Below are 576716 nucleotides of genomic sequence, written 5' to 3'. Positions count from 1 at the left end.
TCTTTCTTTTGCTGGCTACATATCGAAAGAACTCCCTAGGATTCTTTTTAGCTTCATTAGCTAACTGCTGTTCATACCTCTCTTTAGCTACTCTCACCAACCAAGTCACCCTCCTTGCCTGGTCTTTGTAGACCTCATGAAATTGGTTACTTCCACTTCTCTTATGCCGTCTCCACAATGCTCTTTTTCTCTGTATTGCATGCTTAATCTCTTTATTCATCCATCTCACACCTACCTTATTTAACCTTCTCACCCATGGTATACATTTAGACATTGCATCTACTAAATAGGTTTTGAAAATCCCCCAAGCTGCATTGATCTCTTTTCCAGCTAACTCCTCATTCCATGCTACACCTGCAAGCTGTCTCCTGGGCTCTTCATAATCACCCCCCCCCCCTTGTAGTTCCACATATACCCTTTTTTCACAGGGGTCCTTGCACTGCTGGCAACCACCCAGGTAATCACCTCATGGTCACTTTCAGCAATTGGTGGATGATTTGACACCTCATTTATAATTACATCCTCCGATGAGATGACCAAATCCAATACCCTTAATCCTCGTGTGCCCTCTGTTACATATTGTCTGAGGTAGTTATCCCTCAAAAACTACAAGGGGGGGGGGGTCTATAACAACATCCCACCAAGTATTTTATTCTATTCACCTCTATCTCACACCATACTGCCTCAAAACCACTGGCCCCATTGCCCTCTTGCATCTCTACCTTGTATGGACATAACTCTTTCTCTATCATCAATAGCATTCCCCCCTCCCTTTTTACCCATTCTATCCTCACGAAACACATCATACCTTTCCATCTCTATTCCTGTCAGGATGTCGTCCTCATCTAACCATGTCTCACTTATTCCAACAATCTCTGGGTGCACAGATGCAATTAATTCAACCATTTCATACGCCTTGTTTCTTATACTTCTAGCATTGGTATACAAACACAATAACTCATTTCTGGATCTACAGCTAGTTCCACTGATACCACTCACTCGATGTGATCTCTCCATGCTAGACTGGGGCTATTTCCCTTTCTGTTTCTTCATTTCAGAACCCTTTGCAATTCCATCTGTTTCTTCTTGATCCCTGGTCATCCCATTACTTTCCTGCCTACACATGCTCTCACCTCCTCTTGGAACATCCACCTTTCTCACGCTGTCCACCCTGAGCCTCCCTGTTTCCCTGCTCCTCTTGCACACCCATTCTCTCATTTTCTATACTCATACCACTCACTTCCCCATTCATTTCTACTTCTTCAATCTCTCCTGTTTTACTCTCCTGCTCTTCCACATCACTCCCCTCTCGATCTGATTCATTCTCTCTATTCACTTCTCTACTTTCCAGCAGCAGTCTCTCCAAGCGATTCACACCATAACCACTCAAATGCAGTCCATCGCTCCCATAGAGCTCACTTTGTCCCTCAAACTCATTCCACACATTATCAAACTGTACTCCCATCTCCTCACACATTTCAGCCAGAATATCATTCATAATCCTTGCTGTCCGCCTCATTTCACTACAATCATACCTAGGCAACACACTGACTACCCTTCCTGTCACACTATTCTCTTTTATCTTTCCAAGCAGTCTCCTGACATTCATTTTGACATGCTCTTTATTCTCTCTCAAATCATTTGTACCAATTAATACAATTAACTCTTTTGCTCACTCCCGCCTCATATTCAATGCCTCAATCACTACTCATTTTACCGCCTGGAAAACATACCTTGTGCATTTTATCCTCTACCACACCTTTAATAATGGAGTCGCCATACAACACCACTCGCTCATCTTTTGTTAACTCTTTCATGCCATCATGATTTATTTTAATAGTTTTGACTTGAATTCTCTTAATTTCATTCCGCATCCATTTCATTTCTTGCTTCATCCAATCCAATTCACCTTCCGAACCTCGCGACACATTCTCTCTATCATTAAATCTTTCTAACTTTCTAACTCTCGACCCCCTCTTCTCACTTTCCCTCTCCTTCATCCTTCTTTGTTTTCGTACTTTTGGTCCAACATATGTCCAACTTTCGCTATCATTCTTCTCACTTTTACTGTCATTCATCTTTCTTTGGTTCAATACTTTCGTTCCAACATCCATCCAAATTTCGCCATCATTCATTCTTTTTTTGCTATCATTTATTCTTTCGATTTTTTTTACTTGCGATTTCTGCATCACGCCATTTCTACTTTCATTCGTTCTCTCGATTTCGTTTCTTTCCACCTCACGTTCGTCCCTTTTAACATCTGTTACAGTTGTCAAATCGCTCTTTTTCTTTTTTCCTGATTTTTTAACGTTTTTTCGCCTCTCTTCCTCACCATCCTACTCTTTCAAATGTACACTCACGAAACAATCGGTACTAGCACTTTCTGTCATCAATTTCATATTCGTATTCATCAGTTCCTCGTTCAGGTCACACTTCGCACACACACACACACACACCCTTCTTCCATCCGCACTAAACATCCACAAATCATTTATGTAATTGAAGGAATACATATAGCAGACCTCACACTTAACGAAACGACTGAAATCTAAATTAAAATCATGGAATGACAATGCCGCCGCCATTTTTTTTTTTTTCTCTGCAGGTTACTAGGCCTAATAATAATGATTTCATAATTTATTTTTTCGTAATTTATTGAAGAGCAAGGTCAAAGGAGCTGTCAGTTCATTAGCATATTCTCTCAAAACCCGTGGGGAAATACCATCCGGTCCCAAAGCTTTACTGTTATCCAGAGTACACAATATTTGGAACACACTCTCCTCTTGCATCTCTAAACCTGCCCTATCTCTCTAGTATTAAAATCTTCTCCAGGATGGAATACTTCAATAAAGTGCTCATTGAACAACTCCACTATGTCCTCTGCATCATTCACTATTCCCATTTTTATCCTGCAATGTCATTCTTCCACAATCATTTCTCCTCCTACTGGCCACATAACTAAAAATTTCCCTAGGATTTTCTTTTAACCTTAGTGCCAATCTCTTCTCATATTCCAGTTTTGCCTTCCTCACCATACTAGTCACTCTCCTGGCCTGCATCTTATATTCTTCGTGTATCTACCCTCCATCCTTCTCCTTATATCTCTTCCATAATCTCTTTTTCAACCAGTTCCTGTTTGATATTGTTTGCCATCCACTTTACACCAAACTGTGTCCACTTCTTCACTCGTGCAATACAGCTTACTATTGCTGTTAACAAATATTCCTTCACAATTTCCCAAGCACTAATGATATCCTGGCTTTCCAACTCTGCCCTCCATGAAACTGCCCCTAGTTGATACCTAAGACTATTATAATCACCAACCTTATAATTCTAAATACGTTCCCTTTTCTTTAATACACCTGCATGTCTATTCATCTTTCAAGGCAAAATCACATGGTCACTCTCTCTAACTGGTGGGAGAGATGTCATCTCACTTATTATCAGCTCTTCTGATGCTATGACCAAATCCAGAACTCTTGAACCTCTTGTTCCCTCTATTACATGTTGCCTAGGACATTTGTCTCTCAAGGTACCTTGACGAGCAGAGACAAGCAAGTTATTGTACCTCTGTACGTGCCTTGATAAGACCTCATCTTGACTACTGTGCCCAGATTTGGTCACCTAGGTTCCTTCGTGATGGGGAGGAGGTGGAGAAGATCCAGAGGCGCATGACTAAGATGATAGCAGGTCTATGGAATGAACCATATGAGAACAGGTTGAAGATTTGTGGGTTGCAGAAATTGGTTGATAGGCAGAAGAGGGGAGTATGATTGAGACATTCAAATTGCTAAAAGGTTTCTATAGGATTAATTCAGAGGATATTTTTGAGATCAGGACTGGTGGTGGGAGAACTAGGGGACATCTATGGAAGCTGGGCAAGAGTGTGGTTAGCAAGGGTTTTAGAGCTGGATTGGTTCTTTACTTCTAGAGTGGTAAATGAGTGGAATAAGCTGCCAGAATCTGTTGTGGGTGCTATGATGGTGAGTGAGTTCAAGGCAAGGTATGCTAGATACTGTGAGAATGTTGTATAGTTGTGTGGACATGATGTTTAGGGCCTCCCTTGATGAGTCTAAGGACTCCCTGGAGTCGCCCGTAATAATAATAATAAATTCCATTTCCTTATTGCTACATGCATCTTCCGCTTCACAGCTTATACTGCTGTAGTTAAAATCTTCCATAACAATCATTCTTTTTGTACTTGCAAAGCTGAACTGCCTAAACATCTCCTGCTTCCCACCCTCTGTGCTCCCTGGTTTGTAGAAACACCCTCCCCCCCCCACTAAATATCCAGTCTTGGCCACTTCTACCTTGCACCATATGCTTTCAAAACCATTAGTGTCACTGCCTTCCAAAGCCTCCACTCTTAGAGGACATAAGTTATCACTTATCATAAGCAGTACTCCACCACCACGTTTTCCTTTCCCATCATGCCGAAAAATGCTGTACTCTGTCACTTCAATTCCTGCTATTGAAAGTTTATTTTTCACTTGGTTAGAGTATAATAAATTTAGTTTAATCCTTTATCCAAGTGTGAGCAAACAAAGTTTGTGCCTGAAAGTATCTTCAGGACTGGGGTAAGGTGGTACAACACCAGGACAACTCGTTGCAAAGGTGGAGCAAGATACCAACACTCCTGTCTCAGTATCTCCTATAATGCAAAACACATCTCCTTGCGGATATGTCTAATGTTATGCATTAAGGGATTAAACTGGATAAAGGATTAAACTCAATTCCTACTATTATATCATCCTCCGTCAACCACGTCTCAGAGATTCCAATAATCTTTGGCCAGGCTGATGCTATCAGCACAACCAATTCATCTCCTTTATTTCAGATACTCCTGGCATTAGTACAGAGCATAAAAATGTCACTGCTTCTATACCTATCATTGTCCCCTCTCGATTCCACTGGACTTAGTGTTACTTGATGTCATCCCCCTTTCCCCAAGCACTCATTCCCACAAGAGGCCACCCCTGCTACCATCCACCCTGGGAATTCTAGTATCCTTCCGTTGACACACTAACTCGTTCAGAAGACAGCAATCTCTCCAGATGCTTCCATCCTTCCTCATTGAAATGCAAGCAGTCTCTCGCATACAGTTCCCTTCTGTCCTCAAATGCCCTCCAAGCATCCACATATTCCAATACTCTCTTCTGACACATTCTGACTATTATGCTATTCAGTATTACTGCTCTTCTGCTCAGCTCGTCACTATCATACCTGGGCAACAAACACAATCTTTCCTCTCTGTAATTTCTTTTGCACAACCTCAAGCAAGAATCTCAGATCTCTCACTGCCCGATTTACATTGCCTCTCAAGTCATCAGTGCCTGCCATCACAATCATTTCACCCCTCTTAATTGCCATAGGATAATACTGCTTCATAGTTGTATAGTGAGTAATATCTCAAGCATAAAATCATACAAGAAGTTTTTTTAGGCTGAAGAAGCTATAGAGATGTTTTTGCATGAGATCTTTCTTGTGAGAAATAAGACAGGACTGAGTTTTAGCAGCATTAAATTTCACAGGGGAGTTTTTTGTCAAATGAAGAGGCATGCAATGTACTGCTATCATCACAGCTATAGAGAGGATTTGTGGACAGTAAGAGGAGGTTATATATATATAATGTTAAGAGGGAGGAAGTGGGTGAAAATACAAAGCTGTTGGGATGCTTCAGTGGTGACAGGACACTGAAAGGAAACCAGCTATCATGATATAGTGAGAGCAACCAGAGAGGAAGCTGGCAATTCAACAGCAAAGAATAAGATGCAGATTGTAGCTGGAAATGTGGAATAAGAAATGTGGATTGTGGGTAACAAAATCTATACTACTGCTCACTAATTAGCTGGTCCTGTAGGTATTTGTTTCTAATTTTTGAGAGAACTGAAGAATGATAACGATGAATGAAGCAAGGATGACAGGTTTGTTGGCTGACTTTTGATCAAGAATGTGATATATGTTAGGTATTCATTCTGGAACAGACGTTTTCATCATCATTATTATTATTCAGGCTTCCATGGAGTCAAAAGACTCGTCGTGGGAGGTCCTTCCTAAGAACATAAAGTCTGTCAAGACTCATCGAGGGGAGGTTCCCCCTAAGAAACACAAAGTCTATCATACCACTCCTTAAACTCATTGACCATTCTCGCCCTCACCACTCCATCAGGCAATGCATTCCACGGCTCAACCACCCTCCATGCAAAGAAACCACTCCTCACCCTCTTGCTCACAGTTTCCTTTCGTAACTTCCACTTCCAGGGATGGCCTCTTGTCATCACTCCCTCCCGCTGTTCAACCAAGTGAAAGAACTCCTCAGTCTCAACCCTGTAACCACCTTTCAACAGTTTAAAAGTCTCAATCATATCACCTCTCCTTCTTCTATCCACCAAACTCTGCAGTCCACATTCCCTCAGCCGATTCTCATAACTATCCTTGTACAGTCCTGAGACCATCTTTGTCATCCGTCTTTGTATCTTTTCCACAGTTAATTTATCCCCTTCAAATCCTGGGGACCAAATCTGAGAACAATAATCCAAGTGTGGTCTGATCAGAGACTTATACAACGGAATGATAACCCTCTTATCTCTGCAGGTCAGTGTCCTTCCCATAATTGCAGCAATCCTCTGTGTTACCTTCACCACCTTTGCAATATGTCCCCTAAACTTCAGGTTTCTATCAATCATCAAACCCAGATCTCTTGTCTCCCCAACTTCCTCCAGTATAACTCCTCCCATAGAGTATGCAGCATCCCATTGATGTTTCCCAAACCTCAAGACCTTACATTTTGCTGCATTAAACTGAAACCCCCCATTCATCTATCTAGCTTATTCAAATCCTCTTGCAGTGCTACCACATCTGCACTATTACTAATAATCCTTCCCAGCTTCGCATCATCCGCAAAGAACTGAATATCCCCTTGCAATCCACTGTCAATGTCATTGATATAAAGGTTAAACAATATAGGTCCTAGTACTGAGCCCTGTGGGAGCCCACTTGTAACCGTCTGTCTCCTTGAAACTGCTCCACCATACATAACTCTCTGATACCTATCAAACAGCCAATCCTGAATCCAGTTGACCAATCTGACATCCAGACCCATGTGTTGCAACTTAAATATCAGCTTATTATGTGGCACCCTGTCAAATGCCTTTGCTAAGTCTAGGAAAATGGCAGTATATGCCTTTCCCTCATCTAATGTTCTTGTAACTTTATTATAAAAGGCTAGCATATTGCTAAAACAAGAGCGCCCTTTCACAAATCCATGTTGACTCACACAGATAACATTACCCTCATCTGCCCAGTGCTGTATACGGTCCCTCACTACTTTTTCCAAGATCTTAACAACTACTGATGACACACAGACTGGTCTATAATTAGACACTTCCAGTCTGTTACTACCCTTATGCAATGGCTATCTTACCTTCCTTCCATTCCCTGGGCAGCTTTGTCGAAGCCAGACTTTCATTGAAAAGCCAGGTTAAAGGCACTGTCAGTTCCCTAGCACATTCTCTCAAAACTCGTGGTGAAATACCATCCAGTCCCAAAGCTTTATTGACATCCAGAGTTCTCAGTATCTGAAACACACTCTCCTCCTGTACCTCTAAACCTTGAACCTGCCCTATCCCTCTAGCATTAAAACTGACTCCTCCAGGATGATATACTCCAATAAAGTGGTCATTGAACAATCCCAGAATGTCCTCTGCATCAGTCACTCTATTCCCATTTTTATCCCACAAAATCATTCTTCCATAGTCATTTCTGTCCACATAGCTAAAAAATTCCCTAGGATTTTCTTTGGATTTTAGGGCCTACCTCCTCTCATATTCCAGTTTAGCTTTCCTTACCACACTAGTCACTCTTCTGGCCTGTGTCTTATATTCTTCACGCATCCTCTCTTCACCTGTCTCCTTATATCTCTTCCATAGCCTCTTTTTCACATGCAATTTCTGTTTGATATTGTATGTCATCCACTTTACTCCAAATTGTGTCCTCTTCTTCACTTGTGGTATACAACTTACCATTGCTCATCATGACAGAAGGAATATTATTATTATTATTCCGTGGAACCTCCAACGAGTCCAAAGACTCATCGAGGGAGGGCACCTGCTCTACAACTCTCCGTCTCCACCACTCCACTAACCGCAACTACCTTCATCATCTACACCAGTGCCATCTACTGCTGACCACCACCACCACTATTTTCACAGACAATCACAAACATTCATGCCCACAGTGGGATTCTAACCCACAGCCTTTTGGCTGGAGAGCAGATATGCTAACCACTTGGCTAACCAGGCTGGAATACCATTAGGAACAAATGACTTGTTCATTTGTTCCTAATGGTATTTATTTATTCATTCCTAATGATATTTATCCATATTCATTCATTGTGCTACTAAGTTATCCAGGATTCTTCTGATTTCTTTCTGTTGAAAGCTTAGGGGGAGGGTTACAGAGAACACTTCTGGATTGGAAAGTACTTTGTCTTCTTCATCACTGCAAGAGAAGAATGATGCTAGTGGGTCAGCTTTGGCTTTGGGTGAAATATACTACTTCTATTTAGACATGAGAGTAGTGCAAACATCGATTTGCAAAAGATATGTTTAGTGATCTTGCCAAGAAACTAGAAGGCTCAACTGCAATTTGAACAGGAAACAAGTTTTTTTTTCCTGCATTTGGCACTTTCAAAATCAGATTATATGAATATGACATTCATTCATTCATTGTTATTATCATCACACACTCCATGGAGCCTGCATACTCATCATGAGAGGGTCATTCAACTGACATCATTTATCAAATCTGATGTCAGTTGTCATATTTATTAAAATCGTATTTGTTAAAATTCTTAACACCACCTGCATTAAAAGCATATTCCAGTAACAGATTCCATATATCCAAAATTTTCCAGTAAAATATACTCTTCACACCCTTCTTCACCACACTCCCACACAACTTCTAGGGGTGGCCTCTGGATCTTCCTCTCTCAGCTACTTTTTTTTTTTATAATGCTCTCTTATTAATCTGATAAAATCCCCTCACTAACTTAAACATCTATCTTTCTCTCTCTCCCATCTTTTCCTCCTATCCACATTCCTTAAAGTTCTCTCTCTATACACACACAACATTGAAGAGAACTGATATTATCTAAGTCACTTGTCTCTGAACCTAGTCCAGTATTTCTGCATCACAACAAAACCCAGGTGACCAAATCTGAGCACAATACTCCAAATGTGGTCTGATCAGTGTTTTTTTTTTTTTTTTTTTTTTACAGCTGCAAATGACCTCCTTATCCATACATATCAGTGTACTTCTTATCACAGTGGCAATATTATTATTATTAACATCTGACCTATAAGAAGTCAGAGATTCATCATAGGAAGTAGACACTATCACAAAGCTCATCCAACCATGCCATAAACTGATTCAATGTTTACATTTAAAACACACACACAGGCAATGCAATCCACTAACTATGCAAACCATTCTCTATGCAAAGAACCTTTTCCTCATTCCTCTGATCACACCCTCCTTATACAGTTTCCAGGGATAACATCTTGTTCTATCCCCTCTCCCAATCTATGAAAAATTTCTTCCATGTCAACCTGACAACAATCCCTAACTAATTTACATGTGCAGTCATAATCCCCCTCCTCCTATTTATGAGGTTTTGCAATTCACATTCTTTCAATCTGTCTTCATACTCAACATTCCAAAGACCACTGACCACCTTTGTGAATCTTCTATTGACCCTTTATAACATATCCTCATCACCACCAGATCTATGTACAATAATCCATATGAGGTCTTATCAAGGTCTTATACAATGGAATCTTTATTTCTGTGTTTGCAATAAATCTAGATTGTAATAAATCTTTATTTATTACAATCTGGTCATTGAATAAAGATAAAAAAATTAATCTTTATTCAATGACTAGATTGTACAACTTGTGCAATCTAGTCATTGAATTACAGGTCTTGTCCACCACAACTCCCAGATCTCTCATCTCCTCTACCTGCTTTAAAGCTTCCCCACCAAGTATATGTTTTGTATCCCATCATTGCTTACCAAATTTCAAACCCCTACACTTCGCAACATTGAATTGACAGTTCTGCTAACTGCCCATTCATACAGTCTATGCAATCCTCCTGTAAGGTAATAACATCGGCTTGATTCTGCACTAACATTGCTCTGCCCCAATTTTGTATCTTCTGAAAACAGCTGCATATCACCAGTTAAACCTATCACAATATCATTAAGCCTCTCTGACAGCCAGTTACCAATCCAACTCACTACAACTGTTATCCTATCACATCCCTTCCAGTTTATTTAACAGCTTGTTGTGTGGAAATCTATCAAAAGCATTTGCAAACTCTAAGTATACCACTATATATATATGCATCTCACATATCCAAGACTGTCACCTTGTTATAGTACAAATATAAATAAGTTAGTAAAACATTATTGCTCTTTAAAAAAAAATATGCTGACAACCACAGAGAATACTTCTGTTATCAACCCATTTCTGTATCCTAGTTCTCAGCAATCACTCCGATACTTTCACCACAGCTTTATAACCTATTTATGCAGTGCAACAATTTACCTCCTTTCCATGTTCTTGGAACTTGTGCTGTCATAAGACTCTTTTTAAACACGCATGCCGATGCTACTGCCAATTCCCTGGAACATTCCCTTAAGATACGTGGTCATATGTCATTAAATTATTATTAATATAATTAACATCTGACTTCCAAAGAGTCAGAGACTCATTGTGGGACGTGTCCTAAACTGATTCAATGCATCTACACCCACACTCAGGCAATGCATTCCACTCACCAACCACTCTCCACACAAAGAACCTACTCCTCACTCCTCTGTTCACACCCTCCTTATACAGTTTCCAGCAATGGCCTCTTGTTCTACTCCCCTCTCCCATTCTATGAAAAATCTCTTCAATATTGACCCAATAACAACCCCTGACTAGCTTATATGTCTCAATTATATCTCCCCCCCTTTTCCTCCTATTCACGAGGCTCTGCAACTTAAATTCTTTCAATCTATCCTTGTATTACACATTCCAAAGACACGACACTGACAACTTTTGGAAATCTTCTCTAGACCCTTTTCAATATATCATCACCATGAAAACCAGGTTACCAAATCTGTGTACAATAATCCATATGAGGCCTGATCAAAGCCTTATACAATGGAATCATATACTCTCAATTTCTGCATGTCAGGGTCCTCTGCATCATTGCCATTATCCGATGTGATGTCTTCACAACTTGTGCAATATGGCCCCTAAATTTCAGATCCTTATCCACCATCAACTCCTAGATCTCTCATCTTTTCTAATTCCATTAAAGTTTCCCCACCAAATGTATACCTCACATCTCATCATTGCTTACCAAATCTCAAAACCTTACACTTTGCAACACTGAACTTACAGTTCTGCTTACCTGCCCATTTATGCAATCTATACAGGTCCTCTTGTAAAGCCATAACATTCGTTTTTCTCTGCATTGCTCTCCCCAGTCTTGCATCATCTGCATATCACTAGTTAAACTTAACCCAATATCATTAACATACAAATTGAACAACAATGGCCACAAACCTGACCTCTGCAGAACTCCACTAGTGACCTTTCTCTCTTGGGATACCGCATGCCAATATACAACTTTCTGATACCTATCCGACCATCTGTTTCAATTTATATAAGAGCTTGTTGTGTGGCAGTCTATCAAAAGGCTTTGCAAAATCTAAGTACACCACTGTATATGCATCTCCCCCTGTTCAAGGTATTTGTCACCTTGTTATGGTACAGAAGTTAGTGAAACATAATGCCCCCTTAACAAACCCATGCTGATAACCACAGTACTGCTGTTATCAAACCATTTCTGTATCTTACTTCTCACCAATCTCTAGAGGACTTCACTACAACTCCATATATATACAGACTGGCCTATAATTTGAGGCAACAGCCTTATCAATACTTTTATGCAGTGGAACAATTTCCCTCCTTCCACTAACCTTGAAACCTGTCGTGTTGTAAGACTCTTATTAAACATTAATAATAAATTTAGTTTAATCCTTTATCCAAGTATTAGCAAACAAAGTTTGTGCCTGAAGATACTTCAAGACTGAGGCAACCTATAGCAAAGGTGGACCAAGCTATCTCAGTATCTCCCATAATGCAAAGCACATCTCCTTGCAGATATGTAAAATGCTGTGCATTAAGTGAAGGGCCACTACCCAGACCGGTTTCGACCTATATTGCGGTCTCGTCAGTGGGAGTCAGGCCCAGAAGTGGAGGTACCAAGGCAGAAGCAATGGAGAGGTCATCTTTACCTATATCAGTTGCCAAAAGGTGTATCACCTTATTATTAAATTATTCTGGATTCAGAGAAAGATGTTGAAAGTTTATTTTCCACTTGGTTAGACTATAATAAATTGAGTTTAATCCTTTATCCCAGTGTTAGCAAACAAAGTGTGCTTGAAGATACTTCAAGACTGATTTTGCAATATACTTCATATTGCAATATTTGCAATATATAATTTGAAGATACTTCAAGACTGATTTGAAGATTTTGCAAAGCCTTAATGCATAGCATTATACATTATTTAAATTAAGGGGATATTAAATCCCATATAAATAATGTTCATATTGCCGAAATGAAGCCTATTGGCTCTTTATATTTAAGTAGCATTATACATATCCACAAGGAGATGCCCTTTGCATTATTATTATTATTATTACTCCAAGACCTCATGGAGTCAAAGACTCATCTGGGAGGTCCTATTATCACACACACACATATCTCATCATACCGTGTCTTAAACACACTCAAACTCCTTGCAGACACCACACTCTCAGGCAAGGCATTCCAATCATTCACAACTCTGTACAAAAAAAACCTGCCTCTCACTCCCCTACTCACACCCTCTTTATACAGTTTCCAAGGATGACTTCTGGTTCTCCCCTGATCTCCCACTATTCTCTGTAGAACTTCTCCACCATTGATCCTATTACAACCCTTTACCAACTTGTAGGTCTTTATCACATCTCCCCTCTTCCTCCTGTCCACCAGGCTCTGCAAATTACATCTTCTCAATCTTTCCTCTACTCGACATTCCATAGGTCAGAAACTACCTTAGTCAGTTGCCTTTGGACCCTTTCCAACATCTCTTCATCCTTCTGGAAACCAGGTGACCAAATTTGGGCACAATAGTCCATGTGTGGCCTAATCAAAGCCTTATATAATTATATTATGGGAGATACTGAGATAGGAGTGATGATAGCTTGGTCCACCTTTGCTACGAGTTGCCTCAGTCTTGAAGTATCTTCAGGCACAAGCTTTGTTTGCTAACACTTGGATAAAGGATTAAACTAAATTTATTATAGTCTAACCAAATTGAAAATAAATCTTATTAAACAGGCATGCTAATGCTGATTCCAATTCACTGGAACATTCTCTTAAGATGTGTGGTGATATGTCATCAAATCCTATTGCCTTATTGACATGAAGGTTATTTATTTCCTCAAATACTTCCTGCTCACTCACAATTAAGCCATTTTCTGATATGTCCTCTACACTTAATTTCCTCATGATTCCACCCTGATGGGGATGAAACACCCTTATAAATTGATCACTGAATGCCTCAACAATGCCTTCTGCAGCAGTTACCATTCTACCACTTTCATCCATTAACTTCATCTTACCATGTGACTCTTCATGTGACTGATTATTACCATTATTCATTTTGTACTTCATCCAAGGTATTTTCTTTTTCCAGATTTCAAGCTTAAGCTCCACATTAATCCATTTTACACCTACCTTAGCCTTTTGGCCTTTGGTATACATTCGCACATTGATGCTGTTATGTATTTCTTTTCCATTCCTATGCAGCATTTATTTCCTTCAACTCCTTGTTCCATATTATAGCTCCAAGCTGTCTCCTAAGCTTATCATAATCACCAGCCTTATAATTCCACATATAATCTTTCCTCACAAAAGTCTGCATATGACTAACCACAACACAGGTAATTACTTTATGATCACTTTCACAAACTGGAGGAAAGCATGAAACTCCTGTAACAATTACATCCTCTGATGTAATGTAATCTAATGTAATCTTGTTCCTCGCATGCCATTTATATGCTGCCTGAGATAGTTATCTCTCAAGAGAGCTAGACATTCATTTGCTTTATTCCCAAATGCTATCTCTTCATTCCAATCTATACCACCATAATTAAAATCACCCATAATAATTATCCTTCCTAATCCAAGGAAGGGTTCACTAATCCAAGTTGTTTATATATTTCTTCATCACCACCTTACACATTCCCAGGCCTATAGCAACATCCAACTAAATAGGTCTTCCTCTCAACCTCCATCATGTTACACTGCACTGCCTGATAACCATTGCCACTATTTCTCCCTTTCATGTCTATCTTATGTGGACTTAATTCCTCTGCTATCAGCAGCAAACGCTATTTCCTTATTGATAACAAACTTATTTTTTTCTTCATAAACCTTCTGACTGCTCACAAATTAAGCCATTCTTGTCTATGTACTATATACTTGAGTTTTTCATGATTTCACTCTGATGAGGATGAAATACTCTTATAAATTGCTCAACGTATACCTCACCAATGTCTTCTGCAGCAGTACATTCCACCATTTTCATCCATTATCATCTGACCATAATCATTTTCCTTCTACATGCCATATCTGAAAAACTCTCTAGGGTTTTTCTTGGCCTGATTTGGTAATTTCCACATACCTCAACGATGTCAGGTCCTGTCCAGTCTGGACAAGTCCTCACCTTCCTGACCTGCTCTTTATACTCCTCATGCAATTGATTGCTACCATTATTCATCTTGTGCTGCCTCCACAGTATCCTCTTCTTTCAAATTTCATGCTTAATCCCTTTATTCATTCATCTGATACCTACTTTACTCAGTCTTTTGACCTATGGAATACATTCACATATCAGCGTTGTTAAATATTTTTTGGTCAGTTCTCTCATAGCCATTATCTCCTTCCTACTTAACACCTCATTCCATGTTATCACTCAAAGATGCCTCTAGCCATGTAATTCCACATGTTTTCTTTCCTCAAAGAAGTCTTCCAATGGCTAGCCACAACCCAAGTGATCACTTCAATCACGTTCTTTGATGAAATGCTCAGATCTAAATCTCTCGATCCTCATGTGCCCTCCTTTACATCCTACCTAGTCCATGTGGTTAGCTGAGTGGCAATGTGCTTCGCAACCATTATGTCTTGGAAAGGTGTGTCCTGGGTTCATTTCTCATCGCTGATGTGAAGAGCTTAAGGATCTTTTTCAGACATAGCCAAGTTAGCCAGTCTTGGGCGTGGACAGCAGGGTTTTTTCTCCCCAGTTTATCCGGGGTTTTCCTCCTGCAAGCAGGCAAACCGGCCCCATGAACACACATGGATTACAGTCAGGAATACTTAAGACCCATCATAGGCCTGATTCATCAGCTATGCTAGACCCGAACCCAGATAAAATTAGGGAATGAGATGGTGCTGCACTTCCCCATAAAAAGTGCAGCACCATCTGCACTTCCCCTGAAATAGTTGTCTCAAGAACTGAAGAAATTCATTTTCCTTATTCCCAAATGCCATCTCTTCATTCCAATCTATATACTGCCATAATTAAAATCACCCATAATAATCAGCATTCCCTTGTCACTAACCCAAGTTGCTTCTACATTTCTTCAGCACCACCTTCCACATTCTCTGGTGTATAGCACCATCTGACTAAATATCTCTTCCTGTTAACCTTCACCTCACACTATACAGACTCAAAACCATTGTCACTATTTACATCTCAATTTTGTGTGGACATAATTCACCTTCTACCATCAACACTTTCCCTCCCTTCCTGTCCTTTCTCTATCCTCATGAAAAACAACACATTTGTATTCTCATCAAGATATGATCCATGATCACCCATATTTCAATTATTCCAAGAATTTTTGGCTGAGGAAATCCAATCAATGAAACCATTTCATCTTACTAATTTCTGATGCTCCCAGCATTTGTAAATAAACACAGAAACTCACATTTAGGTCCATAACTGGTCCTGTCCATGCCACTTGTAGGTTTTGATTTCCCCATGCCTAATCATTACCAATTGCATTTTGTCACCACTTAAGCTATCTATCTCTACAGATTCAGCTACATCTCATACATCCCATTCTTGTAGTAACCATTACACACACACACACACATTCACTACTAATTTCAATATCCACTCTCCTTATACTGTGTCTCCCTGTCCACCCTGATTCCCTTCATTTCCAGTCCATCTTATATTCTCATTCTATATCATTATCACTCACCTCATTTACAATAACTTCAGTCTCACCAGTTTTGCTCTCCTGATCTATCTCACACCAATTCCATTCAAATACAACCTTCACTTTTGTACATTTCCATCTTTCCTTCAAATGCATCCTACACATTCACAAACTCCACTCCCTCTCCTCACAGAGCTCTGTCAACATACCATTCAAGATCCCTGCTCTTCATCTTAACTCACCATTATAATATCTAGGCAACACACTGACTACCCTTCCATCCACACTGATATTTTTCACTCTCCTCAACAATCTACTGATATTCATTTTTACATGCTCTTTATGTCAAAACAAGTCATTTGTTCCAAAAACCACTACCAGCTCACTCGCTCATCTGCTTCTCTTATCTAATGGATTAATTATCCTGCTAATTCTCCCTCCTAGAAAACATACTTTATGGAATTTCTCATCTACACATCTCTAAATAATGGACTCTCCATACATCTCTCTTCTTAAATCATTCAACATCTTTTTTTCTCTGCTTTCATTCATTCTAACCTTTTGTACTTGTTAATTTTTATCCACCAAACCTCTCATCTCATGATGCATATTTTCATTTCAGTTCTCATTCTGATCAACTCATTTTTCATGACTTGATTCCTGGCAATTACACTATCTCCCACTCTATTATTTGGTTCTTTCATTTTCTCATTCTGACATTGCTTTGCTTTCACAATGTCACTTTCGCTTCTGCTATATTTTCTTTCACTTCTTTAGTTCCAATCACTTCCATTTCATGATTTATGCAATCTTTTGCTCCTGCAATTGCTTCCATTCTGTGATTCACCTGGTCATTTGTTCTTGCAATTATGCACTCCTTAATTCCACTGTCATATGAAAAAGGCTGCACATGTGATGTGAAGTCTTTGCAATCTTTAATCTCGTGCACTTCATGCATTATAGTTCCATCAATATGATTACACAGCCTTATATCTTTGCATACTAAAATTAAGCATGTTGAACTTATTAATATTAAAACTAAAGCCCTACTCATTTGCCAAGCAAAAAGTCTTAAAATCTTCCTGAAGGAAATTATTATTATCTGATCTCCATGGGGTTAGAGACTCATCGTGGGAGGTACACATTATTGCACACAATGCTCTTCCAACTGTGCCTTAAATGGATTCATTGTGTCTACATTCACACCACACTCAGGCAATGCATTCCATTCACCAACTTCTCTCCATGCAAAGAACCTGCTCCTCAATCAAATGGTACACCTCTGACTCTTTCACTTCCAATTCTAATCATTTCCTTCTTTCAACATATTGAAATACATCATTTACACCAGAGCGATATACAGTGAAGTGATTTTTCAATAATTCCACTATATCCTTTGCAATGGTCACTCTGTTACCATGACTATCCACCAGTGTCAACCTGCCACAATTATTCTTCTGGTTGTTTGCTATATAGCAGAATTACCTTGAATTATTCTTACTGACTGACCAACCTCCTCTCCTACTACAGTTTTTCTTTCTTTACCATGCTTGTCACCTTCCTAGCCTGCACTTTATACTCATGGATCTGATTGCCACCAGCTGTCTAGTATCTCCTCCATAACGTTTTCCTTTCCAACAGCTTAATTTCACTGTTCATCCATTTCACTTGTATTCTATTTATTTGCTTAACTCTTGTATGCAGTTATACATTGCTTATGTTAGATACTGCCTTACAAATTCCTATGTTATCAGCACCTTTCCTGCAGAGCTCAAGTACCCAACGTATTGATGCCAGTTGACTACAGAGTTTCCCATAATAACCCACCTTATAATTCAACACATATCTTTTTTTGGGATAAGCTTTTCTTGTTTCACAGCTTCCAAACAAGTACCTCATGATCACTCTCACCAACTAGCAGTACTTTTAATACCTGATTAACAGCCACTCTTATGAAAATATAATCAAATCCAATACTCTAAAACCTCTGATTGCTTCTGTCATATGTTGCTTAAAATATTTATCCCTTAGAAATTCAAGAAATTCACTCTCCTTGTTTTCATACACTGTCTTCTCCTTTCAATCAATGTTCCTGCAATTAAAGTAGCCTATTAGAATAATCTTTTTTCACATGCCCAACCAATTTGTCTAAACATTTCACATTCAGTATTCTTAGCCTACAACAATGTTCCATTGATATCCTAGTCTGTTTATTATTATTATTATCCCACTTTCCCTTGCATGTTAGACTCAATGGATCTATCACAGCCAAGTAACTTGGTCTCTTCAAAACATAATTAATGCTCTGATAGGTGGTTCCATCTGTCTAGTGCATTATGGTAGTAATTGTCATATATTTTTCTGTCCAGTTTGCCTGTTTTGTGGGGTGAAAAACCTGAGTTTCTAGGAAGAAAAAAACCTAGGCATATGAGAATTCCAACCCAGATGTTTGAATTAAGTTTCTTCACATCCAGATGCCTGATAGATTCAAATAAAGGGTATCATAGAAACAGCCCAGCTTCAGAGATTATTATTATTATTAGTATTATAATAAACATCCATGGAGTCAACAGATTAATGTATGACATCTCACTCAACAAACAACATGCCATCATGGTGAACCTTAAACTCATTCACAATGCTAGCATTTACAACACATTATGGCAATGAATTTCACTTGCCAATCACACTTCATATAAAAAATTCACTCCTCACTCTTCTTCTTCATCACATCACTACAAAATTTTCAGAGATGACCACTCATTCTTACTCAGTGACCATCTACTCCATGTAAAAATTCCATAAAATCCTTCACCAACTTAAACAAGTATCATCTTATCTCATTTCTAATCATCCATTAAACACTGCAATTTACATTTCCTCAACCTCTCTCTCATCCACAGCCAACATTCCAGAGTGTTGATATTGCTATCATTGCCTAATGCTGATGGGCAATGAAAGCAACATCATCACCACTTTAGCTGTTCTTATCAGTGTACTCTTCTTGCCATAGAACGTGCATGGGTATGTAGGAAATGCAATATTCTGATGTACCATGACACTTGATTAAATGAGTTTAAATATGAGGATAGACCATAGTATTGTAACCGACAAGGCAGATGAAGATTGTAGAATGTTCAGAGAGTGTATTGAAGTGAAAATGATGAAAAAGTTTGATTAATGATAAAGCAGGTGATAATGATATTGAAAAACAGAGGGAAATTAATGATAAAGTGGGCAATAACGATGTTGAAAAACAGAGTGCAAATAACGTGCAATGAATTTCACTCAATCACACTCCATATAAAAAATTTGGAATATGGTGAGCATGGTTGATAGCAAACATGTGCAACTCATGATAAAATAGCAAGAGTGAATTATAGCAAAAAAAGGATGCAAAATCTGAAATCTGTGTTGACAATAAGGCAAAGAGATAAGGTGGATGCAGAGTGAAGTGACTAGAATAGAAGATATGTATGGAAGAATGAAGAAGACCAAAACAAATGATTTTGATATGTAAATGGTAACAAAAGATCCATGAGTGATGTTCTATGGCCATTCGATTATTAGAGAAGATGCATAAGGTTTGTTTTCCTAGAGGTAAAATGAGCAGAGTGATTGGAACACTGGATATGAGAAGTAAGTAAACAAAGAGGTGGTAGCAGTAGTAGGAACAAATGATTTACCTGGAAACAAGGATAATGTAAGATTAGATATAAGGAGGTTGTTAAGAAGTATAAAAGATAACAGTGTGATTGGAAAGGTAGTTGCTGTGTTGTCCAGGTATGACAGAGATGAGATGAGGCAGAGAGCAAGAATTATGATTGATACGTTAGCAGAAATGGGCGAAGAGAAAAGAGTGCAGTTTGCAATGAGTTTTAAGGAAGAATTGAACTTTATAAGTATGATGGACTGCATTTGAATGGTTTTCATATGAGTCATTTGGAGAGACTACTGCTAGTAGGGAGAGAGTACTGAGTGCAAAGAATGAATCTGAACAAGTAAAAAACAATGTGAAAGTAAGGAAGGAGAGATTGAAGTGGAGCTCATGAATGAAGAAGTGGTAGAATGAGAGAACAAGTGTGCAAGACAAATAGGGAAACTTAAGGTGGACAGGGGAACACAGCATAAGAAAGGTTGATGCTCCAGGATGAGACTACATGTGCAGACAAAAAAAGGAAGGCGATGACCAGGGATGTACGGAAAACAGATCTGAAGAACATTCTGGTATGAGTGAGGAGAAAAAAAATAGCTTGAAGAAAGTATGAAGTCATCTAATAAGTGGTATCAGTGAAACTTGTTATAAATCCATGAAGGTGCTGTTTTGTTTGTATATGAATGTGAGAAGTATCAGAAGCAAGGGAAATGAAATAGTTGCATTGAGTTTGTTCACCCAAAAATTATTGCCATAAGTGAAACATGGTTGGATGAGGACAACATCCTTACAGGAATAGAAATAGAAGGGAATGATGTATTTAGTGAAGATAGAAAGTAAAAAATGGTGGAGCGCTATTGATGATAGTAAAAGAATTATCTCCAAACAAGGTTTGGAGATAATTCTTTTACTAGCAAGGGAGAAATAGTGGGTTTGAGCCATTATGATGTGAGGTAGAGGTGAAAATAATGAAATACGACACTGGATGTTGCTATATAACTAATCTGGAGGGTAGTGATCAGAATATAATGCTAATCTGAAGGGTAGTGACCAGAAAATGCATAAGCAAATAAGCCAAGTAAATGGGAAAAGGGTGATCATTATGGATGATTATGGTGGTAGTTAGTTATGGAGATATAGCATGATGGTGATTATGAGAAGCTCAGGAGACAGCTTGCAGGTATAGCATGTAGCATGGAACATGGTATGATCAATGCTACTTGGGTGATATTCAAGAATCATCTAATAAAAGCAATGTCTTAAATGTATTCCAAAGGTCAGAAGGCTAAATAAAGTAAGTATGAAAAATGGACAAATGAAGAGATTACGTGTGATATATATAGAGTAAAAAGACATTACGGAGACAACAGTAAGAGGAGTGGTAATAAATTGCATTAAGAATACAAAGAACAGGCAAGGAGAATGACTCAGTTGGTAAGGGTAGCAAAAGATCAGTATGAAAAGCAGTTAGCCAATGAACCCAGAAAAAATCCTAGAGAGTGCTATTGATATATAGTCAGCAAAAATAAGAATAATTACAGTAGGATGGCATCTTGTGTAGCAGTTACCAATTTACCGTCTTCATCCCTTAACGTTATTATTACGTGACACCTCTAGGGAGTCCAAGGACTCACCGAGGGAGGGCACCTACTCTGCAACTCTGTCTCCACCCAATTCTTTCTCCAATTACAGTCATCATTTACACCAACGCTCTACCGCCCACCACTACCAGTATAAACAATCGCAAACATCCATGCCCATGACGGGATTCGAACCTGCAACCTTTTGGCTAGAAAGCGAATATGCTAACCACTCAGCCAACCAGGCCGGCAATCATCTTACTATATTCATTCTTAAGTAAACATAAAATCTTAGAATTAAATTTCTTACAGTGATAAAGTGCTTAATGTTAATATCTGTTTAAAATTTCTTAGGAAATTAATTTAAATATGCATACCTGATACCATTTGCATTCACAATTGCAAAAACTAACTCTTTTCTCTTCGGCTTTACATTCTGTCGCAAAGAAAAAAAAAAAATATTTATTCATCATTATATATATATGAAAGAATGATCACTGACTCAGATATAAAAAGAATTGAATGACTAAAATCGAGATTTAAGTAAAAAGGATTTAATATTAAAACAAGACTAGTTTCGGCTTGTAACCTTCATCAGGTGACATTATAAAAGAAAGAAAAAAGAAAAAACACTAAAACACTGAAGCTTAAATAAACTATGAACAACATAGAGAGTCTTTATACATAACTGACATCAAAACATTGTGGCTGTATTTAAATCTGTTCTTTCGTTTGTTGTATTGTTGGGAAAGTGCATGCTAGTAGCATCTCGTGAATGCCAGTACATGATTACAGCTGAATGACTATCTGGGAGGCTGTAGCTCAAGTTATTATTTAGATGAACAGGATTGAAGATGATTTCTCTAGATTCCACGATTTTTCTCTCTAGTTCATCATTGCAACAGAAGATGTTAGTAGATTTTTCCCAGCAGACTGTGTGACTTTGGTTATCATCATTAGGTTTAGCTGAGAAAAGGATATGATTTGATAATGCACTGGCTCGCTGTCTCTTGTAAGTAATGTCCCTCATGTGTTCTTCCATACGCATTTCGACAGATTTGTCTGTCTGCCCAAAATAAGGAATATCACAATCACACAATATTTTATATACACCAGGGTATTTGAGTTGATGATGACCAGGTTTTGGGTGGCTAATTAAGGAACGGATCTTTGGAAGTGGAGTGAACAAGATTCTGATATTGTATTTTCTTAGAACTTATGCTAATTTATGTGAAACAGTACTTATGTAAGGAATAGATATATTGCCTTTGAATCTATTTGTTTCTTCTGAGTGATGTCTAGGAGGATTAAGAAGGAATTTGTTTTCTTAGAACTTATGCTAATTTATGTGAAACAGTACTTATGTAAGGAATAGATATATTGCCTTTGAATCTATTTGTTTCTTCTGAGTGATGTCTAGGAGGATTAAGAAGGAATTTGTCAATGATTTTCTTGGAATATCCATTAACTTTGAAAGAAGTTTTGAGATGGTTTATTTCTGTAAGAAGTTCATTTGGGTCATCAAGAAGAGAACGGACTCTATATCCCAAGGTGGAAATTATTCCAAGCTTATGAGGAGGGAAATGATGGGACTGACTGTGTAGATATCTGTTGGTATGTGTGGGCTTTCTATATATCGATATTTTGAGTTTACCAGAAGAGCGGGTCAGTTTGACATCAAGAAAAGGCAGGGAATTATCGGTTTCAAGCTCGGCAGTAAACTTAATACGTTGATGTCGGCTATTGAGATGTTCGAGGAAAACCATAAGGGAATCATGTCCATGGCTCCAGATAATGAAGACATCATCTACATAGCGTTTCCAAACTTTAGGTATTAAAATAAAGGAAGAGATAGCCTTGGTTTCAAAATCCTCTAAGTAAATATTTGCAAGTACAGGGGATAAAGGATTACCCATAGCCAGCCCATGATTTTGCTTGTATATATTATCTTGAAATCTGAAGTAACCAGACTTGATGCAATGGGTAAGCAAGGCTAACATTTTTTTGGATAACTTATCCTTGAGTAATGTTAGGACTTCATCTGTTGGGACATTAGTAAACAAAGACGTTATGTCCAAGCTAGTCATGATTTCATCTTCATTAACTGTTATATCCTTGATCTATGAAACAAATTCTGTAGTGTTCTTGATAAAGGATGGCGACCTGCATGAAAAACTTTTGAGGTATTTGGCAAGATATTTTGAAAGGTTGTACGTCGGAGAATTGATACCTTCTACAATGGGGCGTAGTGGGGTGTTCTCTTTATGGATTTTAGGAACACCATATATGCAAGGAATTAACGGATGGAGAGAGCATAGAGATAAGCAAATGTTTTGGGATAATTCAGTGATTGTTTTTAATAAGTTGTTTGTATGTTTTTGAAGTTCACGAGTTGGATATCTCTCGAGTATTGAGTAGGTATCATTTTGTAGTTTAATTCAAGCATTTTATTCAGGTAATCTTCAGAGTTGAGGATGACTGTTGCATTGCCTTTATCCGCAGGAAGGATAATTATATCTCTGTTGATTTTTAAACTTTTAATAGCTTTGCGTTCTGTTAAAGTAATGTTATCTGCAGGTGGTTTTGCATTATTGATAATAAAGATTGATTCAATACGTAGAAGTTTTGCATCTTGTGAAGGGAGAAAAGTAGCTTTTTCTATTTTTGTAAGTAGCGTCTCCTTTGGTATAAATTTTGGGGAAGGAATAAAGTTTACACCTTTACTAAGGATGCTTTTTTCTTCATCTGAAAGTATATAAGAAGATTTGTTGATAACGACTTTGTCAACATTGATGTGTGGTTTTGAGAAGTTCCTATTATTTTGTATTCTTTTTAATGTTTCAAATTTTCTTATAAGATTTACTTTGTTATTATATTGTATTGTGGCTGCTTAAGATTCACAGTTTATATTAAATGTTGTTCATAGTTTATTTAAGCTTCAGTGTTTTAGTGTTTTTTCTTCTTTCTTTCTTTTATAATGTCACCTGATGAAGGCTGTTATAAGCCGAAACTAGTCGTGTTTTAATATTAAAACCTTTTTATTTAAATCTCGGTTTTAGTCATTCAATTCTTTTTAAAAAAAAAAAAAATATATATATATATATATATATATATATATATATATATATATATATATAAGGAAAGTACTTAAAACTTCGAAAAGTTTAAGAGATAAAATCAGATTTTTTTTTTATAAACTAACAAATATGCTTTAAAATTTCGCTAGTAATGCACATTAATAAACAAATATTAACTTTAACTAATGTATTTATGATTATTATTGGCAGCCCTCCATAAATTCAATAGACTCACCACAGAAAGTTTCACTCAGCTGTCAACATGTCTGTCATTATTATTAACATCTGACCTTCATGTAGTCAGAGACCAGTCATTGGAGGTAATCGCACACAAAGCTCATTCAACTATTCATTAAACTGATTCAGTGCATCTACATTCACAACACAGGCAATGCATTCCACTGACCAACCACTCTCCATATAAAGAACTCTCTCCTCACTCCTCTACTCACACCAGTTTCCAGGGATGGCCTCTTGTTCTATCCCCATTTCCTATTCTATGAAAATTCTGTTCCATGTCAACCTGATGACAATCCTTGACACTAGTTTATATATCTCAATTACATCCTCCCCCCCCTTCTATTTTCGAAGTTTTGCAATTTACATTCTCTCAATCTGTCCTTGTACCCCACACTGGAAAGACCACCGACCACCTTTGTGAATCTTTGCTGGATCCTTTCTAACACGTCCTTGTCACCATGAAAACCCACTGACCAAATCTGTGCGCAATAATCCATATGAGGCCTGATCAAGGTCTTATACAATGGCATTATAACTCTTTATTTCTGCATATCAGGATCCTCCATATCATTTCCATATCCAATGGGAAGTCTTCATAACTTGTGTAATATAATGCGGCCCCTGAATTTTAGGTCCTTGTCAACCACCACTCCCAAATTTCTCATCTCCTCTACCTCCTCCAGTAATCCATCCGCTATTCTCTACATAAGACTACTTCTCACTTCACATATTTGCAGGTATGCCTCTTATTCATCCCTACTCCCATGTTTTGTATAATACCTTCTGTATTAATCCTCTAAATTCCAATCAACTTAAACTCTATCATATTAACTCTTCTCTAACTAAACAAATCCACAAAGTAATTAAACGATAAATCATGTAATAAGTTATTGAAAATACAAATGAACATCAAAAACTCCTAAATCTAGCTCTTATCAGTTAAAAAAAAAAAAAAAAAAAAAAAAAAAAAAAAAAAAAACCTTTTGCTTTACTTTTACCACTAATCACTCTAGAACAGTATTTCCCAAAAAAGTGGAGCATACGACCCACGGGGGGATTTGAATATTTTGGGGGGGGACAATTAGAAAATGATGTTGCATTCATCACCTCATCACTGATGTTCAAAAAAATCACTATTGTCGGCGATAAATTGTCAATGATGCAACCCTGACTTTCTGAGAAAAAAAGCTGACAACAGTACAGCAGTCAACATAAATACAGTTTCAAGAAGAACTCTCAGAAAAGCAAAATGATGAGTCTATTAGAACTTTATTCAACATAAAAAGAACAATGGCATGGCTTTCTGACAAGACAGAAACAAAATTCCGAAATTCAACTAGTTTTGCAAAAAATTATTGTTGCCCTTCCCGTCATCATATTTAGTTGAATGAGGCTTTAGTGCTGTAAAATGACTTGTTACTGGAAAAAAAAAATCATCTGGATATCACAAACCATGGGGATTTGAGATTGAAATTGACTAAATTAGTACCTCAAATAAAAACTCTCTGCAGCAGACATCAAACTCAAGAATCACATTAACTCTGATTTTATTTTCGTGAGTTCAGTTCAATTTATGTTTTATAACATAAAAAGTGTAATATAAAATTTATATTCATTGAAGAAAGTCAAATTAAAAACAGTTTTACCCATGTTCCATCTTTAATTGAAGAACCTATTTATATTATACTTTTTCAGAACTTCGCTGGCTATTATGCTAGAGGGGGGCATCAAAATCTTTGATTTTGATTAAGGTGGGGAATGATCCAAAAAACGTTGAGAAACACTACTCTAGAAGCTTTAAAATATCAAAGATTTAATATAGTATATAATAATAAAATGATGTTGATATATATATATATAATTTCAAGTACATTTATGCAATAAATGCAAAACAGCTATCTGAAAATTGAAATCTGATTGTATAAAGGCCAATTACAGAAAACTCACCTGCTGTCCAAATGAAAGGGTGCATAACTTCATTCCTTGCAAAAGGCATCAGATGCAACTTTTTATCACCCTGCACTTATGCCTCTCTCATCCAGATGGAATCATTACATCACTTAAAGATAAAGATCTTATCCTCCAAATCCTGTGCAGACAACCAACTCCAACCATTGCATGAGCTGAGAAACGGTGCACTATATGTCCACTGTGGCTTTGTTGACAAAAAAAAAAAAAAACATCAGAAAAAATCTATGTAGCTCAGACACATTTTCTGGTCCCAATTATACTGATTTATGCTCCGGAACTAACACCTATCCTATATTATTATTATATTATCTGTAATCTTTTATAATCAGTTGGCACTTATCCCATGTATGAAATCAAGTATATACCCAACATATTCCAAAAAAGGGGAGACAAAAAAGCTATTGTTAAATTGTCAACCAAATGTTATCTCCTTAATCCTCACTGCAGTAATGGAGAAAGGTCATCAATAGTCAATTTCTCCACCCTATATAGAGGCCTATCAGTTGATCAACGACAGCCAACATGAACGGGAACATTAAAATGATTAACCTACATCACTGGACACATACCATGGAAAGACCTTAACCATGCCTTAACCTAGTCACATTCACTGCTACCGAAATGCAGCCTGCCTTTTTTTCCCCCTCATAAAAGGAATCTTAGCTCATCTACTCTTACCCACAGTAACACAAATCACTAGACAAGATCCGATATCATTTCTTGGACTGACATTTACTTCCATTTACCTGGAATAAACATCATATAAATAGTTTCTTAAGCCCTCTAAAAAAATAGGCATTCTCTTTCTGTTCAATATTTTTCTTTTTTGCTCATCCAGTGCTATAAATCTCAAAATTTCCATTTCTAATTAGAGTAACATTCACATGTTTGGGATGATGCAACCAAAATATACCTAAAAATTTTTGATGCAATCTAAAGGAGAACAATTTGGCTCATAGATAATCTCTCTCACTGACTCATGTCGACCTCTGTCTCACAGATGCACTGTATCAGCTCTGTGTCTTTTCTACGGGTACTTCCGTGGTCACTGCTCCACTGAAATGCAAGCCAAAATTGCTCTGCTTTCTATCAGAGCCATCAAAATAAGAGCAGCAGTTGTCCAACACACTCCTTTTCAGCCCATCTTCAAACACACCAGACTTGCTCATCCTCATGTACCTCTTGTCCTCTGGAACACCCTTCCTCATGAGAAGTTTCCCACCCACAACAATCTCTAACTCTTCAAGAAAAATGTCAATAGATTTCTTCTTTTTTTTTTAACAAATAGGAGGACTTTTTTTTATTAACTATATAAATAATTAGAATATATTCAACTTGTAGATTTCTAAACTAAATTTATTTTTTTACATTTCACTCCTCACTATCTGACAGCATTTTTACAAAGATTTACAAGGAGTATACAAAAAGTTCTAAAACTGTACAAACAGCTGTTATTTTCCAGACTGAAAGACAGTGAACAGTCATTCAGTCACACATATCATTAGGTACATTATGTGCAGTTTATATATTATTTTGTAGGGCTTATAGATGATTATTAGCACAAGAGATGCCTTAGATGATTATTAGCATAACAGATGGCTTGAATGTTATATACATAAATTAAGGACTTCCAGATATCATGAAATATAATTCCTTGTGTAGGAAGTTTTCGGTATTTAGACCACATATTAATATAAAGAGTTTATTAAAAATTAAACAGTTAAAAAACCCAACAAGTTTCATGCATTGTAAGACTTACATCATCAGGGGTAACGGTATATAAAATTTTACACAACAAAAGCTTATTGAGAATTAATTATACATATTAGATACTGATTATAACTTCACAACTGATAATTAATTGAGAAACCAGAATCCAAATGATATATTTGTTACTGTATGCATGTTGGAACATTGCTAGTTGTTGTCACATTCTGTGGTTCATCTGTGCTATATCCAAGGTCCATGTCAGTCAAATTTTTGATCAAATTTTTACACAACAAAAATTTTTGATGAAGGCTGACAACATTTCATGTAAATTCAAGCGTTGATTTTTATTGCAATGGGTAGGGATCCTGAGCATTTGTGCAACTTCTTTAAATTTTCTTGTGAAACAGTTATTATCAATATATGACACATGTTTGTCTGTTGCCAGAGTACTCGATGGCCAGTATTGTCTGTGTGGAATGCTAAACCTGATTTGTGCTTCCTTCTTTTTTCGACATCTTTTACATATTCAGACATTCAGATCTCTACCAACCTTCCCATCTGGCCTATATAAGAAATGTCATAAGAGCAATGAATCTCATAGACACCTGGTTTTTTCATTGGGTGATGTGGTGTTTTGGCAAATGTAGGAATCTGGATTTTTTTTGTAAAGGTAGAAAAGCCACTTTTATGTTGTACTGTAGAGCAACATAGCCAATTTGTCTGACATTTTTGATGTATGGCAGTATGATTGCATTATTGAAATCTTGTTAAAGTAAGGGAGTTGCAGGAAGTATGTTAAGAATTTTTTTGATCGTCTTGGGTTCAAAACCATTAAGTGTGAGGTTCTGTGCCAGGTAGTGTAATTCTCCATTTCTTTTAATTTGTGTGCTAGATATATCGTATGCCCTGTCTCACAAAATTTTAATTATGCCTATTTTTTGCAATGGATCCATTACAAAAATAAAAATCAAGGCTTGATTTTACATGAAGTGTTGTCAGCCTTCATCAAAAATTTTTGTTGTGTAAAACTTTTATATACCATTACCTATGATGATGCAAGTCTTATGACGTATGAAACCTTTTGGGTTTTTTAATCGTTTATTTTTAATAAACTCTTTATATTAATATGTGGTCTCGATACCGAAAACTACCTACAGAACTGCTTAACCACAGAAACCCATCTACATATAATTCTTTGCTTTTTGTTTAATGTGCCATTTGAGTGAATCAGCTCAAAAGACTTTTTGAACATTCTATCAAATGTGTTTTCTTCTATGTAAGGCATGGGAAATGGCCAGCCTGCAGTGTCAGAATGTGTGCACTAGACCATGTTTTTCTTATTTTCAACATTATCTAAGTGCTCTTGCTTATTGTGGCTGTTGTAGACCTTTCTATAGGAACAAGGGATCTTGTATACTCTTGGGTGTTTATAAAATGGAATGTTGTCTTTAGGAAAGTAGGAAGCTTTGTAAGTGTTAACTGGCCTGAAGACTGTTCTGGTATCAACAGGTTTTAATACATGTGCTATTTCCCTTGACATGTTGCCAACATATAGTAAGGAGCTAGTGCTTGTGTAATTGACTTTAGATTTGCACAACTGTGGAAAGGATACAAAGACGGATGACAAAGATGGTTTCAGGACTGTACAAGGATAGTTATGAGGATCGGCTGAGAGAATGTGGACTGCAGAGTTTGGTGGATAGAAGAAGGAGAGGTGATATGATTGAGACTTTTAAACTGTTGAGAGGTGGTTACAGGGTTGACACTGGGGAGTTCTTTCGCTTGGTTGATCAGCGGGAAGGAGTGATGACAAGAGGCCATCCCTGGAAGTTACGAAAGGAAACTGTGAGCAAGAGGGTAAGGAGTGGTTTCTTTGTGTGGAGGGTGGTTGAGCCGTGGAATGCATTGCCTGATGGAGTGGTGGGAGCGAGAACGGTCAGTGGGTTTAAGGAGTGGTATGATAAACTTTGTGTTTCTCAGGGGGGGACCTCCCCTCGATGAGTCTTGACAGACTTTATGTCTTAGAAAGGACCTCCCTCGATGAATCTTTTGACTCCTTGGAGGCCTGAATAATAATAATAATAATAATAATTTGTCAGAAAATAATTTTTTGAATAACTTCCTTGAGTAAACATTTTGGAGAAATTGGCAAAATGGGATTTGAAGTTATTCTTTTTCTTTCATCATTCTTGATTATATCTAATGCTCTGTGTTTTAAAGTGTAATAATACCTAAGTTTTTGTTGAGAATGGTGAAATGGACTTGAATGCAAATTTTATTTTGCCAATTTTTCCAAAATAACCTCTTATTATTAAAAAAATTGTTTTCTGACAAACCATCCCATACAAGTCCAGAAATCAATTGCAAAGGCACTAACTCCTTACTTTACATTGCCGACATGTCAAGGTACATATATTATTATTTCAGACTTCCATTTAGTCATACAACTCATTGCAGGAGGGCCATCTTAGACAATATAAAGTCTGTCATACCTAGGGTTACCACATTCTAAAATGCCAAAATGATGACACCCCATCGCCTGACCAACTCATTCCGGACACAAACATAAATGCATATGTTTGAAATCTTTACCTTTGTAAGCTTTTCATTAATTAGATCTGATGAGTATGCTTATTAGAACACACAAAAATATGAGATTTTAAGTGTCATCATAAGTCTTATGAAACAAGAGTAGGCCTACATGAAAAAGAATTAGACTTATCACACTACATACATTACTTTGCAGCCCATGCATATTTTTCACTAGACCTAATTTTCTTTAGCAGTTCTTTGTTTCGACACAAATAGTCGAACATATTTTTACATGTAAAATGTCTGTAATTAAATTTAACTATAGCAAATCCTTTCACAGATTCTATGGTGAGTCTATTTCTTTCCATTATTCCATATTCCAGATATTTTCATTATCAAAATGCGGACATGTCTGTATAAATGCTGATGTATGGTAACCCTAGTCACACCACTCTTTAAACCCATTCACAATCTATTAGGCAATAAATTCCATGGTCAAACCACCCTCCATGCAAAAAAGCCACTTCTCACCCTTCCACAAACAATGTAGTTTGCATGCTCTCAGTCTATCCTCATAACTAAAATTGTAGAACACTGTCATTTTGGTTATCTGCCCCTGTAATCTTTCCAGGTTACTTTATCCTCTTCAAATCCCAGCCAGATCTGGGCACAATAGTTCAGATGTTGCCTTTTCAGGGTTTTATACAATAGAATCACCACTCTTATCTCTACTGATCAGAGATCATCTCTTAGCATTGCAGCAGTCCTCTGAGTTGCCCTCACCACCTTTGCAATATATATGTGTCCTAAACTTCAAATTATTATCAATGATCACTCCAACACCCCTTGCCTCATTCACTTCCTTTAGTAGAGATATGTCAACAGGATACCCATCTGTGGATTCTAAATTTCAAGACTGGATATCCCTATTGATATTCAAATCCTATATCATTGCATAAGCATTTGTGGAGTGAAATGTTTTTGTTCATATTAATCCACAATTACAGAATCAGATAGAATAGTAAACTACTTTTATTGATTTCTCCACTAGTTTTGTAAAAATCATTTGTTTTACATCATCAGGAGAATAACTAAAAACAGGTAAATAAATTAAAGATGCCAAGAAATTATATTCTCAGAATGCATAGCATTATACATGTCTCTAAGGATATGTGAATTGCATTATAGGATACTAAGGGAATTGATATGAAGTCATTAGCCTCTATATATAAGTAGCACAGTCGTGAAGTTACTTCACTTACAAACTTTGTTCGCTTACACTTGGATAAAGGATGAAACCAAGAATATAATTTCTTCGCATCTTTAATTTATAGTATAACCAATTGAAAAAAATCTTTCAAAAATAAAAACAGGTAATGAACGTTAACAACAGAGAGCTCACATTTGCTATGTGACATTGTTTGCTGGCTCATGTACTGCTGGCAACTATGCACATGTCATAATGAATTAGAAAAGACCAGACCTCGTGTAAACATCATCCCTTGCTTATTGTTACATTGTAGATGATGTTTTATCATTTCAGATGATTTTTTGATTTTTTGAGAAAAATGTGTAATTTATGTGAAGCATTTTTGTTTGATGCCATATACTTGATATTTTGTATATGCTAGCAGTCCTGACTTGTGTTTTCTTTTATTCTCAATGTCTTTTAAGCATTCAGATTGGTATAAATCTCCTGATCTACCTGTCTGACCTATGTAGTGTAAACCACAACTACAGCTAATCTTATAAGTACCTGTTTTTTTAAGAGATGAATGGGGAGATTTCATGTAATTAGAGATCTCACTGATTGGATAGAAGGCAATCTTTATATTTTGTTAACACAGATTCCTTGCTATTTTATCTATCTGATTGTGTGTGTGTGTGTATATATATATATATATATATATATATATGGGCGAATTACCTCTTTTAAAGTATTGGTTTTCATGTTCATCCAATGGTTCAGAAGGTTGACAGAGGATTTTTCTGATTAATGTTCTATTCTAGCCATTCTCTAGTAGGATGGAACTTAGAAATTGTAACTCTTGGTTTCTTTCATCTACCTTAGTGGAAATTCTGTAAGACCTATTGCATAAGGAATTGGATAATGCTGTTTTCTGCACAGGTGGTGATGGGATGTGGTATGTAAGTAACATTTGGTGTTTGTTGGCTTCCTGTAAACTGAGAAATTGAGTGTGTTCCGTTCAGATACCACCTCAATAAGTGTATTCAAAAATGGCAAAGATCGATTTACCTCTAAGTCCATGGTAAATTTAATTTGAGGAGGAAGATTATTATTATGATGATGATGATTCAGGACTCCATGGAGTCAAAATATTCATTGTATAGGAGGCCCACGATAAAAAGCACAAAGCCTATCATACCACTCCTTAAACTCAGTATAGTAAAGAAACCACTCTTTACCCTCTTGTTCACAACTTCCCTTTGTAACTTCCAGGGATGGCTTCTTGTCCTCACTCATTCAAACCAAACAAAAGGACTTCCAGTTGTCAATCTGGATGTTCAACAATTCAACCTCTCAACAATTTAAAAGTCTCAATCATGTCACCTCACCTTCCTCTATCTACCAAACTCTGCAGTCCACATTCTCTCAGCCTACCCTCATAATTAACATTGTACAGCCCTAATACCATCTTTGTTATCTGCCCCTACATTCTTTTCATTGTTAATTTATCCCCTTCAAATCTGGAGGAATAAATTTGAGACCAATAGTCCAAGTGTGGTCTGATCAGGCGTTACAAAATGGAATGACAACTCTTTTCTCTGATGATCAGCTTCCTTCTCAGTATTGTCTCAGTATTGCAGCAATCCTCTGAGTTACATTCTCCACCTTTGCAAATGTTCTCTGAATTTCATGTTTCTATCAATTATCAACATCATATTACCTTCCCCACTTCTTCCAGTACAGTTCCTCCAACAGACTATGCAGCCTCTCATCAGTGCATTCCAAACTTCAAGACTTTACATTTAGCTGAATTAAACTGAAGTCACATTCATTTGCTGATTTGCCCTGTTCATTCAAATCCTCTTGCAGGCCTGCCGCATCAGTACTATTACTAATAACCTATCCTAGTTTCACATAATCTGCAAACAACTGAATATCTCCCTGCAGTCCATTGACAATGTCACTCATATAAAGAGGTCCTGTTATTGAGCTCTGAGGGACCCCTATTTCTAACCTTCTGCTTCCTTGATACTACTTCCGCATACACAACTCTGATACCTATCAGATAGCCAATCCCAAATCCAGTTCCCTAACCTGACATATAAACCCATGTGCTGCAACTTAAATATCAGCTTATCATGTGGTACCCTATCAAATGCCTTTGTAAAATCAAAAAAAAGGCAGAATACTCCTTTCTCTCATCAACCACTCTTGTCACTTTATTATAAAAGGCAATCATATTATTAAAACAAGAATGCCCCTTAACAAATCCATGTTGACTCTCCTCAGAGATAACATTACTTTCATCTGCCTAATGCTGTAAATGATCCTGTACTAATTTCTCCAAGATCTTAACAATTACTGATGAAACACAAATTTGTCTATAGTTTGACACTTATGCAATAGTATCTTATCCTCCTTCTATTTCTTAGGCACCCTTCCCAAGGCCAGACATTCATTGAAACTCCAGGTCAGCAGAGCTCTCAGTTCTTTAGAACATTCTCTCAAACCATGTGGTGAAATTCCATTCAGTCCCACTGCTTTGGCATCCAGAGTACTCAGTATTTGAAACAAACTCTCTTCTTACAAATCTAAACCTCAAACTTGCCCTGTCCCTCTAATATTAAAACCTACTTCTCCAGGCTGAAATACACTATTAAAGTGTTCAATGAACAACACCACTATGTGCTTTGCATCAGTCACACTATTCCCATTTTTATCCATCAATGTTATTCTTCCACAATAATTTCTCCTCCTACTGGCACATAGTAAAAAAATATCTTAGGATTTTCTTTGGATCTTGCGGTGAATCTCTTCTTATTTTAAGTTTTACCTTCCTTTCTATACTAGTCACTCTCCTAGCCAGAGTCTTATATTCTTCATGCATCTGCTCTCCACCCCTTTCCCTATATTTCTTCTATAACCTCTTTACCTGCAGTTTCCTTTTGATATTGTTTGGCATCCACTTTACACCAAATTGTGTACTCTTCTTTATTTGCAATATACAACTTGCTATTGCTGCTAATATTCCTTCACAATTTCCCAAGCACTGATGCCATCTTGCATTTCCAATTCCTCTGTCCATGGAACTGCTCCAAGCTGATATCTAAGACTACTATAGTCACCTGTCTTATAATTTCACATATATATTCCTTTCTCTTTGATACTCTGTCATGTCTATTCAGCTTCAAATCAAAATCACATGGTCATTCTCTACAACTGTGGGCAGAGATGCCTTCTCAGTTATAATCAGATCTTCTGATGCTATGACCAAATCTAAAACTCTTGAACCTCATGTTCCTTCTACTACATGTTGGCTAAGACATTTGTCCTTCAAGAATTCCAAAAATTTCATTCCATTCCATTACTACCACATGCAGTTTCCTCTTTCCAATTTATACTGTAGTTATGATTTCCCATAATAATCATTCTTTTTTTTGCATTAGCCAACCTTAATTACCTAAACATTTTCTGCTCTTTGCCCTCTATGCATCCTTGTAGCACATCCCCCCACTAAATATTTTGTCCTGTCCACCTCTACCTCGTTTCATATGCTCTCAAAATCATTAGTGCTATTGCCCTCCAAATCCTCCACTATGAGAGGACATTGTCATCACTTATCATAAGCAGTAGCAGTACCCCACCACTGAGTTTTCTGTTTCTATCCTGTCAAAAAATGCTATACCCTGCTACTTCTATTCCTGTTAGTTTATCATCTTCTATCAACCATGTCTTAGATCCCAATAATCTTTTGACAGGCCGATGCTATCAGCATTACCAATTTATCTCCTTCATTCCAGATACTCCTGGCATTGGTATAAAGAATCAAGGCATTGTCACTGTTTCTATACCCATCATTATCCCCTCCAGACTCCATTAGATTAAACATTTCTCCTTCTCCCAAGTGCCTATTCCCAGAAGAGGCCACCCCTGCTAAAATCCACCTGGATAATTCTAGTTTCCCTGCATTGACACACTGACTCATTCAGAGAACAGCATTCTCTCCACATGCCTATTGTCCTTCCTCATTCAAAAGCAAGCCATCTCTCATATACAATTCCTTTCCATCCCTCCAAGCATCCACATAATCCAAGCCTCTCTTTTGATACATTCTGTCTATTATACTATTCATTATTGATGCTCTTCTCGGCAGCTCTGCATTATCATACCTAGCAACACACTCACTATCTTCCCTCTATCAGTCTTCTTCCATACAACCTCAAGCATGAACCTCTTGCCACCTGATTTGTGCCACCATCACAATCATCTAATCCATTCCTTTCACCTCGTTTAATTGCCATAGTCACGCTATCTATCATTCTGCAATGCAAACACTCCTCTGGCATTATATTTTATACACAAGAGATCACTGAATCTCCATACATCATACCTCTTACCACTCTTTCTTCCTTACCCACCTGCATCCCTCACTCTCTCTCCTCTAAGACTTACTTTCTTTCTTTGTTCCTCCACTCATCTATTGTTTGTCATCTCTCCATCCCTGGTTTTGGCACTGTCTCACACTTCTCTCATTTTCTCTCTCTCTTACTGGTTCTCCTATTCTCTTTCCTTCCATCATTCCCATAACTATTTCTCAGGTCTATTCTGATCCGCTTTGCATTCATTATTTCCATGCCTAATCACGCCCATCACACTTCACACTTCTCAGCTTGTTCCCAATACATTCCACTTTTACTTTCAGCACATCACTCTTTCTCTGCAAGCTACCTACACTTGCTCTACATTCATCATTCCAGTTAACGCTGTCTTAAAGAAACTTGATGTTTCAAACCTACTACACTCCCTACTTTTTTTTTTTTTTCATTCACGTTCTGCTTGTTATCCTCACCCACAATCATGTTACTTGTCTCTCTTGGTCGGTATCATCCGGTTTCCGACTTAATGCTACTGAGGTCAATTATACTAATGTCTAAATCAAAGTTCTTCCCATTTTCTACAAACATACACTCCTGATCTCTCACCTGCCAGGATGCGTACATGCTACAAACACCACATACCACAAATCTAAATTCTTGCATATAATTGTCACATATACAAATCAGATTGTTAAGGTATGTGACAAAGTGCAATTGGTTAAGAGAGCTGAGCCAGACAATGAAAGTGTCGTTGATATATCTGTATAATTAAATTTGCTATCAAGGGAGAGATGGAAGAGCCCATTGTTAGTCTTTCCTTCTTTTCAAAACATTTATCTCGGATTTGAAGAATGTTTTATTGATGCAGTATTTAAAGAGAGATTTACTATATCTTGTGGAAAGAGATCTTGTAATAGTCATACGGTTTCTGTTCTTGGTACATTGATGAACAAATCAACTACATTCAGGCTTACAAGTATATCAAAAGCATCAAAGACTGAAATGTCTTTGATGCTTTTGATAAAGTGATGTTTGGGATATTTTCATAATAAGACCAAACACTTGATAAAAAAACATGCTGAACTTGTCTGAAGAAACAAAAAAAAAAGTGTTTGGTCATCATCATCATCATCAAATTCCTGCCATGATCCCTCAAGGGGTGTACAGGATATGATAGTACTACATGAAAAAAACATTACATCATTACTAACTTCCTATTGTTAAACTGTGAATGAAATTGTTTTATATGTTTTTATTCTTCATTAACATTTAACATAATCTACCATATGCTAAGCAAGACTTGTTTAAATATTATTTGTTAGTCCCTTGCTTAAGATTTATTATTCATGTATTTTCCTTGAATTTTATCAATTATTATTTAATTATATAATTTTAATATATGTTATGCTATTGAAAGGACTCTGTAGTAAATAACATTTATTTTATTACTTTATTCCTTCAATAATATTATGAGGGATTCTATATATGTAACTTTTTTGTGCCTTATATAAACTGTAACATATGTTTTATTTATTATTATTTGTAAATGAAAGTGAAGGAGAAATTAAGTAACTATAATATTTTTATTATTATTTTTCATTACTGAGTGTAAAGGTATAACCTTATGTAGCACTAATGCTTATGTTTATGTTTTGTTCGTTGCCATGGAGACAGAAATAAAATAGAATACTTTATTTCTGTATATAGCGTAGGGCATGAGCTTCGATAATTAGGAGGAAAGGAATTAATGGGTTGGAGGAGTGAAGAAGTTTAGGCGGGGAGAAGGAATGCATATAAGCGAGAAGTAAAGGTAAACAAGGACACTGAAGGGCAGGAAATTCAAGGGAGTAGCATTCAGAAGTGTACGGAGACGAGGAGAAAACTTATGGGCTGAGAGTAAGGTCAGCGGTGGCAGTAATAGGAATTTAGTGCCGTAATAGGATTAACAAAAGACCGGAAGATTAATAGAAGATTCAAAATAAATCCACTAATTTTAGAATTACTACGTATTCCTATATCGCTTTAAAGAAAGATAGTACAAAGCTCAACTTGTTATACAGTAGTAAACATGGAATAATTATTCTGCCTTATAGTGAGCACGTCAGGAATTGTGTAGCACGATAAATAATAATTCAGTTATCTGAAGAATTCTTTTGAATAGTGTTCCTTCGGAGTAATAAGTGAATATAGTTTTGAAATGTGCTCACATTGAATCTGATGTGCTGAGGATTAATCCCGGTAAGAATAGTCCTATTTTATTTTATTTCAGTGTGAAGGTTTAAGTGATAGCTCTATCTCGAATATCCTTACATTTACTGTGGCGTTTCGCTGAGTTTAGCCGAAGTTAGAAGCTTGAAAGTAATTCCCCTTGAAGTAATAACTGCCATGATTAATAATGTTATGAGTGCTTGCTAAGTGTTAAATTATAGAGTGTAACTGAGTGATACCAGTAAATTTATTTAGCAAGAAGTTCTGTTGTATTGAACAGTGTGAACAATCTTTGTTATTGAGAGAACCGTGAATTTAGTATCTGAAGATTTGAAGTCTAATTCAATATGAATGTTTTGACCTGAAGAACTAAGTTAATTGTATTATCCTATTTTCGGAGTTAAATTTATGTACTTGTCATATAATCTTGTATTAAATGTTTTGTTTTATTGATTTCAATATTGTGTGTGTGTGATTCTTTTCATTGCACTGTTCATAAAAAGTTCGAACCTTGCGGGAGCCTTAAGTGTAAAATATTAAATTTGGCCTATATGAATAAGGAGACTGCTAAGTTAATTGAAGATTTATTCTGCTATTTTACTTAGGCTAATCTAATATAGGGTGGTGCAGTATAAATATAAATTTCCCTATATTTTGATCATTCCAACACTATCTACAATTTTCCTCCAAATCAGTCTGTTACTTGTCAAGACTCCAATATTATCAGATCATATTTCTATCATCTAAGGCACTTTGTACAGTATCAATCCACCTATATCTTGGTCTTCCTCTGGATTGTTTTGCTGCCAACCTGGCAGTAAACACTTGTTTTGCTAATCTTTCTTCACCCATTCTGTTTAAGTGACCATACCAACTGAGATTAGCTCTGCTAACCCATTCCTGAATGCTGACAATGTCAAGTTCTTTCCTAATATCCTCGTTTTTAATATGATATTGCCATTGATGCCATCTGTTCACGCCTCTAATCTTTCTCAGGACTCTCATATCTGTGGTCTCTAGTCTTTGGTCAAGTGTTTTACTTCTGACCCAGCTCCCAGATTCATAAGTTAAAACTGGTTTGAACACCATCTTGTATACAGCTAATTTAGTGTTCTGACTAATTTCTCTCTTATTCCATATGAATTTATTCAATTGACTTCCTACCATACCAGCTTTGCTGATTCTGTTGTCTATTTCTATATTTAATTTACCATCTTCAGTAAAAATCGTGCCTAAGTAGCTGAAATGTTTCACTTGTTCCACAGGTTCTCCATTCACAACACAGTTGACATTTTCAATGATTCTGCCTATTTTCATTGTCTTTGTCTTTTTATTGCTGACCTTCATACCATATCTATTACAACAGTTTAGTCAGAGAATCTTGCAGACTTGTAGCGGATTTATTTAGAAGTGTAACATCATCCGCATAAAGCAAAGAGCTGACATTAACAGATCCAATTTTGATATCATGTTTAATACCACTTTCCTTCATAATGTGATCCATATAGATAATGAATAACACAGAGGATAATGTACATCCTTGTCTCATACCAGATTTAACATCAAGACTAAGTATTGCTTGATATAATGCCCCATTGACACCATATAACTGTAGCATATTGAATAGCTTCTCTCTTGGCAGATCTTTGTTATATTCCCATGCTTTCTCGACTATTTGTCGTAAAGTGAAGATCTGATCCTGACAGCCTCTATTTGGCCTGAATCCAGCTTGTTCTTCACCAAGCTTTTCTTCCACAATTCTTCTCAACCGTTTCTCAAGTATACTTGTATAGATTTTGGCAGGAACACTCAGTAGGAAAATACCTCTGTAATTCTCACATTCAGTTTTATTTCCCTTTTTATATATGGGTACTATGAGAGCTCTACTCCAATCATCGGGAATTTGTCCCTCTGTCCAGGCTTTCTGAACTATACAGTGCAGCCTTTGTAAGACTTTTATACCACCATACTTCAGCATTTCTGGTCGAATATCATCTACTCCTGCTGCCTTTCCACATTTCAAGGCCTTTGATGACTTTTTCTACTTCATGTATGGATATGTATTCTGACTGCATGCCTGGTCAGTGTTTTTTACCACTGTGCTGTCATCACTGCTTGTTTCATTTAACAGCCTTTCAAAGTAATTACTCCATATGTCAAGGATATCTTTTTCTCCCATTTTCATTTCACCTTTATCATGTCTAACTCCTTTTACAACACTCTTTCCTCCATTCTTAAGCTTCTTCAACAACCTCCAGAATATCTTACCACCATCCTGATATTCATTTCCTATGTTCTTGCCAAAGTCCTCCCATGACTTTTGTTTAGCTAGTTTTACACAGTGTTTAGCATTCTTGCATTTGTCTCTGTATTCTCTAAGAACACAAGCTGACTTATTTGACAGGAACTTTTGACATGCTTTCTTCTTTTCCTTCACTGCCTCTTTAACTTCCTGTGTCCACCAGGGAGTTCTGATTTTTTGATCCTTGCAGACAACATCACCACATGCCTCTCTGGCAGAATCAATCAATGTTTTCTTCAAAGTTTGCCACTGAATCTCCAAGGTTTGATTCCTGTTCTCAAACTCTTTCATTTTTTCTTCAATAATCTTTGTGTATTTTAATTTACAGTTCACATCTGAGAGAGATGCTCAACTTTTATTCACTTTAAAACTTTCTTACATGTTATTCTTTTCAATATGAAATTCAATTTTATCCTGCTCAAGACTAAATAGTGATCACTTCCAATTTCGAATCCTCTGTACACTCTGGTGTCCTGCACCAGGGAGAAAACATCACTATCAACAATAACATAGTCAATGAGACTTTTCTTATTCCTTGCCTCTTCTCTCCATGTGAATTTGTGCACATTTTTATGTTGGAACATGGTGTTAGTAATAACCAGTCCATGTCCTGAGCAGAAATCCAACAGATATTTGCCATTATTATTTGCTTTGCTCTTTTCTCCAAATTTTCCCTAAATATTTTTGTATGTCTGACAGTCACTTCCTACTCTGCTATTTAGATCCCCAACAAGGACCAACTTCTCCTTTTTCATTGTGTCAGTAGCTTTTTCTAGAGCCTCAAAAAATTCCTCCACTTCTACCTTAGTAGAGCCTTCTGTGGGACCATAGGCACAAATAAGTCTCATTGTCCAGTTTCCCATTCTCATATTTGCCCACATTACTCTACTTGAGACTGACTGCCATTCAAGAAGATTAGCCTCGTATTTTGTGTTGAATACTATGGCTACTCCTTCCTTTCCTTGATTTCATTGCCTGAATATAACATTTTGTATTTATCACTCAGAAAGATCTCACCAGTTTTGGTCTTTTTTGTTTCAGTCACCCCTATTATGTCGATCTGGTACTTATCTAATTTCTCAGCTAGCTCCATTTCTTTGCCATTCAGGTTTCTTATGTTGATAGTACCGATCTTTAACTCTGGTGATGTTGAGTTGGGGTTTGTTTTCAGATTTGTTCCAGTAGCTGACTTTTCGCTGTTCGCCCTGGTTCCCTGGCGAAAACAATGGGGGCCTTGTTTAACCGGGCGATGCCCCAGCCGGCATGAAATTTTGTCATGTTGTACCATCATTTTTTATTTTGGTTTAACCAATAAGAATACAATTTGGTCGGCTAAATCCCAAATTGCCAGCCCATCCTCATTCGTTCAGTATCCAAGTTGATACCCAACAGGATGCACCACGAGAAGGTGAGGATTGCAGAAACCCTGGTCGGTTCTCTGCATTCCTTTAAAGGCTATGTGGAGGTCTCCTCTCAGTTATACAGCTTTGACCTGAAAATATCCCATGGGATTTTATCCAATTTTTCATAGGTGTTAGTATTAGCATTGTATATGTATCTTTTCTATGTATTCTACTTAATTTAATACTATTGTGGAGTTGACTTGGAACCTAAAGAAGTCGGATGAGAAAAGGATAGCTGCTTTTGAGATGTGGTGTTACCGAAGGCTGTTGAGGATATCATATACTCAAAAGTGTACAAATGAATGGGTGTTAGAAAAGATCAGTAGATCTTTAAAGCTCCTTAAGGATATTGACAGAAGAAAGTTAAAATATTTTGGACACATTGAAAGGATGGAAAGAGGACTTCTCAGAAGAGTAATAGAAAGTAAAGTTCCTGGAAAAAGAGGAAGAAGTAGATCATCACTGAGATGGATGGATGGTGTGTGTGTGTGTGTGTGTGTGAAGTGACTGATATTCAGAGAGTTGAAGCCTCCAGAAAGCATACAACAGGACTACATGGCAAGGCCTGGTGTGGCACATCACTGAGCATCAGAGTGACCATATGGCATCTGTCGATGCCCAGTGAACATATTATTATTATTATTATTTGGCACCTCCAGGAAGTCCAAAGACTCATCGAGGGAGAGTGTATGGATGATGGAGTTGACTTTGTCAGTTTTCAGTACTACAATATTCTGATCTTGGTTAAATTTTAGAGCCTTGGTTCCATTTTTGTAATGCTATTAGCAGGTGGTTTTGCTTGTCAAAGTAAGTAGGGTTTGGATGTGAAGAAAATCTGCAGCATCTCTAGGAACTCTTTGAAGGCTTCTTTATACACTTGCCATAATATCTAATTTTAAAATCCTCCTAAGTGATGTTGCAACGTCGAAACCTCAAAAGTATTATTATTATATCACACCTCCAGGGAGTCCAAAGACTTATCGAGGGAGGGCATCAACTCCTCGTCTCACTACTCCACCAACCTTCGTCATCTAACACTAGCGCCATCTACCACCACCACACTAGTACTTTCACAGACAATCAAAAATATCCATGCCCACGAAGGGATTTGAACCCGCAGCCTTTTGGCTGGAGAGCGGATATGCTAACCACTCGGCCAACCAGGTTGAGTGGTTAGCATATGTTGACTTCTGAATCAGATAATGTTCTTGAGAACTTGTTAAAGACTTTCACTGAGTGGTAATCTGTCACTGAGACTTTTTTTTACTTTGATTAAGGCATCTCTGAACATTTGCCAAAAATTATGAAAAAATATAAACTCATTGCTGCCTATAAATCCATCAACCAAATTCACAACATGCTACCTTCTCCAAAAGACAAACTCTCACCAGTGATGCTACCTGGAATATACGAAGTACCATGTTCATGTAACTTGTGTTACTATGGACAAACAGGAAGATCTATAAATAAACATATCTCTGAACATCAAGACCATATCCATCTTATCAAAACTCACTAATTTGGCCTTGCACAACATTGAAAGTGCTAACCACAGAATCCAATGGAAAAATGCCAAGTTGCTACATAAATCCATATATAAACATGAGCATTTATATAAAGAAAGTGCTGAAGCCTGACTTCATATACCTAATCTTAATCAGAAGAACTGTCTTACTGTTCCAAAAGTTTGGAAAATTGTTATCCCCAATTGTATTAAAGAAATTTATCTGTTATATTTTAATTTAATTAGTTTTAATTTCAGCCCATTAGGTTTAATCCATGAATACACAACTGTATACATAGAGATTCCAATTTAAGCATATATGCTAATGTTTTCTGAATTCAATTCCTATTGTTCGTTAATTGTATGATACATAAGACAAAATATTTATATAATAAAAAAAAGGTATTTACTGTGGCATATGTGTTATTCTATAATTATGGATACTCCACAGGTTTCACTATATAAGAAAGGGATTTTAGGAGTATTGGAGGACAGAGAGTTGAAGTTTAGAGGGGATACTACTGCAAAAGTTGGCAAACTAATGCAAAAGGATTACTTGATTTTTGAAGAATACATGGACAAATGATAGAGGGAGGTTATTATCCCTCCTTATGATATGCGACATATGTAGTCCGATAGTACTTTTCTCAAACATCTCGTAACCATTTTGAATGAATTGCTCAGATCTTTCCCAAGGCAATGCTCTAAGCTGTTTTCTAAGTTTGTTAAAATCATGGGCTCTTTAGTTCCACATATAATACTCATTAACAACTGAAAATTTCATGTTTAGGAACCTCTCAAGTGATAACTACATGATTACTGTCCACAATCAGAGCTCAGGCTACTTTAGTTTTAATACTAATACCAGATTCAACACACTCAAATCCTGGGTCAACTTCTAATGCAAGTTGTTTTTAGGTAAAAAAATAGTTGTATAAATTCCTTCTTCCTCCTACCATACATCCTTTCTTCTTGCTACTCTAGGCCACCATAATTAATCTGAATAATGGAATCTGCAAGGACTCATTGGACTCCTTGGGGGATGTCACTTAATAATAATAATAATTACTTGCCCTGTGTTCATTGAGCTAATCTGCCAGTATATGCCATTTGCATACCCACATAGAACTGCAAGAATAAACAATATCTTGGCAGAATGGCTGAGGACGCTAGATGGACTGAATTTCCTAACAAAATTACGCAATAAGATATATGAGAGTGGATTTATACCGAAAGATATTAACTACTCGATTTTTGTTCAAATTCCCAAAATACCAAAAAGCAACAAAATGTGAAGAGTTCAGGACAATTTGCCTCATCAGTCAAGTATCAAAAGTTCTCTTATATGTTATTCTTGAAAGAAATAAAAGAAAAATATGGCTGAGTGGTTAGCATATCTGATCTCCAGCCAAAAGGCTGTGGGTTCGAATCCTGCTGTGGCCATGGATGTTTGTGATTGTCTGTGAAAATATTAGTTGTGGTGGGCAGTTTATTGTAGTTGGTGGATTGAGTGGTGGAGAAAGAGTTGTAGAGTAGGTGCCCTTCCTCAATGAGTCCTTGGACTCCCTAGAGGTGTCAAGTAATAATAATAATAATAATAATAATAGTAATAATAAAAAAATAAATAAATGCAATTAATTGAAATTCCTTCAAAATTAGTCATGGATAGAAAAGACTTAAGGGCTAATAACTAATCTTTACTGGGAACAGACTGCATCCGTGAGAATAAATGGAGAGACCTCAGAAGAGAGTCCCAGTTCAGAAAGGTGTGAGACTGTGTCTTGTCTCTGATTCACTTTAACCTATACACAGAGGAGATCTTTAATAAAATTAGTAACCTCAAAGGAATCACTGCAGGGACAGAAATATTGATAACCTAAAATATGCAAATGACATGGTTCTTATAGCAGAAAATATGCCAACAAATTTATAGATGAAACTGTAAACAGTTGCACTATTTATAAGCCACCATTATTATTATTATTTATATATTTTCCTTTCTTATTCTCACTATTCCATCTTGCTATTGCGTACTTAGTTTATCTACCTTTTGCACAACGAGTTTTATGCCTATGGATACTAGAAAATTTATTTGATAAGACTGCGGCCACCAGTATCTTTTAATTGGCATAAAACTCAGTAATATGGTCGGTTGATTTCTCTCTCTCTCTCTCTAACACAAAATTCCTTCAGTACAACTTTACACAAACAGTCATGGTCTATTTGCACTTAATTATATGCTTCAGCTATCTTACTTGGTTTCCTGATCTTAAGTTCGCTTTTATTTAGGAACAGTGCATTGTAAAATAAACAATCAGGTGGCACTCTATTGACATATAATTAAAACATTTATTTACAATAAAAACAAAGTACATTAAATAAGCAATAGGGAGGTTGCTCTCTCTCTACCTATCCTTATATTTTTGGTATAAAGAAACAAACTTTCCCTTTTCAATATTAAATGACTATAATAATATAATTAGTCTCATAGCTAAAGATTAGCTTGCATAGTTAAAGATTAGCTAGTTATGGCAAGTTATCTTACAATTTCTATTCCAGTTAACAACAAATCAGAACTCTCTTATAGATATTTCTTATTACTACTTCTTATCAGTCCATCTATGACATATCTCCTAGATTACAAAAGAATGTACATAAAAATATAGGACACACTTACAGAGGCTCTTTGTCATGACACCTTTCAAAAGTCCTGCATCAAAGTCTCTCTGGTTTTTCTTTCATCTCAGGCCTTAGGTTTCTGCCTAGAGAGTCTTGCTTGAAGGGGCGTTTCATCAGAATATTGGCGGTCTTGGACTCCAATACAGGCTTGAAGATTGCTCTGCGGCTTTTGGCTTCGGTTGACTTCCTGCAGCACTAGGACATCCGATCGGCACTTGGCATCGGCTGTTCTCCCATTTTTTCTTTCTGGCATGGGTTCACCATAAAGTCTGGTCCTCTAGGTCCGACTGCCTCTGTTTGGTAACAGCACTTTGCCTCTCCTGCTTCAGTAACTGGACCTCACCTCCCCTCTGTCGGCAACTGGATCTCACCTCCCCTCTCTATGTTCAGCTCAGTCCCCTTTTATTTTTGCCTTCTCGGGACATTGCACCAAGGGTTGTAAATCCCAAAGAAATCAGCAGTTCTTGATCTTTTTGTTAAGGCCGACCCGTTCTTTCTTCTCCTCCGTGTAATCTATTTTTTCCTTGTCTTGTCGGGCAGCAGCAGAAACTTCTCTGAAATTAGTGGATCTCTTTGATACTAACTTTGAAGGTGTTCATGCACAGAGCTAGCAAACAATTTTCTCACACACTTAATTGTAAACAACTTTCTTGTGCTCTTATACATAGCTATTATACAAAGTTCCAATGGCAAAGCTTTGCCTTTGTTTTTGACATTCTAGGAACTTTAGTAAAAATCAGAAAATACAATCAATTCCTATAGGGTTATTTACATTAATATTTAACATAAAATACATAGACAAACAAGGCTATTTTTGCAACAGTTCTCATGAGACTTGACCTTAGTAAAAAGCGATGTAAAGTGCTTTGGTATTTTTAAGCTACATCGAGTTTTACAAAACCCTCAAGCACAGCAAACAGTATGGTCTCAATTTCAACTTTAAAAAGACAAAAATCATGATAATTTCTAGGAAATAAGAAATACCAAAAAAATACATCAATGTAAAAGGAAATAAACGAACAAGTGCACGCACGCACACACACACACACACACTTGATCACAGAAGAGAATGGAAGATGAAATTAGAAGGATTGATCACGAGGCCAACCTTCATTAATATGAAAAGTCTACTGACATATAGAGAATCAATTCTGAAAACAAGACTAAGAATCTCCAGATGTTACATATGCTCCACATAACTATATAGAGTAGAGAACTGGAAGCTTTTGAAATGTGGATGCTGCAAAGAATTATGAGGATATCATGGAAAGACAAATGAAGAGGTACTAGAGATGGAAGGGATAGACACAGCAGTGCTGGGAATCTTAGTGTGGGGAGACATTATGCTTATGTATGCACTGAGCTACAAGTACTTGAAAAAGGGACTATCCTGGTGAACAATATTGCATTGAAGTTCTTCAATGTCATATTCGATTGTTCTATGGTGCTGTAGGTGAAGAGTTCATTTTTATGGATGATAATGCCACACCATATCATACATGAGCAGTGGAAGTATGATATAGATTTGTACATATTGTACATGAGCAGTGGAAGATACTTCTGGAGAATGAAGATATTAATTCTCAGGATTGAGTAGAACTGCATAAAACACATTTGGGATGCAAAACAGAGACATATTGCTGCTTGAAATTCCCATCCAGAGAACAAACAATGCCTTATCCTTGCTCAATAAGTTTTAAAAGAGGTATACCGTGAGTAGACATATCGCTACAAAATTAATAATGGAAAAAACTCGCATACAATGATTATTTAATAGTATAATTTTTGCCTGTGTGTCACAGGCATCTTCAGTACATATTAAGCTCAAATTAAACAATAACTGACAATTCCAAAAAGCGCCACCTAAGTAGCTAGTGCAAGATAACCAAAAAGGTCAATAAATTTCCTATTTAAAAAAAAAACAAAAAACACTGATACTTATATAAAAAATACTTTGGATTATTTCAAAAATAAAATTTCAGATCTTCATTTAGACGTTTCTGATATCATGATCAGTTTAGATGTTTCTTTATTTACAAATGTGCCTCTTTCTGAAAGCATTGAATTACTACAACAGGAATTTCCTTCAGACATTGTAAACGTATTTGATTTTGTAATACATTCTGGTTATTTTTCCTTTAAAAATAAATTGTATCAACAAATTGAAGGAACAGCAATGGGCAATCCTCTTTCTCCTGCTATCTCCAATTTCTTTATGGAACATTTTGAACAACGTATCTTTGACAACATTTCCCCCAGACCTACTCGTTGGTTCAGATATGTCGATGACATTTTTGCTGTATGGAATGGCTTTTCTGATGAACTTCAACAATTTCTCACTAAGTTAAACTCACTTCATCCTAGGATCAAGTTAACCCTAGAAGTAGAATCAAATAAGCAGTTAGCATTTTTAGATCTTCTAATTCTTCGCCAACCTACATGATGGTTACCAGATGGTAACCTACATTTCTCAGTTTATAGAAAGAAGACTCATACAGGCCATTATATCCATGCAGAATCTCATCATCATCCCAGTCAAAAGGCAGGAACTATTAAAACACTGGTTCATCGGGCCCACTCCTTTTGTTCTTCAGACGATCTTTTACAGAAAGAACTGCAATATATTACTTCTTCCTTTCTATCTAATGGCTATAAGAATTGCTTCATTAAAAGAACTTTGAGTAGTTTTAATATGTCTTCCTCTTCAAACACAGAAGAAATAATGCGCATTCCTATCCCTTATGTACAAGGCATCCTAACTTAAACAGATCCGACGGCTTACGTCTGTCCCCTTTATGGGAGATAGTACTTTACAAATCAGCTAATCTTTCCTAATTTTTTATTGTATTGATTTTTTTTATTTAAAAAAATTTTTTTTTAGAAAATTTATTGACATTTTTGGTTATCTTACACCAGCTACTTAGGTGGTACTTTTTGGAATATTAATTTTGTAGCATTATCCTTGCTCTGAAGGAGGAGTGAGCCAGTTTGCCTCAAGAACTCTTGACTTGCTTGGTACAATGTTGTAAGAGCTGCATTACAGTGTGGGGCAGATACATTCCATACTGAAATGTCTTTCGACATAATTTTCTGTAATCAACTGTGTGCTTAGGAAATCTAACTTTTGCCAAAAATGTATTTTAATTTAATCTGTATGACATTTATAATACATTTTTTATGTAATATAATTTATTAGATGCTGGCAATAAATGTCCACATTTGGCTGTGGTCATGAAAATTTTTTTCATATACAGGTAAAAAATGTAGTTAATCTTTAGGTTTTGGACACCAGTGTACATTTAATATTCTCTCCTCATCCCTATTCTCATACTCATTTACTTCAACTACACATGTTAGCATACTACCATTCTGAGTTGCTATTGCTTTAGTTTCCCTGACTATGTTTCATTTCTCAATCTCTGTGCAACATGATCTCCAAGCACTCAATCCCAAATCCATTTAAATGCAGACCAATAAAAGGACATAAGTCTCTTCATTCATCAAATTCACTCCATACATCATGTATACCAGTATTTTCCAACGTTTTTTTGGATCATGCCCCATCTCAATGCCTCCAAGATTTTGATGCCCCCCCCCTTGCCGACAATGGTAAGTATTTTGAGTATATCAGTGATGAGGTGACAAATGCACCATCGTTTTCTAATTGCCCCCCCCCCAAATATTCAAATTGCCCCCGCAGGGGGGCAATTTGAATTTGAGAAACATTTCAATTGAGAAACACTGTTGTATACCATTTCTACCTAAACAACTTATGGACTGGCTCATTTGATATCACAGATCTTCTAAATTCAGTCCTCTTGTATCATGTCAATACACATACAATTTTTATACTCTCTCTTCTTTTTTCACCTCTTACACAAGCAATTTCACATCCTCCATCATTCACTTTTTTTTTTACACTTTTTTTTTTATGGGAATCCTATGAAAAGCTTGTAAAATCTAAAGCACATATGGTACAATGGATGTGCTAGTGGTTATCTGGAAACCCTGTTTTAAGACCAAACATGACAGTAAGGCACTTCAGCCATAATCAATGGCGACCTCAAATCAGGAGATGAAATTCATCTATCACCTAAAGATATTCACAAACACTGATGCTCACAGTGGGATTTGAACTCATGATTGGTTGGAGAGGGGATAAATTATCTGCTTAGCCAACCAGGCTGGCAAAAATAAAGCAATTGAAGAGGTGTTGGGATTCCAATAGGATTACTCAAGTCTTTAATCTTCGCTAGTAGAAAACATGATTTCATCATACTCTCATGAAATACATTAATCATCATAGAATTACTACATATTATTCTCTTTACTCTCCTTTCTTGCTCTTTCACTGTCTTCTTTCTACTTTCTTTCTGTTCTCCTTTCTTTCTCTTCTCTGTTGTACCACTTCCCAGGTGCTTCTTCAGTTGCTCAAGACCACATGTGTGAAATACTCCTGCATATGTATACTATTTCTTGTCATACAACAACTACACTGCCATTCTCCCCATCTTCCATGACTTTTTTTTTTGTGCTGTCCTTCAAACTTTTTTTCACATCATTTTTTAGCATGTTCACCTTTATCTATATTCATTCCAACACTTACATTTTTATAACTATTGAAATTACTACATTTAAAACAATTAATTTATTCTACATTTAACATGAACAGTTAGCATAGGGAATAACTTACCACAGCAGATAACATATCTTGAAATTCTCGATTGAACAAACTATTAATTCGAGCTCCAGATGATAATTTTGTGATACTGCATTTCTCGTGGTATCCATTTATATCAGTTGTCAGATTCTCAATGAATCTCTCTATAAGACTGCAACAGAGAACAGTGTTATAATTTTTGAATAAATTTTCTTAAATGTAAGTAATATGAAAAGGATACTAAAAGGAGATTGGTAGATAAGGATCTAAAATTTATATTCCACATTGCCAAAATTGTGAGGACAACACAACTAATTGTGGCAATGATGCAGAGGACACTGACTAAGGAGATTCTGGTTCCACTGTATAAGGCTTGAATAGGCCACATATGGACTACTGTGTACAGATTGGCTACTTGGTTTTCAAGAGGAATGTTGAATATGAAGAAGGGGTGAGACAGTGCAATTTGCAGAGTCTAGTGGATAGGAGGAAGAGGGTAATATGATAGAGAAGTTAATAAGAGGTTGTTTTATAGTATTAACATTAAAAAGGTTTTCCATAAAATGGTGGGAGATTGGGGGAAAACAAGAGTTCCCTGGAAGCTGTATAAGAAGGGTGTGAACAAAAGAGTAAGAAGCAGGTTTTTTGCAAGGAGAGTTGTGAATGATTGGATATTGCCTGAGAGCATGGTGTCTACAGAGAATTTGAATGTATTTAAGGCACAGTATGATGAGCTGTGTGTATGACAAAAGGAATACCTTAATGAGTCTGTAAATCCATATGATCTTAGGATAATAACAATAATAATAACATTATAACTTAAAATAGTTTATAAATAAGAAAATGTCCTACATTCACAGCATCACTAAAGCTTGTAAAAGCTTGTGCACATTTATAAATTAGAAATTAGACAGGAATTTATTTGTGTCTATGATCCCATAGAAGATTATTATTATTGTTATTTACACAGATTGCCACATTAGATGGACAAAACATATAGAATACCTACATACTAAACTCCACAACAGCACAGCAAAACTCTTCCAAGTAAAAGACATGATTCAATCTAACATAAAACAACTCCTATAGCACAGTATTTGCGAATCTCTACTCAGGTACAGTATAATGGTCTACACAAACACATCAGACAGCCACCTAACAAAATTAGAAACATTACATAGAAAAATTATGTCAACAGTGATTTGGAGACCTTATATACAACAGTCAATATATGAACTGCTTATGGTGATACACAGAATCCTGGGCATTAAAAATCTGAAACACTACATAATGTTACCAAGGAATTACTTCAACATTGACTCATAACAATAGAGACAAAAAAAAAACTGTAATAATCATCATTGTTAACATTATCATAATATACATTGTAAACAATTATTATTATTTAAAAATATTATATACACATGCCTTCTCTATTATATTATATGCCCCTGAAATTCAGGGGCCAAATTGCACAAGTTGTGAAGACATCACATCGAATAATGGCAATGATGCGAAGAACCCTGACATGCAGAAATAGAGAGGTTATGATTTCTTTGTATGAGGCCTTGATCAGGCCTCATATAGATTACTGTGCACAGATTTGGTTGCCGGGTTTTCATGGTGACAAGGATATGTTGGAAAGGGTACAGAGAAGATTCACAAAGGTAGTCAGTGGTCTTCAGAATGTGGAGTACGAGGACAGATTGAGGGAATGTAAGTTGCAGAGCCTTGTGAATAGGAGGAAGGGGGGGTATGATTGAGACATAAACTGGTCAGGGGTTGTTATCAGGTAGAGATATGGAAGAGATTTTTTATAGAATTGGAGAGGGAAGTAGAACAGGAGGCCATTGCTGGAAACTGTATAGGGAGAGTGTGAGCAGAGGAGTGAGAAGCAGTTTTTGCATGGAGGGTGGTTGGTGAGTGGAATGCATTGCATGAGTGTGTTGTGGATGTGGACACATTGAATCAGTTTAAGATGAGGTTGGATGAGCATTGTATGCAATAGTGAGTACCTCCCACGATGAGACTCTGACTCCATAGAGGTCGGGTGTTAATGATAATAATTATATATGTGCAAGTATCTGTTATGCACAATTGTGTTCATGTAATGTATTATAAATATGATATATAAATAATAAACTTTGATTGATTGAAAAAAAATATTATTAAAAAATTATTACTATTATTAACATCTGACCTCCATGGAGTTAGACTCATCATGGGAGGTACACACTATTGCACACAATGCTCATTCAACCATGTATTAAACTGATTCGATGTGTCTGTATTCACAACACACTCAGGTAATGCATTCCACTCACGAACCACTCTCCATGTGAAGAACCTGCTCCTCACTTCTCTGCTCATACCCTCCTTATACCCTCTTGTTCTATGACCCTGATCCATTCTATGAAAAATTTCTTCTATGTCAATCTGATTACAACTCCTGACTAACTTACCTGTCTCAATCATATCCTTCCCCTCTTCCTTTTGTTCACAAGGCCTTGCAACTTGCATTCACTCAGTCTGTACTCATCAGTGGCACACCCAGGATTTAATCTTGGAGGGAGGGGGGCCGAGTTGAACGGATAAAAATCTTTTTAATACAATGAATTTGCATTAAAAATATTTTTATCCGTTCAACTAAAATTTGTTAAATTTCATTCATTAAATAAAATTCATTAGGTGATTATAAAAATTTATTTAAAGAATAAAATCCAGTTTTCTTTTTACAAAGCTCTTGAATTATTTCAGTCATAGTTACATTAATCTCTGTGTATATACAGCAAAGCCAGTTCGTTCAATCGTGATTGTGTCATGGTAGATCTTAAATTAATTTTTAAAAGGCATAAGTTAGAAAATTACCTTTCACTGATGCATGTTGTTACTGGAAGCGTTACAAATATTTTTAATAAGTTATAGATGTGTTAGGATATATCATTTTGTCACACTTTGAAACTGCATCAATGACATTTTTGCATGGAGCTATTGCAAACGGTTTTTCAAATTTCTTATACCACAACTTGAATTCGGCGTTCAAAATTGCTGGATTTGTACAAGGCAAATCACCGGCATAAAATTCACACAACTGATGAAAATCTTCCACTGCACTTGCTGTTGGAGCATCTTTTTCATTTGGTAGAAGAGAAAAAAAAAAAAAAATCAAAATGTTGCTGTGCCGAGTGAAACAATCCTGAAGTTGAGTCAATATTTGATCAATAAATGGAATGAAAATAGTTCTCCTGAAATACTCTTCTACAGAATCGGCTGGAACATTGGACCTTAATGTTTGTTTTAATGTAGTCCTTGGGTTTTTAATGTCAATATTAAAATTATTGGCTTTTATACATGCTTCATCATAAATATCTTTAAATGAAGACACTGGTGTTTCACGAATGGTATTTAATTGAGCCAACATCATCAACAAAATTTAGGGCAATTAAGAGGTCATTGTCAGATTTTTGCATTATTTTAGACAATGGTAAGGTGTATGCAAATATTTTTTGCAAGCTAAATAAAGATATTATCAAACCAAATTCACACAATGAATTATTCAAAAATTTTGCGTTAGAGGATGAGTATCTGTCTTCCCAAGAAATTATTGTTTCAAGACTATGAATCACTGCATCATATAATTCCACCATGGTCATGATCGCTTCATGGTATTTCACCCACCTAATCAGGCAAACTTGGCATAGTTTCTATCTCTTAGTATCCGGTGTATATTTATCAATGTTGTCAACAAGGACGTCCTGTCTCTTAGGGGTATTTGAAGAAATTGTGTACCTTTTCAATTATGCCAATACAATTTCTTATTTCAGTCACAGCATTTCCAATTGCCAAATTCAAACTATGTGATGCACAATGAACACATAAAGCTTGTGGATATATAGCTGATATGTGAGATTAGACACCATTAACTTTCTGCTCACTGATGCGGCATCATCATAACCTTGCCCACATAAATATGACAAATGAATGCCATAATTATTTAAGCTTTCTAATATTTTGTTGGATAAGTTTTTTCCTGTAGTGCTTGTTACAGGAACAAATTATAAAAATTATTCACAAACTTTGTTGTCATTTTCTTCATCTATATACCTGGCACACAAGGAAAGATGTTCAGTGGTAAAAATGTCAAAAGTTTCATCGGCAAGAATTGAAAAACATTTCACCGAATTAATTTTTTCAACCAAATGGTTCAAAATGATTTCCTTACATGTATTTATAACTTGATTTTGTATGTTCCAGCTAATGTAGGTAGCATTTTTGGCAGAATGTTTAAAATATTCAGCCAAGTTTTAGTCACCCACATCGATTCTTGTTCTTAACAAAGTTCGAAAATTGCCTTCAATGGCGATTGGCTCCTGTTCAAATGAAAATTCTTCATAATCACGATGTCCTCTCAAGGGTATACATAAAATTATTGTTTTTATAATCGGCTGTAATCATTTCCAATTAACTGCAGCTTGTGATGCACTATCTACATCAATTTGTCGATTGACTGGAATACATTTTCATCTCGAATATTGTTTAGCCTTTCGTAAGTCATAACAGCCATAATATGATATTTTGTTTTTTGATGATTATTAAATTTTTCAATGGCTTTCTTCCAATTATTATAACTTGCGTAACTAACTGCTCAGGTACTTCATATTTAGATTTTCCAACATTAGCAGGTGCAAAAAACACAATATTTACAGTACGCACTATTTTCAACTTGAGAGTACACAAGCCATGTAAATTTTTCAAACCATGTGTATTGAAAACTTCGGTTGTGCAGGAAAATTAAAATTTGGTTCTGATTTCCACAACTTTTTCACAATATCTAAATTATCAGAATTAAATGTTTGTTCTTTCAAAAATGCAATGTCGTGAGAATTATTAATAACTAAGTAAGTACTTTCTTCTGGATAATTTGATGGTTTTGTCATACCTATGACTGGAGAAACCGAATCCAAATTGGTATTGACAATATTAATAGCGCCAACATTGCTACTAACATTTGAATCATCCTTTTTGGTTTTTTGGTTTTTTTGAAATAGTTCAATAAAATACTCTGCATACGTTTTTCAGCCATAATTTGAAGCACAAAATCCAAAAAACAAAATAAAATCTTTTACAAATTTAACTTTAAAATTTTAACTTTAACTCAACTTCAATGTTATTGAAGAATTTACATATGGTAAGGTTACTCTTCAAAGATGGAAAGAAGTTTCAAGTTCAAGACATGCTTTTCAACAAACTCAATGCAAAATAGCACAGAATATGAGCGTATTGCACACGACCCATGACTGAGCATCTGCAATGATTCGCCAATACATGATACCCGTGATCCTCTCTGGCCCGGCTCGGACAGCTATAGGACAGAGTTTCTCACCTTTTCTAAGCCCAAGGACAAGTAAAATGCCTAAAACAATTCTATGGACCATTAAGTTATGTAATTTTTTTAAAAACGTATGTGGGGATTACCAACATTTGAGAAAAACTGTGCCATTTATAACATAATAAATCTAAAAGCATGTTTGGAATATATATGGAAACATAATTAACTTGGAAGTAAACGAGTAAAAGTGTATCATCATTGAACAAAGTTTTAATTTTTATTAAACAGATAAATAATATGATATAATTATTTACTATTTACTTTTAATGAGATGGATGAGCTTCTTGGCATTGCAGAATTGCTGAATATCTGGCTCAGTATTGGTCAATTTCAGTCAAAGATCGGCACACACACTAAGACAAATTCTGTATTTTGTTTTTATTTGAAGGAGCGATGAAAATCCTTTCTCGCAAAGATAGGTTGTAGAAAACTGCATGACGATTTTTGATGCTTCTTCAGACAATTCGGGAAATTCGCTTCTCAGTGAAGGCGAGATCCAGAATCGAGCCAAACCACGATCATGGAATTGCATTTTAAGCGCACTGTCACTTGAAAGCTCAATTAGCTGTTATTTTTTTGATAACAAAAGGTCATTCTCATGACTGCAAGCCTGAAATGGATCGTGAACCCACAGAAATTTCTTATAAAAGTTATTCGGAAAATATGTTTCGAAATTCTGTTTCAGAGTTTTGAGGTTGACACAAATGCTTTCCCAGTGGTTAAATTCTGAACTAATAAGTTTCGGGACCCTATACAAAACAATCAATTGCATTTACCTTTTGAATACTATCCGGGGAAGCTCCAAACCTCCCCCATCCCTTTCATTATGAGTTCGTAATCAGGCTACTGTTGATATTGATTGATATACACATTCAAAACTGTAAACAGTTGTTGAATAATAACACAATAATGTAGGCATAATTACAGTAAAGGGAGAAAAGTCACAAAACAGAAAAATGTTCCTACAAAATAACCAATTGTATTTACCTTTGAATGAGACCCACTGGTCGAGTGTCCAGCAAGTCAGCAAATCTTTCCTTTCATTCAGCGTATTAATATTATCTCATTGCAACTGAGGGAATTCTGTGTTTCTGTAGATTCTTTACAGACCTTTCTCTTCAGAAACTACACACAAGCTGTCATTACAAACTCATTTTGTATTATCACTGTCATCCTAGCTATTTTTCTGTTTAAAGAAGGTACCAATGTACTTATCGATAATTGAAATACTGTACTTACTCGAATATAAGTCGCCCTCACATATAACTCGTATCCCTGATTTTACTTTTCGAAAAAAGAAATTAAAAAGTTTCGCATATACCTTGCAAATGAAAAAAAGTTGAAACATGTTCAGAGGGGGATGGTAATTTGCTCTCGCAGTAAACAACACGCCCTCCCCAATAGCCACTATATTGCAGAGGCAAGAAAAACAAGTACTTTTATTATTATTCAGTGAATAAGGTATAAGCAGTCTGTGTATATATTTCTCAACAAATAGTGCAATTAGAGACAACTGGAATAAAAACGACACTAATTAATGAATCACGTGTCCTTTCATATAGAAACTATGCTATTTAGATTATAATAAATTTAGTTTAATCCTTTATCCAAGTGTGAGCAAACAGAGTTTGCGCCTAAAAGTACTGGGGCAAGGTGGTACAACACCAGGCAACTCGTTGCAAAGGTGGAGCAAGCTGACATCACTCCTATCTCAGTATCTCCCATAATGCAAAACACATCTCCTTGCAGATATGTATAATGTTATGCATTAAGGGAAGGGCCACTACCCAGACTAGCTCACACTTGGATAAAGGATTAAACTAAATTTATTATAGTCTAACCAAGTGAAAAATAAACTTTCAACTTCAAAATGCTATTTAGACTCAAGCAAAGCCATATGTTGCACTGGCAAACACAGTATCTAACTAAAAACTCTGTTATTAATTAGATGTGTGTGAGTTAGCCTACCCCAAAGCAGCAATAAAATTCAACGGAAGGTGTTAAAATTCGTAAACGTGTTAAAACTTAGAAATATATATATATACAGTGAATGTTGTTATGGCAATTTCACATATGGAATTCGGTTGAAGAGAGTTAGCATTTCAAGTCAACTGGCAGCTTGCTTTTATCTTTCAGTTGCGCAATTTCCTAAAAATATATAAATGCTGGGGTTAACTCACAACACACTTTGTTCAAGTATTACTTAGCACTAATGAAGATATATTGAACCTTGGTTGAAGGAGGAAACCCTTCAACAATAAAAATTAAATAAACAACAAGCAATTGGTTGAAACGTGGTCACGTGGACAAATGTTCACTTCAAATCTGACAGCAAGGGAAAGTGGAAGCAATAAAACCATATTGTTGTTCACTTAATCCCTCTTTTAGTACTCGTCATTCTGCCACTACAAATTAAAATAGTGGCAGAATGTTCATGGAATGACAATTCTGCCGCTATTTTTATTTTATTTTTTAACTATCCACTTTATTTCAATAATTTTTACTTATTCAATTTTAATTTGTTTTGTTTGGATAATTAAAATATATAGATTTATCTGGTTAATTTAAGTCTGTCTGTGGACCACCTGTCCCATTGCCGCGGACCACAGATTGAAAAACACTGCTATAGGGTACTCTCACCTTATGTGACCACTAATTCATAAGTAGTATAGAAATAGAAGACACAACAAAACATAAATAAAAAAAATAATTTTAATTAGGAAAAGTATTTTGAAAAATTTTTTGTGTATTTTAACTTTTTCTTTTTTTTTTGGGGGGGGGGGGGGGGCATGTCCCCTTGGCCCCCTACCCTGGGTGCACCACTGGTACTCATACTTCACATTCCAAAGACCACTGACCACCTCTATTAATCTTCTCTAGACTCTTCCAAATATATCCTCGTCACCATGAAAACACGGCAACTGGATCTGTGCACAATAATTCTTATGAGGTCTGATGAAGGCCTTATACAGTGGCATCATAACCTTTCTATTTCTGCATATCAGGTCCTCCTTTTCATCATTGCCATTATTCGATGTGACGTCTTCACAACTTGTGCAATGTGGCCCCTGAATTTCAGGTGTTTGTCCACCATCACTCCTGTATCCCACATCTGCTCTACTTTCTTCAAAGTTTTCCCACCAAGTGTATATTTTAAAGTTTCCCCTTCGCATCCAATCGTTGCTTACCAAATCCCAAAACCTTACACTTTGCAACATTGAACTAATAGTTCCACTTACCTGCCCATTCATGCAATCTATCCAAGTTCTCTTGTAAGGCCACAACACCCACTTGACGCTGCATGGATCTCATCAGATCTGCATCATCTGCACATCACTAGTTTAACCCAGTCCAATATCATTAACATGCAAATTGAACAACAATGTTCCAAAAATTGACCTCTTGCAGTACACCACTACTGACCTTCCTCTTTTTGGGATACTGCACCCCCATATACAACTTTCTGATACCTATCTGACAACCAGTCACTGATCCAAGTCAGAAGTCTGTTATCCAATCCCATCTGTTTCAATTTATTTATGAGCTTCTCATGTAGCAGTCCATCAAAAGCTATTGCAAAATACAAGTACACAACTGTATATGGATCTCCTCTGTCCAAGGTATTTGTCACCTTGATATAGCACATAAGTAAAGTTAGTGAAACATGATCATGCCAGTGCTACTGAAAATTCCCTGGAACATTCCCTTAAGATGTGTGGTGATATGTAATCAAATCCTATCTCCTTATTGCCATCAAGTTTGTGTATTTCCTCAAATAATACCTCCTGCTCAGTCACAATTAAGCTATCCTCTCCTATGTCCTCTACACTTAAGTTCCTCATGATTCCACCCTGATCAGGATGAAACACCCTTATAAATTCTGACCTCTGGAATGTCGAGTATGAGGAAAGATTGAGATGATGTAATTTGCAGTCTGGTGGACAGGAGGAAGAGGGGAGATATGATAGAGACCTACAAGTTGGTAAGGGGTTGTTATAGGATCAATGGTGGGAGAATAGTGGGAGATCAGGGGAGAACCAGAGGTCATCCCTGGAAACTGTATAAAGAGGGTGTGAGTAGGGGAGTGAGAGGCAGGTTTTTTTCATACAGAGTTGTGAATGATTGGAATGCCTAGCCTGAGAGTGTGGTGTCTGCAAGGAGTTTGAGTGTTTAACACACGGTATGATGATATGTGTGTGATAATAGGACCTCCCAGATGAGTCTTTGACTCCATGAGGTCTTGGGTAATAATAATAATAATAAATTCATCACTGAATACCTCAACAATATCTTCTGCAGCAGTTACCATTCTATCACTCTTTCATCCATTAATATCATCTTTCCATGATCATTCTTCCTTCTACTTGCTGCATATCTAAACCACTATCTACGGTTTTTCTTTGCCTGATTTCCCAATTTCTGCTCATACTGCACTTTTATTTTCCTTATTAAATGAGTCATTCTAATGGCTTGTTCTTTATATTTTCCATGTAACTATTATTCATCTTGTACTTCCTCCAAAGTACCTTCTGCTTTCGTATTTTATGTTTAAGCTCCTGATTCATTCCATTTTCCACCTACCTTATTCAGCCTCTTGGCCTTTGGAATACATACCCACATTGATGTTGTTATGCATTTTTTTGTCAGTTCCGATCCAACCTTTATTTCCTTACTGTTCATCATTTCATGGTATAGCTCCAAGTTGTCTCCTAAGCTTGTAATAATCACCAGCCTTATAATTCCACATATATCATTTCCTCACATCAGTTTGCATATGGCTAGCCACAACCCAACTGCATAATAATAATAATAATAATAATAATAATAATAATAACAACAACATCCATCCCTATTTGAGAATGTGCTAATGCACTGGCATTAGCACATTCTCAAATAGGGATGGATGTGATGGATGCACTGTGACCAACTGTTTATCATAAGTCATAGCTCTTATCAAGTCCCAAGAAAACTGAAAGGGGGGAAAAATAGTTCTATTGCATAAAGGAGGTTACAAGGCCTATAGTAGCAAATTATAGACACCAATTGGTATTTCAGGGTATCGTAAGATTATGATACTGTGTGGAGGACAGCACAGCTTTTGAAAGATAAGTTATGCTTTAGTAATTTACTCACTTTTTATGATAGAATGAATGCTGAGTTCAGTAAATGTAATCATTTTATTTGACAGGATGTCACATGGGACTTTTACTCAAATTGGAACAAACAGGGATGGATGTTATTATTATTACCAGAGAGGGAGGACTTGAAAATATTGTTAAAGGTAGCGAAAGAAAAGAGTGACAGAGTTAGAATGGTTAGTCTGTTGCCACGGTATGACAGAGAGGAGTTTAGAAGGAGGGCCATAATCGCAAATGACATTATGCGTAGGTTATGCAGATGGTGTGGTGTGGAATTCGTGGATGTGTGGAATGAGTTTGAAGGGCGAAAGGACTTATACAAGATGGATGGCCTGCATTTGAATGGACTTGGTGTGCGGAGACTGGAAAGAGTGTTGCTGAATGAAGTGAAATGGATGTGCAAAACCAGGGAAACTAGAACTACCAAGGAGGGGGGGGAGATGGATATGCAGACATCAGTGAGACAGATGAGTGTAAGAATGTATATAACGTACCCGAGCCAGCACTAAGGACAAAAAATGGGAATGGGTCATTTAGAATAACGCATCAATATAGGGGTGGGACTAAGGGATCACTGCATTTCATGTATACTAATGCCAGGAGTATTAGGAACAAGAAGGAAGAATTTTTGGCCTTGATTGGCTCTTCCTGGCCACAGGTTATTGGCATTAGTGAAACATGGCTGACGGAAGATGATATAGTTAGTGTGATAGAATGTGTAGGTTAGAGTGTGTTTAGGAGGGACGGAGAGAATAAAATGGGGGGAGGGGTATTATTGATGATAGCTGATGAACTGTCGCCAAGGAGAATTGAAGTTGTATCGCAGGATAGTGAAAGGAGCTCATTTGAGGCTATTTGGTGTGAGATTGAGACTGGCAGAATAAAATATACAGTTGGGTGCTGCTATAGACCAGGTGATGGAATAGATGGTGGAGATAGTATGCATAGGGAAATTGATGAAATGAGTGGAAGGAGGGTAATTATTATGGGGGATTTCAACTATGGTAACATTGATTGGAAGGAGGAGAGGACACATGTGAGGAAGGAAATGGATTTTATTCAATTATTAAGGGATAACTATCTGAGACAACATGTAATTGAAAATACTAGGGGTGTGAGAGTGCTTGACCTGGTAATAGCATCTGAGAATTTGACTGTAATGAATATGACCATGTTGCCACCTATTGGTGAGTGTGATCATAAGGTCTTGACCTGGGAGGTGGCTAAAGGTGTGGAATTTTCGATTAAGACAGGGTATATGTGGAATTACCGTGCTGGCAAGTATGACAAGTTTAGGAGATTGCTTGGATCAGTGCCATGGCATGTACAACTGCAAGGGCTGGACATCAATAGAGCATGGGAAGTGGTCAAGGAGCATTTACAGGAGGTTATGGCTGATTGTATACCTAGGGTCCGAATAGTAAAACAAGTAGGGGTTAAATGGATGAATAACACCATTAAGCTTGAGCTGCAAAAAAAGAAACAACTGTGGAGGGAATTTAAAGAAAGGGGTGACCTGCAGGCACACGAACAGTATAAAGTGCAGGCCAGAAAGGTAACGAGTGTAGTAAAAAAAGCAAAAGCGGATTATGAAAGGAAACTAGCTTTGCAAGCAAAAGAGAATCCCAAACAGTTCTTTCAATATGCTGCAAGCAAGAAAAAAACTGTACACGGCAAAATGATTTTAAGGAATGACGATGGTAAGGAGGTCACGGAATCAGTAGATATAGTTACTGAGCGTGCACTTTGCAAAAGCATATCATCCAGGTGGTGACATTGAAAAAATGAAGGAACCATTAGTTTATACGGGAATAGTGATGAATGAAGTGGAGGTGACTAGTCTATTACAGAACCTTAATGTGAACACATCTGTGGGATTGGATGGTATACTGGCACGGGTCTTGCGTGAAGAGGCTAAGGAATTATCAGTGCCCTTGACCATGTTGTTTAATCTGAGTCTCAGGTCTGGTTTAGTCCCGAAGGTGTGGAAAGAGGGGAAAATAGTTTCACTGCATAAAGGAGGATCCAAGACTATGGTTGCAAATTACCGACCGATCAGCATATCAGGAGTCATTGTCAAGGTCTTGGAGAAAGTAGTCAAGGGAAAAATACAGGAATAGATTGATGAAAATGAGATACTGTACAGGGGACAGCATGGCTTTGTGAAGGGTAGATCATGCTTCAGTAACTTGCTCAAGTTTTATTACAAGGTGACAGCTGAACTGGATATGGGAAATGGGTTTACAGTGATACTGCTGGACCTGGCAAAGGCGTTTGACAGGATACCACATAGAATACTAATCCATGGGGGGTCGCTTGGTGTCGCACGGATTAGATCGTCGGCTTGTCGTGAGCTCCTGGAAAGATCAGTATTATTTTGTGTTAACATTAGATATTTTACCAGAATTTTAAGTAGTATTGTTTGCTTTTTGATTCTTGGTGTGTCTGTGCAATTTTTGCGTGTTTTCTGTTATTTTAATTATTATTTTTAAGAAAAGATAGCGTACACATGGCACCGATAAAGAAAAAAATGGCGGCCAGGTCGCCATGCTTGCTTAAGAGTTTTGATGTAAAAGAATTTATGCAATGTGCTGTCTGTGAGATGTATGCCTTGCGAAGAGCGGTAGGAGTCTGGTTAGAAAGTGATAGTGGAGTTAATATGTGTAGAAAGTGTAAAGAGAATGAAGACTTCAAGCGTGTTTCGTGTATCGAGACTGATATCGTTAACGGTAGTCAGAATGTAGAAAATGGCGGTGTACTAGAGAATTGCGTGGTAGTGCCAGATATGTGTGAGAGCGTCGCTGAAAGTGTAAATGAAGGTAGAAACACCGAAGGAATGGATGATTTGATCGATAATGAAAATGGTGAGATAATTGCGAGTAGCGAAATTGCCCGTTTACATGGCGCGATACACAGAGCCAAACGACAACTGGAGCGTATGCAAAAATGTGTGTTGAACGTACCGACAAATAACCGGCGGAAGTCTGTGACGGCAAAAAATAGAATGTACGTAAACGTCAATAAAATGAAGGAGCGAGTGCTGTATGGGGATTCGCTATTAAGAGGCGTAATAATTGAGAGTTTAACGAAGTCGTACCAGCCGGGTGCGAACATAAAGGACGTCAGCGAATCTATTCGACTGCAAAAACAGAGGGTGAAAGAGATGATAATAGTGGCAGGAACGAATGATTTGAAAGAGGACAAAATGGAAATGATAGAGGATGTGAGGGAGTTGTTTGAGGTAGCAAAAGAGAAGAGTGAGAGAGTTAGGATGGTGAGTATCTTACCGCGGTATGACAGCGAAGTGTTTAGAAGGAGGGCCATAATTGCCAATGACTTTATGCGTGGGTTATGCATGGAGAGTGGTGTGGAATTTGTGGATGTGTGGAATGAGTTCGATGGGCGAAAGGACTTATATAAGATGGATGGGTTACATTTGAATGGAGTTGGTGTACGGAGACTTGAAAGAGTGTTGATGAATGATGTGGAAGTGGATGTACAGACTCAGGGAAACTAGATTTATTAAGAGGGGGGGGAGTAGATATGCAGACTTTAGGGGGGGCAGTTAAGTGTATGAATGAGTATATTACGCCCGGGCGAGTATGACGGACAACAAATCAGAATGGGATAATTAGTATAAGGAATCAAAGTAGGGATGGGACAAATGGGCTTCTGCGATTCATGTACACTAATGCCAGGAGTATTAGGAACAAGAAGGAAGAGTTTTTGGCCATGGTTGGCACTTCCAGGCCACAGGTTGTCGGTATTAGTGAAACATGGCTGACAGAAGATGATAAAGCTAGTGGGATTGAATGCGATGGGTATAGCGTGTTCAGGAGTGACAGGGTGAATAAAAAGGGGGGAGGAGTGTTATTGATGATAGCTGATGAGCTTCAGCCAAGGAGTATAGAAGTTGAACTGCAGGATGGGGAAAAAAGCACATTTGAGGCTGTTTGGTGTGAGATACAATCTAGCAGAACAAAATATACAATTGGGTGCTGCTATAGACCGGGTGATGGAGTGGATGGTGGGAATAGTATGCATAAGCAAATAGAAGAAATGAATGGAAGGAGGGTAATTATTATGGGTGATTTCAATTATGGTAACATTGACTGGAAAGAGGAGAGGGCACATGGGAGGAAGGAATTGGATTTTATGCAGTTATTAAGGGACAACTATCTACGGCAACATGTATTGGAAAATACCAGGGGGCAGAGAGTGCTGGACCTAGTAATTGCAACTGAGAATGTAGCTGTAACGAACATGACCATGTTGCCACCAATTGGTGAGAGTGACCATAAGGTCATGACTTGGGAGGTGGCTAAAGGAGTCGAATTTACAATTAAGACAGGGTATATGTGGAATTACCGGGCTGGTAAGTATGACAAGCTTAGGTGTGTGCTTGGCTCAATGCCATGGCATGTAAAACTGCAAGGGCTGGATGTTGATGGTGCATGGGAGGTGGTTAAGAACTGTTTGCAGGAGGCAATGGTTGACTGTATACCAAGAGTCCGAATAATAAATCAGGTAGGGGTTAAATGGATGAATAACACTATTAAGCTTGAGCTGCAAAAAAAGAAACAATTGTGGAGGGAATTTAAGGAGAAGGGTGACCATCAGGTGCATGAACAGTATAAAGCTCAGGCCAGGATGGTAACAAGGGTGGTAAGAAAAGCAAAAGCAGATTACGAAAGGAAATTGGCCATGCAGGCTAAAGAGAATCCCAAACAGTTTTTTCAATATGTTGCAAGTAAAAGGAAAAATGCTCATGGTAGAATGATCTTAAAAAATGCTGAGGGTAGGGAGGTAACTGAATCAGTCGATGTTGTGGAATTACTGAGCGAGCACTTTGCAAGAGTATATCATCCAGGTGGTGGCTTTGCGGAAATGGAGGAACCAACAGCTTATACTGGAATTGTGATGAATGAGGTAGAGGTAACTAGTCTATTACAGAACCTCAATGTCAATACATCTGTGGGATTGGATGGTATACCAGCTCGTGTCGTACGTGAAGCGGCCAAAGAATTGTCAGTGCCCTTGACCATTATGTTTAATTTGAGCCTCAGGACTGGGTCAGTCCCAAGGGGGTGGAAAGAGGGGAAAATAGTTCCACTGCACAAAGGTGGTTCCAAGGCTGCTGTTGAAAATTACCGGCCAATCAGCATAACAGGAATCATTATCAAGGTCTTAGAGAAAATAGTCAAGAGGAAAATACAAGATTGGATAGAAGAAAATGGGATACTGTATCGGGGACAGCATGGTTTTGTGAAGGGTAGGTCATGCCTCAGTAACTTGCTCACGTATTATAACACAGTGACGGCTGAACTGGATAAGGGTAATGGGTTTACAGTGATTCTGCTGGACCTTGCTAAGGCCTTTGACAGGATACCACATGGAATTCTAATCAGTAAATTGCAGCATATGGGAATGGACATAGGGTTGGTGAGATGGATAGGAGGGTGGTTGACGGAGAGATATCAGAGAGTGGTTTACTCAGGAGTAGAGTCCACTAGACGGCCTGTGACTAGTGGTGTACCACAAGGATCTGTTCTTGGACCACTGCTGTTTAATTTGTTCATAAATGATATAGGAAAGGATCTGAGAGGAACAGTTCATTTGTTTGCGGATGATGCGAAGTTGGGTAGGGCAATAGTGAATGCAGATGACGTCAAAATTTTGCAGGATGATTTGGATAGATTGGAGGTCTGGGCTAGGGAGAATGGATGTCAATTTAATGTGGCAAAATGTAAGGTTATGCATTTTGGGGTGAAAAGATGGGAGGCAGTTTACTGCATTGGTGGAACCGTGCTCCAGGAAATTGATGAGGCACGAGATTTAGGAGTGTTGGTGGATAAGGAATTGAAATTTAGGGGACACATTGCAAAAGTGGCCAAATCAGCTCATCAAATCACTTGGTTGCTGAAGAATACGTTGACAAGCAGAGACAAGCAGGTTATTGTTCCTCTGTATCGAGCCTTGATAAGACCTCATCTCGACTACTGTGCTCAGATTTGGTCACCTAGGTTTCTTCTTGATGGGGAGGAGGTGGAGAGGATCCAGAGGCGAGTGACCAAGATGATAGCAGGTCTGTGGAATGAACCGTATGAGAACAGGTTGAGGATTTGTGGGTTGCAAAAATTGGTTGATAGGCGGAGGAGGGGAGATATGATTGAGACATTCAAATTACTGAAGGGTTTCTATAAAATTAATTCAGAAGATATTTTTGAGAACAGGGCTGGTTGTGGGAGGACTAGGGGACATCCATGGAAACTGGGCAAAAGTGTGGTTAGTAAAGGTGTTAGAGCTGGGTTCTTTACTTTTAGAGTAGTGAATGAGTGGAATGCGCTCCCTGAGTCTGTGGTGGATGCTGTGACAGTGAATGAGTTTAAGGCGAGGTATGATAGATACTGTATGAATGTCGAATAGTTGTGATGAAAATGATTTGGGGCCTCCCTCGATGAGTCTAATGACTCCCTGGAGTTGCCCGTAATAATAATAATAATAATAATAATAATAAACTACAACATATGGGAATGGATATAGGGTTGGTGAGATAGATAGGTGGTTGGTTGATGGAGAGATATCAAAGAGTAGTTTATTCAGGAGTAGAGTCCAAAAGACGGCCTGTGACTAGTGGTGTGCCGCAGGGTTCTGTTCTTGGACCACTGCTGTTTAATCTGTTCATTAATGATATAGGGAAGGATCTAAGTGGAACAATTCATTTGTTCGCTGATGAAGCAAAGTTGGGTAGGGCAATAGTGAATGCAGAAGATGTCAGTCTTACAGGATGACTTAGATAGATTGGAGTTCTGGACTAAGGAGAATGGATGTCAATTTAATGTGACAAAATGTAAGGTTATGCATTTTGGGGTGAAAAGATTAGCAGCAGTATACCACATTGGTGGAACTGTACTCCAAGAGATTGATGAGGCCAGGGACTTGGGAGTGTTGGTGGATAGGGAGATGAAGTTTAGGGGGCACATTGCAAAAGTAGCTAAATCAGCTCATCAACTCACTTGGTTGTTGAAAAATACCTTGATGAGCAGAGACAAGCAAGTTATTGTACCTCTGTACCGAGCCTTGATAAGACCTCATCTCGACTACTGTGCCCAGATTTGGTCGTCTCGGTTCCTTCTTGATGGGGAGGAGGTGGAGAGGATCCAGAGGCGACTGACTAAGATGATAACAGGTCTATGGAATGAACCATATGAGAACAGGTTGAAGATATTTATGGGTTGCAGAAACTAGTTGATAGGCGGAGGAGGGGAGATATGATTAAGACATTCAAATTGCTAAAAGGGATTCTATAGGATTAATTCAGAGGATATTTTTGAGATCAGGACTGGTGGTGGGAGAACTAGGGGACACCTATGGAAGCTGGGCAAGAGTGTGGTTAGCAGGGGTGTTAGAGCTGGGTTCTTTACTTTTAGAGTGGTAAATGAGTGGAATAAGCTGCCAGAGTCTGTTGTGGGTGCTATGACGGTGAACGAGTTCAAGGCAAGGTATGATAGATACTGTGAGAATGTAATCGCATAGTTGTGTGGACATGATGTTTAGGGCCTCCCTCGATGAGTCTAAGGACTCCTGGAGTCGCCCGAAATAATAATAATAATAATAATAATAATTACACCAATTACCTGAAACAAGGAAAAGAGGTCTTTCCTGATCTCCCCCCATTGTGGTGAGACTCACTAACAGCCAAACAAAAGTCAACCTCATAAAAGCTAGCAGAATTAAAAAACCAGTAGTCAAGGATCTGAATGGAACTCATGACAATATCCCAATATATTTGTCCGAATACTTAACACCATATTATCAGAAACTATTCTACCATACACGGAAAGTAAAACAGAAAAAAATTACCAGTTTATATGGATAAGAGACAGCAAAATATTCCTTAAGAAAAGAGATGATGTAAAGCCAGTCCAAATAAAATCCATAGAAGACCTCAACAGGCTGCCACATTAAAAGAAATATTGACGAGTCATAAAGAAGGGAACAGCATACCAACCTACATGAACGCAGACCACCAAGCAGATGCAAGCATCCCAGAATATGACAATTGCCACATTTTAAACTTGATAACAGAATGGAAACAAGTGACTACCCCCCAAAAAAGGTCTATCTCTCCTCTATATCAACATCAAGAGATTTCAAAAGTACTGGCTGACCCTGCAACCATATTTGAAGGAAGATATAGCAACATAGATATTTTAATATCTAACAGAAGTATCCACAACAAACAAAGAGGCGACCATCTAACAAATGCCAAACCTTCAGCAACACAAACACTGCAGACAAACTAAACAAAGTGGTGGTATAATAACATTTAGCAAACATAAATTAGAAGTAATAGAAATAAGCTATAAATTAGAATTTGCAGAAAACATATACATTGAAGTTAATAATATCAAACAAGAGAGCTCCTTGACATTAAACACAATATACAGACCACCCAATTTAAGCACCATAAAATTTCTAGATGAATTAAATAGATTGCTTTCTGCCATGGAAGAAGACACCTCAGAATACCTGATAATGATAGGTGACATGAATATAAACATTAGGAATATAACAACACAGCACAATACCTAGACCTCTTATCAGCATATAACATCCATCCATACAGTCATATACACGAGAAGAGATAGTCGAAAATACAATCACCACATCTTGTATTGACCACATAAATATACGGACCCCTCCAAACAGCTATACAGCAGCCATCATAATATCCAAAATGGCAGACCATTATGTTACTGCATTAGAGTTACTGAACGAGAACTCTTAAAACTCATTGAGACTACATAACAGTATAATAGCATCCTAAACGAAACTATAGTAAATGACGAAATCAGAAAAATAGACTCGATGCAGATAGTATCTTTAGACTCTGTTGATGCTATATATAATAATCTTAAACTTATATTTAATAAAATATATAACAAAGCATTAACAAAAATAAAAATACACTACCAAACTAGACAGAATCCATGGATAACAGACAACATATTAATATACATACAAAGAAAAGATTCCCTATGGAGACAACTTATGAATTCACCTAAACAATACTGCTTTACAATCTGATTACAAAAGAAAATGGAATCTCTTAACAACACACATTAGAACTGCAAAAAGAAACTATTATAGAAACAAATTAACAGCTCAGAATGACATAAAGGAAACCTGGCACCTGATCAATGAAATGCTGGACAATACACACAAAACCACTGCTCAGAAACAAAACACAACTTTGCTTGCAAGCCCAAATCCTTCAAACAGCTGGCAAACAATTTTAATCAGCACTTTGCGAACTCTGTCCAAAAACTACACGAAACATTCTCTCCTCACACAAAGAAACATTCTCCACTAGGACAACGAACAACACAGTCAATGTGGTTCCCCACAGTAACAAAAGAACTGTCACTTGCAATTCAACAAATTAACCCTAACAAAGGACCAGAAATAGACCGAATCATACCAAAAAACGTCAAAAAAGCACTCGATTAACCTATGTCCAGTTATACTAAAACTGTTGAATAAAATATTCAAAACAAGATGCATACCTGAAACACTAAAGACTGCATTAATCACTCCCATACATAAACATGAAAAAAAACCCATTATAAGTGATTACAGACCCATTGCCACATTGTCTGTAATCAACCAACTCATGTAGTGCATTGTGTATTGCAAATCATCCCCAAAACAAAATATGGCTTTCAAAAAAATAAAGGAACAGCAACAGTCCTGGAAGATTTCACAGATCTAATAAAAAATGTTTGACACACTAACACATAAAATCTTGTTGAACAAACTAACACATATTGGAATTGAAAGTCATCTACTCCAGTGGTTCAAAGCATACATGAAAAACAGAAAGCACATCACATGTATAGGATCAGCGCACAGCAAAGAGGTACCGGTAACCAGTGGAGTACCACAAGGAGCTGTTCTATCTCCCATTCTGTTTAACATATCCACACATGATATTAGCATCTTCCCATAAAAAGTAAAATCTTCCAATATGCAGATAACATGGCCACAGTATCCATTCACAACAACACAAATATTGCTTACACAAATATGCAACACGACATCAATAAAACTACTAACTAGCTAACTGAAAACGGCATATATATATATATAAACCTTGAAAAAACAAAGCTAATGATACTCAAAACCCACAAAACCCTACTCACAGAAACTAAATATCTCACTATCCAACATCTATCCTCCTGTACACAAACTGCTGATCCTAAAACCACAACCATCACACGGGTGAAAAACAACATGTTATCTCGGACTTCACTTCGATGCCGATCAAAGTTGGAATAGACATACAAATTATCTACACAACAAACTCAGGATGATAGCAAGCAAACTATATCGATTAAAAGATATTGCTCCAACACACATGAAAATACTAATCTATAAAGCATTATGTGAAAACATTTTAAGATATGCAATTACATCATACACATTCTGCACCGACTACAACCTTAACAGATTACAATCATTGCAAAATAAAATGGTAAAACTGATATTCTGGGAACAAAGGGAACAGCCCACACTTATACTGTCAGCAAAGACAGAACACAAAATATTTAAGGTGAAACAATTATGCCACTACATAGCCATGCTAAAACATTACTTCAGTCCAACCTACGGAGTAACCAGAACAACATATCAGATAACAAGACCACAGTCAATAAACTATGCAACATATAAGTATAATAATCATGATGGAAAAGCCACCCAAAACTTCTCATACCTGATGATAAACAAACTGCCATTCGGTGACAGAAACCTGGGGACCTACAGAGAGCTGAAACAGGTACTATATAAATATTATAGTGAGACTGAAAATTAGAGGGAAATTACTCTCGCTCTCACACACAAAACAGTGATGGTCTGTGGGCAGGTGCACTCACCTCTACACATTAACTGTGGAAGAAAGCATTTTTATATCTTCATATATAAGTTTCCAAGAACATACATAATATGAACACGTTTATTTACACCTGGCTTGCGACAGTTATTGAAACAAAACCACGAAACCACCGCCATTTATTATCTTCCTCAGATAAGCTCTGTAGAAGCTTCGAGGAAGAAAGCAGAAATGCCACCCAAACAAACAAAGTTATTATTATTGATTAAAAAAAAAGAGCAATTTAAAAAGTGAAATTAATCCATTCAGCATTCTCTAACGATAACGAAAAATAAACTGTAAATATAATTAGTGAATTAAAATGAAATGCAGATTGAAATATAAATGTAAATGACAAAATGCCTTAAAGAATTATGTGTATGTTTATATAAAATTATTCCACATTCAATATCGTTAATATGAAAAATATCTCTCTTAACACATTAAATGAATCATTGTAAAAAAATGGGAAAAAATTGTAAAATACATTACTAGTATTATTAGTTATACACATTTAAATAAGATTATATGTATGTATGTAATTTATCTGAGACATGATTAAGTGTTAAAAAAGTAAAAAATATTATACGTAATGCATATACATATGTAATATAAATGTATATGGATATATACAGCATGTACTTATATGCAAAAAAAATAAATTAATAGTACTTGTAAACACCTGTATGCAGGTGTTTACAAGTGTAAATTCAGGTGCAATTATATATTGTAAATATTATGTGTGAATAATAATAAAGTTCAATTGAATAATTGAAAAAAATTATTATTATAATTGTAACATTTTATAATAACAGTATCATATTATATAACATGATGCTGTCCTCCACACAGTATCATATTCTTATGCCTTTTGTGCTACTACTCTGAAATACTGATTAGCCTATAATTTGTTACTATAGGCTTGTAGTCTCCTTTATGCAAGGGAACTATTTTTATCTCTTTAATTCTCCTGGGACTTTATAAGAGCTGAGACTTAAGTTTGGTCACAGACAGTGCCAATTCATTTGCACATTCTTGTAATATTCAAGCTGACATCCCACCTAATCTCATACCTTAACTACATTGAAATTCTTCACTTTCATAAAGTAATTCCAATTCACTAACCTTTATTCTTATATCAGTTCCTGTCAGAGTTGTTAAAACAATATCTTTACTTTCAAATAATAGTTGGAGTAGTGTTCTCAAGATGTGTAGTGTTAGAAAAGAGTTCCAAAAAAAGATAAGTGCTATTATGAGAAATATTGGCAATATTTCATGAATTTTAGTGTTGTACTATTTATTTTTGGTAAATAAATGGATTGGCATGATTTCTCTGTAATTTAGAAGTTGAAATTGCCTTCTTTAAATATAACTCAAAGGTGGTACTCATGAGGTCAACCAGTGCAACTAGACGAGCACCATGAAAATCAGACATTAATGGCATAGACTTTTCAAAAATGATTTGATGTTGTGAGTGTAATATGTATGCATTGTAGAGTGTAAGAGATGTGTTTGTGGAGAAAGAGAGAATGAATGGCAGATGAGAAAAATTATAAATTTGTAGGAAGTGCAATATATTATTAGACCAGGAAACAATGAATGCAAAACTGACTGAAACGATAAAAGATGGCATAAATGAAAGAAACAGAAATGAAATGAAATGAAATATAGTGAAACTGAGGGAATGACAGAATGCAAGAATGCAGCAATGAAAGTTAGTGATAAGGGAGCGAAAGAAAGTATGAATGAGGAAATGGAAGTAGGTGAGGCAAACCAGAAGTAGCAAGACTGCGACAGTGACAGAGAGTGAAATTGTTAAAATGCAAGATTTGATGAACAATGAAAAATTAAATGAGGAATATGCAGAGTGATATTAAATGTTTAGTGGAAACCAATAAAAGTGTGCAAAAGAATAGAATGAAAGAAAAAAGGGTAAAAGAGGTGACAAGTGATTCTAGGATAGCAGTATATGGAGATTCCACAGAGGATTAGTTAATGAGAGAGTCCATAAGGTCTGATATTCAGGAGAGAGAATGAGTAGAATAACTCAGATGTTGGACATGAGGAAGAAACAGACAAGAGAGTTGGTGGTGATTCTGGGGACAAATGATCTAAGTGGACATAAGGATCATGTGAGAGTGAATATCAGGAGGTTATTGAGAAGAGTGAAAGATAACAGTGTAGTGGGAAAGGTTGTGAATGTGTTGCCAAAGTGTGACAATGATGAGTTGAGACAGAGAACCAAAATCATGAATGGTATGCTAGCATAGCAGTGTAAGGAGAAGGGAGTATAGTTTAAGGATGTATGGCATGTGTTTGAGTGAACAATGGAACTATACTTGGCTGAGTGGTTAGCGTACCCGCTTTCTAGCCAAAAGGCTGTGGGATAGAATCCCACCATGGGCATGGATGTTTGTGATTGTCTGTGGAAATGCTAGTGCTGGTGGCAGGCAATAGATGGCATTGGAGAGTTGTAGAGTAGGTGCCCTCCCTCGATGAGTCTTTGAACTCCCTGGAAGTGCTATGTAATAATAATAGCGGTGTGATGGGTTGCATTTGAATGGCTTTGGAGTGAGTGCACTGGAGAAAGTGTTCTTGGATGGATGTACAGTGTGTGTGCTGCATGCAAGACATCAGAAGCAAGTGGTAAAGTGAAAATCAGGAAAGTGGTATGGAAGAGACAGAAGTGCTGTCAGTGGAAACTGTAGTAGTGTGAGAGATGAAGAGAGAAGAGGAATGCAAGGGTATTTGAATGTGGATACGTTCAATTAGTCTAAGGCACGGTTGGATGAGCATTGTGTGCAATAGTGTGTACCTCCCACAATGAATCTCTGACCCCATTGAGTGGTTAGCGTACTATATGCCAGATAGTAATAATAACAATAGTAGACCTTTTCAAAGTGGTCACTCGGTAACTCAACTATTTTGTCTGTTTCAATCACCTCACTATTATCAGCACTTGTTAATGCTATCCTTCCATAGTGTTCTTCCTTTTACTTGCTGCATAGTGAAAGAACACTTTAGGATTTTCTATGGCCTGCTCAGCTAATTTGATTTTGCCTTCTTACCATGCAGGTCACTTTTACTACAGGTGCCTTTTTACTGCTTGTGAGCTTGCTGATCACCTCCCTCCTTATATCTCTCCTACAACATTTTGTTTTTTGCAGCTCTTGCTTAATGATAATACTCATCTAATTTCTATATCAATATAATTTATACCCAGGAGGATAAATTATATTGGTATATAATTTATCTGAAGAAAGCAGTCTGACACTGCTTTCTTCAGATATCCCTTGACCATCTTCCAGGCACTGTCAATATTCTTCCCTGGCATATTCTTATACCATAGTATTGCTTAAAGCTTCCCCCCTAAGCTTGTCACTTTCCCTGTAGTTCCACATATACAACTTCTACAAACCAAAAATTCCAGATTGAGCAGTCTCCGAAGTTAACACCACATGATTACCCTCCTCGGTCAGAAGCAATGTGACTGCATTGGTTATTCCAGCTTCTGATGCTACATGCAGATTTAGTATTCTCAAATTTAGTATTCTCCTTCACATGCTGGAGCAAGTAATTATCTTTCAGTAGGTGAATAAATTCAATTATCTTCAGGACTTGCCCTCCATAACAATTACTTGACCTGCTAATTTACTAATGAATGTCTTCCACATCATTCTTGCATTCCACACCTATAACAACAATCAACTGTATAGGCCTCTAATCATCAGACTTCCCCAAATGAAATGCTATCTACATCCACCATTTCCTGATTTATATATATATAGATATTAAATATGCATATAGGACTATAGTTACAAGGTAACAATGCATCTCGTCAAGAAAATAGTGCAATATATCATTCCACCAATGAATGCATCCTATATTAACAATTAAAAAGAAGGAAAATAACACTGTAGCAGTTAATTTGAAACCACAAACTTAAAAATAAATCAAAAACAAGATTTGGAATTACCTGATCATAAACTTCTGTTTACCCAGAGATTCTTTGAATCCCAGTTTGTCATTTATGGCATCTAATTCACTTGTCACTGACAAATATCTATCATGCAGCTCACGTTGCACGTAAGGTAATTTTTCTCTGATGTGCTGTTTTAATTGTGTACTAAGAACATGCCAAAGATATGGAGTTCCCATGTAATTAGCTAAGTGCCTACATCATTATTAAAGATAAATGACAGGTATATTAGTAATGAATATACAAAGTGTTTTTTAGTCTATATTTAAATAAAAGTTACATTTAAAAAAAAAATACATATATCATTTTCAGTTCATCTTAACATGTTATGATCAGTGACTTGTAACTTTTATGAAATTATTATTATTATTATTATTATTTGACACCTCCAGGGAGTCCAAAGACTACAGTTCTGTCTCCACCACTCAATCTATCAACTGACTGCAACTACACCAATGCCATCTACTGCTAACCACTGCAACTAATTTTTCCACAGACAATCACAAACATTCATGCCCACGGCAGGATTCAAACCCGCAGCCTTTTGGCTAGAGAGCAGATAAGCTAACCACTCGGACAGCCAGGCTGGCAATCAAGTAACTTGCCTTCATAAAATGTTATGTCATGATAGGGTCATTAATATTACCAAGACATTCTATTACATCTGGTAAAGCAAGAAAAGGATGGGGAGGAGCACTGTAAAAGCCACAATTTGTAGAGAAGTTAGGTTAAATTTTGCTGTATGGCACAGTAAAGGAATCCATTACTGTAAGAGAAACAAATTAATTATGCCTGGAAAAAAGGCAAACCTCCACAAGTCCTAATTCATTTTACATACATATGTGGCCTAAGAGTTCAAACCTTAATGATGTTCGTTTCCATCTTGAATCTGCAAAACCACAATTTCCTAATAAAAAAACAACAACAAAAAAACTTGAATTTCCATTTCTTTAAAGCACTACTCATCTCAGTTTTCTGTTAACACAGTTCTTGACTCTTTTCAACTCAAAGATGGCATCTGCATATATATTTGCTTTGATACACCATGGAAGAGAATTTCCAATTTAGAATACCTTATTTTTGATTTCCATTGGCAAAATCTCTCTTTCTCTGCATCATTTTGTAAAATTCATTTACTGCTCTTTAATGCTTTTCTAATGCCATCAACCATTGTGAACATTTTGATTTCTTTTTTTTTTCAAATGATTTTCTCTTCATAATTGATTTAATGGAATAAATACATGAATATAGCACAGAAAATTAACTAAACACAAGTTTAACTGTTCTTATATTTGTCTCTATCACAGATACATCATCTTGGATACAATATTAAAATTGTTGAAACACATACAAAATGATTTAGCTTATGTTTTCATATTTATGAATTTAGGGACACAAAACACATGTGTTGAAATGATTATTTTAGTAATTATTAATAAAATAAAACTAGACGTTTCGGCCCCTGTATTGAGGTCATCATTATGTTTAATTTATTTTCTGTGCTGTAATTCATTAAAAAAATACATATATTGAACTCAACACGTAAGCTTAAATATTCATCTGATGATTTTCTCTACTCTCTCCAAGTGTTTTACATCTCTTCCTCACAAGTGATTCTTATAAGCATACTAAGAATATTGCTTTTCCTCTGCAATTCAGAAAACAATGTAGTTTGGATTTCTTCTCCAGGGAACAATACTTATATATTCACTTTAATCTATGTAGGTTCTGACTTAAGCATGACAAGTGGGATGATCTTCATGACTTCTTTCATTCATTTTCTGTCATCTGAAAACAATGTAATAAAAATATTAATAAAACAATTCTCATTGGTTTGAAAACATTCATTTCATCATTTCATTTTAAATTGCCTATTTTTCATCTAGAATTCTTCAAGATTGTATATATAAAAAAAAAAAAAAAGAATCAGACAAACTGAAACTGGGGATTTCCTCAAAATCTCCATCTTTTTTTTTTTTTTTTTTTTTTCTGTTAATACTAAAGCCTAAAATATTAACACACCCAACAACTATCTTGAAAGAGCTAAACGTAAGAAACTGCATTATATCTAAATGATAGACATACTTTCCTGATATCATGTCAAGGCAACAAGTTTTATTCAATCCTGCTCAACCTCTTTTGCTAAGAGGTAGAGGAGGATAATTACATTGCAGATAAAAAGTGTGCAGAAAATCAAGCTTCAGGGATACACAGTCAGAGGGATCAGAGTGGTTATCAGAATTTGGGGAATGATTGAAACAGCAAACAAATTTGACAAAAAAGTTGCAAGAGAAAAGCTCTGAATAAGAGCAGTTCATCAAAATGTATTCTCTGTTTCTCCAAAATGCAAACATAGAATTAGATCTGATGACTGCACATGTACTGTCCTATTTAATTAAACAGGCATGTAAAATGTAATTTGGATAGGTGATATAGACAGTTCTTCTACTGCCAAGTAACATTCTATAGGGAATTCTACAGTTATGGATTAGATGCTTTTGATTTTTTTTTTTTTTTTTTTTGGAGGAGATTTTTTCTGATAATGTTATGATATTAATTTGATATGAATTGTAACTGCATTTTATGACAATGCTGTATGACAATGATGAGTTTTGACAGAGAGCCAAAATCATGAATGGTATGTTGAAAGTTTATTTTTCACTTGGTTAGAGTATAATAAATTTAGTTTAATCCTTTATCCAAGTGTGAGCAAACAAAGTTTGCACCTGAAAGTATCTTCAGGACTGGGGTAAGGTGGTACAACACCAGGGCAACTCGTTGCAAAGGTGGAGCAAGCTACCAACACTCCTGTCTCAGTATCTCCTATAATGCAAAATGCATCTCCTTGCGGATACGTCTAATGTTATGCATTAAGGGAAGGGCCACTACCCAGACTAGTTTCGATCTTTATTGAGGTCTCTTCAGTGGGAGCCAGGCCCAAGTTGAGATACCAGGCAGAAGCTTTAGCAGGTCATCTCTACCTATGGTGTTGTACCACCTTACCCCAGTCCTGAAGATACTTTCAGGTGCAAACTTTGTTTGCTCACACTTGGATAAAGGATTAAACTAAATTTATTATACTCTAACCAAGTGAAAAATAAACTTTCAACATCCTTCTCTAAATCCAGAGTAATTTATTAAAAAAGGGTGGCACACCATTTGGCAACTCCTATAGGTAGAGATGACCTGCTAAAGCTTCTGCCTGGTATCTCAACTTGGGCCTGGCTCCCACTGAAGAAACCTCAATAAAGGTCGAAACTAGTCTGGGTAGTGGCCCTTCCCTTAATGCATAACATTAGACATATTCGCAAGGAGATGCGTTTTGCATTATAGGAGATACTGAGACAGGAGTGTTGGTAGCTTGCTCCACTTTTGCAACAAGTTGCCTGGTGTTGTACCACCTTACCCCAGTCCTGAAGATACTTTCAGGTGCAAACTTTGTTTGCTCACACTTGGATAAAGGATTAAACTAAATTTATTATACATGAATGGTATGCTAGCAGAGTTGTGTGAGGAAAATGGAGTACAGTTTGTGTGTGGATGTATCACATGTGTTTGAGAGAAGAATGAAATTATACAGGTGCGATGAGTTGCATTTGAATGGCTTTGGAGTAGACACTAGAGAAAGTGTTGCTGGATGGAAGTACAGTGTGTGATGCGTGCAAGAGATCAGAAGCAAGAGATGAAGTGAAAAATCAGCAGAGCAGTATTGAAGAGACAGAAGTGCTTGGCAGTGAAAACAGTAGTAGTGTGAGAAAGAAAAGACACAATGGAATTGCAAGAGAAACAGGAAAACGGGAGAACCCAGGTGGACAGAGAGATATGGCATAAACAGTGTGTGGATAGTGAAAGTAGCAGTGAATGTGTGTATGAAGTATTATTATTATTATTATTCAAGCCTCCATAGAGTCAAAAGACTCATTCGTGGGAGGTCCTTCCTAAGAAACACAAAGTCTATCATACCACTCCTTAAACTCATTGACTGTTCTCGCTCTCACCACTCTATCAGGCAATGCATTCCATGGTTCAACTACCCTCCATGCAAAGAAACCACTCCTAACCCTCTTGTTCACAGCTTCCTTTCATAACTTCCAGTTCCAGGGATGGCCCCTTGTCATCACTCCTTCCCGCTGTTCAACCAAGCGAAAGAACTCCAAAGTGTCAACTCTGTAACCACCTCTCAACGGTTTAAAAGTCTCAATCATATCACCTCTCCTTCTATCCACGAAACTCTGTAGTTCACACTCCCTCAGCTGATCCTCATAACTAACATTGTACAGTCCTGAAACCATCTTTGTTATCCTCCTTTGTACCCTTTCCACAGTTAATTTATCCCCTTCAAATCCTGGGGACCAGATCTGAGAACAATAGTCTAAGTGTGGTCTGATCGGAGTCTTATACAACAGAATGATAATCCTTTTATCTCTGCAGGTCAGTGTCCTTCTCATTATTGCAGCAGTCCTTTGTGTTACCTTGACCACCTTTGCAATATGACCCCTAATCAGGTTTCTATCAATCATCAACCCCAGATCTCTAGTCCCCCCTACTTCCTCCAGTTTAATTCCTCCCATAGAATATGCAGTGTCCCATCGATGTGTCCCAAACCTCAAGACCTTACATTTTGAGTCATTAAACTGAAACCCCATTCATTTGCCCATCTATCTAGCTTATTCATATACTCTTGCAGGGCTGCCACATCTGCACTATTACTAATAACCCTTCCCAGCTTCAACAACATTCACAAACAACTGAACATCCCCTGCAATCCACTGACAATGTCATTGGTATAAAGGTTCCAGTACTGAGCCCTGTGGGACCCCCCACTTGAAACTCTCTGCTTCCTTGAAACTGCCCCACCATACACAATTCTCCGATACCTATCAGACAGCCAATCCTGAATCCAGTTGACCAATCTGACATCCAGACCCATGTGCTGCAACTTGAATATCAGCTTATCATGTGGCACCCTGTCAAATGCCTTTGCTAAGTCTAGGAAAATAGTATATGCCTTTCCCTCATCTAATGCTCTTGTAACTTTATTATAAAAGGCTAGCATATTGCTAAAACAAGAGTGCCCCTTAACAAATCCATGTTGACTCGCACAGATAACATTAACCTCATCTGCCCAATGCTGTATACGGTCCCTCACTACTTTCTCCAAGATCTTACCAACTACTGATGACACACAAACTGGCCTATAATTAGACATTTCCAGTCTGTTACCACCCTTATGCAATGGCACTATCTTACCTTCCTTCCATTCCCTGGGCACCTTTCCCACAGCCAGACTTTCATTGAAAAGTTATTGCAATTGGGTGGGGAAGTTGAGACTGAGCAAATATACGTGGTAAGTAGTGATAAAGGTGATTGGGTTGTGGAGAAATCACAACCAACAAGTGACTTGAATACGACTGATTATACACCTAAAAAGGAATTATTGTGTTTACATTTTTTAAAATTATGGAGAAAACTACTGTGTTTGAATAAAAACTTTAGTTTAATATAACTAAAATCTACATTCAACGTTTCAACCTTTATGTCAAGGTCATCTTCTGGAGCATACAATTATACACAGAAAAACAAGCTACACTACATTCAAACTGGTTTGTTAAAGATACTGACCAATCACTACAACCATTGTTGGCCTGACCTCTAGTAAGGGGGAAAAAAAAAATTATACATCAAAGCTAGAGTCCTATTATTAGTGTTATCTATAATAAATTTAGTTTAATCCTTTATCCCAGTGAGAGCAAACAAAGTTTGTGCCTGAAAATATCATCAGGACTGAATATAGTGTTGTACTATCTTACCTGGGTAAGTAGTACAAAACTTTCAACATTAGTGTTATCTGTTGGTTGTAGAAATATATTGGGCACAACAACAAGTATCTATCTATATACGTATATTAACATCATGATTATACTTGTACATTCCAGCCGGTTGGTATAGAATGGTTTCTAATACTAGCTGAAGATTGGCTAGAGTCCTGACTTATGTTGGATCATATATATTAGGTAGGCTGAATGTGTGCCATCCAGATCCTTGGAATTTTCATGCCATCTTTATTGTTGATATTTGGGTGGTTTATCAGGATTTTGCAGGCTTCCTTAAATTTCCTTTCATACCAGGTTTTTGTGTGGTGTAAAGAGCAGGTGCTTTTCCAGTTGATTTGGTGTAAGGTATTGAGCGCGTGGTCTGAGAGGCTTGCATCACCATAATGGTTATATTTAAATGTGTCTAATGTGTTCTTTCTTGCGTATAGGAATTGTCTGTCCTGTTTCACTAATGTATGGTAAGTTACAGGTGCAGTGGATGCAATAGACTCCAGGATGTGCTAATGCGAGGAGAGGATCCTTAGAGGAGTTGAATATGGTTTTAAGTTTAGTGGGTGGTTTAAAGGTGGCACTGAGGTTATAATGTCATAGGATTCTGCTGATTTTTTTCTGATAACCCTTTAATGTATGGGATGGCTATCGTTTTACTGTAATCTAGATTCGTTTTTGTTGTTGTTTTATGGAGTATTTTATTAATAGTAATTCTGTTATAGCCATTATTAATGAATGTGTCACTGATGATTTTTAGTTCTTGTTTCAGGGCTTGCTGGTTAGAGCAAATTGTTGTAGCTCTGTTTTTAAGGGTGTTAATGACTCCATATTTTTGTGATGGGTGGTGGTATGAATTAGCATGTATGTATTGGCCAGTGTGTGTGTCGGTTTTCGGTAGACCGTGAAGGATAGACTGCCTGAAGGAAGACAGTGTCTAGGAACGGGAGCGAATTTTGATTTTCAATTTCGATGGTAATTGTATGCATTCGTGTTGTTTGTTCAGGTGGCTAAGGAATGCGTTTAGCGTTTGTCACCCGTGCGGCCAGATCGCGAACACATCATCAACATATCTAAGTCAGACTGTTGGTCTAAGCGTGGTGGAATCAAGAGCCCTTTGCTCAAAGGTTTCCATGTAGAAGTTAGCGATGGGGGGGGGGGATAGTGGTGAGCCCATGGCTGTACCTTCTTTCTGTAGGTAAAATTTGTTTTGCCACATGAAGTAACCGAACTGTAGTACATGGGCAAAAAGGGCCGTAATGTCGGGTGGAAATTTGTTCTGTAGTAGGAGAATTGTGTCATTGATGGGGATATTAGTGAAAAGGGCAGAAACGTTGAAACTGACTAATAGGTCATCTTTGTCGAGTGTTATGTTTTTAATTTTGTTTATAATGTTGTGTGTTTTTTTTTTTTTTTATGTAGGAGGGGGAATGCCCTACTAACTCCTTGAGTGTTGCCGCTAATTTCTTAGCTAAGTGGTAATTGGGACTATCTATTCCTTCCATGATTGGTCAAAGGGGCATATTTTGTTTGTGTATTTTCGGGACCTCATATATTCTGGGGGGGGGGGGGGGAGTAGTTTCTCTGTTTTATCCTTTATCCTTTTTGTTGGGTTATACTTTACCAGCTTATATGTGTTGTAATCGGCTACTAGTTGATTCATTTGAAGTACATATGTACCTGTCAAGGATGACAGTGACATTGCCTTTATCCGATTTCATTATTATGTTTTGTTTGGGTTTTAATGACTTAATTGCTGTTAGTTCTGTTTTTGTGAGATTATTCTGTATGGTTTTCTTAGTGTTCAGGACATTACTAGTTTCTAGTCGTATTTTATCTGTTATATTGTTAGGTAGGGACCTGATGCCTCTCAATGTGGTAGATAAAATCCAATTTGTTTACCTTTTTAGGTGCTATTGCAAAGTTAAGTTCTTTATTCAGTGGCGTAAGTTCGCTGTTGTTCAGGGTGTGGCTTAATAGGTTGATCACATGGTTCTTGCTTGTCGGTGTTAGGTTGCTCCTTGTCTCCTTATTGGATGGATTCCTGTGATTGGCCACCATATTTTGCCGTTGTTTCAAGCTGCGGCATTTGGTCTCGAGTTTTTCTTTATTCTTTTCCAGGGTATATTTGGCCAAATTGTCAGCGATTCTTTCAAGTACTTGTAGAAAGTTTGGATTAATATAGTTCAATAGTTCAGATTGCAATTGTGAAACCAAATTTTGTGTTGTTGCTAGGTTATGGCAGGCTGTTTGAATCTGTGATCCGAATGCATTTTTGAAAATGCATTCGGATCACCGTGTAAGCTTAAAAGAAAGAATTATTGTGTTTGTTTACAAATGCCAGAAATATCAGAAACAAGTGAGATGAAATGGTTTCACTGATTGAGTTTATTTGCCCCAAATCATTGAAATAACTGAAATAGTTCAATGAAGATGCTATTCTAACTGGAACAGAAATGGAAGGATACAGTATTTTTTGTGAGGATAGAAAGGAAAGGACAAGAAAGGAGAGGGGGTGCTGCAGATGATTTCAGGAGAATTATGTTCACATAAGGCAGACATGAAAGAGGGAAATAGTGCAATGAAGTGTAATGTGGAGGTTGACAAGAAGACATATTTAATTGGATGTTGCTATAGGCCAGAAATGTGGAGGAGGATGAAGAAATGTATAAACAACTTGGATTAGTGAACAAAGAAAGGGTAATTATTATGGGTGCTTTTAATCATGGCAGAACAGATTGGAATGAAGAGATAAATATTTTAGAATAATGAAAATCAATTTCTTGAGTTCTTGAGAGATAGCTATCTCAAGCAGCACATAAAGGTGGCCACACAAGGATCGAAAGCTTTAGAGCTGATCATTTCATCAGAGGATGTAATTGTGACTGGGATTTCACATTTTCCTACAGTTGGTGAGTGTGATCATTAAGTGATCACCTGGATTTTGGCTAGTGACTCACTTTTGTGAGGAAAGGATATATGTGGAATTATAAAATTGGTGATTATGAAAAGCTTAGGAGACAGCTTAAAGCTATAGCATGGAATGAGGAGTTGAACATTAAGGAAATAAATTCTGCATGAGAACTGACAAAGAAATACATAACCAGCATCAATATGGGAATGCATTCTGAAGTCCAAAAGGAAAATAAGGTAAGTGGAAAATAGATAAATGAGGAGCTTAAACATGAAATATAAAAGAAGGTACTTTGGAGGCAGTAAAAGATAAATAATGGTAATAATGAGTTACATAAAAAGTATAAAGAACAAGCCAGGAGAGTGACTCAGTAAGGAAAAGAAAAGAACAGAATGAGCAGAAATTGGCAAATCAGGGGAAGAAAAACCTAGAGATTTATTTAGATATGTCGCAAGTAGAAGGAAGAATGATCATGGTAGATGATGTTAATGGATGAAAATGGTGGAATGGTAACTGCTACAGAAGACACTGTTGAGGTACTCAATGATCATTTTATAAGAGTGTTTCATCCTGATCAAAGTGGAATCATGAAGAACTTAAGTTTAGAAGACATAGGACAGGATGGCTTAATTGTTAGTGAGCAGGAGGTTTGAGGAAATTAATAACCTTGATGGCAATAATGGGATAGGATTTGATGACATATTACCATACATCTTAAGGGAATGTTCTATGGAATTGACAGCAGCATTTGCATGCCTATTTAATAAGTCTTACAGCAGCACAGGTTTCAAGACAGTGGGAGAAGGGTAAAATTGTTTCACTGCATAAAGATGGTGATAAGGCTGTAACTTCAAATCATAGGCCAATGTGTATATCTGTAGTTGTGAAAGTACTGGAGAGATTGGTGAGATGTAGGATACAAAAATGGGTTGACAACAGCAGTATTCTCTGTGGTTTTCAGATGGATCTGATAAAGGGAGATCACGTTTCACTAACTTACTTATTTTGTATAACAAGGTGACAAATACCATGGACACGGGAGATGCATATACAGTTATGTACTTGGATTTGCAAAAGCTTTTGACAGACTGCCACACAACCAGCTGTTAAATAAATTGAAATGGATGGGATTAGATAACAGACTTTTGAGCTGGATCAGTGACTGGCTGTCAGCTAGGTATAATGAAGTTGTATATTGGGGTGCAGTATGCCGAGAGGAATTTCGCTAGTGGTGTACCACAGAGTTCAGTTTTGGGACGATTATTGTTCAGTTTATACGCTAATGATATTAGGATGGGTTTAACTAGTGCAGATGTTATGGTCTTACAGGAAGACTTGAATAGATTGCATGAATGGGTAGGTAAGTGGAATTATCATTTCAATGTTGCAAAGTGTAAGGTTCTGAATTTGGTAAGCAATCATGGGAAGCAAAGTAAACACTTTGTTGGGAGACACTTTAAAGAAATTAGAGGAGATGAGAGATCTAGGAGTGATGGTGGACAAGAACCTGAAATTTTGGGTCTACACTGCACAAATTATGAAGACATCACATAGGATAATGACAATAATGCAGACGACCCTGACATGCAGAAATAAAGAGGTTATGATACTATTTTATAAGACCTTGATCAGGCCTGATGAATTGTGCACAGATTTGGTCACCACGTTTTCATGGTGATGAGGATATGTTCGAAAGGGTCCAGAGAAGATTCACAAAAGGATAGTCGGTGGTCTTTGGAATGTGGAGTATAAGGACATTGACAGAATGTAATTTGCAAATCCCTGTGGTATACCACTAGTGAACTTCCTCTTGAGATACTGTACTGCAATATACAACTTCCTTATACCTATCTGACAGTCAGTCACCGATCCAACTCAGAAGCCTGTTATTCAATCCCATCCATTTCAGTTTATTTAACAGCTAGTTGTATGGCAGTCTATCAAAAGCTTTTGCAAAATCCAAGTGGTAGTAGGAGGAGAAAGGGGGGGGATCTGATTAAGACATAAGCTAGTGAGGGGTTGATAAATCTCTTCCATATCAACTTGATATGGAAAAGATTTTTCATAGAACGGAAAAGGGAGATAGAACAAGAAGCCATCGCAAGAAACTGTATTGAGAGGATGTGAGAAGAGAGAGACTTCGACTCCATGGAGGTCAGATGTTAATAATAATAATAATAGTTTTCAATGGTGTCTATCATAATTGGTGAAATCACACAGTGCATTATTGAGCAGGAGTATGAAGAGCGAAATAGTTGGGAATGTATTTCACACTGCATTCCTTGAATATTACTATTGCTATGCTGAGATATCTACCAGTCATGATGTGGTAAAGTAAGTGGTAGAGTAATAATCTGGAAGTTCCCCTGATTCACTGCCATAAAGTTCTATATGGTCTATAGAGTAGTGCCTGGAGTGCAGAGCTCTTTGTAAACTGTATGCAATGGTGCTGATAATTACAGTGTGTTAAGCATAAAGTGTCATTTGTCCTGTATACTGAATAGCTGTATTAGTAGAAATACCTCACCTCCTCCTCCCTGCTTATAAGAAAAGTATAAGCAACTTTGGTTAGTGAAGAAAGGAAGGGTGATTATTATGGTGATTTTAGTTATGGCAGTACAGACTGGAATGAACAGATATTTGGAAATAATGGGTTTCCGGAGTTGATGAGAGATGACTATCTTAGGTAGTATGCAAAAGATGGCGAACAAAGATAAAGAGTTTTGGATCTGATCATTTCATCAGAGGATGTGTTGTGAATGAGGTTTTGTATACTTCTCTCCAGTTTGGTGAGAGATCATGCAGTGATCATATCACACTGGGTTGTGGCTAGCCATAGGAACACTTCTGTGAGGAAAGGATAGATGTGGAATTACAAGGCTGGTGATAATGAAAAGCTTAGAAAATGGTTTGGAGCTATAGCATGGAATGAGGTATTAAGGAAGGAGATAAATGCTGCATGGCAACTGACCAAAAGATATTTAGTAACATCAATGTGTGAATGTATTCGGAAGGTCAAAAGACTAAATAAAGTGTGTGTCAAATGAATGAATAAATAGATTAAGCATGATTAAGAAGGAAAAAAATACTGTGAAGTCAGTGCACAAGATGAATAATGGTAGCAATCAACTGCATGAGTAATATAAAGAACAAGGAAGATGACTCAGTTAGTTAAAACAGCAAAACTATTAGAAAATTAGCAAATCAGGACAAGAAAAATCCTAGAGAGTTTTTTTTAGATATGTGACAATTAGAAGGAAGAATAATCATGGTAAGATGACATTAATGAATGAAAATGGAAGAATGATAACTGCTTCAGAAGAAAGTATTGGGATATTCACAGGATTTCATCCTTATCAGAGCAAAATCTGGAAAACCTCAAGTGTAGAGGACATTGGAGAAGGTGATTTAATTGTTAGTGAGCAGAATTATATGAGAAAATAAATTAGCTTGATATCAATAAGGCTATAGGATTTGATGACATATCACCAAATGTCTTAGGGAATTGGCAGTAGCACTGACATGCCCTTTTAATGAGAGTTTTGCAACAGCACAGATTCCAAGAGAGTGTAAAGAAGGTAAAATTGTTCCACTGCATAAAGGTGCAGCTTCAAATTATAGGCCAAAATGTTTTATATCTGGAGTTGTAGTTAAGGTACTGGAGAGAATGGTGAGAACTAGGATATAGGTTGATAACAGCAGTATTCTCTCTGGTTGGTCATCAGAATGAGTTTCTTCAAGGGAGATCATGTTTTATTAACATACTTATGTACTATAACAAGTTGACAAATGCCTTGGATGCAGGAGTTGCATATACAGTTGTATACTTAGATTTTGCAAAAGCTTTTAATAGACTGTTACATAACAAGTTGTTAATTAAACTGAAAAGGATGGGATTGGATAACAGACACGTGAGATGCTGGATTGGTGATTGGCCAAATAGGTATCAGAAAGTTGTATATGGGGGTACAGTATCCTGAAGGAGGGGTCACTAGTGGTGTTCTGCAATGATCAGTATCAGTCATTGTTGTTCAGTTTGTATATTAATGATATAGGGAGGGGTTTAACTGGTGATATGCAATTGTTTGCAGATGACACAAAATTGCAGAGTGCAATGTAGAGTCAAGGAGATGTTATAACCTTACAGAAGAATTTTTTTTTTTTTTATGTTGAGCCCATACATGATAGGTTGATCAACCAACCTCTCAACAAGTTTCTTTTCCTCCTTCATCCCTGCAACTGCTGTACTGTGGAACAGTCTTCTCCCTGTTGTGTTCCCCAAGGAATACAATATACAGTCATTTAAATCAAATGTGAACAAGTTCCTCCTTCCTCAACCCACTACCTATATAAGGTATGGGTAGTGGGTTTGGGTCAACCTATAGTACTACCCATACCTTGTATGGGTAGTGGGTTGGGAAAGGAGGAACTTGTTTGCATTTGATTTAAATGACTGTATATTGTATTCCTTGGGAAACAAAACAGAGGAAAGACTGTTACACAGTACAGCAGTAGCAGGAATGAAGAAGGAGGAAAAGAAACTTGTTCTATGGGTTTCAAGGTGCACTGTGAAGGGATGTTGAGCAGCTGCATGTGTTCCAATGAGCTTAGTACTAAGTGGGGAATTACTGATGCTATTTCAGATGAACATTTCCGATGGAAATCTTACTTTAGACAGGACTGGGGTGAGCGAGATAAGACAATAGTTGGATGGCAGTGATTTGTCGCCCTTATTGGGAATGGGTTGAATATAAGTCAATTCCCAGGCTGTGGGATAGATACAAGTGGAGAAAGACAGTATAAACTGACAACACAGGATAGGAATCAGTTCTGGTGCTTAAATTTTCAGGACAATTGGAAGAATGCAATCAGAGCCAGGAGACTTTTTTTGTCTCATTTGGACAGTATTTTTCTGATCTCTTTCTGGCAAATATATAGTAGGCATCTGGAATGGTTAGGGATATCTACCATTGTCAATTATGCATGCATTGGAAGCAAAGTGTGAGGACAGGAGATTGGCTTTTTCTGTAGATGATGATGTAATAGAGTCATTTGGGTATGATAGGGGTGGGAATGCTGTTGGGCAGAAGTTACACCCAATTGCTTTGGCAAGAGACCAAGAGACTCAGCTGCCATTTGGACAGGTTAATAGTTTCCTGCTTTTTTGTTCTTTCAAACTCTGTTTTGGAAGCAATGCTTTTTTTCATCTATTTTGGGTTTCAGTATAAGCTGTAAAGGAGAATGGAGCTCTTGATTTGAGTTATGTTTAGTTTTTCATTCCTTGGTGCATATCTTTTGGAAAAACCAGGGTTTAGTTAGGAAATGGCAGATCAGAGTACTGTGGGGAATGCATGTTTCCATGCCAGTGAGGATTACCTTGGCGATAAGCTCAGTGCATATGCTTGGGTTGGAAGGCCAGAAGTAATAGTCCAACCATGGGAATAAGGCATAGAAGTTTTGAAGGCTGTGACACTTGGCACTGTTATAATGCCAAACTACTGTTGTATGAGAGTGACTGTGTAAGCATTGCTGCATGGGGGGGGAATGAGCACTACATTCTGATCAGAATTACCTAGGGGGGGGCCACTACATTCACTACGTATTTGGAACGGTCGTTGGTGAGGAAGAGAACTCGTGTGTTTGGGAGAGTGGTTCAGATTATCAGATATATTCTGATTGGCATCTGAACAAGTTATGTAAGGTCATTAGTGATGGCAAATGATTCAGCATCTCTGCTTGCAAGATCTGTACAGCTGGAGGAGGAAAGCCAGTTGGAGTTGTCGGCATTAAAATCTCCTAGGAGGATAATTTTGCTCTTGGGAAAGCGGGACCGGGGAAAATCAATTTTTCTTCATCATCAAATTCCTGACATGTATACCCTCAAGGGGTGTGCAGGATATGATAGTACTACATGAAAAATTTACATAATTACTAACTTCCTATCTACAATTTTCCTCCAAATCAGTCTATTACTTGTCAAGACTCCAATATTATCATTATCAGATCTTATATTTCTATCATCTAAGGCACATTGTACCATATCAATCCACCTATATCTTGGTCTTCCTCGGGGTCATTTTCCTGCCAACCTAGCAGAGAACGCTTCTTTTGCTAATCTTTCCTCGTCCATTCTGTTTAAGTGACCATACCACCTGAGATTAGCTCTGCTAACGCATTCCTGGATGCTGACAATGTCAAGTTCTTTCCTAATATCCTCGTTTTTAATATGATATTGCCATTGATGCCATCTGTTCATGCCTATAATCTTTCTCAGGACTCTCATATCTGCGGTCTCTAGTCTTTGGTCAAGTGTTTTACTTCTGACCCAGCTCTCAGATCCATAAGTTAAAACTGGTTTGAACATTGTCTTGTAAACAGCTAATTTAGTATTCCGACTAATTTCTCTCTTATTCCATATGAATTTATTCAATTGACTTCCTACCATACTAGCTTTGTTGATTCTGTTGTCTGTTTCCATATTTAATTTACCATCTTCACTAAAAATCGTGCCTAAGTAGCTGAAATCAATTTTTAAGGAGAGGAAATTAAAGAGCTCAGAGTGGTTGGTTGCGTTAGGGGGAGTGACAGAGACAGCAAATGAATTTGACTGAGTTGGGAAGGGATATTTTCAACCAAAGAAGGTCAACACTGGGCAATTCTAGGTTGGGTGCTCTCTGGCAAGGTATGTTAGAGCAGATGTATGCACAGATGCCACCTTTGGTTTGGAAGGTTGAGGTGAGATTTGAGTTTCTGCCAGAAAGAGTAGGTAGGGTATGGTAGACTGAAGATAGTAGTGGACACTATTAAGGTTGGAGTTTAGGGCACAGACATTGGTGAAGTGGATATGTAGGGTTCTGCAAGGTATATGTTTGATTTCAAGGGTCTTGCACATTTCCTATGTAGTACCTGCATACTGGTCTCCATGGTGGCTGCTAGTGGCATCACTTAATTTTTGCACCAGTTTGACTTGAATGTAGCTGATATTCTAACTGTTGTCTCCATTTTGAAGTTTTTCTTCAAGTTGTCTTCTAAGCTGGCATCTTTGTTCCCTCTGGACAAATGTTAGATCTGGTTGAGCATGTATGCATAATCGGGAGCAAGTGTCTTTGAACTTGTTGATCACTGTTATTAATTTAGATGTGCTTGTCGGTGTGTCGTGAGTCAATTTTATGAGGTGTGGAAAGTTCATTCAGACCTTTCTTTTATTTTATGGATCCAAAACGATGCCACCTGACGAAATTTTTGGAAATGATGTTGCATTCTTCTGCTAATTTGGTGACGTCTTCTTTTAGTACTTTTCTGTTTTCCTTTGGAAAGTTCAAAATAATGGTGTTCAATTTTTTGTTTTTGGCCTCCACTGAATTGTGCACTGCTGATATGATAAGGTCACGTAGTTCATTTACAGACAAGGGTGAATTGGTGTTGCAGTGCTGATTGTCAGTTAGGTTGAGCTTGATTTCCAGTGCTCATATTTTAGAGGAAAAAGTTTCATTCATAGCATTGATATGCTGTTCAAGGTTTTTGATTCATTTGCCTAAGTTCAGGAGCTGTTTTCCAGAAGGGAGGCACAGAAAACAGAAAAAGGGGACTGGTAGAGGTCAATAAATAGCTTGTGCACTGACTCATCTATTTTTGTACAGGAAGCATGTAGCCACAGAACTTACAGACATTCCCCACCCCCTTTTTTTTTTAATTGCTGATGTTAATTTTACAGCTGTGGCACTTTATGGGTTTGTCAGCAATTGACACACTGCACTGGCAAGACACAGGGTGCTCATTTGTCATTGGCTTAGTTGCTGCCATCTTTGCTTCATACGGTAGGCAATAGTGAGTGCTTACAGATGGCTGATTTTTAAATCAAAAGATAACCAATTTAACGCACTATAAGAATTTACAGGTTGTGCAGAAGTAATCGGCTTCTTAGTACCTGCTGTGAAGATTTCTGTTGAATGTTTAATTTGAATGAAAAACACTTGCAGTAATGATAAATTGTGGGAGCACAAGTTTAGAGTAGCTTATTCACAGATGCCACCTGGTGGACTGATCATGAAACTTGAATAGATCGTATGAATGGAGAGGTAAGTGGCACTATCAGTTCAATGTTGCAAAGTGTTAAGGTTTTGAAATTTGGTGAGCAACAATGGGATGCAAAGAGGATCATGACATGGAAAAATGAAGAGGGGGCCTTGATCAGTCTTCATATTGATTATTGTGCGAAATTTGGTCATTAGGTTTTCATGGAGGTGATGAAAATATATTAGAAAAGGTCCAGCTTCACAAAGCTGGTCAGTGGTCATTGTTATAAGTTGGTCAGGGGATGTTATCAGGTTGTCATGGAAGAATACAAAGCTGATCCAATTGTACCTTAAACTGATTCAAATTATCTACATTCACAACACACTCAAGCAATGCATTCCCCTCATCAACCACTCTCCATGCAAATAACTTGTATCTCATTCCTCTGCTCACACCCTCCTTATGCAGTTTCTAGGGATTGCCTCTGTTTCTATCCCATTTTCCCTGGAAAAAGTAATCAGGAGAATGGTTGGTGAGTGGAATGCATTGCGTGAGTATATTATGAATGTAGATGCTTTGAACCTGTTTAAGGCATGGTTGGATGAGTGTTGTATGTGATAGTGTGTGCCTCTTTGATGACAAGTTTCTGACTTCATGGAGGTCAGATGTTAATAACATAATAATGATTTAGGAAAACAGACTATTTCTGAAGTCTTTGAGTCATGTGGCTGCAGTTTGCCACATATACATATATGAAGCAGATAGGCATCTGAAAGGTTTTTTGTGTTCAATGCTTCAGAATGGGTGAAAGGTGAGACTTAATTTAATTTGACTGTGGTCTGATTGTTGGCGACACATGTGCTAGTATCTTACAAGAATACCATTCTGGGCTTTTCATGCACAACTGTGTTTAGGCTATACTAGGAATGGTGTGATAACCAACCGACTTCAGCCATGTGGGCAGAAAAAGCTCACTGATGAATGCATGCATCAGTGAGTGGTGGTGAGAACATCATATCAGAGGACAGAATTCAACACAGCTTCGCAGGTGGAATTCAGGAGCAGACAACCATCTTCCTATGATTTCGGCAAGCATATGATCAAGAGCATTCTGTGCAACACTTCTGTTTTTTTTTTCCAATTGATCCTATGTGAGGGATATCCAAGGCATGGTCAGCTAGACTTGACTTACTATAGCGATAATGCCAGATATATTTTTTATGTTTACTGAGGCAGATGTCCACAGAAGTTTTTATAAGTCAAAGACTGTTCTTAGAATCAACAGAAGCCTTGAAACATACTACAAATCTCAACAAGTAAGGCTGTATAAATTTTCCAAAGATTTGGGAGGTGGTCATCTTAAAACCATAATACTTTCTTTCTTTCTATTTTTTTTTCCCCCAATGTGGTTGGCACCTAATTAAAACTTCAGTCTTTGTGTTGTACATTACAATCTTTCAAACTAGTCCCATTGTTATACTGGATTGTTGTTGTTTCGCATACTGTAACAAACAGTTTTTGTGCTTTGAAAATGCTGGATGGAATAACAGCGAAATATCAGCAATAACTTAATGAATAGCTATTTTCTTATCAGTCGGTGTTCTCATCTATACCATTAAAATTAATCAACACATACAAAGAACACATATGCCTTTCACACATTTCAACTGGAGCAAAGTGTGAAACGTCACTCACAATTACATGCTCTGATGAAATGATCAGATCTAAAACTCTCGATCCTTGTGTGCCCTCGTTTACATGCTGCCTGAGATAGTTATCCGTCAAGTACTCGAGAAATTCATTTTCCTTATTCCCAAATGCTATTTCTTCATTCCAATCTATACTGCAATAATTAAAATCATTCAGAATAATTACTGTTTCCCTGTTCATTAATCCAAGTTGTTTATACATTTCTTTATCACCACCCTCCACATTCCCTAGCCCATAGTAGCATTCAACTAAATATGTCTCCTCTCAATAATGCACCATACTGTCTTATGACCATTTTCACTATTTCCCTCTTTCATGTCTACCTTATGTGGACATAATTCCCCTGCTATCATTAACAGCACTCCTCTCCCTTCTTTCCTTTCTATCCTTGTAAAAAATAGTGTATCCTTTCATATCTATTACCATTAAGATACCATCTTCATTCAACCATTTCACTTATTCCAATGATTTCAGGACAAATGAAACAATCAGTGAAACCATTTCATCTACATTATTTCTGATACTTCTGGCATTTGTAAAGAAACATAACAGTTCATTTTTAGGTGTATAACCAGTCCTACCAAAACTGCTTGTTGGATGTGATTTCCCCAGCACACTTGCCCACCTTTATCAACACTTACCACATATATCCACTCAGTCTCAACTTCCCCACTCACATTGCAATATACTCCATTTGTATACACACATGTATTGCTACTTTCAACATTCACTCTGCCTATGAAACGTTTCTCTGCACATTCAGGTTGTCCCCCCCATTTCCGTTCTCTCTTCATCTCTCACACTACTACAGTTTCCACAGTCAAGCACTTCTGTTTCTTCAATACCACTCTCCAGATTTTTCATTTCATCTCTTACTTTGGACCTCTTGCACATATCATACACTGTACTTTCATCTAGCAACACTTTCTCCAGTTCACCCACTCCAAAGCCATTCAAATGCAACCCATCACACCTGTATAATTCCATTCTTTCTGGTGGAAGGATGATAATTATCATTAATTTTTGAATGGTAGTTTTGTTGTATCCATTAAATATCAGATTGTTTTTAATTTTATTCAGAACATCTAACAGAAGGTGATCAGAAGAGCAGATCATATGAGCTCTGTGTACAAGACTCTTAATAATATTCATTTTTGTGATGAATGATGGTAGGAGGATAGAGTAAATGTATCTGCCAGTCAAGGTTGACTTCTGATAAACTGAAAATAAAATATGGGATTACTAATTATTACAGTATTCAAAGAGGGTGTTTATTTGATTCATGTTCAATAGCGAACTTGATACAGGAGTACATGGAGTTATTTTCTATAAGAATTCAAGTAATTTTGACTCAGTGCAGGACCGATTGCAAATATATCATCAACAAAATTTAACCACACATGAAGCTGAGAGAATATAATATTAAAGAGTTCATTTTCTACATGTTCCATAAAATATTCTGGTGGGAAATCAAATTCTAAAAACCAAATAGATAGTCACTTGTAGCCTGTTATTATCATTATTATTCAGGCCTCCATGGAGTCAAGAGACTCGTCGTGGGAAGTCCTTCCTAGGAAACACAAAGTCTGTCATACCACTCCTTGGAATCTTTGACCATTTTTGCTCTCAACACTATCAGGCAATGCATTCCATGGTTCCACCACCCTCCACACAGAAACTACTCCTCAGTTTCCTTTCGTAACTTCCAGGGATGGCCCTTTGCCATCACTCCTTCCCACTGCTCCACCAAGTGAAAGAACTCCCCAGTGTCCACCCTCTAACTGCCTCTCAACAGTTTAAAAGTCTCGATTATATCACCTCTACTTCTATTCACCAAACTCTGCAGTCCACATTCCTTCAGCCGATCCTCATAATTAACATTGTACAGTCCTGAAACCATCTTGTTATCTGCCTCTACACCCTTTCCACAGTTAATTTATCCCCTTCAAATCCTGGGGACCAAATTTGAGAACAATAGTCTAAGTGTGGTCTGATCAGGGTCTTATACAATGGAATGATAACTCCATCTTTGCAGGTCAGCATCCTCAGTATTGCGCATCAATCCTCTTAATTTCAGTTTTCTATCAATCATCACCCCAGATCTCGTTTCCCCTAATTCCTCCAATCGAGTATGTAGCCTCCCATCGAATTATAGCTCCCACTGAACGATTGCAAACTTCAAGACTTTACATTTCACTGCATTAAACTGATACTCCCATTCATTTGCCCATCTGTCTAGTTTATTCAAATCCTCTTGCAAGGCTGCCCACATCTGTAATTACTAATAACCCTTCCAAGCTTTACTAATAACAATTAGTAAAGCTGAGAAGGCACCCTTCTACGCTTCACATCATCTGCAAACAACTGAATATCCCTCTGCAAACACCTGAATATTCCCTTGCAATCCATTGACAATGTCATTGATATAAAGGTTAAACAATACAGGTCCCAGTACTGAGCCCTGTGCAACCCCACTTGTAACCTTCTGCTTCCATGATATTGCCCCACCATACACAACTCTCTGATACCTATCAGACAGCCAATCCTGAATCCAGTTGTCTAACCCATCATCTAAACCCATGTACTGCAACTTAAATATCAGCTTATCATGTGGCACCCTGTTAAATGCCTTTGCAAAAGCCAAAAAAAAAAATAAATAAAAAAATAGCAGTGAATGCCTTTCCCTCATCAACTATTCTTGTCACTGTATTATAAAAGGCAATCATATTACTTAAGCAAGAGCTCCTCCTTAACAAATCCATGTTGATTCTCACAGACAACATTATCCTCATCTGCCCAATGCTGTATATAGTCCCTCACTAATTTCTCCAAGACCTTAACAACTACTGATGACACAAACTGGCCTATAATTAAACATTTCCAGTCTGTTACCACCCTTATGCAATGGCACTATCTTACCTTCCATTCCTTGGGTACCTTTCCCATAGTCATATTTTCATTGAAAAGCCAGGTCAACGGAGCTGTCAGTTCTTTAGCACATCCCACTAAATAGTGCCAATCTTAGTTCCAATTTCTTTTTATATTCCAGTCTTGCCATTCTCATACTAGTCACTCTTTTGCCATACTAGTCACTCTCTTCACCTTAGTCTTATATTCTTCATGCATCTGCTTTCCACACCCAAATGTTGGTGAATAGTGAGACTATCAAAAGAAACCATAATTTCATTATTAGACAGATGTAGATCTTTTATTTTGTCTTTAAATCAAGACTGTATACTGTTTTTGATATAAGAGCTGGTATGGCCAGTGAGATTCTGAAGATGACAAAGAGATGTTTTGCAAGGTAGTAAGTGGGAGATCCAATACAGTCGACTGTTGGGTGTAAAAGGTTGCCATTCTTATGTATTTTTGGAAGACCATAGAAATGAGGCAGATGGGCATGATGAATTCCCAGTCTCTCAAGAGTAGTGGCATCCCATGATTGTGCATCACATAATAATCTGTTTAATTTATTGATGACTTTTTATTAAATTCATCCTGACATTATATGTTGACCTATCTCTTTTACCCATATACAGTACTAATGTACTATTGGTTGATGAACCAACCTCTGGTGTATGGCCTCAACATAAAAACAAAAAAAATCTCTTAATAAGACATTAATTTTATGATTGTACTCTGGTATTCATGACAACAGTGGCATTACTTTGTCATGTTTCAAACTAATGGAATGTGTTCCAGAAGTTAGCTAAGAGGTCTCCCTCACTCTACCAGAAAGCATGAATCGGGCTATCTCAAAACATAATTTATTTGCTTTATGTGTGTAATTCTCTGATACTTATTCTATATTTGCTATGATTTGTCAGTATGTTATAAATAAAGGATGAAACCAATAATATAATTTCTTGGCATCTTTAATTTACAGTATAACCAAGTGAAAACACCTTTTGACTACTTGTGTATGGAAATATGAGGAATCATCTGAGCTTTTAGACCCCCCCCACCTTTACAAAGATCAAAACTGATCTGTGTAGTGGCCCTTTGCAAAATGCATAGCATTATACATGTCAGTAAAGATATGTGTGTTGCATTATGGGATACTAAGGCAACTGATGTGAAGTCATTAGCCTCTGTGTACAAGTGGCCCAGTCATTAAGTGATTTTACATGCAAACCGTTTGCTAACACTTGGATAAAGAGTGAAACCAAGAATATAATTTCTTGGCATCTAATTTATCCTTTGCCAGTGTTTGTGATGACAATATTGGTGTTCTGACATATGGAGCATAAAGCTCATACTTCTGAGAAGGATATTTTTAAAGGAGGTGGTTTTTATTTTGTACAGAATTTGGGCAATCTCAAAACAATTTATTTGCTTTATCTGTGCATAATTCCCTGACATTTACTATTTACTATCATTTATAAGTATGGTATATGTCAAAGAGACATAGCAAAATAGGAACTTTTAGAGAAAATATTTAATTCATCATTTGTTAGTGGCCTATTGGTTATTATATAACTCAGATGGTGTTGTTAGACTCAGTTATTGGTTGAATATTGTGGTTTATCCCTTCTAATATTTCAAATTTATGAATTCATCTACATAAAAGATTGTAACGTGCTCTTCTGCTCAATGATAGCAAAATACGAATAAGTCAGAAATGGTCTTGAGTGAGAATGCCTTCTAAATTAGTTTGAAGTTCCAGAAACTGAGCATTATTTAAATAAAAATATATTTTACAGCAATAATGCCTTGCTTGATTTTTGATATATCTTCTGCACAAATGCAAATGGATGATTTCTTTAATCTTAATTAAATTAGGAATAATTTTTTATTTTATTGGTGTGGGGTTCCCCCCTCCCCCTTAGGACTGATTGAGCTCTCCTAATGAGAGATTAAGAATGTATTTTTGACTGTAGCAGCATATGTTTTCATGGAGCTGGTTTGGCTGTTCTGAGGGACGAAAAACTCAATTTTCCAGGAGAAAAAACCCTCCACCGCCGTATGAGACCGGATAACTTACCTTTAATCGAAATGTGAGATAAAGGTTCCTCGTGTCTTGGATGGGAATTGAATCCAGGTCTTTCCAGCCAAAGGGCTTCAGCTATACCAAATGAGCTATGGAGGTTATTAGGAATAATATCAGCAGTGCAACAACGTTTAAGGAACAGTTTATTATGTTCCTTCAAATGTAGCTTACCATATCTTCTTATAAAATTCCACTGTTCCTCACTGCAGAAGTTTGTGATTAATACTTTTAATGGAGAACATGTGCATTTGACATTATAAAATAATTTTAAAGCTTACACATGTAGCAAAAATTATATAGAATTTTGAAAGTTTTTCACTTGGTTTGACTATAAATTAAAGATGCCAAGAAATTATATTCTGGTTATAATCATCCTTTTTTCGAAGTGTAAACAAAGTTTGCATGTGAAGTAAGTTCACAACTGGGCCACTTGTATATAGAGGCTAATGACTTCACATTAATTGCCTTAGTATCCCATAATGCAATGCACATATCCTTACAGACATCTATAATGTATGCATAATGGGACAGGCCACTACCCAGACTGGTTCTGACCTTTATTGAGGTCTCATAAGTGGAAACCAGACCCAGAAATGATATCATCATTGAATGAAGTAATGTAGAAGTCATATTTCCATATACCAGTAGTCAAAAGGTGCCACACCTTATTACTAAAATACTCTGGATTAGATATAGATGTTAAAAGTTTTTTCACTTGGTTTGGCTATAAATTAAAGATGTCAATGTTATTTCCCTGCTCTTCTCATACCTCCTTGATGATGTCTTTCAAAAATGCATGAAACAAAGATTGTAAATGCAAGTTTTTATATTTATTTAGTACCTACACAAGTTTCAGTCAAAAGAGGCAAACAGGACTGAAATGGCACATTTTGTAGATTAACAGTCAATATGATAAAGTCCTTTAACTGAAAGACTTGAACTTCTCTGGGATGCAAAGGACCATTATCAGGGCTTTTCAATCAAAGGTGTGTTAAGGAATCTTTAAAGGAATTAGTAGGGTTTTTCCTCCCAGAAACTCATGTTTTTCATCCTGCATCCAGGCAAGCCAACCACGAGAACACAAGCAATTTACACACAAGGATACATATTTAGGAATAAAACGAACTAGCCAGCCTCTGTGGCACAATCAGCTAGCAGGTTTGGCTGTTAACTGAAAGGCTGGTGGTTCAAGCCCACCCAGTGGTGGAAGAAAAAATGTTTAGTGCCCCTGTAGTAAGATACCTGGAATAAGATACATTGCACCTTTTGACTGGAAAAGTCTAGGTTCAATTCTCGCCGTGACGAGAGGAATTGTCATATGGGTTTTTTCAATTTAAGGTGGGTTAGTCGATCTCCTATCGAGGCAGCAGGATTTTTTCTCCTGGAAACTCAGGATTTTCATTCCGCATACAGACAATTTGACCTTGAGAACAAAATTACTAACGGTGGTGGGCAATAGATGACATTGGTGTAGATGATGATGATGATGATAGTAATGCCAGTTCGTGGTAGTTGGTGTATTAAGTTGTAGAGTAGAGATGTAGAATAGGTGCCCTCTCTCAATGAGTTTTGGACTCCTTGGAGGTGTCACGTATTAATAATAACTACTGTATCGTAAATCACAGTTACAAAAGCCAATCTAGGTAGGTGATAGGTCTATCCAGATTAATTTTTATAAGTACCATGAATTATCATCATCGTAGTTGAGAGGATGATAGGTGCATAAATAATAAATGAATTTTTAGGATACACCTCATAAGGTTAAGAGTAACTCTATAGTTCCACTTGAATAGATTAAAAACAGCAGTAATAAGCATTACTTTATAATTTTAAGAAATTCAATGAAAGAATAATAAATTTAACTAACTTATAACTGGGATGATTCTGAAAGAACTGTTTTTCCTTTTCAAGAGCGTAATTAATGTCCTTTCCCTCATCTATATCTGCTTGACTTCTATTTAGTACACCAATATGTCCTATAAAATCAAACATTAGTTATAAACAAGGCAATTTAAAATACCATGTTATTCTTTTATTAGAATGTACAATTAATATCTTTTATAAGCAATATTATTATCAACACCCGACCTCTATGGAGTCAGAGACTCATCATGGGAGGTACTCACTATTACATACAATGCTCATCCAACTGATGTGTCCACATCCACAACACACTCAGGCTATGCATTCCACTCACCAACCACCCTCCATGCAAAGAACCTGCTTCTCACTCCTTTGCTCACACCTTCCTTATACAGTTTCCAGCAATGGCCTCTTATTCTACTTCCTTCTCCACTTCTATGAAAAATCCCTTCCATGTCTACTTGATAACAACCCCTGACCAGTTTATAAGTCTCACTCATATCCTCCCTCTTCCTCATATTCACGAGGCTCTGCAACTTACATTCCCTCAATCTGTCCTCAATACTCCACATTCCAAATACCACCGACTACCTTTGTGAATCTTCTCTGTACCCTTTATAACATATCATCACCATGAAAACCGGGTGACCAATCTATGCACAATAATCCATATGAGGCCTGATTAAGGCCTTATATAATGGAATCATAACCTCTCTATTTCTGCATCCACAACACACTCAGGCAATGCATTCCATTCACCAACCACCCTCCATGCAAAGACCCTGCTTCTCACTCCTTTGCTCACACCCTCCTTATACAGTTTCCAGCAATGGCCTCTTATTCAACTTCCTTCTCCACTTCTATGAAAAATCTCTAATCAATCTCTGAAATCTCCGATTTTCAGGGTTCTCTGCATCATTGCCATTATTCGATGTGATGTCTTCACAACTTGTGCAATGTGGCCCCTGAATTTCAGGTCCTTGTCCATCATCACTCCTAGATCTCTCATCTCCTCTGCTTCTGTTAAAGTTTTCCCCACCAAGTGTATACTTGGCATCCCATCGTTGCTTACCAAATCTCAAAACCTTACACTTGACAACATTGAATAGACAGTTCCACTTACCAACCCATTCATGCAATCTATTCAAGTCCTCTTGTAAGGCATTAATATCAGCCTGACTGTGCATTGCTCTCCCCAGTTTTGCATCATCTGCAAACAGCTAGATATCACTAGTTAAACCCAACCAATATCATTAACATACAAATTGAACAACAATGGCCCCAAAACTGACCCCTGTGGCACACCACTGGTGACCTTTCTCTTTCGAGATATTGCACAATTTATACAATTTTCTGATACCTATCTGACAGCCAGTCACTGATCCAACACAGAAGTCTGTTATCCAATCCCATCTCCTTCAATTTAATTAAGAGCTTGTCATGTGGCAGTCTATCAAAAGCTTTTGCAAAATCCAAGTACACCACTGTATATGCATCTCTTGTGTCCAACATATTTGTCACCTTGTTATAGTACATAAGTAAGTTAGTGAAACATGATCTCCCCTTAACAAACCCATGCTGATAACCACAGAGAATACTGCTATTATCAACCTATTTCTGTATCCTACTTCTCACCAATTTCTCTAGGACCCTCACCACAACTCCAGATATACAGACTGGTCTATAATTTGAAGCTACAGCCTCATCGCCACCTTCATGCAGTGGAACAATTTTACCCTCCTTCCACTCCCTTCGAACCTGTGCTGTTGCAAAACTCTTGTTAAACAGGCATGCCAATGCTACTGCTAGTTCCCTGGAACATTCTCTTAAGATGTGTGGTGATATTTCATCAAATCCTATCGCCTTACTAACATCAAGGTTATTTATTTCCTCAAATACCTCCTGCTCACTCATAATTAAGCTATCCTCTCCTATGTGCACTTAAGTTCCTCATGATTCCACCCTGATCAGGACAAAACACACTTATAAATTGATCACTGAATAACTCAACAATGTCTCTTGCAGTAGTTACCATTCTACCACTTTCATCCCTTAACTTCTGGGATGAAAGCTTCTGGGAATGATGCGGAGGACACTGACATGTAGAAGTAGGGAGATTCTTGTTCCGTTGTATAAGGCTTTGATTAGGCCAAACATGGATCATTGTGCCCAGATTTGGTCACCTGGTTTTGAGAAGAATGAAGAGATGTTGGAAAGGGTCCAAAGGCAATTGACTAAGGTAGTTTCTGACCTCTAGAATGTCGAGTATGAGGAAATATTGAGAAGATGTAATTTGCAGAGTCTGGTGGACAGGAGGAAGAGGGGGGGGATATATGATAGAGCTGTACAAGTTGGTAAGGGATTGTTATAGGATCAATGCTGGAGAAGTTCTACAGAAAATAGTGGGAGAACCAGAGGTCATCCCTGGAAACTGTATAAAGAGGGTGTGAAAGGCAGGTTTTTTTCGTGCAGAGTTGTAAATGATTGGAATGCCTTGCCTGAGAGTGTGGTGTCTGCAAGGAGTTTGAACATGTTCAAGGCGTGGTATGATGAGCTGTGTGTGATAAAAGGACTTTCCAGATGAGTCTTTGACTCCATGAGGTCTTGGGGTAATAATAATAATAGTAATAAAATCATTCACAATCCAAGTGAGGTTACTGCTTTAACATGTGACAGATGCTAATATGGGAAGAGAGGTGGATGAATTGAAAGTTTGTAGGATATTGCAGAATCTCAATGGAAGTACATATGTGGGATTAGATGGGATATTAGCTCAGGTTTTGCAAGCATGTGCAATGGAACTGGCAATGCCTCTGACTAGGCTCTTTAATTAAGTCTCAGCTCTTGTAGAGTTCCAAGGGAGTGGAAAGAGGGACAAAGTGATTCTCTTGATAACAGAGGTTCTACAACTACAATAATATATTATCGACTAATCTGTATATTAGATGTGGTGGTAAAAGTACTAGAAAAATAGTCAAAAAGAGAATTTAAGAATGTGTGGATAAATATATGATACTGTATGAGGAGCAACATGGCTTTGTGAACGATAGGTCATGCCTTAGTAATTTACTAACTTTTTATAACAGTAACAGCTGAGTTGGATAAAGGAAATGGCTACAAGATGATTCTGCAAAGGCATTTGACAGAATACAACATGGAACTCGGTTACACATATTAGAACAAATGTGGATTGATGTGACACTGGTTGTGTGAATAAGAGGATGACTGCTGGACAGATATCAAAAAGTAGGAAGTATATGGAGGGGAAGAATCCAGGCAAACTCAGGTGACTAGTGGTGTGCTGTAAGGTTCAGTGCTGGGACCACTACTATTTAATTTGTACATAACCCGAAAGGAAATATTCATTTGTTTGCTGCTGATGATGATGCAAATCTAGGTAGAGTAATAGTTAAGCAAGAAGATGTGAACAGTTTGTAGGATGATTTAAATAGGCTGTCAGTATGGGCAAAAATAACAGGTATTAGTTTAATGTGGAGAAATGTAAAGTTATGCATTTTGGGATAAAGAGATTACAAGCTGTGTGCCACGTTGATGGAACTGTACTTCAGGAAATAGATGAAGCTGCAGATTTAGGGGTGGTGGTAGATAGAGAGTTAAAGTTTAGAGGACATATTGCTAAGGTTGCTGAGGCAGTACATAAGATTACTTGGTTATTGAAGAACACATTAATAAGTAGAGATAAGGAAGTTATTACTCTTTATAAGCTCAGGTCCTCTTTCAAAGTTTTTTTTTATAAATTCGTTATTCCTCCTTAAGTTCAGGTCCTCTTTCAAAGTTTTTTTTATAAGTTCGTTATTCCTCCTTATAATGTTCAGGTCTGGTCTCCTGAGGAAATGGAGATGAGGAAAGCAGAGAAGATTCAGAAGCAAGTAACAAAGATGGTGAGTAGTCTGTGGAATATTTTCTATGAGGATAGATTGAGGGTGTGTGAATTGCAGAAGTTGGTTGATAGGAGAAAAAGACTGGATATGATAGAAACATTAAAGTTGTTTAAAGGGTTATATAGGATTGATGAGGGAAAATGTTTCTGCACTTGGTTAGAGGAACTAAAACAAGGGGATTATCCCTGGAAGTTGAGTAAGGGTGTGAGTACTATATTTTGTGGCTGGAAAGTTGTCAGTGTAATTGGTTGCCAGAGTCAGATGTGAGTGCTTTTTCTGTTAATGGGTTCAAGAGGAGGTATGATAGATTGTGTGGATAGTTTGGGTCTTCCATAATGAGTCTTCACACTCCATGGAGGTGTCCATACAATAATAATATAATAATAATTCTTGCTCTCTGCCTCATCTCTTCACTGTTAAACCTATGCAACACACTGATACCTTTCCTATCACACTATCTTTTATCTTTCTCAACAACCTCCCGATATCCAGTATTACATTCTCATTGTTCCCAGGCAAGTTATTTGTCTGTACTACCACTACCAACTCCTTTGCTTGCTTACTCCTCATATTCAATGCCTCAATCACTCTATTCATTTTACCTCCAGGAAAACAAACCTTGTGCATATTCTCATTTGCCATACATCTAATAATCAAATTGACATACGACACCATTCTTATATCTTTTGTTACCTTTCTCATACTGACATCATTTGTTTTGGTCTTCTTCACTCTTCCATACTATCTACAGTTCTCTTCATGTCACTCTGCATCTGCTCATCTTCAATAACTCAGTTTCCAAATCTTGCATCCTTATTTTTCTATGATTCACTCTCTCTGTTTTATCTCCAATCACACATACTTGTTTGCCATCAATCCCACTTGACACCTTACCATTAATTGCACTCTGTTTTTCAACATCATTATTGCCTACTTTATCATTAATTTCATTCGGTTTTTAATGTTGTATAACATTAAAAACTGCTTTATCGTAAATTGAACTTTTTTCCTTGCTATCATTTCCACACACACACACTCTGAACATTTGCACAATTTTCAACTGGTATGTCAGTTACAATGCATGTTCCCTGCTTGTATTTAAACTATTTAAGCAAGTTTCATGATCTATCAGAATATCCCATTTCCTGCACACCCACACTCATTATTTTTTTTTTATCCAGTCTCTCTACATAAATATCTGCGACACCTTCCAGTGTATACATATTACATTCATGACACTGTACCATTTTTGAGAAATTCATGCCATTTACTTTATTTGTCTGCCATGCAGACCAACTTAATGATTAGCCTTTCACTGCCATGCTGTATCAGTGTACTAACAAAAACAATGAATTTATGACAATATCACCTAAGAAATTTATCCAAAAGATATTTGGATAAATTTCTCATATCCTGAGATGTATCTGAGTGTGAAACATCACATTTCATACTCAAATATCTCTCAGTTATAATAATTTAGACAATATCGGCACACATTTAAATATAAAATTTAAATGTCTTGCTGCAACCCACATGACACACTTATAGTATATTAAATAAATAATTAATTTTTCAATAATTGAAAAATCTAAAGGGAGTTTTAAACAAAATGTGTCTCTTAGTAAGTATCAACTGACTTCCATTAGGAATGCTGCATGCTGAATACCACACACCATGTGGGTCTGAACTCTCTGCTAAACTTTGAAATCAATCATATCTTAATTTATAATCATTCTCAGATTGTTTCACCAGTCATGCATGTGGGCATCTATACATGTTTAATCGTGTTTGTGTCACAAGTTGTACAGGTATGTACAGGTTATATGCCAGCTGTAATACTCTTATGTTTTTAGTAGTTGCATTGCTGTTTATCAACAAAATTTGAAGTGGAGTCTAATAATAATTAATATTAAAATATTTGAATAATATTAATATTTCTCTATTATATTTTTTAAACTTTTCATATGAATCACTTGTTAAAAACAGATGGTTTTAACCAGTTCATAATTTTTGTTTTTACTGTACTGTACACCCACAGATATGAGACTCTTCGACACTTCTGCTCATGTCAAAAGAAGAAGAATCCATTCTAATATTAGGGTAATCAATGCATTCATGGGATGAGTGTTTATTATTGTATGTTGGAAAATTAGCTTTTCTTTTATGAAAATTCTAGTTCTTAAAGCAGTAACTATTTCGCCTGTACAACAGTTGGAAAATTTATGTATGAAGCACGTGACTTCGCGTGTTGGTGACCAATTTTTATTTCTTTCTCCCCCTCAGCATGAATTGATTATTCTTGGCACAAAGCCAAAGTCGGTTCTACGAAGTGTGGGCATACAATATGTATATTGGATTTGTATAACTAAAAACATACTTAATAATTTAAAAAATATATTTTACAGGTCTGGAATTTATTATAATACAAAAGTTAAAAATAAATACCTTTATATTTATCAGTGTTTGAATACAATATTATTATATTATTATAACTTCTCCCAAATTTTCTTTACCTAAGGAGGAGACACCATTGTTACTAAAATTTTAAAAGTGGTGCACAGGTACTGAAAGTTTGGGAATGGCTCGTGAAAATTAATACACATCATCCATTGATATCCCCTCATGCAATTAATTGTTACCATAATTAATCTTGTGCTGATTGCACAGTATCCCCTTTTTCCAAATTTCATGCTTTATCCCTTTGTTCATCCATTTGACACCCACTTTATTCAGTGTTTCTGACCTTTGCACATCAATGTTGTTAAATATCTTTTGGTCATTTCTTCCTGTGCAGCCATTTATCTTTCTCCTGCTTAACATCTCATTCCACTATAGCTCCAAGCTTATCCTAAGCTTTTCATAATCACCAGCCTTGTAATTCCACATATATCATTTCCTCACAGAAGCCTGCATATAGCTAGCCACAAGCAGAGTGATCACTTCATGATCACTATCACCAGCTGAAGTAAAGTGCGAAACCCCACTCGCAATTACATCCTCTGATGAAATGATCAGATCTAAAACTTTCGATACTTGTGTGCCCGCCTTTACATGCTGCCTGTGATAATCATCCCTCAAGAAAACAAGAAATTCATTTTCCTTAATCCCAAATGCTATCTCTTCAATCCAATTTATACTGCCATAATTAAAATCACCCATAATAATCACCCTTCCCTTGTTCACTAATCCAAGTTGCTTATAGATTTTTTCATCACTACTCTCCACATTCTTCTGCCTATACCAGCATCCAACTAAATATCTCTTCTTGTTAACCTTCACCTCACATCATACTGACTCAAATCCAATGCTATTATTTACAACTTGCACCTAGAATTTGCATGGATATAATTCACCTTCTTTTACCAACAGCACTCCCTGTCCCTTCTTGTCTATCAGTTTTGATAATTAAGAAATTTTTCATAGAATGGGAGAGGGAACAGAAGAAGAAGACAAGAAGTATCTCGAATCTGTATAAGGAGGGTGAGAGCAGAGTTGTAAGGAGCTTGTTTTTTTTTGCATAGAAAGTTGTTGGTGAGTGGAATGAATTGCCCGAGTGTGGTGTGAATGTAGACACATTGAATCAGTTTAAGACATAGTTGAATGAGCATGTGTGTGTGTGTGTGTGAGAGAGAGAGAGAGACGGTGTGTACCTTGGAGGTCAGATGTTAATAATAGTAATAATTATAATTAAGCAGCAACAGAAAAAAATATGCAGTTTAATAGAGACCATCATTTGCCACAGCGATACTCATAGGTGAAAATTACTTGAGAAAAAACTAATTGTAATATCGTGGATTAGAGATAGATGTTGAAAGTTTTTTCACTTCGTTATATTATAAATTAAAGATGCCAAGAAATTATATTCTTGGCTTTATACTTTATCCAAGTGTAAGCAAACAAAGTTTGCATGTGAAGTCACATCACGACTGGGTTACTTGTATATAGGGGCTAATGGCTTCATGTCAATTGCCTTAATATTCCATAATGGAATGCACATATCATTATGGATATGTGCAATGCTATGTGTTATGGGACGGACCACTACTCAAACTGGTTTCGACCTTTATTGAGGTCTCATTAGTGGGAGCCAAACGCAGAAGTGATACCAAGATTGAAGTAATGCAGAAGTCATATTTCGATATGTGTGTGTGTGTTATGTTCTATCAAATCATTTCCGACTCCTAGTGACTTCATGAACACACACTCTCCATTCCGATCTGTCCCTGACCATGTCTTTCAGAACCTCCAAGCGCACTCCAGTTGTTGCTTCTTTAACTCCATCCACCCATCTAATTCTTGGTCTTCCTCTTCTCCTGCTTCCATCAACTTTAACAAGTATCATCATCTTCTCCAGACTGTCATTTGCTTGCATAATATATATGAAGTATGACAATTTTTGCTTGATGATCAGAGCTTCGAGGGAGCAATCTGGCTGTATTCTGTCTATCACTGATTTATTGGCTTGCTTTACAGCCCATAATTCAAATGCATCTGTCTTCCTTCTTTCACTCTTTCTCAGGGTCGAACTTCCACATCCATACAGTACCACAGGGAATACCATTGCTTTCACAATTCTGATTTTTGTTCTGAGGCTAATATCTTTAAAGATCTTGCTTAAATTTGTCATTGCTTTCTTTTCAAGTAATAATCTTCTTCTAACTTCTTCAGTACAATAACCATCTTTATCATTTCGGGATCCTAAGAGCACAAAATTGTTAACTGCTTCCATTTTCTCCCCATCTACTTCAAAATCATTAAGTTCACATGTTGCCATAAAACTTTTGCCTTTTTGAGGTTAAGTTTAAGACCATATTTATCACTTTCTTCTTTAACTTTCATAATAAGTTCCTCCAAATCTTCTTTGTATTCTGCTAGCAAGGTAGTATCATCTGCATACCTCAAATTATTAATATTTTTTCCACCAATTTTAATTCCAACTAAAGACTCCCCCAGCCCTGCCATTCTTAAAATGTATTTGCTGTACAAGTTAAATAGGTACGGAGATAAAATACATCCTTGTCACACCCCAGTACCTACTGTGAAATACTCAGTTTCTCCAAGATCTGTTCAGACTGTAGCTTCTTGTTCATAAAGATTCCTCAGAAGGATAATGAAATACTCTGGGACTCATTGTTCTTAACACATTCCACAGTTTCACATGATCTACAGAGTCAAAAGCCTTATGTAGTGCTCTTTCTATTATCCATCTCACATTAGCGATTTGATCTCTTGTTCCTCTGCCTTTTTAAAATCCTGCCTGTTGACCTGGCATTTCTCTCTTCATGAATGGTTCCAGTCTTTTCGGAATGATCTCAAGTAAGACTTAACTTGCATCAGAAATCAGTGCTATAGTTCTGTAATTTTCACACTCTCTTGCATCGCCTTTCTTCAATAAAGGTATATAAACTGGTTTTTTCCATTCCCTAGGCCATGTAGTTGTGATCCAAATTCACTGACAAAGAGCTGTTAAAATTTTAACTGCCTCTTCTCCCAGGGCTTTGAGCAGCTCGATGGGTATTCCATCTCCTCCTAGTGCTTTCTTACTGGATAGCTGTTGCAGTGCCCACCTCACTCCACTCTCCAGTGGTACTGGCTCCTGTGTATAATCCTGCTCTTCAAATTTCTCAGTAATTTTGGAGTCTTCTCTGTAAAGGGCTTCTGTATACTCTTTCCATCTTTCTTTGATGTCTGCAAGTTCTGTAAGATATCCTTTCTGTTTACTTTTCAATATTGTCACCTTGGCATTAAACTTCCCTGTTAGTTCTTTGATCTTTTTGAAAAGATCTCTTGTTTTTTCTTTTTTTGTTTTGGTCTTCTATTTGTTGGCACTCCTGGTTAAAGTAGTTTTTCTTGTCTCTTTTGGTTTGTCATTGAAATTCTGCATTCAAATTCCGTACTTCCTGCAAATTTCCTGTGGCCTTCATTTTCCTCCTTTCCTGAGCAGTTTTGATGGCATCTTGTGACAGCCATTTGGACTTCTTACAAACTATCAGAATATTCTTCTTTGCGTCTGTTTTAATTATATCTTTAATCTCTTCCCATAGTTCATCTGGTTCTCTTTCACACAAATTGAGTGTATTGAATCTGTTCTGTATGCTAATATTGTATTCAGCTGGTATGTTTCCAAGATCATATCCGATCGACATTTGTGTTTTTTTTTCAGTTTCTATAGTTTCACATGTATTTCGTAACCACTAATAACTCATGGTCTGTTCCACAGTCTGCACCTAGAAAAGTCTTGACAGACTGAATTGCACTTCTCCATCTTCTTTGTCCAAGTATATAATGAATTTGATTTCTGTATTGTCCATCAGGTGATATCCATGTGTACAATCTTCTTTTGTGCTGTTTAAAGCAGATGTTAACAACAAACAAAGAATTCTCTGCACAAAACTCAACTAGTCTCTTCCCTGCAGTGTTACGAATACCTAAACCAAAATGACCTGTTATTCCTTGTTCCTCAGTCTCTCCCACTTTTGCATTCCAATCTCCAATAAGTAGTCATAAATCTTGCTTTGGTGCTGCATCTATCGCTTCTTGTAACTTGCCATAAAATTCTTCAATGTCTTCTTCTGATGCCTCTGTAGTAGGTGCATAAACCTGAATGATGGTCATATTCATTGGATGTCCACTCACTCTGAGAGAAATGATTCTGTCACTCACTGGATTATAACCCAATACATACCTAGCCATCTTTTTCCTGAGTAAGAAAGATACTCCATTTTTACGAATTGTCTCATGTCCTGAGTAATACACAATATAGTCCCCTGACTGATAATGGCTCATTCCTGTCCATCTAAGTCCACTTATTCTCAACATATCCAGCTTCCTGCCCTTCATTTCCATCTTTATTATTTCCAGCTTACATTGGTTCATACTTCTAACATTCCAACCAGCAACATTCGTGACCAAGCTTCCTTCCGGATTTGACCTGGACACATCATAAAAACTAGTTCTACTTGTGGAAGCCCTCTGTTCTTCCCCAGTTGCATGTTGGATGCCTTCAGGCCTGAGGGTCTTACCATCCAGCATATCGTACTTTCTCATTTTTGGCATGTTCACGGAATGTTCTTGGCAAGGTACAGAGGTGGTTTGCCATTGCCTTCCTCTGGAATATTTTTCAACTTTCCAGTCTAGATCCACACTGTTCTGTGAAAATGGGAGCACCTCTGGAAGAATGTGACTCTTTGCCACACAGTGCATCTTGGTAAAGAAGAGGCTAAGTCTCTGTAATAGAGATGTATTGTGCATATCTTTACCCTGGAATTCCCTGTAAAGAAAATTATCCCTTACCCCTTTATCCTTATCCCATATTTCCATATATAAGTAGTCAAAAGGTGTCACACCTTGATAGAAGTCTTTTCACTTGGCTATGCTACAAATTATATATTTGGTTTAATTCTTTATCCAAGTGTAAGCAAACAAAGTTTGTGCCTGAAGTATTTTCAGGACAGGGGCAACTCATGGTTGAGGTAGTATAAGTTCTCATCACTTGCCTTAGTATCTCTCATAATGCAAAACACATTTCCTTGTGGACATGTATAATGCTATGCATTAAGGGAAGGGCCACTACCCAGACCGGTTTCGGCCTTTATTGAGGTCTCATCAATGGGAACCAGACACAGAGGTGGTAGGTGACACTAAGGTGGAAGTAATGGAGAAGTCATATTTACCTATACCAGTTGCCAAAAGGTGTGTGTCACACGCCTTATTATTAAAATTCTCCAGATTAGAGGTAAGTCGATGCATCTGAAGTATTTTGAGGACTGGGGCATAGCCAAGTGAAAAACTTCCATCAATTTATCTCTAATTCAGAGATTTTTAATTTTACAGTTACTTTACAGTTTATTTATTAATTATTGGAAATTGTTGGATAAGAAAAAATGCATTTATGAGTGAATAATACATACATTTGTAAATATCTAAGAACTGGTAAAATACCTGGTAAAACAATGCAACATCATTTACAATGGTTACTATAAAAAAAAGTCTGGAATCAAAATTCAAGTTAATGAAACAATATCTGGAATGCTATGAAAACATGTACACACTAAATGGCATACAGGATACTTTTAGTCAGACATACAATCAGAAAAATACATAATTTATATTACAAAATACTAACTTTCTTCAAGTTTACAATTTGACAGTAGCTACTCTTCCTTTCAAATGACTTCAGTTATTGAGGAAAATCTCAATGTAAATATTATGGACAGGTATTGATAAGTTCTGGTACTCTTCGTAAATTCACAAGTATGCAATTTTTTCAGTGTGACAATTTTGATAACTGTTAAAATATCATGTCACTGGTACCCTTCTGACACCGGTGCCCTTGGAAACCATCCCAATGCTATACAATGTTATGGTATACCTACACCTCTGATTATGAAAGATTTTAACATTATTCATACCTTGTAAAACTTTTAAGGTATTCATCTTACCTCTCTTTAATATTATCACTTTATTTTCTAAAACATCTCGTGCATTAGTACATTCATCCATCATGTCCAACTTTGTAAGCACACTTATTGTTCTTTCACCTAGCATTTCATAATAGAAAAAATGCATTAAACAGAAATATGAAGATTAATATGTTTATTAATTTTTTTATAAACTTGCTCATAATTGTTTAATTGATTTCAGAAATATATTACATGCTATATATGCAACTTCCTTTTTGTAGTATATTTAAATATGATATCTTTATTTATTTTATTTATTTTTTTTTTTTTGATATTAGAATATGCACCAGTGATTTATGCTGAAGATATGATGCATGTTTAAGGTTTGCATAAAAAAAAAATCTTCACGACCTATAGACATATCTGATAAGTCATTTTGTATATAAAACTATTAAAATGGTGAATTTTTTCATTTTGCATTTTTGGAGTACATTCACCTGTTATGCAGATGATAATTCTGAGACATTCAGAATTATATAGCAGGTGATTATAATAGTGTTAGATATTAACTTGGGGTAGTTCCATGGAGGAAGGAATTAGAAGGGTGAGATATCATTAGTGCTTGGGAACTTGTGAAAGAATATTTATTAGCAGCAATAGCAAGCTTTATACCACATGTAAAGAAGAGAATACAATTTGGTGTAAAGTGGATGACAAACAATATCAAACCAGAACTGCAGGTAAAAAAAAGAGGTTATGGAAGAGATATAAGAAGAGGATTTGACAGCAGATGCAAGAAGAATATAAAACTTAGGCCAGGAGAATCACCAGTATGGTAAGGAAGGCAAAACTGGAATATGAAAAGAGATTGGCCCTGAAATCCAAAGAAAATCATAAATTTTTTTTGGTATGTGGCCACTAGGAATAAAGTGGCTGATGCAAAGGACATAGTGGAGTTGTTCAATGAACAATTTATTGGGGTATTTTATTCTGGAGAAGTGGGTTTTGATACTAGAGGGATAAGGCAGGTTCAAGGTTTAGACATGCAAGAAGAGAGAGAGAGAGAGAGAGAGAGAGAGAGTGTGTTTCAAATACTTAGTATCCTGGATGTCAATAAAGTAGTGGGACCGGATGGAATTTCACTATGGGTTTTGAGCGAATGTGCTAAAGAACTGACAACTCCCTTGACCTGTCTTTTCAATGAAAGTCTAGCCATGGGAATGGTACCAAGGAGTGGAAGGCAGGTAAGATAGTGCCATTGCATAAGAGTAGTAGCAGACTGGAAGTGTCAAATTATATATCAGTTTTTACTTCATTAGTAGTTTTTAAGATCTTGGAGATATTAGTGAGATTCACTTACAGCATTGGGCAGATGAGGGTACTGTTGTCTCTGAGTGAACATGGAGCCAACATGAATTTGTTAAGGGATGTTCTTGTTTTAGTAATATGATTGCCTTTTATAATAAAGTGACAAGAGCATTTTTTTTTTATTCTACAAAAGGTATTTGACAGGGTATCACACCATAAGCTGATATTTAAGTTGCAGCACATGGGTTTACATGTTGGGTTAGTGAACTGAATTCAGGATTTGCTACTTCATAGATTGATATCAGAGAGTTGCGTATCAAGGAAGTAGAATTTTATAAGTGGGGTCCCTCAGTACTGTTGGGATCTGTATTGTTCAACCTTTATATCAATGACATTATGGATTTCATTGAGATATTCACTTGTTTGCAAATGATGTGAACCTGGGATGGGTTATTAGTAATAGTGCAGATGTGATAGCCCTGCAAGAGAATTTGAATAAACTGGACAGATGGGCAAATGAATGCAGATTTCAATTTAATAGTTAAATGTAAAGTCTTGAATTTTGGGATACATTGATGGGAGGCTGTATACTCTGTTGGAGAAACTGTACCAGAAGTGGGGGGAGGTAAGGGATCTTGGGGGAAGGGTGATGACTGACAGAAACCTGAAATTCAGGGAACATATTGCACAGGTGATGAAAATAAGCCAGAGGATTGCTGTAATATTCAGAAGGATGGTGATCTGCAGAGATAAGAATTTCATTCATTGTATAAATTGAATGGCAACTCTACAACACTACAATGGAAACCCATTGTAAAAACCTGAAATTCAGGGAACATATTGCAAAGGTGGTGAAAATAACCCAGAGGATTGCTGCAATACAGAGAAGGATGCTGATCTGCAGAGATAAAAGAGTTGTCATTCAATTGTATAAAGCCCTCCCTTCAAATTTGGCTACCAGGATAAATCACCATGGAAAGAGTGCAGAGGTAAATAACAAAGTTGGTTTCAAGACTGTAAAATGTTAATTATGAAGACAGGCTGAGAGAATATGGTGGATAGAAGGAGGAGAGGTGATGTGATTGTTGAGAGGTGGTTGACACTGGAAAGTTCTTTTATTGGTGGAACAGGGGGAAGGAGTGAAGTCAAGGGGCCATCCCTGGAAGTTATGAAAGGAAGTTGTGAGCAAGAGGGTGAGGAGTGGTTTCTTTGCATGGAGGCTGGTTGACCAGTGGAATGCATTGCACTGATAGAGTGGTGGAAGCACAAAAGGTCAGTGAGTTCAAGGAGTGGTATGATAGACTGAGTTTTCTAGGATGTACCTCCCACAGTGAATCTTGTCACTCCATATCACTCCATAGAGGCCTGAATAATAATAATAATAAACAGTAGGACAGCAAGACAAAGTAATTAGGTCATGTGGGCTACTAATCAGTTGGTGATGCACAACGTACAGCCATTCACAGCAAAGCCAATCCATCATTGTGGCATGTTTATACAAACAGAACTGATACACTAAAAAAGTATTCTTCCCCAGAAAAGCATACCTTCTCTAATTTGAACAAATGTCAAGTAGACACTAGATGGTAAATGGCTATCATTAACTGTGAAACACAACCCCTTGCTTAATGGAAGAATCCAGTGAATGTTACCCTGTTTGGTAACCATAGTAGGGACTGTAGTTTCTATCCCTACTTCCTGTTACATGCAATACAAGCAACACCTTACATGGGAATGACTAATACACTGTAATTAACTTGGACTGCACCTCCTTATTAAAAGTGCAACAGTAAAGCAGCATTGCAGGTCAGCTGTTAGTGAACGGAACAAACCTGATTGTAACACTCCTGACACAACATTATGCCTACAGCTGTATAGCAGTATTCATGTGCCATGAATGAGGCTATGCATGGACATTAGCAAAAAAGTATTCCATCTCTGGGGACATGATTTTGAGTCTTTCGCCCATACATAGCATAAACCTGCACTGAAATTGAGTTTGTTACATCTCTAACTATGAAAGACATCGCTAAAAATACAGTTCACTGTGGATCAGAAAAAATTTTCAAAAAATAATGAAAATAAGAAACAACCAAAAAAAATCATAAAATATGAGAAAAAAACAACACAAAGAACAATAAAACTCAAAAATTAACCATAAAACCACCTAATCCACTTCAAAAGCATCTATGGCCTTAACACAATATAAATAATGTGTGTGTGTGTGTGTGTGTGTGTGTAGTACTGGTATTTTTTTAGAAAGAAATCATAATGTATATGAAATAATAGATAAAATAATATAATTACTATTTCCTTATATTTCACCAAACTGACATCATTGTTACAGAATAACACACAAGTAAAAGATATATGCATGCAAGTCCTATGTAGGTAATATAGATAAGTCTGAAGAAAAGAAACAAAGCAAGGCTTCAAGTAATAAATTATACCACTTAGTAGATTTGGCTAGGTGCCCTTGGCCATTTTGAAACTATGGTCTGATGATGAGCATTTCCCAATATGGGATAATTGTCTGTATCACATTTCTTTAGGCTAGTACAATTTTTTCAAGATAGCAATATATTCATGGAAACATCTTTCTTATTTTTATAAAGAAAGGTGATTTATTTCCCAATAGATTCAGGAAAGAATCTGCTTTATCTGCCTATCCCAGCTACATTCCCTAGATCTTCCTGCAGTCTACCAAGTTCTTTGTAGCTATAATCTGTCTTACTCAAACAGGCAGAATAGTGATGGTACTGACTGATGATGATGCTGTGTTTGTAGATTTGAACTTATCTATCCTACCTGTTTGGACATACTATGACAGATTATGGCTACAAGGAATTTGGTAGACTACAGGCAAATCTAGGAAATATAGTTGGGATAGCATATAAGGAATGCTAGCTTTTTATGTGGTCTGGATTTTTGCCTACCTGTCAGAAGTGCAACAGACACATGGGCTGATGTATATCATCATCATCATCATAAATGATTGGTATGTAATATTTTTATAAATTTTTAATTCTTGATAGGGGAAATTTTTTATAGTGATTCAGTGATCAGATAAATTTCATGAGAGCATGATTAAATCTTGTTTCCCTGGTGAAAAACCTAATGATAACAGTAGGTTCTCAGTATGAAAAGACTTAAAGTGAAAGAAATGCTTTTGCAAGTACTAATGATGTGAAACATGAAAAGCATGATATAAGAGATAATATGAGAGTTTATCAGGAGAAGCAAGAAAGAAGAGAGAGAGAGTTAAGATTATGACTGAGTCTACTATCACAAACAGAAGTTAGTTGAGAAGGAAGGCCATGATTGCAAATAAGTCAATGTGTGGATTATGTGAAAGAAATGGTGTGCAGTTTGCGTGCTTTTTGTGGACTGAATTTGATCAAAGAACTTATATATTGCTCACTAGCACTTAAATGGAACCAGAATAAGTTGTCTTGAAGTACTGTTCATTGAGGGTTGGAAGTGTAAAGTCAGAAACTAGTGTTATTGAGGGAAAATGGAAATGCAGGTATGTATGTGTGTGTGTGTGTGTGAGTGAGCACATGCTCCAAGGATGCAAGCAAGTGTGAGAATGATCAAAAAAATTAAGAATTTACTCTTTCACATAACTAAATACTATTCAGTACTCAATATAAGGTAAATGTAGTTGGGAGCTTAAGGAAATACTGCAGTTTATGTAGTGCTAATACCAGAATCATCAGCAATAAGGAGGAGCTTTAGTCATTGGTTGGCATAATGTTACTAAATGTTATAGACATTAATGAGACTTGGTTAATGATATAGTTACAGAGATAAAATGCAAGGGATATAACATTTTTAGGAAAGATAGAGAGAAAATGATAGGAAGTAGGGTAATGCTGATAATAGTATATGCCATGCTGCCAAAAAGAGCAGGAAGTCACCATGAAGATGAGAGACAACAAGCAGTACACTGACTGGGAGATCGAAGAATATTTAGTGCAAGATAAGAGGCCAAGATGACAAAATATACAGTTGGTTGTGCCTATAGGGAAGGAGTAGACCATCAGTGAGATGGATGGATTGTGTGTGTGTGTGTGTGTGTGTGGAGTGACAGATCTTCAGAGAGTTGAGGCCTCCAGAAAAGCAAACAGGACTACATGGCGAGGCCTGGTGTGGCACATCATCGAGCATCAGAGTGACCATACGGCATCTGTAGATGCCAAATTGTGAGCATATAGGTAGGTGCTTATAGGCTAGGATTGCAAGGAAAGATGTTGACATGCATCAGCAAATGAAAAAACAAGTGGAGGGCAAGAATTATTGCAACAGCATTCAACTATAGAAGATGCAGATTGGAAGGAGGAAAGATCACATGATGAGAAGGAAACTGGCTTTATTCACCTATTAAGAGATAATTACTTGAAGCAGCATGTAATGAACCAGATTTGAAGTTTGAGAGTTCTGAATCTGATAACAGGATCAGAAGTCTATCCAAAAACTAGTAGTAAAATTGGCTCTTAATGGGGAGTGTGACCAGGTGGTCAAGACTTCAGATTGCTAAACATGTGGAATTGTCATTTAAGAAAGCTTACATGTGGAACTGTGATTATGGCAAGCAGCTGGAAGCAATACTATAGTAGTATCTTCAAGGGAAAGATGTTAGCAATGCATGGGAGATAGTTAAGAGGTGTCAAAGGGAAGCAATATGAGACTGTATATCTAAGGTCAGGAGGATAAATCAGGTAAGAGTTGTATGAATGAATATCATTAAGCAAGAGCTGCAATAAAAGGAAAATACTGTGAATGATATTATTTTGTGACACCTCCAAGGAGTCCGAAGACTCATCAAGGGAGGACACTTACTCTACAAGTCACCATCTCCACCACTACACTGAACCTCTACTAGCATCTTGATCTACATCGCCATCTACTGCCCACCACCACTACCACCACTAGTATTTTTTGTCTGTAAATTGTGTGTGTTTTGAAGGGCCGATTTGTGTGTATGTGGAATGGAAAACCCGAGTTTCCAGGAGATAAAACCCTGCTACCTTGGTATGTGATTGGTTAACCCTTCTTCAATTGAAAAAAAATCCATATAAAGATTCCTCCTGTCATAAAGAGAATTGAACTTAGGTCTTTTCCAATCAAAGGTACAATGTATTGTCCTTCTTCCAATTGCGCTACAGAGGCACAAATATATAAGGCAAAAAAGTGATCATCAAGCTCACAAGCAGTGCAAGGGTCAGGATAGAAAGATTTACCAGCATTGTAAGAAAGGCAAAATGAGAGATTATGAGAAGAAATTAGCTGAGTAGCCATAGGAAGTTCCTAACAGATTCCTTTTACTATGTGGCAAGAAAAAGGAAGAATGACTATGGAAGGCAGTGAAGTGATAAAAATCAAATAAGATATCGTAGATTCTCAATGCAAATATGACCACAGGATTAGATGGGATATCGGCTTGCTTATTATCTTTATCTTAACCTCCCAACCAGCTAGGACGTCTATAGACTTCAGCAAAATCTGGATACGATGCATGCTATCTGTTGAAAGAACATGGATAAGAAGTGCAATTAGGCCAGCATGTCCATTAGAAGGTGTGATAATCCCTCATGCTGAAGAGAGCACTTAATCAGATTATCTCAGGCTCATAGCTGCGACTCAGTTACCCATAACAAGAAATGCAGTTCCTTGATCTATACTGGGTAACTGAATTTTAGTTATATTGGATAAACTAAAAATATAGAAATTATTTTTATTTTCTCTTTTTATTGTACAATACAATTTTAATGCCTGGACAAAATAAAGATCCTTGCTTAATTTCTTCACTTAAATATTGCGTTACCTTCCAGAACCAATTTAATTTTTAATTTTTTTGCTAATTTTTTCTAATCGCTTACTCCACAAAACATTTTCTTTGTTCTCGAAGAAATTAATTCACGATAATTATTTGAAATATTATTTAAAAAAACCTGCTGCCGACGTTCGAGATTATGTTATATTTTTGTTCAAAATCATGATTCGAAGAATACTTCACAGATTTCCTGAAGGACCTGCTTGAGCGACTTTGCTTTATAGAGAATAATGAAATTCTTTAATCATATCACTAATAATCATATCATAGCACGTGGCAGTGAATTTGAGCTGTGTAGAAGAAAGTGAATTTTAATCGGTGAATAGTCCACTTTTTTCCCCGTTTTTCTACGTTTTTCAGTGCTAAATTGTTTCTCTGAATACGAGTGTACTTCAGTGGTTGTTTATTGGAAGTTAGTTGCTGTCGCGATATAATATATTTTGGTACCGTCGGAATCGAACGCGTAACGGTGGAAGACAAAACGAAGCTAAGTTACTGTATTTAGTTATATTTCATTTTATTTAATTATATTTAGTACTTAAATGTTCTGATGTTTGTACTTTTTTTTCCTCTTATTTATTAATTGAATAATTATTAAAGATTACGCCACTCGGCAGTAAGGAATGATGGTGGATTCAGCAGCAGTCGCAAGTGGCGTAACACCAAGTCCTCCGCCATTTAAGAACTCAATTATTAGCAATATCATAAGGGACTTTGTGGCATGCAGTACTTGCGGCATGTATGCGTCTCGGGAATTACATATGTGGCTTGTTAAAGAGAGTTGAGAGCGTATGTGTTCAAAATGCAGGCAGTTGGAGGAAATAAGTACATTAGATATACCGATATCCGACTTTGTTGCTCCAGGAACGGGGAATGAATGTAGGAAGACAAGTAGTGTGATAGGAGAGAATGAGAAAATAATAGTTGATAGTGTGGAAGGTGTGAGTGATTGTGAAAGTTTAGGAGATAGTTTTGTTTGGGAGAGTGAATTTAGATTAAGAGTGACTGACCTGCACAGGGAGATAGATGAGTTGAAAGAGGAGGTGGAATGTCTTGTGAATGAGAGCAGAAGTATGAAAGATAAGATTAGGAGAATGGAAGAGATAAATACAAGGCGAATCAGAGTAGGAGAGAAAGAGAATTTAGGGAGTATGAGTGAGAGGTATGGGTGCTAGAAGAGGAGAGAATGGAAACAGTAGGAGAGACGGAAAAAGAGAGAGATATGGAAGTGCTAGAAGAGGAGAGAATGGAAATGGTAGGAGAGATGGAATGAGAGAGAGGTATGGGAATGCTAGAAGACAAGAGGATGGAAACAGTAGTAGGAGAGACAGAATGAGAGAGGGATATGGAAGTGCTAGAAGTGGAGAAAATGGAAACAGTAGGAGAGAGGGAATGCGAGAGATGTATGGGAGTGCTAGAAGAGGAAAGAATGGAAACAGTAGAAGAGAGAGGTATGGGAATGAAAGAAGAGGAGAGAATGGAAACAACAGGAGCGAGGGAATGGTAAGAGGTATAATGTATGGCGACTCAATGATCCGTGGTGTTCAAGATAGGATGCGTGAGGAGTGTTTGCCAGGAGGAACAATAGATAGGATGGCTATGGCAATTAAGAGAGGTGAAAGGGTGGATGAGATGATTGTGATGGTAGGAACGAATGACTTGAGTGGTAATGTAAGTCGGGCGGCGAGAGATATGAGATTTTTGCTCGAGACTCTACGGAAGAAGACAGAGAGAGGAAAAATAGTGTGCGTGTTGCCTAGGTATGATAATGATGAGCTGAGCAGAAGAGCGGTGATATTGAATGGCATAATAGCGAGAATGTGTGACAAGAGAGGACTGGTATATGTGGATGCTTGGAGTGCGTTTGAGGAGAGAGGAATTTTATGCAAGAGACCATTTACATTTGAATGAGGAAGGACGTAGGCATCTGGAGAGATTGCTGTTCTGAACAAGTCAGTGTGTCCCAGGGAGGATGATAGCAGGGGGTGGCCTCTTATGGGAATGGATACTTGGGAGAAGGGAGACTATGTCAGGTAACACTGAGCCCAGTGGAGTCTAGAAGGGATAATGCTGGGTATAGAAACAATGGCATTTATATGCTTTATACTAATGCCAGAAGTATCCAGAATAAGGGAGAGGAATTGGTGGCGCAGATAGCATCAGCCTGGCCAAAAATTATTGCGATCACTGAGATGTGGTTGACAGAAGGGGATATAACAACAGGAATAGAAGTCGCTGGGTATAGCATTTTTCGTCAGGATAGGAGGGGAAAGCGTGGTGGTGGGGTACTGCTTATGATAAGTGATGACCTATGTCCTCTAAGAGTGGAGAATTTGGAAGGAAGTGAGACAAATGATTTTGAGAGTGTATGGTGTGAGGTAGAGGTAGGCAAGACAGGATATTTAGTGGGGTGTTGCTACAGACCCAGGAGCACAGAGGATGGGGACCAGGAGATGTTTAGACAGATAAGTTTGGCAAGTGCAAGAAGAATGATTGTTATGGGAGATTTTAACTTCAGTAGTATAAATTGGAGAGAGGAAGATGCATGTAGCAATAGGGGAATGGAATTTCTAGAATTATTGAGGGACAAATGTCTAAGGCAACATGTAACAGAGGGAACAAGAGGTTCAAAAGTTTTGGATTTGGTTATAGCATCAGAACAGTTGATAATAACTGAGTTGATGTCTCTCCCACCAGTTGGAGAGAGTGACCATATGGTGTTAACTTGGAAAATGAATAGACATGCAGGAGTATCAAAGAGACGGGAACTTATGTGGAATTATAAGGCAGGTGATTATAATAGTCTTAGACGTCAACTTCGGGAAGTTTCATGGAGGGAGGAATTGGAAGGCCGGGATATCACTAGTGCGTGGGAAATTGTGAAAGAATATTTGTTATCGGCAATGGTAAGTTGTATACCATGAGTGAAGAAGAGGACGCAATTTGGAGTAAAGTGGATGACAAACAATATTAAACAGGAATTGCATGCGAAAAAGAGGCTATGGAAGAGATATAAGGAGACAGGTGAAGAGATGCACGAGGAATATAAGACACAGGCCAGAAGAGTGACTAGTGTGGTAAGGAAAGTGAAACTGGAATATGAGAGGAGATTGGCCCTAAGATCCAAAGAAAATCCTAGGGAATTTTTTAGCTATGTGGCCAGTAGGAGGAGAAATGACTGTGGAAGAATGATATTGTGGGATAAAAATGGGAATAGAGTGACTGATGCAGAGGACATAGTGGAATTGTTCAATGAACTCTTTATTGGAGTATTTCATCCTAGAGGAGTCAGTTTTAATGCTAGAGGGATAGGACTGGTTCGAGGTCTGGAGGTACAGGAGGAGAGTGTGTTTCAGATACTGAGTACTCTGGATGTCAGTAAAGCTGTGGGACTGGATGGTATTTCACCACGAGTTTTGAGAGAATGTGCTAGGGAATTGACAGTGCCTTTAACGTGGCTTTTCAATGAAAGTCTGGCTTTGGCAAAGGTGCCCAGGGAATGGAAGGAAGGTAAGATAGTGCCATTGCATAAGGGTGGTAACAGACTGGAAGTGTCTAATTATAGGCCAGTCTGTGTGTCATCAGTAGTTGTTAAGATCTTGGAGAAAGTAGTGAGGGACCGTATACAGCATTGGGCAGATGAGGGTAATGTTATCTGTGAGAATCAACATGGATTTGTGAAAGGACGCTCTTGTTTTAGCAATATGCTAGCCTTTTATAATAAAGTTTCAAGAACATTAGATGAGGGAAAGGCATATACTGCAATTTTCTTAGACTTGGCGAAGGCATTTGACAGGGTGCCACATGATAAGCTGATATTTAAGTTGCAGCACATGGGTCTGAATGTCAGATTGGTCAACTGGATTCAGGATTGGCTGTCTGATAGGTATCAGAGAGTTGTGTATGGTGGAGCAGTTTCCAGGAGGCAGAGGGTTACAAGTGGGGTCCCACAGGGACCAGTACTAGGATCTATATTGTTTAACCTTTATATCAATGACATAGCCAGTGGATTGCAGGGGGATATTCAGTTGTTTGCGGATGATGCGAAGCTGGGAAGGATTATTAGTAATATTGCAGATGTGGTAGCCCTGCAAGAGGATTTAAATAAGCTAGATAGATGGGCAAATGAATGGGGGTCTCAGTTTAATGCAGCAAAATGTAAGGTCTTGAAGTTTGGGAAACATCGATGGGATGCTGCATACTCTATGGGAGGAGTTATACTGGAGGAAGTAGGGGGAGACAAGAGATCTGGGGTTGATGATTGATAGAAACCTGAAGTTTAGGGGACATATTGCAAAGGTGGTGAAGGTAACACAGAGGATTGCTGCTATTATGAGAAGGACACTGACCTGCAGAGATAAGAGGGTTATCATTCCGTTGTATAAGTCTCTGATCAGAACACACTTGGATTATTGTTCTCAGATTTGGTCCCCAGGATTTGAAGGGGATAAATTAATCTGTGGAAAGGATACAAAGACGGATGACAAAGATGGTTTCATGACTGTACAAGGATAGTTATGAGGATCGGCTGAGAGAATGTGGACTGCAGAGTTTGGTGGATAGAAGAAGGAGAGGTGATATGATTGAGACTTTTAAACTGTTGAGAGGTGGTTACAGGGTTGACACTGGAGAGTTCTTTCGCTTGGTTGAACAGCGGAAAGGAGTGATGATAAGAGGCCATCCCTGGAAGTTACGAAAGGAAACTGTGAGCAAGAGGATAAGGAGTGGTTTCTTTGTGTGGAGGGTGGTTGAGCCATGGAATGCATTGCCTGATGGAGTGGTGGGAGTGAGAAAGGTCAGTGAGTTTAAAGAGTGGTATGATAGACACTGTGTTTCTCAGGGGGGGGACCTCCCCTCGATAAGTCTTGATAGACTTTATGTCTTAGGAAGGACCTCCCTCGATGAGTCTTTTGGCTCCTTGGAGGCCTGAATAATAATAATAATAATAATTTTTTTTCTTTATATTGTAATCTACTGTTCTTTGCACTTTCACCTTCTTGGTTTCCCTGTATAATTGGTCATTACAAAATAAAATTAACGGTTACAATTTAAATTGATATATATATATATATATATATATATATATATATTTTTTCTGCAAGTTCAGATATTATGCTCCAATTTTATAATAAGCAATACTTTTGCTTATATATATATATATATATATATATATATGCAGAAAATTATATATATATATATATATATATATATATATATATATATATATATATATATATATATATATATATTACAAAGTTTTGTATTAAAAATTTCCACTACAAAAGTTCGACAGAATCAACAATATTATTGTCATATTTCTTTTTCTCGTGTGGGATGAAAACGGTAAAATGCCACTCTTGTAATTGTATCAGATGTTATAATGGCAAAAATAGTAAGAAAAAAAAATCATTTGTACTTTCTTTTCAAAACACAAAGAGAGAACATTGTAAATTCACTCAATGACAAAGAAAATACTCCATATTTTTCTTCTGTTATCTGATTTTTTTCTTTGTAGTACAAAGAGGAAATCACTGCACATAAGATGGTAGAATACAAGAGGGCAAAAATCTGTAGATTGATTACATTATAGCTGATAGAGAATTCATGCCAGAAAAATTATTTATGTAAAAGTTCTAACATCAGCAGATAACGACATTTTCTTCTAGTTTAGATACGTGGCATTATTGAAATAGCTAAACCTTTGCTACTATTTACACTAAAATAAATAGGCATGTTCCCCAAGTGATTTACGTTCATAACAGTTGTCTTGCGAACAATTTATAAAATAAATTCTCTGAAATATCTGCAAATTGAATAAGTCTTCAATATAACCTTCCTTCCCTCCCCAAAAAATAAGATTATGTGAAGTATATGCTCCTTTTCTTTAAAAATAATTCAAGTCCTCTTTTTCAAGATAATTATATGAAATAATTTATATTTTTTCGATAATAAAAATGAAACTGATCATTATAAATTAAGAACTTATTTCAGCATAAATACTGTATCAGCCTGTAAAAGAAATGTCTGTATTTTTTTTCTATGTTAGGATGTCTACTAATCAACAATTGAAAACGAAACACGACATTCTTGATATATCTCACACTATAGCTTGAGGCACTTAGTGTCCCTTCTAGCTAAGCGTTCTCAATTTTCTTCCTCAATAGCATTGAGAGTAATCTAAGCCTTTACCTTTCCCTCCAGCTAAGAGGATTACTACAAGTATTTCTAAGACATAGATTACTTCAGAAATAACAACCAGAAGCATAAGTAGAAGTAAAAATATTTAGATTATTTTAAGAAAAAGAAACTAAAATAATACTACTGAACTTTTTTTGTGTGTGGTATACATATAAACAATTTTATGTGGTGAAAATATAGCATAGTATTTCTAAAATTTCAAATCATTTCAGCAGACAGTAAAACAGCTGGTTTTAGATGGCAAAGAAATAGTACAGAATTAGAAGCGTCAGGGTACAACAATATTATTGTCTTATTTCTTTTGTCGAAACGGTAAAATGAAGTAATAGATTTTGAATACTGTCTAGAAATGTTTACGAACCTGTAGAAATTTAGAGTGGTAGAGTGGTTATGTAATTGAATTCCAGGAAAGGATAAGGATGGGGGGGGGGGAGTAAGCATTAGCAAATCTTCAAAATGAGCATGAATTTTGAATTATTCTGTATATGATAGCCTTCATATTATATTTTCAACATATCTATGGTGGTTATGCACTGGATATTATAGAAATGTGCATCCTACAAAAAAAAAAAAAAAAAAAAAGAAAAAAAAAGAAAAGGCGAAGAATCCCTGCTAAAACATCATTGGATATAAATTTTCGATGCTAAAAAGATTCACAATTGGAAACCTAGTTATGCAATATAACATCGTTTGTTGTTCATAAAACAAAACAAAAAAAAAATTTGTTTCTAGAACTGAAATGTGATAATCCATATAACGATATTTTGCTAGGAAAGAAAGCAAAAGGTCATATTTATTTCAATAAATATTATTTAAAAATATAAATATGTGACATACGTTCAATGCAAACATCTGAAAATTCGCGAAAAAAGTTGTTTCTACATTGGAACAACCAGTGCAACTGTTCCATTGCAGTGATTTGAAGAATAAATTTATAATACAGCAAATTTGCTACTACTAAATAGATTCATTGCAAAGGCTGATCGATGGTCATTTCAAGATTGATTATTTTCGCACATGTGAAATTCGTTTCAATTTTTTGGAAGAAACACAAATCATTTTAGAGGCAAAAAAAGTCAAATATTTTAGGACAGTAAAGAAAATTTCAAGTAAAACAGTGTGTGTAAAGACAGGTGACACAAACTGTTAGTCAGGCACTAACAGTTAATCCACGAATGGCTTTAAATAGCCATAAAGGGATTAAATTAAGGCGGAGAGAGGTACAATGCTGATGAAGTTTTGATCCATGCAGAATGCTATGGTGGGCTGGATATTTCATCCACCTCAGCCAGTAGGAAGGTTAAGCTTCAGCTCTGGTAAAGGTCTAAGAAGTGGAAGCAGGACAAATGGTTCCATTGCATAAAACTTCAAGACAGTTATGGTGAATTATATAGCAAGTAGTATGGGTGTGATGGGAAGGGTAATAAAGAGGGTGGTCAGAAATGGATAAATAACAATATGATACTCTATGGTGGGCAGCATGGCTTTGTGAAGGGTTGATTTGCCTTAGTTATTTATTTACTAACTTTTTATAATAGAGTAATGGCTGAGTTCAGAAAAAAGGGAATGGCTACAGGATGATACTACTGGATATTGCTAAGGCATTTAACAGGTACTACATTGAACTCTGTTACACAAATGGAAGAAATTGAGATGGATACAAAGCTGGTGATATGGATACATGAACAGCTGATGGACAGATACTAAAGAGTAGTTTAGCAATATCAAATTCCCATCTATTAAATGTTTTCCCCTTGATAATTTTTTCAAATATATAACCATATAGATCCTATTATTAGATGATCTGAGCCAATATCAGCACTTCTTTTATTTTGGACATCTAATAATATTTTCCTGCACCTTTGGCTCATGGCAATATGATCTATTTTATTCGATGTCTTGCCATTCACATTTCTCTTTCCCAAACCATGCTTGCCCATTACATTCTTCAGCTCCTCATTATTTGTACCAACTTTAGCATTGAAATCATCCATGAGAAGTATGCTCTCATTACCATGTGTCATCATCAAGGTCTTATCAAGCAGATTGTAAAACTTTTCTTTTTCTTCAAATGATGCAGTCTCGGTTGGGGCAAAGCACTGAACAACTCTTAGTCTTTCAAATTTAGTTTTAAGATTTATTATTATTATTTGTTCTGAAATTGGTTCTCATCTCCAACCATTATTTGACTAAATCTTTTGCTCGAGAAGATTCCAACTCCATATTGATGTATATCAGTTATATTAGACATCCCTGAATAAAGAAACACATTCCCACTGGGAAAAATTATTCTACCAGTACCATTCCATCTTACTTTGCTAACCCCCGATAATTCAATTTTATATTTTTCCATCTCCTTTCTTAGTTAGTTTTCCTGTTTCATGGAGTGTTTTAACATTCAATTGTCTAATTTGTGTCCCAATTTTCCAAGCTTTAGTGTCCCATCTGTGTCCACATTTTCCAAGCAATCGGAGTCTGTCTGATTTTTGCATTTATCTGATTTGAAAACAGTATTTAGATTTTTGAAGACTTGCAGGTTGTTAGCCCACAGAGTTCCTATTCTGATGGTAGGGCTGCTACCTCAGCATCAAGACATACATTTTATACACAGGCATTTATTTTTGTGTAGATGTTTCGGTTATAACACTGATACCCAGTCACCAGAGCCTCGTTTGTGATAACAGGTTCTATCATGAGAAGGTGAGGGCGGTATTTCAGTGGGAGAGGCTATATGTTATATATCATGAAGTAAAAGATTTCATAATATTACACAATCACCAGCTTGTAGAATTCTAGGACTAGAATGGAATAGATATACAGATATTTAGAATAGATATAAAAGATAAATTTCATTTATCTTTTATATCTATTCTATAAAATTTATCTTTTTATTTTTTATATTTATCTATTATATTTGTTCTATCTATATTTATCTTTTGCACCACTCCTGTGTAGTAGCACAAGTTATTTTGTATATTTTGCCTTCCTTACATTTCTTTGGAACTTTCCTTATTGTAGCATTCTTATTAAACAACCATATCTAGAAACAGTTGGTTCTTCTGCACATTCTCTTAAAATGCACAATGATATATCATTCAATCCCAAAGATTTATCAACATCGAGTTTATTTAACATCTTATACACCTACAATTGATTCCTTCTGTTTTCATGGTGGAAAAATGATGGAGATTACTACTGTAATAGGAGGAGTTTTTTTTTTTCTGGCAGTACGCAACGGTACACAGTACCTGTTGAAAATTTATTTATCACTAGGTTAGACTATAATAGATTTAGATTTAGACTATAATAGACTATAATAGACTATAATAGGTTAGACTATAATAGACTATAATAAGTGCCTGGTAGCTTGCTCCACCTTTGCCACGAGTTGCCTTGGTGTTGCACTACTTACTGGATAAGATAGTACAACACTATATTTAGTCCTGAAGATATTTTCAGGTGCAAACTTTGTTTAATCTATTATGGTACACAGTACCGGCACCTTTTTATTTAAGTTTTTAAAAATTTGCGATGTATTGACAGCAAAATGTATTATAAATATTCCAGTAGATGGCACTGTGTTCACAAATTGAATTTTCAGTTTTGATTACTCATAAGTTGGTATCCTGCTTTCCTGTTTCATAGGTTTGCATGCAACTGGAAACAGGAAGCTGTGTTCAGGTGTTTCACATGAGTTTCGAATTAATCTAAGTTAAATTAGTGCAATCATTGTTCAACATGAGTAAAATAAGTAGTTACTTTATGCCAATGAGTAAAAAAAGGAAGGCTGAAGAAGCAGAAATTGTTGAATCTACTTGTGATCCTGTAAAACAGAAAACAACCACCAAAAATACACTTGGTGAAGAGTATCACAAAACCAAGACTGAAGATCCACATGGTCAAAAGGAAGCAGACTCTGATAATGATTAGCCCGAATGTTGGACGCTTTTTCAGAAAAATGACTTCTGCAAGAGAAATGACTGGCTGTATGTCATGAATAAAATGTTGGGCTGTAAAGTGTGTGTTGTGATGTCGGAAGTCTTGCCATCGATAAAAAATGGGAATGAAAATTTCAGCAGACTGGGAAAATAGTAAAATCAGTCATTTTGGAGAATCTCGCAAAGAACAGTTAATGTCATTAAGAAAAAAGATTTACGATCATAAGTAGAGTGCAGCGCACAAAGCGTGCCGACAAAGCGAGATGACGTGAGTATATCGGAGGATATGTTAAAAGTGTGGAAGTTGCTGTAATAACATCTTCATGGTGAGTACCAGCACCTTTTTTTCCACAAAAAAAAGCACTGAATAGGAGTAATAAAAATTTTCTATAAGATAAAATATATGTAAATTGTTGATGATACAATATTATCATTATTAAGGTCATCATGTGGAGAAATATGTGTATGTGCGTGCGTGCACACACACACACACACACACCAAATATTGAACATCTGGCCACAGTATATTAGATACTATTGTAGTACTATCACACCCCTTGAGGGTGTGTGTATATATATATATATATATATATATATATATATATATATATATGGAATTTGATGATGATTTAATAGCCTCCCCAGAACATTTTGGCACGTTCCTGATATTTGTCTTCCATATTCTTACCACAGTGTTCCTATGATTTTTTGCTTTTTTAATTTTTTTCTGTATTCTCTCAGAGCATATGCTGTGGTTACTTTCTATTCACTTTCTTCTTTTTAGCAGTACCTCTAAATTATTTCACCATGGAGTTCTGATTTTCTTATCCTTGCAAAGAACTTCACCACATGCCTCACTAGCTGAATCAGACAATGTTTTCTTTGTAGTATGCAACTGTATCTGCAAGGTTTGATTCTTGATGCCAAACTTTTCATTTTTTAAAAAATAATATTAATAGTGTCTACAGTTCATCTCTGAAAACTGCTCAGTTTTTATTATTACACTCTCCATGGGATCAGTAGTCTCATTGTGGAGTTTCATTCAACTGACAACATATTCATCATACCGAGTCTTAAAATCCTTAACGCTCCTTGCATTAACAACATATTCTAGTAATGCATTCCATTTACTGACAATTTTTCATGTAAAAAATCTACTCCTCATATCCCTCATATCCCTCCTCATTTTCCTCCTATCCACTAAACTTTGCAATCCACCTTTTTTCATTTTCTTGCAATCCACCTTTCTTTAAACCCTCTCCACAGCCAGCATTCCAATCCATTATATTGTATTAGTCACTTGTCTCTGGACCCTCTCCAGTGTTTTCACATCATATAGAAAATCAGATGACCAAATTTGAGCACAATGGTCCAAGTATGGTCTGACCAGTACTTTATACAGCGGCACAAATACTTCCTTATCCCTATATGTTAGAGCACTTCAGTCTACTTGCAAATCTCAAATGTCATCCACTTCCTGCAGTATAGCATTGTCAATATAGTATAAAGTTTCATATTTCTGCTCTCCAAAATGCAACACCTTGCATTATTAATATTAAAACTACAATGCCGCTGCTTTATACAAGTCAAAAGTCTGTTCAAATCTTCCTGAAGAGAATTCACATCAGCAGAGCCACTTATATTGTTTGCTGGAGAAGCAAATAATAATAACTGAAGTTCTCCAGTCAGTCCACATGATATATCAGTTACAAGCAAGTTAAACAGCAGGTCCCAAGAACAGAACCCTGGGGCATGCCACAGATTACCCTCCTTTTTTTTTTTTTTTTGAGACTTTGCTCTATTATACACAACTTGCTGGTATCATTCAGAGTGCCAGTCTCTGATCCATCTAACCAATATACTATCCATCATAGGTTGTACACAAACTCATGATGTAGTAATCTATCCAACACTTTTGCAAAGCCCAAGAATATCAATATATATGATTTTTACTTATCTAACACACTTGTTACCTTATCATAAAATGCAAGTAAATTGCTAAAACAAGATCTATCCTTTACAGATCCATGCTGATCATCATAAAGAATGCTATGTTCATCAACCCAATCCTGCATTCCTTTCCTAACTAATCTCTCCACTTGACTACATTTTTAGGTGTACGGACTGGTCTCTAATTGGAAACTTCTATCCTAGAACCATTCTTATGGAGTGGTACTATTTTGCCTTCTTTCGACTCCTTAGGAACCCTACCTAACAATATGTGGTGATATGTCACCATCCCCCACAGCCTTATCAACATCTAAGCCAATCAACCTGATACACTTCTGATTCTTTCACTTACAATTCTCCTAACACTTGCCTTCTTCGTATATATTGCACAGCAACATTTATACCAGTATGGTATACACTGATAAAGTGCTCATTCAATAATTCCATTATATCCTTTGCAACAATCACTCTGCTGCTTTGACTATCCACTAGTGTCAATCTGCCATAATTATTCTTTCTCTTGCTTGCCATATAGCAAAAAATAGAAAAATTTTCTTGAATTGCCCTTGGTCTGACCAGCAGTTTCCTCTCATACTGCACTTTTTCTTTCTTTACCATGCTTGTCACCTTCCTAGCCTGCACTTTATACTCTTCATGGATCTGATCACCACCAACTGTCTTGTACCTCTTTCATAGCCTTTTATTTTTTCCAACACAGCTTGCTTGATTTCACTGTTCATCCATTTCACTCCTACTACACTTATTCGCTTAACCCTCAGCATGTAGTTATACAATGCTTATGTCAGAAACTGCCTTATGAATTTCCATGCACTGTCGTATTTTCCGCACAGCTCACCTATATTATCATCATCTATATAACATATTGACTACAGAGCTTCCCATAATCACCCATTTATACTTCGACATATATCCATTTCTGCAGTAACCTTTTCTTGTTTCACCATTTCCCAAACATGTACCTCATGATCACTCTCACCAACTGGTGACAGTGTTAATACGTCATTAACATCTACATCCTGTGAGGTTAAATACAAATACAAGTCAAATATAAAACATTAAAGTCTCTAGTTGCTTCAGTCACATGCTGCTTAAGATATTTATCTCTCAGAAATTAAACACTCTTCTTAAACTTACTCACTCTCCTTGTTCACATACACTATCTCCTCCTTCCATTGTATATTCCTGTAAGTAAAGTCTCCCATCAGGATCACCTTTTTTACATGCCCAACTAATTTGTCTAAACATTTCACAATCAGTATTCTCTACATTCTCTGACCTATAACAGCATGCTATCAGATCGACAAGCCTGTTAATTTCAACTTCACACCACACAGATTCTAAATTTGTGCATGTACTATCAATTTCTATATACAATTCATCCCCAAATCATTAACAGCATTCCTGTTTTCACTTTTCTATTCTTCCAGAAGATCATATATATATATATATATATATATAAAATCAGTGTCCCGACTTCTTCATGTGAGTAACAAATAACACTAACAAGGTAAAAATGCTAACAATAGCATGCGGTCACCAATTCAAATATGACTGTTACTATTCTTCTTTTTATTAAGCTATAAAGTCCATGTTTTTTACCTTGTTAATTTTATAAGTTGTGTTATTTCTTACTCACCTGAAGAAGTTGGGACACCGATGAAACTAGTCGTCATTTATTAAAGTTTTTTGTGTTATACTTTCTTGGGTTCTAGTCAGTTAAATATTAATTTTATAAATATATATATATATATATATCAACCAATCACTCACAACTCTGCACGAAAAAAACCTGCCTCTCACTCCCCTATTCACACCCTCTTTATACAGTTTCCAGGAATGACCTCTAGTTCTCCCCTGATCTTCCACTATTCTCTGTAGAACTTCTCCACCATTGATCCTATAACAACTCCTTACCAACTTGTAGGTCTCTATCATATCTCCCCTCTTCCTTCTCTCCACTAGACTCTGCAAATTACATCTTTTCAATCTTTCCTCATACTCGACATTCCAGAGGTCAGAAACTACCTTAGTCAGTGGCCTTTGTACCCTTTCCAAAATCTCTTCATTCTTCTGAAAACCAGGTGACCAAATCTGGGCACAATAGTCCATGTGTGGCCTAATCAAAGCCTTATACAATGGAACAAGAATCTCCCTACTTCTACACGTCAGTGTCCTCCGCATCATTCCCAGAAGTCTTTGTGTTATTATTATTATTATTGTTCCGAGAAACTCCAAGGAGTCGACAGACTCATCGAGGGAGGCCCTAACATCATGTCAAGAACAACTATTCAACATTCACACAGTATCTATCATACCTTGCCTTGAACTCATTCACGGTAGTAGCACCCACAAATGACTCTGGAAGCTTATTCCACTCATCACCACTCTCCAAGTAAAAAACCTAGCTCTAACACCCTTGTCAATCACGCTCTTGCCCAGCTTCCATGCATGGCCCCTAGTCCTCCCACCACCAGTCATATTTTCAAAAATATCTTCTGGATCAATCCTATAAAAACCCTTCAGTAATTTGAATGTCTCAATCATATCACCCATCCTTCGCCTATCGTCCAATTTCTGCAACCCACAAATCTTCAACCTATTCTCATAAGGTTCATTCCACAGACCTGCTATCATCTTGGTCACTTGTCTCTGGACCCTCTCCACTTCCTCCCCATCACGAAGAAACCCTGGTGCCCATAACTGGGCACAGAAGTCCAGATGGGGTCTTATCAAGGCTCGATACAGAGGAACAAAAACTTGTTTGTCTCTGCATGTTAAAGTATTTTTCAGAAGCCAAGTGATTTGGTGAGCTGTTTTAGTCACTTTTGCAATGTGCCCCCTAAACTTTAACTCCCTATCCACCAACATTCCCAAATCCATGGCCTCAATCTCCTGGAGTACGGTTCCACCAATGCGATATACTGCTGCTATTCTTTTCACCCCAAAGTGCATAACCTTACACTTTGCCACATTAAATTGACATCCATTTTTTGTAGCCCAGTCCTCCAAGCTATCCAAATCATCCTGTAAAATTTTGACATCCTGTGCACTCACAATTGCTCTACCCAACTTTGCATCATCAGCAAATAAATGAACACTTCCTTCTCAGATCCTTTCGTATATCGTTAATGAACAAATTGAAAAGCAGTGGTCCAAGAATGAAACCCTTCGGCACTCCACTAGTCAAAAGCCATCTTTTGGACTCCACTCCTAAATAAACCACTGTCTTATTTCTCTCCATCAACCACCCTCCTATCCATCTCACCAACCCTATATCCATCCCCATCTGTTGATGGGGATGGATATAGGGTTGTGAGATGAGATGACCAAATCCAAGACCCTTAATACTTGTGTGCCCTCTGTTACGTACTGTCTGAGGTAGTTATCCTTCAAAAACTCAAGAAACTCATTTTCTTTACTTCCGGTTGCTATCTCTTCATTCCAGTATATATTGCCATAATTAAAATCACCCATAATAATCACCCTTTTCTTATTTGCTTGGCTTATTTGACTATGCATTTCACTATCACCACCATCAACATTACCAGGTCTATAACAATATCCCACCAAGTATTTGATTCTATTCACCTCTATCTCACACACCATACTGCCTCAAAACCACTGGCCCTATTTCCCTCTTGCATCTCTACTTTGTATGGACATAACTCTTTCTCTATCATCAATAGCACTCCCCCTCCCTTTTTACCCCTTCTATCCTCACGAAACACATCATACCTTTCCATCTCTATTCCTGCCAGGATCTCGTCCTCATCTAACCATGTCTCACTTATTCCGACAATCTCTGGGTGCAGAGACGCAATTAGTGCAACCATTTCATCTGCCTTGTTTCTTATACTTCTAGCATTGGTATACAAACACAACAACTCATTTCTGGATCTACAGCTAGTTCCACTGATACCACTCACTCGATGTGATCTCTCCATGCTGGACTGGGGCCATTTCCCTTTCTGCTTCTTCATTTTAGAACCCTTTGCAATTTCATCTGTTTCCACTTGATCCCTGGTCATCCCATTACTTTCCTGCTTACACATTCTCTCACCTCCTCTTGGAGCATCCACCTTTCTCACGCTGTGTACCACTGTCCACCGTGAGTCTCCCCGTTTCCCTGCTCCTCTTGCACACCCATTCTCTCATTTTCTATACTCATACCTCTCACTTTCCCATTCATTTTTACTTCTTCAATCTCTCCTGTCTTACTCACATGCTCTTCCACATCACTCCCCTCTCGATCTGATTCATTCTCTCTATTCACTTCTCTACTTTCCAGCAGCAGTCTCTCCAAGCGACTCACACCATAACCACTCAAATGCAGTCCATCGCTCCCATACAGCTCACTTTGTCTCTCAAACTCATTCCACACATTAACAAACTGTACTCCCATCTCCTCACACATTTCAGCCAGAATATCATTCATAATCCTTGCTCTCCGCCTCATTTCACCACAATCATACCTAGGCAACACACTGACTACCCTTCCTGTCACACTATTCTCTTTTATCTTTCCAAGCAGTCTCCTGACATTCATTTTGACATGCTCTTTGTTCTCTCTTAAATCATTTGTACCAATTAATACAATTAACTCTTTTGCTTGCTCCCACCTCATATTCAATGCCTCAATCACTCTACTTATTTTACCGCCTGGAAAACATACTTTGTGCATTTTATCCTCTAGCACACCTTTAATAATGGAGTCGCCATACGCCACTCGCTCATCTTTCGTTAACTCTTTCATGCCATCACGATTTATTTTAATAGCTTTGACCTGAATCCTCTTAATTTCATTCCGCATCCATTTCATTTCTTGCTTCATCCAATCGAATTCACCTTCCGAACCTCGCGACACATTCTCTCTATCATTAAATCTTTCTAACTTTATAACTCTTGACCCCCTCTTCTCACTTTCCCTCTCATTCATCCTTCTTTGTTTCCATACTTTCGGTCCAACATACGTCCAACTTTCACTATCATTCTTCTCACTTTCACTCTCATTGATCTTTCTTTGTTTCCGTACTAACATTCGTCCAACGTTCGCTATAATTCTTCTCACTTTTACTGTCATTCATCTTTCTTTGGTTCAGTACTTTCGTTCCAACATGCGTCCAACTTTCGCCAGCATTCATTCTTTTTTCGCTATCATTTATTCTTTCGATTTTTTTTTACTTGCGATTTCTGCATCACGCCATTTCTACTTTCATTCGTTCTCTCAATTTCGTTTCTTTCCACCTCACGTTCGTCCCTTTTAACATCTGTTACAGTTGTCAAATCGCTCTTTTTCTTTTTTCCTGATTTTTTAACATTTTTTCGCCTCTCTTTCCCACCATCCTTCTCTTGCAAACATGCACTCGCGACACAATCAGTACTAGCACTTTCTGTCATCAATTTCATATTCGCATTTATCAGTTCCTCGTTCAGGTTACACTTCGCACACACCTTTCTTCCATCCGCACTAAACATCCACAAATCATTTATGTAATCGAAGGAATACATATAACAGACCTCACACTTAATGAAACAACTGAAATCTAAATTAAAATCATGGAATGACAATGCCGCCGCCATTTTTTTTTTTTTCTCTGCAGGTTACTAGGTCTAATAATAACTATTTCGTAATTTAGTTTATATAAACACACTACTAGTTTCGCCTGTAACAACCTTCTTCAGGCGACAGCATAAAAGAAGAAAAAACACTAAACATCGAGGGTTAAAAGACTATGAACAACATAAACAGTCTCTATACATAATTACCATGAAAACATTGTAATTGTATTTGAAGCTGTTCTTTCTTTTCTTGCATTGTTGGGAGAGTGCATGCTTGCTGCATCACGTGAACGCCAGTACATGATTACAGCTGAATGACTATCTGGGAGGTTGTAGCTTGAGTTGTTATTTAGATGAAGAGGATTGAAGATGATTTCTCTAGATTCCACAATTTTTCGCTCTAGTTCATCACTGTAACGGAAGATGTTAGCAGATTTTTCCCAGCAGACTTTGTGACTTTGGTTATCATCATTAGGATTAGCTGAGAAAAGGATATGACTTGATAATACACTCGCTCGTTGTCTCTTGTAAGTAATGTCCCTCATGTGTTCTTCCATACGCATTTAGACAGATTTGTCTGTCTGCCCAAAATAAGGAATATCATAATCACACAATATTTTATATACACCAGGGTATTTGAGTTGATGATGACGACCAGGTTTTAGGTGGCTAATTCAGGAATTCAGCGTAGAGATAAACGAACGTTTTGGGAAAATTCAGTTTGGAAACGTTATGTGGATGATGTTTTCATTGTTTGTAGCCATGGACACGAATCCCTTATGGTTTTCCTTGAACATCTCAATAGCCGACATCAAAGTATTAAGTTTACTGCCGAGCTTGAAACGGATAATTCCTTGCCTTTTCTTGATGTCAAACCTACTCGCTCTTCTGGTAAACTAAAAATATCGATATATAGAAAGCCCATACATACCAACAGATATCTGCACAGTCAGTCCCATTATTTCCCTCCTCATAAGCTTGGAATAATTTCCAGCTTGGGATATAGAGCCCGTTCTCTTCTTGATGACCCAAATGAACTTCTTACAGAATAAACCATCTCAAAACTTCTTTCAAAGTTAATGGATATTCCAAGAAAGTCATTGACAAATTCTTTCTTAATCCTCCTAGACATCACTCAGAAGACACAAATAGATTCAAAGGCAATATATCTATTCCTTACATAAGTACTGTTTCACATAAATTAGCATAAGTTCTAAGAAAATACAATATCAGAATCTTGTTCACTCCACTTCCAAAGATCCATTCCTTAATTAGCCACCCAGTCATCATCAACTCAAATACCCTGGTGTATATAAAATATTGTGTGATTGTGATATTCCTTATTTTGGGCAGACAGACAAATCTGTCGAAATGCGTATGGAAGAACACATGAGGGACATTACTTACAAGAGACAGCGAGCGAGTGCATTATCAAGTCATATCCTTTTCTCGGCTAATCCTAATGATGATAACCAAAGTCACACAGTCTGCTGGGAAAAATCTACTAACATCTTCTGTTGCAATGATGAACTAGAGAGAAAAATCATGGAATCTAGAGAAATCATCTTCAATCTTGTTCATCTAAATAACAACTTAAGCTACAACCTCCCAGATAGTCATTCAGCTGTAATCATGTACTGGCATTCACGTGATGCAGCAAGCACGCACTCTCCCAACAATGCAACAAACGAAAGAACAGCTTCAAATACAACTACAACGTTTTCATGCTAATTATGTATAGAGACTATCTATGTTGTTCATAGTCTTTTAACCCTCAATGTTTGGTGTTTTTTCTTCTTTTATGATGTCACCTGAAGAAGGCTGTTACAGGCCGAAACTATTAGTGTGTTTATATTAAAACCTTTTTACTTAAATCTCGGTTCTAGTCATTTAATTCTTCATAAAACAATATATATATATATATATATATATATATATATATATATATATATCATCTCACAGTGTGATGATATATATATATGGAATGCATCACCCTGTGCTGCTGCAACCACATATCCATCTTCCTCGTCATACAATCCATTTAGCTGTGCTATCCTGCTTCATAAGTAGACTGATAATTTGCTACATTAACTGTGTGATTCTGCACCTTCTCAGTAAAAAGTAGCCTTTTTAAATACCCAACATCAAAACCATTCAAATGCAATCCATCAACTTTAAATCATTCTAACTTTTCATCAAATTTACTCCATAGATTTACAAACTGAACTCTCTATTCTTTTTAAAACTATTGTACATATATTTCTTTCCAATATGAAATTAATGTCTCTCCTGCTCAAAACTAAATGGTCATTACTTCCTATTTTGAATCCCAGTATGCTTTACATCCTGATCTAGCATGTTTGTCATCATCATTATAATACTAAATATGGATATAGACCTTATGATCTGTTCTGGCCTCATTTTTAATTTAATAGCCTCATTTTTAAATATGGATATAGACCTTATGATCTGTTCTGGCCTCATTTTTAATTTAATAGCCTCTTTTGAGATTTACTTTCTTTTCCCAGTTTGTTTATATTTGATTAACTCAGGAGATGGCCATTCAGTTTACATGTTCTGTCCAATTTTGTTTATATATGTTTGGTTTTTCTTCTATTGATTTTATTTTTAGTTCTTTTAAAATATCTCATCATCAAATTCCTGATGCATATCCTCAAGGGGTGTATAGGATATGATAGTACAACATGAAAAATTTACTTTATTACTAACTTCCTATCTACAATTTTCTGCCAAATCAGTCTGTTACTTGTCAAAATTCCAACATTATCAGATCTTATATTTCTATAGTCTAAGGCACTTTGTACCGTATCAATCCACCTATATCTTGGTCTTCCTCTGAGTCGTTTTCCTGCCAACCTGGCAGAGAACACTTGTTTTGCTAATCTTTCCTCACCCATTCTGTTTAAGTGACCATACCACCCAAGATTAGCTCTGCTAACGCATTCCTGGATGCTGACAATGTCAAGTTCTTTCCTAATATCCTCATTTTTAATGTGATATTGCCATTGATGCCATCTGTTCATGCTTCTAATCTTTCTCAGGACTCTCATATCTGCAATCTCTAGTCTTTGGTCAAGTATTTTACTTCTGACCCAGCTCTCAGATCCATAAGTTAAAACTGGTTTGAACACTGTCTAGTATACAGCTAATTTAGTATTCTGGCTAATTTCTCTCTTATTCCATATGAATTTATTCAATTGACTTCCTACCATACCAGCTTTGTTGATTCTGTTGTCTATTTCCATATTTAATTTACCATCTTCACTAAAAATCGTGCCTAAGTAGCTGAAATGTTTTACTTGTTCCACAGGTTCTCCGTTCACAACGCAGTTGACATTTTCAACGATTCTATTTTCATTGTCTTTGTCTTTTTATTGCTGACCTTCATACCATATCTATTACAACAGTTATTTGATTTAGTCAGGGAATCTTGAAAACATGTAGCGGATTTATTTAGAAGTATAACATCGTCTGCATAAAACAAAGAGCTGACATTAACATCTTCAATTCTAATATCATGTTTAATACCACTTTCCTTCATAATGTGATCCATATAGATAATGAATAACAGAGGAGATAATATACATCCTTGTCTCACACCAGATTTAACATTAAACCATCTTCCCATACTTCCTTCAATTCTAACTGCTGACTTACAACTCAAATAAAGACTAAGTATTGCTTGATATAATTTTCCATTGACAGCATACAACTGTAGTGTATTGAATAGCTTCTCTTTGGCATCTTGTCATATGCCTTTTCCAGATTGACAAAACTTAAATACAGATCTTTGTTATATTCCCATGCTTTCTCGACTATTTGTTGTAAAGTGAAGATCTGATCCTGACAGCCTCTATTTGGCCTGAATTCAGCTTGTTCTTCACCAAGCTTTTAAAATATCTTCCTTCCGTCCTTTATTTTTGTTGTTTATTTATAGCCCATATATTTTGCTGCCATATAATAATGTAGATGCTGCTAAACTAACGTATATTTCTAAGTGTTTTTTTTTTTTTTTTTTACAAGATTCGGATTGTGGGTTCTATTTATCAAGCCTACAACTTTTAAAGATTCTAAAGTTTTGAACTTCATGTCTTTTTCTCCTTCATATGATATTTCACGTCCAAGATATTTAAAAATATCTAACTTAAGTATAAAGAGCTAATAAGCTTCATTTCAGCAATGAAAACATTACTTAAATTAAGGGGATATTAAATCCCACATAGTTTTAAAACCGAATTAAGAAACTCAAAGATTGGAATCAGAGAGTTTCTTGCCGAATATAGACAACTATAAAGTATCGGCGACACTAGCATTAGTAAATGCAAGTGATCCTAGTACATAGTACAATACCGGACGACTCGTTGCAAAGGAGGAAGTTCAGATCGCTATTCTTAGGTATTTTCCATAATGTAAAAACACATTTCCTAGGAAATGTATGCTGTTATTACATTATAGAGGGAGGTCACTACCCAGACCGGTTTCAGCCTTTTTTGAGGCTTCATCGGTGAGTAGCTAGACCTAATACCAAAGTGTATAGCGAAAAGAACTTAAATACTCAGCAAACGAGTTATCCAAACAGGTGCAACCATTAAGTTACATCTTTGAGTTTCTTATTCGGTTTTAAAACTATGTGGGATTTAATATCACCTTAATTTAAGTAAAAATATCTATATATTATATTATCGTATTTGAATGACCAGCATGAATATATACTGGATGGCCACTATATTAGGACCACCTCCCCATGTAGAAAAATTAGATGTTCCTGATAAAGTGGCTGCTCATTGTATTACTAACAACAATAACAGAGTCAATAGGACTTGCCTTATTCACAGTGTTTTCTCTTTATATGAAGTTCTGCATATCTTTATGTTAGAACATGGTAAAGTAATAATTAGTCCATGTCTTGAACAGATATTACATATATGACATCACATAAAATACATATATATGAAATGATATATACCATTTGGATCAACTTTTCTAGCCATGTTCAGAGCATCAGATGTTGCTAAATCTTGATTGGCTGGTGATACAGCTAAGATCAGTGAATTTTTTTTTGCAATATAACTTTCTACCATATCGTGTACTAGAGGAACAATTGAATCAGGCTGATCACGAGTAGGGTTCTTTATAAGTCCCGGAAGATCAACCAGTGTTAATTCCAGAACTGCAAAGAAATAAAATTTTGTCTGTTAAGTAAAATTAAAAGTTTTGCATCAATCAGAAAGTACATATTAATTTTTTATTTCTGCTGTGATGAAAAAAAAAAGGCTTAGATTGCAATTAAAAGTGCAGCTTGTTAGTATGTTTCAATTAAATCTAGTAATTAATTAATTATTAGAGAGATGTTTGCTAAATGGTAAGTATAAAACAATATATACCATTCAAAAATAAATTAACAAATAAATAAATATTATTATTACCCCAAGACCTCATGGAGTCAAAGACTCATCTAGGAGGTCCTTTTATCACACACATACACACAGCTCATCATACAGTGTCTTAAACACACTCAAACTCCTTGCAGACACCACAATCTCAGGAAAGGCATTCCAATCATTTACAACACTGCACGAAAAAAAAACCCTTCTCAAGTCCCTACTCACACCCTCTTTATACAGTTTCCAGGGATGACCTTTGGTTCTCCCTCAATCACCTACTATTTTCTGTAGAACTTCTCCAGCACTGATCCTATAACAATCCCTTAGTAACTTGTAGGTCTCTATCACATCCTCTTCCTCCTGTCTGCCAGACTCTGCAAATTACATCTTCTCAATTTTTCCTCATACTCAACATTCCAGAGGTTAGAAACTAACTTAGTCAGTCGCCTTTGAACCTTTTCCAACATCTCTTCATCCTTCTGAAAACCAAGTGACCAAATCTGAACACAATAGTCCATGTGTGACCTAATCAAAGCCTTATACAACGGAACAAGAATCTCCCTACTTCTACAAGTCAGTGTCCTCCACATCATTCCCAGAAGCCTTTGTGTTGTCTTAACGATTTTGGCTATGTGTCCCCTAAATTTCAGATCTTTATCCACTATCACTTCCAGATCTCTTATTTCCTCCACCTCCAACAATATATTCTCACCAAGCATAAATTCTACATCCCATCTTTGTTTTCAAAATTTTAAAACCTTACATTTTGCAACATTGAACTCGCATAACCATTCCCGTGCCCAATCACTCAATTTATTCAAGTCCTTGTAAGGCCACAACATCTTCTCTACTCTTCATGGTTCATCCGCAAACAACTGAATATCTCCATCCAAATCATTAATATACAAGTTAAACAGTAATGGCCCTAAAACAGGCCCCTGAGGCACTCCACTAGTGACTTTCCTTTTCCTGGATATTGCTCCCCCATACACAACTTGTTGATACCTATCAGATAGCCAGTCTCCGATCCAATGCACTAATCTAATATCCAACCTTCATGTTTCCCTGTTCCTCTTGCACACCCATTCTCTCATTTTATATACTTATGCCACTCACTTCCTCCATTCATAACCACTTCTTCAATCTCTCCTGTCTTACTCTCCTGCTTTCCACGTCACTTCCCACTTGATCTGATTCATTCTCTCTACTCACTTCTCTACTTTCCAGCAGCAGTCTCTCCAAGCGACTCATACCAACCAACTACAATGCAGTCCATCACACCCATATAGTCCACTTCATCCTTCAAACTCATTCCACACATTAACAAACTGTACTCCGCTCTCCTGACACATTTCAGCCAACATATCATTCATAATCCTTGCTCTCTGCCTCATCTCACCACAGTCATACCTAGAGAATACATTCACTACTCTTCCTGTCACACTATTCTCTTTTATCTGTCTAAGCAGCCTTCTGATATCCATTCTGATGTGCTCTTTGTCCTCTATCAAATCATTCATACCTATTAAAACCATCAACTCCTTTGCTCGCTCCCTCCTCATATCCAATGCCCCAATCACTCTATTCATTTTACCACCTGGAAAACATACCTTGTGCATCCTATTATCCAACACATGTTTAATAATGGAGTCACCATACAATGCCACTCATTCGTCTTGCGTGCCATTTTCTTAATTTCGTTCCACACTCATTTCATCTCTTGCCTCATCCAATCCAATTCAACTTACGACTCTCGCGTTTACATTCTCTCTATCATTCAATCTTTCTAATTTTCTAACTCTCAACCCCCTCTTCACACTTTCACTCTCATACTTTTGGTCCATGCATCCAACTTTTGATTTTTTTCTTTCAAATCCTTGCATCACACTATTTCTAGTTTCATTCATTCTCTCAATTTCGTTTTCTTCTGCCACTTTCACCTCACTTTCATCCTTTTTACCATCCATTATGGTTTTCAAATCACTCGTTTTCTTTTTTACTGATTTTCTATCATTTTGTGGAAGATTTGCGCGAAGGCCTCATTCAGGTCTTCGCGCAAATCTTCCACACCTCACACTTAACAAAACGACTGAAGTCTAAGTTAAAGTCATGGAATAACAAAGCCACCCCCCATGTTTCCTCTGCTGGTTACTACTCTAATAACAATGAATTCTTAATTAAGTTTAGGCAAAATATCCCACATACTAATAATACTAGTAGAGCACAACTTTTATAGTAGCTCTTACTAAAACAAATACTCATATACAATTAATTATTTCAAGAATAACTTATCTTAATCCAAAGCTCTTCTTACACATAGCCACAACACTTCCCTCACGATCAACTAACTCCATGTATAGTTTAATACCTTATTATTTCTTCTAGAAGAAGTCTTAAATTATTAGCATAAGAAATGGAAATAGCAAGTGATAATTAAATAAACAAAATGAGATTAATGAACTATGGACAAAAAAGAAGTGCAAATTCTGCAGTTATAAAGTGAGAATGCATGAATAAACAAACTGAATTGTTATTGTTAAAATTCTGTTTCTGAATTCAAGGTGAAGTTGGAACAGGACTGAAATCAATAAGTATTTATAATAAGTGATATAATAACAAGAAATTTACGTTTTAATTACTAGCCTGTGGCAAGTAGATTTTGCTAGCTAGCGAGTAGCCACATACTGAACAAAAATAGAATATTTTTTATTTTATAAAAAAAAAACTTATCCAAACTTGACTTATTAAAAAATGGGGGGGGAATATATGCCATAGGTAGCAGTATTCTGGAAGGACACTGTTCTCTTGGATATCAGTAGGTTCTCGCATTCCTACTGAATGCGAGAACCTACTAATTCTTACTTAGAGATTCTTCTGAATCAGGTACTGCCTCACATGGTAATAATTATGGTTTAATGGACCTGGACTCCTACAAGCTGCTTAATTCCTGGTTCTCCAGATTTGAATCCAATTGAGCATTTGTGGGATCATGCAAAATACAGAATCTGCTGGTTGGTGCCACAGCCTCACTCAGTTACTGATATTTGAGACATTCTTCTGTCTACTTGGTCTAGAATACCTCAGGAATCCTAGTCGAAGGTGGATATGAGCAGCTATTTCAGAAAAAGGAGGCCCAATATGTTGTTATATAGGTGGTTATAATGTTTTGCCTCGCTGAGTGTACATCCAGCTTGGATTTTATTAATTCAGCTTACCAGCTACAACTACCATTCCACTAATATGCTTCAACTCATTCTTATTCCATCGACATTAATCTATTTATTTACAATGCTAAATCTGCTGATGAAGAAATTTAAGAACTAACTGAATTAAAATGTAATGATGAATGCAAATATAATTCCAAAAAAGGTGGACTGACTGATTTGTAGAGATTAAAAATAACTAAATTGCTTTATTCAATAATGTGCTCTAAAATGGTTACTTCTGGGTTGTTCTAAAAGATTTTCTAAAATTTCCACCATCTTATATTGTTGAAAGTGATTTTATTTTAGTGAAAAAAAATCTTAAAAAAAGAAAGAAAGAATTTGACATAACATTCAAGAGAAGAATTTAGAATTAAGCTATTTAATATTAAACTAAACATTAAGAATTTAATCAAAAAGTACTAGGCACAGGAAACTCATTGAATAAAAATAGTAACAATGAAGGATAACTTCTAAATTTTGTTACAGGTGATTAAAAAAAAATTAACCAAAAAAATCTTTTGGGGATTGATTATTAAATAATGGCTGAGAAACATGCTAATAAAGTGCTCGTTAAATAATTCCACTACATCCTTTGCAATGGTTACTCTGCTACCACCAGTGTCACCTTGCCATAATTATTCTTCCTTTGGAAGATTACTTGTTATATAGCAGAAGAATTCCCTTGAAGTATCCTTGGCCTGAGTGGCCAATCTTTCACACTGCACTTCTTTTTTTTTTTTAATTTACCATGCATGTCATCTTTCAAGTCTGCACTTGATACTCCTCACACATTCATCATCTACTGGCTGTCTTCTATTCATAACTTCTTCATAACTTCTTTTTATCCAATACTGTTTGCTTGCTTGAACTGTTCATGCATTTCACTCCTACTCTATTTACTTAACTTTTAGTATGCAGTTATTCAATACTTGTGTTAGATACTGACTTATAAATTCCCATGCTTTGTCAACATCATTTCAGCATAGCTCATTAATCCAATTTATTAATGATATTTGCCTACAAAGCTCATCATAATCACCCACCTGTTTCATCACCTCCGAAACCAGTACTTCGTTATCATTTTCATGAACTGGCAGCAGTGTTAATAAAGCACTGTATAGATGTCCTCAAATCCATCACTCTAAAACCTTGATCGATCACATTACATGCTGTTTAAGATAGTTATTATTATTATTATTATTATTACTACACCAAGACCTCATGGCGTCAAAGATTCATCTGGGAGGTCCTTTTAACACACACAGCTCATCATACCGTGCCTTGAACACATTTAAACTCCTTGCACACACCACACTCTCAGGCAAGGCATTCCAATCATTTACAACTCTGCATGAAAAAAACCTGCCTTTCACTCCGATTTTCACGCCCTCTTTATACAGTTTCCAGGGATGACTTCTGGTTCCGCCTGATCTACCACGATTTTCTGTAGAACTACTCCAGCATTTATCCTAGAACAACCTCTTACCAACTTGTAGGTCAGTATCATATATCCCCCTCTTCCTCCTGTCCACCAGACTCTGCAAATTACACCTTCTTAATCTTTCCTCATACTTGACATTCCAGAGGTCAGATACTACCTTAGTCAATTGCCTTTGGACCCTTTCCAACATCTTTTCGGCCTTCTGAAAACCAGGTGACCAAATCTGGGCACAATAGTCCATGTCTGGCCTAATCAAAGCCTTATACAATGGAACAAGAATCTCCCTAGTTCTACAAGTCAGTGTCCTCCTCATCATTCCCAGAAGCCTTTGTGTTGTCTTCACAATTTTGGCTATGTGTTCCCTAAATTTCAGATCGTTATCCACTATCACCCCCAGATCTCTTATTTCTTCCACCTCCAACATTATATCCTCACCAAGCATAAAGTCTGCATTCCATCATTGTTTTCAAAATTTTAAAACCTTACATTTAACAACATTGAACTTGCATCCCCATTTCCATGCCCAATCACTCAATTTATTCAAGTCTTCTTGCAAGGCCACAACATCTTCGCTACTCTTTATGGTTCAGCCCAACTTTGCATCATCTGCAAACAATTGAATATCTCCATCCAAATCTTTACCTATATCATTAATATACAAGTTAAACAGTAATGGCCCTAAAACAGACCCCGGAGGCACTCCACTGGTGACTTTCCTTGTCCTGGATATCGCTCCCCCATACACAACTTGCTGATACCTATCAGATAGCCAGTCTCCAATTCAATGGACCAATCTAATATCCAACCCCATATGCTCTAGTATGACTATCAAACTATCATGTGGTACTCTATCAAAAGCCTTTGCGAAATCCAAGTATATTACTGTGTATCCTTTTCCTTTGTCCAAGGAAGCAGTCACTTTATTGTAATAAGTAAGTAGATTATTAAAACATGACCTCCCTTTAGCAAATCCATGCTGTCCATCAAAGATAATACTGTTGTTATCAACCCAACTCTGGATCCTAGTTCTTGCAAGTTTCTCCAACAACTTAACTACAACACCTGACACACAAATAGGCTTATAGCTTGATTCTTGAGTTTGATCACCTCCTTTATTACTGTCACATACATTGTCAGATGCATTCTCACATAACAAAACTCCGTGATCACTCTCACCAATTGGAAACAAAACATTTGTTATTATTATTATCATTATGTGACACCTCCAGGGAGTCATCAAGGGAAAGCATATCAACAGCATCAAAAGATTGATCACCTTCCAGCTACTAACAATGCTCTAACTTGCTTAACTTTTTTGTGTAAGCCATTAGTAGCAGAGGCTCTACCAATTGACCAACCTTTGCTGGCATTTACCTTGTTTACAGTCACATTCTTAGATGCTATTACCAGATCTAATATTCTAGAACCACAAGTTCCTTCCATAAGCTGCTGCCTAAGAAAGTTTTCCCTCAGTAAGTAAATTCTCTATCTCTTCTCTTGCATGCTTTCTCTTTTCACACTATATCTCCATAGTTAAAATCACCCATAATGTAGAAGATTAATTTGCTTGCACAGTTCATATCACAATATTTATACAATAAACTAATTAGTTGTGAATTACGCATTTGTAATTAGTAATAGTACAGATGTGGTAGCCCTGCAAGAGGATTTGAATAAGCTAGATAGATGGGCAAATGAATGGGGTATCAGTTTAATGCAGCACAATGTAAGGTCTTGAGGTTTGGGAAACATCGATGGGATGGGATCTAGGGTTGATGATTGATAGAAACCTGAAATTTAGGGGACATATTACAAAGGTGGTGAAGGTAACACAGAGGATTGCTGCAATTATGAGAAGGACACTGATCTGCAGTGTCCTTCTCATAATATTTGTACAATAAACTAATTATTTGTGAATTATGCATTTGTTATCATTCCATTGTATAAGTCTCTGATCAGACCACACTTAGACTATTGTTCTCAGATTTGGTCCCCAGGATTTGAAGGGGATAAATTAACTGTGGAAAAGGTACAAAGACGAATGACAAAGATGGTTTCAGGACTGTACAGTTTTGGTTATGAGGATCGGCTGAGGGAATGTGGACTGCAGAGTTTGGTGGATAGAAGAAGAAGAGGTGATATGATTGAGAAGGGTTGACACTGGGGAGTTCTTTCACTTGGTTGAACAGCGGGAAGGAGTGATGACAAGAGGACATCCCTGGAAGTTACGAAAGGAAACTGTGAGCAAGAGGGTGAGGAGTGGTTTCTTTGCATGGAGGGTGGTTGAACTGTGGAATACATTGCCTGATGGAATGGTGAGAGCGGGAACGGTCAATGAGTTTAAGGAGTGGTATGGTAGACTGTGTTTCTTAGGGGGGACCTCCCCTTGATGAGTCTTGACAGACTTTAAGGAAGGACCTCCCACAATGAGTCTTTTGACTCCATGGAGGCCTGAATAATAATTATATCTTTGTATTGAGGTAATTTATTTCACAAACACATTAACAAATTTACTTTCTTACCAAGTGAAACTTTTTCCCTTAGTAAGAAAGTATATTAAATTTGATTATTAAATATTATTAAACTTGACAAGAAATTATATCATTGTTTCATCTTTTATTCAAGCATAAGTAAACAAAGTTTGTATGTGACATATCTTCATGACTAGGCTAACTATATGTAGAAACTATTGACTTCATATCATTTGCCTCAGAATTTCATAATCCAAAACACACCTTTCAGAAATGTATATCACTATGCATTATGGAAATTGCCCCTATCCAGGCCAGTTTCAACCTTCATTGTGATCTCATCAGTGAAAGCCAGATCCAAGAATTCACTTTGCATTAATTCAACTTCATTTAATTCAATTTTATATATCTTCCTGGATCTGGCTTCCAGTGATGAGACCACAATAAAGGTCAAAACCATCCAGGGCAAGAAGGGAGTGAGCAAGGAGCAGATTCTTTGGAGAGTGGTTGGTGAATGGAATGCAATACCTGAGAGTGTAATAAATGCCAAGACATTGAATGAGTTTGCAGGTTTGCTAAGCTATGTGTGTACCTCCTGCAATGAGTCTTTAACAAAGGAGGTCAAAACACTAATAATATCTTAGATAGATATTATTAGTGTTTTGATATGAGGAATAGGATATGAGGAATATTTAGATGGGATTTTCAGTGGTCAATGATTTAACTGAATTTTATATGAAAGTAATAATTTAACTTTTCTAGGTAACTTTGTTCTTATTATCTAAAAAATAGAATAAGAAATAAGAATATATGTATATATATTCATTATAAAGTTTAAAGTATATAAAGTATTGGAAAAGTTGATTAAAAGTAAAACTCATTAATGGATGGACAGGAATATGATGGTCTATAGGAGGAAGTATGGCTTTGTAAAAGATAGGTTCTGTATCAGTAATGTGTTCACATTTTATAATAAGGTGACAGCAGAACTGGATAAAGGAAATGGCTATATCATGATACTGCTGGCCTTTGCAAAGACATTTGACAGAGTGACCGCATGGGAAACTATTACATAAGTTAGAGCAAATGAGAATAAATATGAATTTGGTGGCATGGATGGGAAGGGGTTGGCCGATAGACATCGGAGGATGGTGTATAGTGGAGTGAAATCAAGGTGAATGAGGGCGACTTGTGGCTCTGTACTAGGACAACTACTCTTTAAATTTGTACATTAATGATATAGCAGAAATTTTGAAGGGGGGGTGGGGATATTCAGTTTTTTTGCTAATGATGCAAAACTAGGGAAGGCAATAGTTGATAAAGGTGACGTAGATATCTTACAGGATTATTTAAATAAATTGGCAGTGTGGGCAAAGCACAATGGTTGTCAATTCAATATTGTAAAATAAGGAAAAATATAAACAGGTTTAAGGAAATGTATGATAAGTATGTGTTCATTTCAAGATGAAAAGATGATACACTTTGTATCATATTGATGGTACTAGTTTACAGGAAATTGATGAATCTTGCGATCTGGGGGCAATGGTGGATAAAGATTTAAAATTCAGAGGTCATACTGCAAGAGCAAGCAAAATAACTCAGAGGATTACTTGGATGCTGAAGAACACATTGACATATAAAGATAGGAAGGTTATTATCCCTCTTTATAAGGCTATGATTCCATGTTGAGAATGTTATGCACAGATATGATCACCTGCATTTCTTGGGGGATGGGGAGGTGGTGGAGAGAATTCCTAGAAGAGTGATCAAGCTGGTGACAGGTCTGTGGAATGTTCCCTATAAGGATAGATTGAGGGTGTTTGGGTTGCAGAGTTTAGCTGACAGGCAGAGGAGTGGGGGGATATGATAACTTATAAGTTACTAAAAGCAATCTATAAGATTGATACAGAAGAATTTTTCAATCCCTGAGAGGTGTGTGTGTGGGGGGGGGAGAAAAACAAGGGTTCACACTTGGAAGCTGTCTACGAGTGTAGTTAGTAAGGGTGTGCAGACTAAGTTTTTTACTTGGAGGGTGGTGAATGAGTGGAATGGATTGCCAGGAGGCAGTTGTGAGCCCCAACAGTGAACAGGTTTAAGGAGATGTATGATAAGTATGCGTTAATAGAATGAGTAGGAATTGACTCATCACAGGAGATGAGTCAAATGACTCATCTCCTGTGATGAGTCATTTGACTCCATACAGTGCTCATATAAATAATAATATAAAATTTCATACAGCAGTTGTAGTCTTTCTATTTTTGTGCTCTTATAAGTGGATGTTGGTTCTTACAGTGTGTCCATAAAAGGCAAGTAATAGATAAAAGCTTTTTGAAACTACAGAGAGAGGGGAATGAGGTTGATTTCTGAAAGAGTAGCTAAGAGAAAGAGTGCACCTTTCAAACCCTACACAAGGTTTGTTAGCTCTCTAGAAAAGACCTAACAAATGTGATGTAGGGTTTGAAAGTTGCATGAAGGTTATATTTCTTTGGAGTTTTAACTGTTTTCTCTTACCACACACGTACTACATTAGTATAGTCATCATGTTGTGGAGATTATGAATTTTAGCAATTAGCTAAGAAAGCATAGAAATATTGTTGAGACCACATTCAACCAACACATGCACACAATAGCCAAACTCAACCATATCCACTATAGTCATTAAGCTAATGTTTAATTCCATTAAATTTATAACATAAAACAAAGTAACATTTAAATAGATCTCTACAATTCTTGAGTCTTTGTAGAAGAATAATAATAATAATAAATTTCTTCAAACATGTTGGTAGATTATAAGGGTTAAAAGACTGGTAAAATTGAGTTGTACTTTTGTAAACCAGATTATGAGGTAATGATATTGCTATATTCATGTGAATTAATAAGTGACTATTTTAGCATGTAAAATAAATTTCAACTATTTCACAAAACAATGGTTATCAGATTAATCAAACATTATTATTTACCATGTGGTGAGTAAATTTTGAGAGAGATCGGAGATGATGAAAAACCTCCACTCTTTTTTGCTTCTTCAGTTTCCTGTTTAATCAAGTTTCTTACCTCTGTAAAGTTATAATGTTTCTTTTCTTGATTTGAGAAAACTGCACATTCTGAAAAACAAAAAAAAAATAACATGAAGAACCTGATAAATAAAATATATAGTACAAAACAAAGAATACAATATTATGAGATTTAAAACACATACTTTAACAAACAAACAAACAAAATATATATAAAAAAAACAGTTTGAGCAAAGTCACACATGCATAATTTACCTGACTTTTGAATTCTCTTTCTCTGTCACACTTTCATCCAATTAGGATTTCTTATTATCATCATTACTATTATTATTATCATTGTGAAGCCATCTCCACAGAGTATGCAGACTCAGTGAGGGAGATCCTAAACATTCACACAATAGTTGTCATATGATGATGATTTGAACTCATTTCACTAACTCTCAAAACCCATTCCATTCATTCATTCATTCATCCTAAGTAAAAAAAAATCTGGTCCTTCATGTCCATGATAGCTCAATTTCTAAGGCTAAGCACTGGCTCTCCCCTTCCACACCACTAATGTACTGAAAAATTTCCTTTGTATCTATCCAATAAAAATCTAAGTAACTTAGTCTCTCTCTCTCTCCTAGATATTATGCTTCTGGATCCTGTTTACCTCTTCCTCATCCCTAAGGAACCCAGGAGATCAGATCTCTGCACTATTATCCAGTTAGAGCCATATCAAGGCCTTATTTCTGCTTGTCAGTGTATTCTTCTGTAACCCTATAAGCCATTTTAGCTGCTACTGCAATGTGTCCTATGAATATCATCTCACAGTCCAGCAATCTCTAACATTATCAATTCCTACAGCCCAGTTTAATCCTTATATTATGCATACTTGGTAATCTTTTCATCCTAAAGTGCATAACCTTACAATTTGCCACATTAAACTGACAGCCAATATCCTTTTACCATAATGTGAGTCTAGTTAAATTATCATGCAAAGGTTTCTACATTATCTTTATTAACTATTATTAACTATATAAGAAAGAATGATTATGGAAGGATGACATTGATAGGAGAAAATGGTATAAAGACAGCTGTTGCAGAATGTGTGGTGGAGATACTTAATGAGCAGTTCATAAAGGTCTTTCAATCTTGTGCATGTGACTTCATGGAGAGATTGAGAGCAGTAGATGACGGAGAGGAGAGACTGACTGTAGGTGAGCAAGAGGTGTATGGGGAGTTGAGTAAATTAGCTGTTAATAAGGCTGTGGGACTTGATTATCAAGTCCCACGTATTCTGAAGGAATGTGCCAGGGAGTTGATAGCTGTCTTGACATATTTTTTAACACGAGTCTTGCACTCGATCAAGTCCCTAAGGAGTGGAAGGACAGCAAGATTGTGCCACTTCATAAAGGAGGTGATCAAACTCAAGAATCAAACTATAAGCCTATCTGTGTGTCAGGTGTTGTTGTTAAGTTGTTGGAGAAGCTTGTGAGAACTAGGATTCAGAATTCGGCTGACAACAATGGTATTATCTTTGATGGACAGCATGGATTTGCTAAAGGAAGGTCATGTTTTAGTAATCTACTTACTTATTACAATAAAGTGACTGCTTCCTTGGACAGAGGAGAAGGATGCACATACTTGGATTTCGCAAAAGCTTTTGATAGAGTATCTCATGATAAATTGATAGTCAAACTAGAGCAGATGGAGTTGGATATTAGATTAGTGCATTGGATTGGAGACTAGCTATCTGATAGGTATCAACAAGTTGTGTATGGGGGAGCGATATCCAGGAAAAGGAAAGTCACTAGTGGAGTGCCTCAGGGGTCTGTTTTAGGGCCATTACTGTTTAACTTGTATATTAATGATAAAGGTGAAGATTTGGATGGAGATATTCTGTTGTTTGCAGATGATGCAAAGTTGGGCTGAACCATGAAGAGTAGTGAAGATGTTGGGGCCTTGCAAGAAGACTTGAATAAATTGAGTGATTGGGCATGGAAATGGGGGTGCGAGTTCAATGTTGCTAAATGTAAGGTTTTAAAATTTGGAAAACAAAGATGGGATGCAGAATTTATGCTTGGTGAGGATATATTGTTGGAGGTGGAAGAAATAAGAGATCTGGGGTGACAGTGGATAAGGATCTGAAATTTAGGGAACACATAGCCAAAATTGTGAAGACAGCACAAAGGCTTCTGGAAATAATGAGGAGGACACTGACGTGTAGAAGTAGTGAGATTCTTGTTCAGTTGTATAAGGCTTTGATTAGGCCAGACATGGACTATTGTGCCCATATTTGGTCACCTGGTTTTCAGAAGGATGAAGTGATGTTGGAAAGGGTCCAAAGACGATTGACAAAGGTAGTTTCTGACCTCTGGAATGTCGAATATGAGAAAAGATTGAGAAGATGTAATTTGCAGAGTCTGGTGGACAGGAGGAAGAGGGGGAAATATGATAGAGACCTACAAGTTGGTAAGGAGTTGTTCTAGGATCAATGCTGGAGAAGTTCTACAGAAAATAGTGGGAGATCAGGGAAGAACCAGAGGTCATCCCTGGAAACTGTATAAAGAGGGTGTGAGTACGGGAGTGAGAGGCAAGTTTTTTTCATGCAGAGTTGTAAATGATTGGAATGCCTTGCCTGATAGTGTGGTGTCTGCAAGGAGTTTAAATGTGTTCATGGCACGGTATGATGAGCTGTGTGTGTGATAAAAGGACCTTCCAGATGAGTCTTTGGCTCCATGAGGTCTTGGGGTAATAATAACTATTGTTCCCAGGTTTGTGTCATCAGCAAACACCTGAATATTTCCCTTTAGATCATTTGCTATATCATTAATGTTCAAATTAAAGAGCAGTGAGCAAGTAAGGAGTCCTATAGCACAATACCTAAACACAGGCCATCTCTTGGACCCTAATCTTCTATAAACTACTCTCAATGTTTACCATCAGCCACTCCCTTATCTGCATCACCAACTTTCTATCCATCTCCACTTGCTCCATTTAATATGACAAAGTTCCAGAGACAAAGTCTAGCATGTGCAGTCATTCCCTTCATGCAGCTCAGATTGTCATTTTATTATAAAAAGTGAGTAAATTGCAGATTGCAGTAAATTGTTGTTATGTTTTGTGACCTACCTTTCACAAAAGCGTGCTGCTTCCATATAATTGCTCATTCCTGAATTTTGCCATTAGCCAATTTCCAATACCATGACCACCACGTCTGAGATGCTCATCAGTCAATAATTTGCTACCTCATTTTTGGAGCCTCCTTTATGCAATGAAACTATTTTTCACTCTCTTGGAACCTAACCAGAACAGACAGTTTAAATTAAACAACCTGGTCAAAAGCACTCTCAGTTAGCTAGCATATTGTTGTAATGTGCAAGCTGATATATCATCTAATTCCATAGCTACACTTACAATAAGGTTCAGTAATATGCTATACACCTGTAGTTCATATGCCTTGATTTCCACATTAATTCCTGTCACATCTGTTAATACAATATCTCCACTTTGATGATATACCTTTACAGTGATCACTCAGTGATTTAACTATTTCATCTGCTTTAGTATTCATCAGAATTATTCTACCATAATCATTCTTCCTTTTACTTGCCACATGCACCAATCTCTTTGGGATTAGAATTACCCTTTGCTGGCACTGCTAATTTCCTTCCATACTCTTTTTTTTTTTCCTTACCATACCTTCTGGCTTATGCTATGTACTGTTCACATGCTTGTTGATCACTTTCTTTGAGTAAAAGTATTGTGATCCCAACTAACAATTCATCAAACAGCTGATTTAAATTGGTTAATCTGTATTTTTGTAGAATTATAACTAATTTTTTGATAGGTGGAGGCATCCTATAAAAGGCAGTCTACCTTCCTCATGAAGTTGGCCTTATCCATTACCGCTATAGGTGTTGATTTATCTGCTTTCGAAATAGATATGGTTCTTTTGCTTTAAGGAAAACAGTGCATGGAATTCAGTAGTAGATAAATTACATGGTAGTAATTTGCTTCTAAAGAGTGAAGCAGCAATTCCAAAGTGTAATTTATTAGCATCTTCACTTGAAAGTCCCAAAAGACTGCATTGGATATTATGTAAAAAATCAAGTATATTAATGTATTACAGTGGTTATTGATTAATTAATTAATTCAATTATGTATTAATAAAATTAATACTATATTAATATTATTAATAAAATTATGAACAGATCTAGAATCTGCATCTGTAGTCTCAGTGCTTTTAATTCCAATGTGACTGAGAATCCAGCATAGCTGGATTATCAAAGTGAAGGACCTCATATACAACATTTTGTGTAGAACCTCACAAAGCATTGGCTGTGGAATTACAGAGCCTTGCAGCACCTGGCCTGTAAAGAACTCAGTTATACACAGCTCTGCTGTATAATTTACTGCAATCAAGTGAAATCTGTGTGGATATGTCAGGAAATACAGCAGCAAAACCAACACAGTTCTCAGATCTTGAGTCATCAGTAATAGATAGGAAGGAAATCAGAGTGCTCTGCTCTGGATGCATTAAATACCTGCATATAGATGGTGACGGAATGCAAGATTTCCTTAACTGGCACAGTTAGAGGTTGCATGATGGAATAAAAAATCTGCATGGAGGAATGCTGTCATGTTCTGTGCAGGTAATGTTATAGATATTCATGCAACAGCTTGCATAATCTCTTTAACATGCATACCAAAGTGACATATGGCAGTCTGATGTGTGTAATATTGAGAAAGGTGTTGAGCAGGTACATAAACAGCATAAAGCACAGGCCAGAGGAGTGACCAGTATGGTAAGAAACATAAAATCAGAGTAAGAGAGAACATTTAACCTAATTCTAACTGCTAACTTACAATTCAAATATAGACTATGTATTGCTTGATATAATGTCCCATTTACATCATATAACTATAGCACTTTGAACAGCTTTTCTTTTAACACTTTATCATATGCCTTTTGCAGATCTACAAACTTAAATACAGCTCATTGTTATATTCCCACAATTTCTCAGCTATATGTCTTAAAGTGAAAATACCATCTCGACAATTTCTATTTGGAGTGAACCCAGCTTGCTCTTCTCCAAGCTACTCATCCACAGTTTTCTTAGCCCGATCTGATTTTTAAATACACATAAATGCCAGCCTGGTTGGCCAAAGAATGGTTAGCATATCCACTCTCCAGCCAAAAGGCTGCGGGTTCAAATCCAAGCGTGGGCATGGATGTTTGTGATTATCTGTGAAAATACTATCGGCAGTAGAGGGTGTTGGTGTAGATGATGAAAGCAGTCAAGGTTCGTCGCAGTTGGCAAATTGAGTGGTGAAGATAGAGAGTTGTGAAGCAGGTGCCCTCCCTCGATCTTTGGCCTCCCTGGAGGTGTCATGTAATAATAATAATAAAGTAAAATGAATTATTAGAACAGTCTTCTTTCTTAAAAATGAAACTTGGCAATATCCTCTAGCACTTTTGTATGATTACAACCCCAAGAGTACAATTGCATATAATAATGATCTCTTAATATTATTAATGAACAGCATACTCATTCTCCAAATTGGGAATTTTAACAGTAGACTTTAATTCAGGCTATGGGTTAAAATCCCACTGTAATTGTACTTTGCAAAAGCAGTTGACAGAATATCACTTCGAAATCTCTTAAGTAAAGTGGAGAAAATGAAGTTAGATACAATAGACATTTGCAACTGTCTTTAGGTAGATAAATTTCATTGGTTGGTATGTAACTTACTGGAAGAGGTCTAAACTTTAAAAGTTTTAGGTTTGGTATTTAGAACAGAATTTTCAGATTATTTGAAATTCTCTCTCTCAGTACTCTCCTGGATGGATGTAGGCAGTTCATTCAGCAGTCTGTTCATCTCCCTCACGATGTGCCATTATCATTTTTCCATGCCACTGTTAATCATGGAGGCCTTCTGATTCTCTCATTGTAATGGTTAGTGCCTAGATTACATCTATCCAGATTACAGAAATTTTCTCTCTCCAGTTCAGAATTATGTCTTGCTGACTATATGACTTCATGTACTAAGGATGGTTATCGACATACCTCTTGATGGAAGGACACTGATTGGCTGCCTTGATTGAACAAAGGATATGGTTTTAATGTTACACCATTCAGTCGATAGAGCTGCATTACAGAATCTAAACATATTTCTTTTCAACATCAGTGGATCATGGATGGGACTCATTTCTTGCCCCCAGATTTCAATATATAGATTTAATTAGGACAAGAATCAATGCTCTGCAGACTCTAATTCATACAACTCAGAGAAGAAGTAACGACAAGAACTGCAGAGTAGGCTGTCAGAGTATAGATTTGGATCATGTTATTCAATGTTGTTAACGTAGCTCAGAATATTGTTGGGGTACGACTGGTCTTACATGTGGAACCATAGTATGTAGCATTGTTTTCATTGTCAAGTTATTGAAATTAAATAAAAGAAAAATAAAATTACAACTGTTGGCAGGTAGAATTCATTGTTTATAAGTTACAATCTTCAAGGTTCCAATCAATATTTCATGTTATTTAAATTTAAAAAGTGATTTGTTATGAAATTTTTAAATACCCACCTTCAGTAGAAGGAATAAGCTGGATTATTATTGGCCTCTTTGTCACAACACCTTGACCACGAGGTAGAAATTCTCTGAAATAATGATGAACAGAACTGGTTAATAACATTATATAACAGTCTGAATGTAGTACTTTCACTTTTATTATTTGTAAGTTATTTCTTTTTACTGTGAGCATTTTATTATTATGTGACACCTCCAGGGAGTCCAAAGACTCATCGAGGGAGAATGTGCCAACACCATCGAACGATTGGTCCCCTTCTAACTACTAACCACGCTCAAACCTGCTTAACTTTTTGCAACCCATTAGTAGAAGAGGCTCTACCAATCGACCAACCTTACATTACTTTTTTTATTGTATATATTCAGTTCAGCAAACTATTAAAGCTGTGGGAAAAAAAAAAAAAGGCAGCAACTGAATCAATCCTGTTACTCTTTTTTACTTCTAATTCCTACACATTCCAGCTACCGAATTAAAAACTTATTTTGCATATAGGCATGCAACTGCCAATACCGATCCTACTCAATTCCCTGCACACAGTTCAATGAGATATCGGTCAGGAACAGCCTTCATTAAATGTTTTGGTCAATTGCAACACACAGGAAGCTCACAGCACCTAAATCAATCATACCACTCTTTTTTATTCCTAATTCCCACGTCATTCCCATTTGTCAAAGTAATACTGTAAATAATACAAAGTAATACTGTAAATGGAATGAGGAGTTAGCTGGAAAAGAGATCAATGCAGCTTGGGGGGATTTTCAAAAAACTACCTTTGTGAAGACAACACAAAGGCTTCTGGGAATAATGCAGAGGACACTGACTTGTAGAAGTAGGGAGATTCTTGTTCAGTTGTATAAGGCTTTGATTAGGCCACACATGGATTACTGTGCCCAGATTTGGTCACCTGGTTTTCAGAAGGCTGAAGAGATGTTGGAAAGGGTCCAGAGGTGAATGACTAAGGTAGTTTGGAATGTCGAGTATGAGGAAAGATCGAGAATATGCAACTTGTAGAGTCTGGTGGACAGGAAGAAGAAGGGAGATATAATAGAGACCTACAAGTTAGTAAGGGGTTGTTATAGGATCAATGCTGAAGAGGTTCTACAGAAAATAGTGGGGGATCAGGGGAGAACCGAGGTCATCTCTGGAAACTGTATAAAGAGGGTGTGAGTAGGGGAGTGAGAAGCAGGTTTTTTCCATGCAGAGTTGTGAATGATTGGAATGCCTTGCCTGAGAGTGTGGTGTCTACAAAGAGTTTGAATGTGTTTAAGACACGGTATGATGAGATGTGTGTATGATAAAAGGACCTCCTAGATGAGTCTTTGAACACCATGGGGTCTTGGGTAATAATAATAATAATAAAGTAGAATAAATAAAATCATAGGCAATGTGATTACTTATCAAACTTTCATGGAGTCACAAGAATCATTATGGAAGAGTTACACTTATGTTTTTTTTTTAATTGTAAATAAGCCTGAAGTACTCAGTAAAATATATTTAATTACTTTTAACATGACTAAATCTATAATTTGACTGTTACAAAACACAAGCTACTGTAATTTTCACTGTGACAAACAATAAGAGTTAATAAGCTTCACTAGATTGACCTCTCATAACAAATACACACTGACTGTCCTTAACTTATGGTGTATGTGACTATGACCACTCATACTTATCACAGCCATCCCATTAATTCCTATTACATAATTTCCAATGACTGCTCTGTCCACCATGTGATGACATCAGTTGGGCATACTGCCACAAGGCAGCCATGTGGATTTTATTCCATCCATCTACTCATTGAACATCAAGATGCCGTATGGTCATTTCTTTCCTTGGTGATGTTCCACACTAGACCTCGCCAAGTAGTCCTATCATATGCTTTTCTGGAAGCTTCAACTCTCTGAAGATTAGTCACTCCATACACCATCTATCTACCCCTTCTTCTCTTTCCAGGAACTTTACTTCTGTCACTGTTCTGAGAAGTCCTCCTTCCATCCTTTCACTATGTCCAAAGTATTTCAGATTTCTTCTGTAAATATCTTTAAGGAACTTTAAAGTTCTGCCGATGTTTTCTAGTAGCCATCCATTTGATTGCCTTTCAGTATATGATATCCTCAACAGCCTTCTGTAACATCACATTTCAAAAGCAATTGTCCTTTTTTTTCTATCAGACTTTTTTAGGTTCCAAGTCTCACTTCCATCAGTCATTATTGGAAAACAGCTGCATTCAAAATTCTTAACTTTGTTTGTGTAGAGATAGATCCATCCTACCAGATTTTGGACTGGTCTCTGACTGTTGTTTTAACCATTCTTAGTCCTCTTCTGATGCTTTCCGAACTGCAATTCTTCACATTAATAATGAATCCCAGGTATGTAAACTTGCTGCTAAATTCTTTATAATTTTCAATGCTCTGTCTAAGGCAAAGCATATTTGGAAATATCGTCGCTTGGTGTCACACTGATTAGATCGTCGGCTTGTCGAGAGCTCCTGAAAAGATTAGTAGTATTTTGTGTTAACATTAGAAATTTTACTAGAATTTTAAGTAGTATTGTTTGCTTTTTGTTTCTTGGTGTGTCTGTGCAATTTTTGTGTTTTTTCTGTTATTTTAATTATTAATTTTAAGATAAGATAGCGTACATATGGCACCGATAAAGAAAAAATTGGCGGCCAGGTCGCCATGTTTGTTTAAGAGTTCTGATGTAAACGAATTTATGCAATGTGCTGTCTGTGAGATGTATGCCTTGCGAAGAGCAGTGGGAGTCTGGTTAGAAAGTGATAGTGGAGTTAATATGTCATAGTCAGAATACGACAACGATAGTCAGAATGTAGAAAATGACGGTGTGCTAGAGAATTGCGTGGTAGTGCCAGATAGGTGTGAGAGTGTCGTTGAAAGTGTAAATGAAGGCAGAAACACAGAATGAATGGATGATTTGATTGATAATGAAAATGGTGAGATAAATGCGAGTAGTGAAATTGCCCGTTTGAACGGAGTGATACACAGAGCTAAAAGGCAACTGGAGCATATGGAAAAATGCGTGCTGAGCGTACTGACAAATAACCGGCGAAAGTCTGTGACGGCAAATAATAGAATGTTCGTAAACATCAATAAAATGAAGGAGCGAGTGCTGTATGGGGATTCTCTATTAAGAGGTGTAATAGTTGAGAGTTTAACGAAGTCGTACCAGCTGGGTGCGAACATAAAGGACATCAGCGAATCTATTCTACTGCAAAAACAGAGGGTGAAAGAGATGATAATCATGGCAGGAACAAATGATTAGAAAGAGGACAAAATGGAAATGATAGAGGATGTGAGGGAATTATTTGAGGTAGCAAAAGAGAAGAGTGAGAGAGTTAGAATAGTGAGTATCTTACCACGGTATGACAGCGAAGTGTTTAGAAGGAGGGCCATAATTGCCAATGACTTTATGCATGGGTTATGCATGGAGAGTGGTGTGGAATTTGTGGATGTGTGGAATGAGTTCGATGGGCGAAAGGACTTATATAAGATGGATAGGTTACATTTGAATGGAGTTGGTGTATGGAGACTTGAAAAAGTGTTGATGAATGATGTGGAAGTGGATGTACAGACTCAGGGAAACTAGATTTATTAAGGGGGGGGTTAGATATGCAGACTTTAGGGAGGCAGTTGAGTGTATGAATGAGTATATTATGCCCGAGCAAGTACGAAGGACAATAAATCAGAATGGGATAGTTAGTATAAGGCATTAAAGTAGGGATGGGACAAATGGACATCTGCAATTTATGTACACTAATGCCAGGAGTATTAGAAACAAGAAGGAAGAGTTTTTGTCCATGGTTGGCACTTCCAGGCCGCAAGTTGTTGGTATTAGTGAAACATGGCTGACAGAAGATGATAAAGCTAGTGGGATTGAATGCGATGGGTATAGCGTGTTCAGGAGTGACAGGGTGAATAAAAAGGAGGGAGGAGTGTTATTGATGATAGCTGATGAGCTGCAGCCAAGGAGTATAGAAGTTGAACTGCAGGATAGAGAAAAGAGTACATTTGATACTATTTGGCGTGAGATAGAATCTAGCAGAACAAAATATACAATTGGGTGCTGCTATAGACCAGGTGATGGAATAGATGATGGGGATAGTATGCATAGGCAAATAGAAGAAATGAGTGGAAGGAGGGTAATTATTATGGGTGATTTCAATTATGGTAACATTGACTGGAAAGAGGAGAGGGCACATGGGAGGAAGGAATTGGATTTTATGCGGTTATTAAGGGACAACTATCTACAGCAACATGTAGTGGAAAATACCAGGGGTAAGAGAGTGCAGGACCTTGTAATTGCAACTGAGAATGTTGCTGTAACGAACATGACCATGTTGCCACCAATTAGTGAGAGTGACCATAAGGTCACGACTTGGGAGGTGGCTAAAGGAGTGGAATTTACAATTAAGACAGGGTACATGTGGAATTACCGGGCTGGTAAGTATGACAAGCTTAGGTGTGTGCTTGGCTCAGTGCCATGGCATGTAAAACTGCAAGGGCTGGATGTTGATAGTGCATGGGAGGTGGTTAAGAACTGTTTGCAGGAGGCAATGGTTGACTGTATACCAAGAGTCCGAATAATAAATCAAGTAGGGGTTAAATGGATGAATAACACTATTAACACTTGAGCTGCAAAAAAAGAAACAATTGTGGAGGGAATTTAAGGAGAAAGGTGACCATCAGGTGCAGGAACAGTATAAAGCTCAGGCCAGGATGGTAACAAGGGTGGTAAGAAAAGCAAAAGCAGATTACGAAAGAAAATTGGCCATGCAGGCTAAAGAGAATCCCAAACAGTTTTTTCAACATGTTGCAAGTAAAAGGAAAAATGCTCATGGTAGAATGATCTTAAAAAATGCTGAGGGTAGGGAGGTAACCGAATCAGTCGATATTGTGGAATTACTGAGCAAGCACTTTGTAAGAGTATATCATCCAGGTGGTGACTTTGCAGGAATAGAAGAACCAACAGCTTATACTGGAATTGTGATGAATGCAGTAGAGGTAACTAGTCTATTACAGAACCTCAATGTCAATACATCTGTGGGATTGGATGGTATACCAGCTCGTATCGTACATGAAGCGGATAAAGAATTGTCAGTGCCCTTGACCATTTTGTTTAATTTGAGCCTCGGGTCTGGGTCAGTCCCAAGGGGTGGAAAGAAGGGAAAATAGTTCTGCTGCACAAAGGTGGTTCCAAGGTTGCTGTTGAAAATTACCGGCCAATCAGCATAACAGGAATCATTATCAAGGTCTTAGAGAAAATAGTCAAGAGGAAAATACAAGATTGGATTGAAGAAAATGGGATACTGTATTGGGGACAGCATGGTTTTGTGAAGGGTAGGTCATGCCTCAGTAACTTGCTCACATATTATAACACAGTGACGGCTGAACTGGATAAGGGTAATGGGTTTACAGTGATTCTACTAGACCTTGCTAAGGCCTTTGACAGGATACCACATGGAATTCTAATCAGTAAATTGCAGCATATGGGGATGGACATAGGGTTGGTGAGATGGATAGGAGGATGGTTGACGGAGAGATATCAGAGAGTGGTTTACTCAGGAGTAGAGTCCACAAGACGGCCTGTGACTAGTGGTGTACCACAAGATCTGTTCTTGGACCTCTGCTGTTTAATTTGTTCATTAATGATATAGGAAAGGATCTGAGAAGAACAGTTCATTTGTTTGCGGATGATGCGAAGTTGGGTAGGGCAATAGTGAATGCAGATGACGTCAAAATTTTGCAGGATGATTTGGATAGATTGGAGGTCTGGGCTAAGGAGAATGGATGTCAATTTAATGTGGCAAAATGTAAGGTTATGCATTTTGGGGTGAAAAGATTGGTGGCAGTTTACTGCATTGGTGGAACTGTGCTCCAGGAAATTGATGAGGCACGAGATTTAGGAGTGTTGGTGGATAAGGAATTGAAATTTAGGGGACACATTGCAAAAGTGGCCAAATCAGCTCATCAAATCACTTGGTTGCTGAAGAATACGTTGACAAGCAGAGACAATCGAGCCTTGATAAGACCCCATCTCGACTACTGTGCCCAGATTTGGTCACCTAGGTTTCTTCTTGATGGGGAGGAGGTGGAGAGGATTCAGAGGCAAGTGACCAAGATGATAGCAGGTCTGTGGAATGAACCTTATGAGAACAGGTTGAGGATTTGTGGGTTGCAAAAATTGGTTGATAGGCGGAGGAGGGGAGATATGATTGAGACATTCAAATTACTGAAGGGTTTCTATAAAATTAATTCAGAAGATATTTTTGAGAATAGGGCTGGTTGTGGGAGGACTAAGGGACATCCATGGAAACTGGGCAAAAGTGTGGTTAGTAAAGGTGTTAGAGCTGGGTTCTTTACTTTTAGATTAGTGAATGAGTGGAATGTGCTCCCTGAGTCTGTGGTGGATGCTGTGACAGTGAATGAGTTTAAGGCGAGGTATGATAGATACTGTATGAATGTTGAATAGTTGTGATGAATATGATTTGGGGCCCTCCCTTGATGAGTCTAATGACTCCCTGGAGTTGCCCGTAATAATAGTAATAGTAATCTCTGGTAGCCTTTCCTAAAATCTGCTTGTTCCTCAGGCATCTCAGTCTCAATCTTATTTAGAATGATCTTTAATCTCTCATGCAAGCAAGATTTTATTAAACTAACACTTCTATACTTCTTGCAATCTTTCATATCTCACTTCTTGTGCAGTGGTATGAAAACCGACTTCTTCCTGTCTCTAGGCCATTATTATTATTATTAACATCTGATCTCCATGGAGTTAGAGACTTATTGTGGGAGGTACACACTATTGCACACAATGCTCATCTAACCATGCTTTAAACTGATTCAACGTGTCTACATTCACAACACACTCAGGCAATGCATTCCACTCACCCACCACTCTCCATGCAAAGAACCTGTTTCTCACTCCTTGGCTCACACCCTCCTTGTACAGTTTCCAGCAATGGTCTCTTGTTCTACTCCTCTCTCCCATTCTATGAAAAATCCCTTCCATGTCAACCTGATAACAACCGCTGACTAGCTTGTATGTCTCAATCATATCCCCTCCCTCTTCCTCCTATTCACGAGGCTTTGCAACTTACATTTTCTCAATCTGTCCTGTTACTCTACATTCCAAAGACCACTGACCACATTTGTGAATCTTTTCTGGACCCTTTCCAACATATCCCAAGGATATGGGAGACATTATGTCTTCCATGTATATACCAAATATAGGTTGATATGTCATTAAACTGTGTTATACTCATTGGCTGTTTATCTATTTTATCTAACTTCATTTGCTCCACTTTACTTAAGAGATTTCTAAGTAATATCCTATCAACTGTTTTTGCAAAGTACAACACTATCATAATGCATTTATTGTCTTTGTCCAACTCAAGCATCACTCTATTTTTGAAAGTGAGTAAGCTAAAACCTCCCCTTCACAAATCCAAGCTGCCTCACAATTCTTTTTACCAAATCCTTTATACCTTAACCAACTTTTCCAAAATCTTCTCTACAAATCTGAGATACTGATAGGTCTGTAATTTACAACTTCTATCTTGGATCTCACCTTAGTGATAGAACAACCTTTCTTTTCTGTTCCTTCGATCTGGTCATAATCACTGCCAGTTCTCTTGCATGTTCTTATAATACACAGGGCAATATCTAATTTTATAATATTCTAAGAACCTTTAGTTTATCTACCTCTATTCTGGCATCAGTTCCTACATATCTGCTTCGTTGCCTCCACCTAGATGATACATGCAAGGTGATTACACAGCAAATCAACTATTTCTTCTACCTCAGCCACCTTTCCTCCTCCTGCTGCATTTTTTTTATATTTTTAGAAAATAAAATAATTTTAAAAATAAATGAAAGCCTTCAATTTCCTGAATACTTCAAATATTTTGAAACTGTTCAGGAAATTGAACAATTTCAAACATTTTGTTGAATTTCACATGTAATCAATAATAATCTAAAAGATATGAGAGTACATTTTTACTTAGAGGGTGGTAAAAAAAGTGGATGGTTACAATAGGTAGTTGAGAATGCACTGTAAGTGAATGAATTTAGGGAGACATCTGATATACATTGTGTGAATAATGAGGAATATGGAATTTGAGTAATGAGGAATGAGGAATTTTTGGATTTCATGAAGATGCCAAAATAATAATAATAATAACAACATGAAGCAACAGTGTATATCTGTGTAATACTTACTTTCCTGCAATGTTCTCAAGGATACTGCTTTTTCCAGCACTCTGACAACCAACAACTACGATCTGTGGTAAACTAGTATCAACCTGTGACTGACCCGATGCCAAAAGACAATCCTGAAGTTTATTTACTACAGAAATCAAATTTCCCATTGCCATGTTGTCCTTATGAGCTGACAGTGTTGAAACAGACATCCTGAAAACATTAAAAAATAAAATAAATTCACAGCTCTGAGAAGTTAAGCTGTATACATACACACTTTTGAACACACATGCACAATACTCTGAAATGAGAGTATTGTGTGCACTCAAATTCAAATGACAGAAAAATGTTCCAAAATATAAAATGCAACACAATCTATAAACAGCAATACTGTTAGTTAAGAAATAGTTAACAGTAGCAAGTTACTGTTAACAATAGACGTACTGAGGTATAAGTGAAATGAATCAATGGTAACATTATGCATGCAACTTGGAGGTATAACCAGTATGAGTGTCATAATAATTTATATCAACAGTACAAAAGAGTAGACTAAGAAGGTGACATGAACTCTTAAAAAGAAATAAGAAAGTACAGTATTGACGGGGCATAGAGAACCAATGCCTCCTCCACTTCCTCCAGTATATTTTATTAGCGGAAATATACTAGTGAAAGTAAAGGAAGCAAGAAACTTAGGGTTAGAGTGGATAAAAATTTGAAGTTTAGGAGATATACTTCAAGGTGATGAAGGTAAAATAACCCAGAGGATTGCTGCAATATTAAGAAGACCTCTGATTGTGATTCCATTGTATAAAGATCTGATTACGCTGCATTGGGATTACTGTGCTCATATCTGGTCATCAAGATATGAACAGAGGATAAATTAATCTTGGAGAGGGTACAGAAGCAGATAAATAACAAAAAGTAAATCAGGACTTCACAATGTTAGTTATGAGGATTATTATTATTATGGGTATCTCCATGGAGTCAGTAGACTCATCGCAGGAGACCCAAACTAGCAAAACAATATCTGTCATATCTCTTCTTGAATTCATTTACAGACAAAGAACTCACAACTAAGTCAGGCAATGAATTCCACTCATTCACCACCCTCCAGGTAAAAAACCTTGTTCTCACACCCTTGTTAACCACACTCTTCTTTAATTTCCTGGGATGACCTCTTGTTCTTCCATCACTATCAACACAGCTGAAACATTTCCCGTGCATCAATCCTATAAAAACCTTTCAGTAATTTAAAATGTTTCTATCATATCCCCTCTTATCCACCTATCAACCCACCTCTGCAATCCACAAGCTCTCAATCTATCAATATAGGGAGCATTTTATACATAACTCACCAACTTAGTCATTCTTCTCTGAACCCTCTCCACAGCCTCCTCATCTCCAAGGAATCCAGGTGACCAGACCTGAGCACAGTAATCCAAATGTGGAAGTATCAATGCATTATAAAGGGGAATAATAACCTCTATCTCTGGATGTCAGTGTGTTCCTCAACAACCAAGTAATCCTATGTGCAAGCTTGGACACCTTAGCAATGTGTCCCCTGAACTTCATCTCCCTATCTACCACCATCCCTAAGTCCCTAGCCTCATCAATCTCTTGGAGTACTGTTCCATCAATGTAGTACAGCTGGTAATCTTTTAATCCCAAAATGCATAACTTTACACTTTTCCACATTGAACTGACATCCATTACCTTTTGCCCATTCTACCAGAATATTTAAATCATCCTGCAAACTTTCAACAACAGCTTGATTTTTTATTGTGCTACCCAACTCTGCATCATTAGCAAACAACTGAATATCTCCCTTTAAGCCATTTCCTATATCATTTATATACAAATTCAACAACAATGGCCCAAGCACAGAGCCCTGAGGCACACCACTGGTCACCTGCCTCATCCTGGACTCTGCTCCTCCATACACCACCTTCTAGAATCTCTCCCTGAGCCATTCTCCTATCCATATCACCAATTTAGTATCCATTTCCATCTGCTCCAATTTGCATAACAGTGTTCCATGGGGTATCCTGTCAAAGGCCTTAGCAAAATCCAGAAGTACCACTGTGTAGCCAGTTCCTTTGTCCAACTCAGATGTCATTCTATTATAAAACGTTAATAGATTGCTAAAAGGCAGGATCTACCTTTAACAAAACCATGTTGGCCTCTATAGAGTATCATATCTTGATCCACCCATTCTTGAATTTTGTTTTTAACCAACTTTTCCAATACTTTTACCACTACTCCTGAGATGGTGATTGGTCTGTAATTAACTACCCCAGTTTTAGAGCTACCTTTATGCAAAGGAACCACTTTTCCTAACTTCCACTCCCTAAGGACCATACCAGAGTTCAAACTTAAGTTAAATATCCAAGTAAGAGGAGGTTGACAATTCCTTTGCACATTCACACAACACCCTAGCTGATATTCCATCTAAACCTGCAGCAGTGTTTGCATTCAAATTTTGCAATATATTAAATACCTCTGATTTCTTAACTTCAATTCTCACACTAGTTATTACTACAGGTACAGAGATATCCTCACTTGGGTGATACTTTTGAAAAGTGATCACTCAGTAACTCTACTATTACATCTGAATTGGTCACCTCGATACCATTGGCACCCACTAAGGTTATCCTTCTGAAGTCATTCTTCTTTTTACTTGCCCACATAGCAGAAGAACTCATTGGGATTACCTTTGATCTCCTTGGCTAAGGACTTCTCATAATCTGATTTAGCTTTTCTTACTATGCTGGTAACCTTCCTAGCTTGAGCCTTGTACTGCTCATGGGTGTACTGATTGCCTTTCTCCTTGTAAATTCTCCATAACATCTTTTTTTTTTTTTTTTTTTTTTTTTTTTTTGCAGATCAAGCTTGATACTACTGCTCATCCATCTGATGCCTACCTTGTTTGTCTTCCTGACCATGGAGAAACAATCTGTTATTGCTTTCCTCATATACCCGCTGATTTTATCCCATGCACTGCTAACATCTTTTCCCTGCAATATGTTCTGCCATGGGATGGCCGCAAGCTCACTCTGAAGCTTGTTATAATTGACTAACCTGTAGTTCCGTATATACCCCCTTCTCAACAGAAAAATCCACAGATTTGCAGCCTCCCAAGTCAATACCACATGATTGCTTTCACCAATTGGAGGTAAGGAGGACACCTTACTAATGCATATATCCTCTGAACCAATAACCAACTCCAACACTCTAACACCACGTGTCCCTTCAGTTATGTGCTGTTTCAAGTAATTATCTCGTAGAAGATGTATGAACTCCATTTCCTTTTTGCTACGTGATATTTCCTCCTTCCAATTGATATCACCATAATTAAAATCCTCCATAATAATCACTAAACCTGCACTCATTGCACTAATTTGCTGATGCATGAATTCGATATCTCCCCCTGTACCCCTACCCCCTGGCCAGACATGCAAACTACAGAGTTTGGTGGAAAGAAGACAAAGTGGGTGATATGTTTGAGACATTTAAACTGTGGAGAGGTATTTGCAGGATTGACACTGGGGAAGATTTTACATATAACAGAATGGGGGAAGTAACAAGGACAAGAGATCATCTCTAGACAAAGCAAAAAGAGGTAGTGATTAGGAGAGTGAGAATTGTTTTATTTTTTTTTGTATGGAGGGTGGTTGGACCATGAAATCATTGACTAATAGGGTGGTGAATGTGCAGAAGGCAAATGGGTTTAAGGAGTGGTACTGTGCTGTCTAAGATAGGCCTCTCATGATGAGTCTAGTGACTCCATGGAAGTCCAGAATAATTATAATAAAATCCCAGGTAGCTCTTTTGATATGTCAGCAATAGGGTAAATAATGATTAATCATCTTCTAACTGTCTTCTGATATTTTCTGACCGACTCCACTCTGAAGAGTGGATGGTTAATGATAGTCAATCATCATTATTTCATATTGGTGAAATTCAATATTTCAGTTTCAGTTGAAAGCATGAGTAAGGGTGAAATACTGGAAGTAGTCAGAAGAATAGAAGATATTAAGTTAATTCAGTATTAAAAAGAAAAAAAAAGGTGGAAGAAAGCTTAATGCATATTGTCACATGTTTTAAGAGAATCTTCTATGGAGCTAACAGTACTTCTAACTCTGACTCCACATGCTTAATGACAGCCTTATGATAGGAAAGGACCAGAACAAAGAGTGGAAGGAGAGAACTGATAAAAGTACTAGTTAGAATTACAGCAGAAGCAACTATGACTATGAAGCCAGTATATTATGTCTACTAAGTGCATGTGTACTACAGCGAGTTTTCCTGGTATGAAAAATTAAACTGAATTTCCTAGAGGGAAAAACTGTCAATTTCATATGAAAGCAGCTAACTTAGAAACAGAGAATGTGAGAATGGATATTAAGAAGTTTGTTGAGAACAGTAAAAGATAACAGTATTGTAGGAAAAGCAGTCAGTGTAGTTATTACTCTTTCTTATCAGCAAGAACCTTCCAGCTGAATTACACTGAATCAGTTTAAAAGAAGTCTGCTCTCTTATACAATTCTGTCAAAATCATCCCAGGCATTCACTCCTTTTTTCTCACACAGCTCTGCTAGCATACCATTTATGATCTATGCTCACCATTTCAACTCATTATGGTCATGCACCAAATCAGTGGTTAAATTCTAAATGAATAAGCTCAGGACTCTCTTCAGAAACTACACTCAAACTGTCATTACAAACTCATTTTGTATTATGACTGTCATCTGAACTATTTTTCTGTTTAAAGTAGGTACCAATGTACTTATCCATAGTTGAAATGGGAGGCTTACATAAACAAAAATATTACATGATTTTCTTTGTGCTTCTCACAATCACGAGTTCTGATAAACAGCTGCTAACCTGCTGTTCTATTGTTGGTTATTGACTGTTGCTGACAGTGTTGCAAACCAGAAAAGACAAAATATCAATGAGTCTGTCAAAATTCTGCTATACAACGCTGCAATAATATTTGCTTGTCAATGGCTGCAAGATAACGGGAAGCTCCAAACCTACCCGTCCCTTTCATCATGCATTCGTAATCAGACAACTGTTGATATTGACTTTATATATGCATTCAAAACTGTAAACAATTGTTGAATAATAACACAATAATGTAGGCATAATTACTGTAAAAGGGAGAAAATTCACAAAACAGAAAAATGTTCTGGGTCTGGGCCTGATGCATAAAAAAGTTCCAGGGCTGGGCCCTGGAGGGCTTTGGCTGAATTTAACCACTACACTAAACGAATGGACACCAAACGAAAGGGAATGAGACAGCAGAAACACAAGACAGGAGACACTACGTGAAAAGTGCGATTACTAGATGCAGAAATGAATGTGTGAGTTGACAAAAAAGGACTAAGATTGCCTGAAACGGAGAATGGGGGTTTGAGGCTGAAGAGAGAGAGAGAGAGTAGTGGGATTGGTGGTGATACAGAGAAATGCATAGGAGAAGGTATGGAAGAATCACATCCTTAAACTGATGTCTTAGGACTTGTACTCAACATTAACTATTATGTTTCTTTAGACATGTCAGAAGTATCCAAAATAAGGATAATGAAATTGTTGCATTGATTGAGTCAGTTCACAAAAAAAAAAAATCACAGAATAAGTAAAGAATGGCTGAATGAGAACAACATCCTGATAGGAATAGAGATAAAAGGGTATAATGTTTTACATTAAGATAGACAGGACAAAAAGGGAGGAGATTGATGCTGATGGTATCAAGGGAGTTGTCCATCCAAGGTGGAGATAATAGCCAAAGCCCAAATAAAGGTTGGTTGTTTAGGATTTATAGCCGAAGCAGCTCAGGGTATGAGGCCAGTATATTATGTCTGTTAATTGCATGTATTCTTCTGGTTGGTTGGTCTGTTTTGCAAATGAAAAACGCGAGTTTTCAGGAGGAAAAATGCTGCCACCTCCATATGATACAGGCTAATCCATCTTCGGTTGAAAAGCCCTGAGAAAGGTTCCTTGCATCCTAGACAGGATTCGAACCCAAGTCTTTCCAACCAAAGGGCATCGTCAATATTAATGGAGCTATACATGCTTATGCCAAATAATGGCAGGGGATTTGAGGCAGTATGATTATGAGATAGAGGTAGACAGGATAAAATATTTATCTGGATGTTGCTATAGAAAGGGGTAATGTGGAGGATAGCAAGAAGTAAATGTATAGGCAAATTAGCTTAGCAAATAAGAAAAGAGTGATTGTTATGGTGATTTTAATTATAGTATATTGGAATGAAGAAATGGCATCCCTTGATTCTATTATACATCACCAGTATATATATATTCCAGCAACAGAGGGGAAAATGAGGATCAGTGGGAACTTGGATGTGTCAAAATATGGAAATGGAGTAGCAAATCTTCCTCCACGGAAATTATGAAGTGATCACCTCAGTAGTGGCCAGCCACATGAGGGCTTCTATGAGAAAGAGGTATACTGTATAGCTTGCAACTAAATCAATGGAAAATGCTACTTGGATCCTACTCTAGAACTATCTGGCAGAGGCAATGTCTGAATGTATTCCAAGGGTCAGAACGTTAAATAAGGTATGTGTTAAAGGTATGTCTATTTATAGAGGAATGAAGCGGTGATGCATGAAAATCTGGAAGAAGGTAGAACAAGATGCATGGTAAAAAATTAACTGAATGAGGAATGCAAAGAGTAGGCAAGGAAAGTGATTCACTTGTAAGGGGTAGCAAATGTGTAATATAAGCGGCAGTTAGTCAATGAGGACATTAAAAGTCTCAAGAAGGGGTCTCTTTCTATATGTAAAAACAGAAGAAAGAAGTAAAACAAAGAATGATGATGGAATGATAATAACTACTTCAGATAATATGGCTGAGGTGTTAAGTGAGGAATCCATGAAGATTTTTCATCCACATAATTATAACATTATGCAGAACTTGAATTCAGTGAGAAGAGAGGAGGATGGTCTGATGGTAAAAGAGCAAGAGGTAGATAATGAAATGAGTAAACCTGATGTTAATAAGGTCACAGAGTTTGATGATACTTCACTGCATGTTTGGAGAGAATGTCCCAATCAGTCAAAAACAACTCTGATATATTTTTTTTTATATTATTTTTTTATAACATGAATCTCAGACCAGTTCCATAGGTGTGGAAAGAGAGCAAAATGCGGCACTTCATATAGGAAGTGATAAAAGGGAGATTTGAAATTATATGCCAATCTTAAGGTGTTAGAAAAATTAGTGAGGACCTAGATTCCTAACTGGTTTGATAACAGCAGCAATATTCTCTGGACAGCATTGATTTGCTAAAGGAAGATCATGTTTAAGAAATCTGATTACTTATTGTAACAAGATGACAACATTAGATAAGGAGGATGCATACACAATGATATATTTAGATTTTGAAAAGGCCTTTGATAAATTGCTAAATGAAACTGGTGATTAAACTGGAATGGATTGGGTTGAATAGTATGCAATAGATTGCAGATTGGCTGTCTGATAGGCATTAGAAGGTTCAACATATTGGGAGAACAATATCCCAAAGGAGGAAAATCACTAGTAGTTTACTTAAATAAAAGGGCCAATAGGCTTCACTTTGGCACTGTAACATTATTTAAATTAAGAGGATATTAAATCCCACATTATTTCAAAGCCAAATAAGAAACTCAAAGATCGGAATCAAAGAGTTTCATGCCGAATATAGTAAATTATAAAAATTTCGGCAGAATGTAGCATAAGCTAAAGCACATAGTTCAACACTAGGGCAACTCATTGCAAAGGTGGGTAAAGTTCTGATCACTATTCTTAGTATTACCCATAATGTAAAACACATCTCGTAGGAGATGTATGATGTCTGATCTTTGAGTTTCTTATTTGGCTTTGAAAATAATGTGGGATTTAATATCCCCTTAATTTAAATAAGGTTACATCACCGAAGTGAAGCCTATTGGCTCTTTTATTTAAGTAATTTATGGCACCTTTTCTGACAACTCGTATAGCAAAGTATATAAATTCTTCTCGCTATAACCATGGTATTACCTGGTCTACCTACTCCATGGTATTACCTGATCTACCTACTCCATCACTGGTTTCAACCCAAGGAGGGTTGAAACCAGTGATGGGTGGGTCTGGGCTCTGAGAGGCTCTGCTTGGGGGGGGGTAGGTTTTTGCCTGTCTCTGAGTGGGGCCACCGCTGAGATTATGGCTCCACTTGATGGTGGGGGTAACCCTGCCACTGGGTAAAGGCAATGCTGAGAAGTTCTTCTCGGTGACGGGGTGAGCCTGTCACTGAGTGGAACAATGCTGAGATGGGCGATCTTTCAGGATCGCCTAATTTTTAGAGCCTGCTTCACCTATACAAAGGTCGAAACCGGTCTGGGTTTCAACCTTTGTATAGGTGTGACCTTCCCCCATAATGTATAACATCATACATCTCCTACGAGATGTGTTTTACATTATGGGTAATACTAAGAATAGTGATAAACGTTACCCACCTTTGCAACGAGTTACCCTAGTGTTGAACTATGTGCTTTAGCTTATGCTACAATCCGCCAAAATTTTTATAATTTACTATATTCGGCATGAAACTCTTTGATTCCGATCTTCAAGTTTCTTATTCAGCTTTGAAATAATGTGGGATGTAATATCCCCATAATGTCACCAGTAGTGTTCCTCAAAGTTCTATTCTTTTGGACCATTGATGTTTAAGTTGTGTGTAAATGATGTTGGAAAAGGTTTAAATGGTAATATGCAGTTGATGCAGAAGATACAAAGTTTTGAAAAAACTACCCAGTATATTCAAACATTAGTGAAAGAATAAGGGAGTGGAGTTACTGGTTCAATCTTCCAAAGTATAAGGTTTTAAAATTATTATGAGTTACCAAGGGAGACCACATATCACCTTCTCTTGAATTCATTCACATGTCTGCATTCACCACCACGAAGGACAATCCATTCCAATTACATATTGCTCTATAAGCAATAAAAATCTAGCTCTCATTCTTTACTTGACTAAATTCATTCTCAAATTGCATGGATGCCTTCTCATCCTCTCATAAAATGAGAAGATGAGAAGATCCCCTCCCACCATAAAATGAAATATTCTCTCTAGAATCACATATGACTCTTTCAGAAGCTTGTATATCAATGATACAGGGAAACATTTAAGGGAGGATATTCAGTTTGCTGATGATGCAAAACTGGGTAGGACAATAGATGATAAAGGTGATGTAAATATCCTGCAATGATTTAAATAAATTGGCATTGTGGGCAAAGGATAATGATTGTCAATTTATTAATTTTAAAGCCTGTTTTCTGCCCACTACAGGATGAAGGGCTCTCCCATTGCAGGAGGGTTGAGTCTACTACTCCCACGGTGACCCAGTCCATATTGGGAGAGTGTATTTATACTTGGATGAATGAATGCATGAAGGTGGAAGACAATCATAAACATCCATGCCTAGATGGGATTCGAACCCGCAGCCTCTTGGCTGGAGAGCAGATACACTAACCAGGGCGGCACTGTCAATTTAATGCTGCAAAATGTAAGGTTATGATTGATTTTCAACATCCAAGTAATCCTTTGAGCTACTTTACCAACTTTTCAATGTCCCTTTGGATTGAAGAGGGAGGTTGTGTATCATACCATTTATCACATTAATAGTACTGGATTGTAGGAAATTGGTGAAGGTAGGAACTTGGGGATAATGGGGGACAGAGAGTTGACGATCAGAGGACATATTGTAAAAGTTGGTAAAATAGCACAAACGATTACTTGGATGCTGAAAAACATCCAAGTAATTATCCCTCTTTATAAGATTGTTATCCCTCTTTATAAGGTTATGATTTGGGAGCATCTAGACTACTGTGCATAGATAACAATTATTCAACCAGAGCTCATGGAACTAATCTGCTGATGCATGCCAGCTACATCTTCCTTCATGAGCTTGATTCCATCTAGTCCAAAGGGGGGTTCGAGGTTACATGGCGAGTGGTCGGTGTAATTTAGCGCTCGTGTAAAATTGGCGATTTTTTGTGTTTTTTTTTTTTGTGTTTTTCCTTAGAAAATCGGTTTTATAGTATATTAGAGCGATTTTCGTGTTTTTAGAGTATTTTGTGTGTCTTTATAACATATTTTATTGGGGCTGTCGCCGCTAGAGGGATTTGTAGTGTGTAGTGTTTGTGAAAGCTCCGGATAAGATAAGTATTATTTTCAGTTATCGTTGATAAATTTTTTAATATTGCATAGTTTTGTTTGCCTTGCGTCTCGTAGTGCATCTTTTTGTGTGTTTTTAGTGTGTTATAATTTGATAAAATACGTTGCAAGTAAGTATGGCTATAGTACAAAGGAAAATGGCAGCCAGTAATGATGGTTCGCCATCTTTATCAAAGAACGGTAGTATAAAAGAGATGATTCAGTGTACTAGCTGCGAAATGTATGCTTTGCAGAGTGTGGTTAGATGATAATAAAGGAGTGAATGTGTGTAGAAAATGTAGGGAGAATGAGAAATTGAAGAGTATTTCGGATCGTGAGTGTGATATTTTTGTCAAACTTCAGAATGAAGAAAATAGTGATATGACAAGAAACGGCAGGGTTGTACTAGAGAATTGTGAGAGTGTGAATGTAGAAAGTGTGAATGATAGTATTAATGGTTTTACTGAGAATAAAAAAGATGAGATAGACTCAATGAGCGAGATCACATTGTTGAATGGTGCGATACAAAGGGCAAAACAGCAGCTAGAGCGTATGAGCAAAAGTCGACTGAATGAACCAGCCAATAATAAAAAGTATGACAGGAAAAATAGATGTATGAGTGTGAACATGAACAAAATGAAGGATAGAGTGCTGTATGGAGACTCGTTAGTATGAGGTGTGATAGTAGAGGATTTGACAAAATCATACCAACCTGGTGCGACCATAAAGGATGTAACTGAGTCTATTAGAGAGCAAAAGGAAAGGGTGAAAGAAATGATTGTTGTGGCAGGTACGAATGATTTGAAAGGAGATAAAATGGAAATGATAGAAGACCTGAATGAATTGTTTGAGGTAGCAAAAGAAAAGAGTGAGAGAGTTAGAATGATTAGTCTTTTGCCACGGTATGACAGTGAAATGTTTAAAAGGATGGCCATAATTGCGAATGACTTTATGTGTGGGTTATGTATGACGAGTGGTGTGGAATTTGTGGACGTGTGGAGTGAGTTCGATGGGCGAAAGGATCTATATAAGATGGATGGCTTGCATTTGAATGGTTACGGTGTAAGAAGACTTGAGAAAGTGTTGCTGAATGTGGTGGATGTGCAAATTCAGGGAAACTAGATTTATTAAGGGGGGGGGTAGATATACAGTCCTTAGGGAGGCAGTTGAATGTAAGAATGAATATAATATGCTCGAGCAAATAAGGACAACAAATCAGAGTGGGATAGTTAATATAAGGCATCAAGGTAGGGTTGGGAGGGGGTCTTAAATTCATGTACACTAATGCTAGGAGTATTAGGAACAAGAAGGAAGAGTTTTTGGCCATGGTTGGCACTTCCAGACCACAGGTTATTGGTATTAGTGAAACACGGCTGACTGTAGATGATATAGCTAGTTGCATTGAATGTGATGGGTATCATGTGTTCAGGAATGACAGGGAGAATAAAATGGGGGGAGGAGTATTGTTGATGATAGCCGATGAGCTGCAGCCAAGGAGAATAGAAGTTGAATTGCAGGATAGAGAAAAGAGCACATTTGAGGCCATTTGGTGTGAAATGGTGGCTAGCAGAACTAAATATACAATTGGGTGCTGCTATAGACCAGGTGATGGAAAAGATGGTGGTGACAGTATGCACAAGCAAATAGAAGAAATGAGTGGAAGGATGGTGATTATTATGGGAGAATTCAACTATGGTCGCATTGATTGGAGTGAGGAGAGGACACACGGGAAGGAATTGGATTTTATGTGGTTATTAAGGGATAACTATCTGCGACAGCATGTAATGGAAAATACCAGGGGTCAGAGAGTGCTTGACCTAGTAATTACATTTGAGGATTTGGCTGTAACAAATATTATTATTATTATTCCTGATACATCCAAGGAGTCCGAAGACTCATCGCGGGAGGACATCTTCAACTGTCTCTACACCTTACCTCTAATACCAATCAACGCCATCTACCGCCCACCTCCAACACCACCACAACTAGTAATTTTTCTCTGTAAATTGCGTGTGTTCTGAAGGGCCGATTTGTATGTATGCAGGATGAAAAACCCGAGTTTCCGGAAAAAAAACCCCTGCTACCTCCGTATGAGATCGGCTAACTCACCATCGATTGAAATCAACCAGATAAAGATTCCTCCCGTCGCGACGAGAATCGAACTTAGGCCTATTTCAATCGAAGGGCGCAATATACCGTCGTTCTTCCAATTACGCTACGGAGGCGCTTATATGACCACATTGCCACTAATCGGTGAGAGTGATCATAGGGTCTTGACTTGGGAGGTGGCTAAAGGTGTAGAATTTTCAATTAAGACAGGGTACATGTGGAATTATCGGGCTGGAAAGTATGACAAGCTTAGGAGTTTTATTGGTTCAGTGCCATGCATGTACAACTGCAAGGACTAGAAGTCGACAATGCATGGGAGGTAGTTAAGAAGTGTTTGCATGAAGCAATGGCTGACTGTATACCTAGAGTCCGAATAATAAATCAACTCGCGGTTAAATGGATGAATAACACCATTAAGCTTGAGCTGCAAAAAAAGAAACAGCTATGGAGGGAATTTACAGCACGAGTGTGGTTAGAAAAGCAAAAAAGGATTACGAAAGAACATTGGCCATGCAAGCTAAAGAGAATCCTAAACAGTTTTTTTAGATATGTAGCAAGTAAAAGGAAAAATGTACATGGCAGAATGATTTTAAAGAATGCCGATGGTAGGGAGGTAACTGAATCAGGTGATATAGTTGAGTTACTGAGTGAGCACTTTGCAAGAATATATCATCTGGGTGGTGACATTGCAGAAACGAATGTACCAGTAGATTATACGGGAATTGTGGTGAATGAAGCGGAGGTGAGTAGTCTATTGCATAACCTCGATGTCAATACATCTGTGGGATTGGATGGTATACCAGCTCGTGTTGTACGAGAAGCAGCTAAAGAATTGTCAGTACCCTTGACCATTTTGTTTAATTTGAGTCTCGGGTCTGGGTTAGTCCCGAGGGGGTGGAAAGAGGGAAAATAGTTCCACTGCATAAAGGTGGTTCCAAGACTGCTGTTGTAAATTACCGACCGATTAGCATATCGGGAATCATTGTCAAGGTCTCAGAGAAATTAGTCAAGAAAAGAATACAGGATTGGATAGATGAAAATGGGATATTGTATGGGGGGACAGCATGGTTTTGTGAAGGGTAGATCATGCCTCAGTAACTTGCTCACATTTTATAACATAGTGACGGCTGAACTAAATAGGGGTAATGGGTTTACAGTAATACTACTGGACCTTGCCAAGGCTTTTGATAGGATACCACATAGAACCCTAATCAGTAAACTGGAGCAGATGAGGATAGGGTTGGTGAGATGGATAGGAGGGTGGTTGAAGGAGAGATACCAGAGAGTGGTATATTCAGGAGTGGAGTCTAAAAGATGGCTCGTGACTAGTGGAGTGCCACAGGGCTCTGTTCTTGAACCACTGCTTTTCAATTTGTTCATCAATGATATAGGAAAGGATTTGAGAAGAAGTGTTCACTTGTTTGATGATGATGCAAAGTTGGGTAGAGCAATTATGAGTACACAGGATGTCAAAATTTTACAGGATGATTTGGATAGTTTGGAGGACTGGGCTAGGAAAAATGGATGTCAATTTAATGTGGCAAAGTGTAAGGTTATGCACTTTGGGGTGATAAGAATAGTAGCAGTATATCGCATTGGTGGAACAGTACTCCAGGAGATTGATGAGGCCAGGGATTTGGGAGTGTTGGTGGATAGGGAATTGAAGTTTAGGGGGAACATTGCAAAAGAGACTAAAACAGCTCACCAGATCACTTGGCTTCTGAAAAATACTTTAACATGCAGAGACAAACAAGTTGTTCCTCTGTATCGAGCCTTGATAAGACCCCATCTAGACTACTGTGCCCAGTTATGGACACCAAGGTTTCTTTGTGATGGGGAGGAAGTGGAGAGGATCCAGAGACGAGTGACCAAGATGATAGCAGGTCTGTGGAATGAACCTTATGAGAATAGGTTGAAGATTTGTCGGTTGCAGAAATTGGTTGATAGGCGAAGGAGGGGTGATATGATTGAGACATTCAAATTACTGAAGGGTTTCTATAAGATCGATTCAGAAGATATTTTTGAAAATATGACTGGTGGTGGGAGGACTAGGGGCCATTCATGGAAGCTGGGAAAGAGTGTGGTTGACAAGGGTGTTAGAGCTATGTTTTTACTTGGAGAGTGGTGAATGAGTGGAATAAGCTTCCAGAGTCTGTTGTGGGTGCTACGACCATGAATGAGTTCAAGGCAAGGTATGATAGATACTGTGTGAATGTCGAATAGTTGTTCTTGACATGATGTTAGGACCTCCCTCGATGAGTCTGTCGACTCCTTGGAATTGCCCAGAACAATAATAATAATAATAATAATAATAATAATAATAATAATTAATATGTAATGCTTTATGTAAAAAAGTTATTTTTATAGTAATAGCCACAAATTGCATTGAAAGGGAAAAAATGAATATTGAAAAGAAAATTTCTCTGGAAGAAAAAAAATTAAAAACGTGAATCGGTTGAAAAATGGAGAAAAACTTATTGTTGTAAGGACTTTGAATTTAAATGAATCAACAATTCGAACACAATGAACATAAAATCCGAGAAAGTGTTTATTGCTGGGTGAATGGTAAGTGCAAAGCTCGTTGCTCATGTATGCAGTTTTCTAAGTGAAAAATGGAGAAATCTCTAATGATTTGGAAAGAAGATGCACTCAAAAGAAAATTCCTTTGGATGGAAATCTTATTAAACAAAATACTCTCAAAGTTTATAAACATTTGTAATGCAGACCAAGTGTTCAATGCTGATGAATCCGGTTTACATTGGAAAAAAAATGCCAACGCGCACCTATATTTCGAAAAATGAAAGATCAGCTCCTGGATTCAAAGTTTCCAAAGACAGAATTACTCTACTGTTTTGTAGTAATGCATCAGGTAGTGGCTCACCCAGAGGGAAGGGGGGGGGCACACCCAAAGAAAAGGAAAAAACACTAGAAAATTTTCAAAAATTTTTTTGCTAATTAAAATTCATTTTTTTTATTTTTATTTATATTGTGTCATGTCTTCTATTTCCATACTACTTATGAATTAGCGATCATTGCAGATGCTCAGTTATAAGTCATATGCGATGCGTAGTGTGTATTCGCAAATCTTCTACTCACCCCCCCCCAAGGTTAAATCCTGAGTGCGCCACTGGCATCAGGTGATTACACGACAAAACTTATATTCATTAACCAATCCTCATGCTATGAAAGATTAAAATATGCACTTATTTTTATTTTGCCTAAAACATTTATGAATTACATCCAATGAAGCTTAATTACAATTTGTAATTTTTATACCATGTATTTGTGTCCTAGTTTATATGTTTTCTTAACTTACATGAATTAGCTGAATTAAATAAAAATATCTTTTTGTTGGATATGTCATTGTTGTTTATATAAATTTTTTTTTTTAAAACAAACCGATTTCGAAACATAACCCTACTTTTTGTATGTGATCCGAGTCTCGCATAACGTGATTTATATAACGTGGCATTTCTATGGAACCTAACATCTGCGTTATACGAGGGTTACCTGTAATTCATTATTCCGATAATCGGATTTCAATCACACCCTTCACTCCCTGAATGATAACAAGAGCAAGCGTGAATTTCAAGACCAGCATTCGCCCCTGAAACCATAACAAAATACTAATTAGTGCTAATTGATCATTGTTATCAATTAGTGCTAAGTCAGTTTTAAATGGTACTGGTAAAGCCAAATAGAACCCTCTATACAGTAGCTTGAAAGACATCCTTTCTACTACACTCTGTGTGCAGGTAGATTCCATGTCATCAGGTGCAGTCATTGAACATCTGGTGTGAGATATGGTCATTTGACAGCGTTTCTTTTGGCAAGGAATTTGTGCTTATTTCTTGGCATTCTGCATTCTAGCCGCATTGCATTCGACATATCACTGCAAAAGATATCATCTCTGAAATGCCAGGCATCCAGATCTTATCAGGATATTTTCATAAGTTTTGAGGTGTACAATATGCTTATAATGTTTATTTGACAGGAGTGTGCAATTTTCACACCACTAATCAAAATAATGTCAGGAATACAACTGCTCTAAACACTGCATGTTATTATTTTTTTTTACATGTGCAATTTCTTCTATGAGATTTATAATACCATTGTAAGTGCCCAACAACAACTAGTTGGATCTCAATGACTTATCATAAGAGATCATTCCCATTCCACCCATTAAACCCATTTTTTTCTGCACCTGTTTAAGTGTCAGCCGGTTTTCCTGTTTTGTGGAAAGAAAAAACTCGCATTTTTGAGAAGGGAGAACTCTTATTACTCTGTATGAGACCAACTAACCCATTTCAACTGGAGGGATTGGGAGAATTAAAAATGCTCATAAGTCACAGAGTTATTGAAAGACATCCATACTCTCAGTAGGATTCAAACTCATGGTCTATTACCAGAACACCAATCCAGTGTATAGCAGAAGCTTAAGCATACAGGCTTGACAGTTTGTGAGCTCGAATTTTAGTGGAGTCCAATGGCGGCTCATCCATAAAGGGTGCAATCCCTCCAGTAAAAAATGAAAGTTCCTAATTTATTATCGCCTTCTTAAATTTTTATATATTTATCTAAAAACTGTTATTTTCTTGCTCGTAATACAATATCCTTCGATAGTATTTTATATAATTAATTTTGTAGTAATAGTTGTATTTTGCAATAGTCAATGCCGTGTGCGGAATAGAACTAGAATCAGTACTGACAAATGCTGGAGCTGCATTCAATGCAGACCGCACCAAACCGCTACCTAGTGAGGATAACGTACTGATGGAGTGGATAACGCGTGATTTAGGTGCAGTTTACATTCTTACGATGAAACTTTGGGCTCCATGGAGGTGTCACGTAATAATAATAATATTTTAATTTGAAAATAGTTGCATTTGGACTGCTCACAGATTTTTGGTTCGACGTATTTCTGGGAACAAATATTTTCGAACATGAATTACTCATATTAAAAATAAATCAAGTTTTTCAGTATGTTTAAAGATGAAAATTACACCTCCTGATGTAATTTTCATCTTTAAATTAGCCTGATGTTGAGAAAAAATTCGGTCAAAAAGTTCAGCAGCAAAATACGTACTTAATAGCATGTTTATCACGTTTTTTTCAGTATTAATAAATTATATTTCATTTAAAAAAAAATAAAATAAAACGCCTTCCAACTCTATTCAGTTTCTTAAAAATCCCCCCCCCCCTTCAGCTGAAGTGGAGCTCTTCGGATTCCTTTTTTTTTTTTTTAAGATCAAAAATCGCTCTCTTCACTATAAAAAAAAAAAAAAAAAAGGATTGCCGACTCCTGAGTTATAGGTTTTCAACCTGGTCTTTTTTTGTCTTTTTTTTTTAAGGATAAAAAAATGCATGTTGTGTCATTCCTTCAACTGAGTTACGTAGGCGCTATTCATAGTAATCAATATCACAACAATCGAAAGCATACTTTGCTGCATGGTGTTCTTTGATTCAAAAAACATTAAACGGATAAACTTCAACTATAATTACTAAAATTTGATTATAGCGGAACACTTAGTACCGCATGCACACCCTTCCTCGTGTCGAGAGTTTCCGGTGTTAAGTGTGGAGACTCGATAACTCATCTGAAATATATGCCTCTTTCCGGTGCTGACTCGATTGGCAAGAGATTATTCAATTACACTTTATCGAAATATACGAGATGATAATAAGTTATACAACCTTATTAACATAAAATTTATTTAGTTCCTCAATTTATTCAATTCCTGCTATTTTAGTAACAGTTCCTCCCCTTCCTTTTCTACTGCATTCAAAGTCTGCATGATGTCACATTCACAAGAATGAAATACCTTTTTAAATAGCTCATTAAATATCTCAACTATATCCTCTGCAGCGGTTACCATTCCTCCGTCTTGACCAATCAGTGCCATCCTTCCATGATCATTCCTTCTTTGACTAGTCACATAGCGAAAAAAATCCCTAGGATTTCTTTAGCTGCATTAGTTAATTGCTGCTCGCTTGCAACTAGTTTGCATACCTTACCTCTTGATTCATCCATTTCACACCTGCTTTCATACGGATTCTTGGAATACATTCTGATATTGATTCCACCAAATAGTTCTTGAACAGAACCCAAGCAGCATTACTATCCTTTCCTTCCTGTTCCTCATTCCAAGTTATTGCCGCAAGTTGTTTCCCGAGCTTTTCATAATTACCAGCCTTATAAATTTCAGATATATCACTTTCTAACAGGAGGTCCTGAAATGACTGGCCACCCTGCAAGTGATAACCTCGTGGTTCCTCTCACCAACTGGTAGAAGATTTGACATCCCATTTATAATAACGCCATCTGACGAGATGATCAAATCCAATACCCTTGATCCTTGTGTGCCCTCTGTTACGTAGTGCCAAATTTAATTCTCTCTCAAAAATTCCAGAAATTCATTTTTCTTTGTCCCCAGATGCAGTCTATATTACAATAATTAAAGTCACCCATAATGATCATTCATTTCTTGCTAACCAGGCTAAGTTGTCTATACATTTCCTTCTCATTAACAGGTCTATAGCAATAGCAACACCCAATTAAATATTTCATCCTGTTCACTTTTACCTCATACTGCCTCAAAACGCAGCCACTATTTGCACCTTGCAAATCCACCTTAGATGGGCACAACTCATTTGATACCATCAACAGTACTCCTCCTCCCTTTCTACCCTGTCGGTTTTCACGAAAAATGTATCTGTTCATCTCGATTCCTGTCAGAATGTGATCTTCATCTAACCATGTCTCGCTTATAACTAAATTTTGGGGGAATAAACTCAATCAATGCAACAGTTTCGTTCCCCTTATTACGAATACTTTGGCATTAGTAAACAAACATGACAAATCATTTCTGGTTCTACTAGTCCTACAAACATTCCTTCTCCGATGTGACTCTTCAGTACCTTCCCTAATTCCCTCTTCTATATTACTGTTAATTCTACAACTTTTCTAACATCCAAACTCTCTCCCCCCATCCCAGGCCATCACGATCCTTTTTTGTCCACTCACCTCTGAATCCAGCATCCACGTTTCATAAAGCGTCTGCCGGTCCACGCTGATTTCCACCGTTTCCCTGTTTGTGTTCTGCTTCCACCCTCTCATTTATTTCACTCATGACCTCTCCATTTGTAAGTCTCCTTAGCCCACTTTCTTGCTCTTTCATATCACATCGCACCACCTCAGATCCGTTCATTACAACCGTTACATCTTCTTCCATCAACAATCTCTACAACCGACACACCAAAACATTTAAATGCAGCCAATCTTCTTTATACAGTTTCACTCGTCCCTCAAATTCATCCCACACATTCACAAAATATACAGTACTCCTTTCTCCTCATATAACTGCGCTAACATATCATTCATAATCTTTGCTCACCACCTCAATTCATCACTATTATACCTTGGCAACACATTGACAAATTTCCTACCACACTGTATCTTTTACTCTCCTTAATAATCTCCTATTATCAAATCTGACATTTTCCTTGTTCCCATCCAAATCATTTGTCTCTACTACAACCAGTACCTCTTTTATTCCTCATGTCCAACGCTTCAATCACTCTGCTCATTCCACCTCCAGGAAAACAAACCTAATGCATCTTATCATTCACCACACCTTTAATAATGGAGTCTCCATAGAGATCCAGTCTCGAATCATTCGTTACATCTTTCCTTCCAGTTTTCCTTGTATGTCTGCAATCCTTTTCATTTCGCATGCATTTCATCTCTTGCCTCATCTTTATCAACTCTGCTTTCATATACTTCATGATTGCTTGTGATTAGTTACAGCAGTAGGCACTTTGGATGTATCCCAAGACCTCATCATGGAACTACTACCTTGATGTGAAGGAATGGCAAAAGACGAGACAGTAGTTCCATGTAATAAGAGTAAGACACCAATTCAATATCTTGTATCGTACTTTTGTGCAACTTGACAAGACGTAGATAATTCAGGTGATACAGAACAAGGAACTAATATTTGGCTATTTCAACATGGCCTCATTCTATGTTATTTGGTTGAGTTTCGATTAACTCAACAATGTTAAGAATAGGCATCGTATTTGTAACTGGATTAACTTTCGATCTTGGAGCAAGTTGTCAAAATATGTTGTCCCTGCCTGGTTCCTCCATTTCTACTGTATCTTTTTTTTTTTTTTTTTTTTTTTTTTTTTTTTTTACCAACACTGCACTCTGCACAAATGGAAGTATGTTCTGAGCTGGACTAGGAAATATACTTGAATGAGAAACAAAAACCTGACTTAGTGGATAGTCAGTTCTTGACAGGTCTAACCTTCCTTTACTTGTGAATAACTTTATTGGCCTTAGTATCTCCTGGGTGCGTCTAGTTCATTCGTTCTTGGTGAAACGTTCGACTTTATGCCTTTACTATTAGAACTACTATGAAATCTACTCCGAGGTTTTCCTCTTACTTAAAAGGTAGCAATTCTGCTGTGTTTTTCTGGTTGTACCTCAGCAAGCAACATGGCCTGGTTACTTGAGTCATGTTCACTATTCTCCTGAAGATTAATATTCTAAGTATCACAATATGCAACCTCTGTAGAGATTTGCACATTCAGACTTTTAGCAGCACCAAATAGCGAAGAAATTTGATCTTGTGTAATGTTCACTTCACTTCATTTCATTCTTGTACATAAAATCTATCATTTTTAAATCTATGTTTTATATTTTTGAGAACAACTGGATGTTGACACGAGTTTTCAAGAAATATACTATAAAAGAAAGAACTGCAGGCAGACAGCACTATTTTGTGTGCCTTAAGTCTTTTACATTCACATATTAAAGTCACACCTACAAAAGCAAAAGTTTCATTAGAAAGTAACTCATTAAAAGCGGTTAATACATTTATTATTCCTTTATAATTTAGTAATATTTTTTTAAAAGTTAACCATACTTATACATATCTTAATTCAGAACTTTATTATACTCATCACAAATATAAATTAATATTTACATTAGAAATATTGCATTAGTATGTAGGGGAGCAGTTTTTCAGTTTTTTTAAAAGTATTTTTCGACTGTTCTGTGCATCGGAGAGAATTTTCGAATGAGCTAGATCTCACTTGCTCTGTAGTTATACGCATACAGTACACAATGTTTTTTTTTAATACTTCCACTGATAGACGGGAAGATCGTAAACCTGAATACACATACGGACCACTGAATTAGAAACCTTTATGCAGATGTACGTAAAGGTCTCTTACGTAGCATATATGCAAAACACGTAGTCACGTGTGTCATCACGTGTTCTAAGCAATTATTTAAGAATGCTGCTGGTCAGTAATCATCAATAGTATCGATTACAATGGGAAATACAAAGGATCTTTCGGCGTTCGATAGAGGGCTTATTATGGGTGCCTGTCTGGCCTCGGTCACGATTTTAAAAACAACAAAGCCGACTAGTTTCTCAAATGCGAGATATTCCGGGTGTTTAATCAGTGAGGAATAACCACATCACTTGTCTAAGCGACATAACCGTGGTCCTGAGATAGTTCTGTCAGGAACGAAATCGTCATCATCCGAGGCTTGTATGGACAAACAGAACTTCCTTTGTACAGCAACTGACCAAAGCATTAAGACTATTCCCGACCCATATCTCATTTAACTATGCACAGAGAACTGAAGAGCATTGGTAACCGTATGCCTATGTGGAAATCACTGAGTTCTGCGATTAAACGAATTCGTCTACAGTGGTGTCGGGAACACTGACTGGACGCTGGAAGAACGTCATGTGGTCACATGAGTCACGGCACACTTTGTTCTGCATCGACGGTGGGCAGAGGGTTTGGCACGAGCCCCATGAAGAAATGAACCTAGTTTGCTTTGTAAACACAAGCCAAAATTCTGCCGGGGTGTCATGGTGTGAGGCATGTTCTCTTGGTATGGAACGGGTTCCCTGATATTGCTGGAAGGTCGGGTATCCTCCAAGGAATATCCAGACATTGTTGCTGATTAATTCCATGCTGTGATGTTGATTTTTCAGCAGGTGACGGTTGCTTCATGAACAACAATGCTACTGTCCATCGCACAAGAGTTGTTTAGCAAGCATGAGAGTGACTTCCACCTGGCCACCAAAAAGCCCAGATCTCAATCTCATTGAAGATGTAATGGACATGATAATAAAAAAAATAAATAAAGTGATATTAGTGAAAACATACTTGTATACGCCTGATATGTTGCAGACATACACGCAGTCCAAACACTGTGTGAAATCTATGTCTAACTGCATATGTGCTGTAATTCGGGACAAAGGAGGTCCAATACGTAATTAAATAAAAACTTTTAATTCAGTAGTGGTAAGTATATATTGTCCTGTGAGTAGGTTAAAGATTTTTAATTATTATTTAGAAAAATAAATCCAATCCTGCAATTTATTCTCCCAAGGGAGCAGGTGGAACTCCTTTATTCTTAAATTTTTGAAGAAAGGTGGGTAATTAAATAATTACATCAAGAAACGTTTTTTTAGCATTTTTTTAATGTAATTATTTATCGATGTAAACTATAAATACATTATCTTCATTTTACATCGATTTTAATGATCTTTAATTCTTGGGAAAAATAATATTCGGAATTAATACAGTTTTTAGCACAATTTCATATATAAAAAAAATGACCGACATATTTTTTTATGTCTGTCATTTAAATTAATTAAATTAAATTAATCCCAAAATCCTAAATAAAATTATTCAGTGTAAAAAACAAGTAAAATAATATTAAATTACATACACTTACCATTTAAAAATGTATTTTTCTGTTTAAATTTGTTTCACTATAGATTTACACTTCACTCAGTGATTCGCTAGACACAGAAGGCAAACGAACACTGGTCCTTGTTCACAACAGTTCATTTTTTTTTCACAAATCAGAAAAAGATGAACCCAAAACAGGAACACATGCTTTATTGTTGCAATAAAACGTGTTCTATGGCTACCCAGCCATGGGTCAAAACAGGCCAACCAATAATAAAATTTTAAGACAGAACAAGAATCCCATGGTCGAGGGTGTGAGGTTATATATCTCAATCACTTTTACGATTATAATTTGTATAATTTTTTACTCGAACCCCGGGGGAGTTCCCCCTTGTCCTCCCAACCCTGCCGATGCACATGACCGTATGATTGCATTTTTATCGATGTATGAAAGTTTTGAGAGTGTATAGTGCATCAGCGCTCAACTTAATTGAGCAATTAATGTCCAATGCAATTAATTGTAGGATAACTTTGAATACTTCTGCAGTGGGGGAACAATCGGTTTGTTTTAGGATTTATTAGAAAACAACAATGAAGGGGAATGCTATATTTGGTTGGTATATTTGAAATACTCAAAGATGAAAATATGGGAACCATCATTTATAAGACACGTGAGAATAGGAAATGAAAAGAAAGAATAAGTGTGAGTAGAAATACTTTCATTAATGGTAAACGAATTATTAATAATTAACATTTGTGATATGTGTATCCTACAAGTTGCTGGGTAGAGCAAATAGCACGAGCCTATAGTCTGGACATGAATAAGTGAATTTATGATGGCATAATTAAAAAAAAAAAAACTCACCAGGAGACAGAGTATGGCAGTAATAAATATGGTTTGATGGAGTAGCCAATCATTTCGTAAAATTTGTTGCCCACGTTATGTTCATTTCTCTGGTTTGTGTATATTTCGCTCTATTTTCCAAGAATTATCTTTTGTTTACTGAGACTCAGAGTACATAATATCCCATCATTATCGGAATTATCCACACTTTCGGGAATCCTACATTCATTAATTTTTTTGTTTTGTTTTTTTAGTATCAGCGGTTCGTCTGTCTTATCAATCTCACATCTTCTGGTGTTATTTTTGTAGATCAACAACGTCTTATAATACACGGAATATTCATTTTTATTCAGGAAGAGATATTTTTTACTGCCTGTTGTTTCCGAAGACTAGAATAAAAATGCCTGTATATCGTTAAAATACTTGACAACCTCAAGCAATACTGCATAGCAAGAGAAACATTTAGTTTTTTTCTCTCCTAATATCCACTTTCAAATTTTCAGTTCCAGAAAACATGTGTAACAGCTGTTTATAATACAGCCATCATACAGAAAGTGCTCAACTGATGACAAGTGACAACATTCAATTGGATTGGTTGACACAATAACCAATCACAGACGCTAGGTGAGCTCAAAATGTTAGCTCACCTAGCCACACCTTCTCAGCGGTTTAAAAGTACTACAACGCTAAGAATTTGACCGGCTTCCCCCCCCCCCACACACACATATTTTCAAAGGGCGCAAAGGTGTATGCATTTTGAAAACACACCAGGGCTATTAACGCGAATGTGACACAATGTTTACGTGTAAAAAAGTGCTCTCTTCATGAAGCACTAATGCTTCATTATCCTCGTGAAGAGGGCAATAAAGAATTAGTATATTGTGTTTAATTTAAGGAATCATGCAAAGTCTGCAAACAATTAGGGGGAATCTTTAACCTGAATGAATGCAAAAATATAATATTGGTGATACTGATATTTTATGGATGAGCACCGCACACCCAGAATATTCGCCCCTGCTATATATATATATATATATATATATATATATATATATATATGTGTGTGTGTTATTGAAAGTTTTTTACCATGGTTCCACTATACATTGAAGATACCAAGAAATTATATACAGTACTTCATCCAAGGATGCAAAACAATATTTTACACCATGTGCGAATTCTCCATGCTTGCTATGCTTACTGCGCAAGCTCATTAATTGACAAAGAAGTAATATTTATTTGTTAATAAATGCATGCATGCATTTATACCTCGTCATCTAGTGCGAGAGTTCCTGAAGTTCAGGCTCCTCAGTCCTCCAAGAGTGAGATCATGACAATAGGTGCTCGCCCATCATTAACTGAGCCCCTTAAGAAAATGAATCTTCAACATCAAGCGAGAACATATGCTGATGGCCCGCTCCAAACAGACAGTACAAACCCAGAACCTGAATAATCCACATTCAAATCTATCAGCTATTATCACCTCTTCTCTTGCAAACATACCGCAGGATTTCAGCAACCCAAATCCATCACTAAGTGTTATAAAAAGATTCTTACAGCAAACCTAATCCATATTATCTGCACTTTCTGATGCATAGGAAAAAAATCGCCCCAGATTCTCTTAGGATTATTGCTTGGAATGCCAACGGTATCAAAAATAAACTGTTAGAAATCCAGGAATTCAATAATAGATACAACCCAGATATATTTCTAATCAATGAAACTCACCTGAGGCCTGCTGACACCCTAAAAATCAGATGGTATCAGATTTACAGAAACGACAGACTTGGGTATAGAGGTGGAGGTACAGCCACCCTTATCAAAAACTATATCAGCCATCATTCAATAACCAACCCTACAACCACCAACCTCGAAATCACAGGAATTAATGTCCCCACAAACTCAATTGGAAACTTTAAAATTTTTTCTGCTTACAACCCTCCATTAAAGACATTATTGACTTCAGATCTGGATGCCATCCTTGGAGTAAAAGGACTGGTCGTCATCGCTGGAGACTTCAATGCAAAACATCCTGCTTGGAACAGTAAATCTACCAATAAAAATGGTCGCATCCTTTCCAGCTACACAGGATCAAACTATGCTGTTGTGGCTGGACCTACTGAACCAACTCATCTCAGTACGTCCAGCACTGCTGACATCCTGGATATAGCTATCCTGCAAGACATTAAACTACAGAACAGCCTTAAATCACTACCAAGCTGTTGTCAGATCACAACCCAATTCTACTGCAATTGGGAGAACAAGAATGCCTGTCTCCTCTCTCTCTCTCATTCAGGCATATCATAGGAGAGATTGTCTAAAGCACCTAGGGATCAAATTGGACCCGTCACTCACATATGCACACCAGAAGATGTGGAACAGTGACTAGCCTCACCCAACAGATTAAGTCCGTTATAACGGTTGCAACCTTCCACAAACCTGGTTTTAACCCTGATCGTTTGCATGAGGATATTATGGACCTGATCAGAGAGAAGAACAGAGCTAGAAGGGATTTCGTAACACTCGCGCTCCTCAGGACAAGATAGTGCTTAATAGATTGACTGGAACAGTAAAAGATGCACTGAAAACTCATAGAAACCAAGTTTGGGATAAAAAGTTAGCCTCTATCTCACCTATTGATCACTCTATCTGGGGGTTACTGAGAAACATCAAAATAAAAACAGATATCTCCCACCCATAATCTCAAACCAGGGTCTAATCCACACAGATGCAGATAAGGCAGAAGCCATACTAAAGAATCTTGAGGAGCAGTGCAAACCTTCTTATAACAACTTAGATTTCAATCACTTGTACAAAACCCACAGTCAGGCATGCATTAAATCTCGTAGGTACCAGTGCTGACCATATTGCACCTGCATCACCTGTTGAATCATATGATATTATTAAAAAAATTAAGAACATTAAAGCTCCTGGACCAGACGGCATCTCAAACAGGGTGATCAAGCTGCTGCTCGAAAAGCTGTAGTGCACCTGACCAGTATAATAAATGCAATCTTAAGATTTCACTATTTTCCTTCCACCTGGAAACTGGCTGATGTAATTCCTATGCATAAGCCAGGCAAAGACCCACACCTACCACAAAATTATCGTCCAATCAGTCTCATCTCCAATCTGGGCAAGGTTACGGAGAAGGTTATCCTCTCACGACTCCAATCCTCAGTAAATGACCTAAACATCCTCCCTAAAGAACAATTTGGTTTTCGGCAACACCATAGTACTACCCAGCAAATCCACAGAATTGTCAAATACATCACCACCAGTTACAACTGGCGCCAGTGCACAGGAGCTGTTTCCCTAGACCTATCCAAAGCATTTGAGAAAATCTGGCATTTTGAACTCCTGCACAAACTTATTTCAGCCAGTACTTCACTAAAAATGGTTCATCTAATCCATTCATATCTTCAGAATAGATCAATGCAAGTTAAAATCAATGGTTCTACATCGTCCCAGCGCCATATCTTTGCTGGAGTGCCGCAGGGATCTCTACTGGCTCCATTGCTGTTTTCTGTATACATGTCAGACATCCCACACAATCCGATGACTTCCATTTTGGCCCTGTATGCATGCAAATGATATCGCAACTGTTATATCTTCTTCTTTCTTTCTTTGTCTTCTATGTGTGTGTGGCTTTCTTGTTAATTTTCTATCTTAAATCCTTGTCGTACCAACTAAGCCTGAAATCTCTAACCTATCTCTCTGGGGCTGCTTCTCTATTCGGAACTCTGACAAAATTTATTTATTTTAGCTGCGCCAGCCAGAGTCCTAGTACAGAAGAGTTCTTGTACAAAGAAACCTTCCCAGAGTTTAAGTATTACCTAATCTTATTAAAGTATTAAGTGCCTATAGAAACTTCAACATTGCAGTCATGGCCTAAACTTTCTTTAATTTCCCCTGATTCACAGGTTCGAACTTCAGCGAGTGGTAATTGTAATCTCATGCTCAGACAGACCCAGACTTACATAGGAAAAACATGTTTATTAATTATCAAAATTACATACATTACGCTTCCACACATCAAAGATATGTCATATCAAAATTCTAATTTACTAGCTAAACAATAAGGAACATTCTAATTATCAAAATACTCTAATCTTACATCTCCAGGTTAAATAAGTACACATTCATCATAAAACACTAGTTCAAATTCTAAATAAACTTGCTAACAAAGATCAATTCACTATCTTCTTTTCTAATCTATGTCCATTTTTTTTTACACTCATCACTAATAGATAATACAAAAAATGAAGATTTTTTACCACCTTGTTAGACGATTTCTCGATCCTTCCGTCTGTTCTTTGTTATGGATTGTCCCCTTTTACGATGATCTGCCGCCACGTGGAGTCACATGCTCGTCCCGATTTTTTTCCTTTGTTTCCTCTGAGCTTACGAACTTTTCGCGACGCTGCTTTTAACACAAATTATCTTCAAAGGGAATCCTTTGCTGCCTTCTCATCGGTTAGAACCAGACCGATGGCCGAAACTCGAAACAATGTCGTCATCTCGTGCTCAACTTCTTCGATTTTGCGCCACTCAGCAACTAGAAACACGTTGCCGCCATGCCATCTTATCGGATATCAGCCAAGCTGACCCGCTTCGGAATTACGAGCCTGTAACCCACGTGGGGGGGGGGGGGGACACACGCGACCGGGGAACACCACAGGAACAAAAACCAAAATGTAGAGGGAACTAAGAGAGCCTCCAGCCCCGTGAGTTCGTTTTTAAACTCTTCTATAGCGCCCTCTTCCGTACTCCAAGCTTGTCTATGACGCTTTCTAATTGGCTGTTACCTCCTCGCTGAACGAGGATCGCTCTCTTCGGGGAGTGCGAAAATTCGAGCGCCTTCCACGAATGTCTACTCATCGTTCGTTACGTCATCTTTGGTGGTCACACAGCAACCGTTGTACTTTCGTTCGCACGACAATACGCGATTTTATATATGGCATAGTTTAATATTGGTGCTTTTGAAAGTTTAAGATTTCCATCCATTTTAGACAATACTTTAAACATAGTACAATCTAATACTTATTTCCTTCCTAAATTAAAATGAAATTGAAGATTCAATTTCTTCCTTTATATTTTAATTCCCTTCTTAAGCAAAGTTAACATCTGCTATTTTACATATTACGTCTGTTTTGCCAAGAATACAAGTGTGCTTTTGCTTGATATGGTTGTTCTTGTTAAATCTTGAATGGAGCAGTTCTATTCGTGATAGAACCATCATTCACGATCTAACACAATACTAACCAGATCTCTCAGACCCCATTTCATTACTAGAAAGCTTCAAGAAAACCTAAAGTTGGAGGGTAGGTTCTCCAAGTGGAGATCGGAAGTCAACCCCCTGAAAAGCTCAGCCGTTCTTTTCTCAAAAAGGCCAATGTCTCCTGCAGGAGATGTGTTACTATTCAATACTAAAATTCCCTGGCAGACAGAAACAAATTACCTGGGTGTGATTTTCGACAAAAAGCGATCTTTCAACCAACACATCAAGTCTGCGTGCGCAAAAGCATCTAAAGCCATAGCTCAGATCTATCCGCTAATTAATAGAAATAGCAAACTCAGCAACAGAATCAAATTGCAACTATACCAGATGACGATTCGTCCTATAATCACCTATGCCTCTCCAGCCTGGAGCCACACCTCTAATACTAACATTATCAAGATACAACGAGTGCAGAACAAGTGCTTGAGAATGATTCTGAACGCCCCGTGCTATGTTAGAAACAATCAACTTCATAGAGACAAATATTCCTTGTATTTTCTCTCTTCTACAATCCTTAGCATCCAAGTTTTTCCTCAAGACGTCCACACATCCCAACGATTTGGTTCAGCAAGCTGCAGCAACGGACATATTCAAATATAGAAGACCAAAAGCTATATTAACCTCCTATAACGATGCATAATCTCCATGCCCAATTAAGGGCGAGCAAACTGCTCGTAAATTTTACCCTCACTGTAACCACAACAGATAGCGGGAAATATGAAAAGCATCTTGCTTCGCCTCTAAAGACATAAATGTCAATTGGCATTCCATTTAGGCTATTATTTTTGTAGACAGAAGACGTCTTAAGCTTGCGCGGCAATAATTGAGCTTTGCGTTGTGTATCGAAGGCCGATGTTTGCTCGTCTAGTCAACGCTACCTTGGCTTCATTGGTTGTAGGATGCTTCTAGGTCTTCGCCGCAGCACTGTGATTTCATGCGCGCGCATAGCCATTTCCGTTTCTTTCACTTCGTTTTAAACACAAGACCATACGCAGTCAAAGTAGCTCTAGCCAGTGAACTTCGGCCAGCCTTTACAAGTGTGCGTGTTGCTTGTGAAAATTAAGTTACAACCAACTTTTTATGACGATGTTATTGACCAATTCATAAAGAAGAACTGTAAGGTAGAATTTGTATTCAAGTAGCCAAATTGAAAAATATAGAATATCATTTGTAAAATAAATGTTGTATTTGTATGATTAAATGTACATAAAATTTCTAAAAATATAGTTTTAAAATGGTCAGTAATTCATTATTCCGCTAATCAGACTTCAATCGCAATTCTCACTCCCTGAATGATAACAAGAGCAAGCGTGAATTTCAAGACCAGCATCTGCCCCTGTTTTACCTGCGTGGAAATATATTCACATTTGAGCTACTTGTATATAGAGGCTAATGACTTTACATCACTTGTCTTAGTATGTATCGCATAATGCACTTTGCATTATGCGATACATACACACCCTTTCGAACTTGCAGCCTATTGGTTGGAAAGAGGAAACACTGACAACGCGACTAATTAGGCTGGCAAACACGAGACAATAATATCACCTGGTCTCTTCAGGCTTTGATGGACTCATTATTATTATTATTGCAACTTTCGTGTTTTTTTTTTTTTTAATGAAACCAATTTAACGAAATTATTCTTTAATTTATTTTTTTTCTGATCTGCGATTTGTGTTATACTTTCTATAACTCTCAAAACGGACGCTCTATTCGCTCTGATAGAATATTTATTTTCCATATGAAAAAATTCACGTATTTTATTTCCTAAGAGGATCCCCCCCCCCATATTTTATACCTCATTTTCTTTTCGAAGATAAGATTCTTCTATGAGGTCATGGGTGGGAAATTTTCATCTGCTACATGCGACAAATAGCGCAGTAGCGAGTATAATGCAACAATTGTCATTCGTTTGGGGAAAAAAAAGTATTTGTATCCCATCTTAGAACAAAAGGTACAATGTCAGGTCCCTTTTTGGCAAATTCAGGTTTTTCATCCTGAGTTGTAACAGGCCCCAATCCACGAAAGATTTCTTTTTTTGTAAAGCTATAGTACACTGGTACCGTGGGTAGGATAAGATTTACCCCTCATTTTTAATAATTAATTAATATATATATATATATATATATATATATATATATATATATATATATATATATATGTGTGTGTGTGTGTGTGTGTGTAAAATTGTATTAGTATCGAAAAAAAAAAACACTATATTTTTTGGGAGGGGGGAAGATACCATACGGTGTACCGGCACCTTTATTAATAATGACACGTGACGTACGGATGCGCTAGCGCATTTCATTACACGGAGTAGGCGACGCCGTTTTAGTTCTATCCAACGTTTGGATACTGAGGGGGGGGGGAGTTCAATCTCCACCGGTAAAAGAGATAGCTGGCCCAACACTATGACATGGTGTCCAGTGAGAAGAGAGGCGGGTGAGAAGTGCCGATATCTCGTGGTCCCTAATCCTAACGCAATGTTTACTGCCTGAAAATACTGTGGGTTCTAGTCGATTTTCTTGAGTTTACCGGACGAAAAACCCGAGTTTCAGGGAGAAAAACGCCGCTTGCCCGTGCCAGAGATTGATTAACTCGGGATTCGGTCGTAAAAAGGCTTAGTAAAAGTTCCTCTAGTCGGCTTATGATTTAATTATTTCTTTAAATAAATTATAGGTTGTTTTAAACTTTCTCTCTCTATTATATATATATATATATATATATATATATATATATATATATAGTAAAAAACAAACAAATTAATTGATTTAAAGAAATAAGAATAATTCCTGCAATATCATACAAAGTAACAGCTTTTCACGTTGCAGAATGTGAGAATTCTATGTAGAAGTAAAATTCCCACACGTAGCTCTAGTAGGTACGCAGTAGCTCTTCTTAATGACTAATACACACGAGACAAAGAAGCGTCAGCTACACTCTTTTTGTTAGACTCAGGAGTAACGTTTCATATGCGAACTGAAAAACTTACTGAGAAACTTAAAAAGAAAAAAATCCATAGCATTAATAAATCAGCTAAAATCGACTGGCAGTTATTCGGTGTGTATGATTTGCAACATGCATTTTATATCGAGAAACTGAACAAGAATACAGTACATATTTTCATACAACGAAAATGCTAAAAGGTTTGCCTTATGTATTATACCGAGAAATAACTAAATATAGTTAAGTTATTTATTTAATCGTTTGGAGCTAAATAAAACTCGTATTTTGTCAACAAGAATGCAACAAAATAGTACTCACCCAGTATTACTAGAGCAAATTGACATGTGGTTAAGAGAACGCTCTATTGAAATAATGAAACTGAACACAAGGTACGGGCGCTTTTGACAGTTGATATAGCCTTCAGAAGCGAAAGCAATGAAAATATGCGCAACCAGATGCGTCGTGAACGTTGTATGTTGAATGTCGTCGAGGGATATTTCGTCCACACGTTGCACTAAGTAAACCGAAAGTGAAAGTGGTGCGTTTCAGACAAGCCTGTCTGAGAAATGCGGTCATCTGTAGAAGGAAGAAGTTGTTGTTTTTGACCTTAGGAGGAAATTTATTCCTGCCATCATTTTTTGAAGTGTTTCGCCAAATGATACATTTCTTGCGAACACTTTCATCAGACAAAATTGAGAGAAACAAAGTTTTATCAATTTTATAAGATTATGTTAAGTATTTGATAAAAACGCATCATCGTTGAATTAGCGATGTTAAATTAATTATTAATTCCATAAATCATCAAAGCCAGTTATAAATATTTGTTGTTTTTTTATATAAAGACTCGATATTCAAGTTTTTATAGTTTCCTAGATCATTTATACTTGTTAATTATAATGATAGTGATTGATAAATAAATATTTAATATGTGTTCGAATTTGAATTGTAACAAATACACTTTAAAAATTTCCAGTTGCGCATTTTCTTTAGTGCTATTTTAACTCTGTCTCATGAGCACCGTGTGTGTGTGTGTGTGTACAAAGGATTAGATAAATTGGAAATGCTGCACCAGACACCAAACATAGAATCTTTTTAGAGATATAATTTCTCACTTCTCACACAAGCAATGATATTCAGTTTACATAGACATTTCACAAGCAAATATGTCACTACAGTGCAGTATTTTCCAACGTGGGCAATTTGAATATTTGGGGGGGGGGCAATTAGAAAATGATGTTGCATTCGTCACCTCATCACCGATATATACTCAAAAAACTCATCATTGTCGGCGATAAATTGTCGATGTTGTAACCCTCACTTTCCGAGAAAAAAAAGCTGACATCACTAGTACAGCAGTCAACACAAATACAGTATCAAGAAGAACTCTCAGAAAAGCAAAATGATGAGTCTATTAGAACTTTATTCAACATAAAAAGGAACAATAGCATGGCTTTCTGACGAGACAGAAACGAAATACCGAAATTCAACTAATTTAAAAAAAAAAAACAAAAAAAAAATACTGTTGCCCTTCCCGTCGTTATATTTAGTTGAACGTGGCTTTAGTGCTGTAAAATTGACTTGCTACTGAAAAAAAAAAAAAAAAAAATCATCTGGATGTCACAAACCCTGGGCATTTGAGATTGAAAATGATTAAATTAGTACATCAAATAAAAACTCTTTGCAGCAGACATCAAGCACAAGGATCGCATTAACATGGATTTTATTTTTCCGAGTTCAGTTCGATTTATGTTTTATAATATACAAAGTGTGATATAAATTTATATTCATTGAAGAAAGTCAAATTAAAAACAGTTTTACCTTTTTTATTTAAAGTACGTATTTATATTATACTTTTTCAGAACTTGGCTGACTATTATGTTGGGGGGAGGGGAAGCATCAAAATCTTTGCGGTGTTGAGGTGGGGCATGATCCAAAAAACGTTGGGAAACACTGCTCTTGCTTAGAATAGCAGATTCGCTATCCCTTAGCCAACTAATCTAAGGCTAATTTATTCATTTTTTTTTTCCTTAAGCGCTTCTAAGAAGGTGTTTTAAAAAATAGTTTAAACGCATCAAGTGTTTCTAGGATTTTTTTTTTAAAGACAGCTTTTTAACAGTCGTTTTTTTTTATTATTATTATTAAGAAACTGTTCCCGTCAATTTATAAGTGCTTGTGAAGTTGTGCAAATAGGCATAATATAAGCTTGGAGACTGAGTAATAGGGACAAAAGAGCACAGCAGTGGAATTAATTCAATCATTAATTCAATAACTAGGGACATGGAGCCAGCATATATCTGTGAATTTCGGGTGTTTTCCAGTTAGTTTTTATTTATTTATATTTTAGTTTTTTATTTACGGCAATTTTTTCAAACACAATAGCAGAAGGGTATAGTTATTTTTACAACCTATTCAGGATCATATGCTACGGCGGTGAAGTAAAATATTTATTGATTTTTGTATAAATCGATTTTGCTAACTTTGATTCTTCCAAAGAGAGGAGCCCCAGCGAGTTATTGTAGTGTACGAGTCTGTCAACCACCTGAAAGTGAAATATCTTTTAAATGAGTAGTCTTCTAAAGTTCCTTCCTTTAGAAGGACGAGATTATTTATCCCCACCCCCCACCCCCCCCCAAAAATTTCTTTCTAGACAAGTTATACGAAATGTTCTGATTATTCATGGTAAGGAAATATCTTTACTCTACTTGTCTGCTTCGAAGATCGACTAAATCGAGAGACTGGCTGGGGGGGGGGGGGGGAGTCCTCACTCGGAGACTAGAATGGAATTCTCAAATGGTCTCTCTTTTCGCTGTCCAATGCCATGAAAGTAGGTACACGCAATCAGACAATGCTTTCTATCATTCAAATAAATTTACAAGTAAGTTTTACAGTTAAACCACGTAATAAATAATATTATTATATTTTGTACTTTTCTTAAACACGGTATGCTAAATAATAATAATACTTTTTTGAATAATTGTAGAAATGCAAATAATAAGTCTAAAATAAGTTGGAGAGTGAGTCAGAGTGAAGAATAGAGAAGAAACGAAAGGACATAAGAAAGCACACATAAAATAAAAGCTTGTCTTAAGCTTTTCACGAAGCATTGAGGTTCTTTAGTTGTGGCCTTCACAACCGCGACCGTCTCGAGGATAAGGTGGTTGGCCCTATGCCTCCCGGTGTGTCCTATGTCTGCAACCGTGTTGTTCACGGGACGTTTGCCTGTTTTTCAGGTATGAAAAACCCGAGTTACCCGGGGAACTCTCCACCTCCATATGAGACCGGTTATCTCACCTTCAGTCGAAAGTGACCAGATAAAGGTTTCTCACGTTATGGACCGGAATCGAACCCAGGTCTTTCCGACCAAAGGGCTTTGTCTATACCGACTAAGCTAAGGAGGCTCAAAATAAAAGCTTAAATGAAATAAACTGAGACAATGGAGGATAAATTCAATAATTGAAAGAGAAATGGCAAATTTATATTAGATTAAATCAAATACAGTAAACCTTGATATAACGGACTAATTCGGCTGAGGGGGGGGGGGGTGTCCGTTAAATCCAAAAGTCCGTTACATAATAAAGTAGATTTTCCGAATGCATCGGAAGGCACGCGTTAAAACTGCCGCAGAAAGTCACGCCACGCGACAAAAGAATTAATTACAGCGCATTGGTGTGATTACGTGCTAATCATTCGCCGAACATGTTTAATGAGCGGTGACTCGTTAATGTCCGCTAAATTTAGGCTTACCATACGTACCGTTTTTTTTTTTTTTCATATTTCCCAACCCCGTCGTTTAAATAAAAATGTTAATTTTGTCCCGTTTTTAATAAAAACTATAAATATAGTTTAATATTGGTTAATCATAAATTATTATTCATAACCTACAACTTATATCAATATCATGGATACCAGAATTTGTATAACCATGAAGTAGCATTGTTCGATACTAAATATCGATATCTGCAGTGAAAATAAATTCAGAGAAAATAAAAAATACACGTTGGCAACACTTGTGCGTCTCAAACGCGGCGTCTGTTCTGCTGAGCGTTAGGTTTTGTTTTGCCTGTACTAACCGGGGGCTTTGTTATTCAATACCGGTTGTTTAAATTTCATATTTTTTAAAGTTTTAATCGTTATTTTTTAAAGCTTTAAGTCCATCCTTGCAATGTCAAAGAGACGAAACTGCAGTTTTAATGACGACCTCCAGAAATAATTGAAACCTATTACTGGACAAGCTGTGTGCTCATGAAAGCAGAATCGACATCAACATCTACGTAGCCAGAAACATGAGTATGCTAAAAGAATTTTGGCTTCATTTAAAAACATCAGCTCGTTTATAGTGAGACATGGTGATAGTGAAAGCGATAAAATTACAGCAAGTGCTCTTGTTGCTTATTATACTGTGCATCACGGACAAAGTTTTCGGGCAAATGACTGCTTGTCGACATTGATAAATCAAATTTATGAACCAAAGTTTTCTTCAGCACGTACCAAATCAGAAGCAAGAATTACCAACGTTTTATCACCACACATATTGGACAAAGTAATAGAGGATTTGAATAAAACAAAAAAAACAAAACAAGCATTACAGTCACGTTAGATGCATCAAAGAAAAAAAGACATCAAACTTTTTCCAATCGTTGTGGGGTACGTTTTGCCAAATTGTGATGTTCAAAACAAAATTCTAGACTTTATTTCCTTACCTGGTGAAATATCCGACATACAGTGTGTTACTTTGAAGGAAGTAAGTGACAACTTTGCCTTACTAAACAAAATTGTTGCTTTGTGTGCAGATAACACGAACACCAATTTTGGTGGTTGCAAAAGACTTGGCAAAAATAATGTGTTTATGTAATAAAATCGTTTTTATAGTCTTACTTTTTCATGAATACAGAATCTTACATAACCCCTGTCCAGTTTTTGTCTGAAGGAAATATAATCAACCTAGCTAAATTACTGCAGTGTTTTTCCAACATATGATGGCCCATTCGCCAAAATTTGTTAAATATAACAGGAAATAATAACAAAAAATAAGCTGTTAATTTAATTATAATCAAATCTTAGTTAAAAGCATTTTAAAATTAAGTGGGTGTTAATTTTCAGATGTGACATACGGGCTGGAAATTTTGTCCGTTAAATCCGAAGTCCGTTAAATCGAGGTCCGTAAAATAGAGGGTTTTACTGTAATATCAAAATGGTGACATGATATACACTAAGAGAGTAAAGTATGAACTAGTTTGAAATTTATTATGGTTGTAAGAAAATTTACAACCATTAAGGATAAGAATTCCAGTGTTAAGAATGAACCTCTATAGATCAATTGGTTTCGATGGAGCCCTTGGCTGAAGAGCCCTTTACAAGTGCCTTTCAGTTAAAGGAGAGTCAGCCGATCTCATACGAAGATAGAGGGGTTTCGTCCTTGAAAACAGAAATTCGTGTGAACACATATCTACAGACTCGTTGGATTCTGAAGACGAGTGCCAAGTCGGCTAATTTAATTGCCTATAAACCCCTAACTAGTGGAGTGAACCCGATAAGAATTAATTAAACTTTTAAACAGATTAAAAGAAAATCCAGAAAACAATCCCGGCTATAGTAAATGCAGGGAACTTGGATAATTTTGGTGAAAGCCCTAATTTAAGAGAATTAAGTTTTGAGAACATACGCTATTAAACAGTATTAAATAACATACTGTATATTTATTGATTATACTGTTAGGTGAAAAAACTAATTATAAAGAAATATTTCTTGCTTTTTGTTCATCAAAATTTTATTATTAACTTTTAAATTTCTTGCTTCATCACATACTCTGAGGCCATGGGCGTTCGCAGAATATTTTCCAAGGGGGCAGAGCAAAATTATTCAGGAAGGGGGGGGGGGCAAAGCTTGGAGACAAGTAATTACATCAATACATTTTTATTTAATTATTTAATTTTTTTTTTTTTTTCACAAGAAGATCTCAGGGAAGGAAAGTGCCCCGTTTTCCCCCTCTGCGGACGCCCATGCCAAGGTTCAATCGGCTTAAGACCGATCCTGCTGGGAAATCACTCAATAAAAGCAATTCTTTCAACACACCGATCACAGTCAAAATATCACATGAAGAAATAAGCATAATTAGATCCTTATTTGAAGAACCGAGGCAGTCAACCACTCAAGAAATTCCACTAAAAGAAATATTTCATATGCAAAAACACAAAATAAATTTCAGGAAGTTCTCCCAAGTCTCGTCAATTTCAGGAAGTTCTCCCAAGTCTCGTCAATTTCAGGAAACAGAGGAAGCTAGGGATATGGGATGTTGGCGAACAGAGAATTAAAGTTCAGAGGTCATATTGCAAAAGTTTGCAAAATTAATTTCCGAAAATAAAAGTCTTTTTTTTTTTTTTTTCCTGGAGAGTCTGCCGTCTATGCTTGCGTGTGTTGGTGGGAAAATTTGTGCAGAGTCCTCTCTTAATGAAGAACTTGAATCAGTCTTCTTGGCGATTGGTAGTTGATGAAATGTTGAAGATGGTGATGATGAAAAGTTGTGTGTTCTCCAGGAAAATTTTCTCTCGTTAAAACTGTAATGTCATTCCTAGCTAATTTTAGAAAGTACGTAATGTATTGGCTTAAACATCGGGTTGTATGTTAAATCTATTCAAAATTTTCTTACCCAATTTGCATATCTCGTTGCATATCTTTGGTTGGTTGTAAGAGTGTATATTTACGTAAAGCTGGCTTCATTTTAGCAGTTCGGAGAGAAGTAGTGATAAAATACTGCTTACTGGCTTCCTTAATTTTTTTTTAACCTAATCAAAAAGCCCTCTTTCCCCCCCCCCCCAACTGAACGTTACCCTTCAACGTTTTTTTAGACTTTACAGAGTGCTGTGATATGATATGGAGACACTTTTCAAAAGACTATAAGACAGAGTTTTAATAGGATTTTGGAGAAGTCGCAAATCTTTGGGCCATGGGGGGGGGGGGGTAAGTACTGTCAGACTTTCCTCAGATTATTAAAAAAAAAAAAAACGGGAACATAGCTTTAGAAAATCTGACGTTCTCTGTATGAAAACTAACAACACACATCAGTGGCGGATTTAGGTATTAAGGGGCCCGAGGCGTTTGCGATTTTCGGGGCCCCTTTAAATTATTAAGTTACAAACATTTCATTTTAATTTTTTTTAATATTTTATGTATAATTACACAATGCATATACACACATACATAACAATAATTACTTCACAACAAAAATTATAAGATGTTTTGTATACATATAAATATGAAAATAGGTAGGTAACTTTAATTGTATATTACATATTATAGGAACAATTCAATAATATTATAATCACATTCAGGTACATTCTGTATTTTGTACATAAGTATTTTATGAAATTATACTGGCACTTTTCTACTTTTTGCAGCAGCAAATTTGTCAATTAATAAATCAAATTCTAATTCTTGTAATACAGAATTTTCAATAAACATCAGTGACAAATTTGATAGTCGATCTTGCCTCAATGAATTTCTTAAATAATTCTTGACACGCTTAAGGACGTAAAAAGATCTTTCTGCAGAAGCGTTACAAATAGGCATTGTTAAAAAAAATTTAGTATTTTTCTACATTTGGAAAAGTTGATTGTAATCCGTTAATGATTGTTTTGTACATTTGAAATTTACGTGGGATTTTTTCTTCTTTTATGTATTTTAAGAAATGATGTACTTCGTCATTGAAATAGCTAATTTCAATATCATTCTTAAATATATTATTCAATTTAGAAATGTGATCGTTTGTCATCTTTACTCATATCGTGATCAAAAAAAAAAAATAATAATAATTGAAAATGACTTAACACATTAGAATACATATTAAATTTGTTTCATCAGTTAATAGATTTGCTTGTCGTTCTATGGTTTCAAAATCATTTCGTACATCCATTATAAAATTATGCAAGCATTTTAAAAGTTTTACACATTGCAACAAATGTGTTTGAACTTCTTGAAGCGAAAGACTTGTGTTATTTATTCTTTGCAATAATCTATCCCATAATATTGTTAACACTGCAATTTCGTATTTATCGAAATATTTTGACAATGTTTTGGCTTGTAATCTATTTTCTGGTTTTTCAAGTTCATTTTCGCTTATTTTAATAAGAACAGTTTTAATATGTTTATAATTTAATCGCAAAGCAGATACGGCATCAGCTCGTGATGACCATCTTGTGTCGCTGATTCTTTTAATATGTTTGGAATTTGTATCGGCAAAACAGTCTGTAAGTAAATTCCATCGTTGCGTAGATTTAGAAAAAAAATAATATACGTTCTGTACGAAATCGAAATAATAAACAGCCGTTGAACAAGCTTCTGCAGCAGAGCTTCCAATAATGTTAAGTGTGTGAGTGGAACATGGAATGAAAATTGCCGATTCGTTCAACATCTTAATTCTTGCTTGTAGACCATTATATTTGTCAGCCATATTTGCCGGATTGTCGTATGTTTGGCCACGACAATTTTTTATATCTAAATATAGAGCATTTAAATTGTTAAAAACGAGTTCCTCTAAATTTTTTTGCGTAATGGTTATTTAATTGCAGAAAACCAAAAAACCGTTCCAGCACATCTCCTTTACTATTTACATATCGCAATATAAAAGTTAACTGGTCTATATGGCTCATATCGGGTGTGGAATCGACGATCAACGAATAATACAGAGCTTCTCTAACTTCCAAAATTAATTTCTCCTTTACTTCAGTCCCCATTAAAGCAATAAATTCATCAAATATTGTATGAGATAAGTAATTAACCTTCCCGCTTTCGATATTGTCATCTTTTGTTAAATGATTTTTAATAAACTCATCGAACTGGATAAATATTCTATACAAGTTATAAAATTTCTTCTCTTGTTAACACCACCAACACTTTCATCTTCTCTGTGCCACCGAAATCCTAAACCCAAACTTGCTAAAAACTTCTTTTTCGTCTCGTTCATCACGTGTTGGTTGACGATCTTCGTTGCTCTGAAATTTAGATGAAGACGAAGTCAAAAAAAAACCCTCCAAGGAGTTTTTTTGAGAGAGCGATAATTTTTCTTTTTCCTTTCGTCGTTTTCTTTTTTTCTGCCCGGGGACAAGTACGTTCGTTTCATGGCTAAAATATTAAATCTGTATATATATTCAAAACAATTATTTTATAATTACAATTACGACAACCGAACCACAACAAAGGATAAAGGATACTGAAGGTTACAAGAATTTCATTGTTCCTTAACCGTTTATACCGCCTTTATTTGAAGCGGTCGATTTGGAAAACAAAAATGAAAATAGAATTTATTTTATTATATACTTACACAATTAAACAACAGTACAGACAGTAGTTCCAAGAATTAAAACAAAATGGAATATTTGTTTTTCAAATTTTTACTAATATATATTAGTAAAAGGTCTAAGTTTTCCTGATATTCTCTAAAGAAATAGATTATCGCTGAGAAGGTGCGTTATTAAACGTTCTTGGTGTGTTATTAAACCTACGGTAATAAAATATGTGTTTAACTTGAAGATGTAGATCCAGCAACAATCACCGTAAATAGATACTCAAAAAGCCTACTTTTTTTAGGATACTTCCTCCTTTATTTTTAATTGCACAATTAAAAATAAAGGAGGAAGTATAATTACACACTAAAGATTGTTGCACACATATTCGAAAGTCGTAAATGTTTATGTGTATCACTCATCTCCAGTGATAACGATAACAGTACCATTTTTTTTTATGTACGAAAATGATTGATAGATGGCGCTACATGTCTGTGGTGACCTATGAAGTATCTTGAGTGGTTGATATTTTTAATTTTTTTTTTTTTTTTTTAATAGTTTCGAAGTACATGTATAGAAACCAAATCAGAAATGATCACTACTGCATTTTTTTTCCATTTGTCAGGATTCATGAAATAATTTGGGGAACTGTTCGCACACTTCGAAAAAAGCGTCTTCAAACACTCATTGCTGAAAAAAAAAAAAAAAAAAAAAAAAAAAACACGTATCCAGAAACAATCACCGATAATTTTCTGACTGAAATCGTCAATATATCTGTTAGCAGGAACAACTGAAAGGACAGATACGAACATAAAATTTAGAAGCATCATTGAAAGTGTGAAAACAGTGGGTTGAGTGTGATAATAATCGTGAAAAAAAAGGCGTTTTCACTCTGTGAATAAAATCAGAATGATTGTTATTGATTTGTTAGGAAGTCAGGTGAGTTAGCCGATCTCATATGAAGATGTAGTAAAGATTTTTCTCAAGGAAACTAGGGTTTCTTACACAGGCAGTACCTTTGCTGATATCTAAGCTGTCTTTGTTCAAACCGTTTTGGGCGATCTTCAATAATGTTTTGACGTCCCCAGTGATAAAAATATACAAAAAGTTGTTAAACAAATGTAAATGTTAATATCGATTTGATCGAAAAGAAAAAATCTTTGTGTGTGTGTGTGTTTATTTACCATTCTTGAAAATCGGACTATAATTTCGAAAACATCGCAACAACAGCAGAGAGCTCCGATCACGATCAACGCATGTGCAGTTGCAGTATTTCAATTATCGAATATCGTATTCAGATGACTCCTAAGCTTTAACTTAGAGGACCAATAGAAAGACGTAATGGTGTTGATTTTTATCAGCATAGAAGAAGAAGAGTCGGCTCAGCTCGTACTTGTTAGACTGAGATTCTCAGATTTGCAACAATATGCTCACCGAGGTAATAGAGTTTTTAAAGGCACCGTTGTGCGGCACACAAATTGCCCTCCTGCTTGCTGCAACCATGCATATAGGCAAATCGGCCATGAGATCGCACAATTTACAGACAATATACACTAATGGTGGTGGGCAGTAGATAGCCCTTTATGTTGACAGTATCTTTTGAGCACCATAACTTGCAAAAGTTGACTGTTCCAGATATATAAACGTATACATCAGATACATGAGTATTTAATACCAGTGAGGATTAGGAACATGAGTTGACAGTAGATCTGCATGATATAAATTCTCACTGACTTTCAAGAGCATGCCATAACTAGTATCCTCTGCTGCCCAATAGCCAATGTTGGAGTCAATATAGCATAAAGATTGAAAGCAATCGAAAATAAATCAACTAGTACTATGTACTTGCAAAAGCACACTTATTCCATTTTGTGAAATGAAAAGGTGTTCGAAAGATTTAAAAAAAAAACATAAAACTAAAGGCTTTCTCTGCAAAAAAAAACAAAAAAAAAACACGGTAAATGTAATTAAATGTGAATGGGAATTGGTTGAGGAAAGCTATCAAAAATGCTTATAAGCGCTAATTGAAATCGAACCGTTTCTCTTCATTTGTATTTTATCCTATATTTCGAAAAAGATAAACTTTATGCTTAAATAAACAGCTACCAAAAACGTGTCTTTTAACATCGCAGATACTTTTTTATCTGGCCACAGTGAAAAAAAAAAAGGAAATTCTGAAGTTATTTCTTATGGGTACAGTTGTTGGTGCCTGGTAGATGGTACTGACCTTTTATGACAAGAAGGCTGAATTTTAATTTTACGGTGATTTTCAGTGTCACTGATATCCAGAAAGGTTTATAGTTGTAATTCTTATAGGAAAACCGACAGTAAATGCCTTTTTATTTTAAAAAAGGCTTACCTGTTCAGTAAATAAATAACTACTATTCACCAATAAAAAAATACACATACTTGTGTGTAGATGATAATTATACCGTGGTTCTATGTAGCTGGTAGTTAAAGTTGTGGAGCAAAATGCTCTTCCTCGATGAGTCATTGTACTCCTTGGAGGGTCATGTAATAATAATAATAATAAACGTGACTAGTTCGATACTTTGATTTTTGACTCAATACATAGGTGTATATGAATGCACGCGCTCTAGAAGTGTTTCTATTTAACTGAAAGAAAATCTGAATTTTCGATAGGAAACACCTTGCTACTTACGTGTTAGGCCAGCTTATTGACCCTTATTCAAACGTCTGTAACAAACGTTCCTTACAGGATTCGAACCCGAATCTTATCATCCGAAGGATATCTTCGTTATCATCTGATATATGAAGGTTCTGAAAACTTTACATTTAATTTTATATAATAGAACGAAGTTCTCTGTGTTTTGCTTTGTGTGTGTAGTGATTCCGTTGAGAATTTACAGCTTTCTCTATTGAGTGCCTTTTGAATAATTTTTGGGAGAAACCCTGTAAAATCCATTAAACAACGTTCAGTTATAGATCAGCAGGTGACAACATGAGGAGGGGGGGGGGGGAAGTTATCTTGGTTCTTTGTGGTTGGACACACTGTTCCCAAAGCAGATGGTCTTCATTATTGATGCTGTATTCTATTGTTAGATGCATTAGCAAGACATTTGTGATGACAAAAGAACAGAAGAGAGAAAATAATAATTTTAACAATGATTTCCGTGTTAGGTCACACTCATAATGAGAAGTATCATTGTGACATCACGAAGGAAAACATTTTGACTATAAAAACCGTCAGCAATTTCAGAATTTTGTTAACCACCTTGCCTTAAATAAAACTAATACGTGTTCTGAATGCCCGTAATCCAGCAAAGTATTTGGCGTGAAAACATATACCGAAGGTTTCGTAGTACGAGTGCGTTATATTTTAGAATTCACTCTGTTTGTAACAAACAATTTAATTGATGATTCTTGCCAGGATGATGGATATATCCAGGTTAGCAGATGTCCACTGGGATGTGGACTTTTACTAGCGATATCTCAATGATAACATTTAAATGCATTGTGGAGTGGAGCGGGGGATCGGTGTTTAAATGCTCGCTGTTATAGTTTTGGGGGAAACTGCAATAGCACTTGGCCTAACGGAGAGTGGTTGGGAGTGGCTGAGGACTCCAATATAACAGAGTATTCAGAGAGATCTTCCCGGATGGGTAAACATCAATTCGGTTGCAACTGTGAACAAAATATGTAAGCATGTTGGTGGTGGATATGGGGTGGGAAACTTTATTTAAATTTTCAGGAAATTTTGCTTACTGGGAAATTTATAACTTTCATTAAATTAAATAATTGTATTGTTTTTTCTGTCTCCATAAGAAATGAGAAGTAGAAATATATTACGCTAATGGTTTTTTTAAACGTTTTAATATCTCATGTTGATATCTGTTATATTAGTCGGCCTCTATTAAAATATAATGCCTGTTCATTCCTGAGTAGTGGTAGGGCCACTCTGAAAAAGATCAAGACAAGATCAGGATTCGTAACGTGATTGTCTGATAAGATCATTGACGTCATTGTGTATGATTCTGTGCGTGACGTCATGAGTATGGAATGTTTGCAATTTCCCTGGGTGAACAGGTGTCATTGACGTCACGTTGTGTGGTTTTGTTCTCGTATGGAATTATAGGTGATAGTTAGAAATAAGATAGCGTATTGACTCCTTGGAATTTCCCAGGGTGACAGACATCCGTCATTGACGTTCACGTTCTGTGTTTTTGTTCGCATATGGCATTCTGGGTAATTGTTAGCATATAGAATTGTGGGCGATGGTTAGGGATAAGATAGAGTAGGGAATGTTTGTAATTTTTCTGGGGGGCCCCCCCATCTGTCATTGACGTCACGTAGTGTGTTTTTGTTCGCGCATGGAATTATAGGTGATGGTTAGAGATAAGATAGAGTATGTAATCCTTGAAATTTCCCTGGGGTGCATGTGTATCAGTGACATCACATTTTGTCTTCGGTTCGAGTGATGTTAGAGTATGGAATTCAGGAGGATATTTCTTCAAGTGTTGGAGTCTTTGGTTCGATTGTGGAAGTGTTGGAAAATATTTGTCTATTTCAGCACGAATTTTCTAATATAAGTGTGTGGTATTTCGTTGCTGTTACTGAGTATACGAATTTTTAGTTTAGAGTCAAAAAGATGGCGTCAGCATTTAGACATATTCTTAACAATTATTTGCAGGCTATCATTGGTTCCCCCCCCCCTCAAGCACACACACACAGACATTTTGTTTTGTTGCAAAAACCATCTTATAACCATAAGACACCACACACAATACGATAGCTGCACTGGATGAATGATTGCAGTAAGTGAAAAGACACGACTCGATGCAACATTTGCACAGATGACTCATGGAGATGTTTTGCGCATGCTGGTGGATATGATGTTGATGTGATTTTATCTTACTTTGCGACATTTTTTGGGTTAAATTATCTGCTGTCTCTCTGTAAAATCACCGAATTCTTACAGTCGTACTTTAATTCCAAACTGATGAATAAATATCTACTCTGTTGGAGATATCTACAGATATAGCAATAAAATTGTCACTCTTTAATTCATTTTGTTCTTTATTCATTTCAAAAGACACAGTTACATTATTAGCTATCACTTCTGTCTTCTTTTTTTTTTGTTCTCCCAATTTAATAGTATGGGTTGTCAAGTTTTGAAAAAAGTTTCGACTGACAGTCACATGCTTTTAAACTTTTATCATGTACAAATGTGTGAAAAGAAAAGAAAATGTACTTTCTCTTTATTTTGAAAACTGCATCGATAGTTTCTCATATTACTTGCTCTTACACCTTTTTGATGTTTTGAAGTGTCTAGTTCTGTCCCTCATATATCAAAAATTGTTGGGATGGAAAAAAAAAGAAAGTTCATAGGAAATAAGACATTGGGCGGGGGGGGGGTAGCATTAGTCGAGAAGGGGGGTGACGGCAGTCTTCCCTACAATTTCACCCCTCCTCCAGAAGATATCTGCTCGGTCAAGGGAGATGTGTGACCTCTTCTTTTGCAGATATCTATTAGTGATGTCACATATCTCAAACCGATACTGATAACTTCCGAGCAAAAAAAAAAAAAATAATAACTTCCGTGTTGGCAAAAGAAGTTTCTCATAAGAAATCGCTAATGGAGAATTCCAAACAATGTTTTTCTCATTTCCTTTAGTTAAACTTACTAATACTAAAGAAAAATAAATAAATAAAATTTCACTTACAGAAGTAGGTTTGAAGCACAAGGAATCGAAGGTAAAATTAATAGCTAGAGAAGGACAACCAGTTCATTCCCACAGTTTTGCAAGCAAAAGCAGTTCGTGTATGCCAACGAATGAGACATAAAAACTAGACTTTGAAAAGCATATTTTGAATTTTTAAAAGTGAAATAGAGAAAAAACAACCAATCAGATTGAAAAAAAAAAATTACGAGTGCAAATTACCAAGTCTTAGTACAAACTGAACGCACTACATTGTGAAAATTAACAGAATAGGCAAAGCGGTAAGTTTACCTTTCTTCCCATGATATCACTAAGTAGAGAACGTCCAAAAATGCGGGAAAAAACATAGCCATGAACCACAGTGTGGATGATATTAAGGAAACAGACAGAAACCTATAAGGAACAAGAGTCAACTGCATTTCAGATAATTTACTGCAATTCGTTCTTTCAGGTCTTTGTGTGTGTGTGTGTGTGTGTGTGTGTGTGTGTGTGTGTGTGTGTGTGTGTGTGTGTGTGTGTGTGTGTGTGTGTGTGTTGTGCTGTACTGTACAAACTTTTACTTTACGGGATTTGTGTATACCGTAAAAAAAAAAAAAAAACTAATTTCACTTGTCAGAAGAATTCTATATTCTAACCATCACCCAGAATTCCAAACACAGGAAGTCACACATACCCAAAACAAACACGCGTTTCCACTTCAAATCTAATCATAGATTTGAAGTGGAAACGCGTCACTTTGGAAACAGAAACCTATTAGGAACAATAATCGAATGCATTTTCAGTTTTTCGTTGTTTCACCAAAAAGTCGTCTTTTGTGTGTGTGTGTGTGTGTGTGTGTGTGTGTGTGTTGTGAATATATGGTTATAATTCTACTATTTTGGAATATCTATTTGCATTCAGAAGTTCGTTAGTTCCAAGAAGGGCCATTCTGGAGAGAAAGTAAGTTAATGTTTCTTTTGTGTAGCTTAAACATAGCAATGGTAATTTGAAAATATTAACATCAGTTGAAATTTTTTTTTATCATATACACCCAAAACAGACAATATTTGTTGAGTGCAGTTACTTTATATGATATTTGTAATTTCAAATGACCACTGCTCATATGATTTTGGTAAGCACAATTCTAATTCTAATACTGAATAGTTTTTCACAAGATTAATCATAGGGCATATACATTATAGACTTTAAGCTTGGGCTACATTGGCGAATTTTCATGTCTAAGTTACTAATATATGGTTAAGGTGTTTTTTGCAACGAAAAAAAAAAAGTGCGTGTGCTTGAGGGAGGGTGGGGGACCAGTGATTGCCTGTGAATAATTGTTAAGAATATGTCTAAATGCTGACACCATCTCTTGACTCTAAACTAAAAATTCCAATAGCCAAAAACTTTGTAATAATAAAGATAATTTAATTAGAAAAAAGTAATGAACTTTAAGATCTTAAAATTTTAGACAAATCAAAATATTCGGATGAGTTATGTATATGTATATGGGGGAAAAAGTGTGTACGCTTGAGGGAGGGTGAGGGGACACCAATAATAGCCTCTAAATAATTGTTAAGAATATGTCTAAATGCTAATGCCATCTCTTGACTCTAAACTAAAACTTCCCATAGTCAATAACAGGAGCGAAATACCACACACTTATATTGGAAAATTTGTGCTGCCATCCATAGACAAATATTTTCCAACACTTCCACAATCGAACCAAAGACCCAACACTTAAAGAAATATCCCCCAGAATTCCATATCCTAAACATCACTCGAACCAAAGACAAAACATGATATCCTGATACATATATCCCCTAGGGAAATTACAAGGATTACATACTCTATCTTATCTCTAACCATCACCCACAATTCTATACGCAAAGAATTACCCAGAATGCCATACATGTATAAATATACACAACGTGACGTCAATGGCGGATGTGTGTCACTCTGGAAAATTCCAAGGATTCAGTACACTATTTTATCTCTAACCATCACCCACAATTACGTATCTCTAAACATCACCCACGAGTACGTTTGCGAAAAATACTTTTCGCAAACCTACTCGACTTTCTTCAAATTTAATTTCTATTTCTAATAGATTTGACAGTTCTTTAGCAATCTCAAAACAGCTATCAAATCCTGATATTCTCTGCTCTTCAAAGTACTGCACTAACTCTTTAATATGCTAGTTGCTACGTCTATGGGAAGTTTTGCATTTCGTAATACTTTACTTACTAAATTAACTTTTGACAAAAACTCATACCAAATTACAAGGCTTACTATGAACTCAAATGAATCTATTTGTTCATATATTGAAAACACTTGTACTTTGATAGTATTATCTGATGCAGTTTTAAATATTTCTTTTAGCGGAATTTGAAAACGTACAGCTCTAACTGATTCCATTCCCATCTTGTATCACATAACAGTTTTGGAGTTAATTGTTTAACAAATTTCTTTAATATGTCCCAACGTGAAGTTGAGGCAGCAAATAATGTATATATTTTTTGTATAACATTAAAAAAATTTATTGCTTTAACTAACGATTTTGCGACATCCCCTAAAATCAAATTTAAATTATGACAGGCGCAAGGAGTATAAAATGCCTTTTCGTTTTCATTTAAAATGTAAGCACGGATTCCCTTATATACTCCTTTCATATTCGCTCCGTTATCATACCCTTGCCCTCTACAATCTGACAATTTAAGATTTAATTTATTCAAAAGTGATTTTATATTTTCAGATATACCTTTACTAGTAGTGTCATTAGTTCTTAAAAACGTCATGAATTTCAATATCTGCTTCAAATATGCCAAAATCTAAAAATGACAGAAATTTGCTCCTGATGACTAACATCAGGAGTACAATCGAGAATTATTGAATAGTACTTTGCCTGTCGTATCACATTTACAATATTTTGTTGAATTTTGGTTCCCATATCAACAATTAATTCATTTTGCACAATTGATGACAGATACGAATTTTTTTCTTACCTATAATTTTTTTCCCGAACATCGCATTAAATGATCTTTTAAAAGTGGATCAAATTCTGCAATTAATTCTATGATTTCAAAAAAATTATCATTATGGGCTGTGTACAAAGTATCAAAATTACCTCTAAAAGCTAAATTACGTTCGGATAAATAAAGAATTGCTGCTACTATTCGTCTTAAAACATTTCTTAACCGTTCTTCAAATTTTATGACATTTTGATTTGCCTGATCAATTGTATTGTGGTATTTTAAATTCCATTCCATTTGCGTCCATGAATACATGCATTTCATGTGCACTGGATTTCGTTCGTGCGACTTTAATCTTTCACTTACATGTCGCCAGTCAGAAAAGCCATTATTAGATAAAAAAAGTTATCATCAGAAGAAAATAATTTGCAACAAAAACAAAAAATGGAGTTGGAAGAGTTTGAATATACAAGCCATCTTTGCTTCTCTCCGTTTGCAATTATCCTAACATAGTGAGCTGTGGAAAAACACCTCTTGTTGTCATCTTTTGGAAAATCATATTCAGTCGTAGGAGACGGTGGACCACGTTGTACAATTGGTGTTAGTGATGCGTTGTTCAAAATTTTGGGCCATGTTACTGGATCATCAACAGTAAATAGTTCATCGTCCTCTGGTGTCTCAGTTTTAGGATCTTCAATACTCATTGTTTGACCAAACGCGTCATGTTCTCCGCTTCCTTTGAGTATTTCAGAACTCTCATTATTAATTAACGTTGAAGCCGAAGAACTGTTTGTAGTTATTTCAGAACTCCCGTTATCAACTGATATATCTGAACAAATATGAGTTCAACTTCATATATTTAAACAGTGAATTTCTTTAACGTTCCTCAGCCGCTTCTTTTTCTTGTTTTCGCTTGTGTGTAATCAGATAACAGGTTGGGGGAACGCGATCTATATAAGAGAGTGGATCGCCGAATAACTTTTCATAGAAAAGTAGCTGGCGTAGTAAAAAAAGGTTGAACACCACTGTTATATATCTTAGAGTAGTTTCAAATACTACCGCTCTAGCGCTACGATCTTATTTCGTTTACTGTAAGAACAATAGCTGGTTGTAAAATTATATACATATATTTTTCTCTATTATAATATTTTTATATAATAATTACAATATTAATTTACATAATAATTAAAAAAATTAATTGATTTTATTTTTTCAATTTTTTGCGCTTTGCGGGGTCCTGTGACACGCACAGTTCGCACACCCATGAATACGACCTTGACCTCACTACGAACACAAAATAAAGTACAAAAAAATGAAAGAACGTAAAATTACTAGAAATAGTCATTTTTTTCGAATCGTAAAACCAGGTACAAACACGCTACCTACCGATCATAAAATATCTAAAGAGAAACGTTGCCTTAAATGAAAATTATAACTCTGAAAATCACAAATGCACTGTTTCGTATAATCAAATAATTATGATCACATAAAACAGTTCGAAGTGAATACATATATAGGAATAATACCAGACATTTCACATTGCTTGAAAAATTAACCTGATGGGATCTTTTGCAATCTTTGTTGCGTAAAATGGCAGGTATTATTTAAATATTTAATCAATATTTACACACACAACCTGGATCCAATGGCTGTATTACAAACAGCTTTTACATGTTTTCTGGAACTGAAAATTTGAAAATGGATGTAGGAAAAAAATACTAATTGTTTTTTCTTTTGCTTGTGCAGTATAGTTAGTAAGTGCAGAACTGTTAGTAAGTGAACAGGAGATATATGAGGAATTGAATAGACTTGATGTAAATAAGGCTGTGGGACTTGATGCTATTTCACCACGTGTCTTGAGGGAATGTGCCAGAGAGTTAACAACAGCTTTTGTATATCTTTTCAACATGAGTCTCTCACTGGGTCAAGTTCCAAAAGAGTGGAAAGAGGGTAAAATTGTTCCAATTCATAAGGGAGGTGATAAGAGTAAGGCTTTGAATTATAGACCAGTCTGTGTGTCTGGAGTTGTGGTCAAGGTATTAAAGAAGTTAGTTAGGAATAAGATTCAGAATTGGGTTGACAACAGAAAAATACTCTTTGGCGGCCAGCATGGATTTACTAAAGGAAGATCATGCTTTGGCAACCTGCTTACTTTTTATAATAAAGTGACAAATGCGTTGGATAAGGGTGTTGTATATACAGTGGTATATTTAGATTTTGCAAAGATGTTTGATAAATTGCCACATGACAAGCTGGTAATTAAATTGGAACGGTTGGGGCTGAACAGTAGATTGGTTCGCTGGATTGGAGATTGGCTGTATGATAAGTATCAGCGAGTTGTCTATGGAGGAGCGATATCCAAGAAGAGGAAAGTTACTAGTGGTGTACCTCAAGGGTCTGTTTTGGGTCCATTGCTGTTTAATTTGTATGTAAATGATTGGAGAGGTCTGAATGGTGATGTGCAGTTGTTTGCAGATGATGCAAAGTTGGGGAGAGTTATCAGGAGTAGTGTGGATGCTGTAGCTTTGCAAGAGGACTTGAATACACTGGCTGAATGGGTAAATAAGTAGGGATGTCAATTCCATGTTTCGAAGTGTAAGGTTTTGAAATTTGGGAAGCAGAGATGGGATGTAAAGTACACAATCGGTGCAAATATCTCGGAAGAGGTAGAGGAAATGAGAGATCTGGGAGTGATTGTAGACAAGGACCTAAAATTTCGGGGACACGTTACTAAAATAGTGAAGACAACACAGCGGATAATGTGAATGATGCGGAGGACATTGACTTGTAGAAGTAAGGATGTTATAGTTCCTTTGTATAAGGCTTTGATCTGGCCACATATGGATTACTGTGCACAGATCTGGTCACCTGGTTTTCAAAAAGATCAAATTGCGTTGGAAAAAGTTCAGAGGCGATTGACTAAGGTGGTTTCTGGTCTCTGGAATGTAGAGTATGAAGGCAGATTGACAAAATGCAATTTGCAGAAATTGGCGGATAGAAGGAGGAGGGGGGATATGATCGAGACATATAAGCTGTTAAGAGGTTATTACCAGATTAATGTCGGGGAGGTTTTGCACAGAACGGGTGAGGATAGCAGGAGAACAAGAGATCATTCCTGGAAGTTGTATAAGGAGGGTGCGAGCAAGGGAGAGGAGCAGTTTTTTTTGCATGGAGAGTGGTGAGTGATTGGAATGCTTTGCCCGAGAGTGTGGTGTGTGCAGAGACAGTGAATATATTTAAGGCACAGTATGATAAACTGTGTATATAACAGCGGACCTCCCACGATGAGTCTTTGACTCCATGGAGGTTTTTATAATAATAATAATAATGATAATAATAATAATAATAATAATATAGCATCTGTTGAAGTTGCAAAGCTTTTTAACAGTATAGAGACATTTTTATTCTAGCCCTCGGAAACAACAGACAGTAAAAAAAAATATTTGAATAAAAATGAATATTCTGGGTATTGTAAGACGTTGTTGATCTACAATAAAATACCAGCATATGTGAGATTGATAAGGCAGAAGGACTGCTGATACTAAAAAAAAAAAAACAACTAATGAATGTAGGATTACAGAAAGTGTAGATAACCCCGATAATTATCGGGTTATGTATACTGAGTCTCAGTAAACAAAATAAAATTTTTGGAAAGTGGAGCGAAATATTCACAAACAGAGAAATACATATAACATGGGCAACAAATTTTACGAGATGATTTGCTGCTCCATCAAACCATAATTATTACTGAATACTCTCTCTCTGTTCATAAGTTTTTTTTTTAATTATGTCATCATAAATTCACTTACTCATGTTTAGACTTTATAGGATTGTGCTATATGCTCTACCCAGCAGCTTATTGGACACACATATGTGATATCACAAATGATAATTATTAATATTTCGTTTATCATTAATGAAAGTGTTTCTACTCACACTTATCTTTCCTATTCTCACATGTCTTATAAATGATGGTGCACATATTTTCATCTTTGAGCATTTCGAATATCATCATCATCATCATGCGTATCAAGGATTTAGGCCTAGCATGGCCTGTTCCGGCCTTAGAAGTCATCGTTGAATCGTTTAAGAGGACGTCCTGGTTTTCTTTTTCCTAATGGCTTGTACTTTAAGGCTTGTTTTGATAATCTTTCTGTTTTCATTCTTTGAACGTGCTCAATCCGTTTATGTTTATATTTTTTAATTTTTTCTATTACTGGTTCTTGGTTTAATTCTTTCATAATTTCTTCGTTTCTTTAGAGATCAAATAGGGTATACTTTGCAGCTTTTCTCATAAACTTCATTTCTGCTGTTATTAATCTTTTAATCAATATGTTTGTCTTTTTATTTTATTGTCCAGATTTCCCATCCATACATTAAGACTGGTAGGGCTAATGTATTGTATACTTTTAGTCTGGTTTGTTTTTGAACTAGGTTTGTTTAAATATAGAGTTAATTACACCTGTTATTTTTGAATATTTTGCAATTTTTATGTTTATATCTTTTTCATTTTCATATGTGATTATACATCCTAGGTAGTTAAATGAATAAACCTGTTCTAAGATCTTGTTATCAATTACTATTTTAGTTCTTGCTGGATCTTCTCCTTTAAATGCCATAGTTTTTTATTTTTCTGTTGATATTATCATACCATAATCTTTGGCTATCTCATTTAGATCTAAAATAGCTTTCTGTAAGCTATGTTCAGAATTTGTAATTATTATTTGGTCGTCTGCAAAAAGGAGAGTGCTTAAGTTCACTGTAGGAGAAACTTTAATACCTTGATGTAAATTTTTATTCCATTTTATTATTATTTCATTTAAGTAAATATTAAAAAGAGTTGCTGAGAGGGGATATCCCCGTCGGATCCCTTGGTTTATTTCTCTCGTATATGGTAGCTCGTGATTTAATGTTATTTGTATCTGATTATTTTCATAGATACTTATGATAGCTTTTAGAGATATTATTTGGTATTTGTCTTTCTTTTAATATGTTAAATGAAATGTTTCTTTTAACTTTGTCAAATGCTTTTTCAAAGTCAATAAATGCAATATGTGTTTCTAAATTATATTCTCTTCTTTTCTCTATTATTAATTTTAGGCAAAAGGCCAGGTCTATACATGATCGTCCTTTTCTAAATCCATTCTGTACTTCTAAAATAAAGTTTTCGGAATATTTCATTAGTTTGCTATTTAAGATTCTGCTATATATTTTGTAACAGGAATTTAGTATACCAATACCTCTATAGTTTTTAGGGTCATCTCTATTACCTTTTTTTAAAGATAGGAATCACAATTGCTTTTTTCCATTCTATTGGGGGATACCAGTTGAATAAATTTTATTTAAAAATAATACGAGTCTTTCTTTGAATCTTGTTCCTACGTATTTATATAGTTCTGAACCTAGCTTATCTTCTTCAGGTGATTTTCCTTTTCTCGTTTCTTTCAGGCTGATTTCTAATTCTTCTTTAGTTATTTCCTTTTCGTTAATTGTTTGCCAGTTGTCTTTTTTTAAAATACTTGTCTGTCCACAATTCTGTGTAGTAATTTAGAAATTCTTCTAATTTTAATTCGGTGTTTAATTTTATGTTTTCTTTGGTATCTGCATTTAAGTGTTTCAAAATCTTATATACATTGGGTCTTATTTTATATAAATCATGTTCTAAATTAGAAACAAATTTGTTCCATGATTCTCTATGTCTTTTTCTGGCTTCTCTTTTAGCTATGGCTCTTATTCTTTTATATTCTATTTCATCTTGTAATCTTTTACTGCTTAACCATTTGTGATAGGCTTCTTTTTTCTTTTTGATTATTTCTTTGATTGTATCATCCCAGATCTTGAGTGTTTTCCGTTTATTGAATTTTTTTGGTCTTTCTAAGCTTTCGTTTGCTGCTGCATTTAGTATCGTTTTTATAATAAGCCATTCTATTTCTATTTCTTCATTTTGTTTTATTTTATCTAGATATTGGTTAATTCTTTATTCATATAGCCATTGTACATTTGTATCATTCAATAGTCTAGTTTTATAAACAAATTTCAAATGTTCTTTCTGTTCTTGTTACTTGTAGCCATTTAGGTAGTAATCTTAATTTTATTTTAACAAGAAAGTGGTCACTGCTTATTTAATATCTTCTGTGAACTCTAACATCTAGTGAAAATTTTGACATCTTTTCATTTAATATAAAATAATCTAATATTGATTTCCATCCTCTTGCTGCCCAAGTATGTTTATGTATGGCTTTATGTTTATAGAACGAATTCATTATTTTTAGGTTATTATAAACTACAAAATCAATCAATTTTTTAACATTCCTGTTTAGAGTATGTTCTCCATGTGTTCCTATATTATTATTAATTTTAATATTATTAAAATTAAAATTTATTAATATTAATAATGTTTCCAATTCTTGCATTTAAATCAAGGGGGTGGGAGAACCGAGTTCTTCATCCGGGATCGATTAAAAAAATTCCACAACTTATAATCGTAAAAGTGATTCAGATATGTAATCTTACACCCTCGACCCTGGGATGCTTTGCCTGTCTTAAAATTTTATTATGGGTTGGCCTGTTTCGGCCCACAGCAGGGGAGCCATAGAACATGTGTTTTATTGCAGTAAGAAAACACGTGTTCCTATTTTTGGTTCATCTTTTTCTGATTTGTGAAAAAAATGTACATTACTGTTGAGAACAGAGACCAATTCATTTTCCCTCTGCGTCTAGTGAGTCACTGAATGAAGCGTGAATTGTAAATTTATAGTGAAACAAATCTAAACAGAAAAATACATTTTTAAAAGTGTATGTAATTTAATATTATTTTACTTGTTAGTTTTATGATTTTTCTGCTTTTAAACTGAAATAATTTAATTTAGGATTTTGGGATGAATTAATTAGTTGATATCTAATAAAATATACCAGGCAATTTTTTATATATGAAATTGTGCTAAAAACTGTATTAATTCTGAATATGTTCTCCCCCCCCCCCCCAAGAATTAAAGATCATTAAAATCGATGTAAAATGAAAATCATGTATTAAAATAATGCATACGGTCAATTGACGTGAAATTTGCAGCGCGGGTTGAATAACCCACGCAACAGCACACCCAACAGAAATGAGCATGCGATGCCATTGATATATATATATATCAATGGCAGAAAGAAAAAACTGAATTTTCGTATCTTGTGTTAGGCTAGCTTACTTACCCTTATTTAAAAGTCTTGAACAAGCATTCCTTAATTTTATGTTATAAAACGAAGTTACTGTATGCATGATTTTTGCTTTGCGTGCGTGCGTGCGTGTGTGTGTGTGTGCACGCGCGCGCGTGGGTGTGACTGAAACTAGTGATTCAGTTATAGATCAACAGGTAACAACATGAGGAGGGGGGGAGTTAATCTTGGTTCTTCGTGGTTGGACACACTGTTCCGATGGTAGGGAGTGGCTGAGGACTCCAATATAACAGGGTATTCAGCGAGATCTTCCTGGATGGGTAAACATCAATTTGGTTGCAAATGTGAACAAAATATGAAAGCATGTTGGTGGTGGATATGGGGTGGGAAACTTTATTTAAATTTTCAGGAAATTTTCCTTACTGGGAAATTTATAACTTTCATTAAATTAAATAATTGCATTGTTTTTTCTGTCTCCATAAGAAATGAGAAGTAGAAATATATTGCAGCAATAGCTTTTTTTTAATGTTTTAATCTCTTATGTTGATATCTGTTATATTAGTGGTCCACTAATTTCCAAATATAATAATAAATGCTTGTACCTGTCAACTATCTATCTTAACTTGTTGTCGTGTGGCCTGTTTCCATATAAAATTGACTCTGGCATACTCACCTCAGGAAAATGATAGTTTCCTAGTTAGAGAAAAACAGCAGAAAATTCTCACTGAAGAAATACACGAAACTGGAAAGCATCAGAAGTGAAGCGAGCCTATCTATAGATTTTTTCGAAAATCTATTGATAGGCTCGTAACAAGGCAATGTAACTAAAAGCTTTCCAATTATATAATAAATGTGGTTATAACGACGACGAAAATCACAAAAATAAACAACTGAATTATTCAAGAATGCTGCTGATCGGTAACCGTCAACAGTGCTAATTACAATAGGAAAAACAAAGGATCTTTCGAAATTCGATAAAGGACTTAATGTGGATGCACGTCTGGATGGAGCCACGATTTTGAAAACAGCAGGGCTGACTGGTGAAATATCTTGATTGTTTGATCAGTGAAAAAATATCCCAATTAATTGTCTTAAAGGAATAATGCGGCTCTAAGACTGTCGGAATAAGATCACCATCATCTGTGAAAGCTTTTCTAATCTTTTCTAATCTTCTCTCCGTATGAATTTGTGCATCCCATTATGAGACATTGCAGCAGTTATGAATAGTTCATTTGCCAACAGTAATCGAATGGGTAAATACCGTTAGGATCTTTGCTGTGTATTCTGAGAACTCTCTCTCTCTCTCTCCAAAAACGACCAACGTTTCTCTATTATCATGTTTGCTATCTTATCAAATGACTCGAAAATTTTCTTGCACACTCAATATTTCTACATCTTCCTTTAACAGAATCTTGTTTGTGACCGCATCCAAACTTTATTCCCAATGTTTCCAATTCCTGTTTTAATGTATACCCCATTATTCTAAAATTGTTTGCAATTCGGGAGGACTAATGATTGCATTTTTTAGAATTCCCCATTCAGATTATTTTAAGAAAAAATCTTCCTTTTTCTTATTATTACTCCATGAATATTACATCTCGCACAGTTTATTTAGAAAAGCAGCTTATTTGTTTTTGTTTTGTTTTTAATTTTTTTTAGCAACACCAGTTCTGTCAACATGATGTTTGTCTGCTTGTCCCAGTTCCACTTATTTCCCATTGATATTTCTTCTTCTTATTATTATTATTATTAAGGGCAACTCCAAGGAGTGCTTAGACTCATTGAGGGAGGCCCTAAACATTATGTCAAGAACAACTATTCAGCTTCCACACAGTATCTATCATACTTTGCCTTGAACTCATTCACAGTCATGGCACCCACAACAGATTCTGGCGGCTTATTCCACTCATTCATCACCCTCCAAGTAAAAAACCTAGTTCTAACACACTTGCTAACTACACTCTTGTCAGTTTCCATGGATGACCTCTAGTCCTCCCAATACCATTCCTGTTCTGAAAAATATTTTCTGAATTAATCTTATAGAAACCCTTCAGTAATTTGAATGTCTCAATCATATCACCCTTTTCCACCTATCAACCAATTTCTGCAACCCACAAATCTTCAACCTGTTCTCATAAGGTTTCATTCCATAGACCTTCTATCATCTTGATCACTCACCTCTGAATCCTCTCTACCTCCTCCCCATCAAGAAGTAAGCCTTGGGCCCAGATCTGGGCACAGTAGTCAAAATGGGTCTTATCAAGGCTCGATATAGAAGAACAATTACTTGCTTGTCTCTACTCGTCAAGGTATTCTTCAGTAACCAAGTGATTTGATGAGCTGATTTAGCCACTTTTGCAATGTTCCCCCTAAACTTCACCTCCCTATCCACCAACACTCCCAAATCCCTGGCCTCATCAATCTCCTGCAATACAGTTCAATCAATGTGGTATATTGCTGCTAATCGTTTCACCCCATAATGCATAACCTTACACTTTGCCACATTAAATTGACATCCATTCTCCTTAGCCTAGTCCTCCAATCTATCCAAATCATCCTGCAAAATTTTGACATCATGTCCATTCACTATTGCTCTACCCAACTTTGCATCATCAGCAAACAAATAAACAGTTCCTCTCAGATCCTTTCCGATATCGTTAATGAACAAATTAAATAGTAGTGGTCCAAGAATAGAACACTGCGGCAAACCACTAGTCAAAGGCCGTCTTTTGGATACTCCTGAATAAACTACTCAGGAGTATCCAAAAGACGACCACTGTAAACCCATTACCCTTATCCAGTTCAGCCGTCACTGTATTATAAAACGTGAGCAAGTTACTGAGGCATGATCTACCCTTCACGAAACCATGCTGTCCCCATACAGTATCCCATTTTCATCTATCCAATCCTGTATTCGTCTCTTGACTAATTTCTCCAAGACATTGACAACGATTGCTGATATGCTAATCGGTCGGTAATTTACAACAGCAGTCTTGGAACCTCCTTTATGCAGTGGAACTATTTTCCCCTTTTTCCACCCCCTCGGGACTAACCCAGGCCCGAGACTCAAATTAAACAAAATGGTCAAGGGTACTGACAATTCTTTAGACGCTTCAAGTACGACACGAGCTCGTATACCATTCAATCCCACAGATGTATTGACATTGAGGTTTTGCAATAGACTACTCACCTCCACCTCATTCACCACAATTCCCGTATAAGCTGTTGGTTCCTTAATTCCTGCAATGTCACCACTTGGATGATATATACTCTTGCAAAGTGCTCACTCAGTAATTCCACCATATCAACTAATTTAATTAACTCCCTACCATCGGAATTCCTTAAAATCATTCTACAGTATACATTTTTTCTTTTACTTGCAGCATATCGAAAAAACTATTTATGATTATCTTCAGCTTGGGTGGCTAATTTCCTTTCATAATCCGCTTTTGCTTTTCTTACCACACTCGGTACAATTCTGGTCTGTGCTTTATACTGTTCATGTGCCTGCTGGTCACCTATCCCCTTAAATTCTCTCTACAGTTGTTCCTTTTTTTTTTTTGAAGCTCAAGCTTAATGGTGTTATTCATCCATTTAACCCCTACTTGATTAACTATTCGGACTTTAGGCCATTGCCTCCTTCAAACGCTCTATTACCACTTCCCATGCACTATCAACCTCCATCTCTTGCAATTTTACATACCATGGCACTGAACCACGCAATCTGCTAAGCTTGTTATATCAGCCCGATAATTCCATATGTATCCTTTCTTAATTGAAAATTGCACATATTTAGCCACCTCCCAAATCAAGACCTTATGCTCACCAATTGGTGGCAACGTGGTCATATTCATTATATATCAAATTCTCAGATGCAATTAATAGTCCAAGCACTCTCGAACCCCTAGTATATTCCATTATATGCTGTCTCGGGTAGTTATCCCTTAATAACTGCATAAAATCCAATTCCTTCCTCCTTCCCATCAATGTTACCATAGTTGAAATCCCCAATAATAATTACCCTCCTTCCACTCATTTCATCAATTTGTTTATGCATACTATCTCCACCATCGATTCCATCACCTGGTCTATAGCAGCACCCAACTGTATATTTTGTTCCACTGGTCTCAATCTCACACCAAATAGCGTAAAATGTGCTCCCTTCACTATCCTGCAGTTCAACGTCAATTTTGCTTGGCTGCAGTTCATCAGCTATCATCAATAACACTCCTCCATTCATTCTTTTCTCTCTGTCCCTCCTGAACACACTATACTCCTTCATATTCTATCCCACTGGCTATATCATCTTCTGTCAGCCATGTCTCACTAATGCCAATAACCAGTGGCTAGAAAGGGCCAACCAAGGCCAAAAATTCTTCCTTCTTGTTCCTAATACTCCCGGCATTAGTATACATGAAGTGCAGAAGCTTGTTAGTCCCACCCCTATCATGATGCCTTATACTAACTATTCCATTCTGATTTGTTGTCCTTCATACTACCCCAGGCATATTATACATATTCTTACACTCAACTGCTGGTTTCCCTGATTCTCCACATCCACTTTCACTTCATTCAGCAACACCTTTTCCAGTCTCCGCATACCAAATCCATTCAGATGCAAACCATCCATCTTCTATAAGTCTTTTCGCCCATCAAACTCATTCCACAAGTCCACAAATTCCACACCACTCCTTCTGCATAACCCGTGCATAGAGTCATTTGCAAATATGGCCCTCCTTCTCAACTCTTCTCTGTTATACCGTGGAAACAGACTCACTATCTTAACTCTCTCACTCCTTTCTTTTGCTACCTCTAGTAATTCTTTCAGGTCCTCTCTTATAGCAAATTTTTTACCTTTTAAATCATTCGTTCCTGCCACTACTATCATTTCTCTCACCCTCTGCTTTTGCACTCTAATAGTCTGACTTACATCCTGAATTTTAGCAGCCGGTAAGTACGATTTTATCGAACTCTCATCTATTAAACCCTTACTAGTGAATCACCGTACAACACTCGCTCCTTCATTTTCCTTTCACTCCCAATCATGCTGTCATTTTTCTTATTACACATTCGCTTCTTTCCGTTAGCTGATGCATTCGGTAAACAATTTTTTAATCGCTCCAGCTGCCGCATCGCCCTATGTATCACTCCGCGCAACTATTCGATCTCCCTCATTGTAACTAACTCTTCAATTTTTTTTTAAATCACTAAAACCATTCTGATGGTCTGTACTTTCACTTTGACTCTCTCTTTCACTCTCACCCTCAACAACGCTCTTAAAGCTATCTGGCACTACATCGCAAATTTTTATCATATCACTATTTTCGATAACATTATGGCTTTCATCTATTACATCAATCTCATAACCTGAGATACTTCAAATCTCCCATTCCTGACACTTTCGGCACACTTTCCCACCACTATCATTATCGAACCAAACACCAGCCGCTCTCATAAAGCATACATCCCACAGATGTTACACTGAACGAACTCCCCTGGGTTAAATTTATTCATAGACTGCGATGATTTGAACGCCATTACTTTCTTCTCATTGGTACCATGTGCTTATCAAAATATTAATTTACCACCAATTAAAACACTTTTTATGCTAAACAGATTAGCTCCGCAATATACTATAATTCTAGCACAATTATTAACTGATAACGCTATTTTTTTTAAACTAAATAACTTATCTTTTTAGCTCTTTAAACGTAGTCCTACGATCCATTTTACATTTATATATATATATATATATATATATATATATATATATATATATATATATTGTTTTATGAAAAATATTGAATGACTAGAACCGAGATTTAATTAAAAAGGTTTTAATATAAACACACTACTAGTTTCGGCCTGTAACAGCCTTCTTCAGGTGACATTATAAAAGAAAAAACACTAAACATTGAGGGTTAAAAAAAAAAAATATATATACAGTATATATATATATATATATATATAGTAATAAACATTGAAATATCTAAAAAACTGGAAATTACAGGTAAAAATTGCCACACATAATTGATACATAAAAAACGTTGTATTTTTTCAAGTTGTTCTAACATTGTTGTGCATTTTTATTGCAATTGTTTATTGCAAGTGTGCGTGCAGGCTCACGTGAACGCCAATATTAAATAACTGCAGCATGGCTATCTAGGATGTAATCACTCAAATTGTTGTTTAAGTGGACAGGATTCAGCAGGATTTCCCTTGATTCTACAATTTTTCTTTCAAACTCATCATCACAGCGAAAAATATTTTCTGATCTATCCCAGCAAACGGAGTGGCTTTGTTGATCATCATTAGGATTGTTTGAAAAAAGAACATGACTGGATAACGCAGTTGCATGTGATCTTTTGTAAGAGATGTCTCTCTTATGCTCTTCTATACGTTGTTCAATAGATTTGTTAATTTGTCCAAAATAAGGGATATTGCAATCGCACCATAATTTATATACACCTGGATATTTTAGGTTGTGATGAGTAGGCTTTGGATGGCTGATTAGAGAACGGATTTTAGGAAGTGTGGTGAAGAACGTCCTGATGTTGTATTTTTTAAGGACTTTAGCTAATTTGTTAGAGACTGTGCTAATGTATGGGATGGAGATGCTACCTTTAAAATTAATAGTTTCTGTTGTGCACTGCCTAGGAGGATCCAGAAAAAATTTCTTAATCGCTTTTTCAGAGTATCCATTTTGTTTAAAGATAAGAGAGAGGTGATTTATTTCTTTTTGTAGTTCATCTGGTTCATTCAAGAGAGAGAGAGAGAGAGCGTGCTCTGTGTCCTAAGGTAGATATAGTTCCCAGTTTTTGTGGTGGAAAATGATGAGAAAGATAAGGCAGATATCTATTGGTATGAGTAGGTTTTCTGTATATAGAGATTTTTAATCTTTCAGAGCATCGTGTAAGCATGACATCCAGGAAAGGTAAGGAGTTATTATTTTCTAGATCAGCAGTAAATTTTATATTAGGATGTTGGATGTTAAGATGATGAAGAAAATCTATGAGAGAGGTGTGCCCGTGATTACAAATAATGAAAATATCATCAGCATATCGTTTCCAAACTTTTGATTTAAATGAGAAGGAAGATATGGCTTTCGTTTCAAAATCTTCAAGGAAGATGTTAGCTAGAACTGGGGACAAAGGATTGCTCATTGCCAGGCCTTGTTTTTGTTGGTAAATGGAGTCCTGATATCTTAAGTAACCAGAATGAATGCAATGTTTTAATAAAACAAACATTTTTTTGGATAATTTGTCCTTTAGTAATGTAAGTACCTCGTCTGTAGGAACGTTAGTAAATAAAGATATAATGTCAAAACTTGCTAGAATATCATTTTCATTCTAGAAAACGCCCAAGACCGGCTAACTTGGCTGAGGAAGATCCTTAAACTCCTCACGTCGGCGACGGGAATCGAACCTAGGACACACCTCCAGGCATATGGTTGCAAAGCCACTAGGCTAACTGCGCGGACGGTTTCGCTCTGTGAAAGAAATCAGAATGGTTGTTGCTTTATAATATTTTTTTTGTTTCCTTTCTGTCGAATGGGTCTTCTGAAAATGACTTTGAAATCCATTTCAGCAGAAAAGATAACGAGCTGATAATCATAGTAAATTGCTTTCTGAAATGCTGCTGCCTCAATAACACAGTACCAGCCTGCCCAAACTCCTGCCAATTCATGTAAATGAAAAGCCATTAGTTTTTTTGTTTGTTTTTTTTTCTTTTGGCCTTGACGGTAGGTACGAATCTAAACAGAGCTCTTCATTTGGTTAAGGGGATAAAAATCCCTTATTGTTTTTCAGCCAGTAAGCGAAACTAAGATCGAAAACTACGATCTGAACGTTTCATGCCGACGAACTGTCAGCGTATCCAAGCGTAAGTGACCACTTGGTAGTGCCACACCACGGCAACTCGTTGCAAAGGTGGAGCAAGATCCCTCACTGTTCTTGATATTTTCTCATAATGCAAATACACACAGCTCTTAAGAGATGTAGTACTGTTTTACATTATGAGGAGAGGTCACTACCCAGACCGGTTTCAACCTTTTTTGAGGTCTCATCAGTGAGTAGCTAGACCTAGAATATGTAAATGACCCTTAACTGATCAACCTCGCCAGAAAAAATAGCCGTTTGGCTTTTCATCTTAAAGCTCTTCATTTTTCAATCAAAACTAAACAGTAATCTTCATTTTATATGGGCCTTGTGAAAATTGCGTTTGCTTCCGAGGCACTAAACCCCAGAAGAAAGAATGCTAAAAGTTAAATTCTAGTGTCAACAAGAGGAACTTTTCTTGGCATTTTGCATCCGGTTTCCAAGTTAGTCAAAATTTGGAGAAGGCAAGCAAGGTTTTTCTCTCTGAAACTGGACTTTGAACCGCGCAACTCAAGAAAATCCACCGTAGAACACTGTTTAAGATAATATAGTTTAAGATAATTTCATAGGTACTCTCTGAGTACCTATGAAATCACTGTCGCTTGGATGTCCAACTATCAGTGATGTCACAGGGTGTAGAATGGCTGCTTAGGTCATTACAGTGTTTAGTTTTCTTTCATAATCCTCAAGAAGTTCTATAGTAGCAGATATTTATTCACCTTGAGATCATATATATACATAATCTCAAGGTGAATTATATATATATATATATATATATATATGATTAAAACTTATTAACTGACTTAAACACCGAGAAAAAATACAAGATATTTAATGAAGTTTCACTACTAGTTTCATTGGAATGCCGACTCCGTCAGGTGAATACAGTACCATGGGGAAAAACAACATCTTAAAAATATATAGTGCTTTAGACAAAAAACAGAGTTTAGAACAATTACTAGTTGTGTTTGAAATTGAGTCCGAGCGTTAGTTCTGTTGTGAAGTACTGTGCGTGTGAATGATATCATGAGTGGGCCAAAACTGGATTACAGCGCTATGTGAATCGGGCAGGCTGTAACTGAGATTGCCGTTTAGATGGGCAGGGTCGAGGGCTGTTTCTTTGGATTCTAATATACGTATTTCTAATTCATCACAGCATTTATGGATGTTTGAAGTTGAGTTCCAATCTATTTGATGTTGTCGTCCTTCAACATTGGCATTGGTACATGACTGGATATGGCAATTGCACGGACTCTGTTATAAGAAATGTCACGTTAGTGTTCTTCTTCGCAGAGAAAGTTGAACTTTTCTGTCTGGCCATAATATGGTTTGCCGCAACTGCAAATGATTTTGTACACTCCTGGGAACTGAAGAGGGTTGTGTTTTACTTTAGGTTGACTGAGATAAGATCGTAGTTTTGGAAAGGTGGAGAAATACGTTTTTACATTAAACTTCTTCAGGATCTTCGCAAGTTTTGGAGAAAGAGAACTTATATACGGCAAGGAGATGTAGGCTGTTGGGCTTGAGTTATCTTCATTACCATGTTGATTACGTCCATGAAGACGATTGTAGATATTTTTAGGAGAGTAACCGTTATATAAGAAAATCCTTTTGAGGTAACTAAGTTCTTATTGAAGTTCCTCTTCTTCTGACAAAAAGGATCTTGCCCGATGAGCTAGTGTGAAAATAATTCCTAATTTCTGAGCGGAGTATTGGTGAGACGAAGCATGTAGGCATCTATCGGTGTGTGTTGGCTTTCTAAAGATAGAAATCTTGAGGCCATCCATTGTTCTAGTAAGTTTTATATCTAGAAAAGCTAAAACACCATTGACTTCTGGTTGGGATGTGAAGTTTATATTTGGATGGAAATTGTTTAAATGATCCAGAAAGGTTATATGTTAAAGATACCGAGAAATTTAATAATTGGTTTTAATCCTTTTCCAAAGTAAGCAAAACAAAGTTTTGTGCATGAAATATATTCACGGTCAAAACTGGGTAGAGGCCCTTCCAATTATGCATTGCATTATACACGCCTGAAAGGGGTATTCATTGCATTATGGGATACATTCTAAGGCAAGTGATATGAAGTCATATGTGCAAGTGATATGCAGTTAGCCTCTATAGTAGCTCAGACATGAACATATTTCATGCGCAAAGCTTTGTTTTACTTACTTGGATTAAAACCAAGTAACTTTAATCTAAAACATTCCAAAGCAAATTTACCTGCACATTTTTACGGAAATTTCAACAACCGAAAGCTGTTCGCCACAATAGTTTATAGTATCGGTTCCAGATTTTTCGGGCCCCCATTCTTGGGGGAGAAAAATATCACGCACCTGGAAATTTTGCGCACTTAAAAGATTCCCATTTTCTATTCAGCATGAATTTGTTAATATCACATTTTTGCAGAAAAATAAAAAATAATTTATGGATGCAAAAATATATTTTTAAATCTTTTAAATAATACAATTTACAATGAGTTTAAATTATCAGCTTTAATTAATCTTGCTATTTTTTCAGCAAGCTAGTTATGTCATCAAATTTTAAAACCAAATTTATAAATTCCGAATAGCAGCAGAAACAGAACTGGTCTCATCTTCAATTGAAGTCATTTAATATAGTGTAGGGTTTATTGCCTCCGAAATAAAAGAAAAAAATTACAATAAATTATTCATTATGATTTATTTATATCTTATGTTGAAGTGAAGTTATTAAACACCTAAACTGCATAAGAAATTTACAGACACTACACTATAGTATGTTCTATCTTGGTCGAGGAAAATTACAATTTAGTGTTATGTCAGTATTAATTCAATGTTAGGAAGTGCATTTCTTTAATGCGATGTACTAAGCGAAGGTGGAGAGAATACCATAGACATGTTGCTGATATCTTGCACCTAATTCTAATTACTACGTGCATATGAACTTACAAGCATTCTGCGATCGATTTTTCTGGGTTGGTTGTCCTGGGAGAAAAACTCTTATCCGCACTGAAGTCAATTAACGTCATACTTTCTTGGGCTTATTACAAAAAATTCTGTGAAAAGGGCAAGAAATTGTTGTAATAAAAATAAAACTTCCTCAATCTGTTTTCGTCTTTAAGTGCAAAATCAGTTTTGCCCTTAAAACAAAGAAATGTAGCTCCCCTAAAAATGACCAACGTGGAAGCCATAGGCCCCATAAAGCACCACCTGATAAAAAATGTCGCATTATTTTGCAATTTTGTTAATAAATGTCCAAACTACGTATCACATTATTCAAGGAAAGACAATTCCAATAAGAAAGACTTTTCGTCAGGACTGACGAAAAGTCTATTTAAACTAGCGCAACTAGTTTCTTCTATTTTTGAAAATAGAAGAAACTAGTTGCGCCACCTGTTGCATCTTTTTGTTGTCGAAAGCGGCAACCTTCATTAGTGTTGTATCAACTTTTTATGAGATTTGTTTCATTAGAAGCCGAGTTATAGTGCTAAGTGTAATAGTGTGTTTTGACGAACGGTCGGAAAATGAGTTGAAACAGAGTGCTGCGATTGACTTTTGTGTTAAACTTGGTAAAAGTTTAACCAAAACGCATCAAATGCTTCAAAAAGCATACGGTGATGAATGCGTATCCCGTACTCAAGGTTACGAGTGGTTTAAGTGATTTCAAAGTGGTCGTGAGATGCTTGAGGACGACGAAAAGCCGTGCCGCCCAAAAACTGGACTGGGCGAAGTTAACATCCAAAAAGCGAGTGATTTCATCAAAGAAAACCCGAAATCGTCCGTGAGATTGATTGAGATGAATTGGGGATTTCAAAATCAACTGCGCACAACATTTTGACCTAGAGGTTGGGCCTTCGTAAATTGAATTCGCGATTTGTTCCCCACAAGTTGACACGACCAAGAAATGTATCGAATTGAACACTGCAAGGACCTCATTAAAACCATAAGGACTCAAGCTTCCTTGAAACAATTGTTACTGGTGATGAAATGTGGTGTTTTGAGTATGAGCCCAAAGCAAAGTGCCACAGTGATGAGTGGAGACCATCAGAAGAGGGGCATCCGACTTTTGACTTCTCCAAGTGACTGGAGTCGCTTGGACAAGTCAAAAGTAAAGACAGTGCAGATTTGTTTCTACGATTCCAAGGGCATTATCCACAAGAATTCGTTCCGCCTGGCCAAGCGGTCAATGGTGAGTTTTATCTCGAAGTTTTGAAGTGATTGACAGCAAGAATTCGTCGCGTACGGCATGAATATCGTGATGACCGACCTTTCGTCAAAAAACACTGTCACTCTTGGCACTCGGCTTCTAATAAAACAAATGTCATCAACAGTTGACACAACACTAACGAGGTTGGTTGCTGCTTTCGACAACAAAAAGATACAATAGGTGGCGGCACCAGTTTCTTCTATTTTCGAAAAGTTCGGTTTCTTTTTTGGAAAGAAGGTGGAACATCAGAAAACATTTCGGAGTATACTACACAGATATTCCTCGTGAAACCAGGTAAACGAGCAAGTATTTCGACTGTTGTTGATGAAACACTTTGGAGGATATCAAATTGCACCACCCACATTTGCACACATGCAGGAGGTGTGATCACTTCAAGATAAAGATTGAAGTCCTGTCAAAAGGGATGCATCAGAACTTAATCTGACAGAGATGTTCATTTGTGAAAGGCAGAAGCAGCAAAAATTGTATGAAAAGTGACGGGAGAGCATTTGACCTGCAGGAGACAATGCCTACTCCAGTGTTGTCGACAGATGTTGCATATTATAAAAGACAGTTGTGGACATTTAATTTTGGTGTCCACACCCATGCAACAACAAGTCCTCCATCGCGAGGCTTTAGTTCCATCCTATGTCTGGGACGAAACTAAAGCCTCGCGAGGACCCCCAAGAAATTGGTTTTTGCCATTTGAAATATATTAAGAACAATGTGGCAACACTGCAGTTTATTTATTTTTTTTTATAGCACCGCATGTGTTGGGATAACAAAAATATTCTCCTGGCTGCCTTATGGAAGCATATTGCCACAAGTAGTAACTATGCATAGATTGCCCCACTGCTCCACCCTCGTGCAATCTAAGATCGAGTAGAAGTCAATGTTCTCATTCCCACATCTCCTCTACTAGTTGCTTCCATCTCTATGCGTATGATTGGTGCGGTTTTAACAAAAGATCACGCGACTCAACGACAAAGGCAAGTCGGAGATTGTTCAGTTGAAATGCTGATTTTCTTTAACTGAATTCCAAAATACCTGAAACTACCATAACAATATTCACTATCCATTTCTTTAAGCTTTAAAGTTTTTCCTCGTGTGAGAGTAGTAGTGCGACCACTAGTGACCAGATCAAGATCAAGATGAGATAAGGAATCGTGACGTGAATGTTTGTTGTTATCAGATGAAGATAAGTGACGTCATTGTTATGAGATGTAGATAAGTGACGTCGTTTGTTAGTTGTAAATAAGTGACGTTATTGTTTTGAATGGAAAAGGGAGATACATAGTGTATAAGGAAACGTGTCGTGATTGGTGGGACACTTCTGACTAGATCAAGATCAAGATAAGATAATGAATCGTGACGTGAATGTTTGTTGTTATAGAGTTTGGAATATTTGGAATTTCGCTGGGGTCCTTGTCTGTCGGGGACATCACGTGGTGTGTTTGGTGATATTTAGAGATAAGAATCATGACGTTGTGTGTTTGGAAATTTCTGGGGAACATATGTCTCTCTGTGATATCACATGGTATTTTGGTTTGGCTATGGAATTGTGGGCGATGTTTTTTTTTGAGATAAGAATAGAAATAAAAAACGCGTTTTTTTTACTAAAAAGTTATCGTAAAAAACGCGTTTTTTATTTTTTTTTTGAAAACGTTATCAGTATCAGTTGGAGGTGACATCACTAAAAGATATCCACAAATGATGAGCTCGCTCATCTCCATGAGGTTGAGCAGACATCTTCTGGAGGAGAGGGGGGGATGAGGGGGAGTATTGCAGGGAAGCCCTCTGTCACCCTCTTGACTACCCTTTCACTTCCACCACCTAATGCTATTATTTTTCCTCCAAAGTTATCAGTATCAGTTGGAGGTGACATCACTAAAAGATATCTACAAAAGATGAGCTCTATCATTTCCACTAGGCTGAGCGGACATCTTCTGGAGGAGAGGGGAGAGAATAGGGAGTGATGGGATTAGGTGGAGGAGCATTGCAGGGAAGACATCTGTCACCCTCTTGACGACCTTTTCACTTCCACCACCTAATGCTTTAATGCTTTTTTTTTCTCATCCCAACAATTTCGGACATATGAGTGAGAGATATAGTCACATGGTCTAACAACAAAAACACTTCTTGAGGATAAAATACTTAACATAATAAGGACAAATAATATAGAATACCCTTCGAACCACAGAGATAAGATTTGCCCTATGATGTCTCAAAGTAAGATAATCTCACATCAACATCATATCCAACAGCATGTAGAAAAATGTCCGTGAATCATCTGCATGAAAGTTTCATTTTGGAAGGAACGGCCAGGGTTAAGGGTCTGGTAAACAGTACTATAAGGAAAAACAAACAAGTCAAGTGTCTTTGAAGTTACAGCAATTCGTTCATCCCATGCAGCTATCGTATTATGTTGTGGTGATTGGTATCCAGGAAAGTAAAGTAAAATAATGGGTGAGCCATAAAAGTCATTGAAATTTTCTTTCTTCAGGAAAATAGCACGAGACAAAACTCTTCACCTAGCTCTAAAAGGATGGAAATCGATTATTATTTTAGAAGACACGTACATTGTGATGTATTTATCCAGGATCACTTGGGAAAAGTTACGTAGGAAGTGGTCTGATATCCTCAGCTACTTGCAAAGAAGAGTTGACTAAGAAATAGACCTCGGTGAGTGTTATATTCTGAAATGCCAAGATGGGGAACTAATACTTGATGATACAAGAGCTGATGGAAGTAAAGTTTTTTCTATTAGTTGTGAAGCTGAGAGATTTTCACCAAAAATGCACAACATTGATAATCATTTAGTATTTTTGGAAACTGAATTACCATCTGTTCGTATCCTGGGGAAAATTATCGCTAATCATTTAAATTCATCAATGGTAAAATTAGACTTTCAAGATTTTATCTAATTCGATAAAGATTCTTTATTTTGGGACATTTACGAACATTTTACAAAAACTGTTTGTGTATATTTGCTGACAAAAGAATACACAGAATGTTTAGGGAAGCATGGTGTCATTTCCAGACTGACAAAATATCAAATGTATGGAAGTGTGGTTACTATGGTATCTGATTTAAAAATTCTTTTGCGTGACCAACTATTTTGATGTAATGTAACCAAGAAACAGTGAGTAACAAAAATTTTATTCATTGAACTCTTTGGAAAATGTTAAGAGTCTAAACTAAATATTGTGAAATATTTTTAGGTAATTACATGTTTCGAATTTTTCTCAGAATATACTTGTAAATAGTATTTCAGCTAAATAAATGCATTTGTAAACTTAAATGAACAAAGATGTGTGGTTTTGTTGTTGTGTTTTTCCACAGTGAATTTTTTACTCAGTTATTCTGATTAGAACTTGATATTTAAATCCACAACTTTATATCTTAATGCAATTCTGTTTAATTATTTAAAAAAAATCACAACTGTGAAATTAATTCCAGGACGGGAGAAAAAAAAAGTGTTGAAAACTAATATCCATGTATTGATTATTTTAGAAATTGTCTAATGCTGCCTATTGACATTATTTGAGTTATCTGAAAATAATTCGTTCACATAATTGAAAATCTGAACTGTTAGAATTTGGTTGTTTTACAGAGAGAGAGAGAGAGCAGCTAATTAACCCAAAACGTGACTTTAACTCTTAAAGTTTAGTATAGAAAAATGTTTGTACTCTCCAGATAACACATATACAAATTTTACCTTTCCCCACACAAAGTAAGATAAAAACACACCAACAGTATATCCAACAGCATGCAAAAACATGTTGTTGAGTCATCTGTGCAAAAGGTTCATTTTTGAAGGAACGGTCAAGATATGGCATATAGTAAGGGTAAACAGTACTATAAGAAAAAACCATAGAGTCGAGTGACTTTGAACTTAAGGTAATCGTTCATCCACTGCAGCAGCTGCTGTTTTGTGTTGTGGTGTTTTGTGTTTGGTAATGTAAAAAAAATGGGTGAGCCACAAAATTCTTTGAAAGTTTCTTTGTGAAAAGTTCTAATTGTTTAGAATTTTGTAACAGAAAGTTAACATAAAATATAAGATCAGAGCTAATAATCTGTGAAATAATAATAATAATAATAATAATAATAATAATAATAATAAATAAGTATTTATTTGTGGTGCCATATGAAGTAATCTAAGAAGAAGAATGAAGGAAAACGATTATGAAAAATCGACAGTGGGTGAAAAATACGAATTTTCAGTTATCATTGGGACAATTGATTGCCAATTTCTTTTGAATAATAGTTAAAATTTATTTCCTAAAGAAATTTGTATTTCTGATGGAATTATTGTAAGATATGCATTGGAAAGAATTACCTGAAAGAGTTAAAAAACAGAATTCTTGGTTAATAAAATATAACCATCAGCTGAAGTGGGAAATTGGTTCACTATCTTTGGACAAACTAAGAAATTAGATGATAGAATCAACATGCAAATTTTGCATATTACTTGCCAAAGGAAGAGAAAAATCAAAAACATTAACGAGGTTAATAGGGAGGTCTGTTCTTGATTTAAATGAAATTGGATGCCCAAAATGTGAAAACATAACGTGTACTGTTAAATGCTTTTGGAAACATAACGAAAGATTCTGTGCTTTTTATAATTCTCAGAAATATATGTATTGGTTTCAAAGAAATAAATATCCAACCCTTAATTTTACTACAGTAATAAATTCCAAACGAAGACCAAATGAAAAATTAACTTTCAGATGAGAGTCACATTGTCAAAAACCACATGATGGGAATTCCACAACCATGGAAGAACCTTTGATGTATTTTTCAATATATTTATTTTCTGTATTGTTAGATTCAGTAAATACGATTTATAAATAAAATTTTATTCAAATAAAATGTGTAAATTTAAATGAACAAATTGGGTGTCGTTGATGTGTTATACAAACTTAAGACCATAACGTTTTTTTTCCTTGTGAAATTTCAAGCCACAAAGTAACCAGAGACTTTTTTTTTGACTCAGTGAATTAAAAGTCTTATTTGCTCATGGAAGCCCTCAAATATTTCATGAAACTGTCAACTCTTGGAAGCAAAAGGAATAATCAGGTATTAAATTAATAGCCAGAATTTTAGTGGTGAAGATTTCACCTGAAAAGTCACAATACTGTTAGAGTTTGGTTATTTTACAGAGCCATTAGATATTTAAAACCAACGACACTTTACTAAAACTCTTAAAAAGATTGCTGTCGAAAAACGCTGCAGAGAGTTCAAAACCTTGTTTGTCTCATATCAGTTACTTAAAATTACTAATGCTAAAGAAAAAATAAATAAAATAAATAAATTCCACTTACAGAAATAGGTTAAGAGCACAAGGAATCGAAGGTAAAATTAATAGTCATATTGGTAATTTCCCAACGGAAACCAAGAGTTCGAACCTAAACACACGATTTCTCACCTACGTACAACAATTTGGTGACCAGATAAGAGAGATATCTTTAAGATAAGATTTAATGAGAAATCTACAGTGTTGGAAAATAAATTCACATATACTTTATATATTTATTAATTTTGCTCAGTTATTCTGTTAGAATATGACTTTTAAAAGTAAAATACAGAAAATAACCAAGCAATTTGAAAAAAAAAATAAAAAATAAAAATAAATAATAATTTCACTTGTCAGAATTCCATACTCTAACAGCAATCGGAATTTGAAACCGGAAATAACACTTACCCTAAGCTAAATGGCACATAGACTTTCCCACCAAGCTTGGGAAATCATAGCATGAGCAACAGTGGGAAAGAATTAATACAGAGAACCAATCGGATAGTAATCTAAATTAAGTAGTCAACTAGCTTTTCTGGTTATTTACAGAAATATCTTTCAACTCCTATGTTTTGTGTGTTTGTGTTCTGTGAATATATGTTAATAATCAACAATTTGGAATATTCAGAAAAAACCTAGATAGTACCAAGATGTCCCCATTCTGGAAAGATATGTAAGTTAATTTTTTTTTTAACTTGAACATAACAATTGATAATTGTAATTTCAATAATCACTGCTCATATGTTTTTAAGCGTAATTCTAATAATGAATAGTTTTTTTTTCATAAGAATAATCATAGGGTACATATTAGAGTATCAACATGGATACACTAACGACTTTTCATGTCTAATGTGTATGTGTGTGTGTTTAAGGACACCAATATATATTAAATTATTCAAAAAACCTAATCACACCCGTCATCACAACACTCTAAGAATTCCCACCCTTTAACAGGAAAGAAATACCCCAAAAATGTATTGGAAAATTAGTACAGCCATCTATAGAAGAAAAATTAGTATATAAAATTAAATTATTCAGAAAACCCTAAACACGGACGCCATCACAACTCTACTCTACTCTAAGAATTCCCACCTTTAACAGGAAAGAAATACCCCATAATGTATTGGAAATTAGTACACCCATCATTAGACAACCAAACAAAACATGACGACAATGACGGATGTGTGTCACCCTGGGAAAATTCCAAGATATCTTATCTCAAAAACATCGTCCACAATTCCATAGCCAAACCAAAATACCATGTGATATCACAGAGAGACATATGTTCCCCAGAAATTTCCAAACACATAACATCACGATTCTTATCTCTAAATATCACCAAACACACCACGTGATGTCCCCGACAGACAAGGGCCCCAACGAAATTCCAAACATTCCAAACTCTATAACAACAAACATCCACGTCACGATTTCTTATCTTATCTTAATCTTGTCAGAAGTGTCCCACCAATCACGACACGATTCCTTATCTCTAATATATCTCCCTGTTCCATTCAAAACAACGTCACTTATTTATAACTAACAAATGACATCACTTATCTACATCTAATAACAACAAACATTCACATCACGATTCCTTATCTTATCTTGATCTGGTCACTAGTGGCTGCACTACTACTTGCGAGGTTTCTGCAAAACGTTTATTTTTTCATCAAGTAAAATCAGGAGTGCGTGATATACACGAGGGCGAGTTATATTCAAGTAAATTTGGTAATACAGTATATCGTGTTTATTATATATATAAGGTGCCTCCATGGAGTCAAAAGATCCATCGCGTTTACTTTTTGGAATCACGCGAAGTCTGGAAACAATTAAAGAGTCTTTAACGGGAATAAATGCAAAAATATAATATTTTTAAAATCATTGGTGATAGTGCTATTTGGTGGAGGAGCACCGCACACTTGCACACCCTGAATATTCCCCACTGATATAAAGATTTATTATTAAATCCATAAATTATGGACTTTATAACAATCCACTCAGTTTCCTGCTCGAATTAGAATCATGACTAAGCGGCATTGAAACCCTTAAAACACATAGGCTCATCCTGATAGGAGACATTAACATAAATGTCTCCTATCAGGATTATATTTTATAGTGTTAGTAGTTGAAGACCACTAACACTATAAAAGTTTCATGAAAGATGCCAAATCTTTTCATCAACTAGCAAACAAATGGTTTTAAATAGTATTTTGTAGATTCAATCCAAGAACTACAGAGAAAGATCTCTCCACTTCCAAAACGCGATCCTCCACTCGGACCAAGAGAAAAACAGATATTGTGGTTCACAACCATAAGAGAAGCAGAACTACTCTGTGTAACACCTTAAACCAAACCAAATCATAAAAATGCCCTGGAATAGCACCTGCGTGTGTCTGTGAGTGTGCTAAATTCTTATAATACGCCTGTGGTGAATATCAAATATATCAAGTGTCAGTCTATTTCCAACACAGCAATGAAACCAATAAACAATAACTAACGGGTGCATCCTGTCATAAGTTTAATAAAAGCTTAGAGATGCTAGCCAAGACGTCACACCTTAATTGGGATCAATACAAAGAAGAAACGATCCACTCGTTACAACTACAGCATTTAAATGCATTGAAATAAATATATCAATAAACGATTTAAAGAAAAATTTAAATATACACTGCTTGGAAAGAAATCAACGAAAGATGTAAGATCTCCTTCAATAAAAGTATTTTCTATCTAACTCGGACTTGTTCTTCCGTACGTTGCTCAATCGGTTTTTCTGTCAATCGATAATAAGGGGACTGGTAATCACACCATAGTAGTTGATAAACATCTGGATATTTAAGTGAGGTTATGTGGATAGGAGTAGTAGTGGTCGTATCTTGACAAAGGGGGGGGGGGGGTAAATACTACTTTGATTATATTTACCCCCCCCCACCGGGAGAACGGAATTCACGGAGTTTTCAGGGTGCCATGTTAAAGGTCTATCTCTTCGGCAAATGTTTGAAAAAACTTTGGTCATTCCAGTTCAACAATCAGTGATATAGAGTGAAATGGAAGTAATATAAGTCAACTGCAAGTGCTAGACCCAGTGGACTACTCATGACACTCATCGAACGTGGATGTGGGATGCTAAGAAGGATAATATGCGAAAACATTCATTCGTAGCTCCGCAAGTTGAATGCAGAGTTCTGGGCATTTACTAGAACTCGAATCTGCACCAAAACATCCAGAACAGAGTCTCACAACATGCATTTCTCATGGTAGGATTCTGGTAGGACCAGAATATGCATGCCCCACACTGACCTAACCAACTTGTAGAGTCGTGTTCACGAGTGCAAAGAGCATGTGCAGTGGGATGTGGAAGTTTGGGAAGCTGTGTTAGGTTTCGACGAATCACGCTACACCCTCTAACGAACAGATGAAAGTTTGTGGGTATGGTGAATGCCAGATGAACTTCTTATTAGCAGAATGTGTAACCCTAACTATTCGGAAGCGGCAATGTGATGGTATAGTCCTATTTTTCTTGGTCTGGCCTCCTGTTTTTGTGACACGATTATTGAACTCAGAGAGGTATCTAAACATTCTGGACAATGCAATGCTGTCTACTTTGTGGCGTTATCACGGAACTGACCATTATCTCTTTAAGCACGACAATGCACCGTATCGTAAAGCTGGTGCTGTAACTACATAGTTTGTGAACATGAAAGTCACCCACACCTGAGTAGCCTTCACAGAGCTCCGATTTCGTCTCTCGTTGCACCAGTGGCGAATTCTCCATGCTTGCTGCGCAAGCTCATTAATTGAGAAAGAATTAATACTTATTTGTTAATAAATGCATGCATTTATAAGCATTCCATTTAGGCTTTTATTTTTGTAGACAGAAGAGACGTCTTAAGCTTGCGCGGCAATAATTGAGCTTTGCGTTGTATATCGAAGGCCAATACTTGCTCATCTAGTCAAAGCTACCTTGGCTTGCTCGGTTATAGGAGCTTCCAGGTCCTAGCTGCAGCACTGCGATTTCATGAACGCTCGTAGCCATTTCCGTTCCCTTCTTAAACACAGACCATACGCAGTCAAAGTAGCTCTAGCCAGTGAGCTTCAGCCAGCCTTTACAAGTGTGTGTGTGTGTGTTGCTTGGGAAAATTAAGTTACAACCAACTTTTTATGACGATGTTATTGACCAGTTCATAAAGAAGAACTGTAGGGTAGAATTTGTATTCAAGTAGCTAAATTGAAAAAGATAGAATATCGTTTGTAAAATAAATGTTGTATTTGTGTGGCTAAATGTACATAAATTTCTAAATGTGTAGTTTTAAATGGTCAGTAATTCATTATTCCGCTAATTAGACTTCAATCACACTTCTCACTCTCTGAATGATAACAAGAGCAAGCGTGAATTTCAAGACCAGTATTCGCCCCTGCGTTGCACTGTTCGTGTCCGAACTCTTTCCAGTTTTCATAGTCGATATCTTTTTACTGCTGATTGTCATATGATTCTTGTTTAGCTGCTTTTAAATGCTGATTTACTTTCATGCATTTTTCCTCTGTATTTTCAAAGATCAAAGGGTGAAAATTATATTCGAAAGTACTTCTCGAAAATAATATATCCGTGGATGAATCAGTCAATACTCTCTTCAGTCTGCCACTGAGTCTTAGGGTTGCCACCTTTTGGTAAGTCCAAAGAGGGACACACTTATCGAATATGAAAGTCTTCCTCTCCTCTAAATGTATAAAATGAAAAAGCCAAAGTTGAATATGTAATTCTAACCTTATAAAAAATTAAAAGATTGAATACATTTGTACCGGTATTATTGATTTGATAATATTTATATTTCAAATATGTAAGTTGTCCTGCTTAGGTGTAATTCGGGACGCTGAAAATTTTCTTAAAATTTGGGATGTCCTGCCTAATTCGGGACAGGTGGCAATCCTACTGAGTCTCCAAGTTGATTCTAATTTCAAATGATTCTGTCTTTCCTTGAATATTATGCTACACGGTGGCCATTAAATAACTTTCCCTCTTTGGAGGCATCTGTAGCTAAAACCAATAAACGAAATGATACCAAATTTTATATTGAGACGTTTGAAGGCACGGGGGAGATGATTTCCGCGAAAAAAAGATTTAGTACCAAAAGTCGCCGTTAGGGGAAATTTTGGATGGCAGAGCCGAAAGCGGATAATTACATTAAAGGGAGATAAAATGGAATAATAACATGGGGGGGGAATGGCGTTTTGCCTAGTGCTCATACATTTGATTCGCGATTCTGATATTTGATATAAAATGTGATTTAATGAACTCAACAAATATTTTTACTGACAGTGAATAGTCCTACTGGTATAGTCAACCGGTTTGGTTCTTGAATAGGCTCATAAAAACTAATTCAGTAGGTAAGTTAACCTTTTTTCGAAGCAACGGCGATACGCTAGGCTTACTGCCATCAGCATCGCCATTGTTTCATTGCATCAGTTATTATTTTAGAAACTACCTATTATCACAATACGGTAGATAGAAATGGAAAGCATGTCCTGTTCTCCAGAACAAAACGTGGGTCCAACCACAGACCTGCCGTACGAGGAACTCACCTTCAAACAGCTCCTGGCTATTTTCAAGCATATTGGAAATCTGCTACACACAAAATGGCCAGGTAAGGTAGTAGTTCATGAAATCCAAGAAGTTGATACGGACGACGTTCAACTTCTTGAACTACTCCAAGACAACGCTACTGAAAAAACCACAACGGCTGAAGATCATTCTCGTACTGACCACACTGATTTTCGGGAGGTTCGCGCAAGCAAAAAGCGCAAAACTGTGACCTCCGAAACACCAATTATAGATGTCATGGAAGAAGATGGCTCTGCCCCAGACTCACCTACCTCCGCAAGAGAAAAGATCCCCCCGATTATCCTGCGTGAGAAGAACAAATGGATGACTCTAAAGAGCATAATGAACAACCTAAAGATCTCATATAACAATGCAAAGAATATCACAGATGGTGTAAAAATTCACCCTAAAACTGTCACAGACTATCGTAGGTTAACAACAGAAATAATTCCAGAGGAATTCAGTACCATACTTTCTCACTCGGTTCGGAAAAAAATATCAAGGTTGTGATTAGAGGCGTGCCTGAGGATGTCTCCACCGATGAAATCATCACAGACCTGCACTCGAGTGATTTACCACCAATCAAGGTCAGCAGGATGACCAGGAGGGACAAGACTCCAATGCCATTAGTGCTGATCGAGATCAGTCAAACCTATAAACACATATATGACTTGACAACCATCTGTGGATTGAAAATCTTGGTAGAACCGTTAAGGAAGAGAGCTTCTACTGGGCAATGCCATAGATGTCAAAAGTTTGGGCATGCCCAGAAAATGTGTAGGGCCGAATTTAAATGTTTGAAGTGTGGGGTTGGTCGCCCAACCAACACCTGTTCTAAATCAAAATCTACCCCGGCTAAATGTGCCAATTGTGGCGGTCCTCATACATCCAACTACAGAGGATGTTTGTACAATCCACGTAACAGGAAATCTGAAGAGGGACCATTCTCTCCTTCCATCAGCTCGCCTACATCTGCGGCTACTTCACAGCCTTCTAAAGTACAGAATAAAAACTCAGAAGCCCATCTGGTGAAAACTGAGGTCCCTCAAAAAACGACTCTAAGCTGGCAGTCCAGGACATATGCGGATGTAACCCACCCTAAACAGACATCCCTAGAACAGTCAACATCACGCCCAAATTTGACAGCTATCATTACCGCGTCCCTGGCAAATATGCTATTAGATTTCAGCAGATCTAATCCTTCACAAAGTTCTACTAACAGATTTCTAAAAGATACTCAAGTCATCATTTCAGCGCTCACTAATGAACGGTAAAAAATTAAAACCAGAAGCCCTAGAGATAATAGCCTGGAATGCAAACGGCTTAAGAAATAAGATCCTAGAACTCCAAAATTTTGCCCACAGACATCGGCCAGATCTACTAATAAATGAAACGCATCTAAGACCAGCAGACAATCCCAAAATCTATGGATAACAGTCGTATAGAACTGACAGATCAACCCACAGAGGTGGAGGCACAGCAATTTTCATCACAAATTTTATCTCTCATCACTCCATAAACATTCCTACTACCTCCAATCTTGAGATCACTGGCATCGAGATTCTCACGAGCTCAGTAGGCAAATTAAAAATTTTTGCAGCATACCATCCACCACAAAAAGCACTACTACCTTCTGATTTGAACACCATATTTGACACTGGAGAGCCTACCATTGTGGCAGATGATTTAAATGCCAAGCATTCTACCTGGAATAGCCACTCCACTAACAAAAATGGACAGATACTACAGAACTATGCTGATTTCAACAACCTTCACGTAATAGGCCCTGCTGATCCCACCCATCACAACACCTATGGTAGGGCCGATGTATTGGACATAGCCATACTGCAGCACATCAGACTCCAATACAATTTAATAACAATCAATGATTTATCATCAGATCATAATCCAATACGGTTAAAATTAGGAAATCTTGAAAAATTATCCCCACCCCTCACTCATTTATTCCTTGGGAAAGGCTCTCCAAGATGCTCCCGAAATATATTGGACCTGTTCCCATCATTAAATCAAAAGAGGAAATTGACATAGCTGTCAAAAATCTAACAGAACAGATTACAGCAGCCTGTACAGCAGTTACTATAGTTCGCCCACCGTTTCCAGGTCCCTGCTTCGCGTCTTTCCAAGAATAGTCGATTCATGCTGAAGGGGAGAAAAAAATGAAGGACGTCCGAATTGGTCGCCAACACGCGAAATCACGTGCTTTATAGGTAAAATTTTCCAACTGTTATACAAGCAACATAGTTAACTACAATAATCATAAAAGAGAAGTTAATTTTCCGACCGGTAATAATAAACAACTCATCCCACTATGCGGACTGATTACCCTATTATCGGAATGGATTCTTCTTTTTCTGAGATGCGCAGAAGTGTCGAGGGACCTCAAATCGGTGGGCGAACTATACCCCTGCAACCACCCACAAGTCCAACCACCTGCCTGAAGATACTATGAATCTGATTAGGAAAAAAAAATAAGGCTAGAAAAAGATACCATAACACTAGGGCACCACAAGATAAACGAATGTTAAATAGGTTAAATTCTGCAGTGAGAGATGCACTCGCAGCTCATAGAACTCAACTCTGGGAAGAAAAACTGACCTCCATCTCCGCTGACAGCCACTCTGTATGGAATCTTATCCGAAAGATCAAGAACAAAAATAAACCTCTTCCCCCTCTGCAAACAGATTCAGGTCTCATCCACACCGATGCTGATAAAGCTGAGGCAATAGCAAATCATCTTGAAAATCAATGCAAACCCGCATACAGTCACCTTGACATTAGTCATATCTACATGATACACCGTAATGTCAGATATTCACTCAAGTCTGCTCCCACACATTCTACTCAAATCACACCCACCTCACCTGCTGAAATATATGCTATTATTCAGAAATTCAAAAATAAAAAGGCTCCTGGACCCGACGGCATCTCCAACAAAGTTATAAAACTTCTACCTCGCAAAGCTATTGTTCATTTGGCAAACATAATCAACTCCATACTTCACTACAAGTATTTCCCTTCCTACTGGAAATTGGCGTACATTGTTCCAATTCATAAACCTGGAAAGGATCCCACTCTGCCACAGAATTACAGACCAATCAGTCTCATCTCTAATCTCGGAAAAATAGCTGAGAAGGTAATTCTTACTAGGCTTCAAGATTCTGTACTCCGGTTAAACATCCTGCCTGAGGAGCAGTTTGGTTTCAGACAATTGCATAGTACCACACAACAAATACACAGATTGGTGGAACATATCATCACAGGTTTTAACTGGCGCCAATGCACTGGGGCTGTTTTCCTAGACTTAGCCAGTGCATTTGACAAGGTTTGGCATTATGGTTTACTATACAAGCTTATATCATCCGGTATCCCAATCGGAATCATTCAACTCATCAAGACGTACCTCTGCGATAGGCGCATGCAAGTGAGACTAAGTGGAGTAGTGTCCTCACAGAAACACATCTTGGCTGGAGTTCCACAAGGGTCCTTACTAGCACCAATCCTATTCTCCTTATACCTGCATGATATACCACACAACCAATTATCTTCAATTAAAGCTCTTTACGCTGATGACACAGCGATATTGGCCAGATCATTAAAGCCTCACTTAGCCATCAAGAAACTGCAAGAAAACCTACTGCAAATAGAGCAATATTTTGCCAAATAGCGTCTCCAGGTGAATACTCAGAAGAGCATAGCTGTCTTATTCTCTAGAAGATCAGTGCTTCCCAAAGAAGATATTCTCCTCTTTAACACAAAAATTCAGTGGAAAACAGAGATCAAGTACCTTGGTGTAGTAATGGACAGTAAACTGACTTTCAACTCCCATATCAAGACTCTCTGTGCAAACACATCCAAAACCATAGCCCTGCTCTATCCGCTAATAAACAGAAACAGCAAACTGAGCACCAGAATCAAACTTCTCATATACAAACTGATGGTTCGTCCAATACTCACTTATGCCTCACCGGCTTGGAGCCATACTTCAAACTCAAATATCATTAAATTACAACGCATTCAGAACAAGTGTCTTAGAATGATCCTGGGCGCTCCATGGTTCATCCGAACTGTCCAACTGCACTGCGACACGGAGGTCCCCTATATTTACACCTTCATGCGGACTATAGCAACCAAATTCTTTTCAAAGGCAACTGTGCATCCTAACAGACTGATCCAACTGGCCGCTGACTATGATGCAACGGACTATTCTAAGCACAAAAGACCTAAAGCCATCCTAAACCCACTCACTGAGGATTAATCTCCTAGCCCAATCAGGGCGAGCAATATAGCTCATAAACTCTTTCTACTCACAGTCTCTGTTAAGATAGCCGGGAATATGAAAAGCTTTTGCTTCACCTGTTAAGCCAGTAATGTTACTAGGAATAATAACATTTCGACGGTGTAAACGACAGCCGCATCACTCATTCCAGCTGGATATGTGGTGTGTTACAATGATAATAATAATAATAATTAAACTAAAAGAACAACTTGTGAGAGACACAGAAATTAATCGGTACACAATAAATAACGGAAAAAACTCGCGTAAAAAGATTATTTATTAGTATAATTTTCGCCTGTGTGTCACAGGCATCTTCAGTACATTTCAGTAAAACAGAAATTAATGTAGTAATTCAACTCACAGGAAATAATGTTTTATTCATCAGAATCAGGGTCCCCTGGATCACATACACGATTTTCAATGTGCTGACCTTTCTTGTGTACAACAAATTGCATCCGGTGTGCGATATGCTCTACAGCTGAGCGTAATTAGTCGGATTGGATGTTCATAACAGCCCGTTTTATGTTCTCTTTCAAGACATGCAAGTTGAGAACGCCACCAACATACACAACAGATTTCAAATACCCCCACAGCCAAAACTCACATGGAGTGATGTCCAGGGATCAAGGCGGCTATGCCATCAGAAAGAAATGACTTTTAACCCTGTCTTTACTGAAATGCTGGCATAAAAGAAGCTGTACTGAACATTCAATGTGTAGCCGTGCTTCATCCTGCATAAAAATTATGGAGTCCAAACATTGTCTTTGCTGCAATGCAGGAATGACAAAATTTTCCAGCATTCGTCAATAAATCTCTCCAGTAATGGAGCAAGTTACAGGACCTGTAGGAGTAATACGCTTAAAAAAGCATGGTCCTATTATGAAATCGGCTGTGAAGCCACACCATGGTTACTTTTGGAGAATGCAGTGGTACTTGCTGGATCGCTTGGGGACATTCAGATGCCTAAATTCTGCAGTTGTGAGTGTTGACTGACCCATTACAATAAAAATGAGCCTCATTGCCCCACAATATTCTCCAAGGCCAGTCATTGTCGACCTCCATTCTGGCAAGAAACGTTAGCGAGAAGGTCATACGCTTATCATAACCTGTGGTAGTTAGTGCTTGCACATGACTGAACTTATACGGATAGAAGTGAAGCATTTTCCATAAGATTTTCCAGACTGTACCATAAGCCATATGAAGTTGGCAAGCTATGGCATGAGCGCTTGGGCCAGTACTGGTCCCTGTGCCGTTGAACATTGCAGTAGCAACGTCTGTTAGATCAAGAACTATTTAATGACTGCAATATATGAAGGTATTCCAAATGTTAAAAGGCTCAATAATATGGGTGTAAAATGGATGAATGAAGAGAGTAAATATACAATCAGTTGGGTAAGGTCAGAAAAAGTGAAGTATGAGCAAAATTAGCCCATTAGGATAAGAATCTTCAAGAGTTCTTTCAATATGTGGTAAGTAGAAGAAAAATAATTATCGTTAAGTTGATGTTAACGAATGGAAGGTTAACTGTTACAGAAAATATGATTGAGATTATTCACTCAGAAATTCATCAGAATAATATTATTATTATCGAGGCCTCCATGGAGTCAAAAGACTCATTGTGGGAGGTCGTTTTTAGGAAACACAAAGTTCATCATACCACTCCTTGAACTCACTGACCGTTCCTGCTCTAACCACTCTCTCAGGCAATGCATTCCAGAGTTCAACCACCCTGCATGCAAAGCAACCACTCCTCACCCTCTTGCTCACAGCTTCCTTTTGTAACCTCCAGGGATGGCCCCTTGTCATCACTCCTTCCTGCCATTCCACCAAATGAAAGTATGCCCTAATGTCTACCCTGTAACTTCCTCTCAACAGTTTATAAGTCTCGATCATATCAACTCTCCTACTATCTGCCAAACTCTGTAGTCCACATTCCCTCAGTCGATCCTCATAACTGACATTGTACAGTCCTGAAACCATCTTTGTTATCCGCCTCTGTACCCTTTCCACAGTTAATTTATTCCTTTCAAATCCTGGGGACCAAACCTGAAAACAATAGTCTAAGTGTAGTCTGATCAGGATCTTATACAACGGAATGATAACTCTTATCTCTGCAGGTCAACGTCTTTCTCGGTATTCCAGCAATCCTCTGGGTTACCTTCACCACCTTTGCAATATGCTCCCTGAATTTCAGTTTTCTATCAATCATCACCCCCAGATCTCTTGTCTCCCATACTTCCTCCAGTAGTGCTCCTTTAATTGAGTATGCATCCTCCCATCGATGGTTCCCAAACTTCAAGAAGTTACATTTTTGCATTAAACCGACACCCCCATTCATCTGTCCATCTGTCTAGTTTATTCAAATCCTCTTGCAGGGGTGCCACATCTGCACTATTACTAATAATCCTTGTTTCACCGCAGCTTCACATCATCTGCAAACAACTGAATATCTGCTTGCAATCCATTGATAATTTATACTTATAATACTTATAAACATGATATCATGAGAAACTTGAGTGTATATATGTGTGTTTATGGAGGAGGATGGATTGAGTGAGCAGGAGATAGATGAGGAATTAGTAAACTATTATTATTACACCCTCCATGGAGTTTTAACTGATAACATTATGATATTGAATCTTAAAATCTTTAACACTCCCTGCATTAACAACATATTCCAGTAATGTGTTCCATTCATTCACAATTCTCCATGTAAAAATTTACTCCTCACAAAAAAAAACTTGCCCCTCTTCACCACACTCTTATACAAACTCCAGGAATAGCCACTGGTTCTTCTCCCTCTTGCCTTCTACTCTTTTTATAATTCCCTGTATTAATTCAATAAAATCCCATCGCTAACTTAAGTGTCTCTTTCATATAATTTCTTTCATTCCTATCCACCAAAATCTGCAATCCACATTCTTTTAACTCTCTCTCTCTCTCCATGGCCAACATTCAAGAGCCCTGATACTGTCTTAGTCACTAGTCTCTGGATCCTCTCCAATTTTTCCACATCACAGTGTAAACTAGGTGACCAAATCTGAGCACAATAGTTTAAGTGTTATCTGACCAATGCTTTATACAGTGCCACAACCACTTCCTTATCCCTACATGTTACTGTACTTCTTATCATAGTGGCACTATGGTGTGCAGTCTTTGCAACACTTGCAATATGCCATCTGAACCTCAGTCTACTGTACACTATCACTCCCAAATCTTGAATCTCATTCAATTCCTATAATGCTATCAATATAGTACACAGCCTAGTATTTCTTCACTCCAAAATTCAACACCTCGCACTTATAAATTTAAAACTACATCCTCACCCCTTTGCCCAAGTCGAAAGGCTATTCTCATCTTCCCGAAGAGAATTATCAGCAGCTGCTTATAATTTTCCCCAACCTTGCATTATCAACAAACAGTTGAAAATTCCCAGTCATTCCACATGGTACATCATTTACAAACAAGTAAGGGGTGCCAAAGAACAGAACTCTGTGACATGCCAATGGTTATCCTCCTTTCTATGACAACTCCATCAAACACAGCTTGTTGGTATCATTCATAGAACCAATCCATCTAACCAATATACTATTTATTCCCATTCTTTGCAGCATATGTGCCAACTTATTATGTAGTAATCTATCTCAAACACTTTTGCAATGTCCAAGAATATCAATTTGTATGATTTTCCCTTATCTAGCACACAAATTACTTATCATAAAATGCAAGTAAACTGCTCAAACAAGATCTACCCTTTACAAATTCATACTAGCCATGGAGATGAAGGAATAAATAAAGAATACTGTGTCTATCAATGCAATCTTGTATTCTGTTCCTAACCAATCTCTCCAACACTGTGATTACAACTGCAGTAATACAAACTGGTCTATAATTGGAAACTTCTGTCCTAGAACCGAGCTTGTGGAGTGGTACTATTTTGTCTAATAATTTTAATATTTAATATAATTATTTAATAATAATAATAATAATAAACATTTGCAGAACCTTGTGAATAGGAGAAGAAATATGAGTGATACATAAGTTAGCAAGGCATTGTTACTAGATTAATGTTGAAGAGATTTTTCATAGAATGGATGAAGACAGTGGTAGAACAAGAGGTTGTGCCTAGAAGCTATACATCTTCCAAGAATGTGTATGTGGTGTGTGTAGAAGAGGACATAAGCAAGGAGGGGGAGTGGTAGGAGGAGGTGTTTTTTTGCATGCAAAGTGGAATGCTTTGCCTGTGAGTGTTGTGAATGTGGAAACAATGAATGGTTCAACATTTAAGGCACAGTTTGATGATCTTCACAGTGGAAACTGCCATACAATGAATTTTTTTATTCCATTACTTCAGCACATGTTCTCTCTCTCTCTCTGTGTGTGTGTGTGTGTGTCTCAATAATATTTATTTGAGTTTCATTGTTCACTCAACATAACTGTTTGCTTTGTAAGTCTGATCTTGTCTGAGCACAAAAATAAAAAATCAACCATTTAATTTTTTTGCAATTTTTTTCGACATGAATTGATTATGTCCTCCATTTAGTTTTAATTCTGCCTTCTAGGGATGCCTTTTATTAGTATACTTTGAAGTAATTATTTACTTCATGATAATAAGTTTATATTTATAATAATTAACATAAATAATTATTTATATTAATATCACTTTGCTTTTCTTTGTTTGTTTGCATGAAGAATATATCTTTATTCTAATCACTAGTGATGTCCTATACCCTCTTGATTGTCATGAAATTTAAAAAACAAAATAGTGTAAATACTCATATGTAGGTTGATAAATAAAAAAACAATAAGAAATACATCTTTGATATAAGATGTTTTATTTCTTACAAAAGCAACATAAACAAAAAAACTGCACATGATATTTGCAAACAAGTAATTTGATATAAGAAACAGAGAAAGTCAGTTCACTCTTCAAATGCATTATTCATGTAATGTCTGTTGCTTAATAGGAGTGGTGAAATAGCATCCTTGCCAAATGAGAAACAGAAAGATGGAAACTTTAAAATATTTAGAAATGCGTGAAGTACTTTTCTTAAGAGGAGTGGTGAAACATCTTTGCCAAGTGGGACTGCAGAAAAACAAGAAGCAACACCAGATAGTATTACATATCTTTCATTTCAGATATTATGGTCATAGCCTTGTTTATCAAAATGTCTAGTTCTTGTAGCTCCTTTATTCTTTGCATGTCAACAGAAGTATCTTTTATAAGTTCACCCTGAAAATAAGTTTAAAAAGCAGTGAAGAAAAAGAAAGAACTGAAATAGTTAATATTATTTAATAATGTTACAAAGCATCATCATCATTATATGCCTGTAATGGATTTAAGAGATTCTAACAGAGTCACTGGAATCACTGCAAGGGACTTTACAGCAAACAAAATCTATTATATCACTCCTTAAACTCATATCTGCTCTCTTACCACCCTCTCAGTCAACGCAATCCATGCACCTACAATTCTCCATATTCACTTATACTTATCACTCCTCTGCATGACTTCAAAAAGGAACCAGCATGACCACACCATTATCTCAGCTGGTCAGTCCCCCTTAGTATAGCAGAAATTTATCTGAATTGTCTTCAGCATCATTTAAGTGCGTTTCCTGAACTTCAGATTTCTATGTACATTATTTACCTTGAAGATCCATTGCCTTCTCCCCCACCTCTTCCAGTATATTTCTCCAATTATTATTATTACACCCTCCGTGGAGTCAGCAGACTCATCTTGAGAGGTTTATTCAACTAACAACATATCATACTGAATCTTAAAATCGCTAACACTCCCTGCATTAATAACATATTCTGGTAATGCATTCCTGATAATTCCCATGTAAAAAATATTCTCCTCATGCCCCTCTTCACTACAGTCTTACATAACTTCCAGGGATGGGCCCTGGTTCTTCTTCTCTCACCTTTCACTCTTTTTGTAATTCCCTCTGGATTAATCCAATAAAGTTTCCTCACTAACTTAAACATGTAAAATCTTGATTTATGAAATACATGAAACACGAGGCCATACATTGTCAAGCAAAATGCAAGATACCCAACCTGAGACAGATTCTTTCTTCATTTTGAAGTCTTATTTCATGAAAAAAGAACACCAGAAACAGAAAATAAGTACACGACATTTTAACTCAGAGTGTGGCTTACAATTGAAGATGGAAACTATTACATCATCCCATTGGCGACACATTTGAAACGTATGTATTTTTAACTAACTCCAGTACATACACTATTGATCTCTCTTCTTCTTGAAATTTTTCCTTTCATAGTTTACTTCAAAATGATTTTAAGTTTATCATAAGTCCTTTATAATTCCATCTCAATTCCTTTCCCCTTTAGATCACCCCTAATTCTCCTCTCCCCCCAAAAGTTAAGATCGTGATCCTGTTACTAACCAGGAGAAAGAATGATATCTTAGTCATAATCAAATCCTTGAATACTACAACTAAATCCAAGAATCTTGATAATTCTGTCCTCCCCTCCCATATACTACTTAAGATATTTTTTCTTCAAGAATTGTAAAAGCTAAGTTACCTTCTTTGTCTAAACATTTCCTGTTTATCACTCTCTGTGTCTCACAGCCTATAACAACAATCCTAAACAAATAATCTTTCCATATCTCTATCTCACAAAATATGTTCTTAAAGACATTAGTAACACTCCCTTTTTCTTCTATATCCTGAGAGGACATGTATTGTCTGCTATTATAAAAAATGCTCCATCACCCCCCCCACCATTCCCAAAATATGCTATAACTTTTAACTTTTCCTCTGTCTTGACCTCTGTCTTGCTTATATTAAATAAGCAAGACAGAAGTCTCACACCAATGAAATTCATCCCATCTAAAGACAATCACAAGCATCCATGCCCACAGCAAAATTCAAATCCTTAACCTGTTGGCTTAATCACTGCTACATAAGGACATTCCTGATACACTCCTCCCAGATAATTCTAGTTTCAATGCTCAGTGTTCTCTCTCTCTCTTTTTTTTCCTCAGAGAAGAGAAGAGAGAAAGAGAAGGTCTGTTTCCTTCCTGCTCAAATGCATTCTTAACATCTATCTATCTATATATATAAATATTTCAGTTTCGAGTGTAGATCCTGAAGTTGAGATATTAATTATCTTTTTGTATGAAGGATGACAACTGCTTCATGGTTAGGAGCCCATCAGTGCGGGGAAGCTCCCCCTCAGTTTCTTTCTCCTCTAAGTCATCGTGTGGAAGTACAGTTTCCTCATCATCTGGAAATTCTGTTCCTCCTTTTCTGGCTGCAGGTGATGAAAGGCCATTCTGATTATTTTCTTCTATCGAACAAGGTTTTGAATTAGTGGGAACCTGGGTTGGTGATTCTAGTTGTTGTGTCCAGGGATTGCTTATAATTAGTTCATCTTGGTCATCTCTGTTAGGAGGGTCCGTGTTTTCATGCTGTTTGTTAAGTGTTGCTTGATGTGTGACTTCGTTATCAGAGCTTTGGATCTTATTACTCTTCAGGCATTCCAGAGCAACATGAACCTTGTATTTTCCAGTTCAGGATATTCTTGGCTCTGAAATTCATGATGGGGGAGAGGATTTTCAGTTTACTTTTTCCTATGTTTTGATTTTCTTCATGTATGATGTTGTTTTGTTCAACTGGTTTACTGTTCTGGACTGGGATATTTGTTGATGAATCGTTGGAAATATAGTGACAGTGTTTCCTTATGCGACCCTCTTCGTGACAGAAGAAGCACTGTGATGAGAAGGATAAGTAGAAAGTGTCCATGAACGTCACTTCCTATACATTCTCACTAATATGTCATTCAACATCACTTGTCTCTTCAACTTCACTATATCATACCGAGACAACGCACTTACTATTCTTTGCTCTCAAACTTTTCTGCTACATGTCTCTTAATATTACTTTCAGATCTTTCACTACCTAATTCACAATGAGGCGCAAATCATTTGTACCAGCTATCACAATTATCTTATCCTCATTATGGCCTCTTTTCATTTCCACTGTTATCCTCTGTATTTTTTTCCCATGGAAGAACTCTTCTAACAGTCAATTATACATCTCAGATTTCTCTCTCTCTTCACAGCCTCATTCATCTTCTTGCACTAGCATTTCTCTCTCATTCTATGCTCTCTCACCTTTTTCTCCACTCTTCAAGTATATCTAGATCCCCCCCCCCACCTTAATAATACAGCCATGGCTGGGGAAGGCAGGTGACTTTTTTTTTCTATATTATTAACTAATTCAATTGACAGCTTTATTTATATTTAGAGCATATCAATCAATATATCAATTTAGAACATATCAATCAATATATCAATTTAGAACATATCACTTAAAACTCATTTTTGTATGATGCACAAATTCTCATGAAAGGAAAAAGCTCTAGATGAACTTTTAGAGTTTGAAAATTAAAAGGAGACTGACTGTCTGAGAGGTATTATCAGTAAATTGTGGATGGGGGAAAAGCAGCATCCCAGAAGAGGAAAGTCACTAGAAGTATGCCATAGGGTATATCTGTTTTGGGCCATTTTATATACTTATATGCTAATAATACTGGGAGAGGTTTAAATGGAGATATGAAGTTGTATGCAGTTGACATAAAGTCGAGGCCAAAAGATTACTAACATTTGTTACACTCATTGTGGAGTAAAATTGTGACTTCAAGAGGATCTTGAATAGACTGGTTGTGTAGGCACATAAGTGGAGCAACTGATCCAATCTTGTGAAATGTCAAGTTTTGTATTTTGAAGGCAAGGATGATATATAGAATATACAACTAGTAGGGCTTTCTTGAAGATGGTAAAGGAGATAAGGAATCTGCGTAGTTTGATGGTAGACAAGAACTTGAAATTTAATGGCCACATACTTGAATTTTCAGGATGATAGAACAGATTATGGCAATGATGAAGATGGCAGTGACCACGTAGAGGTTACATCAATTTTTGTGTGTAGATTTAGCCACCTGGTTTTTAGAGTTGAATAATTCAACTAACTCCTCTGCATTGGTTACCAGCCTGCCAGTGTTAGCAACTAGCATTATCCTCCCAAAGTTATTTTTCATTCCACTTGATACATATTGAAAGAACTCACTAGGATTTGTCTTAGCTTGATTGGCTAATTTCTTCTCATATTTCACTTTTCCTGCCTATACCAACCAACTTACCTTCCTGGCCTACTCTTTATACTCCTCATGCAAGTGATCACATTACATACATTTTGTGTTGTCTTCACAGTGTCTTCTTCTTTTGGATTTAATGCTTAATCTCTTAATTAATCCATTTTATTCCTACCTTGTTTAGCCCTTTTCACCTTTGGAATACATTCACACATTGCTGCTGTTAAATAGCTCTTGATCAATGCCCATGCAGCATCTATATCCTTCCCGCTCAACTCCTATTCCAATGCTACAGCTCCCAGTTGTATCATAAGTTTTCCATAATCACCAACCTTGTATATCTATCTTTCTTTATAGACATTCCCATCTGACTGGCTGCAACCCATGTGATCATTTCATGCTCACTCTTTCCAACTGGAGAAGATTAGATACTCCATTCACAATCACATCCTCTGATGATATAACCAGATCTAAGACTCTTAACCCTCATGTGCCCTCCATTATGTACTGCCTTAGATTATTTTCCCTTAAGAACTCAGGAAATTTGTTCTCCTTAATCCCTGATGCTATTTCTTCTTCCAATCAATATTGTTGTAGTTGAAATCACCCAATAATGATCACCCTTTGCTAGCTCACTAAGCCAAGTTGCCTATACATTTCTTTGTCTCTCTGCCTTCAACATTCCCTGGCCTGTAACAACACCCTACAAAATATCTCATTCTATCACCACTTCACACCATACTGCTTTAAAACCACTGCAACTTTTTTCTCCTTGTATCTCAAACCTTCCAGCATACAGACAAATCGGCCCTTCAGAACACACACAATTTACAGACAAAAAATACTAGCTGTGATGGTGGGCAGTAGATGGAGCTGAAGTTGATTGCTAATAGAGGTTTGGTGCAGTGGTGGAGACAGAGTTGTACAATAGGTGTCTTCCTGCGATGAGTTTTCGGACTCCTTGGCAGTGTCACAAATAATAATAATAATAATAATAATAATAATAATAATTCTCCTGCTATCATCACAACAGCACTCAACCTCCCTTCTTGCCTTTCCTATGTACGAAAAACATCTTTCCCTCCATACGTTCTCTATTCATAGTCTTTACCAAATTTATTACAGGAATTATTCAATTTAGTTAGGGAATTCTGCAGACTTCTAGTGGATTTATTTAGGCATATAACATCATTTACATAAAGTAAAGAGCTGATAGCAACAATATTTCAATGCATTAAATATTGCTTTGCAAGGAAAAGACCAAAATATCTGTAATCTTTACAGTCCTACATCTGGTTTTCATAACAAGCTGCCATTGTTAATATAAAAAAACTATTAGTTTGACTCATTTCATATCCTACAAGGAGCTTTTTAATGAAATGACAACACTCAGTGAAACCATATATTTTACATTATTTGTTCTCTCAGCCCAACATGCTTAATCAAAATGTTAGTGACAGATATAAACAATTCGATGTAATCAAACAAAGTATGCAGCTGTTCAGCAATCCACTCATCGAAATTACAAACTTCATTTATCAAATGGAATTATATGAACTTCAAACAGATGAATTTATTAGAGCTTGATTAGAGACTGCAGCAGAATTGTTTACTTTTTTTTTCCACTGAGAATTATTCAAATATATTTGAAAGTTTGGAAGTATATATATAATATATATATATATATATATATACTTCTATATATATATATTTATAAATATAAGTACACATCTTATATTTCGCAAAAAAATAAATAAATAAAATATAATAAGTGGCCCACCATCTAACTCTTAAAACCCCGGGCTACAGCTCAACAGACATTGGACAGCACTCAAATATAGATTATGTATTGCATGATATAATGTACCATTTCCATCATAATTGTGGCATTCAATCAGCTCTTCTCTTGACACCTTGTCATATGCTTTTCCTAGATCTACAAAACTTAAATGCAGATCCTTGCTAAATTTCCATAATTTCTCAACAGTTTGTCTTAAAGTCTGATCCTAACCACCTCTATTTGGCCTGAACCCAGCTTGCTCTTCTCCTAGTTTCCTCTTCCACGATTTTTCTTAGCCTTTTCTCAAGTATGCTTGAATAAATCTTGCATAGAACATCCAGTAGGGAAATTTCTCTGTGATTATCACATTGTTTTATTTTCCTTTTTTATAAGTAGGTAATATCAGAGCTCTACTCCAATCATCTGAATCCTTTCTTTCATGGTGATGAGCAATCGTTTTAGAAATTATGGACTTTACAACAAATTATAAATAGCTATTTTAATTTCCTGACGTTTCAACCTCCATATTAAGGTCAACATCTGGAGTATATACAAATATACACGGACAAGTTGAGTTACATTTCACAAAGTAAGCTAAAGAAACAATGAATTGATCACCAATTATTCTACTGGCATGACCACTACTGGGAAAAAAAATATAAAATACAGATCGCAAATTGCTAAACATCATCAACATATCTAAGTCAGACTTTGGGTTTTAAAGGAGAGGAATCTAGAGCATGCCGCTCAAAATATTCCATATAAAAGTTAGCAATTGCAGAGGATAGTGGCAAGCCCATGGCTGTGCCTTCTTTTTATAGGAGAAAGCATTTTGCCGTACAAAATAACCAGAATGCAATACATGTGCAAAGAGCATGTGCTGTCTGCAGGGAATTTGTTCTATGAAAGAAGAATTGTGTCATTGATTGGGACATTCATAACGAGGGAAAAGACGTCAATAAATCATCTTTTTCTAATGTAAAGTCTTTGATTATGTTTATGAAGTGTTGTGTGTTTCTGATATAGGAGGAGGAATGACTACAAACTCCTTGAGTGTTGACGCTAATTTCTTGGCTAGGTGATCATTTGGGCTGTCTATACCTTCGACTATCGGCCGGAGTGCTGTGTTTTGTCTGTGTATCTTTGGTAGACCATAAATTCTCGGAGAACGAGCGTAGTGCAGAAGTATTTTTTTGACTGTATTTTCAGGCCATGTAGTAATTGATTTAAGTAGTTTCTCTGTTTTCTTTTTTATTCCATTGGTTGGGTCATAGTTAACAAGTTGGTATGTGCTATGATCTGAGAGTAGCAGATTAATTTTATCTAAATAAGTAGTTTGGTTTAGAATAACGGTGGCGCTTCCTTTATCAGCTCTAGTTATTACGATGTTCAGATTTGATTTTAATGATTTCACCACTGTTAATTCATGTTTCATTAAATTGCTTGTTATTGTTTTCTTATGTTTACATTTAAAATGTTGGCAGTTTCTAAACATATTTTATCTGCTATGTTATTTGGGTTTGAAGCTTAAGCCTCTTTCAATATTACAAATAAAATCCAGTTTGTTCATCGATCTGGGTGCTACGACAAAATTTAGACCTTTGCTAAGTAGCGAGAGTTCATCTTTGTTTAAGTTGTTAGATAGGTTAACTACATTACTGGTACCTGTAGGCGATCGGTGGCTCCTGTTGTTTCTTGCTTCTGGTTGGTTGTTAATGTTCACTGTGGAGAAATTCGAATATGTCCATTGGTTTTGTCGATCTTTTAGTCTATGAAATTTGGATATCAGCTTTTCTTTCTTAGTTTGAAGGATATGGTTTGCCATGTTGTCTGTAATCTTTTCGATGATAATCCAAATATCTGTGTTCAAGTAACTCGAAAGTTCAGATTTTACATTTTGTACCTGGTTTTGAGTAACAGCCAAGTTTTTTTCTCATAGCCTTGATCCATTCTCTGAGTAACGCTTTCTCCATGTGGTGGTATATTCGTTGCACCTTTGTTGAGGTAAATTTTCTCTTTAGTTTTATGCAATTCAGAATGATATTGCTGTCCCTACAATGTCTTAAAAATGCCAGTCGATTGATCAAACCAGAAACATCAATCTTTACTTTACCATACTGATTGCATCGCTTATGGGTCGAATCACCATGAATTTTCAGAATCCTTTCTTTTAGTGTTGTATGGTGATCAGCATTCATTTTAGAAATTATTTGTCTGCTAGAGGTCATGCCAGTAGAATACAGGTAATCAAATCATTGTTTGATTACCTGTATTCTTCAACCTTCAAATCTATTGATTTGAAGGTTGAAACGTCGAGAAATTAAAATAGTTATTTATAACACAGTTGTAAAGTAATTCATAATAGAATAAAAAAGAAAACAGAGAAACTACTTAAATCAATTACTACATGGCTCGAAAATACAGTCCAAAAATTACTTCGACACTATGGTCGTTTCCTGAGAATTTATGATCTGCCAAAGATACACAAACAAAACACACCACTCTGGCTGATAGTCAAAGGGTATAGACAGCCCGAATTATACCTAGCCAAGAAATTAGCAGCAACACTCAAGGAGTTGGTAGGTCAAATACTTCCTCCTATATCAGAAACACACAACACTTCACAAACATGATCAAAGACATTACATTAGAAAAAGATGATTTATTAGTCAGTTTAACGTCTCTGCCCTCTTTAAGAATGTCCTAATCAATGACACTATCCTTCTTTTACAGAACAAATTCCCTCCAGATAATACGGCGCTCTTTCGCATGTATTACACTCTGGTTATTTTGTATGGCAAAACGCTTTCTACCTACAAAAAGAAGGCATAGCCATGGGCTCGCCACTCTCACCCCCCCAATTGCTAACTTTTATATGGAACATTTTGAGCAACATGCTCTAGATTCCTCTCTTTTAAAACCCAAAGTCTGGCTTGGATACATTGACAATGTTTTTGCGATCTGGCCCCATGGCCACCAGACACTTTCCTTAGCCACCTAAACAAACAACACAAACACATACAGTTCACAATTGAGATTGAAAAACAGAATACACTTCCATTTCTAGATACACTTATCACACGTCTTCCTTCTGGCAGTCTTTCCTTCACTGTTTACCGGAAACCGACACATACTGTCCAATATATACCCATAAACTCCTACCACCACCAAACCCAAAAACTAGGTGTCATTAATACTCTAAAAAACAGGGCTTTGAAGATCTGCTCCAATGAACAAGTGCTGAAAGATGAATTTAAAGTTATCTGCAATACTTTTCTAAAAAATGGTTACAGCCAAAACACTATTAACAAAATTCTCTACAAGACCTCAATAAAAAACAAGGATAAACCAGACTACAATAAAACTATAACCATTTCTTACATTAAAGGGACATCTGACAAAATAAACAGAATACTACATAAATACTACCTCAAAGACACCTTTAAACCTCCTGCAAAATTAAAAAGCTTACTCAACTCATCCAAAGACCCACTTCTTCTGCTGCTGGCCCACCCTGGAGTATACTGTATTCATCGCACCTGTTTGCCCTATATAGGGGAAACAGGATGCACAATTCCTATTAGAAAAAAGGAACATAAACAACAAATTAAATATAATAACTATGTTGAAGCTGGCCTTTCTGATGATATCCTGAACACTTTACATAGAATTGAATGGAAAAGCACCAGTCATATTTGCGTTCATACCAAAACATGGTATGAACGCAAATTAAAGGAAGCCTGTGAGATTCTCATCAACCACCCCAATCTAAACAATAATGATGGTCTAAAAATCCCAAGCATATGGAAGGCACATATTCTACCCACGGAACCTTTCTCCCTAAGAGTTAACTATAAACAGGACTGTAGATAATCCAGAATCCTAAATCTAATATAACAATTGTAATGTTAAAATTGGACATCATTGTTACTGTAAGAAAACTATCTATAAGAAAGAATGTTTCTCTCATGTTATCTTAAATAGAATTTTGCTTTGATGTAGTTTCTAAATAATTAATTAAGTTGTAATTTTATCTGTATTTCCCCTCCCACACACCACCACCACCACCACTGGAGGTCATGCCAGTAGAATAACTGGTGATCAAATCGTTGTTTCTTTAGCTTACTGTGTGAAATGTAACTCAGCTTATCCTTGTATATTTGTATATACTCCAGATGATGACCTTCGTATGAAGGTCGAAACATCGGGAAATTAAAATAGTTATTTATAACATGGTTGTAAAGTCCATAATTTCTAAAATGAACTTCAATCATCTGGAATTTGACTTTCTGATTAGGCCTTCTGAATTATGGACTGTAGCCACTATAAATGTTTTATATATCCATATTTCAGCATTTATCTATTCCAGCCACCTTTCCATATTTCATGTTTTTGATGGCTTTTCTACTTCAAGTATTGATATGTATCCCTGAATGCATTTCTCTTGAATGTTTTCTATTACTAGTTGTTTCATTTAGCAATATTTTACTTTGAAACTTACTGCAGACATTATTCTTTCTGCCATTTCTAAACTTTTCAATGGCTTAGAGAATAATTTGCCACCTTGATGGCAAAGTGTTGAAAACCATAGCTATTCCTTTTCCCTTATCATTATTGCCTAAATATAACTTCTTGTATATTTGTTAATTAGAAGAATCTCACTGTTTTTTTTTTGGTAACACTATTATGCAGATCTGTATTTATCCAATTCTTCTGCTAGTCCATTTCCTTTTTCATTGATGCTTTTTATGTTGATATTGGTTTTAAGCTGAAAATAAGCATAGTAGCAAATAATATCTTCATGGCATTAATTTGATAAGCTAATTAAATAAATCTGAAAAAAATAATTCAATAATATCTATTTCTTACCATATTCTTTTTTTCTAACATTTCAGGAATGAGGTTTCTCCGTACAGTATGCATTACCTTAAGGGAAAAAAAAACACTTTTGTAAATATAAATATAATTCGCACTCATAATCTTATTTTGTAAGGTTTAAAATAGTAATAATATTTTCTATTATTTTTATACAGGCATCTCCATGAAGTCCAAAGAACCTCTGTGGAATACCCATTACTAACAAGAAACACCTCTTACCTTTCTTTAAACTCATTCACTGACAAAGAGCTCATGACTACTTCTGGCAACCTATTCTACTAGTGTAGATGGAACAGTAAATTTCATCTATGCTCTCTCTCTCAGTCCTACCTGATACCTTGAGTGACCTGGGATCTCTCTTGCATAAGGAAAGGAAAGACTGTATTTTGGATGTATTGAATTTGACAAGGTTGTCTTTGCCTCATTGAAGGATAGCATGTAGATCAATGTTTAAGGCACTAGTTATAGATTATTATTATTATTACTCCAAGACCTCATGGAGTCAAAGACTCATCTGGGAAGTCCTTTTATCACACACACAACTCATCATACCGTGTCTTAAACCCACTCAAACTCCTTGCAGACACCACGCTTTCAGACAAGGCATTCCAATCACTCACAATTCTGCACGAATCATCAACTGCTCACAGTCTCTCCGTGAAGTCACATTCACAAGATTGAAAGAACTTTATGAACTGCTCATTAAGTATCTCCACCATACACATTCTGCAGATGATCTTGTAGTCTGGGATGTCAGAGTACTACATGGTTTGTCAAATGGATGAGTGGAGAATACTACATCTACAAAACTGTGTATGGGATTAATTATTATTGTGGGTAGTAATTTGTGAACAGGGGAAAGAGTAGATGATAAAACACAGCCTTGAGGCACTCCAGCATTGGTTGTGAAACTCAAAGAGAGAAAGCCATCTACCATGACTTGCTGAGAATGACCAGAGAGAAAACTGGCTACCCAATCATAGAGGGTGGCAGGGATGGCAATTTGTTTGGTAGGGCTTGATGTCACACATGGTCATAAGCTTTAGAAATGTTAAGGCTGACAGCAGAAGTTTCTCTGAACCTTTCTATTTTCTTGTCCAGTGGTGAGTGATGTAAGCCAGTCTTCAACGCATGGCCTGATGGCTACCTATGGCCCGTGGAGCTCTTTGCCGTGGCTCGTCAGCCATTTTGAAAAAATAACTACTTAACATTAAAACACGATTAAATAAAAAATAATGTCAATGAAGCCCCCAGACCACTAAGCTATACTGCAGTATTTAGAATTGTAAGATGCTTTCCAGATTCACAAGGAGTGCTGTGCATTTGATACTTTATATAAAATCCTATAAAAATAAATATTAAATGGACATGCTTCTTCAGCCATCTACCAGAGTCAAGTGGTGCTTAAGTACTAGTACTAACATCGCAGGTAGATGGCTGAAGGAGTAGTTCATTCAAGTGCACTGTCTAGTGCCTTTCAGATACATCTCAAAGGTTCTCGATACTTCGTTATTTTCATATAAATGCAAGAGGATTTCATCCACAGTCAGTCAGTCAATCAGTCAGTCGTGAACAGTGGTATTCGTGTATCAGTGCATGCAGGTTCATCGTGTCAGCCATAACCTATTCTGGATTTATATTGCCAGAATTTTTTCATCAGTGTGAGATATATTCAATGGATAATAACCATTACATGACCATTATAATTATTATTATTATTATTAGACACCTTCAGGGAGTCCAAAGACTCATCGAGGGAGAGTGTGCCAACAGCATCGAACGATTGACCCCCTTCCAACTACTAACTGCGCTCAGACCATTTTGGATCATTTTTTGGGTTCACCTTCCATCACTATGGTGTCTACAAGTAAAAAGCGTAAATCAAATGATTGTTGTCAGCTTTAAATGCAAAGTGGACCAATTTGTACTTTTTTGTGCCAATTGATGATAACCCACTGTGTTTAATTTGTCGTGAGTCAGTGTGAGTATCAAAAGAATGCAATATGAAACGACACTATGAGACAAAGCATGCATCCAATTTCGATCATTTCAAGGACGACTTCGTGTGGACAAAGTGAACCGTCTCCAAATTAATTTCAAATGCCAGAAGGGTATGTTTTAAAGGCAGAGGAAGAGAGTAAAGTGTGTGCCAAAGTTATGTAATAGCTGAAAAATCAAAAATCAAAAGCCTTCTTGGACAGCAAGTTTGTGAAATAGTGTCTCATTGCTGCAAGGGATATTCTGTGCCCAAATAATAAGGAAGTGCTTAAAAAAACCGAGTTTGTCTGGGGTTACTGTAGCATGACGTGTGTAAGAACTTGCCAATGACATTGAAGGAATTGTAAAAAAAAAATGGTCATTGAAATTTATGTCATATTCTTGCTTTATATGAGAGCACAGATGTGAAGGATAAATACAGTACAACTAGCTATCTTTGTCCGTGGCATTGATCAACAATTCAATGTGACAGAAGAACTGCTAGCACTCGTACCTATGAAGGGAATGACGAAAGGCACTGATATTCTTGAAGCTGCCAAGAAAACGCTCCAGTGTTTCGACCTCAGCTTAAACAGCCTCGAGCATGTTGTAACTGATGGTGTCCCTGCTATGGTGGGAAAGAACGAAGGGTTTGTTGTGCTGCTACGGAAAGAACCGGAACTAGAAGGAAAAGATTTCGTCCATTACCACTGTTTAATCCACCAGGAGAATTTGTGCACAAAAACTATTGGATTTGAGAATGTCATGAAAGTTATTGTGACTGTTGTCAACATTATTAGGGCAAGAGGATTGAATCATCATCAATACCAAGAGTTTTTGACCCAAGAGTGTGAAGCAGATCACAGCGATGCAGTTTACTATAGTGATGTGCGTTGGTTGAGCAGAGTGAAGGTTCTTAAAAGAGCCTTTGACTTAAGGAGCGAAATACAGCAGTTCATGCATGCCAAGGGGAATCCGATTGTGGAATTTAATGATCTTTTATGACTGACATCTCATTGCATATGAATGACCTAAATATGCGGCTACAATCCAAAGATCAACTGGTGCACACTCTGTTTGATCACATCAAAGCGTTTGTGGCCAAGCTCAAACTTTGGGAGGCAAAACATGCAAAAAAGACTTAACTCATTTTATTATTATTATTCAGGCCTCCAAGGAGTCAAAAGACTCTTCGAGGGAGGTCCTTCCTAAGACATAAAGTCTGTCAAGACTCATCGAGGGGAGGTCCCCCCCGAGAAACACAAAGTCTATCATACCACTCTTTAAACTCACTGACCGTTCTCACTCCCACCACTCCACCAGGCAATGCATTCCACGGTTCAACCACCCTCCACACAAAGAAACCACTCCTTACCCTCTTGCTCACAGTTTCCTTTCGTAACTTCCAGGGATGGCCTCTTGTCATCACTCCTTCCCGCTGTTCAACCAAGCAAAAGAACTCCCCAGTGTCAACTCTGTAACCACCTCTCAACAGTTTAAAAGTCTCAATCATATCACCTCTCCTTCTTCTATCCACCAAACTCTGCAGTCCACATTCTCTCAGCCGATCCTCGTAACTATCCTTGTACAGTCCTGAAACCATCTTTGTCATCTGTCTTTGTATCCTTTCCACAGTTAATTTATCCCCTTCAAATCCTGGGGACCAAATCTGAGAACAATAGTCCAAGTGTGGTCTGATCAGAGACTTCTACAACGGAATGATAACCCTCTTATCTCTGCAGGTCAGTGTCCTTCTCATAATAGCAGCAATCCTCTGTGTTACCTTCACCACCTTTGCAATATGTCCCCTAAACTTCAGGTTTCTATCAATTATCAACCCCAGATCTCTTGTCTCCCCTACTTCCTCCAGTATCACTCCTCCCACAGAGTATGCAGCATCCCATCGATGTTTCCCAAACCTCAAGACCTTACATTTTGCTGCATTAAAATGAAACCCCCATTCATTTACCCATCTATCTAGCTTATTTAAATCCTCTTGCAGGGCTACCACATCTGCACTATTACTAATAATCCTTCCCAGCTTTGCATCATCCGCAAACAACTGAATATCTCCCTGCAATCCACTGGCTATGTCATTGATATAAAGGTTAAACAATATAGGTCCTAGTACTGAGCCCTGTGGGACCCCACTTGTAACCCTCTACCTCCTGGAAACTCCTCCACCATATACAACTCTCTGATACCTATCAGACAGCCAATCCTGAATCCAGTTGACCAATCTAACATCCAGATCCATGTGCTGCAACTTAAATATCAGCTTATCATGTGGCACCCTGTCAAATGCCTTCGCCAAGTCTAAGAAAATTGCAGTATATGCCTTTCCCTCATCTAATGTTCTTGTAACTTTGTTATAAAAGGCTAGCATATTGCTAAAACAAGAGCGTCCTTTCACAAATCCATGTTGATTCTCACAGATAACATTAGCATCATCTGCCCAATGCTGTATACGGCATTGGGCAGATGAGGTATACAGCATTGGGCAGATGAGGGTAATGTTATCTGTGAGAATGCTGTATACGGTCCCTCACTACTTTCTCCAAGATCTTAACAACTACTGATGACACACAGACTGGTAATTAGACACATCCAGTCTGTTACCACCCTTATGCAATGGCACTATCTTACCTTCCTTCCATTCCCTGGGCACCTTTGCCAAAGCCAGACTTTCATTGAAAAGCCACGTTAAAGGCACTGTCAATTCCCTAGCACATTTTCTCAAAACTCGTGGTGAAATACCATCCAGTCCCACAGCTTTACTGACATCCAGAGTACTCAGTATCTGAAACACACTCTCCTCCTGTACCTCCAGACCTCGAACCAGTCCTATCCCTCTAGCATTAAAACTGACTCCTCTAGGATGAAATACTCCAATAAAGTGTTCATTGAACAATTCCACTATGTCCTCTGCATCAGTCACTCTATTCCCATTTTTATCCCACAATATCATTCTTCCACAGTCATTTCTCCTCCTACTGGCCACATAGCTAAAAAATTCCCTAGGATTTTCTTTGGATCTGAGGGCCAATCTCCTCTCATATTCCAGTTTCGCTTTCCTTACCACACTAGTCACTCTTCTGGCCTGTGTCTTATATTCCTCATGCATCATCTCTTCACCTGTCTCCTTATATCTCTTCCATAGCCTCTTTTTCGCATGCAATTCCTGTTTTATATTGTTTGTCATCCACTTTACTCCAAATTGCGTCCTCTTCTTCACTCGTGGTATACAACTTACCATTGCTGCTAACAAATATTCTTTCACAATTTCCCACGCACTAGTGATATCCCGGCCTTCCAATTCCTGCCTCCATGAAACTTCCCGAAGTTGACGTCTAAGACTATTATAATCACCTGCCTTATAATTCCACATAAGTTCCGTCTCTTTGATACTCCTGCATGTCTATTCATTTTCCAAGTCAACTCCATATGGTCACTCTCTGCAACTGGTGGGAGAGACGTCAACTCAGTTTTTATTAACTCTTCTGATGCTATAACCAAATCCAAAACTTTTGAACCTCTTGTTCCCTCTGTTACATGTTGCCTAAGACATTTGTCCTTCAAGAATTCTAGAAATTCCATTCCCCTATTGCTACATGCATCTTCCTCTCTCCAATTTATACTACTGAAGTTAAAATCTCCCATAACAATCATTCTTCTTGCACTTGCCAAACTTAGCTGTCTAAACATCTCCTGGTCCCCATCTCTGTGCTCCTGGGTCTGTAGCAACACCCCACTAAATATCCTGTCTTGCCTACCTCTACCTCACACCATACGCTCTCAAAATCATTTGTCTTACTTCCTTCCAAATTCTCCACTCTTAAAGGACATAGGTCATAACTTATCATAAGCAGTACCCCACCACCACGCTTTCCCCTCCTATCCTGACGAAAAATGCTATACCCAGCGACTTCTATTCCTGTTGTTATATCCCTTTCTGTCAACCATGTCTCAGTGATTGCAATAATTTTTGGCCAGGCTGATGCTATCTGCGCCACCAAGTTCGTTCAGAACAGCAATCTCTCCAGATTCCTCCGTCCTTCCTCATTCAAATGTAAACAGTCTCTCGCATACAATTCCTCTCTTTCCTCAAACGCACTCCAAGCATCCACATATACCACTCCTCTCTTGTCACACATTCTCGCTATTATGCCATTCAATATCACCGCTCTTCTGCTCAGCTCATCATTATCATACCTAGGCAACACGCACACTATTTTTCCCCTCTCTGTCTTCTTCCGTACAGTCTCGAGCAAAAATCTCATATCTCTCACTGCGCGACTTACATTACCACTCAAGTCATTCGTTCCTACCATCACAATCATCTCATCCACCCTTTCACCTCTCTTAATTGCCATAGCCACCCTTTCACCTCTCTTAATTGCCATAGCCACCCTTTCTATTGTTCCTCCTGGCAAACACTCCTCACACATCCTATCTTGAACACCACGGATCATTGAGTCGCCATACATTATACCTCTTACCATTCCCTCGCTCCTATTGTTTCCATTCTCTCCTCTTCTTTCATTCCCATACCTCTCTCTTCTACTGTTTCCATTCTCTCCTCTTCTAGCACTCCCATACATCTCTCTCATTCCCTCTCTCCTACTGTTTCCATTTTCTCCACTTCTAGCACTTCCATATCCCTCTCTTATTCTGTCTTTCCTACTACTGTTTCCATCCTCTCATCTTCTAGCATTCCCATACCTCTCTCTCATTCCATCTCTCCTACCCTTTCCATTCTCTCCTCTTCTAGCACTTCCATATCTCTCTCTCATTCTGTCTCTCCTACTGTTTCCATCCTCTCGTCTGCTAGCATTCCCATACCTCTCTCTCATTCCCTCTCTTCTACTGTTTCCATTCTCTCCTCTTCTAGCACCCACATACCTCTCACTCATACTCCCTAAATTCTCTCTCTCTCCTACTCTGATTCGCCTTGCATTTATCTCTTCCATTCTCCTAATCTTATCTTTCATACTTCTGCTCTCATTCACAAGCCATTCCACCTCCTCTTTCAACTCATCTATCTCCCTCTGCAGGTCAGTCACTCTTAATCTAAATTCACTCTTCCAAACAAAACCATCTCCTAAACTTTCACAGCCACTCACACCTTCCACACTACCAACTATTATTTTCTCATTCTCTCCTATCACACTACTTGTCTTCCTACATTCATTCCCCGTTCCTGGAGCAACAACGTCGGATATCGATATATCTAATGTACTTATTTCCTCCAACTGCCTGCATTTTGCGTACATACGCTCTCCACTCTCTTTAACAAGCCACATATGTAATTCCCGAGACGCACACATACCACGAGTACTGCATGCCACAAAGTCCCTTATGATATTGCTAATAATTGAGTTCTTAAATGGCGGAGGACTTGGCGTTACGCCACTTGCGACAGCTGCTGAATCCACCATCATTCCTTACTGCCGAGTAGCGTAATCTTTAATAATTATTCAATTAATAAATAAGAGGAAAAAAAGTACAAACATCAGAACATTTAAGTACTAAATATAATTAAATAAAATGAAATATAACTAAATACAGTAACTTGGCTTCGTTTTGTCTTCCACCGTTACGCGTTCGATTCCGACGGTACCAAAATATATTATATTGCGACAGCAACTAACTTCCAAAAAACAACCACTCGTATTCAGCTTCTCAATGAGTCCAACTGTTCGTCTCTTGATGAATACACTAAAAAATTAGCCATGTTGTGAAGTGAGTTCGAAGAGAGAGTTAGTGATTTTTGTAACCAAGTCTTCTTTACATTTATTTTCAATGCCATTCAGTGTCAATGCTGCCGAAATGCTAGGCTCTGTACAAATAGAGCTGCTTGAACTCCAAAACACTTTGGAGTTCAAGCAGCTTCAAAAGAAGATTCTGAAGTTCAAAACTTCTTTGAGAGAAAAATTATTCAAAGCACCCTTGCTTACATTTTACAGACTACATTTCTGAGGATGCATTCCCTGATCTTCACCGGCATGCTTTGAAGATGTGCGCTTTGTCAGGAAGCACATACTTATGTGAGCAGTTCTTCTCCAGAATGTAGCATGTGAAGTCCAAGACAGGAACTCAACTTAATGACCAACATCTCGAGAATACTCTGCACATAGCGACTGCCAACATTGACAAGCTAGTCAACGAAAAACATTGCCAAGTTGCCCATTGACATTGTAAAAAATGAACGTTTTCTTCATTAAATTATCTTTTTTCAAGTATTGATTGTATTTACTTATCATGAACCCGACTCCTACCTATGATCTTAAAGCTGAGTTTGTTTATTTTTATAGGATTTTATGTAAAGTATCAAATGCACAGCATCCCTAGTGAATCTGGAAAGCATCTTACAATTCTAAATGCAGTAGTATAACTTAGTGGTCTGCGGGCTTCATTGAAATTTTTAATGCGACCTGCACTGTCTGAAAGGTTGAAGACCCTTGATGTCAGCTATGGATTTTGAATAACAGAATCTGTACTGGTTGTCACTGATTAATTGGTGGTCCACTGAGTAGTAGGGGGAGTTGGCTATCAATGACTTTATTCATTATTTTGGAGAGGACAGAGGTTATGGCAATTGGCTGCTAATCGGCAGTAAACGTTTATTTCCCTTTTTGGAATAGGATGGATATGAGATTGCTTCCATGCACTGGGATAAATACTAGATATGCATAATAGTTTATAGAAAATGCAGAATGGATGTTAACTCTGGAGCACAATGTTTGAGAACAATTGAAGAGATGCCACCAGGACTAAAAGACTTTTTAGAATCCAAATAATTTACTAGTTCTCTGATGTTTTTTGTTGAAAAACTATAGGATGCATATAGTGCTTGGACTCCAGTATGGGAAGAGGTGATTTTCCCCTGGTCATCTATGAAGAAGTTTGAGGGAAAAGAATAATGCCAGGAGGTCAGCTTTATCTTTTGGTAAGATAACAATGGTGCCATTAGGAAGAGAGAGAGAGAGAGAGGTGGAAGCACAGGAGAGCGGAAGTTGCTTCCAGTTTGCTTCCTCAGCAAGAGACCAGAAGGCTGGGCTTCCATTTGGGCATGAGGCAAGTTGCTGGCCTCATGTTCAAATGTTCAATTGTTTATGAAATTGAATTTGGAGATGCTGATGACTGATTTGCATATATTCTGCCAACTACTGCTATAGTTCTCTCCTGATCCAAATTCCTGCTCAGATCAAATAACAAAAATCATCCTTGCAAGAACGAAGGCCTTCATCCCTCATTTCATCCAAAATCTCTAGCCACCACACTGGCCTTGGTTCTCAAAAGTGTGCCAGTGCAATAAAAGAAAAACTGTGCATACCACAAGTGGCTCAACACCAAACTTCAGTGGATCACTCTGCCTATACTGCAGTTCAAAACGAGTGTAAACGAATCATCAACAATTCAGATTATGAAAGTGCCAAATGCTGCAAATTCACCTCCTGTCCAAATAGCAAATGAGACTTCTGGTTGCATGCCAAAGCAATTGGGAGAAACTTTTGTCCACCCATGTTTTCATAACCATCACATCCAGATGTCACCATAGTCGCCTCACTTGAACACAAACAAGGCATCTGGTCCTGATGGGATCCCACCTACTAGATTAAAAACTTATGTCCCAGAACTAACATCTATCCTATTCAACTGGCATTTAATCTTTAGCATAGAAACAGGCCCACTTTCAGCTCATCCGAAAGAAATATGATAAAAGTCAACCAGTGAACTATCATCCAATTACTCTCAATGCTGTTTTCTCTAAAAATAGAGAGAAAGTCATCAGCAACCAACTCCTGCACCACCTGGAAAACTACTGGCTTATCAGTGATCAGCAGTGTGGATTCTGCCACTCCCAATCCCAACCAATCTACTAGCTTTCACCACTAACCTCTGGATTCAAGTCATGGAAAAATTCTGAGAAATTCACAGAGTTGCTCTCAACATTTGATTGGGCTTGGCACAGGGACCTAGTTAGCAAATTGCCATCTTATAATCTCCTTCTATCCTCTGCAACTGGATTGCAACTTCTCCACTGGTTGATCATTACATGTCACAGATACTCTGATAATTCCTCTATTCAGATATCCGTTTCCGTTGTATAAGACTCTGATCAGACCACACTTAGACTATTGTTCTCAGATCTGGTCCCCAGGATTTGAAGGGGATAAATTAACTGTGGAAAGGGTACAAAGGTGGATAACAAAGATGGTGTCAGGACTGTACAATGTTAGTTATGAGGATCGGCTGAGGGAGTGTGGACTGCAGAGTTTGGTGGATAGAAGAAGGAGAGGTGATATGATTGAGACTTTTAAACTGTTGAGAGGTGGTTACAGGATTACACTGGACAGTTCTTTCACTTGGTTGAAAAGCGGGAAGGAGTCATGACCAGGGGCCATCCCTGGAAGTTATGAAAGGAAACTTGAGCAAGAGGGTGGTTGAACCATGGAATGCATTGTCTGATAGAGTGGATAGAGAGCAAGCACGGTCAATGGGTTTAAGGAGTGGTATGATAGACTTTGTGTTTCCAAGGAGGGACCTCCCTCGATGAGTCTTGATAGACTCGTTTCTTAGAAAAGACATCCCATGATGAGTCTTTTAACTCCATGAGGCCTGAATAATAATAATAATAATAATAATAATAATAATATCCACAACAATGCAGGCATACCCTAAGGTTCTGTAGTTTCACCTATTCTCTTTCTCTTGTATATAAATGACTTGCTCCTACAGATTTCAAATTCTATCCATCGCTTTGTAGATGACAGTATGTTTCATTCCTCCTTTGACAAATCTTGGCACCCAATTGTTGGAACCCTTAAGACCTGCTATGATCAGTGTGCTGGTCTCATATGGGGTGGGGGGGGGAGACAGAGTTTTTCTTCCCAGAAACTGGGTTTTTCATCCCACAGAGCAAGCAAACTGGCCATTAGAACACACATCAACAAACAATACACTGACCTCATCACCTGAGTCACTTCATCCATAAGTTCAAATAACCCAATTTGGATTCCCTAAGTTATATTTCAATACAATCAAGACAATCCTGTAGACTTCAATGCCATGAAAATTCAGTTCCTGTCTGCTCTCTCATAAGAAAGAGCTCACATCCCTCCTCTCCTAACTTTAATAATATCCCCCCTGATATATTTGAACTATTCAAATTCACAATACATGCAGGATATTTCACATGGAAAGGGAAAATATACAAACAAATTGATGGGACAGCCATGGGCTCCCCCCTTTCTCCCCCCCTAGCCAACTTTTACATAGAACACCTTGAAAATCAAGCAATCAATACAGCCACTCTCAAACCAACACTTTGGCTACGCTATGTTGATGATGTGCTTGCTATTTGGCCACATGGCCCTGAGACATTGAAAACATTCTTAGCACATTTAAATAGCCAACATCCAAAAATCCACTTTACTATGGAACTGGAAGCCAACAACTGTCTGCCCTTCCTGGATACACTCATCACACGTCTCCCAGATGGTTCCTTATCATTTTCAGTTTTCAGAAAACCCACACATACAGGCAGATACTTACACAAACAATCACACCATCATCCTTCTCAACAATATGGCATATTAAAAACGCTAACCCATAGAGCGAGAGCAATCTGTTCAAATGACAAGGCTCTGACTGCTGAACTGACTCACTTACGCCACACCTTCTTGGCCAACGGCTACAATCCACAAAAAATAAACAAAATACTGAACACTCCCAAGAAACCCCTCCCACCATCCACCACAGAGAACTACAACAAAACAGTCACCATCCCTTACATTAAAGGCACATCCGAAAAGATCTCAAGAATTCTCAATAAACATAAACTACGCACTACATTCAGACCATATAGCAAATTAGCCACCCTCATCCGCTCACCCAAGGACAGCATTCCTCCTTTATCACATCCAGGAGTCTACCAAGTACCCTGCTCATGCAATCAAGCCTACTACGGTCAAACAGGAAGAACTGTGAATATCCGCATCAGCGATACGTCCGGAAATATCATTATGGGAAGTCGGGCCTAGCAGACCATGCTCTGGATACCCCTGCACACAGGATCAACTGGAAAAACACAAAAGTACTACACAGAAACCCATATAAATCAGAGAGATTGTTCTTAGAGGCGACAGAAGCCCTAAAACACACTCCAAATCTCAACAAATATGGCTGTATTAACTTGCCGAAGATCTGGGAGACAGTCATATTAAGAAAAAACTAGCACTTTTCTAGGACTCTAGTAATATATGATAGCGTTTTTTTTTTTTTTTTTTTTTTTTTTTTTTTTTTTTCCAGATAGAGGGCGCCAAAATCAGGACTCTAGTCTTTGTGTTGCTGCTACAATTTTGGTTAAGTACACCATGTTGTTTTAGTCTCGCGTATTGTGACAAACAGTGTTTTTGTGCTCTGAAGATGCTGGTTATAATACCAGCGAAATATCAGCATCAAGTCAATAAATTAATTATTTACTTAGTTTCTGTGTTCTGTTATACCGTTAAAATAATAAACAACATGTTCGACGAACACATAAGTCTGTCCACACGTTTAATAATATCCAGATATCCAAACACAATCAGATTTCCTTTCTTGGAATGACCTATATCTCCAGCCTTTCCTGGCACTAACACAATTCAACCATAACTTCTGCAGCTACCAAAACACTCTTGTGTTTTTCTGCTCAGGGCACTACTTCATACCTTTACAGCTGCTAACTTTGCACAAATCCAAAATCCACCCAACCATGAAATATTATTTACATATTTGGAGTGGGGAGCCTCCACAGCTCAGTCAGTATAGACGAAGCTCTTTGGTCAGAAAGACCTGGGTTTGATTCCAGTCTATGACATGAGGAACCTTTATTTGACTGGTCTCTTTTGACTAAAGGTGAGTTAATTGGTCTCATACAGAGGTGGGTTTTTTTTTCTCCTGGTAACTCGTGTTTTTCATCCCTCAAACAGACAAACCAGTCCAGTGAATACACACAGCTATAATAATAAAATATACTATGGCAAGGAAGGCAACAGGAAACCACCTTTCTCATAATCAGCCGGCCTGGCTGGCCGAGTGGTTAGCGTATCTGCTCTCCAACCAAAAGGCTGTGGGTTCGAATCCCGCCATGGGCATGGATGTTTGTGATTGTCTGTGGAAGAACTAGTGATGTGGTGGTCGGCGGTAGATGGCATTGGTGGATTGAGTGGTGGAGACAGAGCTGTAGAGAAGGTGCCCTCCCTCGATGAGTCCTTGGACTCTCTGGAGATGTCAAATGATAATAATAATAATCTCCCTAGTATGGTAGCATATAGCTATTCCCACCAGCTATATGGCTGAGGGAATAGAATAGAATAATTTGGAGTGGTGTGCGAAAATCCTCTCTCAAAATCTTGCTCCGAGATCCACTTCAACTTCTCCATAGACATTCAGTTTCTGCCTTATGCCTGTTCCACAGATACTTTCACAGACAGTGCTCTTCTGAATTGCCCACTAAAATTTCTCCACTTTCCTCCAAAATCATAGAACAAGACCTGATACTAAGTAACACCTTTTTACAGTCCAGCTTGAAACCTGCCAAACCAACTTCTCCGCCTCCTCTTTCATTCCATCTACTTCAGGTCATTGTAACCTACTCCACTCTGCCTTGCCCAAAGAATACAACCTTTAGCTGTTGAAAAAAAAAAAAAAAAAAAAAAAAAATATATATATATATATATATATATATATGCATACACAGTCGGGTCGCTTTTTATGAGGTAGATACATTCCACAGAAAATCACATATAAAAAGTCGCATAAAAAAGACCTAACTTACATTGAAAAATTAGGAACATGTTCCGTAATTTTCTAAAATTACATAAAACTGAAGCAAAATTTATAAAAGTTAAGGAAATAAGAATGCTTAAGTTTGTTTTAAAGCTTTATTCATTTAATTTTATTGAAAATTAAGCATTTTTTTTAACATTTTTTTCATCAAAATTATCGTCACTATTAGACATTATTCGGCAAAGTTTGCAAATTGGTGCGAAATCACTTTCATCACCAGAAGAGACAGTCAGTGCATCAGATCTGTATGGTAAAGGCAATGGTTCTTCGCAAACAGAATTAGCTTCACCCTCGTTCTGTGCTGATTTTTTTCTTCTGACAATGTAATCAGTGACTAAACTTTGCAATGATGATGATTTTACTAATTTTTTATACAGCTCGCGATATCCAGACATACAGTTCTTCAGCTCACGCTGAAATTTAAAGGCTCATTCAGAAATTAAAATGATTTTCCAATTTATTGCACAGTTCAAGACCTTTTCAAATTATATTTGCAGTGAGGGGGGACAGGTTTTTCTTCCACTTCACTATCGTTTTCTGGATCTTTGACGATATCTAAAGTTAATCGATATCCAATAATATCATTGTCACTTAAGGCACTTTCCACAAACAATTCATCTACATCATTCTGGCTAAATGTATCAAAACCTTCGTAAGGGTAGTAAAATCTCAGTATGAGCAGCAGTTAGCTAATGAAGAAAAAAAAAAAAAAAAAAAAAAAAACACATACCTAGGGAGTTATTTTGATATGTAGCCAGCGAAAAAGAATGATTATGGTAGGATGGCACTGACTGGAGAAAAAAGATAAGGACATTTCCTGCAGAGAATATAATTAAGATATTTAATGAGCAGTTCATAAAGGTCTTTCATCCTTGTGAATTTCAGAGCAGTGGATGATGATGAGGAGAGACTGACTATGAGTGACGAAGAGGTATATGGAGAATTAAGCAAACTTGTTATTAATAAGGCTATGGGACTTGATATATCATCATGTATTTCGAAGAAATGCACCAGGAAGTTAATATCTACTTTGACATATTTGTTTAATATGAGTCTTAGCTTGGGTAGTTCCAAAGGAATGGAAGGTAAGATTGTATCGCTTCATAAAAGAAGTGACAGAATTCAGTTATCAAATTATATGCCAATCTGTGTGTCATGTGTTGTGATTAAAGTGTTGGAAGGGCTGTGAGAATCAGGATCCAGAATTGGGTTAAGAACAATGGTATTATCTTTGATGGACAGCATGGATTTGCTAAAGGGAAGTCATGCTTTAGTAATCTACTTACTTATTACAATAAGATGATAGCAACATGATCCATCTCACACATGATGTGTGTATGAGATGGATACATAGTAGCATATACTTAAACTTTGCAAAGACTTTTGATATATTGCCAAATGATAAGCTGATAGTCAAACTAGAGCAGAATGGGTTAGATATTAGACTAGTGCATTGGATTGAAGATTAGCTGTCTGACTGGTATCAACAAAATGTGTATGGGGGGGGGGGGAGTAATATCCCAGAAGAGTGGAGTGGTGTGCCTCAGGGGTCTATTTTAGGATGATTGCTGTTTAACTTATATGTTAATGATATTGGGGAAGATTTGAATGAAGATATACAGTTTTTTGTAGATGATGCCAAGTTGGGATGAACTATGAGGAGTAGCGCAGATGTTGAAGCCTTATAAGAAGATTTGAATAGACTGAGTTAACGGACAATTGAGTGGGGATGCCAGTTCAATGTTGTAAAATGTAAGGTTCTAAAATTTGGAAAACAAAGATGGAATGCAGAATTTACTCTTGGTGGGGGATATATTGTTTGAGGAGGAAGAAATAGGAGCTCTTGTGGTGACAGTGGATAAGAATCTAAAATTCAGAGGATATACTGCCAAAATTGTGAGGACAACACAATGAATTCTGGCAGTGATGTGGAGGACACTGACTTCTAGAAGTAAGGAGATTCTGGTTTCATTGTATAAAGCTCTGATTAGGCCACATACTGTGCACAAATTGGCTGGTTTTCCAAAGGATGAAGAGATATTGGAGAGGGTCCAGAGGCAATTGACCAAAATAGTTTTGATCTCTGGAATGCTGAATATGAAGAACGGTTGAGACAATGCAATTTGCAGTCTAGTGGATAAGAGGAAGAGCAGTGATATGATAGAGACTTAGAAGTGGTAAGTGGTTGTTATATGATTAATGCTGAAGAGGTTTTTCATAAAATCATTGAAGATTGAGGAAGAACAAGAGGTCATCCCTGAGAGCTGTATAAGGAGGGTGTGTAAACAAGGGAGTGAGAAGCAGGTTTTTTTACATGGAGAGTTGTGAGTGATTGGAATGCATTGCTTGAGAGCATGGTGTCTGCAGAGAATCTGAATGTGTTTAAGGCAGATGAGTAGCGTATATGACAAGAGACCTCCTAGATGAGTCTGAGATTCCATGAGGTCTTGGGATAATAATAATAACTGGATGATTAAACTGGATAAGATAAGTGATTAGTGCAGAATAAGATAGAAGATGTCTGAGAGGTATAAGTAAGTTGTGGAGAGAAAATCTGGGAAAAGTGAAGTCACTAATTGTATGCCACAGAAGTTGTTAATGATAATGAGATATTTAAATTGGATATGTAGTTGTTTGAAGCAAAAGATAATAAAATGTTAGTGAGATTTATGCTAAATACAGGATGTTGCCTTTATAAGAATATCTGAATAGACTGTCTGAATGCATTTGCATTCAGTGTTACGAAGTCTCAGATTTTGAAATCTGGAAGGAAGGAATCTGAGTTGGGGAAAACATCAATATGTAGGAATATAGAGATGATGGTTCCCTTTTATATGGCCTAGATCAAGCTATATGCATTAATGTCTACAGATTTGGTGACTGGTTTTCAAGGAGATGAAGATATAGTTGAAAGGCTCTTGAGAAGGACAATTAATGTGGTGTTGAGTCTTTGGCATGGTGCATATGAAAACAGATTGAGCTAATACCATTTATAGAGCTTATCTGATGGAAGGAAAAAAGATGATGTGACTGAGACGTGTGTTAGCAAGGACATGATTAACATAGAAGAGATTTTTTACAAAATGGAGGAAGAATAAGAGTCATATAAAGAGAATGCAAGCACAGGAGTGAAGAAATCTGTTTTCTAGAGTCTCTTTTAGAACATTCATTAATACCATTTTTTTAATGTAACATTTTTTAAAGGATAAAACTGAAGTGTTTGGAGTCTTGGTTTCTTTTCTATATACTGCTGGGAATGTTATAGACCATTATACAAGCCAAGGTTTTTATAATACCAATTTTTTGTGACATAGTGGTGAGATGTTATGTGGATCTTCCTGTGTTGATTTTTCAATAAACTTAATGAATGAGTTTATTTTGTTTGAAGACCTCCATTTGAGTGTCTAAAAATGCAAAAAAAATGTTTTCTAAATTCATAGTGAAATTCATGCAGGAATGCATGATGTTAAGTTTTGAAATCCATATGAAGGAGCATGCAGACAAAACTGAAAGCAAAAGATAAGAAAACACTTGTCTAGTTACACATATGCTTGAAGAACATCGTATTGTTGATTGGCCATCTTCCTCCATGACTTACTTAGAGGAAAACACTTGCACTAGAATGTTCACAAAATTTTATGAGGTAATTCACTCCAACAATACATTAAAAAGAAACCAGGGAATTATATATTTCATGATATCTGTAAGTCCTTAATTTGGGTATGTAACATTTAAGACCTCTGTTATGCAGACATCACCTGTACGTTTTGCATAACAATATACAGACTATGCATGATGAGCCTAATGATAAGAGCAACTGACTGACTGATTTATATATGCAATTTATATTGCTTTGATTTATAGAGACGATAAATTTTTTCTGCATCTGTGCACTCTCTATTCATCAGTAATTTCCATTATAAAACCTGTTTACGATGAATAAAATTTATAATTCCAATTTAAGCTTACCTCTTTGATCAGAAATGAATATATATATTTTATTGCTACATCTTTAGCCCTGTCTTTAAATAAAGCTATGTATGTATTTATCAGAGCTTCTAGCTTGGCAACTCCATTATCACTTATATCTGGCCGACTTAGCACCTTATTCTGTAGAAAGGAACAACAACAAAAAAATTCTAATTTAGTTTATATTATTATTTCAACCACTAAAGCACTGCAAAATTCATGGTGTAATGAGTTAATTTTTTTCCCTATAATTAATCCATGAAAATTAAAAATGGATTTTCTTTCTTGATTTAGAAATATCAAGTTGTCAAAAAGAACTTTTGAAAAACATGTTTATAATATATTAATCATGTAAAATTCTCAGTCAAGAAAGGGTTTGTCGAATTAGAAAAGTACTGATTACAACAAATTCATGAGGTAGCTTGGAGCAGTGCCAGCTACAAAGAAATTTCGCCTGTCAATAGTGCATGCATGAGAAGTGGCAGTATTGTTCGAATGAAACAGTATCAAATTGCATATGTACGAATAGCAAGCAAACCAAATGAGAGTTAAATTGATGCATAACAATATAAGGGAGAACTCACTGAAAAAAATTGTGGAAGGAATATAAAGAAAAATGGTGATTGGCATGCCTGTGAGCAATACAAAGTACAGGCAACTAGGGTGACCAGTATGATAAGGAAGGGCTAAATCAGATTATGAGAGAAAATTAGCTAAGCAGGTCAGAGGAAACCTTTTCTTCAAGTAAAATTTTTGTTCTAATCAAGTGAAAAAAATCTGCAATAACCATGAACAAGTTTAAGGAAAGGCATGATAAATGGTCAAATAAAGGTGAAACCTATCTGGGTAATGATTCTTCTCATGATGCATGGCAATATACATGTTTGAAAGGAAGTTTGCTGTGCATTATGAGATACTAGGTCAATCTGAAGTGACGTCCTCCCCCTCCATATATATAAGTAGCTTAGATCTGAAGTCACTTCAGATCTAAGCTACTTATATATGGAGCTACTTTTGTAAGCTACTTTTAGAATATTTTTTAATCACTACTCCAATTGGTCTATAATTTGCTACTTTTGTCTTGTTCAAAGCCCACTCATCTCACATAAGCACTTGCATTCACTACCTGTCCTTCAGAGTCAAAGCTAGGTTTTTCTCTTGGTTTGAAAGAAACTATACTTGATAAGAAACCACATTCATAAAGTTGGTTAGGAGTAAAATACAGGAATGGGTGATACACTATATCTCTGCCTTCATAATTTATTCACATAATAGAGTGATAGTGGAATTGGATAATGGAAATAGTTACACTATGTCATTGCTGGACTTTTCCAGTTGAAGTTAGAGTAAATGGGAATGGATAAGAGGCTGGTGGCACAGTGGAAGGGGGGGGGGGTCTAACAGACAGAGATCAGAAGGTAGTGTATGGTGGAGTGGAATCAAGGCAATTGAAAGTGACTAGTGGAGTGCCCCAAGGCTTCATACTAAGGCCACTACTCTTTTTTAATATTAAATATTACTCTTTAATTTTTATATTTGTATATTAATGATGCAGGGAAAGATTTAAGGGGAGGGGATATTCATTACTTAGAGATAATACAAAGCTAAGGAAGGCAATTAAAGGTGATGTAGATATCCTGTAGGATGATTTAAATAAACTGGCAAGGTGGACAAAGAATAATAGTTATTAATTTAATGCAAAATGTAAGGTAATGCATGGCAGGATGACAAGATTATTACAAACTTTGTATCATGTTGATGGTACTGGATTGCAGGAAACTGATGAACCTGTGTAATTAGAGATAATGGGCAGAGAGTTGAAGGTAAAAGGCCATATTGCAAAAGTTAACAAAATAGCTCAAAGGATTACTTGCATGTTAAAAAACATACCAACAAGTAAATATAGGTAAATTATTCTCTCTCTTTATAAGGCTATGATTCTGCTGAATCTTAACTATCGTGCACAGACCTGATCACCTGCATTTCTTGGGGATCAGGAGGTGATGGAGAGAATGCATAGATGAGCAACAAACTAATGACAGGTCTGCAGCATGCTCTCTATGAGGTTAGACTGAGGATTTGTGGGTTGCAGAGTTTAGCACTCACAGACAGAGGAGAGAAGATATGATAGAAACTTATAAGTTAATAAAGAGATTCTATAAGACTTGCACAAAAGAAATTTTTCAATACATGAAGAGTAAAGAAAAGACAAGGGATTACCCCTGGAAGTTGTATAAGAGTGTTGTAGTGTAGTTGTAGTTATAATAATAATTACTATTATTATTAACTGCAGTAATAGAAAATGCAGAACTTAGTGCTGAATTCTGTAAAATTATAAATTGCAATGTCGCTTAAGATGTTTATTGTATGTGTAAATATTTTAGCAATCAATAAATTATTAAAAAAAAAATTAACTTTAATGAAATGAAAGTACATCTATTTTCATAATAGTACAACATCAGTGCAAAGAAATGAGCAAGTAAATAAATAAATAAAAAAAACAGAATGCAAGGTACATACAACAATTGGTTTACTAATTAAAATGGTTCTCATGTGCTAGAACTCAGGACTTTGAATCCAGCGCTCTGAGTTCAAATCTCAGTAGAACCTAATCGGTGCTCTGATTTTATTAGGCTGTGTAGCTCAGTGGAAGTGGCATGTGTGTCCATTGCACTAGAGCACCCAAAGACAGAACATTCTGAGTTCCATTCTAGTTGCTGACTAGAGGAATTTTTTGTGCAAGATAGGATGCCAGAGGAGTGTTTGCCTGGAGGGATGATAGAAAGTGTAGCTATGGCAATTAAGAGGGGTGAGAGGATGGATGATGTGATCATGATGGTGGGCACGAATGACTTGAGAGGCAATGTAAATCGAGCAGTGAGAGATCTGAGATTCTTGCTTGAGGTTGTACAAAAGAAAACACAGAGCGAGAGAGAGAGAGAGAGAGAGAGAGAGTGTGTGTGTGTGTGTGTGTGTTTTGTCTAGGTATGATAGTAACAAGGTGAGCAGAAGAGCAGTGATACTGAATAGCATAATAGGCAGAATGTGTCAGAAGAGAGAGGATTGAAATATGGGGATGCTTGGAGGCCATTTGAGGACAGAATGGAACTGTATACAAGAGACTGTTTGCATTTGAATGAGGAAAGACAAAGGCATCTGGAGAGATTGCTGTTTTCTGAATGAGTCAGTATGTCAACGCAAGGAAACTAGAATTCCCAGGGTGGATGGTAGCAGAATGGCCTCTTGGAGAAAGGGAGACGAAATCGGGTAACACCGAGTCCAGTGGGATCTAGAGGGGATAACGATGTATAGAAGCAGTGACATCTTTATGCTTTATACAAATGCCAGAAGTATCTGAAATAAAGGAGGATAAATTTGTGGTGCTGATAGCATCAGCCTAGCCAAAGATTATTGGAATATCAGAGATGTGGTTGACGGAAGATGATATAATAACAGGAATTGAAGTAGCAGGGTACAGAATTTTTCGGCAGGATAGGAAAGGAAAACGTGGCAGTGGAGTACTGCTTCTGATAAGTGATGACTTATGTCCTCTAAGAGTGGAGACTTTGGAAGGCAGTGACACTATCACTGCCAGTGTCTATAGGAGGAAGGCATGGTTTTGAAAGCATATGGTGTGAGGTAGAAGTGGCCAAAACACGATATTTAGTGGGGTGTTGCTACAAATCAAGGAGCACAGAGGGTGGGGAACAGGAGATGTTTAGGCAATTGAGCTTGGCAAGAAGAATGATTGTTATGGGAGATTTTAACTACAGCAATATAAGCTGGGAAGAGGAAAATGCATATAGTAATAAGGGAATGGAATTTCTAGAATTCTTGAGGGACAAATGTCTTAAGAAACATGTAGTAGGGGAACAAGGGGTTCAAAAGTTTTGGATTTGGTCATAGCATCAGAAAAGTTGATAATAACTGAGATGACATCTCTCCTGCCAATTGGAGAGAGTGACCATGTGGCTTTGACTCAGAAGATGAATAGACATGCAGAAATATCAAAGAGATGGGAACATATGTGGAATTATAAGGTAGGTGATTATAATAGTCTTAGATATCAACTTGGGACAGTTCCATGGAGAACGGAATTGGAAGGCCAGGAATATTTGTTAGCAGCAATAGTAAGCTGTATTCCACATAAGTGAAGAAGAGGACACAATTTGGTGTAAAGTGGATGACAAACAATATCAAACAGGAACTGCAGGTGAAAAAGAGATTATGGAAGAGATATAAGGAGAGGAGTGGAGAGCAGATGCATGAAGAATATAAAACACAGGCCAGGAGAGTGACTAGTATGGTGAGGAAGGCAAAAGTGGAATATAAGAAGAGATTGGCACTAAGATCCAAAGAAAATCCTAGGAAATTTTTTAGTCATGTAGTCAGTAAGAGGAGAAAACATTGTGGAAGAATAATGCTGCAGGATAAAAATGGGAATGACTGATGCAGAGGACATAGCGGAGTTGTTCAATGAGCACTTTATTGGAATATTTCATCCTGGAGAAGAAGGTTTTAATACTAGAGGGATAGGGCAGGCTCAGGGTCTAGAGGTGCAAGAGGAGAGGATGTTACAAATACTGAGTACTCTGGATGTCAGTAAAACTGTGCCTTTCTTTGAATTTTGCAAAGGCATTCGAGAGGATGTCACATGATAAACTGATATTTAAGTGGCAGCACAGGTTTAGATGTCATACTTGTAAACTGGATTCAGGATTCGCTGTGTGATAGGTATTAGAGAGTTGTGTATGGTGGGATAGTATCAAAGAGGCAGAAGGTTACAAGTGGGGTTCCACACGGCTCAGTACTGGGACCTGTATTGTTCAACCTTTATATTAATGACATTGTCAATGGATTGCAAGGGGATATTCAGTTGCTTGCAGATGATGTGAAGCTGAGAAGGGTTATCAGTAATAGTCCAGATGTGGCAGCCCTGCAAGAGGATTTGAACTAGACAGATGGGTAAATGGATGGGGGGCATCAGTTTAATGCAGCAAAATGTGGAGTCTTGAAGTTTGGGATCCAACGATGGGAGGCTGGATACTCAATTGGAGGAACTGTACTGGAGGAAGTAGGAGAGACAAGAGATCTGGGAGTGATGATTGATAGAAAACTGAAATTCATGGAGCAAATTGCAAAGGTGGTAAAGGTAATTCAGAGGATTGCTTCAATACTGAAAAGGACGCTGACTTACAGAGATTAAAGAGTTATCATTCCGTTGCATAATACCCTGATCAGACCACACTTGGACTGGTATTCTCAAATTTGGTCCCCAGGATTTGAAGGGGATAAATTAACTGTAGAAAGGGTACAGAGGTGGATAACACAGATGGTTTCAAGACTGTATAATATCAGTTATGAGGATCGGCTGAGGGAATGTGAACTGCAGAGTTTGGTGGATAGAAGAAGGAGAGGTGACATGATCAAGCCATTTAAACTGTTGAGAAGCAGTAACAGGGTGAAAATTGGGATGTTTTTTTGTTTGATGGAACAGCGGGAAGGAGCAATGACAAGTGGCCATCCCTAGAAGTCATGAAAGGAAGCTGTGAGCAAGAGGGTGAGGAGTGGTTTCTTTGTGTGCAGGGTAGTTGACCCCTGAACCCTGGAATGCATTGCCTGAGAGTGTGGTAAGAGCAAGAATGGTCCATGAGTTCAGGGAGTGGTATGATAGACTTTTTGTTTCCTAAGAAGGACCTCCCACGATGAGTCTCCTGACTCCATGGAGGCCTGAATAATAATTATAATAAAAATAAAATGAGATTCTCTTAGAGATTCTCCCAAACTTTTGGGAGAGAAAGACAATCATTCCAATCCCCAAAAGTTTGAGAGATTCTTATTTTATGTAAACATCAAAAATAGTTTTATTAATATATTAATTTCTAGCACGTGACAATCATTTTTAATTAGCAAACCAATTGTTGTATGTACTTTGTATTACCATTTTTTTTATTTGCTTATTTCTATGCACTAATGTTGTACTGTTATTTTCAGAACAAAATATCTGTACTTTCATTTCATTAAAATTAATTACTTCAGTTATCGTGAAATTGTTGTTTATAGTTATGTCACAGGTACCTTTTAAAATCACACCTTTATTCAACTTCCAGTGATGATCCCTTGTTCTGGCCCCTCCAACCAAGTGCTGAAACATTTCCCCTACATCAATCCCATAAAACTCTTTAAGCATCTTAAATGTTTCTATCATATCTGCCCGCTTTTTCCTCGTATCAGCCAACTTCTGCAATCCACACACATCCTCAATCTATCTTCATAAGGAACATTCCATAGACCACTCACTGTCTTCATTGCTCACCTCTGAATCCTCTCAACCACTTCCTCCTTCCTAAGAAACCCAGGAGACCAGGCATAGTAATCTAGATGTGGATGTATCAAGGCCTTAATAGAGGAACAATAACTTTCATATCTTCACTTGTTAGTGTATTCCTCAACAGCCAAGTAATCTTATGGTCCACCTTAGCAATATGCCCTCTGCCATTAACTCTGTCTACCACCACCCCTAAATCTCTAGCTTCCTCTATTTTATAGCGTACAGTGCCATTAATGTGATATACAGCTTGTAATCTCTTTATCCAAAAATGCATAACTTTACATTTGGGAGGAGTTAAACTGGAGGAAGTAGGGAAGACAAGAGATCTGGGCACAGAGGATTGCTGCAATAATGAGAAAGACACTTACCTGCAGAGATAAAAAGGTTATCACTCCATTGCACAAGACTGATCAGACCACACTTAGACTACTGTTCTCAGATCTGGTCCCCAGGATTTGAAGGGGATAAATTAACTGTGGAAAGGGTACAAAAGGCAGATAATAAAGATGGTGTCAGGACTGTACAATGTTAGTTATGAGGATTGGCTGAGGGAGTGTGGACTGCAGAGTCTGGTGGATAGAAGAAGGAGATGTGATATGATTGAGACTTTTAAACTGCTGAGAGGTGGTTATAGGGTTGACACTGGGGAGTTCTTTCACTTGGTTGAACAGCGGGAAGGAGTCATGACAAGGGGCCATCCCTGGAAGTTACGAAAGGAAACTGTGAGAAAGAGGGTGAGGAGTGGTTTCTTTGTGTGGAGGGTGGTTGAGCCGTGGAATGCATTGCCTGATGGAGTGGTGGGAGCGAGAATGGTCAATGTGTTTAAGGAGTGGTATGATAGACTTTGTGTTTCCTAGGAGGGACCTCCTTCAATGAGTCTTGATAGACTTATGTTTCTTAGAAAGGATGTCTCACGATGAGTCTTTTGACTCCATGGAGGCCTGAATAATAATAATACTGACAGCCTATTTAAATCGACTTGCAAGCTCTCCACATTGCCTTGATTAACTATTACTCTACCTAATTTTGCATCATCATAACTGAATATATTCTTTCAAGTTATATCCTATATTGTTTATGTACAAATTAAAGAACAATGGTCCCAGCATTCAACCTTGTGGCATACCACTAGTCACCTGTTTTCACCTCAATTCTGTACTTCCCCCCATATACCATTTTTTGATATCTGTCCAGCAGTTGCCCTCTTATCTATTGTTATATAATAACAATGATAACAACAACCAAGGCTGTGCTGTGTGGTTATTGTTCCCCACATAAGGGCGCTTGAAGATGAGGGGCACCATTTCACTAGGGGAAATAATAAAAAAAATATATATATATATATATATATAAATTTTCTTATTCTTGATTTATATCTTACTATATAAAGTACACAATTACAAATTATAGTTAATGCAATAAAAATGAAATTTAAAATCAGTCAAATTATTATGAATTCTTAATAATCTAACAATATTTTTAATGTAATACATCACCAGTTTTATTATAATTTGTTTGAAGTGAAACATTATCAATATTACCACAGATTTTATTTATATATAAATAAATATTCTATTAGATATATAAATATTCTTGATTGTTTATTATATTTTTAGTGGAAATTATTACAGACCGTGAATTCATTCTTATGCTGTGCTTTGCCCTTTGTGGATGTGTGACTGAAACAGTGACATTGTTCTGCAAATTTGGAAGGTAAGAAACTATAACATAATTGATTTTTTTTTTTTTTTGACAGTGAGCATTTGGTGAGAACTTTAAAATAAAAAAGAGTGGTAAAATTTACCAGCCAAAATAAATTTATATATATATATATATATACATACACGGGTCGCTGCTGAGGGACCACAGCTGAAAATCCCGTATGTGGGGGTAGACTATCGGCATTCTTATAGGTGCCACTTAAATTAATAAACATAAGTTATTTATGAGCTATAAAACTCTTTAGATCAGTGCTTCCCAAACTTCTGGATGTCAGGGCCCCCTTTGGAAAAATTAAAATATTTCACAGCCCCCCCCCTTCAGAAAAAAATTGTAATATAGACATATATTATTATAATATTTATTGTATTTATATTCAATACAAAACATACACAGCGAATATTGCAAAAATGCAAATATTACATTTTTAGCATCTTACATACACATTTGACATGGCAGATTATCTCATATATTGTTATTGTACATTTGCAGTACAAGCACATGAAATGTAAAATGATTAATAATAAAGAAAGAATTAAAATTTGGCTAATAATAAAGAAAGAATTAAAAACATAAAAAGAAGTTTAATAACATTTAATGTGATGGATGTGTTTCAATACTGCTACATAAAACGTCAACATCAGGTGAAATATTTGAAAGTGCAATTCTTAGATTTCTGCTTTGAAATGAAGCTTATATAAAATATATTTACTAATATTCATTAAGCAGGAAATATGCAGCTAGCAAAATTTGTGAACCCATACCAATGTGATTTTTTTCCATTAAAATATAAAAAATAACAAAAAAATTATAAATAATAACAGTTTAACAGTTTATTATTCACATCACATATACAAATTATACATATTATACTATTCAATTAATTATATAATTATGACAATATTTCACAATACGATTCAATGCATGGCACAATAAATACAAAATAAAATTCAATAGTATTACTATCATATTCTGTTGGTACTAACACTTATTTTGGCTATAATAAAATAATATTATAGTTAATAAAACGTTTTCTCATATATGCAAGTAGAATATAGTATATTTCGACTGGTTTAATAGTTATGATAAGTAACTGGTTTAGAATAATGTAAGTTAGTTAATGCAAATATGTGTAACCAAGGGCCATAGTCATACTGGTTACTAGAAGAGTAATTAACTCAAAACAGACACTGAGAGTCCAGGGACCGCATCTAAGAGGGCTCCCTTACCAGTTATAATAATGTATATGTTGATATTTTAATACCTAATTGAATGAAATAATTTGTAAATCAATACCTTAATTGGTTGTGATATATGAGTTATGATGATCTCTTATACTATACGTTTAAAGTAATTCTCAACATTGTTTAATTCCATAAGGTAGTCTCTCAATCTTTTTCTGAATACATATTCTGAGGTTATAGATTTAATTTCATTTGGAAGTTTATTATAGCTGCTTGTGGCTATGTACTCAAAATATTTATGAAAAATTTCTTTGTTAGCCTTGGGAATAGTATGCCCACCATTTGTAGGCCTCTCCTTGGCATTTTGCCAAGAATAGTCTATTCATGCTGAAGGGGAGAAAGAAATGAAGGAACTAAGAATTGGTCGCCAAAATGCATTATGAGAATATTATAAATTGTCATAATGCATGTTGAATGAGAATCAAAAGGTGAAGGTAAGCCAAAATTTAAATCTCCTAAAAAAAAGCACCAGAGAAAGAAAACCATTGAAACCGTAGCTTTGAATGATTTTGATGTATACGTTATAAGAAGAACTATTGACGAATTTTACGTGGTTGAGAAAAGAGTGCCAACTGTTCCGAAATTGATTCCTGTGCTTAAAGAAAAAATTAATTTTCCTTGGAAAACAGAAACTTTAAGGAAAATACTTCATGAAATCGGATTTTGTTTTAAAAAGTCCCAGAATAAAAGGAAACTTATCATGGAGCGATGTGACATTGTTTTATCTAGAATGCAGTATTTGAGAGCAATAAGACGTTTCAGGGAGGAGAAAAGACCGACTGTGTATCTAGATGAAACTTGGATTGATAGTAATTTAACTTATGGAAAATGTTGGCAGTCTAAAGAAGAATGTGGAGCGCTACAAACCGGAAATACTTCGTGGTGCATAATAATTTTGTGTGCGGGTGGAGAAATGGGTTTTTTACCGAATTCAAACTTATTATACAAAGCCAATTCAACTACTGGAGATTACCATGGGCAAATGAATTCTATGATCTTCGAAAAGTGGGAAGAAGAAAAACTGATTCCAAACCTTCCTAAAAATGCTGTTGTTATAATTGATAACGCTTCATATCACTCTATTCGATTAAACAAAGTTCCAAATTGGTCTAATAAGAAGCAAGTTCTTATGGATTGGATCCTGCAAATAACATTTCTCATTCCCCAGATATATGAAAAATTGAATTGCTTACTTTGGTCATAAGAAACTCACCCACAACTAAACTATTTAAATTCGACACGATGCTCAAAGAGCATGGATTTCTAGCTTTGAGGCTACCACCATATCATTGCGATATTAATGCTATTGAGTATGTTTGGGCAGAAGTGAAAAGTTTCATGCATCATCGCAACGTAACTGGGGATATTGACATGTCGAAACTTTTTAAGCTTTCAGAACAGGCGATTGAAAGTATTACAGAAAGTATTACAATATTCAAAACTGGGAAAAATTTGCTGTCATGTCACCTCATTGGAAAATATGTAATGGGACAGAGACGGAATTATCGAAGAGTTATGCGAACCTTTGGTGATCAGTTTAAGTGAAAGTGATGGTGATTCGGACAACGATTCAGATGACTCTGAAGATTAAATGGATTTGATAATGGTATTTTTTTTTTCCAACATTTTTTTTGCATGGGTTTGTTAAAAGAGTCACAAGTCATAAATAATTAATCGGTTTAGGACATTAAACTGTCTCAGTTCTCTCAACTGTAAGTTTAGAATATCTAAGTTCATTTGAAAAAATTTCTGTTTTTCTGTATAATTATTTTTATTTTATAGAAAACTTTCTTAAAAATAAACTTAGTTAAATTTTTGTTTTATGCTATACCTTTTTTAATTTTGTTAATACTCTACGTACATTTTTCCAACTGTTATACAAGCAAAATAGTTACACTTGAAAAACAGCAATGTTCGTAAAAGAAAAGCTAAATTTTTCGACCTGTATTAATAAACAAACTCATCCCAGAAGACAGATTGATTACCCTATTATCGGAATGGATTCTCCTTTTTCTGACATGCACAGAAGTGTCAGAAGGATCTCTAAACAGTGGGCCAACAATACTAGCAGCATGTTTCGACTGCAGCACAATCCATAGTGTACATTATATACCAAGAAGCTTTCAGTGTTTCTTTTTACATATAACAGACAACCATAGAGATATAGTTTCTGAAATGGAAGAATATTATGAATAATATACAGATCATTGGTTGAGTGTGAGAAGTCGGTAGTAGTTATGGCTCTAATTATTCTGTTTTGTATTTTTATTAATGGAAGCAGATTGTTATAATAGTCTCTGCCCCAACAGGTAATGCCATATTGCATTGAGGAATTTACCCAGGAATAGTATAGACATCTTAAGAATGCTGCATTTACAAATTTTTTAACATAATACATTCTGTTAATTATGAACCTAAATTTATTTGTTAAGAAAGCTGTATGGGAGTTCCACTTCAAATTGCTATCGATATGGAGGCCCAAATATCTAACGGTTTTTGTTTTTTTTAATTAAGCTACATTTCCTTTCATGCCATTTTATAATTATACTGTGATCTAATTCGTTTGTTAATGTAAAGTACATATATCCCGTTTTGTTGGTATTAATGTTAAATCCGTTGTTGCTAAACCATATACTTCTCTTTTGTCTTTATATTTTTAGTTCATCTGTTATCCAGTGTATGTGAATGTCCTTTTTTGTAGTAACTGTTTTATGATATTGTGATTTACTGTCTGCATATTTAATCATTTTGATAAATTCATTATATAACTGATTTGTGTCTAATAAGTCATTTTGTGGCAGTTGACAATGTTTTATGTAGCTTTCAAATTTATTATAATTGGTGCCAATTACAAATTTTTTGCAACTACCTGTGCAGCTCATGTCAACGCTATTAGGAATGGATAGTTTCAAAAGTATCGAATGGTGATCTGTTATACTGCTAATGTAAACTGCAGTGGATACCTCACAGGCCATTCTGTTTCTTATGAATATGTGATCAATGCAATTTGCTGAGGTGTTCGCTTCTCTCGTATTGCCATCGATGTAAGCAAGTAATAAAAATTAAATATACATTTCTTTTAAGATAAAAAAATCTTAGTCTTAAAACATTTTCAATTTGTTTTCATTATTTCATTATTTATTCCCCCCCCCCCTCAACAAAACCTATGATCCCCAAGGGGGCTGCAGCCCACAGTTTGGGAAGCTGCTGTAGATGATCTAGGTTTGTTTACACATACTGCAACTGGCCCTTTCTTGATTACTTTTTTGATATATTTTGCATCATTTCATTTTGTGCATTACAGTGTTACTGTGCAGTTGCCTTTTGTTTTATAAAATATATTTATTGTTGTTTAGTAAATTTTTTGTGAATTGGGATTATTATTATTATTATTATTATTATTATTAAACAAGACCTCATGGAGTCAAAGACTCATCTAGGAGGTCCTTTTATCACACACACATTTCATCATACCGTGTCTTAAACACACTCAAACTCCTTGCAGACACCACACTCTCAGGCAAGGCATTCCAATCATTCACAACTCTGCACGAAAAAAACCTGCCTCTCACTCCCCTACTCACACCCTCTTTATACAGTTTCCAGGGATGACCTCTGGTTCTCCCCTGATCTCCCACTATTCGCTGTAGAACTTCTCCACCATTGATCCTATAGCAACCCCTTACCAACTTGTAGGTCTTGAATTGGGATTATTATTCACGTAAAGTAAGTACGTCTATTATATTTTTGCTAGTTTGAAAATCAGTTAAATTATTTCATTTTAGTTAATTATCTTATTTTGAAAACAAAAGATTTTTATGTTATGTTGGGTAGATGTCTAGAAAATAAATAATTTTCAATAAGAGATTTATTTATATATTTCTTCTTGTTCTGGTTGGAAGACACATTGGGGTCCTTTTACTAATTTCTTTAATAAATAATTTTAATATTCTAGAAATTTCTTAATTATTAAACAATTACCAGAATGTAAAAAATATTAAATAAATATCACTGAGAAATTAATCAGTGGCTAATATCCCTACACATTAATTTTCAAAATATTACCTAAAATTGAAGCATATTTATTATTCAAAACATCTGAAAAATCAAATTCTGTAATAAAAAAATAGTCAGTTTTGGGCAATTCACTTTATGTGTAAGGTGAATTAAGCTGAAAAAATAAGTTTAAGGGGAAATTTCAGAAATTATTATTTATTTCAGCAGACAACTTTTACTGCTCTTCTTATTTTAAAGTTCTAACCAAGTATGTTAATCCCTAGATGTCAGAAAAAAAGCCAAAGAAGTTATCTGGTGCACAAAACAAGAAAAGACAATTGCAATGAGAACAACTGGAACATAATTGGCCAGATTGCTGAATAAAGTTTTAACTTCATGACCACATAAAAAAAGAAGAGCAGAAAGTTCTGACGAAGCAAATACTCCATGTAACTCTACTACAGAAAAAGAGAGGACACAAGATAACTATGAAGAAACAAATGTTACATGTGAAAATGAAACTGGCCTGACTGGACTATCTACAGAAGTTGCAGAAGAAGAAATATTGGATTCCGATTCAGCAAAACACGAAACTTCAAATTTCGCTTTAAATTTTAATGTTAATGATCCAGGTACTTGGCCAAATTATATAACTACCAAAGTTAGAGATTGTTTAGTTGAGCATTGCCTGTGTCAAGTAGTTAATAAAGAATGTCCCAAAGATGAATCTGGCTGCAAGTTTTTCCACTTCATACTATTATCAATCCTTAGCAAATGGAGGAAAAACTTTTACAACGTTATTTAGTTTATGCAGAATCGCGAAAGTCGGTTTCCTGTTATTATTGCAAAATATTTGGTAGTCAAAATTCCTAACTTACTAATGCATACGATTGTAACAATTGGCAACATTTGAGTCATATACTAAAAATACACGAGACAAGTTCTGCACACATTAAAAACTTCAAAATACAGCTAACTTAAAATGTCATTGATTAAGAAATGCATTATTGATTGCACACAACAAAGATTATACGAAACTGAGAAAAAATATTGGCAATCTGTTATAGAACAGTTAATCTACATACTATGATATTTATCAAGACAGTGTATAGCTTTTAGAGGTTCTTCACAAAAACCTTTTGAAATGATAACGGCAATTTTTTAAAGTTAGTAGAAACTGTCACTAAATTTGATTTGATAACGGCAGAACACTTGCATTGCATCCAAACATCACAAAAAAGGAACATTGCTCATTATTTAGGTGATAAAATACAAAATGAAATCATCCATATAATTTCTGAAGCTATAAAACAAAAAAATTTAGAAATGGTTAAAGAAGCAAAATATTATTCATTAATTCTTGACACTACTCCAGATATAAGCCATACAGAACAATTATCTATTGTTATAAGATTTGTTAATCAAAATAAAGTTACAAATACCAGAAATTCATGAACTTTTTCTGGGTTTTCAATCTGTGGAAGATACCACTCGGCAAAGGACTATCTGAATTTATAAAAAAATTATTGAATATTAACATTTTGGATTTACGTATTCATATTTGAACTTGCATATAGAACCATTATCATAAGCGAAGCTTATGATAATGGTTCAAATATGTGAGGCAAACATAATGGACTGCAGAAAAATAATTCTTGAAATAAATTCAAGGGCTTTTTTTATTCCGTGTGCTGCTCATTCATTAAATTTGGTAGTTAATGATGCAGCTAAGATATCCTGTGAAACTAAATTGTTTAGGGGTAATACAGGAATTATACAATTATTTTTCAATATCTGTGAAGTGTTGAGCTATACTAAAAAAAATATTCATGTTTTAAATTTAAAACCACTTTCTGTTACTAGGTGGGAAAGTATAAAGCCACTTAAAAATAATATCAAGGAAATTTTCATAGAAAGGTTTAGACGTTGTTTATGCATTTTTTACTAAATGATTTAAAGAAATTACAATGTCAACTAGGATATACATTAAAATAAATTTTAATATACTTCAATATTTCGGTAATGTCACGTTGCCATTTTCAAGAAACTTAAGAACAAGACACGTGCACGCAGGCACAACAAACATTTAGTGAGGAAGAAGCAGAAGCTATTATTTCTCCTAAAGTCCCAATGGTGCTCCCTAGCGGGCAATGTTGGTATTCTTGGGCGATTGGGCTGAAGGTCTTCTTATGTAGGTTTCCCAAATTTGAGGCAGTCTCATGCAGCCAAATTTGTTGAAGTTTGGATTGTTTCTTAGGGCTGGAGCTGATTCCATGAAAAGCCTTTCATATTTGTATTTACTACAGTGTATTATCGTGGCTTTCTTCCACCGTATTCTATGGCAGGTATCCAGCGCGTGGTCAGCAAGACCAGAGTGGCTGTATTGGTGAAACCCGATGTAGTTCTTGTGTTCTGAGATTATGATATTGGCTGTCCTGCCTGTTTGGCCAAAGTAGGACAGCTTACAGCTGCAAGGACCAACCTCCCCCCCCCCTAGACCTACCTGGTATACACCAGGTAGGTCTAGGGGGGGGGGGAGGTTGGTCTTTAGTAGAGCGGATAAGGGATGCCAATTTTTTATATGGTCTGTAACAAGAAGTTAATTCATGTTTTTTTAGGATTTTTGTAATTTTTTCCGAGGTGCCTCGGATATAGGGTATGGTGATGGATTTTGAGTAATGCTTGTTGTGAGTGGGGGAGGAGGGTTGTGGTTTACGGGTTTCAAGATTTTTTGGGGGAGTAGCCATTGGCTGAGAAAGTGTTGAGAATGTGGTTTAGTTCTGTGGTTAGGGCATTATCATCTGAACAGATAAGTTTAGCCCTGTTGTGTAGTGTCTTAATGACTCCATATTGTTGCAAGGAGGGATGGTGGGATTGTTGGTGAATGTGCCTGTATGGGTGGGTTTTCTATAGACTGAGAAAACCAAGGTTCCATCAGGCTGGCGGGTGACTAGTGTGTCTAAGAAAGGAAGGCAGTTTTTTTTTCTTCTTCCAGGGTGAATTTGATTCTGGGTTTGAAAGTTTATTTTTCACTAGGTTAGACTATAATAAATTTAGTTTAATCCTTTATCCCAGTGAGAGCAAACAAAGTTTGCGCCTGAAAATATCTTCAGGACTGAATATAGTGTTGTACTACCTTACCTGGGTAAGTAGTGCAACACCAAGGCAACTTGTAGCAAAGGTGGAGCAAGCTACCAAAGATCCTATCCCAGTATCTATCATAATGCAAAACACATCTCCTTGTGAATATGTTTACTGTTATGCATTAAGGGATTGGCCACTACCCAGACTAGTTTTGATCTTTATTGAGGTGTATTTAAGTAAAGACCTCTCTAAAAATTAGGACGATCCCTAGATCACTCCATAGTGACCAAAAGACCGTCCAACTCAGCATTGTTCCACTCAGTGATAGGCTCACCCATCACCGAGAAGAACTTCTCGGCATTGGCTCTACCCAGTGGCAGGCTCACCCCACCACCAGCCAGAGCCATTATCTCAGCGGTGGCCCTACTCAGAGACAGGCAAAAACATATCCCCAAGCAGAGCCTCTCAAGGCAAGCCCCCACCAGTTCCGACCCTTATCGAGGTCTCATTAGTGGGAGCCAGGCCCATAGTTGGAGATACCAGGCAGAAGCAGTAGCAAGGTCATCTTTACCTATAGGAGTTTCCAAAAGGTTTGCCACCTTTTTTTAAATTACTCTGGATTTAGAGAAAGATGTTGAAAGTTTATTTTTTACTAGGTTAGACTATAATAAATTTAGTTTAATCCTTTATCCCAGTGAGAGCAAACAAAGTTTGTGCCTGAAAATATCTTCAGGACTGAATATAGTGTTGTACTATCTTACCTGGGTAAGTAGTGCAACACCAAGGCAACTCGTAGCAAAGGTGGAGCAAGGGAGATACTGGGATAGGAGTGTTGGTAGCTTGCTCCACCTTTGCTACGAGTTGCCTTGGTGTTGCACTACTTACCCAGGTAAGATAGTACAACACTATATCCAGTCCTGAAGATATTTTCAGGACTTTGTTTGCTCTCACTGGGATAAAGGATTAAACTAAATTTATTATTGATTCTGGGGTGTTGGTTGTTTAAGTGTGTTAGGAAGGAGAGGAGTGCATCAAAGCCATGTGGCCAAATAGTGAACACATCATCAACATAGCGAAGCAAAATGGTTGGTTTTTGTGGGGCAGTTTAAGGCTTTTTCTTCAAAAGTCTCTATATAAAAGTTGGCCAAGGGTGGGGAGAGTGGAGAACCCATGGCCATCCCCTCTATTTGTTTGTAGAATTTTCCTTGCCAAACAAAATAGCCTGAATTCATTATGAACTGAAATAGGGCTGTAATATCGGGAGGAAATTTAGCTTGGATTAGCTCTAAGGATTCTTTGAGTGGGACATTTGTAAATAAGGAGGAGACACCAAAACTGACTATTATGTCAGTGTGTTTAAGCGTAAGGTTTTCTATGCTGGCTTTGGAGTGGGCTGAGTTTTTTGTGTGAAGGTGTGTTGCCAGTATAGTTTGAGAGCGCTTTGGCCAAATGTTTAGCTAGTTTGTATGTGAGGGGAATCAATGCCATCCACTATGGGACGTAATGGCACATTTTCCTTATGTATTTTTGGGAGTCCATAAATACCGAGGGGAGGAGGTATGGAGTTAAATGATTTTAATTTGTTAGTGATTTCCACAGGCCAGGAAGAGCTTCTTAAGGAGCCTGTTTAGTTTTTTAATTTGTGAGTTGGTGGGATTGTACTCGATAGGAAGGTAATTAGCCCAATCTAACAATAGAGCTTTCAGGTTACCTGTGTAATCCTTTTGGTTAAGCAATACTGTTGCGTTCCCTTTATCAGCTTTGGTGATTATTATTTTCTTGTTTTTCTTTAATTCCAGTAGAGATTTAATTTCCTTACTGGGCATGTTGGCTTTTGGTGGTTTAGCTTTGGTCAGAACACAAGCCACATCCAGTCTAATATCGTTGGCGACATGGTTTGGAATGTGTCGTATCCTGCGTTCAATTCTTATCATAATATCTTCAGCAGGTATTCTTCTGGGCGCAATGGCGAAGTTGTGGCCACGTGCGAGGGCGTCGAGTGCTTCAGGTTTTACATTAATTGACGAAAGGTTGACTGCTGTTTCGGTAGGAAGTTGTGGTTTCGAGATCGAGTTCTTTTTCAAATTTTCAAATTTTTTGATGTGTCAATCTTGTACTTTTTTAAATTCTTTCTCTGCTGCAGTGCATGAGATGTCACATAAAATAGACCAAATTTCATGGCTTAAGGTGCTTGAAAGGTCATCTTTGAGTGCCTGTATAGCTAAGTTAGCATCATTCAGGAAACGGCAAGTCGTGGCAATTTGTTCTCTGAGTAAGGCTTGGCTGGTACAGTTATAAATACGAAGAGCCTTTTGTGAAGAGAAACAGTGCTTGAATTTCAACTCCGTGGATAATCGTAATTCTCATGGAAAGGCTTAGACGTTGGTTATGCATTTTTTACTAAATGATTTAAGGAAATTACAACGTCTACTACGATATACATTAAAATAAATTTTAATATACTTCAATATTTCGGCAACGTCACGTTGCCATTTTCAAGAAACTTAAGAACAAGACACGTGCACGCAGGCACAACAAACAGTAAGTGAGGAAGAAGCAGGAAGCTATTATTTCTCCTAAGGTCCTAATGGTGTCCCCTAGCAGGCAATGTTGGTATTCTTGGGCGATTGGGCCGAAGGTCTTCTTATGTAGGTTTCCCAAATTTGAGGCAGTCTCACGAAGCCAAATTTGTTGAGGTTTGGATTGTTTCTTAGGGCTGAAGCTGATTCCATGAAAAGCCTTTCATATTTGTATTTACTATGGTGTATTATCGTGGCTTTCTTCCACCGTATTCTATGGCAGGTATCCAGCACGTGGTCAGCAAGACCAGAGTGGCTGTATTGGTGAAACCCGATGTAGTTCTTGTGTTCTGAGATTCTGATATTGGCTGTCCTGCCTGTTTGACCAAAGTAGGACAGCTTACAGCTGCAAGGGACCTGGTATGCACCAGGTAGGTCTGGGGGGGGAGGTTGGTCTTTAGTAGAGTGGATAAGGGATGCCAATTTTTTATATGGTCTGTAACAAGAAGTTAAGTCATGTTTTTTTAGGATTTTTATAATTTTTTCTGAGGTGCCTTGGATATAGGGTATGGTGATGGATTTAGAGTAATCCTAGTTGTGGTGGGGGGGCGAGTTGTGGTTTACTGGTTTCAGGATTTTTTTGGGGGGGGGGTAGCCATTGGCTGAGATAGTGTTGAGAATGTGGTTTAGTTCTGTGGTTAGGGCATTGTAACCTGAACAGATAAGTTTAGCCCTGTTGTGTAGTGTCTCAGTGATTCCATATTGTTGTGAGGAGGGGTGGTGGGATTGTTGGTTATGGGTGGGTTTTCTATAGACTGAGAAAACCAAGTTTCCATCAGGCTGGCAGGTGACTAGTGTGTCTGAGAAAGGAAGGTAGTTGTTTTTTTCTTCTTCCAGAGTGAATTTCTACAGTGCAGGCAGCTAAACTTAGAGCAGTACCAATGAAATACCTTATTATCGTTCATTTTTTAAAATATTTTATAGTATATTTTCTTTAAAAATAGAAAGAAGAAATATGATTAAGCAATCAAAAAGGAAACTTACCAAAGTGTCTTTTCTTTCCCTTTCTGACATATTAGGAAATGCTAAACACTGTTTTAAGTTGTAGTTTTCATCTGATGGAAAAGAAAAATTTCTAGTAGGAAAAAATAAAAATAAATATAAAACTGAACATTAAATATCTGTATTATTAAATGATTAGAAATAAGAATAATTTTCCATTGTGAAAATGAGAATTCAACTTAAAAAATAAATCACTTAACTGGAATTCAAATGAGCAGAAAAATCAGCAAGTGAGCCATATTATTATTATTATTCAGGCCTCCATGGAGTCAAAAGACTCATTGTGGGAGGTCCTTCCTAAGAAACACAGTCTAGGAAGACTCATCGCGGGAAGGTCCCCCCCCCCCAAGAAACACAGTCTACCATACCACTCCTTAAACTCATTGACCATTCTCGCTCTCCATGTTCAACCATCCTCCATGCAAAGAAATCACTCCTCACCCTCTTGCTCACAGTTTCCTTTCGTAATTTCCAGGGATGGCCTCTTGTCATCACTCCTTCCCGCTGTTCAATCAAGCAAAAGAACACCACAGTGTCAACCCTGTAACTACCTCTCAACAGTTTAAAAGTCTCAATCTTATCACCTCTCCTCTTTCTATCCACCAAACTTTGCAGTCCACATTCCCTCAGCCGATCGTCATAACTATCATTGTACAGTCCTGAAACCATCTTTGTTATTTGCCTTTGTACCCTTTCCACAGTTAATTTATCCCCTTCTTCAAATCCTGGGGACCAAATATGAGAACAATAGTCCAAGTGTGGTCTGATCAGGGTCTTATACAATGGAATGATAACTCTTTTATCTCTGCAGGTCAGCGTCCTTCATATTATTACAACAATCCTCTGTGTTACCTTCACCACCTTTGCAATATGTCACCTAAATTTTAGGTTTCTATCAATCCCCCCCCCCCCAGATTTCTTGTCTCCCCTACTTCCTCCAGTATAACTCCTCCCATAGAGTATGCAGTGTCTATCGATGTTTTCCAAACCTCAAGACCTTACATTTTGCTGCATTAAACTGATACCCCCATTCATTTGCTGATCTATCTAGCTTATTCCAATCCTCTTGCAGGGCTGCCACATCTGCACTATTACTAATAATCCTTCCCAGATTCGCATCATCCGCAAATAACTGTATATCCCCTTGCAATCCACTGGCAATGTCATTGATATAAAGGTTAAATAATATAGGTCCCAGTACTGAGCCCTGTGGGACCCCCACTTATAACCCTCTGCTTCCTTGAAACTGCCCCACCATACACAACTCTCTGATACCTATTGGACAGCCAATCCTGAAGCCAGTTGACCAATATGATATCCAGACCTATGTGCTGCAACTTAAATATCAGCTTATCATGTGGCACCCTGTCAAATGCCTTTGCCAAGTCTAGGAAAATGGCAGTATATGCCTTTTCCTCATCTAATGCTCTCGTAACTTTATCATAAAAGTCTAGCATATTGCTAAAACAAAAGCGCCCTTCACAAATCCATGTTGACTCTCACAGATAACATTACACTCATCTGCCCAATGCTGTATATGGTCCCACACTACTTTCTCCAAGATCTTACTAACTACTGATGACACACAAATCTGCCTATAATTAGACACTTCCAGTCTGCTACCGCCCTTATGCAATGGCACTATCTTACCTTCCTTCGATTCCCTGGACACCTTTGCTGAAGCCAGACTTTCATTGAAAAGCCAGGTCAAAGGGACTGTCAGTTCCCTAGCACATTTTCTCAAAACTCGTGGTGAAATACCATCCAGTCCCACAGCTTTACTGACATCCAAAGTACTCAGTATTTGAAACACACTCTCCTCCTGTACCTCTAAACCTTGGACCTGCCCTATCCCTCTAGCATTAAAACTGACTCCTCCAGGATGAAATACTCCAATAAAGTGTTCATTGAACAGTTCCACTATTTTCTCTGCATCAGTCACTCTATTCCCATTTTTATCCCACAATATCATTCTTCCACAGGCATTTCTCCTCCTGCTGGCCACATATCTAAAAAATTCCCTAGGATTTTCTTTGGATCTTAAGGCCAATCTCCTCTCATATTCCACTTTCGTCTTACTTACCATACTAGTCACTCTTCTGGCCTGTGTCTTATATTCTTCATGCATCATCTCTTCACCTGTCTCCTTATATCTCTTCCATAGCCTCTTTTTCGCATGCAATTCCTGTTTAATATTGTTTGTTAACATTGTTTGTTACTCCAAATTGTGTCCTCTTGTTCACTCGTGGTATACAACTTATCATTGCTGCTAACAAATATTCTTTCATAATTTCCCACACACTAATGATATCCTGGCCTTCCAATTCCTCCCTCTGTGAAACTTCCCCAAGTTGATGTCTTAGACTATTATAATCACCTGCCTTATAATTCCACATATGTTCCCATCTCTTTGATACTCCTGCATGTCTATTCGTTTTCCAAGTCAAAACCATATGGTCACTCTCTTCAATTGGTATATACAAATTAAATCATTCAAGTAAAAAAAAAAAAACAATATACACAGTGGTTCCACTGAAACCACTGTGTATATTGGTAATGTAAGGTTTGTGCATATTAAAAGTTATGTTGTTATGATTAATGAACATGATCTGAATATTTTACTGTGATTACAGTAGTAGTGGTAGTGATATTTGGAGATATAAGTTGTTTCTGAAAATAATTAATAACATTTATTTCATTTTTAGTGGGAAATTTTTTTATGAAGGTTTGCTCATTTGTTTATAAAAGTTAATTTTATTATATTATATACTATTTCAGAGAATTTAACACATGGAATTTTTTTTTTTTTGAGCAGTGCATGTGAGATCATTTGTTAAGGAGGATGAAAGGTTTGTTAAAAAGTGAGACTAGTGTGTGTGTGTGTGTGTGTAGAAGGTGTTTTGAAAGTGAGTGAGAGATTGTGAGGAAGGTAAGTAGTATGACAGCAGAGAAATGAATGACAAAAGGTAAGAGAATGTTAGTGAGGTCAAAGCTGTAAACAAGTGCTGGCAGTGAGCAAGGGTGTATGAAATATGGTTGATAGCATGAATGAAACAGTGGAAAATAAAGAAAATGACTAAACGATAATAATAAGATGAAATCTTTCACAGGACAAAAACAAGGAAAAAATGGTTGGAGAAACCAAAGGCAAGTGGTATTTCAAAGAAGTGAGAGAAGAGAGCAATGCAAAAAAAAAAAAAAATAGAAAGCAGAGTGTGAAGTTGAAAGTTTTGTGTGGGATTCCATGATAAGAGGAATGCCTGTAGAGAACATGACAAAAATTGTGTCTTTGGGTAAAGATTAAGAATTTCAGCAGGCATAAATTATTTGGCAGATGATGTGTGGTATTTGAGAAAACATCAAAGAGCTGCTACAAGCGAATGTAAAGATTGATAGAGTAAACATGGTGAATCACCTGTCAAGATATGACAGAAGTAAGCTGAAAAGAAGGTCCATGATGACAAATGAGTCAATGAATACATTGTTCAGGACCTATGATGCAGAGTTTGTGAATATATGAAGTTAGTTCAATAAACAAAGAGACATACACAGTGGATGATTTGCATTTAAATGTATTCAATGTTAGAAGACTCGAGAAAGTATATTGTTCAGGGAGATCATGGAAGTACAGAGTCAGGAAAACCAGAGTATTTTTGAAGAAGAAGCAGGTGAGTATGGGTGCAGGCATCCTAGAGGCGCAAATGATGCAGAAATAATCTCCTCAGATTCTGAATTGGATAATCAACAACAGTTCAATGAGGCAGGGTGTGGGAACTAGGGGTACTGCAGTTTATTCTGAAAGCAGAGCATTCAGAATAAGAGGACAGAGTTTTTTGACACTGATTAGTCCTGGGCCAAGAGTTCTGGCATTAGTGAGATATGGTTGATAGAGGATGATATAGTTCATAAGGAGATAATGTAAGGATATAGTATTTTCTTATTGTTTCAATAATAGAATATAGTGAGTTAGCATAATCAAAAGAAATATAAAAATGCAGGAAAATATGTAGAAAACTTATTTAATGTAAAATTTTCACTGAAGTGTCATAGGCATCTTCAGTACAGGATTAAAGAATGGCAAATAAACAATAACAAACAAATCTAAAAAGCACCATCTTAGTAGCTAATATAATACACCTTATTATTATTATTAATTTAAATAGCTTGGAGAATAGTTATCAGTTTAATGTAGCAAAGATAAGGTTATGTTCTAGGAGTATACAGCTGAAAAGCTTTTCAGCTGTATACTCCACTGATGGAACTGTACTTCAGGAAATAAATGAAGCTCGAGTTTGGTGGCAGTAATAGATAAGGAATCGAAGAGTTCCGAGAGCATAATGCAAAAGTGGCTAAAATGGGTTCACAGGATTTTCTGGTTATTGAAGAATATCCTGACAAGAAGAAATTAGGAGGTAATTATACTTCTTTATAAAGCCTTGATAGGGTCCATCCAGACTACTGTATACAGCTCTGGTCACCTGGGTATTTTGGTGATGGGGGGAGGAGTATATGGAGTGCTCCTTATGAAGATAAGTTGAAGATTTGTGGGTTACAGAAATTACTTAAAAAGCAGAAAAGGGAAGATACAATAATAGAGATACAAATTAATTAAACATTTGAAATGTATTGATATAGAGGAAGTTTTTCAGTACATGACTAGTGTGGGGAGAACTAGGGATCAATCCTGGAAATTTAGCAAGTATACATGGCTATAAAGGTGCAATTAAGGAGTACTAGATTTTTTGCTTGGAGAGTGGTGAATGAGTGGAATAAGTTGCCAGAGTTCATTGTGAGTGCATTCTCAGAGAATGAGTTAAAAACAAACTACACTGGTTCTCATAAATTAAGGAACAAAGAGAAAAATCAAGATAACTCAAAAACTGTATGATGAATTTTTATTTAATTCAGTGAAATAGTAGTATGATAAGAGATGTTATAGAAATACTAAAAAATGTAAATAAATAGTTTATTCAGTAAGAAATGGACACATGAAGATAATGCTAAAAAAAAGGTTAAAATGAGATTGTCAAAGTGCCTCAAATTAGGAATGTGGTCATTCGTCATACCAATACAGTGCTCATAATGATGTTTTATAATGAAACATCATTCTAGGAGCTCAGTTGGTAATGATAACAATAATTGCTTCTGTAAAACTAAGTTTCACATGGTTTTTGGGAGGGCAGATTAAGAGCAGTAACACATTGCAGACATGCTCAATAGGATTAATATCAAGAGACCTGGCTGACAAGTACATACATACAATAGTCTCTTCTTGAAGATATTGGTCCAGGACCTTTGTTTGATAAGGATGAGCATCACTATCCTGTAGGATAAATGTCTCTCTTATCACTCCGATATATGGACAAACATGGGGGACCAGGACCTTGTCTCCTCTATAAGTTGAAGCATTCCTGGTTCTGCTAGGAGGCATATATAGGTCAATATATCTACACAATGAGATGTTTCCCCAAATAATCAAACCACCTACATCATAAGCATCCTTTTTACAGATATTAGAGGGATGATAGCATGTCTCTAGTTCTCTCCTGATCAGAGCACACTTGGTATCATCACTTTGTTGAGCAAATTAGGACTTCTCTCAAACAATACTGATCCTCATTGATCAGTGGTCCAGTTGACATGGGGCTTGGTTCATTTCAAATGTTTTCTCCTGTGGCATGGGAATAGGAGTACACAGATTACCATTCTCCTAGTACACAGTCAACCTTTGTGAGGCTTTCTGTATACAGTGAAAGAAGATACCAATGCTCCTGTAGCCAACACAAGGTCAGATCATAGCTAATTTGACATAGTATTCGTGTTTCAGCTAGCAGATAATTCGAGATATCAGTCACCCACAGCAGTTTTAGCCTTAGTCTAAGACAGGGCTGTCCAAAACATGTCTCCTGGGCTGCATGCAGCCTGCAGTGCGATTTTGTGAAGCCTGCCTGTGGGTTTTGATTTTCACGAGCAAAAAAATAAAATAACAATTTGAACAGAATGCATATTAGATATTTTAATTCTATCACTAATCGATGTTGGTTATTTTATTTGGTGTTTTAGCATCAAATAAAATGATGTAAAATGATGAAGCGTTCTTACACTGTTTTGTTCTAATGCGCAAACTCCGGGTGTGCTCATGGGGAATGTGAGTGCGTGATTAGTGAGCAGTCAGTGTTGTTTGTTTCTTCAGCTATTGAGGTTATGTCATGCTTCTCACCAAATTACTAGCTACATTGTGATGTGGCCCTCAGATAAATCTTTCTTTTTTTAATGCGGCTCTTGGATTACCTAAGGTTGGACAGCCCTCATTGTATCTCTGAGATGCTATTCTGTTGGAATTAGTTACTCTATGAACTACGAAATGACACATGCAACCATCTGGCTAACTCTGCCTGACTCTGCCTTTCATCAGCTTCTAGTCTTATGATGGCTCGTCACCCAAATTCATCAGTTAAATGATATCTTGCAACCATATCTAAAAATTTTGTTATCACAAAATGTGTTATTCTCACTCCAGGCATGAAAGAGAAAACCACTCTAAAATATTGCTTTTATGATGTGACTCATTTGCATATACTACTCATTTGTATGTGATAATCATAATGTACCTAACTTTCATATGTTTTTTCCTTTTCCCCTGAATTCTTGCAAGATTTCCTCAATTTGTGAAAATCAGCATATGACAGATATTGGGCAAACGCTCATGCAAATGATGAAATGTTTAGAGCCCCCTCTTGATGCAGACTCCATAGACATGCCTGTATGATAACAGTAATAATAATTCAAAAAACAGGAAAGGAAAAATATGTAAAAAAATCTAAGAGTAAGTGAAATCCAGAAAAGTGGAGATTACTGGAATTGTGACTATATATTCATCTACAGCAGAGCAGAGGTGGAGAAGAAAGAGAGAGAGAGGACCAAATGGTGTAGGTTTGTTACTACATAAGAGTGGAGAATATAAGTAAAATACTTATCTGAATGATAGAATATTAATGAAAACCTGAGATGAACCGCAGTTATGATTATCATCAATATCCAAATCTTTTCACAATTCTAGTGTACATGACAAATTACTCTGAAGATCATGATTTAAAAGAAGTGCATGAACAATTATAGAAACATCAGTAAAAGATAACTTAATCGAATGGGTGATTTTAATGCAATTCTTAAGGAGAACAGCAAATGTGAAGAAACTGGTGGTGCAAATTAGGCAGAAAAAATGAAAGAGGAGAGGATTGTTATACTTCTGTAAACATTGTTTTATATTTTGTAATGCACTTGTTAAAGTATATATACTAAAATGAAAACTTAAATCACCACATCTTGACTGAGTTGCAAGAAAGAGAGTATCATTTAAGGTGATAAAAATCAATTCATCTAGAAGAAAAGGAAGTAAAGGATTTCTATGACCAGCCAGCCTGGTTGGCCGAGTGGTTAGTGTATCCGTTCTCCAGCCTTTTGGCTGGAAAGCGGATATATTAACCACTTGGTTAATGTATCCACAATTCGAATCCTGCTGTGGGCATGGATGTTTGTGAAAATACTAGTGCTGGTGGTGGTGGTGGATGGCGGTAGATGGCATTGGTGTAGTTGCAGCTCATTGTAGAGTAGGAGCCCTCCCTCGATGAGTCTATGGACTCCCCGGAGGTATCACATAATAATAATATAATACCAGACTGACTATCATATCACATTGGTTCCCTCAACCAATTTTTTTTTTCATTTGCTGAGGAGGAAAAACAAAATCCTATAAGAATAATATATGATATAAGGCTGAAATTAAATGGCATTCAAAATAAACAAAAAAACAGAGTTGCAAGAAAGGGATTATCATTTAAGGTGATAAAATCAATTTATCTAGAAGAAAATGAAGTAAAGGATTTCTATGAACATCCAGTGATGACAATATTCAAAAAGGGACTACAGTAGACTAAAAATTATCAAACACTAAGCTTACTCAATCATGCCTCAAGATTATGCTAAATATAGTGATGCAGAATCCAATCAAAAGCTGAGTAATTTAGATAAATACCAGTTCAGATTCTTGAATTAGAAGGGAACTAGAGACTCACTACTAGTCTTAAGAACAATGACAGAAGAACTGAAACAGATAAACTGCTAACACATGGGGCTGATGTGCTATAAATTCTGCAACTTCTCATATTTGGATGGATACAAAATAAATAAATAAAAATCTTCATACACTGCTTTTATAGACCAGGAAAAGATACGTAATAATGCACAATGAAAGAGGCTATTTGAAATCATTATGTGCCAATCAGAAAATACTTATGAATACAAGAAAATGAGGAGCAAAATTACAAGTGTAAGACAAGGGTGTGCATTATCTGTTTTACTTTTTCTATCTGTATACAGAGAAAACAGTTAAGTAAAAGATGGAACGAAGGAATAAATGTAGGCAGAGTGCAGATATGCATGATTTGCTTTTGCTGATGATATAGCTATATTACCGAATGAGCAAGGTTGGAAACAGGTTTAAAACAGGTCGGATTAGATTGTAGGATGGAAGATATATAACATGAATATTGACTTAATATAAATGCAGCAAAAATGAATATAATGGAACACTATTAAATGAGCAAACCAAGGTAAACCTGAAAATGTGGAGACAGTAAAAGCATTCTGGCCTTCCACGGTGGGTCATTATCATCATCATACCTCCACGGAGGTATGATGATGATAATGATAAAATAGAGATCAGAAAAAAGAACAGGTAAAACTGTTAATATAATTTGGAGGACTATTCAAAAAGATGAAAAATATAAGTTATAAATATGAAGAATGCTATGGCAAGGGAAATATAAAAGAAAAAAATAATCATTTATTATAAACAAGGTATGTAAAGACAAGAAAATATTTATAAAAATATTTGTGTCGAACATATTCTTGTGCAATTGTAAAATTCAGGCTGTTACAGAAAAAGGCTAGAAAAGAATTGAAGCATTTTGAATGTACTTAGAATAGTATTACTAATAGTAAATTGGAAAGAAAGAAAGAAAAGCAATGAAGAAATCTTAGCTTAAATGAAAGAGCTTAGTACTGCAGAAGACAATCATTGGAAGGAAGATGAAATTCCTGGGACACATGTGGAGACTTAAATATCTTAGGAGGAAAAATAGTGTGTCAAAGAAGAAAAAGAGGATGACCAAAATATATGTTATTCAAGTTATATGTTATTGAAGTGTGTACTTCAAATTAATGAAGAAACTATAACACAATAAAGAGAAGAGTTTCAGATAAAGAGGCCCGAGGAAATGATAACGACTATCTCTTAGAATATGGATGACGATAATGAATAAGGTAGTGAGGAATATATGGCAAGTAAATGAAATAAATTGGCATTGTGATGTGTTGTGAATGCAGAAAGTGTAAATATGTTTAAGGTATAATAATGCCAAAAACATGAGGAGCAGGTTCTTTGCATGGAGAGTGGTTGGCGAGCAGAATACATTATTATTATTCAGGCCTCCATAGAGTCAATGGACTCATCGTGGTAGGTCCTTCCTAAGAAACACAAGGCTATCAAGACTCATTGAGGGAGGTCCCTCCTAGGAAACAAAGTCTATCATACCACTCCTTAAACTCATTGACCATTCTTGCTCTCACCACTCTATCAGGCAATGCATTCCACGGTTCAACCACCCTTCATAGTTTCCTTTTGTAACTTCCAGGCATCGCCCCTTGTCATTACTCCTTCCTGCTGTTCAAAAAAGTGAAAGAACTCCCTTGTCAACCCTGTAACCACCTCTCAACAGTTTAAAAGTCTTGACCATAACACCTCTTCTTCTAACCACCAAACTCTGCAGATCCCATTCCCTCAGCCGATCCTCATAACTAACATTGTACAGTCCTGAAACTGTCTTTATTATCCACCTACCCTTTCCACAGTTAATTTATCCCCTTCAAATCCTGGGGACCAAATCTGAGAATAATAGTCTAAGTGTGGTCTGATCAGGCTCTTACATATGGAATGATAACTCTTTTATCTCTGCAGGTCAGTGTCCTTCTCATTATTGCAGCAATCCTCTGTGTTACCTAAACCACCTTTGCCATATGTCCCCTAAACTTCAGGTTTCTATCAATCATCAACCCCAGATCTCTTGTCTCCCCCTACTTCCTCCAGTATAACTCCTCCCATAGAGTATGGAGCATCCCATCGATGTGTCCCAAACCTCAAGACCTTACATTTTGCTGCATTAAACCGACATCCCCATTCGTTTACCCATCTGTCTAGCTTATTCAAATCCTCTTGCAGGACTACCACAGCAGCACTATTACTTATAACCCTTCCCAGCTTAACATCATCTGCAAACAACTGAATATCCCCCTGCGATCCACTGAAAATGTCATTGATATAAAGGTTAAACAATATAGGTACTAAGTATATAGGTACCCAGTACTAAGCCCTGTGAGACCCCAATTGTAACTCTCTGCCTCCTTGAAACTGCTCCACCATACACAACTCTCTGATACCTATCGGACAGCTAATCCTGAATCCAGTTGACCAACCTGACATCCAAACCCATGTGATGCAACTTAAATATCAGCTTATCATGTGGCACCCTGTCAAATGCCTTTGCTAAATCCAAGAAAATGCAGTATATGCCTTTCCATCATCTATTGCTCTTGTAACTTTATTATAAAAGGCTAGCATATTACTAAAACAAGAGCGCCCCTTCACAAATCCATGTTGACTCTCACAGATAACATTACCCTCATCTGCCCAATGTTGTATATGGTCCCTAAATAATTTTCTCCAAGATCTTTACAACTACTGATGACACACAAACTGGCCAATAATTAGACACCTCCAGTCTGCTAACGCTCTTATACAATGGCACTATCTTACCTTCCTTCCATTCCCTGGGTGCCTTTCCCATAACCAGACTTTCATTGCAAAGCCAGGTCAAAGGAGCTGTCAGTTCTTTAGCACATTCTATATATGGATGTCATTTATGATAAAACAATGTTTTCCATTTTAATCAGAATGGAAACTTCTTGTTTTAAAATTTAACCAAAAATCATAAACTTAAACACGTACTTTACTGAGAAATATAAACACGTGCACAAAGGAAGTAGAGCAACAACAAGGTTTTTTTTTTTTTTTAGCTCGAAGACTTGGTGCATGACTGAAATCTACTGCTTGCATGTCTTAGACAGTGCTGTCCCATGAGTCATTACTGATAATGCTCAATCATCATTGATAATACTGACATCATTGATAATATTGACAGTGGGGTGTAGTTTCATTGCAGACTACATCCATTCATTATTCCTTGGAACTAAAGTCCTGCAAATTAATAAGTACAAAATTTTCACAATTTCCATTAACACAGTAAGAGTTATTCAATTCATTCTGATAAGAATACATATAAGTTTTCAACCTGAAACACATGAATATAGGGTAATAATAATTTTGGCATATATTTAATTAAGATGTTAAAATATAAGAAACAGAATAGAAAATATTTAATAGGACTTACTTAAGCTCTAAGTTTTGAGAATTGTAGAAATCCATTTCAGCTTGCAAGTATTTTTTCAAGTTTTCCTTTAAAAAAATGCACATTTTAAAGGAAGTAAGAAATTTTAAATAAATAATGAAAAACAACCTGATTATGAAATTTTATCAATGTCTTCAAATATATTTGCAATTTCATCCATGGAATGTAGATTTAAAATAATAAGACCACTTGCCTTAAAGCGTTTATATTTATTTATTTAGCATTTGACACATAAGTAAACAGAAAAGAAAAGCATATGTTTTTCTTTTCTGTTTATTTAAAAACATACGATCATAAATATGAAAAGTTGGTCCAGTCATCTTGATAGATTTTATATAGTTAAACTGCACACTGCTATATATAGTACTTACATCAATACAGTGTCCACGATGTCACTCAACATCATAGGTATGGCAAAAAAAACAATGTACAGATGAGAACATTTCCCATTGAGAAAACAGCAGTGGAATGATTACACAGGCTGGCCACTAGTTAGTACACAGGATAGACTTACATAGGTGAAGCCTGGAGGGAGTTTCAAGCATAGTGGTATGGGGGAGAAGGAACTAGTAAGGTACACAATAGATCAGAGGCTGAGTGCGTTCTTTGTGGATAGCATACCTGTGGCTTTTTAACCCTCACTACATAGCCCCACTCTTACTTCTTTCAACATTAGTCAACATAAAAATTTCTAATAGCATTACAGAATAATAATAAAAAAAAAATAAAAAAAACAGAAAATTTCTAGCCCCTAAAAAACAAACAACAAAAAAATCCTAATAAAGAATAACAAAAATGTTCACAACTCAGAATGGCTTTCCTTCTATTGCTCCATCAGAAGAGACATAAAAATATAGGTTTCAATAACAACCTTACATAAATTGTCAATCTTCCACAAAACCATATGATAATCTCTCCACTCTCCTACACATCTTTGATCTCTTCTTAAGTTCTCATAAATATAGTGGGGATGTCAACTCTTCCCTTAGTAATTCAGATCATAATCTCATCCAAGTCTCCTGTAGAATGCCATTCACCCAGCCGCTATCAGTTTCATGTGCTTTCTATTCTTCCTTTGCTTAGACTAACTACTGTTTATGCTCTTTGGATCTTGACTCCATGCTCCAACTGAACAGTTTAAATAATTTTACTGGAATGAAGAACTTCATACTCCATTCCACTCAAAAGCCACACTATTATCCTAATCTTATGTTTCTAATAAGAGTCCAAGTGTTCACTAGTATTCAAGAAAAGAACTCAGAATATTAAAAGTACCTTGAAACCAAACTAAATCATCCCATTTAGCCAACAATGCAAAAAGAGCAATAGCCAATCCACAATAGACTTGGAATGAATAAAGTGTAACAAACTTGCCTTCTGCGCAAATGCTAGTTGAGATTTATTATTCTTATTATCCCAAGATCCCATGGAGTCAAAGATTCATAGAAGGAGGTCCTTTTGTCATACATGCAGCTCATCATAGAGTGTCTTAAACACACTCAAATTCTCTGCAGACGCCACGCTCTCAGGCAAGGCTATCCAATCATTCACAACTCTGCATTCAAAAAACCTGCTTCTCACTGCCCTGCTCACACAATTGTGAGCAGGGCAGTGAGAAGATGTCCCTAATCCTTATACAGCTTCCAGGGATGTCCTCTGGTTCTCCCGTAATATCCCATCATTCGCTGTAAAACCTCTCCAACTTTGATCCTATAACAACCCCTTATTAACTTGCAGCTCTCTATCATATCACCCCTCTTCTACCTATCCACTAGACTCTATAAATTGCATTTTCTCACCCTTTCCTCATATTCAACATTCCAGAGGTCAGAAACTGCCTTAGTCAGTTGCCTCTGGACCCTTTCCAACATCTCTTCGTCCTTTTGAAAATCAGATGACCAAATATGTGCACAGTAGTCCATGTGTGGCCTAATCAAAGCCTTATACAATGGAACAAGAATCTCTCTACTTCTACAAGTCAGTGTACACTGCGTTATTCCCAGAAGTCTTTGTGTTGTCTTCACAATTTTGGCAATGTGTTCCCTAAATTTCAGATCCCAACAATATATCCCCACCAAGCATAAATTCTACATCCCTTCTTTGTTTCCCAAAATTTAAAACCTTACATTTTGCAACATTGTACTCACATTGCCAATTCCATGCCCATTCACTCAATTTATTCAAGTCTTGTAAGGTCACAACATCTTCTATACTCTTATAGTTTGTCCAAACTTTGCATCATCTACAAACAACTGAATATCCCCCATCCTAATTCTTTGGCAATATCGTTAACCTTCCTAGTGACTTCTTCTTCTGGGATATCCCTCCCCCCATACATAACTTGCCGATATCTATCAGATAGCCAGTCTTGGATCCAATGCACTAATCTAATATCCAATCACACACTCTCTAGTTTGACTATCAATTTATCATATGATAATCTATGAAAAGCCTTTGCAAAATCTAAGTATACTACTGTGTATCCCTCTCCTCTGTCCAAGGAAGCCATCACCTTATTGTAATAAGTAGATTACTAAAACATGACTTCCCTTTATTATTCTTAATAAAGGGAAGTCACCTCTGGATCCTAGTTCTCACAAGCTTCTCCAACAACTTAACTACAACACCTGATACACAGATAGGCTTATAGTTTGATGCCTGAGTTCTATTACCTCCCTCATGAAGTGGCACAAACTTTCCCTACTTCCACTCCTTTGGAACTTGGCCTAGTGCAAAACTCATATTAAAAAATGTGTCAAGGCAGATGTCAACTCCCTAGTATATTCATTCAAAATACATCGTGATATATTATTAAGTCCCACACCCTTATTAACATCAAGTTTTCTGAATTCACCATACATCTCTTGCAAACTTACAGTCAGTCTCTCTTCTCCATCACAACTGCTCTCAATCTCTCCATGATGTCACATTCACAAGAATGAAAGACCTTTATGAACTGCTCATTAAATATGCACTACATCTTCCACAATGGTATAAGGACAACAACAGTTGTCCTTATACCATTTTCTACAGTCAATGTCATCATTCATAACCATTCGTTTTTTTTTTTTTTTTTTTTTTGCTGGCTACATATCAAAAGAACTCCCTAGGATTCTTTTTTGGCTTCATTAGCTAACTGCTACTTATACTTCACTTTTGCTACTCTTACCAATGAAGTCACCCTCCTTGACTGATTCTTTGTAATGTTCATGGAATTAGTTATTACCACTTCTCTTATGCTGCCTCCATAATGCTTCCCCCCTACACCGTGTATCACACAGTGTAGGGGGGAAAAATCTCTTAATTCATCCATTTCCCACCTACCTTATTTAACCTTCTGACTCTTGGAATATAGACATTGCTTCTTGAATATCCTCCAAGATGCACTGATCTATGTTCCAAATAATTCCTCATTCTATGCTACACTTGCAAGCTGTCTTCTGAGTTCTTCATAATCACCATCCTTGTAGTTCCACATGTGCCCTTTTCTCACAGAGGTCCTCACACTGTTGGCAACAATCCAGGTAATCACTTCATTGCCACTCTAACCAACTGGACGGTAATTTGACTCCTCATTTATAATTACATCCTCTGATGAGATGATCAAATCCAAGACCCTCAATCCTTGCGTGTCCTCTGTTACATACCGTCTGAGGTAGTTGTCCCTCAAAAACTCAAGAAACTCATTTTCTTTACTTCCGGTTGCTACCTCATCACCCCAGTCTATATTGTCATACTTAAAACCACCCATAATAATCATATGGATAATTTGATTATACATTTAATAGTCACTACCAGGTCTATAACAACATCCAACTAAGTATTTCATTCAATTCACCTATATCTCACAGCATACTGCCTCAAAACCACTGGCACTATTTCTCCTCTTATGTCTTTATTTTGTATGGACAGAACTCTTTCTCTATCATCAATAGCACTTCCCCTCCCTTTTTACCCTCATGAAATACATCATACCCTTCCATCTCTATTCCTGTCAGGATGTTATCCTAATCCAACCATGTCTCACTTATTCCAACAATTTTTGGGTGAACACAATTAATGCAACCATTTCATTTGCCTTGTTTCTTACACTTCTAGCATAGGTTGTTTAGATAGATAAAAGAGAACAGTGTGATAGCAAAGGTAGTAAACGAGATGCCCACGTATGACAGTGGGCAACACATTTACTAGAGTGAGATGAGGCAGACCGCAAGGATTATGAATGATATGTTAGCAGAAATGTGTGAGCAGAAAGGAATGCAGTTTGTTAATGTGGGGGGAAAGGGAATGACTTTGAAGGACAAAGTGAACTGTATGGGAGTGATGGACTGCATTTGAGTGGTTTTAGTGTGAATAACTTGGAGATACTACTGCTGGTAGGTAGAGACGTGAGTGTAGACAATGAATCTGATCAAGTGATAAGCGATGTGGAAGAAAGGGAAAGTACAAAGGAGAGATTGAAGAGGTGGTTGTGAAGGAAGAAGTGAGCAGCATGGGTATAGAGAATGAGAGAACAGGTGTGCAAGACAGACAGGGAAACAGGGAGGCTCGGGGTGGATAGAGAAACACAGCATGAGAAAGGAGATGATACGAATGCATGTGTAGACAAAAAGGAAGGGGATGACCTGAGATCAAGGGAAAACAGTTGGATCTGAAGAAGGTTTGAAAGTGGATAAGGAGAAAAAGAAATTTCTGTACCTTGCCAAATATGTCAGGTGTAACTTTTGTGCATCAATGTTTCCATCTTTCTCTCATATTCAGACTGTATCATTATAATGCCTCCTAAAGACAGGTCCAATCTAATGGTCTCATTTTAGCGCTAGAGTCACAAGTGAACGTAGCAGTAGATTTGAGCTGTGCTAAAAAAGTGTTTTTAATCAGTATATATTGTGGCTTTTTATTGCAAATTGTGCTGAATTTTTTTACTTGAATTATTAATACAAGTGTCCTTCAATAGTGTTGTAGTTGGAAGTTTTTGTTGTTTATTCTTACTGAGAGGGCAAGGTCAGAGTCGGATGCATTCAGTAGCAGCTAATAAAAATAATGAAAACATATTTTTCTTCGAGTTTTTTTTTACTTTAAATTACATAACATCAAGTCCAGTCTGTAGGTAATTTGCAGTTGGGGAATTTGTACTTAAAAACAATATTTTAGTATAATTAAGGACTACATTTTACACAGCATACCATGAGATTTTGTGGTGTGCAGTGCTTGCAGCATGTGTACATCCCGACAGTTAGATATGTGGCAGTTGAGAGATCAGGGAATGCATATATATGGACCATGTAGAAAATAGGAAGAACTTTGTGATTTATCCATTAGTATAACAGATCTCAGCAGCATTACATCAGAAATGGAAGAATACCGACTGACAGAGACAATGAGGATAATGAGAAAAATGCAACTTGTCTCTGTCAGTCAGTATTCTTCCATTTCTGATGTCATGCTGCCGTAAAAGTGGAGAGTATGGTAAGTTTGAATCATTGTGAAGTTTTCGAAGGTGTTAACTGGGAAGATGTATGGCAAGCAACAGTAGGTGGCTTACAGACAGACAGAGAGAGAGAGAGAGAGAGAGGCTCTGAAAGAGAAAGTGAAGAGAAAGAGAATGTCTTGGAAAAGTGTCGAGAAGCATGAAAGAAGAGATTAAATATCTGGAAACAATGAATGCAAAGCAACTCCGAGTAGGAGCGAGACAGAGTTATGGGAATGATAGAGGAGGAGAGAATAGAAAAAACAGTAAAAGAGAGGGAATGAGAAAAATGTGAGTGTAGAAAGTTTTTTACTTTGGGTTTACTATACGTTAAAGATACCAAGAAATTTTATAAACTTGGTTTTAATTCTGTTTTTCCCAAGTAAACAAACAAGCAAGCAAGCCAAGTTTGGGCCTGAAGGCCCAAACTTGGCTTGCTTTCATTATTTTCAGGTCTGAGGCAACTCGTGGTAAAGGTGGCATAAGCTCTGATTACTTGCCTAATCAGAATCACAATCATATGCCTGGGTAAGAAGTGTCCTGGGTTCGATTCCCATCAACGATGCGAGGAGCTTAAGGATCTTCCTCAGCCATAGCCAAGTTAGCCGGTCTTGGGTGTGGACAGCAGGGTTTTTCCCCATTTATCTGGGGTTTTTTATCCCGGAAGCAGGCAAACCAGTCCAGTGAACACACGAATTACAGTCAGGAATACTGACCCAGCATAGGTCTGATTCGTCAGCTATGCCGGTTCTGGAGCCTGGATAAAATTTGGGGGGGGGACTGAGATGGTGCCGTACCTCCCTGTAAAGTGGACTCACGGCTGTGTATCATCATATGATTATTATTATTACTTGCCTAAGTATCCCATAATACAAAGCACATATCCTTATGGACATGTATAATGCTATGTATTATCAGAAGTCACTACCCATACCGGTTTCGACATTTATTGAGGTCTCTTCAGTGGGAATCAGACACAGAGGTGGTGATACCAAGGTTGAAGTAATGCACAACCACCACCTCTGGGTCTGGCTCCCACTGACGAGACCTCAATAAATGTCAAAACTGGTCTGGGTAGTGACTCTTCTCATAATACATAGCGTTATACATCTCCATAAGGCAGTGGTATAGCTAGAGCTTTTGCCGCCCTCTCAATACACACCAAAAATACTACAAAAAGTCAAAACGACGTATAGGGAAATAAATTAAAACACTGTTCATTTTTGAAGTAAAACTTTAATTCCAGCATTCTAAAATGTTATTTTTCTTGCTTTTCTGTTAGCAAAATTGTCGATGACATTGGTGAAGTCTATTTCATAGTAATGTAAGTAATTCTTAATCAATTTTAATTTAGAAAAACTCCTCTCAAGGAAATTCGCAGTCGGATTACAATATTTGGGAATGAGTTCTTGAGACTGTATTTTAGAATTAACCACAAAAGTTCAAAAATGTTCGAAACGCCGCCCGGGGTGGACCGTCCCCTTTTGCACCCCCCCTCTAGCTATGCCTCTGCCATAAGGATATGTGCTTTGTATTATGGGATACATAGGCAAGTGATCAAAGTTTATGCCACCTTTACCACAAGTTGCCTCAGATCTGAAAATACTTCAAGTGCAAACGTAGTTTACTTGCTTGTTTGCTTACTTGGGGAAAAAAAGGATTAAAACCAAGTTTATAAAATTTCTTGGTATCTTTAACGTGTAGTACACCCAAGGTAAAAAACAAACTTTCTACATCTTTCTCTCATCCTGAGATTTTTATTTAATAAGGTCAAAGCACCTTGTGGCAACTCATATAGGTAAATATAAGTTTTGCATTACTTCAACCTTGGTATCACCACCTCTGGGTCAGGCTCCCAGTGACAAGACCTCTAAGTCAAAACCGGTTGGACGCCTGGGTGGTGGATAACAATACTATAGCCAATGAAGTTTACTGAGGCATGGCTGTTGCTGCTACCCAGGTGTGTGTGTGTGGGGGGGGGGGGGTTAATGAATGGCAATGCTGTAGCCATGAAGCTAACCGAAGCATAGCTGTTGCTGTTACCCCATAGATGAAATATGAGCAGCTCTGGTCGGTGGTGGGGTGAGCTTGCCACGGAGTAGAGCCAATGCCGAGGTTCTCGGTGACAGGTTGAACCTGTTACTGAGGAGAAAAATGCTGAGTTTTTGATCCTATATGTCATTCATTACTGGGTGATCCGGGGATCCCACGAGTTTTTGGAGAAGTAACCCCGCACTTATTAGGGAAACTGATCTGGGTAGTAATAATAAATTTAGTTTAATTCTTTATCCAAGTGTGAGCAAACAAAGTTTGCACCTGAAAGTATCTTCAGGACTGGGGTAAGGTGGTACAACACCAGGCAACTCGTTGCAAAGGTGGAGCAAGCTACCAACACTCCTTACTCGGTATCTCCCATAATGCAAAACTCATCTCCTTGCGAATATGTCTAATGTTATGCATTAAGGGAAGGGCCACAACCCAGACTAGTTTCAACCTTTATTGAGGTCTCTTCAGTGGGAGCCAGGCCCAAGTGGAGATACCAGGCAAAAGCATTAGCAGGTCATCTCTACCTATAGGAGTTGCCAAATGGTGTGCCACCCTTTTTTAATAAATTACTCTGGATTTAGAGAAAGATGTTGAAAGTTTATTTTTCACTTGGTTAGAGTATAATAAATTTAGTTTAATCCTTTATCCAAGTGTGAGCAAACAAATGCATAACATTAGACATATTTGCAAGGAGATGTGTTTTGCATTATGGGAGATATTGAGTAAGGAGTGTTGGTAGCTTGCTCCACCTTTGCAAGGAATATCCTGGTGTTGTACCACCTTACCCCAGTCCTGAAGATACTTTCAGGTGCAAACTTTGTTTGCTCATACTTGGATAAAGGATTAAACTAAATTTATTATACTCTAACCAAGTGAAAAATAAACTTTCAACATCTTTTTCTAAATCCAGAGTAATTTATTAAAAAAGGGTGGCACACCATTTGGCAACTCCTATAGGTAGAGATGACCTGCTAATGCTTTTGCCTGGTATCTCCACTTGGGCCTGGCTCCCACTGAAGAGACCTAAGGTCAAGTTCTCAAGGTCGACATATTTCTCCGAGTTTGGACTACCTTAAGGATTCACTTGTAAGCAGAATTCCAGTAGCAGACCAATTGCAGTTCAAGGGCAAGTTAGAGCGTCCGGTTACTTTCGAGGATTCCAGTGGCAGACTACGAGAGCTCCAGAAGTCTCCTTTCAACGTTCTTAAGGCTTGGATTGTGCTCTTGCGGTCGTCCGAGAAAGCTCTAAGCTGGTGGTAAGACTGACATCAGTGGTAAGAGTTGCTTTATTTGTTCTTTTGGCTTTTTTGTTTTCAATTCACGGCCCTTCCGTTTTGACCAACGCAAATTGTCTGGGAACTTACTTTCGTGATATAGGGACGTCCTCTCTTTTTTAAAACAATGTCTTCGGTTTTACCGAGGGTGAGAACCCTCGGTTTCAAAATAGACATAGAGATCCATAAGAGAACCTTTGCAAAAACCATCATAGATAAAGTGGGGGCGGACAAAATTTCCGGTTTTACACCGTATGGGGGGAGGAGATATCAGGTCGTTTGCGCAAATGCTGCAACACATGAGCAACTGCTGAGTGGTATAGAGTGCAATGGGAAAGTCTTTCATCCCTTTGTGGTTGGAAGTGTTGCAAAAACAGTCAAAATAGAAAGGTTCCCGTTAGAATATCTAGAAGAAGATAAAGATATAATCAAAGTTTTCTCGAGATGGGGAGCCATGAAGGACATAAAAATTGGCATGGACGCTGAGGTTCCTCAGTGGAAGTCGGGAGAGGTCTCGTTCTCGATCATGATGAAGGAGGAAATCTCAAACTTCGTCACGATCGGATTAGCCCGGGTGATGGTTAGCTATCCGGGTGTAAAAAGACAGTGCTTTCGGTGCGGATCACTGGAGCACTTAGGTGTGGACTGCCCCAAGAACAAGTGCAGGAACTGCATGGGGGGGGGGGGGGAAAGACATGCACTATCCCAGTGTGAAGCACCCTGTCTGAAATGTAGGGACACCACCCACAAAATCAATGTTTGTCCTAGTCGGACACTTGCAGAAAAAGCAGGAGGCACTATTTCACCAATCACAGAAGCTACAAGGCAAGACTCACTGACCGCAGACAACACAGCTACAGGCACAAACATCTTAGACCCGGACGTCTTTCCAGCACTCACAGTATTAAATGAAATAGAAACAGAAAGAGAAAACGAAGAGAAAACAGATGAAACTCTCCCCAATCGGCGTCACAAGAAATGGTATAATGAAAGCGACGAGACATCAAGTGAGGACGAAAAAGACTCAAAGAGCCAGAAAAAAGATAAAACTACAACAACAGAAGCTTTTAAGAAATCTCCATGCAAAAACCCAGAAAGTATGAAGTAAAAAGAAGGAAAAGAAAAGAAAAAAAAAAAAAGACAAGGTTGTGAATTCGGAAGATGCCACCATTACTGGAAAAACAAACAAACAAGAGAGCCCAAAGGAAACAGAAGGGGTAACCACACGGTCAGCGAAGAAGACCAAAGATTCGTCGGTCAAAAAACCACCTACTAACAACACACGAGCTGAAATTGAAACAATAGAAGAACAAGAAGAGGTCTCAGAAGTAATAGGACAACCTCATAAAGGAACTCCAGGCAAAACTGAAACAAGGGCAATACCAGAACCCACAGAGATCCCCTACGTGAAAGCGAACTCATTATTACTGCACTATTTAAAAGGGGACTCCAAGCAGAAGAATCTGGTAAAAAAGGGGATAGAAGTTTTCGGAGATGTTGAACTACAACTCACAGGGAAAAACGGACCAAACGTGGTCAGTGCGGAGTGGGACGATGTCTTTATAGAAGATATAAATAACATCGAAAGTGAGGATTGCTACCTAGGCCCGAATGGAGGCGATGAAGTGGGGATAGCTTTGCGCAGAGCCCTTGCAGCGGTAAATTACTACGGTAATGGCAAGCTACCCGTGCTAATCCTTAAAACCTACAATAGTGAACAGGAAGAATTAATTTTCGATATGTCGAAAAGGCTCTAGATTATTAGTACAGCTCTGCTAGTTTTTAAAAAAAAAAAAAAAAAAATCCTTTAAGTTTTGTTTCTGTTTGATCCACATAGGAGGACACACAGGAGGGGGTATCCTGTGAACCTGGGCTGCGAAGGCCTACATCGAGGTGGTGCAGCTGCTTGTGGGCTGCATCGCCCAGGCCAGGCTCTTCCCCCGCTTCTTTCAGTCTTAAATTGGTCATTCATGTCACCCAGCTGTTTCTTACTTTAGGTTTGTCCTTGCTAATTGCACTGTTTTTTTTCTCATGTCCTTCTTTCAGTTCCTCTTTGCAAAAAAAAAAAAAAAAAAAAACTTTAAATTTCATTACTAAATATTATTAAATTATTACCTTTCATTTTAAAATTAAGCTTAAAAAAAATAAAAATAAATAAAAAAAATGTAATTATAATCACTTTAAACTTAATCTATTGCTTTTTTTCCTGGAACTTACTCCCTGCGAAACTGAAGAACAAGTAACCTTAAAGTTAGCATATTTATTAAGCAACAAGTTTAATAAGTGACAACAACAATCACCAGCTAATAGCAATTTTTAAATAGCGGTCGAAAGCAGGTGGTCAACGGATATCTTCCACAAACACCTGATAAGTTTTTTTTTTTGATTTGGACAAAGTTAAATGCGAACTTCAGGGTTTTGGGTTTATTTTAAAATTTGTTTTATGTATGGTAATTTTTTCTCATCTCATCTTCTTTATACCCTCTTTACCTTGCGGTGTCGAGGGTCCATTGATCATCGGACCTCAATCCGTTTACAGGATAAGGTGGTCAGCCCTATGCCCCGGTATATCCCATGGCCTGTAGTGTTAAGTTCTCAAGGCCAGTTTGCCTGCTTTGCGGGATGAAAAACCCCAGAATAAACTGAGGAAAAAACCCTGCTGTCCACACCCAAGACTGGCTAACTTGGCTATGGCTGAGGAAGATCCTTCAGCTCCTCACGTCACCGACGGGAATCGAACCTAGGACACTCCTTCCCCAGGCATATGGTTGCGAAGCGCATAGCCACTAGGCTAACCGCACTGACGGTAATTTTTTCTTTATATAAAAAAAAAAAAAGAACAGGTAACAGGAGGTTATGTATATAGACTTCTTAGCCAAACCCACATTGTGGAACAGCTAAAACAGGTTGGCTGAGGCCTCTTTTATCTCCTACTATTCTACTCTAACTTTCGTTCTTTCCCCTCACACTGTCTGCTGATCCTCAGCATGCTTTTTACTCCAAAGGCCGATGATGAGAAACATGAACTCCCATTCGACCACAATAAAGGTCAAAACTAGTCTGGGTTGTGGCCCTTCCCTTAATGCATAACATTAGACATATTCGCAAGGAGATGTGTTTTGCATTATGGGAGATACTGAGTAAGGAGTGTTGGTAGCTTGCTCCACCTTTTCAAGGAATGCCCTAGTGTTGTACCACCTTACCCCAGTCCTGAAGATACTTTCAGGCGCAAACTTTGTTTGCTCATACTTGGATAAAGGATTAAACTAAATTTATTATACTCTAACCAAGTGAAAAATAAACTTTCAACATCTTTCTCTAAATCCAGAGTAATTTATTAAAAAAAGGGTGGCACACCATTTGGCAACTCCTATAGGTAGAGATGACCTGCTAATGCTTTTGCCTGGTATCTCCACTTGGGCCTGGCTCCCACTGAAGAGACCTCAATCAAGGTCAAAACTAGTCTGGGTTGTGGCCCTTCCCTTAATGCATAACATTAGAAATATTCGCAAGGAGATGTGTTTTGCATTATGGGAGATACTGAGTAAAGAGTGTTGGTAGCTTGCTCTGCCTTTGCAAGGAATGCCCTGGTGTTGTACCACCTTATCCCAGTCCTGAAGATACTTTCAGGCGCAAACTTTGTTTGCTCACACTTGGATAAAGGATTAAACTAAATTTATTATACTCTAACCAAGTGAAAAATAAACTTTCAAGGTCTGGGTAGTGATCCTTCCTATAATACATAGCATTATACATGTCTGTAAGGATATGTGCTTTGTATTATGGGATACTTAGGCAGGTGATCAGAGCTTATTATTATTATTATTTTTCACCTCCAGGGAGTCCAAAGACTCATCGAGGGAGGGCATCCACTCTATAATTCTGCTTCCACTACTCACAATCCACCAACTGATCGCAACTACACCAACACCATCTACTGCCAACCACCACTAGTATTTCTACAGACAATCAAACATCCATGCCCATAGCCTCTTGACCGGAGAGCAGACATGCTAACCACTCAGCCATCCAGGCTGGCCGAGTGGTTATGCCATCTTTACCACGAATTGCCTCAGACCTGAAAATACTTCAGGTGCAAACTTGGCTTACTTGCTTGTTTGCTTACTTGGGAAAAAAATGATTAAAAATAAGTTTATAAAATTTCTTGGTATCTTTAATGTATAGGTAAGTGTGGGAACAAAGAAAGAAAGTGTTAAAAGAGAGTGAGGGATAGAATTTAGCAATTAAGAAACTGGCTCAAGTAAGAGGCTTGAGCTGCGAAGACTTGATAATCTGTGGTGTGCAATAAGTCTTGTGATTCCATGGGCATCACAAGACTTATTCACCCAAATTGTCTTCATACCCAATATTCTAAAGAAATAATATTATCCTGATACTCTTCTCTAGAGTCTTTTTCAAAGCTGTCTCATCACTTAAAAAAAAAAAGACTAAATTTGCATGTGTTAGTCTGAATGGAGCCTAATTAAGGCCTCGTACAAAGGAACAATAATGTCTTATAATGCACTGTATTGTTCTCAATTCTCAATGTCCCTTAAATTTCCACTCCTCATTTACCATTACTCTAAGGTCCCTTAATTCTCTGCCTCCTTCAGCACTTCTCCAACAATCAAAAATCAAAATACACAGCATTCTACCTTTGTCTTCCAAATTGCAAAACTCACTCTTAGCAAGAGACAATCAGAAGCATCACTCATCTGCCTGTGTAAGCAATATAAGTTGATGTAGACGGCTTCAACATCAGCTTCACTCCTTATAGCTCTTACAGACTTTATATAATCTGTGACCAACTGCTAATTATCCATTTAATTTCTCTTTTTGCATATTTGGTAACACAAAAATTAAACGATGGCCTAAATCAGAATCCTGTAGCACAACACCACTAGTCACCTCATCTTAGGAGTTTATTCCCCTTCCCTATACAGAATTTACTATATTTATCAGATAGCCAATCTCTTGTACAACTCTGCCTTTGATTTAAATTATCATTATTATTTACAGACACCTCTGGAGTCAACATACTTGTTGCAAGAGGTCTCAATCAGTAAACACTCCATCATATTGTATTGTAAGATAATGTACAATAACCTGGCAGCATATTCCACTTGTTCTCTTCTCTACTTCTCCACATAAGTAACATAAAGAATGGCCTCTTTTTCCCCTCTTCCTCCCATCTCTCTCTGTTTCTCCCCCCCCACTCTAACATGTGAATTTCTTTTATATCATAACTTTGCTATCTATTCATTAAACTTTCAATTTATTTGTGGTCAACCTATCCACATAACCAACATTACAGAGTCTTGATATTGTATTGGCTACAGACTTCAGGGTCCAGAGGTCAGTAACTAAGATAATATGACACTTCTGTAGACTGAAGTGAGAAATCTTGCACTCTCTCTCAGCAACACTAAAACAGCAATCCTACTCATCTGGTAAAGCTCTAATTAAATCTTTTTGAAGAGATTTAAATAGACCCTGTCAATTTATGCAAAACATCATTATCAAACAGACTGAACAATAGTGGTCCCAGAAAAGAATCTTGTGCATGACACTGCCTACCTTTTTTTTTCTGGGATGTTGCCATTCCCATTACACTCTTCTAGGCATGTTAACCATTGGTTTCTTTCTCAACTTTGACAACTTGTAATTTGTCAAATATCTTTGCAAAATTCAAAAATATCATCTTATTCAGCACTATTAACAAATATCATTCTCCCATAATCATTTCTCCTTCTTCTTTTCATTACATATCAAATATCATTCCATATCATGGGATTTTTATTGGACTGACAGGAGCAGGCCAAGAAAACTGGATCACTTTGGAAGCATTTAGATAACTTTCTACAGTTTCATCACCTGGTTTTCTAGGTGATGATATTTTGAAAAGAATCCAGAGAAGCTGACTGAGCTGGTATGGATTTGCAGTGCTAACTGTAGGAACAGATTAATAGCCTGTTACATAGAAAAAAAAGGGAATGATAAAATAACATGTAATAATTTCTTAATTAATTAAGAAAAACAGCCTGTTACAACAAAGCAATTTGGCTTTTTGCAAACCTAAATTATGCTATGATGGATGATTACTCATATTTACTTAGCACATTATGCCTAACAATTGCATGACAATTCCTAATTGAGTTTCTCTTTATCAACAGAAAAACTGGGATTTCTCAGTGGAGAAATAACATGCAATTTCCATGCAATTTGCTAATTCATCTTAGGAGAAGATTAATTTTTCAATTGTAAACATTGGAATCAATCAGCACAGTAATATTGTCTTTATATTCTGTAATTAAAAGTCTACTGTTTTTTTTTAATAAAGGGTTTTTTACTTCAGAAACAGGAAATGTTTAATTATGTAAATGGCTTGGCCATTTTGAAGCATAATTTGTTAGCTTCATAATTAGAAAGGTAAGTAATGTTATGTTCTATAATTTGGAGAAAATCGAGACATGGGATATGTCTGGTTCAAATTCATAACCTCTGGGATACATTTAGTTCATCCTATATTCCAGAAAATAATCCATTTATCTGTTGGTAACTTATGTATGTTCGTGAGCAATGTTTAGAAGGTCTCATGCTTACAGTACTTTTTTTTCATAGTCTTTAACATCTTTAACATCTGCATTTTTGATATGCAAATAATGATATCTAATAATGAGATTTGCAACGAGCCTTTTGACTCCATACAGGTCTGGTGTTAATAATAATAAATCTGAATTCAAAGTATTATAAATATCAGCTGCCGGTTCAGTGATTGTAAGAATATTAATTATATATTTAGTTTAATCCTTTATCTGAGTGTAAGCAAACAAAGTTTGTGACTGAAGTATCTTCAGGGCTGCGACAACTCGTGGCAAAGGTGGAATGACTTCACATCACTTGCCTTAGTATCCATAATGCAAAGCACATCTCCTTTCAGACATATATAATGCTATGCATTATGACAAGGGGTCACTACCCAGACCAGTTTAGACCTTTATTGAGGTCTCTTCAGTGGGAGCCAGACCCAGAGGTGACACCTTCAATAACTGAAGAAAGATTATGCAACCACAATGAAAAGGTAAAATATAATTTTACCATTTAAAAAAAAAATGAATTTTTTTATGTGACTCCTACCTAAGAAAGAGTTCTTAGTAAATAAACCCACAGTACATTCACACTATGAGTAGGCTAAGGATTTTTTTTTCTATTTTTATGAATTTTATATTTTTTGGTATTTTTATTTATATTTTTTACATAGTACAGAAATCCTGCTCTAGAAACCAATCAACTTTTTCAAGCTACTTCAAGGCCTCCAATAAGTGGGACAGTGGTATCAAACCAGGCAATGAAGTTAACTGACCATCTAAAGACAATCTCAAGGCAGGATTTGAATCCACATCCAAATATGCAACCACTCAGCAAACCAAACCATCATTTAAGAACCATAACTAATTAAGAAATGTTCCTTTCTGAGAATCAATAAAACATCCTCAGTACATTACATGTGCATGAAAGGTATATAAACAACAGAAAATTCCGATGATTGTCTTGATGGATCCAACCATGTGTGTGTGTATATTAGGTACAAACTATAATACTATTAAGAGGAACTCAAGAGGAATATATATATATATATATATATATATATATATATATATATATATATATATATATATATATATATATATGTACACCCTCTGTCCAAAAAGAAACCGATATTATTGAAAATAGAATAAACTAGTGGCGCCACCTGTTGTATCTTTTTGTTGTCGAAAGCAGCAACCTTCATTAGTGTTGTGTCAACTGTTTATTACTATTACTATTATTACTATTATTACCACGGGCTACTCCAGGAGTCCTTAGACTCATCGAGGGAGGCCCTAAACATCATGTTCACGCAGCTGTTCAACATTCTCACAGTATCTATCATACCTTGCCTTGAACTCGCTCACTGCCATAGCACCCACAACAGACTCTGGCAGCTTATTCCACTCATTTACCACTCCAAAAGTAAAGAACCCAGCTCTAACAACCCTGCTAACCACGCTCTTGCCCAGCTTCCATGGGTGTCCCCTAGTTCTCCCACCACCAGTCCTGATCTCAAAAATATCATCTAAATTAATCCTATAGAATCCTTTTAGCAATTTGAATGTCTCAATCATGTCTCCCCTTTTCCGCCTATCAACTAGTTTCTGCAACCCACAAATCTTCAACCTGTTCTCATATGGTTCATTCCATAGACTTGCTATCATCTTAGTCACTCGCCTCTGGATCCTCTCAACCTCCTCCCCATCAAGAAGGAACCGAGGTGACCAAATCTGGGCACAGTAGTCGAGATGAGGTCTTATCAGGGCTCGGTACAGAGGTACAATAACTTGTTTTTCTCTGCTCGTCAAGGTATTTTTCAACAACCAAGTGAGTTGATGAGCTGATTTAGCTACTTTTGCAATGTGCCCCCTAAACTTCATCTCCCTATCCACCAACACTCCCAAGTCCCTGGCCTCATCAATCTCTTGGAGTACAGTTCCACCAATGTGGTATACTGCTGCTAATCTTTTCACTCCGAAATGCATAACCTTACATTTTGTCACATTAAATTGACATCCATTCTCCTTAGTCCAGAACTCCAATCTATCTAAGTCATCTTGCAAGACTTTGACATCTTCTGCATTCACTATCGCCCTACCCAACTTTGCATCATCAGCGAACAAATGAACTGTCCCACTTAGACCCTTCCCTATATCGTTAATGAACAGATTAAACAGCAGTGGTCCAAGAACAGAACCCTGTGGCACACCACTAGTCACAGGCCGTTTTTTGGACTCTACTCCTGAATAAACTACTCTTTGATATCTCTCCATCAACCACCCAGCTATCCATCTCACCAACCCTATATCCATTCCCATATGTTGTAGTTTACAGATTTGAATTCCATGTGGTATCCTGTCAAACGCCTTTGCCAGGTCCAGCAGTATCACTGTAAACCCATTTCCCTTATCCAGTTCAGCCGTCACCTTGTTATAAAACTTGAGCAAGTTACTGAGGCATGATCTACCCTTCACAAAGCCATGCTGTCCCCTGCACAGTATCTCATTTTCATCAATCCATTCCTGTATTTTTCCCTTGACTACTTTCTCCAAAACCTTGACAACGACTCCTGATATGCTGATCGGTCGATAATTTGCAACCGTAGTCTTGGATCCTCCTTCATGCAGTGAAACTATTTTCCTCTCTTTCCACACCTTCGGGACTAAACCAGACCCAAGACTCAGATTAAACAACATGGCCAAGGGCACTGATAATTCCTTAGCCGCTTCACGCAAGACCCATGCCGGTATACCATCCAATCCCACAGATGTATTCACATTAAGGTTCTGTAATAGACTATTCACCTCCACTTCATTCATCACAATTCCCATATAAACTAATGGTTCCTTCATTTTTTCAACGTCACCACCTGGATGATATACTTTTGCAAAGTGGCGCTCAGTAACTCCACTATATCGACTGGTTCAGCGAACTCTTTACCATCGTCATTCCTTAAAATCATTTTGCCATGTACAGTTTTTTCTTGCTTACAGCATATTGAAAGAACTGTTTGGGATTCTCTTTTACTTGCATAGCTAGTTTTCTTTCATAATCGGCTTTTGCTGTTTTTACCACACTCGTTACCCTTCTGGCCTGCACTTTATACCATTCGTGTGCCTGCAGGTCACCCCTTTCTTTAAATTGTTTCTTTTTTTTGCAGCTCAAGCTTAATGGTGTTATTCATCCATTTAACCCCTCCTTGTTTCACTATTCGGACCTTAGGTATACAATCAGCCATAACCTCCTGTAAATGCTCTTTGATCACTTCCCATGCTCTATCGACGTCCAGCCCTTGCAGTTGTACATGCCATGGCACTGATCCAAACAATCTCCTAAGCTTGTCATACTTGCCAGCACGGTAATTCCACATATACCCTGTCTTAATCACAAATTTCACACCTTTAGCCACCTCCCAGGTCAAGACCTTATGATCACTCTCACCAATAGGTGGCAACATGGTCATATTCATTACAGTCAAATTTTGAGATGCAATTACCAGGTCAAGCACTCTGACACCCCTAGTATTTTCAATTACATGCTGTTTCAGATAGTTATCCCTTAATAATTGAATAAAATCCATTTCCTTCCTCACATGTGTCCTCTCCTCCTTCCAATCAATGTTACCATAGTTGAAATCCCCCATAATAATTACCCTCCTTCCACTCATTTCATCAATTTGTTTATGCATACCATCTCCACCATCTATTCCATCATCTGGTCTATAGCAGCACCCAACTGTATATTTCATTCTGCCAGTATCAATCTCACACCAAATAGCCTCAAATGAGCTCCTTTCACTATCCTGCAATACTTCAATTCTCCTTGGCTGCAGTTCATCAGCTATCATCAATAACACCCCTCCCCCAATTTTATTCTCTCTGTCCCTCCTAAACATACTATAACCTACACATTCTATCCCACTAACTATATCATCTTCCGTCAGCCATGTTTCACTAATGCCAATAACCTGTGGCCAGGAAGAGCCAATCAAGGCCAAAAATTCTTCCTTCTTGTTCCTAATACTCCTGGCATTAGTATACATGAATTGCAGTGTTCCCTTTGTCCCACCCCTATCTTGATGCATTATTCTAAATATCCCATTCCCATTTTTTGTCCTTATTGCTGGCTCAGGTACATTATATACATTTTTACTCTCAACTGTCTCACTGATGTCTGGATATCCACTTCCCCCCCTCCTTGGTAGTTCTAGTTTCCCTGGTTCTGCACATCCATTTTCACATCATTCAGCAACACTTTTTCCAGTCTCCGCACACCAAGTCCATTCAAACGCAGGCCATCCATCTTGTATAAGTCCTTTCGCCCATCAAACTCATTCCACACGTCCACAAATTCCACACCACACCGTCCGCATAACCTGCGCATAATATTATTTGCGATTATGGCCCTCCTTCTAAACTCCTCTCTGTCATACCGCGGTAACAGACTCACCATTCTAACTCTGTCACTCTTTTCTTTCGCTACCTTTAACAATACTTTCAAGTCCTCTCTCATAAAAAATTTATCACCTTTCAATTCATTCATACCAGCCACAATTGTTATTTCTTTCACCCTCTGTTTTTGCACTCTAATACTCTCACTTACATCCTTAAATTTCGCACCCGGTAAGTACGATTTAGTTACACTCCCATCTATTACTCCTCTTAATAACGAGTCACCATACAACACTCTCTCCTTCATTTCGGAAACTCGCCCACGCTGTTTATTTACGTTAGCCGAATCACTCTGGAAAGAGTTTTGCAGGTGCTCTAATTGCCGCTGCGCATCTTGTATCACTGCGCGCAGCCTAGCGATCTCACTTCCTACAAATAATTCCTCATTTTTTTTATCATTCAAACCATTTTCTCTTTCTGTATAATTGCTCTCGCTCTTTCTTAGATTACCGCTCACATTGCCATCTTGTACACTGCAATTCCCTATCGATCCACTATTTTCACTCGCATTCTGGCTTTCTTCAACCATAACTGTCTCACAACCTGACACATACTTCGACTCCTCACTTTGCATACACTTTCTACACATTCTCCCACCACTATCACTTTCAATCCATACTCCAGCCTCATTCGGGAATGCATACATTCCACACACATCACATTGGACAAATTCTCTCACATTATAGTTTTTGAACAATGGCGTCGTATTTTTGGACGCCATTATCTTATGTCGCATTGGCGCCATATTCAAATATATGAAACGTATCGTTAAAGACTAAATTAATTTACAGAATTTACACCAAAATCACACAGACACAACAAGCCACCAAATTTAGACAATATTACGTTATGATTTTTAACATATATTCTAATTTCCATTCAAAATTGTACTTAGCTTTCGGGAGCTCCCTGAAAACACGACCGTTCCCCTGGCCCTCTAGCGGCGAATGTGACATTTGTTTCATTAGAAGTCAAGTTATAGTGCCAAAAGTGATAGTGTGTTTTGATGAACGGTCAGAAAATGAGTCTCAAACAGAGAGCTGTGATAGACTTTTGTGTTAAACTTGATAAAAGTTTTACCGAAATGCATCAAATGGCATATAGTGATGAATGCTTATCCCGTACTCATGTTTACGAGTGGTTTAAGTGATTTCAAAGTGGTCGTGAGATGCTTGAAAACGATGAAAATCTGGGCAGTCCAAAAACTGGACTGAGCGAAGTTAACATCCAAAAAGTGTGTGATTTCATCAAAGAAAACCTGAAATCATCCATGAGATTGAATGAAGATCAATTGTGGATTCCAAAATCAACTGTGCACAGCATGCTGAATGAGAGTTTGGGCTTTCATGAATTGAATTCGCGATTTGTTCCCCACAACTTGACTGACGACCAAAAAATGTAGCAAATTGAACGCTGCAAGGACCTCATTAAAATCACTCATAAGACTCAAACTTCCTTGAAACGATTGATAGTGGTGATGAAACGTGGTGCTTTGAATATGAGCCTGAAACAAAGTGTCAGAGTGCTGAGTGGAGACCTCCAGAAGAGGGGCATCTGAAAAAAAGTCGCTTGGAGAAGTCAAAAGTAAAGACAATGCTGATTTGTTTCTAAGATTCCAAGGGCATTCTTCTTCTTTTCAGCCATTTTCTGTCCACTGCTGGACGAAGGCCTCCTCCAGTTGATTGATTTTTCCACCAAGAGCATTATCCACAAAGAATTCATTCCACCTGGCCAAACGATCAATGGTGAGTTTTATCTCGAAGTTTTGAAGCAACGGATAGCGAGAATTTTTCGTGTACAGCATGAATGTTATGATGCAGGTCACTTTTGCATGATAATGCACCATCTCATCATTCGAACATTGTGAGACAGTTTAAACCAAGTTTGTGTGTTGGATCACTCGCCTGATTTAACACCCTGTGACTTCTTTCTCTTCCCCCGACTTCATTTGCTGATGAAAAGAAAGCGATATGACACCATTGAAAACGTTGAAGCAGCAGTAACTACGATCCTCAAGTATCCCAAAAACCAATATAAAAAATTAATTAACTGACCATGCCAAACACTGTATCAAAGCTGAGGGAGAGTATATTGATTGAAATAAATGATTTGAATAATTGTAATTTGCCTGTGTTTTATTTTCTATCAAAATTTCGGTTTCTTTTTGGACAGAGGGTGTATACACACACACTGGTGGTCTGAAAAGTTCTCTGCCTCGACCACAAATGGCAACATTATTGGCATTTTTTTTTCTAAGTCGGTACATCTGTCATAAGCATCCATGTGAAATTGCAAATCATTCTACCAAGTAGTTTTTTTTTATACGGCTGTTGGAAGCCAAAGTGTTGTCTGTATTCCTTGAAATGGATAAAATTAAGTATCGTGCGGTTATAAAATTCTTTGTAAAAGAAGGTTTAATGCAAAAAGAAATTCATTCGAATTTCATGAAAGTTTATGGGTACTCTTCTCCTTCGTTTTCAACAATTAAGAAATGGGCTGCCAAGTTTGAACATGGCTGTACCAGCCTTGAAGGATGATCCATGTGAATGACACAAACTTGCATGAAAATCTCTGAACAGTGCCTGGAGCATTTTAACAAGAATAAAATTAATTTTGTGCATTGATTTAGTACTATGAATGACACTTGGATTCACCGTTACACACCAGAATCCAAACAGCACTCAAAACAGTGGACAGAAGCCAGTTGTTCAGCCAAATAAGATAAAGTCATGGCAGTGTTTCAGGATGCTAAAGGAATGTTGTTTAATTAATTATCTTGAAAAGGGTAAAACAATAACCAGGGAATATTATTCTGATCTTTTAACCAGACTAGACGAAAACATTCATGAGAAAAGACCTGGTTTGCAGAAGAAAAAAAAATCATCTTTCATCAGGACAATCCACCTGCCCACAAAGGTGTTTTGGCAATGGGAAAATTAAGGGATCTGCACTGTGAATTATTGGAACATCCACCATATTTCCCAGATTTGGCTCCCTCTGACTTCTATCTCTTTCCAAAACTAAAAATCTTCCTCACTGGTCAGCGTTTTTCTTCAAATCAAGAGGTGATTGCAGCTATAGAGGGGCATTTTGCAGATCTTACTGAGAACAACTACAGAGAACGGGATAATGGTGCCGGAGCATCGCTGGAATAAATGTATTAGTCTTAAGGGAGATTATGTTGAAAAATAAAAATAATTTTGAAATTATAAATTCGTATTTTTATTGTTAGGCTTACAACTTTTCAGACCACCCTCACATATATATTATTACAAGATGAATCTGTGTGAAGATCTAATGATGATAATCTTGAATAATTGGAATAAAGAATATTAATAATAATCAAGCACTTACTTCTGTCAATTCTTCTTGTTTTTTAATTACTGAATTTACAGTATTAATTACTTCCTTCTGTAAATTTCCAAAATTTTTAATCTGAAAAAAAAAAAGTTCCAATTCACTTTTTAAATCCTCTACAAAGCAAAGATTCCATGGAAGTTTACCAAACTTTAACAATGTGTAAAATTTATCAACAAAACACTTGTGAAAGAATTACTGTTTAAAACAGGGTAGCTAACTTACCTGAATTCTTAAAGTATTTGATGACATGCTTCCTCCCATTGTTGACATATTCAAAAACAAAATTGTTTTCATAAGCAGTTAAAGGTTAAATGTGAGATAGAACTGTTGGAAAAATAACTTACAAGAGGTATAGTAGAAAAGTAATAAAAGAAAAAGGGAAGCAGAGTAGGAAAGAGGGGACATGTAAAAGAAAGCAACATAGTCTGTATGGAGACTCTATAAGAAGAGGAGTGATTGTGGAGAGTGGGACAAAATTTGTTTCCCTTGGGCTGAGAGAGAGAGAAAGAAAGTCAAAGAGATAATTATTCTCCCAAGTACAAATAATCCGGTTGATGAAAAATGTGGTATATGAAAAGATATGAAAGAGCTGCTGGCATGAACAAATTAAGAAAAGTGAGAGAGAAGGTTGCGAGTCTGCCACAATGGAGGGACAGAGTCAAGTTGAGAAGAAGGACCATGATGGAAAATGAGTCAATGTATAGATTGTGTAGGAGAAATGGTGTAGAGCTTGTTTGAGAAAGTGTTGTTCAGGCAAGACTTTGCAAGTGCAGAGTAAGGAAAATTATTTATTTATTTATTTTTTTTTTGGGGGGGGGGGGGACCCAGAAAAGTATAAATGTGCAGGAATCCTTGAAGTGAGTGAGTAAGTGGTAGAATGATGCTGAATACAGTTTCTAAGGTTCTGAAATTGAGTGCGATGGAAAACACTGGGCGCAAGGGAAAATGTAATTTTGTTTTTCAGTAACTCTCACTTAATGATAAATATTCATCCATCTAACTCCTTCCTGATTTATCCTCCTGACTAGTTATACAGTCTGATGCAGCTTTCTAGAAACATCTCTTGACCATCTGACCATGCACTGTTAACATCTCTTCATTCCAAATTCTTATGCCATGGAAATGCTCTAAGCTGACTCCTCAGTTTGTCATAATCATCTGCTATGTCATTCACATATACTCTTCTTATTTTTTTTATTCCTCTCCTACAGAGAGGAATAAAAAAAGTCTGACACAAACTCCAATCTTCATCTGATCTCTATTACATGCTGCCTAAGACAGCATGTAAATAACAGAGTATATGACAGTGAAACGCTATGTATATAATCACTCCCAGTTGCATTATGTGTACGAATTCATGTTAAAAAACAAAAAATAGACAAAAAGTCCTGCATTCCTATTATATTTATCTGCACTGATGACAACTAAACATCTGTTTTAAAAGGAGTTTTATCTAGTCACCATCATAATTCTAAACAACAATTTAATTCCTTGCTGCTATAGTTAGTTCCTATTTCCAATTCTCCCCTCACCATTCCCAGCTTTTCTTTTTAATAGCTTATAACCTCTTCCAGTTAATCTAAGTACATATTTTAATAATTTGGGTCATTCAGTTCTTCTTCTTTTCCCTGATACTTTTTCTTTAAATATGTTTGCAAACCATTTGTTTTATCTCCATATCCTAGGAAGTGCATTTTCCCTCCTATGATTGTCTTCTTCAAAACTCAGTTCTCCTGTATTTCACATAAGACTTCTTACCCACATACAACTCTTTCCTATCTTCTGCTGTAATAGTCCAAGTCTTACACCATATAAGAAAACATTCTAAACAAATGTTTTATAAATCTTTTTCATGTCATTATTTCATCTTGCTTGTAATAAATGATCTCTCTCTTTTTTTTTTTAATACCACTTTTGTCATAATAATTCTCTTCATATTTTTAACTTACAGGGTGTTCGGGATAAATTTGACAGTTTCGTAAGGAAAAAGAAAATCTTCTTTGTATCTATTAAATTTAATGAATTGACAAAAAAACATTACAGGCAGAGTTAATTACAATACTATCAACAAGATTTACTCAAAATAACCACCATTAGCATCGATCACAGCTTCAATTCTGCTTCGGAACCTCGAACAAGCTGATGCTACAGTCTCCCTGGGAAGGGCCGCAAAAACTGTTTTAATTTTATCCATTAACTGGGCTTTTGTATTACTGGAAGTGCGATTGGTGTCTTTTTCAACTGCGCCCCATACAAAATAATCCATGGGGTTAAGGTCTGGGGAGTTTGGAGGCCAAACATTTGGACTGGTGAAGTCGTAGAAATTTTCAGACAACCATTTTTGACTTTTCCCAGAGGTGTGGCAAGGGGCCGAATCCTGCTGCCATACATACGGCCTACTATTGGCTACCCTTGTTATCCAGGGCTTGACTACAGTTAGCAACTCCACGAACAAAGCCCGAATTCCAATGCCAGGGTTCTTCAACACCTGTTCCTGCAGATTTGCGAGGAATTCTGCTGTACGAACGCAATCAGATCGTCTGCTAGGGATCTTTCTTCTTGCTACATCCTCGTAGTCACCATTGCAAGTCTCTAGTTCATGCCTGATTGTTTTTACTGTATTCAGGGAGCATTGGGCAGCAGTCGTAATATCCTTATTTTGATGGCGGGCACGAATCATCATGATACAAGTTATTCTCTTCCATGATTCAGGTGGGTTCCAGCTATCCATCCTTTCTGACATCTTGTATATGAATGAAGAAGGGTCCAAACTTTTAAATGAAGAGAAGTGTGTGTTAATACATGTAACTTACGGAAAAATATAATTAATTATAAATATGTCAAATTTATCCCGAACACCCTGTATATCTCCCATTTTCTTGAACAGTTCCTCCCATTCAGATATGTGAATGAATTTACTTGTTCAATATTCTTACTTCTAATCACTATTTGATCTATCTTGCTCTGTTCTTTTGAGCCTGCCACCATTATTTTAGTTTTTGCAGAATTTAAGTCCATAATCAGATAAAACATTATCGGCACAAAAGAATATGTGTTTTAAATCCTGTTCATTCTCATCTAATGCAGTTATATCATCAGCAAAGTGCATCACATCTATTTGCACTCCACCGACGATTATCCCGTTCATTCCTTCTTTAATTACTTTCATTGCATTTGCATTCATTTTATATATATATATATAGGTTGAAAAGTAAGAGTGATAATTTATAACCTTTATGGGAGACCTTCAAGGAGATCAAGTACATGGACTCAAGGAGGGCATTCCACACAAACCACACACCCACTACAACATTATCTAGCCACTCCTCTACTATTTATATTTTACACACAGTGCTATCTGTGACTTACTAATAGTACTTTTTGTCTGTAAATGATTATTATTATTATTATTAACATTTTACCTCCATGGAGTCACTCATCGTAGAACGAGTCTGACAAAGCTCATTCAACCATGCCTTAATCTGATTCAATGTGTCAACATTCACAACACACTCAGGCAATACATTCCACTCACAAACCATCCTCCACGTAAAGAACAATCCCCTCACTCCTCTGCTCACACCCTCTTGTTCTATGACTCACTCCCATTCTATGAAAAATTTCTTTCATGTCAATCTGATAGCAACTCCTGACTAACTATATCTCTCAATCATATCTCCTCTCATCCTCCTATTCATGAGGCTTTATCATTTACATTCTCTCAATCTGCCCTCATACTCTACATTCCAAAGACCACCGACCACCTTTGTGAATTTTCTTTGTACCCTTTCCAACACATCCTTGTCACCAACGAGGATATTATGAAAATCCAGTGACCAAATCAGTGCACAATAACACATATGTGGCCTGATCAAGGGCTTATAAAATGGAATCATAACCTCTATTTCTAAATGTCAAGGTCCTCCACATCATTGCCATTATCCAATGTGATATCTTCACAACTTGTGCAATGTGGCCCCTGAATTTCAGTTCCTTGTCCACCACCATTCTCAGATCTCATTCATCCACCTCCTTTAAAGTTTCCCCACCATATTATTACTAGACCTGTGCACAGTAGTCCAACTGAGGTCTTATTGAGGCCTTGTAAAGAGACAAAAATTGCAAATACAACTCAAAAGATATTTGCACTGCTAAAACAAACTTTGACATGTAATGATAAGGATGTCATTTTGCCTCTTTACAAGGCCTTGATAAGACTTCACTTGGACTACAGTGCACAGGTCTAGTCTCCTAATTTCCATTGTGATTTGGATACAGTGGAGTGAATGCAAAGTAAAGTGTTAAAAATTATATCAAGATTGTGGAATACTGATTATGTAGAGAGATTGAGAATTTGTAGACTGCAGGCACTAGAAAAAAGGAGAAAGATGGGTGATATAATAGAGAGTTACAAACTTCAGAAAAGATTATACAAAATTTCAGTAAATGGAATTTTTCATTTTATGGAAAGTGGGGAAAGAACGAAAGGGCATCCTTGGAAGTTGAGAATGAATGCTGTGAAGAAGGGGATGAGAGCTAGATTTTTTTCTCATAGTCATGCATGATTGGAATTGATTGCTGTTGGATGTTATGTGTGCAAGTGGCATGAATGAATTCAAGAACAGATATAACATCTGGTATGAATAGTATCCTCCCACGATGGGTTTCCGACTCATCACAGAAGGCCATACTATTTTTCTGTATTATTATTAAGGAGGTCTCTCTTAATAATAATAATAACATAAATAAAGAAAAATTAACATAAATGAAAATTTGAAATTTCCAGATTAGATATTATTAAATAATCGACTGGAGTTAGAAAATATGAGAAATGTTTAGATTAACTCAAACAGAATAATGAATGCAATAAGGAGCAAGCACATGCAGAAGTTGCTAAGTTATCAATGAATAACAATAAAAAAAAATTTAATAAGGTAAGTCAATTAATTCAATAATGTGGTATGGTGATTCACTAATTATATTTGCACCTAACAACAGAGTCACTACTTCAAGCTTCCTAGGGCACAAAATAAAGGATGTGATGAATACAATAAAGAAACAGCTTTGAAAATTGGGAAAATGAAGTGAAGAATATTAGCAAAGTAAGAAAAGATAGCAAAAATGTTCTGGAGAATGTTGAGGTAGTGAATTATAGTGTGCAAAATATGAGAGCATGAAAAAAGTGGCTGAAAGTAATGTGGATGACGAAGTGACAGTACGGACTATAAGTGGTACACTTAATGAGAAGCTGATGAAAACACGTTTCCCAGGTGCAAAACCCAAGGAAGTTAGGTAAGCTGTTAGTTTTGGAGAAGGGAAGAGTAGCCTATTTTGGCAGGAACAAATGACTTAAAAGGGGAGAAATGTACAATGAAAGAGCATATAAAAGAGTTGTGAAAGAAGTGAAAATGAAGAGTAAAATAACAAAGACCATGAGACTTGGAATGATAAGGCAAAGTTGAGAAGAAGAGCCATGATTGCTAATGAGTCAATGAAAAGATCGTGCAGGAAGAATGTTGTGTGGTTTATAGGTGTATGGAGAAAATTTGATGGACAAAAGAACTTATATATGCCAGATGGATTATGTTTGAATGGTTTTGGAGTTAGATGTTTGGAGAAATTGTCTAGTGTGAGTTTGGTAGTGCAAAACCAGGGAGACTATAGATATTATGAGAAATGTGATCAAGGTAAAGCAGTCATTTATCACTCACTTATAAATGAGATTGTCAGAAATGATTATGTAATGCTGAGGGTACCTGTGGGTCCAACAGAATGTTGAAATGTATATACAGGAATGCCCAAAGTATCAGAAATAAGGGAGAGGAATTTTTGGTACTGGCCAGCTCGACTTGGCCAAAAATCATAGGCACATGACAGAAAATGATAAAGTTACATGAATGGAATGTAAAGAGTGTTGTATTTTTAGGAAGGATAGAGGAAACAGAACAGGAGATGCGATATTGCTGATGATAGCTGATAACTAACAAAAAAAATTAGAAATTTAAAGAGGATGTTAAGTCTTGGGATGATGGTTCATTCAAGCTATCTAGTGTGACAGGGCCCAATAGCACAAAATACAGTATATTGTTGGTTGCTACTTTAGATTAGGAAGTCCACAGGAAGATGTAGATACCAAGCATTGGTAGGTTAGCACAATAAATATAGGCTGAGCCGTTTTTCTGGGGGATTTCACCTATGAGTTGGAGGATGGAGATAGGAGAATTTTTACAGTTGCTAAGGGATAACTACCTGAAACAGCATGTTACAGATATACCAATAACCAAGATAGACACTTTTTCTCTGGGGAAAAGTGACCATGAAGTCTTATTTTGGGAAGTTGATAAACATGTGGAATTCTCTGTCAAAAAAGGGTTTATATTGAATTATAAAGCTGGTAACTATGACAGACTTATGAGACATGTTGGAGCAGTGTCATGACTTGGGAATCTAAGGAAATAATGTCAGTAGTGCATAGGAAGTGATCAGGGATTGTTTGAGAGAAGTAGAATCAGACAAACACATCTCTACTTGGTTTATCAGTAATGATAAACCAAGTAGAGATTAAGTGGTGCAAAGTGCAAGCAAGAAAGGTGATTAGTATGGTAAAAAAAAAAAAAGAAAGCCCAAATCAGTTAAGCAGGCCAAAGTAAATCCAAACGTGTTTTCATTATATAGCAAGTAAGCAGAAAAATTACTATGGAAGAATGACTTTGATCAATGCTGATGGTAGAAAGGTGACAGAAGCAAAAGAAATGGTTGTGTTGCTGAGTGATCACTTTGCAAAGGTGTATCATCCAGGTGGAGATTTTGCAGTTGCTGATGTGACGGAGATACATGTCAAACTTGAGGTAGATGAACAGAAGGTGTTCAGCATATTGAAAAATATCAATGTGAATACAGCAGTAGACTAGATGGGGTGTCAGCCTATGTGTTAAGTAAAATGCAAGAGAAATGGCATTGCCTCTGATGAAGTTGTTCAATCTAGGTCTCAAATCAGGTAAGATACCAACGGAGTGAAAATAGGGTAGGATAGTTCCATTATGCAAAGGTGGCTCCAAGGTAGAAGCAGCAAATTATAGACCTATTAATATCTCAAGAACGGTTGTTAAAGTATTGGAAAAATTGATTAAAGGTAAAATCTAACAGTGGGTGGATAGGAATATGATACTCTATAGTAGGCAACAGGACTTTGTAAAGGTTAGGTCTATGTCTTGTCTTAGTAATTTATTCACATTTTATAATCTAGTGGGCAGTGGAATTAGATAAGGAAAATGGCTATATCATGATAATGCTGGACTTTGCAAAGTCATTTGGCACAATAGCACATGGAACTATTACAAAAGTTGGAGCAAATGGGAATGGATATTTAATGATATAGTGAAAGATTAAAGGGGAGGTGCATATTCAGTTGTCTGCTGATGATGCAAAACTGGGGAGGGAAAGATTTGATAAAGGTGATGTAGATATTCTGCAGAATGATTTAAATGAATTGTTTGCAAAGGATAATTATTATCAATTAATGTTGCAAAATGTATGGCTATGCACTTTCGTTTGAAAAGATTACGTAATGTGTATCACACTGATAGTACTGGATTGCAGGACATTGAAGCCAGGGACTTGGGGATTAATTGTGGACAGAGAAATGAAGTTCAGAGGACATAATGCAAAAGGTGATAAAACTGCTCAAAGAAATACTTGGATGTTTAAAAACATGCTAACAAGTAAAGATAGGGAAGTCATTATCCTTCTTTATAAGGCTATGATTCGGCTGCATCCTAACTGCTATGCACATATTTGGTCTGCTGAGTTTATTGGGGATCAGGAAGTGGTGGAGAGGATTCAGAGATGAGTAATCATGCTGGTGACACATCTGTGGAATGCATCCTATGAGGACAGGCTAAAGGTTTGTGGATTACAAAGTTTAGTTCATAGACAGAAAAGAGAGGACATGATAGAATCATATACAAAGTCAATTTTCAACAGTGCTACTCATTAACTGATCTTCAATAGTTAGAGAAGTAGGGTCATATGTGAGAGTTGTGTAAGAGTGTGATTAATAAGGGTGTGCAGGCTAAATTTTTTGGATGGAGAGTGGTGAATGACTGGAATGGACTGCCAAAATTAATTGTGATTGCCCTCACAGTGGATTAGTTTTAAGGAGAGGTATGATAGGCTTCCTGTGTGTAGAAGTTAGCATGGTCTCCGGACTCCATGGAGATACTGTATAATAATAATTGCACAGGGGTATGATGCAAATGACAATAATAATAATAAAAAAGGCATGCATTTTGTCATAGACTGAGTTAACTTACTGATTCAGAACACTTTTTTAATGAATTTTGCAATATTCTTGATGTTCTGCTGACAAGCTGTAAGATCGGATCATACAATCTCTTGACAATCTCCTGGCAAGCATTATCAAAGGCTAATGATGGGGTAAATAACCCTGTTCTGAAAATACAAAAAAAAAATACCATTATTATTATTATTATTATTATTATTATTCAGGCCTCCAAGGAGTCAAAAGACTCATCGAGGGAGGTCCTTTCTAAGACATAAAGTCTGTCAAGACTCATCGAGGGGAGGTCCCCCCCTGAGAAACACAAAGTTTATCATACCACTCCTTAAACCCACTGACCGTTCTCGCTCCCACCACTCCATCAGGCAATGCATTCCACGGCTCAACCACCCTCCACACAAAGAAACCACTATTATTATTATTATTATTATTATTATTATTATTATTATTATTATATTACCATTAGTAAAATAAAAATTAAACAACAGAAAATGGCTAATGTCATCCAATGAAGCAATATGGTAGCTGAATATTTTTCTGTAATAGAATTAACCACACATAAACAAAACTGCTACTTAAGTTCCATCTTCATTGACTCAGATAAAGTAAGGAAGAAATTGAAAACAGGAAAGGGATACTAAAGAAGCAAGGTATGAAAAACCTAAAGAATTTAGTAGTTACATATAAAAGAAAGAGTGCAGATATGGAAAAATTACTTCGGTTTCATACTTGGATTAAGTAAAGATATGGCTTATTGATCCTTATTATTATTACATGGCAACTCCATGGAGTTTATAGATTCATTGAAGGAAGTCCTAAACATTATGCATAGCACTATCCAATATTTGTCCAATAACTATCATACTTCACTTTGAACTCATTCACAGTCATGATGCCAACAGTGGAATCTGCCAATCTATTCCACTCATTAACTACTCCCCAAGCAAAAAAAATCTAGTCCTCACACTCTTTTGCTAACCACACTCTTGCTCAGTTTCCAAGGATGACTCCTAGTTCTTCCGTCATCACCAGACCTGTTCTGAAAAATTTCCTCTGTGTAGAAAGTTCTCCACATGGTTGCAAATTAAATTCAACTTGTTAAAAAATTATATTCTTCTTTTATCCTCTATCCAAGTATAAGCATAGTTTGTGCATATAGTACATTCATGACTAGGCTACTAATATAGTCCAATGACTTTACATTAATTGCCTTTGTATCTCATAATGCAAAGCACACACACCCTTTCAGAGATGTATAATGCTATGCATTATGGGAAGGCCAGGTTCAAATTTCAAATCCCACCGCAGGCATGGATGTTTGTGATCGTCTTACCTTAGGTACTGCTATTACCTTTGATATAGCACAATATGACCTTTGCAGTCCTTACACCTTTAAAATCATAAATCATTATCATCACCTTTACTGAGGTCTCATCAGTTTCTCTTCTGGTCTTGGCTCAGACTGATTTACTCTCATACTATGATTTTGCCTTGCTAACTATACTGGTCACCCTAATGGCCATGCTTTGTACTGCTCATTTGCCTGCTGATGACCTTTCTTTTTGAATTCCCTTCACAATTTTTTTCTTTCTTCTGTTTTTGTAGGTCCTGTTTAATGATGCTATCCATCCATTTAATTCCCACTTTATTTATCTCCCCTGACTTTGGTGTACAATCTGCCATTATTTCCCTCAAACATCCCTTTACTACCTCCCATGCACTATCAACATCCAACTCCTGCAGTGTGTCATGCCATAATATGGCTATGTTTCTTGCATTTGTCATGCTTACGAGTTTTGTAATTCCACATATACCCCCTCTTTCCTGAAAATTCAGTAAATTCAGTAATCCAGGTCAAGACTACATGACCACCCTCACTATTTGGTGATAATGTGATCATCTAAGTTACAGACAAATCCTCTTATGCTATTACTAGGTCTAGCACTCTTAAATCCTTGGTACCTTCATCATATGCTGTGTTGGGTAATTATTTTTGCCTGAATTTCCTTTCATGTGTTCATGTTCCAATCTATGCTTCCATACCTAAAGTCCACCATAATAATTACTTGTACATAATATAGAAAGAATTAAAACGAGTTTGCACTATGCATAAAGTTCCATTACAGAACTGCCATTACTGATCTCCTGGAAGATAAGTATTTATTATTATTAGTAGTAGTAGTAGTACCAGACCAACCTGAATAGAATCAAAAGGTGCAACTGGGGAGGTCCCCACTGTCACACACACAAAGTTCATCAAACTGTGCCTTAAACTCATTTATCATTTCTGCATTCACCATACTCACAAGCAATTCATTCCATTTACCAGTCACCAGCTATGCAAAGAACCTTCTCCTCACAACTTTCTTATGCAGTTTCCTAGGACAATTTCTTATTATTGGTTTGTTCTTATTTTACCCCTCCCTCCATTCCATGAAAAATCCCTTCTACATTAACTTGGAAAACTACATACCAAATAATATGTCTCAATCATATATCTTCCTCCTCCATCTATTTGCCAGGACTATTTTGTCTCAATTTGTCTCCACACCCCTCACTACAGGAAGCATGTTGATCTTCTTTAGAATCCTCTCCAATATATTCTCATGAAAACAAGTGCCCAAATCTTTAGTGGTGTAGAGGGGACCAATACTTTGGTCCCTCTACAGGAAATTTTGAAGGAGGTGGAGGAAATGAAAAAGAGAGAGAGAGAGAGATGAGGGACCAATACTTTGGTCCCTCATCTCTCTCTCTCAATCACAACAATCATAATAACTGAAACAACAGTTATATAAAAAAATATCCCTATCTATTTCATTTTTAAAAAAAATTGAGATTTCTTAAAAAAGTAATATTAGAATAGGTTTAAGTGGAGAGAGAGAGATGAGGGACCAATACTTTGGTCCCTCATCTCTCTCTCTCTCTCTCTTTCATTTCCTCCACCTCCTTCAAAATTTCCTCAATCACATCCTTGGCTACCAAATTTCAAAACTTTACTCTTTGCTACATTGAACTGGTAGCTCCATTCACTTGCCCACTCATATAGTTTATTCAGATCCTCCTACATAATCACAAATTCTGCTTGACTGATCATTCTTCTCCCTAACTCTGTGTAATCTGCAAACAGCTGCATATCTCCACTTAAACCTATTCTAATATTACTTTTTTAAGAAATCTCAATTTTTTTTTAAAATGAAATAGATAGGGATATTTTTTTATATAACGGTTGTTTCAGTTATTATGATTGTTGTGATTAAGTGTGATGTGAATGAGGGAATCATGCTGCTTTTTGAATTTGAAAGAAATTATGTTTTCTAATCATTATCAAAGTATCAAGATGGTGGTTGCTGGGTCTTTTTTTTAATTGTTGGGGCCATTGATTCCCAGTTCACCACTATTTAAGAACCATATTTTAGAGGAAACAATTAAAAATTTGATTGCATGCTCTACTTGTGGCATTGTTATTATATTATTAGCACCAGACCTCTATGGGGTAAAAAAGACTCACAGGAAGTACACACTATCACTCACAAAGGTCATGAAACAACACCTCAAACTCCTTCAATGTTTACATATTTACAATGTTTACACTTTCAGACAATGCACTCCACTCACTAACCAATTGCCATGCAAAGAACCTCTTCCTTAACCTCCCCACCCCACCCTGACTACCTGCTCACATGCTCCATATACAATTACAGGAATGATCTTTGCTTTACCCATGTCTCAATCCATTCTATGGAAAATCTCTTTCCACATTAATTTGGTACCAATCCATTACCAACTTATGTTCCAATGATCTTCCTTCTCCTTTCTTCCTATTCACAAGTCTCTACAAATGGAACTCCTTTAATCTGTCCTCGTACACCCATCGCCCAGACTGTAAACTGCTACAGTTGTTCTTGTCTGAGCCTTTCTAATCCCATCTATGTAATAAATCCATATGCAGATTAACTAAAGTACAATGGAATCATAACCAATGTGATGGCTTTACAATTTGAGTAATGTGACACTAAACTTCATGTCCCCTGTCCACAACCACTCTCAGATCCCTCATCTCCTCCATTCCTTCAAAATTTCTCCATCAGTTGTATAGTTAGCATCCCAATCTTGCCTACCAAATTTCAAAACCATACATTCTGCAGCAATGAACTTTTAGTTCCACTCACTTGCCCACATATACAGTCTACAGAATGTATCCCTACAGTCCTGTAGTGTCAAAATATCTCTTTGACTTCTCATTGCTCTTCCTAACTTTACATCATCTGTAAATAGGTTCATATCTCCAGTTAAGCCCTTTCAAACTCATTAACATACAAAATATACAATAATGGCCTCAAAAAGAACTCTGCAGCATATTATTATTACTGTATGGGCCTTCCATGGGGTCTTAAGACTCACTGTGGGAGACCAAACTATCCACACAATACTTATCACACCTCTTCTTGAAACCATCAACAGACAAAGCGATCACAGCTCATTCTATTCATTTACAACTCTCCAAATGAAAAATCTAGTCCTCACACCCCCTACTATCTACACTGCTACTACTTCCAGGGATGACCTTTTGTTCTGCTCCCTCTAGCAAAGTGATGAAACATTTCATCTGCATCAATCCTGTAAAACTCTTTAAGTAACTTAAATGTTTCCATCATATCTGCTTTTTTTTGCCTATCAACCAATTTCTACAACCCACAAGCCCTCAATCCATCCTAAAATGGCAGATTTCATAGACCACTCACCATCTTCTTCACTCATCTCTGAATCATCTTCACCATTTACTCATCCCAAAGAAGCCCAGGAGACCAGGCATGAGCATACTAATCCAGATGTGGATGTATCATGGCCTTATAAAGAGGAATAACAATTTCCTCCTCTCTACTTGTTAGTGTGTTCTTCAATAGCAAAGTAATTATTAGTATTATTACGTAACACCTCTAGGGAGTCTAAAGACTCATTGAGGGAGGGCACTTGCTCTACAACTCTCCATCTCTACCAATCCACCAACAGCAACTATCTTCACATCATATACACCAACACCATCTACTGCTGAGCACCACCACTAGTATTTTCACAGACAATCACAAACATTCATGCCCACGGCAGGATTCAAACCCGCAGCCTTTTGGGTGGAGAGCGTTTATGCTAACCACTCGGCCGGTAAAGAAAAATGTGACAGCTGGGAATCGAACCCGGGTCAACTGCTTGGAAGGGAGCTATCCTAACCACTATACCACCATCACGACAGTAATCTTACTGAGCATTTATGACTTTTTTCCTTGAATGCTGCTCCCTGTTCACACATTCTCTGATAATTATCAGAAAGCCAATTTCCACATCAATTCACTTAACTGGCAATTGGCTGATATCCATTGTTCTACTACTGGTGTATTGTTCAACATTATCTATTATATCACCACTCTTATGAAATACCATTATCTTACTTTCCTTCTATTGCTTGGGCTTTTCCAGTAGCTAGAGTTTCAATGAACAGTCTAATAAATAGAACTGTTAGTTCCTTAGCACAGTCTCTTAAAACACATAGTGAAATCCCAGTCCCACTGCCATATTGATATACAGAACACCTTAGTATTTCAAATACATTTTCCTAAATGCACATTGAACCCTCCTGTATGCTGCCTCAGGAATAAAACTTGCTTTTCCAGGATACTACCTCAGTAAAGTGATCATTCATCTACATTGGTAGGAATAGTAGTGCAAAGAAATTAGGTGAGTGCCAGCAGAGAGAGATATAGCATGATTGTGGGTGAGAAGGTGAGAATGAAGTGCCAATAGATTTAATATCAGGTAAAGTGACTAAAGATTTAGGGGATATGACAGATGGTACTGACTGTGTTGATGAATGTTGAGCAAGAGTAGGCTGCTTGGAGAGAGAGAGAGAGATGAAGTGGAAGATATGAAAAATGAGTTCAGAAGCATGAAGGGGGAAATTAGGAGACTTGAAAGGGTAAATGATATAAGAACACATGTAGAAGTGAGAAAAGGTATAGAAAGAAGAGAGAGAGAGAGAGAGAGTGTAAGAGCAAGGGATAGAGAGATGAGAAGATACTTAAGGCAGGTAAGTGAGAGGACAATAAAAGTAATAAACAATAAATAAAAAATGGCACAAAATCAACTGCCTTAAACTTGCTTGATAAAATATACTAATTCTGAAGAGTTTATTTATTCACATTGTGCAAGTTTAAGTAGTTGATCTGGTGCCATTTTTGTGCCATTCAAGAAGAATGACATGGTGCCTCATTTTTGAAGGTTATATATATTTTTTTCAATAATGATTACATATTTAATGTTAAAATAAAAAACAGAAACTTACCTTACTGCATTTGTATTGACAATTGCCATGACTATTTCTTCTAACAGCGGTCTTATGAACTACGGAGAAAGAAAAAGTTAAAGAAAAAAATGTATGCACAATTGCAAAATACATTGAAGAAAACCAATCATTTACCATGAATTCAAAATGTTTATTCTAATTAGGATACTATTATAATCATCAGATCTCCATGGAGTCAAGGACTCATCATTAGAGATCCTGAATATCACTTGGCTCATCAAACTATGACTTAAAATCATTCATTATGTTTACAATTATCACATTCATCACAATTATCAGTAATTGTAAAAAAACTAAAATTATATTAAATTTAGGATCCTGGATTACCTATGGTCCTATTTATAATTAACTCCTAGGAAGAAAAGTTAAGTGGGTAGAATACGCACCTTCCATATACTTGGGATTTTTAGACCATCATTATTGTTAAGATTAGGGTGATTGATAAGAACCTCAAAGGCCTCTTTAAATTTAAGTTTTGGTGTGATGTAAACAACAAGTGGCTTTTCCGACCATTTCTATGTAAAGTGTTTAGGGCATGATCAGAAAGACCAGCTTGACTATAGTTATTAAATTTAATGTGCCATTTATGTTCCTTTTTTCTGATAGGAATTTTGCATCCTGTTTCCCCTATATAGGGCAAATTACAGGTGCAATATATACGGTACTCCAGTGTGAGCCTGCGGAGGGAGTAGATCCTTGGATGAGTTGAGCAAGCTCAACTCATCCAAGTTGAGCTGATAACTGACATTAAATGAATGTCAGTTATCCATTTAATGTATGTAATGGCTACAGTTTTATTGTAGTCTTGTTTATTTTTGTTTTCAAGTGAAGTCTTGTACAGAATTTTGTTGATAGTATTTTGAGTGTAGTCATTTTTAGGAAGGTATTGCTGATAACTTTTAATTCATCTTTAAGTGCTTGTTCATTGGAGTAAATCTTCAAAGTCCTATTTTTTAGTGTATTAATGCCTCCTAGTTTTTGTTTTGGATGGTAGGAGTTTATATATATATATATTGTCCAATATGTGTTGGTTTCCGATAAACAGTGAAGGAAAGACTGACAGAAAGAAGACATGTGACAAGTGTCTTCTTTCTGTAAAGAAGACACTTCTGTTTCCAGAAACAGAAGTGTCTGAAGTTAGGTGGATGAGGAAAGTGTCTAATGTCTGGACACTTAGATACGTTGACAATGTTTTCTAAGGCAGAAAGTCTGGCTTAGAAAACACTGTCAACGTATCTAAGTCAGACTTTGGGTTTTAAATGAGAAGAATCTAGAGCATGTTGCTCAAAATGTTCCATGTAGAATGTTCCTCTCCTTTAAAACCCAAAATCTGGCTTAAATATGTTGATGATGTTATTGCTATCTGGCCCCATGGCCACCAGACATTAGACACTTTCCTAAGCCACCTAAACAAACAACACACTTCCGTTTCTAGATAAATTTGTTACACATCTTCATTCTGGAAGTCTTTCCTTCACTGTTTACAGGAAAACGACACATACTGTACAATATATATATAAACTCCTACCACCCAACACAAAAACTAGGGATCATTAAGACACTAAAAAAAACAGGGCTTTGAAGATTTGCTCCAATGAACAAGCACTTAATGATGAATTAAAAGTTACCAACAAAACCTTCCTAAAAATGACTACAGCCAAATTACTATCAACAAAGTTCTGTACAAAACCTCACTTGAAAACAAAAATAAACAAGACTACAATAAAACTGTAACCATTCCATATATTAAAGGGATATCAGACAAAATAAACAGAATATTACAAAAATACAACCTTAAAGTCACCTATAAACCTCCTGAAAAATTAAAGAACTCACTCAACTCATCTAAGGATCCACTCCCTCCGCTCGCCCACCCTGGAGTATACTGTATTCATCGCACCCATAATTTGCCCTATATAGGGGAAACAGGATGCACAATTCCTATTAGAAAAAAGGAACATAAACAACAAATTAAATATAATAACTATGGTCAAGCTGGTCTTTCTGATCATGCCCTAAACACTTTACATAAAACTGACTGGAAAAGCACCTGTTGTTTACATCACACCAAAACATGGTATGAACATAAATTTATGGAGGCCTGTGAGATTCTTATCAGTCCCCCTAATCTTAAAAATAATAATGGTCTAAAAATTCCAAGCATATGGAAAGCACATATTCTACCCACTTAACCTTTCTCCCTAAGAGTTAATTATAAATAGGACCATAGGTAATCCAGAATCCTAAATCTAATATAACAATTGTCATGTTAAGTTAGGACATCATTTTTACTGTAACAAAACTATCTATATGAAAGAATGTTTCTCTGATGTTGTCTTAAATAAAATATAGCTTTGATGTAATTAATTTATTTTATTTCATTTATTTATTGTAATTTTATTTTATTTTCACTAGAGGTGAGGCCAGTTGAATGACCGTTGATCAAATCATTGCCTTTTCAGCATACTGTGTGAAATGTAATTTAGCTTGTCTCTGTGTATATATATATATATATATATATATATATATATATATATATATATATATATGTGTGCATACTCCAGATGATGACCTTAATATGAAGGTCAAATATTGGGAATTTAAAATAATTATTTATAACACTAGTTATAGAGTCCATAATTTGTGTAAAATGAAAGCAGCATTCTTGTTTTTGAAATATGACTGCATGAATAATACAGTAACAAGGCAAGGCAGAGGACAAGGAAGAAGGCATACACTGTCATCTTTTTGGATTTTTGAAGGTATTTGATAAGATGCAATGTATGAGTCTAAATATCAGGGTAGTGAATTGATTGAAAATTGTCTTTCTGACAGATATCAGAGATCATGTTGGAGGCTTAATGGATTTTTTTATTACAACACTCAAAAAGAATTAAAATAGAATTTAATACTTCCTATATTTCGTCCTAGTCACTAGGACATCTACGGGGATTACAAAAACAATTAATGTAACATATGCACAAATAACAAACAATACTAAGCCCAACCACGTGGGTGACACTAAAGTCCTATCTAGGTAGAGCGCCCTCTAAGGGCAGTAGTAGGTGGCCTGGAATGTAAGGTGGGAACTCTGGTGATGAGTGTTTCCCAAATCTTCGGAAGCTTAATGCAACCATATTTATTGAGATTTGTTGGTTTTTGAGAGCTGCTGCTGCTTCTAAGAAAAGTCTCTCTTTCTTGAATTTGCTGTAGTGGAGCATGGTGGTTTTCTTCCATGATACTCTGTGGGTGGTGTCCAAAACATGGTCAGCCAAGCGTGAATGGCCATAGTTGTGTTTGAAGATGTAAGACTTGTGTTCCTCTAGACGGATGGATGCTGATCTGCCTGTCTGTCCAAAGTACGCCAGCTTACAGGAACAGGGTACTTTGTAAACTCCAGGCAGAGAGAGAGGAGGGAGCTGATCTTTCGTAGAACAGATAAGGGTAGCCGGTTTGCGGTGGGGCTTATATTCTGTGTGTAGATTGTACTGTTTTAGTATCTTGGCTATTTTTTCAGATGTGCCACGGATGTAGGGTATGGTGATGGCATTTTTAAAATCTTGTTGACGAGAAGGAAGGGGAATGGGGGAGGAGTTGATTATTTTTTTGATACTGTGATCGCTGTAGCCATTGGAGAGAAAAGTGCTGTGTATGTGGTTAAGCTCATTAGTGAGGGCGGTTCCACTGGAACAAAGATTGTGGGCTGTCTTGGTAAGAGTTTTAATAATGCCATATTGTTGAGAGGGGTGGTGGTGGGAGAGTTTGTGAATGTATCTGCCTGTGTGTGTGGGTTTTCTGTATACGGTGAAGGTAAGTGTATCATTAGGCAGGCGTGTGACTAAGGTGTCTAGGAAGGGTAAACAATTGTTCTTTTCCTTTTCCATAGTGAACTGGATTCTTGGATGTAGACTATTGAGATGACTGAGGAAGGAATCTAACGTGTCTGGGCCATGAGGCCAAATAGAGAACACATCATCTGCATATCTTAGCCAGATAGAAGGTTTGAGTGGGGCTGAGTCTATGGCTCATTTTTTCGAAATCTTCCATATAGAAATTGGCAAGGGGGGGGGGGTGAGAGGGGGGAACCCATGGCAGTTCCCTCTATCTGCTTGTAGATTTTGTTGTTCCAAGAGAAATACCCAGAGTTAATGGCAAAGGAAAAGAGATCTAAGATGTCAGAGGGAAAAACGTTTTCTAAGAGAGATAAGGTGTCAATTAAGGGAATATTGGTAAACAAAGAGGATATATCAAAGCTTACCAATATGTCTGTCTTCTTCAAGGTTAAATTTTCTGTGAGGGCTTTAAAGTGGGTCGAGTTTTTTATGTAGGAAGGGGACCTTCCGGTGAGGGGGATCAGAGAGTTGGCCAGCTGTTTAGATAGTCTATAGCAAGGTGCATTGGTAGCATCTGCTATAGGCCTGAGTGGGGAATTGGGTTTGTGGATTTTTGGTAAACCGTATATTCGGGGGGGATGGGAGCGGAAAGGTTTAAGTTTTTTCGTGACATCAGGGGACCAGGAAGATACTTTTTTGAGTAAAATTTTAAGTTTCTTAACTTGTGTTTTTGTGGGGTCGTGTTCTAGCGGGATGTAGGTAGCGCGATCACGGAGGATAATGTTCATTTTATGCTTATATTCACTGGTATTAAGAACGACTGTGGCATTACCCTTATCCGCTCTGGTGATGACGATACTTTTTCTTTACGTAGTTTCAGGAGAGCCATGCGTTGGGCATATGATAAATTACTTTTTGGCGGAGAAGAATGCGCGAGGATCGCGCTACCTACATCCCGCTAGAACACGACCTGGTGGATTTCCTGGTAGAAAACCACCATGCTACACCATAGTAAATTCAAAAGAGAAAGACTGTTTTTTGAATCTGCATCTGCACTGAGGAATCAACCTAATTTAAACAAATACGGTTGCATTAAACTTCCAAACATTTGGGAAACATTAATTATTAGAGATTCCTCTTTACATACTAGGCCACCTACAAATGCCCATGGTCAAGGAGTTCCTGCAAGCCTATCTTAGTAGAGGCTATGAGAATAAGATTGTCCACAAAGGCAGGGCTGGCGGAAGCGGGCATACGGGCGCCACTACGAAGGGGGCGGAACCACCAGGGCATGGTTCATAAGTTCATTTTTAAGAAACAAAATTTTTATCATAAAAACAAAAAAATTCTTAGAATGATCAATATTAAAATAAATAACGCCAGATACACCAAATAAAAATTAAAAAAAATTGTATATTGCCGCCTCTTTGATCAGCCGGCTGTTTACAATTTTGCAGCGAGAGGACACTTGCCTGCAGAATGTTGTGTCTACTGCAGTCTATCTAAAGTGAAACGGTGAACATGCGCCGAAACGAATTTTCGTACAAAACATTTGTTGCTAGGTAAACCAGTCATATGGTACGCATCTTAGTAGGCTACTGACAGTAGCGCAGTATGGACTATTATTTCGTCTCTGTGTCGTGTTGTGTAATAATTTCTTGTGGGTATAAAATAGAAATGGAATCAAAAATTAAAAAAAAAGTTATCCAGTGCACAAAATCGTATGCTGCGAATTACATTTTTATGACCTCTAAGTCTTCATCCAATGTAATAGTAGCATTATGCACCATGTTACACACACCTGGTTGATATATCTTAGGAAAGTGAGTACTCATTAATTCAACATTCTCATTAGCTTCCCACACTCTAGTATTATCTGCATTCAATAAAGTTATTCTTTCATATACTCATTCTTTCTTTTGCTTGTGGCTAACGATAAAATTCTTTTGGATTGCCTTTAGCTTGCATGGTCAATTTATTTTTATACTCAGATTTAGCTTTCTGCACAATACTCATTCTTTTACTGGCCTGAGCTTTATGTATTTATTTCATAACTCCTATCATGATATTCTTTCCACATCATCATCATCTTCTTGTGGATCTCCTGCCTAATAAGGTTACACATCCATTTCACTCCCAAACTATTTATTTTTCAAACACAAGGGATGCATTCAGATACCACCTCATTTAAGCACTTTTTCAAAGATTCCCATGCTGACATTTTTCCAATTCAATAACTGATACCATGGGACCAAAGATAGTATTTTCCTAAGTTGATCATAATTTCTAGCTTTGTAGTTCAGCATGTAACCTGTTTCAATCGGAGCATCAATACTTCCAAAGAAAGCACAGAACTATCACCAATTGGCAGTAAAATAGTGATATTCTTAACAGAGACCTCTTCTAATGCTATGAGCAAAACCAACACTCTTTGACCTTGAGTTCCTTCTTTCACATGCTGATTGAGACAGTTATCTCACAATAATGCAATAAATTCCTCTTCTTTCTAATTATGTGATTTCTCTTCTACTCAATTAATGTTTGGAAAACTGATCACTAGCTCGGTACTCATAAGGCTAAATTGCAATACATTTCTTCATCCCTGCAACTAAGCTGCCTGGTCTGTAGCAACACCCCACCATATATTTCATTCTGTTAACCTCCACTTCACACCAGATAGTCTCAAACTCACGACTACATGGTACATTGTTACCATCATTGTTTTCTTGTGCTTCCACCCTAACTGGACTTAAGTCATCTGATATCATTAGCAGCACTCCTTCTCTTGTATCTCTTCTGTCATTCCTAAATATAGTATAACCATTACACCCGATTCCCACTTACCCAGGGTTCCCATTTTTCCCGTTTATCCTTGGACAGTCCCGTTTTTTATAAAAATGCCCCGAGTTAATTCCAAAAGTCCCACTTTTTAAAGTATTATTATTATTATTATTCATGCCTCCATGGAGTCAAAAGACTCATCGTGGGAGGTCCTTCCTAAGAAACACAAAGTCTATCATACCACTCCTTAAACTCATTGATTGTTCTCGCTCTCACCACTCCATCAGGCAATGCATTCCATGGTTCAACCACCCTCCATGCAAAGAAACCACTCCTCACTCTCTTGCTCACAGTTTCCATTCGTAACTTCCAGGGATGGCCTCTTGTCATCACTCCTTCCCACTATTCAACCAAGTGAAAGAACTCCCCAGTGTCAACCCTGTAACCACCTCGCAACAGTCAATCTTATCACCTCTCCTTCTATCCACCAAACTCTGCAGTCCACATTCCCTCAGTCGATCCTCATAACTATCATTGTACAGTCCTGAAACCATCTTTGTTATCTGCCTTTGTACCCTTTCCACAGTTAATTTATCCCATTCAAATCCTGGGGACCAAATCTGAGAACAATAGTCCAAGTGTGGTCTGATCAGGGTCTTATACAACGGAATGATAACTGTTTTTTCTCTGCAGGTCAGTGTCCTTCTCATCATTGCAGCAATCCTTTGTATTACCTTCACCACCTTTGCAAAATGTTCCCTAAATTTCGGTTTCTATCAATCATCAACCCCAGATCTCTTGTCTCCCCTACTTGCCCCAGTATAACTCCTCCCATAGAGTATGCAGTGTCCCATCGATGTTTCCAAAACCTCAAGACCTTACATTTTGCTGCATTAAACTGAAACACCCATTCATTTGCCCATCTATCTAGCTTATTTAAATCCTCTTGCAGGGCTGCCACATCTGTACTATTACTAATAATCCTTCCCAGCTGCGCATCATCTGCAATCTACTGACAATGTCATTGATATAAAGGTTAAACAATATAGGTCGTCCCAGTACTGTGCCCTGTGGGATCCCACTTGTAATCCTCTGCTTCCTTGAAACTGCCCCACCATACACAACTCTCTGATCGGACAGTCAATCCTGAATCCAGTTGACCAATCTAACAACCAGACCCATGTGCTGCAACTTAAATATCAGCTTATCATGTGGCACCCTGTCAAATGCCTTCCCTAAGTCTAAGAAAATGGCAGTATATGCCTTTCCCTCATAAAAGGCTGGCATATTGCTAAAACAAGAGAGCCCCTTCACAAATCCATGTTGACTCTCACAGATAACATTATCCTCATCTGTCCAATGCTGTATACGGTCCTTCACTACTTTCTCCAAGATCTTAACAACTACTGATGACACACAAACTGGTCTATAATTAGACACTTCCAGTCTGCTACCGCCCTTATGCAATGGCACTATCTTACCTTCCTTCCATTCCATGGGCACCTTTGCCAAAGCCAGACTTTCATCGAACAGCCAGGTCAAAGGCACTGTCAGTTCCCTAGCACATTCTCTCAAAACTCGTGGTGAAATACCATCCATTCCCACAGCTTTACTGACATCCAGAGTACTCAGTATTTGAAACACACTCTCCTCCTGTACCTCTAAACCTTGAACCTGCCCTATCCCTCTAGCATTAAAACTGACTCCTCCAGGATGAAATACTCCAATAAAGTGTTCATTGACCAATTCCACTATGTCCTCTGCATCAGTCACTCTATTCCCATTTTTATCGCACAATATCATTCTTCCACAGTCATTTCTCCTCCTACTGGCCACATATCTAAAAAATTCCCTAGGATTTTCTTTGGATCTTAGGGCCAATCTCCTCTGATATTCCAGGAAAAATGGTGAAACGGATTTTATCTCATTTTTAGTACCAATTTCTATTACAATGTTGATAATAATAAATTTCATTTATTTATTATTTATAATAATAATCATTAGTATTATAAATAATATAACTAACTAATAATAACTAATGGCGATGTTCTTTTTTCCATTTTTTTCTGTTATTACAGTATCTTACTTTACATGTTAAAATTTTTATTGTTTTCTACCCCTATAATGACGAAACGTAAGTACAGTATTAATAATAATATTAGAAGAGAATTTCCTTTCATTAAAGGCATAGATGAAAATGTGGAATGTACTTTATGTAACTGTAAATTTTGCATTTTGCATGGTGATCGGTCAGACATAGTCAACCACATGAAAACGAAAAAACATAAAGCTGCTGTGTGAAGTAAGGCTTCTAACTGCAGTATAAGTAATTTTTTTAATTGTGAAAACCAAGAGTGTAAGGGAAAAAGAGTTATCGCTGGCAGAGCAGGAAGCAACCTTCGCGTATCACACAGCAGTGCATAACCACAGCTTTAACTCCATGGACTGCACAACAAGCATTGTGAAAACAATTTTCAACTATAAATTCAGATGTTCACAAATAAAGTGCAAGGCAATAATAACCAATGTTACTGCGCCATTAGCGACAAAGCAGATTGAGGAAGAGCTAAAAGAAGTTTGTTTTATATCTGTACTAATCGATTCATCAAACCACTTTGACATGAAATTAGTGCCTCTGGTCATTCGATACTATCATCCAGAAAAAGGCGTGAAGGTGAATGTGTTCAAGATCGTTAATTTAGGTGGTGAAACTTCAGAACATTTATTTTCTTATGTGTTGGAAGTGTTACAGAAGTTAGATCGCATGAAAAGGGTTATTGCTATATTAGCAGATAATACAAATGCAAACTTTGGTGGAAAGAAGAGAAAGGGAAAGGATAATCTGTACTTCAAAATGCAAGAACACACTGTGAACAATTTAATTGGAATTGGTTGCCCTGCACATGTGATACATAATGCTGTGCAGATCACTTCAGATGGCTTACCTATCGATCTTCAGTTAATAATTAACAAGATTTACCAACATTTCCACATATATTGTGTACGAGTTGAGGAATGTAAATCATTTTGTGAATTCACAAACAGAGTATAAAACTGTTTTGGGTAGCAGCAAGACAAGATGGCTCTCTCTTTTGCCTGCAGTCCAGAGGGTTATTGACATGTTCCCTTCACTGAAGTCATATTTTCTTTCTATTGACAAATGTCCTATCAGTCTCAAAAATTTCTTTGAAAATCCACTTTTACTTACACTCCTGCATTTCCTTGCCAGCCAGTTAAAAACCTTTTATGATTTCTACTGTTTATGTTTTCCATTAAATGTATTGAAAAGCAAGATATAACAGTAATCGAAGTGAAGGATGAAACAAACAAACTGGTGGAAAGGTTAAATTGTAGGAAGGCAGAAAAGTTTCTTACAGCTACTGTAAGAAAACAGTTGCAAGCTTTAGAAAAAGAAGGACACATAATAGTTGAAAAGTTTGAAAGCTATGCAGTAGATTTCTACTGCACCTGTATTGAATATATTCAGGAGTGGTGCACCATTTCTAACACCTCTTCATTCTATGGATTGGATTAATTTGAAGGATCCTGTGACTTGGAGGAACATACAATAAAGTTACATATCATGCAGACAGTGTCACCAAGTTTTACTGTGAATGAAGAGGACTTATTTGATGAGTTTGTATGTGTGAAAATATATGGTGAAAGCAAATTTGAAGTGTGGAGTGAACAGAAGGATCAAAGTCAGTAATAAATGGTGGGAAATGTTTGCTCATTTTACAAAGCAGGGTATAAATTCTGGGGGTATTAAATGCCTAGTTAGTTTTTGTTTAGCACTGCCAGGAAGTCATGCAGTTGTTGAAAATGTTGTTTCATTAATAAATGCACTCTGGACAGATGAAAAAAATAGACTTAAAATTGAAACAGTAAAAGCTTTAATCATTGTGAAGACATATTTTAAGAATTTCTCTTGTGCTGAGTTCTATGATCATATATCAAAAGAAAAAAAAAATTCTTGAAGAGGTCCATAAATCTGATTAATATTTTTCTAATTAAATGTTTGCGATTAATAATCCTTTTTTAAAGTGGATTTAATGTTACTGTATGTTTATAGCAGTATTTAAATTAAATAAAGTGCAACATATATAATAGTTTTATTTTTGGTTTTCTTAATTTTTAACATCTCCCATTTTTTACAAAATGTCCTGGGGTTTTTTAAGTAAAAATTTCAGAATGTCCCAGATTTTAGTAAAACATTATGGGAACCCTACACTTACCATATCTGATTCTGATAGCCAGGTTTCAGCAATGCCAACAATCATAGGACACATCATATTCAATAAAGCAATGAACTCAAGTCCTTTGTTTCTGATGCTCCTGGCATTTGTGTATAGACATAATAGTTTACCAGCTAGCCTATTCTTATAATTAGATATGCAATTTATTTGGTCTTGTTCTAGAATTTTCTCTCTTCTCTTCCCAGATATACTCAAAACATCTGAATCCAAAGCATATTTTTCAACCCCTTTGCCACACACATAATGTTCCAAGACATTCATCTTTATTATATTTGCATACCATAGCTGAACGTTCACACACATTTTTCCCATTCCTCCCTTGATGATTTAGTTTCCATGACTCTCTGCATTAGGTCTCATACCAAGAAATAATTTTTCCAGGCTGCTGATTCCAAATGAATTCAAGCAGGCCATCCCTCTTATACAAGTCTTTTCTGCCATCAAATTCACTCCGCACATCTAAAAACTCGCATCCATTTCTTCTACACAGCCTGCGCATGAAATCATTTGCTATCATTGCCCTCTTTCTTAACTTGGTACTGTCATATTTGGGTAGCAGTCTTACAATTTTTACTCTGTCACATTTCTTTCTCGCTTCTTCCACTAGACCTTTCATATCTTCTCTCATACCATATTTGTCACTACTTAAATTATTAGTTCCTACCATAACTACCATCTCTTGTACTTTTCTTTTTTGTTTTTCAATTGTTTTTCATATAATTTTTGCCCCCTGGGAAACTAGACGTGGCGATTCCCTCTGCAAGTGCAAATTTTAAGATTGAGTCACCATACCATATCATCGCTTTTTTCTTAGATTTTAACTGATTTACCTTGTTATTAATATTATGATTACCAAGTTTTACCCTTTCTATCTTCATGAAACACATCACCCGTCCATCTATATTCCTGTGAGGATGCCATCCTCATCCAACTGTCTCTCTCACTTGTTCCAACAATTCTTGGGTGAACAGAATTAATTAATGCAACCATTTCATTTGTCTTGTTTCTTACACTTCTAGTATTTGTATTCAAACATAGCAACTCATTCCTTGATCTATAGCTAGTTCCAATGATACTGATTATTTGATGTGACTTCTCCATGCCTAACTCAAGCAATTTCTTTTTCTCCTTATTCATCTTAGAACCTTCTTCAAATCCAACTGTTTTTTACCTTGACCAGGTCATCCCTTTCCCTTTTTATCCACACACACACACACACACACACACACACACACACCCTCTTGGAGCAGCAACTGTTCTTGTGCTGTGTTTCCCTGTCCACCCCTGAGCCTCCCCATTTCCGTGTCTGTCTTGCACACCTGTTCTCTCATTCTCTATACTCATGCCACTCACTTCTTCATTCATAACCACCTCTTCAATCTCTCCTGTCTTACTCTCCCATTCTTCCACATCACTTCCTACTTGATCAGATTCATTATCTGAACTCACTTCTCTACCTTCCAGTAGCAATCTCTCCAAGTTACTCACACCAGAACCATTGAACTGCAATCCATCACTCTTATACAGTTTACTTCGTCCTTCAAACTCATTCAACACATTAATAACAAATCCTTGTAATTATTAACAAACTTCATAATCCTTGCTCTCCACCTCTTGTCACCATTATCATACCTCGGCAACAGACGCTACCTTTTCTATCACACTGTTATCTTTTATCCATCTCAACAACCTCCTGATATCCAATCTGACTTGTTCTTTGTTCCTAGTTGGTAATTGTAATAAGGACAAATGTCCTTATTACAACTACCAACTCTTTTGCCCACTTCTCATTTCTAATGCCTCAATCGCTCTACTCATTCTACCTCCAGGAAAATAATGATCACCCTTTTCTTATTAGTGAGACCAATTTGCTTATACCTTTCCTTCACACTGCATCCACATTACCAGGTCACTCTCTCTCTCTCTTTCTCTCACACACACACACGGAAGGCTTTCATTAACTATCACCATGTTCAACATATTGCATCTTGAGCTCATTCACTATCTCTCTGTATGCACTATTCTTGTGATGCATTCCACTCTATAGGCAAGAAATTTACTCCTTATTCCCTTGTTCAAGTTTTCCTTTCAGAGTTCCATAGATAGTTTCTTATTTTTCCCCTCAAGTTTCCTTCTACTCTGCAAATGATCTCATCTATATCAATATAAATTCAATGTATGTTTCTGTCATTTCATCTCTTTTCCTCCTACTTATCTACTATAGTCTGAAGATTGTTGATTTCTGAAGATTTTTGCAGTCTCTTCTCATAGTTAATATTTCAGAGTTATAATACTCATTCATTTTCACTACACTATTTCAACAATGTCACTTCACTTTCTGAGAAACCAGGTGATGGCAATCCATGTATACACCTTTTTGTATGACAATCCTATCCACACATGACTGTAAACCTATAGCACATTCATACTATGTGTGCACTAAGGGTTAGATGATCCAAATTCCTGCTCTTGAGATTAGATACAGTCCTATTTCAAGCCAATTCAAGTCCCCAATAAACAAGGTAGTAGTTTCTTAAAAGGTGATGAAATTCACGAACATGGATACCACAAAGAGATTTGAGCCCACATCTTGTAGGTTAGGAGAGTGGAAACGCTATCCACTCAGACAGTCGGGTTGGCATATAGCATAATCAGTATGTTCTCTATATTTCAGCTCACTGCCCTTTGGAGCCAAAATAATTCCGATGAGACTTAGAAGAGTCGTAATCTTTGACTGACACAATGATACGGGAGTAAGTGAGTGTGCACATACCAAGGTGGGTGGTGGGGATACAGTGCTATCGTTGAACTCTTTTTCAATTGCTTAGAAATGTCACATAAAAATGTAAACATGAAGAAAATGAAGAAGTTTTAGGCCAGAGTGGGAAAAGGAGTTTCTTTTTGTGAAACAACAAAGTAAACCAATATGTGCCATATGCCAAATAACACTTGCACAATTCAAAGCCAGAAATCCCAAGCCTCATTATGACATGCATCACAGTAATTTTAGTAAAGAATTTCCTCTGGGATCTGATCTGAAGCAAACTAAACTTTAAACTTTGAAAGAACAACTCCATGGTCAGAGTAAATTGATGTCCATGTTTACTAAGAGGCCAGTTTTATTTTAGCACTTAATATTGCACAGACAAAACATCTGCACACAGAAGGAGAATTTGTCAAGAAGAAGAATATTGCATAAATAATTTCAGTTTTAGACACGGATAATAAAAAATTATGCAGACTGATTGAGCAGATGCCAGTCTCCAGGAGTAATTGAAAGGAGAATTTCCATTATCAGTGCTGACATTGTAAATAACTTGCACCATAATTTGAAAAACGGTGCTGCATTTAGTCTGGCTTTGGATGAATCTACAGATATTAAGGACAAACCACAACAAGCTACATTTGTCTGCTTTGTATCTCGCGATCTGGACGTTAAGGAAGAGCAATTGGACTTGATGGCATTGAAAGACACAACATGTGGCTCTGACATCAAAGAAGCTCCCAAAGCACTTACAAAAGCTTCAGTATCACGTGATAAAATCATCAGTATTGCAACTGATGGTGTTCCAGCTATGAAGGATAAAACTAAAGGGCTTATGGGGTTTCTTGAGAATGATGAATCATATCCTGTTTTCCTAAGTGTACATTGTATTATTCACAGGGAACATCTAGCTGCGAAGTGTTTTAAATTTGAACATGTAATGAAAATAGTGTCCGCGCGGTTAGCCTAGTGGCTTTGCGCTTCGCAACCATATGCCTGGGGAGGGAGTGTCCTAGGTTCGATTCCCGTCGGAGACGTGAGGAGCTGAAGGATCTTCCTCAGCCATAGCCAAGTTAGCCGGTCTTGGGTGCGGGCAGTAGGGTTTTTCCGCCAGTTTATCTGGTGTTTTTCATCCCGCAAGCAGGCAAACCGGCCCCTTGAACACACAGGGATACAGCCAAGAATACCTTGAGGCATAGGAGTGACCATTCTATCCTCGTATTTCGGTTACGAAATCCAAGCATGCTTGGAAGGTTGTGGGCCTTAAAGGCCTGTTAAAGCCATTGGGATAGGATAGGAATGAAAATAGTCTAAGAATTGTCAATTTTATTTGTACTAAAACAAGTACTAAAACTTGTTTTTAGTACTTGTTTTCAAGTACTAAAACACACCAACAGTTCAAAAGCTTTCTTGATGAGCTGAATTGTGATGAGATTCCTAATGACATATCATGGTTTCACTTAGTAAGGTGGCTCTGAGTTAGCAATGTATTAATTTTTTTTTCAGTTGTTGTTAGACCCAATGAAACAGTTTCTTAGAGAGAAGGAGAAATTTTTCCCTCATCTCGAAGACACTCAGTGGTTGTTAGCCATGGCATTTTTCACCAATGTTTTCCAGCATCTACAGATGCTAAACATTTCACTTTAAGGGAAAGAAAAACTAATAAATGATCTCACACAGACCATGCTAAGCATTCAAAGCAAACTGCAATTTTTCCAAAGAGACAGGGAAAATAAAACTTTCAATGACTTCGATTGCCTGAAGAAAATACTGACAAATTCACCAAGAGTGGAATTAGAAACGGGATCTTATGTTAATAATAATCTAGCTGAACTACTTAACAATCGATTTTGTGACCATCAAGAACATTTGGTTTTTTGGGAAATCTTCCCTCATGAACATGCTTCAGTGAGGCTGTCCTATTTCAAAACCAATTGTGATGGATGTTGCAGCTGCAGAACTGGAGCTTCTGGAACTTCAAGAGGACGAAGGACTGAAGCAAAGTGGATGTTCCATAATTTAGTTTTGAAAGCAAGTTTGGGACCAACAGTATCCAACACTTAAGCATGTGCTAGAAAACTATCTCTATTTTTGGGAACACGTGCTCTTGGTAAGCACTATATTCAAGGCTTAAATTTATTAAATATAAATATAGATTTGCTTTAAATGATGAACATTTGAATAAGCTTATAAGAACTGCTTTGGCTAATTACACGCCTAATTTTAAGGAGCTTACTAAGAAAATGGAAACAAGGAAGGCCTCTACTATTAAATAACTAAAATTATTATGTTTCGACTTTAAGATTATTGTTCAAAGTAAGCTTCATTTCATGTGTTTGAATTAAACTTTTTTATTACAGTAATTTTTATTAACCCTCTTTTTCTCTCTCCCTCTTCTCTCTTTTTTTTTTTTTAATTTCGTTCCTCTTTTTTGTTGTCTCCTCTTCTCTTTTTGTTTATTTTTTCCCGGTAGAGTGTAAAGGGCCACGTGGCACATGGACACGAGCCGCATGCAGCTCGTGAGCCATATTGTAGCCACCCCTGGTCTATTGTCATCTGTAGACCTTTTATCTCTTTCAGCTTCTTTGCCACATTTTTTAATGAAGCTTTCTGTTTTTTTGTCTTTCAGTATGTAAAAGTCAATTTAGCAACTCTGAACTGAAAAACCAACTTATCTTCCAATCTATGAAATCCTCCTGGAAGGTCACAATATCAGATCATAATTTCTTAACAAGTTTCTTTGAACTATACACACATCTGCAAACAATTATATTTAATTGATTTTGTTCAAAACTGAAAGTATGGTTTTCTCTAGTGTAGTAACTCTTTATATTCTATCTTTCTCAGACAGAGAGAGAGAGAGAGAGATGGATGGATGGATGGATTGGGTATTTTATCAATATTAGTAGTGTTAGTAGTGATAGATAATTTCAGATATTTAGGATCTATTATTCATAAGTTGGGAACATGTGAGAAAGATGGAGATGATCATGTCAGCGAAGCCCATAATGCTATTAAAGAACTGAATGGTGTGTTATGGAATCAAGACTTTCAACAAAAACCAAGAAGAAAATGATACTTCAAATGATAGTAGAGAGTGTTCTGATGTGGCAGGAGAGGGATGGACAGTGAATGTGAAGCAGAAGAGTCATATATAAGATCTGTAGAGATGGATGGCTTATGATGAAATGTGCATATCTTACCTTCAAACACCAGAATGAGACCATCATGGAGAAATTCAATTTGTAAAGAAAATGTGATGGACTACCTGGAACATTGATCTTTATAGTAGTATGGAAATGTTCAATGGATACCACAGGAGAGATGGCCCATGTGAGTAATGACTTGTCACCACCAGAAAGATGGAAGAGACGATGCCTCAACTTACGTTAAGAGGAGGAGTTGTAGAGGCAATGCAAGTTAGAGGGTTGCAAGAAGATTCTCAGAATGACCATTGATAATGGCCAAGTGGTTACAAGACAACTGCTGAACAGTGGAAATTTAAAAGTAAAAAAGTAAGTGGTAGTGTCACAACAAAAATAATTATGATAAGATTTATCTCACTTTTGTTTACAAATTTGTTAATTATTATTTTATTTCTTTATTATTTTTTTCTAACAACTGCATTAATGGAATCAGATATTTATCAAAATAGTTTTACTAATAAAATGTTCTACATACCACAGAATTCAGCATAGTGTCAAATTCATTATAAAAGAGATGATTGATAAGTGCACCAGAACTAAGTTTATTTAAGTTACAGTTCAGCTGCCCATCAATATCTGATTTAAAATCATCAAGGAAATCCTCCAAGAGTCTGCAAAGAAAGCATAGATAATTCAACACAAACTAAACAGAAATAACAAAGCGATGTTAAAAATATTCTTAACAGTGTTGCAAATAATTTAGTGCAAATTGTACAATGATACCAGGTTATGTTTAATGCGAACTAGAATTCAGTTAATGCAAGGGTAGCACATGTACAGTTTGAGTTACCATTAAGATTTTAGCCGCTGCTACCTAAGACTGCATGTTAGTGTTAGTTTGCTATTTGTTTTAAATTGGTTTTAAATTGGTTTTAAGAAGTATCCTTAACAAAATGGACAAAAAGAAGATTCCTTCAGATAAAAACACAAACAGTGAATAACAAAATTGGACGAGTCTCATTATTACATTAGGGAAAAAATTTTATGTGACTGAATGACATGAAAGTGGTCATAGCAACTCTAAAATAGGATGAGGTGTCGGAATGCCTGAATCTAGGTGCAAAATATATTAAAAAAAAGCAGGGGAACAAAAGAAAAAGATAACGTTACATAACTTTTTTGTGGTTTGCAAACATCTACAAAGAATATAGCATCTTTTAACTGTAGAGCCAAGCAGCCATTCAGACAATAGCTTTAAATTTCTTTAAGAGAATGAAAGAAAAAAATAATAAAGTAGAAGAAATGTTTAATGAAAGTGTTGGTTTGAATGATTTAAAAATCGAATTCAGCTGCATAATATTAAATTACCAGTGAGGTGGCTATGGCAAATGAGGAAAGAGCATCTAAATATCCTGATGTTTAAAAACAATAATTGAAGATGTTGGATTCACTGATGAACAAATATTTAACATGGATGAAACCAGTTTATTCTGGAAAAGGATGCCTTTCAGAACATACATTTATAAGGAAGAAAAAAAGTTCAGTTTACACTGTTAAAATATTTCAAAAGACAATGAAGATGTTTTCTTCAGCGTAAGTTTACCCTTCGGGAATGATATTTACAATTTTTTTTTTTGTTTTTATTCTGCTCTCTATAACTACTCTGTGATTTTGTTAACAATAAATTTAAATTATAACTATATTCTTTTTATTTTTTACTGTAATATTTCATTAATAACCATATAAAAACTTATATAGTTCAAATAGTGTGAATTCGAATAATGCAATAACTTCATGGGATTCATTACCCAAGTAATTTAGATCTACCTGTATTTGTAGTGTACAAATGTTTCTAAATACTCTAAGTCAAAAAAGTAAAGACAATGAGGCTGATATAGTGGCATTTCACATATAACATTTGTTTGATACATCTGAATATATTAATATACACTCATGAGCAAATTATGGTTGCTTCCTGGGGAGTATAGTGGCTCTGCTCGTTCAGTGGTTTTACATGTCACTGAGTGGAGCCACCACTGACTTGACTGTTCTGGAGTGATGAGTTTAGTAGTCACTCTTTTAAGGTCAGAGAGTAAGATTTAGAGCAATCTTCTAGATCATTCAGAGTTTTTGGAGAACAGTACCTACCACAATAAAGAGATGTCAATGTGCAATATATAGCCTCTTGCAGTCAAGTCATCCCCACCTTCTAGTGGTACAGTCTGTTTCCACAAACTTCCTTTATATCTCTTCTTCACCAAACACAGTGAACCACAACCAAAAAAAAATGTGCTTTTCTGCGGATCTCAAAAATTCTCCCACACAGGTTCAAAAAACCCACAAGAAACATCAAAAATAAATATATATATATATATCATAAATCATATCAAAAATCCAACCAAACAGGAAGGAACAACCCACCAACACTAATTCTTTCCAAAAAAAAGTTTCAACATCCACTTCACCAACATTTGTGGCCTAAACAGCAATATAAATGAAGTGCACCACCACCTACAGTCATCTAAACCAGAACTATTATTGCTTTCAGAATCCCAACTGGAAACCTCAACAGTCACTTACACTTCAACTGCCCAAACTACACAGTACACAGCTTTTTCCACCACAAGGGTGACACTTGTGCATTCATGAGAACCGACATACCACACAAGAGAATGCAAATCCTTGAATCCCCACAATTTGATCTGCCTTCCCTCAAAATTTCTCTACCAAATCAACCTGCCCTTTTCATATGTCCCTTCATCACTCTCCAAACCCGACCACTACTTTGATCTCTACAATTCTCTCTGTCTAAATCTTGATTTTCTACAGTCTAAGTATCCCAACAGTGAGGTCATCTTTCTTGGGGAACTTCAATGTCCACAACTCATATTGGCCTAACTTCTCTAGTTTAACCAATCAACCAGGCAGGGATGCTGAGGTGTTCACCATCAGCAATGACCATCTCAGATCATCAGTCTTCCCACAAGATAATCCCCTCCAATTTTCCAACACACTTGACCTCTTCCCAACAAATTCCCCTTCTAGGTATACTGTGGTTGTTAGTTCTCCTCTTGGAAACTTGGACCACAACCTCATACAAGTCTCTTGCTGCAGAACAACCTACCCACCAGTTCAGTCTCAAGTCCTTTGGCACTACAAGGGTGCCAACTGGGAAAACCTCCGTGACTTCTATCCCTCCTTCTCATGGTCCTGACTACTGCTTCAGTTCTTCTGATCACATCTGCTCAGACTGAATAACAAAAATTATCCTCACAGGAATGAAGGCTTTCATCCCCTATTCCAGTCCAAACTCCATCTAAGCCTTGGTTATCAAAAAAAGTATGCCAATGCTGTAAAAGAAAAAAACCTCTGCTTACCACAACTGACTCAAGACCAAAACTCCAGCCGCCCTCTCTGCTTATACTGCAGCCTGCAACAGCTGTAAAAGAATATCACCAAGTTCAAGTCAGACTCTGAAAGGACTAAATGCTGCAAACTCATCTCCTATCCAAATGGCAGTTGCTTCTTCTGGTCCCTTGCCAAGGCCATTGGGTGGAACTTCTGCCCACCCAGGTTTACACTATTCTCACATCCAGATGGTACTATAGTCTCCTCACCAAAAGACAAGCCCAATTTACTTGCATCACTCTTCTCTTCCAATTCCTGCATCAATGACCTGGGTAAAGTTCCCTCCAGTCCACAAAGAATTGCTCCCTTCATGTCTCCCATTGTCTTCTGACAAAAAGAAAAGAAATCCAAAGAATCCTTAACAACCTGAAACAAACAAGGCATTTGGTCCTGATAGTATCCCATCTATTATGTTAAAAAATTGTGCCCCAGAACTAACACCTATCCTGTATTGCCTCTTCAATCTATCCTAGCAACCTATCAACTGGCATCTACCTGACAACATGGAAACAGGTCCACATCCATCCCAAAGAAAGGTGATAAAAATTTGACCAGCGAACTACCATCCAATTGCTCTCACTTGTTTCTCTCAAAATTTATGGAGAAGGTCATCAACAACCAACTCTTGAACTATCTAGAGACTTACCAACAAATGAGTGACCAGCAGTATGGATTCTGCCATTTGTGATCTACAGCTGATCTTACTTTCACCACCCACCTATGCAGTCATCGAGAAATTTGTAAACAAAGAATTGCTCCCTTCATGTCTCCCATTGTCTTCTGACAAAAAAAAAATAAATCCAAAGAATACTTAACAACCTGAACACAAACAAGGCATTTGGTCCTGATAGTATCCCATCTATTATGTTAAAAAATTGTGCCCCAGAACTCCTTTAAAATGTTGGGGCTGTCCCCAACATTTTAAAGGCATATGATCGGGTTTGGCACAGGGGCTTACACATCACAATGCCATCCTATGGCCTGTCTTCCCTGCTCTGCAAATGGACCGCCAACTTTCTCTGGTTGCTCACTATGTATCAAGGTGGATCGCTTATTCTGCTCAGATATCCCCACTAATAAAGAAGTACCCTCAGAGTTCTGTTCTTTCGCCCACTATCTTCCTCCTGTATATAAACAACCTGCTCTCACAAACTTCCAATCCTATCCATAGCTTTGCTGATGACAGTACACTCCATTCCTCCTTTTCATTCAACAAACCTTGGTGCTCAAGTATTAGAATTCCCAAGCTCTATCATGACCAGGGACCTGAATTCAGATCTTCTAGCTATATCCCAGTGGAATAAAGACAACGTTGTAAACTTCAATGCCAACAAAACTCAGTTCTGTCTGATCTCTTGCAAAAAAGAGATTGCATCCCTCCCCCTTACCTTCAGCAATACTGAGATATCCAAACATGACCCAATTTCTCTTCTTGGACTGACTTTGCACCTCTGATTTTTCCTGATGACCATATTTCAACTATAGCTTCTGCAGCCAGAAAACAATTAGTGTACTTTTTCAAACAAGACACCACTTCACAGCTGCTAACTTTATACAAAACCCAAATCCAGCCAGCCATAGAATATTGCTCCTATATTTGGGGAGGTTTCCTAAAATCCTCTCTACGATTGCTTGATTCTATCCAGAAGAGCACAGTCTGGTTAAAGAACCCAAATCCAGCCAGCCATAGAATATTGCTCCTATATTTGGGGAGGTTTCCTAAAATCCTCTCTACGATTGCTTGATTCTATCCAGAAGAGCACAGTCTGGTTAATTAATCATCCCTCTCTCATGAACCCACTTCAACCCTCCCTCATAAGACATTCAGTTTTTGCCTTGTGCCACTTTTACATATACTTTCATGAATGGTGCTCTGCTGAATTGACCACTATTATTCCTCTGCTCTGCTCCAGAATCATTAAAACAAGAGCCACTGCTAACCAACACCCTATCAGAGTCAATCTTAACACTCACTGAAATCAACTTCACTGCCTCCTCTTTTATTCCATCTACTTCTGTCCTTTTCAACAGTCTCCCTCACTATCCCTTCCCCAAAAATGATAAACCTTCAGCTGTTCAAGCAAAATGTGAACAGACTCCTCCTTTCTTCTATTTCTCTTGCCCACACACATGGCAGGAGCATGCAGTAGGTCTTGTGGCCTTTTGTGTCTGGAACAGATACTAACAAAAATGGATGAATAAGAGATTAAGCATGCGATACAGAGAAAAGAGGCATTGTGGAGGCGGCATAAGAGAAGTGGAAATAACCAATTCCATGAGGTCTACAAAGACCAAGCAAGGAGGGTGACTTGGTTGGTGAGGATAGCTAAAGAGAGGCATGAACAGCAATTAGCTAATGAAGCCAAAAAGAATCCTAAGGAGTTCTTTCGATATGTAGCCAGCAAAAGAAAGAATGATTATGGAAGGATGACATTGATTGGAGAAAATGGTATAAAGATAGCTGTTGCAATATGTGTGGTGGAGATACTTAATGAGCAGTTCATAAAGATCTTTCAATCTTGTGAATGTGACTTCATGGAGAGATTGAGAGCAGTTGATGATGGGAAGGAGAGACTGACTGTAAGTGAGCAAGAGGTGTATGGGGAGTTGAGTAAACTAGATGTTAATAAGGCTGTGGGACTTGATAATATATCACCATGTATTCTGAAGGAATATGCCAGGGAGTTGACACCTGCTTTGACATATTTTTTTAATACGAGTCTTGCACTCGGTCAAGTTCCTAAGGAGTGGAAGGAAGGTAAGATTGTGCCACTTCATATAGGAGGTAATCGAACTCAAGCATCAACCTATAGGCCTATCTGTGTATCAGGTGTTTAAGTTGTTGGAGAAGCTTGAGAGAACTAGGATCCAGAGTTGGATTGACAACAATGGTATTATCTTTGATGGATAGCATGGATTTGCTAAAGGGAGGTCATGTTTTAGTAATCTGCTTATTTATTACAATAAAGTGACTGCTTCCTTGGACAGAGGAGAAGGATACACAGTAATCTACTTGGATTTCACAAAGACTTTTGATAGAGTACCTCATGATAAGTTGACAGTCAAACTAGAGCAGATGAGGTTGGATATTAGATTAGTGCACTTGGATTGGAGACTGGCTATCTGATAGGTATCAACAAGTTGTGTATGGGGGAGCAATATCCAGGAAAAGGAAAGTCACTAGTGGAGTGCCTCAGGGGTCTGTTTCAGGGACATTACTGTTTAACTTGTATATTAATAATATTGGTGAAGATTTGGATGGAGATATTCAGTTGTTTGCAGATGATGCAAAGTTGGAATGAACCATGAAGAGTAGTGAAGATGTTGTGGCCTTACAAGAAGACTTGAATAAATTCAGTGATTGGGCAAGGAAATGGGGATGCAAGTTCAATGTTGCAAAATGTAAGGTTTTAAAATTTGGAAAACAAAGATGGGATGCAGAAATTATACTTGAAGATATATTGTTGAAGGTGGAAGAAATAAGAGATCTGGGGGTGATAGTGGATAAGGATCAAAAATTTAGGAGACATATCCAAAATTGTGAAGACAACACAAAGGCTTCTGGGAATGATGCGGAGGACACTGACGTGTAGAAGTAGGGAGATTCTTGTTCCGTTGTATAAGGCTTTGATTAGGCCACACATGGACTATTGTGCCCAGATTTGGTCACCTGGTTTTCAGAAGGATGAAGAGATGTTGGAAAGGGTTCAAAGGCGACTGACTAAGGTAGTTTCTAACCTCTGAAATGTAGAGTATGAGGAAAGATTGAGAAGATGTAATTTGCAGAGTCTGGTAGACAGGAGGAGGAGGGGGAGATATGATAGAAACCTACAAGTTGGTAAGGGGTTGTTATTGGATCAATGCTGGAGAAGTTCTACAGAAAATAGTGGGAGATCAGTGGAGAACCAGAGGTCATCCCTGGAAACGGTATAAAGAGGGTGTGAGTAGGGGAGTGAGAGGCAGGTTTTTTTTCGTGCAGAGTTGTAAATGATTGGAATGCCTTGCCTGAGAGTGTGGTATCTGCAAGGAGTTTGAGTGCGTTTAAGGCATGGTATGATGAGCTGTATGTGTGTGTGTGTGTGATAAAAGGACCTCCCAGATGAGTCTTTGACTCCATGAGGTCTTGGGGGTAATAATAATAATAAAACCTTAACTGTACCTCAATAAAGGTCAAAATCAGTCTGGGTAGTGGCATTTCCCATAATGCAAAGCATCCATCTTGTTAGATATGTATAATGCTATGCATTATGGAACACTAAGGTAACTGATGTGAAGTCATTAGCCTCTATATACAAACAGCAAAATCATGAAGATACTTCATGGAACACTTAGCTAACACTTAGAGAAAGGATTAAACAAGAATATAATTTTTTAGCATATTTAGTTTAAATTATAACTAATGAAAAAACTTTCATTCACTGTTCATATGCTCGCTACCATATTAGGAAATGCATTTGACGGCCCAACAAATCCACCTGCAAAAAAAGCCACTTTTCACTTTCTTACTCACCATTTCCATTCATAACTTCCAAGGTATGACTGTTGCTCTTCCACACAAAGAGCTCTGTAACATCATCTAGTAACTACTGCTCAACAGTTTAAATGTCTCAATCATATCAGTACATCTTCTATCCACCAGACTCAGTAGATTGTATGCCCTCAGTCTATACTTGTAACTGATATTGCAGAGTTCTGATATAATTTTGGTTATCCACTTCGAAACCCACTCCAGGGTTAAGTAATTTCCTTCAAATCCTGGTGACAAAGTGAGCACAATAATTGAGATGCAATCTGATCAATGATTTATATGCAACCACTGTTTTCTTTCTCTCTCTCTCTCTCTCTTTCTGCTGGTCAGCATCTTTCTCAGTATTGCAGCAGTCCTCCATCATCGCCACCTTTGCAATATGTTCCCTATGCTTCATGTTTCTATCAATTACCCCAAGTTTATTTGCCTCCTCGTTTTCCCCTGGTACAGTTCCTTCAATAGAGTATTCAGTTTCTCATTAATGGATCCGAAACTTCAAGAACCAAACTTTAAATCCTCCTGAAATGCAGCCTCATTACCATAATTACTAATAATGTATTTGGTGTTTCGCAGCCGTGGGGCTAAATAGCGAAAATATCATCGACATATCTGAGCCAGTATAGTTATTCCGTTTTTGTGACCACATGTTTATTAAAGAAAATTGTTTTTAAAACTAAACAAGTATTAAAAAAACAACACCCGACAAGTTTCGACAGTTGTAAGACTAACTTCTTCAGGGGTAAAGAGGAATAACCGTTTAAAGCAAAAACTATAAGAAATTACGAAAAACAAGTTCATATGTTGGTATTATGAACATCAAAAAAGTTTGTTAAAAAACCGAATAACAGATCTGTACAATCGTTAATGCATGTTAGCTGGAAACAATGCTATTTGTTGTTGCATTCTGTGGTTCAAGTTCAGTCTGTCCGAGGTATGAAATTGGTAAATTTTTAATAAATGATGACCAAACTTGATTTAAAATCAAACCTTGGTTTTTGTTGCATTGAGTAGGCATTTTAATCATATTTGCTGCTTCTTTGAATTTTCTTTTGAAACAATTCTTATCTATATAGGACATGCTTGTTCTATCCCAGAGTACATCATGACCAGTAGAGGCTGTGTGAAATGCCAATTCCGATTTATGTTCTCTCTTATATTTTATGTCCTTTTGATGTTCGTTCATGCGGATTTCTCCCAATCTCCTTGTCTGGCCCACATAACAGATGCCACAGGAACAGCGAATATTATAAATCCCTGGTTTTTTTCATTGGGTGATGTGGAGGTTTCGGAGGATGAAGAGATCTTGATATTTTTTCAAGTGGCAGGAAAGTCACTTTTATGTTGTATTTGTGGAGAAGTTTGGCTAGTTTATCTGTTATATTCTTGATATAAGGAAGGGTGACTGCATTCTTGAAATCTTGTTTATTTTAGTTTCTTGTAAGTGCTGTATTGAGAATTTTATTAATTAACTTAGTGTTGAAACCATTCAGTTGCAGGATCTGTGTCAAGTGTTGTGTTTCTTCTTTCCGTTTTTCTTCTGTACTGACAGTGGTGTAGCTAGAGCTTTTGCCGCCCAGGACGGTCCCTGAGTTTGCCGCCCCTATCAATACCCACCAAAAATACTACAAAAAGTCAAAAATGACGTATAGGGAAATAAATTAAAATACTATGTTTATTTTTGAAGTAAAACTTTAATTTCAACATTCTAAAATGTTATTTTTCTTGCTTTTCTGTTAGCAAAATCGTTGATGACATTGTTGAAGTCTATTTCATAGTAATGTAGGTAATTCTTAATCAATTTTATTTAGAAAAACTCCTCTCACAACTAGCAATACTTACAGCAATTGTGAGGAAAATTTGCTGTAGTATTACAATAGTTTCAACTATTTCTCGTTTGTATTTTAGAATTAACTGCAAAAGTTCCAAATTGTTCAAAGTGCCGCCCGGGGCGGACTGCCCCCTCCACCCCACCTCTAGCTACGCCTCTGTGTACTGGGGATGTTGTATGCTTTATCCCTTAAGGTTTTTATTAGGCATATACTTTTGCTTGGGGTGGTGATGTGAAGTAGTGTGCAGAAATCTTCCTGTGTTTGTTGGTTTTCTATTGATGGAGAACGATAATATGTTTTTTCTTTCATTTATTTCTATAAGGATGTCTAGGAAAGAAAGTTTTTTATTTTCTTCTAGTTCCAGAGTGAATTTTATGTTAGGATGTAAGTTATTAAGATAGTCTTGAAATGTAGTCAGTTCTTGTGCTGTTCCTTGCCAAATGATGAAGATATCGTCCACATAGTGGAGCTATATTTTTGGTTATTTGTGAAGCATTATTTTCAAAATTTTCCATGTAGAGGTTTGCTAGAGCTGGTGAGAGGGGTGAACCCATTGCTAGTCCTTTTTGTTTCCAGAGTTTGTCTTGGGAAAGGAAGAATGTATTTTTTATGCAATGTTTGTAGAGCTGTACAATGTCTGGTAGGAAGAGATTTTCTAGGATGTTTACTGTTTCATTTCTTGGAATCTTTGTGAAAAGGTTGACTACATCTAAATTCGCTAATATGTCTGAAGGATCTATGTGTATATCTTTAACTTTTTTCTATGAAGTCTGTGCTGTTCTTAATGAATGATGGTGTTTTTCCTATATGTGGTAAAATCAAGTTTCTAAGGTGTTTTGCCAGATTTGAGGTGGGAGAGTCCCTTCCATCCACTATTGGTCTTAGTGGTATATCCTTTTTATGAATTTTAGGGACTCCATATATTCTTGGCACTAGTGGGTGTTTGGATTTTAGATTTCTTTTGAGTTCCTCAGACCAATTTGGTATATTCTTGATACATTTTGTTGTGAGTTCGCCAAGTCGGGTCGCTGTCTAATGATGTATAGGTATCGGAATCTTCAAGAAGGCTTTTCATTTTGTTCTTATATTCTTCTGAGTTTAAAATCACTGCTGCATTTCCTTTGTATGCTTTTCTTATGACTATGTTTTTGTCTGATTTCAGTTTATTAAGGGCTGTGAATTCTGTTTTTTGTAGGTTTTTTGGTGGTAATTTGCAATTTAATAGTAATGCTGCACTTTGAATGCAGATCAAATCTGCTGTATCTCCTGGTACATTTCTTATTCCTTTTTCAATTTGCACTATGATATCAATTTTCGGGACTTGTAGTGGTGTTACAGCAAAATTAAAGCCTTTCATAAGAAGATTTGTTTCATCCCTTCTTAGAACTCTTGAGGAGAGGTTAATTACTACTTTGGAGTGGTCCAGATGTTTCCTTTGTTTTTCTTTTTCTTTTAGAAGAGAATGGAATTTTTTGATTAGGTTGCATTTTTTCTTTTTCAGACACCATTGTAGCTTTATTGTATGTGATAGTGTCTATGTTATTCCATAGTTCTGACAGTAGTGATGTGGCCAGTTCGTTATGTATATTACATGTATCATGGTTAATCGTGGACAAGTCTGCTCTAGTAGCTAATTCTTTCTCTCAATATAGCTAATTCTGTTCTTTTGTATATTCTGTTGGCCTTATTAGTGTTGAATGCGTGTTTGATTTTTATGAACTTGGGAACAATTTCATTGTCTCTGCAATGGATTAAAAATATCAAACGGTTGAAAAGTTCTGCTTTTTAATGCATAATTTCTCAGATTGTGAAACTTTAGACCAATTAAACTCACCATGAGTTTCAATATTCCTGCGGAGGTTTCTGTGGTTAAGAAGTCCAATATAGTTATTCGGTTTTGTGACCACATGTTTATTAAAGAAAACTGTTTTTTAAAACTAAACAAGTATTAAAAAACAACACCCGACAAGTTTCGTTAGTCGTAAGACTAACTTCTTCGGGGATAAAGAGGACTAACAGTTTAAAGCACAAACTATAAGAAATTACGAAAAACAAGTTCATTTGTTGGTATTAAGAACATCAAAAAAGTTCGTTAAAAAACCGAATAACAGATCTGTACAACTGCTAATGCGTTAATTTTTCCAATAGGGATTTATAATATTCACTGTTCCTGTGGCATCTGCTATGTGGGCCAGACAGGGAGTTCAGGAGAAATCCGCATGAACGAACACCAAAAGGACGTAAAATATAAGATAGAACATAGATCAGGATTGGTATTTCACACAACCACTACCGGTCGTGATGTACTCTGGGATAGAACAGGTATGTCCTATAGAGATAAGAATTGTTTCACAACAAAATTCAAAGAAGCAGCAAATATGATTAAAATGCCTACTCAATGCAACAAAAACCAAGATTTGATTTTAAATCAAGTTTGGTCATCATTTGTTAAACATTTACCAATTTCAGACCTCGGACAGAATGAGCGTGAACCACAGAACGCGACAACAAATAGCATTGTCTCCAGCTAACACGCATTAATGGTTGTACAGATCTGTTATTCAGTTTTTTAATGAACTTTTTTGATGTTCATAATAAAAACAAATGAACTTTTTTTCGTAATTTCTTATAGTTTGTGCTTTAAACTGTTATTCCTTTTTACCCCTGAAGAAGTTAGTCTTACGACTAACGAAACTTGTCGGGTGTTGTTTTTTAATACTTGTTTAGTTTTAAAAACAGTTTTCTTTAATAAACATGTGGTCACAAAACTGGAATAACTATATTGAACTTCTTAACCACATAAACCTCTGCAGGAATATTGAAACTCAAGGTGAGTTTAATTGATCTAAAGTTTCACAATTTAAGAAATTATGCATTAAAAAGCAGAATTTGATCAACCGTTTGATATATTTAATCCGTTGCAGAGACAATGAAATTGTTCCCAAGTTCATAAAAATCAAACACGCATTCAACACTAATAAGGCCAACAGAATATACAAAAGAACAGAATTAGCTATATTGAGAGTAAGAATTACAGCTACTAGAGCAGAATTGTCCACGATTAACCAGGATACACGTAATATACCTAACGAACTGGCCACATCACTACCGTCAGAACTATGGAATAACATAGACACCATCACATACAATAAAGCTACAATGGTGTCTGAAAAAGAAAAAATGCAACCTAATCAAAAAATTCCATTCTTTTCTAAAAGAAAAAGAAAAACAAAGGAAACATCTGGACCACTCCAAAGTAGTAATTAACCTCTCCTCAAGAGTTCTAAGAAGGGATGAAACAAATCTTCTTATGAAAGGCTTTAATTTTGCTGTAACACCACTACAAGTCCCGAAAATTGATATCATAGTGCAAATTGAAAAAGGAATAAGAAATGTACCAGGAGATACAGAAGATCTGATCTGCATTTAAAGTGCAGCATTACTATTAAATTGCAAATTACCACCAAAAAACCTACAAAAAACAGAATTCACCATTAATAAACTGAAATCAGACAAAAACAGTCATAATAAAAGCATAGAAAGGAAATGCAGCAGTGATTTTAAACTCAGAAGAATATAAGAACAAAATGAAAAGCCTTCTTGAAGAGTCCGATACCTACACATCATTAGACAGAGATCCCACTTGGCAAACTCACAACAAAACCAATGAACTTATCAAGAATATACCAAATTGGTGAGTGTTAAGATAGACTGTGAGAGGGTGTTGGTTAGCAGTGGCTCTTGTTTTAATGATTCTGGAGGTGAGTAGAAGAATAATAGTGGTTCAATTCAGCAGAGCACTGTTCATGAAAGTATCTGTAAAAGAGGTGCAAGGCAAAAACTGAATGTCTTATGAGAAAGAGGTTGAAGTGGGTAAATGAGAGAGGGATCATTAATTAGCCAGGTTGTCCTCTTCTGGATAGAATCAAGCAATCTTAGAAAGGATTTTGGTGCACCTCCCCAAATATGTGAGCAATATTCCATGGCAGGGGGCATTTGGACTTTGTATAAAGTTAGCAGTTGTGAAGGTGTCTTGTGTGTAAAAGTACACCAAGTTTTTTGGTGGCTGCAGAAGCCATAGTTGAAATATGGTCATGTCAGGAAAGATTAGAGGTGCAAAGTCAGTTCAAGAAGAGAAATCTGATCATGTTTCGATATCTCAGAATTGCTAAAGGTAACTTTATATTAATTTAATTTTATTTTGTTTGAATTTTTTTAACCTTTTTTTTTCTCACTAGAGGTCAGGCTAGATAACAGATTGATAAGCAGCTTAGATTCATTTTACCTTTTTGTAGGGTTCAAGAGCATGTAGCTTGTTTTCTTATACATATGTATTTTTCTGATGATGACTTCAATACAAGGTTGAAAAGTCAATTGTTACTTTCTTAGTATTAAATAAAGTATTTATTTTAACACGTGTGTTTTGTCTCCCTAAATTCTCAACCACGAACGATGACCACTGTGTAACCTTAAAAGGAAAAAATGCCACAGAACTGACTGGAAAGGCACCAATCCCTACACTGCACCAAAACCTGGTTTGAAAGAAAATTTGAAGAAATATAAATAAATGTAGAAAGTATTTTTAACTTGGGTATAATTATGTTAAAGATACCAAGCAATTTTAAACCTGGTTTTACTCCATTTTTCCAAGTAAGCAAACAGACAAAAATGTCAAGTTTGCGCCTGCAATTGATGCAAGACTAGCTGATCCCACAGGTAGTGCAAGACCAAGGCAACTCGTGGTAAAGGTGGAGCAAGCTCTGATCACTAATCTTAATATTTACCCTTAATGCCAAAACACATCTCCAAGAAGGGGATGTATGATGTTTTGTATTAAAGGCAAGGGGCCACTACCCAGACCGGTTTCGACCTTTATTGAGGTCTCATCAGTGGGAGCCAGGCTAGAAATACCAAGATCTAGTAATGCAGAGCTTGTAAGTATTTTACCAAAACAAGTTATCATAAGGTGTTATAACCTTATTAAAAAATCTCAGGAGGAGATATAAATAAATGTAGAAAGTATTTTTAACTTGGGTATAATTATGTTAAAGATACCAAGCAATTTTAAACCTGGTTTTACTCCATTTTTCCAAGTAAGCAAACAGACAAAAATATCAAGTTTGCGCCTGCAAATGATGCAAGACTAGCTGATCCCACAGGTAGTGCAAGACATCAATTGCAGGCGCAAACTTGACATTTTTGTCTGTTTGCTTACTTGGAAAAATGGAGTAAAACCAGGTTTAAAATTGCTTGGCATCTTTAACAAAATTTGAAGAAGCTTGAAATGCTGAAACATCACTCAAATCTTAACAAAAATGATGGATTAATTATTCGAAGAATGTGGAGGGCCCATCTTCAACACATATAGTAACAACCCCAAACAGAAGAAAATCTCACTACAGGAGCATTTTAGAAATTATTTAATGTAGTTCTATTCCCCCCCCCCCCCCCACAGGTCATGCTAGGGTAAATGATTAACAAACATTTAGATTCATTTTACTTTTGTGTAGTGCCGTGTCATGTAGCTTGTATCCTGTACATATGTATTTTTTCCTGATGATGACCTCAATACAGAGGTCGAAACATTGAATGTTACTTTCTTAATGTTAAGTAAAGTAATTCTAAATCATGTGTTGTCTCCATAAATTCTTCACTATGAATGCTGACCACCATGTAACCTTAAAAGAAAGAATCATGTGTCCAATGCTGTACATGATTTCTCTCTCTCTCTCATTAATTTTTCCAAAATCATAACTACAGAAGAAATACAAACTGCTGTATGGTTTGATACTTCCACTCTACCATCATCCTTCCACTCCTTGGGAAACTTTCCAATAGCTGGACTCTCATTGAAAAGCCAAGTCAATGGAGCTGTCAGTTCCTCAGCACAATTTCTTGAAAAATGTGACCAAATACTATCCAGTCCTGCCTTACTGGCATACAGAGAACCTTTTCTGTCACATAATGAAAGAAATCCTTTGAATTTTCTTGGATCTTAATCTCTTCTCATATTCAAGTTTTGCCTTTCTTACTATGCTGGTTGCTTTCCTGGCTTGAGTCTTATATTCATTATACAACTGCTCTCTGTCCGTCTCCTTCGACTTTTCCATAACTTCTTTTTCATCTGTAGTTCCCATTTGATATCTTTGGTCACCCACTTTACACCAAATCTTGTTCTTTTTTTTACTCGCCGTATACAACTTGCCATTGCTGCTAGTAAATTTTTCTTCACTAGGTCCCATGCACTATCTCACCGTTTCAAATCTTCCATCCATGGAACTTCCCCAAGCTGATATCTAAGATTATTATAATCACCAGCCTTATAATTCCTTTTTCCTTTGATACTTCTGCATGTAAGTTCATTCCCCTTCCAAGTCAAAACTATATGGTCACTCTCGCCAAATGAGAAGAGGGATGATATCTCAGTTACAATCAGATCTTCTGATGCTAGAACAAAATCCCAAAACTCTTGAACTGTGTATTTCTATTTCTTCTACTACATACTACGTGAGGCATTCGTCCCTTATGAATTCCAGAAATTCCATTCCTCTACTACTACATACTGTTTCATCTTCCCAATTTACATTGCTGCAGTTAAAATCTCCCATAACAGTCATTCATTTTTGCTCTTGCCAAACTCAACTCAACTGCATAAACATTTCCTGCTCTTCAAACTTTGTATTCCTGACCTACAGCAAACATAATATCCCACTAAATATCCTGTCCTTCTCATCCCAACCTCACACCACATACTATCAAAATCATTAGTGCCAATTCCCTCCAAATCCTCCACTCTGTGAGAACACAACTCATTCACTTATCATAAGCAGTACTCCACCACTGCATTTCCCTTTGTATTGTTGGATTCTGAATGTATAGAGATTGGAGTAATTATTATTTGCTTCAGAATCCAACATGATCTTCCATCACAAAGGCTAGACTTGTAAATATTATTTAATGTAAGCAACTTATTTTACAATTTAATATTCATATAACTACCTTAATTTTGTCTAATATTTAATTATTTATTCAAAGATATATGTATTAATAATGAAAAGACTGTATTAAATATTATTAAGCTATTTTATTTATTACTATGTTAATATTATAAGAGTTTGTATTTGATAATTTAACTGCACATTAATTGAAATGTAAATATTCTCTATTTATTCCTGTTGGTAGAAGTTTAACGTTATGCAATAGCTCAATTTTATTATATTTTGTTTTGTTGTCATGGAAACGTATGTTAGATAGCTTGCACGAGTTTGGAACAGAACGTGAGGAGAAGGTTTATTGAAAAGAGTTTTAGATCACGAGAATAATTTAGGCAGGAAGAATGGATATAAAAAAGAAGAACGCTGGAAATTATTATTATTAAGAGAGAGAGAAAGGAGAGGATTGGCATTAGGTTGGAATCGGAGCATTCGGCATCCGGGAATCACAGTGCGATAATAGCGAGTCGGCAAGTCACTCAAGCAGCTAATAAAGTCTACTAGTCAAGAGGCGGTTAGCTAATAAGTTGTAGAATAAAAATTATAGCTACGGAAGACAGCTGAGTGACTATTAAATAGACTAGCAATACTTGAGTTGAGATTTAATTTCAGGGCCGACCTTTCAAGGATGCACAGAATCTTGAAATAAAGCACGAAGTTACTAGAGAATAGTAGAGACTGTAAAGTTGAAGTTTACCGATAGCTGTGTTTAGAATTGTAGTGTCTAAAGAATTAATTGAATGCCGGAAGAGTGAACAACTGTGCATATAAAACCTCAAGTTAAGGAATTATTGTGTGTTGCCTTATTTCATGAGTGATCAGTAGTACTTTATGCAACAACGTTTGTTTATGTGTATTGTGACCGATGATTAATTCAGTTATTTCTTAGAAGAATTATTTTAACGAGTGCTGTATACTGTTTAAGTGTTTACAGTTATAAAAAGTGTTTACGTATAAGTAGATGAAGAAAAAAGATTATTGGTAAGATTATTCCAACCGTTAATATTCCTATACAGAGAAGTGTGAGAGTTTCATCCTAGAATTTCCTTATACTAACAGTAACTATTGAGGAAGTTAGCTAAAGTGTAAATTTAAAAGTGTTTGTTTGTGAAGAGGTATTACTGCAATTTTTATTGTAATTGGAACTTAAGGAACTGTGAGAAGACTGTATTATAGAGATAACAGATTTACCATTGTATGAGTTGTATGATTGAATTTATCTGAGGAGTTAAAATGTTTGTGATATCTTAATTACTGATTTGAATCTAAGTGTAAAATTTATGATTCTAAAATTAAATGTTTGTTTTTGTTAATCAAAAGTTGTATTTTGCCTGAATCTCTTTTACTGCACCATTCATAAAATATTCGAACCAAAGCGGGTAAATTAAGTAAGTTAAATATTCTCGGCCAGTATATATAATAACAATATATTAAGGAGAAATAGTTGAGAGTTGATTTATCTTCAATTCTTGAACTAATTCAGATATAGAGTGGCGCAGTCTATAAATATAAGTTTTCTCTATATTTGTATTAGAAATTAACTAGCAACTTAATTTTAGGTTAAGAACATCGTAATAACTAAATGTCGGATCCAAAGTAGAGATTGAGACGAAGTAGGATCCAACAGTATCCTGCCAAAATAAACTGTTTCCTTCTCTTCCTGTAAGTATATCATCTTTTGTCAATCATGTTTCACTGATTCCAATAATCTTTGGACCAGCTAAGCAATTAACGCAACTAAATCCTCCATTTATTCCTGATCCTAGAATTTATATTAAGAAATATGAATGTGCTGTCAGCAGTTCTATATTTATTATTATTCAATACAGACTACATTTGACTGTGCATTACACCATACTTTCCTCCATTCTCTCAGTGACTCTTCTCACAAGAGATTACCCTAAATTAAAGATACAAAAAAAAAATCTACTTGGTTTAATCCTTTATCCAAGTGTAAGCAAACATAGTTCGCATCCAAGTTTTTCAGCGCCAAAGAAAACAGTCGGTTCCATCAGCAGGAAAGGTCATGGCATCGGTGTTTTGGCATGCTAAAGGCATTTTGTTTATTAATTATCTTGAAAAGAGTAAAACAATAATCGGGGAATATTATTCCAATCTTTTAATCAGACTAGATGAAAAATTAAACCAAGTATAATTTCTTGGTATCTTTAATTTATAGTATAACCAAGTGGAATAACTTTCAACAAAGAGACTACCCCTTCTACCATCCACCATGACAACTATAGTTTCGCTTTACTAAAACTCTCACTTGCCCAGAAAACAATATTCTCTCATGCCTATACCCTTCTTGTTCAAATGCAATCCGTCTCTCAAATACAAATCTCTCTCTCTCTTTCTCCTCAAATTCACTCCAGTCATCCACATAATCCAAGCCTCTCTTTTGACACATTCATTCATTATTGATGCTCTTCTCATCTCTGCATTTGATAATGCAGAGATGAGGTTACAGATATCTAGGTTACAGACTTACTATCTTCTCTCTCTCAGATGCTTCTGCCATACTACTTCAAGCATAAACCTCAAATCTCTCTCTCTCTCTCTCTCTCTGATTCACACTGCCGCTTAGGTTATTTGTAACCACCATCAACAATCATCTCATCCACTCTTTAACCTCACTTAATTGTCAAAGTCATGCTCTCTATTATTCCTCTAGGCAGGCTCCTCTAGCATTCTATTGCACTCCACGAATCAATGAAATTCATTGCTCAATTCATTCTTGCTCAGCTGAATTCACCACTCTGTCGACTCTCTCCTTGCACTCTCAATTGCCTGCCTTTCTGTCATTTCTACATCCCTAGCTAATGCACCATTTCCTCTTTCTTTCTTTCTCCCTCCCCGACTCCCCGACTCTCTCCTTGCACTCTCAATTGCCTGCCTTTCTGTCATTTCTACATCCCTAGCTAATGCCCCATTTCCCCTTTCTTTCTTTCTCTCTCTCTCTTTTCCCTCAGTTCTCCTATTCTTTCTTCTATCATTCCAACATCTCTCTCTCATATTCTTACTCTTCTTCACTTGATGATATCACTTAGCCTCTAGCCTTCCCAGTCTCCTAATCTCATGATGAAAGTTTAATGGAGTGAAACAGCACTAGGAACAGGAAATGATTTAAAAAAAAATAGTATTTAATACTTCCAGTATTTCATCTCAGTTACAGAGACGTCATCATCAGGGAGTACAAACTGAGACTAACACACACAAAGGCAGCACAAAACTAACTGAAACACGTGGATGAAAGACTAAAGTCCTGACTAGGTAGAGTGCCCTCTATGGACACCTGTCGGCAGCCTAGGATGTAAAATTTGGAATCTCAAATTATTAGTGTTTCCCATATTTTCGGAAGTTTTATGCAACCATATTTATTTAAATTAGGCTGATTTTTAAGAGCAGCAGCTGATTCTAAAAACAGTCCTTCTCTTCTAAATTTACTGTGATGGAGCATGATGGTCTTTTTCCAGTTGATTCTGTGAGCTGTATCCAAAGCATGGTCTGCAAGGCCAGGTTGATCATAGTCATGACTTTTAAAAAAAAATTTTTATATTCTTCCATTCAGATGGTAGCTGACCTTCCTGTCTGTCTATAGTAACAAGAAACTCTATATACACCGGGAACTGAGAGGAGGGAGTTTGTCTTTAGTAAAGAAGATAAGGATAGGTAGTTTTAAGTGGGACTTAAAAGTGGTGCAAAGATTGTATTTCTTTAAGATTCTGGATATTTTTCCTGGTGTGCCTTGGATATGGCTAATATTAGGCTTGATGTTGCCAGTTTTCCTATTTCCTACATTTTATACTGGCATACATTTTCTGAGTCTTTTATCTGCCATATTATAAACTGCAGGAATGCTGCAAGAATGGCATGCCACAGAGGGAGAATGAATAGGATAATTCAAGCGTTCGATATGAAGTGGAAATCAGCAAGAGAATTAGTGATGGTCGTGGGGACAAATAATTTAAGTGGACATAAGGGGTGAGTATCAGGAGGTTATTGAGAAGTGTGAAAAAAAACAGTACAGTAGAAAAGGTTGTCAGTGTGTTGCTGAGGTATGACAATGATGAGTTGAGACGGAAAGCTGGAATGGTATGCTAGTGGAGCTGTGCGAGGGGGGGGGGCACGAACAGGGGATACAGTTTGTGGATGTATGGCATGTGTTAGAGAGAAGAATGGAATTATATAGGCATGACGGGTTGCATTTAAATAACTTTGGAGTGAGCGTACTGGTGAAAGTGTTGCTAAGTGGAAGCACAGTGTGGGCAGCATGCAAGAGATCAGGTGAAAGATAAAGAGAGTGGTATCACAAAGAGAGGAGTGCTTGGCAGTGGAAATGATGGTAGTATGAAAGAAGAAGAGAGAATGGGAATGCGAGACAAACAGCGAAACTGAGGAGTCTAGATGGGCAGGGAGATGTGGCGTAGAAAGAGAGAGAGAGAGAATGGATATTGAAAGTAGTAGCAAATGTGTGTATGGAGATTGAGTTTATTGTGATGTGGGTGGGGAAGTTGAAACTGAGCAGATATAGGTGGTAAGTTGTTATAAAGATGATTGGGAAAGAGCAGGTGTGGTGGGGAAATCACAACCAACCAGTGGCTTGGATAGGAATCGTTATAGACCTAAAAATGAATGAATGAACTGCTGTTGTTTTATTTTTGACAGTATATATCAGAACACAGAATTATAAGTAAATAATTGTTTATTGACTCATTGCCGATATTTCGCTGGTGTTATAACCAGCATCTTCAGAGCACAAAAACAGTTTGTCACAATACATGAGACCACAACAACATGGTGTAATCAATGGGTCCGTTGATTACACCATGTTGTTGTGGTCTCACGTATGATGAGGCCTTGATGAAGTCTCATATGTATTATTGTGTACAGATTTGGTCACTGGATTTTCATGGTGACAAGGATATGTTGGAAAGGGTCCAGAGACGATTCACAAAGGTGGTCAGTGGTTTTTGGAATGTGGTATACAAGAACAGTTTGAGAGAATATAAGTTGAACAGCCTCGTGAATATGAGGAGGGGGGTATGATTGAAACATAAAGCTAGTCGGGGATTGTTATCATGTTGACATGAATACCATGTTTCAAAGAATGAGTAAGGGGATAGAACAAGAGGCCATCGCTGGAAACTGTATAAAGAGGGTGTGAGAAGAGAAGTGAATAACAGTTTCTTTGCATGGAGAGTGGTTGGTGAGTGGAATGCATTTCCTGAGTGTGTTGTGAGTGTATACACATTGAATCATTTTAAGGCACGGTTGGATGAGGATTGTGTGCAATAGTGTGTACCTCCCACGATGAGTCTCTAACTCCATGGAGGTCAAATGTTAATAATAATAATAATGTACAAAAAGTAGTCTGTGAATGCTGGTGGGCTGGGCAATGACATATTGGCAAACTGACTTATGGCATTTAACTTTACATTATACAAAAAAATAATTTAAAAAAAATCACGTAAGTAACCTAATATGTACATCATGACTTTAAATGTAAATAAAATGCTACATGATCAGTCTTGTGAATCCACAGAGGTCAAGAAGATAATAATAATAATAATAATAATAACAAAAAATGTAACTTAAAACTAAATTTATTTACCCTGATAGAAATTTCAAAGGTCCAATTTTTTCCAGTTTCTCCGAATTTTTACGTATGGCATTAAGTTCTTGCTTTATGGAATCATGCTTATCCTGAATATACATTTGAAGTTCAGGCAACTTATCTTGAATATGTTGTATTAACTGTTCACTGAGTATGCCTTGCAAATATTTTGTACCCAATCTTTCTGCCATATGTCTGCAAAAGTGAATGGGAATTAATGGTTTTGTAATAAAAACACCACCATTTACTTCATCTATGATAAATGAAATATGTGACACTAATATATTGGTTGTCAAATAAGTTCGTTCAGTTTTTCAGAGTAGAATGAAACAGATTTTATTTAATATATATAATACATACTAGTCAGTTATATATTGACCCTCTTTATCAATGAGCTCTTGCCATCTGTCCACCAACTTCATTATGCTGCGTTCATAAAACTACTGAGATTTACTGGCGAAAAACTGATCCAGGTGTCTTTTGACAGCCACCTCATTAGTTTCCCCATTCAGAGAATTCTGCAACAATCAGAATAAATGGTAATTGGAAGGTGCCAGGTCTGGTGAATACAGAGGATGCGGCAAAACATCCCAGCCAAGACGTAACAATTTACTTTGGGTTGTTAATGATCTGTGGGGTCTGGCGTTGTTGTGATGAAAGATGACAACTCCTTTCTGATTTGCCAATTCAGGATGTTTTGTGCTAACTGCACGGGCCAGTTGTGTTAACTGTGAGCAATAGACAGTTGAATCAATTGTTCAGCCTGACGGTAACACCTCGTAGTGGACAACACCTTTATAATCTCACCACACAGAGAGCATGATCTTTGGGTGCAATCCCGCTTTCGAGGTTGTTTGCGGGTTCGCTCTTGAGCCCCCATGATCTGTTACATGTTATCTTACATGACCCATTTTTCATCTCCCATAATCATTCGCTTCAAAAATGGGTTGTTTTCTGGCGACATCGCAGTGAATCACAGATGGATATGCGAGCAGTCATATTGGTCTCAGTCGATTCATGCAACACCCAAACATTGAGTTTTGAAACATATCTCAGCTTGTGCAAATGGTTTTCAATGCTTGGTAATGTTCAGTACTGCAGCAATCTCCCACACTGTTTGCAACAGATTTTTGTCGACAATATCTTCACAACACTCGAATCAACCTCGGTCGGGTGACTGGCACGAGACGCATCACTGACGTCGAAATCTACAGAATGGAATTTGACAAACCACTTTTGGCATACGCATTCTGTTAAGGCACCATCCCCATATACGCTGCATATATTTTTATGGACCTCCATAGTGTGTTTGCCTTTTTTGAAATAAAAAAGCAAAATATGCCGGTAATGTACGTTATTTCCTTCTGTTTCTAAAAATATGTTACACACATGCAACTGAAGTAGGCTGAATGAAAATTCACTGAAAGGTTATGTGAAATATCGCCTTTCAACAGCGCAACAATAGCGACAGGCGAAGTGGCATAAACTTGTACTAATGCATAAACCGAATGAACTTATTTGCCAACCCAATATATATATATATATATATATATATATATATATATATATATGATGATCATAACATAACTAATTAAACCTATTTATGCAACACCATGGAAACATTTTGACAATAATACCTGAAAATATTCAGGTATTTATTGTCAAAATTCAAACACTTACCTATATTATCACCCATACATTTATGCCAGCACTCAAGCGTGAAAATCCTACTATAACAGAAGGCTGTTCTAGCATCTTACAATTAGCTACATACAGGGTGTTCGGGATAAATTTGACAGTTTCGTAAGGAAAAAGAAAATCTTCTTTGTATCTATTAAATTTAATGAATTGACAAAAAAACATTACAGGCAGAGTTAATTACAATACTATCAACAAGATTTACTCAAAATAACCACCATTAGCATCGATCACAGCTTCAATTCTGCTTCGGAACCTCGAACAAGCTGATGCTACAGTCTCCCTGGGAAGGGCCGCAAAAACTGTTTTAATTTTATCCATTAACTGGGCTTTTGTATTACTGGAAGTGCGATTGGTGTCTTTTTCAACTGCGCCCCATACAAAATAATCCATGGGGTTAAGGTCTGGGGAGTTTGGAGGCCAAACATTTGGACTGGTGAAGTCGTAGAAATTTTCAGACAACCATTTTTGACTTTTCCCAGAGGTGTGGCAAGGGGCCGAATCCTGCTGCCATACATACGGCCTACCATTGGCTACCCTTGTTATCCAGGGCTTGACTACAGTTAGCAACTCCACGAACAAAGCCCGAATTCCAATGCCAGGGTTCTTCAACACCTGTTCCTGCAGATTTGCGAGGAATTCTGCTGTACGAACGCAATCAGATCGTCTGCTAGGGATCTTTCTTCTTGCTACATCCTCGTAGTCACCATTGCAAGTCTCTAGTTCATCTGATTGTTTTTACTGTATTCAGGGAGCATTGGGCAGCAGTCGTAATATCCTTATTTTGATGGCGGGCACGAATCATCATGATACAAGTTATTCTCTTCCATGATTCAGGTGGGTTCCAGCTATCCATCCTTTCTGACATCTTGTATATGAATGAAGAAGGGTCCAAACTTTTAAATGAAGAGAAGTGTGTGTTAATACATGTAACTTACGGAAAAATATAATTAATTATAAATATGTCAAATTTATCCCGAACACCCTGTATGGTTTCCTGGCTGCTGCTGTTCTCAGAATGCTGTGGGCCTCTCAATCTTTCAAGAACCCAAATAGATAATTGTGGTTGTTAGTGAGTTCAAAACTGTTGTGGTAAGACATGCTACTATGTGACTGTTCTTGCTGTTGTCTATGATTACACCAAAATAAAGTTACAAGGCAAGTATATTATTATTATATTTGTTGACTGGAATGTTTGTTTTGGAAGGATAAAAAAACCAAGTTTCCAAAGGAAATATCCTGCTACCTACATATGAAACTAACTAAATTACCTTCAGTTGTAAAGACCTTACAAAGACAGCTTCGTATTTCACTACAAGGGTCAATCTCTGCTGATTTATTTGGATACTATTTACTACATATAATGATTAAACTACTCAGAACAAGTAGCATTTTATTTACAAATAATGACAGTTTTTTTAAATTTTTGTAAGTTTATCAGACTGAAAGCAAACATTGAAATGGAACATTTGTGACCAAACTTATGAAGGAGCTGTGGAACCATTCACCATAATTTGTATGAGTATGCCATTTTTAGTTCTTGCATTAACATTTGTGCAACCAATGGGAATTATTGGTTTGACTACTCTCCATTTACCACAACCTCTTGCTTTTTAAATATAATAGGTTTCAAATAATAATATAATTAATCAACAATTCCGAAGTTCTATAAAGAGTACAAAAAACCTATCCTAGTGCAGATATTGCTTCTGATCATAACCTACTGGTGGCAGAGTTAAAACTTAGACTGACAACTATACTTAAGAAACATCAACAAAAAAGGTTTGATTTAGAAAAATTAAAAAACACAGATATAAGAAACAAATTGAGTCAAGATCTGAATCAAGAGCTTATCAAGAATGATGACATCATGAGGGTTGATGAATCATGGGACAAATTAAAATCTGTCTTCATAAAGAAAGGCACCAATACTCTGTGACCTAATAGAGCAGTAAAAAAGAAAGATTGGATAACTGATGAAATTCTTTCTCTCATGGATCAACTCAGATCATATAAAAATCATAGTCCAACAAAATATAAAGAGGTTCAGAAAATTATTAAATGCAAGATCAAAGAAGCAAAAGAAATCTCGATGAATGAAAAATGTAAAGAAATAGAAATTCTACCGGAAAAGCATGACAAGTTTAATCTACACAAAAAGCTGAAAGAGACCTCAGGTATATTCAAGAAAAAACCAATAATTCCCATTAAGGGAGAGGAATTGGTGGCGCAGATAGCATCAGCCAAAAAACCAATAATTCCCATTAAGGGAGAGGAATTGGTGGCACAGATCGCATCAGCCTGGCCCAAAATTATTGCGATCACTGAGATGTGGTTGACAGAAGGGGATATAACAACAGGAATAGAAGTCGCTGGGTATAGCATTTTTCGTCAGGATAGGAGGGGAAAGCGTGGTGGTGAGGTACTGCTTATGATAAGTGATGACCTATGTCCTCTAAGAGTGAGAATTTGGAAGGAAGTGAGACAAATGATTTTGAGAGCATATGGTCTGAGGTAGAGGTAGGCAAGACAGGATATTTAGTGGGGTGTTGCTACAGACCCAGGAGCACAGAGGATGGGGACCAGGAGATGTTTAGACAGCTAAGTTTGGCAAGTGCAAGAAGAATGATTGTTATGGGAGATTTTAACTTCAGTAGTATAAATAGGAGAGAGGAAGATGCATGTAGCAATAGGGGAATGGAATTTCTAGAATTCTTGAGGGACAAATGTCTTAGGTAACATGTAACAGATGGAACAAGAGGTTCAAAAGTTTTGGATTTGGTTATAGCATCAGAACAGTTGATAATAACTGAGTTGATGTCTCTCCCACCAGTTGGAGAGAGTGACCATATGGTGTTGACTTGGAAAATGAATAGACATGCAGGAGTATCAAAGAGACGGGAACTTATGTGAAATTATAAGGCAGGTGATTATAATAGTCTTAGACGTCAACTTCGGGAAGTTTCATGGAGGCAGGAATTGGAAAGCCGGGATATCACTAGTGCGTGGGAAATTGTGAAAGAATATTTGTTATCAGCAATGGTAAGTTGTATACCACGAGAGAAGAAGAGGACGCAATTTGGAGTAAAGTAGATGACAAACAATATTAAACAGGAATTGCATGCAAAAAAGAGGCTATGGAAGAGATATAAGGAGAAGGTGAATAGATGCATGAGGAATATAAGACACAGGCCAGAAGAGTGACTAGTGTGGTAAGGAAAGCGAAACTGGAATATGAGAGGAGATTGGCCCTAAGATCCAAAGAAAATCCTAGGGAATTTTTTAGCTATGTGGCCAGTAGGAGGAGAAATGACTGTGGAAGAATGATATTGTGGGATAAAAATGGGAATAGAGTGACTGATGCAGAGAAAATAGTGGAACTGTTCAATGAACACTTTATTGGAGTATTTCATCCTAGAGAAGTCAGTTTTAATGCTAGAGGGATAGGACTGGTTCGAGGCCTGGAGGTACAGGAGGAGAGTGTGTTTCAGATACTAAGTACTCTGGATGTCAGTAAAGCTGTGGGACTGGATGGTATTTCACCACGAGTTTTGAGAGAATGTGCTAGGGAATTGACAGTGCCTTTGACCTGGCTTTTCAATGAGAGTCTGGCTTTGGCAAAGGTGCCCAGGGAATGGAAGGAAGGTAAGATAGTGCCATTGCATAAGGGTGGTAACAGTCTGTGTGTCATCAGTAGTTGTTAAGATCTTGGAGAAAGTAGTGAGGGACTGTATATAGCATTGGGCAGATGAGGGTAATGTTATCTGTGAGAATCAACATGGATTTGTGAAAGGACGCTCTTGTTTTAGCAATATGCTAGCCTTTTATAATAAAGTTTCAAGAACATTAGATGAGGGAAAGGCATATACTGCAATTTTCTTAGACTTGGCGAAGGCATTTGACAGGGTGCCACATGATAAGCTGATATTTAAGTTGCAGCACATGGGTCTGGATGTCAGATTGGTCAACTGGATTCAGGATTGGCTGTCTGATAGGTATCAGAGAGTTGTGTATGGTGGAGCAGTTTCCAGGAGGCAGAGGGTTACAAGTGGGGTCCCACAGGGCTCAGTACTAGGACCTATATTGTTTAACCTTTATATCAATGACATTGCCAGTGGATTGCAGGGGGATATTCAGTTGTTTGCAGATGATGCGAAGCTGGGAAGGATTATTAGTAATAGTGCAGATGTGGTAGCCCTGCAAGAGGATTTAAATAAGCTAGATAGATGGTCAAATGAATGAGGGGTGTCAGTTTAATGCAGCAAAATGTAAGGTCTTGAGGTTTGGGAAACATCGATGGGATGCTGCATACTCTATGGGAGGAGTTATACCGGAGGAAGTAGGGGAGACAAGAGATCTGGGGTTGATGATTGATAGAAACCTGAAGTCTAGGGGACATATTGCAAAGGTGGTGAAGGTAACACAGAGGATTGCTGCTATTATGAGAAGGACACTGACCTGCAGTGATAAGAGGGTTATCATTCCATTGAATAAGTCTCTGATCAGACCACACTTGGACTATTGTTCTCAGATTTGGTCCCCAGGATTTGAAGGGGATAAATTAACTGTGGAAAGGATACAAAGACAGATGACAAAGATGGTTTCAGGACTGTACAAGGATAGTTATGAGGATCAGCTGAGAGAATGTGGACTGCAGAGTTTGGTGGATAGAAGAAGGAGAGGTGATATGATTGAGACTTTTAAACTGTTGAGAGGTGGTTACAGGGTTGACACTGGGGAGTTCTTTCGCTTGGTTGAACAGCGGGAAGGAGTGATGACAAGAGGCCATCCCTGGAAGTTACGAAAGGAAACTGTGAGCAAGAGGGTAAGGAGTGGTTTCTTTGTGTGGAGGGTGGTTGAGCCGTGGAATGCATTGCCTGGTGGAGTGGTGGGAGCGAGAATGGTCAGTGAGTTTAAAGAGTGGTATGATAGACTTTGTGTTTCTCGTGGGGGGGACCTCCCCTCGATGAGTCTTGACAGACTTTATGTCTTAGGAAGGACCTCCCTCGATGAGTCTTTTGACTCCTTGGAGGCCTGAATAATAATAATAATAATAATAAAAACAATTCTGCATCCTTCGAAACAAAAAGGGAGAAATAATATCCCAAAAGGATGACAAAATACAAGAATGGGTGAAATATATAGAATAACTCTTTACTGATAACATACAGAACCCAGAAAATACTTATTAACATATGGAAGGTCCATGTATTTTAAGATCAGAGGTAGAATGTGCACTAAACTCAACTAAAAATGGTAAAGCCTTAGGCCCGGATAGAATACCAGCTGAAATAGTAAAGTTATTAGATGGTGACAACATTAATATATTAGTAAAGCTATTTAATAAGATTTAGGATACGGGCATAATCCCTCAAGACAGGTTACAGTCGACCTTCATCATGCTACCTAAAAAAAAAAGCAAATGCGAAAACTTATGACTACAGAATGATCAGCCTAAAGAGTCACGTTCTTAAAATGTTTCTGAAAATAATTAAAAAAAAAAATACAAAAAATGTGAAGACACCATCAATGATATCCAATTTAGCTTTAGAAAACGGTTTGGGAATAAGAAAGGCTCTTTTCTGTTCTCAGATCTTATTCCAAAAATGTACTGACCAAAACAAGGAAATATTCATTTGCTTCATCGACTTCAAGAAAGCATTTGTCAAAGACCAACATGCTAAAATGATTGCACTATTAAAAAGAATTGGATTAGATGGTAAAGACATCAGGATCACTGAAAACTTATATTGAAACTAAAATGCATCTGTATACTCTGAAGCCGTATTTCAAAAAAGTCTTGAAGGAAGGGATTAGTGCAAATGATGAAATCATCAGTAACATATGCTGATGACACAGCTCTCCTGGCTGACAATATTCAGGATCTTCAAAATCTTCTGGAACTAGTGAATGAAGAGAGTGAAAAAATGGGATTAAAAATAAATATCACCAAAACTAAATTCATGGTCATAAGCAAGAAACCAATTCTTAATTCAGCATTTTCTTTAAATGGAAAACAAATAGAAAGAGTGGCAAAGTTTAAATATCTTGGATGCTGGTTAAATGAAGATTGCAATCCAAAAATGGAAATAAAACTTAGAATTGAAATGGCAAGGAAAAATTTTCTCTTGATGAAATCAACACTTTGTAACTGCAGTTTAAATTTAGAGCACGCTCCAAATTAAAACTGCTAAATTTAAATTTAAATGCTATGTATGGTCTGTATTGCTGTGCGGTGCAGAAACTTGGACCATGAAGACAACGGTGCTCATGAGGCAGTAGCAGCGGTGTGTGTAAGAAGTGTTTAGGATTCAGAAAAGTTATTCTTGAAATAATTGAATATGAGTGTGTGTTTGAGTAAGAGCTGCTAAAAAAGTTGTGCGCTACTAGTATTATTAGTGTGCGAGATATTTTGTTTAAACTTGATTATAAATTCATTGTTTTTGGCCCTCAGAGTAGTAACTGGCAGAGGAAAGATGGTGGCGGCTTTGTCAGTGCATGACTTTAACTTAGACTTCAGTCGGTTTGTGAAGTTCTAGGTGTGCTACATGTATTCTTTTGATTACATAGATGCTTTGTGGACATTTAAGGAAGAAGGGTATGTGTGAAGTGTGAGCTAAGCGAGGATTTGATGAGTACTAATATGAATTTGATGACAGAAAGTGTTAGTAGCGAGAATGGCACAGGAAGAATGAGTGCTCATTCGAAAGAGAAGCATGGTGTGAAAGAAAGGCAAAAAATTGTTAAGAAAGCACTGAAAAAGAAAACAAGTGATTTGAAAACCATAATGAATGGTAAAAAGAATGAAAGTGAAGCAAATATGGCAGAAGGAAACACAATTGAGAGAACGAAAGAGACCGGAAATAGCATGATGAAAGGATCGAAAGTGAGAAAAATGGAAAGAATGAATGAAAGCAAACGTTGGACGCATGGACCGAAAGTACAAAAACTCAAAAGCATGAATGAGTGAATCGAGGCAAGAGTTCGAAAATTAGAAAGATTGAATGATAGAGAGAATGAGACGCGAGATTCAAAAGCTGAATTGGGTTGGATGTCGCAAGAGATGAAATGGATGAGGAGTGAAATTAAGAAAATTCAGGTGAAAACGATTAACACAAATCAAGTAGATATGAAAGAGTTAAAGAAAGACAAGTGAATGGCATTGTATGGCGACTCCATTATTAAAGGTTTGCTGGATGAGAGAATGCACAAGGTATGTTTTCCAGGCAGAAAAATGAGTAGAGTGAGGCATTGGATATGAGGAGGGAGTGAGCGAAAGAATTGATGGTTTTAATAGGTATGAATGACTTGACAGAGGACAAAGTGCATGTCAGAATGGATATCAGGAGGCTGCTTAGATGGATAAAAGAGAATAGTGTGACAGGAAGGGTAGTAAGCGTGTTGCCTAGGTATGACTGTGGTGAGATGAGGCTGAGAGCAAGGATTATGAATGATATGTTGGCTGAAATGTGTGAGGAGAGGGGAGTAAAATTTGTTAATGCGTAGAGTGAGTTTAAAGGATGAAGTAAACTGTATGGGAACGATGGACTGCATTTGAGTGGTTATGGTGTGAGTCACTTCGAGAGACTGTTGCTGGAAGGTAGAGAAGTGAGTATAGAGAAAGAATCAGATCAAGTGGGAAGTGATGTGGAAGAGCAGGAGAGTACAACAGGAGAGATGGAAGAGGTGGTTATAAATGAGGAAGTGGCATGAGTATGGAAAATGAGAGAACGGGTGTGCAAGATGAACAGGAAAACAGGGAGGCTCAGGGTGGACAAGGGTACACAGTGTGAGAAAGGTGGATACTCCAAGAGGATGTGTAGACAGGAACGGAATGGGATGATCTGTGATCAAGAGGAAACAATTGGAATTGAAGAGGGTTCTAAAATGAATAAGCAGAAAGGGAAAAAACCCCAGTCGAGCATGGAGAGATCACATTGAATGAGTGTTATCAGTGGAACCAGCTGTAGATCCAGGAATGAGCTGTTGTGTTTATATACAAATGCTAGAAGTATAAGAAACAATGCAGATGAAATGGTTGCACTAATTGAGTCTGTTCACCCAAAAATTGTTGCAATAAGTGAAACATGGTTAGATGAGGACGACATCCTGACAGGAATAGAGATGGAAGGATATGACGTGTTTCATGAGGATAGAAGGGATAAAAAGGGAGGAGGAATGCTATTGATGATAGAGAAAGAGTTATGCCCACATGGCAATATAGAGTGGAATGATGAGATAGCAACTGGAAATGAGTTTCTTTAGTTTTTGAGGGATACCTACCTCAGACAGGTATGTATCAGAGGGCACACGAGGATTGAGGGTCTTCGATTTGGTCATCTCATCAGAGGATGTAATTATAAATGAAGTGTCAAATCACCCACCAATTGGTGAGAGTGACCATGAGGTGATCATCTGGGTGATTGCCAGCAGCATGAGGACCTCTGATAGAAAAGGGTATATGTGGAACTACAAGGGTGGTGATTATGAAGAGCTCAGGAGATAGCTTGCAGGTGTAAAGAGTGAGGAGTTAGCTGGAAAAGAGATCAATGCAGCTTGGGGGATTTTCAAAAACTATCTAGTAAATGCAATGTCTACATGTATTCCAAGGGTGAGAAGGTTAAATAAGGTAGGTGTGAAATGGATGAATAAAGAGATTAAGCATGCGATACAGAGAAAAAGGACATTATGGAGGCAGCATAAGAGAAGGGGAAATAAGGGTGAGAAGGTTAAATAAGGTAGGTATGAAATGGATGAATAAAGAGAGTAAGCATGCAATAGAGAGAAAAAGGACATTATGGAGGCAGCAAGAGAAGTGTGGAAATAACCAATTCCATGAGGACTACAAAGACAAGGCAAGGGGAGTGACTTCGTTGGACAGGGTAGCTAAAGAGAGGTATGAACAGCAGTTAGTAATGAAGCCAAAAAGATTCCTAAGGAGCTCTTTCGATATGTAGGCAGCAAAAGAAAGCATGAATATGGAAGGATGACAGTGATTGGAGAAAATGGTTTAAAGACAGCTGTTGTCTTATGAATGTGACTTCATGGAGAGATTGAGAGCAGTTGATGATGGGGAAAAGAGACTGACTGTAGGTGAGCAAGAGGTGTATGGGGAGTTGAGAAAACTAGATGTAAATAAGATTGTGGGACTTGATAATATATCACCACATATTCTGAATGAATGTGCGAGGGAGTTGATGCTGGCCTTGACATATTTTTTTAATACCAGTCTTACACTCGGTCAAGTTCCAAAGGAGGGCAAGATTGTGCCACTTCATAAAGGAGGTGATAGAACTCAAGCATCAAACTATAGGCCTATCTGTGTGTCAGGTTGTAGTTAAGTTGTTGAAGAAGCTTGTGAGAACTAGGATCCAGAATTGGGTTGACAACAATGGTATTATCTTTGATTGACAGCATGGATTTGCTAAAGGGAGGTCATGTTTTAGTAAACTACTTAATTATTACAATAAGGTGACTGCTTCCATGGACAGAGGAAAAGGATACACAGTAATATGCTTAGATTTTGCAAAGGTTTTGATAGATTACTGCATGATAAGTTGATAGTCAAACTGGAGTGGATGGGGTTGGATATTAGATTAGTGCATTGGATTGGAGAGTGGCTATCTGATAGGTATCAACAAGTTGTGTATGGGGGTGTGATATCCAGGAAAAGGAAAGTCACTAGTGACTAGTGGAGTGCCTCAGGGGTCTGTTTTAGGGCCATTACTGTTTAACTTGTATATTAATGATATTGGCAAAGATTTGGATGGAGATATTCAGTTGTTTGCAGATGATGCAAAGTTGGGACAAACCATAAAGAGTAGTGAGGATGTTGTAGCCTTACAAGAAGACTTGAATAAATTGAGTGATTGGGCATGGAAATGGGGATATGAGTTCAATGTTGCAAAATGTGAAGTTTTAAAATTTGGAAAACAAAGATGGGATGCAGAATTTATGCTTGGTGATAATATATTGTTGGAGGTAGAGGAAATAAGAGATCTGGGGGTAATAGTGGATAAGGATCTAAAATTTAGGGGACACATTGCCAAAATTGTGAAGACAACACAAAGGCTTCTGGGAATGATGTGGAGGACACTGACGTGTAGAAGTAGGGAGATTCTTGTTCTGTTGTATAAGGCTTTGATTAGACCACACATGGGCTATTGTGCCCAGATTTGGTCACCAGCTTTTCAGTAGGATGAAGAGAGGTTGGAAAGGGTCCAAAGGCGACTGACTAAGGTAGTTTCTGGAATGTCGAGTATGAGGAAAGATTGAGAATATGTAATTTGCAGAGTCTGGTGGACAGAAGGAAGAGGGAGATATGATAGAGACCTACAAGTTGGTAAGGGGTTGTTATAGGATCAATGGTGGAGAAGTTCTACAGAGAATAGTGGGAGATCAGAGGAGAACCAGAGGTCATCCCTGGAAACTGTATAATGAGGGTGTGAGTAGGGGAGTGAGAGGCAGGTTTTTTTCGTGCAGAGTTGTGAATGATTGGGATGTCTTGCCTGACAGTGTGGTGTCTGCAAGGAATTTGAGTGTGTTTAAGACACGGTATGATGAGATGTGTGTGTGTGTGATAAAAGGACCCCCCAGATGAGTCTTTGACTCCATGAGGTCTTGGGGTAATAATAATAATAATAAGTGTGTTTATGAGTAAGAGTTGTGTAAAAGTTGTGCACTTGCAGTATTATTAGTGTGTGGCTTTTTTTGTTTACATTTATTTATGGATTCCTTAAAATTAGAGCTTAGTATAGTAACTGATGAAGGAAAGATGGTAGCGGCTTTGTCCATGCAGGAATTTAATTTTGATTTCAGTCATTTTGTGAAATGTGAGGTGTGCTATACGTATTTGTTTGATTATATACATAAATTGTGGATATTTAAGTTGGATGGAAAGAGAGTGTGTGCAAAGTGCGACTTAAATGAGGACTTGATGAGTGCTAATATATTATTAACAAAACGTGTTAGCAGCAAGAATACCATGAGGAGGTTGTGTGCTCGTCTCATAAAAAAAGAACAGTGTAAAGAGCAGCAAAAAATGGCAAAAAAGTTTTGAAAAAGAGAATAAATGATCCGAGAAACTTAACAACTGATGGTACAAAAGATGCACCATAATTTTGATTTCAGTCATTTCATGAAATGTGAGGTGTGCTATACATATTTGTTCGATTATATAGATAAATTGTGGATATTTAAGTCAGATAGAAGGAGGGTGTGTGCCAAGTGTGACTTGAATGAGGACTTGAGTGCTAATATATTAATAACTGAAAGTGTTAATAGCAAGAATGCCACGAGGAGGATGTATGCTCGTCTCATAAAAAAAGGGCAGTGTAAAGAACAGCAAACAAAAATGGCAAAAAAAGTTATGAAAAAGATAACAAGCGATCTGAGAAACATAACAACCATCATCATCATCATCATCATCAAATTCCTGCCATGTACCCTCAAGGGGTGTACGGGATATGATAGTACTACATGAAAAAAATTACATCATTATTAATTTCCTATCTACAATTTTCCTCCAAATCAGTCTGTTACTTGTCAACACTCCAACATTATCAGATCTTATATTTCTATCATCTAAAGCACTTTGTACCGTATCAATCCACCTATATCTTGGTCTTCCTCTGGGTGTTTTGCTGCCAACCTGGCAGAGAACACTTGTTTTGCTAATCTTTCCTCGCCCATTCTGTTAAAGTGACCATACCACCTGAGATTAGCTCTGCTAACGCATTCCTGGATGCTGACAATGTCAAGTTCTTTCCTAATATCCTCGTTTTTAATATGATACTGCCATTGATGCCATCTGTTCACTCCTATAATCTTTCTCAGGACTCTCATATCTGTGGTCTCTAGTCTTTGGTCAAGTGTTTTACTTCTGACCCAGCTCTCAGATCCATAAGTTAAAACTGGTTTGAACACTGTCTTGTATACAGCTAATATAGTGTTCCGACTAATTTTTCTCTTATTCCATATGAATTTATTCAATTGACTTCCCACCATACCAGCTTTGCTGATTCTGTTGTCTATTTCTATATTTAATTTACCATCTTCAGTAAAAATCGTGCCTAAATAGCCGAAATGTTTTACTTGTTCCACAGGTTCTCCATTCACAACACAGTTGACATTTTCAATGATTCTGCCTATTTTCATTGTCTTTGTCTTTTTATTGCTGACCTTCATACCATATCTATTACAAGAGCTATTCAATTTAGTCAGAGAATCTTGCAGACTTGTAGCGGATTTATTTAGAAGTATAACATCATCCGCATAAAGCAAAGAGCTGACATTAACATCTCCAATTTTGATATCATGTTTAATACCACTTTCCTTCATAATGTGATCCATATAGATAATGAATAACAGAGGGGATAATGTACATCCTTGTCTCACACCAGATTTAACATTAAACCATCTTCCTGTACTTCCTTCAATTCTAACTGCTGACTTATAACTCAAATAAAGACTAAGTATTGCTTGATATAATGCCCCATTGACACCATATAACTGCAGCGTATTGAATAGCTTCTCTCTTGGCACCTTGTCATATGCCTTTTCCAGATCGACAAAACTTAAATACAGATCTTTGTTATATTCCCATGCTTTCTCGACTATTTGTCGTAAAGTGAAGATCTGATCCTGACAGCCTCTATTTGGCCTGAATCCAGCTTGTTCTTCACCATGCTTTTCTTCCACAATTCTTCTCAACCGTTTCTCAAGTATACTTTCATAGATCTTGCCAGGAACACTCAGTAGGGAAATACCTCTGTAGTTCTCACATGCAGTTTTATTTCTCTTTTTATATATGGGTACTATGAGAGCTCTACTCCAATAATCGGGAATTCATCCCTCTGTCCAGGCTTTCTGAACTATGCAGTGCAGCCACTGTAAGACTCTTATACCACCATACTTCAGCATTTCTGGTCGAATATCATCTACTCCTGCTGCCTTTCCACATTTCAAGCCTTTGATGGCTTTTTCTACTTCAAGTATGGATATGTATTTCTGATTGCATGCCTGGTCAGTGTTTTTTACCACTGTGCTGTCATCACTGCTTGTTTCATTTAGCAGTTTTTCAAAGTAATTACTCCATACTTCAAGGATATCTTTTTCTCCCATTTTCATGTCACCTTTATCATCTCTAATTCCTTTTATAGCACTCTTTCCTCCATTCTTAAGCTTCTTCAACAACCTCCAGAATATTTTGCCACCTTCTTGATATTTATTTTCTATATTCTTGCCAAAGTCCTCCCATGACTTTTGTTTAGCTAGTTTTACACAGTGTTTAGCATTCTTGCATTTGTCTCTATATTCTCTAAGAGCACAAGCTGACTTATTTGACAGGAACGTTTGGTATGCTTTCTTCTTTTCCTTCACTGCCTCTTTAACCTCCTGTGTCCACCAGGGAGTTCTGATTTTTTTATCCTTACAGACAACCTCACCACATGCCTCTCTGGCAGAATCAATCAATGTTTTCTTCAGAGTTTGCCGCTGAATCTCCAAGGTTTGATTCCTGTTCTCAAACTCTTTCATTTTTTTTTCAATAATCTTTGTGTATTTTAGTCTACAGCTCACATCTGAGAGCTGCTCAACTTTTATTCGCTTTAAAACTTTCTTACATGTTATTCTTTTCAATATGAAATTCAATTTTATCCTGCTCAAGACTAAATAGTGATCGTTCCCAATTTCAAATCCTCTGTACACTCTAGTGTCCTGCACCAGGGAGAAAACATCACTATCAACAATAACATAGTCAATGAGACTTTTCTTATTCCTCGCCTCTTCTCGCCATGTGAATTTGTGCACATTTTTATGTTGGAACATGGTGTTAGTAATAACCAGTCCATGTCCTGAGCAGAAATCAAACAGATATTTGCCATTATTATTAGCTTTGCTCTTTTCTCCAAATTTTCCCAAAATATTTTTGTATGTCTCACAATCATTTCCTACTCTGCTATTTAGATCCCCAACAAGGACCAACTTTTCATTTTTCATTGTGTCAGTTGCTTTTTCTAAAGACTCAAAAAACTCCTCCACTTCTACCTTAGTAGAGCCTTCTGTGGGACCATAGGCACAAATAAGTCTCATTTTCCAGTTCCCCATTCTCATATTTGCCCACATTACTCTACTTGAGACTGACTGCCATTCAAGAAGATTAGCCTCGTATTTTGTGTTGAATACTATGGCTACTCCTTCTTTTCCTTGATTGTCATTGCCTGAATATAACATTTTGTATTTATTGCTCAGAAAGATCTCACCAGTTTTGGTCTTTTTTGTTTCAGTCACCCCTATTATGTCGATCTGGTACTTATCTAATTCCTCAGCTAGCTCCATTTCTTTGCCATTCAGGCTTGTTATGTTGATAGTACTGATCTTTAACTCTGGTGATGTTGAGTTGGGGTTTATTTTCAGATTTGTTCCAGTAGCTGACTTTTCGCTGTTCGCCCTGGTTCCCTGGCGAAAACAACGGGGGCCTTGTTTAACCGAGCGATGCCCCAGCTGGCATGAAATTTTGTCATGTTGTACCATCATTCTATATTTTGGTTTAACCAATAAGAATACGATTTGGTCGGCTAAATCCCAAATTGCCAGCCCATCCTCGTCCATTCAGTATCCAAGTAGATACCCAACAGGGTGCACCACGAGAAGGTGAGGATTGGACATTAGGTCAGAAGCCCTGGTCGGTTCTCCACATTCCTTTAAAGGCTAAATCCCAAATTGCCAGCCCATCCTCGTCCATTCAGTATCCAAGTAGATACCCAACAGGGTGCACCACGAGAAGGTGAGGATTGGACATTAGGTCAGAAGCCCTGGTCGGTTCTCCACATTCCTTTAAAGGCTATGTGGAGGTCTCCTCTCAGTTATACAGCTCTGACCCTTAAGCACCCAACATAACAACTGATGGTACAAAAGATGAAAGCAATAAGAATGTAACGGAAGTTAAAAAATAAAGTGCTGTTAAAGGTAAAGTGGCGAGCAGCACTGACTGTGAACAAGCAGGTATGACTGGCAACAAAATTGAGAGAGAGAGAGTGAATGAGAATGAAAATGTGATGCAAGATTTGAAAGTTGAATTGCTTAAGATGAGGCAAGAGACGAAATGGATGCAGAATTCAAGATGTGTATAGAAGAGTGAAAATGATGAAATTAAATAATACTGATATAAAACAAGGTAAAAAAAAAACCCGTGAATGGTGTTTTATGGTGATTCAATTATTAAAGATGTGCTGGATGAGAAGATTCAATAAATTGCATAAACTGCAGCATGTGCAAAAACATTAGAAAATTATGCACACTGATCTCACAGTTAATCGAACAATATAAATATACTGATACAAAATGAATGCTTAATTACTGCTAAATACTTCCTAAGTGAACTTTTCCGCACCAAAAATCAACATGTGTACTATCTTTTGCTCCTGTGGCAATCCCCCAGGTCCCACCAATGACATTTTAATGATGTTTGGCTGGGGTTGTCCTGAAGTAGGTGCCTATCTTCCTCACTGTGTGGAACAGAGGGTTTTGAATGGACTTTCACTATTTGCATAGTACAGCCAAAATTATAAACAGTAGTGGGTTTTGGCTTGCTGCTAAGTAGAGCTGATATTTGGAACAGCAGTTGGTTCTTTCCTGCTGCTTAATAAAGCTGAGGTGTAGAACAATTGTTGGCTTCTGCCTGACATAGTAGAGTTGAGGTTTGGAAAAGTGGCAGGTTGCAAATTGGGGAGGGGGGGGGGGGTGCTCACTGCTTAGCACTTCTGAAGTTTTAAATGGTGAGAGCTCTTATCTGCCACTTAGTAAAAGGTAGCAGGTTTGTGTTTACTGCTTAATACAGCTAAGGGTTTCAAACAGTGATGAGGTTCTTCTTAACATAGTTGGAGTATGGCTTCAGGCTGGAGAGGCATAAGTGATTATTGGACAAATCATCAGCTGGTATAGAGGCACTTTGATTCTGAAGAATTTAGCTTGCTGTTCCTATTAATTAGGGGGTAGAGTTGGGAGATGGCTTTCGATGCCTTTGCACACAAGGTCATGATGTGATGGTTAAAAGTTAATTTTTTGTCCAGCACAACTCTGAGATATTGGGTTTCTGTCTGCCAAGGAATTTTGATAATAAACAGGAAGATGTCCCCTACAGGAGATATTGATCTTCTAGTGAAGAGTATTATTATTATTATTACCCCAAGACCTCATGGAGTCAAAGATATGCATACGATACAGCAATATTAGCCAGATCTCTTTGGCCACACCTTGTTACCAAAAAACTTCAAGAAAACGTCCTAAAGCTAGAGTAATGGTTCTCCAAATGGAGATTACAAGTAAATCCCCAAAAGAGCACTACCATACACCTCCCAGATGAGTCTTTGACTCCATGAGGTCTTGGGGTAAGAATAATAATAATACTCTTCACTAGAAGATCAATATCTCCTGTAGGGGACATCTTCCTGTTTATTATCAAAATTCCTTGGCAGACAGAAACCCAATATCTCAGAGTTGTGCTGGACAAAAAATTAACTTTTAACCATCACATCATGACCTTGTGTGCAAAGGCATCGAAAGCCATCTCCCAACTCTACCCACTAATATTATTATTATTCTTACCCCAAGACCTCATGGAGTCAAGACTCATCTGGGAGGTGTATGGTAGTGCTCTTTTGGGGATTTACTTGTAATCTCCATTTGGAGAACCATTACTCTAGCTTTAGGACGTTTTCTTGAAGTTTTTTGGTAACAAGGTGTGGCCAAAGAGATCTGGCTAATATTACTGTATCGTATGCATAGAGGACCATGATTGATAACATTGGGTTGTGTAGAATATTGAGAACAGCATCGGAGCGAGTAAGGAACCCTGTGGGACTGCAGCTAGGATATGGCGCTGGGTTGAAATTGTCCCATTTATCTTGACTTGCATACGTCTATCCAGAAGATAAGATTTAATTAGGTGTATCATTTTCAATGAGATGCCATCTCAGATTTGTCAAGCAATCCATAGTGCCATAGCTTGTCCAAAGCCATGGCTAAGTCAAGAAAAACAGCTCCGGTATATTAATGCCAGTTGTAGCCAGTAGTAATGTACTCGACTAGTCTGAGGATTTGTTGAGTACTGCTGTGGTGTTGCCGAAAACCAAACTGTTGTTTTGGAAGGATGTTTAGTTTATTTAGTGAAGCTTGAAGCCTGGAAAGGATGACTTTCTCTGCAATTTTACCAAAGTTAGAGATGAGGCTAATGGGACGATAATTTTCAGGCGGGTGTGGGTCCTTGCATGGCTTGTGTATTGGGATTACGTCTGCAAGTTTCCAGGTAGTAATGAAGAAAGTAATGAATTGGTCAGGTGCACTATGGCTTTTCGGGGCAGCAACTTGATCACTTTGATTGTGATACCATCCGGACCAGGAGCTTTTTTTATTTTTTAAATTCTTTATAATATCAAATATTCATTGGTGATTTGGGTGAGATTTGGTCAGCACATATGACAGGGAGTTTTAATGAGCATCTGACTTGTCTGTGAATTTTATACAAATGGTTTAAGTTTTCATATACAGACTTGCACTGCTTTTCTAAATTTTTAGCTATAGCTTCTTCCTTTTCTTCGTCTGTATGAACAAGGCCTTGGTCTGAATGTAGAGGAGGAAAGGATCTGTTTTTGTTGTGATACCAAGTAATGAAGAAATCATATTTGTATATACTAGTAGCCAAAGGTGTCGATCCTTATTACTAAAATACTCTGGATTAGAGATAGATGTTGAAAGTTTTTCCACTTGATTATACTATAAATTAAACATGCCAAGAAATTATATTCTTTGTTTAATCCTTTATCCAAATATAAGCAAACAAAGTTTGTGAACTTCACGACTGGGCAACTTGTATATAGAGGCTAATAACTTCACATCACTTGGCCTTAGCATCCCATAATACAATGTGAAGTCATTAGCCTCTATATACGAGTTGCCCAATAATGAAGTTACTTCATGCACAAATTTTGTTTGCTTACATTTAGATTAAACCAAGAATATAATTTCTTGGTTTAATCAAGAAAATTGACGAAGCCAGAGATTTGGGAGTGTTGCTGGATACAAGGTTGAAGTTTAGTGGAGACATAGCAAAAGTGGCTAAATCAGCTCACCAGATCACTTATTACTGAAGAATACTTTGATGAGCAGAGACAAGTAGGTTATAGTTCCTCTTTATCGAGCCTTGATAAGACTCCATCTTGACTACTGTGCACAGATCTGGCCACCAGGGTTTCATGGTATGGAATGAACCTCACAAGAACAGGTTGAAGGTCTGAGGGTTACAGAAATTGGTTGATAGGTGGAAAAGTGGTGATATGATTGAAACTTTCAAATTACTGAGGGGTTTTTATAAGAGTAATTCAAAGGAAATTTTTCAGAATAGGTCTGGTGAAGGGAGAAAACTAGGGATCATCCATGGAAACTGAGCAAGAGTGTAGTTATCAATGGTGTTAAAACTAAGTTTTTTATTTGGAGAGTAGTGAATGAGTGGAATAACCTGCCAGTCTGTTGTGGGTGCCATGACTGAATGAGTTCAACGCAAAGTATGATAGATACTGAATGCTGAATAGTTCTTGACATTTACTAAAATAAAGAGCCAAAAGGCTTCACTTCAATGATGCAAAATTATCTAAATTAAGTGGATATTAAATCCAACATAATTTCAAGTAAAGTATTTTAATAAATACTTTACGCATTGACCGAGAGTTCGCTTATGGAAAATACACCTCTCCAACGCTTCGAGTTCCTTAGTATTGAGTTTTTGCTCTCTTAGGTTTCTTCTGGAATTTTTGCTTCTGGTAAGGGGAGTTGAATTTCAGGGAGAGTATTTTGAGTCTCCAGGCTGGTGAAACCTCATAATGAACCAATAGGAGGCAAATATATGGATGCTCACAGCGTTCATCGTCACCTATACAGTTCGGCTAGGGTCTATTTAGATAATTTAGATAGTTCTTGACATGATGTTTAGTGCCCTTCCCTCAATGGGTCTAAGGACTCCTTGGAGTTGCCCATAATAATAATAATATATACAGTGATATTCTTGGATTTTGAAAAAGCATTTGATAGATTATCACATGATAGGATGCACAAGATGCAGAGGATGGGAATAGATAGTATATTGGTTAGATGGATTAGAGATTAGCTCTGAATGATACCAGCAGGTTGTGTATTATTATTATGGGCTACTCCAAGGAGTCCTTATTGGACTCATCGAGGGAGGCTCTAAACATCATGTCAAGTATCTATTTAACATCTGTGCAATATCTAGCATACTTTGCTTTGAATTCATTCACAGTCAAGGCATCCACAACAGACTGGCAACCTATTCCACTTATTCACTCCTCTCCAACCAAATAACCTGGTTCTAAAACCCTTACTAACTACATTCTTCCTCAGTTTACATGGATGGCCCTAGATCTCCCATCACTAGACCTATTCTGAAAAATTTCCTTGGAATTAATCTTGTAAAAACCCCCTCAGTAATTTGTATGTCTCAATGATATCACCCCTTTTCCTGCAATGCACAAATCTTGAACCTGTGCTCATAAGGTTCATTCCATAGACCTGCTACCATCTTGGTCACTCGCTTCTGGATCTTCTCCACCTCCTCCTCTTCACTAAGAAGCTCTGGCATCCAGATCTGCACACATTAGTCATGATGGGACCTTATCATAGCTCAATAAAGAGTCCTGCACTGTCCTGCAGTTCCTTGGATATGATCAATAACAACATTCCTCCCCCGACTTTTCTCTCTAATCCTCCCTGAACACATTATACCCATCATATTCTATCCCATTAGCTATATCATCTTCTGTTAGCTATGTCTTACTAATATCAATAACCTTTGGCCAGGATGAACTAACCAATGTCAAAAATTCCCTCCTGCTTGTTCCAAATGCTCCTGGCATTAGTGTGGAAAAAGTTCAAAAGCCCCTTTAGGCCCACTGCTATCCTGATGCTTCATATCTATCACATTCTGGTTTGATATCAGTGGTACTAACTTAGGCATATTATACACATTCTTACACTCAACTGTCCCAATGATGTCTGCATATCCTCCCCCCCCCCGAAAAACTCTAGTTTCCGTGATTCTGCATGTCCATTTTCACTTCATTCAACAACACTTTTTCCAGTCTCTGAACACCATATCTATTTAGATGCCTGTCAAGCTCACTGTACACCACTCCTCCTGCATAACCTATCCATCAAGTCATTCACTATTATGGCCTTCCTTCTCAACTCAACTCTGTCATACTGCAGCAATGACTCCCTATGTTAACTCTCTCACTCTTTTCTTTTGCTACTTCCAGTAATTCTTTCATATCCTCTCTCATGCAATACTTTCTACCTTTCAAATCATTTGTTTCAGTCAATACGACCATCTCTTTCACCCTACCCTTTTGTGATCTAATAGCCTCACTAACATAATTAATTTTCATACCTGGAAAGCATGATTTCGCCAATCTCTCATTGATCACATCTTTTATGATTTTATCATCATACAAGACTCATTCCATTAATTTTTCTCTCTCTCTTGGTCAAGCCCTCATTTCTCTTATCTAGCACTTCTTTCATTCTGTTGTAAGTTGACCCACTTGCCAGATGTTTCTCCATTTGCTCCAGCTCCCACCCCTGTGTATCACTCCATGTAATGTAACTATCTCCCTCATTACAGCCAACTCTTCATTCTTTACATCAGTCATACAATTCTTTCTTTCAACACTTTTCCCCTCTCTCTCTCAACTGTATCACATTTAATCTCTCTATCAATCCTATCTGCCATTACATCTCACGCATTTTCAGGTGTATTCTAAGTTCCATCCACTACTTCAATCTCGCAACCTAAGACACACTTTTACACTCCTCTCTCTTTCAAACCAAATTCCATTTACCTTCAATAATGCATACATTTTGCAGGCATTGCACTGCATGCATTCCCCTTTGGCTAAATTCTTTAACTAATGATGCCTAGGATGCCATTGTTCTGCTTTGCATCAGTGCCATTTGCTATGTTATGTAGCTTACCATACAAAAGACCAAATTATCAATATTTAAAACAAAACTCCACAACATAGTTTAATTCTAACATAATTTTTTAACCCATAACTATTTTTTTAAAAGTAAGCAACTTTGTAATCACTTCAGACACAGTGCCTGGTGTTGTACCACCTTATCCCAGTCCTGAAGGTACTTTCAGGCACAAACTTTGTTTGCTCACACTTGGATAAAGGATTAAACTAAATTTATTATACTCTAACCAAGTGAAAAATAAACTTTCAAAATCTTTCTCTAAATCCAGAGTAATTTATTAAAAAAGGGTGGCACACCATTTGGCAACTCCTATAGGTAGAGATGACCTGCTAATGCTTCTGCCTGGTATCTCCACTTGGGCCTGGCTCCCACTGAAGAGACCTCAATAAAGGTCGAAACTAGTCTGGGTTGTGGCCCTTCCCTTAATGCATAACATTAGACATATCCGCAAGGAGATGTGTTTTGCATTATGGGAGATACTAGATAGGAGTGTTGGTAGCTTACTCCACCTTTGCAAGGAGTGCCCTGGTGTTGTACCGCCTCACCCCAGTCCTGAAGGTACTTTCAGGTGCAAACTTTGTTTGCTCACACTTGGATAAAGGATTAAACTAAATTTATTATACTGCAGACACAGTTGTACTACAATATGCTACCTGGTGCAAATATGCTGATGCTGGAGTAGTGTCTCAAAAAAAAGGAGGGTGACCAGTGGAATACCCCAGGATTCTGTTCTTGGATCCCTGCTGTTTAATTTGTTTGACTGAATGGTGATCTTCAGTTGTTTGTTGATGATACAAAGATCAGGAGAATTATAAGCTATAAGTAGCACTGCTGATATTAATTCCCTTCTGGAAGAGTTGAATAGACTTTTCACTTGAATAAAGGAGTGGGATTGTAGCTTTAATATTAATAAGTGCAAGGTGTTGCATTTTGGTGCAGAAATATAAGGCTGTATATTATATTGAAGGTGCCATACTGCAGGAAATGGATGATATTCGAGATGTGTGAGTGATGGTTGACAGACTGAAGTTTAGAGAGCAGTATATTGCTAGCATTGCAAAAGCTGCACATTGTAGTACTCTAGCACATAGAGATAAGGAAGTGGTTGTAACACTGCATAAAGCAACGGTTAGAACACCCTTTGACTCAAATCTATTGTGCTTAAATCTAATCGCCTGGTTTTAAGTGTAATGTGGAAACATTGGAGAGAGATAAGTGACTAAAACAACATCAGGACTGGAATGCTGGCTATGGAGAGAGAGAGAGAGAGAGAGAGGTTGAAGAAATGTGCACTGCTGAGTTTAGTGAATAGGAGGAAAAGAGGTGATATGATATGATACAGACATTTAAGTTAGTGAGAGGATTTTATTGGATTAATCCAGATGAGATTATAAGAAGAGTAGAAGGAAAGAGGAGAAAAATCAGAGGACATCCCTGGAAATTATTTAAGAATGTGGTGAAGAAGGGTGCAAGGAGTAGATTTTTTAAATGGAGAAATGTCAGTGAATGGAACGAATTACCAGAATGTATTGTTAATGCAAGGAGCGTAAAGGATTTTAAGATTCTGTATGATAAATTCACTATCTATCAATAATTGTCCAGACACTTTAGCAATTTACAATTGATACCAGCAGGCAAAATCCTAATATCAGGTATGTCCATCTTTGGCTTTGATCACTTCCTGTACCCTTTGAGGGAGGCTTTCCACCAATGTGCAGCAGAGATTAGGTGGAATTTGTCTACATTCCTTCATCAAAGCAGAATTGAGTTCAAGGACAGATCAATCACCACTCCAATTCATCCCAAAGGTGTTAGATGAGTTGAGGTCAGGCCTCTGCACAGGCCAGGAGAATCATTCAACAGCCATCTCTTCATTCCATAACAGCTGCAGCTTTGTGGTATAGGGCATTATTGTCTTGATAGTAACACAGGTCCATTCCATAAAAACTCCACAATGTAGGCAGCACCGGATTATCCACCCTATCTAGGTACTGAGCTGCCATCATGGGACCACGGAGACAACAATCAGTGGTCCCACTCCAAACCAGCTGAAAGCACCCCACACCATTACTCCTTCATTACCAAACTTTATTGTGGACACAACACACTATGGTAACAAGCATTCACTAGCCTGCCTCCATACCTAGCCATCAGAATGGAAACAGGTGAATCTTGATTCATTGCTCCAGAGTACTCTTTTCCACTGGTCAATTGTCCAGTTCAATGCTCTTTGTACCAAACCAAGACCAGATGAGCTGGTCTAGTGCAAAGAGCAGACCAGATCAGATGAGTTGCCTTGTTCGTTGTTTTGATTTGGCTTGTGTACTGTTCTGCTGTGGAAATGCAGTAAATTGAGTTCTTGTCATACAGTATTAGTGCTCACCATGGTGTTTCTGGTGCTCTGGAACTCATCACAGATAGTCTGTGCATACTGTAGCTAGTTTTTGTGTGCCACCCATTTTAACATCCTCCTGTCCCAGTCAGTCATTTTCAGTGGCAGCCCTAGGTGTTTTCCTGCACTAGTGATGCCAGAATGTCTCCATTTGTGATCACAGTGCCAACCACTGATTTCGGATGCTCCAGTTGAGTGGCAATGGCACCTCTCTCTCTCTCTCTCTCTCAAAGTCACTGAGTTCACGTTATGTTGCACTGTATTCAACTGCTAAGATGAAATACTGCTTCCTGCTATCTGCACACCAGTTTTTATGTTATTAACAAATCTGGAATGTTCCACAACCTCAAATAACAGGGGCAAACAAAGTTTGCAGGTACAAACTTTGTTTGCTTACACTTGGATAATAGATTAAACTAGGTATATAATTTTGTGGTATCTTTAATTTATAATATAACCAAGTGAAAAACTTTCAAAAACCTTCATCAACAAAGATTCCATTGAGGGTGCAGTAATAATAATAATAACAACAATAATACTAATAATTATTATTATACTGTTCTCATAATCCTTTACCCAAGCATAAGCAAAATGCAAGCATGAAGAATCTTCTACACCAAGACTGGTTTCAACCTTTATTGATATCTATCCCATCGCCCAGATGAGACCATAATAAAGGTTCAAATCATCTGGGTAGTGACCCTTTCTCTAATGTATAGTAATATGCACATCCACAAAGGAAAGTGGGTTTTGCATTATGGGATTTTTTTTGCTCTCCAACTTGCACTTAACTGTTTCGTCTCGGCTGACATCTTTCCAACAGCTTAGAAGCAAGCTCTAATTCAGCCTTCCCCCCCCCCCAAAAAAAAAGGTTAAAAGTCAACAATCAAACTATAGTCTGATTGCTCTTATCAACACTCTCAAAAATAATGGAAAAGATCATCAATAATCAACTGCTTTATCACTTGCATTCTAACCAATTACTTATCAACTAAATTTGGAGGAGCTATACTGGAGGAAGTAAGGGAGACAAGAGATCTGGGGATGATGATTGACAGAAAACTGAAATTCAGGGAGCATATTGCAAAGGTGGTAAAAGTAACCCAGAGGATTGCTGCAATAACGAGAAGTATGCTGATCTGCAGAGATAAGAGTTATCATATTTTAATTTTTAGTTATCATATTTATTTCCTGATCAGACCACACTTCCTGATCCCAATCATCCTGATCAGACCACACTTAGATTGTTCTCAAATTTGGTCCCCAGGATTTGAAGGGGATAAATTAACTGTGGAAAGAGTACAGAAGCAGATAACAAAGATGGTTTCAGGACTGTACAATGTTAGTTATGAGGATCAGCTGAAGGAATATGGACTGCAGAGTTTGGTGGATAGAAGAAGAGAGGTGATATGATCAAGAATTTTAAACTGTTGAGAGGCAGTTACAGGGTGGACACCAGGGGAGTTCTTTTGCTTGATGGAACAGCGAGAAGGAGTGATGACAAGGGGCCATCCCTGGTAGTTGCAAAAGGAGGCTGTGAGCAAGAGAATGAAGAGTGATTTCTTTGCGTGGAGGGTGGTTGAATTGTGGAATGCATTGCCTGATAGAGTGGTGAGAGCAAGAACAGTCAATGAATTCAAGGAATGGTATGATAGACTGTGTTTCCTAGGAAGGACCTCCCATGACGAGTCTCTTGACTCCATGGAGGCCTGAATAATAATAAAATTTTGCAGTTCACACACCCTAAATCTATCCTCATAGGGAACATTCAACTTCTTGGATGCTTACCTCTAAATCCACTCCACTGCTTCATCATCCCCAAATCACTCAGAAGACCAGACCTTTGCACAGTAATCTAGATGTGGATGTATTAAAGAGGAATAACCACTTCCCTATCTCTACTTATTAGTATGTTCTTCAATAGCCAAGTAATCTTATGAACTACCTTCACTATCTAGCAATAATTGTCTTGATACCTCTGTTATTTGAGGTTATGGAATCATTCCAGGTTTGTTAATAACATAAAAACCTGTTTACAGATAGTAGGAAGCAATATTTCATCTCAGCAATTGAATACAGGTGGTATGGCAACACAACAATATGTCATCTAAACTTCAACTCTCTGTATACCACCACATCTAACTCCCTAGGTTCATCTATTTCTTGGAGTACAATTTCATTAATATGCAGTACACAGTTTGTAATTTATATCCCAAAATGCATAATACATTTCTCCACATGAAATTGATACCCATTATCTTTTGCTCATACCGACAGCCTGTTTAAATCATCCTGCAAGTTCTCCAATATCACCTTGATTCACTATTATTCTATCTAATTTTGCATCATCAGCAAAGAACCGAATATTTTGTTTCAGGTTATTTCCTATATCATTTATGTGCAAATGATATAACAACCCTACATATCATTTATGTACAAATTAAACAGTAGTAGTTCCAGCACTGAACCTTGTGGCATACCACTAGTCACAAGCTTTGGACTGGATTCTGCTCCTCCATACACTAGTTTCTGATATCTGTCCAGCAGTCACCCTCTTATCCACATAACCAATGCAATATCTATCCCTATTTGTTCCAATTTGCATAATAGAGTTCCATGTGGCATCCTGATTAATGCCACATGGAACCCAACCTTTATCCAACCCAACTGTCACTCTATTATAAAAAGTTAGTAAATTACTAAGGCATAACCAACCATTCACAAAGACATGTTGCCTCGCAGAGGATCATATTCTTATCCATCCACTTTGAATTCTCTTTTTGACCAATTTTTCCAGTACTTTTACCAGCATTCCTGAAATACCGTCTGGTCTATAATTTGTTACTGCAGTATTAGAACCTCCCTTACGCTAGTCAGAGGCAATGCATTTCCCTCGCGCATTCCCACAAAACACAAGCTGATAATCCATCTAATTTACATCCATCTGTATTTACATTGAGATTTTGCAACACTCCTCTAAGAACTTCCAATTCATTTACCTCTGTTCCCAATCGGTCTCTGTCAAGTATGTTATAACAGTAAGCTCACTTGGATGATATACCCCTGGTTAATTTTACATAGTCGTTCTTCCTCTTACTTGTCATGTAATGAAAGAACTCTTTCGGATTTCATTTGGCCTTCTTAGCTAGATTCTTCTTGTAATCTGATTTTGCCTTCTTTACAATGCTGGTCACCTTTTTTACCCGAGCCTTGTACTGTTCATGAATTTGCTGGTCACCTTATCTTCTTCAGCAACTCATGCTTAATAATATTACTCATTCATCTAACTCCTACCTGATTAATCCTCCTTACGTTAGACATACAATTTACTATTACTTCCTCTAGATGTTCCTTAACTATTTCTCATGCACTGCTAACATCCCTTCCCTTGCAGAGTTTTATGCCATGGCACAGCTTCAGACTTCCTCCTAAGCATGTCATAATCACCTGCCTTGCCGTTCCACATATACCCTTTTTGATAATATTCCTCATTTTTTACAATCTTGCAAGTCACAACTGCATGGGCACTTTCTTCACTTGGAGGCAATGTGGCCACCTCAGTTATGGATAGCTCTTCTGATCCTATGTCTAGGTCCAATACTCTTGCACCTCAAGTCCCCTCTATCACATTTTCCTTAAGTAGTTATTATTATTATTATTGTTGTAATAGGTTTCACGGTATAATAAGAACACAGATGGTTAAGAAAATAACTACAGTGGCATCTCGCTAATCCGAACCTCTTTAGTCCGAACCCGCCAGTAATCCGAACTGCAGTTTGAAAGAAAAAAAGTTTTATTTATTACGTATTATTATTTTGTGTAGTATTATTTTTATTTAATAATTATTATTTTAACTATTATTATTTATTTTATTAGTATTACAGTACAGTATTTTTTTCATACGGTTATACGGATTATCGATTGTACGGTTATACTGGAGGACTATTCTGATTGATTATGTATTCACGTTTGCTTTTTTATACTGTACAGTACGTACCGTATTGTCGGCATGAATCACAAATATACACAAAAAGAGGAAATTCAAAATGTGCATAATTTGATTAAAAATATAACTCCAGATGTTGAAATTTCACAAACAGATGTTGCGGAATGGATGACAGGTAGAACCGAAAGAGAATTCGAAATCAAATCAGATGATAAAATTATAAATATGACGCTACAGAATGAATTAGAAGACGATGATGACGATAAAGAACTCGAAGAAAAAAAAGTAAAACATGAAGAGGCAGCTGATAGTTTTAATATGTACATAGAATGGGCTAAGCAGAATGAAACGCCATTCCACAAAATTTTATTGCTAATGCAGCTCCGAGAAGAAGCATTCGAAAAAAGTTTAGCTTCCAAGAAGCAAAAGAAAATCAGTGACTTTTTTACAAAGAAATAAAAAAAACTTTTTTTGTGTTATTTTGTGAAACTTTTTGTGTCGTGTACAAGAAAGTGATATTTTTTACAATAATTAAGTTACGTACTGAACTATGCAATTTTATTAAATCAGAATCCTAAACAATACAGGTACATACAAATGAAAGTTTTTGCTAAAATAAACTTGTGTTCTGTATTCTTTTTTTGTTTTACATTACAGTAAAGTAGCTTTTTTTCTATCAGTTAATTTATTTACAGAATTAAATTGACATACCATTAGAATCTGATTATTTTTGTCTTAAACGCTAGTTATTGTTGTCTTTTGGGATGAAATTCGCTAATCCGAACTTTTCGCTAATTCGAACGAGCATGTTTTTTATTAGTTCGGATTAGCGAGATACCACTGTTATTTAGTGTGCTCTGAAGATACCAGCATCTTCAGAGCACACAACACAAAGTTTGTTACAAATGTAAGACGACCACAATCCTGTGTAACAGTGGGGGCTAGTATAAGTGATTGCAGCGTGCAACACAAGACTAAAGTCCTAATATGGCGCCATCTAGGTAAAAAATAAAAAAATAAAAAAAAATAAAAAAAAATTATTAAATTTTTAATAATATTAAAATATTAAAATTTTAATATTAGCTTTAAGTTAATAAATAGTTATTTTCTTAACCATCTGTGTTCTTATTATACCGTGAAACCTATTACAACATGTCTGATGAACACATAAGCCTATCCACGCATATTATTATTATTATTACACCCTCCATGGAGTCAGCAGACTCATTGTGAGAGGTTCATTCAACTGACAACATATTTATTATTATTATTATTATTATTATTATTAAACAAGACCTCATGGAGTCAAAGACTCATCTAGGAGGTCCTTTTATCTCACACACATCTCATCATACCGGGTCTTAAACACATTCAAACTCCTTGCAGACACCACACTCTCAGGCAAGGCATTCCAATCATTCACAACTCTGCACGAAAAAAACCTGCCTCTCACTCCCCTACTCACACCCTCTTTATACAGTTTCCAGGGATGACCTCTGGTTCTCCCCTGATCTCCCACTATTCGCTGTAGAACTTCTCCACCATTGATCCTATAGCAACCCCTTACCAACTTGTAGGTCTCTATCATATCTCCCCTCTTCCTTCTCTCCACTAGTCTCTGCAAATTACATCTTTTCAATCTTTCCTCATACTCGACATTCCAGAGGTCAGAAACTACCTTAGTCAGTCGCCTTTGGACCCTTTCCAACATCTCCTCATCCTTCTGAAAACCAGGTGACCAAATCTGGGCACAATAGTCCATGTGTGGCCTAATCAAAGCCTTATACAATGGAACAAGAATCTCCCTACTTCTACACGTCAGTGTCCTCCTCATCATTCCCAGAAGTCTTTGTGTTGTCTTCACAATTTTGGCGATGTGACCCCTAAATTTTAGATCCTTATCCACTATCACTCCCAGATCTCTTATTTCCTCTACTTCCAACAATATATTCTTACCAAGCATAAATTCTGCATCCCATCTTTGTTTTCCAAATTTTAAAACCTTACATTTTGCAACATTGAACTCACACCCCCATTTGCTTGCCCAATCACTCAATTTATTCAAGTCTTCTTGCAAGGCCACAACATCTTCACTACTCTTTATGGTTCTTCCCAACTTTGCATCATCTGCAAACAACTGAATATCTCCATCCAAATCTTCGCCAATATCATTAATATACAAGTTAAATAGTAATGGCCCTAAAACAGATCCCTGAGGCACTCCACTAGTGACTTTCCTTTTCCTGGATATTGCACCCCCATACACAACTTGTTGATACCTATCAGATAGCCAGTCTCCAATCCAATGCACTAATCTAATATCCAACCCCATCTGCTCTAGTTTGACTGTCAACTTATCATGAGGCACTCTATCAAAAGCTTTTGCGAAATCCAAGTATATTACTGTGTATCCTTCTCCTCTGTCCAAGGAAGCAGTCACTTTATTGTAATAAGTAAGTAGATTACTAAAACACGACCTCCCTTTAGCAAATCCATGCTGTCCATCAAAGATTATACCATTGTTGTCAACCCAACTCTGGATTCTAGCTCTCACAAGCTTCTCCAACAACTTAACCACAACACCCGACACACAGATAGGCCTATAGTTTGATGCTTGAGTTCGATCACCTCCTTTATGAAGTGGCACAATATCTTATAGAATCTTAAAATCCTTAACACTCCTTGAATTAACAAGGCATTCTAGTAATGCATTCCATTCACTGAAAATTCTTATTACAAAATATCTACTCCTCACCACACTTTTACACAACTTCCAGGAATGACCTTTGGTTCTTCCCCTCTCACCATCTACTCATTTTATAATCCTCTCTGGATTAATCTGATAAAATCCTCTCGCTAACTTAAATGTCTCTATCATATCATCTCTCTTCCTCCTATCCACCAAACTCTACAATCCACATTTCTTCAACCTCTCTCCATGGCCAGTATTCCAAAGTCACGATATTGTCTTAGTCACTTGTCTATGGACACTCTCCAATGTCTCCACATCACATTGAAAACCAGGTGACCAGATCTGAGCACAATAGTCCAAATGTGGTCTGACCAGTGGCTTATACAGTGCCACAACCACTTCCTTATCCTTATGTGTTAGAATACTTCTTATCATAGAGAACTACAATGTGCAGCCTTTGCAACACTAGCAATATATATTGCCCTCTAAACTTCACTGTGTTGTCAACTGTCACTCCCAAATCTGTAATCTCATCCACTTCCTGTAGTACAGCACCATCGATATAATATACAGCCTTATATTTCTGCACTCGAAAATTTAATATTAATAAGGGCACCTTGCCCTTATTAATATTAAAATTATAATCCCACTCTTTTGTCCAAGTAAAAAGTCTATTCAAATTCTCCTGAAGAGAATTAACATCAGCAGTGCTATTTATAATTCTTACTAACTTTGTATTATCAGCAAATAACCGAAGATCCCCAGTCAGTCCACATGATATATCGTTTACAAACAAGTTAAACAGAAAGGGGGGGCCTAAGAACAGAACCCTGGGGCACACCTCTGGTTACCATCCTTTTTTGAGCCACTGCTTCATTATCATGAAGCAGTGGCTCAAATCTAATCTGTTTTGATGTGGAATCCACATTTTCCTAGGGACTTCCTGGTCTATGCAGCAACAAAACAATGTACTTTATTCTACTGGTCTCTATCTCGCACCAGATGATCTATGGCAGGATTGTAATATTTACTATTGATACAATTTCAGATCCAGGAATAGTCTTTCTTAAAAAATGCTTTTTAAGAAAGCATTACATGAAGAAATGAATGATCAATTTTTGAAATAACCACAAATTCCAAATGAAAAGTCAGTAATGTTAGCATCATACACCTCTAATGACTAAAGAGAAAGTAAGTCAAATAACAAAAAGAGGAATATATGAATGGGAAAATGGGACATGTAGTTATTGAATAATATTACTATGTGACTTAATGTGTGCACTTTTCTTTTTCAAACCCCAAATGGATTAATGATTCCAAATACATTATCCAGAATAAAGAAAGCAATATACTGACCTATAACTTGGATGATTACTGAAAAATTTTCTTTCTTTATCAAGAACATATCCCATATCCTTTTTATCGAGTACATCTTTTTGGCTTCTATTTAATACTCCAATGTGTCCTAAAAAATTGAAATAAAGAAATAACAGAATTACAGTCTTTTTGACTCCATGGTCATCTGATGTTAATATAGATTGACTCTCACTATAATAAACACTCTTATAACAAATTTTCTCATTATATCCAACCATTGAAAATTTAAGTCTCATAGGCACAATACTATGCTAAAAGAAATTCACTTGAACAAAATATTCTTGTGGTCCCTCCGACAGATTTGTTATAGGAAGAGTCAATTGTAAAAAAAAAAAAAATAAAACAATAATTAAAAATGGTTATTTTTTTGGAAAGTTGGGGGGAGGGGCAGAAACTTAATTACAAACATTATGAATTGTTTTTATTTTCACACATTTCTTTCTTTCCTCTCACTGATATAAATTACTGTTCTGAACTTCAAGATTCCCAAAGATACATAAAGAATTATGACTCAAAAATTGCAGCTATATACTCATACACAATAAAATAGCAATAAAAAAAAGATAAAGACAGGAAAAATCCTATTTAAAAATATTTGAAATAAAAATTATATAAAACAACATCATGAAATATCTCTGAATTCAATCAAGAATAGATCAATAACAAGGTTAGATCAATAACCTTGTTAAAGTGGTTAAATAAAATGTGTTGTGTGACTGTGCACATAACAGTACAGATTATCAGAATAGCATTAGCTTTAAAGTTTAAGTCTTGCAGCCAATTGAATCTCTAAAGAGGAAAAAGAGCAAGATACTACTAATGCATAAAGGTAGTACCGGAATGGAGTCATCAAACAGCTTGGAAGCATAGGCAGTTTGTATAGACTCTGTGGTCATTAACTACTTCTTCTTAAGCTTTCATGAACCATTAAGGTTCTTAGCTGAGGACTTCACAACTGTGAATCTCAAGGGTAAATTGGTTGACCCTATGCCTCCCAGCATGTGTCCTATGTCTGTAGATGCATGTGTTCATGAAGCTCGTTTGCCTGTTGGGGTATGAAAAACTCAAGTTACCAGGAGAAACCCCTCTAACTTCTGTATAAGACTGGCTAACTCACCTTTAGTTGAAAGATCCAAATAAAGGTTCCTCACATCTTAGACAGTAATTGAACCCAGGTCTTTCCGACCAAAGGGCTTCATCTATACCTACTATGGAGGCTTGTGGTCATTAACATTTTAAAGAATTTAGTAAGATCACATATACAGAGCTGGACAAATGATGATAATATTATTTGCAGAATTATCAGCATAATTCTATAAAGGAATGCTCATATTTAGTAATTTGGTTCCCTTTTATAATAAAGTAACAAGAGAAGGTGATGAGAGAAAGCATTTCGCTTTGCTATATTTATTTTGCAAAGACATTTGACATGTTGCCACATGTCAATATAATATTCAAGTTGTAATGTATTGGTTTAGATATTAGATTAGTGGAATTTGAAACTGACTCTCTGATATATATATCAGAGAGTCAGTTTCAGTAAAGAGCATATATGGAGTAATAATAGAGAAGGAAGGTAAAGTAGAATTCCACAGGGCTTAGTACTGATATGATATTATAATTGGATTGCAGGGAGATATTCAGTTGTTTGCAGATGATACAAAGCTGGGAAGTGTTATTAGTAATAGTATCAACACTGAGGCTCTTCAAGAGGATTTTAAAATGAATGAGATGTCCATTCATTTTTCACCTTTCTAGTGTATTGAATGAGATGTCCATTTACTGGATTAAAGCATAGATTTTAAAATTTAGGATACACGGATGAGAAGCAGCATATTCCAATGGTGAAATTAATTGCAAGACGTTGAAGATGCAAGGGACCTTGAGGCAAATGTGGATAGAAATTCAGACAACATATTTCAAAGGTGGTAAACACAACAGTTATTAGTGAAGTCGAAGAGTGATCATCAAGTAATCCTTGGTAATCAGCCATATTCATATGGCTGGCCATCAACAAGAAAGAATATGTGTGGAAGTACAAGCTGGTGATTGTGAAAAGCCTCAGTAGACAGCTTAGTTGTTATTATTATTATTATTACCCCAAGACCTCATGGAGTCAAAGACTCATCTGGGAGGTCCTTTTATCACACACATCTCATCATACCGTGTCTTAAACACACTCAAATTCCTTGCAGACACCACACTGTCAGGCAAGACATCCCAATCATTCACAACTCTGCACGAAAAAAACCTGCCTCTCACTCCCCTACTCACACCCTCATTATACAGTTTCCAGGGATGACCTCTGGTTCTCCTCTGATCTCCCACTATTCTCTGTAGAACTTCTCCACCATTGATCCTATAACAACCCCTTACCAACTTGTAGGTCTCTATCATATCTCCCTCTTCCTTCTGTCCACCAGACTCTGCAAATTACATATTCTCAATCTTTCCTCATACTCGACATTCCAGAAACTACCTTAGTCAGTCGCCTTTGGACCCTTTCCAACCTCTCTTCATCCTACTGAAAAGCTGGTGACCAAATCTGGGCACAATAGCCCATGTGTGGTCTAATCAAAGCCTTATACAACAGAACAAGAATCTCCCCACTTCTACATGTCAGTGTTCTCCGCATCATTCCCAGAAGCCTTTGTGATGTCTTCACAATTTTGGCAATGTGTCCCCCAAATTTTAGATTTTTTCCATTATCACCGCCAGATCTCTTATTTCCTCTACCTCTAACAATATATTCTCACCAAGCATAAATTATGCATCCCATCTTTGTTTTCTAAATTTTAAAACCTTACATTTTGCAACATTGAACTCGCATCCCCATTTCCATGCCCAATCACTCAATTTATTCAAGTCTTCTTGCAAGGCCACTACATCTTCCCTACTCTTTATGGTTCGTCCCAACTTTGCATCATCTGCAAACAACTGAATATCTCCATCCAAATCTTCACCAATATCATTAATATACAAGTTAAATAGTAATGGCCCTAAAACAGACCCCTGAGGCACTCCACTAGTGACTTTCCTTTTCCTGGATATCGCACCCCATACACAACTTGTTGATACCTATCAGATAGCTATCTCCAATCCAAATGCACTAATCTAATATCCAACCCCATCTGCTCTAGTTTGACTGTCAACTTATCATGAGGTACTCTATCAAAAGCCTGTGTGAAATCCAAGTAGATTACTGTGTATCCTTCTCCTCTGTCCAAGGAAGCAGTCACCTTATTGTAATAATTAAGTAGTTTACTAAAACATGACCTCCCTTTAGCAAATCCATGCTGTCAATCAAAGATAATACCATTGTTGTCAATTCAAGTCTGGATCCTAGTTCTCTCTAGCTTCTCCAACAACTTAACTACAACACCTGATACACAGATAGGCCTATAGTTTGATGCTTGAGTTCGATCACCTCCTTTATGAAGTGGCACAATCTTGCCCTCCTTAGGAACTTGACCAAGTGCAAGACTCGTATTAAAAAAATATGTCAAGGCAGTGTCAACTCTCTGGCACTTTCCTTCAGAATATGCGGTGATATATTATCAAGTCTCACAGCCTTAATTACATCTAGTTTACTCAACTCCCCAAACACCTCTTAATCACTTACAGTCAGTCTCTCCTCCCCATCAACAACTGCTCTCAATCTCTCCATGAAGTCACATTCACAAGATTGCAAGATCTTTATGAACTGCTCATTATCTCCACCACACATTCTGCTACAGCTGTCTTTATACCATTTTCTCCAATCAATGTCATCCTTCCATAATCATTCTTTCTTTTGCTGGCTACAGATTGAAAGAACTCCCTAGGATTCTTTTTGGCTTCATTAGCTAACTGCTGTTCATACCTCTCTTTAGCTTCTCTCACCAACCAAGTCACCCTCCTCGCCTGGTCTTTGTAGACCTCATGAAATTGGTTATTTCCACTTCTCTTATGCTGCCTCCACAATGCCCTTTTTCTCTTTATCGCATGCTTAATCTCTTTATTCATCCATTTCACACCTACCTTATTTAACCTTCTCACCCTTGGAATACATTCAGACATTGCATCTGCTAGATAGTTTTTGAACATTCCTCAAGCTGCATTGATCTCTTTTCCAGCTAACTCCTCATTCCATGCTACACTTGCAAGTTGTCTTCTGAGCTCTTCATAATCACCCCTCTTGTAGTTTCACATATACCCTTTTCTCACAGCGTTCCTCGCACTGCTGGCAACCATCCAGGTAATCATCTCATGGTCACTCTCACCAATTGGAGGATGATTTGACACCTCATTTATAATTACATCCTCTGATGAGATGACCAAATCGAACACCCTTAATCCTCGTGTACCCTCTGTTATATACTGTCTATGGTAGTTATCCCTCAAAAACTCAAGAAACTCATTTTCTTTACTTCCAGTTGCTATCTCATCATTCCAGTCTATATTGCCATAATTAAAATCACCCATAATGATCACCCTTTTCTTATTTGCTTGGCTAATTTGACTATACATTTCACTATCACCACCATCCACATTACCTGGTCTATAACAACATCCCACCAAGTATTTGATTCCATTCACCTCTATCTCGCACCATACTGCCTCAAAACCACTGGCATTATTTCAGTCTTGCATCTCTACTTTGTATGGACATAACTCTTTCTCTATCATCAATAGCACTCCCCCTCCCTTTTTATCCCTTCTATCCTCACGAAACACATCATACCCTTCCATCTCTATTCCTGTCAGGATGTCATCCTCTTCCAACCATGTCTCACTTATTCTGACAATTTTTGGGTGAACAGGCGCAATTAGTGCAACCATTTCATCTGCCTTGTTTCTTATACTTCTAGCATTGGTATACAAACACAACAGCTCATTTTGGATCTACAGCTAGTTCCACTGATACCACTCACTCGATGTGATCTCTCCATGCTAGACTGGGGCCATTTCCCTTTCTGCTTCTTCATTTTAGAACCCTTTTCAACTCCAACTGTTTCTTCTTGATCCCTGGTCATCTCATTCCTTTCCTGCCTACACATGCTCTCACCTCCTCTTGGAGTATCCACCTTTCTCATGCTGTGTACCCCTGTCCACCCTGAGCCTCCCCAATTCCTTGCTCCTCTTGCACACCCATTCTCTCATTTTCTATACTCATAACACTCACTTGCCCATTCATATCCACTTCTTCAATCTCTCCTGTCTTACTCTCCTGCTCTTCCACATCACTCCCCTCTCGATCTGATTCATTCTCTCTATTCACTTCTCCACCTTCCAGCAGCAGTCTCTCCAAGCGACTCACACCATAACCACTCAAATGCAGTCAATCGCTCCCACACAGCTCACTTCGTCCCTCAAACTCATTCCACACATTAACAAACTGTACTCCCATCTCCTCACACATTTCAGCCAGCATATCATTCATAATCCTTGCTCTCTGCCTCATTTCACCACAGTCATACCTAGGCAACACACTGACTACCCTTCCTGCCACACTTCTCTTTTATCCTTCCAAGCAGCCTCCTGATATCCATTTTGACATGCTCTTTGTCCTCTCTCAAATCATTTGTACCAATTAATACTATTAACTCTTTTGCTCGCTCCCACCTCATATCCAATGCCTCAATCACTCTACTCATTATGGAATGAGGAATTGGGGAGGGAGGGTTGAAGTGATCAATTCTGCTTGAATTCAAGATATATTTAGCAGAAACAGCTGAATGTATTTCAAGGGTCAAAAAATGTTAAATAAGGTAGGTGTGAAATAGATGACTGAAGAGCTTAAGCATGCAATCTGAAAGAAGAAGCCATAATGAAGACAGCATAAGCTGAGATAATAATCAGCTACATGAGAAGTACAAACTGAAAGCCAGGAAGGTGATGCTTTGTAAAAACAGCAAGCAGAAGTGCAGTATATGAGAAGCAGTATGCTAACGAGGCCAAAAAAAAAAAATCTAAGAGTTCTATAAATATGTGGACAATAGAAGAAAGAATGATTATAGAAGGATGCTAGTGGGTAGTGAAAATGATACTGATCATGACTGAAGAATATAGTTAAAATATTAAATGAGCAATTAATGAACGTAGTTTATCCTCGTGAGTGGGACTTCATGCAGAACTTGAGATTTGAGTGCAATGGGAAAGGAGGAGAGACTGACAGTAAGCATGCATCATATATGAGGAAACTCAGTAAAATTCATGCTAATAAAGGGAATGGATGTGACATATCACTGTGTTTTCAAAGGATGTTCCAATAAAAAGCAACTACCTTGATGAACTTATTTAGCATATCTTACAATTAGCCAAGTTCCAAAGCAATGAAAAGAGGACAAAATTGTCCATACCATAAAGGGAGTGATAAGAATGAGGGTTAAAATTATAAGATAATCTATGTACCTGAAACTGGGGTTAAGATCCAGAACTGGATTGATAACAGCAGCATTCTCTTATGGACAGAATAGGTTTACTAAATAGATTGTGTTTTAGCAACCTATTACAACAAGGCAATAAGTGTATTAGCATATATCAAGGGTGTATATTCTGGGTGTGCAGTGCACACCCACGGAATAGCGATATCACCGATATTTTGCATTTATTCCAGTTAAAGACTTTTCCTGGCTTCACATGATTCCTAAAATTAGACACAATATACTAATGCTTCATGAAGAGGACTTTTCGAAGCATAAACATTGTATCACATTCACGTTAATATCCCTGGATGTGTGGCCACAAATATTAACATCTTAGACTCCTTTGAACAGGTGCAGTGGGTCAAATTTCATAGCATTACATTGGATTTTAAACCACCCAGAAGGCAAGGTAGGGTGTGCTGAGACAATAGCACCCAGAAATCAGTGGCTCTGATTGGTTATTGTATCAACCAATCCAATTGAACGTGGTCATGATTGAAATTTTTGTTTACTGAGTTTCATCTATTTTGTGTGTGTGAAGTGAATTAATGTGTGACAGTGATATAGACAAGTTTTTAATATATAATTTTCTATAAATGTATAACTTTTTTTTCTTATATTTACAATGGAAACAGTGTTAATGATCTACTGAATGTCTTTTCTGCCACAGCTTTTGGTTACAGTCTAAAGAGGTTGAAACTTGTGTATAAATAAGTAAGTAAAATGAGTTATTTCAGCATTTCTTTGGTTCAATCCAGAAAAATAATAATCTCCCATGTGATTACTTCTGATTCCTGTATGTACTATATTTAAAAATTGTATCAAAATTCAAATGAAATGTGTCACACTCTAGTATTTGCCAATGATAATCTAATCTCACCAAAAGCATTTAAAGTTGAATACTTTATTTTGTGAAATGGAGGAAGCTTATTTAAGCATAAAGACAAAATGACTTGGTTATCACCAGATGGCAAAACCCAAATTGATCATTTTGCATTCAAGGGTAATTTTAGAAGTTCACTCTTAGATGTTAAAGTAAGGTGAGGAGCTGATGTATGATCTGATCACTACTTAGTAACAGCCAAAATTAAACTAAAAGTGCATGGGATTAAAAAAAAATTAGAAATCAGAATGTCAATGACATGTCTAAATTAAAAATGAATGAAATTAAAAAAAACCTTTTCTATTATGATAAAAAATCAATTTCATATTTTGGAAAATGAGAGGCTAAAAGATGAGAAAGTAGAAAACCTAGATGTGACTGAAATGCAATGGAAACATTTTAAAATGGTATATAGTGAGGTTGCAAGAGACTGTTTGGAAGAAGTAAGGGGAAAAGAAAAAAAAACAATGGTTCTCAGATAAGACCTGGAGACTCATAGAAGAAAGGCACAAAATTAAAATGTTTGAAATTGCTAAATTCCAAGAGCTAAAGAAATTCATCTCAGCAATTATGGAGAGAAAGACAAGTTAGTTAAATGATCTGCATGAGAGGATGAAACGAATTATGAAGACAGTTTGGCAGAAGAAGTGCAAAAGCTAAAAGAGGTGACAAGTGACTCCAGCAATGTATGGAGATTCCATAGTTAGACAACTAGATAATGAGAGAATCCATAAGGTCTGCTATCAAGGAGGGAGAATGAACAGGATAATTCAGACATTGGATATGAGGAGAAGACAAGCAAGAGAACTAGTGGTGGTAGTGAGGACAAACGATTTCAATGGACATAAGGAGCATACAAGGGTGAATATCAAGAGGTTATTGAGAAGAGTGAAAGAAAACAGTGCAGTGGAAAAGGTTGCCGAGGTATGACAATGATGAGTTAAGACTGAGAGATGGAATCATGAATGGTAAGCTAGAGGAGCTGTGTAAGGAGAAGGGAGTACAGTTTGTGGATGTATGGCATGTGTTTAAGAGAAGAATGGAATTATACAGAGGTGATGGGTTGCATTTAAATGGCTTTGAGTGAGTATATGGAGAAAGGGTTGCTAAATGGAAGTACAGTGTGTGTGTGTGTGCTGCATGCAAGAGATCAAAAGTAAGAGATAAAGTGAAAGAGCAATGTCACTGAAGAGACAGGGGGTGTTTGGCAGTGGAAACAATGGTAGTGTGAGAGAATAAGAGAGAACAGGAATGAAAGAGGGACAGGGGAAATAGAGTGAGAGCCTGGGTGGACAGGAAGACATGGGGGTAGGAAGAGTTGATTTTGAAAGTAGCAGTGAATGTGTATATGGAGATGGAATGCATTGCAATGTGGGTGCAGAAGTTGAGACTAAGTGAATATATGTGATAAGTGGTGATAAAGGTGATTGGGCAAGGGTAGATGTGGTGGGGTAAATTACAACCAACCAGTGGCTTGGGTAGGACTGGTTACAGACTTAAAAATGAATTGTGTTTGTTTACAAATGCCAGAATTATCAGAAATAAGGGGAATGAAATAGTTTCATTGATTGAGTTTATTCGACTCAAAGTCATTGGAATAAGAGAAACATGGTTAAATGAAAATGATATCATAATGGGAATAGAAATGGAAGGATACAGTATTTTTCATAAGGATAGAAAGGAAAAAGAAGGGAGGGCAAGTGCTGATGATGATAGTAGGGGAATTAAGTCCACATTTTTCATAGAATGAGAGAGGCCATCGCCGGAAATTGTGTAAAGAGGATGTGAGCAGAGGAGTGAGGAGTATGTTCTTTGCATGGAGAGTGATTGGTGAGTGAAATGCATTGCTTGAGTGTGTTGTGAACGTATATACATTGATTCATATTAAGTCATGGTTGGAACAGCATTGTGTGCAATAATGTGTACCTTCCACGATGAGTCTCACTCCATGGAGGTCGGATAATAATAATAATAATAAAGGCTGCAACAGTAGAGCAAATTGGAAGATTATGAGATTACAAGGAAAATATGGTCTGAAGAATAGAAGTAACTAAATGCAATAAGAGGTAAGGATGGTTTACTGCTAACTAAAGAGGATAAGATGGTTGGAAGATAGAAAAAACACTGATGAAATTTTAAATGTAGACAAGATCTAGACAACAATATAACTAAGATTAAAAATTTTCTATAATGGAAGAACATCCTGTAAACATAAATTTAAATATAGCCTCAGAACCTATATCTAAAAATGAAATAATAAATGTGAAGTGGAAAGGCTTTAGGCAATAATAATATAGTAATAGAAATGCTTAAGGCTACTGATAAAGTGCAACTGATCGTTCACAGTGTGATAGAGACTGAAAAGATTCCTAAACAGTGGAAATAAGCAATGATAATTATAATCCCTAAGAAAGGAGTCTCACTAGATGTGAGAATTGGCTGACTCTCAGTACTTACAAACTTTTTCTGTAGAATATTGATAAATAGGATTAAATATGAAGTACAGAAGATATTAAGGCATGAACAAGCTGGTTTTAGAAAAGGTGGGAGTACTGTGCATCACATTTTTGCTTTAAGGAACATTTTGAACAAAACATTTCTGTCAATGCATTTGACAGCATTGACAGAAAAACATTATGGTTAATTATTAGAAGTTATCGAATTACTTAATATGACAAATATGTGAGAATAATCAAAAGAAATGTATAAGGGAACCAAAAGTTGTGTTAGCATACAGCAAACAACATCCAAATGGTTTGAGATAAGATCTGGTGTAAGGCACAGTTGTGTAACATTTGGGTTATTTAATATAGTCATTGATTGGATTATGAGAAAAGTTACAGATGCAAGAAGAGGAATGAAATGAAATCCTGTGTCACAGTTAGAAGATCTAGATTTTGCTAATGACATAGCTCTGATATCCCCAAAACACAATGATATACAAACAAAATGTTGTATAAAACAGGTGAAAGTGTTGGTCTTAAAATAAATATGACTAAAACAAAAGTGCGTAAACTAAATGGCAAATGCCATAAAGAGATCAAAATCAATCAGCATGCTATAAAAGTTAAGAATTTTACATACTTGGTATCAAATGTGAAACTGAAGGTGGAACTGACAGGAATATATAACAAAGAATGACAAAAGCTAATACTGCTTTCAAAAAATTAAATAATATATTGAAATCTTCAACATACCATAATAAAACCAAAATAAAGATCAATAGCAATGGTAAGGCCATATTATTATATGGATCAGAGACAGAAACTGACCAAAAAACAGGAAGCTAAATTAGTTTTCAAACCAAATATCTCTGTAAAATATTAAAAATATTTCCCCCCCGTCATATAACAAATGACTTACATGCCAGTAAAGGTTGGTCGATTGGTAGGGCCTCTGCTACTAATGGCTCATGCAAAAAGTTAAGCAAGGTTGAGTGTGGTTAGTAGTTGGAAGGGATCAATCATTTGATGCTGTTGGCACACTCTCCCTCAATGAGTCTTTGGACTCCCTGGAGGTGTCACATAATAATAAGCTGATTGCACAAAAAAGCGCCACCAATGAAATAAACACATAAATAAAAAACTGGATTGGATACATACTGAGAACTGACAGCAGAGAGAGATTCCTAAAGTGGCTTTGATATGGATCTCAGAAGGAAAGTGGAAAAGGAGAAGGCTCTACATTAACATGATAGCAAATGACAGAAAAGGAAAGAAGACTGGATAGATGGAAGAGCAGGAGAGAAGCTGAACTGGTAGCTCAGGACAGAGCTTTCTGGAAGAAACAGATTATTATTATTTTCTCTGCTTATATGTCATGAGACACAATAAAAGAAGAAGTAAATAATGTAAATCAGGGTTTTCACATGGATGTGAGGAGTAGGTTTTTTGCATGGAGAGCTGTGGGAGATGGAAATGCATTGCCTGAGAGCATGGGTGATTGGAATGCATTGCCTCAGAATGTGGAAGTGCTAGATGTGGTTTATAAGATTGACAGTGGGTTTTCCTGAGATAAGTCTTTTGGCTTCATGGAATTCTGATGGTAGTCATTTCAAAACATAAATTTGACAATTTGAAGTTTCAAAATAAAAACTTTAAGCAAGAGAAAGAATAATTCAACAGGACTGCAGGAGAATAATGCTTCTGACCATTGACAGTAGTAACATATTTAAAGCAGAGCATGTGATGCAACTATTAATGAGTAGACTATTATTATGTTGGAGGTTTAATGGATTTTTTACAACACTCAAAAAGAATTAAATTAGAATTTAATGCTTCCTATATTTCGTCCTAGTCACTAGGACATCTACGGGGATTACAAAAACAATTAATGTAACATGCACACAAAAACTTACAATACTAAGCCCAACAACGTGGGTGACACTAAAGTCCTATCTAGGTGGAGCGCCCTCTAAGGGCGGTAGTAGGTGGCCTGGAATGTAAGGTGGGACCTCTGGTGATGAGTGTTTCTCAAATCTTCGGAAGCTTAATGCAACCATATTTGTTAAGATTTGGTTGGTTTCTGAGAGCTGCTGCTGCTTCTAAGAAAAGTCTCTCTTTCTTGAATTTGCTGTGGTGGAGCATGGTGGTTTTCTTCCATGATACTCTGTGGGTGGTGTCCAAAACATGGTCAGCCAAGCCTGAATGGCCATAGTTGTGTTTAATGATGTACGACTTGTGTTCCTCCAGGCGGATGGATGCTGATCTGCCTGTCTGTCCAAAGTACGCAAGCTTACAGGAACAGGGTACTTTGTAAACTCCAGGCAGAGAGAGAGGAGGGAGCTGATCTTTCATAGAACGGATAAGGGTAGCAAGTTTGCAGTAGGGCTTATATGCTGTGTGTAGGTTATACTTTTTTAGTATCTTGGCTATTTTTTCCGAGGTGCCTCGGATGTAGGGTATGGTGATGGCATTTTTAAAATCTTGTTGATGAGAGGGACGGGGAATGGGGGAGGAATTGATTATTTTTTTGATACTGTGTTCGCTGTAGCCATTGGAGAGGAAGGTTCTGTGTATGTGGTTAAGCTCAGTAGTGAGGGCGGTTCCACTGGAGCAAAGATTGTGGGCTCTCTTGGTAAGGGTACAGATCAGCATCCATTCGCCTGGAGGAACACAAGTCGTACATCGTTAAACACAACTATGGCCATTCAGGCTTGGCTGACCATGTTTTGGACACCACCCACAGAGTATCATGGAAGAAAACCACCATGCTCCACTACAGCAAATTCAAGAAAGAGAGACTTTTCTTAGAAGCAGCAGCAGCAGCTCTCAGAAACCAACCAAATCTTAACAAATACGGTTGCATTAAGCTTCCGAAGATTTGGGAAACACTCATCACCAGAGGTCCCACCTTACATTCCAGGCCACCTACTACCGCCCTTAGAGGGCGCTCCACCTAGATAGGACTTTAGTGCCACCCACGTGGTTGGGCTTAGTATTGTAAGTTTTTGTGTGCATGTTACATTAATTGTTTTTGTAATCCCCGTAGATGTCCTAGTGACTAGGACGAAATATAGGAAGCATTAAATTCTAATTTAATTCTTTTTGAGTGTTGTAAAAAATCCATTAAACCTCCAACATAATGTCCTCACAGCACTTAAGCCTCTACACAAGAGTAGACTATTACTGTGTAATCTTCAGAAGAAAAGATAAATTCTGCAAGGACTGGAAGTGAATGAGATGTTGGGAAGACCAGACATTAATAACTTGGAGGGGACAATAATACCGCTGCATGTGTATTTTATTGAATGTGCAAAATGTTGGCTTGTTTAATGACTATTGAAATGAAGGGTTCGAAAGGTCAAAATTATGACTCTGTACACATGTAGTGATATGACAGATATTTTCGAATACAGGCTGGTCTATATATCTGCTTTGTAGTTAAGGTATTGAAGATGTTTATTAGGCATTGTATGTAGGATGGAATTGATGAAATTATTATATGACACCACCAAGGAGTCCAAAGACTAATAGACAGAGGGCACCTACTCTAAAACTCTCCATCTCCATAACTCAATCCACCAACTACAATGAATCACAACTACTATCATCTATCATCTACTGCCCACCACCACCACTAGTGTTTTGACAGCCAATCACAAATATCCATGTCCACAACAGGATTCAAACCCACAGTCTTTTGGCTGGAAAGTGGATAAGCTAACCACTCAGCCAATCAGGCCGGTGAATCATAATACTCATCGCAAGACTCATTGTAGAAGACCTGCTGTAGAAAACACTTAGTCTATCATACAATTCCTTAAACCCATTGACTGTTTGTGCTCTCCCCACTCTATCATGCATTGCATTCCACAGTTCAACTATCCTCCATGCAAAGAAACCACTCCTTAACCTCTCGCGCATACCTTCCTTTTGTAACTTCCAGGGATGGCCCTTGTCCTTACTCCTTTCCTCCTGTTTCACCAAACAAAAGAATTGCTCAGTGTCAAAGTTTAAAAGTTTCAATCATATCACTTCTCCTATTAACCAAACTCTGCAGTTCAAAGTCCCCCAACCTATTTTCAGTACAGTAACAAGGGTATGAAGCACCTGTGGCAAGTGTCTAACTCGCATCCCCTAACCCAAAAATGACAAAAAATTTTAAAAATGTAAATATAACAAGTTAAATTTTACTAAATGCAATATGTTAAATACTTACTATTAACCCCGTCAAAATGAGTTGCAGGGTGTTGCAGAATTTGTGTGTCTAAAGCGGTGTATTGCAGAAATTTAAAAATACAATAAAAAATAGCAAACTTTTATATCTATTTATTTATTTTTATTTTTTACGTTTTGTGCCCCAAACCTAGTTGCGCCTATGGTGGGCGCCTCTTTCGGCATGCCCTTGTTACGACACTGTCTATTCTCATAACTAACATTGTACAGTCCTGATATCATCTTTATTATCTGTCTCTGTACTCTTTCCATGGTTAATTTATCTAATTCAAATCCTGGTGACCAAATTTGAGCACAATAGTCCAGGTGTGGTCAGATCAGGTCTTTATACAACAGAATGACAACTCTTACCTCTGCAGGTCAGCATCATTCTCAGTATTCCAGTAATCCTCTGGGTTACCTTTGCAATATGTTCTCTGAATTTCATGTTTCTACCAATCATCATCCCTAGATCCTTTTCCTCCTCCACTTCATCCAGTACAGTTCCTTCAATGGAGTATGCAACCTCCCACCGATATCTCCCCAACTTCAAGACGACATTTTGCTGAAATTCATTTGCCCATCTATCCAGTTTATTTATATCCTCTTGCAGTGCTCCCACATTTGCACTATTACTAATAACCCTTCCCAGCTTCATGTAACCTGTAGGCAACTGAATATTCTGCTGCAACCCATTGATAATGTCATTGATATAAAGGTTAAATAATACAGGTCCCAGTGTTGATCCCTGTGGGACCTCACTAATACCTTTTTTGCTTCCTTGATACCGTTTCCTCAAACATAATTATCAGATAGCCAATCCTGAATCCAGTTCTCTAACTTGACATCTAAATCATGCGCTGCAACTTAAATATTAGCTTATTATGTGGCACTATGTGAAAAAACACAGTCAGATGGCTAAGAAAAGAGTGCCCCCTTAACAAATCCATGCTCACTCTCACAGATAACATTACCCTCATCTGCCTAATGCTGTAAATGATCCCTTACCAATTTCTCCAAAATCTTAACTACTGAAGAAATGCAAAATAGTCTGTAGCTTGACACTTACAGTCTGCTACAATCTTTATGTAATGCCATTATCCTCCTGTCCTTTCAATCCTTTCATTGAAAAGCCAGCTACGGAGCTATCAGTTCTTTAGCATTCTCTCAAAACCCATGGCAAAATCCCATCCAGATCCATTGCTTTATTGACATCCAGAGTGCTCAGTATTTGAAGTAGACTCTCTTTTTGCACTTCTAAACCTCGAATCTGGCCTATACCACTAGTATAAAAACCTACATCTCTAGGATAAAATATCCCCCCCCCCAAAAAAAAAAGTTCTTTGAACAACTCCACTATGTCTTTTGCAACAATCATTCTATTCCCATTTTTATTCAACAGTGTCATTATTCCACAATTATTTCTCCTCCTACTGGCCACATAACAAAAGAATTCTTAGGATTTGCCATCCTGGTTGGCTGAGTAATTAGAGTATCCACTCTCCAGCCAAAAGGCTGAGGGTTTGAATCCCGCTGTGGGTGTGGATGTTTGTGATTGTCTGCAGAAATACTAGTGGTGGTGGTGGGAAGGTAAATGGCACTGGTGTAGTTGCGGTTAGAATGGGTTGTAGAGCTCTGTCTTGAATTGATCCTTGGATTTATAATTTTTTAATTTATAATTTATCTAAAAAAATAAAACCATAACGTAAAAAAAAATACATGCAGAACATTCAATAAATTACCTCTTTTTAATGGCAGAACTTTATTTTTCAAAATATCCTTGGCATCAGTACCTTCATCCATAAGATCCAGCTTAGTGAGCACACTTATTGTTCTTTCACCTTAAAAAGAATTTATAGAAATGGATGTCAGTATCATATCATAGTGTGCAATTGTATCATTATTACATTATTGCATTCACGCAGAATAGTGAATTAAGCATTCACTATTCTGCGCGAATGCTTAACAAATATTGTATCTTGACATTGTAGATCTCAACTACTACAAGCAATGAATAATGACTGGCATGATTTTCAATTTGTTAAACAATGGATGACTGAAAAAGAGAGTAAATGCGCTTTATTATTATGAAGGTTCTTCCCAAAGTCCAAGGACTCACTGAAGGAGAGCTCCTTTTTGTCACTAATACATCATCTTTCTCTCTGTCTCTTTGACTACATTAACCAAAGACACAGTCTACAATATTATCATTATTAGACAGATATCTCAATGGAGTGAGAAGACTTATTGCAGGAAACAAACACACTAGCTTTTATACACATAATACCTATCATACTTCTCCTTAAACTCATTCACTGTCAGGACACTCAAAACTAATTCTGACAACTCACTCTACTCATTTACCAATCTCCAAGCAAAATAATTTAGTCCACACAGCCTTACTAACTACACTCTTACACAACTTCCAGGACTGACCCTCTCTCTCTCTCTCTCTAAAGTTGTTTACCTTGGGTAAACTAAATGTTAAAGATACCAAGTAATTTTTTAAAACTTGATTTTAATCCTTTTTCCCAAGTAAGCAAACAGACGAATAAGTCAAGTTTACGCCTGTACATAGTGCAAGTACATAGTATACCCAAGGTAAAAAACTTTATACATCTTTCTCTCATCCTGAAATTTTATTAAATAAGGTCAAAGCACCTTGTTTAGGTGAAATTTATAAGCTCTGCATTACTTCAACCTTGGGATTTTTTGGTCTGGCTCCCACTGATGAGACCTCAATAAAGGTTGAAACCGGTCTGGGAAGTGCTCCTTGCCCTTAATGCATAGCATCATACATCTCCGCAAGGGGATGTGTTTTGCGTTAGGGGGAAATACTAAGGAAAGTGATCAGAGCTTACTCCACCTTTACCACGAGTTGCCTTAGACTTGCACTATGTACAGGCGCGAACTTGTCTTATTTGTCTTTTTGCTTACTTGAGAAAAAGGTTTAAAACCAAGTTTTAAAAAATTACTTGGTATCTTTAACACACACACACACACACACACACACACACACACACACACACACACACACACACACACACACACACACACACACACACATCATATATTGAGAAATTTTCTTTGTCTAAATCATACAGAATCCCTTTAATAATTTAAGTTTCTATCATGTCCCCTCTTTTTTGCCTATCAACTAAACTTTGCAACATACCCACCCTCAACTTATCTTATTAGGTAGCAAGCATTCCACAGATCTGTCACTGGCTTGGTCACTCATCTCTAAATTCTCTCCACCACTCCTGATCCCCAAGAAACCCAGGTGAAAAGCATCTAACAGTAGCCTATTCTGCACACTCACCATGCACCATGAGAAGAACCTATGTTTCCTATACTAAGTTGATGTTCCTACCATATCCCCCCCCTCCCTCTCTCTCTTCTGCCTATTCCTGAAACCTTGAAATCCCAATTCCCTCAATCTCCTCATATGCACAATTCTATGGGCCAGTTATCACCACGGATATCTGATGCTGGATCTTTTCAACTGTCTCATCATCCACTTGAAACCAAGGGGACCATATCTGTTTTGTGTACCATAGGTGGGTTTATAGGCAGGATTGTAAAATAGGAGAATAACTTTGTTTTTCTTACAAGTTACCCAAAGTCATAACTTAACCACCATAGCAACATAGAACCTAAATTACAACTCTCTGTCCTGTCTATAAAGCCTACCCTCCAGTTACAATGACTACTAGCAGTAAATTCCCATTACTATTATATACTACCTGAAATATACTCCACCCAAAATGCATAACCTTACACCTGAGATCATTGAACATATATTAATTTTCATTTGCCCATATAACCAGTATGTTCACGTCAATCCACAAAATTTCTGTATCAGCTATGTCCCTTGTTACTCTCTCAACTTAGAATCATCCACTCTCAAATGACTTCTGTACTTGTGTCATTATCTCATCCAGTCCAACTGCTGTATTCAATTCAAGCTTTTGTAATAGCTTCAATACCTCTAACTCAACAATCTTTATTTTTTTACCCAGCTCCTTATTGCCATGCGGAGAAAGCTAATGGTTATGCTTATGCTTTACTAAATATATAACTTACTCAAGTGAACATTTAACAACTCAGCTATTTCAAGTGTATGTGATACTTTCTGACATCTACATTCACTAAGGTCATTCTTCCTTTTACTTACTACATAGCAATAAAATTCTCTTGGATTTTCTCTTGCCTGTTCAGCTAAATTCTTTTCATAATCCAATTTCACCTTCTCACAAATGTCATCATTCTCTCTCTAATGGCATGCAATTTATACTGCTTCTTAGAATGATCATTCCTCTTTTTACAATGCCAGATCCACAAAATTCTCTTTTTACACAGCTCTTGCTTTAAAATGTTATTCACACATTTAATTCCCTTGAAATGTATTCTCCTAGCTCTGATAATGGAATCAGATATGACTTACTTCTGATACACTTCGACTAGTTTCATTGTACTGCTGACTCCTCTAGTATACAGTTTTTCATGCCAAGATACTGCTTCAGGCTGTACTATAGTTTCACTCTGCTGGTTGGGATCACTGATTAGGTAGCATATCCACTCTTCACCAAGAAGCTGAAGATTCGAATCCCACTATAGGGATTCAAATTTTTGGAACATCTTTAGGTAGGAGATGAATTCAAAATCAATATTCATAATCCTTTTTCTGTTGTCCAGGTCATTGCGTGAAGTCCATCTGGTAAATTTTCCTTTTGACTTTCTTAACAAGCTGAGTTTATACAGAGCAGGGTTGTTAGCTCTGTGCCCAATCTTACAAGAAGGAACCTGGCTACACCCCATGGACTGGGTAGCCATTTTAGTAACCTTTACGACATGCATGGGCTACATTGGGACAATTCTTTAACTCCGGTAACCACATGGGATATTCTTTCCATCCAGCAATGCTGAATTCTTATTCAATTTGTGCAACAGCTTTAATATCTCCTCCTTGTACACCTGAGTTTCTTCACTCAGTAAAGAGGTAGCAGTGAGCGCAATGATGCATACATCAGGTTGATAGATTTATCAAAATGGGCGCTCGTTTGTTTAACAATCTCTTCTACATCGGTCACACATGTACCATCTACATTGAGTAGAATTATTCTTTTATATTCTTTCTTTCTTTTATTTGCAGCATATTGATAGAATTCTTGTGGGTTATCTTTAGCATGCAGAGCCAGTTTCTTTTCATACTCAGACTTGGCTTTTTGAACAACAGTTGGGACTCTTCTAGCCTGCTGCTTATAATTTTCATAACAAACATCCATATGCACACAGTATTTCTTCCACATCATCCTTTTCTTATGAATCTATTGCTTGATAAGATTATACATCCCTTTCATTGCTATCCTATTTATTCTTTAAACTCTAAGGACATGCTCCTATATTGTATCATTAAAGTATTTTTTTAAATGCTTCCCATGCACTGTTGATATTCTTTCCATCCAGCAATCAATATTATTGTGTTGAACTCAGTATACTGCTCAGTTGGTCTTAATTTCCTGTTCTGAAGTTCAGCATGTAACCTCAAATGCATCTTTACAATCTTGTTGTCTTACAGTTTTCTTTTATTTGGGTTCTGCCATCATGTTCTCAATCCTATATGGGTTTTCCATATTCTTGGAATTACTGTCCAACCACAGATGAGAGAACCATCAACACTTCTGCACATGTCAGAAGAAGGTGAATCTATTTCAATAATTGAGTAATCAAAGCATTTCATGGAATGAGTATTTATTAATACACATTGGAAAATTAGTTTTTCTTTTATCAACATTCTAATTTTTAAAGTGGTAACTATTTTGCTTGTATAACAGTTGGAAAATTTTTACATATAAAGCACATGATTTCACATGGTGGTGATGAATTTGTACATCCCTTATTCTGTTTTACCCCTTCAATATGAATTGACTTCTTGGCACTGTGCCAACTACAGTTCTCTCAGCTGTGGGCAGGCAGTAATCTATCTTTCAAACAGGCCTGTCAGACCATGCATTCCAATCATGCCACAGAATTAACTGCAAATGCACAAAGTCCCTACACTGCATCAAAACTTGGTTTGAAATAAAAATCAAGGAAGTGTGTGAGATGCTGATTCATCATCCTAACCTCAAAGAATGATGGATTAGTAATTATAAGAATATGGAAGATCCATCAGCAACCCATATAGGATCCAGAACATAATGGCACAACACCAACAAAAGAAAACCATAAGAGAACAGGAGTGTAAAGATGCATTTGATGTAGTTCTACTGTAATTTTTTAAACTTTTTTTAATCATCTATATTTTATTATAGAAAAATCAAAATTTAGATCACCATATAATAACTCTCAGAAAGACCTTCAAAGATAGAAACATGGAATGTTAGAGGAACTCGTGCAACCTGGGAAACTAGATATAATACAGAATGAAATGGAAGATACCGTATTTTCTGGTGTATAAGACGCACTTTTTTATCTTAAAAATTCATCTTAAAAATGGGGTGCGTCTTATATAATGAAGGTAAAGATTGTTTCCTCTTTTCAAAATCATACGCACTCCCTTTTATGTTCCAAGATCTTTGTAGGTGGTTAATGGTGCAATCAAATTGATGCGTGACCTTCACGTGACTTCTAGCGCGTCACTGGCTAAGAACTTGGTGTGGTCAGAAGGAGATTTTGTACAATTTGCATAAAGAAAAGTGCATGGAACGTGGAAAAATTGCAAAGTGGCCAGAACTAGAGACCGAAGTTTTGAAATGGGTGCAAGAAAATCGGCAAAATGGCATTGCCATTTCAACAAAAATGATTCATACACATGCAGTCAAAGTAGCCTGTGAGCGTAACATTGAAGATTTTAAAGGTGGTGCATCATGGTCTTACCATTTCATGAAACGCAGTGGACTTTATATGCGTACAAAAACAAAAATCAGTCAAAAAATGCCAAAAGAATATGAAGACAAAATTATTTCTATATTATAAGAAATTAATGATGATAGAGAAGAGTCAGATGACAGTGACATGGGTTTTGCAGGTTTCTGAAAGGTCAGTTTACTATTAAAAATTACCTATTATTTTATCCATTTTTTTTTTTAATCATACTTTAAAGTTTAGGTTTTTTCCAGAAAATTGTATTAAATTTCTTGGGTGCGTATTATACATCGGAAAATACGGTAATAAGATACTAATCTTAGGCTGAAACCCACTGGAAAGAACATGGTCATTTTATGACACATAAAGGAAACAAAGTGTTTTTCTCCAGGCCAGACCATAAGAGCATAAAGGGAGTTGCCATCATTGTTAATAAAAACATAAGTAGAGCATTGAAAGGATACAACCCACTCAATATCAGAATTATAATGGTAAGATTAAACATCAACCCAATCCCAAATCGCTGATAAAGTTTATTCATCTACATCAAAAGCAGAAGATGAAGTAAGTGAGAAATTCTACGAAGACCTAAATAAAATTATGGATGCAATACCAAGAAAGGATATTCAAATAGTTCTAAGAGACTTCAATGCCACGGTGAGATTCAATGCATATGATGATTACTTAAATGGAATCATTGGAAAATACAGACTGGGAATTAGAAATGAACAAGGAGAAAAACTGTCGGAGTTTTGCATTTAAAAGGAATTAGCAATAACTAACACTATGTACAAACAGCACAAGAGGAGATATACACATGGGTAGCACCAGGGAATCAATGTAAGAATCAAATCGACTGCATTTTAATTGACAGAAGATGGAGGATGCTAATCAATAACACCAAAATACTGCCAGGTCCAGACAGCAGATCAGCCCATCAGTTATTAATTTCTAATCTAAGCCATCTGAAAGCAAACAAGAATAATAGCAACAAAAGATATGAATTTTCACAAATGGACAACAAATTTATAATCGACATCAAATCAGAGCTCAAGAAAAAAAAAAAAAAAAACACATCAGGAAAAAAGCACTGAATCATACTGGACATACCCAAAACAAACCATTGTAAAATCTGCAGCCAAAAACATTACAATAAAAAAGAATGGTGGTCCATGGATTACAAAAGAAACCCTAGAACTAATTGAAAAAAAGGAAACAAATTAAAACAAAAGATTGGAAAAAGATAAACATAGCTAAAACATCGATAAAGAAACAGAAAGACACTCCAACTCTAATGAAACGACAGATTTATTCAAGAAGGTTAAGGATATAACCAAAAAATTCAAACCAAAACTCAATATAATTGCAGTGGAAAATGGCAAGATCTTAAATGATACTAATGACATAGCCAAAAGATGGAAACGGTATTGCGTTCAGCTTTACAAGGACCCAGCTCTTCAACAGGAAGATGAAGGAGCCATAGAAAACATGGCAACAGAACCAGAGACCCTCAAAAGTGAAATAGAACAAGCAATCAAAAAATTAAGGAATAACAAAGCTTCAGGTCCTGATTCAATATCGGCTGAAACACTGAAAAACCTTGGAGAGAATGCAGTCAACTGGATTCATGATTTATGCAACAAGAGTTGATAATAACTGAGTTGACATCTCTCCCACCAGTTGGAGAGAGTGACCATATGGTTTTGACTTGGAAAATGAATAGACATGCAGGAGTATCAAAGAGACAGGAACTTATGTGGAATTATAAAGCAGGTGATTATAATAGTCTTAGACGTAAAACTTCGGGAAGTTTCATGGAGGCAGGAATTGGAAGGCTGGGATATCATTAGTGCGTGGGAAATTGTGAAAGAATATTTGTTAGCAGCAATGGTAAGTTGTATACCACGAGTGAAGAAGAGGACACAATTTGGAGTAAAGTGAATGACAAACAATATTAAGCAGGAATTGCATGAGAAAAAGAGGTTATGGAAGAGATATAAGAAGATAGGTGAAGAGAAGATGCATGAAGAATATAAGACACAGGCCAGAAGAGTGACTAGTGTGGTAAGGAAAGCGAAACTGGAATATGAGAGGAGATTGGCCCTAAGATCCAAAGAAAATCCTAGGGAATTTTTTAGCTATGTGGCCAGTAGGAGGAGAAATGACTGTGGAAGAATGATATTGTGGGATGAAAATGGGAATAGAGTGGACTGATGCAAAGGACATATTGGAATTGTTCAATGAATACTTTATTGGAGTATTTCAACCTAGAGATGTCAGTTTTAATGCTAGAGGGATAGGGCTGGTTCGAGGTTTAGAGGTACAGGAGGAGAGTGTGTTTCAGATACTGAGTACTCTGGATGTCAGTAAAGCTTTGGGACTGGATTGAGAGAATGTGCTAGGGAACTTACAGTGCCTTTAACCTGGCTTTTCAATGAAAGTCTGGCTTCAGCAAAGGTGCCCAGGGAATGGAAGGAAGGTAAGATAGTGCCATTGCATAAGGGCGGTAGCAGACTGGAAGTGTCTAATTATAGACCAGTTTGTGTGTCATCAGTAGTAGTTAAGATCTTGGAGAAAGTAGTGAGGGACCGTATACAGCATTGGGCAGATGAGGGTAATGTTATCTGTGAGAGGCAACATGGATTTGTGAAAGGGCGCTCTTGTTTTAGCAATATGCTAGCCTTTTATAATAAAGTTACAAGAACATTAGATGAGGGAAAGGCATATACTGCAATTTTCTTAGACTTAGCGAAGGCATTTGACAGGGTGCCACATGATAAGCTGATATTTAAGTTGCAGCACATGGGTCTGGATGTCAGATTGGTCAACTGGATTCAGGATTGACTGTCGGATAGGTATCAGAGAATTGTGTATGGTGGAGCAGTTTCAAGAAGGCAGAGGGTTACAAGTGGGTCCCACAGGGCTCAATACTAGGACCTATATTGTTTAACCTTTATATCAATGACATTGCCAGTGGATTGCAAGGGGATATTCAGTTGTTTGTGGATGATGCGCAGCTGGGAAGGATTATTAGTAATAGTGCAGATGTGGTAGCCCTGCAAGAGGATTTGAATAAGCTAGATAGATTAGCAAATGAATGGGGGGTGTCAGTTTAATGCAGCAAAATGTAAGGTCTTGAGGTTTGGGAAACATCGATGGGATGCTGCATACTCTATGGGAGGAGTTATACTGGAGGAAGTAGGGGAGACAAGAGATCTGGGGGTTGATGATTGATAGAAACCTGAAGTTTAGGGGACATATTGCAAAGGTGGTGAAGGTAACACAGACGATTGCTGCAATTATGAGAAGGACACTGACCTGCAGAGATAAGAGGGTTATCATTCCGTTGTATAAGTCTCTGATCAGACCACACTTGGACTATTGTTCTCAGATTTGGTCCCCAGGATTTGAAGGGGATAAATTAACTGTGGAAAGGATACAAAGACGGATGACAAAGATGGTTTCAGGACTGTACAAGGATAGTTATGAGGATCGGCTGAGAGAATGTGGACTGCTGAGTTAGGTGAATAGAAGAAGGAGAGGTGATATGATTGAGACTTTTAAACTGTTGAGAGGTGGTTACAGGGTTGACACTGGGGAGTTCTTTCGCTTGGTTGAACAGCGGGAAAGAGTGATGACAAGAGGCCATCCCTGGAAGTTACGAAAGGAAACTGTGAGCAAGACGGTGAGGAGTGGTTTCTTTGCGTGGAGGGTGGTTGAACTGTGGAATGCATTGCCTGATGGAGTGGTGAGACCGAGAACGGTCAATGAGTTTAAGGAGTGGTATGATAGACTTTGTGTTTCTTAGGGGGGACCTCCCCTCGATGAGTCTTGACAGACTTTATGTTCTTAGGAAGGACCTCCCATGATGAGTCTTTTGACTCCATGGAGGCCTGAATAATAATAATAATAATAATAATAAAAAATCTGAAAGACTGGAAGATGACCAAAGACTGGACTAGTTCCACCATTATCCCAATCTACACGAAAGCAATCACAACAAACGTGAAAACTACCGCACCATTGCCCTTATCACACATACCAGTAAGATTTTACTACACATTATCAAGGAAAGATTACAAAGTTTCATAGACCATCAAATCTCAGAAGAACATGCAGGATTCAAGAAAAGAATGAGGAACTAGAGATCATATATCTAACATCAGACAAATAATCAAAATAGCAAGGGAATTCAACTTAAGCCTTTATCTATGCTTTATAGATTACTCCAAGACCTTTGACCATATGAGATGGAATATTTTATGGGGTATGTCATATGTATTTTATAGGTGCAATATGATGAGCTGTGTGTATGACAAAGGGACCTCCTAGATGAGTCTTTGACTCCATGGGGGTCTTAGGGTAATAATAATATCATGCAAGAATCGGGAATACCAAACTATCTAGTAATCCTCATAAAGAACTAATATAAAGGAAATCAAGCAAAAGTAAAAATTGAAAACTCAATATCCCCTGCATTCCAATTTGAAAAAAAAAAAAGGATCAAGACAGGGATGCATACTCTCTCCATTATTATTCAACCTTTACAGCAAAACTATAATGAAAAGATTTCTAGAAAATGAAATGGAGGCATTAAAATAGGTGGCTTAATAATTGCTAACCTGCAATATGCAGATAACATAGTGATAATAGCCACAAACAAACAAAAATTAAAATCCATCCTAAATCAATTAGAATGGGAAAGCTTAAGCCAAAATAAAGACAAAACCAGAATAATGATTTTAAACAATGCAGAAGAGACAGACATAGATAGAATTGAAAATGTCGACAATTTCAATTACCTTGGGGCAATAACAACAAAAAAAGATGAATGTAAAAAAATATAAGAATGGCACTAGCTAAGAAAGCAATGACTGATTTTACTAAGATCTGGAAAGACAGGCACATCTCCAAAAAATTTTAAACCTGGTTTTACTCCATTTTTCCCAAGTGAGCAAACAGACGAAATGTCAAGTTTGCGCCTGCAATTGATGCAAGACTAGTTGATCCCACAGGTAGTGCAAGACCAAGGCAACTCGTGGTAAAGGTGGAGCAAGCTCTGATCACTAATCTTAATATTTACCCTTAATGCCAAAACACATCTCCAAGAAGGAGATGTATGATGTTTTGTATTAAAGGCAAAGGGCCACTACCCAGACCGGTTTCGACCTTTATTGAGGTCTCATCAGTGGGAGCCAGGCTAGAAATACCAAGATTTAGTAATCTGACTCCCACTGATGAGACCTCAATAAAGGTCGAAACCGGTCTGGGTAGTGGCCCCTTGCCTTTAATACAAAACATCATACATCCCCTTCTTGGAGATGTGTTTTGTCATTAAGGGTAAATATTAAGATTAGTGATCAGAGCTTGCTCCACCTTTACCACGAGTTGCCTTGGTCTTGCACTACCTTGTGGGATCAGCTAGTCTTGCATCAATTGCAGGTGCAAACTTGACATTTCGTCTGTTTGCTCACTTGGGAAAAATGGGGTAAAACCAGGTTTAAAATTGCTTGGTATCTTAAACATAATTATACCCAAGTTAAAAATACTTTCTACATCTCCAAAAAGACCAAAATTAAGCTTGTAGAAATCTTAGCTTTTTTTTAATCTTTCTCTATGCTTCCAAGTCTTGGACAATGACAAAAGATGATAGAAGAAGAAGAATTGAGTTGTTTGAGCTCTGGTGTTGGAGAAGAATGTTAAGAGTGCCTTGGACAGAAAAATTAACAATTAACAAGAGAACGGTACAATATTTTGGACACATATGCAGAAGGGAAGACAACTGCCCATTTAAAAATAATCATCCGAGGTAAACTGTGTGGAAAAAGAAAAAGAGGGAGACACCCCCCCCCCAACAGATGGATTGACCAAATATCAAGAATAACCAAACTAGAACAAGCGATAAGAGAAGTACAGGAGAGAAAGAAATGGGGAAGAAGTATCATTAGGAAGGTCATGAGTTCTTGGGCATAAGGAGATTAAAGAGAGAGAGAGAGAGAGCTGTTATGATACTTAATATGTATAAAAAAGTTTTTACTGATTTTATTTTTATTTATGGATTTGAGTTATTTTATTAATTATAAGTAAACTAATTGCTTTAACATGTGTGTGTTTTTGTCTCCATGAATTCTACACTATGAATGTTGACCACCATGTAACCTTCACGGAAAGAATTTTACTCTAGTTGGATTTAATCTGTTTGCAATCATTACAAATACTCTCACCCATCCTTATCTTGTCAATCTTCTCTTGAGTACACTGAATCTGTCATTTTCTGTTCCTACAAGACTATATTCCTTAATGACTGCCATTAAGGTCTTAATGATGCTAATTTTTTGCATCATTTATTTATCTACATTTATCATACTAAGAAAGACTTATCTTTATTAATGATGCTTCAGAAATTTGTGGGTATACATGTCAGCCAACTACCAGGCTGTTAAGTGTTCGGGTAACTTTTACAATATGACTCATTCAGATAGGAAATTGGAGTTGATTTTTGTCTTTCCTGCTCCCCCAATTTGCCAAATCATTTTGGCATCTTTGAATTCTTATTCTTGAAGTCTAAATTCCTGAAGTCCAACTCTATAACAGCGAAGTTATCTTCCTTAGTGACTTTAATGTCCACAACTCTGGCTGGCTCCCTTTTTTGCTATAAAATTGGCTATTTGCTCAGGGGTGTAGTCCTAAAAGAAATAGTGCCAGGGCTTAGAATACTTATCTCATATTTTTGATGATGCATCTAAGATCTCTCTAAAAAAGTTTGGCCATTGATGATGCTCCTTTCACAGATTCTCTTTCAAGCAAGTTTCATAGACAGTTGCCTCCTGCATTGTGTTTCTTCTAAGATATTTCCATGGATGCTGTTCACGAGAACCAACTGTCATTCAACATTTCTGGTAAACCTATAGTAAAATGAGCATCAGCTGCTGAACATCATTTTACAGTTGAATTGCTGACTTTCCAATCCGACCACTCCCATTTGTCTTTTATTTCATGTACTTCAGTTCTGTGGAACAGCTCTCCCCACGAAGTTTTCCCAAAGACTACAACCTAAACTACAACCTTTTCTGTTGACCTTTGCCCATACACGGAAGTAATTTGCTATAGGTTTTGTGGTTTTTTTGTGTGTGGGAATGATATTAAAAAAACTGGCTTTCAGACTTTATCTACATTAGGTGGCAAGTTCAATGTTAAAGCAACTGGTAAAGCTACAAATAACAGACAATGGAAAAAAATCAGTTTTTAGGTATTTTTGATAATGGATAGTTAGATGTTCAAATTATCAATAAAATCACAAATAATGGACATTGGAACAATCAACTTTCATATGAGTCAAACAGTTAGCCAATTGCTACATGTTTGTTTAAACCAGGGATTACAAACTGGCGGCCCGCAGGCCGGATACGGCCAGCAAAGGCTTTGTATCCAGCCCGTGAATTTAATGATTTCTTTTCTAAAAATCAATGTTTCTAACATCTTGCGGGAATTAAAACAGAAAAAATTCGAACTTTTAAATGTTTTATAACAACTTTAAACAAAAGTAAAACTTATTACTATAATTCTTTGTACCATGTTTCTATCATCAAATGTTGGCAACACTGAATGGAAGTTACTTGTCATGCAGCCATTTTAAGCCACGTGATACAATGTCAATAAGTTACAGGTTACCATTGTAATATGATAGTGTGTTAATAAAAAGTTACCTCAATAACATTTTTTTTTGCCTATAACAATGTCTCAATTTAAAATTTAAAAAAAAAAAATAGATCAAGAAGGCAGAACATTACAAGAAAAATGGGAGAAGGCTTATTTCTTTGTGGAAGTAAAAAATATTCCAACATGTTTGATATGTAGACAAAGTGTTGCCGCAGTGAAAGAATATAACCTAAAATGCCATTATGAAACAAACCATAAGAACTGTGATAAATATACAGAAAAGATGCATGATGACAAACTTAAAGATTTAAAAAATGAACTGAAGTTTCAACAGAGGATATTTCTGAATGTTATCACAACAAGTGATGCTGCTGTTAAATGTAGTTACATCATAAGTGAAAAAATTGCTCGGGCTTCGAAACCTTTTACTGATGGAGAATTTATTAAAAATTGTATTTTAAGTGCAGTCAAAATCATATGTCCATAAAAAAAAAGCAAGCATTTCAAAGTATAAGCCTATCAGGAAATACAGTTGTGGAGCATGTTGAAGATATACCAAAGAACTTCCAAGATATATTGCATGAAAAAATAAAGATTTTTGTAGCATTTTCCATTGCAGTTGACGAATGTATAGACATTATTAATACTTCCCAGTTAGCAATATTTATTCGTGGCGTTAATGACGATATGAATGTGACTGAAGAACTATTGGATATAGTGCCTATGTCAGGAACAACGACAAGCAATGACTTATATTTGTGTATTGAGAAAAATCTTGAAAATGCTCACGTGGGCTGGTCAAAATTAGAAGGTTGGTGCGAAGACTTGGCCTTTTCAATTGACTTAAAACTCTTTGAATACTGCTCTGCAAGGACGTGAAAGGTTGACATGTCGTATGTATGATTCAATTAAGTCGTTTCTAGCAAAACTCTGTCTTTGGCAAACCCATTTGGCAAAGGATAATTTAGCCCACTTTCCTACACTTAAATCGATTTCTTGAAATAATAATGATGCTGAAAAGTATTCCTCAAATTGAAGAATTGAAAATTGAATTTGAAAAGAGATTTTCTGATTTCAACCAGTTTGAAAATGAATTATTATTATTCAGTACACCTTTTTTAATTAATATTGAAAATACTGACGAAGAATTACAAATGGAAATAATTGAACTCTAGTGCAATACTGAACTAAAAAATAAATCTAATGAAGTTGGCATACCAAATTTTTATAAATATCTTGGCAGCAAATATCCCAAATATAAAATTTATTGTGTGCAAAAATGTTGTCAATCTTTGGAAGCACCTATGTATGTGAGCAATTATTTTCAATTATGAAACTTAATAAGTCAAAGTTCCGTTCGTGGATAAAAGATTAAATGCAATGCTTTTTTATTGCAACACGAAACAAAAAAGCAGATATTGACATGTTAGTACAGAGGAAAAGATGTCAGGTTTCAGGATCAAAATCAAATTAAAAAAAGGACTCATAGATAAAAATTTTTATTTTTGTAAGTCAAAATCATATATTTAAATAATTTTCTTAAAGTATGAATAAAATGTAATTGAACTTATATTTTCTAAACTTATATTTTAAAATTTAAAAATAAAAATGGTTATAAATTTAAGATTTAAATGGCGGTGTAAATGTTTATGTAAGTCGTAAAAGCCCGGCAACAAAAGGGCCTTTGTCAGAGCCTTTCTTTGTTTAGTTGATGTTTTGGTTCACAGAATAATATTGAATACGGCCAGCGTCTAATATACATCTAATTGACTGGCCCTTTGCTGCGTTTCAGACCCCTGGTTTAAACTGCCTGATGATGTCAATAAATGTTTACAAGGTTTCTATAGCATGATTTTCATTGTCAGGTCAGTGTTTGAAGCAATTTCAGATGACTGAAAAGTCAGATATTAGGAGGTTAATATTATTTAACTCACCGTACTACACATCTTAAGAAAGGGAGTGAATTCAATAAAGTTCAAGAATGAGATTCACAGGTGGCTAAGGATTGTTAACTGCATTCAGGATTACAGTATTTATTACTGTAATCTTGAATGCAGTTATAAAAGCTCAAAAGTGATTTTGAACTTTTATAAACATTTTCCTTGAAAAGTGAAGACAGATTAATTAAGAAAGAAAGTGTCACTGCTATTTTTTAATATTTGTCTACAGAAACTAAAAAAGAATACACACTCTTTGTATTACAATATACTTGTGTTCTTTTTTTGGCATCTGTAATAGAATGTGGATTTTCTTTGTTTGCAATTTACCTAAAACATTTTGTCATGTACAAAACTTTCCAAATTCCTAAATTTTAAAATTTTAAATAAAAAAAAGTAATATACCATTTGGATCTACTTCTCTGGCACACTTAAGCGCATCTGAAGTTGCAATATCTTGATTTGCAGGTGAAACTGCCAAGATAAGACAATTTTTTGGACTTATATAAGAATATACCATATCTTTGACCACCTCTACAATATTGTCTGGTTGTCCTTCAGTTGGATTCTTGATCAAACCAGGAAGGTCCACAAGAGTTAGATCTACAACTGAAAATAAAATATACATTTTTTGTCAGACAATTATGATAGATGAAAAAATTTGTAAAATGTTGTAGAAAGTTTGTAGAAAGTGTTGCTACTATTTTTTAATATTTGTCTACAGAAACTAAAAAAGAATACACACTCTTTGTATTACAATATACCTGTGTTCCTTTTTTTGGTATCTGTAATAGAATGTGGATTTTCTTTTTTTGCAATTTACCTAAAACATTTTGTCATGTACAAAACTTTCCAAATTCCTAACAACATATCATAGCTCACTGCATAAAAGTTCAAATGTCAAATGCAGTCAACAACTTGGAATAGGCCTAAGTTCGATTCTCGTCACGACGGGAGGAATCTTTATCTGGACGATTTCAATCGAAGATGAGTTAGCCGATCTCATATGGAAGTAGCAGGGTTTTTTTTCCCAGAAACTCGGGTTTTTCATCCAGCATACAGATGGCCCTTCAGAACACATGCAATTTACAGACAAAAAATACTAGTTGTGGTAGTGGTGGAGGTGGGCGGGAGATGGCGTTGATGGAGATGATTCGCAGTAGAGGTTCGGTGTAGTAGTTGAGACAGTTGTAGGTGTCCTCCCGCGATGAGTCTTCAGACTCCTTGGAGGTGTCACGAATAATAATAACTAGTATTTGTTATTAATCTATATCTATTCATAGAAAATCTAAGGTTAGAGCACAAAAGTTTGAGCAGAACTAATATTGTATTAATATTTATAAAATATTCAAACTTTAAATCATTAAACTGCTCTTGAAATAACACGTAAATTTAATGACTTTATAACTGCTATGCTCTTTCTTCTCTTCTTAATGGGGTAAACTCAATGGCATTCATACACAGTAGAAAGAGTTGTTATAGAAGAGGAATAAGACAACAGGCAGTAACCACGTGTGAGGTATATATCATGTGGATTAGAAAGTGACAATTGTAGTAGTGAAAGCAAAAAAAGCACAATGTTGGTTTATTATTAAGATTAATTATTCTTATCAGACCTCCACATAATCAGAATCATGGGAGGTCTCACTGTTGTGTGCACACATCATCAAACCATGACCTGAGAGTGTGCTGAATTCCAATCTATCACGCTCCAAAACCAACCTACTCCTCTCCATGTCTCTCACCCATTGCATGAAACCTTTTCCACATTAATATAGTAATAATCCTTATAAATTTATACTCGCAGGGCAAAGGAAATACAAGGGAGTTTATCTGCCATGTGACAAGCAAGAAAAAGATTACTTAAGTATGTGAATGGGTGATTGTGAAAATGTAACCACTGTAGAAGATATATTGAAGTTATTTAATGGGCTTTGTCAGTGTATTTCATATGGATGAGAACAACGTTATACAAAGCTCAGAAAAGAGAAGACAACAAGAAGTGAATATATCCCAGGTGTATGAAGTGGAGTAGACAATAAGATTATGGGATTCTTTTATTATTTAAGCATTTCCATTAAATCCTAAGATACAATGAAAGATGCTCACACTAACCATTATTCACATAATGCCTATCATACCTCTCCTCAAACCTCTGCTGAAAATGCACATAAACTCCTTCTTCCAACTCATTCCACTCATATACCGTTCTTCAAGCAGAAAATCTATTCCCTACATTCTTGCTCTTACCCAACTTCCAGGAGCATCCTTTTGTTCTCCCCCCTCTCAGCATGTATTGAAACTTTGCTTCTACATCTAGAGATATTTAGTGGTCACCTTTATCAGAATATTATATCCTATGTAAAACAGAGTTTATTCCTAAAATAAGAATTGGGAAGAGGAAACTGCATGTTATAGTAAGGGAATGGAATTTCTGAAATTATTGAGGGACAAATGTCTTAGTCAACATGTAGTGGAAGGAACACAATGTTCAAGAGTTTTAGATTTGGTCATAGCATCAGAAGATCTGATTATAACTGAGATGGCATTTCTGCCCCAGTTGGAGAGAAAATGACCATTGATTTTGACTTGTTAGATTAATAGACATGTAGAAGTATCAAAGAGAAAGGAATTTGTATGGAATAATAACAAGGGTGATTATAATAGTCTTAGATATCAACTGGGAGCCATTCCATGGATGGAGGAATTGGAAAGGCAAGACATTATCAGTGCTTGGGAACTGGTGAAGAAATATTCATTAGCAGCAATATTAAGTTATACACAGTCATTAAAAAAAAAAGAACACAATATATTATCATTAGACCCCATGGAGTCAAAGATGCATCTAGGAGGTCCTTTTATCGTACACACAGCTCATCATACCGTGCTTTAAACACACTCAAATTCTATAATAAGTTTAGTTTAATACTTTATCCAAGTGTGAACAAACAAAGTTTGCGCCTGAAAGTATCTGCAGGACTGAGCTAAGGTGGTGCACTTAGCTCAGTCCTGAAGATACTTTCAGGTGCAAACTTTGTTAGCTCACACTTGGATAAAGGATTAAACTAAACTTATTATAGTCTAACCAAGTGAAAAATAAACTCTCAACACTCAAATTCTCTGCAGACACCACACTCTCAGACAAGGCATTCTAATTATTCACAACTCTGCATGAAAAAAACCTGCTTCTCCCTCCCCTACTCAAACCCTCTTTATACAGTTTCCAGGGATGACCCCTGATTTTCCACTATTTTCTGTAGAACCTCTCCAGCATTGAGCCTATAACAACCCCTTACTAACTTGTAGGTCTCTATCATATCTCCCCTATTCCTCCTGTCCACCAGACTCTAAAAGTTGCATCTTGTCAATCTTTCCTCATACTCGACATTCCAGAGGTTAGAAACTACCTTAGTCAGTCACCGTTGGACCCTTTCCAGCATCTCTCCATCCATCTAAAAACCAGGTGACCAAATCTGGGCACAATAGTTCATGTGTGTGGCCTATTGTGCCCAGATCAAAGCCTTATGCAACAGAACAAGAATCTCCCTATAAGTCAGTGTCCTCCACAACATTCCCAGAAGCCTTTGTGTTGTCTTCACAATTTTGGCTGTGTCCCCTAAATTTCAGGTCCTTATCCACTATCACCCCCCAGATCTCTTATTTCCTCAACCTACAACAATATATCCTCACCAAGCATAAATTCAGCATCCCATTTTTGTTTTCCAAATTTTAAAACCTTACATTTTGCAACATCGAACTCACATCTCCCCAATCACTCAATTTATTCAAGTTTTCTTGTAAGGCCACAACATCTTCTTTTCTCCTCATAGTTCATCCCAACTTTGCATCATCTGCAAACAACTGAATATCTCCATCCAAATCTTCACCAATATCATTAATACACAAGTTAAACATCAATGGCTATAAAACAGACCCCCTGAAGCATGCCACTAGTAACTTTCCTTTTCTGGGATATTGCTCTCCCATACACAACTTGTTGATACCTATCAGATAGCCAGTCTCCAATCCAATGCACTAATCTAATATCCAACCCCATCTGCTCTAGTTTAACTGTCAACTTATCACGAAGTAACCTGTGAAAAGCCTTTGCAAAATCCAAGTATATTACTATGTATCCTTCTCCTCTGTCCAAGGAAGCAGTCACTTTATTGTAATAAGTAAGTAGATTACTAAAACATGACCTCCTGTTAGCAAATCCATGCTGTCCATCAAAGATAATACCATTGTTGTCAACCCAATTCTGGATCCTAGTTCTCACAAGCTTCTCCAACAACTTAACTACAACACCTGACTCACTCTCTCGGACATCCTCATGTCTGAGGCCTCATGACCTTCCTGATGCTTCACCATTTCTTTCTCTCCTGTGCTTCTCTTATTGCTTGTTTTAGTTTAAGTCCAGTGATTATTGATAATTAGTCAATCCACCTGCAGGGTGGTTTTCCTCTTTTTCTTTTCCCAAATGGTTTACCCTGGATTGCCTTTCCTTCTATGTATGTGTCCAAAATATTGCACTATTCTCTTGTCAATTATGTTTATCAGTCTTGTGTGGATATTCAGACCTTCTAGGATACTTTTGTTTGTTAAGAGTGTCTTGGACAGAAAGACGAACAATCTTCTCCAGCACCACAGCTCGAACACCTCAATTCTTCTTCCGTCATCTTTTGTCATTGTCCAAGATTCAGAAGCATAGAGAAAGATTGAATAAACTAAGGTTTCTACAAGCTTAATTTTGGTCTTTTTGGAGATGTGTCTGTCTTTCCAGATCTTAGTTAAATCATTCATAACTTTCTTAGCTAGTGCTGTTCTTCTTCTTATCTCTTTTTTACATCCATCTTTTTTTGTTATTATCACTCCAAGGTAATTGAAATTGTGGACAAATTTGGGTGCTTAAGGGTCCAACCTGTATAACTGAGATGAGAACTCCACATAGCCTTTAAAGAAATGCAGAGAACCAACCAGGGCTTTTGACCTAATGTCCAATCCTCACCTTCTCTTGGTGCATTCTGTTGGGTATCTACCTGGATACTGAACGAACGAGGATGGGCTGGCAATTTGGAATTTAGCTGACCAAATTTATTCTTATTGGCTTATACCAATATAGAAAATGATGGTACAACATGACAAAATTTCATGCTGGCTGGGGCATCGCCCTGTTAAACAAGACCTCCGTTGTTTTCGCCAGGGAACCAGGGCAAACATTGAAAAGTCAGCTACTGGAACAAATCTGAAAGCACACCCCAACTCAACATCACCAGAGTTAAAGATCAGTACTATCAACATAACAAGCCTGAATGGCAAAGAAATGGAGCTAGTTGAAGAATTAGATAAGTACCAGATCGACATAATAGGGGTGACTGAAACAAAAAAGACCAAAACTGGTGAGATCTTTCTGAGCAATAAATACAAAATGTTATATTCAGGCAATGACAATCAAGGAAAAGAAGGAGTAGCCATAGTATTCAACACAAAATACAAGACTAATCTTCTTGAATGGCAGGCAGTCTCAAGTAGAGTGATGTGGACAAATATCAGAATGGGGAATTGGACAATGAGACTTATTTGTGCCTATGGTCCCACAGAAGGTTCTACTAAGGTAGAAGTAGAGGAATTTTTTGATGCTTTAGAAAAAGCAACTGACACAATGAAAAAGGAAAAGTTGGTCCTTGTTGGGGATCTAAATAGCAGAGTAGGAAATGATTGTCAGACATACAAAAATATTTTGGGAAAATTTGGAGAAAAGAGCAAAGCTAATAATAATGGCAAATATTTGTTGGATTTCTGCTTAAGACATGGACTGGTTATTACTAACACCATGTTCCAACATAAAAATGTGCACAAATTCACATGGCGAGAAGAGGCGAGGAATAAGAAAAGTCTCATTGACTATGTTATTGTTGATAGTGATGTTTTCTCCCTGGTGCAGGACACTAGAGTGTACAGAGGATTTGAAATTGGGAACGATCACTATTTAGTCTTGAGCAGGATAAAATTTAATTTCATATTAAAAAGAATAACATGTAAGAAAGTTTTAAAACGAATAAAAGTTGAGCAGCTCTGAGATGTGAACTGTAGACTAAAATACACAAGATTATTGAAGAAAAAATGAAAGTCTGAGAACAGGAACCAAACCTTGGAGAGTCAGTGACAAGCCTTAAAGAAAACCCTGATTGATTCAGTGAAAGAGACATGTGGTGAGGTTGTCTGCAAGGATAGAAAAATCAGAACCCCATGGTGGACTCAGGAAGTTAAAGAGGCAGTGAAGGAAAAGAATAAAGCATATCAAAAGTTCCTAGCAAATAAGTCAGCTTTCACTTTTAGAGAATACAGAGACAAATGTAAGAAAGCAAAACACTGTGTAAAACTAGCTAAACAAAAGTCATGGGAGGACTTTGGCAAGAACATAGAAAATAAATATCAAGAAGGTGGTAAGATATTCTGGAGTTTGTTGAAGAAGCTTAAAAATGGAGGAAAGATTGCTGTAAAAGGAGTTAGAGATGATAAAGGTGACATGAAAACAGGAGAAAAAGATATCCTAGGAGTATGGAGTAATTACTTTGAAAAACTGCTAAAAGAAACAAGCATTGATGATAGCACAGTGCTAAAAAACACTGACCAGGCATGCAGTCAGGAATACACATCCATACTTGAAGTAGAAAAAGCCATCAAAGGTTTGAAATGTGGAAATGCAGGATGAGTATAGCAGGATGATATTCGACCAGAAATGCTGAAGTATGGCGGCATAAAAGTCTTACAGTGGCTGCACTGCATAGTTAAGAAAGCCTGGACAGAGGGACGAATTCCCGATGATTGGAGTAAAGCTCTAATAGTAACCATATATAAAAAGGGAAATCTAACCGAATGTGAGAATTGCAGAGGTATTTCCCTACTGAGTGTTCCTGGCAAGATCTATGCAAGTATACTTGAGAAACGATTGAGAAGAATTGTGGAAGAAAAGCTTGGTGAAGAACAAGCTGGATTCAGGCCAAACAGAGGCTGTCAGGTTCAGATCTTCACTTTACAACAAATAGTCGAGAAAGCATGGGAATATAACAAAGATCTGTATTTAAGTTTTGTCGATCTGGAAAAGGTATATGACAAGGTGCCAAGAGAGAAGCTATTCAATACACTACAGTTATATGGTGTCAATGGGGCATTATATCAAGCAATACGTAGTCTTTATTTGAGTTGTAAGTCAGCAGTTAGAATTGAAGTACAGGAAGATGGTTTAATGTTAAATCTGGTGTGAAACAAAGATGTACATTATCCCCTCTGTTATTCATTATCTATATGGATCATATTATGAAGGAAAGTGGTATTAAACATGATATCAGAATTGGAGATGTTAATGTCAGCTCTTTGCTTTATGCAGATGATGTTATACTTCTAAATAAATTTGCTACATGTTTGCAAGATTCCCTGACTAAATTGAATAACTGTTGTAATAGATATGGTATGAAGGTCAGCATTAAAAAGACAAAGACAATGAAAATAGGTAGAATTGTTGAAAATGTCAACTGTGTTGTGAACGGAGAACCTGTGGAGCAAGTAAAACATTTCAGCTACTACGGCACGATTTTTACTGAAGATGGTAAATTAAATGAAATAGACAACAGAATCAACAAAGCTGGTATGGTAGGAAGTCAATTGAATAAATTCATATGGAATAGAAATTAGTCGGAACACTAAATTAGCTCTATACAAGACAGTGTTCAAACCAGTTTTAATTTATGGATCTGAGAGCCGGGTCAGAAGTAAAACACTTGACCAAAGACTAGAGACCGCAGATATGAGAGCCCTGAGAAAGATTAGAGGCGTGAACAGATGGCATCAATGGCAATCTCATATTAAAAATGAGGATATTAGGAAAGAACTTGGCATTGTCAGCATCCAGGAATGCATTAGCAGAGTTAATCTCAGGTGATATGGTCACTTAAACAGAATGGGCGAGGAAAGATTAGGAAAACAAGTGTTCTCTGCCAGGTTGTCCGGAATTTGATGATGACGATGATGACGACAATTTCAATTCCTTCTACATCTATCTCTTCTGTGTTCTTTATAACCATTATTTTGGTTTTGTCTTGATTTATTCATAAACCATGGCTTAAGCTTTCCTATTCTAATTGATTTAGGATGGATTTTAATTCCTGTTCATTTGTTGCTATTATCACTGTGTCATCTGCGTATCGTAAGTTAGTGATTGTTCGGCCAACTAGTTTAATGCCTCCATTCCACTTTTCTAGAAATCTTTTCATTATAGTTTTGCTGTAAAGGTTGAATAGTAATGGTGAGAGTATGCATCCTTGTCTTGACCTCTTTTCAAATGGGAATGCAGAGGGACACTGAGTTTTCAATTCTTACTGTTCCTTGATTTTGTTGATATAAGTTTTTTATGAGGGTTACTAGACGGTTTGGTATTCCTGATTCTTGCATGATGTCCCATAAAATATCTCATCATATACAGTCAAAGGCCTTGGAATAATCTATAAAGCATAGATAAAAGCTTAAGTTGAATTCCCTTGCTTTTTCGATTATTTGTCTGATGTTAAATATATGATCTCTAGTTCTTCTACCTTTTCTGAATCCTGCTTGTTCTTCTGAGATCTGATGGTCTATAAAACTTTGTAATCTTTCCTTGATAATGCAGCAAAATCTTGCTGGTATGTGTGATAAGGGCAGTGGTGCGGTAGTTTTCACGTTTATTGTGATTGCCTTTCTTGTAGATTGGGATAATGGTGGAATTAGTCCAGTCATCTGGCCATCTTCTAGTCTTCCAGATTTTGTTGCATAAATCATGTATCCAGTTGACTGCATTCTTTCCAAGGTTTTGCAGCCAGTATGGAATCAGGACATGACACACAGATAGGCTTCTAGTTTGATGCTTGAGTTCTATCACCTCCTTTATGAAGTGGCACAATCTTGCCCTCCTTAGGAACTTGACCCAGTGCAATACTGGTATTAAAAAAATATGTCAAGGTTTGTCAAGATTTTGAAAAATTAGTGAGCCATCATTTACAGCATTTGGCAGATGAGACTAATGTTATCTGTGAGAGTCAGCATGGATTTGTTAAGGGGAACTCTTGTTTTAGAAATCTGACTGCCTTTTACAATAAAGTGACAAGAGTGGTTCATGAGGAAAAGGCATACCTGCCATTTTTTTTGGATTTCATAAAGGCATTTCACTGCATGCCACATGATAAGCTGATATTTAAGTTTAATTTAGTTTAAGGTGGATGATGTAACATATCAAAAGGGAAATGCAGGTGAAAATGACGTTATGGAAGAGATATAAGGAGAGGGGCGGAGAATAGGTGCTTGAAGAATATGACTCAGACCAGAAAAGTGACTAGTATGGTAAGGAAGACAAAAGAAATATGAGAAGAAATTGGCCCTGAGATCCAAAGAAAATCTTAAGGAATTCTTCTGTTATGTGGCCAATAGGTGGAGAAATGATTGTAGAAGAGTGACTTGTTGGATAAAAATGGGAGCAGAGTGACTGATGCAAAGGACATAGTGGAGTTGAATGAACACTTCATTGAAGTGTTCATTCATGTGAAGTCGGTTTGGTTCAATGAACCAAGTTGTTCAATGAACAACTTGGTTCATTGGTGTGTTCAATTCTGGAGAAGTGAGTTTTACTATTAGAGGGATGGGGGAGAAACAGGATTGAGGTTTAAAAGTGCAAGAATAGAGTGTGTCTTGATGTCAATAAAGCAAATGATGGGGAAGGTGCCAGGAAATGGAAGGTGGATAAGATAGTATCATTGCCTAAGGGCAGTAGCAGAATGGAAGTATCAAACTATAGACCAGTTTGAATTTCATCAGTAGCTTAGGTTTGGAAAAATTAGTGAGCAATCATTTACAGCACATGGCAGATGAGAGTAATGTTATCTGTGAAGTCGGCATGGATTTGTTAAGGGGCACTCTTGTTTTAGCAATCTGACTGCCTTCTATAATAAAGTGACAAGAGTGGTTCATGAGGAAAAGGCATGCCTGCCATTTTTTTGGGGATTTTATAAAGGTATTTCACAGCATGCCACTTGATAAGCTGATATTTAAGTTACAGCACACAGGTTCAGACATCAGGTTAGTGAACTTGACTCAGGATTGGCTATCTGATAGGTATCAGAGTTGTGCATGAGCAAGCAGTATCAAGAAAGCAGAAGGTTATAAGCGGGGTCCCACAAAGCTCAGTAATGGAAGCTGTATTTGAGTTGGAAGTTTTTTCCGCTTGCTCAGACTATAATAAATTTAGTTTAATCCTTTATCCATGTGTGAGTAAACAAAGTTTGCGCCTGAAGCATCTTCGGGACTGAGGAAACTCATGGTAAAGGTGGACCAAGATCTCATCACTACTTGTCTTAGTATCTCCCATAATGCAAAGCACATCTCCTTGCAGACATGTATAATACTAAACATTATGGGAAGGGCCACTACCCAGACCGGTTTCGACCTTTATTGAATGTTCAAGTACAGGTCAAACTCCAAAAACTCAGCGTTTTTCCCCTTAGTAACAGGCTCACTCTGCCACTGAGAAGAACTCTCAGCATTGGCTCTACCCCGTGGCAGGCTCACCCCACCACCGAGAACATAATACCCCCCCCCCTTGAGTTAGTTGAATTTCTTTTTTCAGATGTATTGGTCAACTTCAAACATCGTAAAATGTTTGTAAGTATGTTCATGAAATGAATTTGGGTCCCACACTGGTATCCAAATGCTAAGGATAAACTACATTTTTACCTATATGAAACAATTTATGACTACAGCCAAATGTGGACATAAATTTATTGTCAGCATACTAATAAATTATATTACACAAAAACTGTGTTATAAATTCATTCAAACTAAATTGCAATGCCTTTTTGGTAAAAGTTATAAATTTCCTAAGGATGTAGTAAAGGAATTAATGTACACTGCTTACAGAAAACTAGGTGAAGAGACATTTCAGTATGTTCAATGTTCATGGAATATTCAACCCAAACTGCAATGCAGCTCTCACAATGTTGTACCATGCTTGGCACCTAGTGATTTAGGAGTTCTTGAGGCAAACTGACTGACTGCTCCTTCAGAGCAAGGATAAGGCCTTGTTTGTTTTTTGGAGAGGAATTTTCAGCAGCAATGCGTCTCTTTATTTTGTCCCAAATGTGTTCTTTCTATGGGGGCTGAGATCTGGAGAACATACTGGCCACTTGACTTGATTAATATCTTTGGTCTCCAGAAGTTTCTCCAGTGCTCATGTATGATGTATTGTGGATTAAAATGTTGTACACTAAAATGATGAATTCTTCACCTAAAGTACCACGAAACAATGAACATGACATTACTTGTACCACCTTACCCCAGTCCTGAAGATACTTTCAGGTGCAAACTTTGTTTGCTCACACTTGGATAAAGAATTAAACTAAATTTCTTATAGTCAAACCAAGCGAAAAATAAACTTTCAACATCCTTCTCTAAATCCAAAGTAATTTAATAAAAAGGTGGCACACCGTTTGGCAACTCCTATAGGTAGAGATGACCTTGCTAATGCTTCTGCTTGGTATCTCCACTTGGAAAGAAATAAGAAGAGACCTCAATAAAGGTCGAAACTAGTCTGGGTAGTGGCCCTTCCCTTAATGCATAACATTATACATATCCACAAGGAGATGTGTTTTGCATTAAGGGAGATACTGAGATAGGAGTGATGTTAGCTTGGTCCACCTTTGCAACGAGTTGCCCAGTGTTGTACTACCTTACCTCAGTCCTGAAGGTACTTTCAGGTGCAAACTTTGTTTGCTCACACTTGGATAAAGGATTAAACGAAATTTATTATAGTCTAACCAAGTGAAAAATAAACTTTCAATTGAACATGACATTAATAGGGGACACACTCTGCAGGAATTTGGGCACATAGGCCCACTTGTCACAGACATCTTGCCATAATTTGTTGAGATATCTGCATGCCTGTGCTTAAATGGTGCTGACTTACATTCTTTCTTTTAGTGTTACATGGTGATCAGCATTCATTTTAGAAATTATGGACTTTACAACAGTGTTATAAATAACTCTTTTAATATCCTGACATTTTGATCTTCATATTAAGATCATCATCTGGATCATATACAAATATACAGGACAAGCTGAGTTACATTACATACAGTAAGCTAGAGAAACAATGATATGATCACATGTTATTCTACTGGCATGACCTCTAGTGAAAAATTAAAAATTAAAAATTAAAAATAAAAAAAATTATTATTTAAACTACATCAAGCTAAATTCTATTTATGATATCATGAATAAACATTCTTTCTTACAGATAGGACATCATTGTTACTGAAAGAAAACTATTTTTAGCATTACAATTGTTATTTTTGATTTAGTATCCTGGATTTTCTACAGTCCTGTTTATAGTTGCTCTTAGAGAGGAAGGTTCCGTGGGTCGAATATATGCCTTCCATATGTTTGGAATTTTTAGACCATCATTATTGTTCAGATTGGGGGGGGGGGGGGTTGATAATAATCTCACACGCTTCCTTAAATTTGCATTCATACCATGTTTTGTTGTGATGTAAGGAACTAGTGCTTTTACAGTCAATTCTATGTAAAGTGTTCAGGGCATGATCAGAAAGGCCAGTTTCACCATAATTATTATATTCTTTCTGCACATGTAACATACCATATATAGGGGAAACAGGACACACAATTCCTATCAGACAAAAAGAACATAAACGACACATTAAATATAATAATTATGGTGAAACTGGCCTTTCTATGATCATGCCCTGAACCAGTGGCGCACCTAAGGAGGGGGCCAAGGCCATCCCAAAAGAAAAAGAAAAAAATACTAGAATACTGTTTCTATACTACTTATGAATTAGCGATCATTGTACATTCTCAGTCATTGGTCCATATTGATGTGTGGTGTGTATTCTCAAATCGTCTACTCAACTCGCCCCCCCCCCCAAAAAAAATTAAATCCTGAGTGCACCATTGCCCGAACACCTTACATAGAATTGACTGGAAAAGCACTAGTTGTCTAAATCACACCAAAACATGGTATGAATGCAAATTTAAGGAAGCCTGTGAGATTATTATTAACCACCCCAATCTGAACAATAATGATGGTCTAAAAATCCCAAACATATAGAAGGCATATATTCTACCCATGGAACCTTCCTCTCTAAGAGCAACTATAAACAGGACTGTAGAAAATCCAGGATTCTAAATCAAAAATAACAATTGTAATGCTAAAAATAGGACAATTATTACAGAAAGAAAACTATCTGTAAGAAAGAATGTTTATTCATGTTATCATAAATAGAATTTAGCTTGATGTAGTTTAAATAATAATTTTTTAATTTTTTTATTTTTAATTTTTTTTTCACTAGAGGTCATACCAGTAGAATAACATGTGATCATGTCATTATTTCTCTAGCTTACTGTATGTAATGCAACTCAGCTTGTCCTGTATATTTGTATATGCTCTAGATGATGATCTTAATATGAAGATCAAAATGTTGGGATATTAAAAGTTATTTATAACACGGTTGTAAAGTCCATGATTTCTGAAATGAGTGCTGACTTACAAACTGACCTGCCATGGTGCATCAATCACAATTTGCTGTTATAACCAAAAATCTATCTTCATGCACGGTGGGAGAGTGGGGATGACGTCTTAGCAAACATCTGGAATACATTCCTTGGTTTGAAATGCTGCCCAGAACTTGAACAGAATGCTATGCGAAATTCCAAACTCTCTGACAATATCAGTAATTCCAGGCCTCTTCAAGCTTTCTGATAATTCTTCCCTACATGCAATCATCTAGATCAGGAGTGTCAAACTCAATTGGAAGGCATATACATTACAATGGCCCATGTTCCATTTGCTGTAACACTGTATCTCAAGTGGACTGCAAAAAAGTTTTGACTAAAAAAACCTGCACTAATTAGAATCGAAGGGAAGTGAAAAAATGAGTGTAAATAAATTGGAAAATTAATAATAAAAATTTTATTTATTCTAAGTCATTACAAGACATAAAATAATAGTATAATGATTATGACAACTCAAAAAAAAATATATATATATATAAAGAATATTTACAACAGACAGCATTTAATCCAAATTAAACCAAAAATAAATTTTATTTGAATAAATCAAATATTTATATATTTATACATTCTAAAAAAAGTATAAACTCTCATTAATAATCATCACAAAAATTTACAGAGCCTCCTGTTAGTTTGAATTTTTTTATCTTTGTGTTGAAATAAAATACTTCTATATTTTTGGGTGGTAGAGAGGGAGTCTATATTTTGGGGAATTTTTTAAATGTTACTGAAAATATTTTTTGGGAAAAATGACAATATTTTTGGATTAAAAATATATATACACTCGCATAATATAATTACAGTAATTTAACTTCGGTATTTTATTTTTTTCCCCGACTGACAACATTTATTATTAACCAGCCTGCCAAAATTTGGACTCAAAGATTGTGAGCATACGACCTTCATTATGGCAGAAAGGTTGGCATCGATTAATCTTGATCTGTGGGCTGTTTTGTTACCTTTCATACATGAGAATAATTGTTCACATAAATAGGTGTTTCAAAAATAACATAGAATATTTGCTGCAAAATTTTTTATTTCCGGATATTTTTGACCTCAATAACTGTATATTTTTGGTACACTGACTTCTTGGTATTTCACTTTTAGAATGGAATCATTTTGGAAATCAATAAGTTCCATTTGAATACAAATAGGAGTTTTTTTGAAATCAAAGGAAAAAGGATCTGTAAAAAGTGAAAAAACTTCTTCTTGCTCCTTAAAATCTTTAAATCGCCTATCAAATTCTTCTTTTATCTTTTCTAGTTTGGGACAATATTAAGAAAAGGTAAAACTTTGATTCTCATTGTTCAACTATTCACACACATAGGAAAGTAATTTAGAATATTCTCTTTTAAATGATTTTGAAACAAAACTAACTACATCTAAAACTTGCCAGTGCATCACATATGCGTGTTATTAACTGATCTTTCCCCTGAAGTTTGACATTTAAATCATTCAAATGTCCTCTAATATCAACTAACAATGCTAGATCTTGTACTCATGTCGGATCATTAAGAAATGCAGCATCACGATTTTTCATTTCTAGGAACAATTTGATCTCCTCTAAAAGTAAAAAAAAAGCTTTTTAGAACCTCATGACAAGATAACCGATGAATCTCTGTGCAATAAGATAGCCCTTCAAAATCACTCTCCAAGTCTTTTTAGAAATTGTGCAAACTGGCAGTGATTGAGGCCTCTGAATCGGATGAAGTTCACAGTATTTGTCACAGGCTTGAGCACGCTGCTCATTTCCAATACTTTGGAGCACAGGACCTACTGATGAATAATGCATTGGAAAGATTGCAGTTTTGGAATGTCTGAATACATTTCCTTTAACTTTGCTGCAAGTCTTGACACAAAACCTTTATTTTTGCCTGTCATTGTTAGAGCACCTTCGGTTGTCACTGCTACGGGCCTGTTCAGAGGAAGTTGGTATTTTTCCAAAATTCCCCACATGGCGTCAAAAATGTCTTCCCCAGTAGTGTTCCATGGATGGGAATCATTTCCAAGAATTTTTCAGTAATATATTCATATTGTCGTTGCAAGCCCGAAGAAACAAAACAACTTGAGGCACGTTGTGAATATCAAAACTTTATCAAGTGCAAATGAAAAGGAGAGTATATAGGCGTAATTGTTTAAGTAATAGCAGCTGTAAACGTTGTACGCTACCGATATTATTAGTGTGGGGGTTTTTTCTTGCCTCAACTAAATTACGAAATCGTTATTATTAAACCTAGTAACCTGCAGAGAAAAAAAATTAAAAAAAATGGCGGCGGCATTGTCATTCCATGATTTTAATTTAGATTTCAGTTGTTTCGTTAAGTGTGAGGTCTGTTATATGTATTCCTTCGATTACATAAATGATTTGTGGATGTTTAGTGCGGATGGAAGAAGGGTGTGTGCGAAGTGTGACCTGAACGAGGAACTGATGAATGTGAATATGAAATTGATGACAGAAAGTGCTAGTACCGATTGTGTCGCGAGTGCATGTTTGAAAGAGAAGGATGGTGAGAAAAGACAGGCGAAAAAATGTTTAAAAATCAGGAAAAAAATAGAGAGCTATTTGGCAACCGTAACGGATATTAAAAGGGACGAAAGTGAGGCAGAAAGAAACGAAATTGAGAGAACGAATGAAAGTAGAAATGACGTTATGCAGAAATCGCAAGTAAAAAAAATTGAAAGAATAAATGATAGCGAAAAAAGAATGAATGATGGCGAAATTTGGACGCATGTTGGAACGAAAGTACTGAACCAAAGAAAGATGAATGACAGTAAAAGTGAGAAGAATGATAGCAAAAGTTGGATGCAAGTTAGTCCAAAAGTACGGAAACAAAGAAAGATAAATGAGAGTGAAAGTGAGAAGAATGATAGTGAAAGTTGGATGTATGTAGGACCGAAAGTACGGAAACAAAGAAGGATGAATGAGAGGGAAAGTGAAAAGAGGGGGCCGAGAGTTAGAAAGATTTAATGATTTAGAGAATGTGTTGCGAGGTTCGGAAGGTGAATTGGATTGGATGAAGCAAGAAATGAAATGGATGCGGAATGAAATTAAGAGAATTCAGGTCAAAACTATTAAAATAAATCATGATGGCATGAAAGAGTTAACGAAAGATGAGCGAGTGGCGTTGTATGGCGACTCCATTATTAAAGGTGTGCTAGAGGATAAAATGCACAAGGTATGTTTACCAGGCGGTAAAATGAGTAGAGTGATTGAGGCATTGAATATGAGGCGGGAGCGAGCAAAAGAGTTAATTCTATTAATTGGTACAAATGATTTGAGAGAGAACAAAGAGCATGTCAAAATGAATGTCAGGAGACTGCTTGGAAAGATAAAAAAAAATAGTGTGACAGGAAGGGTAGTCAGTGTGTTGCCTAGGTATGATTGTGGTGAAATGAGGCAGACGGCAAGGATTATGAATGATATTCTGGCTGAAATGTGTGAGGAGATGGGAGTACAGTTTGTTAATGTGTGGAATGAGTTTGAGGGACGAAGTGAGCTGTATGGGAGTGATGGACTGCATTTGAGTGGTTATGGTGTGAGTCGCTTGGAGAGACTGCTGCTGGAAAGTAGAGAAGTGAATAGAGAGAATGAATCAGATCGAGAGGGGAGTGATGTGGAAGAGCAGGAGAGTAAGACAGGAGAGATTGAAGAAGTGGAAATGAATGGGGAAGTGCGTGGTATGAGTATAGAAAATGAGAGAATGGGTGTGCAAGAGGAGCAGGGAAACGGGGAGGCTCAGGGAGGACAGGGGTACACAGCGGGAGAAAGGTGGATGCTCCAAGAGGAGGTGAGAGCATGTGTAGGCAGGAAAGTAATGGGATGACCAGGGATCAAGAGGAAACAGATGGAATTGCAAAAGGTTCTAAAATGAAGAAGCAGAAAGGGAAATGGCCCCATTCCAGCTTGGAGAGATCACATCGAGTGAGTGGTATCAGTGGAACTAGCTGTAGATAGATCCAGAAATGAGTTGTGTTTGTATACCAATGTTAGAAGTATAAGAAACAAGGCAGATGAAATGGTTGCACTAATTGTATCTGTGCACCCAGAGATTGTCGGAATAAGTGAGACATGGTTAGATGAGGACGACATCCTGACAGGAATAGAGATGGAAAGGTATGATGTGTTTCGTGAGGATAGAAGGGGTAAAAAGGGAGGGGGAGTGCCATTGATGATAGAGAAAGAGTTATGTCCATACAAGGTAGAGATGCAAGAGGGAAATAGGGCCAGTGGTTTTGAGGCAGTATGGTGTGAGATAGAGGTGAATAGAATCAAATACTTGGTGGGATGTTGTTATAGACCTGATAATGTGGATGGTGGTGATAGTGAAATGATGTATAGTCAAATAAGCCAAGCAAATAAGAAAAGGGTGATCATTATGGGTGATTTTAATTATGGCAATATAGACTGGAATGAAGAGATAGCAACTGGAAGTAAAGAAAATGAGTTTTTGAGGGATAACTACCTCAGACAGTATGTAACAGAGGGCTCACAAGGATTAAGGGTCTTGGATTTGGTCATCTCATCGGAGGATGTAATTATCAATGAGGTCAAATCATCCACCAATTGGTTAAAGTGACCATGAGGTGATTACCTGGGTGGTTGCCAGCACTGCAAGGACCCCTGTGAAAAAAGGGTATATGTGGAACTACAGGGGGGGGGGTGATTATGAAGAGCTCAGGTGACAGCTTGCAGGTGTAGCATGGAATGAGGAGTTAGTTGGAAAACAGATCAATGCAGCTTGGGGGATTTTCAAAAACTATTTAGTAGATGCAATGTCTAAATGTATACCATGGGTGAGAAGGTTAAATAAGGTAGGTGTGAGATGGATGAAAATGAAGAGCTCAGGTGACAGCTTGCAGGTGTAGCATGGAATGAGGAGTTAGTTGGAAAACAGATCAATGCAGCTTGGGGGATTTTCAAAAACTATTTAGTAGATGCAATGTCTAAATGTATACCATGGGTGAGAAGGTTAAATAAGGTAGGTGTGAGATGGATGAATAAAGAGATTAAGCATGCAATACAGAGAAAAATGGCATTGTGGAGGCAGCATAAGAGAAGTGGAAGTAACCAATTTCATGAGGTCTACAAAGACCAGGCAAGGAGGGTGACTTGGTTGGTGAGAGTAGCTAAAGAGAGGTATGAACAGCAGTTAGCTAATGAAGCCAAAAAGAATCCTAGGGAGTTCTTTCGATATGTAGCCAGCAAAAGAAAGAATGATTATGGAAGGATGACATTGATTGGAGGAAATGGTATAAAGACAGCTGTTGCAGAATGTGTGGTAGAGATACTTAATGAGCAGTTCATAAAGATCTTTCAAATCTTGTGAATGTGACTTCATGGAGAGATTAAGAGCAGTTGTTGATGGGGAGGAGAGACTGACTGTAAGTGAGCAGGAGGTGTTTGGGAAGTTGAGTAAACTAGATGTAAATAATGCTGTGGGACTTGAGACTTGATAATATATCACCGCGTATTCTGAATGAATGTGCCGGAGAGTTGACACCTGCCTTGACATATTTTTTTAATACCAGTCTTGCACTTCTTCAAGTTCCTAAAGAGTGGAAGGAGGCAAGATTGTGCCACTTCATAAAGGAGGTGATCGAACTCGAGCATCAAACTATAGGCCTATCTGTGTGTCAGGTATTGTTGTTAAGTTGTTGGAGAAGGTTGTGAGAACAACGATCCAGAGTTGGGTTGACAACAATGGTATAATATTTGATGGACAGCATGGATTTGCTAAAGGGAGGTCATGTTTTAGTAATCTACTTACTTATTACAATAAAGTGACTGCTTCCTTGGACAGAGGAGAAGGATACACAGTAATATACTTGGATTTCGCAAAAGCTTTTGATAGAGTACCTCATGTTAAGTTGACAGTCAAACTAGAGCAAATGGGGTTGGATATTAGATTAGTGCATTGGATTGCAGACTGGCTATCTGATAGTTATCAACAAGTTGTGTATGTGGGAGCGATATCCAGGAAAAGAAAAGTCACTAGTGTGCCTCAGAGATCTGTTTTAGGACCATTACTATTTAACTTGTATATTAATGATATTGGCGAAGATTTGGATGGAGATATTCAGTTGTTTGCAGATGATGCAAAGTTGGGACGAACCATAAAGAGTAGGGAAGATGTTGTGGCCTTGCAAGAAGACTTGAATAAATTGAGTGATTGGGCAAGCAAATGGGGATGCGAGTTCAATGTTGCAAAATGTAAGGTTTTAAAATTTGGAAAACAAAGATGGGATGCAGAATTTATGCTTGGTGAGAATATGTTGTTGGAAGTAGAGTAAAAAAGAGATCTAAGGATCTAAAATTTAGGGGACACATCGCCAAAATTGTGAAGACAACACAAAGACTTCTGGGAATGATGCGGAGAACACTGACATGTAGAAGTAGGGAGATTCTTGTTCCATTGTATAAGGCTTTGATTAGGCCACACGTGGACTATTGTGCCCAGATTTGGTCACCTGGTTTTCAGAAGGATGAAGAGATGTTGGAAAGGGTTCAAAGGTGACTGACTAAGGTAGTTTCTGACCTCTGGAATGTCGAGTATGAGGAAAGATTGAAAAGATGTAATTTGCAGAGTCTAGTGGAGAGAAGGAAGAGGGGAGATATGATAGAGACCTACAAATTGGTAAGGGGTTGTTATAGGATCAATGGTGAAGAAGTTCTACAGAGAATAGTGGGAGATCGGGGAGAACCAGAGGTCATCCCTGGAAACTGTATAAAGAGGGTGTGAGTAGGGGAGTGAGAGGCAGGTTTTTTTCCATGCAGAGTTGTGAATGATTGGAATGCCTTGCCTGAGTGTGGTGTCTGCAAGGAGTTTGAATGTGTTTAAGACACGGTATGATGAAATGTGTGTGTGAGATAAAAGGACCTCCTAGATGAGTCTTTGATTCCATGAGGTCTTGTTTAATAATAATAATAATAAAATGAAAAGCACTATACCTTTGCGGATATTTCTTGCAACTGGTCATGCAGATTATCTGCCATTTTGGTTATTCTTTCAATCACAGTATTTCTGGACAAAGAAATATCGCGAAATACTTGCACATTTTTGGGACATACGTTTTCAGCTGCTTTTATCATACACTCCTTAACAAAGGAACTGTCACTAAAAGGTTTGGAATGTTTTGCCAATAAATAGCTGATTTCATTACTGTCTCTCACTGCTGATTCATTATCTTTCATAATTTTTGAAAATACTTGTTGACTTTGAAATGAATTCTTCATACTTTTTAATTTTTCTTCTCTCAGTTTACCCTCAAAGCGTGAATATTGTTCTTTGTGAATTTCATCATAGTGCCTTTTTATATTATATTCTTTGGTGACACTAATTGTTTCGTTACAAATAATGCACAATTTTGTCCTTTGTTTCAGTGCAGAAGTAATTCAATTCCCATTTTTCTTGAAATATTATCCTCTCATCAGCAATTTTTATTTTTCTTGTTGGCTTGGGAAGCAACATTGCCTCAGTGAATAAATATATTACTAATGTTATTAACAATTTTTATAAAAATGTTTGAATAAAAACGCACAAAACTGTAGATCAGTACATCATACTCAAATAAATACTTGCAAATAAAAATAAAAAAATAATAATAAAAGGGATTCTCTCACAGCTAGGTTGTCATTGAATCGTGTTCGGCACGCTGACTTCAAAGATCACTGATTGACTATAGCAGGCAATTATAAACTCATAGCTGGATTCACATGAGTGCATATGCTACGCGTCACATGAACAGCTGGTAGCCAATAGAATTCAACTTTTTCAGCACGCTACCAGCAGCGTGCTATAAATTTACAATGAAAGCATAAAATAGTTTACGATTGATTAGGATCGGATCAAACATTGAAATTGCGATATAAATTATTATTACTGCAATTATATTATAGCAGGTCGTTGCATTCATATTGTAACTATACATGTCTTATGAAAACTTTTTTTCCCCAAAATTAAACCTAAAAAATCATGGGCAAGATATATGCGGGGATTTTTAGAAACTAAAGTTTTCACAAAAAAAACTGAAAATGGGGATGACTTATCAAGAATCTCCTCTTCGTTATAGCTACTTCCGGCCTCGAGAGTGGTTTCCTTGTGTGCATTATCAAAGTCATCTATCCAAATGGCGTCGTCTTCTTTCCCATTATTCCAAGTAATTTACAAATTCTAGATACATAATGAACACCCTTCATGAATGTCTGAGAAGTGAAAGCAGAACGTGAAATAGACAGCAACAGAATGCCAATAGAAATAGAACAGCTATGAAGATGTGGATATGATTGATGGGTATTAACAAAAGATCGCGTTATCCAAACACAAAGACGAGCCGAGATTTTTGAGCTGTAATGCTAATTCTCTTCAACCAAATTCCATAATATCTGAAATTGTCATAACAACATTCACTCCATATTTATTACAGCTTTGTGTTTGAGTTAGTGGACGCACTATAAATGAGGTGTCAAATCATCCACCAATTGGTGAGAGTGACCATGAGGTGATTACCTAAGTGGTTGCCAGCAGTGCGAGGACCTCTGTGAGAAAAGAGTATATGTGGAACTACAAGGGGTGTGATTATGAAGAGCTCAGGAGAGAGCTTGCAGGTGTAGCATGGAATGAGGAGTTAGCTGGTGAAAAAAAAATCAATGCAACTTGGGGAATTTTCAAAAGCTACCGTATTTTCCGGTGTATAAGATGCACTTTTTTACCTTAAAAGTGGGGTGTGTCTTATATAATGAAGGTAAAGATTGTTTCCTCTTTTCAAAGTCATACGCACTCCCTTTTATGTTCCAAGATCTTTGTAGGTGGTTAATGGTGCAATCAAATTGATGCGTGACCTTCACGTGACTTCTAGCACATCATTGGCTAAGAACTTGCCGTGGTCAGAAGGAGATAGAAGGAGATTTTATACAATTTGCGTAAAGAAAAGTGTGCGGAACGTGGAAAAATTGCAAAGTGGCCAGAACTAGAGACCGAAGTTTTGAAATGGGTGCAAGAAAATCGACAAAATGGCATTGCCATTTCAACAAAAATGATTCGTGCACATGAAGTCAAAGTAGCCTGTGCGTGTAACACTGAAGATTTTAAAGGTGGTGCGTCATGGTGTTACTGTTTCATGCAAAGCAGTGGACTTTGTATGCGTACAAAAACAAAAATCAGTCAAAAAATGCCAAAAGAATATGAAGACAAAATTATTTCTATATTATAAGAAATTAATGATGATAAAGAAGAGTCAGATGACAGTGACATGGGTTTTCCAGGTTTCTGAAAGGTCAGTTTACTATTAAAAATTACCTATTATTTTACCCATTTTTTTTTTAAAATCATACTTTAAAGTTTAGGTTTTTTCCAGAAAATTGTATTAAATTTCTTGGGTGCGTCTCTTATACATAGGAGTATCTTATACACCGGAAAATAGTATCTAGTAGATGCAATGTCTAAATGTATTCCAAGGGTGAGAAGGTTAAATAAGGTGGGTGTGAGATGGATGAATAAAGAGATTAAGCATGCAATACAGAGAAAAAGGGCATTGTGGAGGCAGCACAAGAGAAGTGGAAATAACCAATTCCATGAGGTTTACAAAGACCAGGCAAGGTGAGTGACTTAGTTGGTGAAGGTAGCTGAAGTGAGGTATGAACAGCAGTTAGCTAAGGAAGCCAAAAAGAATCATAAGGAGTTCTTTCGATATGTAGCCAACAAAAGAAAGAATGATTATGGAAGGATGACATTGATTGGAGAAAATAGTATAAAGACAGCTGTTGCAGAATGTGTGGCGGAGATACTTAATGAGCAGTTCATAAAGATCTTTCAAATCTTCTGAATGGGACTTCATTGAGAGAATGAGAGCAGTTGATGATGGGGAGGAGAGATTGACTGTAAGTGAACAAGAGATGTATGGGGAGTTGACCAAACTAGATGTTAATAAGGCAGTGGGACTTGATATCACCAAGTATTATGAAAGAATGGGTCAAAGAGTTGACACCTGCATTGACATAATTTTTTAATATGAGTCTTGCACTAGGTCAAATTCCTTAAGGAGTGGAAGGAAGTCAAGATTGTGCCACTTCATAAAGGAGGTGATCGAACTCAAGCATCAAACTATAGACCTATCTGTGTGGCAGGTATTGTGGTGAAGTTGTTGGAGAAGCTTGTGAGAACTAGGATCCAGAGTTAGGTTGACAACAATGGTATTATCATTGATGGACAGAATGAACTTGCTAAAGGGAGGTCATATTTTAGTAATCTACTTACTTATTACAATAAAGTGACTGCTTCCTTGGACAGAGGAGAAGGATACACATTTGGATTTCGCAAAGGCTTTTGATAGAGTACCTCATGATAAGTTGACAGTCAAACTAGAGCAAATGGGGTTGGATATTAGATTAGTGCATTGGATTGGAGACTGGCTATCTGATAGGTATCAACAAGTTGTGTATGGGGGAGCGATATCCAGGAAAAGAAAAGTCACTAGTGGAGTGCCTCAGGGGTCTGTTTTAGGACCATTACTATTTAACTTGTATATTAATGATATTGGTGAAGATTTGGATGGAGATATTCAGTTGTTTGCAGATAATGCAAAGTTGGGATGAACCATGAAGAGAAGAGAAGATGTTGTGGCCTTACAAGAAGACTTGAATAAATTGAGTGATTGGGCACGAAAATGGGGATGTGAGTTCAATGTTGCAAAATGTAAGGCTTTAAAATTTGGAAAACTAGATGGGATTCACAATTTATGCTTGGTGAGGATATATTGTTGGAGGTGGAGGAAATTAGAGATCTGGGGGTGATAGTGGATAAGGATCTGAAATTTAGGGGGGACCTATCCAAAATTGTGAAGACAACACAAAGGCTTCTGGGAATGATGCGGAGGACACTGACGTGTAGAAGTAGGGAGATTCTTGTTCCGTTGTATAAGGCTCTGATTAGGCCACACATGGACTATTGTGCCCAGATTTGGTCACTGGTTTTCAAAAGGATGAAGAGATGTTGGAAAGGGTCCAAAGGCGACTGACCAAGGTAGTTTCTAACCTCTGGAATATCGAGTATGAGGAGATTGAGAAGATGTAATCTGCAGAGTCTGGTGGATGGGAGGAAGAGGGGGAGATATGATAGAGACCTATAAGTTGGTGAGGGGTTGTTATAGGATCAATGCTGGGGAAGTTCTACAGAAAATAGTGGGAGATCGAGGGGAGAACCAGAGATCATCCCTGGAAACTGTATAAAGAGGGTGTGAGTAGGGGAGTGAGAGGCAGGTTTTTTCGTGCAGAGTTGTAAATGATTGGAATGCATTGCCTGAGAGTGTGGTGTCTTCAAGATGTTTGAGTGTGTTTAAGACACGGTATGATGAGCTGTTTGTGTGATAAAGGGACCTCTCAGATGAGTCTGAGTCCATGAGGTCCTGGGGTAATAATAATAATAACTAAAAACAATAGATTTTAGTTAGATACTGTGTTTGCCGGTGCAACATATGGTTTTGCTTGAGCCTAAACAGCATGGTTAATGTGGGAGGGGACATGTGATTCATTAGTTAGTGCGTTTTTATACCAGTTGTCTCTAATCGCACTAAATTAATATATTACACATATTGAGAAATATATTACACAGATAGCAAATGTCTCTGTACTTTATTCAGTGGTACAATAAAATTACTTGTTTTTCTTGCATCTGCAGTATAGTGGCAGTTGGGGAAAGCGAGTTGTCTTCCCGATGTGAAAGTGGTTAAACTTTATTTTCGTGTGCGATGTTGCAAAACTTTTTAATTTTTTTTTTCATAAAGTAAAATCAGGGTACAGGTTGCGAGTCATATGTGAGGGCGATTTATATTCGAGTAAATATGGTATTTCTGTTTTATTATAAAAAGCAATCATCCTTTTTTTTTAATCTTTCCTTGAGGTGTCTGGGGGCCACAAGAAATTGCTTTGGGGGCTGCACGTTGCCTGCAGGCCGCCAGTTTGATACTCCTGATCTAGATGATGTCTTTGTGACATTACAAGATATCCAAGTTTGCAACTTTATTCCTTCACAAAATGAGCTTCCTTCAAATACAAAAAAGCAAAAGGCTACACTAAGTGCAGCCTTTTGCTGTCTATTCTTTTGAGTGCTGCTGCATGATCCCCTTTGTGCACAATTTGAAAATTTGAATGTGTGCCCACTTTCTACTTGAAATCAGTCATACAAACTGCAACAAGCTGTTGCATCAAATTTGCAATTGTAATCTTCAGAAATAGTGTTCGTCCTTAGATTTTGGACACTAATGTATTAGCCCATGTGGTGTTCGTATCTTGAAAGTTCCTAAGAAGTTCACCTGTACTGATAATTAGCTGTCTGATAAATATATTAAAGTTACATGGGGGTGGGATGGGGGAATATGAAGCATAGCAAGGAGAAGGATGGTTAAAACTGAGATTAGATTATTAAGTAATATTACTAGTATTACTTAATACTAGTAATATTATTGTTCACCCTTAAGTCAACAATATTGTCAATGCACTATTGAGATATATTCAGCTATTTGCAGAGATATGAAGCTGGAGGAGGGTTAGTACTGTTGCTCATCAGGAAGAAATGAATAAGTCAAAAAGATGGGTGAATAAATGAAGATGCCAGTCTTAGGTTTTGAATTTTAGAATCCACAAATGGAAGGCTACTGTCCAATAGTAGAAAGTAATGTAGTAAGTCAAGAGAGCAATAATTCTGACTTAACGATGGATAGATGTTTGAAGTTCATGGAATATATTGCAAAGGAAGTGAAGTTAGTTATTCACATTTGATATCACTGGATGTTGTATGGTCACTCCTGTACTTTGTAGGATTTTGACAGCTAAGTCTGCTGGAAGAAGTGACAGGGTTGCAGCTGCCCTTTGCACAGAGTAGTAGCAGGAGAATCACAAACATGCATGCCCACAACAGGATTTGAATCCATAGCCTCTTTGCTGGAGAGTGGATATGCTAACCACTTGGCCAACCTAGTGTAATCCGATACGACCACATTTTTATACGTCTGTTATCAGATCTGATCATCAGGATTTGAAGTGGATGAAGAAAACTTAGAAAGGGTACAAAAGGAGGATACAAAAAATGTCACAGTTGTAGAATGTTGTTTATGAGAACCCATTGAGGATATGTAACCTACAAAGTTTAGGGAACAGAAGATAAAGAGTCCATAATATGACTGAGATATTTAAGCTGTTGGGTGGTATTTGCCAATGTACTGGAAATATTTTTTCAAATGGTAGAATATAATGAAGGAACAAAGACAAGGAGCCATCCTAGGAAATTGTGAAAGTGAGTAGTGATGAGTAGGAGTGAGAATTTTTTTTTTTTTTTTTTTTTGTGCATGGAATGTTTTAGGCAATGTACTGCCTGATACATTGCTGACAGTGTAAACAGTAAACTAGTCTCTCACAACTCCATGGAAGTCTGAATAATAATAATCTATCCTATCCCTTCTGTTCTGCCTATGAACAAAATGTTGTAGGCTCACAAACACCTTCAATTCTTCAGAGGAAGCATTACCATCTTGGTCACTTATTTCTGATTCTTTATTAGCATTTCCTCATTCTTGAATCTGAGCATAGTAATCCAGATGTGATCCTATCAGGGTTGAATGATATAGTAAAGGTATTTTTTTTAGGAAATGCTTCAAGAAATTGACTGTCCCTTGACACAATTGTTTAATGTCATGCAACAGGAATGATTCCAATGCAAGGGGGCGCTAGTGGGCCAAGTACTGCGGACGTGTTTTGAAGAGCTCCTGATTCAGATAAGTTTTTATTAGGAATAATTAAGTATATATGCGTAATTGTTTGAGTAAGAGCGGCTGTAAACGTTGTACGCTACCGGTATTATTAGTGTGGGTTTTTTTTTCTTGTCTAAACTAAATTACGAAATCGTTATTATTAGACCTAGTAACCGGCAGAGAGAAAAAAAATGGCGGCGGCATTGTCATTCCATGATTTGAATGTAGATTTCAGTCGTTTCGTTAAGTGTGAGGTCTGTTATATGTATTCCTTCGATTACATAAATGATTTGTGGATGTTTAGTGCGGATGGAAGAAGAGTGTGTGCGAAGTGTGACCTGAACGAAGAACTAATGAATGCGAATATGAAATTGATGACAGAAAGTGCTAGTACCGATTGTATCGCGATTGCACGTTTGAAAGAAAAGGATGGTGAGCAAGAGAAGCGAAAAAATGTTAAAAAATCAGGAAAAAAGAAAAAGAGCGATTTGACAACCATAACAGATGTTAAAAGGGACGAAAGTGAGGTGGAAAGAAACGAAATTGAGAGAACGAATGAAAGTAGAACTTGCGTAATGCAGAAATTGCAAGTAAAAAAAATCAAAAGAATAAATGATGGCGAAAGTTCGACGCATGTTAGTCCGAAAGTACGGAAACAAAGAAAGATAAATAAGAGTGAAAGTGAGAAGAATGATAGTGAAAGTTGGACGTATGTTGGACCGAAAGTACGGAAACAAAGAAGGATGAATGAGAGGGAATGTGAGAAGAGGGGGTCGAGAGTTAGAAATTTAGAAAGATTTAATGATAGAGAGAATGTGTCGCGAGGTTCAGAAAGTGAATTAGATTGGATGAGGCAAGAAATGAAATGGATGCGGAATGAAATTAAGAGAATTCAGGTCAAAACTATTAAAATAAATCATGATGGCATGAAAGAGTTAACGAAAGATGAGCGAGTGGCGTTGTATGGCGACTCCATTATTAAAGGTGTGCTAGAGGATAAAATGCACAAGGTATGTTTTCCAGGTGGTAAAATAAGTAGAGTGATTGAGGCATTGGATATGAGGCGGGAGCGAGCAAAAGAGTTAATTGTATTAATTGGTACAAATGATTTGAGAGAGAACAAAGAGCATGTCAAAATGAATGTCAAGAGACTGCTTGGAAAGATAAAACAGAATAGTGTGACAGGAAGGGTGGTCAGTGTGTTGCCTAGGTATGACTGTGGTGAAATGAGGCGGAGAGCAAGGATTATGAATGGTATTCTGGCTGAAATGTGTGAGGAGATGGGAGTACAGTTTGTTAATGTGTGGAATGAGTTTGAGGGACGAAGTGAGCTGTATGGGAGCGATGGACTGGATTTGAGTGGTTATGGTGTGAGTTGCTTGGAGAGACTGCTGCTGGAAGGTAGAGAAGTGAATAGAGAAAATGAATCAGATCGAGAGGGGAGTGATGTGGAAGAGCAGGAGAGTAAGACAGGAGAGATTGAAGAAGTGGAAATCAATGGAGAGGTGAGTGGTATGAGTATAGAAAATGAGAGAATGGGTGTGCAAGAGGAGCAGGGAAACGGGGTGGCCCAGGGTGGACAGGGATACACAGCGTGAGAAAGGTGGATGCTCCAAGAGGAGGTGAGAGCATGTGTAGGCAGGAAAGTAATGGGATGACCAGGGATCAAGAGGAAACAGATGTTGTTGCAAAGGGTTCTAAAATGAAGAAGCAGAAAGAGAAATGGCCCCAGCCCAGCATGGAGAGATCACATCGAGTGAATGGTATCAGTGGAACTAGATGTAGATCCAGAAATGAGTTGTTGTGTTTGTATACCAATGCTAGAAGCATAAGAAACAAGGCGGATGAAATGGTTGCACTAATTGTGTCTGTGTACCCAGAGATTGTTGGAATAAGTGAGACATGGTTAGATGAGGACGACATCCTGACAGGAATAGAGATGGAAAGGTATGATGTGTTTCGTGAGGATAGAAGGGATAAAAAGGGAGGGGGAGTGCTATTGATGATAGAGAAAGAGTTATGTCCATACAAGGTAGAGATGCAAGAGGGAAATAGGGCCAGTGGTTTTGAGGCAGTATGGTGTGAGATAGAGGTGAATAGAATCAAATACTTGGTGGGATGTTGTTATAGACCTGATAATGTGGATGGTGGTGATAGTGAAATGATGTATAGTCAAATAAGCCAAGCAAATAAGAAAAGGGTGATCATTATGGGTGATTTTAATTATGGCAATATAGACTGGAATGAAGAGATAGCGACTGGAAGTAAAGAAAATGAGTTTCTTGAGTTTTTGAGGGATAACTACCTCAGACAGTATGTAACAGAGGGCACACGAGGATTAAGGGTCTTGGATTTGGTCATCTCATCGGAGGATGTAATTATAAATGAGGTGTCAAATCATCCACCAATTGGTTAAAGTGACCATGAGGTGATTACCTGGGTGGTTGCCAGCACTGCAAGGACCCCTGTGAAAAAAGGGTATATGTGGAACTACAAGGGGGGGTGATTATGAAGAGCTCAGGAGACAGCTTGCAGATGTAGCATGGAATGAGGAGTTAGCTGGAAAAGAGATCAATGCAGCTTGGGGGATTTTCAAAAACTATTTAGTAGATGCAATGTCTAAATGTATACCACGGGTGAGAAGGTTAAATGAGGTAGGTGTGAGATGGATGAATAAAGAGATTAAGCATGCAATACAGAAAAAAAAAGGCATTGTGGAGACAGCATAAGAGAAGTGGAAGTAACCAATTTCATGAGGTCTACAAAGACCAGGCAAGGAGGGTGACTTGGTTGGTGAGAGTAGCTAAAGAGAGGTATGAACAGCAGTTAGCTAATGAAGCCAAAAAGAATCCTAGGGAGTTCTTTTGATATGTAGCCAGCAAAAGAAAGAATGATTATGGAAGGATGACATTGATTGGAGGAAATGGTATAAAGACAGCTGTTGCAGAATGTGTTGTGGAGATACTTAATGAGCAATTCATAAAGATCTTTCAATCTTGTGAATGTGACTTCATGGAGAGATTAAGAGCAGTTGATGATGGGGAGGAGAGACTGACTGTAAGTGAGCAAGAGGTGTTTGGGGAGTTGAGTAAACTAGATGTAAATAAGGCTGTGGGACTTGATAATAATATGTCACCACGTATTCTGAAGGAGTGTGCTAGAGAGTTGACACCTGCCTTGACATATTTTTTTAATACGAGTCTTGCACTTGGTCAAGTTCCTAAAGAGTGGAAGGAGGGCAAGATTGTGCCACTTCATAAAGGAGGTGATCGAACTCAAGCATCAAACTATAGGCCTATCTGTGTGTCAGGTGTTGTGGTTAAGTTGTTGGAGAAGCTTGTGAGAACTAGGATCCAGAGTTGGGTTGACAACAATGGTATTATCTTTGATGGACAGCATGGATTTGCTAAAGGGAGGTCATGTTTTAGTAATCTACTTACTTATTACAATAAAGTGACTGCTTCCTTGGACAGAGGAGAAGGATACACAGTAATATACTTGGATTTCGCAAAAGCTTTTGATAGAGTACCTCATGATAAGTTGACAGTCAAACTAGAGCAGATGGGGTTGGATATTAGATTAGTGCATTTGGATTGGAGATAGCTATCTGATAGGTATCAACAAGTTGTGTATGGGGGTGCAATATCCCGGAAAAGGAAAGTCACTAGTGGAGTGCCTCAGGGGTCTGTTTTAGGGCCATTACTATTTAACTTATATATTAATGATATTGGTGAAGATTTGGATGGAGATATTCAGTTGTTTGCAGATGATGCAAAGTTGGGACGAACCATAAAGAGTAGTGAAGATGTTGTGGCCTTGCAAGAAGACTTGAATAAATTGAGTGATTGGGCAAGCAAATGGGGATGTGAGTTCAATGTTGCAAAATGTAAGGTTTTAAAATTTGGAAAACAAAGATGGGATGCAGAATTTATGCTTGGTGAGAATATATTGTTGGAAGTAGAGGAAATAAGAGATCTGGGGGTGATAGTGGATAAGGATCTAAAATTTAGGTCACACATCGCCAAAATTGTGAAGACAACACAAAGACTTCTGGGAATGATGCGGAGGACACTGACATGTAGAAGTAGGGAGATACTTGTTCCAATGTATAAGGCTTTGATTAGGCCACACTTGGACTATTGTGCTCAGATTTGGTCACCGGGTTTTCAGAAGGATGAAGAGATGTTGGAAAGGGTCCAAAGGCGAATGACTAAGGTAGTTTCTGACCTCTGGAATGTTGAGTATGAGGAAAGATTGAAAAGATGTAATTTGCAGAGTCTCGTGGAGAGAAGGAAGAGGGGAGATATGATAGAGACCTACAAGTTGGTAAGGGGTTGTTATAGGATCAATGGTGGAGAAGTTCTACAGAGAATAGTGGGAGATCAGGGGAGAACCAGAGGTCATCCGTGGAAACTGTATAAGGAGGGTGTGAGTAAGGGAGTGAGAGGCAGGTTTTTTTCGTGTAGAGTTGTGAGTGATTGGAATGCCCTGCCTGAGAGCGTGGTGTCTGCAAGTAGTTTGAATGTGTTTAAGACACGGTATGATGAGATGTGTGTGTGTAAGATAAAAGGACCTCCTAGATGAGTCTTTGACTCCATGAGGTCTTGTTTTAATAATAATAATAATAATAATAATAATAATAATATTGAATCAAATGGAAAATTGTGCTATTGTACAAAAATGGTGATGATGCAACTAATATTTCCATTTCTGGACCAGTATATTAATCTGTAGTTGTGATTAAAAATCAGTATTGGAGAGGCTGTGTAGAATTAAGACTGCTTGAAAGATATAGAGGTCTATGATGTCAGCATAGGTTTGTACTATAATGTAGGATATTATAGGGTACTGAAATATAGATAAACCTGTGAAATATCGATAATTTGATAAAATTTGACAAAAGATAAAATAATTTAATTAATTAAGCAATAATTATTGTTAAGTAAAGGATTTTGTCTCCTATTGTGTTCTTCAAATTTTTGTACAAAGAGTAATTCTTTTGGCAGCTATTTATCGTTGCGTTGCATTTTATGATAAAGTCACATGAAGTTCGAAAGGCAAGGATAGGGAAGTGTGTACATATAATTGATGGGCATATATAATGAGAAGATAGAGAATTTAAGGAATCTAGGATGATAGTAAACAATGATCTGATATTGCATGAAAGAATGGCTAGCGTACAGACAGTAAATGAGTTTAAGTGGCTCGATATTTTTTTTTTTTTTTTTGGTTCTAATGCAGACTTTCTGCAATGAGCCTCATTATTTCATGGACATCATGAATAATATTTTATATAGGGTTTTCCCTTCAGTTGCCCTAACAACATCTTGACTGAGTTGTTTCTAAAAACAGCCTATGATATAATATAAGACACTATTATACTGTATAGATAATAGTCTATTAGGTCAGTATAGCTTCTGATATGGGAGAAATCATTTTATTTTCAAGAGATATGACAATTCAGTGTTTTATTTTCAGTTGAAAGCTCTTCTTTTAGCAACTTATTCAAATGCAGTAATATTCGTTATTACATACGATATAGTGGAGTTACTGAGCACGCACTTTGCAAAAGTATATCATCCAGGTGGTGACATTGAAAAAATGAAGGAACCATTAGTTCATATAGGAATTGTGATGAATGAAGTGGAGGTGAATAGTCTATTACAGAACCTTAATGTGAATACATCTGTGGGATTGGATGGTATACCGGCATGGGTCTTGCGTGAAGCGGCTAAGGAATTATCAGTGCCCTTCGCCATGTTGTTTAATCTGAGTCTTGGGTCTGGTTTAGTCCCGAAGGTGTGGAAAGAGAGGAAAATAGTTTCACTGCATGAAGGAGGATCCAAGACTACGGTTGCAAATTATCGACCGATCAGCATATCAGGAGTCGTTGTCAAGGTTTTGGAGAAAGTAGTCAAGGGAAAAATACAGGAATGGATTGATGAAAATGAGATACTGTGCAGGGGACAGCATGGCTTTGTGAAGGGTAGATCATGCCTGAGTAACTTGCTCAAGTTTTATAACAAAGTGACGGCTGAACTGGATAGGGGTAATGGGTTTAAAGTGATAATGCTGGACCTGGCAAAGGCGTTTGACAGGATACCACATGGAATTCAAATCTGTAAACTACAACATATGGGAATGGATATAGGGTTGGTGAGATGGATAGGTGGGTGGTTGATGGAGAGATATCAAAGAGTAGTTTATTCAGGAGTAGAGTCCAAAAGACGGCCTGTGACTAGTGGTGTGCCACAGGGTTCTGTTCTTGGACCACTGCTGTTTAATCTGTTCATTAACAATATAGGGAAGGATCTAAGTGGAACAGTTCATTTGTTTGCTGATGATGCAAAGTTGTGTAGGGCGATAGTGAATGCAGAAGATGTCAAAATCTTGCAGGATGACTTGGATAGATTGGAGTTCTGGGCTAAGGAGAATGGATGTCAATTTAATGTGATAAAATGTAAGGTTATGCATTTTGGGGTGAAAAGATTAGCAGCAGTATACCACATTGGTGGAACTGTACTCCAGGAGATTGATGAGGCCAGGGACTTGGGAGTGTTGGTGGATAGGGAGTACATTGCAAAAGTAGCTAAATCAGCTCATCAACTCACTTGGTTGTTGAAAAATACCTTGACGAGCAGAGACAAGCAAGTTATTGTACCTCTGTACCGAGCCTTGATAAGACCTCATCTCGACTACTGTGCCCAGATTTGGTTACCACAGTTCCTTCTTGATGGGGAGGAGGTGGAGAGGTCCAGAGGCGAGTGACTAAGATAATAGCAGGTCTATGGAATGAACCATATGTGAACAGGTTGAAGATCTGTGGGTTGCAGAAACTAGTTGATAGGGGAAAAGGGGAGATAAGATTGAGACATTCAAATTGCTAAAGGGATTCTATAGCATTAATTCAGAGGATATTTTTGAGATCAGGACTGGTGGTGGGAGAACTAGGGGACACCTATGGAAGCTGGGCAAGAGTGTGGTTAGCAAGGGTGTTAGAGCTGGGTTCTTTACTTTTAGAGTGGTAAATGAGTGGAATAAGCTGCCAGAGTCTGTTGTGGGTGCTATGATGGCGAGTGAGTTCAAGGCAAGGCATGATAGATACTATGAGAATGTCGTATGGTTGTGTGGACATGATGTTTAGGACCTCCCTCGATGAGTCTAAGGACTCCCTGGAGTCGCCCAAAATAATAATAATAATAATAATAATACAGGCCTAGTTGGCCGAGTGGTTAGCGTATCCACTCTCCAGCCAAAAGGCTACAGGTTTGAATCCTGCTGCGGGCATGGATGTGTTGTGATTGTCTGTGAAACATTAGTGGTGGTGGTGGGCAGTGGATTGCATTGGTGTAGATGCTGCAGTTTGGTGTAGTAGGTGGAGACTGAATTATGGAGACAGAGCTGTAGAGTAGGTGTCCTCCCTCGATGAGGCCTTGGACTCCCTGGAGGTGGCATGTAGTAATAATAATAATAGCGTTCAATTACTCCTCAGGCTGTTCTAAAGATAAGTATTATTGTAATTATTTAAATTACCTAATTCATGTAAATTAATACATTTAAATTCAATTTAAAGTAATTGATGAGGCCTTGGACTCCCTGGAGGTGGCATGTAGTAATAATAATAATAGCGTTCAATTACTCCTCAGGCTGTTCTAAAGATAAGTATTATTGTAATTATTTAAATTACCTAATTCATGTAAATTAATACATTTAAATTCAATTTAAAGTAATTGATAAATGGTAAAAATGATGTGCTAAATATTATTATCACCTCAATGGAGTTAAACTCACTTTCTCCCTTTCAAATTCCAGTGACTGGATCTGAGCACAGTAATCCAGATGTGGTCTGATCAGGACCTTATAAAGTGGAATCATCACTGTCTTATCTCTGTCAGCCATCACTTCTCAGTATTGCAACAATATCTGCAATGTCTTCACCACCTTCACAATATGTTCTCTCAACTTCAAATTCTATTCATATCACCCATAGATCCCTTGTTTCCTCCACTTCCTTCAATACAATTCACCAATATGCATCTCATTTGTAGACCTCAAAATTCACAACCTTACACTGAGCTGCATTAAGCTGAATCCCCATTCATTTATTCATCTTTCCAATAGTTACCTACTGAAGAGGATATGGTTCAAGTTATTCTTTCCTCCATTGGCTGCATATTGAAAGAACTCTCAGGTATTAACAGCAGGGTTTAGCAAAGTAATGTTTATATTTTCATTTTTCTCCATCATATAACTCATTTTCCTACCAAAGTAGGAAAATACTTGCCTCCTACTTCAAACTGCCTTCTTCCAGAGTGCCTGCTTTAATCTCACTGTTCTCCCATTTCTCACCTACCTATTTTACCTCCTTACATTTGAACTACATTCAGACATTGCTACTGTTAAATATTTCTTGACTAGCTGCCAGGCAACATTGATCTCCTTCCCCACTGATCATAATTTATATACACTTCTCCTCACAGAAACCTTCACATGGTGGCATTATCACCAACATAGACAGATTTAACCTCTTATTCAGATTAATGTCCTTTGACAACAATGACATCCAGCACTCTTTCCCCTTTGTTACATACTACCTAAGATAGTGTCTTTCAATCTTAAGGAATTTATTTTCCTTGCTCTTTCTTCATTTCAATCTATATCTTCATAATTAAAATCATCCACGTGATTACCTTTCCCTGAAACAATTTTCTTTCAATTTCCTTAACAATATCCTCCACATTTCCAGACCAGTAGCAATATTCCCCACTAAATATTTCATCCTGTCTTCCTACTTCGAACATTATGTAATACTGTCTCAAAATCATAGACAATGGTTTTGTGGGTGCATAACCCACCTAACCTATATTGCATACTCTCTTATATTGATACCATAATGCCTCCTTCTTCCAGATTGCCAGTTTAATTTCACCAGAAGAAGTGTGCCCACCTTTTTGAGTGGACACACTTCTGCTATCATCAGCAGCATCTAGCTCCCTTCCTAGTTTCATCGACAATACCATATTCAATATTTTATTCTCCATAGCACATCATCCTCATCCAGCTCAAATGAAATGAAAAGTGAAAGCAATTTTTCCCTCTTATTTTGAACAGTCCTGACATTTGTAAACAAACCAAGTAATGTATTTGCAACTAGTCCTATCTATCCTGTTTTTAGCAGATTAAACTGACCTCCCCCAGACATTCTAGGCCATCCCCTTCATTATGTTACACACATATACACACACACACACACACACACAAAATGCCACACTTTCCCTGTCCATCTTGACTTTGACTTACTCATCCCTCTCGATCTACTCTATGCCCATTCTCTCCTTTTCATCTCTTGCACCTGGTTTTTAATGCTCTCTTTTCACAATCACTCCTTCAGTTTCACTTATTCTCTTTTTTTCTCCTTCTCTTCAATATCCCTTCTTATTGCCTCAGATCTCTTTCACTTTTAACGTTTTCGCTTGATTATGCTCTCTCCCAATAATCCTTTCCAGATGACTATCAAGTTCATTCAAATGCAATCTATCACTCTTGTATTATTATTACAGCAATAATTTATTATTAGAGAGTCAGTAGACTAATTGTGGGAGGCTCACTCAACCAACAACATGTCTATCATATCGATGCTTGAAATCAATTACACTAACTGCATTCACAATACACTCCGGCAATGCATTCTACTCACCAACCATCCTCCATGTAAAAAATCTACCTCATACCTTCTATATCTTTACCACCCACTCTTTTTATAATTTGTTCTGCATAAATCTCATAAAATACCCTTAACCAACTTGAAGGTCTATCATATTACCTTTTTTTTTTCCCCTCCTATCCACTAAACTCTGGTGATGCATTCCACTCACCTGCAATCTACATTCCCTGAACTGCTCAACATGACCAACACTCCAGAGGCCTGATATCACTTGGTTCATTCATGTTTAGATCCTCCCTAATGTTTTCATATAATAATGAAAACTAGACAACCCAACCTGAGCAAAATAGTATATGTGTGGTTTGATCAATGCCTTATTAAGAAGCACCACCTCCTTATCCCTACATGTCATTGCACTTCTTATCACAGCAGCAATATGATAAGCAGCCTTTGCAATACTTGCAATGTTCCCTTGGAACTTTAGTCCACTGTCTACCATTACCCCAAGATCCTGAATAATAGCTCCACTGATACATCATATATAGCCTTATATCTCTGCACCCCAAAATGTAGCACCTTGCATTTATTAATACTAAAACTTCAATACCACTATCTATCCATGCTAAAAGTCTATTCTATTCAAATCTTCTTGTAGAGAAATGACATCAGAATACTTCTGATAATTCTACCTAACTTTGCATCATCAGAAAATTGAAGATCTCCAGTCAATCTACAAGAAATATCATTAACAAAAAGTTAAACAGTAGGGGCACAAGAACAAAATCCTGAGGCATGCCAATAGTCACCTTCCTTTCTGCGACAATGTTCAATTATACACATCTTGCTGGTATTGTTCAGAAAGCTAATCTTCAATCCATTTAATCAATTTGCTATCAAATCTCATCTTCTGCAGCTTATATAACAATTTATCAATTTATGCAGTAATTTATCAAATGCATTTGCGAAGTCCAAGAATATCACTATGAATTTCCCTTATCCAACACATGCATCCTTTATCATAAACTGTAATGCTAAAACAAGCCCTGCCCTTCACAAACAAAGAACCATCCTCACAAAAATCCATACTGAAATTGTATAGTTCTATACTTTACATATTACTCTAACTAAAAATCATGCAAACTCATTCAAGGCTAATCCCTATTGTATTAAATGGCACTCATACTCAAATAAATGAAAGTTGCAGGGGAAAAACAACTTCAGTCCACGATATTGATTTCCGAAAAAAACGTAATTAAATTTTCCTTGTTGTCAAAATGCAAGTAAACATAGCATAACAAAATAAAAAAATAATAGATATGGTACATTCATGTATATTAAGCATAATTCATTTAAATAGTACTTAAAAATTAAAAAAACAAATGGCGAATAGGTTGAATTCGCAAAAATTGGACTGAAGTTGTTTTTCTCCCGTACTCTTCAAATGTCAAACTTCAACTTATTTCTCTCCCTTTTTTTTTTTCACTTGAGAAAATGCTTTTGTTTCAGTCAGTTCTAACAGATCCTCCTTATATACTAAAGACACAAACTAATAAAAGGATTTCATATGATGGAGGTGAATGAAATCATACAGTATATAGCAGGAGGAGAGAAAAGAGGAGAGAGAGAGAGAGAAAAGATGTAAGGACTATATTTTTCTCTTGGTGAGCAGTGAGCAAGTGAAATAGATTGCTAGTGGGAGTGTTCAATTTACAATCTGTAAGTAAGTTTTTTAAGGGAAGATATGACAGGTGATGGTGTATGAGGCAATATGGCCCTACTGCAACTTCCTGTCTACTGGATGAAAATAATAATAAAATTTATAAAGTGGACAAAAATTGTTTGCTATGGCTAATATGATTTACCATTTGGTGAGAATATTTTCACTGAAATTGGTGTTGTTGAAAAACCTCCCTTTGTTTTAACTTCTTTTTCTGTTTCTTCACAAATTGCATCTCTCAGTTCTGTGAAGTCATTAAATCTTTTTTTAAAGGCAGAAATTTCACCATATTCTGAAACAAAGTGGAATTCATCAGTAATTAAATTATGCTTAAAACATCAAATTCAAAAAATAAGTTATACTTTTTCACCCAGTTACTTGTACCAAAATGAGTTGTTTATCACCCAAATAAGAGTGATTTAGTGACTCTTTGGAATTGCTTCAAAATAATAATTTTTTTTTTTTCTGTCATTTAGCAAATGAATTGGAATAGCATAAATCATATGATATTTACTATGCTGAGTCTTAAGATGAGTTACAATAACTTTATAAACATTTTACCCACTATATTAATAGCTCTTGTCTGTGTATTTCATCAAACAATACGATATATCAATCGTATCAAGTAGAAAGGGCCAGGTAGCATGCCATAATAGGCTGGGTAGAGCCCACAATGCAATCCTATATGACTGATGAAAAGATTACAACATATCGCATAAGTGTTTTTCTTAAGGCATTTCTCTATTTCTTTTTTAATTCAAAAATTGTGTTCGTTAATGATTTTTTAATGTTAATCCCACCCAAGAAAGGTGTAATCCTAGTGTGTGTATTGATAAGAGGGACTAAGAGCCACTCTTATCACCTAAAAACATTCTCATATATTCATGTCAACAATGGAATTTGAATCCACATCCTGTTGGTTAGAGAGCAAATCCTATTCATTAGGTCGAGCAATCTGGCAAGGTATGCTATGGGAAGAAAAACTGTGCAATGAGCAGTTTTTCTTATAAATAGAAAAATGTTCTGTATATAAAATGTACTGTATTTTAAAGGGAAAAAGTAGACACCAAATATGAGGTGGTATCAAAAAGTTTCGAGAGTAAGTTTGTAACACGCCGACAGATGGCAGCACAAGTCTGCAAGCACAGTCACAGGGAGCACCTATATTCATAAGTCAGTATGCCAAAAGACATCATCCTGTGTACATCGGGAGCTGTGCAACTGATGCTATTCTGACCACCTGCGTTACCACATCTGCGATTTCATCATGGACAGCAAGTTAGAACAAAGAGTAAACGTGAAATTCTGCATGAAACTGGGCAAATTTGCCACAGAGACGTTTGACATGATTCGGCAAGTTTACGGCAATGCTGCAATGAGTCGTTCGAGGTGTTTTGAGTGGCATGCATGCTTGAAGAGCGTAAGAACATCACTGGAAGACGATGAGAGATCAGGAAGACCTTCAACGAGCTCCACCCCCAAAAATGTCGAAACCATTCGGCAACTTGTGCATGAGGATCATCGGAGAACACTCCATAACATTGCTGCCACTGTCGGTGTGTCATACAGAACAGTCCAGGCAATCCTCACGTGTGATTTGAACATGCGGCGTGTTGATGCCAAGTTCGTCCCCAGGCTGCTGACCCAGGAGTAGAAGGAACACCGCTTCGAAGTCTGCCAAGAACTCCGTCAACGTGGCGTGGATGATCCATCCCTCATGTCGAGGATCATTACCGGTGATGAAACTTGGGTGTACGGGTACAACCCTGAGACAAAGCAACAGTCTTCACAGTGGAAGAGCCCATCATCTCCACAACCGAAAAAGGCGAGACAGGTCCGCAGCTTGACCAAGTGCATGCTCATTGTCTTTTTCGACATTCGTAGCATCGTGCATCGTGAATTCATCCTCAGTAGCCAGACCGTGAATAGCGAGTTCAACTGCCAGGTTTTAAGGCATCTGCGGGAGGACATTCAGAAAAAGCGACCAGATCTGTGGCGTGCGAAAAACTGGATGCTCCACGACAACAATGCACCCTGTCACCGAGCTCTCCTCACACGTGAATTTCTCGCCAGAAACAACATGATCTCACTTCCACACCCACCCTACTCACCAGATTTGGCTCCTGCAGACTTCGCCCTCTTCCCAAAGATGAAGATCCAGCTCAAAGGAAGAATGCTGGGAGCGCTGTATTGATATGCAAGGGGTCTATTTTGAAGGTGATAGTGTGTAAACCTACATAAATAAAGTAATTTCTTGTAAATAGAGCTAGTCTCGAAACTTTTTGATACCACCTCATACATTTTAAAAAAATATATAAATAAAATGAACAAAAGTATAGTGCTGTACATCTAACTGAAATATTACATTTTTCTATTTTGAAATTTGTGTCATCCCATGCCATCATTTGAATGGAAGATGAAAGAAAATGTTGCATTTAATATACATAAGTTAACCTCATTATATCATCAAATAAAAATATACAAAATTGAGTTTTTCACACACTAAATATTTTTGATCCTATTAGGCAATTCTTTTGAATTCTTACCTTCCGACTTAAAGGGACCCAATATCAACTAACAGTTTATCTTATTATCTGAATGTAAAATTTCAATTTGCTTTTCATATATAAGAAAAAATATAAATTGTTTGTTAGAAATTAGAACAATTAACTCTGTCCAATATTATACACCATTTTTGTATTTCTTGGGTGTCATAGTTTTGAGCTGTAGAAGAAGTAGAGGTAGTGCTGACTTGTAGATACAAGTAGCATGTTAGAGAGAGAGAGAGAGAGAGAGAGAGAGAAGAAAACATGAAACATATGGCTATGGATTTGACCTTGGACAGTGGGAGTAAGAGAGAATGTTTTGCTGGATGGCCATGATTGCGCAAATCAATGTTGAGTGAAAGCAGGAAGTGTAGAGAGAGAACTAATACGAGAGGAGATGGAAGATATGAAGACTGAGTTGAGGAGTGTGAAGGAGATTAGGAGATAATTGGAGTACCCAATTATTGAGGAATATACTAACAAGTAAAGATAAGGAGGTTTTATACCTCTTTATGAGCCTTTGGTATACCTATATTGGAACTACTATAAGGAGATTATTTATCTCCTTTATATCAATTCTATAGAATCCTTTAAGTAACTTATATCTCTATAAAATGCATCTCTACACCTATTAACCAATTTTTTGTACTATAATCTTCAATTCATCCTTATAAGGAGCATTTCCTAGACCTGCCACCATACTGGTTGCTCACCTCTGGATTCTTGACACCACTTCTTCATCCCCAAGATATGAAGGACACCATATCTATGCACATATCAAAGCTTCGGAAAGAGGTATAATAATCTCCTTATCTTTACTTGTTAGTATATTCCTCAATAATTGAATACTCCTATGAGCTATTTTAGCAGCTTTTGCAATATATCCTATAAACTTTAGCTCACAGTACACCAGAATCCCTGGCCACATTAGTTTTCTGCGGTCTGGTTTTCTATCCATGTAATGAAAATGGTAATATTTTCATTACAAAATGCATAATCTTACACTTTGTCATATTGAACTAACAGCATTTTCCTTGCCAAGACTGTTACTCTATTAAAGACATCCTGCAAGGTCTACATCATCGATATTAACTATTGTTCTGCCTAGTTTAGTGTCAACAAAAAATGAACTCCCAATTTTTGTTGTTTCAATTCCCCTCAGATCATTTGATATAGGAAATGATATGAGGGGAATTGTCGTTCAGATTAAATAGTAGTGGCCTCAGTACAGAATCTTGTGGCACACCACTAATCACATGCCTTCTCCTGGACATTATTCCTTCATAATCTATTCTGTTGTCTATCCACCAGCTACCCTGTTACTGATGTCACCAGTTTCGTATCCATACCATTTGTACAATTTATATAGCAGATTTTCATATAGTATCCTATCAAATGCCTTTGGCAAAGTTCAGGAGCATCACCATGTAACTATTCCAATTATATGTTTGGTTTAATCCTTTATCCAAGTGTAAGCAAACAAAGTTTGTGCATGAAGTATTTTCAGGACTGAGGCAACTCGTGGTAAAAGTTCTCATCGCTTGCCTTAATATCTCCCATAATGCAAAGCACATCTCCTTGCAGACATGTATAATGCTATGTATTAAGGGAAGGGCCACTACCCAGATTGGTTTCCATTTTTATTGAGGTCTCATCAGTGGGAGCCAGACCCAGAAGTGGTGATACTAATGTGGAAGTAATGGAGAAGTCATATTTACCTATACCAGTTACCAAAAGGTGGCACACCTTATTATTAAAATTCTCTGGATTAGAGATAAGTTGATGGAAGTTTCTTCACTTGGCTATGCTACCAATTATATATTTGGTTTAATCCTTTATCCAAGTGTAAGCAAACAAAGTTTGTGCCTGAAGTATTTTCAGGACTGGAGCACTTGTGGTAAAGGTGGTGTTTGCTTACACTTGGATAAAGGATTAAACCAAATATATAATTGGCAGATTATATATTTGGTTTACAATAGTAAACAAAAATAGTAAACAAAATCCTTAATTCACTTGCAGCACTAATATATTATAGATTTACAACCTTTTTGTGGATGAGAGACATTTAAAAAAAATGAGGCATGACCTAATAATCTTCACCATAGGCATGTTATCTCCCATATAGCATACCTTTGGTGAAGCCCATATTCTGATCCATCCATTCCTGAATTTTATTCTTACTTTTCCAATACCCCGACCACTACTCCTGGATGCTGTTGAGTCTATAATTTGATGCCTTTATCTTGGAGCCTCCTTTGTGCAATTGAACAATTTCTCCTCCTTCCATTTGTTGATCTACCAAAGCTGAGACTTAAAAGATGAAACTAATCTAGTGAAAAGCACACAAGCTGATATCCCATAGTTGTATTCACAACAGAATTCTGAATATTCAGTGTACTTCATCCAGGTGGAAATATTTTACTAAAATATTTCCACCTGGATGATACACCTTTCTGAAGTAGTCGCTCAAGTAACTGAACTATGTTATTTCCTTCTCTCATCTCCCTAATATCAGCACTCATTAAAATTATCCATTCACCGTTATTCTTTTTCTTACTCACCAGACAGTGAAAGAACTCGCTGGAGTTTCTTTAGTTCTGCTAATTTCCTTTTGTAATCTGATTTTGCCATGTTAACCATTCTAAACTATAAACTACTCTGTTTATGCTTTGTATTGCTCATAAGCATGCTTTTTCACTTTTCTCCTTTCCTGAAGGAAAGATTAAAGGGCTTAGAAATGCATGATGAGAATCTTCTTCTGCAGCGACCCCACATTACATAGGGCTGCTGTTTATGGTGAGTCTCCACCACATCCTCCTGTCTTGAGCTGTAACCACATTCAAGTTCTTCATCCTCAAGTCCTCCTCGACCAGCTCCCTCCATCTCTTCTTTGGCCACCTGCACATCCATCTGTGTGACCTTTCTTCTCACATATTCATCCTCCCTCCTCATCACATGACTAAACCATCGTGCCTCCTGTATCTTTGCTCCTAAGTTTGTAACTTTCACCATTCCCTCACATAGTCATTCCTCAGATGATCCTTTCTGGTCACACCGCACCTCCACCTAAGCATTCCCATCATCACTACCTCCATCCTACTGATGTTATTTTACCTCACGGCCACAGTTTCCATAGCTGGTCTCACTACTGTCCTATAGATTGATCAGCACCCTCTTATCACATAGCACTCCAGTCATCTCTCTCTCCAGTTACTCCATCCTCCATCCCACTTCCTTCTCAGCCGCTCCATCCTCTTCCACTGTTGAACCTAAATATCTAAAGTCCCTAACCTTCCTGCACCAACCTGACATATTTCTTTGGTACTTTCTTCTCCCTTAGGCACCTCCAAACTCCTTGCCTTGGCATTCTATTGTATGCTTTCTCCAGATCAATAAACACCAGATGTAGCTCCCGTTGTTTCTCTCCAAACTTTTTCATCATCTGCCATAACCCAAAGATTGCATGTCAATGATGAGATGAGAATGCATAATGAGAATGTATTTCAAAGATTGAGTACTCTGGAGGTCAATAAGGCAGTGAGATTGAATGGGGTTTTGCTGCATGTTTTGAGAGAACCTGCTAACATACTGACAGCTCCATTAACCTGGCTGTTCACTGAAAGCTTAGCTAATGGGAAACTGCCCAGTGAATAGAAGGAGTGTAAGATAGTCCCAACTGCACAAGGGTAGTGGTAGAATGCAGGCATCAACTATAGACCAATGTGTATTTCTTCTGTGGTTGTTAAGGTTCTGGAAAAATTAGTAAGGGATCATGTACAAAATTGGACAGATGAAGGTAATGTTATTGTGAAAGTCAACATGGATTTGTTAAAGGACACTCTTGTTTCATTAATCTGCTTGCCTTTTATATTAAAGTGACAAGAGCAGTTCTCAAGGGAAAGCATACAGCATACATATACTGCTTTTCTCTTCTATTTTTTTTATTTTATTTTGCAATGCCATTAATGAAGTGGATTGGAAAGTGGGCACTTGATAGATATCAGAGGGTTGTGTATGGGAGGGCTGTATCAAGGAAGAGGAAGGTCACAAGTAGGGTTCCACAGGGTTCACTACTGAGACCATTGCTTTTTAACCTTTATGTCAGTGATATTGTCACTAGGTTGAAAAGAGATATTCAGTTATTTGCGGATGATGTGAAGCTTGTGAGGGTTATGTGAAGTCTGAAATTTGGGATCCACAAATGGGAAGCTCCATAACCTATTGGTGGATCTCTGTTAGATGAAGTGGGATCTTGGGATGATGGATGACAAAATTTAGTTTAGGGCACATATTGTAAAAGTGGTAAAGGCAACCCATTGGATTGCTGTAATACTAAGACAGCCCCCTGATCAGTAAAGATAAAAGAGTGGTGATTGCATTGTACAAAGTCCTGAATCGGCCACATCTGGACTACTGTGTCCATATCAGGTCACCAGCATTTGAAGAGGATAAATAAGAAAAGCTATAAATACCCTGGAGAGGGTACAGAGGTGAATAACCAACATATGAGTACTTTACAATGGTTAGTTATGAAGACAGACTGAGGGTAAGCAAACTATGAGTTTGATGAACAGAAAATGAAGGAATGGCATGATTGAAACATTAGGTATTTGCAAGATCGACTCAGGTAATCATTCCTTCATAGTTACATATGAAGGAATGATATACCTTCGTATGTAATACATATGAAACAACACGTGGAAAGGAGGAAGGAGGAAACAACACGTGGCTGGAGGCCACGTGTTGTTTCCTCCTTCCAATCTATATCCCCAGATTTGAAGTTCCCCATTATAATTACTTGCATTCCATTCAGTTTATTTGTCAATGCATATCATCCACATGATTCTTTGCATCTAATTACCTACAGCAGCAACCTACTACTATATATATTTTGTCCTGCTGGCTGGTCCCGCACCAGAAGGACTCAAATCCACTACCTTCTGTTTCTCAGATCTCCTAGAAGACCTTATCTGCATCCTGTTTTTTCTGTACTTCTTGAAAATACTATATCCCACATCTAATCTAATAACTATATCATCTTCTGTGATCCACACTTAATGCCAATAACTTTTGGCTAAGAACTAACCAATGCCAAAAAACTCCTTGTTGTTCTGAACCCTTTTGGCATTTAGTGTACATAAATACAGTAGCATCCTTCCCAGAGTGTCGCACACCCACTTACATTTTATACTGACTATGCTATTCTGATGTTACCTGAGGAAGAACTATATCCAACATTTTTTGTTTATTCTCACACTTGCACATGCCTGCATTCCCTCCAATAGCTGTAATTTCCTCAATTTCATTCCATTCAGCAGCTCTTTTTCTAGACTAGTTACAACAAATTCATTCAAATGCAAATGATTAGCCTTATATCATCATCATTATTATTATTATCATTATCAAGTCATCCTGCAGTCTAGATTCATCATGGGAGGTCCTACTGTCACATACATAACTCATCAAACTGTGCCTTAAATACATTTACCACATATCCACAAACAGTATACAATCCCTCCCCCTCCCCTGCACAACTTATCCATTCACTCATTTTCAATAATAGCTCTTCTCTTTAACTTTTCTCTATCATACTGTGGCAACAGACTCACCATCTTTACTCTATTTGATTCTTTAGAGACACTTGTGACATTAGGATTATAACATATAGACACATTTACACAATAATATTATATTTAATTTGCCAAATATTTCAGTCTGAAAATAACAGACTATCTTCAGTGGCTACATAGGAATAGATTTTTAACAAGGTGGTATATCAACAATTAATCATTCAAAAGTAGAACAAGCCACGTGATGTCATATCGCTAAGTATTAAAGAGAGGGAAAAAAAATTTTTTTTTTTTATCAGAGTAATGATTAAATTAAAGATATTAAATAACAAATTTATATAATAATCTTAATTTATAAATAACATTAGACTAATATAGGAATTAAAAAAAAAACTAATGTGTTATCCTGATTAAACTTTCCCAAATTTTTGATAAAGATATACAGTCATTTCGATTCAAGTTAGGGCCTAACTTGAATCGAAATGACTATATTTTCATCAAAAATTTGGGAAAGTTTAATCAGGATAACACATTAGTCTTTTTTTCTTTTTTTTTTTAATTTTTAAATTCCTACATTAGTCTAATGTTATTTATAAATTAAGATTATATGAATTTGTGAATTAATATCTTTAATTTAATCATTACTCTGATAAAAAAAAAAAATTTCCTCTCTTTAATACTTAGCGATATGATATCACGCGGCTCGTTCTACTTCATCATCATCAAATTCCTGCCATGTATCCTCAAGGGGTGTACAGGATATGATAGCTACATGAAAAAAATTACATCATTACTAACTTCCTATCTACAATTTTCCTCCAAATCAGTCTGTTACTTGTCAAGACTCCAACCTTATCAGATTTTATATTTCTATCGTCTAAAGCACTTTGTACCGTATCAATCCACCTATATCTTGGTCTTCCTCTGGGTCGTTTTGCTGCCAACCTGGCAGAGACCACTTGTTTTGCTAATATTTCTTCGCCCATTCTGTTTAAGTGACCATACCACCTAAGATTAGCTCTGCTAACGCATTCCTGGATATTGACAATGTCAAGTTCTTTCCTAATATCCTCATTTTTAATATGATATTGCCATTGATGCCATCTGTTCACGCCTATAATCTTTCTCAGGACTCTCATATCTGCGGTCTCTAGTCTTTGGTCAAGTGTTTTACTTCTGACCCAGCTCTCAGATCCATAAGTTAAAACTGGTTTGAACACTGTCTTGTATACAACTAATTTAGTGTTCTGACTAATTTCTCTCTTATTCCATATGAATTTATTCAATTGACTTCCTACCATACCAGCTTTGCTGATTCTGTTGTCTATTTCTATATTTAATTTACCATCTTCACTAAAAATCGTGCCTAAGTAGCTGAAATGTTTCACTTCTTCCACAGGTTCTCCATTCACAACACAGTTGACATTTTCAATGATTCTGCCTATTTTCATCGTCTTTGTCTTTTTATTGCTGACATTCATACCGTATCTATTACAACAGCTATTCAATTTAGTCAGAGAATCTTGCAGACTTGTAGCGGATTTATTTAGAAGTATAATATCATCCGCATAAAGCAAAGAGCTGACATTAACATCTCCAATTTTGATATCATGTTTAATACCACTTTCCTTCATAATGTGATCCATATAGATAATGAATAACAGAGGGGATAATGTACATCCTTGTCTCACACCAGATTTAACATTAAACCATCTTCCTGCACTTCCTTCAATTCTAACTGCTGACTTACAACTCAAATAAAGACTAAGTATTGCTTGATATAATGCCCCATTGACACCATATAACTGTAGCGTATTGAATAGCTTCTATCTTGGCACCTTGTCATATACCTTTTCCAAATCAACAAAACTTAAATACAGATCTTTGTTATATTCCCATGCTTTCTCGACTATTTGTCGTAAAGTGAAGATCTGATCCTGACAGCCTCTATTTGGCCTGAATCTAGCTTGTTCTTCACCCAGCTTTTCTTCCAGAATTCTTCTCAATCGTTTCTCAAGTATACTTGCATAGATCTTGCCAGGAACACTCAGTAGGGAAATACCTCTGCAATTCTCACATTCAGTTAGATTTCCCTTTTTATATATGGTTACTATTAGAGCTTTACTCCAATTATCGGGAATTCGTCCCTCTGTCCAGGCTTTCTTAACTATGCAGTGCAGCCACTGTAAGACTTTTATGCCGCCATACTTCAGCATTTCTGGTCGAATATCATCCTGCTATACTCATCCTGCATTTCCACATTTCAAACCTTTGATGGCTTTTTCTACTTCAAGTATGGATGTGTATTCCTGACTGCATGCCTGGTCAGTGTTTTTTACCACTGTGCTGTCATCGCTGCTTGTTTCATTTAGCAGTTTTTCAAAGTAATTACTCCATACCTCAAGGATATCTTTTTCTCCCGTTTTCATGTCACCTTTATCATCTCTAACTCCTGTTACAGCACTCTTTCCTCCATTCCTAAGCTTTTTCAACAACCTCCAGAATATTTTGCCACCTTCTTGATATTTATTTTCTATATTCTTGCCAAAGTCCTCCCATGACTTTTGTTTAGCTAGTTTTACACAGTGTTTAGCATTCTTGCATTTGTCTCTGTATTCTCTAAGAGCACAAGCTGACTTATTTGACAGGAACTCTTAATATGCTTTCTTCTTTTCCTACACTGCCTCTTTAACTTCCTGTGCCCACCAGGGAGTTCTGATTTTATTATCCTTGCAGACAACCTCACCACATGCCTCTCTGGCAGAATCAATCAATGTTTTCTTCAGAGTTTGCCACTGAATCTCTAAGGTTTCATTCCTGTTCTCAAACTCTTTCATTTTTTCTTCAATAATCTTTGTGTATTTTAGTCTACAGTTCACATCTGAGAGCTGCTCAACTTTTATTCACTTTAAAACTTTCTTACATGTTATTCTTTTCAATATGAAATTCAATTTTATCCTGCTCAAGACTAAATAGTGATCACTTCCAATTTCAAATCCTCTGTACACTCTGGTGTCCTGCACCAGGGAGAAAACATCACTATCAACAATAACATAGTCAATGAGACTTTTCTTATTTATTGCCTCTTCTGTCCATGTGAATTTGTGCACATTTTTATGTTGGAACATGGTGTTAGTAATAACCAGTCCATGTCCTGAGCAGAAATCCAACAGATATTTGCCATTATTATTAGCTTTGCTCTTTTCTCCAAATTTTCCCAAAAGCATCAAAAAATTCCTCCACTTCTACCTTAGTAGAACCTTCTGTGGGACCATAGGCACAAATAAGTCTCATTGTCCAGTTCCCCATTCTGATATTTGCCCACATTACTCTACTTCAGACTGACTGCCATTCAAGAAAATTAGTCTCGTATTTTGTGTTGAATACTATGGTTACTCCTTTTCCTTGATTGCCATTGCCTGAATATAACATTTTGTATTTATTGCTCAGAAAGATCTCACCAGTTTTTGTCTTTTTTTGTTTCAGTCACCCCTATTATGTCGATCTGGTACTTATCTAATTCCTCAGCTATCTCCATTTCTTTGCCATTCAGGCTTCTTATGTTGATAGTACTGATCTTTAACTCTGGTGATGTTGAGTTGGGGTGTGCTTTCAGATTTGTTCCAGTAGCTGACTTTTCGCTGTTCGCCGTGGTTCCCAGGCGAAAACAACGGGGGCCTTGTTTAACCGGGCGATGCCCCAGCCGGCATGAAATTTTGTCATGTTGTACCATCATTTTCTATATTGGTTTAAATCAATAAGAATAAATTTGGTCAGCTAAATTCCAAATTGCCAGCCCATCCTCATTCGTTCAGTATCCAGGTAGATACCTAACAGAGTGCACCACGAGAAGGTGAGGATTGGACATTAGGTCAAAAGCCCTGGTTGGTTCTCCGCATTTCTTTAAAGGCTATGTGGAGGTCTTCTCTCAGTTATACAGCTTTGACCCTTAAGCACCCCTCGTTCTACTTTTGAATGATTAATTGTTGGTATTCCACCTTGTTAAAAATCTATTCCTATGTAGCCACTGAAGATAGTCTGTTATTTTCAGACTGAAATATTTGGCAAATTAAATATAATATCTTGTGTAAACATGTCTATATGTTATAATCTTTACTCTATCGCTTTTAATAACTTTCATGTCTTTTCTCACATCATACTTATTACCTTTTGTTTCATTTGTACCAGCTAAAATAATGAACTCTTTCATTTTACCTATCTGCATCCAAGATTTTTCATTTACACTTACCTTCATGTGATGGCACTAACTGAATTATGATGGGACATTTTGTAACAACCCCTGAGCCTCTTGGCAAAAATTCACTGAAAGAGTTCACAAAAGGAAATCAGTGAAGATAAACTTTAGTAATCAAGACCTACATTTCTGTTACAATAATAATAATTTTAAATATTTTACTTCATGTAATGAAATGATCTGTATATAATTTTGCCACTTCTATTGTTTTGGATATAATTCATGTAAATTCCAGTAAACATTTAGTAGCCTTTAAAAGTACTAAATAGAACACTTTATTAGCTGCAATTCTTGACCAGTTTCATATATATACTATACAAGTAGTAAATAAATTAACACGGGCCATATATTTTAAGCATGTCTACCAAGTACCAGGGAAAAAAATCTTACAGATTCCATCAGTTACCAATGGAATTAAAGCAATTTTCTTAAGTTATGAAATTATGAAAAATATATATAATTATTAGTATTCTTATCATTACATGTACATCTCTATGGAGTTCAATGAGTCACTAGATTGGATAATAATCCATAATGTTGTATAGTTTTGATTGGCACTACTTTGAATTATTACTTAAAAAAGCAGTTTTACAAGTGTAAATTGTAAAACAAATATCTGTAGCTTACAAGATGTGAAATAATCATCTAAAAAGCAAAATATTATGTGCATATAGCTAGAGCAACAAGTGAAAATAAATGCTATTTTTAATGTTCATTGTTATGCTAATATTCAACGTTATGATACATACACAACCTCTGTGGAGTGACAAAATTCAAGCACACTAACCATTGCTATGTTCATCACAGTGTAAAATTTATGAACACTTCACACCATGCTAGAACTCCAATTTGCAAGTAAAAAAAATTACTTATTCCTCTCATTCCTTTACTGTATTAATCTGGTAAGTTCCTTTATATTCCTTTTGAAGGAATAAAAAATGTAGAATACATTCTCCTAACATGTTAAATAGAACCTCTGTAGCTCAGTTGGTTTACACAAGTCCTCTGGTTGGAAAGACTGGGTTTGAGTCCTGTTTATGACGTGAAGAATCTTTATCAGGTGTTTTCAAACGGCGAGTTAGCCGGTCTCATACAGATGTGGAGGTTTTTTCCCCTTCTGGAAACTCAGTTTCTCATCCCTCAAAACAGGCAAAATGGCCCAATGAACACACATCTACAGACATAAGACACTCCGGGAATAAGGATTAACCAACCTATTCTGTAGGATTTTGGTTTGAAATGACTACACAGTGAAGTGTGGGTTTTTGTGTGAGCATAAATCAGGATAGGATAGAAACGTATTAAATATGTTGAATGTACTAGGTCGTTTGGTTTTTAATCTTTATATCAATGATATTGTCACTGGTCTGCAGGAAGATATTCACCTATTTCTAGATGATGTGAGTGAGGCTTGGAAGGGTTATTAGTAACTGATAATGATGATGTGGTAGTCCTTCAGGAGGATCTGAATAAGCTGGACAGATGTACTAATGAACGGAAATGTTGGCTTAATGGAACTAAATATAAGGTCTTAAAATTTGGGACCCACTGATGGGAGGCTGCATATTCTATTGATAGAACTATGATGTAAGTAATCTTGTGATGAGAGTATAGGTGACATATTGCATAGTTGGTGAGAGTAACCCAGAGGATTGTTTCAATACTTAGAAGGGCTTTGACCAGTAGAGATTAAAGGGCAGTGATGATCCCCTTGTACAGACCACATCTGGTTTACTGTGCTCAGAATTGGCCACCATGATTTGTAAAGGATAAATTAACTCTGGAAAGAGAGAGAGAGAGAGAGATAAATGAAGGGAGAAAGTACAGTGGTGGATAACAAAAATGATATTGAGGACTGTACAATGCTAGTTGTGAGGTTAGACAGAGAGCATTCAAACTACAGATGCAAACTGCTGAAAACAAAGGGATATCCCTGGAAGTTGAGAAAAGAGGTGGTGATCAGTAGGTTTGAAGGGGCTTTTTTTGCATGAAGGATGATTAGACAATGGAATTCATTGCCTGAAAGAATGGTGAACATATACATGGCAGTGGTTTCACTGCTGTTTTTCACATGGCAGTTGAAAACTTCAGAGAAGATGTACATGGCAGTGATTTCATGGTTTTCTTTAAGTATCCATGACAAGCCAGGTGTCGAGTTAACTGTTTATATAATAAATTTAGTTTAATCCTTTATCCAAGTGTGAGCAAAAAAGGTTTGCGCCTAAAAGTATCTTCAGGACTGGGGTAACATAGTACAACACCGGGTAACTCCTTGCAAAGGTGGAGCAAGCTAACATCACTCCTATATCAGTATCTCCCATAATGCAAAACACATCTCCCTGCGGATATGTATAATGTTATTAATTAAGGGAAGGGCCACTACCCAGACTAGTTTTGACCTTTATTGAGGTCTCTTCAGTGGGAGCCAGGCCCAAGTGGAGATAACAGGCAGAAGCATTAGCAAGGTCATCTCTACCTATAGGAGTTGCCAAACGGTATGCCACCTTTTTATTAAATTACTTTGGATTTAGAGAAAGATGTTGAAAGTTTATTTTTCACTTAGTTAGACTATAATAAATTTAGTTTAATCCTTTCTCCAAGTGTGAACAAACAAAGTTTGCGCCTGAAAGTATCTTCAGGACTGGGGTAAGGTGATACAACACCGGGCAACTCGTTGCAAAGGTGAAGCAAGCTAACAGCACTCCTATCTCAGTATCTCCCATAATGCAAAACACATCTCCTTGCGGATATGTATAATGCTATGCATTAATGGAACGGCCACTACCCAGATTAGTTTCGACCTTTATTGAGGTCTCTTCTGTGGGATCCTTAATGCATAAGATAAACTAGAGAAATAAGAGAAAGATTGATTATGGAAAGATAACTTTACTCAATGATGATGGCAGGAAAGTGAGAGAAGCAGAAGAAATAGTTCAGTTACTAAGTGATCACTTTGCAAGGGTGTAACATCAAGGTGGCAACTTGACAACTTTACAGTTACTGATGTGACAGAGAACGATGCAAGAATTGAGCAGATGGACTGGAGGTGCTCAGTATATTGAAAAATATCAATGTGAATGCAGCAGTAGGCCTGGAGGGTAATCAACTCATGAGCTACAAGAATATGCAAGTGCACTGACAGTGCCTTTGATCTAAGTCTCAGCTGTAGTAAGGTTTCAGGGAGTGGAAAGAGAGTAAGATAATTTCATTACATTATTATTATTATTATTATTATTCCGGGCAACTCCAAGGAGTCGACAGACTCATCGAGGGAGGCCCTAACATCATGCCAAGACCAATTATTCGACATTCACAAAGTATCTATCATACCTCGCCTTGAACTCATTCACGGTCGTAGCACCCACAACAGACTCTGGCAGCTTATTCCACTCATTCACCACTCTCCAAGTAAAAAACCTAGCTCTAACACCCCTGCTAACCACATTCTTGCCCAGCTTCCATGTATGGCCCCTAGTCCTCCCACCACCAGTCCTATTCTCAAAAATATCTTCTGGATTAATCTTATAGAAACCCTTCAGTAATTTGAATTTCTCAATCATATCACCCCTTTTCTGCCTATCGACCAATTTTTGCAACCCACAAATCTTCAACCTGTTCTCATAAGGTTCATTCCACAGACCTGCTATCATCTTGGTCACTCGTCTCTGGATCCTCTCCACCTCCTCCCCATCAAGAAGAAACCCTGGGACCATTTCTGGGCACTTTAGTCTAGATGGGATCTTATCAAGGCTCGATACAGAGGTACAATAACTTGTTTGTCTCTGCTTGTTAAAGTATTTTTCAGAAGCCAAGTGATTTGATGAGCTGATTTAGCCACTTTTGCAAGGGGCCCCCTAAACTTCAATTCCCTATCCACCAACACTCCCAAATCCCTGGCCTCATCAATCTCCTGGAGTACAGTTCCACCAATGTGATATACTGCTGCTATTCTTTTCACCCCAAAATGCATAACCTTACACTTTGCCACATTAAATTGGCATCCATTTTCCCTAGCCCAGTCCTCCAAATTATCCAAATCATCCCGTAAAATTTTGACATCCTGTGCACTCACAATTGCTCTACCCAACTTTGCATCATCAGCAAACAAGTGAACACTTCCTCTCAGATCCTTTCCTATATCATTGATGAACAAATTGAAAAGTAGTGGCTTTATATTGAGCAGCAGTATATCGAATAGCAGCAGTATATTGAATATACTGCTGCTATTCTTTTCACCCCAAAATGCATAACCTTACACTTTGCCACATTAAATTGACATCCATTTTCCCTAGCCCAGTCCTCCAAACTATCCAAATCATCCTGTAAAATTTTGACATCCTGTGCACTCACAATTGCTCTACCCAACTTTGCATCATCAGCAAACAAGTGAACACTTCCTCTCAGATCCTTTCCTATATCATTGATGAACAAATTGAAAAGTAGTGGTGTAAGAACAGAGCCCTGTGGCACACCGCTAGTCACAAGCCGTCTTTTGGACTCAACTCCTGAATAAACCACCCTCTGGTATCTCTCCATCAACCACCCTCCTATCCATCTCACCAACCCTATATCCATCCCCATCTGCTCCAGTTTACTGATTAGAGTTCCATGTGGTCCTTAGCAAGGTCCAGTAGAATCACTGTAAACCCATTACCCTTATCCAGTTCAGTCGTCACTGTGTTAAAAAACGTGAGAAAGTTACTGAGGCATGATCTACCCTTCACAAAACCATGTTGTCCCCCATACAATATCCCATTTTCATCTATCCAATCCTGTATTCTTTTCTTGACTAATTTCTCCAAGACCTTGACAACGATTCCTGATAAGCCAATCGGCCGGTAATTTACAACAGCAGTCTTGGAACTTCCTTTATGCAGTGGAACTATTTTCCCCTCTTTCCACCCCCTTGGGACTAACCCAGACCCAAGACTCAAATTAAACAAAATAGTCAAGGGTACTGACAATTCTTTAGCCGCTTCACGTATGACATGAGCTGGTATACCATCCAATCCCACAGATGTATTGACATTGAGGTTATGCAATAGACTACCACCTCCACTTCATTCACTACAATTCCCGTATAATCTATTGGTTCATTCATTTCTGCAATGTCACCACCTGGATGATATATTCTTGCAAAGTGCTCACTCAGTAACTCAACTATATCAACTGATTCAGTTACCTCCCTACCATCGGCATTCTTTAAAATCATTCTGCTATATTCTTTTACTTGTAACATATCGAAAAAACTGTTTAGGATTCTCTTTAGCCTGCATGGCCAATGTTCTTTCGTAATCCTTTTTTGCTTTTCTTACCACACTCGTTACCCTTCTGGCCTGCGCTTTATACTGTTCATGTGCCTGCCGGTCACCTTTCTCCTTAAATTCCCTCCACAGTTGTTTCTGTTTTTGCAGCTCAAGCTTAATGGTGTTATTCATCCATTTAACCCCTACTTGATTTATTATTCGAACTCTAGGTATACAGTCAGCCATTGCTTCCTGCAAACACTTCTTAACTACCTCCCATGCACTATCAACTTCTAGCCCTTGCAGTTGTACATGCCATGGCACTGAACCAACCAAACTCCTAAGTTTGTCATACTTACCAGCCCGATAATTTCACATGTACCCTGTCTTAATTGTAAATTCCACACCTTTAGCCACCTCCCAAGTCAAGACCCTATGATCACTCTCACCAATTGGTAGCAATGTGGTCATATTTGTTACAGCTAAATCCTCAGATGCAATTACTAGGTCAAACACTCTCTGACCCCTAGTATTTTCCATTACATGCTGTCGCAGATAGTTATCCCTTAATAACTGCATAAAATCCAATTCCTTCCTCCCGTGTGTCCTCTCCTCATTCCAATCAATGCGACCATAGTTGAAATCTCCCATAATAATTACCCTTCTTCCACTCATTTCTTCTATTTGCTTGTGCATACTATCTCCACCATCTATTCCATCACCTGGTCTATAGAAGCACCCAATTGTATATTTTGTTCTGCTAGCCACAATCTCACACCAAATGGCCTCAAATGTGCTCTTTTCTCTATCCAGCAATTCAACTTCTATTCTCCTTGGCTGCAGCTCATCAGCTATCATCAACAATACTCCTTCCCCCATTTTATTCTCCCTGTCATTCCTGAACACACTATACCCATCACATTCAATCCCACTAGCTATATCATCTACAGTCGGCCATGTTTCACTAATGCCAATAACCTGTGGTCTGGAAATGCTAACCATGGCCAAAAATTCTTCCTTCTTGTTCCTAATACCCCTAGCATTAGTGTACATGAATTTCAGACCCCCATTAGCCCCATCCCTACCTTGATGTCTTATACTAACTATCCCATTCTGATTTGTTGTCCTTATTTGCTCAGGCATATTATACTCATTCATACACTCAAATGCCTCCCTATGCATATCTACTCCCCCCCCCCTTAATAAATCTAGTTTTTCCCTAATTCTGCACATCCACTTCATTCAACAACACTTTTTCAAGTCTCCTTACACCGAATCCATTCAAATGCAAACCTTCCATCTTATATAGATCCTTTCGCCCATCAAACTCACTCCACATGTCCACTAATTCCACACCACTCATCATGCATAACCCACGCATAAAGTCATTTGCAATTATGGCCCTCCTTTTAAACACTTCACTGTCATACCGTGGCAAAAGACTAATCATCCTAACTCTCTCACTCTTTTCTTTTGCTACCTCAAACAATTCATTCAGGTCCTCTATCATTTCCATTTTATCTCCTTTCAAATCATTTTTTTCACCCTTTCCTTTTGCTCTTTAATGGACTCAGTTACGTCCTTGATGGTTGCACCAGGTTGGTATGATTTTGTCAAATCCTCTACTAACACTCCTCGTACTAACGAATCTCCATACAGCACTCTCTCCTTCATTTTGTTTACGTTCACACTCATACTCTTATTTTTCCTATCATACTTTTTATTATTGGCTGGTACACTCAGTAGACTTTTGTTCACATGCTCTAGTTGCCATTTTGCTCTTTGTATCGCTCCGCTCAACAATGCGATATCACTCATTGCATCTATCTCATCTTTTTTATTTTCTGTTAAACCATTAATTTGCTCTGTATTAATACCGTCATTCACACTTTCTACATTCACACCCTCACAGTTCTCTGGTACAACCTCACCATTTCTTGTCGTATCACTATTTTCTTCATTCTGAAGTTTGACAAAAATATCACACTCACGACCTGAAATACACTTTAATTCCTCATTTTCCTTACATTTTCTACACACATTCACTCCTTTATTATCATCTAACCATACTCCAACCGCAGGTTGGAGTATGGTTAGATGATAATAAAGGAGTGAATGTGTGTAGTTACATAAATGTGGCTCTAAGACGGTCACTGTGATTTCCTGTGTCTAATTAGTATCTCTGGAGTGGTGGTGAAAGTATTGTAAGTGTTGGTTAAAAGTAAAATCCAGCAATGGGTGGGGAGGAATACGATACTCTGCAGAGGATAGCATGACTTTGTAAAAGGGAGGTCCTGCCTCAATAATTTATTCACATTTTATAATAGGTGGCAGCAGAACTGGATAAAGGCAATCGTTACACTATGATACTGCTGAACTTTCCAAAAGCATTTGACAGAATATCACATAGAAAATTATTTCATAAGTTGGAGCAAATGGTAACAGATATGAGGTTGGTGGCATGGATGTAGGGAGGCTGATAGAGAAACATCAGAAGGTGGTATATATTGGAGTGGAATCAAGGCTAATGTGGGTGACTAGTGGAGCACCCCAGGGCTCTGTACTAGGACCACTACGCTTTAATTGTTTCGATCATTTTTGCTGATTATGCAAAACCGAAGAAGACAATAGCTGATAAAGGTGATATAGATATTTTGTAGGATGAGGATGATATAAATAAATTGGCAGTGTAGGCAAATGACAATTGTTTTCAATTTAATGTTGTAAAATGTAAAGCAATGCACTCTGAGATGAAAGGATTACATACTTCGTGTCATATTGATGGCACTAGATTACAGGAAATTGATAAGGTTAGGGATCTGGGAGTGATAGTGGATAGAGATTTGAAATTCAAAGGACATATTGAATTTCAATAGTTGGCAAAATAGTCCAGAGGATTACTTGGATGGTGAAGAACACATTGACAGGTAAAGATAGGGAGGTTATTATCCCTCTTTATAAGGCTATAATTTGGCCACACATTGATTACTGCAGATTTCATCACCTGTGTTTCTAGGGAACCAGGAGGCGGTGGAGATGATTCAGATATGAATGACCAAGCTCGTGACAAGTCTGTGGAATGTTTCCTATGAAGATAGATTGAAGATGTGTGAGTTGCAGAGTTCAGCTGACAGGCAGAGAAGAGGGGATACGATAGAAACTTATAGGTCACTAAAGGGATTCTAAAAACTTGACATAAAAGAAATTTTTCAATACATGTAGGAAGGAAAACAAGGGGTCAGACTTGAAAGTTGTCTAAAAGTGTGGTTAGCAAGGGTGTGGATTAGGTTCTTTACTTGGAGAGTGGTGAATAAGTAGAATGGATTGCCAGAGGTTGTTGTGAGTGTCACAACAGTGAATATAAGTTTAATGTATGATAGGCAGGGCTTTTTTTCTAAATATACGTTTACCAGAACTCTACCATCTCATAACACAAGAAAAAAGAAATATTTAGTAGATGCAATGTCTAAATGTATACCATGGGTGAGAAGGTTAAATAAGGTAGGTGTGAGATGGATGAATAAAGAGATTAAGCATGCAATACAGAGAAAAAGGGCATTGTGGAGGCAGCATAAGAGAAGTGGAAGTAACCAATTTCATGAAGTCTACAAAGACCAGGCAAGGAGGGTGACTTGGTTGGTGAGAGTAGCTAAAGAGAGGTATGAACAGCAGTTAGCTAATGAAGCCAAAAAGAATCCTAGGGAGTTCTTTCAATCTGTAAGACAACTGTAGCAGAATGTGTGGTGGAGATAATGAGCAGTTCATAAAGATCTTGCAATCTTGTGAATGTGACTTCATGGAGAGATTGAGAGCAGTTGTTGATGGGGAGGAGAGACTGACTGTAAGTGAGCAAGAGGTGTTTGGGGAGTTGAGTAAACTAGATGTAATTAAGGCTGTGAGACTTGATAATATATCACCGCGTATTCTGAAGGAAAGTGCCAGAGAGTTGACACCTGCCTTGACATATTTTTTTAATACGAGTCTTGCACTTGGTCAAGTTCCTAAGGAGGGCAAGATTGTGCCACTTCATAAAGGAGGTGATCGAACTCAAGCATCAAACTATAGGCCTATCTGTGTATCAGGTGTTGTAGTTAAGTTGTTGGAGAAGCTAGAGAGAACTAGGATCCAGACTTGGATTGACAACAATGGTATTATCTTTGATTGACAGCATGGATTTGCTAAAGGGAGGTCATGTTTTAGTAATCTACTTACTTATTACAATAAAGTGACTGCTTCCTTGGACAGAGGAGAAGGATGCACAGTAATATACTTGGATTTTGCAAAAGCTTTTGACAGAGTACCTGATGATAAATTGACAGTCAAACTAGAGCAGATGGGGTTGGATATTAGATTAGTGCATTGGATTAGAGACTGGCTATCTGATAGGTATCAACAAGTTGTGTATGTGGGTGCAATATCCAGGAAAAGGAAAGTCACTAGTGGAGTGCCTCAGGGTTCTGTTTTAGGGCCATTACTATTTAACTTGTATATTAATGATATTGGCGAAGATTTGGATGGAGATATTCAGTTGTTTGCAGATGATGCAAAGTTGGGACGAACCATAAAGAGTAGGGAAGATGTTGTGGCCTTGCAAGAAGACTTGAATAAATTGAGTGATTGGGCAAGCAAATGGGGATGTGAGTTCAATGTTGCAAAATGTAAGGTTTTAAAATTTGGAAAACAAAGATGGGATGCAGAATTTATGCTTGGTGAGAATATATTGTTGGAAGTAGAGGAAATAAGAGATCTGGGGGTGATAGTGGATAAGGAGCTAAAATTTAGGGGACACATCGCCAAAATTGTGAAGACAACACAAAGACTTCTGGGAATGATGCGGAGAACACTGACATGTAGAAGTAGGGAGATTCTTGTTCCATTGTATAAGGCTTTGATTAGGCCACACATGGACTATTGTGCCCAGATTTGGTCACCTGGTTTTCAGAAGGATGAAGAGATGTTGGAAAGGGTCCAAAGGCGACTGACTAAGGTAGTTTCTGACCTCTGGAATGTCGAGTATGAGGAAAGATTGAAAAGATGTAATTTGCAGAGTCTAGTGGAGAGAAGGAAGAGGGGAGATATGATAGAGAACTACAAGTTGGTAAGGGGTTGTTATAGGATCAATGGTGGAGAAGTTCTACAGAGAATAGTGGGAGATCAGGGGAGAACCAGAGGTCATCCCTGGAAACTGTATAAAGAGGGTGTGATTAGGGGAGTGAGAGGCAGGTTTTTTTCGTGCAGAGTTGTGAGTGATTGGAATGCCTTGCCTGAGAGTGTGGTGTCTGCAAGGAGTTTGAATGTGTTTAAGACGCGGTATGATGAGATGTGTGTGAGATAAAAGGACCTCCTAGATGAGTCTTTGACTCCATGAGGTCTTATTTAATAATAATAATAATAATAATACCAGAACTTTGAAGCTCTCGTTCTTTTACTTTTGACAAATGGATATTATATGCAAATGGAAATAAAACATTAAACGTTAAAGCAAAGGTGAAAAAAAGTTTAAAAAATACCTTAATTTTCACACTAGCTTCCAAAATGGGTTCATCACACTGGTGTTGCCACCTTCGCGAGTTCGTTCCTTACTTTTCATATCTGTTGCTAGATGTCTGCCTTTCAGGAACCAGGAATTGACGTGTGGTTGAAAAACAGACAGAGGAGGCCAAACCAGTTTGATGAACATCAGTGCACTCACGGTCTTCATTTGTAGAGAAGCACTTGGTGTGATAATCAGGTTCATCTGGGAAAAGCAATGCTCACATTCAGCAGTAGAAACGAGGATGCTGTTGATAGTGTTTATTAACTGCAATAGTGCAGCAGGCATTTTCTTCTCTGTCAGGAATTCACGAAAACCTCTAACAACCTGTCATTCTGGAATTGTAGCCTCTTACACAAACTCTCCACTTTAGTCTCACCGAAAGTAACATTCCTTTCAGCACCGTCTGGCCAACATTCTGGATACAACACTTTTGTCCATTCTGGAATTTGCATCTCTTCTGCAGATAGAAGGCAATTTTCCATTCGTTGTTTCAAGCAGTCATAAAATTTTGTAGGATCAAGAGAACGATTCGCATTTATTGATCGACTGGTTACCCTCTTCTCCAAAGTCACGCCTTTAAAGTTCAGATTTTCAACTGTTTGTACAGCTTCAAGATAAAAAGGCCCGCCATTGACTTTCCTGTCTTCAAACAGCTGAATCTGACTTGATATACTGCTATGAGCTTTGTAGAGTGTAATATCTCTTGCTTGCAGTTCAACACTAAGCTCTGACAATTCTTGGAAAGCATCACACATCAATCCAAGATCCAAAACAAAATCAACACGTTATTTTCTTCAAAAGGACTTCATGCATTACTCTTTCAGACTTGTCTCTGTTTTCATCTTGTTTTGCTGTAAAATGAGCCACAAGTACTTCATAATCTTTCCACACCATGCAAACAGTTCTAAAACTAGAACCCACCCAAAGTGTATTTAAAACTCTTCCAATTTTGAAGATTTCCTTGTCAAGATCTTCAGTTACTTTACTTCTCTGACATTTTTGGATGACTGGTGACAGAGACAGTAAAGTTTGTCAAGATATGACTTGAAGTGGTTGATTTGTTCTGGGAAGTAATTTTTAACGACATCGCCAACAGAGAGCTAGAGTCTGTGGTTGGTACAATGCCAAACCAAAATGTGAGGATAACGTTCTTTAATCAAAGCCACTACTCCTTTTTTCATACCCAACATCACAGCTGCTCCATCACAGGCAATGGCAACAAGAAGTTTCTTAAAATAATCATCATGAAACCCCAATTCATTAAGGGTATTCATCAAGTTATGGAAAATGCCTTGAGCGGATACATTTTCTAACTCTACAATGTCAATAAAAATATTTGTGTGTTGCTCCATATTAGGTAGCATTGTGTGTACATATATCATTAATGATGACAACTGGCTAATAGTGGTGCTTTCGTCAATCAAAAGGGAAATCTCACAGTTTGACTATTATTTTTTTATAAATGACTTTTTTTTTCATTTCAGTTCCAATATGATTTGTTATATTCATACAAGCATTTGTAGAATGTAGAATTCGAACCACGTCACTGCCATTCAATTCTTGGAGGTCAATTTCTGATTCAAAGTCATTGAAAGCCGGAGTTTTCTTTGCAACTTTATATGCTGTCCTGAAGATTCTACAAGTGACTCTTTTCTCATGTTCAAATACTTTTGAATAAGCAACCTCCATTTTCATTCTTTTGGAGATGTTATAATTTTAGTGGCAGCAATGTGAGTTGAACTGTTCTTATGATTGTGAATTTTTTTACGTAGTGAAGTCATTTGCTCTTTTTTTATTCCTACCATAATGAGAAATTTGAATCTTTGAAATATTCATATCTTGCTTATTCCTTTCTACTCCCAAACTTGCGACTTCCTTACATATTTTACAGCCAATGTTTTTATTCTCCTGGTCTAGAGTCCAAAAATCAGGCAGATCTTCTTGTGCATCTTTACTCATCGTGGTCATTGTAGCAACCGTAGCAGCTACGTGTTTTATCCCTCCAGTTTTTGTATCACTGTCCATCGGGTCTGTTTTTTGCCTCATCACTATCACTACACTTACTGTTCTTGAGCTTTAACTTTTTAGTTGCAGGAGTGGAAGAGAAAAATTGTGTTATTTTACTATTCATCGCGTAAAACTGGTGAAACTTCCATGAAGCACGTTAATCTCACTCACCCACATTGTAAAATTGCGACTCTACTTGCGTCTGGTTGTATGTTTGTTCACATAGAAGTTCTGCTTCCGGTAACTACAGTAACTTCCGGCCGACTATCGATTCTAATCAAAAACTTCGATCTTCGAGGTTCAGTGTCAACGACACAAGATGACAGCACTAGATTCGATGAAGCAAAGATGACCATTGATTTAGTCAATGACCATAACTGAGAATTTAAAATGGAGGCAGTCCTAGTTTTGAAATGCTTATAAAATGTGTTTAGGGGACCATTAAAATCCTAAACGTTTACAGGAACGTGTTCCGGACCATTCCAGCTGAAAAAAAGCCCTGATGATGGGAAAACCACCTGAAACTTCTACATACCTGACCTAACGACAAACTGTCATCTGATAAGAGAAACCTAGGGACTACAGAGAGCAGAAATGTTATAGATATTATAATGAGATGGAAAATTAGAGAGAAATTCCTATCCCTCTCGTCCATCCTAGGACGGGTGGAGTCCCCTCCTAATGAGGGGTTACTGGCGAATTAATGCAGCCGGTTTGCCACTCCTCTGCTGCATCCCCTAAGGGTGATATTCATGACTGTGTCCGTGTGTGTTCAGGGGGCCAGTTTGCCTGCTTGTGGGATGAAAAACTCCAGATAAACTGGCAGAAAAAACCCTGCTGCCCACACTCAAGACCAGATAACTTGGCTATGGCTGAGGAAGATCCTTAAGCTCCTCACGTCAGTGACGGGAATCGAACCCAGGACACTCCTTCCCCAGGCATATGGTTGCGAAGCGCATAGCCACTAGGCTAACCGCACGGACAGAGAGAAATTACACACACACAAAAAAAAATTCTCTCAAACACCAGTACAAGGACAGAGGAGTGGACAGAAACATATCCTGTCCAACCCTCTTTCAAAAAAGTTAGTGTGCACATGCAGTTGGTCATCTGCAGGCGATATGCTGTTCTGGTTACTCTGTAGGTTGGACTCTGGTTATTCTACATTTTGGACTCAAGTAGTGTTTTAGCATGAATATGTAGTGTCATAAGTGTTTTACCTTTAATATTTTGTGTTCTGTCACAGCAACCCATATGAGTGTGGGATTTTCACTTTGTTCCCAGAATATTATTATGTGACACCCTTACACCAGTTCTTATGGGATGAATTTTATTCAGATTTGGTATTTGAAACCCGTACAAATTATATAATGCAATAACTCTGACTCAGAGGAATTCGCTAAGCTTAGGGATTTTGGGAAAAGTTCATGAAGTTGTTTGTGTGGTTCAGTTTTATTTACATCTGCCTTGCTTTTATTGTAAAATTTTGACAAAGAAGTATTAAAATTATAATAATTGCATTTTGGCTGGATGAAATTTAAAGAAATTTTGTAGTCAAGGTCTATATTAAAATTTATGAGTTTTGATTTTGATCTAACCATTATTGTGAAAAAATTAGTGACAATAATGGTCACAATAAATTAGAGCAAAATTTTTCTGTTGAGAAATAAATCACCTTCTACATCAGCATTTCCCAAACTATGTTCTGCAGAACAGTTTGGGAAATGATCCGTGAAATATTATCAAAATTAATATGAGCCTGAAATGGTTTTAAATATTGCGACAAGTTCAAACATGTTTGAAAATCAGGTGCTCCTCACTTTGCATGTGGATTGTGCTATTAAGGATTTGACTCAGTCACCTACAGTTGTCGACACCTCTGAGCACAAGTGAAGTACACAGGTATCTATTCTAGGAAAACGTGTGGTCACAAGCAAGGTCAATGCGATGTGGCCTGACACACCTGTAACGCGTGTTTTCGCATTTTTGCGATGCAGTACAGCCTGTTGCAGCAATAGTGTGCACTTAGCTTTAAATTGAATACGAGACTGATGTTACTCTAACCAAGGTGTGACTCTAACCAAGGTGTTCCGTTAAAATTTCAGGATTTGTGAAGTATTCTGTCATGGGGAAAAGTTTGAGAAACGCTGATCTACACAATGAAGTAGCATATATACTTACAGAATAATGTTCTAAAATAGAATAAAATAATTATTACAAGGGATGTAGATAACAAATGAATCAATATGCAGGTTGTGCAGAAGAAATGTACAATTTGTGGGCCCATGGCCTGAATTTGACTGAAAGAAGTATTTATATAATACTAAAAGACTGCACTTCAATGGTTTTGGTGTCTAGAGAAAACTCTGTTCACTGATTGTGCTGAAATTAGAAAAACTTAAACAATTAAGGTGGATGCAGGTGCGCACATGTGTGTGTGTGTGTGTGTGTGTGCACGTGCGCGCACATCATGATGTAGTTACACAGATAGAATGTGAAGGGTTTAATATTTTCAGGAAGGATAGAGTAGATAGGATCAGAGGGTACTACTGATGATAGCAGACAAAAAAGAATAGGAAATAGTTGGGAGGGTGGGTGTTCATTTGAATCAGTTTGGTGTCAGATCAAGACCAATCATACGAAATATATGGTTGGTTGAAGCTATAAGCTGGGGGGGGGGGTCCAGGGATGATCTGGACGACATGAATCAGAAAATTAGTATAATGAGTGCAGGCTGAATCATTATTATGTGGTGCTTGAACTATTGAGATATAGATCGGAAGGAGGAAAGATCACATGATAGGAATGAAATAGAAATTTTACACCTATGAGAGATAATCACTTCAGGCAGCATGTATGAAAGGGACTTGGCATGCAAGAGTACTGGATCTGGTCATAGGAATTTTCAGGAAGGATAGAGTGAGCCAATGAAATGAGCCAATGTTCCACATTGCTTTCAACTGGGGAAAGTGACCATGCACTCTTCACTTGGGAGATTGCAAAGTATGAGGAATATTATGTCAAGAATGGGTATATAGGTAGGTATAATGTACCTACCTTGTAAGTATGATTACCTATCAGGTAGGTAATTATGACAAGCTTAGGAAGAATCTTGAAGCTGTGCCATGGCATAAAACTCTGCAAAGGAAGGATGTTAGTACTAGAGGAAACAATACTGTATTGTATACCTAAGAACCAGAGTCTTAATCAGGTAGGAGTCAGATGGATGAGTAATATCATTAAGCATTAGCTGCAGAAAAATAAAATGCTCTGGAGAGATAGTGCTGATGTTTTGGCTCTTCAAGAGGTTTGAATAAGCTGGAGAGGTGGACAAAGGCATGGGGATGTCAGTTTAATGCAACTAAATGTAAAACTTTACATTTAAATGTAAAGTTTCGGATGGGATGGGATGCTTCATACTCACTCAGTGGAGTTATACTGGAAGAAGCAAGGGATCTTGGGGTGATTGCAGATAGAGATCACTTTGCAAAGGTTGTGAAAACATTTAGGAGAACTGTGGCAATGTTGAGGAAGACATTGACCATGTAAGATAAGTGTGCTGGTCCAGTTGTATAAAGCTTTGATCAGACCACATCTGGATTTCTGTGCTCAGATCTGGTCACCAGGATTGAAGGGGATGAAATAACCTTGGAGAGGATGCAGAGATGGATAACAAACATGAGTCAGGACTGTACGATGTTGACTATGAGAAAGGACTGATGGCATGCAGAGTGCAGAGTTTGGTGAATAGAAGAAAAAGAGGGGACATGTTTGAGACATTTCAGCTGTTGAGGTGTTTTTAAATATGGCAGAATGAGGAAAAGGAACAAGGACAAGAGGACATCCCTGGAAGTTGCAAAAGGAGGTGGTGAGTAAAAGGGTAAGAAATAAATTTCTTGCATAGAGAGTGGTAGGAACATCGAATGCATTGCCTGAGAGGGTAGTGAACATGCAGACTAATGGACAATTTTAAGGAATGATATGCCAGCCTGGTTGGCCGAGTGGTCAGCATATCCGCTCTCCAGAGCCAAAGGGCTGTGGGTTCGAATCCTGCCATGGGCATGGATGTTTATGATTGTCTGTGGAAATAGTAGTGTGGTGGTCGGCGGTAGATGACGTTTGTGTAGTTGCAGTCGGTTGGTGGATTGAGTAGTGGAGACAGAGTTGTAGAGCAGGCCCTCCCTCGATGAGTCTTTGGACTCCCTGGAGGTGTCAAATAATAATAATAATAATAATATGATAGACTTTGTGTTCACTAAGAAAAAGTGACCCTCCTGTGAAGAGTCCTGTGATTCTATGAGAATCAGAAAAATAATAATAATAAAAGGGGACCAGCAAGTTCATAAATGGCACAATGGTCAGGCAACAATGGAGACCAGTAGCATGGTAAGGAAAACAAAATCAGATTATGGGAAGAAACTAGCCAAGCAGGCCAAAGACAATCCCAAAGAGTTCTTTCATTATGTGACAAGTAAGAAGGGAAATGATTATGGAAGAATAACCTTCATGTGCACTGATGGTAATAAGGTAACAGAAGCAGATGAAATAGTTGAGTTACTGAGTGACCACTTTGCAAGGATGCATCACCCAAGTGTATTACTGCTGTGACATGTCTGGCAGACTGATGTGGGAGTAGAGGTGGATAAATTGGAGGTTCTTACAATATTGCAAAATCTCGATATAAATACAGCTGTGGGATTACATCGAATATCAACTCTTGTTTTACAAGAATGTGTAAGGGAACTGGCAATGCCTCTGACCAGGCTCTTTAATTTAAGTCTCAGCTCTGGTAATTTCATGGGAATGGAAAGAGGTAGAATAATTCCTTTGCATAAGAGAGGTTCTAAGACTGCAGTAGTAAATTATAGACCAATCAGTATCTCATGAGCAGTGGTAAAACTACTGGAAAAACTGGTCAAAAAGCGAAATCAAGAATGGAGGGATAAGAATATGATACTCTATGAGGGACAACATGGCTTAGTGACGGATCTGTCATGTGTTTGTAATTTATGAACTTTTTATAATAGAGTAACAGCTGAGTTGAATAAAGCAAATGGCTACACAATGAATGTATCGGATTTTGCAAAGACATCTAACAGAATACCACATGGAACTTTCTTATGCAAATTATAAGTAATGGGAGATGGATATGACAATGATTACACAGATACAAAATTAGCTGCTGGAGAGATATCAAAAAGTGGTATTGAGGACCAGAATACAGGCAAAAGCAGGTAACTGGTGGTGTGCCAGATGGTTCTGTGATAGGACTGTTACTGTTTAACTTGTACACAAATGTTATAGGAAATAATCTGAAAGGAAACATTCAGTTTAAGGAAGTTTTTTCACTTGGCTAAGCTACTTAATTATATAATGGGTTTTATCTTTCATCCAAGTGTAAACAAACAAAGTTTGAGCCTGAAGTACTTTCAGGACTAGGGAAACTCATGGTAAAGGTGGTATAAGTTCTCATCACTTGCCGTAGTATCTCCAATAATGCAAAGCACATTTCCTTCTAGACATACAGGGTGTTCGGAATAAATTTGACATATTTATAATTAATTATATTTTTCCGTAAGTTACATGTATTAACACACACTTCTCTTCATTTAAAAGGTTGGACCCTTCTTCATTCATATACAAGATGTCAGAAAGGATGGATAGCTGGAACCCACCTGAATCATGGAAGAGAATAACTTGTATCATGATGATTCGTGCCGGCCATCAAAATAAGGATATTTCGACTGCTGCCCAATGCTCCCTGAATACAGTAAAAACAATCAGGCATGAACTAGAGACTTGCAATGGTGACTACTAGGATGTAGCAAGAAGAAAGATCCCTAGCAGACGATCTGATTGCGTTCGTACAGCAGAATTCCTCGCAAATCCGCAGGAACAGGTGTTGAAGATCCCTGGCATTGGAATTCGGGCTTTGTCACGTGAAATGAATGTTGCAGCCTCTACTATGAAGCTTGCACTCAATGAAGACCTCCGCTACTACTCATACAAGCGCCGCAAAGGTCAGCTGCTTACAGAAAAGGCCCGTGAAAAACGTTTGATAAACGCGAAGAAACTTCTAAGCAAAGTGAAACATCCTGCGGAACCACAAACAATCTGGTTCTTTTCCGATGAGAAAAACTTTTGCCAGGATCAAAAACACAACACGCAGAATAACAGATGGCTTGCATACAGTACAAAGGACATTCCTCGTGTAATGCAGACTAAATTTCCCCAAACTGTGATGGTTTTCGGATGTGTATCCTCTGAAGGCAATGTGATGCCTCCGCATTTTTTCCAAGAGGGCCTCAGGTTGACTTCAGATGGCTACGTGGAGTTGCTAAACACTGTAGTCAAGCCCTGGATAACAAGGGTAGCCAATGGTAGGCCGTATGTATGGCAGCAGGATTCAGCCCCTTGCCACACCTCTGGGAAAAGTCAAAAATGGTTGTCTGAAAATTTCTACGACTTCACCAGTCCAAATGTTTGGCCTCCAAACTCCCCAGACCTTAACCCCATGGATTATTTTGTATGGGGCACAGTTGAAAAAGACACCAATCGCACTTCCAGTAATACAAAAGCCCAGTTAATGGATAAAATTAAAACAGTTTTTGCGGCCCTTCCCAGGGAGACTGTAGCATCAGCTTGTTCGAGGTTCCGAAGCAGGATTGAAGCTGTGATCGATGCTAATGGTGGTTATTTTGAGTAAATCTTGTTGATAGTATTGTAATTAACTCTGCCTGTAATGTTTTTTGTCAATTCATTAAATTTAATAGATACAAAGAAGATTTTCTTTTTCCTTACGAAACTGTCAAATTTATCCCGAACACCCTGTATAATGCTATGCATTAAGGGAAGGGCCATTACCCAGAGCGGTTTCCCTGTTTAAGTGCGGGGTTACCTCTCAAAAAACTCATGCGATCCCCCAGATCACCCAACAATGAGTGACCCAAAGGATCAAAAACTCAGTGTTGTTCCCCTCAGTAACAGGCTCACCCTGTCACCGAGAAGAACACTCAGCATTTGGCTCTACCCAGTGGCAGGCTCACCCCACTACCGAGCAGAACGGCTCATATTTCATCTGAGGGGTAACAGCAACAGCCGTGCCTCAATTAACTTCATGGGCTACAGTATCGCCATCCATCACCCAAGCTTCCAACCAGTTTCGACCTTTATTGAGGTCTCATCAGTGGGAGACAAACCCTGAGGTGTTGATACTAAGGTGGAAGTAATGGAGAAGTCATATTTACCTATACGAGTTGCTAAAGGGTGTCACACCCTATTATTAAAATTCTCTGGATTAGAGATAAGTTCAAGCAAGTTTTTTCATTTGGCTATGCTACTAATTATATAGTAGGTTTCATCCTTTATCCAAGTGTGAGCAAACAAAGTTTGTGCACCTGAAGTACTTTCAGGACAGGGGCAACTCATGGTAAAGGTGGTTAATGCATAGTTATATATGCCCCCAAGGAGATGTGCTTTGCATTATGGGAGATGCTAAGGCAAGTGATGAGAACTTATACCACCTTTACCATGAGTTGCCCCAGTTTGTGTGCCTGAAAGTACTTCAGGCACACAAACTTTGTTTGCTAACACTTGGATAAACGATATAAAACCCACTATATAATTAGTAGCATAGCCAAGTGAAAACACTTCCTTAAACTTATCTCTAATCCAGAGAAATTTAATAATAGGGTGTGACACACTTTGGCAACTCATATAGGCAAATATGACTTCTCCATTACTTCCACCTTAGTATCATCACCTCTGAATCTGGATTCCACTGATGTGCTTTTGCACAAAAGTGGTCTCTTTCCTTGAGGTATGAGAGGCTCCGCTTGGAGTAGGTTTTTTCCTGTCTCTGAGTGGGGCCACCACTGATTAGCTCTGTCTGGTGGTGGGGTGAGCCTTTACTATCTCAGCATTGGATCTTGTAAAGATCCAATGCTGAGAAGTTCTTTTCGGTGACGGGGTGAGCATGTTACTGAGTGGAACAACGCGGAGTTGGACGTTCCTTCGGTCACTCGTAGGGAGTGGTCTGGGGGACCACTTAATTTTTAGAGAGGTCTTTATTGAGGTGCTGTTTAAGTAAACAGCACCTCAATAAAGGTCGAAACTAGTCTGGATAGTGGCCCTTCTCTTAATGCATAGCATTAGACATGTCCACAAGGAGATGTGTTTTGCATTATAGGAGATACTAAGGCAAGTGATGAGAACTTATACCACCTTTACCACGGTTGCCCCAGTGCTGGAAATATTTCAGGTGCAAACTTTGTTTGCTTACACTTGGTTAAAAGATAAAACCCACTATATAATTAGAAATATTCAATTGTTTGCTGATGAGGCAAAATTGGGTCGAGTAGTAGTTAATTAAGGTGATGTGGAAAGCTTGCAGGATGATTTAAATAGATTATCTGTATGGTTAAAGATAATGGCTGTCAGTTTAATGTTGAGAAATGTAAATTTATGCATTTTGGGATAAATCAATGATAAGCTGTGAAGTATGTTGATAGAACTGTACTCTAGCAAATTGATGAAGCTATGGATTTGGAGATGGTGGTAGACAGAGAGTTGAAGTTTAGAGAGCATATTGCTAAGGTAGCTCATTAGACAACTTGGCCATTGTAGAATACACTAACAAGTAGAGATAAGAAGTTATTCTTACTTATAAGACCTTCATACATCCCCATCTGGATTACTGCACTCAAATATGGTCTTGTAGGTTTCTTGGGGATGAGGAGGTGGCAGTGTAGGTTGTTTATTTGATGAATTGGTTTATAGATGAATTATTGTTTGATGAATTCATTATTTTTTATGAAAAACATTGAATTGTTGTTCAATAAACTTTCTTTTGATTACCTGTTTTCAATGAAATTTTTGGAACCGCATTCTCTGATACTGTTCAAAGTGGTCAGTCTAATTAATTCAAGAGAATGAGGAGAAATATGGTGCAATATTTTGTGGCAATATTTCAGTAGAATGTATATGCAAAAAAAAAAAAAAGGAGAGAGTAAAATTGGTATGAACTTATGACCAATGGCCATTAGAAAGTGAAATACCAAACCTAATAACTGTTGGAAGTTTTTCCACTTGGTTATACTATAAATTAAAGATACCAAGAAATTATATACTTGGTTTAATTCTTTATTTCAGTGTAAGCAAACAAAGATTGCACCTGAAATATAATCAGGACTGGGGCAAAGCATATTTTGAAGCTAATGAAGCATATCATTTTTTGGTATCAAAACTAATAGCTGGCTTATGAGCATAATACAGTCATTTCAATCATCCCCTTGTAGTTCAGTGGAACTACAAGGGGTGATTATGAAGAGTTCAGGAGATAGCTAGCGGGTGTAGTATGGAATGAGGAGTTAGCTGGAAAAGAGATCAATACAGCTTGGAGGATTTTCAAAGACTATCTAGTAGATGAAATGTCTAAATGTATTCCAAGGGTGAGAAGGTTAAATAGGGTAGGTGTGAGATGGATGAATAAAGAGATTAAGCATGCAATACAAAAAAAAAGGGCATTATGGAGGCAGCATAAGAGAAGTGGAAATAACCAATTCAATGTTGAAAGTTTATTTTTCACTTGGTCAGACTATAATAAATTTAGTTTTAATCCTTTATCCAAGTGTATGCAAACAAAGTTTGCACCTGAAAGTATTTTCAGGACTGGGGTAAAGTGGTACAACACCGGGCAACTCCTTGCAAAGGTGGAGCAAGCTACCAAACACTGCTATCTCGGTATCTCCCATAATGCAAAACACATCTCCTTGCAGATATGCATAATGTTATGCATTAAGGGAAGGGCCACAACCCAGACTAGTTTCGACCTTTATTGAGGTCTCTTCAGTGGGAGCCAGGCCCAAGTGGAGATACCAGGCAGAAGCATTAGCAAGGTCATCTCCTCCTATAGGAGCTACCAAACAATGTGCCACCTTTTTATTAAATTACTCTGGATTTACAGAAAGATGTTGTAACTTTATTTTTCACTTGGTCAGACTATAATAAATTTAGTTTTAATTCTTTATCCAAGTGTGTGCAAACAAAGTTTGCGCCTGAAAGTATCTTCAGGACTGGGGTAAAGTGGTACAACACCGGACAACTGCTTGCAAAGGTGGAGCAAGCTACCAACAGTCATATCTCAGTATCTCCCATAATGCAAAACACATCTCCTTGCGGATACCACTTTACCCCAGTCTTGAAGATACTTTCAGGTGCAAACTTTGTTTGCACACACTTGGATAAAGGATTAAAACTAAATAAATTTATTATAACCAATTCAATGATGTTTACAAAGACCAGGCAAGGTGAGTGACTTAGTTGGTGAAGGAAGCTAAAGTGAGGTATGAACAGCAGTTAGCTAATGAAGCCCAAAAGAATCATAAGGAGTTCTTTCGATATGTAGCCAGCAAAAGAAAGATTGCTTGGAGAAAATGGTATAAAGACAGCTGTTGCAAAATGTGTGGTGGAGATACTTAAATCTTTTGAATGGGAATTTATTGAGAGATTGAGAGCAGTTGATGATGGAGAGGAGAGACTGACTGTAAGTGAGCAAGAGGTGTATGGGGAGTTGAACGAACTAGATGTTAATAAGGCAGTGGGACTTGATATCACGAAGTATTCTGAAAGAATGTGGCAAACAGTTGACACCTGCATTGACATATTTTTTTAATATAAGTCTTGCAATAGGTCAAGTTCCTTAAGGAGTGGAAGGAAGTCAAGATTGTGCCACTTCATAAAGGAGGTGATTGAACTCAAGCATCAAATTGTAGGCCTATCTGTGTGTCAGGTGTTGTGGTCAAGTTGTTGGAGAAGCTTGTGAGAACTAGAATCCAGAGTTCGGTTGACAACAATGGTATTATCTTTGATGGACAGCGTGAATTTGCTAAAGGAAGGTCATGTTTTAGTAATCCACTTACTTATTACAATAAAGTGACTGCTTCCTTGGACAGAGGAGAAGGATGCACAGTAATATACTTGGATTTCACAAAGGCTTTTGATAGAGTACCTCATGATAAATTGATAGTCAAACTAGAGCAGATGGGGTTGGATATTAGATTAGTGCATTGGATTGGAGACTGGCTATCTGATAGGTATCAACAAGTTGTGTATGGGGGAGTGATATCCAGGAAAAAGGAAAGTCACTAGTGGAGTTCCTCAGGGATCTGTTTTAGGGCAATTACTGTTTAACTTGTATATTAATGATACTGGTGAAGATTTGGATGGAGATATTCAGTTGTTTGCAGATGATGCAAAGTTGGGATGAACTATGAAGAAAAGAGAAGATGTTGTGGCCTTACAAGAAGACTTGAATAAATTGAGTGATTGGGCACAGGAATGGGGATGTGAGTTAAATGTTGCAAAATGTAATTATTATTATTATTATTATTATTATTCAGGCCTCCAAGGAGTCAAAAGACTCATCGAGGGAGGTCCTTTCTAAGACATAAAGTCTGTCAAGACTCATCGAGGGGAAGTCCCCCCCTGAGAAACACAAAGTTTATCATACCACTCCTTAAACCCACTGACCGTTCTCGCTCCCACCACTCCATCAGGCAATGCATTCCACGGCTCAACCACCCTCCACACAAAGAAACCACTCCTTACCCTCTTGCTCACAGTTTCCTTTCGTAACTTCCAGGGATGGCCTCTTGTCATCACTCCTTCCCGCTGATCAACCAAGCGAAAGAACTCCCCAGTGTCAACCCTGTAACCACCTCTCAACAGTTTAAAAGTCTCAATCATATCACCTCTCCTTCTTCTATCCACCAAACTCTGCAGTCCACATTCTCTCAGCCGATCCTCATAACTATCCTTGTACAGTCCTGAAACCATCTTTGTATCCTTTCCACGGTTAATTTATCCCCTTCAAATCCTGGGGACCAAATCTGAGAACAATAGTCCAAGTGTGGTCTGATCAGAGACTTATACAACGGAATGATAACCCTCTTATCTCTGCAGGTCAGTGTCCTTCTCATAATAGCAGCAATCCTCTGTGTTACCTTCACCACCTTTGCAATATGTCCCCTAAACTTCAGGTTTCTATCAATCATCAACCCCAGATCTCTTGTCTCCCCTACTTCCTCCAGTATAATTCCTCCCATAGAGTATGCAGCATCCCATCGATGTTTCCCAAACCTCAAGACCTTACATTTTGCTGCATTAAACTGACACCCCCATTCATTTGCCCATCTATCTAGCTTATTTAAATCCTCTTGCAGGGCTACCACATCTGCACTATTACTAATAATCCTTCCAAGCTTCGCATCATCCGCAAACAACTGAATATCCCCCTGCAATCCACTGGCTATGTCATTGATATAAAGGTTAAACAATATAGGTCCTAGTACTGAGCCCTGTGGGACCCCACTTGTAACCCTCTGCCTCCTGGAAACTGCTCCACCATACACAACTCTCTGATACCTATCAGACAGCCAATCCTGAATCCAGTTGACCAATCTGACATCCAGACCCATGTGCTGCAACTTAAATATCAGCTTATCATGTGGCACCCTGTCAAATGCCTTCGCCAAGTCTAAGAAAATTGCAGTATATGCCTTTCCCTCATCTAATGCTCTTGTAACTTTATTATAAAAGGCTAGCATATTGCTAAAACAAGAGCGTCCTTTCACAAATCCATGTTGATTCTCACAGATAACATTACCCTCATCTGCCCAATGCTGTACACGGTCCCTCACTACTTTCTCCAAGATCTTAACAACTACTGATGACACACAGACTGGCCTATAATTAGACACTTCCAGTCTGTTACCACCCTTATGCAATGGCACTATCTTACCTTCCTTCCATTCCCTGGGCACCTTTGCCAAAGCCAGACTTTCATTGAAAAGCCACGTTAAAGGTATTGTCAATTCCCTAGAACATTCTCTCAAAACTCGTGGCGAAATACCATCCAGTCCCACAGCTTTACTGACATCCAGAGTACTCAGTATCTGAAACACACTCTCCTCCTGTACCTCCAGACCTCGTACCAGTCCTATCCCTCTAGCATTAAAACTGACTCTTCTAGGATGAAATACTCCAATAAAGTGTTCATTGAACAATTCCACTATGTCCTCTGCATCAGTCACTCTATTCCCATTTTTATCCCACAATATCATTCTTCCACAGTCATTTCTCCTCCTACTGGCCACATAGCTAAAAAATTCCCTAGGATTTTCTTTGGATCTTAGGGCCAATCTCCTCTCATATTCCAGTTTCGCTTTCCTTACCACACGAGTCACTCTTCTGGCCTGTGTCTTATAATCCTCATGCATCTCTTCACCTATCTCCTTATATCTCTTCCATAGCCTCTTTTTCGCATGCAATTCCTGTTTAATATTGTTTGTCATCCACTTTACTCCAAATTGCGCCCTCTTCTTCACTCGTGGTATACAACTTACCATTGCTGATAACAAATATTCTTTCACAATTTCCCACGCACTGGTGATATCCTGGCCTTCCAATTCCTCCCTCCATGAAACTTCCCGAAGTTGACGTCTAAGACTATTATAATCACCTGCCTTATAATTCCACATAAGTTCCCGTCTCTTTGATACTCCTGCATGTCTATTCATTTTCCAAGTCAAAACCATATGGTCACTCTCTCCAACTGGTGGGAGAGACGTCAACTCAGTTATTATCAACTCTTCTGATGCTATAACCAAATCCAAAATTTTTGAACCTCTTGTTCCCTCTGTTACATGTTGCCTAAGACATTTGTCCCTCAAGAATTCTAGAAATTCCATTCCCCTATTGTTACATGCGTCTTCCTCTCTCCAATTTATACTACTGAAGTTAAAATCTCCCATAACAATCATTCTTCTTGCACTTGCCAAACTTAGCTGTCTAAACATCTCCTGGTCCCCATCCTCTGTGCTCCTGGGTCTGTAGCAACACCCCACTAAATATCCTGTCTTGCCTACCTCTACCTCACACCATACGCTCTCAAAATCATTTGTCTCACTACCTTCCAAATTCTCCACTCTTAGAGGACATAGGTCATCACTTATCATAAGCAGCACCCCACCACCACGCTTTCCCCTCCTATCCTGGCGAAAAATGCTATACCCAGTGACTTCTATTCCTGTTTTTATATCTCCTTCTGTCAACCACGTCTCAGTGATCGCAATAATTTTTGGCCAGGCTGATGCTATCTGCGCCACCAATTCCTCTCCCTTATTCCGGATACTCCTGGCATTAGTATACAGCATATAAATGCCATTGTTTCTATACCCAGCATTATCCCTTCTAGACTCCACTGGGCTCAGTCTTACCTGACATTGTCTCCCTTCTCCCAAGTATCCATTCCCACAAGAGGCCACCCCTGCTATCATCCTCCCTGGGACACACTGACTCGTTCAGAACAGCAATCTCTCCAGATGCCTACGTCCTTCCTCATTCAAATGCAAACGGTCTCTCGCAAACAACTCCTCTCTTTCCTCAAACGCACTCCAAGCATCCACATATACCAGTCCTCTCTTGTCACACATTCTCGCTATTATGCCATTCAATATCACCGCTCTTCTGCTCAGCTCATCATTATCATACCTAGGCAACACGCACACTATTTTTCCTCTCTCTGTCTTCTTCCGTACAGTCTCAAGCAAAAATCTCATATCTCTCGCTGCCCGACTTACATTACCACTCAAGTCATTCGTTCCTACCATCACAATCATCTCATCCACCCTTTCACTTCTCTTAATTGCCATAGCCACCCTTTCTATTGTTCCTCCTGGCAAACACTCCTCACGCATCCTATCCTGAACACCACGGATCATTGAGTCACCATACATTATACCTCTTACCATTCCATCGCTCCTATTGTTTCCATTCTCTCCTCTTCTTTCATTCCCATACCTCTCTCTTCTACTGTTTCCATTCTCTCCTCTTCTAGCACTCCCATACATCTCTCTCATTCCCTCTCTCCTACTGTTTCCATTTTCTCCACTTCTAGCACTTCCATATCCCTCTCTCATTCTGTCTCTCCTACTACTGTTTCCATCCGCTCGTCTTCTAGCATTCCCATACCTCTCTCTCATTCCATCTCTCCTACCGTTTCCATTCTCTCCTCTTCTAGCACTTCCATATCTCTCTCTCATTCCGTCTCTCCTACTGTTTTCATCCTCTCGTCTGCTAGCATTCCCATACCTCTCTCTCATTCCTTCTCTTCTACTGTTTCCAATCTCTCCTCTTCTAGCACCCCCATACCTCTCACTCATACTCCTTAAATTCTCTCTCTCTCCTACTCTGATTCGCCTTGCATTCATCTCTTCCATTCTCCTAATCTTATCTTTCATACTTCTGCTCTCATTCACTAGACATTCCACCTCCTCTTTCAACTCATCTATCTCCCGCTGCAGGTCAGTCACTCTTAATCTAAATTCACTCTCCCAAACAAAACCATCTCCTAAACTTCCACAGTCACTCACACCTTCCACACTATCAACCATTATTTTCTCATTCTCTCCTATCATACTACTCGTCTTCCTACATTCATTCTCCGTTCCTGGAGCAACAAAGTCGGATATCGATATATCTAATGTAGTTATTTCCTCCAACTGCCTGCATTTTGCGCACATACGCTCTCCACTCTCTTTAACAAACCACATATGTAATTCCTTAGAAGCATACATGCCGCAAGTACTGCATGCCACAAAGTCCCTTATGATATTGCTATGTAAGGTTTTAAAATTTGGAAAACAAAGATTGGATGCACAATTTATGCTCGGTGAGGATATATTGTTGGAGGTGGAGGAAATTAGAGGTCTGGGGGTGATAGATAAGGATCTGAAATTTAGGGAACACATAGCCAAAATTGTGAAGACAGCACAAAGGCTTCTGGGAATGATGCGGAGGACATGGACTTGTAGAAGTAGGGAGATTCTTGTTCCGTTGTATAAGACTTTGATTAGGCCACACATGGACTATTGTGCCAGATTTGGTCACCTGGTTTTCAGAGGGATGAAGAGATGTTGGAAAGGATCCAAAGGCGACTGACTAAGGTAGTTTCCAACCTGTGGAATGTCGAGTATGAGGAAAGATTGAGAAGATGTAATTTGCTGAGTCTGGTGGATAAGAGGAAGAGGGGATATGATAGAAGCCTACAAGTTAGTAAGGGGTTGTTTTAGGATCAGTGCAGGAATCAAAGGTCATCCCTGGAAACTGTATAAAGAGGGTGTGAGTAGAGGAGTGAGAAGCAGGTTTTTTTCATGCAGAGATATAAATGATTGGAATGCCTTGCCAGCTAGGGTGGTGTCTGCAAGGAGTTTGAGTGTATTTAAGACACGGTATGATGAACTGTGTGTGGGATAAAAGTACGTCTGAGATGAGTCCTTGACTCCATGGGGTCTTGGGATAATAATAATAATATTAGCATGAACTAATGCTAGCATGAACTCATAACATGAGCATGAAAATATTTAATTCTGTTAAATGCCTGTTTTTTCTGCTTTATCCTTACTGTATATGTATAGTAGTTCTTCCAGAAACTTCAGCATAAGTGAACTGGTAGCTCAGAGTTCATGAAATGCATGAATAACTGCAACAACAACAACAAAAAATAATTATACTAACTTGCCAGCAATGTTTTCCAGGACGCTACTTTTACCAGCACTTTGGCATCCTACTACAGCAATCTGTGGTAGATCGATGCTCAGAGTTGTCTGGCCTGAAGACAGGAGACAATCCTGAAGTTTATTTACAAGTGAAACAACGTGTTTCATTGATTCATTATTTCCAGACATGGCCTGAAATAAACATTAAGACAGATCTAATTAGTATACAAAACTTCACATATCGCTTCTTATGTTAACAGCTGTTTAAATGTTTCAGAAAATCTGAAACTAAAAAACTTTTATGCAAGTAGACAAATACTATTTGAGAGCTTTTATGTTTCACTTTAGAATTAAACATACTACTGAATATGTTCCTGTCATTCCACAATAGTCTATAGTTATAAAATGCTCACTGTCATATCTCTGGAAAGCATCTGTAGGTAAAGAGCATGCAGCATGCACAAAAAGGTTTTGCAAAATTCAAAAGAAGTTATCACAGGATATGATTCGCTTATCTGTTTGTTATGTTGGCAAAAAAAAACAAAAAAAAAAAAACAGTGTCTTCCAAAATCAACTGCAGGCAACATAATTAGCTGATGAAACATGAAGGTACTACCTCATCCCAGACTGGGAATGCTAATACAGGTACCAAAAACTGCTTGGAATGATATCATAGAAATCTCAGCAGTCATAGAAGGTCTTATGAGAGTTCAACGAGTATAGGATTTGGATGAGTAGTAGGATTGTACTGTAGACTCAAAAATCTGCAGAATGGGTTTCGAGAGAGGAAGGATGAAGAAGAACAGTCTTGATTTCTATAGAAGCTGCATATAAACTTTGACAATAGTATAGACTACACTGACATGAAGAATATCATCACTATAAAATGTTAGATGTCTGATATGCAGTGACTTGACTCTTTTCCCTATCTGCCAACTTTCCAATCAGACAAATGACATACTGTGTTTGCCTTCAGAGAATTAGACAACCAGAAGGAAGACTGTCATATGTCAAATCCTAGTTACCAACTAGACGTTTTCCATACTTTTTTTTTTCTTTCAGTGCCTGAGTTACTCAATATTTGGCATGGGTAATTAGAGATTTTCCCTCCTTGAAGCATGGATTTTTAATTCTGCAACTCAAAAATTACCACAGAGCTCCACCATTTTTAGTCAATAACAAATCTTCCAAAACATTACCTAGAGTTACAAGTGCCTCTGCTTACTCCCTCAGGAATAAAAACATTAAATTAGAATTTTTTTTCCATGGATGAGTGTAAATGCCTGAAGAATGCTTTGTGTCCTATGGAGAGGGCATCATAACTGAAGTTTGGTGTCAGAGGTATAATGATATGGAGTTTTCTCCTGAATGTAGACCTCTGGTGGTAGAATGGAATGATAAATGCTGGTGGATATGACCAGCAAAGATTGGTCGATTGGTAGAACCTCTGCTACTAATAGCTTAAGCAAGTTTGAGCACGGTTAGTAGTTGGATGGATCAATCGTTCGATGCTGTTGGCATACTCTCCCTCGATGAGTCTTTGGACTCCCTGGAGGTGTCACATAATAATAACAATAATAAAATTCTTCTAGATAATGCAATGTTTCCTGCATTTGTGCCTGTTTTCCAGAACAATACCATGCTTTCAACAGGATAATGCACCATGTCATATTCCAGTTGGTATTATGATATTTGAAGAAACTGATTTGAAACATTGCTGGCCTGCACAGAATTCTGATCTAAACCCAACCAAAGGCCTTTGGAATGTTGGATGTAGGCCAGAGCAGTATATCTAAAAAATGTCTTGTGCAAAGATACACATATACTCTTTTATTTTATTTTTTTTGATATTTTAAAGATTTTCAATAGAAAAACACGTGAAAAATGGCATGAAACTGAAAAGAATGAGAACACCTAGCAGGTTTGTAGCTGGATATGGAAATTTTCAGGTGACTGATATATTCCAAAGTTTAAGCTTTGCACTTAACAAAATTAAAACCCGCAAAAGGTTATTTGCAAACCTAGAGTTTTGTCTATGGGTGGGCTAAGGATATATATATATATATATATTTTTTTTATTTCTATCAATTTTTATATATATTTTATTGAATGTTTTTAAATTTTTTACCTAATTCAGAAACCCTGCTCTAGAGACCAAACATGGAATTTATTCAAGCCACAGCACACCTCCAATCAGCTGAGCAGTGAATAGACAATGAAATTCATCTCTGACCTAAAGACAATCACAAGCATTCGTGCCCAGAGCAGGATTTGAACCTGTGATCTGCTGGTTGGAGGGTAGTTAAGCTAACAACTCAGATAACTAGGCCAGCAAATTACCCACATCATACTACATTGACAAAGCAGTACTCCGGAAAACTGATGAAGCTATAGATAGGATCAGAGGACAGTGATCACGATGGATGGCAATTCTATGGAATAATCCTTATGAGAATGGGGAAGATTTGTGGTTACAGAAAAATTGGTTGATGGGTGTAAAATGGGAGTAATAGACACGCAAGGATTACTTAAAGCTTTCTAATGGAATGATACAGTGCGACATTTTCAGTACAGAAGTTGTTTGTGGTTGGAAGGAATTAAGCAGGAGTGTGGTTGTCAAGGATGAGGACCAGATGTTTTGCTTGGAGAGTGGAAAATAAGTGGAATAGGTTGCCAGAGTCTGTTACAAGAACCTACAGACAGACAGTGCATAAATATTTTGAAACGGGGGGACCCGATTTTCCAGGGGGGAAAAACCAACTTTCTTGTGCCATAGATCGTCTAACTCGTAAATGGGTCGAAGAATTGCATAAAAATAAATAAATAAATAATAAAAATAAAAGCACCCTGTAGTGAACGACTAATATTGAACCTGTGGTGGTTTAGAGCTATGGAAACAAATCTCATTTCCACAGCTCTCCACAGGCATCTCTCATTTACGCACTTCCTGAAAATAAATGTCAATATGGAAACAAACGTCATTTCTTCCTGATAATAAATAAATGTCAATATGGAAAGAAACATAATTTCCACAGCTCTGCAGAGGCATTTCACTTCCTGAAAATAAATGTTAATATATGAGTCATTACACGAGTGAAGTTTTTAACGTTGCCCGAAGTCGTGTTGCAAACATTGCAATATAGGAAAAGAATATGGTTTAAAAAAAAAATTTAATTAAATTAAAAACAACAAAAACACTCACAACAGCGACAGAACACAGATAACGATAATAAAAGCAAACAATAATAGCACAAACAAACAAACAAAAATTACTGGCACGTGGGTAAACATAGCGAGCATCTGCAAAAATTAAGTTATAAAAATGAAAATCTCAACATGCCCGCAGAACGCAGAACGTTGCTGACTTGATGGGTGAAGCATAAATGCTTTTCATATTCCCCTTTGTCTAAGGGAAAGTTCTTTGAGTGGAGAGTTATTGGGTGGTAAGCTTGCCCAAGAAGGACAGTGAGATTAGCTGTGTCAAGCTGAGCATAGAATTGACTTGGGCCTTTTGTATTTGTAGAATTCTGTTTCATTGTAGTCTGAAGCTTGCTTGATCAGCAGGTTTGGATGATTGTTTGTCTTGGTGAAGAACTCTGCTGCTAGATCATGGAGGAGGGATGCGATATAGGGAGTGTTGACTTCTCAGTAAATTTGGGAGTTTCTGATAAATCATGGGGCATCCAGAATCATTCTCAGGCATTTGTTCTGTATCCTCTGCAGTTTCTGAATATTTGTATTCGAGGTGTGGCTCCATGTAGGAGATGAGTAAGTGATGACTGGGCATATTACCATCTTGTATATGAGTAGTTTGTTACGGATATCCAGTTTACTTCTTCTGTTGATCATGGAGTAGAGCTGGGCGATTGCTTTGGATGTCTTTGAGCTTATGTGTTTTATATGATTGGTGAATTGGAGTTTTTTTTGTCAAGTACGACACCAAGGCATTTGACTTCATTCTGCCATGGGATCTTGACACCTAGCAGGTGTATGTCTTCCTGATCTGAAACTTCTTTTTGGTGAACAGGATGGCTGAACTCTTCAGTGGGTTTGTTTGGATCCCCCAGGCCATCAGCCATTTCTCCAATGTGTGAATACTGTTTTGGAGTCTTTTGATAGCTAGTTTGGGACTGAGAGATCTTGCTAATAAAGCAGTATCATCTGCATATAATGCTGTGATTTTGAACTTGGATTTTGTGGAATATCAGCTATGTAGATAGAAAACAGCAGGGGAGCCAGAAGAGAACCCTGCAACACACCTGCCAGGATCTTGCATCTGGTTGATACAGTTTCATTTATTTTTACTTGCATGAATCTGTCTTTAAGGTAACTATCTATGATTTTTATTAGATTAGTTGGCATGTTAAATTTGATGAGTTTGTAGAGAAGACCCTGGTGCCACACCTTGTCAAAAGCCTTCGCAGCGTCTATAAAGACCGCAGCAGTGTGGAGGTTCCAGTTGAAACCTGTGATGATACATTCAACCAGTCAGTGTATCTGATGTGTGGTGCTATGTTTTTCCTGAATCCGAACTGCTCATCAAGGATAATACCTAGTTTATCTGTTGCTGATTGAAGTCTTGTAAGGTTGACTTTTTCTGCAACCTTACCTAGGATGGACAGTAGGCTGATAGGTCCGTAGCTTTCGGGGAGTTGACAGTTTTTTCCAATCTTTTTGATTGGTGTGATGTCAGCCATTTTCCATGATAAAGGAAAATATTCGAATCTGATTATTGCATTGATAATATTGACTCGGTGCACAATGGCTCTTCTGGGGAGTAATTTGATTGTTCTGTTTGTGATTCCGTCTGAACCTGGAGCTTTGTTGTTATTCAAGTGGGTTATGATATTTATAACTTCTGCTGGAGAGGTGGATGTGATGGGTTCTGCCTTCTCCTTTTGTTCTGTTATAACCTGCCTGACTCTGCGGTGAATCTTGTAGATAAGACTGATGTTTAAATTCTGATAAGAGGGGTTACACTGAGTTTCCAAATTTTCAACCAAAGCTTCTGCTTTTTCTTGGTCAGTGTGAGCTGCTTCTTTCTTGGTCTGAATTGGTGGTATGAGTTGCCTTTTAGTGAGGAGGGTTCTCAAGAATTTCCAGATGGAGTTATCCACTGGGTTCAGATTGTTCAGTTTGTTTTCCCAAACTTGATTTTGATGTTTCTGTAGAGCTTCCCGGACTTGTCTATTTAAATTATTCAAAGTTGTTTTATCTTTTTGGAGCTTTTGTGTTATGATTCCTCTTTCTGGCTCTGTTTTTCATCCAGATCAGGTCCATAATTTCCTCAGGGATCCGACCACTGGAATGAAAAACTGTGGTTTGTGTGACTGAAGCCAGTGCTTTTTTAATTTGGTAAGTGAGGTTGTTGACAGCTATATCTATCTCATCTTTGTTATGGATGATGGGTGTTGGGCCAATGTGGTCTGAGAGAGTTTTGGAGAGCTTTTCCCATGACATAAAGGAGTGTGGAGAAGAGAATTGTTCTTGTGTACCGAGCTTGAGCAGAATGAGGTTGTGATCAGATTATAATTCGTTTACCGTTTCCAGTTGGTATTGGTATCTGATGTTTCTAAGGACTGCGATGTCCAGTACGTCTGATCTTTCATTTGGACTGTGATGAGTGGGCTCTGTGGGTCTGGCTATAACAATAGAATTTTGCATTGAGTAATGGTTTAGGGTGTGGACTTTGTCATTGATTGAGGAGCTATACCAAGCTGTATGGTTGGCATTGAAATCTCCAGCCATGATGATGGAGTCTGTGGAGCTGAGAATGGAGTCCAAGTCAGATACCAGTAATGGAATGCTGGGTGGGTTGTGTACTGAATAGATTTTGATACTGCCAGCATTGTTTGTATGGACTTCAATGCCTGTTATCTCTAAGTTCTTGGTTTGTGGATTGGTCAGTACATTGTGGCTTATGTAGTTTTTAATGAATATGGCTGTGCCCCCTCCACTGGCAGTGAGTCTGTTTTGTACATTGCGTAGTTCAGAAATTTAGGGTTATTATCTGGTCTGAGATGTGTTTCATTTACTAGAATTATATCAGGAGTATATCTGTGAGTGAACTCTTGTAGTTCAAGGATTTTGTGTTCAATCCATTTGCATTCCATGCAGTTATGGTAAGGGAGTTAGGCTTATGTTTCCTATTGTTCATGATTGAGGGCTGTCAGAATGGAAGGGGTACCTTGAAGGAATTTCTTCGTGAATGGTGTAGGATTTGTTTTGCTGAATTCCTGAAGCATGGTAGCTAGTGAGGCAGTAAGAACTAATGTAAGGTTGGAGTTTGTAAATTCGTTGGAGGAAGTATTCTTGGATTGTGCAGCCTCGGCATATGTTTTGGTCCTGGTTTCAGGTTGATTTCCTTTCTGAGCTGTCAAGGTGGAGGTAATTTGAACTAGATGGCGATCTGCACAGTTGCCCAGGATGACATTGCTGGGTGATGGATGAGCAGTTTTGGGAGACCCCGCAGTTCTTTGGGTGTGCTATGCATCCTTTATAGTTGGCAGGGTGAGGACCTCCGCAGTTTGCGCACTTAGCTGGCGTAGATCTTGGCTTGGTGCATATGATGGTCTGGTGGCCTTCACCACATTTTAAGCACCTGAAGTTGGCCTGGCATAGCTTTTGGGCATGCCTAGACTGCTGACATCTGTGGCACTGTCCTGCTGATGCTCTCTTTCTTAGCGGTTCCGTAGTAATTCTGATGCCTCAGACAGCAGTCTGCCCATATATTTTCTTCTGGGTGTTATCAATCTCCACGACTACTAAAGCCATTGGCCTTTTATCAGATCCAAGCATCCTACTTACTTTGATTTGGGTCAGCCTCTGATTGCTTAAATCAGCTAAGATTTCTTCTGGAGTGATTCCTTCTGTGACTGCACGTATTACCATCTTTAAGGTCTTTTCACTCGGTAAAGTGAATCTAAAGTAAGGAAGATTTTTGGTATCCAGTAGCCTTATCATCTCATCTGCCTGTAGTCAGTGACCAGCTGGATTTTGACTCCCTCATCTGAGTTTTTTGCCCAGGAGTATGTGATGTTTTGCTCCCTGAGGGTTGATATGACAGAAATCCATTTCTCCTTGTCCCGAAAAATAACTGGGGGGGGAGGACCTTCTCCGAGTTTTTCGGCGCGTCCTGTGTGGGTGTCATCCTCCATAAGATCGTCTGCTGTTCCTTCTCTGTTTGTTGGAGTGCTCTTCTTGTGAGATGTTATGATGGGGGTTTTTAGATAGTAGGACATTTATGAATTCCCCTTGGGTTTCTTCATCCTCTACTTCTGGATCATTTATTTGGGCGCACAGGTTTAAATAACCCAGCCAATCAGTCTCAAACTTTGCCATGATAAGTTTTAAAACTTCTGACTCCTCCTTGTTTAGAGTCTTAATCTGTTCCTTAATACCTTCATACCAATCGGGAGTCTCCTGGAGTTATGTAAGTGCTACGAAAAAAACCCTCAACAACTTGGAGCAGTGAGCCTACGATTCAGTTGTGTTTAGTAATTAATCAACAATGGCGATTCCAACGGCGGTTAGACCTATCGAATCGCCCAATTACAGTCCACTTACCTATGATGTTAACTTGCTGTTCTTGTATATAATTTAAAAACTATAATCGCGTCTCTGCTAGTTAATCTAGCAGCTATATTAAAAAACCAGAGTTTCGTAGTGTAGCTGCGTAATTATTATTATTATTATTAGACACCTCCATGGAGTCCAAAGACTCATCGAGGGAGAGTGTGCCAACAGCATCGAACGATTTTTTCCCTTCCAACTACTAACCCCACTCAAACTTACTTAACTGAGCCATTAGTAGCAGAGGCTCTACCAATCGACCAACCTTTGCTGGCATTACTACTGTAATACTTGCATAATGCAAGTATTGCAGTAGTAATACTTGCATTACAGTAGTAGTCGACTTTAAATATCCTCGAGCATTTACCTCCTCAACATGCCCACATTAAATAATGATATTTATACGAGGTGTAACAATTTAATTCCCAGAACGGCCGCGTAGTGTCGCCCGGGTGATTTGGTTGGAGTCACGTGAGTAATTGTTTGTACATCTTTTAACTAATACGTGCGTATACCTCAATCCGGTAGAGCCATTTGCTAGTTAGCTATTGCATAAACAATAGAGATATGCGTATAAAACAAACTTCGGCGTAAAAATTTGTGATCGAAATTTGGGGCAGCATATTAACATCAAATTTTGTGTGAAAATCGGCAAAACTGCTACTGAAACGTTGGAGCTGTTGAAAGCGGCATATGGTGTGGATGTTCTGAAAATGTCTAGTATCTAAAGGAAGAAATACTCAACTATTTCAGGTTACAGTATTTACAGAAATTTCGTTCTTTGTGGTTTTTGTGTTTGTTTTGTGGTGTGGATATAAAATTCAACTATTTTGGAATATTTTTTTTGAAATATTCGTATTTAGAAGAGCCATTCTGGAAAGCTGTAAGTAATTTTAAATTATCCTTAGAATTTCTAGAATACATACAAAAGGTTTTGTAATCCATTTAACTGTCCGTTTATTTTAATTTATTTATTTTAAAATGCCGTAGAGACCCCGGCATATAATTAAATTATTCAGAAAACCTCGAAATACTGTCGCCGTGTAAACTTAAAAGAACAAACAGTGTCGTTTATGTGTTATGTATGTTTAAGTAAGATCACTTTTGAAATCACCCTGAATTCACAAAAGATTTGTTTATTTATTTAATTATTGAACTTTAAGATCTTAATTTAGACAAATCAAAATATTCGGATAAATTATGAATAAAATATGAACTTGAATTAGAATATGAATATAGAAGAAAATACGGATGAGCTATGGAAAAAAAAGTGTGTGTTTAAGGGACACCTATATAATTAAATTATTCAGAAAAGCTCGAAACACTGCCGCCATCACGACTTTCGCTAAGAATTCCCACCCTTTAACAGGAAAGAAATACCCCAAAATGAATTGGAAAATTAGTACAGACATCTATAGACAACCAAGCACGAAACATGACGACAGTGTCGGATGTGTGTCACCCTGGGAAAATTCCAGGATATCTTATCTCAAAAACATCGCCCACAATTCCATAGCCAAACCAAAACACCATGTGATATCACAGAGAGACATATGTTCCCCAGAAATTTCCAAACACATAACGTCACGATTCTTATCTCTAAATATCCCCCAATCACTTATTTACAAATAACAAATGACGTCACTTATCTTTATCTGATAACAACAAACATTCACGTCACGATTCCTTATCTTATCTTGATCTTGATCTGGTCAGAAGTGTCCCACCAATCACGATACGATTCCTTATCCACTAATATATCTCCCTTTTCCATTCAAAACAATAACGTCACTTATTTACAACTAACAAATGACGTCACTTATCTACATCTGAAAACAACGCAGACCCACGACACGATTCCTTATCTTATCTTGATCTTGATCTGGTCACTAGTGCACCACCAATCACAACACGAATCCTTATCTCTACCATCACCCATAATTCCATACGTGAACCAAAACACAAGAACTCACGTCACTGATACATATGCCCCCAGGGAAATTCCAAACATTCCAATCTCATGACGTCATCTTCTTATCAACCAATCACGTCACGATTCCTTATCTTATCTTGATCTAGTTCAAAGCGCCTACCCTACTACTATCGCTGATATCCAGCGTAATGTGATAACTGAAATCAAGAGTATTCCGGAAAACGAGTTCCAGACCTGTTTCCAAAAATGGGAACACCATCTAAATCAGTGTATAAATGCACAAGGGCAGCGCCGTCGCTAGATTAGATTGTGCCCCGAGGTAAACAATTAAATATCACCCCTGATGGATATAAGACAAAAATATAAAAAAATCTCCATTTGCTATTTTGTTTTTATTACAAGAGAAACATTAATGCAAAACGATTGCACAATAAAGCTGCTTATGAGTTCTTCTAAATTTAAATTATAAGCTATGTCCGCCTCTATCGATATAGCTGATAGACTAATCAATCTTTCTTTCTTGGGCTAATCAATCTTTCTTTCTTGGGTCATTGCTGTTCGCATATAATTTTTAATCAGTTTAAGCTTAGTAAAACTTCTTTCCGCACTTGCTACGCTAACAGGAATTGTTAGCGTAGCGACAACGCCTACACCTACTCTATATGGCGGAACGAACGCTCTTATTAAGCAGCGCCGTGAGGCAGGCTGCTTCTATGCTACACCCTGTCGACGGTACTGCACAAGGGGACTACTTCGAAGGCGACAGTAGCCACTAACATTTCCAAATGTATGTTTTTTTATAGATGCATTCCGAAAATTCAATTGACACACCTCTGTGTGTGTGTGTGTGTGTGTGTGTGTGTGTGTGTGTGTGTGTGTGTGTGTGTGTGTGTGTGTGTGTGTGTGTGTGTGTGTGTGTGTGTGTGTGTGTGTGTGTGTGTGTGTGTGTGCGCACACATTAATGGTTTGCTGCCCTAGAAGCTAAAATGATCTTTTTAAAATCAATAAAAATCGAAGTTCCGATTAAATACCCACGCCGGTACCACAAATGCTGTTACCAAGAATCACCACCATAAATTACTAAAATACCTCCTCTTTGACTATCGAAAACTAGCCTGAACTTTTGAAGACAGTCATATTACTATACTAGACACGAAACTCATGCAATAATACCAAAAGTACTAATACTATAGTCACGTGTCGGTTCAAATTTTGCAGAGATACTTTTCAGAATACGGCTTTTTCTGAAGCTGAAGAAGCAGGGTTTACTACCAACGTACTGCGAATACATTCAATATAAATGGGAAAACCTGAGTACAAATAAAATCAATACCAAGTATGATTGCTAAGAGAGTCTCCATAGCTCAGTACTCATGAATAATATCATTTAGTTAAAAAAAAAAAAAAACCCTGAAAACTTTAATGAAGATAAGGCAGACTCTGAAGTACTTGGAAAGAAAAATAAAATGTTAAAAAGAGGAACATTTTTGAACAAAGATATAGAAAATGCAATAAAAGAAAAACAATCAGCATACAAATCATTCCTTCAAAAACAAAATAAACAGAATAAATATACACAAACAAAAGAAATGTAGCTAAAACTCTAATAAAGAAGGCTCATCAACATTCTTGGAATAGATTTATTAATAAAACAGAAGAAGACATGCACGGAAGGCAAAACATAGCCTACAAAATATTAAGGAAATTAAATAATGAAGAACAAGATAGAGAAGAAATCAACATAATACAAGAGAAACAATGAATAGAAAATGAATATTATAAGCATTTATTGTATGATCCAAATTTATTATCAGAAAATAATAATAATGAATAAAAGAAACAATAAAGTTAACAACAAATAGAAAATCAACTAGATTAGATGGCATAAATACAGAACTCTGGAAGTATGGTGAAGAATCTCTATATCAAAGATTCATAAAGTTAATGAATGACTCTTAGTGGAAATGTTAAATTCCATCAAAGCTACAAGTTATATCTATATAAAAGAGGATAGAGATGACCGTGGAAATTACAGAGAAAATTACAGTTTATTAAATATAGATTACGAAATATACAATGAATTAGATAAAAGACTCAAAAATGTGGAAACAATCTACTATCACAAGAACAAAATAGTTTCAGACATTGAAAATCATGTGTAGATAATATCTATGTTTTAATATAAATTATTCAGAAAAGACGCGAAATTAATTTCAAGACTCAATTAACCTTTATAGAATGTGAGAAAGCTTTTGATAAAATATACTGAGAAAAATTACGGACTAGAATGAAAAAACAAGGATATCCATCACATTTAATACAATCTTTACAAAGTTTATATAAATACACAAAAATAAAGTTATAATTAGGTAATAAATTAACAGAAGATAGATATAGTTTCCGTTTATATATAATATATTAAATGATATACAACTTTATATATATATATATACTAAGGAAAGTGATCAGAGCTTTATCCACCTTTACGAGTTGTCTCGCCTGGCACTACCAAGAGTTGCCTTGAACTTGCACTACTTACAGGCGCAAACTTCACTTTCTTGTCTGTTTGCTTACTTGGGAAATAGGATTAAAAACCAAGTTGGTATCTTGAATATACATGTAAATATATATATATATATATATATATATATATATATATACTGTATATAAATTAAATCTATATATAAAAATATAGATTTAATGACTACAAAACCGAGATAACATATAAAGATTTTAATGATAAATACTACTAGTTTCGGCTTATAGCAGCCTTCCTCAGGTATTTATAAAGGAATAGAATACTAATAAACATTGAATTATCTAAACAAACTGGAAATTACAGGTATAAATTGCCTCACATAATCGATACATAAAAACGTTGTATTTTTTTTTTTTTTTTTTCAAGTTGTTCCAACTGGCGTGCCATTGTTTATTGCAATTGTGCGTGCAGCTTCACGTGAACGCCAATATTGAACAACTGCAGCATGGCTATCTGGGATGTTATAACTCAAATTGTTGTTTAAGTGAATAGGGTTCAGCAGAATTTCCCTTGATTCTACAATTTTCCTCTCAAACTCATCATCACAGCGAAAGATCTTTTCTGATCTATTCCAGCAAACGGAGTGGCTTTGTTGATCATCATTAGGATTATTTGAAAAAAGCACATGACTGGATAATGCAGTTGCATGAGATCTTTTGTAAGAGATGTCTCTCTTATGCTCTTCTATACGTTGTTCAATAGATTTGTTAGTTTGACCAAAGTATGGGATATTGCAATCGCACCACAATTTATATACTCCAGGGTACTTAAGGTTGTGATGAGTAGGTTTTGGATATATTATATACCACAATTTATATACCCTGGAGTATATAAATTGTGGTGCGATTGCAATATCCCATACTTTGGTCAAACTAACAACGTCTAGAAGAGCATAAGAGAGACATCGCTTACAAAAGATCTCATCACGCACAATTGCAATGAACGATGGCACGCCAGTTGGAACAACTTGAAAAAAAAAAAAATACAACATTTTTATGTATCGATTATGTGAGGCAATTTATACCTGTAATTTCCAGTTTGTTTAGATAATTCAATGTTTATTAGTATTCTTTTCCTTTATAAATACCTGAGGAAGGCTGTTATAAACCGAAACTAGTAGTATTTATCATTAAAATCTTTATATGTTATCTCGGTTTTGTAGTCATTAAATCTATATTTTTTTCAAATGTACAACAACCGAGTAAAAGCTGATCACCACATATATATATATATATATATATATATATATATATATATATATATATATATATATATATATGATTAGTACTATTAACTCGGGGTTGGGATATGTTCATTTTTCTAAATTAACTGACTTAAAACCCGAGAATTATAACACAATGACATTTATTTGAAAAAACGCAACATGTTTCGTCAAGAATGACTTCATCAGGCGATAAGAACGTAGAAAGATATTAAAAGACACTTAAATTAACATTGACACACTCTAAAGAAGCTATACAATTATAAAGCCATAATATTCGACTGTAAATTACAGTTATTATGAGCTTGAACTACAGTCCGAGTTAAAGTTCTATTGTTGTACACCTGTGCGTGTGTGGAATCACGCGATCTCCAGTATCTAATAGTAGAGTTGAAAGAGTCAGGCAAATTATAGCTAAGATTATTATTCAAATGAAAAGGGTCCAAGGCGATTTCTTTTGACTCGACAATGCGGCGCTCTATCTCATCATGGCAGATGTGTAGGTTTGAAGTTGATGTCCAATTTATTTCATGTTGGTGGTTTTCGTTGTTCGTGTTTATTGAAAGCAGGACATGGCCCGACAGAGCAGTTGCTCTGGTTCTCTTATAAGCAATGTCTCTCTGGTGCTCACGAGACGTAGTAAGATAGATTTCTCTGTCTGCCCATAGTAAGGCTTTCCGCATTCACAAGTGACCTTGTATACACCTGGGAATTGTAGAAGGTTGTGAGGTTGTTTATAGTTGTTGAAGCGTGATCTTATTTTTGGCAGAGTCGAGAAGCACGTTTTTATGTTAAACTTCTTTAGAATTCTACTCAGCTTTTTGGATAGTGTGCTGATATTCGCTACTTCCTACCACACGCGCAAGTTTACTTCGCATCGAAGCAATTCTTGCAATCAACGACGCAAAACCTTCTGATAATATATCCCCTAGTGAGAGACTTGCAATTAAAAATCTATGGATTAACAAGGACATTGTCATCTTAAAGGCTGATAAGGGGAATGCAACTGTAGTTCTAGATAAAATAGACTACCGAGAAAAAAATCCTAGCACTGTTAAATTCAGATAGTTATTTGGAAATTGAGAGAGACCCAACAAGAGAAATACACAATAGAACCAATAATCTCCTACAAAAGACCACAGAAATTCCACGGAATACACGGCTCTCCATCCGCTCTTCACACCCCCTCATTCCAAGATTATATGGCCTCCCGAAGGTACACAAAGAAAACTATCCATAGAGACCTATAGTAGACAGCATTGACTCACCCACCTACAGGTTATCCAAATATCTGGCGTCATCGTTAAAAGCTTATGCGGGAAAATCTTCTTCTTATATTAAAAACTCAACAGATTTTGTCTCTAAAATAAAGGACCTAAAACTAAAATCTTCTGATATCATGGTGAGCTTTGACGTGGTAGCACTCTTTACCAACGTTCCGACACAGGACGTTCTCCATATTTTAAAAAACAAGATTTCAAATAAAATGTTTTCTCTGTTATCTCACTGTGTAAACTCTGGCTATTTTGAATTCGAAGGTAAACTATACAAACAGGTCAAAGGATTAGCTATGGGAAGCCCCCTCTTTCCTGTGTGTTAGCCAACATTTTTTTCGAGGACTTTGAAGAAAAGGCGATCTCCTCTTTTACTTTAAAACCAAAAATTTGGCTTAGATATGTGGACGATATATTCCTCATATGGGAGCATGGTACTGAGAATCTTCACAAGTTTCTCGACCACTTAAACAACCGCCATCAAGATATAAAATTGACTATGGAGATTGAAGAAAATAGTTCCATCTGCTTCCTAGATGTTAAACTCACCAAGACGCCTGAATCAATTAAAGTCTCTATTTTTAGAAAGCCAACACATACAGACAGATATTTGCATACGTCCTCCCATCACCATCCAGCGCAAAAGTTGGGTATTATATCAACTCTAGCGAATCGTGCAAGATCTGTACTGTCAGATGAAGAACTGAAAAAGGAACTACAACATCTTAAATGGACTTTTAAAAACAATGGCTACTCTCTAAAAAGTATTAACAACCAATTATCCCGCCGTCAACGTAGCAACGTAGAGACACAGGACGACTCCAAAGGTCATATCGTCTTGCCATATATCAGCACACTATCCAAAAAGCTGTAGAATTCTAAAGAAGTTTAACATAAAAACGTGCTTCTCGACTCTGCCAAAAATAAGATCACGCTTCAACAACTATAAACAACCTCACAACCTTCTACAATTCCCAGGTGTATACAAGGTCACTTGTGAATGCGGAAAGCCTTACTATGGGCAGACAGAGAAATCTATCTTACTACGTCTCGTGAGCACCAGAGAGACATTGCTTATAAGAGAACCAGAGCAACTGCTCTGTCGGGCCATGTCCTGCTTTCAATAAACACGAACAACGAAAACCACCAACATGAAATAAATTGGACATCAACTTCAAACCTACACATCTGCCATGATGAGATAGAGCGCCGCATTGTCGAGTCAAAAGAAATCGCCTTGGACCCTTTTCATTTGAATAATAATCTTAGCTATAATTTGCCTGACTCTTTCAACTCTACTATTAGATACTGGAGATCGCGTGATTCCACACACGCACAGGTGTACAACAATAGAACTTTAACTCGGACTGTAGTTCAAGCTCATAATAACTGTAATTTACAGTCGAATATTATGGCTTTATAATTGTATAGCTTTAGAGTGTGTCAATGTTAATTTAAGTGTCTTTTAATATCTTTCTATGTTCTTATCGCCTGATGAAGTCATTCTTGACGAAACATGTTGCGTTTTTTCAAATAAATGTCAGTGTTATAATTCTCGGGTTTTAAGTCAGTTAATTTAGAAAAATGAATATATATATATATATACTGTATATATATATATATATATATATATATATATATGTAGAAAGTATTTTTATATATATATATATATATATATATATATATATATATATAGAGAGAGAGAGAGAGAGAGAGAGAGAGAGAAAAGCCGAAATTTGAAACGTTTTTATGTCACGTTTTGAAACGTCCAGCAATGTGTTTGCATTCATGAGAACAATTTGTCAAGCCGAATGCTTAAAGATAAACCGAAATTTGAAACGAAATTTGTCATGTTTTTATGTCACGTCTTCATTGTTTTGAAACGTCAAACAATGTGTTTAGCTTCATGAGACAACAATTTTATCGTTTCAGGATTAAACAATCAAACTCATTGTCGACCATTAGAACAGCGCGCATGTCATGATTGATTATATAGTAAATATTTTATTTTTATTTAGTGATTTTGAATAATTAAAGTGAGGTTCATAAAGAACCGGCCTACCAGCCCTGAACTCGGGGGATTGGGTGCCATATGCGCCAGGGGGCAGCGCCCCCTAGTATATATATATATATATATATATTATGAAGAATTGAACGACTAGAACCAAGATTTAAGTAAAAAGGTTTTAATGTAAAAACACTACTAGTTTCGGCCTGTAACATCCTTCTTCAGGTGACATTATAAAAGAAAGAAAAAACACTAAACATTGAAGGTTAAAAGACTATGAACAACATAGACAATCTCTATACATAATTAGCACGAAAACGTTGTAGTTGTATTTGAAGCTGTTCTTTCGTTTGTTGCATTGTTGGGAGAGTGCGTGCTTTCAGCGTCACGTGAACGGCAGTACATGATTACAGCTGAATGACTATCTGGGAGGTTGTAGCTCAAGTTGTTATTTAGATGAACAGGATTGAAGATGATTTCTCTAGATTCCACGATTTTTCTCTCTAGTTCATCATTGCAACGGAAGATGTTAGTAGATTTTTCCCAGCAGATTTCGTGACTTTGGTTTTCATCATTAGGATTAGCCGAGAAAAGGATATGACTTGATAATGCACTGGCTCGCTGTCTCTTGTAAGTAATGTCCCTCATGTGTTCTTCCATACACACTTCGACAGATTTGTCTGTCTGCCCAAAATAAGGAATATCACAATTACACAATATTTTATATACACCAGGGTATTTGAGATGATGATGACAAGGTTTTGGGTGGCTTATTAAGAAACGGATCTTTGGAAGTGGAGTGAACAAGGTTCTGATATTGTATTTTCTTAGAACTTTTGCTAATTTATGTGAAACAGTACTTATGTAAGGAATAGATATATTGACTTTGAATCTGTTTGTTTCTTCTGAGTGATGTCTAGGAGGATTAAGAAGGAATTTTTCAATGATTCTCTTGGAATATCCATTAACTTCGAAAGAAGTTTTCAGATGATTTATTTCTGTAAGAAGTTCATTTGGGTCATGAAGAAGAGAACGGGCTCTATGTCCCAAGGTGGAAATTATTCCAAGCTTATGAGGAGGGAAATGATGGGACTGACTGTGCAGATATCTGTTGGTATGTGTTGGTATGTGGGCTTTCTATATATCGATATTTTGAGTTTACCAGAAGAGCAAGTCAGTTTGACATCAAGAAAAGGCAAGGAATTATCCGTTTCAAGCTCGGCAGTAAACTTAATACTTTGATGTCGGCTATTGAGATGTTCGAGGAAAACCATAAGGGATTCATGTCCATGGCTCCAAACAATGAAGACATCATCCACATAGCGTTTCCAAACTTTAGGTGTTAAAATAAAGGAAGGGATAGCCTTGGTTTCAAAATCCTCTAAATAAATATTTGCGAGTACAGAGGATAAAGGATTATCCATAGCCAGTCCATGATTTTGTTTGTATATATTATCTTGAAATTTGAAGTAACCGGACCTGATGCAATGTGTAAGCAAAGCTAACATTTTTTTGGATAACTTGTCCTTCTTCTAATGTCTACATAAATATGAAGACATTAGAAGAGAGTGAGGTATTTACAACTTAAATGAAAAAGATGAAGGAATATAAAGAGAAATTGAAAGTCAATTTATGTATGATTGAAAGATGTCTTCTAATAGGATGGAAGGATATCGGCTGTCACAAGAAGTGGATAAAAGTAGACCAAATGAAAAAAGAGAGAGGAAGACTAGTGAAGCCAGAACAGGCTGCTGCCTAATACTTAATGAGAAGTCCTATCTTAGGCAGTAATTTGGTTTGTAAGAAGCCAGGACATTGCATCTAACACGAAAGGAAAATGGAATGAGATATACTGCTAAGTAGGTAAAAGGTTAGATCTGGGTAGTCACTAATAGCAGAATATGACAGTGCAGCAAAACAATCTCTCTCTCTCTCTCTCTCTCTCTCTCTCTCTCTCTCTCTCTCTCTCTCTCTTTCTCTCTCTCTCTCCATTTGTGCGTGCATGCGCGCGTTTCAATTTTGTTAGTTTCTGTTGATTTGCATAGTATGTAAGCTAAGCTAATGCGTTTTATTCCCTTATATGGAGTAGGCGAGGCCTTTAAACTCTATCAGCTTTTGGAGACTGAGTGGGCAGTTCAATCTCGATCCGGTAGCCAATCAGAGATAGCTGGCTCATGCTATCTCTAATTACAGGCGGCCACCGATGAAGAGACCGGCAAACAAGTGCTGCCGCATCTCTTGCTACCTAACTCTAACAGAATGTGTTACTGTCTGAAATAATGTGGGTTCTTCGGTCGATTTTCTTGAGTTTACGGACGAAATTTTTCGTCACGGGACTATACTACCACATTTCGTTGTTTACGGGACTATACTACCACATATCTCATAACAACTACCTCAGGTTTGCCAAGCCCGTACTCACTAAAGTAAGCTCTTGAAGAACCTCGTTTCGCTTAGTCTTTTAACTGTTAAAGATTTTTTTATTGTTGGAGTAAATTTTTTTATTAATGTTGGAGTCTTGACAAGTAACAGACTGATTTGGAGGAAAATTGTAGATAGGAAGTTAGTAATGATGTAATTTTTTTCATGTAGTACTATCATTTCCTGTACACTTCTTGAGGGTATATGGCAGGAATTTGATGATGATGATGATGATGATTTTTTTTTCCGAACTGTTTAAGGAGTATATCCCATCTTCTTGTTGAAGATGAAAAGTAATTATATACATTTTGAATAAAACAAAAATATTGCACTGCTATATTTTTGGACAAGATTCTGTAGCATAGTTGCCAAGTAAATTTAAGGAATACTAGAGTGGTATAAATGTGCAGAGGGACTATGTTTTTTCAGCCTAGCTTGTAAACCTGGGTATTGACATCTTTCATATTGGCAGTATTATCATTGCTTTGCCCTCTGCACATTTTCATCTCCAAAGATAATTCTTCTAATTTTTTGAATATTACCTCTTCTAAATATAAGGAATTATGTTGTGTAATACTGATGAACCCGATAAATGTTTCTTAATATCAGAATTTGCGGTAACGTACCTAAATATAATAGCTAGTTGGTCATTATGGACAGCGTCTGGCGTTGAATCGAGTATAATTGTAAAATAAGCAGCTGCCTTAATTTCTGATATTAATATTTCTTAGAAATATACTATTATTAATACAGACCAGTATTTTACAAATAAACATTTATTCAAACCTACCAGTTTCGCCAGCAAACTGTCTGGCTTTTTCAAGGTATTATGGAGATATGAAAGTAAATGCAAATTAAAAGGAACATAAAAAACGTTGTAAACCAAACTAGTATCTATGGTTACACGTTTCGCGTGACAAAGATGGCTTATTGTTCTTATTCATTATCACGCATGCGTGTTTGTTGTAGACTTGTAACGTGATTACTGGCTAGCTGTAGTTCAGATTGATTGAGAGAGAGGATCAAGTTTTTCCAGGAACTGTTGAGAATTATACCCTGTTTTCTGTTGAGGTTTCCGCCGGTTATTAGTACTATTGTGGCTTCCTTAAATACACGATGCCTGTAGTCGTCATCAAGATATGGCATGGAGCTGTTTTGCCAATCTATCGTGTGGTTAGACGTGCAGAAATGATGTGCTAAGCCGGAAGAAATGCTTCTGTTGTGGTTTACATCACCAACATGTTCTTTTTGTCTAATTTCTAAACTTCGTGAAGTTTGTCCAATGTAGGCAAGACCACAGGAGCAGGGAATGTAATATACTCCTGGATATTTGTAGAACAGAACTTTATCTTTTGGAGATCCTAAAACTTGTCTGATGTTGGTGGTTGGTTTGAAGACCACTCTGACGTTGTTGGCTCTTAGTATTCTTGCTATTTGATAAGACAAATACATTGGACAAACTTCACGAAGTTTAGAAATTAGACAAAAAGAACATGTTGGTGATGTAAACCACAACAGAAGCATTTCTTCCGGCTTAGCACATCATTTCTGCACGTCTAACCACACGATAGATTGGCAAAACAGCTCCATGCCATATCTTGATGACGACTACAGGCATCGTGTATTTAAGGAAGCCACAATAGTACTAATAACCGGCGGAAACCTCAACAGAAATCAGGGTATAATTCTCAACAGTTCGTGAAAAAACTTGATCCTCTCTCTCAATCAATCTGAACTACAGCTAGCCAGTAATCACATTACAAGTCTACAACAAACACGCATGCGTGATAATGAATAAGAACAATAAGCCATCTTTGTCACGCGAAACGTGTAACCATAGATACTAGTTTGGTTTACAACGTTTTTTATGTTCCTTTTAATTTGCATTTACTTTCATATCTCCATAATACCTTGAAAAAGCCAGACAGTTTGCTGGCGAAACTGGTAGGTTTTAATAAATGTTTATTTGTAAAATACTGGTCTGTATTAATAATAGTATATTTCTATCTATAAAAACGACCAAAAATGTATACCTTGAATAGATTAATATTTCTTGTTTTATTAGCTATTAACACTATGAATTCATCAGAAATGTGGTAAGAAAGATAATTTGATCTACCAAAACACAGTTGGTGTACATTTTCATGTGATGTTTTTAAAACAATCAACTTAAATAATGTAAATACGATAAATAATTTCCACAAGAATTAATAAAAAATATCATTTGTATTACCTCTAAATGCTATCCCTAGTTTAATCAGTAACTTATTGTTGCTATTGTTGTTTTTAAAACCTCTCTCGAATAATTTTATTCAGATTGTATTTGTTTCATCAATTCAGAATCAATTCGACTATTTACAGAACTTGATTTTCTTTTGCGATATATGCACATCGCTCGTATATGTTCAGTAGAACGCTCGTGATCACATAAGGTTTGCGTCATATTTCTGCAGTCATTAGAATCCCCTCATTAAACTATTATTTGACTTCGAAAACAATTTACAAAGAAAGCGGTATATTGCTTTGCTGGTTTCTGAAAAAATTAGCCACTCTCATTTCTCCTTTGTTCCATTCGCCTTTTTACAGTAAAATTGTGATTCATTTACATTTCTGACATATATTCTATTGCGTTCTGTGTATTCTTTTTTTTTTTAAAATTTTCGATTTTACCAACATTCTGAGGCATATTTATTAAATAATGCTCGATAAATTGTTCATTAATACTAATTGGTCACGCTGCTATATCGGTAAGATAAGATATAGCTTGCTCGCTGGTAAATACACACTCCGATTGAAAATTTTCTTCAAAACCCTCTTGATTTGTTTCGATTTCAGTTTTCACTTTCGTCTCCTCCTGATACTGATACCAATGTTTCGCTTTCATTCCGAAAAGTTTGAAGTACAACTTCAGTTCTATGAAATTCTTCACTTCATTTTCAGAAGAACGTAAGAAAGACAAACTTTCCCCATTTTGACTAGTTCATTGTTTTTCCTTTTCTTTTCTTTTCTTCCAAGTAATTTTCTTTTATAAGCTCCAGATTCAAACTTTATTGGCATCATTATGTGTATTATACTATCAAAAGCGAAATAAATATTTATTAAATCCAAAATCAACATATAAATAAATAATAAATAAATAAAATAAATAATTACGTTAAAAGCTAAAAAATACAAAAATAGAAACAGTAGTGTTGGATTCTAATTATGTAGAAAATAGAATAAATATTATTTGATTCAGAATCCAACATGAATTTCCATTACAAAGGCTGCGTTGTAAATATTATTTATTGTAAATAACGTAAATGTAATTTGATATCATATAACTACCTTAATTATATCAATTATTTAATTATTTAATCAAAGAAATGTGTTAATGGTAAATAGATTCTGTATTAATTATTGTTAAGCTATTTTATTTATTGTTATGTCAATATTATAGAAACTTATATTTGCAATATTAACTACGCATTTATTGAAAAGCAAATATTCTAATTATTCATATTTGTGTATAAAGCTTAACGTTATGTAATCACTCATGTAGTAGTAGAGCGTTGTATTACATTAGCGAAATGTTTGCGTTTAGTTTGTTGTCATGGAGACGCATGAGTAAACAACACGGGTCGAAGAGAACGTGGCATTCGAACGGGGGGGAAAAAGAAGTGAAAGTATATAGAAAAAAGAGAATTGAGATTTTATTAGTAAGAGAGAGAGAGGAGAGAGTTTTGCGGAACCAGTAGGAAGGTAGCATACAAGCAAAGAAGTGGAAGTAAATTATAAATTCTTTAGGGCAGAAATTCATGAGAATAGTGTTCGGAAGTGAACCAAGACGTAGTGAATCATAAAGTTTAATATTATAAGTGAAATCAGCTGTTGTTGTGAGGAAGAGTTGATGCCGTAATCAGATAACAAAGAACTGGACATTCAATGGGAAATTCTGATTAATTCCAGTTAATCTAAGATTACGACTTAATTATATGTTGCCCTGGGAAAAAGGCTATATTGATTAGTTGGAGAAAAATAAACAAGAAAGGATATCAGTGCCTTATAGCTGTTGTTTAGAATAGTGAAGTGCGATAACAGTAGTACAGTTTAAACGGTGGAGAATTTTTATTGTGTGTGTTCCGCTAACGTAAATAAGTTAATTCATAAGTGTACTCACAGTGAGTTGATGTATTGAAGATTGTAACTGGTAAGATTAGTCATAGTTGTTTGTTTGTGCTAACATTAACTGTAATATAACTTCGAAGCTCAAAGTCCGGAATAAGTTTGCTTGGAACATTGTCTACCTAGATGAGTGCCTGCTGTGAATATAAACATTGAGCTGACAGATTTGTAGAGACTGAATAAATGTGAAGTTTGTTATATTAACTTGAGTTAAGAAGACATGTGTTTTTGAAGTTGTGAATTGTATATGAAAGTTTAGTACATCGAATTGGCATGAGAGACTTGGCGAGTTGTGTTAAGTAGATTGTGTTGTTTCAATTTAAAGTTGAATTCATGTATTTGTCATATATCATATATTAAATGTTTTATTTTGTTAATCTAAATATTGTGTTTGCCTGAATTTCTTCTTACTGCACCGTTCACAAAAATTCGGATCTAGCGGGAATCCCAGAAGGAAAGAAAATAAATACCATCGGCCTGAATGAGTGAAAAGACTGCTAACTAATTTTGAATTAATCTTACTAATTCATATAGACTTATCTAAGGATAGAGTGGCGCAGTATAATAGAAATTTCTCTACCCTTAGATCAGTGATTAATTTGCAATTAGTTTTCCTTTATTTTATGAAAGTGACTTTTAGCAAGATGGCGGATTTAGAACATAACATGAAAATAGAACGTCACAACAAATGGCGCAGTCGGCAGGATGTGATTTAATTGATAGAAAGTAATTTAACAGCTGTAGATTAACAGATTTAATTTAACTTGGTAGTAATAATTGTGGAATTGCTCCCTGAAAATTTAGAAAGTAAATTGAATAAATCACAATGAACTGGTTGTAATCAGAAATCAGGCAAAGATAAAGTTTTTTTTTGAAATTGAAGGATTATATTATTTGAATTAATACTGCAATTTTCACTATGGCTGTTACTTCCAATTCAGAGATGGAAGACAGTGAATTTTTTAGAAGTATGAATCCCCAACAAGTAATTCCCCAATTTTCAGGAGAAGACTCTGATGATGTATTATTTTTTTTTACTTATGTTGAGAAACTCAGAGAAACAGCAGGTTGGACAGACTTTCAATTGTTGGTATTACTTAGAAACAAACTAATTGGTAAAGCTAAGACATATTTTTTTTCATCTCCTGTACTTAAGGAAACATTTGAATACAAGAAGTTTAAGGAAGTCTTGCTATCTCAGTTTTGTAAACGGAGGAGTGTTGGACCAAATTTGTGGAAGCTACAGAGGATTATACAAAAGGACAAAGAATGTGTTGGTGACTTCTACAATCGATTACTAACTCTCTCTGAAAGTTTAAATGTATCCAATGAAGACAAACCTCATTTGGATTGGGCAGTTTATCAACAATTTAGACAAGGTGTCAGACAAGAACTGAGGGAGACAGCCTATAAGAAGAAGATAACCTCACTAGAGGAATGTCTTATAGCTGTCAAGGAAAAGGAACAGATGATTGGAGACCTTTGCCTTTCATCTAATATTGGCCTTGTAAACATAGTAGAAACAACTGATTGTTCCATAGGAGTAAATAAATCCTCAAAAGAGAGCAGAAAGAAAGAAGATGAAAGGAAAATCATTAGAGAGAATCCTATTGATCAAAACTGTATGTCCGACACAAAAGAACAAACCAACAAGAAATTATTCAAGGAAGTAAAAGACATTGTTCACCAGGAAGTAGAAAAATTGCAACAGCCAATGAAGAATAAATTAGATGAAGTAATGAAAAAATTGACAGAAATGACTGTAGGATTTCAAGAAAATTTCAATCCCACAGCAGAACATATTAGTAAAGTTGTCAAACTGGAGGTTGAGAAGCAAAATAAACCAATATTGGCTAAATTGGATAGAGTAGTGGAAACCCTGGAGAATGTTCGACAGCAAATTCCCATTGATCCTCAAGCTCAGACAAGGAGAAAATTTCTCAAAGATGATGGAGATCCTCCCAAATGTTTTAATTGCAACAAGATTGGTCACATCGCTAGGAATTGCTACTTTAATAAAAGAAACTACTCTAACAGCAGAAGAAACTCTAATTTTGGACATATCTCTAACAGAACATATAATAAAGCTCAAAATTTCCCTAGATCAAGAGAGTTAATGATGAAGATTACAGGAAGTGTCAAAGGTCATAATTGTAACATTCTATTTGACACAGGTTGTAATGCCTCAATCATCAGTAAGCATTATTTCCTAAAATTGAGAGATAAATTATGGAAGAATGCTACCAATTTAAGGAGACCTGTGAGAATTTCCACTCTTTCTAATTCGAGATCTACAGCATATGAAAAAGTTCGTGCACAAATTTACATACCTGGCATCAACCTCTATGTATATCAAGATTTACTGATAGTCCCTTTCTTTCCTAGCTTAAATGCTCACATAATATTAGGAACAAATTTTATGGAGAAGCATCACTTCTCTTGTGACTTTTCCAGAGGTCAAATATCCATAATGAATAGAAGAATATGTGTTAAAAGAAACAATAACTCTGAATGCACAGGAACAAGGCGACTAACAAGAAGATTTTGTTACCTAAACAAGAAGAACAACTTAATAAAATGCAATCATCTGTAGATAAGCAAATTGTGAAAAATACTGTTTTAAGCTCTACTATACTTGATCAGCCTGTTATTCAACTTGACACTGACTTGACATCAAAACTTCAAATATCTGATTCTGAGCAAGAAACATGTACTAAGAATCAGTTACCAGCTAAGATTAATTTTACTGAAGTATCAGTTTTGCATATCAGAACTAAAAATATGAGAAGAGGAAACAATTACAAGGATTTAAATAATTGCAGAAGGAAAACCAGAAGAATGGATTACCAATATAGAAGATATACTGCACTGGAACGTGATAACAGTAGGAATCTAAGAAAAGACGGGGAAGATAATACATGCGTTGTAGAAAACACAGGAGGGAGTTTCATCCAAGCGAAGTATAACCTAAGACCCCCCCCAAAAAAAAAAAAAAAAAAAAAGTAGTAGAAGTCTGATTCCTCCACCAATGAGTTTAGTGTAAAAAAAAAAAAAAAATTTTCTTTAAAGAAAATTTTTTTAAAGGAAGAGTAAGCCTTTGTTGGATTCTAATTATGTAGAAAATAGAATAAATATTATTTGATTCAGAATCCAACATGAATTTCCATTACAAAGGCTGCGTTGTAAATATTATTTATTGTAAATAACGTAAATGTAATTTGATATCATATAACTACCTTAATTATATCAATTATTTAATTATTTAATCAAAGAAATGTGTTAATGGTAAATAGATTCTGTATTAATTATTGTTAAGCTATTTTATTTATTGTTATGTCAATATTATAGAAACTTATATTTGCAATATTAACTACGCATTTATTGAAAAGCAAATATTCTAATTATTCATATTTGTGTATAAAGCTTAACGTTATGTAATCACTCATGTAGTAGTAGAGCGTTGTATTACATTAGCGAAATGTTTGCGTTTAGTTTGTTGTCATGGAGACGCATGAGTAAACAACACGGGTCGAAGAGAACGTGGCATTCGAACGGGGGGGAAAAAGAAGTGAAAGTATATAGAAAAAAGAGAATTGAGATTTTATTAGTAAGAGAGAGAGAGGAGAGAGTTTTGCGGAACCAGTAGGAAGGTAGCATACAAGCAAAGAAGTGGAAGTAAATTATAAATTCTTTAGGGCAGAAATCCATGAGAATAGTGTTCGGAAGTGAACCAAGACGTAGTGAATCATAAAGTTTAATATTATAAGTGAAATCAGCTGTTGTTGTGAGGAAGAGTTGATGCCGTAATCAGATAACAAAGAACTGGACATTCAATGGGAAATTCTGATTAATTCCAGTTAATCTAAGATTACGACTTAATTATATGTTGCCCTGGGAAAAAGGCTATATTGATTAGTTGGAGAAAAATAAACAAGAAAGGATATCAGTGCCTTATAGCTGTTGTTTAGAATAGTGAAGTGCGATAACAGTAGTACAGTTTAAACGGTGGAGAATTTTTATTGTGTGTGTTCCGCTAACGTAAATAAGTTAATTCATAAGTGTACTCACAGTGAGTTGATGTATTGAAGATTGTAACTGGTAAGATTAGTCATAGTTGTTTGTTTGTGCTAACATTAACTGTAATATAACTTCGAAGCTCAAAGTCCGGAATAAGTTTGCTTGGAACATTGTCTACCTAGATGAGTGCCTGCTGTGAATATAAACATTGAGCTGACAGATTTGTAGAGACTGAATAAATGTGAAGTTTGTTATATTAACTTGAGTTAAGAAGACATGTGTTTTTGAAGTTGTGAATTGTATATGAAAGTTTAGTACATCGAATTGGCATGAGAGACTTGGCGAGTTGTGTTAAGTAGATTGTGTTGTTTCAATTTAAAGTTGAATTCATGTATTTGTCATATATCATATATTAAATGTTTTATTTTGTTAATCTAAATATTGTGTTTGCCTGAATTTCTTCTTACTGCACCGTTCACAAAAATTCGGATCTAGCGGGAATCCCAGAAGGAAAGAAAATAAATACCATCGGCCTGAATGAGTGAAAAGACTGCTAACTAATTTTGAATTAATCTTACTAATTCATATAGACTTATCTAAGGATAGAGTGGCGCAGTATAATAGAAATTTCTCTACCCTTAGATCAGTGATTAATTTGCAATTAGTTTTCCTTTATTTTATGAAAGTGACTTTTAGCAAGATGGCGGATTTAGAACATAACATGAAAATAGAACGTCACAACAGTAGTATCTTGGTTTTGTTAAAATAAAAGAGTAACAATAAAATTAGAACAATAAATTCATTGAAAAATATATTCTTACCGACTGCGACAACTACTTTAACTATATAATTAGGTATATACACTTGTTATATATACTGCTGTTATATACTGCTTTACAAATACTAGCCCAATAACGGCAACTAAACTATCAGTTGTCACTCATTCGTACGAACGAGCGCCGAGGTGGATGAAATAGTCAGACCACCCCAGCTTTTAATCCCTAAACAGCGATTTTAGAGCCGTTAACGGATTAACTGTGGTGGAGGGACCTTGGTGTCACTTGTATTTACGTGCGCTGTGTTAGAAGCGAAAATAATCAACCTTGAAATGACCAGAGATCAGCCTTTGCAATGAATCTATTTAGTAATAGTAAATTTGTTGTCTTTTATTATTCAAATCAGTGCAACGGAAGAAGGTTTGAAAATGTGGCCCCCATAAAGAGTGAGGCCCCAGCCTTATGGTAAATGCGGCCCTGGTATTGGAAATATGATTTACTCAACAGATAAAGTTATTATGGAAATGAAAATGCTAAAATATTATGGTAGTTTGACATTCCGACAGATAAACATTTAGAACACAGTATGCATATATTACTATACTAGAGTAGAGCAGAAGAAAAGTGGAAAACTTGACAATAAGATTCCCTTAATACTAAGGTGAAAATTCTGCTTAAATAAAAAATAGTACTTAAGTATTAAATTTGTAGTGAGTTGTTATTTCTTTAAGTATGGCAGTTGCCATCCGCCATTTAACTAGAGCAATACCAAGACAATTTAAAAAACACGTCTTGAGAAACAATCTCCAAAATATAAAACATCATATATAACTCCAGAAAGCACCAATGATAGTAACTTTTTCTAAGAAATAAATAAATGGCACTCACAAAATACATATAATTACACATAAAACTCAAAAAATAAATAAAAAATACTAGAAAATTTAAAACACATAATTAAGTACAAATGATTAAAAATAAATAATTAAATAAAATATTAAAATTTAAATATAATTATAACAGAAAATCTCTTAATGCACAATAATAAGTAACTCACTGAATAGGTTTTAAAGCACAAGAGACACAAAACATTTACCACATGCCCACAGTATTAAACAAACTGACAAAAGGAAATGTTAGCATTTCCTTTTATCGGTTTATCTGAAATCAAAACCAACACTTTTATTTCGGTGACAAGGTATGTTAGTTTTTCAGCGCCCTCTCACGGGATATCACGATGGTCTATTTATTACATTTATATTTCTTTTCTTTTATTTTCTGTAAATGTAAATTTTATGTAAATTCTGTGTTCGTCGAGTAGGAATCATGTCTAGAAATGAGACTGCAGTTGCAACGCAAGAGTATTTTGATCCGATAGCTAGCCAGCATTCTACCAATGCTTACAAAAGAAGGGAGTAATTATTATTATTTTTTTTAAATCATTCCACTTTCTATTACAGCTTTTCACTTTCTTTAGTTACATGCCGTTATATTTCACTGAAAAAAAAATATATTACAGAAAGGTTTAGTAATTGGTGGATACAATTGTTTACATTACGGTCAGTTAGCTTATAACCCTAATAATAGGGTTATTTTTTGGTAATTGATATTTCCAAACTGACTACTTTTTAATTTTAAGTATACATCTGGAGAGATAATAAATGTCAAATATTTATAAAAAGTCAGAATTGATAAACATATCCATTGCAATATTTCAGTATATAGTGCTAAAATTACAAGCAGAAAGCATTTGTGTTTACATTGATTAGCAGTATGGAGTGTTCCTTGACTATCATTACCCGTTTCTTAGTACACCTCACAAAACAGAGATCATAATAAATTCATTGCATTACTGATATGAATTATGCTGGCAAACAAGTAATTTCTCATATATACTGAAAACAAATTATGCAGAAAGAATAATTTAATATTAATTAAACTAAAATTGTATTGCTGCTCGTGTTTTTTAATTATTATTATTATTTTATTTATTTTTTTTTTGTAGAAATGGAAAATTATATTCTCTAATGACACTACTATCAACACACAAGCCATCTACTGCCAACCACCTCCAATAGTGTTTTGGTCTGTGAAGTAACGATTGAAAGGTTTCTTTCTTTCTTTCTTTCAGGTGGTTCTCCAATTAGTGGATCCTTGATAGAGTTAAGTCGCTTTCTTTTGCTTTTCTCTTCCGAACAAAATAAGAAAAATAGTTACAATGAAAATATTTACAAAATTTTCTATGATTCTCTTCAGTGTAATAGGCGAGTTGAAACCAAGGCAAACCTTAACCATACATTTTATATCATTAGCTCAAATAAAAAATGGGTGAGGACTGAGAGCAAAAAAAAATCAGAGTACATCATCAGAATTTTTTTAAATCACTTTTCTCTTAGCAATACTTACTATAAATACTTAAAATAATATCTGTATGCAGTTTCATTAAAACCCAATACACTGATAATAGATATCGCCTTTCGAAATAAATAATTTATTTATTGAAATATAAATTCGAATAAATATTATTAATATCAAGTAGGACTTTATTAATAATGATGACTAAATAATAATAATGAGTGATAATTTCTCAATATTATCATTACTTTAAATTAGAGTATATTTAATATATTTTATCATCGATATATCAGCTTGAAAATTCTCGTAGCACGAGAATTTTACAAAGTGTGAAATACTAAGCGAATCACTGACTCACATTCTCTTAACACCGCAGGAAAAGAAATGATAGAAACCTATAATAAGAAGGTGCGTTTTGCAATTATTATTATTAATATTATTAGACTGTATATACGAGAGAGATAAACCAAGGGGGTCCGACAGGGATGTCCCCTCTCAGCAACTCTTTTTAATATTTAGTTAAATGAAATAATAATAAAATGGAATAAAAATTTCCACCACGGTATTAAACTTTCTCCTACAGTGAACTTAAACACTCGCCTTTTTGCCGACGACCAAATAATAATTACAAATTCTGAAGATAACTTACAGAAAGCTATTTTAGATCTAAATGAGATATCCAAAGATTATGGTATGATAATATCAAGAGAAAAATCAAAAACTATGGCCTTTAAAGGACAAGATCCAGCAAGAACTAAAATAGTAATAGATAACAAGATCTTAGAACAGGTGAATTCATTTAACTACCTAGGATGTATGATCATATATGAAAATGAAAAAGATATAAACGTAAAAATTGCAAAATATTTAAAAATAACAGGTGTAATTAACTCTATATTTAAACCAAACCTAGTTCAAAAACAAACCAGACTAAAAGTATACAATACATTAGCCCTACCAGTCTTAATGTATGGAAGCGAAATCTGGACAATAAAACAAAAAGACCAACAAAGATTAATAACAGGAGAAATGAAGTTTATGAGAAAAACTGCAAAATATACCCTATTTGATCACAAAAGAAACGAAGATATTATGAAAGAATTAAACCAAGAACCAGTAATAGAAAAAAATTAAAAAATATAAACATAAATGGATGGAACACGTTGAAAGAATGAAAACAGAAAGATTACCAAAACAAGCCTTAAAATACAAGCCATTAGGAAGAAGAAAACCAGGTCATCCTCTTAAACGATTCAACGATGACTTCTAAGGCCGAAACAGGCCATGCTAGGCCTAAATCCTTGATTCGCATGATGATGATGATGATGATGACGATGATTAGACTGTATAGATACAACTTTGTCACTAACGAAAACGAAGGTGCGTTTCGCAAAATGCTTAAGCGCATATTAATAATGTTTTGTTCGTGTGTCAGTCACTAGGTAAGCTACTTGTGCATTCTGGTCAGATGATTTTTATTTTGGTATTTAGAATCGATAAAAATATTTGTCGAGCCATTTCAATGTTTGCTACAATCGAATCAGTCAGAAGAGTCCGCGCGGTTAGCCTAGTGGCTTCGTGCTTCGCAACCATATGCCTGAAGAAGGAGTGTCCTGGGTCCGATTCTCGTCGCCGATGTGAGGAGCTTAAGGATCTTCCTCAGCCATAGCCAAATTAGCCGGTCTTGGGCGTGGACAGCAGGGTTTTTCCTCCACTTTATCTAGGGTTTTTCATCCCGCAAACAGGCAAACCGGTCCCGTGAACACACACGGATCTACAGCCATAAATACTTAACCCCCCCCCGCATGAGGGGCTCAACTCGCCCCAATAGGGACAGGGGAGAAAACTCCATATGAATAAATAAATAAATAAAGTCAGAAGAGAGAGAGAGAGAAAAAAAAAACTTCGCATATATTTATATATACACACTTAACCCTCGATTTTCACGTAAATTGCTTCTGCAACAGTATCGTATAAATAAAAATCATGTACATCGAGACTAAGATTTGTCTAGAAAATGAGGAGATAGGTTTCCTAACATTCAATTAAATATTTATATATTTAATTGAATGCATAATTAATGATACAGTACAGTATATATAGTATAGTGATGTTTAAACAATTGTCTCCTTTATTTTATTTTCAAAAACCAGATCTCTTCGCCTACACGTAGTCACCAAAAAACTCCATGAAAACCTACAAATATTAGAAAAATGGTTCTCCAATTGGAGATTACAAGTAAACACCTTGAAGAGCATACTTGGTGTACTGCTGGACAAAAGACTAACCTTCAACCACCACATCAAGGACTCGTGTGCAAAGGCATCAAATGCCATCGCCCAGCTCTATCCCCTAATAAACAAAACCAGTAAATTACACACCAGAATCAGACTGCTCCTCTACAAACTGATGATTCGTCCTATAATCACATATGATTCGCCACCATGGAGCCATACCGTCGATACCAATATCCTCAAACTGGAGCGAGTGCAAAACAAGTGCCTTCGTATGATTCCGTACGCCCCATCGTTTGTCAGAGATGTTCAACTTCATCGGGACACAGACATCCTCTATATATACTCTTTCCTTCAGTCTCTTACAGCAAAGTATTTCCTAAAAACGTCTACACATCCCAATCCACCTGTTACCTCAAAAATCAACTTTAAAACATCATCTGGATTTGATCAGATACGACCAAAGGATATCAGACGCACATCTCCGCCTTATGGCCAGTTATACTCAACTTAATAAACCTAATTTTGCAGAAGTGTAAAATACCACGAGATCTACAACAGCAGTGATAATAACTCTATTACATAAGAAAGGAAAATCTGATGAAATGAACAATCACAGGCCTATATCCTCGACACAAAGATACAGAAATAACACAAGGCAGTAAATAGTGTAAAAAACTTTATTAGGCGTAACTGAACAGTTCAATAGTAGTTGGATACATAATATGGTAAACGAGGTGCATGTCTGCCATCTCAGCGTTCGTAAAACGACGCATGTTCTTCGTACGACGTCGAGCTTAAATGAGGAAGTTCCAACTGCTCACCTGGAGCGCGGCGAACAGCGCCATCTATCACTTTCGGGTGGCGTTTCCGGTCATGCTTTCCTATGTGAATATGGTTGATTTTGATGTTCTGTACCTCCCCTCAAAGTTTGTACGTGGAATTTTGAATCACCCTGTATAGTCACATCTATGAGTATGCGTATGACACACTACTCATATCCATACGCAGAGACCCATCAACAGGCTTACAACATTTAAAAACAGAAAATCAACATAATCACTGATTGGCTAATACGTAATTCTATTGTAATAAAAAGCAATAAATCTCGACTTATCATATTTAGAAATCCTCGGATGACTATAGATTTCTCACACATATCACTGAAATGTCATATCCCACACATTATCCAAAGACACTAAAACTTGTCCTTGCTCTACAATCCAGGAAGTTACAAGCATCAAATACTCAGGCTAGCACTTTGATTGCAATATGCGATTAAACACACACACACACACACACACACACACACACACACACACACACACACACACACACACACACACACACACACACACACACACACACACACACACACACACACACACACACACACACACACACACACACACACACACACACACACACAATAATATGCACAGAAAACTGCGCATATTATTGTATCAAATGTACTATTTACAAGATATATTACCTCCATATACTAGGCAAATAATCTACAAATCCCTAGGTGAGTCTATAGTAAGATATGGAATATCTTGCTGTGGTTCTGCATCGGAATATTTAATGAATAAATTAAACTCGTTACAAAACAGGCTGATGGCAACAACAGCTGAGGAGTGCCTAAATAGCACTCCTCTTTTCCATCCATCAACACACCCCAACAGCATGCTGCTAACTATAAAAAATCTTAGACATTACACTATCATGCTAAACCACTACTTTTCAGGAAAATATCGAACAACAGTAACAATTCCATATCAAATCAGACCTCAGCATATAACATACATTACAAGTAATTATAATAATGCATACCGAAAAGCAACCAGTCAATTCTATATACCAAACTTACTAAATCAGCTTCTGTACAACTTCGTAAAGAGATCTTTATGGTCCTTATGCTAAGCACACAGCAATAATAATATCTAATATTAAAGTAGTCACATGCAAAAACTATTAGTACTCGAATGGCATCTAAATTTATAAGCAAAGATCATCTTAGAAAGATGTAAACAAAATAATAAATATGCTGCAAAAATATTGTACTTACTACTACTGTGAATATAATGACGTACATTTAAAAAAATGAATATCCCCCAGCTTTGCGTACAGTAAATGTATCAGAAATGAAACAATTCTAATAACATACTTGTACAGATATCAGTACTTTATACCTTACTATTATTATTATTATTATTATAATACAAACTCCCCTGGAGTCAAGACTCATTAAGGTAGGCAATAGTAAGATGTATTCTAACAGAGGTAATGTTTATCATACCTCATCTTAAATTGGTTCAATCGTTGCGCACTCACCACCTCATTTGGCAATAAATTCCACTCACCAACCACTCTCTATGCAAAAAAGTCATATTGTACTCTCTTATGCACCACCTTCATACAACTTCCAAGAATGACCTCTTATCTCTATCCCTCTTCCTTCTTTCAACAATCTCCTTCAACCCTTTGAAAAATATCCTGGGATCTATTCGATAAGCAACCCTTAGAAATTTATGCGTGATGACCACATCCTTATCTCTACTTGTCAGTGTTCTTCTTATGCTGGCATTTCCTTGTGCTGGTTTTATCACTCTTGCGATATGTCCCTTGAACTTCAATTCTTTATTCACCAATATCCCAAGAACTCTCGCTTCCTCCACCTCCTGTAATGTAACGTTTCCAGTGTGACACACAGCTTTATTTATTTATTTTTTTTTGAGATCCAAAGTGCAAAATCGGTGTTAAATTGATATCCACACTTGTCAGCCCTCATAGTCACTTTATTCAAATCACTCTGAAGCACTAGTACATCTGCATCATTCCTAATAACTTTTCCCAGCTTAGCATCATCTGCGAATAGCTGAATATCAGCTTGCAAACCACTCGCAATATTAACTGACCAATTAACAGCAGTGGTCCTAGAACAGAACCCTGTGTGACTTCACTGGTAACTTTCCTCCTAAGAGACATGGCACCACCACCACCACCACCATATTTGATATCAATTAGAAAGCCAGTTTGCTATCCAATCAATCAACTGATTTTCCAAGCCCGTGTGCCATCTATTCCTAACCAATCTCTCCAAGATCTTAACAGCCACTCCAGAAATGCAAACGTCTGTAATTTGAAATAACTGTTTTACTTCCACCTTTATGTAATAGAAAAATCTTGCCATCTTTCAGTCAATAGGAATTGTTGAGGACACTAGACTCCCATTAAACAACTGAGTCAACAGAGGTGTCCATTCCTTAGCACCTTCGTTCATAACACGTGGTAAAATTCCATCCAATCCAATAGCCTTATTCACATCAAGATAACTTAAACAATCGTAGACTTCTACCTCATTCACCTTTAAGGAACTATGTTGAAGTATTGATTCCTCAACTTCCTTAGAATAGTATCATTACCATCATTATGAAAACCTTAGCAAAATGATTACTGAACAGCTCCACAATGGCGTAAGAGTGATGGTCACTCTTACGCCATCTTGATCCAAAAATAATCCTAATATAAAAATAGTCGCTATTCTACTTATATACTCTAATGGCTCCTAAATCATCTTCATATAAGCCAAACATTGGCTTCGAAAGATATGAACAAAATATACATTTAAAAAAATGAGTGTACACTTAATGAACAAAAGAATATAATCTTTTAATGGTGTGTGTGTGTGTGTATTTGCAGACAGTGAAGATAGGATTGACCTTCGTATCATACGCAGTAGTAGTCAGATTTCATAGAACCCAAGTTATTTGATAGGGACAGAGCCATTGAGCTAAACACGAAAAAAAAAAAAAAAGACGGGATATGATTTGGAATTATCTTTTATCAATCAATCAAACTTAAACCTGCTGTCCCACAACATACAAACATACATGCGACCAATCTTTGACAGATCATAAAAAAAAAAAAAAATCTTAGTGCCTAGGCCTTAAGCCGGGCAATGCAAATCACCTACGTAACGATCATCCGATATTCACTTCAAATACACTCCAGAGGAATTTTCAGCGAGCCTTTTGGTTGGCGAGCAGATTTCATTCATTAGGATTAGGACCATTTATAATGGGAAATTTGGCAAAAC

At 37.0% G+C, this 576716-nt stretch overlaps 2 protein-coding genes across 2 annotated transcripts in view; both read right to left on the bottom strand.

Annotated features, from left to right (window-relative positions):
- LOC150093744 (dynamin-1-like) overlaps window positions 1-202179 on the bottom strand; it is a 300405-nt gene extending 98226 nt beyond the window's left edge. Inside the window, exons 1-10 of the mRNA XM_090412966.1 lie at window positions 202035-202179; window positions 169641-169832; window positions 161403-161476; window positions 154769-154912; window positions 144273-144476; window positions 114515-114613; window positions 102176-102284; window positions 76854-77051; window positions 51451-51589; window positions 21944-22002 (exon numbers count right to left, since the gene is read on the bottom strand). Of these exons, the coding sequence (XP_090269092.1) occupies window positions 21944-22002; window positions 51451-51589; window positions 76854-77051; window positions 102176-102284; window positions 114515-114613; window positions 144273-144476; window positions 154769-154912; window positions 161403-161476; window positions 169641-169832; window positions 202035-202060 (1244 nt within the window). The 5' untranslated portion in view covers window positions 202061-202179. The remainder of the gene's footprint in view (window positions 1-21943; window positions 22003-51450; window positions 51590-76853; window positions 77052-102175; window positions 102285-114514; window positions 114614-144272; window positions 144477-154768; window positions 154913-161402; window positions 161477-169640; window positions 169833-202034) is intronic.
- Window positions 202180-258865: 56686 nt separating this feature from the next.
- Window positions 258866-552366, bottom strand: LOC150093743 (dynamin-1-like). The gene is made up of 17 exons (XM_090413039.1): window positions 552089-552366; window positions 540122-540294; window positions 510752-510825; window positions 498532-498678; window positions 460063-460266; window positions 444934-445032; window positions 429225-429333; window positions 396090-396287; window positions 374254-374389; window positions 356918-356976; window positions 350597-350735; window positions 342279-342359; window positions 319075-319139; window positions 307550-307640; window positions 287613-287753; window positions 269823-269879; window positions 258866-259280 (listed from the first exon to the last, which is right to left on the bottom strand). Exons 2-17 carry the CDS (start codon window positions 540289-540291, stop codon window positions 259167-259169), a joined length of 1884 nt encoding a protein of 627 aa, XP_090269165.1. The 5' UTR covers window positions 540292-540294; window positions 552089-552366; the 3' UTR covers window positions 258866-259166.
- Between the last annotated feature and the right edge of the window lie 24350 nt (window positions 552367-576716).

Source organism: Typopeltis vanoorti, chromosome 23 (genome assembly GCF_054136105.1).
Source record: "Typopeltis vanoorti isolate ZY-2024b chromosome 23, IOZ_Tvanoo_1.0, whole genome shotgun sequence".
Lineage (NCBI taxonomy): Eukaryota > Metazoa > Arthropoda > Arachnida > Uropygi > Thelyphonidae > Typopeltis > Typopeltis vanoorti.
The sequence above is the reverse complement of the archived record's forward strand: the minus strand, read 5'-3'. Positions and strand labels throughout refer to the sequence as shown.

Excerpts from the sequence above, each read along its gene's own strand:
- LOC150093743 (XM_090413039.1), bottom strand. The coding sequence starts at position 540,291 with ATGTCTGGAAATAATGAATCAATGAAACACGTTGTTTCACTTGTAAAT. Across the intron at positions 342,360-350,596 it reads TAAAAAAGTGTTCTGAATCA|ATTAAAAATTTTGGAAATTT; the intron begins GTAAGTTAACTC and ends TTTTTTTTTCAG. Across the intron at positions 307,641-319,074 it reads TCTCAAAACTTAGAGCTTAA|AAATTTTTCTTTTCCATCAG; the intron begins GTAAGTCCTATT and ends TTTTCCTACTAG.